General features: G+C 45.5%; 1 long non-coding RNA gene across 2 annotated transcripts; it reads left to right on the forward strand.

Annotated features, from left to right (window-relative positions):
• Positions 1 to 183940: 183940 nt before the first annotated feature.
• Positions 183941 to 194996, forward strand: LOC131508067 (uncharacterized). Of its 2 annotated transcripts, XR_009259843.1 has the most exons (8): positions 183941 to 184075; positions 184445 to 184596; positions 184690 to 184901; positions 185451 to 185538; positions 185673 to 186227; positions 189536 to 189701; positions 191403 to 191472; positions 194488 to 194996. It is a non-coding gene; the product is annotated as an uncharacterized LOC131508067 (long non-coding RNA). The 2 variants fall into 2 exon arrangements; XR_009259841.1 differs by having other exon boundaries at positions 185451 to 186227.
• The last annotated feature ends 381720 nt before the right edge of the window (positions 194997 to 576716 follow it).

Consider the following 576716-nt stretch of genomic DNA (forward strand, 5'->3'; position numbering starts at 1 on the left):
TTACCTGCAGCCCTTAGTTCTTCTAATAGATTTTTCTTTTCTTTAGTTTTTAAATCATTTGACTTTTATCTGGCCATAAATCACGAGCTGAGTTTCACGACTCATTTGATTAATATCTACCACCTGCTGTGTTAACAATAGTTCATATTTAAATCAGAGGGCTTTAATCACCAAAATTAGGGTGTGATTTACTTCAGAATGGTGGCTAGTTTCGCCTTTTTCAATCTTTATTCCAGGAATTTGATTGTTTAAATACAAAGCCAAGAAGTGAATGATAACGTGAGGAAGTACGCCCTGTGTCTCTTCCCTGCATGGGTTCTGTGCTCTCTACATTTGGACTCTCCCACTTGGGACATCATGGTAGCTATGGTCCTCACCAATTCACCATTTTATTCTTTTTTCTTAAATTGTGCTGCCTTACACTGTTAACTTGCAGAGTAGAATGAAGTAGAATGATCTTCACTGCCCAGGACTGAGACAAGATTAAATGGGTGCTGCGTGGCCCACAGCTGACCACAATCCAGGGGTGCAAATAATACAGCCCCATGCAGTTGTCAAACACAGAAAGCAAGGAGACAAAGACGGACCAAGTGTAAGGAAGGCTCCCACACTCAGGAACTTCTCCAACAGAAAGGCGACTGTTCCCTTCAGAATATTCTAGTCACACAAAGGCCAAGTTATCTCAAAAGGATCCACTGTGTTTAATTTGACAACAAAGATCTGAGCTCTCAGCGTCCTCTACTGATATAGATCTTTCTCATTCCACTGCACACAGGCATAGGGCTCCACTGCAGGAGAGCGAGCCCCGTGCTGGGGCTCAGAGTTCCACCGCCCCTTCCTCTGGGAGGCACCAGAGGGACTGGCCTAGAGATCCGTGGGTTGGGCTAGAAAGACCATTAGGATTCCAGTCAATGTTTAGAGTTTATGATAATTTTAAGTGTGAACTCCAAATGTGCCGCTCCTGGTTTATGTCAGCTGATACGGGTGCTTTGGTGTTCCTCTTTTCGCCTGAGAATGGGAGAGAGAAGAAGCCACACGGGTTGCACATGCCTCTGAAGGTGGAGACTGAAGCTGAGGAACTTTCTCTGCTTCTTACCTTGAGGAAGGAGAATGCATAGTCAATGCGAGGGCTTGTTTTTGTCTGTTCCTTTGTTTGTTTTATCCCTGTTCACATGATTTCCATACACTGGATTCTGAAATCAGTACAGGCGTGTGCTCAATGTTCATGTTCCGCCCCATTGCTAGGTCTTGCATGAAAGACTCTGATATGAAAAACCCATTTCTCCTACCTGAGCCCTATGCCTACTCCAAATGAGTATCAGATTTTCTATATTGAGATTATCAAACATTGGCAGCCTCAGTGGTAACAACACTAAACAAATTGTCAAGGGAAGGAGGAAGTTGTGTGGTTTTTTTTTCCCTTTTTGTTTTTTTTTTTTTTTCTGTCTCTTAGCAGCTGGACTTAGAAAAGAAGACAGGCATGAAATTTGTGGGTAGATCTGTTTCAACAATGGCAAGAACTACCAATTGTGTAATCCAATTTCAACAGGGGATTTCTCTTTATCTTAATAACTAGTGAAATGGGTGGACCTCAAATTTCATTTCAGTTTGGAAACAGGCCCAACATTTTGGAGATGTTTATTCCAAACTCAGCCAGCTCTATAAACCTCTCCAAGCTCAAATCTTTCTGGGAATTGCACCAAAGCAGATTTTTTGGTGAGATTTCTAATACTTCCGGCTTCTGGAACAGCCTCCCCCCTAATCCTTCAGTTATTCAGTGTCTAATCCAGACCAGAAAAAAGAGCGTGGCAATTCTGGAGAAGACAAATAATAATCCCATAAGAAGTTATGTCTGAATTGCAAATAAAGATTCAAAGAAGTCCTGACTGTATCCAAATCAAGCATCTCCCTCTGACAACTTCGAGGAAGCTCTTTACATGTTTGTGTGCCTTACTCTTCAAGCATTAGGGAAAGAATATGTCCCAACACAGCCAGGTGCTTTAAAAGGAGGGAGAATATGAATAGGTGGGAATTTTAACATCGGGTTGCTATTTTTGCAAAGTTTTTCTTCACCTCCTGTAGTCTTCTGATTCTAGAGATAAGCAATTCTATGGAGCCTTCTTCACTCCCCAGAGACCTCCCTTTGTCATGTGGAAAGGAATATTAAGAATGAACCCTCAATGTCAGTCACTTCCCATGACAGCCAAGTTCATGCTCCCTTGCTGTATCTGTGTTTAATTTTAAGGTGTTTTCAAGTCTTTGCTGACTGAATCGTGTCCAAAGACATGAGAACGTTGAAAGCACAGAGCTGTACAAGTACAAATAAAGATAGCACTTACGTAATTGGGAGCAGTGAGGAAACAAACACATTGCACAAGGCAGGGATGAATCACGGGATGACAGAAACAGTTGTGAAGGCCTAGCTGTGGTCCTGTGGCACGTGGGGAGAGTGGGGCTGTGCGGTCCACGGGATCAGCTGGAAAGACTCTGAGTAGACTGGAGAGGCAGGAGAGAGGGTATGCAACCCCAAGAGCCACGAGGCATCGCTGTCAGTTCCTAGGGAACTTAGAGCTCAGGGCATGCAGGGGAGAGTCAAACCACTGGTGCTCCTGTGGGCTCCAGGCGTATTCCGCTCTGACCAGCATCAATGTGCATGGGGAGGGCACACCCAGTAGCCTGTGACCCTGGGAAGTCAAAACGAAGTCCTGATGTACATGAAGCAGGGTCACCTTGGGAAAAAACACCCAAGGGAATGCACATGTGCAAAGAGGAGACTAGAAGTCTTCCTTCAACATTCAAAGAAGCGACCAACATTGTATTTGATAATAATGGCTCCAGGACATAGCTTAGAAACACCCTAGTCACTTTGGACTTGTGAGAACAAAGAAATGATAAAAAAAAAAAGTAAGAATACAGACTTAGGACCATCCTATGATTCATCCGTATTGAAGAAGAGGCGTCTATAGATTTAAAGAGCCTGTAATTTCTGTTTAGATGATACAAATGGATTTTGTTGTTGTTTCTCCAGTCAATGGACACTTCTTGAGAACCTCTTCCACCTGCAATCATGCTGGGGCAATCATGAGAAATAAAGAGGGATAAAGTCACTTCTCATTCCTGAGGAACTGAGAAGACAGAAACAAGCAAATGCACCATCACAGGACAGCAAGACAGGGAACTCTTAGTTCCTATGAGGTTCCCCAGGGATTCCTGGCTGAGGCAGAGGAAGGAGCAGCAGGATGGAGAAACCCCACTGCCTTAGTCTAGAGCCACATGGGATTTTCTCTGAATTGTAATCACCTGTGAGCTCTGTTTTTTTCCCCCAAACATACTATAAAGTACAGAAGATAGTAAGACTTTCCAGACCCCCAGATATTATAGGTGGTAATAACTTGCCTTATTTGCTTCGGGCTTCTCTTTTTTATTGTGGTAAAATATATCTAAAATATGTTGTATGAAAACCAACTTGATACATTTCATATTAATATATATATTATAAAATAAAATCTGCCATTCATTCATTTTTAAGGGTGCAATTTGGTATCATCGGGCACTTCCATGCTATTGTTAAGCCAACTCCACCACCCAACTCCAGGGATTTTCTCAACCTGCAAAACTGAAACTCTGTCCCTACTGAACACAGACTCGCCCTCCTCAGCGCCCCCAGCCACCCACCCCCAGTCTGCTTTCTGTCTCAATGAACCCGGCTCCCCCAGGGACTTCATCTAGGTAGAATGATGCAGGATTTGTTCTTTGCTACCTGGCTTCTTTCATTCTGTGCAATACTTTCAAGGCTCATTCATGTTACAGCATGTCGAAGATTTCCTTTCCTGTTTTAGACTGAATCATATTCCATCACGTGTCTGGACCACATTGTTTTATCCATCCATCCATCCATCCATCGGTGGACACTTGGGCTGCTTCTTCCTTTCGGTTGTCATGAGCAATGCTGCTGGGAACATGAGTGTTTATACCCACAGTAGAAGTTGGCACCTGCCTCCTCCCCTGTCCAGAACCCCCTCATTCCTCTCTTAAGAGGACTCCACCCTCCTGAGGTTACTCTTTATCTCTTCCAAATATGTTATGGAAATTGTCCACGTATGTGTGTATTCATAACTATAGGTAATATTTTATGTGTTTTAAAATTAGCATACAATTCATATTGTCTAGTTTTGCAACCAATTCAAGAAGCGTATGTTTGTTTTTAAAAGTAGGAGAGAGGGGCGCCTGGGTGGCTCAGTCGGTTAAGCGTCCGACTTCGGCTTAGGTCACGATCTTGCGGTCCGCGGGTTCGAGCCCCGCGTCGGGCTCTGGGCTGATGGCTCAGAGCCTGGAGCCTGCTTCCGATTCTGTGTTTCCCTCTCTCTCTGCCCCTCCCCCGTTCATGCTGTGTCTCTCTCTGTCTCAAAAATAAATAAACGTTAAAAAAAAATTTAAAAAAAATAAATAAATAAAAGTAGGAGAGAGAATGAAAAGAAAATTCGGATTTCGGAAAGTTTGGTTGACAGTTGAGGTATCGGTTTTGCTAATTATGCCCAAAAGTATATTAGTTTTTATTTTATTTCCTTACAAAGACCTTACTCGGTTCCAGAGACACATGAACCTAAAATTAATTATCAATACAAGTTTTTAAATATAAATATATTTATAAATTATTTATAAATAAATTATATATATATATTAATAAATATATATTTAAAAATTTATATTGATATATATATATATACACACATATATACATACATATACATATATATGTATATATATATATATACATACGTATACATATGTATACATATGTATATATATGTATATGTATGTATATATATGTATTTAGTGGGCAGGGGGGCGGAGGGTGGATAAGGAGGGTGGATACAGGGGACAGACCCTTTTAGAAGGAAGCATAGAGGGCAACAGAATGCGGGCCACCTTGCTTTAATTAATGTAATCCTAGCTGCAATCCTAGATCCTTTCTTTCTCACACAGAAGCCCCATCTGGTGGCCGGGCGTCAGTGGGACGGGTGTCCCTGCAATCCCCGAGGCCAAGTAAGCAGCGGCTGCCTCTCCGATGAATGCCCCCGGGTGTGGGCATTCCAGCAGGCGGGAGGTGGGGGGGAGCCAGCTGGGAGGATTGGGGCTGGCCCTAGAGGGACCTCGTGCCACCTCCGGCCCCATGTGGACGGTCCCCACCCTGGTCACGGCTAACCCTGGGGACGGGGTGGGTCAGCAGATGGGGAAACGGGGTGCTGCAGGGCGGCTGTGGGTGTGGAGGTGAGGGGGTGGGCCAGCAAGGTGTTCTCATCCTCACTCACTCTATGGGCCTTACTTCAAACACCAGAGGGAAGCCAGACGTTGGTGGGACCTGAGGGGACCAAGGTGGCCCAGGAGCCTCCGGTCCTCCGGAACACCTGTGTCCCCACAACGTGGGAGCAGGTGCAGATCCCTCCAGAATAGCCCTCTTTCCCTCACGTATCTGGTGCTCTCACTGGCTTCCTCTTTCCTGCCAGACGCCCTAACTTCCATTTTCTGGATTTCTCTTTCCCTTCTCTTCTCCTTTTCCCTTTCCTTTCTTTAGCTTTTCTGGTTCTGGAAGGTCCGAGTGCTGGTGTTGGGCCGGGGGAAGGCCCTGTGACCCTTTTCCTGCCAGCCGTAGGCCCAACTCCACAGACAGCAGTGACCTCTCTCAGGATATCCCACCTCACTGGGAGACACTGGGGCACCCTAACACCACGCGGGCTCTTGTCTGGGCCCGGCTGCAGACACCAAGCCTACAAGCCCCACATAGGAACACGGTGCGTGGGGCTGCGGGGCCAGCTACAGACTGACATCGCACGCACGGCACGGCCCCTGAGCAAAGCCCCTTTGGAGTCCAAGAAATTCTGCTTCCCAGAAGTCTGTTCTGCCACTCAACCCGTCTGGCTGCCAGCATAAACCACAGCAACACATGACCCCCCCCCCCCAAAAAAAAAAAAAAAAAAAAAGAAAAGAAAAGTTTTCTGTTTCATGTTAAAAAGTATAAATATTGCATTATTGATTCAGAAAGGAAATGTGCCCGGCGCGATCTCAAAGCCCAGCGGAATGAACCCCAGGACAGCGCACGGGATGGGCTGTGAGCACAGTCCTGGAATGAAAACAGATGTTGTTGTTTACGAAGGGGGAAAAGGCAAAAAAAAACAAAAAAAACAAAAACAAAAAAAAAGTCGCATTTGTGGCGGCAGTAACAGCAGGATACCACCTGGACGAAAGATTTCGAAATGAAAATGTGCGATCGTGTCTGTTGTTGAGAATGGGGCAGAGCAGGGAAAGAACTAGGTCCGATCGCGCCGAGTACAGGATGCGTGTGGAGTCCCGCACGGTCGGGAGAGGAAGAGAAACACCTGCGGCCTGGTTTCATCTGGGGATGGAAGGCGGATGGAAATGAGAGAGCCGTCGGACCAGCCAGCGTCTGGGTCAGCCACGCCGTTTTCATGGGCAGAGTTCCTGCAGGCCAAACTCACTTCCTGCCTCGCCTCCCCTGCATATTGAAACACCCCCCCCCCACCCCTGCTCACGTCAAGCCCACCAGGCACTTCTTCCCCCGAAGTTTGAAAGATTCTTCGCCTTCACTCGTCTGTCACTGCTGTCATCGGCACTTAGAGTGTTTCACCTGGAGCCTGCGATGTGCTTACTCGGGTCTCGTATTCTCTCCACGTCAAAGTAGTTTGATCCCGAGTGTAATTTTGCAAAGAAAAGCCTCCCAGGGGAGAGCTTTAGGAGATGCCTCTGTTTTTAACCCTGCTTCCAGAAAGAATTAGATGCAAACACTTCCACTTAGTTCATTTGCTTCTCAAGTGAATGGATCACGTCTGCTATCTGAACACGATATGGCGGAACGCTTAGGAGATGAATTTGCAAATCACAGCTTGGCTCCCAGAGGCTCGGGCCGCATTGACCAGATGGTGACCAGATTTAAGCAATCGTAGTCTCCTGGTCCATGACTAAATTTCCTGTGCATAGTTGCTGTCCATTAGCGTACGGAATTCATACTAGAGCAGTGTCTCGAGACACGGGAGAAAAGTTGGCAGCTTTTTGGAGGGTCCTGTTTGGTCTGCATGAGGCATGTTCGGCTTTTGCCTCCACAGCCAGGCCTGGGCCCGGGTGACTGCCCACGTCTTGCCATTGTGGGTAGGACTATTCTTTCAAGGGAATAAGCAAAACAAGGGGAAATCAGGTATTTCTCTCGGTCTTGGCCTTCATGTTCGAGGGGGTAACTGAAGATCAAAGGTCTCTTGGCTGTGAGGAGAAAGACCATTCTTTCCAGTCTCCGTCATTAGCTCTGTCAACCTCTCCCGCCCCCCGCCCCCGGCCCCCCAGCACCCAGGCCTGTCCACGATCACCATGGAAAAGAAAGACCACCAACCTCCTGTTTCACACTGAGCCCCAACTCCAACAGAACTGACATAGCTCTGCACCCCATGACCCACCTACAACCCAGGCCTGCATCTCAGACCCAGGAAAGGATTTCAAGGGGAAAACAATCATCCTGGCAGCTCCCTAAAGGGCCACCCCCTTAATGACATACTTCACTGTAGTGTAAAAACAAACAAACAAAAACAGCCACAAAAATAATCACGTAAGATGTCAGCAGTCATTATTATTATTTTATTTTAGAGAGAGAGAGAGAACATGAGCAGGGGACAGGGAAGGAAAGAGAGATTCTTGACCTGAGATTATGACCTGAGCCAAAACCAAGAGTCGGATGCTCGACTAACTAAGCCACTCAGGGTCCCCAGCAGTGATGATCAAAATAGCATTTTACATCGACCAGACCGAGTCTAGACTCTTCTGAAGTATTCTGGAATTAAAACAGCCGTCCTGTACATCGGTACTCTTAGGTAAATGATCTAAGATTCCTGAATAATCTAAGTAATCCAAATGATGGGACTGATGTGAGGAACTGAAAGGGACCCCAGATAAACCAGAGGCTCCATGGGGACAGTAAACCGGCCACATGCACATTAGCTGACCAGCAGCACCACGCAGCAGCCCGTCGCGCTATCCTGTGGAACCACCAGCTTGCTCCCAGGGGTCTGCTGCTGTCCTTGTGGGTGACGATGTGAGGCTGGAGTCGGGATTCAAGCTCCCCCCAACCCTAACTAGGTCCAGAATGAGAGCGAGACTTCAGGCCCCTCTGGAACCCTCCACGGGCCAGTCTTGCCCAGGAAAGACTGACACGCTTTTGGCATAGTTTAATTGGGTTTGTGCCGTGACCCACCTCGTTCTCCTCTAAAAATTAGGTTTCAAAAAGCAGCTTTGGGGGCACGAGACATGAGGAAGAGGGCAGACGGACTGTCCCCGGAGAGGCTGCGTGGCCATGGCAAAGAAGTCTCCTCGGGCGCTGCCCTGGGTCTCAAAGCTCCTGCTGTGGATTCAGCCCTCGGCCCCCTCCTCCCACACCCAGGGGCTCGGAGTCCTGGTATCCCCCAAAATGTAGGGCTCAGGCCCTGATTCTTTTAACCATCTGCCCCGGAATAGGGACAAATGCATTTTGTAACGGACAAAATAAAGCAGATCAAGATCCTGGGACTGCAAGTTTTCGTTTCTTTAGCTCTTACGAATCCCAGGTTGGGACGAATGCACGGCTTTCGATTGGAAGTCTATTTGCCTTAATAACCTTCTGCTTTGGTGTCTTTGCTGCCTCAGTACTTCGTTAATCATCACTCTGAGCTCCTCTCGCTCTGGCCCTGGGTGAGGACGCCTGCGTCCTGCCAGGCTGCTGCACGGGGCTCGTTCTGCTTTGCCAAGAGTGAGAAGTGACCATGGGCATTCTGGGAGGCTTGGGGCTGCTCAGGAGCTAGCTGGGCTCAGGAGCTAGTTGGGTGAGCCTCGCTCACCCTCCCCGGGGAAAGAAAGGGGCCTGGCTTTCAGTGGCACCGCTGTGGGTACGGCTCAGAAAGGCACAGGCATAGAAAGGGTCTGAGCCCCGGGGGTCCGTCGGTAGGTGGTCACGGCCACTTTGCGCAGAGAGTGACCTTTGGGGAAGTACCCACTTGACCCAACTTCAGAAGTGACCACAATAAGCTAACACAAAGAGGGACGTAAATTGGCAGAAAAACACAGTGTAATAGATGCACTCACACCGTGCTCAAGGGGACTCCAGGGACCAGTCGATCCATGCCAGAAGAATGGTGCAAGCTGGAAGGGGCCCCGCAAGATTAATCACCACCGCGATGCAGATGTAGCACGTTAGGTGAAAAGATAAATGTGTAAAAGCTGTGTCAAAACCCATGGTGTGGCCCACATGGCAATTCAGGGTCAGTAATTGAACTTCACTCTAATTATCCTGGGGAGATAATATTAACTTATAGTCCAGTGTGAGCGAGCGATTCCATAACTCATCACTCGATGGGCTGCGCGTTGCATTGTGTTATTGAAATATGATGGCTCCATTTTTACCCTGTCATAATGACAACTGATGTGCTTTTTTTCCTTCTCTGCACCTCTGGGGATGATGAAATAGTAAGCAAACATTCTTTCTGGTGAAAGAGCGGCACTTTATCATGCCGGCTTCAGCTCTGGAAAGGCATTGGCAAACTCAGACGTGGTTTCCCGGAGCGTCGGCGGCCCTGCCAGGCGCCGGGCCCCGGGGCCTGGCCCGCCACCCAAGGCCCCGGCCGCGGAGCACCCTTGGTTCCTCACTGCTGGGGATTCTTCAGCATCCAGGCCTCTGTAATGTACTGTCGGTGCAGGGTGGAGCCTTCAGGAAGGAGCAGAGATTTATTAAAAGCGCAAGTCTTGTTTTACTGCTGCGTTCACTGACCGGGCCTCGGAGCTCACTGTTCCCCACGTCCTGGGAAAGATCGTTCTGCAGCTGTGCCTTCTGATGTGGGGTCCCTTCTCCACCTTGCTCCCCACGCTGAAATTTTATCTTTGTTTTCTTCACAGATTTGTAGTCACATCCTAGGAAGGATTCTTTTTTTTTTTTTTTTTTAAGTTTGTTTGTTGTTTTTTTGAGAGAGAGAGAGCATCAGGGAAGGGGCAAAAACAGAGGGAAAGAGAATCCCAGAGAATCCCACTGTCAGCGCAAAGCCTGACACGGGGGTTGATCCCATGACCCTGAGATCATGACCCGATCTGAAATCAATGCACTGAGACACCCACATGCCCCCCACTAAGACGCACTCTTAATAAATTATAGACAGATGCAGGGTTAAGAGTATCTGCCCTAGGGACACTTGGGTGGCTCAGCCAGTTGAGCGTCCGACTTCCACTCAGGTCATGATCTCACGGTTTGTGAGTCGAGCTCCACGTCGGGCTCTGTGCTGACAGCTCGGAGTCTGGATCCTGCTTCGGATTCTGTGTCTCCCTCTCTCTCTGCCCCTCCCCCACTCTTGCTCTCTCTCTGTCTCTCACAAATAAATAAATGTAAAAAAAAAAAAAAATCTCCCCTAAACTTTCAGATAAAGTCGCATAAAATGCAAAACAAACAGTTTCTGGGTGATTTGAAATGAGGTTAAAGAATGTCTTGTAGGGAGTTGGAAAGCCAGGTGGTGCACCCAGACATACAGAGGGGACAGGAGGGCCTGGGAAGAAGGCAGAAGCCCCCCCTCAGGTGACAGGGAAATGGGATAGCTGAGGCCCTGGCACCGACACCCCCACCAAGAGGGACGGAGAACAAAGTCAGCCCCAGAGGAAGGCCAGCAGCTGCGGGGCGGGGGCGGGGGCTGGGGTGAGCCACAGCTACCAGAATGGGAACCCAGCAGAGCAGAGGCCTGGGCCCCTCCCCAGGCCTGCCCGGCTGGGAGATTAATGGAGGTTTTGGTTCTCAGGGAGATGGTGGTAAATAACAGCATTCAGAAGCCCTCCGCCCTCCCTCTGGGGAAGTTTATACACATTTCGACAGTTTGCTATTTTAATTGGGAACAGAAAGCCAGTGCAGAAGCCAGGATCTCGGGAAAAGAGGAAGTTGGTCTCAAATCATCCTCATTTGGTCCTTAACCTCGTGGTGCTCAAGCGTGGCCTCCGAGGGCACACGTGTCTATTGTTGGTCGGGCAGAAGTCAGCTGTCCCCAGGAGGGACGCCTCACCCACCTACATCGTTTGGCCTCAGAAGAAGCTCCAAGAAAGGATTCCAAGAGAGGAAATGCAGTCCCTGGCCTGGTAGCTCCCAGGAAGAAAGCACCAAATCACCTGATTCCTGCCTTTCGGGGCCCAGCCAGGGGACTCCCAGAAATACACAGCTGAAGGCGCAGGCCTACGACAACTCATGCAACAGACTGAGCCAGAAGCTGTCCGTGTATTCGGTTTGTGGCGAGGTAGAGAGTCCACACCAGCTTAGTAAAATCTGTTCAGCCCCTCGAAGGCATCAATCAAATCTCAGGGTCACCATAGTGAGAGCGTCTCTCCTCTCAATTATTTTGATCGCGGACTAGATAATCAGAAGCACATCGCTCATTCATAATCACCGAGTGCAGGCTTCCTAATGGGGGAAATGAAGGGCTTTCCATCTGTTTCTTTTTGGGTTTTATGGCCAGTCACCTGAACACAGAGATAAACACACAGAGCAAAGCACCTGGGCCTTAGAGATAATAACTGCTCCGACATCCGGGCCTCATCGTGGAAAATCAGCTAAAATACCAATAGCTAGATGGACACTGATGCGGATCAACAGAGTTCACTCACATAGAGACAGAGGAGGCCGGCCTTTCTGAGAAGGGGCGTGTGGATCACAGGTGATGGGTGGTTATTTTATGCATCCGTGGCCCCCCAGACTCCGGGACTTTGCAGCATAGTCCTGGACGTGGGAGGATCCACGGGAGGGGCCAGGGCCGTGGACTTGAGCAAATCGCCTGGCACCAATGGCCAGTCCCAAGCAGCACAATCCAAAGTCATTTCCCAACTCTGTTGACTCAGAGTCGATTTCACGGTTTCCTAAGTATCATGGTAAAACATCCACTTTCTTTAGAGATGTCCTAGTCAGCTGGGAAGACAAAACAGCACTTTAAAAAGACATCCAGTCCGTATTTACATGAGGAATCATGACAGCCTGGTAAAGCATTACTGTCTGTAAAGTATTATATATTTTAAGGGTCCTGGTAATTTATGTTTTAAAATGTTCTTTCTACACATTCGCAGTATATAATGGAAGGTTCCTATGACATTTATAAAGGAACAGCTATGATCTGCTAGCTAAATGGTATGCAACGTCCTATAAATTATAGGCTGAAATTTGTTCTAATGTTCAAGTATTTCTGTGACAGATTTTTCACCAAGAAAAATTGGACAGAAATGAGCAAAGGTATAATCAGTTATAACTGCGTTAAAGGCATGACTAGGACATTACTCTCAGAGCACCCAGGGTAGCAAATAGGACGGTATTTATTTGGTGGTTTATTCTACTAAGACTAGACTTTTTTATTTATATAGGGCTCTAGTTAAACACTATAGGCATCTTAGTAGATGATATCAGGCAATATTCTTCAACTTGTATTGAAGATAATAATGGTAAGCTTAAGTCGCATCCCTGCCTCCTGTCGTTGCTTCCTTCTGAACAGCCCTGGTTCTAGCTGGGGTCAGATCACCTGGAGTAAAGGTGTTTCTCAGCTTCCCTGCAACCAAATGTGACCCTGTGACTAAGTTTTGGTGAGTCATGTAAATGTCCTGTGGCAACCCAGGGGAATGTCGTTTACAGGAGGTGGCTTCTGCCTCTGGCGTCTCCTCACCTCTCGCCTCCAGCTTGCCTCTTGACATGTGGTCTCATGATTAGAACCTCCTGGAGCATGCTGTGGGCTCATACCCCGGGGGGGTGGGGTTCAGGAGAAGAGTCATTGAATCCCCGATGCCTGCTATGGATTACTGCTACCCAAACCTCGATAGGGTTTTGGTAGCAAACTTTTTGTAAAGAGTCAGAGCACAGAGAATTTGGACGTATAGACCATGAAGTCTCTGTGGAAACAGCTCAACTCCATGAGAGCTGTTGGGTCACACAGTTTTTATATTTTTTAATGTTGATTTATTTATTTTTGAGAGAGAGACAGAGCACGAGCAGGGGAGGGGCAGAGAGAGAGAGAAAGACACTGAATCTGAAGCAGGCTCCAGGCTCCGAGCTGTCAGCACAGAGCTCGGCACAGGGCTCGAACTCCCGAACCGTGGGATCATGCCCTGGGTCAAAGTCGGACGCTTAACCAACTGAACCACCCAGGTGCCCCGACGACAGCACACCGTAGACAGTTAAAAAAGAAATAGGTGTCGCTGTGTTTCAATAAAACTTTATTTACAAAAACAGGAAGAAGACTGGATTTGCCCCCACAAGCCATATTTTGCTCGCCCTGTATGGGAGACATTAAAATCTCTCACAAACTAATTTCTTTGTCAAAAGACATTTAAATCTCTTCATCTGGCATGATGTCCACAGGTAGGCACTTAAGAGGCTTCGATATCTTGGCTGTTGTGAAATAGGCTGCCATGAACAGGGAAGCACAGACATCTCTTCAAGGCAATGATTTCACCTCCTTTGGGTATAGACCCAGACATGGAATAAGACCAACACGGGGAGAAAAATACTGCATGGCCTCCCTTGATATGGAATCTAAAACAATTCAAGCCATGGAGCCAGGGAGTCGAATGATGGTTACCAGGCACTGGAGGTGGGGAAAGAGGGAACAACTGGTCAAAAGGTAAGAAGTTGCAGTTATGCAAGCTGAATGCCTTTGAGAGGTCGAACGCACGGCATGGTGATTCTGGCTCTAACACTGTCTCCTGCACGTGAAATATGCTACGACAGACAGTCTCGGCTCTTCGTACCATGCATGAAATAAGGTGACTATGTGAAGAGATGTAGATGTCAATTAGCTCGACAGTGGTAGTCATCCCACAGTGTGTATGTATACTGAAACATCACGTTGTACTCATTGAGCACATGCAATTTTGAGACTTCAATTATGGGTCTTTATTAAGCACAGCCAAATCTGGTCCCCATGGGCACACAAGCCCCATGTGGCCGTCTCTGCTTGGGTTTCTTCTCTTCTGCTCCTTCTCTGCTCGGCTCTCTTCTCTTCTCCTCCTACTCTGCTCCGTTCTCTCCTCTCTCTCTTGCTCCATGGGCCACTCCTCTGCCTCTGGCTCCCCTCGGTCTACTTCACTGCCTTCACCATATTCCTGTCTTCCCTCACAGTCTCTCTACCTAATCAGCAGCTGCCTTGAATATCCCTTGATTGCAGGGGTCTAACAAGGCTGTGGAATGAAACATGTACCCAACACAGAAAGTGTCCCGCAACTTACACACACCGGACTCTTGCCCGTGAGGGCTGTGTCCCCCAAATTTTGTGTTGCTATTCAAGAGACCAGAATTCAAAAGAAGAACCAAGCACTACCACCTGAAGGAAATAAGCACCAAGAACTCAACCATGATGTGACACTCCAGACCTGGACTGGGCTTCATGAGATAATTATAATGCTGTCCTTGCTCCTACCATACTGAGCAGAACGTTCAAAGTGTATAAAATCAGGCACCCAGCAATTGTAGCCATCTCTGGCAAGAACATCAGTCTCCTGTTCTAGGATGTTTTGATCCATGCGTATAGTGCAATCTCGAATGGATGATTTTTCTCTGCTCTCTTCCAGCCAATAGGTACATAGAAGTGGCACTGGCCATGGTTAATTGAGTGTCGGTGTTCTGCATCTGACTTACTGGCAAATTTCACTTGAACGAGACATAGAAAGAAGTGCACACCTAACATTTACGTTTGTTGATAATTGTACAAATTTTCTTACCTCTGTTTTCAATTCTTCAACAACCACAATTTTGCCAAAGTTCTTGTCTGTGAAAGTCCAAGAGAAAATCTCATATTTCAGGGCAGAATCAGGAATGGAGGGTCCCGCTGGAGACTCCATGAGGACAGGAGCTGGCTGTCCTCTGTTACTGTGTCCACAGCACCTGAGTAGGTATCTGAGAGGTATCTGTCTGCTGAATAAATACGAGGATTGATGATATAATTCAACCAATTGGCTGACCTTATCATGCATTAGGAAGTAGTGAGGGAAAATATCTGGATGAATTTGATGGATTAGGCTTCCACTAGAGTTGATTTAGTGATGTCTAAGTGTCTAAATGATAAGCTGTTTCCAAACACAAATGGAGGAATCACAACGTGAGTTAGAGCTATAAGGATGTGAATGATTTAGACACAGACAGAAGGGGCTGAGGGAGAAAATAAATGAGTCTCAAAGACTGTTGACTGCATCTTAGGTCCTCCCTGGCAGAATCAGAGCAAAAGTTTGGAAGATGATCCCAGGATGAGCCATTTGGGAAGTGTGGAAGGAAGAAAAGGAAGGGGGCATCAACCAATAGGGTTCCACAGGAGCAAGGGGGGCTCATTCTGCTTGGGGTTGCTAGGGAGCTCAGTTCCAGAGTGCTCTCCCTTGGGAGAGAGCTAGGACTTACCTTCTAACTCTCTCCATCACTGGATGAGGGCTGTTCCTGGCTCCCAGGTTGTTAATAGAGAAAACCTTCTACAGACAGCGCCCATGGTACAGACAAGCATCATTGAGGAGACCAGTTGATGTGGACGGGTTAATGAGAAAGGCATCCATGTGCTCTGCTATCATTATGAACAGAAATAAAACCCAATTCTTTTGGAGGATTTGCTTATCGAAAGTATTTAAGGAAAGACTTCTATAATGTAAGGGGGATTTTTAATTGTTGTTTTTAAACAAAGACACACGTAATCCTGGGGACAATCATTCTTTTGGTCTTTATAGATTGCCTAAAACTCAGATTCCACAGGATCAAGAGTACTTGCCAGAAATGCAACAATAGGAAAAATTCAACAAAATCTAGAAGAAGTTTACAAAATCCAAACTCTTTATATCACAGAAAGTATACAATTGCTAGGTATGCAAAAATTCAGGGAAAAATGATCCAGCATCAGAAGGAGAAAAAAAAATCAATAGCCTACCCACAGAAGACAGAGATGTTGAAAACTATTATTCTTGTGTTTAGGCATTCCCAGGGAAAAGGGGGACAGAATGGATAAGCAAAGAAATGTGAGCGATTCTGGCAAGGAATAAAATGCTTCATGAGGACCTGGAAATCAACATTAGGCAACCCAGAATTAATCATTCATTCATCTAACCGACATTCCCCCAGAGTGGATTCTGTGCAGAGCTCTGTTCTGGAGCATGGGGCACAGGGCTGTTGGACAATTCACATTCTAGTGCCAAGACACGGAATATATATTTACATAAATATAAGGCATCACGTCAGGCAATAATTACATGGCCTGTAGGAAAAATAAACAGGCTGTAGAGATGGAAGTTTTCAAGGGAATGCTATTCCAGATAGCAATTTCCTGGAGACAGAATAAGACCTTACCACCTGCCACCCCCCACCCCCAAGGACCACAGGCCCCTGGGGAAGACTTGTGTCAGAATGTGGGCAGATAGGGGAGCCTGGGTGGCTCAGTAGGTTGAGCTCCCGACTTCGGCTCAGGTCACAATCTCACAGTTCCTGGGTTTGAGCCCCACATAGGGCTCTGCACTGACAGTGTGGAGCCTGCTTGGGATTCTCTCTCCCTCTCTCTCTTCCCCTCCCTGCTCACACACTCTCTCTCAAAATAAATAAATAAACTTAAAAAAAAAAGAATAGGGTGGATAAAGCCAGAGCTAGGGGGAGCTGGCCAGGCTCCTGGGGCACTGCTGAGGGGCTGGGGAGGAGTTTTTTTTGGGGGGGGGCAGGGGAGCTGCCCATCACGGTGCACATTTATTCCCACCTCTGATGGAGATGGCTTCTCCTTGCCAAGGTAAAGCCAAGGCAGCCTGCAATCGAGACCTTTGCCCTCCGGACGCTCTGGGACCAGGCGTACAGATTTCTGTGGCAGAGGAGAACCTGGAATAAAAGATCCAAAGGGCTTCTAGAGTAGAAGCTCCTCTCCCCTGTCCCCGGTAAACAGGGAAAGCCTCAGGAGTGGTGAACTGAGTTGAGCAATAGCCCTTTTCTCCATCAGTTCCAGTGAAAAGGGACAGACGGACATGTACAGGAATGTCTTATTGCCCCCTAGGACAAGGGTCAAATTCTCTTATCCAAGGACAGCTTCATTAGTTTACAACGGCCAATGTCTTTAACTTTTAGTTAGTATTTAGTTTAGTGTTAGTTTAAAAAAATTTTTTTTCATGAAACACAGATGTAGGTCTTTGAAAGGAAATTCATGCTTACAGTACAAATATGGGTGTAATTTCAAACACTTTGGAGCAAGGTGGGCTAGGCTTAGAAAAAAAAAGCATGTCCCCCCACCCCCAGGAGACCTGAGCATCCCCCCTTTCCCCCTTCATGACTCCTTTCCACGGGGGTCCCGCCCACCAACACACAAGCACACGCAGGGCTTCCTGTCAGTGCTGCTGCTGAAGTTGTGCAAGAGGCAAGACCAGATCCTGGAGACAAAGGTCAGTGGCTGGTGTGCAGGATCAAAGAGGTGTCGGGGTCTTAGACACCATGAAGGGATGGGTGAAAGGGTGAAGGGAAAAGAGCAGAGGGGAGGCGTGCACCTGGAGAGGAGGCACAGCCACGCACACACGCAAGCACGTGCACGGACGTCCCTCACACGCCAAGTAGTGAAGAGGCCGGAATACAGAGAAGGGAGCCATGCACCAGAGTTGCATGGTTAATCAGCTCTCCCCTTCTTTCCTCCTCCATTTCCTTCACCAACTGTATTCACTTGGGAAACTATTACCTGGATTTTACAGCAAAGAGTGGCTAAAGTTTTCCTCAGAGTCAGAATAACCTGACCAGCGGAAGGAAGGTAGGGCTGTATTGGGGGCGTGGTTTCCTTCTTGTTCCCAGCCGCCCCGCCATCTTGCCAGTTCTGGGGAGGAAACACTAGGGTGGGCTTTCTGTCCGGTTTTCCTTCACAGAGAAAAGCAGAAGCCGTTCCTGTGCGATGGAAAGTAGAGATTTTTGTATGAGTAATTTAATAAGGGAGCATATGCAAGAAACACATACTCGCAGAGATCTCCAAACTCCGCATCATCTGGTTTGAGCACATCTGTGACTCGATGACTTGTTCTTTGTACGCCAGGCCTTCTCCAGGGCAGGGCCCGCACCACAGTCTCAGCAGCTCTGCAAATGGCATCACAGGTGCTCAATCTCTCTGTCTTGGGAAGCAAGCACTACAAAGAGGGGAAAACAATCAGTTGTAAGGGAAGAGGTAAGTCTCACGAAAAAATCCGTTACTTAGAAAATACTGGTTGTCTTGGCTTTGAAGGGGCCGACTTGCTTTAAGAAGTATTTTAGTTGCATTGGGTGGGCCAGACCATTTTTTTTAAGTTTATTTGTTTATTTATTTTGAGATAGAGAGTGACAGAGAGAGTCGGGGCAGGGGAGAGGCAGAGAGAGAGGGAGAGAAAGAATCCCAAGCAGGCTCCGTGCTCAGTGAAGAGCCCAACTCGGGGGTCAATCCCACGACCGTGAGATCATAACCTGAGCTGAAATCAATAATTGGATGCTTAACTGACTTGAGCCACCCAGGCTCCCAGAGGCGGAACATTTTGAATTCACTCTTGGGGAAGTTGATTCTCAAAGCTCAGCCCAGAAGGATCCCATTCATGCAGAAGTTCTGTGTGTTCTAAATTCCCGACTATTCCTTGGCATTGTACCAGTCTGCCAGATGTCCTGTTCCAGAGGCAGAGTGCTAGGCCCCAGCATAGAGTGTTTGTGAATGATAGGCAGGTCTAGAGCCAGAAAGATAACTCAAATAAGAATTCCACCAGCCTGTGCATTGGAGAGTTGAATTAGTTTCCCACTGGCTGCACACCAGGGCAATCCCTTTAAGCTCTCTCCGTTCTGTGTTTTCAGCCACAAAATTAGGACTTGGAGCTCGGTGCGTCCAGGGCTCTCTCAAACCCAGAACCGTCTGCCACAACTCACGACCACCTACAAGTTCTCAACATGAGAAGCCCACCTACACTGTGTTTTCCCCATCATCACCAGGGATTCCTTGAAGCAAGAAACGTCTTCAATTCCGGAACGCCAAGGGGACAGTCCCAACCCCTGACAGGAGCCATGTCTCTGTTCTTCTCCAGAGATTCTCCAAATACTGGTTTCTCCTCAGGTCCTTGAACTGCTATAAAATATACCTGGGAGTCAGTCTTCCATAGTGTGTCCCAACCTTGTGCTGCTTACAATACAAAACAGGACCTCGACTAGGAACTAGCTGAGAACATGAAAATGGAAACCCGTCCATGGTTCCAAAAATGTTTTCCTCCCTACATAGGAATAAAGTAATAATTTAAATATGATTCTTTATGCCATTACAAAACCCTTCTGATGTTAATTCTACGTAGGTATTTTATAACTTTTGAATTACGTTTTCCTCTCCGAATGCTCATTTGTGTGTAAATTCCTGTTTCTGAGGAATTACATCAACCACTTCTAATGCAGTTCCTGAACCATCAAGAGTTTATGTTTAAACATTACAAAACGCAAACAGATCATCACAGGTTTTTTTTTCTTTTTTTAATGTTTATTTATTTTTGAGAGAGAGAGAGAGAGAGAGAGCAGGGGAGGGGCAGAGAGAGAGAGAGAGAGAGAGAATCCAAAGCAGGCTCCATGTCCCGAGCTGTCAGCACAGGGCCTGATGTGGGGCTCAAACTCACAGACCGCGAGATCATGACCTCCGAAGTCGGACACTGAACCGACTGAGCCACCCAGGCACCCCAATCATCACAGGTTTCGGAAGTGACGAGTGATTTTTAGAGACATGTGTCATGCAACACATCTAAATGAATATGATGATTAAAGAAGACAATAAAATAACAGGAACCCTAGCACACAACACCCGCTGCTGAACACCTGTGGACGGAGGGAGAGCGCGTGGAAACAGAGAAGAAGAAATGAGATGTACCGGATCTGCATCGTAGCATCATTTTGCCCACTCAGGAGAGGAAGCGCACTCACAACGGTTTAAGGTAAAGTGATGTATTATGTCACGAGAGGGACCCACCACCGCTGTAGTCACACGTCAGTAATTACCAGCCGCTGGGGCCACTGCGGGGAGGAAAGGCCAGCGCGACACGCATGCCTCTGCTGTCCGCGGCTTCTCCAGCCGCTGCACGTGCATCACAGACACTGACCACGTCCCGCACGCCAAACAGCGTGTCCCTTTTCTGCTCACACGAGCCGAATCGGTTTTCTCTCTTTGGAGGAAAGCAGCTCCATTTACATTGACCGACTGGTTCGTATAAAAAAAAAGCCTGATGTCAAGAAACCCATTTGCTCTTTAATAAAAGTTATCCTAACGTCTGAAACGGCTGATTTATGGGGAGCCTGTCGTCGCCTCGACCGCCTGCCACTTTCTCCTCGCCATTAGAAGCCCAAGACAGGTCACGACATTTAACGCTGGGCTGGAATAATAATGCCACGCAGATCCCGCTCCTGGACAGCACGCCGTTTGTCTCATTTAAATAATGAACGCGATTGGTGGAAATTGCCGTCTGTAACCCTAACCCACGAAAGAAATGACAAACACACCGCGGTGAATAACGAGCTGCACGTTGACCGGTACCACGACCTGCTTGCTGCAAATGGCCGGTCCTCTATTTACTTATTTAACCTTCACAAAGCGGATCTGATAAAAGTCCGGATGGTTCGGAGACAGAAAAATGAAAATATTTTGCTGAACATGCTCTGATAAGGGGCTCTGCTGATGCTGGTGGTGGCGGGGGTGGTGCCCTTCTGATCGGGGGCTGCTCTACGCGGACACCCCCACCCGCACCCAGATGTCAGCCCCACTTGGACGTGCACAGGGGCAGGATATCACCCCAAGGTCACCTTCGCCTTGAAACCTGCAAGGCAAGCCACGCTGCTGTCTGCGGACCACACTCCCTTGCTGCCACGCCAGGGCTCGGCTGACCGCTGACGGGGAGCTGGGTCACCTGGCCACTGACCCTGGGACTACTTGCAGGTGGCAGGTTCTGGGGAGGCCGGGGGTGTGGGGGCAGGACGACTGGGACGGAGCTCCTTTTTTGGGTAACGAGATGCAGGTAAAAATGAGGAGACTCACCCAGAGTGGGCAGGAGGGGCAAAATAAAAGTTCCTTTCACACAAGGTTTTTGGGAAGAGGGTGAAGGCCTAGGATCCCGTTCTTAGGAGAGATCTGGAGCCCTGGAGGCTAAGCAGGGTGACTCCATGACCTACATTCACTGGACTGGTTTTGGGGATGGACTCCTCTGTTATGGGGAGCCAAGTTGCCCGCTCAGTGCCCAGCCCCTCTCTCCAGCCGGTGCCAGGGGTGGGGGGCGACGGTAAGGCTGGGGTCTAAGACCTGAGCCACAGTGTTCTGTGGGTTCTGTGGGGACGGTTCCCGGCAGACAAGCTGGGGGCGGATTGGCCGCCCTTCCTCTTCCCGGTGCCTCTTAGGTCACTTTGCACAAGGACGTGGTGGCCTGTGCAGCACGGAAGCCAACCACCCCTGTCCCTCTGAGGACAGCCAGGCTCTCCAGTGCAGGGACCACGTAGGTCACCTTTTTGTAACAGAGTCAGTCACGTGTTAGGGAGCTGGCTTATGGTCTCAAAGCTTCAGTTTTTAGTGTAAAAACTCTAATAACCACACTGACTTCATATGAGTTGTTCTAAGGAGTCTGGGAAATGGAGCACATCCTCTCAGGGAAGGCAGGGGAGGCGATCCCGGGTGACATGATATCTCTCCTTCCTGGAGGCCCCCTCTTCCCCAGTCCCCTCCTCCAAATCAGCTGTGTTTGTAAGGCCACATAGTGTCTCTGAGCCCTGTGTCCTCTGTCTGCTGGCTCCCTTCCTTGGCATCAGTGACCAGGACCAGAAGCTGCCCTCCTACCTTTGCACTTTCCTGGATGGTTTGGTTGGATGCCCCACTCACCGGGAATACTCAAAATGTCTAAAGTGTGTCACACAACCATAATTCCCTCTTCAAAAAATCTTGCTTCTGGCATGTCCACTTGGGTCCGTGGGATCTGCGTCCTCCCAGCCCGGTAGTGGTGGGGTTAGCGTCTGTCCACGTGGGATCATTTGAAGTGTCTGATGAGAAAGAAAGACAAAAGGAGACAAGAGGTCTTCCGGGCTGAGGCAAGGGTGTCGTCACGTCTGCCCCACTGAGCAGACACCTGAGACAATCTTGACAAGGGGACCCCTGCGTCTGCATGGAACGCTGGTCAGCAGCAGTTGGTGCACACTGGCACCTCGCTCGGCAGCAAGACCCTGGTGGGGCCAACCCTTGGGTCTGATTGCTCCCGGCAGGTACTCGTCCTTTGCTAGCCCTTGGTCAGCTGTTTCATGTCTAACCGGTGATCCCTTGTAGGAATGGAACCTACCTGCCTAACGATTTCCGGCCGCATCGGTGTTAAATCATTGTGGTGTTATGGATGATCATCATATCTGTGAAGTCTCCCCTGCTCACCTTCCTCTATGGATACCGTAGAATTTATAAAATGATGTTGCCCTACCCCCAAACGCTATACAATATGGCTGATTCCTATGTGGTTCTCCAGATACACTTCATCACATGCTAGTCCTCTTGTGAAACAACGGCAAGCTGACCCCTTTGACTGCGGTGTGATTATGCAGAGATAGGATAGTGTGGTCAGGGAGCATACATTTAATCATGGGGCTCAAGCGTGTTGCCTAGCTTGAGTGAGCAACTCAGTCTTTCCAGGACTCAGTGAAGTCATCTGGGTAACGGGGTGCCTCAGTGTTCACCGTATCGTGATGATGGACATGACATAGTACACACAAAGCCCGCAGATGCCTCCTAAGGTAACGGTGATGAGCACACAGTACAGGGAGGCTATTATTATTAGTCATTGTGTGCTACTCTCGCACCTGGCGTAAGATAAGCGCAGTGGGGGACTTCAATGGTGTTGGATAAAGCAACATGATAGGTCCCACCAATGTAACGGGCTGACATCCGTTGGGACACAGTCTTGTACCTCACTGGACCATGCACGCATGACTCTTGAGGTCTTATCCTTCCTATGTAGCTAATGCCTGCTAAAGGGCAATGAATGAATGAACACAAGAATGACATTTTCCTATAGGTTTGAATTTGTAACTTTTGGAGACGCCCCATCACAACTTTTTACAACCGAAATGTCCTTGGTCATTGTAACGCATTCAGACAGCGTTTCGTTTGAGATTTTAGAAACTTATTGTTATCGTTTTGGGTATTATGTCCAGTTTCCTAAGTTGTTGTTGTTGTTGTTGTTGTTTGTCACTCAACATTGTAGGACTGAACAATGGGTGACGATGATATCATACCATGTCGGCTAGATGACACATCAGTCCACTTCTGAACGCAGAAAATGATGCAGAAAAGAAGAAAGAAAAAAAATTAAGATTAATCTAAGCATTGTTTTTTGCCAATCCGTTCTAATATTTGAAAAGTTTCTGGCAGTATCCTTGAAAAATTTACATACGTCCTGAACGCTTGCCTGCCGAATACTGGTAACCCAGCGTGATAGACAATGGTGAGATTATTAAACGTCAAATATCAGGGTTAATTATGGGAAATCTGACAAAACCCTAAACTGTGTGTGGAGAGGGGAGGGAAGACAGTCTTTTCTGACATTATAATGGCTCAGAAGCCTTTAGTCTGTCAATCAAGGAAGCAGTGAATGGCCTGGAATTCATTTACCATTAGTGGCTGTTCCGTGGGAAGCAGCTAGTGGACACAGTGTTTTCAAATGTAAATCTCTCTGGCATTTCAGACACTGGTGTAGGTGTTGTTTTCCACCTTAATGTATGGAAAACCATCAGTATCTGTGATTACAGCAGGTTCTATCAACTGGTTTTGTGAGACACTGTGATCACGCAAAATAACCAAGGGCTTGCTGGGATACGGATTTCGTTTGTGACCTATATATGTGGGAAATTAGCATATGCCAAATGTGTCACACGCCCTGCCTGCTGTCAGAGTGCCGGGCCTCAGGTCTCCCTTAATGCGCGGTGAAGGTACCTATCGGCTTAGTCACTCCGCCACTATTTTTATTTCTAAAAATAGTGAGCATCCTGGAGCCCAGCAATGAGACTTCTCAGGATTGCTTGGCAAAGTAAGTGGCTATTTCTTTTCTTTTTGCATAAAACTGCCAATCCGCTGGGCAGCCACTGACCCAGTCTTACTGAGCGATGCTCGCTCGAAATCAGACTGCCTTGGGTTGTTTCCCCAAATGCCGAAAAACCTGAGATTATGTCCATTTCTTTAAATAAGCGTACTGAAAGTTTAAAACTTACAAGTGAGATGTCAAATAACTCTCCTGAGACAGACGTTCTTATGCCCAACACATATTCTCATGACAATTTATATAGTTTTTAAAGTGGATTTTTTCTTTCTGATAATCGAGTGACTTTAAGAATTAGCTTCACGAACAGACCCCCACAGGGGTCTCAAGGATGGAACTGAGGCTGACATTTACCGGGCACCTAGCAGTAGGTGAGTGTGAAGGCCACAGCACAGGGGCGAATGCAAAAGAAAATCTGAGGGGGCTTTGTGGGGCGCTGCATGTGGCTGCAATTAGAATTGTGCACATGTGAAAGGGAGAAAGTGCCTGGGGTGAAAAGTCACCTTGCCACGAAGTTGGTACAAACATTCTACATGCTAGCAGCTCACGGTCTCCTGGTACAGTCGGTGACAGAGAATTCAGCCCTCCAACCTCTAAAGGGACACTGGAGCCTGGAGGAGAGGTGGTATCCCTTTTATGGCAGCCGACGCGTTGTCGGGACAAAGGCACGGATGTTGCGGGAGCCAGGCTACCGGAGGCTCGGTGGAGACGCGCCTCCATGGGCTCCTGGTGTCCTAAGAGGACAGACACACAGCTGTGCGGCCTATAATGAGGCCACCTCCCTTGACTTCTCTGCAATGCCCTTGCAACTCTTCGTTGCAAACGCATGTGCAGCTGTGGACGGGAAGCACAATTGAAAGTGAAGACGTCTAGGATGCCACCGTCTCATTTGTTTGTGTTTTATGCCTCATCGGTCCTGCCTGGCCTCCCCCACGAGGAGGGACACACCTGGCTTCCGGAAGAAGGACAGTGGCTCTGACACCGTGCAGAGAACGCCGTGGCCACACTTCCACGGAAGAAGCTTCTTGGACAGGCACGTTCAGACAACGGGAATGCGCCCCAGTCCATCATTGGAACACAGGCCATGGAAAGCTCCAGAACCTGTATTTGACAGAGGGGGTTCAAACCAGGAGCAAAAGAGATATTAGTCAACCACCTAGCGTGGGGAAGTTTGTAGCATTTTCAGACACGAGTTGTCTCCTCCTTTGACAAACAAAGTAGTTGCCTTGTGACCACACCGTGTATCTCCTGTCCTGAGATCAGGTGAGTCATGGAGACGTGAGTGTCTAAGCACCACTGCAAATCCCCCGGCCTTGTCCCTCATGGCAATCAGATTACATCATCTCCAGTCAGGTCTCCGGTGGGAGCGGGGTCTGAACTGTCCCCTCCAAGCAAACGCCATCATACGAAATAAAAAGTTATTTCATTTTGTAGAAAGCTTTTCTACTTGGTGGCAAAGGAATGTGTCTTATTAGCTTATGGGCCACCTGTCACTTCAGACTAGGTCACCCGGCATGCTGGCGAGAGCGGTTAACCTGGGAATTCTCCGAGGATCACTTTAAGAAATGAGTGTCCGAACGCAGGGAAGCCAAGGGAATATAAATACATGTCCCCCGGATATGGCCGTGTGCCTGTTTGTGTGTGGCCCTGTTTTCAAACACCCAGCTGCGTGCAGACGTGTGCACCCCACCCCCACAGGCATACGTTTTAAGACGAAGTGACTTCAAGCGCAGCCTGAGATCAAAACTCACGTCTCATCGTTGGCTACCGAGGCGAATGAGGTAGTGCGATTTTATGGCTTATACTCTGGTGATGATGTACTTGTCTTTTCGTAAGGACTGTGCTAATCACATCTTCTATTCCAGTGCTCTGTTTCGTTCTGGTGGGTTTGGGGTCAGGACCTGAGCCGGCCCTGCCTGAAGGAGCGCTCCCCTCGGCCTGGATCCACGCACCTGTCCCTCGGTAAGACGAGGCTGAGAGCACCTTCGGGCCCTCGTGGACTCTCCTACAGACTAGAAAATACTTGATGTTTCAAAAAGTTCTCTGCAATTTCATGGTACCTTTTGCATTAGAGTTTTGAGTGAAGGGAAAAGAAAGCGGGTTTGCTATGTGCAGCGATTGGGCCCAGCTTTCAAGCCAGCCCTTCTGAGGAACAAGTAGCCCCGATCTGTGCTCCGTGAGGCTGAGGCCATGCTCCACACGGCCCAGTGCACCTGCCTCTCTCACGTGAACCGCAGTCCCCCTGTGTCCTCCAAGCTCTCCCTCCAGGGACAGCGGGTGATCAGATGGTCTTCCTATCAAACTGATCCATTCAATCCCATGACCTTACTAATCACAGTCCTGTATCTGTGAAGTGCACCCTGTTCTCGTGAGTTAAACGCATTTTTTGCCAAAAAGTATTATATTACTACTATAAAAAAAATACCCAAGCAAAAGTGATTTTGTGTCTTTTAATATAATTTTCGTTCTCAGACCATCTCAATGCATCCATAGTCACTTTTCCAAACTCCTGCTTGCTAATGTTGGAGTTTTATTTATTTTCCTTTGTTAAAATGTATTTATTGACCTGTGCATTTCAAAGACATCTGATTGTGTATTTAAATTTTTTTTTAATGTTTTTTTATTTATTTTTGGGACAGACAGAGACAGAGCATGAACGGGGGAGGGGCAGAGAGAGAGGGAGACACAGAATCGGAAACAGGCTCCAGGCTCCGAGCCATCAGCCCAGAGCCTGACGCGGGGCTCGAACTCACGGACCGCGAGATCGTGACCTGGCTGAAGTCGGACGCTTAACCGACTGCGCCACCCAGGCGCCCCTGATTGTGTATTTAAAACAATTCTCCAACTATAGTTTCTGAATATTATTTTATAAATAAATCGTGTATCATGTTTATTTATTGTTTCAATCGCTAATAATAACTTTTAGAGAATTTGTTTTTATAGAACCTATTAAGAGCAATGGGAAAAAAATGTAGTTGAAGGGTAGGTGAAGCCCTTTTTCTGAGAAGTTCTGTAAACTATGTGCTCATCTCTATGAATTAATTTAAGTGAAACCCTGACTGAAAACATGGGAAATTGTCATGGCTTTTTAAATTCTCTTATCATTTTTTATTTAATAAGAGATAGATTTTCATCTATTGTTTTTGGCTTGAGAGAGAGAGAAAGGGAAGGGGGAAGGAAAGAAGGGGAGAGGGAGGGAGAGGAATGGGGAGGGGGAGATAGGGGGAAGGGGAAGGGGGAGGGGGAGGAAGGGAGGAAGGGAAGGGAGGGGAAGGAAAGAGAGCCATAATGGTGTGGGAAGCCATTCAAAAATTTGTCAGTTGAATAACTCTATGTTTTGCTCATTTGGAAAGGGGTACAAACTGTGCACAACTAGGGCGTCTGGGTGGCTCAGTCGGTCAAACATCCGACTCCTGATTTTGACGCAAGCCATGATCTCAGTTCATGAGTTCGAGCCTGGAGTCAGGCTTGGGATTCTCTCTCTTTCCCTCTCTCTCTGTCCCTTCCTTTCTCTCTCTCTCTTTCTCTCTCAGACACACACACACACACACACACACACACACACACACTAAATAAACATTTAAAAAAAGAACAGATGTGTGGAGAAATGTGGTCGAGCCTTCAATCCCCTTCCCACTGCCAGTCTGGCTACACCTGAGGACAGCCTGACGGCCAGGAGGCACAAATGGTCAGATTCCCATCCTGGTAGTTACTCAGATTTTAGTATTTGGCAAAGGGCTTCCTTTTAAGATTTCAGAGCTGAGTGAAAAGGGACACGTGGAGATATGTGGTTTTCATATTTTAACAAAAGATCACAAGCTAATGTTTTACAAAAATGTTATTTTTTTCCCCCTGGAACCAAATTTAAGTTTGTGATCTTGGTATGAATTGGACAATAACATCAAAGGATAACTGTAAAAGAGATGGAGATATTATTTGTGCTTAATATTTTTATTTTATGGTTTTAATTTTTTTAATGTTTATTTATTTTCGAAGGAGAGAGAGACAGATTGTGCATGGTGGGGGGGCAGGGAGAGAGGGAGACACAGAGTCCGAAGCAGGCTCCAGGCTCCGAGCTGTCAGCACAGAGCCCGATGCGGGGCTGGAATCCACAAACTGTGAGATGATGACCTGAGCCAAAGTCGGACGTTCAACCGACTGAGCCACCCAAGCACCCCAGACTTAATATTTTTATAATAAACATTTGAAAAAATAAGGGGCATGGGTGATAAGGTACTGACCTTTTGTTTTCTGATAACTTCACATAGGAACAAAGTCTGAAGGACAAAGGTGAACAGCTAGCATGCCCATTAAGTTGTCTCCTTGAAACATCAACGAACTCTCTGTAGAGTTCTGGACCGTGACGGGGTCCTAGTCCGTTTCTGTTCACGCCTTCTGTGGTCGGGGGTCATGTCTGTGCCCCCAGTGCGGTTGCATCAGGAGGTGGGATCTCTAAGGAAGCAGTTAAGGTTAAATGAGGTCATAGGGTGGGGGCCCCCATCTGATGGGATCAGGGTCTCTGTAAGGAGAGCCACCAAAGAGCTCCCTCTCGGCCACGCACTGAGGAAAGGCTTTGGGAGGAAGAGCAAGAAGGCGGCCATCTGAAAGCAGGAAGGGAGCTTGTACCGGAACCAAACTCTGCCAGAACCTTGATCCTGGGCTTCCAGCTTCCAGAACTGCTTGAAAATAAATGCCCCTTGTGTAGGCACTCAGTCTACGGCACTCTGTTATGGCAACCTGGGCAGATTAACTCAGTGAACAAATGCTGTTATTCTATTTATCTGGTCTCCCTCCCAGCCTCACCCCTGGAAAGCAGACCCTCACCCTCGTGGCAGAGATCTCTGTGGTATTTGCAGGTTGATCCCTCCCTAGTGCCAGGAACAGAGCCCCTGTGGGGAGCCCCTGCGGATACTCCCCAAGCGTCTGTTCGAGGCAGAGTGTTCTGGGAACCCAGTAGACTGCTCCTCTGAACGTGCTCCCCATGGCCCTATCCTGTCTCCACTCTTCCAGCTCGTGGGGGGCCTCTGGTCCCGTTTCAGTTGGAAGCCATCCCTGAAGCCTCCTCTGCACACACTGATGCTCCCCGTACTCCTTCACGTTCCCGTGAAGTTCTTGCTGGCCAGTGTGCCCTTGTCACCATCGTTGCATGTTGGCTCTACTTGGAAATTCACTGTTAGAACGCATTTGTCATATTTTACACGTTCCTTTAAAAACCAGCAATGCGTATGTAGATCCCTTCGTGAATGTGGCTGTGCCACTTACCGCCAGCTCCACGAGTTAAGTTACTGAAGCTCTCTGCACTGAGTCTCATCTCCAAGTGGCGAGGAGGGGTTCTCTGCCACATCATGGGGCCACAGGTTCAATGGCATCTCACACATCCACTGCCTAAGACTGTGTGCACATAGCAAACGGGGGCTCCCAAGGTGTCCCTTCATGACAACACCCCCCTTCCCAGCATTCCCATCTTCCTTTAAGAAGCCACATGTGGGGCACCTGGGTGGCTCAGCTGGTTGATTGTCCGATGTCGGCTCAGGTCATAATCTCACTACTTGTGATTTCGAACCCCACACCGGGCTCTGTGCTGACAGCTCAGAGCCTGGAACCTGCTTCGGATTCTGTGTCTTCCCCTCTCTCTGCCCCTCTCTTGCTCACTCTCTGTCTCTGTCTCTCTGTCTCTCTCTCTGTCAATAATAAATAAACATTAAAAAAAATAAAAAAAAATAAAGGAAAAACAAAAACAGCTTTGCAAACATTAAGCATGACAAGGGATAGGATAAGACTTATTTTTGCCTTTCTGTTTTCAGGATCTCAATCCCAATCCACAGAGGCAACCATTCTGCCTCCAGGGTATTATGGTTGTCAGAGAAGAAAGTCAAAGCAAAAGACACAGTTAATATTCACTTTTCATTGTTTTCTCATTTTTACTTTCAAAATAAATATTTGCGGCTTCTGCAAGAAAGAGGCTGTGCATAGAGTTTCCCGTAATGAGTAGTGACGAGAGGTGAGCGGGTGCGCATCTGGGCACTGGCTTTAGTTCCACCGCAGGTCCCTTGGGCCCCCCACGAGGACCATGTGGAGAGGAGGAGAAGGCAGGGCCGCAGATGGCTCCACGAGCAAACCTTTGCCATGCGTGCTGATGGAACACGGGACCGATCTTCCCGAAAGGAAGATAAGGCAGAGCAGTGCGCAAGCGTATTTAGGTACCTGTCTAGGGCTCAGGAGAATCGCCCAGAGGTGAACCTGACCGTTCACGGTCGCACACCCAGAGGGATCTACGGTCTTGTACGCTCAACGAAAATGCAAAAGCAAGGGCACCACAGCTGCCCATGCCTTACAGGCACATGCTCTGCTGAGCGTGGGAGCTGACCGGTGTGTCCCAAGGAAAGGAGACTGGGAGGGTTTTAGCCCATTCTGAGCCCGACACTAGGACAGCAGTATCCACAAACGCGTATCCAAACCTATGTTGGAGACCGAAGTCGCCATCGCGCTGCCCGTTAGGGGGACCCTTACAGACAGCTCTGCTTCTCTATGTAATAATGATGTCATTACAGCAGCGATCCTTGTTTGTCTAGATGGCCCCGTGCGGTTTTTGCCCTGGGGGCTGTCAGTGCCCGCTGCTTGAATTAACACCACGCAGTCGGTCCTCTGAGCCCTGGGATCCACCAAGATGGTCTTTCCGTTGCCATGGTTTTGCAGCCATTGATTTCCTGGCTACCCTGAGGAAGGAGATGCAACGTGTAGTGTGCATTCTACTGATTTCGTCAACACATGTTATTGTTTTATTTTGGGCAGTGACTTAGAAACTCACACCACGTGCACAGAGCCTCTGCCCTTGTGAATGTAGAGGAAACTCAACCCCTTGTGCCCACCTGCCCGTGAACGTGGCATGGTGGGGTGTGAGCAGCACTGGGCCCGAGTGGTTTGCAGGCTAAGTCACTGCACGGTTTGGAGTGACCATGGCTTCCAGCGCTCACACGGCCATGTAGGCACGGGCTGAGGACACAGAGAGAGCCCAGGACAGGCAGCTCTTATCACCTACGGGCCAGCTGAGACCAGCGCAGCTAGTAGAACCTATTTTGAAAGCATCTCATTTATGTGTCTGTACCTGTTGCCCTGGCGTTGAAGCTGAACACCCCACAAACGCCTTGCCCACCCGGAGGTTCCAGTTTGGGGGTTTATTTCCTACAGTCCTAAGCACACGCACACAGATACTATAAGAAACCCTATTGATCCCTATTCTTTGTCATATTATCATGCACTGTCTCATCTAAACCCTGTGAGAAGGTATGATTATGATCCCATTGTTCAGATGAAAACAACTGAGGGCCACTCTGGCAACTGAGTGGATGCAGATCTAGAAGGTTCCACCCTTCTCCATCTTGTATCAGAGCAAGCGATGTGTTGAAGGCTGACGTTTCCTTCGTGCTCCTGGAGAAGACTCAGCATGTGGCCATGCTGACCTCAAAGCAGTGGACTGGGAAGGCTGGAATATCACCGTGGCATTTCTGCATGCTGTGGTATTGAAGCTTCCCTCTTGTGGGCTTGGCAGCTTTATTGGAAACTGGAACAGTGTCTGTATCTACAGAGAGAAGGGAAATATGGACAAATGGGGGGAAATCTCTACCCAGCCAGGAGGTAAGACTGCACCCCCGAGCGTCTGTGATCTTATGACACGTGGCGAAAGATACAATGAGGGTCACTAGCATTCTTGATAACTTGCTGATTTCTTCCATAACTGTGGTGCTCAGAATCTAAGAGCTTGGTCTCTTGCACTTAACCTTGAAAATACCATGTCCAAGAGTGAGGCCAACCTCCCCTGGTGAAAAGCATGTGTGCAGGGAGAAGAAGAGAAGAAGGGCTGTTGCACAGGACAGGCACAACCAAAGCAGGGCCAGCAACGTTGAGCCATGTGCACAGAACACTAGCTGGGAGTGAGGAGTTTTAGACTCGGGGCTGTTGACGGGTATGGCAAGATCAGTTCCTTTCCTCAGTGGGTCTCTACCATGCCGGCACAAACAAACTACACTTGACTGTGAGCGTGAGGAGGGGGCGCTGCTGGATGTGATGCACCTGAAGGCGAACCCGTAGCTCCTGCTCTGAACGCAACGCCAGGGCCCTGCTGTCAGAAGGACGCAAAGCAACGAGCTGGAGAATGTATAGTGGTGTCTCGGAGGTTTCTTTTGAGAGCTTCCGGTTTGCTTGTAGACAGCATGGCTGTCCTGATGGAACCAGAGAGTCATCTGGGGTCTCAGAGCAATGCTTCTGCTCAGGACGGGCGCGCCTCCAGTATGGACGATGCTTCGAAAGAGGCGTCTTGCCGCAAGACCCACACCTGGCACTTGAGGTGCCGGCACAGTTACTGATGAGAAAGGCTGTTTGACGAGCTCAAGATCCTTCAGATCCCGTCTCCTCCGCTAGACTGAGGCATGTGCTACCAGAAGGCGGAAGGGGACGCTGACATGGCCAAGATAACATAAAGCAGTTCCCTTCCTAGACCATAAATCTCCATGAGAAGTTGGGAGAGTGGACAAGTTCACTGAATTTCATCACGGGGCTGTGTCTTTCCCTCATTCTTTTTTTAAACCCCCTGTTACTTGTATGATTAAGGCACTTTTGCCCGACCTTGGAACCTGACAAGAATCAGTGTGTTGCCTGAAAATGATTTCAGCTTCAAAACATTTGACCTCCGATGATGCTCATCATTTAACCGATTATACAAAGACCCTCCCTAAGAATGACACATCACTCTTGGGCCACCCTCTGGGAAATACCCTTGGTTACATAAGAAGAGAAAGACCAAAGTCCGATGACACTGGATGTAATCACTCTGAAATATTTATTAGCAACTTTGGTCCATAATAAAGACAATTGTAATTAATTATCAAAAGATGAGGGTGAAAATAAAGCATTCATAAATAAATAAGGGCTGCACGCACTGAAGATCACCTTTGTTTTATGTGCGTCTCATAACTCACCCTGCTTCTCACAGGATATTGTTGAAAAACACCAAGCACACTAGCTCGTCTACAGTAGGCGCTCAATAAGCCTGTGCTGATTTTGAGTATTTAGTAATGCATAGTACCGAATTCCTTTTGGGTTGCCTTCTTAGCAAACAAAAACATATGTTTACCTTTACTGTCTTGCTGCTGAAAACAAGACTTGTATTTGCATCCACCGGTCACCGTTGATTAGATCTGCTACTGTATAGAACAGATTTTGTCAGTCACAGTGTTCAAGTTCATCGGTACTTACTGATGACTAGATATACCCAATCATCCCCACACTGAGGAAATGAACAAGTCTACTGTTGGCGATTTATACATCTCAACTACCAGATTTCTGACCTTGTTCCTTGTTTTCAGTCTATTAGAGTTTTCTTCAGGAGGATGTGTTCACATATAAATCAGCTTGTTCAATTAACGCATTTTCTCGGAGCACAACCGGATCCTTCACTCAGCCAGGACTCCGGAGGGGAGCCGGGTGTGTGAGGGATGCTGAGGGGTGAGGAGGGCCTTTGTCACCCTCAGAGGCTCAGGGAGAAAAATGTGGGACTTGCTTCTTCCAAGGGTGAAGAATAAGGAGACTTTTGAGCGCGATTTTGAGGGATTAACCCCAAGTGGGGAGGCGATTCAAGAAGCAAGGCGGTCTGCAGTTGCAAAGGACAGATTTGGGGGAATAAAACCATATCGAAAGGTCATTGGAATATGAAACAAGAAAATTATTCTTTTTTTTTTGAATGGTTCAAATTTTTGAAAGCAGGGTGATCAATTAGAGGTTATTGACAAATACCAAATCTAAGCCACCATACCTTCTTGAGTCATGCTGTGTAATCACTGTGAATATTGATCATCTCTCTTTCTGTTTTCTGACCTTCAACATTTGCTTTTTTTGATCTTTTTTCCTATCACCTGAGCTAGCAAAAATGAAAATGTGCAGAAACGGCTTTTCGTTATATTCTTCTCATGCATGTCACACAGAGATGGCTGGGATAACATGTGAAGCCAAGATTGAAAACTGATTGGAAAAATATCATGAAAAATACCACATCTGCACAAAACCCCTTAAAATGCCAAACATTCCCCCAAGACCCTATAATTGAAAAATAAAGTAAAAAAAAATTCACCTGCCATGATGTTTTTAAAAGCGAGACACTTGCATCCCTGGCTCCCGTCTGTGTCTGTGGCTGTTCTTTCTCAGTCAGAAGCCGGGAGGTGGGACACTCATTGATATTAACGGAATTCAGCATTTGCAGAACCTTTTCCTCCTTGCCCATCACGTTCTCCACTGTTCCACGCCACCGTCAGCGCCGAGAGTAGGGCAGAATGATCCGCCCACTGGAAACACCCCGGAGAAGAAGCAGCCCGGGATGCCCCATTGAGATGGTCATCTCACGTCCATATCCCTTGTGTAAGTCAGCTTCTTGAGATGGTATGATCAGAGGCATTTCTGATCAGCAGTATGGCTGAGCGCATGGCCCACTGTTCTGGGCGGTCTTGTTATTGCCAAAGGTATGTGGACATGGGGCGCCTGGGTGGCTCAGTTGGTTAAGCATCCGACTTCAGCTCAGGTCATGATCTCACAGTCCGTGAGTTCCAGCCCTGTGTCGGGCTCTGTACTGACAGCTCAGAGCCTGGAGCCTGCTTTGGATTCTGCATCTCCCTCTCTCCCTGCCCCTCCCCCATTCATGCTCTGTGTCTCTCTCTCTCCAAAATAAATAAACATTAAAAAAATTTAAAAAACACAAACAAAGGTATACTGACATTCTAACTTCCAGTATCTGTGACTTCGACCTTATTTGGAAATAATGTCTTTGCAGATGATCAGGTTAAGGTGAGGTCACAAAGGTGGACCCCTAATCCAGTAGGTCTGGTGTCCTTATAAACATGAGACATTTCAAGATAGACACACACACAAGGAGATGTCACATGAAGATTGGAGTCACACTGTCACGGCCCAGGAAGGCCAGGGATTGCCAGAAAACCACCAGCCTCAGGGGACTGGATCAGGTCCCCACTGGAATCTTCAGAGCAGTGGCTCTGGTGACACCTTGATTTTGGACTTCTGGCCTCAAGAGCCTTGGGAGAACACATTTCCGGTGTTTGAAGCCAGCTGACTCGCGGTACTTTGTTACAGCAGCCCTGGCAAAGGCGTGCTGGCCGCTCGCGGAGATTCACTTTCCAGCACTGAAGACGCCTTTCCTGTGTGACACCACCTGGCTTGGGCTCCCGACTAGGTGGCCACAAGGGGGAGAGTCATGGAGTCGGGCCTGCTTTACCCCCTCCATCTCAGGCAGCCTTGTGAAAATGGCTGGTTTCCCCCCAGAAAGTCTGTGCTGGCTAGAAACGTCCCCCCGTTCCTCCCTCTTACCCAGAAAAAGCCTCCGAAAGCCCACCATCCTTCCTCTCCTACAGTGGACCACTGAGGCACAGCAGCAGCATGCAGGAAGCTGAGCAGGAGGCTTGCGACCCCGCCACGCGAGATGCTCAGTCCCCACTGTTAAATTCTAGCACGAGGTCGCCTTAACTCACCTGAATATCGCTTCTAGTTTGCGGAAGTTCATGGCCCCTCCGCTGTCTTCAACACGGGGTTCCGAAGGAAACGTAACTGGGATTCTTGGCCGCGTAAAGTTGACATTGCGTTGTGTTTCATTCACTACTGTGTTTTCTTAAAGTGCAGGGTACAAGCACTCCCTCTGTCTCCGGAATTTGTCAAAGACGCAGATGACAGGCAAGCTGGAGATCGCGCCTCATTCATAATGAAGGAGTGCCTGGCGGTACAGCCATGTTTTCAAATGCACATTTTCAGACTCACATATCGGAGATTGGGCATGTAAGAGACGCAGCCCTTGTGTGCATTCTGTGTGTGCCATCCCGGGCCAGGGTGGTGTGATGTCCTGATAAGGTGGATACACAGGTGTGCACGTGCAGGGACGTCACGCAGCAGTGAGCTAAGGATGCCCTCGGGATTTGGAATTGCAAAGGAGCTCCTGATACTGATGGGATCCTAGATGCAAAGATGGGGACAGGCAGGGAGGGTACACAAATCCCACTGCTTTCTGTGTAAGAGCAGTGAGTATTTTGTAGAAAGTCGTCTATGAATGCAGAATGTATCTCCAGCAGTTCATTTATTTTTGAGAGAGGGAGAAAGAGAGAGAGCAAGCGGGAGACGGGAAGAGAGAGAGGGCAAGAGACTATCCCAAGCGGGCTCTGCCCTGTCAGCACAGAGCCCAGCGTGGGGCTCAAACTCACGAACTGTGAGATCATGACCTGAGCCGAAATCAAGTGTCAGACACTCAACTGACGAGCCACCCAGGCGTCCCTCCGGTGGTTTCTGAGGGCTGTATTTGTCACGCCAGCATAGAAGCACCAAGATGGAGTCACTGGCAGGGCAGTTAGGATGAAAAATTGGCTTCCCTGATTGCCTGCGCAGTTACTTAATCAAAATAGCTAAATTCAATTTTCTTAAAACACACTGTGCGGAGTTGATCGCCTCTCTCATATTTTGAAACAGTTGATGAGCTTCAACACCGAGTTAGAGCAAATCCGATTTGACATGGCCAACGGTTGGCTGAGAAACCAAACTGAATTTCCCTCCCCAGCTGTTACGGGAAACCCCAATAACAGATGAGAGTGCTTGCGGGGTGCAGGTCCACCCCCAGGGCTGGGTGAAGCCTCACTCACCGTGCTTGCTGGAATATTCCCCCCCTGTTGTTTATCCAGCCCATATATCTCCCTCGATTAGCCGCGTGATGCCAAAACGCCTGCTTGTTTCCCAGGATGCTTGCGGAGGAGGGAAGGTGTCCCAACAATGTTCAGCTGGGGTTTGAGTATTGTCTCCTTTCAGCTGTAAAAGGCATTGGGTGAGGTGCTTGTCACTCAGGCGTGCTTCTTCCATCCCGCTTGCCACGGTGGACCTCTGCCTGTACCTCAGAGCCACACCCTGTGCTGCCCTGGACCCCGGGCTCTTGCTCAGAGAAGCAAACGCTGAGCACGGAGGAGCAAATGTCCAGCCCGTGCCTAGAAGATGCACAGCATCCGCGGGAAGTGTCAGCCGCGGCGCCCTTGCAGACAAAAGGCAGTGTACGTGGATTCCACGTCCACAGGACGGGGCGTATCGGAACGCACAAGCACGGAAGCGCCTGGAGCGTCGGGCTGATGCACTTCTCCAGTTTCAAAACTGTTCCTTGTGACTGATGTCATCTTTTCCAACGAATACAAACATACAGCTTTAAATTGTATACTATATTGCATGTTCTATACTAAACTATATATTGAGTCACCTGGGTGATTCAAGCAGTTAGCGCCCAACTCTCGATCTCGGCTCAGGTCACGGCCTCATCATTCGTGAGTTCGACCTTCATGTCAGGCTCTTCAGTGACAGTGTGGAGTCTGCTTGGGATCCTCTCTATCTCTCTTTCTCTCTCCTTCTCTCTCTGTGCCTCTCCCCAGTTGCTCAAGCGTGCTCTCTCCTCTCTCTCAAAATAAATAAATAAATAAATAAATAAATAAATAAATAAACAAACAAACAGACAAACAAACATTTAAAAAAACATTTTTTAAATAAAAAAATTAAATGAGACTTATAAGTAGCTGTCACACGATGCATCTCTTAGCAGAGCCCAAGTAAACTGGGAAATGCTTTTCCAACTTTATTTTATTTATTTTTAATTTTTTTGTTCATTATTGTTATTTTCTTTCTTTATTTTGTTAATATAAATTATTGTCAACTTGGTTTCCATGCAGCACCCCGTGCTCATCCCAGCAGGTGCCCTCCTCAGTGCCATCACCCGCTTTTCCCCCTCCCCACCCCCCATCAACCCTCAGTTTGTTCTCAGTATTTAAGAGGCTCTTATGGCTTGCCTCCCTCCCTCTCTGTAACTTTTTTTTCCCCTTCCCCTCCCCCATGGTCTTCTGTTAAGTTTCTCAAGATCCACATAAGAGTGAAACCATATGGTATCTGTCTTTCTCTGCCTGACTTATTTCACTTAGCATAACACTCTCCAGTTCCATCCACATGGCTACAAAAGGTCAGGTTTCATGCTTTCTCATTGCCAAGTAGTATTCCACTGTGTGTATAAACCACATCTTCTTTATCCATTAGTCAGTTGATGAACATTTATGCTGTTTCCATAATTTGGCTATTTTTGAAAGTGCTGCTATAGGGGCACATGTATTCCAACTTTATTTTAAAACGTATATTTTTAAAATTTATAATAGTGTATACATGGGAAAATGTGGTTTTTTCCCTCTCTTCCTATGTGTCTTCCATTTTCCCTCTTCCCTCCCTTTGTCTGCATCAGTCACAATCCCCTAATATCAAACTAAAACATGTGTATTAGTTTCCTATGCTGCATAACAAGTTACCACAATTTTTTTAAAATTTATTTTAGCACAATTTCTATAGGTCACAAGTCTGGGCACAGCTCAGCTGTAAGGTCTCTCGAGACACTGGGCTCTAAGAGTTGACTGGCTGTGTTCTCATCTGGACTCTTGACTGGAGAAGGAACCCCTTCTGAGATACTCCAGTGATAGGTAGAACCCACTTCCTTCTGGCTGTAGACAGTGATGGGTGGAACCCACGTCCTTCTGCCTGTAGAATTCATAGCAGTTGCTTCTCCAGAGCCAGCAAAGGAGAGAATCTTTGTGGCTTCAAATCTCTCACCGCTGGATCTGCTCTAAAGGGCAGCCCCCCCGCCCCCTGCCAGGATGATCATTTTTCGATTAAATGGAAGTTAATAGATCAGGAGCCATAATTATGCAATGCTTTTGCCTTTGCCACATAATGTAGCACAACCAGAAGTGATGGCCAGTCACCTTTGCCATATTATATTGATTGGAAGCAAGTTACGAGACCCATGCTGACTTGGAGGAAGGAGATTCCGTGGAGTCACGGATCTGCGTGCCCCAGTCCCAGTCTCCCTGTTCCCAGGCATTGATAAAGTCACTCTGTATGTCTGTAAACATATTGGCCTGCACACTGATGGCACCCCTGGCAATTGGCCTCACTGTCCACATGACACAAGAGCTTTGTTTGGTGTCAGACATTCATAAAACATTGCCTGAGTACTTTTGATCCCCATGAAGGCAGGCTCGAGGGAGGGAGGGGATCTAGTGCCCCCCCAACAGGGCTCCAGCTATGACCAACAAGAATTGGTGTGTAAATGTCCCAGCTCATGTGATCTTCGGTTTGTTCCGCTGCTTTCCAGGTCCTGGTGGAACAGAGTCCCTGTTTTCTACAGAGGTAATGCCCGCTGCTGTGCATCTTGAATTACTGACGTGACTTGCATGTTTCCCTATGGGGCTTTTCTTGGGTTACCTGGCAAATAAAGTGTTTGCCGTCCCAGCGTGGCTCAGCTCTGCAGCTGGAGAATCCACAGAAGACACTTGTTACCTTTACAAAAGCAGGGTCCTGGGAGAACATCCTTAGTGCTCCTAGGGCCACCATAACAAACACTGCAGCCTGGGTGGCTTAAACAGTAGACATGCATTGTCTCACGCTTCTAGAGGCCAGATCCAAGCTCAAGGTTCCCACAGGGCCAGTTCCTTCAGAAACTGTGAGGGAAACTCTGCCCCAGGCCTCCCTGTGGGCTTCTGGGGGTCTGCTGGCCATCTCTCGCTCCATAAATGCATCTTGGCCCTTATCTTCATATGGCGTCTTCCCTGTGGGTGTCTCTGTGTACAAATTCCTCCCCCTTTAAAAATAAGGACAAGGTAGCTTCTCCCATAAATAAGTTGGAAGAAAAATTTTAAAACTTGGAGTCCTCTTTCTCCTGCTGTAATGAGAAAACTAGTACCAGGCTAGCCAACAGACACACGACAGGATAAAATATCCAGGTCTCCTTTCTTGCCAAGGAGAAATCCTAGTTTTCCATCACTGAGATAATTGCTCACTTGCTGTCTTCAGACATAGGCTCATCCCAGAAGAACAACATCAACGGTACCATAACCAACAGGAGAACCAAAAACATTAAAGTATTTTACAGTTTTTACATGAAGTCACATTACTGTATTTTATAATTTCTCAGCATTATTGTTTCTGTTTTTATGGTACCAACTGCAGACACAGTTAAGTTTATATCTTTTGTCTTTTTTTTTATTTTTAGAAATGCTGTAAATTTTCATGACACATTTTCATGGTTGCAAAGTTAAATCTACAAAACAGGTTGCGTTCTTGTCCTTTCGACATTATTTCTTAACTCATTTAAAAATAGCCCTATTTATATGTTATGGTTTATCTGTCCATTATTTATTTTTAATATAAACAGATGAATGCATGTATGTGTGCACATATATTATATGTACGAATGTAATTATGTTCTTATGAATATCTATCTCTCATCTCTCATGCATCCATCCATCTGTCCATCTATATATCATCTGTATATGTACATATCATCTATCATATATCTTTCCACCCATTGTCCATCCATCCATCCATCCATCCATCATCTACCTATATCTATCTCTCTATTATCTCTCTCTCTCTTATCTATCTTTCCATCCATCTATTATCTATCTATCCATCCATCCATCCATTCATCCATCATCTACTTATTATCTATATCTCTATTATCTATCTATCTATCTATCTATCTATCTATCTATCTATCTATCATCTATATCTATTTCTCCATTCATCTATTATCTGTCTATCCACCCATCCATCCATCCATATGTTCATCTGTATACCATCTATGAATTTATTCTCTCTCTCTCTCTTACCTATCATCCATCCATCTATCTTTGTATCTATTGATATTATCTGTTTATGAAGCAACTATTATGAGACATTAGACAACAAGCAGTAGAAGACTGTGACCTCTGACAGAATGGAAACAAATAAGGTGGGCTTCTCTTTGAGGAGACATAAATGATGTAAAATGAGCACACATCCCAGGAGTGAGGTGATAGAACCTGGAGCCCAGGGGGGCTGGGGAGTTTGGGATTTGAGGGCAGAACACAGAAGAAAAGAGAAACACAGAGACAGAGCCTGTTGAGTTAATATCGGGTCCCCGTGAGGATTTGGGTATACACCAGCCTATGAGCTGTGTGTCAAGCAAGCGTGAGGCTGCAAAACAATGGCTCTGGGAAGCTTCAAGGCAAATACTGGGGAACCACAAATAGGACCCTGAATCTGGAACTCCAGCCAGCCAAAGCAGGAAGACAGGGACATAGGCTGCCGGGGCCAGTGTTTATGGGACATGGCTACATGACAGCCAGTACTCTACCACAGGAGCTATGTGGTTTTGCCTTTCAAGCAGCAAAAATTAAAAATGGCTGCTTCCCCATATCTTTATCCATTGGATTTGTTGTCAAACTTCTGGATGTTTACCAATCTGATAGTGAGAAGAGATTTCTACCGTAGTTCTGATTTATGTTTCTCTAATTACAAGAAAAGTTAATGTCTCTTTAAGCATCACCTGCATTTTTTTACTACAGTCTCTCTATTCATATGTGTCTTCCATTTGTCCATAGGGATTATTCCCAATACTTTTAGAAGCTTTTTTTATGGATTAGAGATACTAACTTTCTGTCGTGGTTGCAAATATTTTTCCTGGCTTTTCATTTATTTTTCATCCTGCTTATAATTCTTTTTACAAAAATGGTTTTGCAGGAGTTGTTTTTTTTTCACATCACCAAATACATCACCTGCTTTCAGGTCTTACCAGAATTCACCCATGTTTTCTTGTACTGCTCATATGGTTTCATTTTTCGTCATAAATCTTGGCCAAATTCAGAATTTATGCTGGTGCACGCTGAGATGAGTTGACCCAACCTAACCTCTTCTTGGCCAGCCCACTCACTAAGACGTCCACTCTTCCCTGATTGGAAACTCCACCCTCTTTGTGTTACAAGATTCCACGCACAGGTACATCCATTTCTGAGCATTGATTCCGTGTCATTCACACGGTTTATATCTTCATTAGCAACAACCACTCCGTTTTCAGGCACAGTTCTACCATGCACCAAACTATATTCTAATACTGTCCACCTTCTTTATTACTATTCTCCTGGCTATTCTTCCTTGTTTCTTCTTCCAAGGGAACTTCAAAACTAATTTGCTTAGTTGTAGAAGAAAGAAAGTGATGGTACCATAGTTGGAATTACATTAAATGTACAGAACAACTTGCAGAGATTCAACACGATGTCATGACTTCTCATCCAGCGCCTTGTGTAACTTCAGATTGCTCAGGTGTCCTTGCTTGTTTGTTTTAATTATTTTTTTAAATTTTTATTTGTTGAGAGAACAAGAGGGAGCATGTGAGCCTACAGGTGCATGCTTGAGTGGGGGAGGGGCAGAGAGGAAGGGGAGAGAATCCCAAGCAGGCTCCACACTGTCTGCACAGAGCCCAAGGCAGGGCTCGAACCCACCAACTACGAGTTCATGACCTGAGCCAAAACCAAGAGGCACCCAGGCCCCGTCTTTGTTTGGTTTTTATTACCATTCTTTCTAGTTTATCTCCAACATAGAAGACAGAAGTCATTTTATATATAAATCATATCATGCATTTCTCTGCTAAAATCCTTCCATAATGAATGAATGCTTGCTCTCAGGACAAAAGCCAAACTTGTAACTGCTCCACAGCCTAGTCATCAATCTGGTCCCACCTCCTTGTCTGTTATTCTTGCCTGGCTCCCCGCCTGCCTCACTGGCCTCTGCGTGCCCAGCCCTGAACTTTGGGCTCACTAGCCCATTTGCTTAGACTCATCCTCCCCAGATCTGGACTCACCTCTTGAAAGCCTTTGCCCAAACGCTGTCTTCTCAGTGAGGTTTCTCGGACCATCTACGGAACATGGGGGCCCTCCTGTGCTCAGAACTCCCTGTCTTCCTTTTATGCCTTATTATTTTCCATACTTCTGGTCACTTGATAAATACAGAAGTGTCATGTTTTTTGATGAGTCAATGACTCATGGTGAATTGAACTTGTTCTCACTAATGACCCCAAAGCCCCAGAGCACTGACTGGTGGAGTAGATCCTCAGCAAATTCTGGATAAACCGTCCACGGAGCCGTTCACATCGAGGACAACAACTCAATTCATCTGAAAATGGTTGGAAGCCCAAAAGAGGCTGTTGGGCCACCTGACAGCCCCACACATGGCTATCTGTGACCACTGTCCTCTCCTTCCTTGTCCCCTGCCCCTCCCTGTCCTGGGTACAGGTATTTATTGTGAGTTCGAGGAGACTAGCGTTTCCAAGTCGGTACATGGCAAATTCCCTGCCCCTTTGTCCTGGGCCAGTCTGTCACTGAGCAGAGTCACAGCTTAATCTGATAAATGGCAACCCATTCTGCAAATAAATCCAGACCCAGACATAATAACCAGAACTTTGAAGTAAATTAACACTATTTTATCACTAAGGAAGGAAAGTTTAGATTCACTGAAGGTTAATATTCTTTTGCACCATGAGGGGGCTGTCTACACCTCGCCCCCACTTGCATGTACACGCACACACACACGCTCACACATACATGCACACGTGCTCACACACATATGCACGTGCACTGATGCTACACACACGCACATGCATGCACACGCTCACACGCACATGCATGCACACTCACACCACACACACTCACATGCACATGCGCAGGCGTGTTACGCACACGCACAAATGCATCCAGATTCACTTCACAGCAATCCGAGCACCCAGCAAAAGGCGGGACACTGTTTTTCTCTGCTCAGCTCAACTTGCCTTCCCCTTCCTTAAAAAAATTACTTTCCTATTTGACATCAATATATCCACTAATGTACAATTTGACACATTTGTGTTTTATATGAGCCTGTGCTCTTAACATTTCTTGTTTGGAATGCAAGTGACCTGCCAGTTCGATGGGCACCGTTAAGTAAATAGAAAATAAAGGAAAAAAGTGTATGTTAACAACAGAAAAAAAGTGCAGATTTCTAAAATCACTGATTTTCTTAGGAAACATCAAAGACGTTGAGAATGACAATTTGAAAAGGCAGAGGTTGAACTCAAGGAGGCCATTTATGGAGGTTTGTTGTCTGCGTGTGGCAGTTGGAAACGATGAGAAATGCGCACACCAGTTCGAGCTTATCTGACACAAGCCAGTGGGTTGACACTATCAGGTAGGCTCACTTCAAAGTCCCAGATGCTGTCTTCCTAACAAAAACCAGAGACAGAAATTCACATAGGAAACGATACACTTTCCTTACCATAAATTTTTGTTATGGGGTACGAAAGACTACAAAGTACAATATGCTTGACCTCTTAATCTGTGCTAACTGACAACTGGGGTTTCACATGAATCACCCCAGAAGATGGCTCCAAGGCCACAGAACCTCTCTTCTCTGTCTTTTCCCTGCTGCGTACCAGACGTCCTGCAAGGTGGGGGGGAGGAAATATGGACGCCTTGATGGCAGGGAAGATGGCTCTTGTTCCAGTGTCCTCTCTGTGGTCCTCAGCTCTCTCCGAGCCCCTTTGAAAGAGGGATTTGATAAAATACATCGCATGGAACCATGCGTTTTCCTCTTGGGTACTGTTGGCTGTAGAAATCTCAAGCGTGGCTGTGGGAGCCCTTCTCTTTGCTAGCAGGACCTTGCAAGTAGTTCATAATTTAGAACTGAGGGTCTGTCTCCAGGACCCCACCCCTTTATGATGATGTATTTTTATCTTCTGTTGCACTCTTCCATCAAATACAAGAAAATCATGTTTCCATTTCCAACTCCAGCCCGCTCTTTGATTGTCTTCTACTCAGCAAAGCGACTGACCAGTAAGACTTGGAAAATGCAAGTAAACCCTAAGGTGGTTTCCTCCTAGGAGACCAACGATAAAAGTAACTTCATTGCCGTAATTGTTGAGTGTTTGGTCAAAATAGGTAGGAACAACATCTTCAAGATAATAGTCTTCTCCTTTATGAGAAAACAGAAATGGTAGTGACCTCGAACCTAGCACAAGGCTTCTGACACGGAGCCTGAGTGTGTGTTGGGGGGGGGGGGGGGAGGGCGGAGGGAGGGGTTGGTTACCATGAGGCCCTTTCCAGGGTCCTGAAAATCTAGACGACCTGACTCAGTCTCCAGCAGAGGCTGGCTCATCTGAGATGTTAGGAATAACATGCCCTGTAGGCAGTGCTCACTCCCCAAAATATTCTGAAGAAGTTGTTCATTTAAGCCAAGTAAGTGTCTCAGATCTTTGACCATTCTGGAATGGAACTTGGCTCCAAGCTAGAAAGGGCCCCCCTCTCCTCTGAATGTGGCCTTACCTTTACCCCACAGAACGATGGTGGGCACCCCTTACAGCACACTTGCCTGAATTGCGGGCTTGACTCTCAGGCTCCTCCTCACCATGCCTGCGTAGACCTGTCCTGGGGTTTTGAGTTCATAATGGGAATCATGTTTTCATGCAATACCCCTTCAATTGTTCCTTCTTGCTTTCGTGGAAAGTGTTCTAAGCCCCATATGTATCCCATTTTCCAGTTTGCATTTTCTGACAGATGTCCTGTTTGATGTGCTGTGAGCCTCAATGAGAAACATGCAGGTGACCAAGGTAAGGTACGTGCCCGTGGTGCAGATGTGAGCTTTCTGGGTCCAGGTAAACTGGCAGAGTTTCTCACGAGTCGGAGATTCAACCGAGTGATTTTAATTGGTTCTTCTGTTCAACCACACACCTATATTTGCTTACCAAATTTGCCTCATGAACCTAACGTTAATGCAATACATTTTTTTTAATCACCCCCCCCCAATAGGAAAGAAAAACTCAGTGATGCTATATTACACAGCCTGGCACATCCACGCTTTGATTTTGACATGTTTTCTTGCAAACACATGGTTTTCATGAATGAATGGATATAATGGAGATCAGGAGAGCTGGCATGGGGAGAGCCCACTCTTCCCCCTTTGCGAGCACGTGTCTCATGCTCTGAGGTCAGATCACTTCAGATGAAGGACACCCTACATTTCAATGCAGACACCATTTATCTTTCTAAGGGCTATCTTTAACCAGATCATTCAGCTTTTTAACATCACAAAATGGAACCCTTCATAGAGTTAAGGTAGAAGTTTATCGTTTCCTTATGAAGATCACTGGATGTCATCAAGTCAATGTGCTTCTCTAGGGAAAGAGGCTGGTCAAAGGAGTTAAAATTTTGTTGTTCTTAATGCCCTCCTGCCTCTGGGGCAGTACGCCTTGGACTTCTTCCTATTCTCCTATAGAACATGATTACTGTTTTTCAGGTGTCACGGTTCAGCTGTTATCAAAATGGGGAAGGTTTCCTTTTTTGTTTTGTTTTCTTTACTTTTGCTTACAATGAGTGATCTGTGGGTTTTGATCCACTTTGCGTCTACACCCCGTGACTAGCACAAGGAAAGGAGGCCGGGCATGAAGTTATTTGTAATTTGGGTATTGAAGCCCACTTCTCTAGATCCTGTTCTTTCTACAGGTTGGTCTTTTGGGGGAAATGATTCATCTTCTAAGTGTTTTTTGTAACGTGTTCCATTTACTCAATATTTTCTAGTGCTGTTGAAGACACGCCTAAAACATACACTGGTCCCAACAAGCAGGGCTCTGCAAAACAGGTGGTGAAATTCTTGGGCCACACATGGATCAGAATAGACGCTGGGAAGACCTGGTCACTTTATGCACTTTGGGTGCTTTTGTGGACACGCTGATATGTGATGTAATTCATCACACAATGCCGGCCCCAAGGGAGATCCCCTGATGCAATTACAGAGGGACTGTGAGCTCTGCTGAGTTCATGGCAGCATTCCTGGATTTCTACTCTGCCAAGGAACCTCTTCTCCTTTTACCCTTTGCTTTCCTTCTGGCAGCACCTCCCAATTAATCAATTAACCCCTCCTTATCTCTTTCTGTCTCCTCCCTCCTTGCTCTCTGCTTTCCCTCTGCTAGTGCTCTAAGCCCACTAGCAAATATTGGTTCCTTGAATAATGCTTAGACTTTCTTTTGAAGCCAATGGCTAAAAGTATTAGCTAAGTCAAATAGGAGTACAAATATTTGGCCAGAGAATAAAATAGTTCAGACACCTAGATTAATCAATGAACAAATGTAATTGATTAACTGATGTAAATGAAGGCAAATGAAATTTTAAAAATTTCCCTGCTTATGTGTAAATCATAAAAGATATTTATTCTTCTCTCTTAATATTAATGCATTCTCAGAAATCATAGTTTATAGAGCAAAGGAGATGGGAACATTGTTTCTGTTATTATGTTTGTGCTTGTTTTTCATTCAGGGCTTCAATGTCCTAAGTCTGATTGGCTTAGTGCAACAAGCGAAGGTAATAAGGTGAGCCGGGCGTGAACACAGCACCCAGGAGTCAGGAGGAGAGCAGGTTGTGGCTCAACCCTTCCCCAGCATAAATCCAAGATGAGACCAGACATGTATGGACACCTGCAACTCTGAGTCTGTCTCTCTACCTACCCAGCTCTCCACTTCCCTACACATTTGGTGAGCCCCTAAAACATTCCAGACACTGTGCTAGGCTCAGGAGACACTGTTACAATGTACAGAAACTTGACCTCAAGCAGCAGACAGAGTAAGAGCCAGACAAAAGAATTACCAGTGGGGGAAGAGTAGGCAACCAGATATGTGTCTTTCAAGCCGAGCGGAAAACGAAAACGCATTGCACTGCGGCCATTATCACCATTTAAATACATAGGAAGCATTGATGGCATCGTTGTGGTTTGGAATTCTGCCTCTGCTATTGCATTTTTAGTGAACGGGAAAACCTGATCTTGTTTTAAGGGTTTTCATAAACGAACTTGCAATTCGGATTCTTTAATCTTATTTATGCTGCCTGGCACCTTGTTCTCTTATCGTGCATGTTCCAAGAACTAAAACTTCATACTATTTGGAAGACTACTATGCAAATAATTTAATAGCCCAGAAATTTAAGTCAACGGTGGTTATTCTGCAGGCGTTGGTTGTAAACATGCAATAGTCTCTTTGGTTTTCACCGCAGGCCAAACACACAGTAGACTCAGGCACTAGACTCGAATTCTGATTCAAGTGTCTACTGTGCCCTGTGGTTTTGAACCCGTCGTGAAATTGCTCCGTTTCTCAATCTTGCCGATCCTTAAAATGGGGATGATAATGCCGTGCCATGGTTCGTTGTAAGAACTAAGTGAAAGAATAAATGTGAAACTCTTAGCAGAATTCCTGGTGCCTGGGGGATGAATGGTAGCTGCCATTATATCATTGTCCTAATTGCCAATTACACAGGGGGCTGGCTATTCCTTTCTTTTCCTTCGTGTTTGTTTTTGGTGTGCAGAGTGGAATCTTGAAGGAGGATGGGAGAAAGTACTGTTTCCACTTGGTCGGGAGCTGAGGACGCTCTCCTGTGTCCATTTTGCCTCTCCTCAACTGCAAGAAATGGGTTTTTGTAAAGCAGCGTCTAAAGGAAGAAAACCTCCCATAAAACAAAGAAGATTCCGGAAAGGAAGAGCTTTCTCTGGCTTAGTTTCTGCAATATACAATATCGACTTGCAGTTGACAATTACATGTCAATATGGATTATTTTCAATAAAAGAACTTGCTCATCCCGCATGTCATTAAGTATTCCCGGGTGTGGACCTTACGCCGAAGCTCTCAGGTCGGCTGGGGTGGTCAGTGTGTACCTTGCTGGGATGCCACCGTGTCTGGGCACACTCCGGGACTTCAGCCCACCCACCGCACCCCAAGAAACACATTGAGGTCCAGCACACAGAGGCTGGAAAATATTAGAAGTGCCCTCCTTTTCCTCTCTGCTGACCTTACGCATTGCATATTTATCCAGCCTTTCTAGTATTTCATGGGAAAATGTCAGACCATCCTCTCTGTAATTTCTTGAGAAAAGAGGACACAAGCTTACAGCAAATTAAAGGATTTCCCCCCTTTCTCTCTTCATGTTAACACTTGCTTGACTTTCTGAAGCTGTGTAGCTAAGTCACATGTTCGCTTTCCCTGTCCTCCCCTGCAACAGTTTGCATCTAGAACCTCTCTCCCCCAGAGGGGAGTTGTGAATCAGGAAAAATGGGCGTTTAGTTTATAGCAAGGTCAGGTGATGGCCATGGTGACCTTCCAGGACATCGCAGTGGACTGAGCACAAGTCTGCACAGGCATGGTGTTACCCACAGTCCTCTACGTGGTGCTCAGGGGCCTGCAGGCCGTGTCCCATCTGGGCTGGGCCACCTTCGGGGGGTTGACTTGTACCTGCCTCTGAGCCACTGCTCTGGGCCGACTGAGCAGAGAAGTGAAATGCCCTTTGTGAAGTCCACTGTTTTAGCATTTGAGTTGATCTGTGATTCCCAAAATTGGTGAAAGAAAACTGTCTGCCTTATTGAAAAATGGACATTTCCGGGGGCACCTGGGTGGCTCTGTCGGTTGAGCGTTTGACCTCGGCTCAGGTCATGATCTCAGGGCTCGTGAGTCCAAGCCCTGCATCAGGCTCTGTGCTGATAGCTCGGAGCCTGGAGCCTGCTTCGGATTCTGTGTCTCCCTCTCTGTCTGCCCCTCTCCTGTTCATGTTCTGTCTCTCTCTCTCAAAAATAAATAAACATTACAAAAATTTTTTTAAAAAGAAAATGGACGTATCAGTCAATCAGCAAATACCCAGCGCATTGTGATAATCGTTACGCCATCTCAGAAGCTGAACACATTTTACAATGATGTGCACTTGTCACCACATTGACCCCACCTCCAGCCTGCTGGCCCGACCCTTGCTCTTTTCCACCTGTTCAATGGGAGAATAATCAGAGATGTAGGCCCTCCTTGCCACTGACTCAAAAAGACCTACAGATCCCCTGGAGAGACCTCATCCAGAGACCTTGACTTCAGGAGAAGCACAAGCAGGTGTGTAAACAGACCTCCGATTGTCATTTAATGCACACAAATAGCACAATGTGGCCGTTCACTTTGTAGGTGCTAGAGCTGCAAGCAAGAAGGTTCTGGGATGGTTTTCCCAGGAAACACACAACAGAGAAGCTAACACGTCGTCCGTGGAGTTAAGGAAGTTGTCAGCCTTCATCCAGCTGAGGGGGGTGGTGACTTCTCTCGGGTTCTGGATTTGCATCTGCCGTTTGCAAGACAGACACACACATACACACACAAAGACAGGCACGCAGATACACACACAGTAAAGCCAGAAGCACGATATGTGTCTGTAAATCAAGATTTCCACCTTTAGGTCTAGTGGCCAACCGATGTTGAGATGGGTGTTTACCGACCTCACATCCGTGTAAACACAGGGCGGGATCAGTATGGTTCATGATAACTTCTTATTGAAGAGCTGGAACATGTTAAAGCCTGAATCTTTATGAAGCACCTTGTTCCTGCTGTGTTCTGCTCTAGATGTGTGTGTGTGTGTGTGTGTGTGTGTGTGTGGTGCCTTTCTATATAAAGCAGGCTTGTCTGGCTCCAGCCTAAGATGGCAGGAGAAATACAAAGTGAGAGAAGGTTGTAAGAGTCTTGGGTCGCTCCCTGCAAACATGCTATTTTTTATGAATAATCGTTCTTTGATCAGGCATTGAACGTCCAAAAATATCTCCTGCACTTAAAAACTTCCTCTACACAAAATGCATTCATCCTTTCCTGTTATATTGGTGTTGCTTTCGAGTCGTCTGTCTGTTTGCCAGGTGCCGTGCATGGCTCCCCTGGGCCAGCTGTGACCAGCGACTCTGCCCAGCAGCCTCTCTGTGTGGGAGGGCGCGAGGAGCACCCAGGGGTAAACGCCCTTATCTGCGGCTTGGAGCTCAACGCCCTCTTTGGGTTTCACGTCAGTCATCCAGAAATGCCAGGTTCAAAATGCAATGACTACTTTGCTGGTTTCAATGGACTCAGAAAACAAAGTTTTCTAATGTCTGGGGAAAGTTGACGTGCTGGTGTTCTGAAGGGATTTGCGGATGGGTGATACCTTGGTCTGGTGATAAATCTCTCTGCACAGGCTCTGAACTCAGAATCTTCAAACCTCAGCTCAGAAAATGGTGCAAATAGTGCAGTGACAACAGTAATTATCTAATAGGGCTGCTTTTAGGCTTAAATCAAGCGGTCTGTAAATTGTCTAACACAAATCTGACTCGTAGAAAATGATCAAAAGAAAGGGAAGAAATAGAACAAATGTGAAAAGTCATGGTTTATTACCTTCCCTAATCCCATTAAATCTGGCTCCAGCCCCATTCACCGGGTGGCCCCGAATCCAGGGTTCCGTCCTCTTGAGAGCCTCTTCCACTTTCCTAGAGTGACATGAAGGTCCTGGGGCTCATAGGAGTTTCCAGGGAGAGTCTCTCCTTCAGTCTGTCTCTTCTTGTAGGCACACCATGTCTCTGAGGGTCTCTGGGCTCAGCCAGAAAGTGGGAAGCTGTGCTAGAGCCTGGTGCCTCACTCATGGCCAGTGGTTAATGTCAGACCCGTGAGGAGTCACATCCGGATGCTTATTAGGGAACATTTCTATACAGACACAGTGGGAAACATTTAATTAGAAAGATGACAAAGTAAGGGCCCAGAGGTGTTTAATATCCCAGCTCACGGCTCCTTCCAACCCACAGAGTCAAAACTGAGACTCACTTCTGACACCAGTCCGGGCCCACACGACTGCCTTGCACTTCACACATGCGTTTGAGAAACCCGCTCTTTATGAGTTAATCTGACCAATCTATTGAAACGTTGGGGGAGCGGGGAAATGGGTAAGAGCCTGTTTTGGTTGGTAAGACCTCAAATTACGGCTGTCAGGGAGGCAATCGTGGGGTCAGGGACAGGCTAGGTGTTGACGTTGAGTAAAAAGAAAGCATCCCGGGGCCAAAGATTTCTGTTCAGCGAGAAAGCTGTTTCCCACCGGTGCTGGATCTGGAAGCGTTTTACTCCCCTGCGAAATCTAGGAAGACTTTAAAACCTCACTCAGAAGGAAAAGCTTAGCGAACCAGGAGTGCAAAACAGCAATTCGGTAGAAAGAAAAGGAGCCATTTTTGGGCTAGAGTAACAGGCCAACCCCACGGGAGGCTTCCCTGAGAAAGGGAGGCTGTCCCCAGTTTGCTGGGGGTGGTGCTGCAAGAGCAAATCACCTGTGGCTGTTTGTTTGTTTGTTTGTTTGTTTTTTAATATGAAATTTATTGTCAAATTGGTTTCCATACAACACCCAGAGCTCCTCCCAACAGGTGCCCTCCTCAGTGCCCATCACCCACTTTCCCCTCCCTCCCACCCCCCATCAACCCTCAGTTTATTCTCAGCTTTTAAGAGTCTCTTATGGTTTGCCTCCCTCCCTCTCTAACTTTTCCCCCCTTCCCCTCCCCCATGGTCTTCTGTTAAGTTTCTCAGGATCCACATAAGAGTGAAAACATATGGTATCTGTCTTTCTCTGCCTGACTTATTTCACTTAGCATCACACTCTCCAGTTCCATCCACATTGCTGCAAAAGGCCAGATTTCATTCTTCCTCATTGCCAAGTAGTATTCCATTGTGTCTATCAACCACAATTTCTTTACCATCCATCAGTTGATGGACATTTAGGCTCTTTCCATAATCTGGCTATTATTCAAAGTGCTGCTAGAAACTTCGGGGTACAAGTGCCCCTGTTTGAAGAGAGCTCTGCTTACAAAGTAAACATCATCTGATCCGGGACCCTCAGAGTCTGATGACCACTGACGGGAGAAGAGCCACGGGTGTGGATGGAGATTAGCAGGTACGCAGCTGACAGCCAGGTAGCTCAGAGCAAGGCAGAGAAAGCAGAGAATTCAGTCGGAACTAAAGCAGAAATACCTCTGTGCCCTGAATACCACTCGGCCATGGGTTTTGTCAGTTTCTTAGAAAAAAAAGATGCTTTGCAATTAATATACTGTATTACTGTGTCACTGCAGCTAAGAGCCTGGGTGAGTGCCAGTGACAGCGAACTCGTCGCTGCCAGGATTGGTTTGCCTCCACTTTTCATTAAGTTGGGATCTGGTTCGTTCTTTCAATGACTGTACATATTCTCAAATACCTGTTCTATTGCTGGCATGTTGAAAACCCACTTGAGTTTCCCGGATAGACACCTGTATGGACTGGGCAACAACGGGTGATTCTGGGGCCCATCCTCCCTGGAGCTCCTCTCGCTCCACCAAAACTGGGCTCTGCAGCACCCACAATACATCTCCCACCAGGGCAGTAGAGGTTCATTGATCAGTTTGCCCTGAACTCAGTGATTTAACCACCACTCTTTCCTATCATTCACTTACAAAACTTCCTTCGAATGTTTCTATTTAAAAAAAAAAGAATTGATGTGCCTGGGTGGCTCAGTCGGTGGAGCATCCAACTTCAGCTCAGGTCATGATCTCATGGTTTGTGGGTTCGAGCCCCACGTCGGGCTCTGTGCTGACAGCTCGGAGCCTGGAGCCTGCTTTGGAGTGTGTGTCTCCTTCTCTCTCTGCTCGTCCCCTGCTCACACTCTGACTCTCTCTCAAAAAGAAATAAAGATTAAATAAATAAATAGAAGAAGAAACAAAGAAAGGAACCCAGCTCACTAGCTAGGTGGGTAGTGTTGATGTGGTACAACTAAAATATAAACATATTTAAAACACAAGTAGGTGATAAACACCAGCACTAAAAGCCAGGGTACTGAAAGGAAGGACATGACGAACAGATCTCTTGGATGAAAAGCTGGTTTGGACGCGCACCAGATGTGGGCCAGGGGGAGCGCCAGCAGCTGCTATGTTGGGTATGTTTGAAGAAAACAAGTACAGCCAGGGACGATCATAAGAATTTCGGGTACAACCACCACGGTCACATTTGGGCCTGGGCAAGGCTAACAGGTACGGAGGTCCTTTCCAGACCTGCACACCCATCTGGTTAAGTGGCCAATGGTTATTCTTCTCCATTCTGTTCTCACAGGCATCTCGGACTCAGTGTGGCCAGCTTGAACACACCGTCCTCTGCTCCCCTTTTTTCTTCCACAGACCCCCAAACAGATCATCACTGCGAGTCACCAGCTGCCAAGTGTTGATCATGTACGTCGTCTCCTCCCCACCAGCCCTTCTCACTGTTTGAGATCAGGCTCTTCCTATCCCTCACCTGACTCATGACACCCACCTGTCTGGTCTCCTGGCACACCCACCCTCCCCCCACTGCCTCACCAGTGATATTTCTCTATTGCAATCACATCCCTACCCTGCTGATGACCTCCAATGGCCCTCCCTCGCCGTCAACATAAAAGTCCAAATATCTCATGCGAGTTACAGGATTCTTCATTATCTGCACTGAGTTTGCCCTTCCAACCCCATGCTAACCTCTCTCTGACTGCTGAACTCCTCTCTCCTCCTGCTCTGCACCCAGCAGTTCACCTCCCCAGAAAAAGAAGAGAATTCAGTCACAACTAAAGACTCCTTAGAGGTTCAGCTTTGCCGTCTCCTCTCCCGTGTGCTCGGATTTACTGCTCCCATCCCGCTTCCACATATCTCACCCTGCGGTCCTTCTTGACTCGTCCTGATCCTCGGATATCAAGTCCTTGAGGATAGGGGATGTCTGTTGCTGGTGGCTTGATTTCTGGGCCTTCCATAGGGGCGGGCCAGGGCCTTCTGCTAGGAGATGGGTTTGGGAATGCTGTTAGCCAGCGGTTTACTGTGGGAGACGTAAGCGTGGGGACCGGGAGAAATGTCTGTGTGGCAGTGATCTTGTCCAGGGACGGGTCAGGTGCAAAGCCAACCATCAAGAGGATGGGAGAAGAGTCCTAAGGGATGGGAGACATGGATGGAAGCAAAGGCCCATTAAGAAGGGGAGACAAAACGAGCCAATTGGAACCACGGTAGCAGCACCCACCCCGCGTGTGTCCTTAACCTACAGGATTCCCAAACGACCTGCGATTTGGTTCCTATTGTGCAGGAACTCCTGCATCGACTAGACCTCAAGTTTCTGACAGTCAGCAATGTGAAGAGTTTTTCTCCTCCCAACTCATCCTGCATACATGGTGACACCCGCAAACGCCACACACACAGATACACCTGTACGTGCCACAACTCAGACAAGCACCAGACCCTCACATACAACATTTTCCCAAGTAACACAATGGTATCTTTACCGCTGGGGCAGGCTTCCCCATGCTAAAGGCATGTCCTTGTGGCCTTCCGCACCTCCTAATGTTAGAGGCCTCGTTGATACGGCTATTTACACACTAACGCCTGCGCGTGTGCGGACTTTGGGTGCGAAGCTCAAATTAGGAGCTTCCCATGTGATCTCATTTACTATCACAGCGATCTTATCTGACCTCCACATCACATGTCACTGACGAGGGAGCATGGGGGGCCCGAGACTGCAGATGGTCGCTCTGACAACGCCCACGAGCCGTCACGGTGTGCGATCTAGAGGACCTAGGCGTTAGAGCATTTCAATCATGAGGGTGTCAACTGCGTGGCGTCACTGTGCTGGAACCAACTCTGGAATCAGCTTGCGTAGAAAGGCAGATACAGTCATGTCAGCACAACACTCTCCCTTTGTGATTGGACCCAGGCCTTTCCTACAGCCCCGTGCTCAGTGTTATGCACCCAAACATGAGCAATGATTAATGAGTTGGCAAGAATTCTAGAAGGTTATGGGAACTATACATATTTAGTTTAATGATGCGATGGTTGACAGCCAACCTGGGAATGACGTTCAGGAACAGGAGTGAACCTTCCTCTGAGGATGGTGACCAGCTGCTCTGTCTTCCTTGGGCAAAAGGGAGACATGAGCGGAAATGAATTTAAACTGCATCATAAGGTAATAATTTGAGATACAAAGAACTTCCTGCGGCTGGAATGGGTTGCCATGGAAAGGGATGGAATCTCCTTTCCTCAAGGTCTTTAAAAATAAGTTCTGTCCAACTTTGTTAAGGTTTGGGTGTTCCTCTGAACTCAGAGCTTGGGATCTAGCCCAGAAGTTCACCGTATCCATGGACGTCCATCTGAATTCATAAATGGTGTTTTCTTCCCCTTCCCTTTCTCCTGCTCAGCCTCCCTCCCTCATGCCTTTCTTTGTTTTTCACTTTTTATGTACAAAACTAAAATTTGTCCTTTTGGAATATGGCTGTGAGCTTTGACAATGCGTATCAGGTAACCACCACCACGGACACAATATGGAACAATTCTTCTCACTTTACCTTCTTTTCCCCCAGGTAATAATTTTCCTTCTCTCTGTACACACATATAAAGTTTCAAAATCTCTAAGACATCAGCACCAAACTGTCCTCTGCAACTCTGTTTCTTCAATAGACAATATAATGGAGGGAGAGAAAGAGAGAGACACAAAGAGACAGGGATAGAGAGAGAGAGAGAGTGGCTTCTATACTTTCCTTCATTTTCTCTGCACTTGGGGCAGTAAGGTGTCAATGGTTTAGAATGTTGTTGGTGAGTCTGCTTATCCTGTGCTCTGGGACAGAAGTGAGTAAAGTGACCAGAATGAATGGGAAGGAAGGGGGATGGAGAATAAAAAGGGAAATTGGCAGGGTCGTCTCCTTAAGTGGATGAATTGAAGCTAGAATTCTTGGACTGCAGGACAGAGTTGCCCATGGACAGTGGGGCAGCATGTATATTTTGAGATCCAAGGAGTTTCCTTTGCCACATGCTTTCTGAGCCTTCTCACCTCCACCCAGTGAGTTGAAGGCACCCCATGCCTTAAAAGAACAGTAGGTACAACATGGAATAAAGACGTCAGCTGACTTTTGGAATGGCCTTTTATAATCAAGCCTCTTGGGACTTGAGACTTTGGGTTGTTGGAACCAGGAACTCAGATCGAATCCCAAGGAGCCTGAAATTCTCACAATGCGGTACAGAGTGGAAAGGGTACAGTACGTGTCTCCAGAGAGGAGAAAATGCCCGGTCTGCTCAAAGATAGGGAGTCAGAGAGAGAGCTGAGAGTTGGAAAGTAGTCTTTGGCTATTGCCTCTGACTGTCCCACACCGTATCCAGGGGGACAGCGGAAGGTACGGTTATAAAAAACAAAAACAAATAAAACACCAGGCACAGGAACAGATCCAAAGGAAAACAGATCCGTGTGCCTTGGTTGTAGGAGTGCAGCCAGGGAGAATGCGAGAGCTCTTCAGAACGTCCGCAGCAAGCATGGCACCAGGGAGCTGGAGCAGAGGAGCCCAAGGGAGCAGTGACCAGAAGAGCCCATTTTCTACACGCCCTGGAAGCAGGCTGGCCGGATTCTGGACATTCCCATGTCTCCTTCTCTTAGAGGGAGTCTGAGGAGGTTGGGGACTGGACAGGGTTGTCCACTATGCTGAGTTGTCCTTATCAACATACATCAAATAAGGCCCTAGGAGACCCTGGTTGTCAGAGCAAACAGCTCGAGGCTGCCCCAAAACCAGCAAGAGGGGGTCGCGACCCAGCGGAGGCCAGAGGTCAGAGAGGAGTTTACCGGGTTGGACAGCTCTCACCCAGGCCAGATGCACGCTCCCCCCAGAGAAGGGTGATCTCCTGCAGCGAGGCGTCTGCGGCAGAGAACCAACGGCCGGCTTACGTGCATAGCAAGTAACACCAGAGCTTAGTTCTGATCTGAGAAGTTGCACACCCGGCTCTGGAGAGCAATGGCGCTCACACCCGCAGAGCAGAGTTCATCTAAGCAAGTTTAACATGTGTGCAATCGGTCTCCAAGATCTGCTTTTTGGCCGGATTTTTATGACACACGCTCAAAAACCCATTCCTGTAACTGCAGCCCCTATAATTCAAATGATCTTTTTCCTCCTTCTTTTTTAATTTTTTTGAACGTTTATTCATTTTTTTGAGAGACAGAGACATAGAGTGAGTGGCGGAGAGGCAGAGAGAGAGGGGGAGACACAGAATCCGAAGCAGGCTCCAGGCCCCAAGCTGTCAACACAGAGCCCGACGCGGGGCACGAACTCACGAACCGTGAGACCATGAACTGAGCCGAAATCAGACACTCCACCCACTGAGCCACCCAGGAGCCCCTTTCTTCTTTCTTTCTCTCTTTCCTTCCTGCCCTCCTTCCTTACTTTCCCCTCCCTGTTTCCTTCCTCCCTCCCTTTCCTTCCTTCCTTCCTTCCTTCCTTCCTTCCTTCCTTCCTTCCTTCCTTCCTTCCTCTTTCTCTTTCTCTCTCCAGGAAGGTGAATGTTGAGTTAATTACAAGAGTGTGGCTGCTCCTCTTTACTCCTCTCCCCTTCCCTCCCCTCTCCTTTTCCCTCCCCTACTCCCCTCTCCTCTCCTCTCTTCTCCTCTCCCCTCCCCTCTTCTCCTCTCCCCTTCCCTTCCCTTCCCTCCCCTCTCTTTTTCCCTTTTCTCCTCTCCTTCCCTGGAGTATTTCTTCTTTATCTTATTACCCCCTCACTACATCTGCCCCTCCTTTCTTTACTCTACACTTCTAAGCATGTTGCCCATTTTGCCAGAATCAGGAGAAAAATGTATATGTGCACAAATGCACCCATGAAACTCTTATATATGAAGTAGACATATGCAAACATACATGCTATATGTGTTATTCAATAAACTTTGTTTTTAGTAGCAGGACCGTAACGAGTCGGACTTAAGCCTTTCTTTGGGAAACGCTCTTTGCTCAGTGTGGTATTCACAATGACAAATCCTCCTCCACACAACCCAGACTCGGTCGGAGTCTTTGGGGTGGTTAGTAGCATTGCGCTCCGAGCAGACTGCGGGAAGCTCTCCGAGTGCCCTGCCCTCATGGCGAAGGTGAAGAGCGGCACGTGAGCTCCTGGGGTCCAAGCCGCCTGCGTGGCCCGAACTGCTCGCTCACGCTGGGATTTCCCTGCTCAGACTCCTCCATTTACTTTGGCTCAGGCTTGTCGTTCTTGAGTTATGCTTCCTTGAATCCCACAGGGTCGATTCCTGCACAGAAGACGCCGAGAAGCCCTCTTCTCCCCTACCTCCCTACTCCCTGCCCCCCCCCACCCCCCGCCTCTGGTGGAGTTTTGTATCTTTGCAGCTGCTGGAAAAAGGTTTGGTTTCAGTAGGTGAGTGGTGGAGACAGGAGTTCCCAGATCAGGTTTTAGATTCCTTCAGGGCTTGGATGTGGACGGAAAAAGATCCTCCTGCTGGGGCGAGGCCCCGTTTCCGAGGACGCCCCCCTCGTCCGCATGAATAGGGAACATGAGAAGCGAGAGAGAAGGGGATTAGTCTTGCGCGGAGTCAATGTTCATCTTTCCTCACCTGCTTTTAACAAGTCTTCGCCTTGCTGAAATATTTTCTTATTAAATTTTAATCAAAGGCACAAAAACAGACTGTTTATCGTAGGGAAGAGTGAGCTTATTGTGAGCTTCTGTCGCCCGGCCAGTCTTAGCGGGAGCAGCACCTTGACGGTGGATGTGCTGGGCCTACGCGTCCACCGGGGCGGTGAGCCCAGGAGGCCTGGGTCGGAGGGGATGGAACCGTCCCTCTGGTGTTTGCACCACACACGCCCTTCCACACAGGGTGCCTGGGGAAGACCCGTTTGCTCGCTGATGGTTGTAGCCACTCAACATTGGGTGGGGAAGCAACATGCTGAAGAACGGAAGACTTTCAGCTTCCGTTCACGTGTTTCTTCTCCGGATGGTCTTAGAAAGCTGCCCTGAGTTTTTCAGGGTGGATCAAATTAACCCACGTTCACGACGTGCTGCTGGTCTTGGGTTGTCTCATGACATAAAGTCTTAGTTCATTTTTATGACAGGCAAACATAGCATCCACTATGTGTCAATAAAGTCCACCTTCTAAATGGTACCTAAGGAAATACCCGGGTCCTTGTACAGGAACTTGACTCTTTGCTTAACAGTACTGTCCACAAGCACAACACGCTTATCCTTGGAGCACACTTGAACGGCTGAGCGATGAAAACCAACCAAAATCCAATTTAAGGGAAGTCAGAAAACAATCAAATAGGAAAAGATGTACTATCCTCGCATGAGGGACAGTGCCGTTTTATAATGTTTTGTCAATTAAAGTTTTATTTTATGTTTTATGATATCTTCTGTATATGAATTTTATGATGAAATAATTAACAACTGTTTTTATTGAATTTACTCAGCTGGGGGAACATGATCGACGCGAATTGGATTTCCGTGACCTTGCAAGCCTCCTTCTACCCTGAGCTACAACTGACAGACTCTCAAAGCTCACTTTCTGCTTCCTCACTAGACTCGAGTGCTCCTTTTCTGAAAGATTAGGGCAAAGACAGTGAAAAGGAAAGCTGCTGTGGGCCAGGAGCAAGAAGGAGTGAGAAGTAGACACTCCAGTGTGGTTCCCGGTTGCCCCCACACTGATTTCCCACAACAGGCGTTAAGCACAAAATCCCAACAGGGTCCATGGCATCCAACCTCCTTCACGGGAAGACCTGGGTTTCTTAAGAATATTTCCGCTGCTTGTTAAGTATTTTACGCTTGTTACCAGGTGCATAACTACCTAGACTAATTAGACTGTCTTCTGTAATTTCAGGTGATGTGTTTTCACATCACAACAAAACGGTGTCGATTTTTGTCCAAATTGGAAAACTCATCTAAAGAGAAAAGGGGAACCAAGCAGAGGAGGAGGGCTTTCCTTTCGGTATTTTCTGTGGGAGCGAGTTCAAGCCTTTGCCAACTCATGGGGGCACGGATCTGGCCTTATTTCTCCTTGATGATGCTGTACTTTTAATCTGTGGATCTCAGACGGTGGGGTCAGACCAGCAGCGTCAGCATCCGCTGGAAAATGTCAGCAATGCATGAGTGTCAGTCTAACTCAGTTCTATGAAATCTGAAACTGGGGGTGGGGTCCAGCAAGTTTTCTGGGTGACTCAGATGCACACACACGGGAACGTGAGAACCACTGGGACGGATAAGTGTGATCGACTGGACTGCGTCTCCCCCAAATCCGTGGGCTGCATTCCTAACCCCGATATTTGGAATATGACTGTATTTGAAGATAGGGCCTTGCAAGAGAGAATCAAGTTAAAATGAGATCACTAGAGTCGGTCTTAATCCAATCTGACTGGTGTCCTTATATAAGAGGAGATGTGGATTCAGACATGCACAGAGGGATGCCCACGTGAGGACAGAAAGAGGAGTTCGTGTCTATATGCCAAGGAGAGAGGCCTCAGGAAAAAACCAGACCTGTTTGGACCTTGCCTGGACCTTGGACTCTCCAGGACCAGGACCAGTAAGAAACGCATGTCTGCTATTTAAGCTCCTCTGTTCATGGCCCTTGGTTGGGGCACACATAGGAACACAGTAGCGAAGGTTACGAAGGTGGTCATAGCAAACGTGCAGGTGAATATTGGCCAGTTCACTTTGAGGAAGGTCATGGAGAAGGCCTTAAATGTCTGGATGGAGTTCTTCTCTTATCCATTGTCACCCTAGGTCATCAAAACACACACCAGATAGATACACCCATGTGTTTCTTTACATTCACAGTGTAATATGGAATATTTGCTAGCATAGTGATAAACTGCTACCATTGTCACATAGATTTTCATGTGTTTGGTGATTTTTTAAGTTTATTTATTTGTTTTTGAGAGAGAGACAGACAGAGTGGGAGCAGGAGAGGGGCAGAGGGAGAGAGGGAGACACAGAATTTGAAGCAGGCTCCAGATTGAGCCATCAGCACATAGCCCGATGCGGGGCTCAAACCCATGAACCTCAAGATCATGACCTGAGCCGAAGTCGGCCGCTTAACCGACTGAGCCACCCAGGCCCCCCAACATAATCACTGTTAACTTATTAATTAGACATCTCTTGCATGTTAAAAATCTTTATGTACATTATCTATAAACCTGACAACTTCGCAAGATAGCTATAGATATTTATATAGTAGTGAATCAAGTAGGTCCCAGTGAAATTAAGGTATTGTCTCAAGACCACACAGCTGGAAAATATTAATTTTGGACTCAAATCTGCCTCTGCCCGATTCTCCCATCAACCTGTATGTGCGTCCATTACCCCAGTGCAAACTGGTGACCTCACACGCACCTTGCACATGTCCAGCAATGATCGTACAGGTCCCCCCCGTGCCCCTTGACAGCCTCCTACATGCAAGGCGTGTGTCCAAAAGGCTTGTGAAAGTCCCACCACAGAGAAACACCACTTGGCAATTCTGACTGACAACGCTTCAAGAACTGATTCACTGTTCAGAAAACAAAGACATACAAAGACGCGGATTTTTATTTCCTAAAGAGTTCATTTCGGACACACAGAGGGTCTGATATGATACTGTTAATTTAAGGATTTCTGTGCTTTTTTCTTATTTTTTTTTTCATCATTCCTCAAATGGTAGCTGCAACATGAGTCACATTCCATGCTAACGCGCTTAGGAACTCTCTGAGGTTGAAAGAAAAAAAACAAAAAGATTTCATAATGCTCTTAATTATGATCTTGATACTTTTTTGATTTGTGCAAAAGACTTTATTGCTAAACTTATCCAAAAGTAATTTGATAATAAGACTTGAGGTCCATTGTTCACATGTTTGTAACTTTAATAGCCTGAAATAGTTGGTAAATTGCCCAAAAAACGGGAAATGCTTTTAAGCTGAACGGCAGGAGGATAAAGTCAGACCATTTATATTCATGTTATCTTTTTCCTTCCGGACTCACTTCAAGATGTGTGAATTGGGTAAATGCCAAGATACTTTTAAATTCGGAGATTTTTAAAATAAAAGTAGCTCATATTTAGATTGGGTTTAGTGTGGAATTCTCAGCCTAATCCTATGCCTGCTTTTATAATCTGTTGGAGAGAACACTCTATTTTCCTGACTCATGGGCATCATTCTATATTTCCCCATGCTTCTAAGACATCACTTCACATCCATTCTAAAGCCTTGCAGAGTAAAGCAAATAAAAATCAACAAACAAACAAAACACACGAAATATATCTGGGATCGTCTTTGTTCACTGAAAATCGCACCCAGAAGTGGCTCTTCTGCACGATTGCAGGATTCGGGTCTGGGAAACCCAGCAAACTCAGGTGTAAGGGAATCTCCTGGTCTCAGCACAGTGTCCGTCAGCACCTTTTCAGGGCACTCGGCGAAGCCGGGGGACAGGCTAACAATACCTGTTTTCTGCAGGACGCGCATCGCCGAAGGGCTGGCCGTCAGGGGGTTCCGCTCACTCTCCCCTGTCAGTGATGAGAAATCCCACAGGACCTGAGAAGAGGGGAAACGTGCCAAGGGGGCTGTGTCAGTAGCCGACTGTCACCAAATTAAAATCAGTTAAAATGGAATAGTCCTCAGTAATTGCCCAAACACTTTGAAATGTTTTTAAAGCAGCTCGTTTTCTGTTCTTGACTTTGCAGGGACTGAAAAAAAGAAAGAACGTGAAGTAACTATGTCTTCAAGGAGAACAAACGTCAAAGTTTTATTTTAGTCCCGGTGAAAGACACAGTCACAGGCACTCGGGGCGACTCTGAGGTCTTCGGTCAGTGCTCCTCGAAGCCCTACGAAGTCACCCCTCTACAGCCTGCCGTCCCCACCTTCATGTGACAACGCAAGTGGTTGAGATTCGACATGAGAAATGTACAAGATCGCATTTCATTGCTATGGGGGTTATCGTAATCAAATTCCTTTGAGATTTGAGCTGTCCTTTACGCAGCCCCCAAAGGCACACCTACTCACGTGCCGGCACGTTCCCAGACAGCCACCTGCGTGCCTCGGTTGACTGATCCTGTCCCTGTGGCCGTCCTGCCAACTGCTGCCCCCTGGCCCTTTCCTGGGGAGCAGCCAGGTGGGGGTGGACGAGGACATGCAGTCCTCCAGAGGCAGAAGCCCAGATGTGGCGGGCCATCCAGAAAGCCCTGCGACCACTGACTCTGGTTGCAGTGGGGAGCGATCTGGTGACCGCCTCCATGCCACCTGCCACTGTAAAATTGACCTACGTGGGAAAATGAGAACGGTCTGTGGGATTTTGCTTTAAAATCAACCGGCTCATAAAGTGTGCACTGGGCCGAGGGATATGTATATATTGAAATCTTCAAAGAATATTATCTTCCCAGTAACCTATCCTAATGAGTCATAACTCAGTGTCAGAGAGCCATTCCCCACACCTACCCTCCATTCTTCATGCTGTCATTTAAGCCTTTTCCTTTCGTTCTGCCTTTGGTAACATGAAGGGCCACTGGCTGCCCCTGTCCCGTGTGGGAGCAGTTGTATGTTTTTGTTGTAGGTACTGACTCACTCGAGTCCCTGCTTCTGCAAGTTAAATAATTCTTCGTTTCCCACCGATTGCCTTGCCCTCTTCCCAAATGGCCCTGGGATGCCCCAGGAAGGTCCTCTAGTGTTCCCTATGTCAGGGCAACAGAGCCGACAAATTTCTAACCAGCCATCACCAAACACCTCCTGATCATCCATCCACACGATTCAAGCCTTTGGGTTAGGACTCTAGAGAGAGCAAAAGTAAAAATAATTCAGACTCTAACCCAGGTTCTCAACGGTTTGCAGAGGGAGGTTGTCTGGGCTCCAGAGGCTGGTTTCCAGCCGTGAGAGAGTGCCTGGAACTCTCAGTGCCCTGGGAGGGGTTCAGCCGGCTGCACTCCGCACCCTCCCCTTCCCGCTGCCGCAGCAGCTGCTCCCTGGAGTCTCCGTGGCACCTCTGGCCCTGTGCTATTGGCAAGGGGTCTGTAAGGCTGAGCCGAGGGCCAGGGAAGAGAGATGGGTAGGACCCTCCTGACAGCAAGGCCGCGCACTGCCCGTGACCTTCAACTGCAGCACAGAGGGCGGGCACAGCAAGTGTCCTTAAGCATACATGAAGAGGACCCTTTAATTTTTAACCAATGTGTATATATAACCTGTGCCATACTTCCTTTTATAACTTTGTAAGTTGCACTGTTATTTTGGGCCTAATAGGCATTTGTATTTATCGATTCACCATGATTTTGATTACCTCGTAAGTTTTACTGCGTTAACAGGTGCCTCGATATGATCATGGATCAAAGTTTCCCACGCTTTGGGTTTAGGATGAGGTAAGGAGGCTTGGGAATCCAAGAGTAGAGAGAAAGGGGCTGCGACAGAGGTGTGGACAGTCCAGGATCAACCAGGATCGGCCCCGGGCCATCAAGGGACCGTGCTGGTCACTAGGCAGAGAGAGCTCCGGAGCCCTCAGCAGGACACCAGCGCGTCACAGGGACCCACACCTGCCTCAGGGGTCAGCACCAGCGCGACGAAAAGCCCTGTTACTGCAGATATCTTCCAGGTAAAAATTCAGTTTTTTCCAAAAGACAAATTGAAGGCCCCAAGGCATCCACTGTTAAAGCAGGAAGTGACCGCGTGGGTTGTAGTTGAGGACTCAGACCCGCGCTCCCAGCAGGCCCCGCTGTCTGTGGCCACCTTGCGCTTCCGCACAGGGGGCCCAGGGAGGTCTGTGGACGTCCCTAGACTCGGCAGCAAGCGAGAAGTTAACAGACCCAGGGTGGGACTGTTTAGGGTTGTTCTGAGGGTTTCTGCGGATCAAATACGTCCCACTGAGCGTGCCCCTGTCCGAAAGCTGGGAGGCGCACTGAACCAGACATAACCCTGCATTTGTCAGCAGCAGGCGGCAGTGGGGGCCCCCCGCGTTACAGGCTCCAGACACTAGAGCATCTCCAAGACAGACGGAAGAGGTAGCATTCCGGAATTAGCAGCGGGCAACTCCCAACTGTCTCACACGATGCTTGTCTGGTCGGAACTTATCTGTGCCCTTCCGGCCTCAGAGAGGGGGATTTTTAGGTAGATAGTCGACTTGACGCTCTTTCTACAAAACTTCCCACGTACCCACTAAAATATGAGTGAAGGCGCATAAAACCTATCACTATTAGACACGATTATTGGTTGGGGGCCTGGGTGTCTCTGCCGGTCGAGCGTCCGACTATTGATTTCGGCTCAGGGCGTGATCTCACAGTCCATGAGTTTGAGCCCCGTGGCAGGCCCTGTGAGGGGCCTTCTTGGGATCCTTTCTCTCTCTCTCGAGCTAAATTAAAAAATACACTAAAAAGAGAGATTCTTGGCAATCTATGTGTCATAGGCTGACTCTTCACACCTCCCCCCAAAAAAGAAAGAACCCCTGTGACAGACCTATGTGCAACTGACCTTCAAAGTGTCCCTGTAGTATGGAGTGCTCCCTGTACTAAGGATGTAGCCATGATTCTTTATCTGTCTGGTCACAGAGCAGCAAGATGTATAAAGAGAGATGCGGACAGAAAAACAAGCATTGCTTGACAGGAACTTGACAAGTTAGATAACGAGAAGCCCTTATTCTGCGAAACTGGGGAAATGACGAGGGCCATATTCGTCTGCTCTGGCTGCCCCAACAAAGCACCACCAACAGGGTGATTTAAACTGCAGAACTTTATTCTGTCCCCAGTTCTGAAGGCTGGAACCTCGGAGTCACCGTGTCAGCAGGGCTGGCTGCTGGTGAGGCTGTGAGGGAGGGGCGGCCCCACGCCTCTTCTGGCTTCTGGCGGTTTGCCAGCCATCTTCGGTGCTCGGCACTCTTGCTGGGTAGACAAATCTCCCCATCTCTGCTCTCATGCCTCCACTTGGGCGTCTGTGTCCAAATCCCCCCTTTTCATAAGGATGCCGGTTATATGGGATGAGGGTCCACTTTAATGACCTCGTCTTAATTCCTGGCATCTGCTATCATCCTATTTCCAAATAAGGTCATATTCTGAGGTGCTCATGGTAACAGCTTCAACACACAACTTTTGGAGGGACACAAGTCAACCTATCCCAGGAGCCTCCGCCTGGGATTTTTGTGAGGATAACAAGAGCTCCTCTCTAGGAGCACTTAGATGGCACGGGCATGTGAGGAGCTACGTGAGATTGGCGTCCATGGGGAGCCCCCCTCACCTTCTTGTGTGCACTTTGACCCGTTTCCCTCAGACTTGGACAGGCAGCCCTCGATAACTGAGGACACTAAGTTATTAATGAATTATTGAATTATTCAATTCAAAAAGTTGAACTGTAGATGTGCGCCCAATTTAGTTTCTGAAAAATAAGGAATAGAGACTTCCCTTAATGCATTCGTGGAACGTCCACAAAACTCACCCGGATATGAGGTCTTGGAGAGACCCTCGGCGAATTCCAAAGAGCAGGAACCTTGCCGCCCTTCTTTGCCCCAACGCCGTGACAGTAGGATCCATTTCATGAAACAAATTTGCAACTGATCAGAGAATTTAAAACTATGCTTCCAAACAAATATTTGGTGGATTGAACATGTTTAAAGCACATGGCTGATGAATAACCGGGGGAAATTGTTTAGAAAAATGAAGGGGTTATTTATAGAAAAGGAAGGAAACCCGCTGAGCCCTGGGTTGTGGCCGCTGTGGTGTGAACACTCTTGCCTCATACAGAGATGAAGTCCAATGCGAGTGGGAGACATTTCTGGCCTCAATTTTACTGCAAAATCAAGAGAAGCCGTTGCATATATTTCGGAGATTCTTTCCACGTTTCTGAACTTCTCCCGCCTTGACTCAGAACCTGCCTGGGTCAAGTGAAGCAGTGAAGCATTCTACTTCTTTTGGTGGAACGGACCCAACAATTAAATGGGGAGTAGCTGCTAGCTACTTAATTTTTTCATTGCCTTCGTTGTTGTCCAAATTCAAGGAAAGATGTTTTGGCCCCATAAAGAGAACATTACGATCAGATGTAGTCTCAGGTCTGACCGTAGTAAAATTAATGCCGAGCGGTTCAGGGCACAGAGACGGGGAGACATTCCACAAGGAGTCTGTTGTCAAACTTGAGTCAAGGGGCTTTTCTTTAAAGAGGCCGGGTTAGTCCGTCCAAAGCACGTATGAGCTTGGAATCTAGATTGCATTACAGAATGAAAATAATGAAAATGATACCTGTGTCAGATAAATTAAGCATTTCTATCAAAATATCAGCTGGAGTTTAAAACACCATGAAGTATGTTCCCCGTTGACATATTCAAAGAAAAAACAATATCCATTTCCTTTATTTTTTATTAAATTTCTAGGTTATTAAACTGTGGATATGTATCATTTTACAGCTTATCAAACACCCTGTGAAACACAGCGAGTGGAACCACGTGTGTGCCCTGCCAGCAGAGCCGGGTGAAAACGGTGACACTGAGTTGGAAAAGAGTTTCTCCTGCATAAGATTCCACGTCTGGATCACACCGCACCCTGGCGACGGCCACGCTGAAGCAGACGTCACAGGCGCTGGCGGGCGCCTCGAGAAACCCAACACAGATCACCATTCTTGCTGCAGAGGGACACATTGGCCCTGGGTTCCTCTCTGCCTCTGTAGACATAGATTTGGAGGGACAGGGAAAATGCTATAAAGGAAAGGGTAAAAATAACAACAACAAAAAAAGATGAACTGGTACTTAGCAGTTGAAATACAGCATTGGTCTAGTTTGTATTTATAATGTGCTAAGTATTAACACATGAGAAAAATATTAAAGTGAGGTATTTATTAGAAGACCTATAAATAAAAGAACAACATGTGCACTCAAAATTAACTACAGGCAATTGAGCATCCCATGTGCTGTACAAAGTAACATGAAAGAAATATCATTGTCGCATTAAACAAATGTCTATGGTATGAAGGAAGGCGAAAAGTTCACGGGGAGAAAAGAAATATTCCTCTGATGTTGATCAGAAAATGCATAGATGGTCCTGCCCCAAGTCCTAATATCACCTGCACAATGTGCTCCCCACGCGGTAGGGAGGAGAGCGGGTTTTCAGAGTCGGGCTCCGAAGAAACAAAGCCGACACGGGGAGCCAGTCTCACTTCGAGACGAGGGTGACAGGACCCAGGGTGATTTCAGCCAGAAGAGCCTGTCAGCAGTTTTTGAGTGGGCCACTTACCAGTTTTCATTTGTGTTTCTCTTACAAATTATTATGAATCCGGATGTAAAAGATGAGTTATTTGTCATCGAGAGAAGAAATGCCTATTGAGATAAAAAGATTTAAAATGCTTTCATGTTTAAAGAGTTTCTTTTTAAAAGGTATGTTCGGGGCTTAGATAAGGGATTTTTTAAGCTACATTCACATACTGCCTGTTTCGCACTATTCCAGTTGTATTAATGAGTTTGGGCCGCCGTGACACATGCCACAGCCTGGGTGACTTAACACAAGTCTTGGGGGGCTGGATGGATTGAGGTGCCATAGACACAGGTTCTGCACAGGGTTCTGTCCGACTGCAAAAGATGCCTTCTCGCTCTGCCCTCACTTGGGGGAAGAACATCTCTCTAGCATCTCTATAAGGACATCAATCCCATCATGGGACCCCACTCCCGTGATCTCCTTGAACCCTCATTACCTCCCAAAGGTCTTGCCTCCCAACATGGCCACGCTGAGGCTTAGGGCTTCAGCATGTGAATAGGGGTGCGCAATTCACACAGTCCATAGCACCGTGGTTACAGAACTTAGGAAACCGTACGCAAAACCTATTTTTATTCCGTGTCACTGATTGTTCTTGGCAAAGTAGTGGATCTCAGACTGTAATTAGTCCACGCAGCAGTTGGCAATGTATTCTCTGCAATCCAAATCCTGCAGATAACGGTTTTTATAAGTCAGTTCGTGTTGGAACACGGCCGCGGCCATTCAGTTGCACACCGCATATGGAAAAGAGCTGACTTCTCTCTACAGCCGCAGAGTTCAGGAACACAGCAGAAACTGTGTGGTGGTAGAGCCTCAAATATTCACTCTCTGGGTTTCACGGGAAAAGTTTGCTGACCCTCAGAGAGTCGCGCTGTCCGATCGAACAGCCCTTAGCCGTGCGTGGCTCTTGGGCTCTTGAAACGTGGCCGGGCCACTTGAGGTGCACTGTTAAGTGTAAAAATGCAAAGTGCACGCTGGATTTCCAAGGTCTAGTGGGGAAAGTGTGTAAAATCACACATTAATCAGGCTCTCTACCAACGGCATGTGGAAATGATGATGTGTTAGCTTTATTGAGTTGCGTATAATACATCATTAGACTTAATTTTACTCATTTCTTTTTCTATTTTTATAAGTCTACGAGAGAAGTTAAAATGATCTCTGTTGCTCACGTTTCTACCACGTCTCTGCTGGGCAGCCTGGGCTAAAGGAACGTGCGTTATTTTTATTTATTTTTTTAATTTTTCACGTTGATTTATTACTGAGAGACAGAGAGAGACAGAGCATGAGCCGGGGAGGGGCAGAGAGAGGGGGAGGAACGTGCATGATTTTTAGCGGGAAAAGTGTCTTTCGAATTCTGTTTCTCAAATGGGCCCCCGAGGGATGAAGTTTGGCACGCATATTTGTTTTCTGGTTTTCAACAGAATTGCTTAATCTGGATAAATATAAACGGAACTATTCCAGAGCATTTCAAGTATCAGGTCAGTAATATTAAGTCAGGATTTCTTTGCCGTGGCCCTGGAATAATTGGGAGAGGGTATCCCTGCACGTGCGGGGGCCTGGGCCCCCTTCACCCCATCCCTGGCCTTCTCTCACAGCCCAGGAGGGAAGAGACATCTGACTGGGGAATCGGGGAGGGGGAGCCCCAGAGTATGGCAGGTGGGTGCCTCCCCTCCCATCCACCCTGAGGCCAGGCCACGGGCCCCGCGAGCCGACCCTTCTTGGGGTTCAGTGTGAGGCCATGCGGCTTCCACATGAAGGGGCCTCAAAACTGGGCACAGAAAAGGCAGAGTCTCACCAGGCCCCGAGGCAGAGCACAGCCTCCCTGCCTGGCCGTGTTTGGGTACCACCCCAGCTCCGAGAAGGGGATTCTCCACTCTTGCCTTGTGCCTGGCTCAGTCAGCGTGTCTGCACCTGCCGGTTTCCCCCCCTCCCAAGGTCAGCAGAGGGTCCCAATGTCCTTGGTGCTGAGAGAGAAGAAAACATGGGGCTGGGCCAAAGGGGAGGGCAGGGGCTTTGGTGCAGTGGTTACAGAGGTGTGGACGATCGTTGGTGGGGGGTGGTCTCAGTTGCGGCGTCCTAGGGGCTCCGGTCCCACTGAGGCCCGAGGCCAAGGAGCAGGGGCCCAAAGCCGACTGCCCAAGGGCTCAGGTTCCGAGGAGAGAGGGTGAGATGAAGGGCAGGCAGGTGATGGGTGGGAGGTGGGCCCCTTCACAAACCTCACAAACCACTTCTAAGACCCGAGAAGGTACAGTTTGAATGGTTTTGCTTTTGTTCATGCAAACGAGATGAACCACACAGTGGGGAGTGTTCTGGCCACTTATATTCCTTTGAGGGACCCTCCAGTATGGATACGCACATCCTGGCCTAAGCTGTGCACAGGCTCCTTGGAATAAAAACTATGCTCTGAATTAGGGCTCTGTCCTCCAGTCTGGAAACTGGTGATCATTCCGAGCTGCGTGTGGCATCAGATGGGTTCACGGGAAAACCTGGCATGCCCTGTGAAGTGTGCTCCACGGGAGGCCTCTCCCCTCAGCCCCTCCACAACCACACCCACAAAGCAGTTCCATGGCGGTTTGGTCCATAAATGTGCAGCCCGGCTTTCAAGAAGTCAATATTCCCTCTTCTCCAGTTTTTAAAAATTCTCTCCACCCTTTTACCTTGCTAACACCCACGTTTCTGGTTTAAACGAGAGACTATTTCAGCCGGGACCTGGATCATTTTATCGTTTGTAACAGTCGGTCCCGCAGCTTAACGATCGCTGCCAAAGGATAATTGTGCCTCTGATACAAATTCCAGTCGTGAGGTCAAATCCAACATTGTCTCCACGACCCAACAATCTTAGGATTGCCAAGTACAGTAACTGAAATAATGAAAAGAGAAAGACAGTTAATGAATACAACAGTCCAAGCGCAGAAGAAAAACGTATGCATGGGTAATAATTATTCAAAAAGACGTACAGCCTCATGCGTGACCCAAAATACGCAATTGCAGACACCAACAGTATAGACGCCCTTCATCTTGACAAAAGTTCAAATCGGCATCATGCCCGGAGGTGACGAGCAGGGGCCAAAGTAAGAGCTCTCGTACACACGCGTCTGGGAAGCTGATAGGACCTCATGGGTGCGGAATTTGGCAGTAACCATCAGAAGGTCACGTGACCTTGCCCTTTGGCTCAGGGACCCTCCCCCGAACCTATTGTCTCTCCATTGTCTGTTGTCTATATTGTCTTGTGACATGTGCGCAAAGAAGTCATTGCAAGGATGGCCATTGCCTGCATCACTCATAATAGCCAAGGAAGCAGAGAAGAAAACGTGTTGATCAAAAAAAGACATCAAGTAAGTTACCATCCATTTCCACTCCAGATAACCGCTCTACGACCACTGGAAGAAGGAAACGCGTGCACTAGCAAGGACTAACGCATAGCGTACTGTGAAAAACCCAAGTTCAAAGAAAACAGCGTGCTATAAACATGCGTGTCTTACATATCTGACCTGCTCTTTGCCTGGTGCGTGCTGTGTGCGTGCACTTGTTTTTAGTGATAGGAATTACACCGTGTTGCCTGTAAAAGGAAAATAACCACAACAATGCAAGAGACCTGTCCGTTTGAGGACTCTGCCCTTTAGCAGTTGCGAAAATGTCTTCCCGACATTTTCCCTGTAACTATCAAATGCTTAAAAATAAGCTTGTGTAAAAACCTCTCGGAACAAGAACACGCGTCCCCGCTTATTATAGCTCTGTTGTTATTTTCACCCACCGTTCCCGCAACCCCGTTCCCAGAGTAATTTGGTTAACCCTTTCGGTCTGTCCATTACTCGCATGTTCCTCCTCGGGTTTTGTAATGGGAATTCTCGGCGGTAATGAACATCGCAATTATGCATGAAATTCAACTATGGGAACCTGGTGCCTCACGTTAATTATAAATCCTCTCCTAGAACACCTTTGAGACCCTGCTCCTTGCTTTATTTAAATCTCCTCGTGGACACATCTTCTTTGTGCTAACCCTCCGGTGGGCCCTGGTGAGGGAGACTTGTTACTAGCCAAGGCTTCCCACACGAGTCAGATGGCACTGCCTTCGCGTAGATGCTTTCCGAAGAAAGGCACTTACACGGAATCGTGACTACCTTGACTCTGCCAAGGCCACCTTCAGGAGTAAACACAAGGTTTTTCTCAAATCATCACAAGTGTAAAACAAGACAATGCTGAAAAGACCCCGAGTGTTATTTAGAACATCGGAATTCACGCACATTTCATTGTTGGCTCAGCTCCCATAAGCAAGCTCTGTAATGCGTCCTCTTTCCATTCTTCTCGAGTAACTTGGGTTTCCTCTTTTTCTGTTTGGTTTTGACAAAACCCAGCACTTAGACTGCCCTTTGTTCTCCTTCCGGAGGGCTGTGGAGAGTTCTTTCCGTGCACGTCTCTGTGCAGCCGTGTTTGTACGTCAGCTGCTGTGATGGAAGGTGGCCACTGTTGAGTGGACACCAGTCGATTCCAGATTGGCCGGACAGCGCCAAGAGGCACCTTCAAGTCTACCAGAAGAAAAGTACAATTCAGATCTGGGGCGGGCTTTTCAACTTTAGGAAATGCCTGTTATTTCTGCTTTCCACCTAGCCTCTATCTTGACTGATTTCTCTTCCCAGGTAAGCTGGTGAAAAATAGAATATTCTGGGCTAACATGGCTCATTTTCAGGAGGGAAGCATGGGCATGTGGAAAGACCCCCTTGCAGGAGCCAGGCCAACCTTGGGTTTGCAGCCCAGGGCGACCACTTTGCAGCTGTGTCATATCCAGCAGTGAGGCCACTACATACTCTGGTTTTCCATCTTTAGAAGTACCGTAATGTCCACACCACAGACCCTAAGAAGTCAAATAGTGTTGGAAAAGTTCCTGATGGGGGAGCCTGAGTGGCTCAATCAGTTGAGCGACCAGCTTTGGCTCAGGTCGTGATCTCGCTGTTCATGAGTTTGAGTCCCACATCGGGCTTGCTGCTATCAGTGCAGATCCTGCTTTGGGTCCTCTGCCCCCCTCTCTCTCTCTGCCCCGCCTCGGCTTGTGCGCTCTCTCTCAAAAATAAATAAACCTTAAAAAAAATGCCTCTTGGAGCCAGGGTACGGTAAGTACTGATACCATCGTGAGGTTCCATTTCAGGTAGGAACAATAGCATGTTATTCTATCTCAGAACCACTCTTCTGTCTGCTGACCCCGGGGAGTCTATTTCTGAACAATGGTTTGCACGGCATGGAATGTGGATTTTGGGGAGAGCCAGGTAAAACTGGTTTGAAATGTGTCTTGCTGAATACTGGCCAGGATGAGACAGGCAATTTTCCAAGTGTCTTCTCGCATCTGAAAGGGAGGATAGTGATGCTGTTTTTCCTGGGCCTTCTGTCAAGACCACCAGTCAAAGACACAACGGAACAAACACTATGATACACCGGGTTCTTTGCAGGGCATTCTATGTCTACTGTCTCCCATCCATGCGTGACTTTATAAAGTTGGATGTTTTGTCACTACTTCATAAGTGAGGGATGGAAAACGGAGTCTGGGCTGTATGACCACCCCAGCCTCCAGATCTAAGGAGGAGATGGGAGGAGGTTCTGGAGAAGAGGTCTGCTAGACTCCAGTGGAGCCAAGCGGACGACAGGCCCACGTGTCAGGGTCTCGTGCCCTCACAGACGAGGGACAGGAGGGAAACCTGTAGGACTTGCAGGGTGACTCTCATAAGCTCCAGGGTGGGGCACCGCCACCTATGGTTCCTGGATTACATCTTGTAGCATCACTCTAGTCCAGGAAGGTGGACTGGGTCTCTCCCCCACATCCAGATTTCTAACAAGATGGCAGCAGCAGTCCAACTTAGGTCCAGTACCTACTCAGGAAAGATACCTCTGAGAGCAGAGAATATTCCAGACGTCCACTCAGGGTGGCATGCTTGGACAGGACCATGTCTTACAGAGTAATGGCTTTCCATTTCTGACCTGTCCGGGTTCCAAAAATGTTTGAACATGCCACATAAACTCATCTGAGCTTAGCCATCTTTCCTTGTCAACCTCTATAAGGGGAATTTAACTCTGGATTTCACAAAGACAATAAAACCAGTCTTAGAGAGATGCTTGAATTGACACTATGGAAAAAATTATATACCATTTACCGATCAGATAAAGTGGGTTCAACACAGCACATTTATTCTGGCATCTGCTTTCAGACCCATTTTATCAAAGAATGTTAATTCCCGCTCCGGCAGGCAGGTTGTAGACAAGGACACCTTTCAGGGAAATGGCACACCTTCCTCCTGGAGCCTGCCAGGATTGCTTCCCCGCGGCCCTTCCTCCACAGGGATGGCATCCTGATGACAGAGGACTGCGGGTTTTCTGCACCAGCTCCAAAGGGGAAATGAAGTAAATAATCAACTCGAGTCTTAATTTCCTCTCTCGGAGGCCATTGTTTCTATAAAATATTTGCTAAAATCGCCGGGAACAGTGTCTTTCTATATCATCTGCACTTTTTTCTCTTTCTAGGAAGAGTCTTCTTTCATCAGGAACAAGCAACAAAACTTGTGTAATAAATGGTGGTCATCACATCAAATGTACAGACTGTAACACTGTGTTTCGTCTAACGTATGCTTAGGGTCTTCTTTGTTAAACATTCCCAGAGATAAAGCACATCTGGGAAAAAAAGGAAGCCACAGCATCATGTGAGTTGTGGGCAGAACCCGTTTGGGACGAGGCCGTGGCAGAGCAAATCCATTCGATTCTTTGGCACCGGAAGATGTCAGTTCTACCAACTTGGCGATTCCCGGCATTTGAAGGAGGGCTATTCGTTAGCAGTTTGAACCTGTGTGACCAACAGTGGTCCGGAATTGAGAGATGGGCTCCAGATTCCCGCATAACCAACCCCCGGGAGGAGATTCTGCATGATACTCTCTGATGACACTTTGCCAACATTGGCTCCAATAACTTTGATGGATTCCTACGAAGATGGCAACATCCACCCGATCAACAGAAGGGCCAGGAGCTGAGAGCGGCAAAGGCATTGGGAATTGTGACCCCGGGGACAGGACCCACTTGGAGGAGGGGAGATGGGTGTGCAAATGTCTGCCCCTGGAAGTGTGTGGGTGGCCACTCCCTCCCCTGCCCACCTCCGACCTCCAGGCGCCAATTTCTAACTCTTTTCTCACTGCTGCATGAAGGAATCTGTATTTGCCTAACAACCCCGTAGATATGAAAGGTCAGGAAACAATGTCTGCAATCCCTGGGCAGTAGAAAGAAATTATAGAAAACAGTTATCATTAATCTCTGTGCTGGCTAGAGAAAGGGGCCAAAACATCAACATTTTGATAATCACCAGCAGCAGTTGGACTTTACTTTGACTCGTTGCTACATTTAGTGGCTTTAGGAAACCATGTTTTCCAAACTCTATTTGGCTCAGTATCAGCAACAAACACAAGGTGCGAGGTCACAAACAGAAGATGGAAAGCCAGCAATTTTGAGTCAATTGTGGTAAATTCACCAAAGTAGCAATTTTTTTTTTTTTTTTACTTAGTCTGAATACACAATGGTGTTAAGACTTTTAAGATAAATTTGGATTGAAAAGAATTTTGGATTTTTTTTTGGGGGGGGGGGGGCGGAGAGGAGTGGTGCGGCCATGCTATAAAAGTCCTAACCTTGGATTCCATTCTGTTAGATCCCACGTGTCTAATTTGTACAGCTGAACGTCCAATAAATAAAACATTCAAGAATATTTTGTAGAAAATTTGCCCTTCACTCTATTGATTTCTATCAAATCTATCTAAAACTTTTCAGGCTTGACCTTTTCTTCTTTGAAGACAAAATATTCTCCCAAAGTGACAACATTAAAATGTTTTCATGTAGAAAACCCTTCGGTAAGGGCTGTGTCATCAGGAAATAATGGATGATGGTCTCTGCCTGATAAAGCAGGAGGCGGCCTGTTGTCTCAGGCAGTGATCAATGATGGGGTGGCCGGGGGAGGTGGGGTCTGTGCCCACAAAGGACAGTCAAGAGGCCCATTTCCCTGTGACCAGGGACCTCCTCCCCGGTTCCTGGAAACCACGATTTGCCTGCTTCGGTATATGCCTCCGACTTTCACCAATTTTTCCTGAACTTCTTCCAGAACTTTCCTTTGTCAGCAGGATCATTCGTTTTCAGTCTTCACCACTCATCTACAACATTAAATGTTGAGCAGAGAGACGGAGCACAAGTTAGAAATCCTGGCACGGCCATGGCCTGTGATTGTCTGTAAGTCATTTCGAGAGAGAAAGGGAGAGAATCATGTCACTCCATTTCCTATGTTTAGCATGGATTTCTTTGATGTTAAACATACACAGAATATTTAGAAGGCCAGGACTAAGAAGAGGCAAGATAGCGGTAGTTAAAACAAATAGCATTTTCATAAAAATTTTTCAAAACCACAATTAGTGCAAAGCATCCACGATGAAGCGAATAAGAAATTGTAAAGAAAGACGGGATCGGTGTTGTCGATATTTGCTCTCATGCCAGGCTCCAGTGAGGCTTGGCATAGCACGGCAAACACAAAATATAAGGGCCAGAACATTCCGTGGGACAAAGTCTCTCCTGTGGGAATCGTTGTCCGGGTTGCAGTCACCGTCCACCAGCAGTCATGGCAGAGAAAAGAGAAAGACAAGGAAATAATGTCGTGAATGCCCGATCTGTGACATGTGTTAGGAAGGGCATATTTCTTTATGGGTAGTGATATTGATCCAAGTGCACACACACACATATACGTATGTTTATATGCACATGTATTATTACCATATCAGTTATGTATATTACACCTTTTAGTTCCTAATTTTGTCAAGCAAATGCTAATTTATATAGCTATTCATGCAGTGTCTTTCAGATGCTGAATTTGTTTCCTCCGCTTCACAGCTTGTAGAAAGCCTCCTCGCTATGCCCCAAACCCAATCCTAGGAATCAGGAGTGAGGATCCTCAGTCTCAGACACCGAGAAGAAGCCGCAGGTGTTAAGGGGACCCGCACGCAGCTCGGCCCCTGTCCTCGAGCTCAGGTGATTTTCTAGACAGAAGCATCCAGGAGTGTGATTTTCAGAAATTGAAATAATTAACGTGAATTGTCGAATCAGCTGACATACCCGGGAGCTTCGCCTAAGAGACGCACTTGCACTTTCCGAGTGAGAGGCAATATCATGCTCTCCTCAGAGCAAGAGAGGAAGGGGCTGGACCCGAGTGGGAGCAGGTCGTCCTGAGGACCAGCACCCGTGGGTCACGTCGTAGAAGCCCAAGGAACATGACCCGAGAGGAAAGGCAACCTGAGGTTTTGGCAAATGGAGAGAGCTCTGATTTATGAAGTATCACCGGGACCCAGATGAACTACTTGCAGGAAAGCTTGAATGCACTTGTCAAGTAAAAAGAACAGATCCCCTAGAAAGAGGACAGAATGAGCTATGTTAAAAAAAAGTCTAGAATTGCATTAAAATTCCCTAAAACCGTGGTGGAATCCCAGTCTGGAGGGCTTGACTCAAGATCAAAGGAGAGAGAGTAAAACATACAGTGGGTGAGGAACAGAACAGACCACACTTGCAAGGCAGAAGTGAGCCGCACACATTTGTGGCACGGCCCACAAGAGCGACGCGGCGCAAGGGCACGGCTCTGATGCGCGATTCCAGTTCGGAGGCATCTGTCGGAGGTCTCCCTCAGAAAACACTGTATCTGATAAGTTCCAAGCTTGCCCTGCTGACAGTTTTATTTCGCAGGAAGTCGAGGCAGAATCAAAGGCGATTGTTACTCCGGAATTAATGTTGAACAGCAGGGACTGGCTGTTGGCTCAAGAGGAAGAGGCAGAAATCCCAAAGATAAGCTGCCATGGCGTTGGCAATAACCCTCCCGAGAGGACGAGAGGGTTTAAAGGCTTTCAGAAGTATGATTCTGCTGCGTGATGTGACTAATCCACAAGAGGGAGAGGAGGAGGAGAGAGAGAGAGTTAGGGTGGAAGGATGGGCCACGTGTCCCCAGGCGGGAGGCGTTTCTGTGCCCTGAACTGAGAAGCCCGGACCCTGGGCAGCCACGAAGGGGGTACCGCGTCTCGGCGACATCGGGTGAGACTTGGCATGCAATCTCAGTTGACTGACCACGTGATCTTGAGAACTGGAAACAGCACTGGAATACAGAGGTTCCCTCGATGAGTGTATCCGTCTCCTAGGCAAGGCCTTTCAGAGCAAGTGTGAGCCCCTGGGGGGGAGCGAGCCTGCTCCCCTCACAGCTCTAGACCCGCCCCTCCCCAACACCTGTGCACCTGTCGGACCACCTGGTAAGGCACCCTGGGATTCTGCATGACGTCTTCTGGATGGAGCAGTCTGCATGAGGGGGCGACACCAGGGACCTCAGCAGATTGGCTGTATTAAGACAAAAAAATCTCCCCCCCCTTTTCTAAAGACTGAAATCCTGCCATTTGCAGTGACGTGGATGGAACTGGAAGGTTTGTGCTGAGTGAAATAAGTCAGTCAGAGAAAGACAAATATCATATGTTCTCACCCATACGTGGATCTTGAGAAACGTAGCGAAAGACCATGGGGGAAGGGAAGGGAAAAAAAAGTTACAGAGAGAGAGGGAGGCAAACCATAAGAGACTCTTAAATACAGAGAACAAACAGAGGATTGCTGGGGGGTGGGGGAGAGGGGAAAATGGGTGACGGGCACAGAGGAGGGCACTTGTTGGGATGAGCACTGGGTGTGGATGGAAGCCAATTTGACAATAAATTATATTTTAAGAAAGACAAAAAAAACCTGTCTAGTCTATTTTTAAAAAATATCTGAGCACTATGTCGTATCTTCTTTAAAAAGAAATATGCACACTTGTTCTCTGCACAACAGAAATGATGTTTAAGTTATTAACTCAAGAAAGGTGAGTCATATTCCATGATTTCAAGCCATCTAGGAACTTCATTTCATGGTGCTCAAGTCCATTTCAAGGAAGAGGAAAAACCTTCATTCAAATAATATGACTTTTTCAATTCTTGTTTCATTAAATAGGGTCTTTACATCATCCGGTTAACAAACTTTGTCTCATACTTAAACGTGGAGCCCCTTGACTTGTCGCCCCACCGCCTTATTCTGAGAATGTTCTCGAGGTGGCACAACACGGCAGGGGTCCCTGAGCTGGTAGCCCTGTCCCTGGCCAGAGGAGGTTGAAGAAGCATTCTCAGTGGGGCGGTGTCCCCTTATTCTGATACCAGGGGACATTTGGGGACATTCGGGACGTCTGGAGACTTTTGGTCATCTCTACTGGGGTGGGGGAGAAGTTCTGCTGGCATCCGGCGGGTACAATCCTGAGATTCTGCAAACGTGGGGTGGCTAGCCACAGCCAAGACTTCTCTGGCCCCAAATGTGAGGAGTGTCAGGGCTGAGAAACCCTGGTGGGAAGAGAGGGGAGGGATCTAACATTCGAGGGAGTGGCAGGTGACGCTAGACAGAATCTTGGCCATTTGTGGATCGTCTTCCCTGGTAGAGAGGGAGGGTCACAAAGGTGGGAAGAGAGTGGATCTCCATCATCTTTTTTAATCCCTCCCAGCTCATGGCCTCTCTCTCTCTGTTCACAAGGTGCCTTCACAAATCTGGTGGAAAATTCCAATTCCCTTTGTTCTGCATTAGGTGTGTCAACTCATTACTGGTGGGGACTAAAACAGCCCCGTCACCTCAACCACAAGGAAAATGCGGTACTGCCATGGTCTGTGGGAAGCGTCTGATTTTGGAACACGCGTGACGCTCTGTGCGTCGACGGCCGCGTGCACGTGCTGTCCTGCATTTACCCACTGTGACTGACCCCCACTCTCTCTCTGCGGTCCCTCTGAGTGACCTTCCGTGTAGAAGGGCTGGAAGAATTCCTTTTGTACTCTGGGGTTTTGAGGGAAATCTTTGTTTTGCTGAGTCCTGCGCCTTTTCTTTCCACATTCGTTTGTGTTGCGATTATTTTCACGTCCCTTCATGTGTATTTTCCACAAGCGACTCCGTTATTCATGTCAGCTTTGGGCAAAATGGGAAAGCATATTCTTTTAAAGAGCCGCACCCACTAGCATGCTAAATTGCAGAGATAACTGACGTGTCCACATACTTATCTGCATGCATGCCTTACACGCATGTGCATCCACACACGAGCATAACATACATACACACGCATGCACTCACATATCCTTAAGACCCTGACTTCTAAATTTAAAATACATATATTCCTCTATTTAAAAGATGCCTCGCTAGAAGAAATAACTCAGCGGTCTAGCTGGAGTTCAAAGTATTTTAGGAAATGCTTTCAGGGATCTCAAATCAGTGGCAAGAATTTGTAATGAAACACTCCAGAGCCTCTGGGGTCAGCTGCCAGGAGAAAGAGGAACACATAATCTCCGTCAGGGTGAAAAACATAATTTATGTTTTATCAAGAATGCCGGAGGACAGTGATGGAGCCTGTCCTCCGTGGGTACTTCGAGCTCCTCTGTGGCCTCTGGACGTGGTGTGAGAATCCATTCGTGCCCCCGTGGCCTGCAGGCAAATGTCTGGTCCCTTGATGGGAACGCGCCTGGGGAAGCTGAGGCTGGCTGCTGTCTGCAGCTGAGCTCCGCACTTGAAAAGATTCTTCAGAAACATCAAATTGAAGAGCTGGGAGGGCTCACAAGTGCCAGTGCCTAGGGTTTGTGGATGAGGGATTTGATGTACAGAGAAATGGAGTGACTTGCCCAAGAACCGACCGCTGGTCAGCGACACAGCTAGATTTTCAGTCCAGAACGGCTGCACTTGAGTCCAGCCTTCTTTTCCCGACAGCCTCCAGGAAGAAAGGACACTTTTCTCCAGGAATTTGAGATTTCCGTTGTTAGCGCTCTCCTGCCACTTCCTGGTCTTCAAAAACAAGCGTGAACCTGACCACGCACATGAAGAATTTTCTACCTAATCTGGCACACGGGGCCTGTACCTCATTTCATTGTTGAGTTGACATACACATCTATACCACGTGCTGTCTTTCCCACGATATCCCTGTGCAAAAGGAGGATTTCTTCAGCTTCTTTTCTGTTCACTACAATTTCTAGATGCACCAACAATAAAACAGTACGTAACTATGTCAATGGTGATACATGAATGGAGGCGTAGATTAGATGTCTACTTAAAATCTCAGTTAATAGCATCCTTCGGGCACCCGGGTGGCTCAGTCTGTTGGGCATCAGACTTCAGCTCAGGTCGGGATCTCACCTTTCATGGGTTCAAGCCCCGCGTCAGGCTCTGTGCTGACAGCTCAGAGCCTGGAGCCTACTTCAGATTCTGTGCCCCTCCCCACCTTCACTCTGTCTCTCTCTCAAAAATCAAGATTATTTTTTTTAATCTCAGTTAATAGCATTCTGAATTTTTTGGTTATTTGCTGATTTAAAATGGGAACTTACCATCTAGATTTATTATAAAAATTTAGTTGGTTTTGACAGAAGAATTCCAGTGATGGCTAATAAACCTTATAGCTCTCCCTAGCTCATGGCACTAATATTTGAACACCTACAGACCCTTTTCCAGAATGACCCCTTCTCTTTTAAGAAAATGTCCCTTTGCATGGAAATTCAATTCCTTGTTGATAATTTGAATCATTTTGTGCATATGATGAAGTTTCTTTTGTAAAAGGGAGGTTTCATTATAGAAATGTAATATAAGTAAAGCACCCGACTTATTTTGCAATAGATAGTTCGTAGATAGATAGATAGATGATGGATAGATAGATAAATAGATAAACAGACAAGATTTTATGAGGTTGTTTCACATATTTTGTGGAAATATCTCCTGGGCTGAAACTGAGTCTTAAACCCACCATTAAAATGACTCCATGAAAAACAAGTGACTCCGTGCTCCCACGGGCACCTACCGGAACATTGTACGGAGCTGGACCTTATCACAGCGCATTGACTCAGTTATAAGAATGTTACATAGAATTGAGGCCTGGGTGGCAAAGCTAGAGCAAGTTTTAGTCAAGGATTTTCGGATGAAGCACAGACTTTTCTATATCATAGCGTTGTATGCAAATAAATAAAGTAAGCGACTTTGTTACAGAGACATGTGAATCCTCAGCCAGCCATGTAGTGAAACAATAACTACATTCCAGTTAACAAGGACAAAGAGGTTAAAAAGTCAATGTAGATCTAGCCTCTCAGAAAATACTTCATAAAATTCAAGATGTATTGTTAATCCAGCCTTGAAAAAAAAATTAGCACCATTTCCATAGTCGCTTGAATGTGAAACATTACCGAATACCAGTATCTTAGGCTCAATAAAAGTCACTACCATATTACGCATACACATTGATAAGGCACAGCCTGAATGCCAAACCATCCAACCTTGTAAAAACAAACCTGGGAACGAAAGATTGGAAAAGCCATGGACCGCAGGCACAGGAGGTCCTGCCCATGCAGACTTCACTAGGCGCTCTTTACATGCCAGCGAAGCATATGTGACAGTCCGTGGACCAGATGCACGAGCCAGAGGGAAGTCATGTGATGGAGGGTGATGAACCTAACATCAGGAGAACCACAGCAAAGCCTGCTCTGCATCTCATTGGGGTCTCTGGATGGCTCAGTCAGCTGACCGCCCTACTTTGGCCCAGGTCATAATCTCAAGGTTCGTGAGTTCGAGCCCCCCATTGGGCACTGTGCTGACAGCTCAGAGCCTGGATCCTGCTTTGGATTCTGTGGAAAGAAAAAGAAAGAGAGAAAGAAAGAAAGAAAGAAAGAAAGAAAGAAAGAAAGAAAGAAAGAAAGAAAGAAAAAGGCATCTCATTTATTTCTCCCCAAACCCTTTGAGAAGTCTGAGATACAGAAGCACCCAGACTCCAGGGCTAACAAAGGGTGAGTGGGGACTGGGCAGGACTTCTCAGTCCAGAGAGCTATACCATGATTCCACAGGAGCTGCCCACTGAGAACCTCTAATGTTATTTTGAGTAGATTCTTTTTTTTTTTCCTTTAGAAACTATTTTTTGGCCAATTAATACAAAGACACATTGATAAATACAGACTATGGCTATATTTGTCATTGTACCTTTGTCTGGAGCTTATTTTTCCATTGCTGATTTTATTCAGTACGCAAACCTCTCATTTCCACACCAGTGACATGGCCCCAAATATCTGTGTAGTTACTGAAATTGGAGTTTCTGAGCTGGAAACCAGGTCCATGCGGACCGTGTGGCTGGCTAGGACCTTACCTTCCTGACAGGGGGCGGGAGAGCCTCCAGAGAGGAGCTGGCCACCTGGGTCCACGTCCGCCACTCACCTGCTACACGTGAGCCACCTGTGACCCCACCTCAAGGTGTGGTGCCAGGCATATGACCTACAGGACGGCCCTCACCAGGAGAAGCTTCTCCATAAATAAACACCCTGTAAGAGCATTTTGAGATATATAAAATGCTAGCGTATGTGATTTCGCGGATTGGATAATTGAGAGCCGAACACACAGAAACCTTGGAAGTCTGACTGACCCTCCTGGGATATTTATACTGATTAAACAAACCAGATAATTTAAAAATCCCTTCTGTATTTCACAGTTTTATATACAACCTAATTTCTTGAGATGCGTTCAAGTCTGCTCATTGGGACAATGATTCCAGGAGTGAAAAAGCCTGTTCGACGATAAAAATTGTTTGCAATAATAGCTCAGTCAATAGTCTGCTAAAAGTTAAAGGATCCACAGGAGTTTCAAGAAACAATTGGCTTGAACTTAGACATGCAACTTTGTCAAATAGCAGTTAGTGTGATTATTTGACAAAGCTGTGGCGGCATCGTGGGCCGTTCTCCATGGCACAGCCCTCCCCCACAAAGAGAGGAGACTCATACTCTAATGAGAAAAGAAGAACTTTGGCATGGAAGCCAATTTAAAAGAAAGCAAAGCTTTCAAGACCAAAAATGTTTAGTCTAGATACTAATGTTTAGGCTCTGTAGTGCTCAGAAAATGTGACTCCTCCAAGTCAATAAATCTTGGTAACAGCCCTCCTCCTAGTCAACAGGGCACACGATGGGAGAATGCATTTAATTTATGGGGGGAAACAACTGTCATTCCACATGGCAGGGATGACAGCAAATGATGAAGAAGAAAATTCGCGGCGCAGCGGTTAGCGGGCAGGTGTGGATTCAGCACCCCCTTGCCCGTGGGTCACAGGACGCAGGTCTCCAAGGGGCCACCAGAGACAGGCACCACTCAGCTTAATTTGCTGGCCAGCTCAATGCCCCTGTCAAATCTCTTTCCTTCCGTGTCCAGCTTCCCATGACTCTGGAGTATGTGTCTTATTGGTTCAGGGTAAGAGAAGTCCACTCCTAGAGGACGGTGAAATGTCAGAGGTCATCGACTCCTCCCGAGACGGTCATCCGCGTGTTCAACACTAAACGCTTCTGCAGAAGAATGTGTTTAAATAGCCCGGGTAACACACTGATGTGAAGCAGTTCCTTTTCTGAAACGAATGCTTGATACATAGGCTTCACCCTGCAGTTTGGGTTTTCTCTCCGACAAAGTAAATAAGAATGTGCTCTAATCTTTAAGCAGGCTTGTCTTCTCCGCGATGTTGAGATAAGTCTATAACTGTGGAATTCACACCGCCATGCAGACGCATCCCGGAGGCGTGAGTGAATTAATGATTCCACAGATGGTTATCAAGGGCCAAGTGCCTGCCAGATCTGGGGCTGCTGCCTACACCCCTCCCGCTCTCCGGATGCACCTGCCGGCACTTAGGGTGCAATGTGGTAACCCCACTGGTGCAGACAAGCCCCTGGGGAGACTTGATGGGGCTCCTTGGGAGCATGCACTCTGGAGAAAAACAGAGTGACACCCAGCCTAGGCTCTGCCACCCGCTAGCCATGTGACTCTGGCGAATGACTTAATCTCTTTTCCTCAGTTCTCTCATCTCCATACTGAGAATAATAATAGAGCATTAGTAGGACTTCAGGGGGGGAGGGAGGCTCATGCATTCAGAGCCTCCCAGCACAGGGCCCTTTTGAAAATCAAGGCCATTTGTCAACATCCTGATCCTGGAGAAGGGAGGGAAGAAGGCAAGGGACAATTCCTACAGAGCTTGAAGTCTGAGCCGTCCTAAAAGGCGAGCAGGAGGGGGTCTGTGCAGGGTGGGCTGCAGGGCAGGAGGAGGGGGTGAAGCCTCGTTCTTATCATGCACAGGGTGGAAGAGCATGTGGCTCCATCACTGCGGGCACGACGTGAGGACTGTCCGTGTCAGGTGAGGCTGGGAGGTCGGCAGGGGCCGTGTGGACAGAAAAGCTGGCCTGCCCCAGGCACGTGGATGTCCACCTCTGCCTGGAGGTCCACATGGGCACAGACAGGACAGACCCCCTTCACAGCATCCATAACTTCAGGAGTTTGGGGGCAATAGTGATAGGGGTAACAGCAAGCTACCAACAAAGAGCCCAATAATACCTTGAAATCGACCAGCTGCCGAAGCACCTCCATGTCATGTTCGCACTGTGTATTCTGTCAAGGCGAAAGCGTGCACTTGCACACTTGCACACAGAACCCGGGCCTCTGAGAATCACGTGAAGTTTCCCAAAGCAGCTCGCACTGGGAAGGCTTTTCAACAGAGACGCACGGCAGGCCGCGTTGGCATGTCAGGTGGGCCACGCCACTGTGTGGGCAGATGTGAAGAGGGACGCCTTCCGTTAAGGGTCAGGGGTCTGCAGGGCGTCCTGGCAGCCGTGCTAAGAGGGGAGGACACGTGGGGGGCATGTGCAGAAGCGGTACGTGATGTCGTCCACCCCACCCTCCTCCCCCAGACCCTCGGTGTCCCGCGTTGTCTAGAGAACAGAAGCGACGTTCTAGAATGCCATCCCCTCGGGGAAGGCGGAAGGTGGGCACGGTCCCCCTGGCCCTTGGCCCCCCGACCCCCAGTGCTTGCTCGGTTCTTCCTTCTAGCCTCTTCTCCGTCTCTGGGTGCGATGTATGTGACTTCTTTCTTTGTTACATTCCCGTCTCACCCACATCAGTGCCCCCAGGAGGCATTTTTATCTGCCTCATTCGCATCTGTCCTGGTTGGATTTCGTCCCCCTGACCCCGGTTTCTATGTGGAAGGCCTAATCCTCAACACCTCAAAGGTGACTGTGTTCGCAGACAGGGCGGCTAGTGAAGTAATCTAGTTAAATGTCACTTCGGTGGGTCCTAATCCAAGACAACCTGTGTCCTTGACAAGAAGAGAAAATGAGGACAGGGACATACACACACAGGGACGTCCGTGTGAGGAGCCCCAGGGAGGGGCCCCAGGAGAAGCCAGCCTGAGCATTCAGTCCCCGGGACTCCCGGCTGCCAGCACTGCAGGGACACAAATGTTTTCCTTAAGCCTGGGATGCTTTGTTGTGACGGCCTGAGGATGCTCATACGGCTGCCTTTCCCCACCGCTGCATGGTGCCTGGCAAGTGGGACACACGAAGCACACACAGAACGGATGAATGCATGAATGCAAAGACCACCACATGTGTCTTAACCATGCTCCTAGCCTTGCCCCCGTCTGTCTGTCCTTCTGCCCACGCTCATCTGTTCTCGGGTGCCTCTTGCCTTCTTTTAACAACCGAGTCTCCTGTCAACAGTCGTCTCTCTCCCAGCCCTGACCCTGGCCCCCGACTGAGGTGCAAGCCACTGTCCGAGGAGGTGTTTCCGGGAGGGACAGACAGCGAGGGTACAGGACAAGCAGGGTGGGAAGGGTGTGGACTCAGGGGAGGCCCAGGCCCAGCCGGGCCCAGCGGCAGGCTCTAGGGCATGAGGGACACCAGGGGACCAAGGCTTGTTTCCCGTAGTGATAGCACGCAGGTGGCTGGGTCCTTGGGGCCTGGAAACCTCAAGTGCTGGTCACTTCTGGTTTTCGGGGTGGACAGGGCCGCTCCAGGGCCTGGGGCTCCTCTGAAGAAGTTGACAGAGGCCACTCGTTGGCAGAAAAGCTCAAAGGCCAGAAGGTGAGTAGCACAGAGCCGCTAAAGGGGTCCCCGCCTCCGGGCAGGCTACCATCCTCGGTCACCAGAGCCCTGTCCCCTTGGAGGTGCTGGCAGCCTGCTGTCTGCTCCCCAGGCCGATGGCGTCTGTCTCAGCTCAGACAAACCTGCAGAGACAGGCTGTGGGCGCGTCTCCTTCGGGTAATCCCTCCCGGTGGGGCCGACCCTGGATCTACTCTGCTGCTTCCGGTCGACACACCGGGCCCGGAGCAGGCTGGTCCCACGGCGAATATTTAACTGAACTGAACAAACACTGATTGTTGATGGAGACTTTCATCTTGCCCGGCTACGTCAGCTGCAGGATTGCTCACAGACCCCTGCGTCAATTCATTTCCTACAACTTCTTGATAGAATCATAATTAGAGAGTCAGTCCCCCAGCAACTGTCACCAGGACTGTCCCGGAACTAGACAAGACTTCAAGGAAAGAGATGATGCAGGGAAAAAATAGGGGAATGTGTTTAATAAAATACAATAGTTAGCATGTTTGCTTCTAGAGCCTTGCTGTAATTATCATAACTTCCCAGCATGGTGTCGACTTTTCAGCTTAACAGAGATAAAAAATCTGTGACCGTGTAGAACGGTTTCAAATGTATCTCCAGTAATCCAGAACCTGATTCCGGTGAAAAGGCATTGTTTGTTTGTGTGTTTGTTTTTGTCTTTGTTTTACTTTGTCACCTTGACTCCATGGTGCAAAAGTGGAAAGACACTAAGAGATCCTAAATCTGTGATGTGCTGCAAAAGGATGGACCTAAAAAACCACACACACACACACACACACACACACACACACGAACAAACAAACAAAAAAAACCACCCTAAAACAAAAAAAGCAAAAAACAAAAACCACACATTATAAACCCTCACTACTTCTTGCTAGGATTGGAGGAGAGTTACCATACTTACTCTGAAAAAGGTAAATATTTGCCCACACTGGAGCCGATTTTTCTGAATTAGAAAAACGCATACTTTAAATTGAGACATTTAAGAACGCGAGAACCCAGACATCTTCGGTGAGGTGTATTCCCAGATATTTTATGGTCCTCGCTGCAATTGTACATGGCATCGATTTCTTGATTTCTCTTTCTGTTGCTTCATTATTGGTGTATAGAAATGCAGCCGATTTCTGTGCGTTGAATTTGTATCCTGCGACTTTGCTGAATTCATGTATCAGTTCTAGCAGCTCTTTGGGAGAGCCTTTCAAGTTTTCCACGCACAGCGTCATGACATCCGCGAAAAGCGAACGTTTGACTTCTTCCTTGACAATTTGGATGCCTTTTATTTCATTGTGTTGTCTGCACGGAGGAGGGCCCTTGGGGGGACGAGCACTGGGTGTTGTATGTAAGCGATGCATCATGGGAATCTACTCCGAAAGCTACGAGCACACTGGATACACCGTATGTTAGCTAACGCGACAGGAAGTTATTTTTCAAAAGAAAACAATAAAAGGTAATTTGTAAAAAAAAAAAAGGATGTGAGAACCCAGACAAATGTTAGTGAGGGGGTTCTGTTATTTTATAGAGGGTGACTGCTATCAAATGCATACACCCACAGTGGCACGTGTACTTTTTACTAATATGCTTTAATTCACCTCATTTTAGATATCTCAGCTTTGTGTCTTTTCTCTACCACCTGCCCCTGCCACCATTACTTCTCTTCCTCAGAGGCAAAAATATCGCACGGGATCACTTCCACTGTGACGCACTAAGAGCGGATAAAATAAGTTATCCTGTGCGTGGAGGGAAGGGGATACCACAGTTTCTCAGGCATCTCAGGCGCTCAGAAAGTAGGAGCCATTGTAATTTTTCGTGTTAATGGCCTTAAAGAATATGCAGATGGTCCACGTCAGATGAAAAGTAGAAAGTAGACAGCAAATCCGTATCATTGCTGATCTCAAGGAAATGAACCAGATTTTAGCAACATCAAAACCATCAAACCTAAGACGTTATTTTACATAATTCAATGTCATTGATTACTTACCAACCTAGGAATTGCTAGATATAACACACGTAAAATATTGGTAAGGTATAGATGCTGAGGCACCCACCATTTGCTGCTGTAAATGGTGACAAGCCCCTGGTTGATGCCTCGTCCCCACGCACCTGTCCCCAGTTGTCCCCTGTCCCTGGTCCCTGGGAGAAATCACCTCCCTCTGGTGGGGATCTGTGTGAGCCGCTGAATAATGGTGGCTGCTCCTCTCCCTGTAGCGGGGAAGGGATCTGGGTTCTCCTTCAACTTTCTTTTTCCAAACACATGTGACCAAGGTCTGGTGTCCTATGACGGATCCACCCTCAAGTGAGGCAGGTGCGGACAAATGGCTAGAGGTTACATGCTAGGGAAGGTTCTGTGTTGTGAGATTCCTGCTTCTCTGCTCCCAGGAGCATCCCGTCCTCGCCCCCATTTGCACCTATTTCTCTAGTCCCCCGCCCCCGAGACTCTCCGAGCCCCACCGTCTGCCCAATAAACATCCTGACTGCAGTTACCCACGGTCAGTCTAGAAGTCCAACTAGTAGATGTTAGTGAGAGGTAAAAACCCTGCCTCTTTAACATAGCACACTCCTGGGAGGTCTCTGTAACAAGTTGGTTCTTTGCCTTAATACGCGTCCTTCACCCTGTCTTTCTCTTGTGCTCTCTCACCCTCCCTCTCCCTCCTTCTCTCCCTTCCTCCCTCCCCCTCCTCCTCTGTCCCTCCTCCTCCTGCAGAACCTCCGGTTTCCCTTTCATCACATCCTGGGTACTAGAAACAAGATTCCCCCTTAAGTCATTAGTGATCTCTTGGTGAGCATTTAGACCTCATCAGAATCAATAATGACCCTCAGAGGCTTTGTTTTCCGGGGCAAGAGGGTGGTCTGTGTGGGTAGCTCTCTTTCAAGGACTTCTGGCCCATCCATCATTCTCTTCCTCCCGAATTACTGTGTGTGATGATCCTGGCCATCCAGCCATTTCTGCTCCTAATTCAGCATTTTTCATGCTGATTTGCGAACCCATAGTGCTCTGTCCTCAAGCCTCAGGACTCTGAGTTACAAGCTACAGAAAGACAGCCTAAAGTTAGCTTGCAGGGGAACTGGCCGTGTTGGGGTGCATGCATGGTGCGGATGACCAGGAAATCCACAGCTAGAGTGCCTGTGGGGGCCCGCATGCTGTCGGCGTCCTAACAGTGCCCTCGGGGACCTCCCTCCTGTCCTGGCCTGGCCAGGTGCTCTGCACACACGCCTGACTCTGGGGCAGCTGTCCACCAAGGCTTCCCGCGAGAGAGACTGTTGACCTTCATGGAGGGACCTCATCACGAGAGGATCAGAGTCATAACGGTGAAGACGGTGAGCTCGGAAGTCCTGCGACAATACGTTTGGTAAAATACGGGCAACGAAATCTTTCCAGGACTAATGGCAGAAGTTTGAAAACACACGGACGGCTCACACTGTGCAATGGACTATAAGGAATTGACTTTCTTTTCCGTTTCAAAATTTATTTATGCCTTGTAAAATAATTTCACCTTCCAAAAGCAATCTGGTTTGGTATGTGACTGCTCACAATAGTGAATCATGGGCATAATTCTTTGTCGCTTGCTATTTGTTAATGCTTTTCATCCAGTGTCATGAAAATATTCTAGACAAGAGCAATTCTAGAAAGAAACTGGGTTTGGGTTTGGGTTTCTGTGTTTTGCTTGTGTGAAAATAAAGAATCCTAGGTGGTAGTACAACCAATTTTTTTTTAATGCTTAGGATTTCAAGACACTCGAGAAAAAGTTATCTTTTCATTTAATAACACACTTTCCCCTGCAGAAAGAAAAAAATAAAGTGGCGTCTGACATGGCTTGGTTTGTACAGTTATTCTTTCTGCCCCTGCAGGGACAAAGAATTTTCTCAACGGGGAATCACTGTCATGTGAGAGCTCAGGACCCTGCGGCCCGTCCGTGATCCTCTAAATGATGCTGTATGTCTGGATGAGCTTCTCTGTACTGGCGACTGGCACCAGATCAACAAGGCATCCAAACTGGGGAGCGCCTTGGCCCAGCACAGAGAGCTGTGAGGAGGCCACTGCGCTGGCTGTGATTCTGAGCACGGCTCAGGGGTCACACACCCGCAGGCTCCCCTTACAGTGCTAAAAGGTGTGACCTGTCTGGCCTCGGATTTTGAGAAATGCCAGAAGTCTGTGTGTGAGCAGTGCCCTTCTAACGGCACAGCGGTTGGCAGGTGAACAAGCCCCAACAGCAGTGAGGGGACAGCAGCGTGTTCACCCAGAGCACTGGCTTGCAGAGAAGCCTCTGGAGAATGCCAGTCTATTCCTGCCACCTTTCTGCAGAGAGGGATGACGTCACGCTTTCAATTTTGCGGTGGGTCTTGTCACTTAGCCCAAAAACAAACAAACAAGCCAACCAAAAATGACAGATCTCCTTTCGAGGCATTTACGTGACTGGAAGTCTATATTCCAGGTTCTTCCACCGGTGTGAGCTAAAGCATTTGTGGGGAACCCCAAGAAATGTCTCCCTTATTGGGTGCCATGCGTCTGCAGATGTCTGGGAATCGGCTTCAGGGCGAGTACTCATTCCTCGGTGGCTGGATCTGTCACGTTGTGCGGGCTCCACCCATGCCCACCAACGGGCTCACTGTGATAGAGGTTGAAGAGCATTATATGGTCTTCATAAGCTGAAGAATGCGGCTACAGGCGTGTTTCTGTAGAAGGAGGATGGTTTTCCCACCTGAATGAATACGCTCAGCCACAACGAAGCCCGCACTCCATTAGCAAAACGATTTCCCTCATTCTGCCGACCGAGGCGGGGAGGGCCTCGCTGGGCTCAGCGTCCAAGGATGCCCTGCTGAGTGCACTCTCGTCCACACCGGGCCTCGGCCCCGTGTGATCCCCATGTTAGAAACCCCACTCCGAGAACGTTTTGCTCTCGTCTGTCCTGCAGAGACTCCCTCTCTAACTCCAAAGACTTTGACAATGGAAACCAATAGCTCAGTTGTTGTTGTTTTTTTTCTTTCCCATTCACTTTCTGATGGAAATCAGAGCAGGGGTTGATTTACTGTTCTATCAGGGCATTGCTATCTGGGGGATGCTCAGTGTTCTTGGGGAACGCTTTCCTGTCACTTGTGGCTAAAGTTGTGTCTATCTTGATTGTGACATTCTGTCCTCCAAGGTGTAATTGTGTGCACACCTGTCTCCCTGAGGAGGTTAGCAGCTGCCAGAGGGCAGGACTGTCTGTATCTCCATATAAAATTTAGTCACAGAGTTCCCAAAATACGGGGGGTCACTATCTATTTGTAGGATTTGGGGCCCTTAATGTCCTCGTTCCACCAAATTAAGCAAACGCCCAACGATCACCATACATTCACACATTATTTCTGAAAAATTACACACTATTTCCTTTTATAAAGGACTCATCTCCAAACGTGTGGCTCACAAACATCTTCTCAAGGTTTCTGGAGGGAAAAATGAATTTCCAGACACATGACCAGCTTGCCATCGGCATTCCAGTGTCCCCTGGCTATTTTTGGTAGGGAGCAAAAGAGTTTGAATTTGAGTCATTAAAACCTACTCAACTGTTGTTTGCTTGTTTGTTTGTTTATTTGTTTTTTTTTGTGTTAGGAAGTAAGAAGTCACCTCCCACAGTTAACTAAATGGATTAGGATTTCTATTTATTTGAGAGAGAGAGACAGAGAGAGCACAAGCTGGGGAGAGGGACAGAGAGAGAGAGGGAGAGGGAGAGAATTTTAAGCAGGCTCCACACTCAGCATGGAGCCTGATGTGGGGCTCGATCCCATGACCCTGGGATCATGACCTGAGCTGAAATCAAGAGTTGGATGCTCAACTGACTGAGCCACCTAAGCGTCCCAAATGGATTAGGATTATTAAAGTCACTGGGTCAACATCTGTCTGAGAAGTTGGGGAGGGCCCAGCACTCATAGTTGGACATGCTGTCTGCTGCCCCTGCACACTCCCACGGGACTTTTGGGGCTGTGGGTCCACACACAGTATGGCTGGGCCACACCGGGGGCTCACATTCATTTTGATCAGATTGTGTAACCTGATTTCCAAGGAAGCTGCTGTTCCCAGCATCTCCTTCCTCCCCTTCCTCCTCCTCCTCCTCCTCCTCCTCCTCCTCCTGTTCTCCCTCTTCTTCTTCCTTATTTTTTTTTTCTTCTTCTGCCACTGCTAAGGTCATCTTTTATGTACTATTTTGTAAAGCTAGTTTGTTTTGGATTTTTCACAACCACGGCCAGATGTCAACCACATTGGTTTAAGGTTGGCTCCGTGCCCATGATGATGGCGCTGAGAGGAGGAAATTCACTCCTTAATACTGGTGACTCTCCTGTAAGGCAGGTGCATTGTTAATGTCCACTTTTCAGTAGAAGACTGAGAACAGAGAGGTTAAACACCGTGTTCAGGGATACCCAGCAAGGAAGCGGGGGAGCTTTGCACAGCAGCTTCCTCCTGGATGATTTTGGAAGGGAGATCTAAGCAAACGAATGTCCCCTTCCTGGGTCATCAGTCCTGTTAGCGTGCTCTGGGCCGCGTGCATGGTGAGCATCGGGTGACCGGCCACACATCCTGAAGACGGGAAGGTGAGACCAAGAAGAATGCGGGGAAGACATTAAAGGAATGTCTTTCTTTGGATTTTTGGACACATCAGACTCCAGAAGGGAAGGTTCATTGCTAGCTGACAGCCTACAGTTTGTTTGATAACACAATGGAACCAAATGGGAGCTCGATTGCTCATAGGGACGATTTTGTGCTTCCTTGCATGGCAGAGCCTGGGCAATCTAGAGCCTTCCTGCCCAGGGTAGAGGCTTTTGCACATTGTTGAGGAGATGTGATTTCTGGAATAGAGGAAAGGTCACCAGCAATCATGAATTTAAGTCACACTGCAATGGGTGTGTAGAGTAAGCCAGCCACAGCAGCAGTGTGAGGAACAAGGCTTCGTCCCACCTCCATGGGCTCCAGGCCGCTGTGCGATCACATGGTCAGGGGTCGGCTTTCATGTGATACGAGATGTGTCTTTTATTACCCTGTCTAGGAAGCCGTCCCGGGTATATAAAGGTTGTCACAATAAGAAACGTTCAAATTTGAGTAATGACGTGAGTCCAGCTGAATAGGAAAAGTGTAGCTTAGGTCAACGTTGCTCTAAATTTAATACCATTTAGGGGCACCTGGGTGGCTCCATCGGTTAAGCGTCCGACTTGGGCTCAGGTCATGATCTCACGGTTCGTGAGTTCGAGCCCCGCATCGGGCTCTGCGCTGACAGCTCGGAGCCAGGAGCCTGCTTTGGACTCTGTGTCTCCCTCTCTCTCTGCCCCTCCCCCACTTGTGCTCTGTCTCTCTCTGTCCCAAAAACAAATAAATGTAAATTTAACACCATTTACACCGTTTGCCAGTGGTCTGTGTGCTCTGTATTTCTCAGGTCAGTCTTCTGGTCCCAGAACGTATGGTATTTGCATGTGCGTGCGTGTGTGTGTGTGTGATGTAGAGATTTAGAAAACCCTTAATCGAGTCAAAATTGCATAAAACCTTAATTACAGGTCTTCCAAGTTACTATGTTCCCCGTGGTTTCAAGCCTCTTGACCTAGAGATTCAAATTTCCTGACTTTGGATTTGAGACCCGGGGAAAGGAACCGAACTCATTTTAAGTAGTGGATTTGGAAGATTTCTTCCTTAGAGGCTCTTCATAGACCTGGATTTGGACAAACGCCCCCTTTAGAGGTCTTCTTGTGCCACACGGTCTTCCCTTTGTGGACTGCTTTTCATCTTTAAGCCACTTTCCTGTGCATTACTTCATTTTCTTTTTTATTCAGAGAATAATTTTCAAGTACAGAAAAAAAGTTCAGAGAATGATATAACAAACAGCCAAGTTTTCACCACTCAGAATTAATGGCACTGTGGCATATGGTTTTCTAAGTCTTCAAAAAATAAAAGGAAAAAAAGAGATGCATTAAAGACAGACCCCAGCCAGCAGGAACCCCCTCATTCTTTGCAGCGAGAGGCGGGAACTGAGTGAACAAAGAAGAGGATTGACCTGTTGATAAACAGCAAGCATTTGTACGTCCCTTTCTCCTGTCTTCCTACTGTGGGCATTATTGCCTTTCGTATTTGGCTTTTAAACCAGGCAGCTGGCAGCCTGGGCCACTGAGAAGCCCCAGGGATGTGGCGGGGGCCCAGAGGCCCAGGACCTTCTGCCATCTATGGAGACCCCAAGGCAAGTGATTCCAAAGAGAATTCCCCAAAACATTGAGCTTGATTCCACGCCCCCCCCCTTGCCTTCTCTTTACTTTCCCCTACCCAGACTTCTCTTAAAGTCATCCTAACACAGGAGTGTGCCAGAGGGACCCCGTGGGCCTCGTGTCCAGGACACTGTCGGACCAGTATCTGGGAAAGGATGGTCCGGCGCCCGGTGACATGATGCCCGGGGGTCTGGAAGGCGGCCAGTGGGTGTCAGGGGAGGGAAGTGGCCACAGTGGAGCGCAGTGATGTGTGTTCTGTACGTGCAATGCTGGTTTCTCCATTGTGCTGGAAACTGAGCGAGAAAGAAGAAGGAGGGTGTAACCTTCTTGGAAAGACAGCCCCACCTGCTGACAGTGGGTGCACACCGGGAGGGTCAGGGTGACCTAAGCAGGAGGCAAAGAAGTGGGCAGAGGGCTCGTGCTAGGAGCCCAGTAAATGTGTCCCCGTCACCCCAGTGCATCGACTTTGGCTCGGCCCCATGGCTGAGACCGCGATGACTCAACAAAGGGAAGAAAGGAACAGCGTGTCTGGGACCTCCCAACTCAGCTCTAAATCGTGGGCACCACTGACTAGTGTTCCTTCACTACGACTCAACAGCAAACACCCATCCCGACTTCCCTCCACGTCTACCCTTCCAGTAAGTAAAACAAGGACAACACCAGTGCCCGCAGGGAAATCCAGGCCCAAACCCTCTAAGCTGTGCCCTGCCGTCGGTGGGGAAGGAGGACACGAAACCACAAAGCGAGGCACCGGTGGGGGGGGGGGGGTTGGGGGGGAGGGGGGGGTTGCCAGGGGGACTCGGTGCTACACTCCCATCTGCCTGCGGTTTGCTGACTTTTTATCTCGGCTGATCGCTGACTTCTGTAGTTGATCTAAACCCTGAAGACGTTAGCACCGACATTTTTCTCCATTTCCTTAAAATCCAAGTGAGTAATTGAAATCGTCCCTACCGTTTTGAACTTTCTGTGGGGAGCAAAGCCCAGCAGCCCATCTGTTGAGAAAATTTTTGAAAGACACGGAAGGTACATTATTCTTAGCCAAAAGGATTTCTCTTGGTATTTGAAATTGTTCTCAGCCTTTCATCCTTTCTTCTCTTGGCCTCCCCAGTCCCCATGTTGTGACCATATGCCCAAGATACACACACTGAATGTTTTCCCTTTGCTTTACATTAGGGCCAATGCAATTCTTCAGCAGCTCCCTGAGTTCCTTTCTAATCGGAGTTCAGCCTATTTTCTATAATAAAATAAAGTCGTAATTAGTAGATGCCTCTTTCAACTATTTCACTATCAGTATATAAGTGGAAATAGATGGGGAGAGTACATAGATACTGTAGGCATAAACCTCTCTAAAGTTGTGAGCGGGCGTTGGGCTAACCCCAGCCAACCCATTCTACCATATCTGAAGGCTGCGTTTGTGTCCATCATCCCCATGCGGTCGTGAGATGGCCAATGAGATGGCCCTTCCACAGTGGGCCAGACACAGTATCTTTCTTCTCCTTTATCACCTCCATCACCTACCTTCCTTTGCCTTTTAAATCAGATTCTGGATTTTGAGGCACCTGAGTGGTTCAGCTGGTTAAGGACCTGACTTCAGCTCAGGTCATGATCTCATGGTTTGTGAGTTCCAGCCCGCGTCAGGCTCTGTGCTGCCAGCTTGGAGCTTGGAGCCTGGAGCCTGCTTTGGATTCTGTGTCTCCCTCTCTCTCTCTGCCTCTCCCCCATTCACTCTCTCTCTTTCTCTCTCTCTCTCTCTGTCTCAAAAATCAACATTAAAAAATTTTAAATAAATTTGATTCTGAATTTCAATCAAGCTATTCATGGGTTATGGCTGCATTTCATGACATACCTAATATATTTGCAAATTCTTCTAATTTCCTTTAATCAAAATATTTCAGAAAGTTAGAGGATATCTAAAATCATACAGGTAATGAGTATGTATAATTTAAATGTTAAAACGGACAGAAAGAAATTTATAGGTATTAATAAATAGAATCGAATATTCGTGAATTTTTATTTTCGAGACGCTTTGGTGGAGTTATTTATAGGATCATAATAATTGAAGAATATTCCATAGATAAATATAGCACTCATTCTTTTTTTTTTTTCAATATATGAAATTTATTGTCAAATTGGTTTCCATAGAACACCCAGTGCTCATCCGAAAAGGTATAGCACTCATTCTTTAGGCAGCTTGTCTTTTGGACTTTGCGAAAAGTTGTCCCTGTTAGTGATAAGAACTTTAAATGCTGAAATTCTGTTTTCCTCACGTGTCTTGTTGACTCAGACTGTAGTATCAGTGAGCCCACATGGTCCACATGCTCCTTACCGTGACTGTAGATCGACAGACAAAGCTTCGAAACTGATGAACCAAAGCGGATCATGACTTGTCTATTGTTCCAGCCTTGAGCAGCATAACCATCCCTGGCAACAAGTGGAGTCTGGAAAGGTTGCTGTCATTTCACCCTTGCTCGAATTTCAACGCCATACCCATGCCTGGGATCCCTACCCACTGTCAGGTACAACAGGAAACGCCAGTGACTCAGAGACCACAGGCTCCCCTCCCTCTCTGGACTCTTCTTCCAGTGTGCGTCTTCCCCTTCTCCCTCCATCTTGTCCACCTCTGCCTTCTTTTTTTTTAATGTTTATTTACTTTTGAGAGAGGAAGAGAGAGACAGAGCACAAGCAGGGGAGGGGCAGAGAGAGAGGGAGACACAGAATCTGAAGCAGGCTCCAGGCTCTGTGTGTCTGCACAGAGCCCGACGCAGGGTGCAAACTCACGAACCGCGAAATCATGACTTGAGCCAAAGTCGGACGCTCAACCAACTGAGCCACCTCGGTGCCCTTACCTCTGCCTTCTTCTTGTTCTGAGTGTCCGACTTCCCAGGACACTGTGGGCATGTCCTCACTTCACAGAGCAGCAGCTACATGAGAAGGGATGACATTAAGTAAAACAATTGACCTTGATGATTAAAACCAACTTAAAGTGGAATTGAAAGCATGCCTGATGAGGTTTCCTTCATGTGAGCAGTCTATAGATCAAATCCTTCACTGGTTGTGTGTATGTGGGCAGGTGTCATGGCCATAGCACTTCAGAACAGATGAGAACCACCCTGTCAGGAAGGGGTCATTGTGATATGGATGCGCTCACTCTTACTTAGAGCTGCCTGTGCTCACTGTCCCATCAGTAGGTAAATAGCATCCTTTCACTAACCCACACTTTTTTGAATTTTTTTTAATGCCCATTCATTTATAATTAGAAACTGTGTCTAGAAGATCCCAGCCTCTTCCAACCTCAACATGTTTTACCATTCACTCTGCAATGGAGACCCTGGGTCCCAGCAGTCATGTGTTGGGGATTGGCAGGGTGAAACACCTTTTCTTGTTTTTAAAGTTTATTTATTTTGAGAGAGAGAGAGAGACAGAAAGAGTGAAAGAGAGAGAGAAGGAGAGACAGAATCCCAAACAGGTTCTGCACCATCAGCCCAGAGCCCAACATGGGGCTGGAACTCACAAACCACCAGATCATAACCTGAGCTGAAATAGAGAGTCAGACACTTAACTGACTTTCGACAAAGTTGGGTGCCGAGCCACCCAGGTGCCCCGGCAAAGCATCCTTTCTAGGAGAGGTCCTCACTTCCTTCAGTCCCAAAGACCTGCCTTAATTCTGCAGCTCCCGCATACCATCAGGGGGCGAAGTCGACAATGATAAGGGGGTCTGAGCAGTTTTGTATGTTACCAAGAAAAATAATAAGTACGTCCAAAACCAAATCCACGTTTGCTCCTGAATGACCTTTCTTTACTTCCAAAGCTCCAACTGACCAGATTCATCCCCCTTTGCGGTTATCATTTTTAGCTTCATCATCTTGGGGTCTGACGCTGTTAACTCATTTTAGTTTTCCTGGAGATGCGATGACACCACACCAACAACCGTGAATGACAACGGCACACTGTGGGGAGCTTCCCACCTAAAGTTCACACAACTCTTGGCAAATGACCATCATCACCACGCCCAGCCTAGAAGCCAATGGCAACAAGTTAGTGTCACCTTGACTCATTAGACACCTCCAGCCTCTCTAGAAGCTGGAGAACAGGGCTCACAGAGAAAGTGTTATTTGTCACCACTTTGGCTAATACATTTTAAGTGGCCGATTCTCGGTGGTCTTTGTAGGTTTGCTGGTGACAATGTGACCTTCAGTGGGGATGGCCCATCCATCATGTTTGAACTTTTCACATCGTTCCACACTCATTTCATTTGTGCAAGAAAATCTTTGTCCCCAGCCCTGTTTATGACTCACGAGGGAGCTTTGATCGGTGTATACTTCTGTAGCTCATGTGAGACCAGGGAGGGGCAGGGAGGGCACCCCGTCAGCGCCTCCCACATCAGGTGCAGATGATCATCTAGAAAACTCATCTACCGCTTTCCACCATTTTATTGGGTAAATAAAATGATGTACTTATACCATATTTATAGCAGAAACCAATGACTATGTTGGTGAAGCTGACTTCCTAAAAGGAATCAAATGCATTTCCTTAGCATCATACAGGTTTTAGATCTGTCCACATCAGTAAGGTAGGGCAAAACTGGACCTGAACATTTTCTTTGCTCTAATGTAGAGCATGACTTGTAAACATTGACCACTGGCTCTTCTAAGTTTCCAAACAGAGAACATAACCCTCTAGGCTTTTGCGGATGAAAATTTTGAGTTAACTTTCACAACTTCATCGTGTCTTCTGGGCACAAAAATGGAAAGCATCTAGTAATTGACAAATAAGCTGGCAAAACAAAAAACCTCTTTACTAAGTGCCAGATTAAAATGAATTTTCTAATCACTCCCTAGTCTTAAAAAATAATAATAATTGTTGATTTGGAAATGCAGTTGTCTGGAGGTTTGAATGTAAAGGGTTTGTCACCAAATGTTCAGCTCAAAACTTGGCATTAGGCATGTTCCCTGAAAGGAAAGTGCTTCTCAGTTAATAATTCCTTCTTGTCTCTTGCACTTTATAAGTAGAACAAAATTGCTCTGAACAGCATTTCTTATTCTTCAAATATGTGCAAAAAATGTGCAGAGAAAATGTGCCCAAAAGGACATATACAATCTTGTTAAAAGTGGTTATCACAGGCAGTGGATGATGTACAATTTCTAATCTTTGGTTAAATGTTTCTATACATAAATAAAATTAAGTGTAAGAGATAAAAACTGAAGATATGATTAATACACTACTTACATTACGTTGTTAACTGACCAATATTGAATGCCAATTCATGGGGCATTAGGTTTAGTTACTTCCCCAAAGTTTAGGATCGTGTGAGCACACAAACTATCTTTGGATGACTGCTTTCCGATTGACTTGTGAATATCTCAGTTTCATGCATTAAGAAAGAAGCAGGGAAAATATATTTACACAAGATCTGGACATAATGGAAATGACAACCCCCCTCAAAAAAATCAAGTACGATGCATTTGAGAATGTTCTTCTGAGAATCGTATCTTCTCTGAATTTCAGGCAAGTCGATGCTTTGACATTTTATAGAGAATGTATCCTATCACACTCTAATTGCATATACAAGATCAAGAGTGTAATGTGTTGGAACGTGTTGGGTGGTGTCCTCCTCGGTCCTGGGCCTTGCACAGTGACCAGAGAGCATTCACAGAGGGGACTTCCAGCTGGGCTGCAGTCTTCAGATGGGGCCAGCTCCATGAGGGGCATCGACACACCAGTGTCGCCCAGAGTAGTAGTGAGCACAGGGAGTGTGGAAGGAAAAGAGATCGGGGAGGTGAGCAGGGCTGAACCGTCTGTGGCTTCATTTCCTACAAGAGGAGCCTTTATATAACCCTCACAAGAGATGAGAAGAGGAAGAGAAAAACAGCCTTTGTTTTGGGTTTGTTTGTTTTTTTAGTTTTGTGTGTGTGTGTGTGTGTGTGTGTGTGTGTGAACTAATCTTAATATAGGAGACTTCCCAATAATTTGTGCAGATACTCCGCTCTCAGGAGGTAGAGATGAGTCCCCATATGTACGTGCGGGCTGTCCTTCATGACTCGTGTCCAAAGAGCCCGGCGTGGAAGGGGAAGAGAGTCGCACGTTACAGGAGCCGCGGAGCCAGGACCTCAGCCCGGCCATCACAGCCAACACCAGTGGTGACCACTTCCACCGACAGCACTGCCTCTGGACGTGACGTGACGAGGAAGACACTTCACCTCTGTTGGGGGGGGGGGGGGCGGGTAGCCCACAACCCCAGCCTAGTCAGGAGAAAAACATCTCCCAGCAGAGAGGACGTTCTACAAAACCCCTGACCGTTTCCCCGCAGGACCGTCAGGAGCACCCAAAGCACGGAGAGTGTGACAAACAATCACAGCCAAGGGCCGCTGAGGAGACAGGACGCCTACGTGCCCTGTGGTGTCTTGGGTGGCACCCTGGGTCACAACGGTGACGTCAGGTAAAACCCGAGGAAATCTGGATAAAGCACACCGTTTATTCGATGATAATAACAATAACGTATCAGAGCCTTGAGTTGTGCCAAAGGCCTCACACTAACGTGAGAGGTTCGTGATGGGGCAGCGGTGGGCAGAGCATATGGAAACTGCTATCTTGGCAACTTTTCTTCAAACCTAAAATAATCATAAACATGCATTTAAACTGTTAAAAGAGGGAAAAAAAAAAGTGATGCGAAACCAGGGAGAAATTCAGGGGATGGAAAAGGCGTGATCGGACTCTTGCTGTGGTGCAGGGACAGAGAAGGACTGACCTCTGGGAGGTTTTCCGGGTGAGAGGAGGTAGCCCGTGTGTGCAGGCGGGCCGGGCCCCTGTGTGTTTGGGAGCACAGCACTGAGGGGCCATGAAGCCTGGGGCAGAGGCGTGGGGGGACCGCCAAGCTTCAGCCAGCAGGGCCTGGGGGAGGCACTCGGGAGAGAGCCCACCCACGCAGCACCTAGATAAATATTTATCAGTTAGTCAATCCAGCCAACAGGTTATTTTTAATTATGTGCTGTATCTTTCAGTCTTTCCAATCACATCCTCACAAGGACCAACACAGCCCGGTTTCAAAGCTGACGCAGAAAAAGGGCGAGCAGGGGCGGGGACCCCAGCCTGGCCTGTGGCTCGTCTCTTCCCACTGCAGTGACAGCAGGCCCAGGAAGGACTTCCTGCACACAGGCGTGGTCATCCCGGCCACGTGCCCACAGGCCTGGCTCGCGGGTACACACCTTGGCTGCAAAATCCGCCCAGGGCTGGACCCAGGAAGGAATCCCGTACAGGGCCGAGAAGTAGATCTGGGTCACTCAGGAATGAATTCTGGGGTTTTGTGTATGAGGGTACGTCTGGAAGAGGGGCACATGCTAGCCTCGTGGGCAGGGACAGAGCTGGATGCCGCTGGAGTGAGGTCATCGGAGAGGCAAAGCCCAGGGAAGGGGCCCCTTTTAATAAAAGCAGCAGTGTTGAGTTAAATTTGAAGGTCAGAGGGCAGGGCATTTCCACTCACAGTGGAGGGGTGAGGAGAGAGAGCTATGTCTGAGCCACCACCACTTTTCCTGACGGTCTGTGGTTCTACACACAGCTTTTAATTTAATTGTTTCGGCCGCATTATCGTTTGGAGAAACACCGTAACATTCTCTTTTTTCAACACAGTTCCATGGTGAAGTTCAAATCGTTGACACCTGTTAGTTCTTGGTGGCGAAAGCAGGCATTTTCCCCAGAAGACGCATGAAATGATCTCCTTCAAATGGTACAAACTCACAAGGTGTCAGTAATTCCCCGGCGGTGTCGGGATGCCGTGGACGTCGCGACGACCATCGTTCACGACGACTCGTGTGAAAGTTGCTAAGGGGGTAGATCCTAAGAGTTCTCATCACCAGCGAAAAGAAAACATAATAAAACATCTATTCTTTTTCTTTGTATCTGTGTCAGATGGTGGGTGTTAAGGAAACTCACCGTCGTCCCCACGGCTCAGAGCAGGTCGGTCGCGTCACTGTGCTGTCCTCCAGAACTTTCAGGCCGCCAAGGGTCCGTTCTACCTCAGTGACACCCACAGGGGAAAGAGAGATGATGTCCTTCCCTCAAAACGCGCAAGAAGGGGAGAGACAAGGCTAGGAAGGCCCCTAATGTTCCCCGGTTCCTAGTGTTGGTGCCATGAGCTAAACGAGCAAACAAAACACAGTAAACAGAACATATGTGAAACATAAAAGTTGAGGGGTTTTGCTTTTGCAGACACAGTTAAAATCGTTAGCTGATAATGTCATCGTGGGAAAGTGTTTTAAGAGTTTTATTTACCCCTTAATTCAGGTGGAAGGCAGTGTAAAAGGCATTATGGGGTCTTTCCTTGCAAAGAAAACCACAGAGTGATTCAGAATTGCTGGTGAGCAGCTGCCGTGGGGAACGGGGCCCACAGCGCCCCCACCCCTGGCCTGGACGTGCCCACCTGTGCCCTCTGTGGTCTGTGTGCCCCGCTCCTGGGGCCACCACTCCACCGCCAGCATGGGGAGAGGGGGAACAGGCGTTAGCCCAGTTCAGCCAGCCTCCTGGTACTCTGGAGCAAACTCTCCTTCCAGGGCAACGTGAGTTCCTGAGATTAAAGCAAAATCCAGGAGAATTCCGAGGGACTTAAGAGGCTCAGTTGTGAAAACAAGCCCCTGACGGCAGAGTTCTCCGGGTCCAGGGCGCTCAGTGCGGGTCTACATGAACTCTCCTGGTGCCCGACGCACCAACCCTGACGTTGTGGGGTAGTTCATACTCAAAGCCCCCGACAATCACGTGCACAAACATCACTATGCCCATTTCAAGGAGGAGCAAGTAAAGGTCATTTAATGGTTTCAAGATCACACGATTAATGAATTTCAGGCATGAAAGCTTACGTTTTGTCAGGCTCAAAATCCACACTTTAAAAGCTACGCTGCCCTGCCCCCTTTTGCTGAAAGGGAAGCCTGACTCAAAGATTCCAGGCTTCTGTCAATTTAAATTTGACTTTGTTCTGGCTTCTAAAGCACTCAGACAGACACTTGCCAGATGGGCAGTATAAAAATAAAGGCATAACCAGCTAGAAAACAGTGATAGGCCCCTTTGTGGAATAAGGACTGTAATCTTTTATTTATTAAGATGTTATGTTAAATATTTGAAGAGATCAACATTTAATTTTAAAAAAATCTGTTGAGTTTGAAATGAGCCATGGACATCCAAAGAAATAATGTCAGAGCCTGTACTGTACCGTTTGGATGGAGTCACGACTTCAGCTACTTGTTAAACTTTGTTTCCCCGAAATTAAAGGCGGTAACCCAAAGATCATCCACATTTCGGCTGCTCCCGTAAAGCCGTGGGATCTGTCGGGACATCGGACTTGGAGAGAAGTTACCTACCTGCCAGGCATGGGTAGCAAGAGACCATGAAGCTTCTGGCTTTGGAACCAACCGCCAGGTAAGGAGGACCCGGGCTTTTCTTCCGGAGACACGTGGCCCATCAACAGCCAACACCAACCCTTGACAGCTGAGCGAGGCCACCGAGGAACACCTAGTCTCGGGCCACCAGCCATGTGACTCCAGGTGACACCAGCAGACAAAGTCTGCAGAAAACGCCACTCCCACCCGCTAACCCAGAAACTCCTCAACACGCAAAACGTTTTCAGCTAAGGTTTTCTTGTGGTGTGCTCACTGCAAGGAGAGGGGATAGATTAAGCGACCGTGATATTGTACGTGTTTTACATTTGCAAGTTGTGATTATTGACTGATGTGAGCAACAACCAGAAAAATAGGAAACCTTAGAGTGACTTTAACTTTTAACAGCAGGAAGGTCATATATATCCTACCCGCCTACTTTTATGGCCCTGTTTTTTTCCTTTTTTTTCTTTATTTTAATGTTATTTTATTTGTTTTCAGAGAAAGAGAGAGAGAGAGAGAGAGAGAGAGAGAGAGAGAGAAAGCTCATGTGGGCGAGGGGCAGAAAGAGGAAGAGAGAGAATCCCAAGCAGGTTCCACACTGCCAGCCCGGAGCATAACACGGGGCTCGAACTCACAAACCATGAGATCATGAACTGAGCCGAAATCCAGAGTCGGACGCTCAACTGACCTTCAACCCCCCAGGTGCCCTGGCTCTGTTTCTTCATGAGTGAGTGGGAATCACATAGAATGGAATGGCATGTTTTACTTCAATATTTATTATGTCTCTTCTCCAGTGAGAGATGGGCCAGAAAATTTTCATTCAGTCTTGGATTTGGCTGTATCAGAAGGGTAGGTGTGGACGCCCTGAAATTATCTGAGGACTTTTACCATCATCTGGGCTGATGATGGTGGTGACCCCCTCAAGAAGGGTGCGGGCCCCTGAAGTCACTGGGCATGGTGGGCAAATCATGGTCCCATGACCTGAGGAAGAGAGTATCATCAGAACTTGAAGGGTTTCAGATTTTGGAAGAAGCACCTCCCAAGCATAATCCGGAATTGTCAAAGGGAAGAAAAGAGAATCGATTCCAGCAGAACAAGATGGCAGACAGGAGAGCTGCTCCTGACTCAACATTCCTGCGGTGGCTCGTGACTCTTGAAGCCTTGGGAACCTGTGATGGGAGCCTACAACTACAGCCAGTACTAGGTGTCACCTTGGTCCCCGGTAAACCCGGTGTGACTGTTTCAACCACAAATCCCTTCCTTCCTCACTCAAGCAGGTAAAGTTCCGGCCAAACAACCATGCTCATTGAGCAGACCAAGAGTTCTTCCTGTGTCCCCTGGAGTTGTCAGTCCCCTGCCAGCCCGTGGAGTTATCCAGACGTACCGAGCACAGTGCATGGGGGGTCCTCACCCCGCCAGCCCCCGCTGCTTTGCTGTCTCCGTGGCCAGCATGCAGCGCCTTCCTTCCCACACTGAGTGTGTAAACCAACACAGTCTAACAATGCTCTAATCTAATGACTAATGATGGTCAATGTTAAGTGCCAGGTGTCGGTCTATTGCCATTACCCCAGGGTGGGAGCCCCCCACCCAGCAAGGGGGTGCAGGGAGGAGGTGAGAACACAGCCCTGGTCGAGGACTAAGGACAGAATCACCCCCTCGGGGCCCCTGGATGACTTCAGCAACACTGCGGGCAGCAAAGGGATCACTGAGGAGGGGACCTCGGTTCCCCGGCAGTGGCCAGGCCTAAGCCTATCCTACGGAGCAGTGTGGCCACTTGAAGCAAAGGTGATGACCGCAGATCGGAACTGGGTGTTAGTCTCGCTTGAACGTACATGTGGCCTGTGCAAGCCCTCTGGGCTTTTGCATCATTTCGGGTGAAGGATGTGATTTAAGCGACCGACTGGGTATGAAAGCTCCGAATATCTGTGCATCTTTACTCCATACTGCTTACAGGAATACAATTGTTCTCCCCACCTCACAGTTCGGGGGAAATGATCTCTCCACACCACGAAGGTACCGAGAAACATTTTTAGAAATGTGGCTTTGGGGGCACCTGGGTTGTTCAAACAGTCAAGTGTCCAACTCTTGGTTTTGGCTCAGGTCATGATCTCACAGTTTATGAGTTCGAGCCCCACATCGGGCTCCGTGCTGATGGTGCAGAGCCTGTTTGGGATTTTCTCTCTCTCTGCCTCTCTCTCCCATCCTCTCTCTCCCCATCCTGTGTACTCTCTCAAAATAAATAAATAAATTTAGAAATACAATTAAAAACAAGAAATGTGGCTTTCAACTGCTCTGTACCTTTGGTCCGTCTCCATACTTGTCCTCCAGGAGCTTCTAGGGACCTCCCGCATCCTCAGTTTCTCCTGCCTCAGCCCTCCTGCCCTGCCCTCAGTTTCTCTTCTGAGCCCATGACAAAGATCTGTGGCAAATGCTTCCAAGCGAGTGCACACACTTTCTCGAGACTCGCAGCTATTCCGAGCTAACACAGTAGCCAGCGATGGTCAGAAGATTCTTCTTTTGCAATTGTACCTAATTTCTTGGTATCCATGTGAAACGGAGCCCCTCTTTCTCCCACGCTCTACAAAAGGGCGACTGAGATCTCCTGTCTCGTCTCTCCTCAGAGGCATCTGTTTCTCTTTGGGATTTTAGTTCCTTGGTTGCCTCACTACATCAGCTCTCTCACATGGCCTACATAAAATTCATGACTGTGGATCAGCTGGCTTCCTCTCCTGTTTAAGGTGGAAGCAAAGCTCTCTACTCCTTTCTGACGTGCGACTGGGAGCTGGAGTGTAGCACCGGGACTGTAGCTGACAGCTAAACTCCTAGCACTTAGAACAGTGCCTAGCACATAGCGAGCGCTCAATAGATAATTATGTAATGATACAAGAAACGATGAAATAAAGGATGATGTAGGCAGGTTTCCACTTAGCCATCTTAGTCAATGACTTACACATGTAATATTAAGTGTGCTCAGATATTTGTAAGAGGACGTGCCAGTGTGATGCTCACATTGGACCTTTTATCTGATATTGAACAAAGGAATCCACTCTTAACCCTAGCTCCGCACAAAAGATAAAGAAGTACAGAGTGAAATACAAGATCCCTGATGGTTGAGCCAAAAGCCCTGCACAGGGAAGGCGTGTAGAGTCCCGTGTCACCACGGGAGGAACTATACGCGGTGACGGCTGGCTGGCCCCAACCAGGAAGCCGTAGGCGGTTTAACGACGTCCACACATTCCGACGAATGGTTCCCACAAAATGGGCCGTGAGAACAGACTAGCGAGGACACCGCAGCTGCATGGTGGAAGGGAGGACAAGAGTCACTTGCAAGCTGGGTGAAATTATCCCATTTTTTATAAGCAGATGAGGACGTGTACAGTCACCATCAATACTGTAAAACTGGCTTCGCTAGAATCCATTGTTCTGCTCACACTTTAAAAGAATATCCCTGGCCTTATGTTTCCAGCTTCCTCCAGTCCTGGATTGTTGATTCGTGCCACGAGGTTCCCCGGCTCCACGAATCTTAGAAACGTATCCACTAACTCAAAGGCGATTTTGACCACTCTAGATGACTTAGTTTTCTGTTCCTCTCACCTCATTCGTCTCTCCACTGTTGTCTTGTGCACTTTACAGACACGCTGGACATCTACAGATGGCTCTGTCTCAACATCCTAGATTCCAGACTTTTTAATCCACACCAACCCCACGAGAACACCACTGGTCCCGAACATCCTCAGGAGGTGCTGCCCAGCCTGCAAGGTCTCAACATCTTTATGCTCATAGCAGCTCTGACTACTGAGTGCTTATCGAGTGTTTGTCTCCCTCCGCTTATGTGGGCCAATAAAAAGTTCTTCATTTCAAATAGCAGAACTTGTTTAATTTAAGAAGAAAACCACATGGATTTAAAGATTTCATCTACAAATGGAAAGTATGGACCATGGCCAGACCCTATATAGAAGTAGCATCCTGACACACAGCTTGTGTAGACATGGCCCCGGCAGCAACGGACCCAGTGAAGTCCCGCCTTGTTCAGTGATTCTCCATTGTTTGCCTCTGCTTCCAACCCAGGACCAACCAGAGGAAGCCAACTGTGCACCCCAACCGACCACAAGGGCGTTCCACTTCCTGCTTGCTGCCTACAGCATCCCCAGCCCGTCCACCTGAGGCAGACACACCTGCAACTTTTCCTTTCCTCTAATCCTCCCCCTTCTTCTTCTCCTTCCTCCTCCTCTCCTTCCTCCTCTTCTCCTTCTTTTTCTTCCCCCTCTTTCCCCTCCTCCCCTCCCCTCCTCCTTCACCTCCTCTTCCTCCTCCTCCTCTTTCTTCTTCTTCTTCTTCTTCTTCTTCTTCTTCTTCTTCTTCCAACTATAAGGCCTTCTCATTCCTCTGCCTGCCTTTGCAAGTCATGGTGGCTGACTCCCTTACTGTAGAAAGTTCTGAATAAATGGCTTTGGTTATTCCCATTTGGGTGGTGGTATTATTTCCTCGGGTCTCCTAGCGAAAAACCACAGATGACAGGATCATCACCCCTGGCCTGGCTCTTGTGGCAGTGAAAGGAGAAACAGACTTTGTCCTGGGGGATGGTCTGGGTGGGGAGGGGACATGCTGCCCGTCCTATCCCAGGCCAGTATCCCTGCCTCTTGGGAGACAAGTCACTGATTACTCCACAGATTCTCTGATGGGCAACTGCACCTCCCGATTCTTCCCGTGGACACCTGACTCGTCTCTTGAGGGATCCTCCCTGTTGTCAGTGTGGCAGTGGCACAAACACCGATCCTGATATAGAATCATGATGAGAAGCATTTGGTTACTTCCTGAAGGTGCCTTACAAAATAAGAACACGGGCCACGTGGTGCTGTTACTGGGTGATCCAGGAAGGAAGGCTGCCCTCCCCAAGTAGCTTCTGGCCACATCTGTCCTTGGACAAAGACTGCAGCTTGCCCAAGCTTGTCACAGCCCAACATTCTCACATGTAGGGGGACCAGAATGTGTAGCAGAATTTGAACATTTTCTAGAGCAGGGCGTCTGCATGTTTTCTTCTGTCGTATTAGTTGGTGCTCACCCTGGGAAGCCGAGATCAGTGAAGAGGGTTGTGGAAAATGAACTGCTACCGGGGCTGGTGTGGAACACATTCCACCATGGCTGGCACTGTTGGAGTGAAATGCTTTTGAAAACTCGCATGAGGTCGGGGTCCAAACTATCTGGTCTCTGACAAGGATTTGAAAGGCTGTGTCATCTTGACCTCCACCACCGTCACAGGAAGGAGCAAGAAGCAGTATGGAGTTTCAAGCAGCCACAGAAAGGAAAGGGAGCCTTTCCCTCGCTGTCCCCGGCACTCGGGATCTGTGCTCCGGGGAAGGGCCGTGAGCTCAAATCAGCTCCAGATAGAGGTGCCATTTCTGCAAGGCTTCCTGCCTGTGGCAAAGCAACATAGGAAATCCAATCTCGGGACCAATTTTATCATAGAATAATGTTACATAAATCTCATCCATCACAAGATGCACTTAGAACTTATGCTGGAAAAACACAGCAATTTAACTCTCGAAGCAAGAGGATGCCTGGCCCCTTGTTATGGTTAGGGTGGGGGAGGGGCAAGTTACATAAACTTACAGTTAGACATTCTACTTGACCCAGATATCAACAAATAGAGCCTGGGCCATGCGTTGTAAGGAAAAGACAAGGGACCAGAGAGGCCCAAACCTATTTCCATGGTAATTTTCATCTGATTGTATTTCTTTGTGTGTTAATGTTATGCTACACTTTTCCTCGAGAATGGGATTTGTAAAAAGAAACAGAAGGAGGAGGAGACAGAGGAGAGGAAGAGACACCGTCCATGGGATTCATTCAGGGCGGAGGGGCCGCTGGGTCAGAGCCACTGAGGAAGGGTATCCCAGGAAGGGCAGACAGACACCCAGCAGTGGTGATGTTGGCGGTGGCCACAGTTGTCACAATTGTCCTGTCATTGCATATATGAAAGGCCTCTTTCTCTGTCTTCATTCCTCTTGACACTTTGTCTGGATCTGACTCTCCTCACCATGACAAAGTGAACCCACCCCAAGGGACATTAATCCCCGCGTGGCCATGACGTCTAACCCAAAACTGAGTCTGCCAGCAGCAGAGATCCAGGACAATGTGGGCAAGAAAATGTGGATGGCCATTTTTGTTGGAACAAAAACAAAACAAACAAACAATAACAACAACAACAAAAAAAACAGTGACTTTTAATCTTGTTTAAGACTGATAGGGAGTGTAGGAGACAGTAGATTACATGAAGAAAACAGCATTTGGCCTAAGAGAACTCTGGTCTAAACAATGTCTGTTTTATTTTATTTTATTTTGCTTTTTTAATGTTATTTATTTTTCAGAAAGACAAAAACATAACATGAGTGAGGGAGGAACAGAGAGAAAGGGAGACACAGAATCCAAAGCAGGCTCCAGACTCTGAGCTGTCAGCCTAGAGCCCTATACGGGGCTCGAACGCACGAACTCTGAGATCATGACCTGAGTTGAAGTTGGACACTTAAGTGACTGAGTCACCCAGGTGGCACCTAAACAAAGTCCGTTTTTAAAAAAAAAAAAAAAACAAAGTCCGTTTATTTATTTTTGAGAGAGAGGGAGACAGAGTGAGTGCCAGAAGGGGAGGGGCCGAGAGAGAGAGGGAGACACAGAAACCGAAGCAGACTCCAGGTTCCGAGCTGTCAGCACCAAGCCCAATGCGGGGCTTGAACCCACGAGCTGTGAGATCATGACCTGAGCCGAAGTCGGACGCTCAACCGACTGAGCCACCCAGGCGTCCCTAAACAAAGTCCGTTTTAAAACCTCATTCTCTCAGAAGGTCAGTGTCCACACCTATCATGTGCCCTAAGCTCATTCACACTCCTAGTTTGTGTCTGCATACTGCTTGAACCCTTTGTAACCAAGTTATTAATCACAGCTATAGCCAGCCATATTTCTTAATCGCCTTTTGGGTCTCTTCTTATGAGATTATGCAAATACTTTGCCCTAAATGATCCCCGTGTGTAGGAGACCTTACATCTGAGCTTCTGACTAAACCCAAAGAGAAGGAAGAACACGGTCCAGGATGAGCAGTGGTCACATCACCGGGCTCCTTTCGGGGCGCTCATCTGTAGCATTGATCTCCTCTGGTATCTGAGGTGCCCTGGCTTTTGCAGCATTAGATGTAGAGAAGAGAAAAAATGCTGTTATGAGGCATACATATTCGTAGGGAAGATCACAATCCATACAGCAAGTTGTTACCTAAGTAACACTTCATAGTATTTGCCCACTTAATGGTAGGAAACAGTCATATGTAATCATCGGGAGCTACTTCATAGAATACATGGACGGTTACATTGCTTCTAACCAATCACTGTAGCACTTTCTATTCTAGCCAGGAGTCCCTTATCTCCCCTCTGGCTTCCCAGAATTTCTAAGAGCTCTGAGGGCTTATGCAAAACCTATGCGAGTCAACCGTTCACACCCAAAGAGAAAACACTGAGGAACCATCATGTCCTTATGACTTTGCCTCTTGTGTCTGAGCAATGTTTTCTATGGCTGCCTTGAGACCCCTGAAACACAGCCCCACATATGTTTCCATGATTAATGGTAAAAGAGGAAAAGTCCTTCTCCAATATGGTCCCATTGGATGAGCAAACAATTGAGCCACGCTGGAGTCCCTGTGACTCCAGTTCGTGGTGACTCATTTCCAGATCACAGTCAGGCCAAGAGGCCCAAGGAAAGATTGAACTTAGACATTGTTCAGTCCAAGAACCCAAGGAAAGATGGAACTTAGACATTGTTCAGTCCAAGAACCCAAGGAAAGATGGAACTTAGACATTGTTCAGTCCAAGAACCCAAGGAAAGATGGAACTTAGACATTGTTCGGTCCTAGTTCTTGGGCTACCATGTCCCTTCCCAACATGGAGAGCCCCACCCTGGAGTTCTTCAGCATCTCCAGTTTTCATTTAAAAGTTTTATTTTATTTTATTTTATTTTTCAGAATCTCCAGTTTTTGAACCACCAAAACACAAAATATAAGATTATATTCTCTTTTCCCAGACAGTGAGTTACTGTCAATGTTCAAATGGGAAGTCGTACTGGGAGATCTCATTGGACCCTAAGCTTTTCTTTCTGAAGGAAACTGATACAGTACAGGTGACTTAGCCTCCTGAACATGGTCTCCCAAATGTTTCATCCTATTGAAATCAGTTATGTCAAGAAGAATTACAACACCATGCTCAGGAGAGAAAGAAAATGCACATATATCTTAAAGCACAGTGTGGTGATAGAGCAGTACAGATTTAATATAAAGAGCTCAAAGGTATTTGACAATCACCTCAGGTATTGTTAACAAGTATTGGGTAGAAATGGCTCGTTGCAAGCTCTTGAGCCATGAAACATTCTACAAGATGGAAAGAAAAATTCCTAGAGCTATGAGCTATCCTTCTCACTCAAGAGCATGAACAAGGCTCAGAGACAAGTTATTATAGTTTCTTTGTCTTTTTTCAAGGAAAAAAAAAAAAAGAACGTGGCACCAACCAACTCAGGAGATTCTACTGTGTTCCATCTTCCCATCTTGCTTCATGTTGGCACACTGCTCGCTTGAACCTGACTATGGAGGGAGTATGTACACCACAGAGACTCAGCAAACACTAAGAATCGGGTTTGTCCAGTGAGCAGATCACAAAACATTTGCCAGCTAGTTATTCCCTACACAACAAAATGCTTGAAAGCTGCGCAGGCTGGGAAAGCTGTGCTGAAAAAGGGGTAAGAGCAGAGCCTTCAGGAAGAAGTTTCTTCACCTGATACAACACTGTAGCAGCGTTGAGGGTTTTTATGCATAGTGGTAGACGATTGTGCAGGGTAACTGTAACTGGACGGAAAGAAAATCCAGAGATACTCGAAAACTCGGCAATTAATCTAATTAAAGAGATCATGTCACAATATTATTCCCAAAAGAACACCTTTAAAGGACCATTTCAGATATAGCAAACATTTATTTTAATGTGTAATGTCTCCACTGTGAACATATAGCTCATATTCTAAATAGAATTTATAAATAAGAAATTGCCTTTGACAAGGTTGTTAAAATATATAAATATTTGACAAGGTTTGATAATATTTGATAATATTTAATCATTTAATTAAGTGGTTCATATATTACTTACAGTAAATTTTGAGAAAGTTAGAGTTAAGTTATTAAAAACAAACAAAGCCACCTAGAGTGTCCAGATTCATAAATGTATGGAGTATAAAATGGCTAAAATAATTTCTGTGATAAAAGAAACAGATGATTTTTCTCTCTATGTTGCAACAATATTGCATGTAACAGATATTAAATTTGCCTGTCTACATTACCTCACAGTCTTCACTAAGTCCCAGTGGTAACTGATCATAGGTCTGCAGGTAACACTAAGTTCAACAGAGTCTGAATTTACTAAGGGCACCAGACAGCATAATTTGGTATAAAATCTATCTCCTGAGGGCTCCATTATGAAAGGAACAAAATGATAGTGAGCTGTTTGTGATGCTACTTGAAGTCAGTTCAAAGGTCTAGTTTAGGCTTGTAATGAATAAAATAATCTAATGCTGTGATTAACAAGGTTATCTTCACTTATCTGGGTAAAATAAATAAATAGGCAATGTCACAGTACAAATACTATCTGGACTATTTGGTTATGGAGTATTTAATTTAGTTCAAATTCAATATTTCAATCAAATTTTCCTTTAGATTTAAATTTGCAGATATTAAATGAGGAAAATAGTAGTGTAGGTGTTCAAATTTATCAACTCATTATATGTGTGTGTGTGTATATGTGTATACACACACACACACACACACACATATATATATATATATATGAAAATGCCTTCAAAAGTAGACTATAAATAAAACTAACTGACATCAGTAAATAATCAGTGGTTCCAAGTAAAGTGGGAGGGAAGATAAAAGGTTTATTTGGGGAGAGATATCAGTTATAGGGTAATGATTGTGAAGATTTTGATTAATAGATAAATTGCTAGGAAATTTACAAACTTCCAAAATGTATAAATCACAATAATAATTATGAACCTCTAAAAACTATAAACTGACTCAAGAAAAGAAGAATTCTTAAAAGGTGATACCATTATTCATTAAATTGAAATGAGGGTTAAAAATCTTCTCTAATAAGCAGAAAATCAGTAAGGACAAAAGTGAACTTAACAACACTGTTAATCAAGTGGGCACAGCTGACATCTGTAGACTGGTTCATCCACAGCAGAATATACATTCTCCTCAAGCTGATATGGAGGAGATAGATCATATTCTGGGCCATAAAAAACACCTTACTAGGTTTAAAAGAATGAAAATTATACATTGCCCACTCTCAGACCATAATTGAATTAAACTAAAAATCAGTAACAGAGATAGCTGGAAAATCCCAGGATGAACAGAGATTGAACAACACACTTCTAAGTAACACATGGGTCAGGGGTGCCTGGGGGTCTCAGTGGGTTAAGCATTGGACTCTTGATTTTGGCTCAGATCATGATATTGCTCTTTGTGAGTTTGAGCCCCACATTGGGCTCTGTGCTCACAGTGCAAAGCCAACTTGGAATCCTCTCTCCCTGTCTGTGCCCCTCCCCTGCTTGCACTCTATCTCAAAAAAAAAAAAAAAAAAAAAAAAACTAACTAAATAAATAAATAACACATGGGTCAAAGTAGTTTCAAGAGGGTACCTGGGTGGTTCATTTGGTTGAGCATCTTACTCTTGATCTCAGCTCAAGTCCCGATTTCGGGGTCGTGAGTTCGAGCCCTGCATTGGGTGTGGAGCCTACTTAAAAAACAATTAAGAAAAGCTTTAAAAGTTTTGAACTAAATAAAAATGAAAATACAACTTATCAACATATATGGGATGCAATGAAAGCAGTGACTATAGGGAAATGCATAACATGCAACGCACATACTAGAAAAGAAGAAAGATCTAAAATCAATAATCTATGTTTTGATCTTAGGAAACTAGATTAAAAAGAACAAATGAAATCTAAAGAGATGATAATAATTACAGCATAAATCAATGAAATTGAAAATGGGAAATCAATTGAGATAGTCAACTAAACCAGAAGCTTAATATTTGAAGAGAACAATAAAATCAGTAAGTCTCTAGTCCAGGCTAACTAAGAAAAAAAGAGAGAGAGGAAGAGGGAGAAGACACAAATTATTAACGTAAGAAATGAAAGAAGGGACATCAGTACAGATCCTACAGAAAGGCTAATAAAAGAATACCAAGAACAGCTCTGTGCTCACAAATTTCATACTTCAGATGAAATGAACCAATTCCCTGGAAGATACAATTTGCCAAAACTTACACCAAAAGAAAGAGACAATCTGGGCAGGACTATGTTTATTAAATAAATTGAAACAATAATAAATAACCTTCTTAAAGAGCCAGCACCGAACCCAGATAATTCAATAAGTGAATTGTGAATTCTAGCAAACATTTAAGGAATAAATTATGCCAAGTTTCTACAATATCTTTCAGAAGATAGAATCAGAGAGAATAATTCCTAACTTATTGCCTGAGGCTAGGTTTACCCTAACACCAACACCAGACAAATGCATTACAAGGAAAACAAATACATTATATCTCTCCCTAACATGGATGCAAAAGTTCTGAAATATTGGAAAATTGAATTAACAATGTATAAATTGAGGTAACAACGTATATAAAGAATTATGCATCATGACCAAGTGGGACTTATCCCAGGTATGCACCATTAAAAAATCAATTTGTGTAATCCATCACATCAACAGACTAAAGAAGAAAAACAATATGATCAATAGATGCAGAAAAAGTATTTGACATACCCTTAAACTCATTTATAATAAAAACTCTCAGTAAACTAGGGTTAGATGGTAATTTTCTCCACATGATACAGAATGTCTACCAAAAACAAAACAAAACAAAACAAAAATAAAACAAAACAAATCAAAACAAACAAACAAAAAAAAACACCACCCTCTAGCTAATATAGCATAATTAATGATGAGAAACTTAAAGGGGATAATTTTACTATCTCCACAGTTCTGCCTTTTCCAGAATGTTGTATACTTGGAATCACACAGTATATAGCTTTTTTTTTTTTTAACACTGACTTCTTTTACTAAGTAATATGTATTTAAGGTTCTTCTATGTCTTTTCAAGACTTAACAGCTGATTTCTTTTTAGCACTAAATGGTATCCTATTGCCTGGATGTACCCCAATTTATTTGTCCACTCATCTAACTGAACCACATCTTGGTTCCTTCCAAGTTTTGGCAGTTATGAATGAAGCTGCTGTAAACAACGATATGCAGGGTTTTGTGTGGACATGAATTTTCAGCTCCTCTGGGTCAGTAACAAGGAGTGTGATTGTTGGATGGTATGCTAAGAATAGGTTCAGTGTTGTGAGAAGTCACCAAACTGTCTTCTATTTTTTTTTTACACTTATTTATTTTTTGATAGACATAGAGAGAGCACAAGTTGGGGAGAGGCAGAGTGAGAAGGAGACACAGAATCTGAAGCAGGCTCCAGGCTTTGAGCTGTCAGCACAGAGCCTGACATGGGGCTCGAACTCACAAACCGTGAGATCATGACCTGAGCTGAAGTCGGACGCTTAACCGACTGAGCCACCCACGCACCCCTAGATATTAGGTGTGTAGTGGGTATCTCACTGATGTTTTAACTTACATCTTTCTGATGACATATGACGTGGAACATCTTCCCATGAGCTTATTCTCCATCCGTATATCTTCTTTGGTAAGATGCTTGTTAAAGTCTTTGGCCCATTTTTTAATGGGGTTCTTTTTTTCTCTTAGTGTTGAGTTTTAAGAGTTCTTTACGTATCTTGCATAAAACTTCTTTATCAGATGTATATTTTGCAAACATTTTCTCCCGGTCTGTGCCTGCCTGTCTTCTCATTCTTTCAACGTTGACTTTTGCAGAAAGAAATTTTAAATGTTAGTGGAAGTCGAGCTTAGCAGGTGTTTCTTTGATAGATGTGCCTTTGGTGTGTTATCTAAAATGTCTCATCGGGCACCTACGTTTTCCCTCACGCTCTTATAGGAGTTTATTAGTTTTGCATTTTACATTTAGGTCTGCAATCCACTCTGAGTTAGTCTTTGTCAAAGGTGTAAGGTCTAGGTCCAGATTCTTTTTTTCTTTGTTTGTTTGTTTGTTTGTTTGCATGTGGATGTCCAGTTGTGCAACTCACTTATTACTGTTGAGTACTGGTAGTTGCCTCTGGGAAAAAGAAATGTGTTAGAAGAGGTGTCACCAATGGATATGCAATATGGATGTCAGTGTGGGGGTGACAGCCCAGGGTATGGTTACTGAATGTCAACTCAGTTCTTTTATACTTCTCTTTGTGTGAATAACACTCGCGATTTCCATCTTTTTAAAACTTCTATTTTCAACATATATATTCCACTTAAAAAAAGCTTACACACAGACTACTATCTTACTTACCATCTATATCTAACACGTAAGAGTTTTTCTGTTATAGTAATTTGTTTATTTTGTCTCTATGGCGAAATTGGATATTCTCAATTAATGCACCAGGCATACAAACACATTTTGCTCATACGATAGAATAGAGTCTGTACAGATATGGAAACTTGGTATGTGACAGAGGGCTTGACAGATGAGTGGGGGGAAAAAGAGGATTATTTAATAAGTGAAACTGAAAACCTGATTTGCCATAAAGAAAAAGATATATTGGGATTCCTACATCATATGGCATATAAAAAAAAAAACTCCTGATAAGTCCAGATAGATTAAGAACCTAAGTATTTTGAAAAGGAAGTTTTAAAAGTCTCGGTGACAGTATGGGTCAAGATCTTTTATATTTTGATGTTGGAAAATATTTTTAAACAATATACCAAAACTATTAACTACAAAGGAAAAGATCAGTAAATTTGACTTCAGTAAAATTTAAAACTTCTATATATGAAAACACACCATAAACAGAGTGAAAACAATGGTTACAGTCTTTGAAAAAACATTCTTGCAATACATATAACGAATAAGACTTTGGAATCAAGAATATATAAAGAAGGCTACAAATAGGTAAGAAAATACAAATCGGTTAAAAGTGGGCAAAATAGACGAATAAGCATTTCATAGAAAAAGAAAGCAAATGGCCAAAAAATACATAAAAAGAAGTTTAACATCATGAATAATAGGAAAATACAAACCAAGACTTAAAGGAAATAACCTTTAAACCTATTTCGTTGCTGAAAATTAAGAAGTCTCTAAGAAGACGCTGATTCAGAGAATTTCTTCTACTATGTGACCGATAGTTATGGCAATGGGTTCCACTTCTTGGAGGGAGCACCTGGCATATTTTCATCAGACTGACCATTTACATGTTTCCTGGCCAAAGATCCCACTTTCAGGAACACGTCCAAGGGACGTTCTTGCACAAGAAGGACAAGGGCTCTCATGCCTGTAGCAGTGCTGTTCAGATCAGTGGTGACCTGGAGATTGCCCAAATCCCCATGAGCTGGAGAATTAATAAATTGTGATGTAGTCACATAATGGGATATTTGATATTAGTCAAAATCAATTAATGCAATGATGTACAACAAAGGGGGTGAATTGAAAGCCCAACACATTCTTGGTCAGTTACTTTCATGTGTCAGCTTGGTTAGATGATGGTGCCCACCTGTTGGGTCTTATTGTGCAGATACTTTTGCCTGTGATAAGCATTGTTTTTAATATAATTATTGTCAAATTGGCCAACATACCATGCGTAAAGTGTGCTCTTGGTTTTTGGGGTAGATTCCCATGGTTCATCGCTTGCATACAACACCCAGCACTCATCCCAACAAGTGCCCCCCTCGATGCCCATCACCCAATTTCCCCACACACACACACCCCATCTGCCCTCAGTTTGTTGTGTGCATTTAAGAGTCTCTTATGGTTTGCCTTCCTCCTTCTCTGTTTGTAACGATTTTTCCCCTTCCCTTCCCCCATTGTCTTCTGTTCAGTTTCTCAAGATCCACATGTGAGTGAAAATGTATGATACCTGTCCTTCTGTGGCTGACTTATTTCATTCAGCCTAATACCTTCCAGTTCCATCCACGTTGCTGCAAACGGCCAGATTTCACTCTTTCTCATTGCCAAGTAGCATTCCATTATATATATAAACCACATCTTCTTTCTCCATTCATCAGTTGATGGACATTTAGCATTTAAATCAGTAGACTCTGAGTAAAGAATAGCCTCCATAATGTGGGTGAGCCTCATCCAATCAGTTGAAGGCCTTAAGAACAAAAATAAGTTTCTTTTCAAAACTAACTCAGAAACTCTCCTTGAGTTTCCAGCCTCCTGGCCTGAAGAAGGCACACTCATAACTGAATCAATTTTTATTTGAATTGCCAGTCTGCCCCTCTGCCATACAAATTTCAGACTTACCAATCCCCATAATCCCATGGGGATACATTAAAATAAGTCTCTCTTCTCTCTCTCTATCTCTCTCTGTTCCTTTCTGTCTCTGTGTCTCTCTTCTCCTGTCTCTCCGGTGCCTAATACGATAATACAGATGCATTTAGCAAAATAGTTTTGATAAGTTAAATGAAAACTTAAATACACTTGTAACTGTAGAACACATATGGTTGGAATCACATGGTAAGGAAAAAAGGTCAGAGAATAATGAACATAAGATAAAAGTTGGCTGTTGTCAGGGGTATAGGAAGGCAGAGGTCAAAGTCATACTTGATCTTTGATGGTGGGTTCATGAGAACGAGTTACAGTATTAACAATAATGGACTAAAGAGCATAGGAAAAGGAAACCGTCACAGACAAGGGAGAGGGTGCAGTCCATCCAAGTTGGCACGACCCAATCTTCATCATCTACGATCCTTTCAAATATAACCAAGCAGGTAAATAAGCATATGGAACAAAAGCACCCATGGGTTTCTGGCTCCAAAGGATGGAGGTTGGGAGGCAACACCCGAAAGGTACCCACGCTGAGAAACACGCACTTTTCAACTGTTTAGCTCATTTCTCAAACTTGTCTGTCAGGTAAGCTGAAGCAGGGTGAACTTTCCAAACCTCGGCTGTACCCTGGGGTCACCCGGGAAGCGGGAAACCCCGGCGCCTCATTCCCACTCATTATAATTTAATTGGTCTAGGGTGTAGCGTAGGCATCAACGTATTTTAAAAACTTCCATGTGATTCTACGTTGCAGCTGACATTGAGACGCACGAGGAAAGAGGCCGTGGGTGACCGGGATGGTGTGCGGGCAACCCCTTAGAGCTAGTTTTAAAAGCAGATATGGGATTTGAACAGATTTGCTCTGTAGACAGAATATCCAGGAGAGAAGTAGGGGGCGGGTAGTTTAGGGTGGACTTTGGAGGTCAAGAAGCATGTTGGGGACAGCCCCTCTCTATGCTAGTGGAGGACAGGGGGCATGTCTGAGAGGGGTCAGAGAGAATTTAATCTGCTTACCGGAGCACAGAGGCGGAGAGAGAGAGGCCCGCAGCTTCCTATGGGTCTGGGTGGAGCCAGGACCCAGGCTCTCCATGAGGTGGCAGGTGGCCTGCTGAGCGAGGAGGGGTCAGGCAAGAGGAATATGTTGCCTTTGGAGGGCCTGAGAATTGTTCTCAGAAGATCCTGTTGGCTGTAGGAGAAGATCTGTGTTTCACTGGAGCAGCTAGAGGCTGAGTTCCAGGCAGATGAGCCAGGGAAAGAGTGGTAGTGATGTTTGCATTTCCTGAAAGCGTTGTATGCTCTGTTCTAGAACTCTTGCTTCATTTTTTTAAAGTTTACGTATGTATTTTGAGGAGGGGCAGGGACAGAGAGAGAGGGACAGAGAATCTCAAGCAGGCTCCATACTGTCAACACAGAGCCCTATGTGGGACTCGAACTCATAAACCGTGAGATCATGACCCGAGCCGAAATCAAGAGTCAGACGCTTAACTGACGGAGGCTCCCAGGCGCCCCCCAGAAGTTTTGTTTCTTATTCTCTGAGCTCTCTGCACCACGTGTGTGGCTGTGTTGCCCCTCCTGTGATCGCTGTCTTTCTGTCTGCGGCTCTGGGACCCGCCAACCTCTCCCAGTTCCCATTAGGGCTGGCTGGAGATGCCCCTCTGCCTCCAAGAACCCAAAATTTCAGTTTAATACTGCAAACAGACACCTTTCTTGTTGTTTTGTTTGTGTGCTTATTTTTTAAAAAGTGAATGATCCATTAAGCTTACAGCTAAAGTCATTAGGAAATAATATTGGTTTTTCCAGGTTTGTGGGGCTATAGCAAGACATTTCAAGGTTACCATTAACAATGCGATTAATGTTACTATTTCTTTTTTTAAGTTTATTTATCTATTTTGAGAAAGAGAGAGAGACAGAGCACGTGAGCAGGGGAGGGACAGAGAACAAGGGAGACAGAGGATCCCAGGCAGGCTCTGCACTGTCAGCACAGAGCAGGACAGGGGACTGGAATCCACGAATGGTAAGATCATGATCTGAGCCGAAATCAGGAGTCGGATGTTTAACCCACTGAATCACTCAGGCGCCCCTAATATTTCTGATATTAATGATCAAAGAGAAGATAAGAATGTCTTTATTTCATTAAATCAAGATTTATTTATTGAAAGTGTGGTCCCAATTATTTCCATACCATGAGAGAGGGAAAGACAGTGTGTGTGTGTGTGTGTGTGTGTGTGTGTGTGTGTGTGTTGTTTTATTTTGTCTTGTGGTTTTGCCACTGTTTCTCTTGAAGGAAACTGAAGAGTGGCAGGATCTGGGTCTACATCAGAATTTGAAATCATCTGAGCCCACCTTCTTTTCTAGAAGCTTTGGATATTTAAACGACTTTACTTCACTCCCCTCTGGTTTCTTATTATGGACAATTTCCATTTAGTCATGGTCAGATAAAGATTTGCTTGGATTTGGGAGACAAAGAAGAAAAGGTTATGGTAGAAATCCAGCCTTATTTTATGAGTCCCCAAAGTCCCCGGAGCTTAGGTCTGAGCGCTCAGCAGGCATTGCTAGGTGCCTGGATGGAGAAGGCTCAGCCCGCACAGCCCTTCCTCTTGGCCTTGCACCCCTGATCCTAGAGGAGGCGAGCCCGGGCAGAAATGTTTGTCAAATTAAACCTGGAAATGCGTCAGTATTTTTGAAGGGAATTAGGAGCAGAGGGAAAGCATCTCTAGTCTTTGCAAACACCGAGTGGAAAGGATGTGCGCCTGGGCCTCGCCTCTGTCAGGCCACCTCACTCTCGAAGAAAGCAGAGGCGTCTGGAGCGGCAAAGGTCAGAGCCGAGTCAGAGGGGCGGCCTGCGTCCGAAACTCCGCTTCCTCACCCTGCACCTTTTGACAGCCCTGACCAGCAGCGGCTCTGACCACTCAGTCTGCAGGATGAGCTGGGGGTAAGAGCCGGCCGGGGGTACAGGAGGTGTAGGTGGGGGGGGCTGGGGATTGACGCATCAACTCTGAATGCTTCTCCCCCAGACGCACTGTCTGGAGCTGAACCAGCCTCTTGCAATCGTCAGATTGTAGCAGGAATTGTCTCCGTGGCCTCCCCTGAAGGTAGGGAGCACACAGAATTGTAGTTGGGGGTCAGGATTCATACTATTATCAAATATATAAAAGGAGCCATAACCTATGCTAATTGCAAAGGAGCCCCTCTCATGGTATCTGCGATAGTGTTGTTTGTGCAAAGCGAGTGTTATTTTTAGGAGGGAAAGACAACAATCCCCGGCGGAATCGGATCATCCGGCATTGGAAAAAGGTCTCTCTGTCTCCTGCACGTTAAGGGGTTGGAGGGTTGTTCAAAGTCTCACCCCTGGGCTGGGGAAGCACGCACAACTTAGGACTCTGCCCTCTTTGATTCTGAACATGAACATAAAATATCTGGCCGGTGGAGTGACTGAACCAGTACAAGTCTGGAATGCAGAGGGGCATTTATGATAATTAGAAATAATCAAATCCAGACCACGGAAATAGGTGCAAGAAAATATTAAGTAATTTGTAGCCAAATGACTTTAGGACCTTAAGGTAAAATTTCCAGGTGGTGCTTATAGGACCCATAAACACTTGATTTAAAGGGGCAATATTAACATGGAGGTTTATGATCAGAGCACTGGAATTAAATTGATTGTGTCTGCTCTGGCTCTAAAAATAAAACTGGGATAACAAAGCAGCTACCCAAGTTACAAGGCTTAAAGCGCTACCTTGCAGAGCAAAGCAACATCTGACATCAGTGTGGCTCGGGGACCACACTGTGTCACAGACTGCCTGGAAGTCTCCCCACCGGGATTCAGAGCACCCAGATTCTCACCCCGAGTTCCTGCTTCGTTTCCCTGCGTCTTCCCAGGACAGAGCCAATGCCCAGTCGCATGAGCAGTTGGCAAAGGCAGTGACCCAGGAGAGGATGTGCTCAGGACCTTCAACCTTTGGACACACGACCGTCCAAAGAGCTCACTGCCACAGGGTCTGGGTGACGCATGCAGAACAGGATGTGAACAAGATGGGGGGCCGTCCAAGCTAAGGCATCGTTACGCGACCCAAAGAGGGCTTCTCGGATACTCTGAGTTGGAGGAAAGGACTTGCTCAAGTAGGGAGCTGATGCAAGAAGTTGACTTGATACCAAAAATCCTTGTCCTGCTACCTTATAGGGACTTCTCGGGAAAATCACCTAAGAAAGCATACTGAAATCATTCTGGAGACCACAAATTGTGGTATAGATGTGAGCCCTCACGTAAAACGTGTGAAGGGCTTGATAGTTATTTACTGGATGAGCAGAGCCAATATATACCTGGTAGTATAAGAAACAGGAGAATTCACAGCCAAACAGTTGAAAACCTGGGTCTTTCTGCCTCCTAAGAGGTTTACCGGCCATTTAGAGTTGACTAGAATAGCAGTTAAGAATACCGACCCAGGGGGCACCTGTGTGGCCCAGGCGGTGAAGCTTCCGACTTCGGCTCAGGTCATGATTTCACGGTTCTCGGAGTTCGAGCCCCGCGTCGGGCTCTGTGCCGGCAGCTCGGAACCCGGAGCCCGCTTCGGATTCTGTGTCTCCCGCTCTCTCTGCCCCTCCCCTGCTCACTCTCTGTCTTTTTTCTCTTTCTCAGAAATAAACATTACAAAATAATTTTTAAAAATACCAACCCAGGAACCTGGACCTGATTCCAAATTCAGCTAGCTGGCTCCTCCCCCGTGCCTCAGTTTCGTTGTCTGCAAAATAAGGTGGTAATAACACATTGCCTAGCTCGAGCATGGCCTCAGCATCAGAGGGCTTGGTCCATAGAGAATGCTCCCCAAAGTGAAAGGCTCAGAGGAAAGCCAGGCCAAGAAGCAGAGACTTGGGGTTCTCGACAGCATCACAGGGAATAATCCAGACAGAGAAGGGGTTTGAGGGCGGTGTCCACAGCACACATGCTTCAGGAGGTTGGGAAAATTAAAAGAAAGTCTCAAAAAAGTTTCTTCTCCCTCTGAGCGGGGGCAGCCGGTGAGGTCGAGGGAACCTGGGAAAGGGTGCTGCGTTCCACGACCCGGTGAGACAGAGACTTCTGAAGAGGAAGCTCTGGTCGACCACTGCACACGCTGCCGTGGGACAGACCACATCAGACTGAGACCCGGCCACCGCCTTTCACAACGTGAAGGTCGCCGCTGCCTCTCACAAGGGCGCTTTCCGTGGCAGAGCGGGGACAAAAGCGTCAAAGAAGAGGGTTCAAGGCAGGCTGGGGAGACGAAACCCGGCGTCAGGAAGAGCGCAGTCCCGCTCAAGGGCAGTGCAGCACCAGACGGGTCAGCAGCGGTTTTCAAGGTCAGACGTATCAGTCACAGCACATTACGATGCTCCTGAGGCCTTGCAAGCCCTGGGTCCCCAGCATCAGGTTCACGTAGGACCCTTTTCCCGTGTCTGGGAATCTCGTTCCAGTCCTCCGGCCCGCTGTGGGACACACGACGCCCTCTCCAGGGCATGTACTCAGGATGACCGGACCAGTGAGCTTCCGCAGCTCAAACCCAATACAGTGATAAGAGGAGCATCGAGTCTTGAGAGTGAGCCGAAGGGCCTCATAAAGTCAGACATAATACGGTGGAGCAGGAAAGAGAGAGACAGAGAGAGAGAGAGAGAGAGAGAGAGAGAGAGAGAGAGAGAGAGATCCACCCTCATAGGGCGAAACAGGCAAGTTGGCCGCAGCACAGAAGCTTCCAGTGGACAAGCTGCTGTGTGTCTTCCACTCTGACACCTGTTTTCTGTCTTCATACAGTGTAAATGTATTGGCATTAGTGGCTTTTTTTTCTCTGCTTTTTAATACACAGAGTTTATTTGAAAGATGGCCATTAGCACACGGCACGCACTAGAGGAGTTTAGAAGCAAGCGCGAGTTGAGCGCCAGGTCCGCAAGTCTCAGTCCTCAGAACCCAGATTCTTTTCATACACGTCACTTTATCTGGCATCCAAACGGCCTTGGGAAGTGGACACTGTGGTCCGTTTATTTACAACAGGGATGCCGAAACTCAGCCCACATGACGTGGCCGACGGGCGGCCTGGCCAGCTCTGGCTCTCGGGCCACATGCTTTCCTCGCCCTCCGTGCCACACGTCAGAGGTTAACTCATCGTCCCGCACCCCCCCCCCCACCCCGCGCCTTCAGAAGAAAACAAGGGAGATGGAAACAAAGGCCCATCTTTGTGTGCAAGCAGGCATATTACAAAAGCTAAAAATGTCTTAGAGCTTCGTGAGGATTCCCAGTAGATATTGAGAAATTAATAAGATTACCATTGTGATATGAACTTCACTCCCGCTCAAATGTCAGCTCCCCCAAAGAGGGAGATGTGTGTTTTGGTTTCAGTCCCCAGGAAAGTAGTGAGTCATGGAACACGTGGTGGTGAAAAGAAGGAACGCACGAATGACCCCCTGCGTGGTGGACACACGCACGGTGGACGGCAAGGGATGTCTGAAACGGTAACAGCAGTTTAGGGATTCATTTTAACTTTTGGAAAAAAGGCCCTAATGGTTTGATCCGTGAGATCCTATGTCCCTTCTGTAGCTAAAAGATAGTGCTGAAGTAATTGCTTGGCGGCCGGCGGGCATTGTTGAACTGGAGGTTTTCCATTCAGCTGCGTTTTCCAATAAACTGAACGTTTCTTCAGGCAAGTGTTTCTTCAATGAACCCATGATGCCATTGACCTGTGTCTAATGTATATTTAACGTACCTTCAACTCCTAACATTACAAAATTTGCCTTTTTTTTTTTTTTTTTTTTTGATAACCCTGAGTTACCCAGTAGTGAACTTTGCTACAATAGAGAAAGTTTGGGGTCATAGGCTGGGGTGGAACTTACGTTTATTTAATGTATATTTCAATCTCATACATGAGGACCTTATCGTGGTACAGGTAGAGGGTGCTGTGTGTATTAGTTAACTACCGATGCATAGCAAACTATCACGAACCGGCTGGAACTATCCACGTCGATTATCTCGGTGTCAGGAGGTCAGGACTCTGGACCTTCTACTGACGGTCACCTGGGCTGCAGTCAGGGTGTGGTGGGGTGGGGCGGACCTCATTTCCTGTCCTAGAGGATGGAGCTCCCAGCCCCAGAGGCTGCCTGCCTTCCCTGCTGTCAGCCCTCTCCTCTTCAAGGTCAAAGGAGACACCTGCTGCTTGAAAAGACTCACCTGCAGACTTTTCTGAAAAGGACTCACCCAAGGAGATGAGGTATACCAGGATAATCTGCCTTCTGAATACCTAACGTTCAACTGGTCGGGGGCTTCAATTACACTTGCAGAATCCCCCCAAATCATAGGTGCCATGGGCTGCATTGTTTTCCCCCAGAAAATACGTCCAAGTCTTAACCCCCAGAACCTGTGAATATGACCTTATTTGCGAAGAGCATCTTGGCAGATATGGTTAATTTAAGGTGAGGTCATTAGGTAGACTCCAACACGATGGGTGTCCTTCTATAAGGGGGAGGGGAGGGCTTGGGCACCTACACACACACTCAGGAGAAGCCTTGTGAACACAAAGCAGAGGTGGGGGATGTTTCCAGTAGCCACACGACACCAAAGATTACAGCCAGTCACTGGAATCCAGGGAGTGGCCTGGGCCAGACTCTCCCTCCCAGCCTCCGAAGAAGCCAGCCCTGCTGATGCTTCAGCCTTGGACCTCCAGCCTCCAGAACCGTGAGACAATACATTCCTGTTGTTTAAGCCACGTGGCCTGTGGCTTGTTGTGAAAGTGCCGGGATTTGAACACAGCGTCCTATTCAGTGCTGCCCACCCTCAACGAGAGGGTTTTTACATCATGGGGAGGGAAACGTGGCCACCCGGAAGTTCTGCCAAATCCACAGACATTCCATCAGCCCCAGGCAGGGAGGGAGGCGCAGAGGTGCCCTTGACGCCTGGGGGATGCTGCGTGGAAGTGTCCTGCATGACCCAGACCCGTGCAGCGTGTGCTGTCCAATAACACACGTGACCATCCAAGCCCCAGTGTTCTCATCTGTAAAATTAGAGGGTCACAGTAAGTGATCCCTAAAGTTCTTTATTTTCTGAAATTCCACGACTGATTCTTTTTGCAGAGTTACGTGCAAGGACTTGGTTAAAGTCAGTCTCCGTGCAGCTCTGAGGCCCGGGTTCCCTCTGTGAGGTTTTGTAGCTGTGCTCTGGGCAACAGACTTGCCAACGTTTGGGTTATTGGATAAACAAGACATTACCTCATTTGGTTTTATTGGATGGGGTGTATAATTAACCTCTTTAATAGGAATACGGACAAGCAAGCTTATCTTACGAGCATCTTTGTACAAACTCACCCAGTGGATTGCATCTTTGGTTCTGACCTGTCTTGGTAGATAAATTTTTTTCTAATTAATTGGAATCTTTTCAGTGCAAATGTCACTTCCAGCCCATAATTCTACCACCTTTTATTATCCTAGTTAATAAATTATGTCTTACACATTTTCCTATGTTTAAGGACTCTGTTCTGTACTAAAAAAAAAAAAAAAAAGTTCTTGTTTTGTTTAAAATATAGTTTCCAGTCTATTAGGGAAATATTCCTGTTTTTGGTTATACATGAGTTCAAGTGCGTATGCTTCGTAGCAATTAGGTCACCTCCTTAAATATTAAACAAGAAAATAAATAATAGTTTTCATATCAGAACACTATGATGTTTCGACACATACTTTAACTATGATAAATCTTAGAGCACGTCCAAAAAACAACTGGAGAATCCGAACCATGCACAAACACAATCCCATCCCATGCTAAACTTTCATTTCTGCAAATGCTTTGTGAGTAGAATCCATGCCTCACTTTGAAAGAGAAAAGGAAACTCATATGGGCTTATGGTTTAAAAGAAGGCCATCTTTGAAAAAACATAGAGTGGCTTTTCATAGAGGAGCTGCAAAGCAGTACCCAGCCTTTTCATAAAAACTTTTCTTCATCTTGTTTTCCAGTTTGAAAGCCCCAATTCCATAGTCGCTGGTGAAAAACCTCTTTTAAACCGAGGCTCTCCTCACAGTCGTGCTCTGTGGCGTTTTCCATATTCTACCTCCGGTAAAAAGAAGCCCCGTGACAGCGCGTTAAATGAATATAAAATCTGACGAAGTTGTGGTCGGCACAGGGGCATGACATCGCCTCTCCCGGGTTGGAGTATTTCTTTCTGGGTTCCTTGAACTTGGAATTTCTCTTTAAAATGTCCATTAATTCCTATTAGGGAGCTACTAGTAAAGAAAATTGCATGTTGGCTTTTATCAATCTGTATGAATAAATGTTAACCATTCTCAGTTAAAAGGCCTCCTTTTAGCTCCGCTCATGTGAAAACAGCTAGAGCGGCGTGCACATCAGCAAATCATTCAGAAGATTAATGCACTCAGGCCCGGCACAAAGACTCAGAGATGTGTATTAGCATTATAGATTTTAATTTGAAATAATGTCAGTCTTTTCGGGCCCGCATTGTAGTGCATGGACTGTCATCTGCTTATAATAATGAGGCTGACAACCCACGTAAATGTGATTTGCTGCCTCTTTGCCAACATAATGGCTGCGATATTGATCCTAATGGCGGAGCCGTCGCTGGCATTCCATTCAAGACACAGGGGACAGGCTCAGGGGCGGGGCGTTCTGACTCTTCAGGTAGAAAAGATAGAAACAAAAGTGTTTCACCTCGCGGCGACACTGCGCACGTCTGCAGCGGTCACACTTCCCAGCCCGTGTCAGCATTTCAGAGCAACTCAAAGTGCAGCCAGCCGGATGAAGCGGAGACCAGACCTGGTATAAAGATGCTAAGCTATGCCCATCTGCCTGTTTCTCACTGAGACCTGTGACATGAGAGTTGCCAGACTAGTAACTCAGAGGAGCTGCGTGATCCAGATTAACCTCTGAGGCCGCTGTCCGATATGGTGGCCACAAGCCGCCTGCGGCTACTTACGTTTAAATTGGTGAAAGTCAGATGAAATTAACAATTTAGTTCCTGAGGTCTCAAAGAGTTATCTGTGCGCTCCTGTCCATGGAAGCATTATTCATCGTAGCCCAAAGGTGGGCGTGTCCCAAGTGTCCATCACCAGGTTGAAGGACAAACTAATGTGCTGTATGTGCACCTCGGAATATCATTCCGCCTTAAGAAGGAAAGGGATCCCGGCCCCTGCTGCACACGGATGAAGCTTGAGGACATCGTGCTGAGCGAAATAAGCCAGTCACGAGACATCAATTGTACAGGTCCACTCATATGAGGTATCTAGACTCGTTGCGTAATGGGTACAGACTTGCAGTTTATAAGATGAAAACATTTCTGGAAATGGCTCCTGATGATGGCTGAAGAACTATGACAAACAGACTTGATGCCATGGAACTGTCCACTTGAAAATGATTAAAAAGTCACATTACACATTATGTCTATTTTGCCCCAATCAAAATAAAGAAAGAAAGAAAAGTCCCTCCTTTGCCTGATTAGCCACATGTGGCTAGGGGCTATGGTGCTAGAAGACGCAAAGATAGACCATTGCCACCGTCCTGGAAAGTTATGCTAGATATCGCCTTCTAGGGCTGCTTCAGGGTGCAGGCTGGAAAGGGAACCGCTGAGCTGTGGGACAAGGTCGTCACAAGAGTGCTGTGTTCTGTGTCCCGGAGTGCACAGGAATGTGGCAGAAAGTACCATGGCCCATATTCAGCCAATAGAGACGTGACATAAAATTGAGCTTTACTAGCTTTGACTTAAATTGCTTCTGTGGGGGCGCCTGGGTGGCTCAGTCGGTGAAGCGTCCGACTTCAGCTCAGGTCACGATCTTGCGGTCCGTGAGTTCAAGCCCCGCGTCGGGCCCTGGGCTGATGGCTCAGAGCCTGGAACCTGCTTCCGATTCTTTGTCTCCCTCTCTCTCTGCCCCTCCCCCGTTCATGCTCTGTCTCGCTCTGTCTCAAAAATAAAAAAAATAAAAAAAAAGAAAGAAATTGCTTCTGTGTTTTCTGTGATGCATTTTTCATTTTCAGAACGATTAACCATCAGCCTGCAGGGGATTATTGCACTCAGTCCCCTTGCTTCCCCCATTTTCCCACTTGCGTGCATTTGAAAGACGGAAGGGTGCACCTTGAATGTTGGTGTATACATAAGCCAGGGTGTCCTATGTCGTCTCAGTAGTAAAATCTACCCTTTACATGCAGTTCACCAATGAAGAATCCAACCAAGTAATCATAGGATATGGATAAATAAGTAGGAGAGATAAACCAGAGGTGGGTATGGGGATTCGGTTCTACTGGCCCATCGGCCATTTGTAATACTACTCTGGGCTTTAAGGGAAAATGTGTTCAAATACAGAGCTGTATCCAATGGACTGAGCTGCTGAGATTTTGAATAAACCTGATGGTATAGACGCTCATGTTACCGGTTCCACATGATTTACATGTTACTTGTTACTATGACCTAGAATCGATTCTCATTTTATATTCTCTCAAATACATTTTTTTTTCTGCAGAGACGGCAATAACTACCTCTTAATGTAGATGTGGGAATTATAAAAAAGAAAACCTGCAAATAAATTAAATGAAAAGTGGTCAATGTCTTTTCGTTATCGTGTATAATTAGGATGAAGAGTGTTTTGCGACTGTCAACTACGTGTACGTTCCATTGGACCTTCAGGATTTGTTTCCCTTCCTCACATTATAAGATCTGTTCAGGATTATGGGAAATGGAGGGAACCTGCCTTTCATGAGTTCGGCCTGAATGTGCTGAGCTGGGGTTTCACGTCGGCTTCACACGTAGTTCCCACTGGTTATGGCGAGATGCTCTTCCCATTTTCAGATCTGAGAGAACCGAGTTCCAAGGATAAAAAATGTCTCCTCAAGGTCATGAATACTGGCCAAGACTATTCTCTGGTGGCTACACTTAAGCTACCCAGGTTTTCCAGTAACCCCGTCACTTCCCTTCCTATGACTTTGAGCTAGTAGTGTTACCTCTGACCTGGACCTCTCAGTCCCTACATTAGAGCTCAGGCTCATTGTGGGCAAGTGAGTGGACAGAGCTCAGTGTCTGCCAGGCAGTGTGTGCTGAGTCAGTGTCAGGGACTACTGCCCGGTGTCTGTGGGGTGAGGTTTCAAATCTCCCTCACCCCCGATCAAGAGCCTTCTATACAAGCCTGAAGGTGTTATCCATCCGGTTTTGTATTCGGTTATTCATTTTCACCCAAAGCCTTAAGGGTAGAGATTCATTTTATCATCTTCCCATCCATGATACCGACATTGATTTCACACTTGCTGGCTATTCACGGAACGCATCTACAGAAGTGATCCCCAAGGCACCACGGAGAGTTGCCCACAGACCAGGCGCTCTGCTCACGACGCGTTGGGGACCTTAGGACATCTGTAGGGAAACGTCTCTGATGCTTTCTTTTAGCCTCTCAAAACCCCTCATGTGAAAAGTAAAGAGCACAATATTATTCTGGTATAACTTCAGTGTTCCCTCTTGTTCTTTGTTTACAAAGGTGACTTCCTCATTCCTCGTGCTGAATGTATTTTTTAAACATAATACCCGTTTATCAGGGATACTAAAATGTGTAAAATCACATAACTTGTATATGTACCTGGATGTGGTCTAGTCAACCATCAGTGGATCTTCTGAAATGTGCACATTTTCGGCATCAAGAGTTATTATTTTGCCTTAGCCGTCTAGAATTGCCTAAGGCCTCCATTAAGGTCAAGTTCTAATGGAGACTAGATCCACATGGTCATTACAGGATGGCTGGATTTGTCCCATCTGGGTTCACTAACTCTAGTTCGAGTTCAATTTAGCTGCTATTTCGACAATTAAAAATAATAATACCATTGGGTCACCTGGGTAGCTCAGTCAGATAAGCGTTCCACTCTTGACTTCAGCTGAGGTCATGATGTCATGGTTTATGAGATTGAGTCTCACAGTCAGTGCAGAGAATCCCACTTGGGATTCTCTCTCTCTCTCTCTCTCTCTCTCTCTCTCTCTCTCTCTCTTTCTCTCTCTCTCCCTCAAAATAAATAAATACACATTAAAAATAGTAATACCACTTGCCAATCTCTGAGATGTGTCTCTTGGGAAACAAGGAGGATGTGCCCCAGGCTCCAGGGTACGCAAGGTGTAGGACATTTCCCGGGGCGTCACTTGGAAATGCCTACTAGAAACCTGGAATCGTGAGCCAGGAGCTCCGGTGAACAGTATGAGCAGACATAGTGACTTGCCATCACCAACATGTAGAGAGCTGCTAGCTCAGGGCTTGGGCTCAGGGGAGGTGCACTGGGTTGACAGGGAGGACAGGACATGGGGAGGACCTCAGGAACATGAGGGAGACTGGGACCCGGAAGGAATCGTCAGTGAGGCAGAGGGAAATGCAGGCTGTGGAGATCACAGAGGTGGGGAAGGAAAGAGGTCTGCTCGGAGCTCAGGGCTTAGGATCTCGAGATGAGTGGCAATCAGGGACATGAGGACTAGGCACAACCTCACCTTCTTCTCCCGGAAATGGGGATGGTGGGTCTGCAGGGAGCACAGAGAAGGGCACACTCGGGCAGGCCCACAGCGTCGAATGACAGTGCGGGGTTTGCGCATGGCCCTGTCTTCTGCAGGTGCCAGTTCAGCGCCGTGACCCCTCCAGCGGCCCCTGGGATGGTTCTTCAGTCACTCTTTCCCATGTAAATGCTTTCTTCCACTCTGCTTACAGCAGTCGGAAAATCTACTCTATGGATATAAAATCTAAGGGTACTTTGTCCAGAGGAATATCATATCAATGTAAATTACAACTTTCCCTGACCCTTCTATTCTTTACTGATTTTATAGGAATTCGTTACTATTAAGTGATTTCCTTGACCTACTCCACGTGCCTTGATAGATTCTGTGACTCTGTCTTCAATATTCGATCTAAGCTGCAGTTTCTTTGTCTGCAAGATGGGGATAATCATGTCTATTTTGGAAGGTTATTGTATGTGTTACAAAGGATAATACAGCCAGAGTGTTTGGCATGTGGCCAACAGGTGGTAAATTTGGTAAATAAAATCAACGATGGCCTGAATTCCAATATGGATCCCCCCGTCTCAATGGCCCATGTGCATGAAGTATGGGAGAGACGTGGGCACTCACTGCCTCAGTCACACACACTGCGCTGGGGACACCATGTGAGCAGGACTGTGGAAGCAGCAGGTTTGGGCAGATGTGGAGACCCTGGCAGCTCCATCCACCGGGGACCAAGGAGGTGGATGGAGGGTGGAGCATACAGCACTGGGGGAGGTGGGGGGTCATGGTGAAGACCGCCCCGGTTCTGGAAGCCGGGTGGAGTGGCTTAGGAAGCCGGCCGATGTTGGTTCTGAGTGAGTATAACACGATCATATGCACATCGGAAGAAATTTTTAAAATATCATTGCCTAGATTTGTGCAGGATGGAGTAGGTCGGAGAGAGAGCTGAGTCAGGGACATAAGCAGGGAGCGGCACCTGTGGTCCAGGAGGGCGGCCCAAGGACTGTACTGAGAAGCAGCAGGAGCAGAACAGATCACCATGCAGGGTTCGGGGGAGAAGGCAGAGGGGAGTCACGGAAGCCCACAAGGTTTTGAGCGTTTGTGTATGGGCAGGTGGCGTGCTGCAACAGAAATAGGAACTAAGAAATCCACAAAGGAAAGGCACTGGAGAGAGGGGATTAAGAAGTCAGCGAGGCTTCGAACGTGCCCAACGGTCGGGATGGCCAGCACACGCTGGGGGGTGTAGGTCTGACCCTGGTGGACAGCATGGGGTTTCAGGGGATTCGATGCCAAGAGACGCCGAACGTGGTTACGTGGTGAGGAACGTGATTGGGTGGGAGAGCACTGACTGAGGCAGATCCTCGCAGCATCTAAGGGAAGCATGGAGGGAGCATTTAGGAAACGAGTGCTGGAGATCGGGGCTTTGAACTCACCTCATTCACAGGAAGGGGAGGTCCTGCTGCCACAGGCCATGACCTTGGAATGGGCGGCTGCCCAGCTGTGGGGCTGGCGAGAAGCAGTGTTCGCTTGTAAGCCTCGGTGTCTAATTCGAGAGTTCCAAGTGGGCTCCAAGGTGTCGATAGCCACGGTATCCAAAATTCTAAAACCGATGGTACCCTAAGGTGCAGTCATTGTCACATTTGGAGACAGTATTTTCTCCCGTGAAAGAACCTTGTATTGTGGCATCATCTGGGCACCGATCTCCCCTTAAACCATTGACAAAGACGCCGATCCCTTGTGGAGAGCCCCTCCCATGCCCGCACTGCTGCCCGAGCAGAGAGAAGGCAAGCAGGGTCCCCGCAGGGGGGAAGATGGACAAAATATCGGCCACCGGGGACAACGGGCCAGGTGGGCTCAGACGTGTGCAGGATGGTGACAAGCCCCCACGATGAGAAGACCCCTCAGAGGAACCGCCTTTCTGGATGTTACCAGGCCTCATGGCCCAAGAGGAGCAGATCTCAGGACAGAAAGATGTGCCAGGAGAAACAGAAAGCATGTCATTTTATTTCTACGACCGCCCCCGCCCCACAGCCCCGTGTGTAGACTACTCTCCGATCAAATGTGGGCACATAGCTGGTTCTCTGCTCTGGGGTCCAGAGCCGGCTGTCTTAGGTGGTATGCAGGCTGGCGGTGAGCTTCCGGATGGAGAGTCAAGTCACTGCTGGAGTGTCCTCCCCTGCTCTCCATGTGCCCGGCTGAGACACAGGGATCAGCCGCCCCCTCGCAGGGCTCCATGTCTTTTACTCTTCAAGAAGAAAGTGAGTGGCTGCCCTAGACCATCTCTGAGCTTCCTCTAGACCCCTGAGACTTATCTCAGTGCTAAACACAACAAGCCCGCCATCTTTTGTCTTGGCTCTTTTAGTATAAAAGGGGAAACTGTGTTTTGTGTGCCTAAAGAGACCGTGGCGTTCCCCACTCTGCACACGCACACACACACACACACACACACACGCACACCAAAAAAGTCTACTCAATAAATGTTGAAGTAGAATGCCTTTTATTTTAAAGCTTTGTAATGAGTTTGAATAAAGTTTTACTGCCTCATAGTCCCAAGAGTATTTTTTTATAAGAGCATTCTCATTACCTGAATTTTATTGTCAAGAAATTTAAAAGAAGGAGATGATAGATATTTGAGAAAAAATTCCATTTTTAATAACGGCAAGTTCTTTTTATAATTGTGATGTCAGAATTTGTAATCAAATTGTATAATCGGATAAAATTCTGCATATACCCAATTACTACCAGTGCCTATTTTAAACATTATGAATATTCCTGGGAATCATTTTCATCCCCCCTCCCTGAAAGACTTTTGAGACATTAGCTCACCACAACATTCAACCACCTGCCAAGCATTTTATTAGTCTCTGTAACCACCCAAAATAATCCTCAAGGTTCCTTTTGAATAAAACTCCAGGCATTGAATGATAGAAAATAGCGTAAAGTTGCTTGAGGACAATGTTCAGGGTAGAACTACAGACAAGCAGACTGGCTGGGTGCTGGAGAAGGCAGGGAAAAGACAGGAAGCAGCCTGAGCACTGAGGTGGGATTCCACATCATCTGACTTAATGCTCAGCACATCCTGAAGGGTAGTGACCTCTGTCCATTTTGCTTGTGAAGGCACTGAGTTCAGCAGAGTTGATTGGATGGAACAAAGCCATAGAGCAATGCTTAGGAGCACCCGGATTCCAAAGAAACACCTGAGTCATCTCTCCTTGGAGTGACCATTGGAGGCGGGCGTGCTCATGGTTCCAAGAGCTGCCAGAGCAAAGGCCTTTGTGCAGTAAGTTCTGAGTAGGTCAACCCCGATCTCCCCCTTACTCAAAGATATCCCTCCCTTAGTCTCAGTTGGAGACCCTGGAAATAAGTCTACCTCTATGGAAATATACCACATATTGCGTCTGGTTCCAAGGAAAGATCTTAATTCAGTCTTCTTGGATTTTGGTATCATGTATGGAAGCAGTGAACACATGGCATTCTTTTTTGGAGTCCATACTTTTCCTCTTTGTCTAACTGTTCAGAGCCCGATCCCACGGTTCCGTCACAAGGTGCTTTCAGGCTTAGTCCCCAAGTGTGCAGTTAAGACAAATGTGTTTTTTTTTATTTTTTTTAATTTGGACTTAAAAAACCTTAATTAAATGGCCAATATGATTACAGTGTATATAGCACTGAGGAAGTCCTTGCTCATGAATCAAGGAGCTGTGTCTATTCCCCATAGGACTTTAATCTTCACTCCTATGGTTGACCAGATGTTCATCAACTCCATCAAAACCTAACAGATGATTTGACTTTATCTGGAAAAATTGGCATGTCGGTTAAACACTAGTTTAAACTTTTTTACGAGAAAGGCTGGTATCCCACATGCTTGGCTTTCTCAAGATGGTCAGAAAATATTGAAAACTAAAACGGATAGCCATTTATCTGGTGTTTTTAAGGTACAATTCTGCGTAAAAGAAGGTTACATCTCCCCCATGTTTTATCAAGGTTATTTTGTTTCCCAATGCATCAGGAATAAGTGAAGATAGACAGTAAGTAAATATTTAAAAAAATACTATTAACAAGCCACTGCTTATTTGTACGTACCCTGGCTTCATGTAAAATACTTCCATGTGTATCATTAGATAATGCAGCGCAAGCAAAGTGCTTAGAACTGAGTAAGCATAGGAGGCAGAAGCAAGTGATAAGGGCAACTGGTGGCTCAGTCAGTTAAGTGTCTGGCTGTTGGTTTTGGCTCAGGTCATGATCTCATGGGTTCATGGGTTCAAGCCCCACGATGGGCTCTGCTCTGACAGCTCAGGGCCTGCTTGGGATTCCCTCTCTCCCTCTCTCTCTGTCTCTCCCACACTTGTGCATGCGCTCTCTCTCTCTCTCTCTCTCTCTCTCTCTCAAAATAAATAAACAATTTTAAAAAAAGAAGTAATAAATGCTGTTGAATAAATGACTGGATGCATGAATGGGACGCCTTGGGAACGGGTGTGATTCCTACCTCTTGCCCATTTTGGAGATGAGAGTAAAACACAAAGAAGTGACCCACCTGGGAAGGACCCCAACTGGGATTCCAGACGGATTGGCCCTCTGTAACCTTAACCCCCTTTATCTACCTCAAGAATACTCATTGGTGACATCCATGTCTCTGCTCATATTAAGTTTGTAAAGATACATTTCATCACGATTTCATTACATCACAGTCATGTTGGGTCAGATGCACGCATCTGGGTTCAAAAGCTGTTGAAGGAAAATCTGCAAAGACCTGTATTTAAGTGTCCTGACAACCGAGTGAAGTCGTTTGTGAACGAAGCCCGTGACTCCAGTCCCGCGCCACCAGCAGAAATGGTCTTTCCTTTATTCCTTCTGAGGAACTGAATTTGCCGCAATTTCCTCAGGAATTCTGACTGTGTCTGATGCTGCACTTGCTCAACAAACAACCCGGGACGGGCACACCTGAGGGGGCACCATGCGCGGTTCTGGGTTCCAGCGATGGGCGGTGAGGGGTGGTTCTAGACGAAGCTGGGCCCCCAGACATGTTTTCCTCCATCCAGGACTCCTCTACCTCATAGCTTGACTTGCCGACAGCAGGGATGAGCCTGGGACCATTTCCAGACCCCACACTCCTCCTTTAAGCTTTAAAGGAAATCGGCAACCTGGACTGTGAGCGCTAGGTTGTCCTGTGGCTAGAACGTTCATCATGGCTGTTGTGACTCGTTGCTTCCCTTCAAAGGGAATCGTGTCGATCTCTGGCTGTGACATGTTCTTAGTTTTTCCCAGGACAGTAGTTTTGAAGGTGTTTTCGTGTGTGTGAGCTCTAGCTGTTGAAATTTTTATTACGCTAATATAGTACGAAAAGACCAAGTAGGAAGAAGAGGACAAGAGGAGGGGGACTGTAAAGGGAAGGGGGAGGAGGAGATAGGGGAGGAGGGGAAGGAGATAAAGTGAAAGAGGAGGAGGTGAAGGGAGGAGGGGAGGAGAGCAGGAAGGTAGGGAGGGGAGGGAGAGGAGGAGGGAAAAGAGGCAGAGGGGAGGAAGAGGAGGGAGAGGGAAGGGGAGGAAGAAGGAGAGAAGGAGGAGGGGAAGGGGAGGAGGAGGAGGGAAAGGGAAGGGTAAGCAGGAAGGTAGGAAGGGGAGGGAGAGGAGGAGGGAAAAGAGGAGGAAGGGAGGAAGATGGGGGAGAGGGGAGAGGGAAGGAGAGGAAGAAGGACAGAAGGAGGAGGGAAAGGAGGGGGGAAGGGAGGAGGAGGAGGGAAAAGAGGGGAAGGGAGGGAAGGCCTTTTGACTTTTGCTGTGGTGGTGGATGGGGTCCAGAGCCAGTGCCCGGCAGTCCTGCCCATGTACCCCCACCTTTGAAGTCACCCCTTGCCCCCCCCAAGGCCCCTGGAGGGCCTGTTCTTCTGTTCAGTTTGAAAAGGCTCCTTCCTCTAGGGTTCTGAGGTTCAAAAAAGGCACTTTCTTTGGACCGTACCCTGGTCTTGATCCCATCAAGCAAGTACCGACTAACAAAATGCAACGGGCAACGCGTTCTCCTGTGCCCGCTCTTCCAAAATCCACAGTTGTTTCAACGACAAAACAAAAACAACCGCCACAGAACAGGTGTGCAGACTAAGCGCCAGATTACGCACATACGTTTGCTTTAATACCTAAGGATTTTAGAAAATTCATTTCACTGTAATAGTAACAGCAGTGACATACCACTGCTAATAATTCTAATTAAGTCCTAACTGCCTTTTCATTTTCCCAATGTGTGTTATTATTTTTTTTTTTAGTTAAAATCCTTCTTACTTTATCTGCTTCAACCTACTTGCGTATTTATAAAGACCAGTTAAAAACAACTTGCATAACAAGACACCTGTTGCCAATACCCCAAACACACAGCGCTGCCTTCTGCTTTCGGAATAACTTCACGGCGCTCGAACACTCGTGAAAGGACGTGTTACATAGAGACCGGCAATCAAGCAGGGAATTATAAACTTCTTCTTTGTTTCCACTATTTGCTTTAATATTAACTTGTGTAGGGATTAGTTAGGCTTAGCGTACAGTCTTTTATTTTAGGGAGCTTTTTCTTTGTTCAAGGGCTTAAGATAAGCTCCTTATGTGGCCCGTCAGAAGACTCCACACCGACATTCACCGTTGTGTGATGTATCTGTCATTTTCCTTGAGCACTCTCACAGTAGCACCCTGCTCTGAACACCGTGCAAATTTACGTTCAGTGGGTGACGAGTATATGCACTGTCCCTTGTCTTTTTTTAACTCATTATTTGTTGTTGAACTTGAGAAGACGAATGACTGAAAGACCCATCTGGATGGCCCTGTGCGCTCAGTACCACAGAAGTCGACGTGACATACATCTACCTGAAGCCCTGTGTTGAACTCTTAAATATCATATTTAGGTTTCCTTCCTCGTCATGATGGAAATTGATCTGAATCGGCAGCCACGCGCATAGTCTGGTTGACAAATATGCAAGAATATAAACTTAGTGTTGGGGCACCTGGGGGCTCAGCTGGTCAGGCGGCCAAGTCTCCATTTCAGCTCGGGTCACGATCTCATGGTTCACGAGATCCAGCCGTGCGTCGGGCTCTGTGCTGACAGGCTCTGACAACAACCAAGAGCCTGCTGGGGGTTCTCTGTCTCCCTCTCTCTCTCTCTCCCCATGTGCTCGTGCTCGCTCTCTCCAAATAAACATTTAAAAAAATTAAAAAATAAGAAAATAGATAAATAAGAAAATAAGAAAAAATAAGAAAAATATGAAAATAAGAAAAATAAGAAATAGATAAAAAATAAGCTATCACGTATCCTCGATCCTCCCTTCCATGTCAGTCTCCAAGTTCACCAGTGACTCTCAAAATTTGCAGAAGTTATTGGGGCTCTGATTTATGCTTGTTGTTTATAGTGTAACAACACGGAGAGTGGGGCAGGCGGGGGGTGCGGCGTGCCTCTTTCGCTGCCGTCCGCCTCCTTTCTCTGAGGCACAGGATCGCTGCGACCGGGAGAGGAAGTGGGTATCACATGTCTCTGGCTAACGGTCCAATGATACTTAACAGTGCAAAGTTCTCGTGGGGATTTACTCCAAGGAACTTCTGGTCAAATTTCAGACTGTAACGACACTTGTGGTGATGTTCGCAATGCACTAGTGACACGGGAGTGAAGCCCCACTTTACTGACATTTTAAACAGTATCTTCCTGCTAACATGCGTCTCCAGATTATACACATGAAACACACACCACAGCTACATCTCCTTCTATATCTGAAGCCGCAGCTGTATCTATGATTGTAGGCTGTCCCTTCCAGCCAAACTGTCCACTTGCTCGCAGGAACAGGTACAGAAACTAATGGGGGCACCTGGGGGGCTCAGTCGGTTAAGCGCCTGACTCTTGTTTTCGGCTCAGGCCATGATCTCCGGGAGCGTGAGTTCAAGCCTCGCATCCGGCTCTGTGTCGACAACATGGAGTCTGCTTGGGATTGTCCCTCTGTCTCTCCCTGCCCCTTCCCTGCTTGCTCTCTGTCTCTCTTCCAAAAATAAATAAATAAACATTAAAAAGGAAAAGAAAAGAAGACTCACAAACAAGTTTCCCTTGTTTGTGAATTTGCAGAAAAGGGCCCGCTGTGGGCTGGCAGGAGGCACAATCCTGGCTAGCTGTGGGCATCACCCACTCTGCCACTGGGTGGAAGGATATAGATGGAAGGCAGTGTATGTTTCAGTTCCCCTTCCATCACGTGATGGACAAGGGGACATCAGAAAGGAACAGCTTGGGCAATGAGTGAACTATTGTAAAGATAAGGGACTTCCTTCACACCTGCATTGCTTTCTCTCTCTCTCTCTGTGTGTGTGTGTGTGTGTGTGTGTGTGTGTGTTCCCAAGAAGAAGAAAGAAGGAATGAAAAAAAACAGTGATAAACTTCGGGTGAGGATCAGGCTTCGATGAAATAAATGTGATGTCAGAACTGATTAGTGTTAAGGAAAATAGATTCAGTTTCCTCTCTCTCGAAGTTACGGAGAGAAAAAACAGGGCAGGGAGCCCAAGCATGAGGTCGGCAGGCAGGTGACGTGGGCCCACCCCTGTGTCCCTTCCCGCCAGGACCGGCTGCCCCATGGGGCCACAGGCACTGGCTGCTGGGAGGTTGAGGGTCCACGCCAGGGAAGGAGAGCCAGTTCAGGTGAAGTTGGAGAAGGGAATAAAGAAGAAACAGAAGAGGGGCGCCTGGGGGGGTGCTCAGTCGGCTGAGCGTCTGACTTTGGCTCAGGTCATGATCTCGTGGTCCATGAGTTCGAGCCCTGCGTCGGGCTCTGTGTGGACAGCTAGGAGCCTGGAGCCTGCTTCGGGTTCTGTGTCTCCCTCTTTCTCTGCCCCTCCCCCCTCTCATGCTCTGTCTCTCTCTCTCTCTCTGTCAAAAATACATAAACATTAAAAAAAAATTTTAAACAGAAGAATATACCCTACATTACTTCCTTGAACTTGACGTTCTCATCCCACTCTCTTGTTTATCGCTGCCTGCCTGTCACAGAGTGCAAGGTTTCAGCCCTGGAAAGGGACTTTTCACCACACATCACACTTTCTACTGGCACATGGGTCTGGTGGCCCCCCCGGGCAACCACCTGCCTCTACTGCCAGTGTCAGTCTCGTGCTTTTGAAACTGAAATTTACCTCCAGCCTGGCCGCCCCTGGTCTTTCTGTGATCGGAGGAGGCGAGTCACCTGCAGACTGCTCACTCCTGGGGAAATAGAGTCAGAGACCCGGTGGGTCCTAGAGACGCCATGTCTGTGCTCCTTCTGAAAACCGTCCCCGTCCGGTGACAGACAGGGTGGAGGTGCTGCCCTTCTCCGCAGGGGCGGGGGGGGGGATGGGGAGGAGGCTTGTGTTGGTTCATTTCCTTGAAACAATGGCCGCGCCCACATTGTCTATTCAGTGTGGGAGACGGGCCGTCAAGTAAAGCAAGACAAATGTGATGTCCTGACTGATTATTCCCTACACACCAAGTCAACGAGCTCATTATCAGTGCAATTACATTACTAATGTCAACAGATGCTACGTGTAGACAAGGAGTTAACAATTAAGTGGGCTCTCTTCCCCCAGAAAACCCTGTGCAAACCCCCTCCCGCAAAAAGCTCAGATGTTTGCCCGGACACAGTGGGGACCTGAGGACAAAGCCCTGGGACCAGGCAGCGGGTGGCTGATTGACAGCATTGTCTGCATCAGGAGGAGGATGGAACCCCTTGGTGGCCGCAGTTCAGTGACATCTGTAAATGGGTCAGGTTTGAGAAATAACACAGTAAATGTAGATGCATGCGTATGCAGAATATTTGTCCCTTCTGGGAAAAACAAAAAAAAAAGTTACATGAGAATAGCAGTTTGCATCTCTGAGAATACACACGGTGTTTCTTACTTTTTTCACCATAGGAAGAGAAGTTTCCTGACAACAGAAAATGAGTTTTCCTATCAGCCTGTGTTCTGGGTAAAATGCAACATTTTGCCCCGATTGCTTGACTTCTGTCCCCAGAAGTCCTGGGGATGGGTCCTCCGAGCCTCCCTGGGCGACAGTTCTGCCCCCTAGTGATCCGCGAACGGGATGAACTCCCACTGGCTCTGCACCCCACCCACCGCCCCAACTCTGAGCTCTGCACCCTGGGTCAGTCCAAACAGGCTTGCATTTGGATCAGCACAGAAGGAAAATGAGGGCCCACCTCCTCTCCTGACGGCCAGCTCCCCCACGCACGAGGGGTGGGAAGGCCTGAATCTAGGCTTTCGGTCACAGACTTCTCGTCACGGAATTCATTTCAAAGTTTCAAAAGTAAAACAAAAGGAACCTCGCACTCCTTTCGAGAAGCACACTGGTGCAGACCATTCTCACACACGCTGTACGAACAGATGGAGCCTTGAATGCCGGCTGCTTGGACATGGGCGTCTTTTATCTGTCTCCAGATAGGTCTGGGTCAGAGGAAACCACCTCGAATGAAGACTTTAAGATGCTTGTTTTGGGTGATCTTGGCGGTGAGCTCAGAAAGTAGAAGGAGGAAAAGGAATCATAAGAACGAAAGGCACAGGATCAGAGAGGAGTTTTTCCTCTAGACATGGTATAGATTCATACGGATAATTAAAACTCACCATTAATCTCGGTTTAACATATTAGATGTAGAATGTGTGCTTGTTCCAAAATAAAGCAGTCTGGGCTGGGATTACTATTTCCAGACTTCCTGTTATAACCCACTTATAAAAACAGACAAACATACAAACAAGCCAGAGATCACGTCTCTTCTCTCCTTTTAATTGAACGGACCTCCGAGGATCTAATGCAAGTAAATATACACCTCAGGTTATCAGCTGAAGCATCCGAAATATTCTGCCCCCACCAACACACACTGTTTCTGAATTCTAAACGCCAGTCTTGCATAATTTTAAAGTAGATTTATTTTCATGCTAACACAGCATTCAAAAACCTCAAGCTTATCAATATTTTCTGAACCTCATTTTAAAATCGCTCTAAACGTCAAGTCGCTCTAGAAGTCACTTTAAAGTGCGCGCGCGGTAAGTCTGAAAACATTTGAGGTTCAAGTACTTATTCTTAAAGGCAGAGAGTGGCTTTGGGGACACGGATACTAGATAGCCGAGAGACAGACAGACGTGGAGCAAAGAGCAGATTAGAAGAGATACGGACAATTATGTAAATGAGTAGAACGGTATGCAAATACCAGCTCCATCCGGCACAGATGTGGGCGTTCCTCTCAGCTTTCATTGGCCCCCCAATTAAATATTCACACAAGAAACGCCCACTGCAGCTTTGTTGTTCTAGTTTGCTTCCTCTGCTGTGAAAGGAGACTAACTGGACAGGTGTCCGGGCCCGTGGCTCCTCCAGGGGCACGACCTTGGCCTCTTGGCCCTCTCCTGGCCCTCGCTGAGCAGTGGGGAGAGAGACCTCTCCCTGGGCACCTGCCAGCATCCTTCACCTTCCTGCCAGTGAGGCCACGGCCGGAAGGGGCCTGGTCGTCTCCACTGCGTAAGCACAAAATGCCCGTCGCTAAGCCTGGGAGGCCCCTGCCGCTCTGTCCTGAGTGGTCTGGGCGGTTGCTGGTGGCTGTGGGAGGGGCAGGAGTGAAGCCAACAGTGGCCGTGGCCATCCGTTCTCTCCTGCACCCAGCAGTCAGGCGTGGCCACCCCTACCTGTGGGTGAAGAAAGACTGGGGCAAAGCCTACACTCTTCCCTGTAGGAGAATCCATGGCGAGGGGCAAGAAAGGTGGATTTTCCCAAGGTCGCATTTGAGTGACCCAGGGAGAGGGCTGCCCCAGCCCAGACAGGCTCATGAGAGCCCGTCCTTTAGGTCAGGAATCTGCAAGCCTGTCATTAAACCACTGGTAGCTTGAAATCGAGGAAGGAAAAGTTTGCAGCAGAGAAATAACTCAGCGGGTACCACACGTAACTGACTTAGAAGCTCACCGAGCCCTGAGAGGTAAACGATGATATTGGATGCCTGAGAGATACACGCCCATCCACATAAAATTATCTGGGGTCAGGTTTTGTCTTTATTTTGGAATTGATGTCCAGGAACACTCACCGTCGATCTGGTATTTAGAGGGAGCCGACAGCCGTGGACAGGCCGCTCGGTAGATAGAAGCAGCGATGTAAGGGCTGACATCTCGGGTGACAGCTGGGTGGGGAGGATGACCTGGTAGGTTTATTTGGCACCGCGGGGCCCGTTGCCCTTAGGGCAGGGGAGCCAGGCGTCTGCCTCTGCAGAAAACAGACACACGAGTGCACATTTCCAGTCTCAGGGAAGGTTGAGGGGGGTTGATCTCGCACAGGATCTGCGATGCTCAGCTCTGTGAATGTCACCATTCAAGGCAAGAAAAGCATGACCTGGGACTGGCAGGAGCCCCTGCCTATGTCATCCCTGGGCACAGGACAAAGAAGCTTGCTGGCACATCCCTGTGCACGGGAAAGGGTCTCCTGGAGACTCCCTCTGCACTGTTTTTTTGTTTGTTTTGTTTTGTTGTTGTTGTTTTCACTTGGTAAATAAATCATGTTTTATGCATTTAATAGAAACCAAGCACCTATTAAAAGGATTGTTAAGGTGAAACAGCGACATGGAAAACCATCAGTAATGCCCTATTGAGTCATCATCCACACATATAATAGTATATATCAAAGGATCTTATTTTTGTAAAATGCGTGGTATCAGTTTCCCAGGGCTACCATAACAAATTTTTATAAACAGAGTAACTTAAACCAACAGAAATTTAGTTTCCAACAGTTCTGGAAGATAGAAGTCTGAAAGCAAGGTGTCTGCAGGGCCGTCCTCCCTCTGAAGGCTCTAGAACAGAATCCACCCGTGCGTCTTCCAGCTGCTGCTGGTTATTGGCAGTCCTTGGTGTTCCTTGGCTTGTGGCCGTGTAACTCCAGTTTGTATACCCATCTTCACGTTTTTCCATGTTTTCTGACATAAGCATTTCAGTCATTGGATTTCAGGCCCATCCTAATCCAGCATGGTCCCAACTTGATTATAACTGCAAAGACCCTACTTCCAAATACGGTCTCACCCACAGGTACCAGCGGTTAGGACTTGAACTTATCTTTTGCGGGGGGACCCAGTTCGACCCAGAACACACGTCTATGCATGCATCTATATAGTAAAATCAATGGAAAGATACAGCAAAGGTAGGTTTTTTGGAAGAGGAATTTAGGGATGATTTCTATTGTCTTCCTTTCCTGGAAGGAATTTATATTTTACAAGTTTTTCAAATATTGAGCATTATGACTTTTATAGTAATTAGAAGAAAGGCGATGGGTTTTGTTAGAGTAAAACAAAGGGAAGGAGTGAGGATTGGGAGATTAGCTCTTTCCTACTAACCTCGGCCCCCGATGAACCCTTGACTACCGAATCATTACTCTGACCAATTTCTTGTCTTCTTAGAAACCAGTAGGTCCTGACTGGCTGGAAGAATTACAGGGGGAGAGGGCAGGGGCTAGAAGAGTTTGGAGAATGGAGCACAGGTTTTAGTGGCAAGTGGAAATAGGATACTGCAGTCTGCACTGTTTTCTAAATGCTCCTGATCTGATCCACACTAGGAAGTTCCTGGGTTTCCTGTGAAGGAAATCCCACCCGGGGCACGAGGATCCCAGGCCTCGTGGGACCTGAGGCTTATACGGTGCAGGGCGAGGGTCTACTCAGGCATGTAGGTGCCTGTATTTGCTCACTTAAAGAAAGAAAGCATACGGCCCTTTCTGAGATGCCTCCCCAGACCCGGCAAGGGAAGGGTCCAGAAAGTGAAGCTTCCTGTCGGGCCTCCCTTGGTGGAGACCTCCAGATTTCCCAGATCCAAGGGACAGAGGCCCTGGGTGCTGTCAGTGGGCCCAGTCTGCCTCCCACCCTGTCCCTCTGGAAGTGTCACCTCCCCTCCGGGACACTGGGGACTCCACAGCGGGTGAGACCGAGCTGGGCTGGCATCAGAGTCCTGAGGGCGTGCTGAGTATCTCCTCCTCCCGGAAAGGGATGAGACAGAAGTTTCCCATCTTACACTACTCCCTGTAGGAGTTCACAGTCCGGGTGGGGGCGGGGGAAGCCACTGTGCTCTTTGGGACCGACAATACTCAGAGCAAAGTTTGCACAAGACAGAGTTCTGGAGACTCAGAAGGTGGGGAATTACCACCTCTCATCCAGCGCTGAGCCCACCTACACATCCCCACACCTACCTGGTCCTCTGCCGGATGACAACCTTGAGCAGGAAGGGCTCGAACCAGATTTGTCCAAGCTGTGTCATAATGGCCCAAACAAAGACAGCACGGAGACAGAGAAGTCAGACCAAGCACGGCCACGGGTCTCCAGCCCTTCCAGGCTGCCCGGGACCCTCCCTTGCTACCCCTCGGAGTCCCGCATGGACAGAAAGCCATCGCACCTGAGCACAGCAGAGAGGTGGCCACGCTGAGAGAGGGATGGGAAATCCAAGAGGACACCGCAGAGGCCATGAATAAATGACCCCGCAGAGCACAGGTCTGCTTGGTGGCAGGTGGGCACCTGGTGCCATGGCAGGGACCGCCAGGCATTCGGCTTTCCAGAGGTGGTTTTCTTTACGCTGTCTAGACCCTCCCACCACTGTAAGCCCTTGAATACTGGGCAGTACCTTGTTTTTAAAACAACATTTGATTATTATTATTATTTTACATATTCCTATCAACTAGAAAGACTAGGTTGGATTTGACATATTTGGGGGGGGGGTGAGGGAGGAGGGGTGGATCCACACCTATGTCTTGCTACCTGGGTAAATACAACCCTTTCTTTCTTATTCTACGTTGAACATGTTCAGTACATTTCTCCCAAATAGCCCGTCAAGTGGGACCTTGAAAAATATGTATTTCATATCGGAATTCTGCCTTGCACTTGATGGAGATTGGCATTCAAATAATTTTTTAAAAAGCATAAACCTTTGTTGCTAGACCGCATTTGTCCACTCACCTTTCACAAATGGCATTGCTTAATCGTGGTGGCATAACTAACTTCATTTAAAGCAATGACGTTGTCGAATTAAAAGGCGAATATATTGGATATCTACATTGTAATTAACTACTAAGATACCTATTAGTATGCAGATCAGTAGCAAAGGAGTATTTGATTTGGGGTTTTCAACCATAAATTATTCCTAATTTTAAAGTCCCCCATTTCTATTCTGCACCTGTCTTTCAATAATATGGATAGGTTGAGTCAACATTCAGGTTTCTTGCTCCTGTCTTTCTGTAACAGGTCCATGAAACCACGCACGACGGACTGGGACCTCACCAATCAAAGCCTCTCATTGTCTGCAGCTGCCATCAATGACCGCCGAGCCTCCGAGTTTCCTACTGTGCACACCCTGTTCACTCTCCTTCAGGGTAATTGTGTGGCTGTGCCTGTCCCAGCACGGGGCACTGAAACTGTGCACAGGAGGGACAGCCCAGGAACACCCCCACCCCCACCCGCGGAGTCCCAGCCCAGGAGATGCTGAACAAGTTCGTGTTCCTTCTTAGGGCACACATTGGACTGCCACTTGACGATGTTTCTTGAGACAGAGGGGGGTTTGGCCCCTGGTTCTTTTGTTCATTTGTTTTGCAATGTTCCAAGCACGGGGATGCAGACCCACTGGCATAGACACCAGAAAAGGGAACTCACTGAAAGCCCCATTCCTCTCGGATTTAGTTCCTACTGTGCACCCCATGTCCCCACCTACAGTCCCGGGGGCCTCACCTCCCTCCGCGAGGGCCAGGAGCCCTTGTTCTGCGTTCCGAGATGTGTGAGAGCCTCCTCCGTGTAGCCCGTGGGCCCGTCTCCTCCAGGTTCCTGTTTGGTCAGAGCTGGGTCCACAGCTCTTGGACGGCAGTGGTTTCCTAAGGTTTTCGCCTTCCATCTCCTTTCACACGGGTAGCTATAGAGGAAGCCTGGTTAGAGAGCTAATCCACTGCTGCAGCTGTGGAATGAAAACCCTGTCTACCCCTTCCCACCGGAGGCATACTTCGATTTTATTCTATTTTTTTTATATTGAGAACAACTAAATTCACTGTCACCTCACACGTCACCACCATCGCCAACAAAGCAGTGTCTACATGGCACGTGATGGCTACTCCACTTACAAGCTTCTACCAAGCCAGCTATCCACAACATTCCTGCACCAGGAAACATGGAACTTTTGGAAAAGTAGGACACCCAACGACAGTCTTCAAAGGCATCATTTTTGGCGGAGAGACCCCTGGGTTTGCGGCCCATCACGCTCCGCTCATGTTCTCACGGGTGAGCGTGAAATCACATAATTCTCTGACAGTTTTGCAGAAGAGTTGGGGAGATTATAAATATTCAGAATTCCTTCAGAGAATCCGGGCTATCTGCTTTCTGCTGCACTTTCTCTGTGATTTGGTTTTCTGAGCTACGCCGCGCGAACCCCGGCTTGCGATGTACGACAACTGAAAACAAGAACAGCACATTTCAAACAGATTTCATAAACAAACTGTTCTGACTTCATGTCAGGCAGGACGACGCGAAATTTGGTTTTCCCCACCAAATTTGGCTCCCAGCTGTGATGTGTCAAGTCAAACAGGAACAAGTAATTGTATTCAACCCTAAAATCAAGCTCCCAGCTGACATTTTGTATTAACAGTATCAGAAAGCAGGTCTGTTTGTCTTTTAAAAAAATAAGTCACTCCTTGGTAGCTTTGAATCCCAACCCTGCACATGGGCGTTTTGCTCACGGATGCCTGCGTGTGGACGGGGCTGGGGAGGGCAGCCCCATAGGACCCCAGGACCCCACGGACCATAGCCAGGGGGATCCCAGCCTCGAACTCTCCACCTGTGAAACAGAGTGCAGAAGAACGAAGCAAAGCAGGCTTTAAGCTGCTACACCGAGTGGATTATCTTTTATTTCTTATTGAAAAATACAATTAACCCAGGACAGATCATCATGGACGAATATAGAGGCTGAGTTCAAAACGTTATCTCCGAATCTGATCGTCCCCAAGGAATTCTTTTCGTCGTTGTTGTCGTTGTTGTTTGTACTGTCCACGGCTTCTTTCAGGGTTTGGGGGGAGAAAATCCTTCATGGTTGTGTGAGCGGTGGGAAAGCAGTGGCTTAGTTTGTCCACGAACATTTCGGAAGCTTTGGTGGGGCAGGACATGTCTGTCTCTAGGTCTCAGATTGCCCAGGGGAAGGGACGCAGGTGTGAAAACCAGGGAAGGAATAAAGGGGCGCAGGAACAGGAAGTTGTGGTGCAGGCACCCTGTGCGACAAGGGGACCCAGGAATCCCCTGTGTGTGTGGGGGGGGGGTCAGAATCCAAGGAGGGGGCAGGTGGGGACACTCTCTTGGACTGTGTTGCTCAAGGCTGGCCTGGGTGGGACCTGGTAAGTGAAGGTGTGAGAACACACTTGGAGCCCAGGAGAAAATGGGCAGGCAGGCTCTTTGTTCCAAGCTGCTTTGCTTGGATAAGGGCCCGAGGTTCCAGGAAGTTCTGGCCACACAGCAAATAGTCACAGGCCTTTCCTGGCCCCGTGTTCTGCGAAGGTGGCAGGGTGGAGTGTGATCCCACTTTGGTAAAACTAAATCCGCATAAAATTGCACTGTAGTATTTCAAACGCAAATGTGGCCAAACTTGACCAGCGTGTTCGTCCAACGTGGTCCTCGTCATTTGGAACTGCCTTCCAGGCATTCGGTTTCAAAATGAAAGTCATGAAGTCACATCGCTCTGTGCTTTAATGGCTAAAAAAAAAAAAAAAAAAGGAAATATAGTTGCTCACTTATAAAATTTAAACATGCCAACTCAGAACCAGCAACATTGGGAGAAAATGATTATGTAGATCACACAGTTAACAAAATTTACACATAAATGAGAACGTTTGTTTTTTTTTTCCCCCATCAAGTTTCTTATTATCACAAAAGCTTGGGAAGTAAATTATCTGTAGAAGAATACAGTATGAAAATGTATTAAAAGCTGTAAGAACTAAATTGAAATGTCAAACATAGTTATTTATATTGAAACCCAATGAAGCCAAACGGAACAGGTGCCGGCCCTTCTGGAGCCTCGGGTGGAAGGCGAGGCCCTTGAGCTCCCTCTGGGCAATGCCTGGACCCCGGTGGGCTCCTCCCCAGCAGCAGCGGCCCCAGGTTCCGTGTCCTTCCCAAAGGCCATAAGCCTTAGGTCTAGATTCCTTGATCAGTCTTTCTAACACCTCGAGTACAATTAGCATCCGACTCTTTTCATCTTAAAGGTGTCGACCTCATACCCAGCACCATAGGCACCTGTAAAAAAAAAAAAAAAAAAAACCCTGAAAAGGGGAAACGAAGGCAGAAAGCCAGCTCCGCGCGCGCCAGCGCCTGGCGCGTCCACGCGGCTTCTCTCGGCCCCACCTGCCCCCCCCATCCGGCTTCCTGCGCTCTTTTCCTGGCCATTTGGGGCTCCGACCACGCCCCCGGGGCTCCGACATCTGCCCCCGGACAATGAAGCCCGGAGCATAAAGCGTGTCCTGCGACAGGGGCCCCCACCCGCCGGAGCTTTTCAAGTTGATGGGAAGAAGGACACGGAGCGGGACACGGCTGGCTTGCTGGTTCCTGACAACGAGGCTGCCCGCTCCGCGGTGCGCCGGGCAGCGCGGAGCCTTTGTGCGGTCCCCCGGCCACAGCTGGGCAGCTGCATGGTGAGAGCTAACTGAGCAGAAAGGGCTCCCAGCCCGGCCTCTGACTTCTCACATTTAATTACCTGATTTCCCTTTCCTGCGGTCATGGAGAAAATGGAATTGCAGGACACATCGTGTAGCCCTGGAAAGGCATTGAATGTTTCTAATAGAGCCACTGTTGCCCGGCACAATAGGGGTGCCCCTTGTCTCGCAGCGGATATTAGTCCTCCAAACAAGGGTGGGCATTCCTCTCCGAGGGTCTTCAATAGGAAACAAAGGCGACCAGGTTTCCCCGTGTCACTCCCAGCCCCTCACAGAAGGAAAAACTTTATTTAGCCTCCCCTGGTCCGGCCGAGCCCCCTCCAGGTCTCGGGGGGACAGGGGCACCTCGGAGAGGCATCGCCTTTCAGCTCTAAATACAGATTTCGTGTAAATCTGAGACGCCTCCCCTCCTCCCCTCAAGAACCGCCATATGTCACCTTAATCCCTTTAGATACATTTTCATCTTAAAGCTTTACTCAGCTTCACTCTTACTTCCAAGCCAATTCATGATATTTTATGGAACCCAGGGATGAAAATGTCCTTCCGAATGCTAATGGAGCCCCCAAAGGACGCAGCGATTTCTCCGCACTCAGACAAAAGACCGGGCACCAAAGCCACATCTGCGGACAATCCCATCTGGTACCATGCGATCTGGCCGGGTCGATGGATGGACACTTATCTCTCAGCTTGAGTTTCCTGGCCGTCCCAGGTTTCAGCGCTTGTCTGGCGTTGAGACAATTCCAACAGCAAACATGATCACCTGTTATGACTCTGTTTCAAACTCCTTCCTGCTTCGATGATGCAGACTGTCTTCAATTTCTAAAAATTCACAAGGTAATGGGGCGCCTGGGTGGCTCAGTCAGTTGAGCATCCGACTTCGGCTCAGATCATGATCTCACAGTTCGTGGGTTTGAGCCCCGTGTCGGGCTCTGTGCTGACTACTCAGATCCTAAAGCCTGCTTTGGATTCTGTGTCTCCCTCTCTCTTGGCCCCTCCCCCACTCTCTCTCTCTCTCTCTCTCTCTCTCTCTCAAAAATGAATAAACCTTAAAACATTTTTTTAAAAATAAAAACAAATAAAAAGTCACAAGTTCAAAGACAGTGACAAATCTCCCACCACCTACTGATTTGCTGAAATTATGTTTTCAAAGAGGCGGACAATTATTGCTACAATGGAGTGGGACGAACACATACAAAAAACAGAAGTCAGGATTTGTAAGTCAGTTTTGCCATCAGATACTGGTTATAAAGGGGAGTAGTTTCTGGGGTTAACGTGATCCATTTAGCATGAGTTGAACTCCTCTCCAAAGGCCTTCTTGGGACGGTGAAGATAGGAAGGTATGTCTCCTGATTCCAAGACCACTGCAATCCAGTAGGAAAAAAAAAAAAAGAAAAAAACAAATATGGACAGGCAAATGGTCCACAGAAGTGAATTAATGACCACGAGAAGGGCACATGGTTTGTTGTTGGGGTCCTAAGGGCTGAAGGAATCACATTGGCCTGGAGACAGGAGAAGCCTGGTGGTAAAAACCAGGACCCAAGGCTGCACAGGAAAGGTGTCCAGGGACCCCCTAGTGGTGAGTGAGGGTCTCTGCTGGGACCTGGGTATATAAAGTATAGAGGTATTAAGGGCCAGTATGACCTGGACGGTCATTAGGGGCCAGACTTGATAAAGACTGGGCTTTTGACTCTAAGGACAGCAGGAAGCCATTAGAATGTTTTAGGAGGGAAAGATGTGACCTCATTACGTGTGTCAAATCTCTCTCAGCTGTGGCGGGAAGGTTCGGCTTTGGTGGCAGTTGGGCGAAGGGGCAAGTGTGGATGCTGGGAAGCCAGTCAGGCCTCCGGGTGGGAGACAGTGGGCTCAGAAGTGTATAGTGATTCCATTTTGAAATCAGACACCTGAGATGGTGATTGGATGTCAAAGAAGAGAACGAACTGGCAAACGAAATCAGGAAGGGTAGACGGGGGGTGAGAGAAACCAGGAGAGCATGGCCTCTGAAAAGTCCGAGGAGACCCATGCTCCTGGAAGAAGGGGATGGCTGACTGCATCCAGTGCTCAGGACATGAGTAGGACAAGGGTGGAAGTGTGTCCCCATTAGCCCTGGCAGCATGGTCTTGAAAAGGCCAGTGTGACGGAACCTGCCTGGTGTATGTTAAAGAGCCCGACACGGTAACAACCTGTAAGAGATGTGCTTTGAAGAGGCGCTGAGAAACCAGCCAGAGGCTGCTAGAAGGTCACGCACACGCACACGCACACGCACACGCACATCCTTCAGTGATAACGTTGAAGCACATGCCCAGGTGAGTTGGAATTTCTAGTAAAACCAGAGGGTTAACGGTCTTAGTGAAGGGATGCCATACAAATACAACCAGAGTGACCAGTCTCTGATGTGATGTATTTTGTCCTGAATAATTTTTTTATATATCATTTTTGAGTTTTTTAATTGAGAATACGTTTAGATTCATAGAAACGTTGCAAGAATACAGTCTCCATCTACGCAGAACGCAGTTTTCTGTGTTCCCGGCATTTCGGCGGGGCATTTGTTACCGTTAAGAAGCCGGCGCGGGTATTGTGTCAGCATCCAAAGTCTCACACTTTGCTTGAACCTCCTTGGCTTTTCCCGCTGTGCTTTTTCTATTCCAGGATCTCATCCCAAAGATCACATGACAACAGGGCGTCCTGTCTCCTTGGGCTCCTCTTGGCTGTTGCCCGTGTCTTCAGCTTTATTTGGTTTTGATGACCTTGGCAGTTCTTGAGGACTTCTGTTCAAGTATTTTGTAACCTGTCCCTCAATGGAGGTCCATCTGAGGTTTCTCCTGGGACCAGCTAGGACTGGGGTCATGGGCTCCTGGAGGAAGACCACAGAAGTGCTACTTTCATTGTGTGCTATCAACATGACTGATCACTGTTGGTGCTGACCTCGGTCATCTGGCTGCGGTCACATTTGACAGGGTTCTCCCCTGGAAGGTGACCCCCCCCGCCTCTCTGCACTTCGGGGAACCCAGTCACTCTGCAGCACCCACTGTTAGGAAGAGGAAGGAGAAGCACATTCACCGAATATTTAGAATTCTTCTACATGGGAGATTTTTCTGTTCTTGATGGGAGAAAATTTAAGGGAAACAAAAGCAATTTGTGGGACATCTCAGCACAGTCTGCCTTTTAGTAAAAGGCGAGCTCATCAGCAGGACCGAGGGTGGGTGGGAACGAGGGACAGATTTGGAGGCTGGAAGGCATGTAAAACAGGCAACACTCTACCTACTGGAGATGGGGCTAACTTCTCTAAGTTTTGGTAAGTGCTGTGGAAGTTTACCTGGGTCCCCTGGGAAATACATACATAAATAACTGTTTCTTAAGGAGAGATCTTCCTTTGGTGTTTGAAATACCTAAGACTAGTTAATCAAATCTCTCAGATCCGGTGTTTTATAGCCAACAAGTTGATATGTGCGCCCAGAATATGGTCATGTGATCACTAGATTTTCCTTCAACTGTATCTGTACGATTGGTAGTCACTGGTCTTCGGGGAAACAGAAAGATCATCCCTTTTTTTCCGTTGTCTTTTTGTTTTGTTTTTCAGATTGTTTTGAACCAAGATTTTTTGCTCGGGACTTGATGATTCTGTCATTCTTTTCAGCGCTCACCTGAGTGCAGGAAATGGTGAAGTTTTTCAAGACGCACAAATATTCTCTGCTTATTTACCCTTCCCTGTGGGAACCCGTGAGGAATGGCTGGGCCCAGCGCAGATGGCTCTCTTGGCCAGTAAGTGGACACATGGTGTTGTTCCTTGAGTCATTGAGTTGTCCGTCCAACTGGCCCTGCCATGCAGGCCGACAGCGAGGTTGCCTCCTCACGCGCACAGGTGATTCTCTTCTGCGAATGACTGCTCTTTTCAACATTGCTGTTAGCATTAACGGACAACTGCCAAACTCTACAGGACTGAGTGTCTTCCTGAGCCCGGCCTCCCAGGGACCTACTGGAGGGGAGACAGCTGGGGACAGTGTGGCCCCCTCCACAGTGGGACTCCTGGAACAGCTCTGTGACTCAGAGGCAGTGAACGATCCTCTTTAGGAATCACCTTTTGAAACGCAAGGTGTGGGGACAGCAGTACAGAAGCTGGTCACAGAGCAATTCTTAGATAAGCCGGGAACCATGAGACACTCTGTGTGTCTCAAGTGAGTGTCACATGCCCTTCCTCATCAGCACTCACTGGGGGAGTAAAAGGAAATGAGGTCCTTGTGTGCTCACTTCCTCTGTTCCAGGGCCAAGAATAAAGCCCCCAATCAGTTTCCTCTCTCCAGGAGCCTTGCCTCTCCATGGTGGTCAGAAGGGAGCCACCAGGGACAATCTGGCACCTTGTTTGGAGACACTAGTGAGTTCAGGTCTGTGCTGGAGAGCAGCCAAGAGGCACAGGCTCAAGGGACTTGGAAGGCTTGTGCTCTTGTCCCCCAGGCATTCTGGGCGGGGGTTATGTCTCCTTCTGAAGCTCCACTTGTTATCAGTCTCTAGAGGTCACCTTTTACAGACCCCCCCCCCTTCCTCCCCACCTCCGGCAAGACTTCACAGGCGATCACAAGGATTGGAAAAGCCAAGGGTGCACAGTGGACTTCCACACGGGGTTCCCTCCACCCCAATTCCGTGTGAATTTCCCCCTTGTGTAGATGCACAGTAGGGGGAGAGGGGGAGCCTGGGGTTGGTTAGTCCAGGGCAGCTTCTGTATTCCGAATCCTGAATTCCTCAGCAAAGAAATTATTCATGGGTTCCTTCTCGGTCCTTATCCTTCACAATCGGGCTTTTTCTAACACTTGTGGAGAGAGGTTTGCTCGCAGGAGGATAAGGAAAGCAATTATAAAATCCTTAAAAATAAAAGCGAACTGTCAAAGAAATAAAAGAGAGTGCCGAGGAAGGACACTTGAGAAGCCCGTGACCAGGAGGGCGGTGTGCAGATGCTGCTGTGAACCTTCTGAGCCTAAGGTTTCAAAGGGAGGATTTACAATAAGTCACTTCACAGTTCCTGCTGAATGGGTTTATTTTGGTTTTTCTATGCCGGCGCTTTATCTCCAGGATCTTAAGGTCCAGGGATGGCTCTTCTCCCCGGAATCCCGCCCTTAATCACTTGAGGGTAGGGGAAGGAGAGGCCAGCCCAGCAAGCTTTTACCAATTCTCCCTGCAAGTCAGGTAATGAGGTGATTAAGTCATTAAAGGGATATGCGCATCTGAAAAGCAGAGCTCAGCCCCTCCAGAGGGATAAAACCCCCACTGCATCTTTCCCCTCACCGCACTGAAAAGGTGGTTAATCCATTTAACTCAGCTTTCTGTTTCCTTTTCTTGCCTTTCTTCTTCTCTCTTTCCCTCTCTCTCTCTCCATTTTTTTTTTTTTTAAAGAAAAGGAAAAACTAAAACCGGGAAGCTATTCGGGAATAGTCTTTGAGCAATGTAGACTGACAAATGCCTTTTTTTGGGGGGGGGAGGGGGTACCTGGGGAGCAGCAGGATTTCAATAGGCAAAAGCCAAAAGGACTTCAGTAAGTGGTCCGGAGAGAGAACACAATGGGGGCTTCGGATCTGGGGATTTGCCTATCAGGTCATTAGCCTGATTAGTAATCCGATGCCTTTTGAAGTGGACCTTTTTAGCACACCTTTTGTCTTTGCTAAATGAAGAGCTGGCATTTTGTGTCGTGTTTCCTCCCAGGTGACTCGCTCTGGGGCTCCAAAGAGGTAGGGAAGCCCTTGCAAAGAGACACTTCCTGGCTTTATCTCCCTGACACAGCAAATCCAATTTTCTGACTCTTCATCCTTGGAAGGAAGCCTCCTTCAAAGGAGGAGGAGGGAGGGCAGAGAAAGAAGAGGGAATGGTGTATTTTTTTTTTTTTTGTAAGAAGCTGTATTATGGGAAGGGAAAACATGAACCAAGTAAATAAATCATGGCGAACTTGAAAGTTCATTGGTCTTCGTACGATCACAGCGATCAATATTTCGAAATGCCCTAATAGCCTTGAAAGTGAGGTGACTTCTGCAAGCAGCACCTGAAGTCACTCCGATGGTGGCCTTTAGGGTTTGGACCCCATGATGCAGCCGACCCGCACCCCTCCTCCTGCGGGAGACCCACACAGGTGGATGGTGCATTTGCTACATAAGCGAGTCTCACGGCCTCTCTTCAGACGGTTGTGCTGCCTGCTGGAGGCACTTTGTCCAATATCTTCGCAGTTACTGGTGGACGAGGTTCAAAGGCAGCACCTGATGCCAGGCTGGAGCCAATGATGGGGCAGGAGAGCCGGTCTCCTGGACACTGGTCCACAGCCACACCGCCCCCTGCAGGCCACACACATAAAGTCAGAAACGGAAGCATCTATCTCCTGCGTGGAGGTCGTCGTGTCAACGCTGGGCAGTGTCCAATTTAAAACCATTTCTCGTCTTTTTTTTTTTTTTAATTTAATAGAATTAATTTTGAGGGTGATTTTATTATGTTTTAATTGAGATAGAGTTGGCCTCAATGGTACATGAGTTTCAGGTGCACAATATACGGATTCAGCAAGCCTCTCTGCGATGCTGTGCTCACAGCGAGGGCAGCTACGGTCCATCCCCGCACCGCACGACACCATTGCCTACGTTCCCTGTGCTGTGCCTTTTATTCCTGCCACTCACTCATCCTGTAGCTGGAAGCCCCCTTCACCCACTTTGCCCCTCCCTCTCCCTTCCCCTCGGGCAACCAACAGTCCTGTGTTTAGGAGTCCCTTTCTGCCTTCATTCTTTGTTTTGTTGCTTTGGATTCCACCTACGAGTGACATCACGCGGGATCCGTCTTTCTCGGTGTGGCTTATCTCACTTAGCACGACACACTCTAGGTCCACCCATGTTGTTGCAGATGGCAGGCCTCACTTTCTATCTTCCCGCCGAGGCGCCCCATCCTCTTCGTCCATTCGTCCGCAGGCGGGCACCTGGGCTGCTTGCATATCCTGCTATTGTAAAAAACGCTAGGAACAGCGAGGTGTGCGTATCTCTTTGCATCGGCGTTCTTGCAATCCTTGGGCAAACACCCAGCAGAGCGACGGCTGGGTCGTAGGGTAGTTCTATTTTTAACTCTCTGAGGAAGCTCCGTTCTGTTTGCCAGAGCGGCTGCCCCAGTCTGCGTGGCCTCAAACCCCAAGCTACCAGACAGCGCTCTCCCAGGCTGAGCAGCGTCATACGATTGGCACGTTCAATGCCGATGTGTGATGCCTGAGCAACGTTGGAACCCGTGTGACCTGTGGCGTTGGACGTTGGTACAAAGTCAGCTTTCTATCCCGCGTCCTTCACAAGCGGCACGTGCACACGTATGCTAAGTACACGACCCTTGGGCACTGCGCCCACGTCCACACAGTTCTTTCTGATCTTCAGGCAGGTAGGTTCCTATATACAACTTCCGCGCCAGGACCCCCCGAAACACGCATGCCGCCTCCAGGGTCTGGTCTGACCTCCTGAGGACCCAGACCCACTAGCCCTGCCGGGTGGCAACGGTCACTTACATCGCCCCATTGCTACCTCATGTCTTTCCATAGATTACTTCTGCCTCTTGAAAGAGGAAACATCGAGCAGTTTCATCCAAGCGGAAATGACCTCACTATGCAGCAGGAAAGGAAGTATCTTAGAAAAAGGAGCTCACCACTTCTGGGAGGAAGTTCTTCCAGAAACAAGAGCGGACCCCACTTCTGATGAGATGCTCCACTGTCCACACCCACGCACCCCACCCCAGAGGCTTTCCGGATATGGCCCAAGACCCCTGCTAAAGAGGCGGGGTGGCCAGAATGGCCACTGTTCTCTATATCAACCTTCCCTTGTATTTTCCAATTTTTGTTATTTTTTTCCTCTCCTCTCTCCCTCCCCCTTCCTTCCTTCCTTCTTTCCTTGCTTGCTTCCTTCCTTTCCTCCTTCCTTCCTTTCCTCCTTCCTTCCCTCCCTCCTTCCTTCCCTCCTTCCTCCATTCCTTCCTGCTTTCCTTCTTTCCCTCCTTCCTTACTTCCTTCTTCCTTCCTTCCTTTCTTCCCTCCTTCCTTCCCTCCTTCCTTCCTGCCTTCTTTCCTTCCTTCCTTCCTTCTTTCTCTCCTTCCTTCCCCCGTTCCCTCCTTCCTTCCATCCCTCCCTCCTTCCTTCCTTTCTTGCCTCCTTACTTCCCTCCTTCCTTCCTTCCTTCCTTTCTTCCTTCCTTCCTTCCTTCCTTCTTCCCTCCCTCCCTCCCTTCCTTTCTTCCCTCGTTCTTTCCCTCCTTCCTTCCTTCCTTCCTTTCTTCCTTCCTTCCTTCCTTTCTTCCCTCCTTCCTTCCCTTCTTCCTTATTTCCTTCCTCCCTCCCTCCCTCCCTCCTGTCCTTCCTTCCTCCCTTCCTTCTTCCCTCCCTCCCTACCTCCCTTCCTTCCTTCCTGCCTTCATTCTTTCCTTCCTTCCTTCTTTCTCTCCTTCCTTCCTCCATTCCCTCCTGCCTTCCTTCTTTCCTTCCTTCCTTCCTTCCTTCCTTCCTTCCTTCCTTCCTTCTTTCCCTCCTCCCTTCCTTCCTTCCTTCCTTCCTTCCTTCCTTCCTTCCCTCCTCCCTTCCCCCCTTCCCTCCTTCCTTCCTTCCCTCCCTTCCTCCCTCCCTCCCTCCTTCCCTCCCTCCCTCCCTCCCTCCCTTCCTCCCTCCCTCCTTCCCTCCCTCCCTTCCTCCCTCCCTTCCTCCCTTCCTTCTTTCCTCCCTTCCTCCCTCCCTCCCTTCCTCCCTTCTTGCCTGCCTTCCTTCTATCCTTCCTTCCTTCCTTCCTTCCTTCCTTCCTTCCTTCTTTCTCTCCTTCCTTCCCACATTCCCTCCTTCCTTCCTTCCCTCCCTCCTTCCTTCCTTTCTTCCCCCCTTCCTTCCCTCCTTCCTTCCTTCCTCCCTCCCTCCCTTCCTCCCTTCCTCCCTTCCTTCTTCCCTTTCTTTGCTTTATAAAGCGGTTTTATTTTATTATTTTATTATTTTCCCCACTGTGTCTTCACCCATCAGCCTGTGTTCAGCCCCACACTGCTGTCTCTGTGTCCCTTGATGTGAGTAATGGAAGTCCAGCCAGGTTGAAGAGTGCACGCGGTGCGATACCGACTGCCACACACGCGCAGTGCGGACCGCCAGTAATTTCTACTGTCCCCACCCATTTCCTCCCTTCCTGTCACTCGGAATCCCCGATCACCATCCCCTTTGCCTGTGCCAGGCCACAGGGCTGGTGCCGGCTGCCGTTTGATAGCCTGAGGTGTTACAGGCTATGTGTAATTAATGTTCTTGATGAACTAATTAATTCTACAATAGAGTTTATCCAACACACTTGCAGAGAACTTTTCAGGATCCAGTCAGGAAGTGTATCCAGGAGATGAAAAGCACCAGCCCCTCCCCTCTTCCCCCCCACTCCCCCCCCCCCCCCCCGGGCCTGGGGCCCAGGTGGGGGTGGGGTGGGCAGAGGCTAACCTTCCCTGGGAGGGAAGGAAAGAGTTAGCCCTGGGAGGAGGGCATCCTGGGTCAGACCTGTTTGATCAGCAACATTTAAGTATCATCGTGAGGAAAGTTTGCTTTGAAAGGTACAATGATCTCAACTCTGTGATTGTGGTGGTTGTTGAAATTCAAGAAACATCAGTATCAGGCCATGCTTTTCACTTGATGATCCGTTTCTTCAACATCGGGTTGTAGTAAAATGATGACAAGCGTCAGTTACATAATACTGCATTTAAAAATATTCAGTGGGGGCGCCTGAGCGGCCCGGTGGGTTAAGCATCTGACTCTTGATCGCGGCTCAGGTCATGATCTCATGGTTCGTGGGATCAAGCCCCATGTTGGGCTCCACACTGACATGGCAGAGCCTCCTTGGGATTCTCTCTCTCCCTCTCTCTCTGCCTCCTCTCTCACTCACTCACTCACTGTCTCTCTCAGAATGAGTAAACTAAAAAATACTACAAATATTTGACAGAGCAATAGAGAAACACAGGCATGAAGGTTCACTCTGAATTATATTAACATGGTTCCCCAGTAAGGGATTCTTCAGGGCTCATCTGGGCTCCTTCCATCTCATACTAATCCGGGAGAAAAGAGAGAGAAAGAGAAAAAAGCCCGAATGTTAAGGAGTGCTATTATCCTTTTTTTTTTCCAACCAGAAGGGAAAGAGATTCCCTATTGTCTACAAGTAGACTAGCTCTTATATTTCTCCCTGTTTCCTGATCACGAAGTTGAAATCTACACACACGAAAATGTGATTTATTCATTGTGCTGCCTCCAGCATGCAAATAAACACAATTCCATTTCAAAAAACTTGAGAATTTTCAAATACGATCCAAGATAGGTTTTTAACAGACCCCGCAGATGCATCTCACAGGCACCCACACCCACACCCACACCCACACCCCCCCCTCCACACACACACATGCATCCCATAGAAATGTTGGATGTTGAATGCATTCCCCACGGATCCCAAGCACCGAGTTTGGTATGCAAAATACAACGCAATAAAGCTGTTGCCTATAAATAGGAGCCTATTTGAGAAGCAGTGATATTCCCATATCCTCTCTCCTATGCCTGTTAGTAAGATGCCTGCCTTCCCGGCAAATATGGGGCAGATGTATAGCAGGATCCTGACCTCCAGGGGCCACAGGCGGGATCCAGACGGGTGCCCTGGGGGGGCATCTTCAAGGTGGCTACCCACAACTTCAACTGGTCCACGGAAGCATCAGCTGGGATTACACAAACACCTGTCTCTATATAAATACAGATTCTTCAGCATCAAAGCCCCAGTTGCCGTGTTATCGTAACTTGCTGGCAGAGTCTAAAGAGAATTCTGAATTACGTCCGCCCCTTGGAAGATGTTCATCACATCTCCCCATCAAGCTGGTTTCTCTGACTATACTTGCCATCCGGACCGCCTGACCATACGACGGGGGGACATGTTGAAGAACACCAGATTTTTGTCTGTGTTTCCTCTTTGCCTATTTTCCCCTTACTTGAATTACTTATCTCGGGAGGGGTTGTCTCAGCTAAGAGCTTTACACAGATGAGTGCCGGGCGTCTGACTGGCCCTCTTAGACTGCACACCAGTCAGGCACAGAATCTGGTAGACATTCCACGGATGAGCCTAGGAGATGGGTTCTTCCTTTTGTCTTCGTCTGCTTGACGCCCTTGTGACGCGCAGGTTTCCACGGACGTAGTGATTACTTGATATGGTGCTCCATGAAATTGTGAGTTTTTTGAAGTCACTTGATGACAGTGGAACTGAAATTAAGTTAACCTTCATCTTGGTGCTCTACTTGGTACAGATACCATCCGGGAGGAGACACTAACAGATAATAAAAGTCTCACTTGACCAGCCCAGTGGCCAAAGCCACGCCTACCCTTTTGCTCCCTGTCTAGGGCCCAGCACAGCTTTATTTTATTTTATTTCATTTTTTTTTTATTTTTTTATTTTGGGCACTTTCTTTAGACCTGGGTCCTAAAATGCACTTGGGATTTTAAAACGTCCTATCGTGAAGAAGACTGAACATTCTTGCCGCGTCAGCCTCTCCAGTGGGGTCACTCGGTTACTGGCTTGGGAGCCGGTTGTTTGTTTGGAGAAAACATCAACAGGCCCGGAGCTTGGAGGGACGTGTGTCCCGCCTACCTTCTCCCGCCATCAGGCTGTGCCGCGATGACGTGCCGCGATGACGTGCCATCTCCGGCCACACTCTGCCACATGTGTGGACGTCTGATGGCAGGCATCCCTTTTGCCCTCAGCTAGACCGCACTTCAGCTGCTCTGGTGATAAGTAGGGAAGGCACCTCTCCTTTTGTCCACTGCTGGGGACAGTTTATGGGTTGTTTTAGTAGAATGTTGCATGTTGCAGACTTTACTTGGAAGCCGGTACAGGAAAACAACTCAGGGTGTGTACAGCTGGCGAGAGCTTCCTGGCCCCACAGCACACGTGTGTTGTCACCTAGTGATATTTATGCTCAGAGAACATGGAACGAGGGAGACTGGTGCTGTTGCCATCGGTGAAGGGCAGATTCCATGACCTGGGCTTCTCCGTCCCCAGACACGCATCCTGCAGGATCAGGTGGCCTTGCCCGGTGAGCTCAGACATCTCACAGAGCGGGAGTAAAGATCACAGCAGTGCCCTTTCTCAGTAACTTCTTTTTTCCAATGAGAAATAAAGACAGAATATATTGTTCTATGTGTTTCATTTTCCTTTGGATTTTTAATAGTCATCTGTATACAGTCTATCACAATTATCCCAAAATGTGTTTGAAGGTGTTACCAACTCTACTTTGGAAACCTCGGATCTAGGGGCCCCTGGGTGGCTCAGTCAGTGAAGCGGCTGGCTCTTGACTTCAGCTCAGGCCATGATCTCGCAGTCTGTGAGTTCGAGCCCCGCATCGGGCTCCGTGCTGACGGCTCGGAGCCTGGAGCCTGCTTCGGATTCTGTGTCTCCCTCTCTCTCTGCCCCTCCCTTGCTCATGCTCTGTCTCTCTTTGTCTCAAAACTAAATAAAAACATTTAAAAAATTAAAAAAAAGAGAGATTTTAGTTTATATCAAGGTGGAAAGACGTTTATTTTCTCACTGTGGCTCCGTGATCTGGTGACTGGGCATCCAGGAGCTTACGCTGAAGCTGGGACTGGAACCCCGCACTGGGAACCTCATCCAGCAGCCCGAGCAGGGCCTTTGGCTGCATGGGGCCTGAACACTTCGACCTCAGGGAGCCGCACTGACTCCTCACTCCCAACCCTGAGCTAGAAGGCCTTCACGAGCACTTGGAAAGTTCAGCGTCTCTCACTCCACACTCTGTTTATTTCTTCTATTAAATAGGAGAAATGAAGCTGAAATATTGTCTTGTTTTCATTTTAGCATAGGTCTGAAAGCTCTGAGATGATAAAACTGTACTTCAACATGGTCACAGTGTTTGGAATTACCAGATTTTAAGCAGGATTTAGCAAACTCTGGCCCCTGGGCCCAAGTCCAGACTGTAGCCGCTTTTGTAAATACTTTTATTGGGATGCAGTCAGGCCCATTTGCTTATGTATTTCCTGAGGCTGCCTCTGTGGTACCCTGAAGGCAGAGCTGAGCAGGCCAGACAGAGGCTGAAGGCTTTGCATACCAGCCCTCCCTGGAAAAGGTCAAATCTAACCCACTCAGGTCACAAATTACACACTTCGGGTCTGGTGTTATAAGCTAACCTCTTTCCCGCCTCCTCATAACACAAATGTTTCTTTTTTCTATTGTGCAGCTTTCCATAATAGAATATTATTCCATAATAGAATATGGAATAATTCTTTCCAGAATAGAATAGAATAGAATTCTTTCCATAATAGAATAGAATAGAATATGTAGGCCCTCGTGTCCGACTTCTCGCACCGGACCCCACATTTGAGATTCGCTCCTGTCAAGGCACGTGGCCGTACTTGGTTCATTCTTATTCACATGCAAAGTTGGAATAGCACAGATGCATAGGCACAACCCAGATATCGACTCCCCTATTTACAGATATTGGTTCATTGCCAACAATGCTGCTGTAAGCATTTCTGGGTAAGTCAAGAAGTGCATGTGTGTACCCCTTTCTGAAAGGTATTGTACTAGTTAGCTATTGCTGCATAACAAAATACCCCCCAGAACTTTGCAACTCAAAGCAACAAGCATGGGGGTCAGGACCTGGAGTCGACTCAGCTGGGTGATCCTGGCTCAAGATCTCTCACAAGGCTGTAATAAAACTCTTGAGCGATTGGCTGAGGCTGTAGTCTCATCTGAAGGTCCTACCAGGGGAAAACCCCCCTTCAAGCTCAATCTCATGGCTCTTCATGGGCCCCAGGTCGTCTCTGGCTCTTGGCTGCTGGCTTGAGCTCCTGATCACATAGGTCTGTCTATAGGCTGTCTGAGGGTTCTGATGACATAGTAGCTGACTTCCTCTAGAGCAAGTGCCTCAACCACACCTTTCACCAGAGCCTGCCTCCTGCTTCCTCACCTGTCCCAGTTCCACGTGGAAATGACTGGCGCGCTAGGTGTCAGCTGTGCTCTGTGGGGTTGGGGCGGAACCGACCTGTGCCAGCGTGGTAGGCTGGAAGGAAGGGCCTGCCCTGCCCACTTTAATGCCCAGGGGTGGCCCCTTGCTGAGCAGGCCTCCTCCCTCCTGGGCCTTCAGGCAGCTGGGCACAGAGAAGAGGCAAGGCAGCTGCAGAGCGAGAAGCTCCAAAGTCAGGAGCCGAGCTGGTCCTGCGCGGCAGGGAGAAAGCATGCGGGGGACCAAGGTGGCAAGGGAGGCAGGCAGTGAAGCGTTGCGGGAAGAGGACTGTATGTAGTACTTTTGTAATCCTGGCAGGTTAAGCTGGGCACAACCATAAACAAAGCAGGGGCATCTGGGTGGCCCAGTCCATTAAGCGTCCGACTCTCAGTTTTGACTTAGGGCATCATCTCATCGTTCATGGGTTCGAGCCCCGCGCTGGGCTCTGCGCTGACAATGCAGGGCCTGCTTGGGATTCTCTCTCACCTTCTCTCTCTGCCCCTCCCCTGCTCGGACTGTTTCTGTCTCTCTCAAAATAAATAAATTTAAGGGGAAAAAAAACAAACGTTTTGGGCATTAAATACCAATACCACACAGCTGCACAGAACACTCCCGGCTCCTGTATTTATCTGACAATTGTTCACACGAGATCATGCTCTAAGGCGGATGTTTCTACAGCCCCAAGAAAGTGAGGCAGCAAGTTGAATACCAGTGAATCTCATGAATGCCAACTAGTATCGATTTGAAACACGACGTAAACACGGTATAGACACAAATAGATCTACGCTTCCTGATTGTTCCTGTCTAGGCGGAAATCGCCTACTCATACACGTGCACCGGCCGTGACCCTACCTTGGCAGAAAGCACACAGCACAAACATCTTCGCGCCCAGAGGATCAGCTACAATAGCTACATGGTTGCCCTTTTATACCCTCTTATTTGCAACTAATTGCTTCAAGGGCGTGCAAGATTTCAAAGGGAAATTCCTTCCCTTAAGTTAAATTAAAGCAAACGACCCTATTAGAAGATCTCGATAGCGTAGTGACAATTTCATCTGTCCCCAAATACTGAAATACTATTTGCATTTGTTTTGCATTTTGCTGTTTCTTGCATTGTCATTTGTCGTATTTCTACATCAGATAGACCGGTTCTGGACTGTGACAAAATTGCGATCTATGTGCCCAGCGAGGACACGGGTATCACGTTTTGTATGTGAGGACTGTATCTTCTGCATGTTTAGAAACACATTTCATATGTGTGGTTAGTTTTCCCCGTAAGATGAGTTTTTGTCGTCTCATTTGCACACAGATCTGTAACATGATCCATTTGTATTTAAATTCAAGTTAGTTAACACGTATGTAGTATTGGTCTCAGGAGTATAACGCAGTGATTTCGTCTCTTACATACGACACCCAGGGCTCATCCCAACAAGTGCCCTCCTTCATGCCCATCACCCATCTAGCCCATCCCCCCACCCAACACCCCTCCAGCAACCCTCAGATTGTTCTCTGTATTTAAGAGTCTCTTATGGTTTGCCTCCCCCTCTGTTTTCATCTTATTTTTCCTTCCCTTCCCCTATGTTCATCTGTTGTGTTTCTGCAATTCCACATCCGAGTGAAATCATGATATTTGTCTTTCTCTGACTGACTTCTTTTGCTTAGTGTAATACACTCTAATTACATCCACATTGTTGCAAATGGCAAGATTTTATTCTTTTTGATCACTGCGTAGTATTCCAGTGTGTGTGTGTGTGTGTGTGTGTGTGTGTATACCACATCTTCTTTATCCATTCGTTAGTCCACGGACATGGGCTCTTTCCATACTTTGGCTATTGTTGATAGTGCTGCTATAAACGCTGGGGTCCATGTACCCCTTTGAATCAGCATTTTTATGTCCTTTGGATAAATACCTAGTAGTGCGATTGCTGGGTCGCAGGGTAGTTCTATTTTTAACTTTTTGAGGCCCCTCCATACTGTTTTCCAGAGTGGCTGCACCTGTTTGCCTTCCCACCAACAGTGCAAGAGGGTCCCCTTTTCTCCACATCCTCACCAACACCTGTTGTTTCCTGAGTTGTTGATTTTAGCCATTGTGACAGGTGTGAGGTGGTACCTCATTGTGGTTTTGGTTTGTGTTTCCCCAATGATGAGGGATGTTGAGCATCTTTTCATGTGTCGGCTGGCCATATGGATGTCTCCTTTGGATAACTGTCTAGTCATGTCTTCTGCCCATTTCTTCACTGGATTATTTATTTTTTGAAAGTAACATTATTTGGGGCTCCTGGGTGGCTCGGTCCATTAAGCGTCCGGCTTAGACTCAGGTCACGATCTCGCGGTCCGTGGGTTCGAGCCCCGCGTCGGGCTCTGGGCTGACGGCTCGGAGCCTGGAGCCTGCTCCCGATTCTGTGTCTCCCTCTCTCTGACCCTCCCCCGTTCATGCTCTGTCTCTCTCTGCTTCAAAACTAAAAATAAAACGTTAAAAAAATTAAAAAGAAAGGAAAGTAACATTATTTTATGACTCTCCTGCTTGTTTCATTGCTGAGGGAAGTCAGACATAGTCTTTAGCAATTATCTAGGGTAAGAGTGTATAGGTTGATTGCTGCCCAATGTCAAACACTATCCTGCGGTTCTCATTAAACCTGTATTAGTATCTAACTGAGTTTGTCTTTCCCCTTGTACACTGAATGGCCCCCTACGGGTCAGGCCTCCTGGAACTGTGCACATGCTTGGGCGGGGGCCTGAGCACCCCTCTGTCCTCCCACACACTCTTTTCTCACTCCGCACACATGTCCAGCTCCTCGTCCTGTTCAGCTTCCTCATTCCTGACACCTCAGTCTTCCCTCACAATTTGTTAGCCACTTTCTTTATCTTTTTCAAAGAATCCTAGCAGTTTTAAGGGTGGATCACTTTTCAGGAAAGCAGAGAGGGTTTTTTTTGGGTTTTTTTTTTTTTTTCTTTTTTGAATGAGCTTGCATTTTATTAGTCTGTCTGGAAAGGTTTTTAAGGGTACTCGTTTACGCTGCTGGAAAATTTACCATAAATTTTCATGAGGGAGGACTTTGGGTTTCCAAACAGAAGTGGTCTATGTGAAGTTTGCCGTCAGCCCTGTTTCCACGGCTGTGCAGTGGCTCCAGCGAAATCCCTCGGTGAGCCTCCAAAGTCCTGCTTTGTCGCTGTTGTTTCTGGTTGTTTTGGAAGGCAAGTGTTCCTTTGTGACCTTTCCGGCCGTACCCTTGCCTGCAAGGAGATGGGAGACCCAGGTACGGGCCGCAGCAGGCAAATCTATGAGCGTAGGTCCCATTTGGAAGAGTTCCCGTGAACACGGCAGCCACGGGGCCAGAGTGCATTGGCCTTGGAAGGAGACACCGTTCAACAGGGAGGTGGGTCTGAGTTTCAGCTCTAGCCGTCTATCCCTTGGATCCTGGCAAGCTGTTTGGAAATTTCCTAGGACCCGAGGGACTGAGGAGCTGCTTCCCCCGTTAGGGTGCTAGGCGCTGGGGGTCTGTGGAGACACAGCCGGGCAGGGCTGACCGCAGCTCCCGCGCACTGCCCCTGCCCGCACGTCCCCTCCGCACGTCCCCTCCCCCTGGGGCTCCAGTGAATCCGCCAGGCAGGAATCGATGGAAAGGGGTAGCGGCACAGCCCCGAGAGGACACCTTCCAGAAGACGCGTGAATCCGCGGTGGAAAGGCCCGTGGCGGGCACGTGGCCAGCGGGAGGCACAGGTGAGAAACCGGGTGCAGCGTGCGGGAACCCACCGCCCTCACCTCCCCGGCCCCGCTGGCGGCCACGCGACGTGGCGCGGAGCAGGACTTAGTTTGCAGAACGCGCGGTGGCAGGTGGCTCCGCAGAGCCCGCAGCTGAGCCCAGCGGGGAGAAAGCGGAACTTCTCGCCACGGTGTGGATGGGGCCCGCCAGCCCCCGCGTCGTCCTCCAGGCCCGCGACGGAGAAGAGTGTCAGGCCCGTGGGCTGACGCCGGGTCCAGGCGCTGGGGCTGCTGGTCTAGGAGACCGGCGGCAATCAAGCATCCTGCGAGGGCCATTTCTGGCGCTCCCACCGGTGTCCCTAAAGTACTAAGCTTCACTGTCTCTGGTGAGAGCACCTTTGCGACCAGCGGCTCCCCCGCCAAACTATTGGACTCGTTCTCGCCCCAGCTGCACACACTTCTCCCAGGGACAGGGGCTTGTGGCTTAGACCTCCCACTCGGATGGGCGCTGCCCCCGCCTCCAACGTTTGGACGGTCCCGCGGTTTTCACCCTGCCAGAGGCCCGTCTCTCCTTCTTGCAAACCCGAAGGGGGAGGCAGAGCCAGGCTACCTCCTCCTGCCCTTGGACTCTGGCACACCGCTCACCGTGCAAACCCAAAGCACTCAGTCCCTACAGACACGCAAACGCAAACACGTGCACACGCACACACACACATACACACACATACGCACACACAACAGACGTTTGTTCCGAATGTAAAAATTAAGTCATGCTTCTTACAGCTATGTTGGCAAATCAAAACATATTTGTAGATATTTTTAAATGTGTATTTATTTTGAGAGAGAGAGCGGCATAGGGGCAGAGAGAGGGACGGAGAGAGAAGCCGACTGTGTGCCCAGCACAGAGCCCGACGGGGGGCTCAGTCCCACAAACTGTGAGGTCCTGACCTGGGCTGACACCAAAAGTCGAAGCTTAATGGACTAAGCCCCCCAGGCGCCTCGATTTGTGGATATTTTTAGAAGTGAAAGCACACGTATATGTTAAAATCTCGCTTTGGTCACTCAGAACTATACTGTGCCCTACCGATGTTTACGGCATGGAGATGCCCAACGTAGAAGACGCCCGTGACAGGCAACGTGGGATCCGTCGTGAGGACAAAATGCTGATTTGACACAGAGGAGACGGCTGGGAGCGGTGAGAATACCACAGCACTCCTGCAGGCTCAGTCCCCCGGCCCCCAGCCTTGGGGGCTGGGGAAGTGAGGGGTGCGTCGCTCCCCCCTCACCTGGCCAGGTGCGGCCCTCTACCAGCCCTGTGACTTCCAAACCCCGAAAGGAGGTGCTGACCGGGCACAGAACCCGAGCAGATTTTGCAAAACCACCCAAACAACCCCCCGGTGCCCATTTTAGATGGAAAATTCTGCCATTTTTCCATTTACCTAAAGTAACTTGTTAAGGAATAATCCCTCCTCGGAGAATTCTAATGCGCCTCTTGGAAGGATGTTTAAAAATGCAGACACGGGGCGCCCGGGTGGCGCAGTCGGTTAAGCGTCCGACTTCAGCCAGGTCACGATCTCACGGTCCGTGAGTTCGAGCCCCGCGTCGGGCTCTGGGCTGATGGCTCGGAGCCTGGAGCCTGTTTCCGATTCTGTGTCTCCCTCTCTCTCTGCCCCTCCCCCGTTCATGCTCTGTCTCTCTCTGTCCCAAAAATAAATAAAAAACGTTGAGAAAAAAATTAAAAAAAAAAAACGCAGACACTTAGTCCTGGGTGTGTTTACATCTTTCTGTATTTGGGGGCAATTCTTGCCATCATCTTCCAGGGCGTTTGGGCCTAGAACCCGCACGTGAGATGAATACTCGCACGTAAAGAGGATGCCTCCCCGTAGCCGTGGTCACCGGGGCTGTCGCCACAGTGACACTTTTTCTGTGGTCAGTGACTCCGTGGCCAAGAACTCTCACGCTTCTCAAAGACTCAGAGCCCTTCACTTCCCTCTGAAATTTATACGGTTTGCTAATTGCCTGCATGTAAGGAAGGGCTGGCTGCAATTTCCTCTTGCCGTGCCGGGAAAGCTCCCAGTGCCGGGTTCTCGCCGGCCACCGGGGAGCAGAGGGCTCTGGCCAGCCCCGGGCGCAGGGGCTGGCCTCTGGGAGGCATGTGACACTGGCACAACGCCCCACTTTCTGCTCATGACAAGTTTTGCTGGCTTCGGCTTTCCGATTTAATGAAACACTGGTACGTCCAGAAATGCAAAGTTCAGCGCTGTTCTGCCCTTTTTAACCACCAGGAGTAACGAAATCACTGGTTCTCCTTTGAAAATGTAGAACTCAGCTAAATTAAGTTCACAGACTTTTTCTTGGACTTATTTTAATTTGGCTTTAATGTTATAAGTCTAAACCTTGAAACATTTCTATCTCTGGTTTCGGTTCAACTAATAAAGTATTACTATATTAATAATTGCTGCCCACTTTATTAAGGGCTATAGACATCAAATCCTTTATATCCAAGAAGAGTAAGCCCTTGGGCTCTAAATACCTTTGGCAAAAAAGTCCTTAAGATATAATTGAGCAGAACGTAAGTTCTGACTCAAAACATGAATTAAAATTAAGGGCACCCCTTCTGTTTGCAAATCGTTAAAGGGCTAACTTGCAAGATAATTCCTGTGATGATATTTCAATAGGGACTCACAGAAATTCAAGGGCTTGGGCTGGAGGTAAGCTTCCAAACCCTTCCATGCAGATGGCCCAGGACCTTCAATATTGCCGACGTATTTAATACAAACCTCCAGCATCCGAGGAGGCAAATGTGGAAACACGAAGGAAATGGCACACTCAGTTAAAACGATTCACGAGCTGCCTTGAGAGAAAGAAGAATTTAGGGGGAAAACACCCTAACCATAGGTGCTTTGGAGGCCCGGGTGAGCAGGTTCTGTCTCATCCAAGAGTAGCCAAACTTGAGATCAATTCTGCAAGTGGGATTGATAAAGGGGGTGGGGGTGGGGAGGAGCCCCACCACCTCCAAGTCCCCAGAGCGAGTTAGCACGGGTCCATGGAGCCTCGCTCACTGGATTGCCAGGGCTCCAGACTGGATGCCAGATGATGCCGAGGTTATTCCGGGTCCCCAAGAAATCACCAGGAAGGAAAATTAGATTTGTGCGTGAACACCTGTAACACAAGACATACTACGGCCGGTGACAAAAGTAACATGTGAATAACGTGTCACGCATGTGAATTTCCTGCTGGAGGAGGACGTGTTTAGTAAGTGCAAATACCAGTGATGCACCTGTTTGTGTACGTGAGACTTGAATTTCGTGCCGTCTTAGCCCATTATTACATTCAGGTAGATGGTTAACAGCATTTAGTTGTTTTGTTTTGTTTTGTTTTTCATTTTTCTCTTTTACCACTTTCTCCTCTAAACCCTTTACTTTATAAAATGGTAGAATTGGAAACAAAACCCTGAGATACTCTAGTCTGTGCTCTCCAAACACGACAGAAGTAGCGACTCACGGTTCGAGGCGTGGAGGGAACGGTCCAGAGCCTGCCAGCCTTGTAAACGCGGCCGCACCCGCGGGCACACGCGTGCGTGTGGACACAGACCCGACACACCCAGGCAGGTGCCCGCTCCTGCCCACAGGGATAGAAGCGGACTCAGGGCTGGACCCGGAAGCCCACACGGGGCCTGTCTGAACACCTCCTCTCCTTTGTGTTTATCTCCCCATGTCTCACCTATTTATGCACGTGGGTCTCCTCATTTTCCACCACAGATTGACTTGTTCGGCGTAGCCACAAAGGAACACCCACCCTGATCATCAGCCCTGGTGGTGGGGGAAACTCTTTGAGCGTCCCTCTACCAATCCCAGTGATGACCACAGATGGGCCCGCCGGGCCCGCCTGTGTCCTTGCCAGAGTGACGGGGAATTGTTATGTGCAGGGTTGGGCCATGCGGCCCGTCCTCCACAAGAGGGGACGGGGCCGAGCATCACGATCGACAGACTCCTGCAGCCACAGGGGAGACAGAGGGGCATGTTCCCCAGGAAAGGTGTGGGAGGTGAACCAAAAATCAGCTGTCCACTGCCCATAGCACTTTGGTGGAGGGGGCAGGTTGTGATGACGGCTCTATGCCTGGACCCATTGCTTTTATGACCAGAACCCTCACCTTCCAGAGACGCGAGACTAAGGCAGGCGGAGGTACTACCCTGTTAATAAGAGCAAAGAAGGACCTGGGGTCACAAACGGAGCCACGCAACTAGAGTGTTCCTTACATTCTGTGACACAGCCTCACATCCAATGTCAGCTTCTTGGTGAAACGACATCTGACCACGTGAACACAGCGATGGCTAAGCTTTCAGTCTCGTCCTGCCGGGGTCTGCCCTGCCTCTTAGACCCGCTTCCAATCAACCCCAAATCCGAACCCTCCCCTTCCACACGGCCATCTCTTACCCCAGGCAGAGGTAGAGAAAGTGGCGACTGGACTCCATCCACCCCCCATCTCCGCAAATTATAGGGTTTAAGAACCCAGACGCTTATAAAATTTGAGCAGAAAATGCATTTCATCGTTTTTCTTGGTACCAGGCCAGCCCGCGCCGGTCCCAGGCTGTGTAGATTTGTATGTGTAGACGGGGTCTCCGAGGTGGGTCAGGACCTAATGGAACACATGGAAAAGTTTAAGGATATACTGTGTGAGTTTCTTACAGGCGGATCTGTGTCCGTTTGTCTTTCATGCTGCTCATCCATTGGTCACAACATTCTCTCTCCAATCTCCCCAGTTGCTGTTCTAAAGATGGAAGTCTGTAGAAATGTAAGCATCTCAGGAGACAGCTGTCTCTCTCTCTCTCTCTCTCTCTCTCTCTCTCTCTCACACGCGCACACACACACACACACACACACACACACACATGCTGGCAAAGCTATAAGGCTTGATGTGTCCCAATGAGCCGTGAATGGCAGTGCCGGCCCAGCTTAGTCATGTGGTCCAACCACAGAGACTCAGGCAAGCAATACTCCATACTTTTTAAAGCATCCGGTATCACCTTCTGTCTCCAGAAATGTTAAAACACACTGAAGCTATTACCCAACCTTCTAAGAACATCACCCGGGCCTCCGTGTTCACTCTGAGTGTGCAGGGGCGACGCAGGGTGTGAGATTTCTTGGATGGCTGAGGCCGTGGACATGGGCAGAGAGCTGAGGACAGAAGAGAGGAGAGCAGGAGGGCAGAAGTGAGGAGTGTGTGCTCGTGTGAGACAAGGATCGAGCAAATGGGGAGCAGCTGTGTGCCCTTGTCACGTCCTGTTTCCATGGAGTTGGGATTAGCAGGCAGATTCATATTCGGTCAAGAGTAGACCACGGCTCCGAAGGGTCAGTTGATTCTACACCTGCTCTCAGGGTTTGCTCTGTTCTCGCTTCTGTGCCAACAAATGATATGGCCAGCGCCATACGGTTGCCCCATATCGTGGCCCCCAGAACTGCTGATGAAGAGGCAGGACAAGGAAGCAAAGTCACTTGGGAAGAACTCACAGCTCAGACAACTTTCTAGCTCGTCGCAAGCCCCTTCGCCCCAGAGTATCCCAGCTTTGCAAGCTTGAGAAGAATTTCCCAACACACAACTAAACCGTGTGTCCTCAAAGGGCCAGGTATTCGACTGACTAGTGTTCGAGTCTATCGTGCTTGGCTCAGGGCATCGCACCCTATAAAAAGATGAATGAATGAACGAATGACGAAACAAATGAATGACACAGTGAGAAATCCCCTAGAGATCTGGTTGAGTGTGACGCCTTCTGGACCGGTTTCCGGGCTGTATCTTCCCTTGCTCTTCCCTCCAGCCTTCACAGCCTGGGATGAGGGCCGACTTGGGATGACATGTCTGCCATAGCCTGGGGGTCCCTACCGGAACGACCCCATACACTCCACTCCGCCGCCTCCTGTTAAGGGCATAATCTCGGGAAAGGGATGGGGTCTGGGACAACAGTGTTCAGGGAGTCAGATGACCGACAGCCACCTACATCCTGCCCCATAGCGAAGGGGGACCCAGAGCTCCTGGGATCCCCAGGCGGACCCTCTGCGAGCCTGGCCCCAGCACTCACTCTACCCTCCAAGCAGCATATGGGGCGTGGTTCTGCAAGGTTTGGGGAAGACGAGCTCGTGATGGAAGGCACTTAGCAGGGTGTCTGGCACAGGGCAAGAGTTTAATAAATGTCAGGTGTTATTTCACAGCATAAATCAGATCGCGGTTACAGGTGCCTGCCGAACACCATATCTCCAGACACTGCAGTAAAGAAAATTCATTGAGACAACATTGCGTGGAGGATATTTTAAATATCTAAGCTGTTAAGATGGTATCTGTATCAAACTCAAGCCACCAAAATGCATAATTACTTCCAAGTAAATCATAGTAAGTGTAGCCCCAACATTATTGGAAGTCTAAATATCCCCCTACACACACACACACACACACACACAGTAGATGGATGAATCATGACTGAATTAATATGCCTTGGAAAGGAGTCTCAACAGACATGCTGTGGTCAAGCAGAGCACAGAAGAGATGATCGGTACCAAGTATGTCTTCAAAGAGGTGGGCAGTTATTCTGTGATCACGTCGCCCAGGAGGTGTGCGTGACCAGGTGCTCTAAGAGCGGACAGGCCAGGAGACCTAGACACCGTGCTCCCCAAGATGTCTCCCGCTGGAGTCTGCACTGGGAAGGCAGGGGGAGCTACAGGTGCCATGGTCTTCCATGTGTCTCCAGAAGGGGATGCTGAGGCTTGAATGGAGACAGTGCAGGGGGAGAGGGGACCAGACACCGACCACCAATGTCCCACAGCAGCTGCCTGTGCCCGTTTTGAGGTACAATGGGGCAGTTCAGTTGAGCGCTGCCCTTGGAACAAGAACCTGGGAGGAGCGGCTGAGGCTGAGGAGGACACGCAGGAAGGAGGGGGAGGACCGAACGAAGCAGCCACACCTGGTGGCTGGCAGGTCTGGTGCAGGGGTGGGGATGTGGAGGGAGGGAGACAGAGGCTGGCCCGGCTTGCACCTTCCTTCCTTCTGTCCCTGGGAAAGTGTGGTGACCCATCTGCGCAGGGAGGGGGTGTCCCTGGGACAAACACACCCACGCCCTTAGAGCCCCACTCGTCTACCCCAAGGCCCGCCTCCCCTGCATCACCTTCCACCACAACCCCGTCTTCCCCTCCCGACTCTTTTCCTGCCCCCACTCTGTGTCCCCAGCCTCCCTGCCCCTTCAGAGCCACGGGCTCAGGAATGGTGGGCTTGTGTGGTCTCCTGGATGATCTTCTAGACTCTCAGGGCTTCCAGGAACCACAGAGTGGCCACTCCCTTCTCAGCACCGTTGGGTCCCAGAGATAATAAAGTCTTAGGAACTCTGTGTCTCCAAGGAATGACAAGGGAAAGACCAAGCCTTTGGGGACAGGTCAGCGGAGCTGTGCTTATCGCAACAGCCTCTGAAGAACATCGTAACCAAAATAACTCAGCAGCCACATAGCCAGAAAAATGGCCGCTTGCGAGTTGCATCTTCTAGACCCCTCTCCGATCCCGGGCCAGCCCTGTCTTGACATGGGACTCACCCAGAGGTCTGGGCAGGCACGGCCTGCTGGCTGCAGCAGTGACGGGGAGCTGGCGGGACCCCGGGGGAGGAGGCAGAGAGGTGGGGCTGGCTGTGGCCGGCGTCCCCGCAGCACAACCAGCCCCCTGCGCTCCCCTGCCGCCAACACCCAGAAGACACCCTCCCTGCCTTCTGCACCCCTTTATCTACATCCCACCATCTGCTTTTGAAAACGTGAATTTCTGCTGGCTGCAGTGATTACAAGGGTGACTTCTATTGAAATTAAAGCAATCCAGTCTGGGGCGCCTGGGTGGCTCAGTTGCTTAAGTCTCCGACTCTTGGTTTCGGCTCAGGTCACGATCTCAAGGGTTGTGAGATCGAGTCCCGCGTTGGGCTCGGCACTGTGAGAGTGGCACCTGCTTGGGATTCTCTCTCTCCTTCGCTCTCTGTCCCTCACCTGCTCACTCTCTCTGTCTCCCTCAGAATAAATAAATACGTTTTAAAAACTCTGATCTAGGGCACCTGGGTGGCTCGGTCAGTTAAGCATCTGAGTCTTGATTTCAGCTCAGGTCAGGATCCTGGGGTCATGGGATAGAGCCCTGCGTCAGGCTCTGTGTGCTGACAGAGTGGAGCCTGCTTGGGATTCTCTGTCTCTGTCTCTGTCTCTATCTCTCTGTCTCTCTCTGCCCCTCATCTGTTCCTGCCCGTGCTCTCTCTCTCTCCCTCTAAAATTAGAATATATACAAATCTGATCTCACGTGTCCTTTGAAAAACCCTCTCAACAGCAAAAAGGCACGATTTCCTGGGCCTGAGGCTGCTCGGAAGGCATGTGAAGGTTCCCCACGGGACAGGGGTGATTCTGTGGCATCAGCGGGGCCGCAGTCCCGGGCAGAGCGGCAGAGAACCCCCCCCACCCCCACCCCCCACCCCGCTGGCCCCCCGCCCGGGCCGGTGCAGGTGTTGGCGGGTCTGGAGACTGTTTACAAATCGTTAATGAAGCGACTGTGCCTCTTTTCAGTGGCTCGCACTTTGAACTGCGCGGGTGACCCATTGCTCAATGACACGCAGCAGAGCGAAGCCCACAGCAGCCTCATTATGGGGCCGCACCCACACCGGCCGCCGCTGTCTATGAGGCCAGCCCGCGGAGGAGGCCCGGGAAGGCCGGGCCGCGGGCACTGGGAGCGTCGTGGCCCAGTTGCTAGGCACACGCGGCTGGCCTGGGAAATGTCCCCTCCCGCACCCGCGTTTTCTTCCTGGGCCATGAAAGGCCCTTTCAAAGCCCGGCGCTCGGAGCCACACAAGGAGTGAAGCCACCGCGTTCTCTGAATGAAAGAACCGTCTCTTGTTAATTCCTCTACGGTTTGTGTCAATTCTCAGCGCAGCGCCATTAGGATTCCGCGGGAAAGGCTCATGCATTAGGCGACACTGGGTCCCCTTTGTGCTCTCGACTCCGACTCTCTCCTGCCTCCGATAGAGAGTTTCAAAGCTTAAACAAAGTGGGGGCTCCTGCTGGGGACGCAAGCTGCACCGGCCACTGAGGCCACCTTTGTGCTGAGGGGCCTCATTTGAATAAGCAGCATGTTGTCACTGGTGAGGGCAGATGGCTCCTGAGCTCCAAGGCGGCCGAAAGAGGGAGGAACAGAGCAGTTGATTCATCCCGTTCTCTCAGGGCGCCGAGACCTCTCTTGGACGGCCCAACTCCCCGGGGACAGGCTCACACAGCCCAGGGGAGACGCGGGCCGCTGGTGACGCGGCGCTGCGTGGGAGAAGACTTTCGGGCGCCGTGTCCCCAGACGTGGCCGCTCTCCCCACGCGTGCCCTGGGCTTCTGGCGCGGCCGACGCAGGAACGCACGTCGTCGGGCGCTCCGGGGAAATCGCGGGGACGCGGGGGGACGGGGGCCCGGCCTGCGCACCCCCCTTGTGTGTTCAGCTGTGCAGGACTTCAGCCCGGCACCGTGGGCTGAACGAATGGTCGGGGAGATTTAGGACTGCACGTCAGTTGTCCCCCTCGAAAGCCTTATTTCAAGTCGTGTTATGCCCTCTCTTGCAGGCCGGCAGATACTTTTTTCCCCGAGGTCAGGAAGGTTTGCATCTTTGCCCTTGAGTCAAGAGATTGCAGGTGTCCCCGGGAGCTCCCCTGATTTGGAGAGAAAGGAGAGAAAGAGAGCACCCTGGGTCTGCACGCTGGGAGAATTCTGAATTTACAGGACGCTGTCCGCATGGCCGGGGGGCCTGCAGGGAGGGTCTCTGCGGTCTCTCAGCTCGGGGCCTGCCCCCTGCCCGGCCCGCCTCTTTGACCACCCGCACCTCTGCAGCCGGGAAGAGGGCAGCTCGTGAATCACCCCATATTTTGTATTTTTGGGGTGTACTCAAGTAGTTTAACGTAAGGGCTTCTGGGAAGCAAAAGTATTAACTAAATCATTGTGAGATGAATGTCCGCACAAAGTTTTCCTGGCAAATTCTTAGAGACTAATTTACATTCCTTTCAACACAGAAAAAGGATCTCTTTGAGCTCCACTTTTTAAAGACTTTACTTTCGGGGTTTGGACAAGAAGGAGGGGTTCGTTTTAGAAAGTGCATTGATCATTCAGGAACGTTCTCAGAACTGTCTTCATCAAGAAAGAACGAAAAATTCAAGGAAAAAAAAAATTACAAGGCTCTGAACCTGCTTTATAATTATGCAGACAATGCATGACTTTTATACTTGGGAAGATGTCTTCCCTAACGAGTTCAAATTTATTTTGCAAATAAGAAGTATGAAAGTAACCTTAACAGAAAGTCTGGGTAATCAGGAAAAATACGCCACAAAGACAGCATTCTGCGTTCCAGTAAAACGGTTATGTATACAGTTTATTCCTGTACACCAAGACGTGTTTAAGTAAAATGCTACTTAGACAGAATTCCTTTTTGAAATGTGGCCCTTCTGGTTCGAACGCTTACCTGTCGATCTCTATTTATTGCTACCACGCGTGTGTGGTATTGAGATCCTGCGTTACGTTTTCTTTCTTTCACTAAACGCAGTGCTGGGAGAAGCTCGAGGGCACAGGAAAAGAGGCTCCTTTGGCTTGCATTTTAGGAGAGGGCGTAAATCCCTTGTAATGTATTACTTGAATCACACACTTGACATCATTTAACGCGGGCCACATTCTCCCAGCTTGTAAGTTAATACCTGGGTGTAAGGTCAGGTCTGTGCACACTTTGTAAAACAGACCACAGAACAGCAAACAGAGTCCAAAGTGTTCCCTGCTGTCAGTCTTGGCAATGAATACGGATGGCTCAGCCATGTCAGTCAGCCCCCGGCCTCATCAATCAGGCGGTGGAGGGAGCCCATCCGGGCTTTGGCACGGGCCCGCTGCCTTCCCAAGGGTGCAGGAGGGCCTTGGGACAAGGATGGAGGGGACAGTTCTTCTGTGTTGTGCTCATCCTGGATCAGATCATAAAGACCAGAGACCCAGATAAATTCGCAGTTCCCCGAAGGCTTTTCTCACGGGTGGGTGGGCTGGGATTCAGCCTCAGTCAACTATTGACTGACACAAAAACTGTAAATGCCAACCTGTATTATTTCATTTGGGTAAGATCTGGATTGAGGGTTTTGTTACAGCCACCATGGCGGACATGCTCTTTCTTTTTCTTTCATGCAACAAATAATTCTGAATATATCAAATGTATACTAAGTTGAATTAGTACCAAACAGAATGGGAGCGTGTGGACGTGAACGAACGGACTAATAAAAAAAGAGGATAGAGGCACCTGGGGGTTCAGTCGGTTAAGCGTCCAGCTCTTCATTTCTGCTCAGGTCACGATTGCATGGTTTTGAGATCGAGCCCTCCCTCTGGCTCTGTGCCAGGCATGGAGCCTGCTTGGAGTTCTCTCTCTCCTTCTCCCTGTGCTTCTCCCTCACTCTCACTCTCTCTGTCTCTCTCTGAAAAAAAAAAAAAAAAAAAAAAGAACGAAAGAAAAGAGAAAAAAAGAATAAATGCAAGAAGATGGAGACAACATGAAAACATTACTGGAAATGGGAATCCAAGGGTGAGTGGTATTCTAGTCCCTATTGATGGGCTGGCCACCCCCACAGGGGCAGGAATCCAAGCAGGGCAGACTTGCCACGGCTCCATGATGTCTGGGGCCTGAGCTGGGAGGACCCAAAAACCTCAGGGTGACTTGAAGGCTGGGGGTCTGAATCTGACTCTGTACCTGACCTCGCCCAGGGGTTGGGACTTCCTCCCAACATGGAGACCTTGGACTTCTCACCCTCAGGGCTCCATCACTGAGGTTGTTATTTTTTTCCTAACAGGGCTCAAGTTGCATCCTCTTTTTTGACTGAAGCTTAGAGATCATGCAGCATCATTTTCCCAGTTAGAAGTAATGCCTGGGTTCGGATTTCAGGGCACCAGAATTAGAGCTCCCCCAGTAGTGGGGGGGGGGTATCATGGCCAAGTTCTAGAAGCCTGGTAGGTGCAGGCGATCAAGGCACCAGGTCGCGCTGAAGGCAGAGTGCAGAGGGTCTTGAAAAGTGGACCCATTTTTTTTAGTTTATTTATTTATCTTGACACAAAGCCCTAGTGGGGGAGGGGCTGAGAGAGAGGGAGAGAGAGCATCCCAAGCAGGCTGCATGCTGTCAACTTGGAGCCTGACACAGGTCTCAAACTTACAAGCCATGCGATCATGACCTGAGCCAAACTCAAGTCAGATGCTCAACCAACCGAGTCCCCTGGGTGCCCCAAAGGCAAACCCACCTTTATAAGAAGTATCAGCACCCCCAGACTCCTGTCTATGCATGTACATCAGGGACCAGCCTTCTCCACCCAGGGGGCACAGAGGAGGGCGCTCCCTGGGGTCATTGACTGGGATGGCACCGGTCATGATTCTAGAGGCAACAGGAGGTCAGAACTGTACCCAATAGCTGATTCAGCAGGAGTTTGCAACCCAGACCACGGGGATCCATGGACTCCTGTTCATCCACTGCCCACTGATCAGCTTTCCCTTCCCAAGAGACACTGACAATTTCTATCTGAGGAAATGAGTCGGGGTAGGAGAAAAGACACATAGATGTTGACATCTGGATAGTCCTGGTGAAGCACATCCATCCATCCTCCACCACCTCAAAACAGAACCACAAGGCCACAGACTCTCCTCCATCCAGAGCCTGGAAAGACTCTCTCACTTGCCTCTCAATGATGCATGGAGACCCAGGAAGCACCAGACATTCGGAGGAAGCCGGAGACCAGAACAGACAGAGATGAAAAGAGCACGAGGTGAACGAGGCCAGGGCAGGGAGGAGAAAAAGGCCCCAGGGAGACTTGCATCCACTGACCAAGAACCAGATGCTGGGAAAGTAAACATTTAAGAAACAAGAGAATACTCTGGGGAATTAATATATGTAATGTATAAATATGTGTATCTGTGAATTATATATAATCTACAAATATGTGTATGTTTATGTATAACGTATGAATTATACATATGTATGTGGAATTTTTTTCAAAGGATGAGAAAACAAAATTGACAAACTCATATGTTAGAACAAGAAGACTAAAAGGTAGAAAATGAGAGCAAAAAGGATGAGAAAACTGAGGATCAGTCCATGACTTCCACTATCAGACTAATCAAAGACAAAACAGACAAATGGAGGATAAGAAATAAGAAAATCGAAGAAATCACAGAATGGTTCCAGATTCCACATGGAGACCATGGATCACCCAGTATAAAGAATGACAAAAAAAAAAAAAAATTAAAAAAAAGAATGACAAATAAATAAATAATAAAAATATAAACCCCTCCAGAGACACCCATTGTTATGGCATCTCAGAACTCTGAGAACAAAGAGAAGATTCTAGAGCATTCCAGGTGTGGAAGTCCACGATCAGCAATGAACTTGGCAGGCTAAGAACGAGACTGAGCAAACGTCTGAGTAAAGTCCTTTCTTATCTATAATTCCAGCTCCACTAGACAAGGAGGGTGAAGGGAAATTAAAGACACCGTCAGGTATTTAAGATCTCTACATTTACTGAGACGCCCTCCTACAAAAGGTACCTGGAGTACTTGCTGTACAAAAACAAGTATGTGAATCAACAAAATGGAAAACCACGTTTCAGGAAATGGGACCCAATGTGGGAGGGAGGCAGAGACCACCCCAGAATCCCAGGATGGCACATGGAATGCGTCCAGGGAACAAACATTCCAGATTGGAGCAAGGAAATGGAGGGCCCCAGGGTCACGAAGGAGAAGTAGGATAATTTTTTAATGTGTTTTGAGAGGAGTTTGACAAATCTTAACAAAGTGGCACATATATGTATACATGCATACACATTTTCCTCACTTAAGATTGTTCATTTGTTTCCTTACTGAACCCAGAATAAAAGAGAACCAGAGTCCAGAGGAGCAATTTACAATCCGCTTCCCGAAATCAGCTGAAAACTCCTGACGGGAGTTCTGTTCGGCCACTCCTAAATCTGGCTATATAAATTATTCACTATATCCTACTCCCTCCATTCACCACCTTTCAGGTAATTTTACCTGGAATTTTATTTTCAGAGAGTCTGAGCAACACTTACTGAGCACAGACCCTAAGTCTACATATCGGTTCCTCTCTCGTACAGATAAGACACAGAACCCAAAGAATTCAAGGATGGTGTGCCCATGTTCACACAGTTCCTAAGCGGCAAGATGGGAATTTGAATAGAACCCGCCTGACAAAAGTCTGAATTAACGCTCTTCTCCAAAATGCCTAAATGGATGTGGTGTAGACATGTGCAGAGACATGGATGCTAGAATAAAGCCTAGAAGAACACAGATAGCGTCTGGTCTTCCGGTCAGTTTGAGTGGCTGAGACATCCTTATTTTTTAAGACACATTATGATGCTTACGTGTAGTGTTATCATTTCATTATCATGACTCATGGAGATGAGAGGGACGTACATGCATTTCATTAGCTTTAAAGTGACAAAAATGCAGAGATATGAGAGGGAGAGAGAGATCCACACACAGAGAGAAAGAAGGAGATCCAGGTGTCAAAGCCAGTTTTCTCGTTCTTACTCTATTCCAGATTTCTTTCCTTTGAGTCGGTTCACTTAAATTTAACTTCGGCTGAGTTTAGAAAAAGGCAATGACCCGATATGCATCCAAACCATTGAGGAGTTGTAATTGTTAGAAGCAAATGTCATTCACATGGCGAAAGGGCTTCATGGGCTCTCCCTTCCTCCTCTTGTGGCCCTATGCCGTTTTCAACCCAAGTTTGTCAAAAGACCTTGACTTTTGGTCGTTTTTGGGATGGTGATTGTTTTTAGGAATTGCGGGGTTTCCTACAATTTCAAAACTTCTCAGTATAGTTTAAAAATAATATATATTAGTTCTCCATCAGAGAAAACGAGACTAGAAGAATGTGAAAGGCTGTCCTCCATGGGTTCTGTCACTTCCCCGTGAGATCAGCCCTCCGCCAGTCAACTCGGGTCGGCCATGCACAGCCCATCCCCAACCCCACAGCTCTTCCCCAACCTCTGGGAACCTCTGCCCCCCAACTGTGAGCACAGGGGAGGGAGTCCAGGTGGGTACCCACCTTTGACTCTGGGCTTCCCTCCCCCAGGAGACCCAACCAGCTCTCGCTGGAATCCTGAGAGCTGGTGGGGCCAACAGCCATCCTGTGGCCCCCTGGGGGCTGAGGAAGGGCCACCATCATGGACGCAGAGCTGGAAGAAAATGCCCATATGATGGAATCAGAAGCAGTGAAAGCTGAATTTAGGTTTTTGGTCCATCTGCACTCTTAGAGAGGAGCAGAGGCCTAAAGCTTTCTGAGAGTCTTCCAGAAAACTGAGCAGAGGTGAGTGCAGCCTCACCCTGTGGTGCTACATCATCCCATCTTTGAATAAAAGGAACCCTTTCCCGTGGCTCCTGTCTCCTTCGGACACAACTCCGTCCGTCTTTCGAGCTTCCTTGTGTTCCTGTACAAAACATGCCCCTGCCTCATCTTGTGAACCAGATTCCCCCCACCTGGAATCAGCAGGGTTTCCAAGGATCCGTGCCGACTGTCCTGGGGCAGGATTGCCAGATCACAGTTCTGTTCCGAGCCTCTGCTCGCCGCTGCCTGTTTGGTATAATGTGAGGACTTTTCCAGAGAACCAGAAGACAGGTACTTCTTCAGGTAAAGAACAGGCATTCATAAGAATGTTGCCAATTCAAATGTTGTATCACAGGACTTAACGTTTGGTCTCATACTTCTATTCCTTCTCTTTACTAAACATTCAATTTCCATAGCACTGATAATATTACCTATCTGTTTTATTTCACAGCACGCACAACACACACACACACACACACACACACACACACACACACAAAACAGTGTGGTTATATAACCAACCTGTCATACAGTGAGAGTCATTAATTCCTTTTGTATCTCATTCTAAAATACTTGGAATATTACATTTTATGAGGTCGGCGTTGTCTAATTCTTAGTGGGATGCCTTTGATTTCCTTTAATTTAATATGTGTTAATGCTTCCTTACAGGGTTGTAAATTTGAGAAATTCATAAATTAATCTTATTAAACTGTCCAGATTTGTGTGTTTATGAAAGCTTGTGGTTCACAGTGACAACCACTTATAGGGTCTTTCCAGAAAAAATACTTAGTATTGTCAAGGAAATAAAATGACAATTATTGAAAAAGAATAGAAAAAAATGATGCTGTATGAAATTTACAGTGCCAAGATGCTGTAATTGATCCTTCCCAGTACACTTTGGATAAGTGAATTATCCTCCTTAGATTAAAGAAAGAAGCCAGTAAAAGGCTGGGATTTTTGGATGACTCAGTAGGATTTCCATTCTTTGCCGTAAGTATGTCCACTTGCCCACTGACCGCCTTCCAGCATAGTGTGTGGGGGGAGGTGTGTGTTCTGAACTCTTTTACTTAACCTGCCCCAACAGGATCAGTCTCCAAATCAGATTGACTCACCCCGTCCGGGGCTACTCGCCGGTCCTGGGGTATCAGACCATTGCGGAACATCCAAATATGCCAAGTACTAGCACGTGTGATCATAGGAACTCATTCCTCAGGGATAAGCGTTTTTGTTCTGATTCTCTCTTGAGTGAGTGGAAAATGTCTCTCAAATATTTAGAGATTTCAAGATCCCTGATCTTCAGGTAACAGGCAATTGGGATGTGTCCACTTTGTTGATGCACGATAGCTGATTCTTGTTTGGATTCTACCAATGTTTTTAATAAGCTTTATTCTGTGTGGATGCCATCGTCCTCGACACATTGCTCTAACATTTGGGGCTTGGCAATTACATCATGCATTTGGCCTGGAGCTTCCGAAATTAAAAATAAGGTGCGAACGAAGCTTCAGTATAATGGCTTCCTTCTGATATGTTCGGCCTGCTGTAAAATTAAGGGGCTAGCACTTTCTTCCTTCCTCCCGCATTGCCTCAAACTGTATCAGCTGTTCCTGAGTGCCCTGTAACTGTATTTCCAACAAAAATTACACAGATATTTCTGTCCAGCTACATGTCCTGCAGGGCTGTTCTGTGGTCTTCCGATCAGTAAAAATGTAATAACATTTTCACATAGTCAATATTTAATTCTGTAAAGGCAACTGGTGGTTGTAATCTAGGTTATTAACCACTCGGTGATTTATGATAGAGGGCAGACAGTGCGGTGGGGGGAACAGTAGGAAGGTCCTCTGGTGACAATAAAAAGGTTATAAATTTCATAGCTCTGCCCAAGAAATGTATTTATATCCTATATTAAGAATAGCTTTTTATAAATTTTAATGATCCGTGTTATTAATGGAGTTGTCATCATGACTGCCTATACGAGACTGCAGTCCTTGTTTTTTTTTCTTTTACTTTTCCATCAGCTGAAGGTCTTGTGGGAAAAAAAAAAAAAGAAAGAGAGAGAGAGAGAGTGCTCTTATTAGCAATTTGCCAAAAAAATCTTCGGGAGTCATAAGCCTATCATTGTTTCCCTGGACTGCAAAGCCTGTGAGCTGTAGTTTGCATAAAGTTTTATGACCAAGGAGACGTTGGGCTAATTGGATGGAGTACAATCAGTGCTCTATCATGTTGACGAAGGCCGAGTCAAGATGCAGAAATAAAACCAGGGCCATACGAAAAAGAGAAACTTATGTGTGGAAATGGTCCTTCTCGTTGGCTTCCTGTCCCCTCGCTGAGACCTTGTTGGGTTTCCAGCCAAACACACCAAGACACGCGCACATGCTCAACACGTTCGCGAGGAAACACGCATACCGCATCGTCCCCTCTCTTCCTCCCTGCCCGTCGCACGCATGCAGGATGGGAGGACTGAGTCCTGCTGGGCAGGACACAGCCTCCTGGGGGGTGAGAGGTGTTCAGCTGGTGGGATTCGGCAGCTCTTCCTTAATTCAGACACCGTTGGTTAAAACCAGAGGTTTACAAAGAAATCTTAAAGAGTCAAAGCAGATTTTGGAATGTGGTGCCCAGACGCTTCCTACAGACAACGTAACAGAGCAGGAGAACGGGCCGTTTCCGGGTATCTGTTTATTTATTTATTTTTTTATTTAAAAAAAAAATTTTTTTTAACGTTTATTTATTTTTGAGACAGAGAGAGACAGAGCATGAACGGGGGAGGGTCAGAGAGAGAGGGAGACACAGAATCTGAAACAGGCTCCAGGCTCTGAGCTGTCAGCACAGAGCCCGACGCGGGCTTGAACTCATGGACCACGAGATCATGACCTGAGCCGAAGTCGGACGCTTAACTGACTGAGCCACCCAGGCGCCCCCCGCGTACCTGTTTTAGTGTCAATCCACCCCCGACTCTCCCACCAAAGATTATTCGGGCACAAGGAAGGCCACTGAGAGAGGACATCTCACACAAACAGATGAGCAAGCAAAAAACTGACTTATGTGGAATTTGTGGTCATTGTTCTTTATATGAGATCCTACTTTATTTCATTATAACTGCACTCCAGTGAAATATTCAGGGGACTCGTTTATTGATGACTGATTATTAAGCCGTCAATTAGTTTCTTCACATAGACAACAGAAAAAGTTCTGGAAATCTTTCTCTTGTGCTTACTGTAAATCTTGAACAGAGAAGTTAATGCCTACGTGTTTTCAACAAGAAAGATGAGATTCGAGATATTAGGAAAGACAGCGTTTGTTTTTCTGAAGTTTTCTCGGGGCAGCTTTAGGTTTAGACGGTGTTGTTTGTTTGGGTTTTTTTTCCTAACATCTTTGTCACCTGAACGAAAATCATCATACCACCAGCATGAAAGTGATTAGAATTTGACCTGTATGTTTAATTCACTTTTCTCTTTCCCTCGTGGCTGATGTTAAATTTGAGATCAGGCATGGGAGGAGGTGTAGTTCAGACCTGCTTCCCTGTTCCTCACTCCTGCCTCACCTGTATCAGCTGTCTCATAACCTTCCACCTAATGAAGGAGAATGTTCTACCTGTTCATCGAACTTTCTCTTAGAGTCTCCTGCTCACCAGGCATGCTGCTGGCCACCAGCGCTCAGCACCAACCGTCATGTGGTCCTTCCTTTCACCCGGGTTACCAGGAAGTCTGGGCTACTGGATGAGCATTCAGGCCAGCAACTGTTGTACCTGCCCATATGTCGTCTGAGCTCACGCTCTCTTCTGTGAGTGTCCCCCAAGAATACCCACATTTAAAAGCCTGGGGGAGTAATTAAGAATTTACTGGTGACATTATGAGGGTTGAGAGAGAGGAGGGTCCACTTACACTCCCAGAGCAGTGACGGAAAGGGACATGGAGGTCTGCGGGCTCGCCGGCTATGCTGAGGCTTTGGTGGGGTCCATCATGGTTGACTTTCTTCCGAGTGGGATTCAAGCAGACTTGTTCTAATTTTCCCTCCGTAATCCTTGACCACCACACCATTCCCACTCTGCAAAATGTCTTTTCCTTTTCACTTAAGTCTGAATTCCATGAGTAGCCAAGACTTGTGTGTTGAACCTCCAGTCCAAATTCGTTTCTCAGGCCATCCCACCTAACACACAAGTCACTGTCTATAAGGATGCCCTTGGAAGGCCTGTCTTGGCATGCCCCGAAAGAATGGAATTTCTGTAGTGCTGTTCACCATGACCTGTATGCAGGGCAGCCTTTATAAGGAACCTCCTGCCCAACTGCCATCAGACTGATTCTCTGCTACCTTACCCATCGCATGCCCAGGGAGAACCAATCCCACAAGACTGCAAAGACCCCTTCACAGGGTCGCCTTACTTCCTGGGCTGAACTAGCATGCCTATGGGATCACGTGCAACAGTTACTAACTTGAACTTGAAGCGGAAAAATGGGTAGGGAAATCAAGAGTGCCAACTTAGAAATAGTTAGAATGGCTTAGAATATTCTTAGAATAGCTTAGAAATGCTATAGGTGTGGCTCATGTGGGGGTCTGCCTCATGAGGTACGTGAGGACCTTCCTTGGTCGATCTAGCTGTTGAGGAATAGGGGAAATCCTCTTTTCCTCACCTGGGAAGGGTAAAAGCTATTTAACTAGTTATGAGATTTGGGTTTCAGATCCTTTCCTCTCCCCCGGAATGATGAAGAGGCTATGTGATCTAAAACATTTTAAGATTTAATTGAAATAGTCCATTATGCTGAAAAAGATACTACAACCACTTCTTTCAGCCACCGTGTTTAATTATTAAAGCCAATGTGGCAAAATGATAACCATATCTGTACATATAAACATGTCTGAGTAAAATATACCCTGTCACAATTATTACTTTTCTTTATTAGCTATTGCCTTTGTTACACCGGGCTCAATTATTTCCCCTGAGTCAGTTAACAAGAGCTCCTGATTATCTGCTGGCAGGCAAAGATCAGATTTCTCTCACCAATACTCAGTCCTCCGAGTGCATATATTCCCAACAAAAATCCAATCAAGATGCGTGCCTCCTATGCCTCTAATCTCACTTGGTCTAGAACCCTTGCCTAGTTCCTCCCCCGACCTCGACTTTCCAACGTCACAAACCGGTTGTGGAACACCTGTGTCCTGTCTTGTGTGTTTCCACAAGGTGCCATTTAACTTGTGACTCTATCCCCTTTATTCTCCATGATAAGCCAATAGCTACTTGCCAGCCACGTGCTTCACGTTGTACCACACTGGTCACGTAATCCTGGTGAGCAGCCATTGCCAACGATGCCAGTCTTGAAGGTTTTAACGGACTGATCTCGTCACTGCAAATCCATTTTTCCTTCATTGGCCACTCACTAGGAATGGTTTTGGTATCCATTGACCAGTTTTGTCTACAGCAATTTGCTTTTGGGAGGTTTACGGCATAGTGATTTTTTAATACCTCCATTCTTTTTTATTTCTTAGATGGCACTCTTTCATAAAGAGTTTTCCTGCCTCAACTGGGGTATAGACTACAAATGTGTCAAGATCCCTGGTGAGTGCTTTACCTTTGATTATCAATTGTCATAGCAGGGTTTCAGTGTAATGGTAGACCTCCTCAGTGGACCAATGACTTCCCCTCCTCTCTTCTGTTTACTTTCCTCATATACTATGGTTCCAAAGATTTTTTTTTTTAGCATTGATTTGCATTTATTAGGGCTCTTGGTGCCAAAATCATTCTCATTTGGCGGTTGGTCATCCCCTTCGTCTTGCTTCAGCAGATGATATGCTGGCATTAGTCTTTCTGGAACAAGATACCCCGGCTTGTTTTGTAAATTGCCTGCCTCACACCTAAAATTATCCATTTCTTCAAGAAGCCCTGGTTCTGTTTCCTGGGCTGGTTTTAGAAACCGAGATGTAGATGCAAGATATGGCTGTGGCACGTGGGCGTCACAGGTTCTAGAACTTTCAGTGTACAGAAAGCAGTCAATATTACAAATGAAATTATGAGCATGTATTAATATTTTCAACGGTAATTTAGGTTGACAATATTTTTATTGATGTCTTGGATTTTATTTTGGTAACTTTTTTTTTCCCTTTAAACTGACCGTTGTGGTTTCTAATATTAGTATAGTAGCTTGTCTGCTTTATCCAAAATATATTACATAGTTTGAAAAATCATGTCCCGTTGTTAACATGTTCAGTTGATCCAGTGAGTGAGATTTAAAATACTCTCGATTCCCTTGTTGTCCTTACAATGAGCTCCATTGAAAACGAAGGTGGCTACACAGTGTTCGAATGGCATTTGGACCTCTTCTTTTCTTTGAATGGTTATGTCGCCAGTCAGACGTGTTATTGGGCTTAGATATTTCGGTTTGTTTCCACTGGGGATATTTTTCCCCCTCTTTTTGCTTTAATTTGTGCACTGTCATACATGCATGTCGCTTAAATAATAAAGCTGTATAAAGAGGGATACTCAGACAGTCCTCACATATGAAATGATCTTCTCCAGCCACGTCCCCTAGCTTCTGGTTTATCATCCCAATGCTTCTCCCGAGCTTTCACAGATGCTAGAAATCACTAGATTATACTGTTCTTGTATTCTGATTTTTCATTATTGTCAATACCAGAGTGGAAACTTTCGGTAGCGGTCAAGAGTTAAGACCTTGGAGTCAGACAGCCTTGGCTTGAGCCCTATTTTACCATTTACAAGCCTGGATTCCCAAACTCTCTGAGCCTCAGTTCCTTCTCTGTAAGTTGAGGACAATAATACTTATCACCCTGGGTCGTTTTGATTATTAAGTGAATTAATTTTTGGAAGTATTTAGAAAAGTCTCTGGGATCTGGTGAATACTCAATACGATAAGCCGATATTACCCTAACACAGTGTTTCTCAACCGGGATGGATGAGGGACAATTTTGCCCTTGAGCAGACACTTGGCAAAATCTGAAAACAATTTCAGTTGTCACGGCTGGGGGGGAGGGGGAGGGGTGCCACTGGTGCCCAGTGCATAGAAGACTGGGATGCTGACACAGGATGAAACCCCCCAACTAAGATTTATGTGGCCAAAAATACCAGTAGTGTTAACATTTGGTCGGTCACAAAGTGACTCATTTCTGCAGAATATTAAAATAAATAAAATAATAATAATTTCAACAAATACAGATGGTTTTCATAAAATTTTAACTCAACAAAAAGTAACTACCTAATAAAAACATAATGATTCCCTTTTCTTGACTCATTTGTTTATCTATATTAGAGAAGATACTTTAACCGCTCCCCCCATCTGACAAGAGTCACTGACGGTTCCTCCCTGTGTCTTTCAGACTGCACCGCCATGAGAATATTATTCTGAATATCTCCTTTATTAAAAATAGAACCCAAATCCTTCTTCTTAGAAAAGTAACTTTGCAAACAGTTGGTCGCACAGAATTTGCTTCAAATGAGCTTCCAGAATTCGCATCCAAAAAGTTGGTTGCACAGAATTCACTTCAACGTCAGAGGGAGACGTACGTGTGGAATAAAGAACGGGGATATAAATTTTCCATGTGTTCCCAAAGCCACGGTCATAGTTTCACGAATCCAATTACTTAGCAAAAAGGCCAACAATTAGAGAATGAGGTTAGGGTTCTATTCCATGGAAATGGGCAGGAAAACACTAGCCTCTCACATTACACACTTCAAAAAGTTATTTCAACTCTTTGAATTTATTTTTTTTTAAATAATGTTTTTCTACATATTCCGAGGATTAGAAAATGTTATATTTTTAAGAGAAAAAGATTGGCAAGCCTATAAAAGACTTATTTCTTCAAAGTGTTTAGGATTAATATGATGGGCAGGAACAATCTGAGTTTCAGTGTAAAAATACCAGAATTCAGATTTCAGGGTGAATGAAGACTCTTGAACACCTCAAACCACGACATAATGTAGTTTTTACGTCCCTCGGGAGAGAACTGTCATGTTGATGGTAGTGTCCAGGAAGCTGTGTCAGTTGAAAGAGCTACAATTTTGGAACTAGGTCTGTGCTCAAGAGGTAGACTTTCTAGATTCCAGCTGTGTGGCCTCGAGCCAGTCATATAAACTGCTTTGAGCTTGGATTTCTTTATAGGTAGTATGGAGAACACCCTACCGATTCTTTGTCCATATGAGTCACTAGCCTGAGGAACACATCCGGGACAGAAACATGCATATAGTTGGTGCTCAAATAAACACTAGTTTCTTTCCTATAGCAAAACATGAACAGGCTACAGTTATCGTCCATAACACAAAGATTCCCATATAGCGCAAAAATTCCCATATAGCGCAAAGATTCCTATATGCTGCATCGCAGGCATCCCCAGATTATCACCAGGAGGACTTAAATGCATTAAATGAGGCATGGTTCAACTATAAGAGGCAAGGTGTGCAGAGTTCAGGAACCTCACCCCTCCCCATGGTTCATTGACCTCTGAAGTTGGGTGTCATACCTTAGTGTGCATATATAGTTAGCATAGGCTCGATATGCTATTTATTAAATTCATGTTGTGATGTTGTAAAAACTGTATGGAATGAATTTATTATGTCTTTAAGAAATCTAATGCTCAGGGGGAGTGCAACAAATTTCCACCACGTCAAGAAACAGAGATGATACAGTCCCGGAATCTGCATCCCAAAGTGTCTCCAGAAGATCGTTCTTTACAAGGAAACACTCCGCATATCGGGACAGATGACCGAGCAGAGCTCTGTGAAGGGTAGAGTCGGGTGCAGATCCGTAAGGACTCTACACAGGTCAAGAAGAACGAAGGCAGACCTGACTGCCTGCTGAAGCGGTCACCTGGCAAGGGCACGTGAAGGTGGCATACCACGGGGTGAGGGAAGCTCTGGAACCAGGCATTGACTCTGACCCACAAACCCCCGACTTTGAATAGGAAGACCAAGTACAAAGAATTAAGAAATGAGATGCTACTCACGATCTCTAAGGCTTTCTTGTGCCACACTGGACACTGATGTCTTGTGGTTGGAAAAGTTGTAAAAACGGAGGGAAGTGAAATTTTTGATCTTTCAACCAAGAAGTTACAAAATATGTTCAATCGATTATACAATGATAAAAATCTCAGAATGGAAATTAAATTCAATGGGAACTCATGCAGCTGTCAGGAATGTTTTTGTTTGTAAATCCCGTCCTTGTTTCACTTTGGAAACTCTTGTTTTCTATAATTTGGAACATGAATTTAAATATTTAAATATGCAACGCAATACATACTAAAACATCCACAGATATTTCAATATGATTTCCATTCACGGTAGCAGCAGGCCACTGTTAATTAGGAAACCTTTTCTTCACTCTATCCTTGGTCTGGGATGCCCATTAGGGATCCCCGGGGCGAACAGTATTTCATCAACTGTGAGGGCAAAGCCACAAGGGAAAAACTCCAGAATGACTGTCAAAAGAAGGAATCACAAAATTCCTTCAAAAAAATTGAACATGATGCCTCAAACACTCCTGTGTTTTATTATTTTTTAAAAGTTTTTAATGTTTATTTTTGAGAGAGAGAGAGAGAACATGAGTGGGAGAGGGGCAGAGAGAGGGAGACACAGAATCAGAAGCAGGATCCAGGCTCTGAGCTGTCAGCACAGAGCTCGATACAGGGCTCAAACTCATGAACCATGAGATCATGACCTGAGCTGGTCGGACGCTTAACCAACTGAGCGACCCAGGCGCCCCAACTCCTGTGTTTTCTAGTGCGTGTGCTATCATATCCATTCCCAAAGCAGGAAAACGGCCCCTTCCCAGCTATGGAGCATGGACGTTGAGTGCCTATGTCTGCCACATCCATGGTGGAGACAGAGCGGTGTCTGTGTCTTTTCCCTCCGTGATGTGAGTTTTGTGAATTGCTTTGTGTTTGTATTTCCTGGTGGGCATGTTTTCCAACTGGACTCTGGGTTCTTGGGGTTCCATGAAAGGTCTCTGCTTCCTCTAAACCCCCAGAGGGTGCCTAGTCCATAGTTTCCAAGCCCTATATGTTTAGTACCACGTTTTATCTTACTGATTCAAAATAAATTCTTACGGAAGGTAGCTGATTCCATTTTCCAATAAGGGAAACATTTTTGTTTTAGCCAGGTCAGTTGATGGGAATATTATCCCAGCTGCACTTGTCTCCTTACCTATAGGACCGAATTACAGGACGACCTATGCTTCCTTGCCACCTGGACCGTGCTGTCCCGTGCCTACCACGCGCCTTATAAATATTTGTTGATTTCATTTGCGCTTCTGGTAAATATACGTTCAAGGCTGGAATAATTTTTATGCACAAACGTGAACAGGCTTCAGCATGGAAAACAAATTGCAGAGAAAAATGAAAATAAACATGACGTAGACAGATTTTAACCAGAGAGTTTAAAGTGCACAGTAAGTAGTAATCCGTCGCCGTCATCGCTGGTATGACATTTCTTGGGAGGTCAGGAGGGGCTCACATACAGGAATAATATTTGCCTTCCGTCCAGTTGAAGGTTCTGAACAAAACACTCAAGATCTGGAATTGGGCAGTGTGCCAGCACTACTGGTGAGTTTCAACTTTCTTATAAAATCTGTTCACAGGGAAAGGTAGCAAATAACTCAATGCCACTCTTAAAATGTGCACTCAGCAGCTCAATCCAGGGTTTTAATTAATGCCTCATACGTGCTCGCCTACAAAGGGGGGGAGCTACCTGGCATCCCAGCAATTTGCTCTGCAAGGCTGGCAAGGGAAGGTTGCTTATCTGGCAGGAAACCTGCAAACAAAGGGCCGTTGGTCAACATAGCTTCATAGCCAGAAAGATCACACTCCCACGATGTGTGTATTTCACCCATCGACACCAGATAGTTTTCTGCTTTAAGTACTAAATGTCAGAAACGTCTTCTCCTTTGGTGAAACGAGGGTCATGTTAATCAGCATCATTAATACGGTTTTGTCCCGTGGTCTTGCCATTCCAAAGCCACTCTCACATCTGGCCCTTCCTTAGGTAGTCTTTTCAACAAGCGTTCAACAGTCTGCTTCCTCAACTCCTTTCTTTCTGTTCAGAACTCCCTTCTCCCACTCAGATTCTAGTTCCTTTCTCTTTACCCATCCAATGTAGCGTAGCCAGTTCAATACTCTGAAATACTCACAAATACTGTCATGGAATTGAACAGTCCCTAGAATATATCTGTCAAGTATACATTAATGAAATCAATGTTCTTGAAGGCACGTGAATTGAAATGAACAGGGGGTGAGAATCCTCAGAGACGATGCCTGAAGCTTGATCCCTAAAGAGACTTATGCCCAGCTATTGGACCAAATAATTTTGTATGGCTTTGTGCCAGCCCTAAAGATAATAGAAAATTGTTTCCAGAATGTAGTTACATGAACCATGAGGTTTAACACCAGTAAAATTTTTGTTAAAATTGTCATCAGAGAACTTGAGGAAGTAAAGAGCTGGCTGGGACTTCAATATTCCCCCAGAACATGTTTCATTGAAACATTTGGACCTTGTGTTCTTTGTTACCTTCTAGTGAGGTTGTCTGGGCTTACCAATGTCAAGCATTTGGGAAGGTATCCAAATGAGAACTACCAATGAAAACCTAAGAGCTGGCAGAACAAATTGGGTTAGATTGGTTCCTTGCCCCATTGTGTGCTAGAATGGGTAGGAAGATTTTATGGAGATGACACATTTTAGGATGCCCCGTGAAGGAGTTCAGCTATTCAGAAATGGGGAGCGAAGACATTCCATATGGAGGAAGAGGAACATGAGGAGAGCAGTTTCACAGTGGCCATGCACGTCCCAGAAACTCCCGGGTAGCAGGCGTGGTCATGTACACTCAGCCCCAGGCGCTGCAGGGGAGCCCAGATGCACTCCCACTGCCTAAGAGTGAAGTCGAGTAAATCTCTGTGAGCCTACACTGACCCCCACCAGTCCACTTTGCCCCCAGACCAACGCCTCACAACGAACACTATGCAACGTCCATGCCGGCCAGCCTCCTGGAGAGTGGACAAGCTCCCACTCTCATGGCCCTGGGTCCATCCCTCTTGGAGTGTTCTCTCCCAACGGATGCCTCCTGGGACACCCTGCTGTCCTCACAGGACTTACCACCTTCATGCCAGCAGCATTCGCAGGCTGTTGCTCACCTGGCCTTTACAACCCTCTGGAGCCACCCTCACTCGCATTTGTTAAGCTGTTTCTGGACGAAAATGCTCCGGTGCCGGAGACGTTCTGTATGTGGACTCCGCTGAGCTCCACTGAACTCACAGCCACGCCCACCTGTGCTTTTCTGAAAGCACATGGGGCAACAGTCTCCTCCCCGATCACCTGACTCAAGCGTGGCATGGGAGTAAGATCATGTAGTTGAGCCTCTGTCTTCAGTGGCCTTCCTGCCTCTTGGACTGGCCCCTGATGGGGAGAGAGCCCACCACATGGTCTCCAACGCCCCACTGTCCGGTCCTGGGCAGCGAGGGTCCACATCTCCTGAGTGCCTTTGAGTTCCTGAGCTCATTCAAGCCAGGACCCCTTCTTCCTCACCTCTCCATCCCTGGAAGACAGCCAGCGCTTGGAGAACATTTGCTGAGGGCAGGGACGCAGCAGTGTCTGTGCTCCACAGCCAGGTCAAGAGCTGCCTGCAGGAGATGTGTTGGGAGCCCACATTGGTAAGACAATAGCGACAGCAGGCGCGGTCACAGTCACGGAGGAGCTCAGCTTGACAGTTGTTGCTCTTAGGGCTTCGGGTCTTACCTCACCTGGCCTTCACCAGAATTCTGAGTCGCACACTCTTTCCTTTCCCATTTTACAGGTGAGGAAATTGTGTAACACAGCTCTAGAGGAGCAGAGGGGAATTTGGACTCAGGTTCTCTGGCTCCAGATAAGGTCAAAATTGTTTCACGTACAAGTTTAAGAGAACCATCGTCAAAAGGTACGCATAATCTCTTAGCTGGGATGTTCATTATTTTGAGTATATTATACAGAATAGTCTATTCTAACTTTTGGTTGGTTTCTATTCAAATTCAAATATTTAACCTGCCCAAATAGCATTAATTCAGCAGGTGGCTAATAAATTCTAGTATACCGGGACAGTGGCTTACAAATAAGTTTGTTCTAATTCCATCTCGATTATTTACTTAGTTCATAATGAAACAGATGGAAATATATATATATATATATATATATATATATATATATATGAATTATATATATATATGAATATTGTTCCAAAAATGTATGTGCTATTCATTATCAGAATGTTCTTACACAAGCTAAATTGAGCTCAGCCAGAGGACTTTCTAAGGAGATAAAAGAAATGAAAGAAGCAAGAAGAAAGGGATTGTGAGGTCTACTCAGCACCAGACCCTGGATGGAGGTAGGCAATTTTAGGCAAAGATCCTGCTTCCTTCCTCCCTGGGGGTTTTTTCCAGGGTAGCTCACACAGCTACCCTGCAGATCCTGGTCCCCTGCCTCTGGTGACCTCTTCCTGCTCAATTAACCCCTTTACAGAACCAAATATGACTTCTGTCTTTTCAAGTGGCCAAATTGTTGACATTTTTAGAAGGGAGTTAGGCACTGCTCCCTGGCCCCGTTCACTGCAATTTGATGAGAGCCAGTGAAGGCGCAAAGCAGGAGCTCCACACAAAGCAAAGGCTTTCCCGAAAGGAAAGCTGGAGACCCGGATATGGTGTTGGAATGAAGCAGGGAGCTGTTTTCCCTGGGGAATTTCTGCTTTCACTTTAACTCCGTCACCCTTCGAAGACCAGATTTAAAACGGGTGCAAAGCATGTGTTTTCCAGAAGTGACCAGTTTTACATGAGGGCATCCACTCTACATTGAATCTATCGCTTTTCAGAGAAGCGACAATTAGGCTGTAAACCATCACGCTTCTTACTTTGTTTTGTTTTATTTTGTTTTATTTTATTTTATTTTTTTCTGATTAGCAGGACCCTTTTGATTTCAGAGCTCTCCCTTGGTGGAATTAGGTTGATGATTTTGATCAATTTGCAGTCTTGAAACTATTATTAATTCCTCTTTCAAACTCGGATTGATGAACCACTAAATTTAGAAAGGACGCTAATGAGGAACAGGGAGGCATCCTTTCTACTGAAAGTGAGCCAGGGTGGCTGGGCTCAGTCAGGATTCCAGTGCCCATCAAATGGCTCCTTTGCATTTCAATGAACACGAGTTAGCTGCTCAGGTTTTCTCCTAAGGCAGTCCCGAGGCAGACCTTCAGAAAGTCACCCTATGGAGAGTCAGCTTGGAGATTTCACCTTTAAAACTTTCCGTCTCCTATTTGGGTCCTGCTTCCCTCAGACCTGCAGGACGTTTTCTGCCCAGTAATGACTGCAAGATTCTGGGGGAAATGCCTTCAGCCTTAGCCAAGTTGCTACAAGGCAACCATTGTGTGAAAATGGAGTTTGGCCTGAGAATAGAAGCTTTTCACCCCAAAATAACAGGGTCCCCCCTCACCCCCGCCAGCTCTTCTTAGAGCAGGCTTGAGACAGGCAGTGGGCAGCGGGCAGAGGCCCCCCATCCCAGGATCAGGGTTCACGGCGTGTGCAAACACCGTGGTTCACGGCGTGTGCAAACACCGTACCTGTGACTGTTGGAAAGCCCACCAACCCCAAGGGCCCTAATCGCTTGATTGTTGTCCTTTCCTGAGTATTGTTTTTAATTTTGCTTTTTGTGGATGTTGATTTGTTATCACAAATTGATAGTAAACTTAGTCACTTTCAGATGTAAATCACTATTCCTGCTCATTAAACTAGAAGTGATTAATGGACTCAATAATATTCCGAAAGCAGCCTGCTTAGTAATTATTGTATCACCCTTGTTTTCAATTATTACACAGAAAACATTGAATGATGTCAGAAATTGAGATTTGCCGTGATTTCTACAGCAGAGCTTACTGAAAGCTCTCGGGCGCAGCGCCCCGGCTGACCAAAGGTCTCCGTGCATTCCCATTAAGAAATCCATATTATTGAGAGCAGATAAATTAGACGTCATTTTTTTTATTTGCTCAATGTCTACAAATGATTTTTAAAGCCCACACAAGGACACAATCTACTGTTAGAAAGTGTATATGGAAAGTTTGAACTGGAGTACCCAGAGCAAGCGAGAAAAAGAAATTATATTAGAAAAATGACCTCGCCTAGAAAAACCATGAAGCCATCCACTCTTGTACGCATATTTTGTGTGCCTACCCCCCCCCAAAATATTCCGTTTTTATTAACATCACTGATTTCTAGGTTTTCTAGAAACCTATTCCTATAATTTATTCTATCATTTCTTTCTTTCAAATCACTTGCAACACCCTCATTACGTACAGTGGGCTTATCAGTACACGCAGCCTGCAGAATCACTATTTTAGGACAGAGGTAGATAGATTCTTAAATAAAAGTACTCAGATTTCTATAATTCTGAACCCAGCGAGTCCTTGAGAATCACTGTATCCTCATTGTGTCTCCCAGCCCAGGTCTGGGGAGAAGACTTGGGCCCCGGAGGGGCCTAGAGCCCAGGTGTCCTGAATCCCAGGCACGTTACTCAACCGGCACAGAAGTGTGACCGGCACAGGCCCTCTGGTGCATGTGTGAGTGTGTGTGAGTGTGTGAGTGTGTGTGAGTGTGTGAGTGCGGCTTGCACTGCTCCCTTACAGAGAGGGCTGACGGAGGACAATGGGAGACCGCTGTCTCACCCCTCCGTGAGATCTCGGGTAAGACTGTGGGACAGCAGTGGCCTGGGCTGAATTGTGCCCCCAGATTCCCAAGTTGAAGCGCTCACACACCCCCTCATACATCAGAATGTGATGTTACTTGGAGATAGGGTCTTGCCAGAGTGGATTAAGAGAAAACCAGGTCATTGGCGTGGTCCTGTTCCAGTAGGTCTGCTGTGGACATGTGGACAGAGGGGTGAGCTCACGATGAGACAGGAGGAAGAAGGAGACCACGGGGGCCGACAAGTCCAGGAGCCTGGCCTGGGCCACACGCTTCCCTTGCTGCCCTCAGAAGGATCTCAGCCCTGCCCGCACCCCGAGTGTGGACCTGTAGCCACTGGAGCTGCTGGGAAGCAAATCTCTCTTGTTTGAGCCGCCCAGGCGGTGACAGTTCCTCATGGCAGCCCCAGGGTGCCCCTGGCACAAGGGGAGGCTCTCTGGGAGGCCAGCATGGAGATCCCGGCAGAGAAGCAGGACAGGGTTCTGGCCGCACAGAGGTGCCCCTGGAAGGTACTGATGGGGGGGCAGAAATGCTCACATTTACATAAAAAATAACCTCTCCTGCGGCAATGCAGGTTGACCTTAAGAGCACAGGACTCCAAGGTTAAAGCGTTGACCCCAGCAACTGGAAGGAGGCATAGGTGACAGCCAAGAAAGGGAGAAGAAAACAGCAGGTGCCAGGTGTCTGGAGAGGGGAACGTGACAGGTGGTGGGGCCACTGCAGTAGCCACAGGGGAAGAAAACAGTGGGGGTGGTGGAGGGCCTGGGGTTCAAGGACGCATAGCTTCTGGAATTGCCGGCCCACAGCAGAGACCGGCCAAGGTCGCATCTGGAGGGTGGTAAGGGGCACCACGCACACCCCCTCTGGGGAAGCCGACTGCAGGCAGAGAGACCAGTGGGGGGCTGAACCGACAGCCACAGAAGGGAGGCAAGACTCCTTCGTTTCACATTTCAGTAACTTCTCGGTTCGGAAGTTTCCCAGTGGCCCCGGCCGCCTCCGTGTCCACCTGTGTGTGCAAACTCAAGCAGCAAGTGTGGGCGTCTGCCTACCTCAGCGTGCAGAGCGCGCCTGCGTTCCGGTGGCTCTCTTGGCTAACCGCCTCCCTTTATGTCAGGCCAGACGGAGGAGGGGCGTTCCTCACTTCCAGAGTCTTTGGAACCCGTCTCATTCCACAGAGCTCTGTGAATGTCAGCACACACGTGCACCCCCTAAAGCCCCTGGGGAGACTTGTTCCCAGATCGTCAAAGGGTTTGGAAATTCACGTGACAGAAATATTGACATAAGGTCATGGTGACACGGGTGACTAGCTTTTATTATTGTCAGAAACATTTTGGAAGTGATTGCGTGTCTATAAAAACCACACACACCCATAACTATTGCAAAAACAGTGACATTTGAATATAGTTCAGAATAAGCAAATTGTTAAAAGGGTGTTTAAGTACGAGCCGGACAATGCAGGTCCTCTAGAAACTGTCACATCATGGCGTCAGCAATTTTCCGAGTTTTGTTTTTATTCCCTACAAAGCTGGCATCCTGGACCTCGGAAGAGAAAGGCACGGTGGCTAAATCCCGCCGTCTCACCCCATCTGCCCCACCGAATCAAAATCGTCAGGGCAGCATCGGGCATCTCTATTTTAAATTAAATGACTGCCACATTACGAAAGGACGTAAGACATCCCCGCATCCCAACTTTAGGTTGTCCGCGGTGTATGCCCCTGTGAAGTCCTCCTACCCCCCAGGGATGCTGCCCTAATCCTAGACAAGGGTGTCTGCCTCCTTGGGGACTGCCTCAGCCCTGGGCTACCCCTTCACTGGGAAACGCTCCCCGGCTGGCTTCTGCCTCCACAGAACCACCCGGCAGATACGGCCCTTATAAAGCCCAGTCCGGCCAGCTCTTAGCTGCACCCTAGAAAACAGCCTGTTTGCAAATGTCCTCCCTGCCTATTGGGTATTTGTTATTTGCAGACATAGGTCCCACTGCGTTTCGTTCTCTCTTTAATTGTATGTCAAGTGATCACAAATCTAGCAAGGGGTGGGAATGAGCTGAAGAATCAGAACTGATCACACCTTTACGGCTCCCGGATTCACTCTGACCATGGCGAGGGAAGCAGGCACAGCCCCAGCAGGGCACTCAGTGATACAAGCTTACCCTCGGTCCTGTCATTGGACTTCACACGTCATGGAGAGGCACCCTGCCTGTTTTCTGCTCGATGCAAAGTATATTTGGACGGAGCTCCCTCCGAAGCTTCCAAAGGCACGGGGGGCAATTGATGCCCCCGCGTCTCAGGTGCCACGGAGGCCTGAGCGTGGAGACCAGCTGGGACGGAGCCTCAGCCCAGGGTTCCTGCCTCCACCTCCCCCTGAGTGCGTGTGCAGCCTTCCCGAGGCGGACCCTTGGGCCTGGCCGTGTTCTACCACTGAGCTGTATGACGACACCCAGTACAAAGTCTTCCTGTGCAACCGAAAACAATTCTGTGGGGCGCCTGGGTGGCTCAGTCGGTTAGGGGTCCGACTCTCGATTTCCTCCCAGTTCATGATCTCAGGTTGTGAGCTCGAGCCCTGCATCAGACTCCTCGCTGGGTGTGGAGACTGCTTAAGATTCTTTCTCTCCCTCTGCCCCTCCCGCCCTCGCCCTCAGCAAAAATACATATGTACATACATACATACATAAAAATGATTTTGAGCATAAGGACAGTGAACCAACGTTCTCCATTCATAGAGGAAGAAATGAAAATATTCAAAAATGTTGGAAGATGTTTTCCACGAATAATGGGGGAACCCTTGGGACACCCTTGGGAGTTTGGGGGGTGCAATGTGGGACTCTGGGTGCCGGGTGGAGAAACCGAGCCCAAATGACATGGGCAGAAGGGATAAGTTGGTGCCTGTGTCCCAGGAATTAGGCCAGGTCTGCAATGGGGTCAGGACGAGTGGCCGCAGGATGTGGGCGTCTCAGGGACAGCCCTCTTGTCCCTGCTCCTCTTGCCACAGGCTGGACCCTTTCTCAGGTGGCCCAGCTTCCTCCACACATGCAAATACAGCTGCCTGCATCCTGCACGTGGCTCCACAAGACGACACTGCTTTGACTCAGTGCTTGTTTGGCGATTCTGGCAGAAGTCTCCGGTTTCCCAGTATGGGCTGGGGGATTGTACCTGGTACAGTCCAGGCTGTGTATCCACTTCTGGACCACTTCCTCGTGGGTCGGGAGTGGGGTTCCTCAAGACTGGAGACTTCCAGCCTCGCCACGCGCAGGGGTTCCAGGGGGTCAATGCCATGGGCAGCCGTCAAGAAAACCTGAATGGTTGCTGTGGAATCACGGTCTTGAACAAACTACCATTAGGCACTTGGACAGCTCACAGCGCCTATGGTTCCTTCACTGCCCAGAGCGCCCCAAATCAGCTGAAACCTGAAGTTACTTACTTCCTCAACAGATTAGGCTCTTTGAAAATAACTAGATTATTTGAAATAACCAGTTATGTGAAAATAACTAGAATAAAATGAAAAGTTTTCCTCTCCCATAATGCCCTTACCTTGACTGTGCAAATGACCTTTACAGCTCTAAGCCAGCCCATCTTTAATTTTCCTGGTCATAATCAAGAGGAACATGTCTTCAAGGAGCTGTAGACATACATCCTGGGAGCTCCTGAACGTGAAGGTGCAGACCCTACGATTAGTTGTTCATATGTGATAAGACATTTCATCAAATCACCCCTTGTGGATGCTCCTTAGACCCGTTTCATAGATGGAGATACTGAGCCTCCGGGCTACTTGGTTAGGCTGCTTGGAAAAACCCTTGTGTGGGACCCAGTGCTCAGCTACTGTGCATGTAAATCTCTCTTACCCTGTAGCCCATGCGGGTTCTCTCTGCAGCTCTCCAGGTGTGTTCCCCTCTCTGTGCCCTACGCAGAGCTCATCCAGCATAAACTCCTGGGTACAGTTGGTGAGACTGGATTTTTTTTTAAATATTTATTTATTTATTTATTTTGAGAGAGAGGAAAAAACACGCAAGAGCAGGGGAGAGGCGGAGAGGAGGAAGAGAGAGAATCCCCAGTGGACCCTGCGCCGTCAGCACAGAGGCCGGAACTCACAAACCGTGAGATCATGACGTGAGCCGAAGTTGAGAGTCAGATGCTTCACCAACTGAGCCACCCAGGGGCCTGGAGGGGCCGTATTTATTTCAGTAGGATGCATCCCCATGTAATAGAGCCCCGTGAGATAAGGTAAAATCGTGGGACCCCGTGCGAACATTGTCACCACTATGCTAATTTGAAATAACAATTAATCTGAAAGAGAAAATAATTGGAGATATCTAACTTAAACAAAGAGACAGAGGAGCCGATCCAAAATTTTCGGCACGGGTGTTGGAGGAGAGCAGCGATCAAAGGAGCCCCCGAACGTCGTGAAGGCCACTTACTCTTCCGGCCCCCTGGCGAGCAGTCGCTAACAGCTCTGGGGATAGAAATGCCAGGTGTACCCCCGACCGACTTTGTCCCCCAAAAAGCACACGCAGAAGCCTGCCCTGGTGACTGTGGAGGACAGGTCTCTCGGAGGTGATCAAGGTTCAGTGAGGCCATGAGCCTGCAGTCCTGATCCCGTGGGACCGTGGCCGTTTGAGGAGAGGAAGGGAGAGAGGTGAGGACACAGTGAGAAGGCGGCCGTCCACAATCTGGAACCCTGCCACGCTGGAACCCTGGCCCCGTCCTTCCGCCTCCAGAACCCAGACATAAACCTGCGCTGTTCGAGCCGCCCCGGAGGTACTGTGGTCTGGCAACCATAGATGATGGCAACTGTCTGCTCTGAGTGTCTGAGTCTGTGCTCCAGATTTTTCTGGAATGGCCAAACTGCTCCCTTACCTTCCCTGTCCCTGTATGTCTCTCACCTCCTCGGGTGGGACCCGCAGTGTCCCAGGGACCCATGTGGCCTGCCTTTCTTCAACAACTGCGGCCTTCTGGCCCACCCCTCTGGGAAAACACTACACCCCCAGCTTTTTCGCTTACGTTATTAGCTGGCATGTCCAATTTATCGAATTCAGAAGGCAGCTTTGCCTCCGAAAAATAATATGAATGTCTTGTTTTTCATTAAGGTTGGCATGGAGATCGCCACAAACAGCTCACCCCACACACAAATGAGTGTGTGTGTAAATTGCCTCTGTGTTGATCTTCTTTTTCCCCTGAACCGCACAGTGATTACCGCTTGCGTTGAGGATCGTAATGAGAAATGAATTTTTCTTTATCTTCATGGAAAATCTTATTAGGTGTAATTGGATAAAACCCAGAATAAACGATCAATCACTCCTCATTCGGGTTCAGGTTTACATTTCGATCATTAGGCGTTTAAGGTGGCGTCGCTCCCACGTGCGGTATTCGGGCACGCTGTGGTGGCCAAAATGTGCACGTTTTGTGGAGTCGAGGCAGCAGGATTTCAAATTACTTGCAGAGGGCCTCATTAGAAAAACAAGTATCCTGTTGGACATTTGTGTTCTTTTCTAAATAAGTTCGCCACCCCATCCCTACTCATTTGTAAGAGGGACCACAGAGTGTCACAGTGTGTGTGTGACACAGAGAAAATCACTGCTGTTGGCAGACCCGCGAGGTGGTGAGCAAGACGCTCCCGGGTCACTTGAAGTCCCACCCTGTCTCCTGCGACCCTGAAGCATCTCAGCCCCAGGAGATTTAGCAGGTGGATCAGAGCGACTCATACAAACAGGCTGGTGCTAAAGCAGACCTTGCCCCCTCTCCGGGCCGGGTGAGGGCCCCCCAAAGGATACGGCCGGAAGGTTTCTCTGCCACCAGGAGCCTCGACCTGAAGGAAATTCACCTGCCGCGACTTCCTTTTTTAATCAAACTTAGAAATCCAGAACGTGAGAGGGGGAAGGACGCTAGCAGGTAACTTTAACCTCGTATCCACATTTCGGCTTCAAAATCCGAGGCTCAGAGGTGACAGCTGTTGATGTGTGGCTACCGAGCGGGTTAATGGCAGGACTGAAGTAGGAACATGTCTTCAGATTCCCTGTCTGCCGTCACGGGCCCCGGAGCGGGCACACGTTTGCAAGCCACGTGTGATGAGTGGTCAGACCCGAACTGTGTTTCCTACAACGTAGTGTTACACGAAACCCCAGAACACAGACAGCGATTTAATCTAGTCCCTTCTAGGTGAACCTATTCGAATTATGGAGGATGTAGTGTGTTCATTTCAAACAAACCACTTGGGGAAGGGAGGGTTCTGTGTCTCCCCTCATCTCCATTCCAGTGGGACCCCCAACAGGGGGTCCTCAAGTGAGGAGGACAATACAGCCCTGCCCTCCCCACCGGGCTCCTGCCTCCCCAGCCTCCATCCGAGCTGCAGGCATTCTGCTCGGGAGCACGGGGCTTGTGTGGGAGGACTACCCTCCCCTGAGCTACAGGAAGCAAGAACAAGTCCCCGCTGCTCCTAGATCCCACCCCCCCACCGAGCCCACCCGGACTTCCGATCACCCCTTCTCCCACCCTCCTCATAGTGAAAATACCTTCTCAGACCTTGGCATGGAATCGACTCTATTATTCTCCCCCCGGGACCCTTGAAAAGTATCTTACTCTCAGAATGAAGAGATTTTGGATCCGCTGTCCTTGTTGCAGGAGGAACTGGTACCAAAATCTTCATAAACTTTACGAAGCATCCACACGCTGTTCGGCCATATGTTATGGGCTACCCTCTGGAGAGGCCCAAGGGCCAAGTAAGTGACGTTTCCAGCCAATTGCCACTGAGGACCGAAAATCTGCCACCAGCCAAGGCATGAGTGAGCTTGAAAACAAATTCTCCCCCAGTTCACCTTGGAGGTCATCATTGTCCCGGCCAACACTACAATTAATACCCTGCTGAGATTGAGCTGGAAGAAGCCAGCTAAGTCTCCACACCTCAAATCCTGACCCTGAGGAATCTGAGATGACAGCATGTTCTACATCCCTGCGTGCTGGTGTGATTTGTTACACGGAGTAGATAACTAATACATACGGGCTTTGACCAAGAAGAGACTTGCTGTCATTTATTCATGCTTCTTGTACCTGGGGTTCGTTACACTTGTGGGCTCATATATATATATATATATACACATTACACTTCTGTGCGTTCATATATATATGTTCATATATATGTTCATATATATATGTATATATATATATATATATATACACATATATATATATATATAATTTTAGGGAGAGAGGCAGAGAGAGAGTGAGTATCCACAGGTGTGCATGCACAAGTCGGGGAGGGGCAGAGGGAGAGAGAAAGAATTCCAAGCAGGCTCCACACTCAGCATGGAGCCTGACTCGGGGCTCCATCCCATGACCCTGGGATCATGGCCTGAGCCGAAAGCAAGAGTCAGACCCTTAACCAACTGAGCCACCCAGGTGCCACTGTGGGTTCATTGTTTTTATCAAATTGTATCAAATTGTTATCAAATACTTCTGTGGGTTATAGTTTTATCAAAATTTGAAAATGTATGACCAATATTCTTTACTTTTTCCTGCTTCTCCCTCCTTTGAAGACTCCAATTACACACATACTAGTCTGTGTGAACTTGTCTCACAGCTGGATATTGTTTGTTTAATCTTTTTTTGCCTTCTGTATGCCTTTTAAAAAAAAAAAAAAGTTTATTTATTTATTTTGAGAGAGAGAGAGGGAGAAAGCAAGAGCGGGGAGGGGCAGAGAGAGAAAGAGAGAGGGGATCCCAAGCAGGCTCCACACTGTCAGAACAGAGCCTGACTTGGGGCTCGAACTCACAAACAGTGAGATCATGACCTGAGCCAAAATCAAGAGTTAGACGCTTCGCCGACTGAGCCACCAGGTGTCCCCTATCTTCTGTTTGTTTGTTTGTTTGTTTGTTTGTTTGTTTGAGTTTAATGATTTATTTTGAGAGAAGGAGACAGAGAGGGAGTGGGAGAGAATCTCCAGCAGTCTCTGTGTCCTCTGCAGGGAATCCTAGCCGATCTGATCACCCCACAACGTACTTGTAGGTACCACACATGTGTACCTGCACAGAGCCTGCTTTTCTGCAAGGTGGGAAGAAAACTGAAGACGTCCTACTTTGCTGCTGAAAATATGAAGTCAAGTAAGAAGACACATTTCCTGCAACGTGAGCACATACAGAAGGCCAGGGCTCACTCTGGAACCCTAAAGTCATACAAACAACTCCTTTTCAATCCCCCAGGTCATTTGCCTTTTTAACAGACCCAAAAACATTTGCCTTGGCCAATGGAAGTTCAGAATTAAGGAGATAGTACTCTATGGTGGGTAAAATTCTCACCATAGAAAAAGTTTCACCATAGAAAAATTGCCTCTAGACGCAAGAGCTTGGAGTCCAGTGAGAGCATAGTGGGTGGAGACTGCAGGGCAGAGTGACGGAGGGGACGGCACCGTATACAGAAAGAACTCTGGAGATGTGCCGACAGTCTTGGTCTAAGGAGAAAGATTGCAACGTCTCAGATGGAAAGTACTCCGGATGTAAATAATCACACACTAGATGTTGCAAAGGACGATACCAGTGAACTTGAAAACACAGTCATAGAAACAGTTTAAAACAAGACAGACAGGGGCGCCTGGGTGGCTCAGTCTATTGAGTGTGCGACTCTTGATTTCGGCTCAGGTTATGATCTCAAGGTTGTGGGATTAAGCCTTTTGTTGGGCTCCATGCTGAGATTCCCTCTCTCTCTCACTCTCTCTCTCTCTCTCTCACTCTCTCCCCCCCTTACCCCCATCTCTCTCTCAAAAAAAAAATATAAAAATTAATGTAAGTATTCAATTTATGGCACACACACATATGTTAGTTACATTCTGTTTTACTAAGATTTATGTTAAATTCTGCTGAATGTAGTTATTTGAGGCTTCCCTCCTAATAGATGAAGTCATTCTCATGGAAGATTCCGCTTCTCTTATTTCCACTGCAAATATTTTTATTTTTACTATTTTACATAGTTTAAAAATACTTTGGCATATACGTTACAAAAGAAATATTACAGATATACTTAAAACCTTGATAAGACGTTGATCTTTATTATATTAACCTTTCCCAAACCGTAGGATTTAGTGGCCCCATCTGTCTGTGTCTAACTTAGTAGATCCAATCACCGGCTCTTGGTTTATTTTAATCAGAACTTTATGCTGGCTTGTCACATTAACAATTAAGTTTGCTCTTGGTTTAAATATTCCCTAAATGATAAAACCCTCTAGGCATTTCTTGACGGTATGGCTACCACATCACTTTCACAGATATTATATAACAGAGGAATGGTAAATCATAAGTGGAACGTACAGGACAATTACAACGTGATTTTTTTATAAATATTTGGAAAACCCATGTGAAATACGGTACTATATCATGGATCTGACAATCATGACTTCGACATATTCTATTCATTTTCAGCCAAACTGGTATAAATAAAACGTCAGGTGCACCTTAACAGGCTCGCTCCCAAAGGGGAGGGACTCAGATTTCCTCCATTGTTTACACCCAGCCCTGTTAGTGGCATGGAGAGATCAAAAACACTGTAATCACCGGGATCTTATAGATGAAGCCTTAAAAGCCTCATTTATTTTTCTTTCCCTCCAAAGCAAAAGGGCACTAGCCATGCATTATGGATAATGCCCAAGCCCGGTGTCTATTTTCGGGGGCGGGGGGAGACCAGGGGCAGCGTCACCAGAGTATTGACAGGGCATTTCCACCATCCCAGGATACCTCATCTGGAAAACGGCATTGTCTATGTGTTGAGGTTCAAATCCTGAAAAAAATAATGAAACCACTTTCTAATCTTGGGTTTCAGAACGAAATCCATGACTCCGTGTCATTGAGGAAAGACCCCTGCATTCGATCGGGGGCCTGCCGTCACCTTCGCGGTAACTTGAAGGAGGGACAGGGTCTGTGCCCTCTGATGTTTCTAGACTGGGGCCTGCCTATGGTCGTTCCTCAATAAACACCTGGCCTTGGTGCTCAATATGAAGTTTTACTTGTTGGCTTATCTCATTGACAGCTTCCCCCCACCCCTTGGAATATTCTAATTCATGCACTAATGAACCAAATCACATCTAGATTATCTAGTCTGCCTCTGTAATGCAGTCTTATAAAGGTTATGAAATGGCATATTAACACCATTTCCTTTGGTTCCAAATCTCCTTCCTCACACCATTTCTCCCTCCCTCCCTCCCTCCCTCCCTCCCTTCCTTCCTTCTTTCTCCTCTTTTCTCCTCCTCCTTCTCCTCCTTCTCTCCTACCCCCACCCCCTTTTTTCTGCACCCTCTATTCTCCGTATGCTTGTGGAAAATTTTTTGGTTCATGTTCCATGCTTGAAAGTCTACGTAGGCGAAGACGGGGAAGAGAAAGCCGGCAGATTCACCTGGTTGCATAAATGTGTTGAGTCTTCTAGGAAGGGCTGAACAGTGCGTTGTGCTTCCAAAATATTTCACTTTTGCCATGAAGGCCAACTTTCCTAAACACTTCTAATGTGTCTGTCCTCTGCCTTGTGTGTTTTCTTGGTTGAAAGTGCAAATGTTCTGTACCCTAGGTTATGATGCTCCCAGACAACTCAGCTGATTTGAGAACCTTCCAAGCTTTTTGGTGCACATGGACTTCCCTGAAGCTTATGCATTCCGCAGTTTCTTTTGGAATTTGTTGTTCACTGTAGTAGAGGGGAAAATTTACTCTGGATTTAAGTAAGAGAAGTTACTCTTTCACTGTGCCATTGGGTCCGTTTGTTTTCTACTGTCTTTATTTTTTTTTAATTTTTTTAATATTTATTTATTTTTGAGACAGAGAGAGACAGAGCATGAATGGGGGAGGGTCAGAGAGAGGGGGAGACACAGAATCTGAAACAGGCTCCAGGCTCTGAGCTGTCAGCACAGAGCCCGACGCGGGGCTCGAACTCACGGACCGCAAGATCGTGACCTGAGCCGAAGTCGGCCGCTTAACCGACTGAGCCACTCAGGCGCCCCTGTTTTCTACTGTCTTTAAAGAACAGGAAGGCTTGGGCAAAAATTTGCACGCGTAAAACGTTTCACCATTGGTACCACGTAAGGAAGGGAGGGCAATCAGCCACTCAATCAATCCATCACTATTCTTAAACACTTTTCATCTGTCACTTGCATATGTGTTCTAAGACTGAAATGTGTTTGGACCCGGTGTATAATGAGTAATGTCACCATCTTTGCCTAAGAAGACCTTGCTAAGAGAGAGTGGGAGCCACTTTCCTTCTGTGCCATGTTCTTCATGGCGGACCATCTTTCCAGGTCACCCAAGCCACTCAGCTCCAGTAAATCTGCTTTCTGACCTCACAGACCCTCACGGCGCCATCCCAAGGCCCCAGATCAAAATCGACAGGAAAAGGAAACATTTAGGTATTTCCCATGCGACACAGAACTTTCAGGTGTTTGAACTTCCGTAGAGGAAAGTGGCTAAAGTCGCTGTTTTGGAAGTTTAATCAAGGTATGTGAGGCGAGCTGTGCAGAAATGTGAAATTAACGTGTCACAGATGTTCACATTAGTCTCCACGATTATGCCACTCTGAGTGTTTTGTCATACGTGAGATGGAATCTACCCAGATAGTTTTCTGATGTCGTCCAAAGTGCCACACCGTCTGCATACACGAGTATAGACGCAGACTTTGTAACTTTTTGTCTGTACCCAGGTCTCTCAATCTGGCAACTACCAGCATTTGGGGCTGGAGCATTATTTGGCCGGTTCTGTCCTGTGCACGGTCAGGAGGTCTTTTTTTTTTCTTTTAATGTTTACTTATTTTGAGAGAGAGAGAGAGAGAGAGAGAGAGTGGGAAAGTGGGGGGAGGGGACACAGAGGGGGAGAGAGAGAATCCCAAGCAGGCTCCACGCTGTCAGAGCAGAGCCCGACGCGGGGCTCCACCTCATGAACTTTGGGATCGTGACCTGGGCCAAAATCAAGAGTTGGACACTTAACCGACTGAGCCCCCCAGGTGCCCCCTGTAGGGAGTTTAACAGCGTCCTTCTTCTCTGCCTGCTCGATGCTGGTAGATTCCCTCATCCCGGTCATTGCCAGACGATCCCTGGGGAGGCAAAGTCACCCTGGACTGAGACCAGCTGATCTATTCAATAGAATCCATCACCTTAAATGTACCTCAGTTTAGGAGGTATATTGCTACAGCTTTTTGTCTAGGGTTAGATGACCACCAACCACGACATCATTGAATTGATTTCTCTCCCTTCCCAGAGGTTCTTTCAACTTGGAGAAGAAATGGTAACAGTTTTCCTGATATCTCCGTTGATCTCTCGTGGCGGGCTCCCTCATAATGCCAGTGGGGCTAAGCGCATGACTGGGTGTCCACAGCAGCCCTGGACATTTAGACCAGAGCAGGAGGACACAGCACCTTCAGCGTCCAAGACCGGGAAGACAGGGACAGCTGAACCAGGAGGGTGACAGGGCAGTGGACAAGCACAGAGTCAGTGGGACACAGGGCCACCCTGTTGGCACAGGCCAATCCGACAGAGGAGAGGAGGCTATGCTACAACGGGCCTGCCTTCCTGGGCTTCAATCTACTGTGAAGATATCTCACGAGGGCCCCTTTTTCTTCAACCACCCACGCTCATTCTAACAGGGCACTGGAAAAGATAAATTAAAAGACATTTAGGAATTAAGAAAGAAAAGAAGAATGTGTAGGAAAGAATGACCCTCCACGTTGCGTAGAGTGGAGTCTGGAATGTGGGAAGAGAACACACACTCATCGTTGCCTGCCCGGTGTAGCAGAAGCACCTGATTGTGAAGTCACTCTGAAACTCCCTCAGGTCATTGCCGGTATCAGGGTCAACCTTACTGAGCTTGGACCTTCCGCAACAGGATAGCGATGACTGCCATTGACTGCCGCTGGGAGAAGGGAACGGGTAAGAATGCGTACCCACAGTAAATGTATGTTCCCGCCACCCTAAAATTCATCTCTATGAATTTTCTTCCCCTACGCAAATGTATCTGTGTGCCTTTAATGCATATGGCAGAGAACTTGGTGCTTAGCACAATAAGTGGGAGGATTTCTCTGGGGAGCACAGCAGTTGCTTCTACCGTTTCAAAGGTTGCGTCTCTGAGAGGGATTGCGTGGGCTCTCCAGGTGAACCGGCACAACGGAGGGACTCGTAGCCCTCCTCATCTTACAGGTGTGCGAGTGTGGTCCAACCCAATCCCAGGGGTTTCCTTCTCCACCTCGGGATTTCTGTGAGTTCAGAAAAGACTCCCTGCCGAAGGTGCCATAGATCACCGTGGCCCACCGAACCACAAAATCGGTTCCAGAGCTTGGCCGGCGTGGTTGATGGAGTGTAGATGCAGAGAAGCAGAAAATGAGCTGTGCACAGGGCTCTTCATCAAGCAGAGGCTCAACACTTTAATGGGTCTATAACTTTCTCCCTTGAGTAACAGTAGAGCAGGGCCGCAGTAATGTTTCAGCTTCAAGTGGGTAAATCATCTCACAGATCGCAAATCGCCCGGTCCATATCGCACAAAGAAACCACAGTGGGAGTGTACCTGAGTGGACCACCCGACCTTTCTTTCCTCCATGCTTCACAACCATGTGGCGATAGTTTATCTATCTGGCACCCTATGTACGCACACACAGACACATACTCATGCTCGCAAAGGTGAAAACATACGCTTTCATAACAGGTGTAAGATTCTTTCTTCCATCAAGTTTAAGATTCTTCCTGCAAATTATCAAGAGATTTGGTACCGCCTTCTTGAGACCTCTGCCCCACTCCAGGCTATCACCGGAACCCAGGAGTCAGACTGAACTCTTCCAGCTTCAAAGACAAGGCAGAGAAAGAATGAGGAGACCTTGTGGCCTGGACTCAGCTCTGCATCTCTGGCACCTGCTAGGTCTTTGACCATCATGGGCTGATTTGCTTACTTAGGGCTCTGACGCCTACCTGAGCCCCGAGGACCTCTCTGCTCCAGACACGGCTTGTGCTTCCCAGCTTCCCAAGGGAAGTGGTGTTGGAGTATATCCCAGCCTGAAGCCCACATTGCAGGATCCCGACGTGTCCCAGAGGTACACAGTCCTCAGATCAAGGCACTGTGTGCCCCCCTTCCCCATGCTGCTTGCCATGGGTGCCCAACACGGTGCCACCACAGACGAGAGACTGAGTCAACCTGATGCTGATCCACGCACACTGTTCCACTCATGGGGTCCTCCCCTGGACCAGACTGGGGGACATTTTCATCCCTCCTCCCTAAAAACCCATGGATCGTATGTTATCTACTCATGACAGCTGCACATGCCGGGGCCCAGGGGAGACACCGACTTGGGCACCCAGGGCAGTGAGGGTCTCCTTACCATGCCTTTTCATAGACATTCTTGGCAGGGTTGTTGCAGATCTCCTCTAAGATGACTTTGTGTGGCTCACTTTTTCTTTTAATTAAAATCCAACTCAGCAGGGCGTGCAAAATTTCTGTACTTATACGCACACTCTCACACACTTGGATACACACATACATTGCACTTGAATTAAGCAAGTCGATAAATCACGCAAATATTTAAGTAACATGTCCCTCGGCGTGCTCAAATCTGTAGGGTTGGCCCTTAAGGGTACCCCTGGTGCTGGCATTCTCCTCAATCATTGTTTTCCTTCCCTATATCTCATACATGGTATATAATTCCCCTGGAGCTTCTCTGGGTTTATTTTCTTCTGCTTATTAGAAAATTTATTTCCTTCTTTCTACTGAACACCGGCCTGAGTCCTAGCGATGAGCGCTTCTTGGGAGAAGACTTGTGGGTAACAATTGCCCCTTTAAGGTTCCCTGTCCGGGGAGTGTAAATGACCGAGGCACCGACAGAGATCTGGACACTGAACGTGCAAGGCCTAGAAGGAGCTTCCTCTGTCTACTACTTGGACAACTTAAATACAGACCACAAGTCAGGCCATACTCTCACAGCTCCGGTAAAACCAGCACTTGATTCATTCCTGGTGGCATTTACCTCGGGCACAGAATTTCAGGAATGTGATTGGTCAAAATATATACTGAAATTTAAATATGGGAATACATTTTAACCCAGAAATATTTTTTCTAAGAGTTTTTCCTAAGTGTAAGTGAATAAGCATAGTATTGACTCAATGAATAATAGTATAATAATGAACATTGGAGATAACCTAAATTTCAAAGGTTATGGGGTTTTTAATTAAATGATTGGTCATAAAATAGAAGGTTAAAGAATCATAAAAGCTACTGTATTAGCAAACTACGTGTCACTTTGGAAATCCTTCATCTTGTCACGTTGAGTGAAAAAATATGACTCTTCCTTGGGTATCCTATTTTGTACAAAACACGCACAGGAAAAAGACTGTAAAAAATCTGCCAAACTACTAAAAGCACTATGTCCGGGTGAGGAGTCTACGTCACATTGTTCTTCCATATCGTACAGCTGTTCTTAGAATGTAGGCAGTTCCTTACACCCCAAAGTGTGGGATGTGGTTGTGAAATACAAGAGTCTCCAGCCAGGAGTGATTTTGCCCCCAGGAAACGTCCCCAACATCTGGGGACACGGTTGATCGTCACACCTGGGGAGGGGTGTTTGCTGTCGGCACGTGGTGAGAAGGATCCAAGAATGCAAGCAGTCCTACAGTGCACAGAACTGCCCCCCACGACCAAGGCTCTGTGGCTGGAGGCTGTGACCAAGGCTCAGCAATGACGACAGTGCTGAGTTTAGAAATCCTGAGATAGGAGAGGGTACTCAGAAGCCTGATGTCAGATCCTGACCCTCTTGCTTAATAACCTTGTGGTCTCAGGTGAGTCACTTGGCCTCTTGATGACTCAGTTTCCACATCTGGTGAATGGGAACAGCACCGTGTGTCTCATGGGCAAGCTGTGAGCCAGAACGGATCTGTGAACGCCAAGTGCCCAGCACAGTGCTGGACACAGGGGCAAGTGTCAACAAGTCCCCCGCTAAGGGACGGCGCCACCTTCCACATCAGCATGGTGGAAAGGCTGATATAACCGAGCAGTGATACTTTCTCTTTTCTTCAGATTGTTCTTAAAACGTAAAGTCGTGCTAAACTTGAGTAAGATACCGTCCATCAGACTGTCCGTCTGCCTTTCTTTACCGCCCAGTTTATCCTCCGGCTTTTCGATCAAGAATGTTGTGGGTATTATTTCAAATCCATTACTTTAGCTTTTCTACAAGTAAATATAGGTATGGATCTACCTATTAATAATCTAAGTATTTTGTATATTAAAGAAAATGTAATGTTTATTTATTCTTGAGAGAGAGACTGACAGAGCATGAGAGGGGGAGGGGCAGAGAGAGAGGGAAACTCAGAATGTGAGGTAGGCTCCAGGCTTCCTGTTGTCAGCACAGAGCTCAAGGTGGGGCTTGAACCCACGGACTGTGAGATCATGACCTGAGCCGAAGTCTGATGCTGAATCGACTGAGCCACCCAGGCACCCCTAGTATTTTGTATATTTAAAAAAAATAATGCTTTTTTTTTATTTTGAGAGAAAAGAGAGAGACAGAGAGACAGCGCAAGCAGAGGAGGGGCAGAGAGAGAGGGAGACACAGAATCCGAAGCAGGCTCCAAGCTCTGAGCTGTCAGCACAGAGCCCGACATGGGGCTCGAACCCATGAACCGTGAGATCATGACCTGAGTCGAAGTTGGACGCTTAACTGACTGAGCCACCCAGGCGCCCCCAAAATGGTTACTTATTTAAGTTTGAGACAGAGAGAGAGCAGGGGAGGGGCAAAGAGAGAGGGAAACACAGAATCTGAAGCAGGCTCCAGGCTCTGAGCTGTCAGCACAGAGCCCGATGCGGGGCTTGAACCCATGAACTATGCGATCATGATGCAAAGTTGGACGCTTAACTGACTGAGCCAGCCAGGCATCCCATATTTTGTACATTTTTCAATATCAAAGTCATACTTTGTCACTTACCTGAAATTTAATTGTTCTGCCCTCCTTCAGAATGAAACAAGGTCATGGTGTGGTTGAATCTCCCTCCGTAACCACCTCTTCTGTTGTCTATGCTGTTAGAGCCCCACGCTTACTTCTGTTTTTAGTAAAACATAAATAATATTTATAATCAACCGTGAATTACGTTACTCATACAACGTATCCATTTATCTCAGGTTTTTCCCACGTTCTCCTTCTGAAGTCTTCCCTGAGTGCCTGACGTTGTTTTGAGTCTTCAGGGTATAAATTGCTCGCTAAGCTCTTTGCATGCGGAATCACAGCAGCGGGTCTGACCAGCCAGGCCGGCCACTGGTTTCTCTCAAGCTTTGAAGACACAGGGTTCTATGATGTTCTAGCTTATGTTATCTCGAAGGAGATGCCTGGGGTCAGTGCGCATGTGCACCTCCATCATTATGAGGTTTATAAAAGTCTCTGGTACGTTTTCTATTTATACTTTATTCTACATGGTTTTATCAAAACATGTCTCTTGTGGACTTACTTTAATTATTCTTCTCAGCCCTGAATGTCCGAGAGCCTTGGAAGAGTGTGACTGCTATACTTTGCCAAGCCACCATTTCTTTCTTTTATCAACCTTTTTGACCTTTCTGACCTATTTTCCTCCCTGTGACGTATCTTCATCCTTATCTTCATATCTGATAATTTTCTTTCCAGGTATTTCTTGTACAGAGTTTATTTTTTCCCACTGGGTATTTATTTATTTATTTTTAATTAGTTTATTTTGAGAGACACAGAATGAGCAGGGGACGGGCAGAGGAAGAGGGAGAGACAGAGAATCCCAAGCAGGCTCTGTACTCTCAGGGCAGAGCCTGATGCGGGGCTCAGACTCATGAACCACGAGATCATGACTTAGCCCAAACCAAGAGTCTGATGCTTATCTGACTATGCCACCCAGGCACCCCGTGTTTTTAATATGTGGCTTATATTTTATTTCCAGGATTTGAAATTGGTTCTCTTTCCTATCAAATGTATTTTTTAATCTGTCCTTCTAATTTGTTTTTATCAATTTAGTTATCCTTTCCTTTATTTATTGACTAATGTAAACATATTCTGTTAATATTATTTCCAGCCTTTTCTGTCCATTCCATTTTGTGGTGAGGTATTTCTCCTATTAGGCAAGTTTTTGTTTTGTTTTGTTTTGTTTTGTTTTGTTTTGTTTTCCTGAATCTTCACCTCTTTTAATGTCCCTCATGTGTATCAAAATGTGCTGTGCCTTTTCGTGAAGACTGGGGACTCCTTTTCACTGATTCACAACCAGATCTTGACTTGGTGACTTTGGATCGTGTTCTTCAAAGATCCCAGAGGTTCATGCTTGAGCCACTTCATGGCCTGACCTGGTTCCTGGTTCTGATGTCTCTGTGGTTTCTTGCCACAGGTAGGCACACGGTTCATTTCCAGCCATGACTCTCCACATCCGCAAAAAATTTTAGGTCTCTCTTTATGGGGAATCTCTCTCTTCCTATAATTAACCCATGTCCTGCTTTTCCTGTATCTGTTTACAAAGCCCACTAGGACTATTTGTCATTTTTGTTACATTGAAACTCAATAGAACTTGAATTCAAATTTCTTCTTCTCCTCTTTCTCCCCCCTCACAACTCTCTCTCTCTCTCTTTCCCCTCCTTTCCTTTTAAAGTGACTTTTAATTAAAAACATTGTCAACGCTACGTGTTTATAGTGGGGCTTGGGGTTTCTGTTCTGTGGATGTATTCCCTGTCTGGTCAGAATCCTGCAAGGTATACAGTTAAGTTAAGAAGCTCTTGAACTATCTTCTTTTTCTTAGCTAAACTCGACACATGTTTGAATGTCATCTCCTGTTGCTTTCTACCGTCTTCCATGACGTTGGGTCTCCGGGAGCCAACATCAGTGTTGATTCCTTTGGCCCCGGCTTAGTCTGCGTGATGATGCCTGATGATTGGAGTTGCCTTATCCGGATCCTGCTTTGGCCCAACTGGTTTTAGTGCATGCGTTGGCTCGGGGCTCCCCACTGCTTTCTGTTTATATTACTCAATGGAGACTGGGCGTATTTGAGCATGTGATGCAAAGGAGGGGTTGGAAAACACCCTGGTGAATTAGTATATTCACGTCCATTTTCTTGCCTCTCACCAGAACTTCTTCTCCAGAGGCTAAGCATGGATAGAACAGTGTCTGCCATGGAGCGGGGACTCCGTTCAGGTGCGCTCCATGACCGAATGACGGCCTAATGCTCGCGCGCTATCTTATCTTTGCAGAGTTGATGTGGTATGTGTTTGCCAGTCTGAGGATGGAGAGCCGGAAGAGTCTCATAAATAGGATTATTGCCACATCTATGTTGTATATCACTTCCCTCCCCCACCCCCCGCACGAATCTGCTCTATTTCTATTCAAATTTAACGCAAATGTCCCTTGGAGATTCACGGATGATTTCAGAGCTCAACTCAAAAAGAAGAATGTTCAGTTGGAGACTGGAAGGTAATTTCCATTAAGTGTGTGGTTCGGGAGCATGAAAACATATGGGAAGAAAGCATCTTTACCTTCTCCGTATGGTACACTGGAAATAAAAGTTGGATGTGCGGGGAGAAGAGGTCTATAACTAAAGGCGATCTGAGTTGATTTGACAGTTGGTTAAGCAATACTCTCACCTCTCTTCTGCATCATCACAGACTAAGACGGAAGCGTCCTCTCTGATCGTTAATTATTCTTTTTTATTATAGTCGCGGTACTTAGCATTCTCTCTGCGCCTTAGTCTTCCCTGTAATTCAGTGTTATGGTTAGAACACTTCTTTCTGCCTCGCCAAAGTTTTCCTTTCTGGGAACGTTACCTATACTCTTCGTTGAAGACTTACAGCAAAGCAAAGGCTGCAAATCTGGAGCAGAGGCGCCTCCCCAGCATGGCCTCCACGGCCTCCGTGATCAGGCCCCCGTGGGAGTCCCCATTCCCCACGCAGCTCTGCCCTCTTCTCCAAGTACAACTCCTGACTTGGGGGTCACGGCCCGCGGCCAATGACCCATGAGGATGCAGCAACTATCCTGCCTCTGAAGTCAGTAAGTGTTTCTGGGGTTGAATTGCATCCCCCCCCCCTTAAAAGATATGTTGGCTTTCTAATCCCTGGCACCTGTGGTTGTGACCTTCTTCGGAAATAGGATCTTCGCAGGTGTAATCAAGTTAAGATGACGTCATTCAGATGGGCCCTACTCTCCTGTGACTGGGGTGCTTGTAAGAAGAGAGACACAGGCAGAGATGTAAAAGGCCACGTAAAGATCAAGCCGACACCGGGGTGATGTGTCTACAAGTCAAGGACTGACGGCGACCCAAGAAGCTAGAACATGGAGCAGGTTCTCCCCAGAGCCTTCAGCGATGGCGCAGCGCTGCTAACACTTGGATGTCGTACTTCTGGAGGCCAGGCCGTAAGATGATAAATTTCCATCATTTAAAGCCCCCCAGTCTGTGGCATTTTGTATGGCAGCCCCATAAGCCAACGCGGGGCCCAGGCAGATGTCCAGTGAGGACACGATAACAGTCCAGACACCATGGAAAGAAACGGAACCTGAGAAGTCACAGATCCGGAGCTCCGCTCTTCCAGCCCAGTGCTTGTTGAGTTGCCTGGGCCCCATCCATCCAGACCTTGGCCGGAGGGCTTCAGAGGCACTCACAAGCCCCGACATCGTCCATGCTAGTGTTACAGCCAGACCAGCCCCCCGTGACACGTGGACTCCTTCCAGTTCCATCGAGCACATACATCTGCCGATAGGTACTCTGCTTGTCCGTTTCCACTCCAAGTGGTGCAATGCCTGCCTCCTTCCTCATCACAAATACAATAACAATCCACTCAGTATCCTTGACGTTCGATTTAACACCAGCCTGAAGGAGAATGTTGCCGTGTGCGTATTGCTTTCTCTCCCTCTCTCCGTCTCCTGCTGCGCTCCGTTCCTGAAGCCGCTTCCATTCCTCGACCCCCTCCTCTCTTCCAGGTCATACGGACTGCGTCTCTCCTGTTTGCCCTCTGCTTTAACCTTACGTTTCCTTCTTTTCTTATATATGTTTCAAAACATTTACAAACTACTTATGCAAATCATCTACGCAACATTTGCCAAGTGGTGGCAAAATACTTGCAAACTTTTACTAACTACTTTTTAAGGAGCAGAGTAATACGTGCACTTGAAGAATCCGTATGAAATTAAAAATGTTCAAACAATTTTCCCAGTGGATAATGTCATGACTGATGATACAAGTGGGCGATATCTTATTGCCTGTGTCATGGCTGATGTCTGGCAGTTTGTGAAGTCCCATCAAAAATTAGATGGTATTTTTTTAACGTTGATTTATTTTATTTATTTTTTTAATGTTTTTTATTTATTTTTGGGACAGACAGAGACAGAGCATGAACGGGGGAGGGGCAGAGAGAGAGGGAGACACAGAATCGGAAACAGGCTCCAGGCTCCGAGCCATCAGCCCAGAGGCTGACGCGGGGCTCGAACTCACAGACCGCGAGATCGTGACCTGGCTGAAGTTGGACGCTTAACCGACTGCGCCACCCAGGCGCCCCTACGTTGATTTATTTTTGAGAGACACAGAGACAGAGACAGAGCATGAACGGGGGAGGGGCAGAGAGAGGGAGACACAGAATCCGAAGCAGTCTCCAGGCTCTGAGCCGTCAGCACAGAGCCCGACGCGGGGCTCAAACTCATGAGCTGTGAGATCGTGACCTGAGCCAAAGTCGGATGCTTAACCGCTTAACCGACTGAGCCACCCAGGTGTCCCAAAAATTAGATTCTGTTTTCATTAATGCTTTACCAAAATACACTCTTCTTGTGGACTCAAACAGCATTCTTCTTTAAAGACTGGCTAGCATACCAAACAGAAGCTTAAAATAATTCATGCTTGAAAGATATTTTGGAAAACAAGTACACAATTATATCACCTTACAGGGCCCACACACTCATTTTGAAATATTACTGGAACACTTGGAGTTTTAGATTTTTCTAGGGCATAAAAAGTTTTCTAGGAATAGAAATGAGTTCCGACCTTTGTGCAGACGTAAAGTATGTAAAGTTGACTTCAAAACAGCCAATTGGAGCACTTGCTCAACAATGCCATGCGAGTCACCCTGACATAGGGGTTCAACAGAAACACATTTAAATCCCAGCTCGAAAAGTGGCTGAAGTTACTGAAATGTCAGAGAGACAGGGAGCCAAGCACCTCCGTCCCTTCCCAAAGTAAGCTTTGCCTCAGCTTTCCACCCCGGACAGGATTGCCAGGCTCTGCACCCGGCCCCTCTGCCCCGATCCGGGCCTTCTGGAAACTCCTTGGGCTGAGCAAGGCACAGAACTCCGAGGATGGCCTCAATGGCCGCAGATGGTTAATGTCATGGTGCTCAATTGAGACACCTTCCAGATCATAAAACAAACCATTAGGTGGAGAAAAGAATGTCAGTATGATATAGAGAGTCTCCTTAGAATCAATGATTCTGTAGATTATGAAAAGTATAAAGAAACTTTTCCAGGTGCAGGCATTTCGTTCAAGTTGTCAATGTGTCGATTAGACACAGTAAAGGGGCCACTTTCTATGACGGAGCTCAGCCACTGCGCAGAGAATCCAGGGTTTAGCCACGAAGTCTTACACACACAGGGCACGGTGCTGGTCATATTTCCCTTGACTGAGCCCAGCTGTCTGTGTGAGGAGTTCCTGACACCTGCTATCGTAACACAGAGGTCAGAATGTAGCCAGATGACCTAAACAGACAATTTTCCAATCTTTGTTGCCTTTGCTCCTTTTTAGCATGCACTCAAAGGCATGTAGGACAGAGCTGGTATGAAAAAAAAAAAAAAATAGGTAAAGATGTTCTTATTATCTTTCCCTTATAAACCAAGTTACAAGATTAATTATAGGTTTTATGGGTCTGCCATCAATAATACGTGTAAAAAAAATCTGTGAGAATAACAATCCCTGGTTCTTTACAAGTCCCCCTGGCCCCGTTCCCCCGTCCCTCTGTCTTGCATGCTGGTCACAGTGATTTGCACCCATTCTCTCACTAGCAGGCACCCCCCTCCCCATCCTTCCGCCCGGGGGTGGAAAGGGGCGCTTCTTGAACGTTCTTTTTTCTCAACAATGTGGTTCCTCTGGGAATCGGACAGAAGCGTGAATGTCTTTGCTCAAGACTTACTTGTGTCCCACAAACAAATTCCCCACTATCTGTTTGCTCTTTTCTGACCATAATCCCTTCTGACTTGTGATTTCGGACTGAAGAGTGGGCTCACTGCAGGTGTACGTACATTTCACGGCCCAGACACTCCCCTTCCACCATCTTGGTGGGTCACTTCTCTTTAGAGGCTTCTCTTTCTCTTCGGGAGGCAGGGACACGGCCTTGGGATGGCACTCCGGATTCCGGGCTGGCCTCCAAGGATCAAGGCTGACAATGGACTCTCTGGAACAGAGTCTCACTGTAGACCGCCTGAGGTCTGAACACGGCAGGGTAGTGGGATGAGAGCCGAGGAGGGACAGAACTCAGGGACACGGGGTCACACATGTGGACACAGCAAAGGTGTTCTTGGGACTCATTCAACAGCTCTGTCCCAATCAGCCTATGGACGGCTATCCTCACGTCTCCTAGCGGGGCAGGAAGGTGCTTTGGCACGAAGGCCAGTGGTGGGTTCTCACCTGGGTTCCGCGTGATCTAGGTCGGTCCCTGACATCTGCACCCTCCCCCACACTCCCCACTCACTGCTCCCAGGCACTACCATTCTGTCTAAAAACTGAAACAGGAGGGGCGCCTGGGTGGCTCAGTTGGTTGAGTGTCTGACTCTTGGTTTCGGCTCAGGTCACGGTCTCACGGTTTGCGGGTTCGAGCCCCCCATCGGGCTCTGGGCTGACAGTGCGGAGTCTGCTTGGGCTTCTCTCCCTCCCTCTCTCTCTGCCCCTCCCTGACTCGCTCTCTCTGCCTCTCTCTCAAAGGTAAATACATTTTAAAAAACAATAATAAGATAAAATTAAAAAACAACTGAACAAGGAGGCATGTTCTGAGAACCAAAGTGTCTTCTGCCCCATTGAAGGATGGGTAAAGTTTGCTTCTGTGTGTGAGGCACACAGATGATCCGGAGAAACCTCACAAATATTCCCCAAAGTCACTGGGAAGGGGCAGGGCCCGGCACCGAGTTTTGAAAACACTACTTTTCAATCATGTCGCCAAGCAGCTTTCAATTATATACACTCACTGAGGGAACTTTCAAGTCTCTATTTCCAAAGCCCCGGGAAACAAAAATCTGAGCAGAGATGCTCCGCTGGTCTGGAACCACCACCAGGAAGGAGGGGGGGGGGGGGGGCTGTATGTCAGCCCCCAGGCCCTTCTGCGCCCTGACTGCAGCCCGGGCCCGTCCTGCTGGGAAGCAGATTCTGGAACCAGACAGGGCCGCTGCTGAGAGCAGGTATGTGCGGTTCCATCAGTGGATTATTTACCGACCTGCAGCCTCCCAAAGTCCGAGTAACTACTTCTCGGCACCTCCTTTCCGGGGCGCGGCGTGACCTCCGGTGGCACCCGCCGCCCGCGCTGGAACCTAGCTTCCCCATTCCACAGGGGGACCCAGAAGATCCCGACTGTCCCCCTCCGACCTCGTTCAGGTCAGCCGCTTGTCCTTTTGTCCACTGAACCGCGAAGGCACTTCCAGGAGGCTCTGTCGTCGCCGGCTGTCGGGGGCCAGCGTGCGCACCCGCGTCCGGGTGGGGACGTCCCCTCGCCCTGCCCCAGCCTCCGCGGCTCGGAGTCCAGGACCGCGACCCACGCCGCCCGCCGCGCAGCCGATGGGCTCCTCTGCCTGCAGGGCCGCGTCCGTCCGCCCAGGGGCTGGCATCGCGGCGGCGGAAAGGGCCCAGCAGCGCGGGGTCCCGGTCGCGGAGACGCGCGCCGGCGGCGGGGACGTGGAGCGCGCGCGCCCCCTACGGGCCGGCGCCCGCACGCTCGGCCCAGAGGCTCGTCCCCGCGAGGCGGGCGGGTGCATCAGGGTGCAGGAGTGCGCTTTCCAGAGCCTTCCCCTGGCGGCCCGAGACAGTCTCCGAGCAGGGAGAGGCAGTGCGGGGCCTCGGGGAGCTCAGGCCCCGGGGAATGTGCGCGGTGCCGGCAAGTGCACAGGCCTAGGTGACCCTGGGAGACGCCGCCCCCTCCCCGCCCGGGGGGGGGCGGGGGGGGTGCAGGTTGTCTCTCTCCCCGCAGCGCAGAGGAAGGAGCCTTTACAGAAGGGAGCAGGCGCCGGCAGGAGGACAGAGCTGGACTCCGTCGCTGTCCTGTCCGAGAGCTCACCTGCCCCGTGTGGCCGCAGACTCAGAACCTGCTCCCCGGACAATGAGTGGGGGCCAGTAGGGAAAGGATTTAAAAATTTATATATGTGCATATGCATATGTATGTAAGCTGTTTACATATTTGTTTGTTCAAGTGTAATTAACATACTGCATTACCTTAGTTTCAGGTATACAAGGCAGTGATTCAAGGCTTCTACGCATTTCTACGCAATCTATGCGCTTCTATCAGAGCGCATCCTGAGAAGCCAACTGGCTAGTCCCCTCCGCCTGGCAACCGCCACCTTGTTCTCTGTATTTAAGAGTCTGGTTTTCTAGTTTGCGTTGGTCTCCTTTTTTTTTTTTTTTTTTTTAATCTTTCTTTGTCCATTTGTTTTGTTTCTTCAATTCCACACGTGAGTGAAATTTCACTGGATTTTTCTTCATCTGGCAGACTAATTTCACTCAGCATTACGTGCTCCTAGGTCCATCCATGGTTTTTGCAAATGGCACAATGTCATTTAATCTGTATCTTAGAGATTTGTATGTTTACATGTTATATTAAACACATAAAATAAAATAAAATAAAATAAAATAAATAAAATAAATAAAATAAAATAAAATAATCTCTCTGTACCTACCTTCTACACCCCAGCACCTGGGCCCAAATCCAAAGGTTGTGTGCTGTAAGCCCAAGGGTCAGTACTGAGCGGCGTAGTTGGGTGTGGAGTGAGATATGAAGGCTCCTTTGGTTTCAAAGGCTCCCACTTCAGCAAAGGGTCCAACACAGAGACTCACAGGAACGTCACACAGAAATGTGAAGCAAAGCTGACTTTTCACACCCTGTTTGCCGTGTCTCCATTATGGACAGAGAAAGGAAGTGGCTGTTTGTATCGGCCGACTCCCACCCTGGCCTTTCAGCATGGACTGGCCTGGGTTCCCGTCCTCGGTCAGTGACCCTGACTGCCAGGCCCAGGGAAGTCAAGGGTGCCCATCGGGGCACTCCAGCAGTACGCTTGCCAGGGGACGGTCTTCTCGGCAACGTGCCATCCTGCCCGTGCTTTTCAAGGGGGGCATGGTCCTCAGCCAGCCTCTTCCTCACTTTGGATGGTGCTTACTTACACTTGGGTGCAAGGGAGGGGCCCCCCTTCCAGGGATGGAAGACAGATAGATAAGGAGAGCGTGTGTTGGGGGGGATGTGGGTTGTCCTGGCGCCCGGTGGTCACCTCTCCCTGCTGGCCGACTTGCCTGATGCCGTCCCCAGACAGCCACCTGACTCCCTAATATCCCCAGAGCTACTTAGTACCAACTACGTCTAACCTGTTGAAAGAAGTGTTTGGTGGGAGTCCCACAGAGTCCCCTCCGTCATGGCTGTATTTTGACATCATCTTATTCGTATTTACTTTTTACAAGGTTTATTTATTTATTTTGAGACAGCGAGAGAGAGAGCACACATGAGCGGGAGAGGGGTGGAGAGAGAGAATTCCAAGCAGGCTCCTCACTGTCAGTGCAAAGCCCGACGTAGGGCTCGATCCCACGACCTGGGAGATCATGACCTGAGCCAAAATGAAGAATCAGAAGCTTTAGGAACTGAGCCACAGAGGCGGCCCTTGACTACATTTTAAATACGCAATTCAAACAGCCCCTTAGCAGAATTCTTGCATGTAGTGAGTGTTGAATACTTGCAGTTCTAGTAAGGGCCCAATTAGCAACAAATGTTCTTATATAGTAACTATAAAAAAAAAACGACTCTGATTTTTAAAATTTATTTAAAATAATAATAGCGTGGACTGGTCGTGGAGAAAACAAACCTGGAGAATTACATACAGCAACAGATCTGCATTATCCTGGAACCCGAACGATGCTGTTGCTCAGAGAATACCAGCAGTAATGCTTTGTTTATATTAACTGAATTGGAACTGTTGACAGAGATTCCAAAAAACTGGAAATTACTCACATGCAAAGCCCCGATAAGTCTGAACAATATGTGAAATTAAAGAGCTACATAAGAACATCTTGTAAAATGGCCTAAAACACAATGTATAAAACACCATTTAAAGTAAAAATATATTTTATACAAATAAATGACCTCCCCAAAGATTGAATGTATTCAAAATGCAAAGAGCAGCTAACCAAAGTGTTTTATGGAAGCTGCAGGAGGGTTTTAAGAAGGTCTCCTAGTAGGCAGGAATCCTATTTTGCAGACCTATAAAAGTCGCTTTCTTTTTTTACCCTCAGAAAAGTTCTAAAAAATATTTCCAGATTCTCGAACCTGCTGAGAGTCTGCAAAAATCCAAACAAACATTAAATTGCCCTTGCCATACATCTAACTTTTAAGAGTTTATGATAAAACTTCCTCAAGAGACAAATAATGCCGATGCTATGATTTTTGTAGGTAAATAAATAACTTAAAATACAAACAACAAGATGTATTGTAAGGAGAATTCGGGTAGTTCTGAGTTCCGTAGCTATTGCATAAAATAACTCTTGCCATGCTTTACACACTAAAAATGTTCTACATTATTTTAGGAAAGGAAAACAGCTCATACGGCCTTCTTTATTTAAACACTAGCAGCAGAGAGAGGGCATCTGAGGAAGGCTTTGAAGGCCTCAGAAGAAATATGATGACAGAGACCATTGAGATACAATGGCCAAAAAAATGGCAGGACCAAACGCAGGATTCGGGTTAAGAAAATCTTCATCTATTTTGGGGACTTTTCTTAAAAAGCTTCTCAAAATATCTTACATGGATTATAAGATTCATTGCTGTCACATTTAGAGAGTTAAAAGCAAGAACACTTTGAGCTCCTCAGTTTGCAGCTGGGCACACCAAAGCACCATGGAACACACTTCTGTCTCTCCAAGGATGTTGTGAAGAGGAGAGACAGGAAAGCCCCAGAGTGGAAACACAGTATTGGGTGGGGCCTCACATCCAACTCCCTACCTTCACGAAGACCAAGACCGATGACCCCATTCAAGACGGAGAAGAGATTGAAAGAAATCTGGCTCACAAGAAGCCTACCTAAAGGCTCTTGGACACACGGCTGAAGTACAGTCTCATTAGAGATAAGGGAAATGTGTATTAGGATTAGAAGAACACCCCACTGCATGACCAGCACAATGTCTAGAATAAAATGCAAATAAACAAGTGTTTCTGAACACGTGGAGTGAGTAGAACTCTCACTACTGCCCTCGGCAGTGCGAATTGGCACAACTTTGGAAACTGTAGCGTCTACTCATTCCGCCACGGACAACGTGTCTGCATGATCAGAAGTCAGAAGGGAGGGTGGCCGAGGGATGGGGACTCTTCATGGTCAGACGGGGGGACTAGGGAGCAAAGACTCCTCATTCCAGATCTTCAACTGGAGGGCTGTTACATGAACGTGTGAACTTGGTAGAAACACACGGAGCCAACGTGATGTGTGTGTGTGTTCCATTCTGTATACACAGGACACATTTGGGATTCTTAAGTGATCCCATCTACCCCGCAGGGCCGGATCCCACTAGCTATGGCTGGTCAGTTTCTGGGTAAGTCGCTGCTGGTCTGTTCAGCTCGAGTTCTCTTTCCCTGTAGGGGAGACAAAGACCTCAGGAGACTCTTCATCAGGATAACACTGGGAGAACCTTCAGTAACCTTAAGTTTTGAGAACGTGATTGTTCTTTTGAAGCCCTACCTGGGGATAATGGGGGAAATCGTACTGAAAACTCTCCCTCCTCGGTGGTGAGGACAGAGTGGCTGGAAGCAGTTTCCAGGACTCACAGGTATTATTGAAACCAAATTCTCTGTAAATGAAAGGATTCTGAATTTCATTCTCTCTGTGTCTTGAGGCAACAGAGGACAGAAGTACTAAGGATCACGTGATGGGAGCCCCCATGCCTTATCATTTCTGTAACTTCAGCAAGCCACCTGCCTCTCTGTGTGTCTAAAGTCAAGGACGTGGACACATTGGTCCATGATGGAGCTTTGAATTTCATGGATGCAAGATATTGAATTACTAGATACATAGAAAGAAATGACAAACTAAAGTATCTCTAGTCCCTATTCCTTTCCAACAATGATAACCGTGTTTTGAGTGTATTATTTTATTTGTTTTGCTTTGCTTTTATCATCTTTCTCCCAGCAGCATTTGCTCCCAAAGGAGGAACGGGTTACCTGTCTGGTTTATTTATCACGGAGTCAACACCACCTCATAGGCAACACACAGAGTACATCTGGTGAGTGGACGGAATGATGAGTCACAGAATAAATAGTTTTATTTAACTGATATGTCCAGAGGTCCTAGTCTGTGTCAGGCATTTTCCTAAAGATTTTCATAGTCTTTCTCTCATTAAGTTTCCCTTTAAAAAAAAAAGTTTATTTATTTATTTTGAGAGAGAAAGAGAGAGGGGGGAGGGGGAAGGTAGAGGGAGAGAGAGAGAGAGAGAGAGAGAGAGAATCCTAAGCAGACTCTGTGTTGTTAGGGCAGAGCCCGATGCAAGGTTCAAACTCACGAACCCTGAGATCATGACCTGAGCCATGAATCCAATCATGAAACCAAGAGTCGGAGGCTTAACCGACTGAGCCACCCAGGCACCTGTCTCAATAAGTTTCCTGAAAAGGTTGATGGGAAGGAGATAATATTATTACTCTGTTCACTGTACATGTTAGGATTAGATTTAAGTGTAAGCAACAGGAAAAAGAAGAAAATGTATTTAAAGTAACTAAAACAAAGTGGGACTTTCTCCACCCTGTTTAAGAAGTCTGTAGGTTGTTACTTCAAGGATGCTGAGGTCCTCTGTGGCTTTATCTTGATGGCCTCTCATGGTCCAAGGTGGCTGCTGAATTCCAACTGTTATACTTTCTTTGCATCTAGCAGGAAGAAGAGAGAGGGTGGAGAGTAGGGGAAGGGGAGGGGAGTAAGGAAACACTTTTCTTCTCAGGACACTATTACAGTTGCCTATGTAACTTCCGTATAGTCCATTGGTCAGAGTTTAGTCACGTGGTCACATCTATTTGTGACGGGTACTGGGGAATGTAGTCTTTGTGATGGGGAGCCATGAGCTTAGCTAAAAAACAGAGAGTAAAATTACTAAGGAAAAAGGGGAAAATAGATATTGGCAGGTAGTTAGAAGTCTCTGTTACAATGTATGTAATCATTTTGCGATATAACATGATCATTGAAGTCAAAGAATTAAAGGTTGTATCCCTACAGATTCTCATATTGACTTCCGTGTGCGATGACATTTCCAGGAACTCAATGTAAGTACCTGCTGTCGTTCTTAGTTCACTACCTGGAAGTTCATCAACAGAAATTTTTCCTGTTCTGAGGGTTTTTCTACACTGCACAGAAAGATTGGTTTGTAAGCATACTTCTAATTTATGGGAACTGTGTAAGCAGTAAACCCTAGCTGAACAAAAGCAATAATAAAGAACAAAGAAAGAAAGAAAGAAAGAAAGGTAGAGGGGAAGGAAAGAAGGAAGGAAGGAAGGAAGGAAGGAAGGAAGGAAGGAAGGAAGGAAAAGTGAGGGAGGGAAAGAAAGAAGGAAAGAAAGAAAGAAAGAAAGAAAGAAGAAAGAAAAGAAAAGAAAGAAAGAAAGAAAGAAAGAAAGAAAAAAGAAGGAAGGAAGGAAGAAAGACAGACAGAAAGAAAGAAAAAAGAATGAAGAAAGAAAGAAAGAAAGAAGAAAGAAAGAAAGAAAGAAAGAAAGAAAGAAAGAAAGAAAGAAAAAAGAAGGAAGGAAGAAAGAAAGACAGACAGAAAGAAAGAAAAAAGAAGGAAGAAAGAAAGAAAGAAAGAGGGAAGGAAGGAAGGAAGGAAGGGAAAGAAAGAAAGAAAGAAAGAAAGAAAGGGAAAGGTAGAGGGGAAGGAAGGAAGGAAGGAAGGAAGGAAGGAAGGAAGGAAAAGTGAGGGAGGGAGAGAAAGAAAGAAAGAAAGAAGAAGAAAGAAAGGAAGAAGAAGAAGAAGAAGAAGAAGAAGAAGAAGAAGAAAGAAAGAAAGAAAGAAAGGTAAAGGGGAAGGAAGGAAGGAAGGAAAAGTGAGGGATGGAGAGAAAGAAAGAAAGAAAGAAAGAAAGAAAGAAAGAAAGAAAGAAAGGTAGAGGGGAAAGAAGAAAGGAAGGAAGGAAGGAAGGAAGGAAGGAAGGAAGGAAGGAAGGAAGGAAGGAAAAGTGAGGGAGGGAGAGAAAGAAAGAAAGAAAGAAAGAAAGAAAGAAAGAAAGAAGGAAGAAAGAAAGAAAGAAAGGAAGAAAGAAAGAAGAAGGAAGGAAGGAAGAAAGAAAGAAAGAAAGAAAGAAGGAAGAAAGAAAGAAAGAAAGAAAGAAAGAAAGAAGAAGGAAGGAAGAAAGAAAGAAAGAAAGAAAGAAAGAAAGAAGAAAGAAGAAGGAGGGAAGGAAGGAGGGAAGGAAGGAAGGAAGGAAGGAAGGAAGGAAGGAAGGAAGGAAGGAAGGAAGGAAGAGAAAGAAAAGAAAGAAAGAAAGAAAGAAAGAAAGAAAGAAAGAAAGAAAGAAGAAAGAAGAAGGAGGGAAGGAAGGAGGGAAGGAAGGAAGGAAGGAAGGAAGGAAGGAAGAGAAAGAAAAGAAAGAAAGAAAGAAAGAAAGAAAGAAAGAAAGAAAGAAAGAAAGAAAGAAAGAAAGAAAGAAAGAAAAAGAAAGGTAGAGGGGAAGGAAGGAAGGAAAAGTGAGGGAGGGAGAGAAAGAAAGAAGGAAGGAAGAAAGAAAGATCCTCATTTGAGCAACTTTGTAAAGCCCTCCACTCCTTTTGTTGGAGGAGAAATGGGCCTAACGTACCCCTCCGTGGAGTGACCAGAGGGAGGCCATGTCTGTTTGTAGAGACATGTATCCCTCTCTTTACTCTCCGTGTTTACTATTAGTTCTTCTCATTTGTTGGTTCTGAACTCACCCAGGAGTGTGGCAAAGACACCCAGTAATGCTCCGGGGCCTCGGGTCAAAGGTAACATCATTTTAATTCACATCCGAAACCCTATGGAAACCACTACCCTCTGGGCCTGTTACCAGAACTCTGCCTGCAAGCGCCCAGGCAAACCGCTACAAGTAAGAATATATTTTCTTTCCTGCCCCACACGGTGGGCTTCTGAGAAGAGGGGACTCACTGGGGACTGAAGCTCAGGGTAATCAAAACACTCTCATCAACAAGAAATGATTATTTCTAATGCTTAGGTTGGGTTTTTTTTTAAACAATTCTTTTTAAATTTTAATTCTGTTTGTTTCATCAGTTTATAACTGTCCTAACAAAAGTGGGAGAATTAATAGAGATCAATAGTTAGAAGGCCAAGATTACTCTGCTGCATTCAGATACACCCTTTCAGTCGACCCAGAGTCAGTACCTAGGACACAAAGCACCAAAAAAAGCGAAATAGAACATTTGAAAAAACATGGAAGGTTGGGATTTCTGGAACTTTAATAGCTTTCCACTTAAATTTTTGGCTATCATGCACTTTAGCTAAGAGAAAAAAAAAAATAATGAGTTTTACAACATTCGACTCGCTTTATAACATATTACATAATGGCGTAAGCTCCATAAAGAAAGTCGTGTGCAATGCTGTAAAACTTATTAGGTCACCAATATTTCTGGTTTCATATTAAGAAATTAGAAATAATGGTTCAGATTAGAGTTACCAGAATTATTAAAAATCCTTTGAATTGAATCAGTCATTCCCAAGAATATACTAATGAATTTGTAGCCTTAAAAAAAAAAAAAAGGAGAAAAAAAAGTTTCATTTATAAATTCACCTGAGGTGAAAGAAGTCATGTTAACATTTTAAGTTTTATGTGGACTTTCCATAGGCTAAAGTGCTCTCTCCACTTCGCCTCCCGCTCTATATAGCTCACCTTAATTTCCATTTTGTAGGCCCCAATGTGAGAATGATTTTTAAAAATCAGACATTGAGTCTGAATACAGTAATGACTAACCATCCTCCCTCAAATGTTATTTTAAGTTTAAATGTTTAAATTACACAGAGTGGTTTAAGGTCCGACATATTCTTCAAGTCGCTCTTTGTCCTACGCCCCTTCATGGGCTTCCCATTTCTCCATTTTCCTTGTCTGGATAACATCTCTCACTTCTGGATCCGGGAATGGCCTCTGTCGACGGCAGAGCCCCAGAACCTTGTCTTATGGAGCCTGCCCTTGCGGAAGTATTTCCTGCATTGTGGCCTCGTACCTCCAACCAGACAGTGAGTTTCTTGAGGTTAGTAACAACCTGAAAAACAGGATGGAACTTAAAACAGGGACTCAAAAATGGTCTCTTCTGGGGTGCTTGGGTGGCCTCCGTCAGTTGAGCATCTGACTCTTGGTTTTGACTCAGGTCGTGATCTCACAGTTTGTGGGATCAAGTTCTACATAGGGATCGAGCATGGAACCTGCTTGGGATTCTCTCTCCCCCACCTCTCAAAAATAGATATATAAACTTTTTTTTAAATGGTTTCTTCCAAACATAAGTAGGATAAGAAGAAGGGAAGATAAAAGAATAATGTCATAGTTTATGTTGAATGCTTCAGTGATTCAGTCCCTTTTGAAAGCCTGAGTTACAACAACTAAAGGCCTGGTTCTTGGACCCGGGATATAGTTTATTTGTCCTTCTCGCCACTATGAAAAGGTGTTTGGACTGCACAAAGTGAATCTCCCTGATTTGGAGGGAGAATGACAAAATATAGAGAACATTAACCTGTTTATTAGTTTTATATCTCTTGGGGGCGATGACACTTTTTTATCCCTGTATAATCTTTACCATTGATCCCATCCATCCATCCACCATCCATCCATCTAACCAACCATCCACCCAGTCATCCATCCATTCACCCATCCCACCAGCCAATCAGCCGGCAAGCTAACCTCTACTGACCACCAAGTATTGTTACACCAAGTACTGTAATGCCATTGGTATATCGATATTCTCTCTGCCACAGGAGCTCACCACAGGGTCTACAGGCAACACAGACAATGACAGAGAAAGAAAGGCTATAATATATTACTGGGTAAGATTCCAAGGGAGTGGAATCTCCAACAGAAATTCTTGGACAGTAGAATTCACTTAACCTCCTTAAGGAATTAATGAGGTGCTTCATTTACAATAAACAAGGGAGATATATGTATTGCTTTACAGAACATCTAAGTCATGTTGTTCTGTAAGATGTACCTTAATTTAATGTACTATTAAGAAAAACAAATACCAACATGGTAATCTTATAGAACACCTATATAGAGTGCAGTGATCAAAGAGTCAAGGCCTCAATGTGAAGATTAACAAAAATAGAGCCAGAACCCAAAGAGGAACAGGGGGAAACTTGAAGATCTAAACTCTGGCCAAGGGCAAGAAAAAATCCCCAAATCTTCTCTAATAATTTGCATCTCATGCTGACATACACATGCATTCTTAGTTGGAATTCATATTGCCAGCCAAGTCCAAAGATCCTCGGGCAGAGAATTCATCTTAAAGTGGTTGAAAGCTGATGGGGCTCTCAGATTATGAAAAGTAGCAAATCCAAATCCTCTTAAGAAGACCCCAATCTCCATCCAGGCCTACAGTGATGACACAACACCATTGATAGAAAGTTGCATGTCAATTTCAGACAAGATAAAATGCAAACACAAGTAATCACCTTAGAGTCTCTCTTTGCACGTGTATAGTCATATGAGTTGTGGGTGTGCACTCAAAATGTTTGTCTCTTGTTTGCTGCAGCTGGTTATAAGATGCACACAGACTGGTGTTATTTACATGTAGGGCTATGATATAAATAGCTGGCAAAATTTTGGTAAAATTGTTTTTGAGTGGTTTATTAACCATGCATCTAGTAAGTACTATGTTTTGGTCCTTGTCTCATTAAGATGCACACTCTCCTTATGGGCACAAATTTATGCAGCTGGTAGATAAATTTAGAACATCATCTTACAAGGAGTGGGATCCTTTCACTCTGTGTTTGCCAAAAGAGAGAATTTTAGTGAGGATTGACGTTATATTGTCTTTACTTATGAGAATGGGGCTCGTCATTGAGATATGTGTGTTAGTTTTCTACAGAGTTTGGAATGGGTATTAATAAGCCATTACAATCTCTTTGTTGGACTTATTTTTTTTAAAAAAATTCACTTTTGTAAAGCTGTTTCAAGGGGTAAAGTCTAAGTGACATGGACAGCCATTTTCAAGAGTGAAATTAACTTTGAGATCCACAATGAGTAAGATTTAGAGTGAAATGTGTAACTGGACGCCACCAAAGGTTCTGAGTGGCTGGTGAGGATAGTTGCCTTTGCAGGTGCTTGTGCCATTCAAACTGGAGTTCACAGTCGCATGACCACAGGGTCAGACGGGGTGCCCCCTCCCCACCCCGCTTTGGGAACTGAGGAGAAAGTGCCTTCCCTGAGCTTGAGTTTTATATCCTCGTAGCATTCATTCCGCAGATGCGTGTTGCCCTCTGTGTCAGGCTCTATTCTCGGTGCTGGGGAGCAGGGTGGGATCAAGGCCTCCTCTCAAGGATGCCACATTCTGGCTGTGGCCACGTTACCCTTGCAGGGATTGTGTGCACCCATCGCATTAAACTAAGAGGAGCCCCTCCGCGATGAGGAATCACTAATATTATTATGGTAAAAGTAATCATAGAATTCTCAACCTTTGAGTTCAGAATATTTCTGAAAGTGGAAATTTTTAAAGAGGTAACAATGAGACACTTTGTATCAGGGAATGGAAATCCTCCTTGCATGAGTATCAAACTCTAAGGCTATGATGTGTTGATATGATTTTTTTTTACTTAAGTTGTCCATGAAAATTTATAAACTTTGCCAGCGGGATCATCTTTGTTCTACCTTTTCCTCGATGCTTGATGTTTTCTCTGTAATCTGTGTTGAATGCCTCCCATGTAGCAGGAGGGCGTTGAGCAAGGCCTGTGTCCTACTCAGGACCGTATTGCCCAGAAGCCCACAGTCCAGCAAGGAGACAGACACGTAATTTGTCCAGGACAAGGTGAAGGCTGGCAGAAAAGAAAAGCTACAAAGAGGTAAGATTAGAACGTGAGCTATATCCTAAGGGGGGGGGGGGGGGGGAAGAAAGAAAGAAATAGCACCCTGTTGAGTTGAATTTGCTCATTTGTATTTGCATTTAATGTTTCCACCAGGACCTTCAAGGACAGCTCTCTGCGATGGGAGAGCAGTCACAGAAAACACACAAACACAAGTCATTCTTGTGTTCCTGTGACTCCCTACTGATGTCAAAGAGCTTCAAAAATATTTGTCCATCCTCAGTCGTCGAGATGGAAGTCCATGTTTCCATGGTCACGTCTAACTAAACAGAAGCCAAAGCTGAGGAGGAACTGTGGCAGTTCAGGGAACATCCAGCCATTATTCAGTTTGTCCTAATATGGTGCCCCTTCTCCTAGTGCCCATTACAGGCTCTGCCCATTCTAGCTCTTCAAAATTGGTACAGGCTTCCCTGGTTATTACAGTCAGCCCACTAAAGCACCATGAATGGACACATCCCTGCAAACTCCGATCCCTGTACCCCATACCCTTTGAGTATCTGAGATTCTGAGTTCCTCTTTGCTTTTAAGATTTTGCCCTAGACTCAAAATTCTCGTGGAACTTGCCTCATGTTTATTTTTATGGACTTACTTAAGTGGCGTTCTTGAAGACCCAAATTAAGGTGTTTTTTTTTTTTTTCAAATAAAACAAATTGAAGTTAAAATTAACCATGTCTCAGTTAAGTCAGGCTGCCTTACGGTTCTTGAAATGTAAAAATAAGTGAGTAAGTGCTTTTCAAAGTGATATTTTAACCTCCTGCCAACACTTTTGTAGTAAAATATGATTTTTTATTATTATTCAAATGTGAGTTTGGGGACATGATTGAGGTTTTCCTATAATCCGTAAAAATGAGGAAACAACTTAAAAATGTTTGGGCAACCTCCAAATAGAGAGGGAAAAAAAAGTTTTTAAAGGTAAGTGAGTTAATGTAGCACATGTTATAATAAAAACCCAACAAAAAGTAGCCCTTATAGTCCAATATTCTGGCACACAAACTCAGCCATTCTTTGGGGAGACTTTACTACCTTATTTCTAATAGAGAGCCCTAATTATAACACAAACAACACGAGGGAATGAATAATTATCTAGTGCCATAGTCACAAGTGGGTGTAACCACGTCTGTACCCCATCATGGGCTTTTTCCAGCCCTTAAAAATTCTTTCGATTTACAATGTGTGACATTGAAAAAAAAAATCTTGTCACTGAATGTAAAAAGTGAGGTATAGCAAAAAGCAAAACTTTCAACTGCGTTGAAAACAGCTCCTTTTCTCCCAGGTGACGGTGTCTTTCGTTTTTATGGCAGCTTCCGTTGAAGCATCCCGTTTTAGCTTTCCTCCAATTTCCTATGCCCCCAGGCAAAACGTAAGATATGTTTCCATATATCAGTGGTCGCCCTTTGTTCCTTTAACTGAATTTAACATTTGGTTAGTTTCATCAAAAGTGACTAACTCGCCATCACCATAGCCTAATATTTTCTGACTTTGCTGTTAAGCCATTGGCTCAAAGTTTATAGCCTAAATAGGTTTTGTCATCCACTAATGATATATACGACCACCGAGAGAAAAAGCATTTGGAAACGGATGCACGGGAAGCATCAGAAAGTAGTCATCCGTGGCTCCCGCTTGCCAGAACTGAGTAGTCGTGCTGTGAGGACAGCGGGAATCCTCCTACCGAAGAACCAGCGCCAGGGAAACTCAGGCCGAGAGCCGTGCGCATGTAGCCCTTATTCCCAGAGCAGGCGAAACTCGGCATAGAGCTTGTTCACGTTCAACTGGCTCCAGTCTTTCGTTGAGGGAATTTGATCAAGCCAGTGTGCTGTGCAGTATTAAATGGCCCATCTGGGTACTTTGAGGAACAGACAAAAATCAGCACCATTTTCAAATTCCAAATATATTTTGGGACTTCTTCATGCATTGTCACCTGCTATGAACCTTAGGCCATTGCAGGCAAAGGAGAAGGTATCTGGGACTCAAAGTGGCTCACGGAAGGGAGTGATGGGCATCTCACGGGGGCCTGGTTCTCATAAACGAGGGGCATGAATAATCATCCTTCCTCCTAAGGACACCCAGCACGAAAAAAGTCCCAGACAGGCGAGGAAGGTGGCAGCTAGCGTCCAGAGGTCGGAAGCAGGCTGGCTGGGTTAAGACTCCGGTGTGAGGATTTGAAACAAGTGGAGAGTCGGGCCCCCGAGTCGAACTTTGATGACAGAAAATGCGTGTGTCAAAGACACAGGCACCAAAAACCAAGGAGGGCATCTCACGGCTGTGGTCCAGAGGGGACAGTTAATTTGCCAGAAACAGGTAAAGGGCAGTGATTTTCTTATTTTTTTTATTTTTTTGCCAGAAAATCATCAGCCTAAAGCCAGTCTCTATTAGGTGACTAACATATGCAAAGGTTTAAAAAAAAATTCAATTTCTAACGGATACCTTACCTGGGGTGGTAAAATGTTGAGCTCATTGGCTTTTTCTCTTTTCATGTATGTGTGTGGATAGGTTTCAGCAAATGAGAACTAATCATACTTTCCCCACCAGTTACATTTTCCTTCATGGGGGACACTGATAGAGTAGAATGTAATCATCTAATTAAAGATGTATGCACAGACTCACCTCTGCTGTGAGCAGAATGTTCCAAGGCGGGCATATTTCCTCAGAATACTTTCAATTGCTAAAAGAATTATTGTTTGCTTTCACACATATGTCTGAGGAGAGTATTCACTCAGCCAAAGCCTTGTTTTATTGTTGTGAAGATAGAACGCATCCTCCTATAGCAAAGAAATGAAAACTTGCTTCGTAAAGAGGGTATGCGTCATATTTTAAGAGCTGAGAACTCACTTAGCGATAGAAAGACTAGGCTGTGGTAGGTTTAACTCTGTGTTTATTCTGCACCTGGGTGTCTGGGTGAACTGAAAATATCTGCATTTGAAATAGCTCACTTCCAACGATCTGCATTTTAGAGCGGATTGCTGATTCTGAATTTCTAAAGTTAACAAGGGAAAAGTCAGAGAATAAGATCGATTCCTTAATCCCCCTCCTCCCCCAAATGCTAAAACAATCACGTTTTATTGGATAATTCAGTGTTAGGATCTCTTTCTAACAGCCTCTGTTTTCTAAGGAAAAATGTGTTTCTTTAAACAGAGGAAGTTTTGAAGGAGAGGCATAGAATTTTGTACAACCTGGCAGTGATTCTTAAAAAAAAAAAAAAAAAAAATCATCATCATCCTGCAGCTCTGTATTTCTTTTGGGGGTATTTTCCCCCTTCCTAATTCGAGGCTTAAAGCAGTTTCTGAAAACCAACTGGGGAAAAACACCGTTAGCCCAACTCAAAATGTAGAACTTTTAAGTTATGTTAAAATTTAAGCCTAAAGGTTTAATTTCCATGCTTTCTGGTTTTAAGCCAGACAGTCTCCAAATATTCGCTTAATATGCTTTCTTATGGTTTAATGTGTAGTAATTTTAGCATTTTAGAAATTTATTTTCCTGAAAAAATGTGTTCCACTGATATTCCTGGGGGATGGGGGGCGAGAAAGTTTAAGGGCAAACCTACCAATTAGAATTATGAAACTCATTCATATAATTTGAAAATAAAGTATAAAATATTTCACATGATTTTTTTTCCGTTTAACCTATATCTCATCCCAAAACTGGAACAAAGGAATTGCTAATAAAGCTATGAATGTGGTTTCACATGTAAAGTAAAAAAGATATGATAGGCAAATATGAAAGTGTTACATGTGTCCAGGATGTAATGCAATGTTCCCTTATTTCAGATCGTCCCACCCGGAGTAAGAGGACAAAGAGTGTGCCTCACCTGCCCGAGCCCGTGTCCATCTGTCGGAGTCCATGGGGTGCTCTGGACAGGTTACCAACCACCCCTGGGTCTGTTTCCACCCCCTCTTCTGTTGTCACGTTGCAGTGGGAAGGAGGAGGAGGAAGGAGCTCAAGGGCCCGGCAGCAGGTGCACGCTCACAAAGGATGCCCACGACGCTCTGTGCACCTACGGCAGAGGACGCTGCAGGACAAAGAGGAGGTTTGTGCCCAGTGGTGGACAATCGGTCAGATTTTCGAAAGGCATGATAACTGCACCCTCAGCCTACATTTATAACATTCTATGGAGCGATTGCTTTTTAGCACCCTCCAAATTATTGCCCACTTAGCAAAGAAGAAAATGCGTTTTCTAACAAAGAAAAAAAAAAGGGAAAAAATAGGAAAATAGCAGGCAAATAAGCATACAGTTGGGTGAGATTTAGGGTGGAAATCGTGGACTTGTTTCCTTGAGCTGTAAAAGGAAGCTTCCCGGTCCACAAGCATCTTCCTCGTCAGCCAGGAATTGCACCATTAGAAATGTATTTCTTTGGTTTCACCTGCCTCCCTCCTTTTGTTCAATGTAGATATGCTTCGGAGATGTGTGCTGGTTATGAATGCACCCAAAATTTAACACGAGTCCCTTTCTCTCGGGTCTCCTTTTACCCTCGGGGAGAGTGACATCTACTCCCTAGGGGTGGGTGCCCAGTGATGGGCGGGAGGAGGAGGAGGGCGGCTCCGGTGGCACCTGCCTAGGAAGGGCTTCAAGGTCACGGCTCTTGGGTGACGTCACCAGAAACTTTGCTTCACTAGCAAGAATTTTTGTTTTCAATTGAAGTATAATTTACATACAATATCCCATTGGTTTCAAGCGTATGTCATAGTGGTTCATTATATTTATTTTTTTTAACATTTATTTATTTTTTGAGAGTCAGAGCATGAGTGGGGGAGGAGCAAAGAGAGAGACACACACACACACACACACACACACACACACACACACAGATTCCAAAGCAGGCTCCACGTTCTGAGCTGTCACCACAGAGCCCGTCGTGGGGTTCAAACTCACAAACTGTGAGATCATGACCTGAGCCTGATCATGACCTGAACCGAAGTCGGACGCTTAACCGACTAAGCCACCCAGGCGCCCCAGTGGTTCGCTATTTTTAAACATGATGAAGTGATGATCCCCACGATGCGTGTAGTTACCCTCTGTCAACAAACAATGTTACCACACCGTCCTCACTGACTCTGCTCCCTGTGTTGGGCATGACGTGCCCTGAACATATTTACTGTGGGATTGGAAGCTTGTACGGTTTACCCCCCTTCCCCCATTCAATTGACCTCCACCTGCTCCCCTTTGGTAATGAGAGTTTGTTTCCTGTGTCTACATGTCAGTTTCTGTTCAGTTTTGTTTGTTCCTTCGTTTTGCTTCTTAGATGCCACGTATAAGTGAAATCACACAGTATCTGTCTCTCTGACTTTTTTACTTGGTATAATAGTCCCCAGGTCCATCACTGGCAAGAATTTAATGATTTTCCCCTGGAAAATCATACTTGATAGCGGTAGGTCTCAAAGTTCCTTCCAATATGGTATCAGCTGTGTTAGCATCACCTCGGGGCACTTTTTGATATGCAGATTCTCAGGCTATCCCCTGATGGGCTGAACTAGAGACTCCCAGAGAAACTGCCAGCTAGCCTGGAGGTGTTTTCTGTTTTTCACAAGGACTCTGGGTGGTTCTGATTAACCAGGCTCGCTGGCCATTTCTCTGACAGCCCGGAGCCAGGCGTCCTAATCCTGCCTTGTAAGGACCACCGGGTGACCCCTCTCCCCCAACCTTTTCTCAGGGGGACTCTCCAGGGAAGTGCTTTCACAATGTGTCATGTTAACAGGTGCTCCGGGTGATTGTCCTGAGCTGGGGGCTCTGAGGTCCGGTCGCACCGTCCACAGCGAGGAGCAGATCCCTCCGGCCAAAACAGAGTCTCCTTTCCACCTCGTTGTCGATTGATCACAGCCCTCCACACCTTCACGTTCCTTTCCGCCTTGTCTCTTAGTTGAAGGTGTCTCCTCCTTCAAGAGTTTCTATTAATTAAATGTGGAGAAAGGAACTTTCCCCCCGAGATCACCTGCACCTATTGAAAAATGAAATCACCTCATCAAATCCTTGAATTATAAAGCCGTCACACGTTCAGGCAGATTTTTCATGAGGACAAGACTGCTCCTTTATCTAACTGGATAAACAGTCTGGGTGCACTTGTGGAGAAAAAGGACTCTTTGTGTAAAAATAACATTGCTCTAGGGGCAGCTTCAACCCAGAGTCCCATTTATATGGAGACAATTCTTGAGTTTCTATTTCCTGCCCGGAGCACTCCTGAATGTCAGACCCCAAATCCCAACCCTGCTCACCTCGGACCATGTCGTCAGTCCCCGCATTAGATTCGGCTCTTTGGAAAGCAAGCCGCGCCCAGCCCTCAAATCATGCCCTCTCCTGGGTCCTCTTGATCAGAGGTACTGACCTTAGAGTCCCCCACAGAGCGCGGATTTCCCCGAGTCGCCTTTCCGGCCTCCTCCCTCAACTCTGTGTCCAATTGGTCCATTTCATCTTTTCTCCCAAAATATCGATATTTCCGTTTGGTTTCTCTTTCAGGGACCCGCCGTTGCCGCATCTATCTGACAAGCTCAAATGTCACGTCCTTCCGTGCACTCTGTCCTTATAGGGTGGGAGCCAGGTTTGTAGCAATTTGCTCAATGCTTCCTGCAGGAGAGCCAGGGTTTGAACATGGGGCTCGACAGGACACAGCCTCTGCTCAAAGTCTGACCTCCCACTCCTCCAGCCCATGTTGGAGACTGGAAGTGTCCGCGGTGCGGTCACGGCTACAGGGGAAGCAGCAGTCACGCTCCTGAGTGGTAGCATGTGCGTGGGCCCTAAGTGCTCCCTCAAGGGTCTCACAACACTGGTTCAGTTAGGGTTTATATTTTACACATAAGAGTAATGCTATGGTCTGAAAATTTGCAGACTTCTAAGATTCATATGATGAAATCCTAACCCCCGAAGACAATGGTATCAGAAGTGGGTCCTTTGGAAGGTGATTAGGTCATGAATGGTATCTGTGCCCTTAGAAAACACCCCCACAGAGTTCCCTCGCCCCTCCCACCATGTGAGGACACACCAGGGAGATGCTGGCTGTGAACCAAGAAGAGGGCCCTCACTCGGCCAGACTGGGGCCTTGACCTTGGATTTCCCAGCCTCCAGACTTGTCTGGAGTAAATTTCTGTATCAGTTACCCAGTCGGTTGGTATTCTGTTACAGCAGCCCGCAACGACTAAGACAAGTATCTCGTGAAAACTTAACGTTGAATGGGCAAGTCATAATTTAGAAAATTATTTCTCCATTGGGGTGTGCTTTGAATTACCTGGGGAGCTTTCTACAAAGACATGTTCCCAGGATCCACACCACATCCAGAATGAATCAGAATTCCCAGGGGGCTTATCAATCCCCGATCCCAAAGAAGGCTGGTGCCAGATGAAACGGATGTTCCCACTAACAGGATGCTCAATGTCTTGGCAAACATCTGTCTTTCCGTCGACGATGGTGGAAATGGTCATGATTGAGTAACATGCCCCTGGTCCTCATCCATGACGGCATGTGGTTCTAATCACGTCTCTGTGTATGTTTGTTGATTTGGGGACTTCTGGGAGCACCCTCAACTCACACCACTGCCTTCAGGTGGAAACTGCATTGTCACGGTCTATATTCCACCTCCTTTTCTCTGTTTTCCTTTCCTTAGCTGGATTCCCATTTCTAGTCCTCCAAGGAACTTTTCTGCTTACCAACTTTCCAACACGAGCAGCTGACCTAGAGCAAAGCCTGCGGACTCTGACATCCAGCAACGCACAAGACCCTGCAGGCCCAGGCTCCACCGAGGCCTCTTGTTGAGGGTCCCTGGGAACTTAGTGACCCTTCGCACCGACACAGGGCAGAGAGCACAGGTGCTAGAAGTGATCATGGGGAGCGTTTGGTAATAACAACAGAAAAGACTCACAACCAAGGCCCTCAGCACATTCTTCTCTCCCTGTAGGATTTCAGTTGTCATCTGGGTCCATCCACTGACCACGTCTACAGCATCAGGCTGCACTGGAAAAGGCAAACTTGACTCTAGTCTTGATTTTGCTGGCAATTACGTGGGTGACCTCCGTCAACTAACTTCCTTTCTCAGATTCCAGTCTCCTGATCTCAACGCGCTTCCCCGTCTGAAAACACCCTCTTCTGCTTTAATTCTGAGGGTTCTGTCAGGCGCTTTGCAGCTGTGGACATTCATCACAAGTCCTCGGATTCTCAGCCTTTTGTTCTTTCAGAAAGACCCAGAATCGGGTTGTGTTCCCAGTCAGAGTCTTTACCTCCTTGGGATTGCTAAGGGGATCTACTATCCTTCCATGGCTTATTTCTTTTCTGCCAATATTAGCTGGAGAACATCTTGCTGGATTCTAAGATCAATGAGATTTGTCACCACAGAGAACAAGGAATCCCAGCTAGTTGATAAGCCTCTGTTGTCTCTAGCCACACGTTTTTGAGTGATTATGCATGTATAATCACACGTCTGCCTATGTATATATCATAATCGCTAGAACTGGAGTTTTTCAGGTTATATAAATTCCATTTGGGTTTACAACTCCTGGCGGTGAAGGGAAGAGCAAAGATATAAACAGACTCAATTATATGCAAGATACTCAACCTATAACGACTCATTTAATTTCAGACAGGAGATGGTGGGGAAAAAATTCACTGAATAACAAGCGCATCTTCTGGGAAACGCATGAACCTTTCCTAGCACCGAGACAGCTGAGACGGGATCGATCCCAGTTGTGTCTGGTTGAAGCTGGACAAAGCCTGTGGGCACAGTCCCCCCATTGAGCAGTGCCCTTCAGCTGTCCTGGCCAGGCCATTGCTCTGGGGGCACCAAGTCACAGAGAGACATTCATGTATTCCTGGCATCGAAATTATATTTTCAATTATACACCTTCATTTTATTAAATAAAAATTTTTAATGTTTATTTTTGAAGGGGAGAGAGAGAGAGAGAGAGAGAGCAGGGGAGGGGCAGAGAGAGAGGGAGACACAGAATCCAAAGCAGGTTCCAGGCTCTGAGCTGTCAGCACAGAGCCCAACGTGGGGCTGGAACTCGCGAGCCATGAGATCGTGACCTGAGTCAAAGTCAGACGCTTAACTTACTGAGCCACCCAGGCACCCCCTGTACACCTTCATTTAAAAAAACAAAACAAAAAAAAAAAAAACACCTCAAATTCTCAAAAAAAAACACAAAATTCAAAGGTTTAAAAATTGTTAATTCCATTAGAAAAAAAAGGAATGAAAATAACACTTAGGTTTCAGGACACTTTAAAATAAACGCTTTTAGAAAGTAGATATTCCTCAACGAATCTTGGTGACTGCCTAACCACATTTTCTGAGCTTCTTTGGATTGAACCAAGAGTTTGGTGCATATTGGATTTAACTGTCACATACCTTAGCTCAAGCACAGAGATTGTTTTCCAGACCTTGGTCTTATCTTATCAAGATAAGAAAGGGGATTTCAAAGTTCCCTCAGGTTCTGGGGACTGACTTATCCCTTTAACCCTCATGAACTGGGAAATAAACAACATTGCCGATTTACCTGGAGAAATAAACGTGCCTGCTAAATTTGGGATAGTTATTCCAAGGTAAATTCAACAAAACTATATTGTAAATCTGGAAACTCAGATGGGCTAATTATTTGAGGTGTTTCAAAAGACTAATAAACTGCATTGCCTTTATAAATATCTCCAGCTCTGGGAAAACGGATGAGATTTGACCCTTTCAAAACATTTCAATACTTACCAAATATCTCAAGCAATACCTTAATGTATGTAGTTGTTTCAAAGGAAACGCTGTGGGATCCCAATACCTACCACTCAGTATTAACGGGCTTCGTGATCCGAGCTTGCTGGTGTATGCACACGATGCGAGGAGGTCTTGGGTAGCCCGTGCGTGGAGTCGAGGCTGGCTGTGATCTGAGCTGTCTTTATTAGGCCCTTCCACGGTGCCTTTCCCCGCTCCCACCCAGTATATATGCCACGGGAAGCAGCTACATCAAAGTTTGAACACAATGTTCTTCTCTGAGTGGTAGAATGCTAGATGCTATCTGTTCCGTTTTCTCTTTTTACCCGTGTGTATTTTCAGTGTCTTCTGTACATCCACGGGCTCATGGAGCAACGTGAGAACTCTCCACAGCATTATCAGCAAGGTAGAGCAGAGGAAATGAGACATGGTCACAGCCTGTGGGCATGTGCTATGTCATCGGACAGGACTTTTTTTTTTTAATTTTTAAAAAATGTTTTATTTATTTTTGAGACAGAGAGAGACAGAGCACGAGTGGGGGAGGGGCAGAGAGAGAGGGGGACGCAGAATCCGAAGCAAGCTCCAGGCTCTGAGCGGTCAGCACAGAGCCCGACGCGGGGCTCGAACTCACAAACTGCGAGATCATGACCTGAGCTGCAGTCGGACGCTCAACCGACTGAGCCACCCAGGCGCCCCCATCGGACAGGACTTCTTATGCACGAACCTGTGTCCCTCCCCAAATCTGGATCTGGAGTCCTTACCCCCAGCACTTCAATGTCAATGCATTTGGAGATAAGGTCTTTCCAGGGGTGATTCAGGTTAAAATGAAGCCATCCCGGTGGGTCCCCGTCCAATCTGACTGTTGTCCTTGGAGGAAGAGGACACCAGGACACGGACCCACACAGAGGGACGCCCATGTGAGGACATGGGGAGAAGAAGGCGTGTACAAATCAGCCAGAGAGGTCTCCGAGCCAACTAACCTGCGGACACCTCGGTATCAGACCTCCAGCCTCCAGAACTGTGAGAGAATAAAGGTCTGTTCCTCAAGCCACTCCGTCCATGCTGTGTTGTAAGGGCGGCTTGAGCGGCTTCACAGAAGGCTGTGGTCCCAACCATCAGTAACACGTTCGGAGCAGACTCAGACCTTTGTGAATTTTATCCCATGTCACCTTCGCCTCTACCCTTTGAAGCCCATGATTCATTTAAATGGACTCACAAGGAAAAGGAAACCGAAGCAGGCAGAAGCGAGCTCAGGACTGGCCCTGTCCTTCGCCAGCTCGAAGCCCTGGACCTGGGCATCTACACTGCCAGCACCAGCAGGCAGCCCTGTCCGTCTGTCCTGCACCTTGTTCCCCATCAACGTTAATTCCTGATAGCCCCTCCCTGCCCCCGCAACACTGGCCCTTAATGCATCACTCCCCGATTCTCAATATTTGTGTGTGAAGCTCTGTCTTCCTCCACCTGGCTAAGATCACTGTACCTCCTCAAGACGTCCAGTAGAGAGCCTGCTTCTAGGGAGTTTTCAGGCATCTTGGCCAAGTAACATTAACAGTGCTTGTGTTTTTATTTTTATTTATTTCCTCCATGTTTTTATTTCCATTCCAGCTGGTTAGCATAGAGTGTAATATTAGTTTCAGGGGTACGACTTAGTGACAGCACGTCTGCGTCCACGTTCACCCTGACTCATCACGGTAAGTACAGGTTTTCACCCCTCTCCCCTTCTCCCCCCACCCCAACGGTGCTTTCAGAAGGCCATTTTTCAGGACCTTTCAAATCACGATATGTAAGCCGATGAAGGACGGAACAAATGGAATCTTCATGGAATTATTTCGTTTTGTTCTCAAGGCCAGCAGAGGCGTCCCCGTATCAAGCCACTCTGAGCATTCCCTTCAACATAGAAGGTCACTCTGGTTTCCAAGAAAATATGATTTGCTGTTAGGAACAATCCAGTGTAGCTCTAGGTTTTAATGTCCACAGTCCCTGGCTATCGGACATTTCCAAGAGACAGTCCGGCTTGTCTTTCTAAAGCGCCATCCTGGAATTGTGATTTGCCAGTCACGAGTCCATTTCCAGAACTTGAGTAAAATGATGCTCACGGCATTCCGGCAGTTTCAACGTTGGAATTTATCACAATAAGCCAACTGAGAGAGATAAAGTCATCTGTTACCAATGTGACAATGGTCGGTTCTGGAATCGTATCTTTCTGCAGAAATTAGAAATTACAAGCATAGCAGCCCTCCCTAAGAGGAGAGAGGATTGCAAATTGTTCTAACAGAAAATGATTTCTTTTCTATTTCATGCATAAGATCCCCATGAAGAGTGATGTTCTCTCTCCCTGCTCATCTTTTATCCAGCACAAGCCTAGCTTCCCCCAAGAAAAATAGTAAAAGCTATCAAGATCAGAATTGCACCCTAACTTTTATTGTGTGGGTTGCCAAAGGCCACTGGGTTTTGATTGTGCAGAAACAAGATGGCAACAATGTTCTTGCAATTGGAGCTCCCATGACAAGCCTACTAATTTATAGGTGCGGGGAGATCTGTGCAGTTGTAGCTCTTGGGCCGATAATAGCTGTGCTGATCTTCACCCTCCGAGGCAGGTCGGCCCATATTGTGCGGCAGAGACTAATGCTAAGCGGCCAGAGCAAAGGTGGTGAGCTCAGCCATAATTTAAAAGACTCTGACATGAAGAAAGTGTTATGATGTTTAACTTATAGGGCATCCAAATGTCATAGACCCAAGCAAGTTCCTATTAGCAATAACTCAGGTCCTCTGAAGGGATTTGACATTCAAAACTGATGAGCGCTGGTCCCCGGGGCCTGCTCCGACCTAGCCTCGCCCAGGCCACTCGGTAACCTGAGTGGCCCAGGGGTCAACCCGTGAGAGCCCTCTTCAATTTAAAGAGCGGCTTCTCTCCGGCTGCCGGGGTTCTGACTCGGCACAATAAATTTCCCAAAGAGCATAAAGAGCCATCTAGTGTATATCAAATCAATATCATTGTGGCTTGCAGCGATATCTCAGGCTACAGTTCACAAAATAAACTAGGCCAGGGGCTGGATTCCTGCCCTTGGCAATCAATCAGGCTCCCGGGTCATGGATTTTAGTGTAAATTAACACAGCAGAAACCATCACGCTCCCCAGACGATGATATAATACAGGATTTACTTTTTTTTTTTCTCTAAACCCGTTTCATCGCTTGTGCTCGGAGGTGATGTTACACTAAACAGGAACAACAAGAAAGCAGTGATTAGGTAGGTGGTGGAAATCGTAAAGTAAAACATTAATATTCTCCTGACAAATGCACAGAAAGCACGTTAAATTAGGTAAACAATTACGAAGCACGAGGAAAGAGTATAATTGCCTTGGAACCTATTCAAGAGTGCAAGGCTTTTCTAAATTGACCTCGTGGAGCAGATAGTACTAATTGTATCAAATTACTATATGTGAGCAAAGGAAAAATACGGTGGTGGATATTTTGCTAGAGGCTTTCTCCCAGTTTCCAGCACTGCCCCGTTTTGTGAAGGGCCCAGTGGATGCCTCTGTGAAATACTTTACAAATGAGTCTAGCGCATCCCCCCACCCCCACCCCCGGTCACCAGATAAACAGCCCTCCCAGTTTCTCAGCTGGGAAAATGGCGTGCTAGTTACCATTTGGCTCGTTTGCTGAGAGGGAAAAGTGATCTTATCTTCTAGTGGAAGGCACCAAACTGTCTCCCTAGAATAACTGATAATGTGCAGTTGCATATGGGACCCACAAATGAAAGTAATGTTTAGAACGAAATCTGCACGTTATAGACAGTTTGCAAATGTGATGAGTTGGTTAGAGGGAGGAAATCTGTACTTGATTTATTTGGAAGGAATAAAACAAACCCCTACACACCTCTCCAGACTTCTTCGAGCATTATACAGCCTGTCAAATCAATTTGCACATATCCAGTGGGATGCATGGTCCCCTTTTTCCCCTATAGCTTAGAATACCTAATATGTGGGCCTGGGTCAATAGCATTAGAGGGTCCAAATATTGGAATGAATACTTTTTATAATTAGTACATTTTGTAACTTATTAAAATGAAACTGCTGGGCAAGATAATGTTCCTTTTGATAACATGTGGGAGGGAGACCCTCATGCTCGCCGGCAGGAAGCGAGGTGCACAGGTGACTGTTTTTGGAGCAGCTGCCTAGCCTTGGTCTGTCTCCATTTTCTCAAAAAAGAGTGTGCAGAAGGGCTTCTACTGTCCTTGATGATCTCACAGGGCTTCTTTGACCATCCAGTGAAATAGTGTGGGAAGCAGGACACAGAAGATTCTAAAGCGTGAGCTTAACCTAACACAGCATTACAATTACCGTCAAGCATACATTTACATTTCTGCCACTTAGTTGCTTCCTTAAGAGTATAATCAAGATCCGCTTATGGCCTTACATTAAAAAAAAAAAAAAAAATAGATCTTTTCAAAAGTTTTTGGCTCTCCGTGGTAAATTGTCTGAAACTGCCTTGAACTAAAGCCAAATTTCTAAGGCAAAAGGTCGGTTAGGCGAATGTTCTCGAGACTTTTAAAGGACAGAAAGTCATCATCATCGTGGGGCCAAACAGAACGAAACAATTCCAATAGCGCAACAAATACAGAGCCATCAGGCAGAGCTAAACGTTCGAATGGCGCACAATTATAGGACAGAGTCCCTGTCTGAGCCGTCTGTCCATCTGTGGGGAGGACACGTGGTCTGTGCCCACCTAGCAGCTCTGAGTTCACAGGGAGAGCCTTATGTCAACTTCTATCCATATTCGGCCTCTGTTAGCCACGCTGATCTCATGCAGTTAGCTTGTTTCTAGGCGACCACGTTACAGAGGAAGACCTATAAGAAAAGAGACCACACTCTGGTCAGCTCCTATTAAAAACTGAGTTTTGTATATAATGCCTTGACCAGCTTAATTTTAGTAACTGAGATCCATAGGGGTGAATGTAAGTTACAAAATAACCTATAAACCACGTCAACACAAGTGGGATTTCCCTAAAACAGAAAGGCTTAATGATAAGATCTCTAAGAAACTCAGTAAGAAAGAAAGCAATTCTGGTGCAAAATTCCTACTTACAGATAATCCAACTTTATTTTTTTCAATTTTTTTAATGTTTATTTATTATTTTGTGGAGAGACAGAGAGAGAGCGGGGGAGGGGCAGAGAGAGAGGGAGACACAGAATCCGAAGCAGGCTCCAGGTTCTGAGCTGTCAGCACAAAGCCCAATGCGGGCTCAGACCCACGAACTGTGAGGGCATGAACCGAAGTCGGATGCTTAACCGACGGAGCCACCCAGGCGCCCCGCAGACAATCCGTCTTTAATTCAGTTGAGTTGTGGAGTGAGAACACGGGCTTCATGCCAAGTTAGGTGCTGGAACAGAACGAGACCAAAGCTAAGGAGAGCACAGTGCTCTATGATTCAGTATTAACATGGTCCCTGTTCTCACTTCCCAAAGTTCATTACCACAAGGTCCCTTGAGTACTTGTTGTGTGTGCACCCAAGAAAATGGGCTGGAAGAAGAGGGTTGACAGCATTGTTATTTCACTCCTCCCTGCTTCTTGAGCAGGGAGGAGAAGCTTGAGTTCAATATCAGTGGGGTTGCAGCCAACACCCTTCACTCTAGCAGGGGACTGTTAAAATTGCCATTGCTTGAAATAATGCAGAGAACCCAAAATTTTCTATGCACCTCCAAAACAGCAGATTCTGTTCAGTGTCTTAACCGAATATCTGACTTGACCGACTGGTTTGAACTCCCTTGATTGACCGAAACGGTGATTTTGGCCTTGTGTAGACAGAGCATCAGTAGAAAATGCCAGTCAACTGAGGTCTTAGCATCATGGGAGGAACTACATTTTCATGCTTCTAAACAGGTCTGGCATCAGACAGAGAAATTTTAATGGTAATGCCCTGAAACTTCCTTGGGAAAGTCAATAGCTGGCCAGCAACTGTCAGGAAGCAGTTTTGTCAAAAACAAATATTTGGGAATAAATATTTTCTTTTGCAAATATCGCATATCATGCAGAAGATGCCTAGCGACCCCTGTGAGTTGTCTAGAGTTTGTAAAAATGATAGCACAGAAAGCCCACTGCACGTAAGGTGCATAAGGCAGCTATCAAACCAGGTCATGGACACGTGCTGTCCGCAGGACTGAGTGACTGACTGAGAAGTGGATGAGGGAAGCCACGGTGGTCCTGAAGGTCACAGGTTCTGGAGCCAGTGAGCAAACAGGGCAGAGTCCTAGAAATAGCCACTGGGAATACGAGAAAAGGAACTGAAAGCCCCAATGTCACCAGAGGCTTCATGGGACTGAGGAGTCAGGATTGAGGAAGTCAAAATGACAAATATTCAACGTCCTTACCTCTTTCCAGACCCAAACTCCTGAAGCCAGTCTTGGTTCTATCCCTTCTTCCACATTCTACATGCAGGACTTTAGGAAATCTTGCTGGAGCTGCTTTTCAAAGATACGCAGCCCCCACCTGTTAGTCTCCACCACCATTGCTAGGACCCTCGCCTGAGGCCCCATTGCACCGTGCCTGGATTATTCTAGTACTTTCTATGTGCATTTGCTTGCTAATGTTGCTCTAGTTGATGGTCTGAGCTCATCAGGAGAGTGCAAACCCACTGAGGGCAGAAATCTTGTCCGGCTTTGGACACTGACGTATCCCAGAGGTCTTAATGATATCTGCTACCTGGTAGGGGCTCCAGAAATATTGGCAGAATGAACAAAAATTGAACGAATAATTGGCAAAGATTTTTTATAAAAAGGATAAAGGCCTCTGTCCCAGAGACAGCTGCTTTTGCTTTTCCATTGGATCTAATCAGATGTCAGCTGGTCCTGGGGCCATAAAGTAGCAAAAGTCAAACATACCTGGCTCTGAGCCGGGCCCGGGCATGTGGAACAAACACATAGACCCAATGAGGAAATGAAGCCGGAGTCTCCTCATGTATGGACAGGTGCCCTGTGCGGCCAGGGCACCGTGCGGCTGGGGACTGGCCTCCCCTCCTCCAACCTCTCTTCCCGCTTTAATCTTGGACTAATTCAAGGATCAGATGGATATCTGGGGCACCGTTAAGGTATATTTGTGCTTGCTTATGTGCATGGTCATTAAAATATTTATAACTTGAGATAAAGATATAATAAGGTGTTGAAATGTACAGGAAGATACAAAACAGACTCAACACACTGACCATTAAGATTCCTATTAAAAACAAAATGTTTAGAGCAGTGTTCTATCATTCTGTTCATCACATTATTTCAAATCTTCTAGCTGAAGAACATATAATGATAAAGAGGACTGTTAAGAAACCATCCATTTTATGATATTATTTTATTTGTGCAGAAAAAAACAAATCAGCGCATCCAATCATGGTCAACTTCCCGAATAAATCTGCTGACAATACACCCCTGCAGTTTTCCAGCAGTAAGAGGAAAGCTGCGTGTTTGAGCATATCAGCCCTTTGTCTTCATGATGCTAAACACCAATTTAGATAACTTTTAATTTATTCACTCATCCATTTAGATGATTGTGAAGAAAAATACATTTAATTTAGAGATACGTTTTGAATTTGGAAGACATACACAGAAATCCCAGGAGGTACGAGGTGTGGATAAAGCAGACGAGAGATGCTTAACTATATGAAGCGATGATGGTACCATCTGGGTTTAGCTGATTTATTTTTTGACAAAAGGCCACCGTTTCCAAATTTCTTGCTAGAAAATATTTACATTTAACCTAATATAATTAGGAAATCACTGAGCTGAAACATTACATAGGTTGGTTTTCATTTTAATTTCTGCATAATGTTGCCCACGTTTCCTAGATAGTAATTAGATGCATTAACGATGAAAGATTCCTCCCGGACTTATTCTAGAGATTGTTGTTGTTGTTGTTGTTTTTTTCCAAATTTGGGTCAAAGGTCATCCAGGGTGGAAAACCATGAGTGTCACTAAGGAAGACAGCGGATAAAAGCTTTTGAAATGAATCCATGCTCATGGACCAAAAACTTGGACATTTAAATTATCTGAAGAGTCAAATGCTCTACTCTGAGCTGTACCCCAGGCAGGATACTGATAGAACAGAATCTTATATTTATACATTACTGGTGTTTTGAGAGAGAGAGAAAAAAAAAAAAAGATAGATGGACAGGTATAACTTTAAGGAAATAAATAAAAGTTTGTGCTGAATAAGTGTATAATTGATATAACAGATAAAGGATTTATATAAATTCAAATACGCAGGTGGAAGTTAACAGAGGATTGCTTATTTTTGATCTGGACGATTTTTGTTGTGACCTTTTTATTTAGCTTTTCTGGTATCTCTGAACTTCATTTCCCCCTTCATATTATAGGGTGTTACACTATATCATCCTTAAATATATGCAGGTATAAAAGCATAAAATATGATGTTGTGTTGTTTTATAATTTTTCTGTGAAAAGCCTATTTAAATATATCTCAGAGCATCTTTGGATGTTAAAGTGTCTTTGTCTTAGCTTTCTTTTCAGAAATATTTATGTGTACTTACCTTTTGAATTCGCTCCACGCACTTAGTATGCTTGGACCAATTCCTTTTCAACTGAGTTTTCTGTGGTCACCAGTCCTCATTTCCTAAATAGTCTCTTCAAAATCCACTCCTTTCTCTCTCATCCATCTTACGTAAAAATACTGTTCAGAAAAATAATCTAAAACAGCCTTCCAAAAATAAGAGTCAGTGTTCTGTATTTAGAAAATAAAAATGTAAGACAACCAGCCAAATCGGAATTTCAGAGAAAACGACTATTTTTCAGAAGAAGTATGTTTCAGGTATTGCACAGAACACACTTAAACTAAAAATAAATGTGTTTCTGGTATCACATTCACATTTGAATGTGAATGTCAAACTTGTTCATTTCTTTGGAGAAGTCAACACATCAAATGTTTGGAAAAGGCTCAATCAGAAGGTACTAAGCTTATTGCCCAGTGAACGGAGCTGGAACTGAACTCTACATTCTGCCACTGTGAGGCGCAAAATGGCACTATCAGCCCCTGGGTCCCCTGGGCCCCAATTCAGCCTCAGCTGGCTGGCCCAGTGTTCTCCTGGAGAAGGTGCCATGATTAATTTTGTGTGTCCACTTGACTGTGCTAGAAGGTGGTCACATATTTGGTAAAACATTATTCTGCATGTTTCCGTGAGGCTGTTATCTTTGAATGAATTTAACATGTAAATTGACCTATTCAGCAGATTGCCCACCAATGTGGGTGGGCTGCATCTAATCAGTCGAAGACCAGAAGGCCAGAATGGAAAAAAAAATCCTAACCTTCCCCTAAAGGAGAGGAAATTATTCTTTGCTTAAATCCAGAACATTATTTTTTCTTCCCTTTGGCCTCCGACTGAAACATTGGCTCTTCCTGGATGTTGACCCTCAGACCAGCTCTCAGATGAGAATCACACCGCTGGCTCTCCTCACTCTCCAGGTTGCAGGCTACAGATCTTGGGATTTCTTGGTCTCCATTATCACATGAAGCATGAGGAAGGAGAAACAAGTCACTGAAGGCTGGAAGAAAGGCAGTCCTCGTCACAAAGTGATAAAGAGCTTGGCCGGATCGCAGACGAGGGTTTTGCAGAAGGTAGAGTTTGCGAAAGATGAAATTGGAAATTAAGCTGAGGCCATTTCCGAGGAAACTGTTGAAGAAGCAGCTGGGCTTCTCTTTGTTAAGCACACAGAACCAGGACTCAGAGATTTTGAAAATTCTCAGCACGTCCATCTTGTAAAAAAAAAAAAAAAAAAAAGAGGGGATTTGCCACAAAGAGAACATGGGGTGTATGGCCGAGCACGCATTATGGACACCACTGCTGGGTTTCCCAGGCTCTCTCAGCAGAGGCTGGAATGGAGACAGGGTCACACGGGCAGAGACGGGACCAGTGTCCGAGGAAAGCTTCTGTACTGCTGGCATTCTACAGGACGAGTCGATAAACAGCCGTGACTACATACTCCTGATACCCTTTGAGAAAAGGGAAGAGCAACCAAGAAGGCGACTGGGGGATCCTCAGTGCTGTCACCGCTATCAAAGACCCAGGGACAGGGCAGGTCCCTGCTGGGTTCCAAAGGTTGGGGCTACCTTTCATGGTTTCAGTGGCAGGATGCCCCTGGCCAGAGCCTCGGAGGAGGACCCTCTCCGGGAGCCAGGAGAATAGCACTTCTGTCCCCGCAGACCTGGGGGAGGGGAGAACATCAATTCAAAGAGGATTCTTCTTGAGTCTTGGGCTCTACATGGAATCTCCCTTGCTGGAAGGTGGAGTTGCGTGGGACCTATGCTCCCTTTCCATCTTCCGGTTTCTCCCTTAGAAACTAGAATGTTCATCCTGTGTGTCTCCCGCCTTTGTATTATGGAGCAGAGAACTCGTCTGTTGTCACAAGTTCACCTCTGGAGTGGAATTTTGGCTGAAGAGGAATAACACCTGTGGCCTCGCTGTTATGTGGTGCAGGTGATATTTACATGAGACTTTGGACTTTAGACTTCCCAAGTGGTCCTACGAGACTCGGGCTTTTGAGATGGATGAGCCTATTTTGCAAGACAGAAGGACATACATCTGTGGATGAAATGTGGAGGATTGAATGTTTGTTCCCCCCAGCCCCCAAAATTCATACGCTGGAACCCTAGCCCCTGGCTGTATTTGGAGAGGGGCCTTTAAGAGTGCAAATAGGCCTAAATAAGGTCACAGGGGTGGGGCTTAATACAATAGGATTGGTGTCCTTAAGAAAAGAGACACTGGAGAGCTCTCCACCCTCCTCCTGTGCAAGGCCAATTTTATTTATTTATTTAAAAAAATTTTTTTAATGTTTATTTATTTTTGACAGAGGGAGAGAGAGAGAGGCAGAGCATCAGCAGGGGAGGGAGGGGCAGAGAGAGAGGGAGACACAGATATCGGAAGCAGGCTCCAGGCTCTGAGCTGTCACCACAGAGCCCGACGCGGGCCTGGAACTCACAGACCGCGAGATCATGACCTGAGCTGCAGTCGGACGCTCAATCTACGGAGCCACCCAGGCCCCCCTCAAGGCCGATTTTTAAACACCATGTGATTGTGTGGCAAGGAACCATCCATCCGAAAGCCAAGGAGAGTCCCCTCGCCAGAAATCGAACCAGAGAGACTCTTGGTCTCAGACTCCTGGCCTCTAGAACCATGAGACGAGAATGTCAATGGCTGCAGTCCCCCCACCTCTGGCATGTGGCTGGGCGTGCATATAGCAGTCACGTGAGTGAGTGCACAGACTCCCGCCTGCCACGCCTGGGGGCTGAACACGGGCGGAGTGTGCCTGTGAGATATCTGAAAGAGACACCCAGTGGTTCTCCACCTGCCCATGCGGCTGGGAAGTCTTCTAACCATGTGGGGGTGGGGGACGATTGTCATTGACGTTCCTGGTCCCTGTTCTTCCATCCGGAATGTTTATGAGATTTCCGTGAGCTGTTTGCAGGGCTCGATCATTTTCACCTGCCGGCAAATTCCTGGCCTCCAAAATAATACATTTCTCTCCAGATTCTCGGCTGTACTTTTTCTGACAGGTGGGTGGTAAGTATTTTTCGGCTAAATTGGAAAAGGCATTTTCTTTTTGTTTACACTCACGCAGCATAAGAAAAAACAGTAGAAGGTAATTATTGCAATATCTTGGCTATTTTCATCATTTGTGGTGACAAGGCTGCTTCTTAGTCATTTGAAATGACAAAGACTATCTTCAAAATATTATTTGACACATTTCGGTGCTTTGCTGACAGTAAACCTGACAGTATCTAGCTTTTTAATTATATTTATTTACTTTTATAATTAAACAATACAATTTTAGAAATGGGTTTCGCCTTTAATTACTTGTGATAAAATGTGACAACTCCAATTACCGCATGTCAAGTTTTCTGTTTATTTTTGTTTTCCTTTTCATCTTTTCTTAGAAAGGGATCCCGTTTCCAATTACAGCTTATATTTTTCATCTCCCTTTTATTTATTGCTGCAGGAATATTTTTAAAGCGTTGCCTTGTGTCACTAGACCCTCAAAAGTAAATGTCAAAGTTCTGTACTTCTCGCTGTTTAATATTGATAGAAGGTAGTGCCCAACAACACCCACATTGATTAATTTGTCAAATATTACCTAAAAGTCTTGATAAAATGTTGTCATAAAACCATATTCTGTCTATTGAACATTGACATATGAGGCATCTGAGGAAAGGCTCTTTGTAAATTGACTATTTTTCACATCGTAAAAGGTGTTCATATGCTGCCCGTGTCTCCCTCATTACCCCTGAGCTCCGAGCGAGCCCCTGGCATCCCAGGGCCGTCCTTTTGGTGCATGAGTTAGTTGCAGATGAGGACTCTTCATTCCTCCTGGCTTCCTCAGATGGCTCCTGAACTCTCTTGGTCCAGTGTCATCAGACCGTCCAGGACATTGGAGGATTCGAAAAACACGTCCTTTCTCCGCGCCTTGGCCGTGATGGGCTTCTGCCGTTGTTGGGTTTAATGAAAACACAAATGATCGAGCAGTAAAGATGTGTCAGCCAGAGTCCAGAAAGTGGCTGCGGGATGTCCTGAGGTCTAATGATGTTTAGCTGAGTGATGAGGAAATCTGAGTTCATACCGCAGAATAAAACCCAGACTGCTGACGTGCCTGAGAAAATCGGGGTGCGCACTACTGGCTGACTTCAAGGAAATCTTCACTTTTTAGAATGAGTCTTGGAAGGAGCGCTAAGCAATGTGTGAAGTGTCAGGCTGGTCCCACAACGTGCGATCCGGGACTCAGTGCGCTAGGAGAAAACACGCTGTATGATTCATTTCTGGGAAGGTCTGACCGTGTTAAACCTGCAGTGAAGGGAACACATTAGTGGTTAGCAGGGGTTGGTATGAAATCGACTGCAAAGTGGCCCGAGAAATTATTGTTTTGGAGGAATGAAATGTTCTACCTCATGATGTGTTGTGGCGCCTGAATATATATATATACACACATGCATACATATACTTGTCCACACGCTCTCTATTTTTCCCTAAAATGGGTAGCTTTTCGTATATCTGTATTATACTTTGGCAAAGCTGGTTAAGAAAAAGTAAAGCCAGATAAAAATCGACTGCTGACAATAGACTTTTCTTGTCCTGATCAGGGAGCGCTTGGTACCTCTTACCAATTTATCCTGCGTAGAGTCCTTTATAGGAAACATGTGAAAGAAGAATTAGGGAAATGCAGGAGAGCAGGGGAATATAACGCTTTATATATTTTACGGAAGTGCTTACAGATGTGCTCACGCTATGACCTCGTCAACTCCTGCCCTGCTCTGTCCTGGTGGGGACCCCACAGCCCGACTCAGCATAAGTGAAATGCCAGTGTCAGTGGAAGGTTCTTCTGGCTTCCCCAGCTCGTGAGGGACATCCAAGTCTATTTTTTGAGCTTGTTGTCCGCAGGAAGGCATAAAGGAGCTAACAACATCCAACTGTACCTACCAGTAAAGATTTAAGGGTCACTTTTGCAATATCTAATCCTCGAAAGAGATAAGGGAAAGACTGACTAGTTATCTTCAGGGAAGCATTTTAGGTCATTATAGTTTACATTTTCTTCATATCTGAATATTATTTATTGAAATTTCGTACCTGGAACACATATTGTTGCCAACTACAATTAGGCTCGTTATTCAGGTTATAGTTCAATAACATAGTGTTATTTGAAAGTAGCCTGGAGAGGTATAAATATGACGCTGATGCTAGTTTTTAATACAACGTAACCCTTCCAAACTGAGATCCGTCTTATTCTGTATGAGGCGAAACTGCATGTGTCTACATGAGACATGGGAAGAGCTCAGTGCCCCTGAGCTACTCAAGCCACCTCAAAGTAAAGGAAGCAACAAGCACGTGTAGCTGTTACATGTGGTTTGTACATAGAATGAAAAATATAAAACACCCACTTTCATCAGATACTTAGGACACACCGTGTTATTAGTGCTAATACTGTCTCCTATATTTTCTGTTTGTCGTATTAACTTTTATTTTTATTTTTTTTTAACATTTGCTTATTTTTGAGAGACAGAGAATGAGCAGGGGAGGAGCAGAGAGAGAGGGAGATACAGAATCCGAAGCAGGTTCCAGGCTCCGAGCCGTCAGCCCAGGGCCCGACACGGGGCTCCAACTCACAAACCGTGAGATCGTGACCTGAGCCGAAGTCAGCTGCTTAACCGACTGGGCCACCCAGGCGCCCCTGTATTAACTTTTAATTTTAACTTTTCTATAACCTGCGCTGCCTAATTTGTTCCTTCTCTGAAAAGTTAAAAACAAGCAAACAAAAAACAAAACAAAACAAAACAAAAACGCAAAAAAACAGACATGCTAATTATAATGCCATTTTTCTGGATTCAATGTTTAGTACCATGAAGATGAATCACATTAGGTCCTAAAAAAAAAAGTGCTTTCCAGTTAGATGCAGAAAAATAAAATAATTAGCAATCCAATCGTTCGCTCACACACGTGGGCGGGACGATGCATTCGACGTCAAATGTCGAATTTTGGGTCGGCTGTGCTGTGAGTGTAACTCTGAGCCACAGCAGTGCTCTGGGGGCTCGGAGAGGCCTCTCCCTGAGGAAAAGCTGAATGCAGAAACTTCCACAGTCAACACTAGAGATTTACAAGATGTCTCAGATTTACAAGATGGCTCCACGCTAGCCCTGCAGCAAAGGCTTCTAACTTCAAGGGCTGACAGAGTTTGAGTTCTCTCAAAAACAAAACAAAAACGTGTATTTCTCAGGGCCCCCCCTCCCCGGCCTCGGCACTGGCCTGGGGGTATGGTAGAATCAGGACACAGGGATTGCTACAGGTCTCTGAACCTTCACGTCGAGGTACGGCCTGCCAGCCTCCCCAATTGAAACCATGGTTCTTTTCCCGTATATTTTTGCCAGAGGATTGGGAAAGAAAAAAAAAAAAAAAAAGATACTTCTCCTCTGAAATTATCTATCTGTGAATTTACATCCCAAGAAAGCAGGTGATCTGAGCAGGACAAAGGCACCATTTGCTCATGAAGACAGTGAGGAGAAAACTAGCAGGCCCGTGGCTCACTCGGCAGATGCAGAGCACTCATTCATCACCCGGAGAGGCCTTGATTGATGCGTCTGCCAACACCGATCCTGCTTTTGAAGGTCATAAACAACGAGAGAATATTCCAGAAAGCAATAATCCATTGGCCTCCTAATGTAACATAAAAGTGTCCCGACTGAAATGGCAGGCCATCAAAAATCATTTCTAATTATTTTAAGTGATATTTAGATCAATTCGTGGTAATCTTATTAACTTGCATGTTTATATCTGAATTAGATTACTTTCATGTTTGTTTAAGCTCTTTTGCTTTTTAAAATATCTCTTTCAAAGACATATTGAGCCCGGTTAAACTAATCAATGGCTTCTGGGGGTTCAACATATGCAGAAGCGAGACCTCCTGGAACCGCCGGGCCTTCCCTCCTGTGGCTGTGCCTGCGGAAGGGGACGGGGCTGGCACGGGACTCCCCCACCCCCCGCCAGTCCTCACCTAGGCCCCCTTGAAGAAGCCGCCTTCTTAGCTAAGACGTGTCGTCCTTACAACATGGTGTGACTGCCTAGGGATGTGGTCTAAAGGACTTTTATTTGGAGAATAACATGAGCATCCTTCCGAACTTAAGACCTCACCTCTGCGGAATGTTCTCGTTTTTCCATTAGATAGATGCTCTCATGTTTTTAAAATGTAAAGGAAGAATTTGGAATGTGTAACATGGAAATTGTGCATAAAAGAATGGAGCATTTCAATGAACGTGCTATGATAGGCAATTCTTCTCCTATTTTACATTTTTCAAATTAACTTAAAAATTAAGAATCCTCCCAAGCTCGACCATAATGCACACTGAATGGCCATTGCAATGACACGATGAATTCACACAGAGGGAAGGGTATTTCTCGTACCTTGTTCCCTTTTCAGTGAGTTTTCTTGTGAACAGCATTGGCGGGTAGGTGTTCACAGTTATCCAACAATTGGATTGATGCTAAACGTAAAGACGGGTGGTTATCACATCGCAGCTGCAAAAGGTTGGCAATCCGTCCCCAGGCTTGCAAATGTGGTGAGGAGGGAGGCGTATGAGGTGTGCTGTGTTCTTACAGAAACTCTTTCCTGTGTTGCCACTCAGAACCCAGGGGGCCGCTTTTGTTTTCGTTTCTGTCCTTGTGGATCTCGTTGAGAATCTGAGGACAGCTGAGAATTGTCCTCCCAGGAAAATCATTGCTGTGTGTATTGTCCACGTTGTCCTAAGAGTTTCCTGGGTGTGGCTGTGCGAAGCAGGGTCACCCAGATCTCCGTGGGGACCCGCAGACCATTCCTGCAGCCCAGGGCTGTATGCAACTGACCTCAAAGAGCCCAGTTTCCTTCCAGAAATGTATCCTGGATGAAGGAGGAGGAAATTATACCCCTGCGCCCACTCAGTGACCACCCCGGGATGCACACGTCCAGCTCCCCCGCCCCCCCAACTGGGGACAACTCTGAGTCCGTTGTGGCAGAGCCCTTGGGACCACCTGCCGTCTCTCTCATGGCTGCCCCTGTCATTGGGTCCCCTCCTCTGCCCAGCCCCGCACCCACCCTTCCCCATTCTCGGCACCTTTCCCAGTAAGCCTCCCGCACATCATCTGGGTCAACATGGTCCCCACCCCCCAACCATGCAGGTTTCCAGGGACTTCTGAATTCCAGGGGACGCTGCGATCTAGAAAACCCAAAGATAAACACTCACTTAAAGCCACAGATCCCACCTGCTCTCAGGCATTATCAGGGTCTGCCTGTGCACATGGTGCAAACTATATTCGCAAAAAGCTTCTCCACAACGAGTGGTCAGATCTGGGGGCCACCTCTCAAGTGCTACAAATGCCATCACCAGATTGCCGGAGTGCAGGGGCATGTAAAGCGATGTTCCAGAGATGTAATTCCTGGTTGTAACCCCAGGGACCCTTAAGCTCTTAAGAATGTGGCCCACGGAAGGCCAGATTCTTGACAGAGGAGTCCTGCATGACAATACGTATCTTCTGGGCTTGGAACCGTGTGATGGCGTTCAGCCTAGCGAAGGCGACGGAACAGTGAACCGATTATCGCCCCCCAGAGTAAAGTGGGTTTGGAAAAGGACCCACGGGGGTGAGTAAGGACAGACCAGCTGCCTGGGAGGCTATCTGGCTGCAAGAAGAGGGTGGAAGGAGGGGACATGGGGTCCAAGCAGCTTTCCCGTCGGAGGCCATGCTTGAGATGATGTGTGAAGATGAGCTCTATTTCTGGGGATGTCATCCTGGGTAGAAAGCTTAGGCTGACACTGAAGCAGAGGGTGGAAGGGGGAGAGACCGGGGCTGGCAGGGTGGCAGGGCCCCGCTGCTGTGAGCCTGAGGGGGAATGGCAGGGGACCCCCTGCCGACACGCACCTGACTGCGGTTAGGACCGGGATTCCTCCCTCGAGTTGAAGGCGCTCTGGAGGAACAAAGTAGCTACACGGACACATTATCCCAGTGGATGGTAAGTGTCATGGTGGAGAACGACAGGATGACCACAGTCCGAAGGGAAGTTCAACGAGGACTCCATTCCCTGGGGAGCACCACTCGGCTGGGTCCTCTGCTGGGCTCTTCCTTGCACGAGCTCCTTTACCAGCCTTGCAACACTCTGTGGGGGCGAGTGGGTATCATTTTCCCGGCTCTGCAGTTGGGAAAGTCAGCGAGAGGAGGTCAAGGAACGTGTCCCGAGCCACACACCTGGCAAGTCATGAGACCGATGTGCCGACCCTTCCAGGTGTTCCCCGGCCACTCCGACCCCCTACCCCCCGGGTCTCCACGAACCTCAGTTGGTAATAGGAGGGCACCTCCCTTTGGAAGCTGGGGATCTGACAGCCTCCCGGAATTGGCTGCTAAGTGCAGAAATCCTTTGCGAGACTGAGGGTGGACGGCCAGTCACAGGAACGTCGCCCCGAAACGGAAGCCACGTGATCTGTCGACTCCCCGTGTGCTAAGAAGTGAGCTCCCCAGTCTGCAGGTTGAAGCCGAGCTCCTGGGTCTGCAAACAGCTCCTGATAATAAGTCAGGCACTGTCCCTAACACGTTTATTGGAACTAGATCTTTCCTGAATAGAGATGTCACTCATCGACCTGCAAGGGCTTCTCAGCCTGAGCCGGGCATTCATTTCCAGGCCCCCACGTCACAGCCAGGGCGGTCGGCCTCAGGAGGCGGGCGGGTCCCTCCCTGTGACAGCACCTTCTCCTCCTGGTCCTGTGTTCCGTGACTTGCTCAGGTGGGTCTTTCAGATACAGCAGCCGCTGGAATGGTCCGTGCCCACGACCCATAGCACCTGCCCGGTCCCCAAGCTTCCTTCTGGGTGAGGAGGCAAAACGCAACACGAGGAACGCGGATTGCCAAACGTGTCATGACTTTTCTTTACAAATACTTTCTCTAGCGTCTTGTGCCCACGCTCACTAACGGAAAACTCAAGAGATTAGGAAATGATCGTTTATTTTAGCTAGCTTCCCTCGCAGCATGTGTTCTTGATTTATTTTTCTTCTTTTTTAGGCATGAATTTTTCTTTCAAATATGAAGCTCTTTTACTGACTTCTATTCTAGAAGGTAAGCCACAGAGATCACTTGCCAACCCTTCAAGGAAAGACATTTTTTTTTTCCCTATCTGAAACTGCATCTTTGATATTTCCAGCCTCTTTCGAAAAGCCGGCCTCCTGAGGTAAATGAGGTTGCATACAGGAACTTGATATTGTATAACCATTCAGTGGCAAGATGCTTCTAGAGTCAGACCAAATTAAGGAAAGTTTTTCTTATTCTAAATGAAGAGGATAGAATACCAGTGCCAGTCTGCCGTCAGGTGGTTTCTAGGGGGTCAGAGACGGTCTAGCCAAGAAAGCCACTGCCCAGCGTGTCCAGGCAAACCCTCATTCAGATCGCCCATCAGCGAGGAAGGGTGATGACTGTCCTAGGTGCCATCTGGGCCAAGGGCTCTATTTTGTGCTCCGTCAGTCACTGCTACAGATTATGACTTTTTGAGGTGAGAAAACCTCGGCTTTTTGCCTCAAGCTGGTCATTAGGTGTTGCTGATGATAGCTTTCCGGAGGAAATTGGAAATAACAGGACGTAATTTTGTATGAATACGATGTGTCACGAGCTGTCCCCCACCCCGCCACATGTCGTCACTGAGGTGGGATAGCTTGTATTGCACAAGAAGTGTTGCCCTATTTTCACATAGAGCAGAAAAGAACTCTGATGCCTGAACAAATCTCCCGACTGTCATTCTCGATCAACAGCACTTGAGCGAGAGAGGCAGGCGGTACCAAAGTCTGGATCTGGGCTGCTACTGCATGAGTAAGAGATATGGCTTCTCTCTCACTTGCCCAGGCTACATGTCAAGATAAAGAGGCCTTCTGTTTGGAACTCAGCCCCTTCCCGTGGAAACCCAAGAAGCAAGTAGGTAGGAATGAGAAATTGCAGAAGACGAGGGATGAATGGCGCTTGGAAACAAATCGCTGGACTCGTGGTTGGCCACCCTGGCTCCTGAGGAGAAAGTCACCTGTGTCTTCTTTAAAAGAATTGTCCGCTTCTCCCAGAACCCACGCCGACCGACGGTGCCGTGGACAGGCACGTGTGCAAAGTTGACATTTGTGAGCCCGGCCAGGTCGCGTGGCCCCACTGAGTCTCGGTCTCCCCAGTAATCAACACGTACGACTGGCATATTATCAGCATCCGTTTGGAAAGTTCAAATATGGTAATAAAGTGAAAGAACCTAACGTGAAACCTGGCGCTTGGAGATTAGTTAAATAGGATTCAGAACAGTCCGGTTTTGTTAAACTGTTAGACGTCCCATGCAGAATCTGTCCATTCACTTGCGTGCTGATTCCTTCCTTCATCCTAACACTTTCCGAAGTGCCTCTATTCTTTCTGTGTCCAGGCTTAAACAATTCAGCATCCTTTGATCAAGGGCATTTCCAAGGACACAGCGGCAGGCTCCCCGCCCTACCGCACGCCGAGTCCCCCGGGCAAAGGACGCCGAGTGACCGGTGGCTCTGGATTCGAGCCTCTGTGTCCAGCATCAGCGTCGTGCACGGCTGGCCCGCCCCAGGTGAAACCGTCCTGTGAGGGGGTCTCCCTGTTTCTCCACAGTCCCCGCCTGCTTTATTTGTTTATTCGTCTTTACAAAGGGACATTTTGTAGTTACAACTTTGTAGTTACAACTATTTAAAATACTGTTGACGCTTCTAGATGCTCTTTCCAAAGTGGCATTTTGTGAATGCAGTTTGAACCGGCAGCCCGCCCCCGTGGTGTTCTAGCTGTGTCCAGCTCAGGATCCCATCTTTCTGCCTGCTTTCTCCTTCTGTGTGGCCATTTCTGGGAACCAGGTTGAGTAGCGCCTTCCCAAATGTTCACCTGGAACCTCAGACTGTGACCTTTTTTTGGAAATGTGTTCTTCACAAGTGTAACTGAATTAAAACGAGGTCATGCTGTGTTAGGGTCAGTCCTCAATCCAGTGAGCAGTGTCCTTAGGAGAAGAGGAGGCAGCACAGAGAGAGAAACGCTTTACTTTCCTTCTCCGACTGGACTCATCCTGTGCGTTGCAGGACAGGCCTCGACATGTGGAGTCAGCGCTTGCTGGGGCAATTACGGTTCTAGGAGAGGCGTCTATGCCACTCCCTGACAGTGGGGTTGTGGGCACACCATTCATCCTCTCTGTGCCTCCATTTCCGCTTAAGTAATAACAATTTAAAAAAAGGCAATCGACATAGTTGATGTATAACATTCCATTGACAAATCCACAAAGTTCTATTAATGGATACCTTTATATTTGCCCCTTTGATAATAAGAGCCCTCTGAAAAACACGTTCATGTTCGATCAGGATCAAGTGGAAAGGCATCTTTGAGATTTCTGCAAGTAATTTAAAAAGGATTTAATTTCAGCTATTTTTGTCACCTTTGAAATACGTTTCATGTACATTTGAATTCAAAGTGTTTTTAAAGTAAAAAGAAATGTGGTTTCTCATAGCAAAGGCATGATAAATGTCTGCTTAAAGTACAAGTACAAATCGTAATTGGATTTTTGTGTGTGAGGGGGTATAAATGTTCTGTGCTCCAGGCTGAATGTCTGTGTCCTTCCAAAATGTGTGTGATGAAACCCACCCCCCAGGATGGTGGTGTTAGGAGGTGGTGCCCTTGGAAGGAATGGTTGGGACCACCTTGAGCTTGGACTTCCAGCCTCCAGAGCTGGGAGATATACGAGTCTGTTGTTTATAAGGCTCCCAGGCTATGGGACTCAGTTACAACAGCCCAAATGGACGAAAACATTCTGAACATTCGGCTAAGTGAACAAAATGAAATCCCGGTCAATTCACTCTCTGAATCAGCAACTTGGGAAAGCTGGTGTGGGCCCAGCCTTCTCCGGAATGCCTCCACCTGGAAGCTGGGAGCATCATGTGCATGCTGGAAGTGCGCCTGGCTCAGCGTAAGGACAAAGTCAGTGGCAATGACAAGGCGGGTGAGGTCCATGTCTTGGTTCTCACGGGTCTCTTCACCCTCTACCTGTCTGACATTTCTTCCTCAGTGTGGCTCATTCTCTTTCCAGGTCTCGCCCTGTCCTCCACCTGGATTTCATTCATCTGTTTGTGCTCTGTTCCCCTTTCCTTCCAAGCTCCTTCTGACAGCATAGGTGTCATGGTCAATGGCTGGGCGGGGATCAGCTGTAGGGAGAACATGGAAGCCTTGATGGAGGCCACACGGTCCAGACTTCTTCCCACGCCCTCTCAGGACTTGCTTCAGATAATGGCAGTGGGACCCTCATCGTGGCAGAGTAGCTGTGTTTGGAAAGGGATCTTCCTTCCCTTTTCCATAATCCTTCACTGCAAACAGTAAAAGAGCATGGAAATGAGTTCAAAGGAAAGACGCTATTATTTCATCACTCAATAATATATTGATCTTGTACATTCTCTTCCATTACGTGCCCACGCTCCCACGGATGCTTTGCAAAGCTGTAATCAGAGAGTATCTACATTCTTGTATTCTGCACTTTTTTATTTAACATAAGCATTTTTCCTGGTGCTATGCAATTTTGTACACATATTATAAATGACTGTGATGTTTCTTCTAATGAATGTGTTGGACTTTATCCTTCCCTTTATCCACAGGCATTTAAATAGTTTTTCTCCAAATAACGATTAAGCTTGTTTTCTATAGTAGTCCTTGTGGGCCTAGATGATTAAACTCTAAGTACCCAGCCTTAAAATCATTTCATAACGCATGTTTTAGAGTTCCATTATTTGTTTTAGTAAAAAACAGTCATGTGTGTAAAGATGACACATTGTTCTTGACATATGATACCATATGTCCTTGGCATAAATTCCTCAGATTGAAGTTTCTGGGTCAAGCTTCTGTCACCTTCCACTTGGTGTTTGCTGTTTCTCACCAGTCATCCCCGACATTCAGGGTCAGTGGGGTTGCACAGTGAGTGATCTTTCTTTGCTGAATACTTTTTTCATTAAGACAATAGGAAGTAAGTAGTTCGTAAATAAGACATAGTTTAAATAATAATAGTTCCCATGACACCGTGGCCACATGGGTTTATTAAGGAGAAAGCATCCCAGCCAGAGAGAAGTCTGAGAGCAGAACGTAGGTTCAGGAAGAGGAGCTGAGAAATGAGTGGGGCTGGACCGGGAGCCAGGGGCACAGAGAAGGAGGATCTGGTGTCAGAGAACCGTAGTGGACAGGATGGCTCAGGACCATCAAGGCTCTGAGAGGACCGCCATCTTTTTCTCCAAGGAGATGGGAAACCACTGGAGAATATGGAGCCAAGAATCAATGTGACCGAAACTGTGGTGTATGTGTGTCTGTGTGTGTGCACACGTGTGTGAGCACACATGCCCCCAGCTTCTGTAAAAATTGGTGGGAGACGGTCAAGGCAGGAAGCTGTAAGATCCATCCATCAGGAGACCAGGAAGCTAATACTACAAAAGGGCAGGTGGTAAATGGCGGCGACGTGGGCTGGAGTTGTGGTCATCAGATTGTTAAGACACAATGAAAATACCCAGAAGGCAGAGCCAACTGGATTCTACAAGAAGAGGGTTGTGGGTTGAGAGATGTGGTGAATAACTGGAATTGGTTGTCCTCACTTGTCAGGGTGACTTGTGGGATCAGTGGGACAAAGTGATAAGCCTTTGAGGCCCATGGCCAATCATCTGAAGAACGTGTAGAATTGTTCTACAGCGTTTGTCATGGTTTGCATTTGTGTATAACACTGCAGCCAACAAACACATTCATGCAACTCTTTTCTTCTCCTTGAAGATGGCTTCGTGTGTCATCAGTGGCACGGGCTCCATGAAGACCAGCATGTCATTGAGCTGTTAGCAGCACAACATGGGGAGGTGTCCTGTGTCCACACCCTTCCTAAGAGAGGAGTAGGGGAACAGAGGCACATGGCTGGCGAGATGGGAAGTCTGGTTGACAGAGGCGGAGTGGGCAGTGGGATCCAAGTAGTGACGGCTCCAGAGACAAATGCTGGTGCAGTGCTGACAGACGAGCCGGGGCTCAGATTAAGCAGCAGGAGAAAACATGGGAGTTGGTGAAGGAGTCATGAACAGGGTCATGGCTTGTGGTCTTACTGTTAGATGTTTTGGTTTTGAGTTTGTCCTCTCCTGTCCTAGTGTAACAGGTTGCGTGGGTGGCAGAAGGACTTGGGGAAATATGCAGATGGGGAATGAATGGATGGGGCAAGGCTCTGCTTCTGCAGATTCATCAAGGTAGAAGTCCCCGCAGCACCGCTCCTCCCACCAGCCTCACACCCCCAGACCAGCCTTCGCCTTCCTCCCTCCGAATCACAGAACCCCTGGGAATTTGGGTTTTACATGAGATTATAGAGGGGACACCAAAGCGAAGCAAAATGGAAATAATTGCGGAAAGTATCTTGGGTTCTCTTTAGAGCTAACACATATCGCAACGGTGCTTCTGAGCAGATAATTGATCAGATTGTAGAATCTCATCGGGATTTACAGACTTGTTTTTCCCCCAGGAGCATGAGAGGAACAAATAACAGAGAACAGGTAAGACTACGACCACATGTTTGATCCAGAAGTAGCAGCAGAAAAGATGAAGTGGTCAAAAAAGAGTTTTTCTGCAAAAGTGGCTCAGGTGAGGTTGGCGGATAGAAGCTAGGGAAGTTTTGATCTGGAAATTGCCTTGGGCTCACTCTTTGTGCTGCCCACCAGTATCAAGGTACTGTCAGCATGGGAAATAGAGTTCAATGCCGATTATTAAGGATGTTAAATGTGACTGAGTATCCAGAGGGTAAAGTTTGCTGGTGACACAAAGTTCTTAGGTTAGTCGAGACCAGGGAGGACGGTTCAAGCATCGTGGATAGGTTGAACAGAACTCAATAATTGGGCAACATGATGGCAGATGAAATCCACCACAGACAAGGTGAAACTCACTGGAGAGAATAAGTTAAATGCCTCTTCTCTGCTGAAGGGCTCTGAATTGGTTGTAGCCTCCTGAGAGTAAGATCTAAAAATCATCATAGCTCAGTGGAAACATCTGCTCTATGCAGAGCACCAGTCAGAAAGAATGAACAAGATGTCAGGCTGTGTGAAGACGGGATAAAAAATGCATGAATGGTTTAAAGTCATTATCGCAGAGACCCCTTTTATAGTCTTTTGTAAAAACCAAGGAAAGAAAACATTAAAAGAGGGGGAAAACGCTATAACAGGGGTCAATTGGCTATGCATATGTTAAGACTTCAACAAAGAGGGAAGAGAAAGAAACAGAACAGATTCCTATTTTCACTTCCTATAAATGGATAATATAACATGGTGTGTGCAGAAAGACAAAAGTCAGCTTGAGTCATCTTTATTCAGGAAATGATTGCAGAGGACTAAATATGTCATGACATTCCAGGGAGAACATATTTCAGACAAAAGACGGTGAGGATTTCCTTCTAAGGAAACTGGCTTAGTTTCTGCAGGTGGCGAGCAGCTTAAGTTAGAACCAAGTGTCCAGGAAGGAGTTTCAAGGGTTTTCTGCCAACACAGCTGGCCTAAGCCATCACACAGAAACCCGTGGAGAACTTCGTTTCACGTTCACGGTTAACATTCCCCTCTTCCCTCTGCCAGCCAAGCTGCCTTCAGTGTCTTTGCATGTTCTCTGTGTGAGACACTTCGTTCGCTGCCCTCTCCAAGCTCCAGGGTCAGCCCTAATTAGAAATATTGACAAGTTAGTTTTCTCATGTCGTTGACTTCGCGCTTATCGAGAAGCCTCCTAGGATTTTACATATGCAGAACTGGCCATTCTGATCTTCCTCTATGACCCCATCACAGTTTTTATTCAGCAATATGAACCTCCAAGGAGAATTTGTCTGCAGCACCGAGGACTGATACGGGAGTTATTATCACCAAAACATTCAAACCCCCCACTTACTGTAGGCGAACTCTCTCCTTTGACACAAACCAGAGCGTGCTCTGAAAGGAGCTTTATTCACTGCTATTTTCTGAAGTAGACCTCACCAAATTTCATGCCGCATCTCAATTTAACAGAAGCAGACTCCATCAGACCAGCTCTTCTCAAAGGGCAACCCTCAGGCAGTCTGTGCAGCATGAGCCCGGTGCTGGCCGAGGTTCAGGAATGCTGACCTAGATGGTCTCCTCTCCAGCTTTGAATCCTAATGGGAATTGCCCTGCAAACCACACACTCGCGTCCCTTCAGGCTCCATCGTGTCTCCCACGATATGTATCCGCTGCGGACGCCCTTTGCTACCCACTATAGCTGAGGATTGCGCTCTGTCCTGGCTCTCCCTCCTCCCTAAGTCCGGTCCTTCGTCAGGCCACTCTGCGCTGTCTTCTGACCATGGATCCACTTTCTTTGCCTGAGTTGGTATGGCCGATAGAAGGAAGCAGGAGTGAAGGTGTGCGCGTTCCCAGCCCAGGCCTGGAGAGGCTCCAAGCGTTCCATTTGTTCCCTTGAGACTCTGCCCTCATCATGGAATGGGGGCACTGGTGTCTGCCCGCTAATTCCATGAGGGGGAAGAGAGACACTCAACACGGAGCACGCCCATCCCTGCCAACCCCGTCCGGGATCCACGACACTCTGCTGGATATGTGTTCATAGCTAGCCCAGCCCAGCCAGCCTAAGCTTATCACAGGTGCAGGAGCCCAGGTGGGCCAGCAGAAACCTCCGATCCCTTGCACAGTCACGGACCGACAAGAAACCATAAATACAGTAAAACCCTGGATTACAAGTAACTTGTTCTGCAAGTGTTCCGCAAGACGAGCAAACATTTCTGATACATTTCAACTTGGTAGACGAGCGATGTCTTGCAATATGAGTCGTACGTGACACCGAATGTCACATGATCACAACTGAGCCAATGGTTCCCCTCCCCCACCCTACTTGCTCGCGTGTGCGCGCTCTCTCTCTCTGTTTCTCTCTGTCTTTCACTGTGGAATTGGGAGTAATCATCTCCCACGCTTGGATGCTCTGTCTCAGGCTGCCATGTTTGGCAGAAATCAGTGATTTTTCACAAAATTGGAAGGTGCCCACAGCTGGCACTAGTGTATTTTTTGTCCCTTCCAAGCACCTAAGGACAGCCTTTGCTTTTCCATCCAAGAGTGAGCCTAGGAATGCTTTGCCTCATTGTAGGTCAGGTTGCCTGCGGATATAGTCCCTTTCCTCTGCTGCCTTATTGCCAGTTCCATTACATGCAGTGTATAACAAGAGTGTATTAATGCTGTACTGTAGTCAACGTCTGTTCGTGATAGTGAAAGTCGTCGTGTATAATAACCCTCCTCTCTTTTGTCTCCCTCACACCAGCCGCAAAGGTTTTCAAAGGGAAGTGCAGGTTAATTTGTTTATTTTTCTTTATATTTCATATTGTCTTTATTATTTTGTATTATGTTACAGTATTGTAATGATTTTTATATGAGTATTTTTGGATTGTGGAACGAATCATTGGAGTTTCCACTATTTCTTACAGGGAAATTTGCTTTGAGATACAAGTGCTTTGGATTACAAGCATGTTTCCGGAACAAATTATGCTCGCAAACCAAGGTTTTACTGTACTATTTATTTATTTTTGTAGCACTGAACTTTAGGCTCGTTGTACCGCAAGAGCTAATTGGTGTGCTCACGAATTTATCACCCCACTCTCTCTCCTTCTGGAAGGTAGGTTTTCTTTCCTGTTTTACTTCCCCCCCATCCCAGAACTTAGAGAAATGTCTGGCCCTTTATAGGGACTCAGAAAATCATTTGTTCAAAAGCATCAATAGCTCAATTAACTTTGGACATCCAATAGCTCTGAGCTTCAACTTCATTGTTTGCACCGCTTGGAGTAGGGGTCTGAAGACTTTTTTTTCCATCAAAACTAGAAAATATATATATCTTAGGCTTGCAGGCCCACATCTTTCATTTGTTGTTTCTGTTTTCTATTTTTTTTAAACAATTTAAAAATGTGAAAACCATTCTTAGTTCCAGGGACAAACAACAAACAGCCCCCTGGCTGTCCTTTGCAGACCCCTGCCTTAAGAATGTCTCTTATTGGATACACATTGGTGCCGAGCGTTGGGCTGCCCTGATGCACATCGGAGCACTGGCTTATGGAACTCGTTAAATTCTTCGTCGACACGTTGGGGGCAGCTGGCGCACCCCTTGTGTGGAGATTTGTCTCCAGCTTCATCCCAGGAGGAGCGATATTCCTGAGGAACGGTGTTGATTTAGCTGGTGGACATAGAGTGTGGGGAACTCTTGTATTTACATTGCTACGAGATTCATGTTTTGGCCGCCGTGCAACCAGGAATCCTTGCTAATGTGCTGTTTAAGGTTGCTTCTACCTTTGTTTTACAACTCCGGTGTTTTGTGGGTGTTTTTGTTTTGTTTTGCTTTACTAAAAATCTGCCCTGTGTTTATTTATCCCACTATATAAATTACACAAGGCTCTGGATTCTTATTGGAAGAGGGGCAGAGTACATGAATAGATTTTTAAAGCACAGTATGTGTAAATTAAGAAGACCAAATAAAATTGTGTAAAAAATTTCCACTTTAAGAAATGAACCACAGAAATGGTATTCTACCACAACGGACTAGATAGAGCTGACGAAAAACAATTTACAGTAGTTTTTTGATGCAGATGCCTATTTATCCAAGTTCTATTGAAGATGGAGAGAGACACAGATAGATCCTACACCCTCTATGGCAAACACAGACTCAACACGAGAAGCGTTTATAGCCTTGTCTGGGAACACTGATTTATCTGTCGCATATGCAGAGCATCTTGTGACAAAGACGATTCCCTCCGTATTATTAATAAGAGTAGCACTTGCTGCACTGTAATTATTTGCCCAAATGCTCCCACTAGACTAGAAATTGCCTGGTAGGTTTTCCTTCCCAGCATTCCCAAATACCTAGAATGGTCCCTGGTGCCACCTTAAATACTTGATAGAAATCTGCTCAAATAATTCATCCTCCAAAGCTTTGGATTTTCCTGAAAGGGTTGTTACTTCCTATTCATAGAAGACTGTGTATTTGTGTTTTACCTTGTTAATTTTCTTCTCATAGCAAAAGCACGCATTCCAAATGAGGAACCGGAGTCCAAGGAGTAGCTGGACTTACCCAAACGTAGACTTCTAGCAAACGGCAAGTCATTGGCCAGAATCCAGATCGTCTCCTGGCTAGTGCAAGTTCACCTGCAGAATAACCCACTGCTTATGGGTATGAAAATAGAAACTGATAGAGCTCTAATCATAGGGGGACAAAGATGTTCTCCAGCCAAGGTTGTTTTCATTGCTTAGGCATGGGATTCTCATATTAAAACAACTCGTATGGATTCATCTCCCCGAGTCTTTCTTGTCCCAGTGCAGCAGTGTGCTGATCCAATTACCAAAAGCTACAAAATGAATCTTTACACACCACCATTTCTGCCGTTGTGTTTATTCTCCGTGGCCTCCAAGACACCTATGGCATCCACCCACCTGGTATGATAGACTTGACCCTTGCCAGGGATTGTCAAGGTCATTCCTAAACTTTCTTCGTCTACAGTCTGCCTCTGCCAATTATTTTGGCGAAAGGTGGAGAAAGTTAGAGGGTCTGTGCATTGCTAATTCTCTGGAAGGAAACCGGCGACTCCGTGGGAACCAGACATTCTCTCGGTGCTGTCTCTTCCAGCCCCGCGCCAGGCATCGGCTCAGCTCCCGGCCACGCTCAGCCCTGGCCATCCACCCTGTATCCCTCTGGTTTCTGGTCTCTGGCTGAATGCTGGAGGAGAGGTGGAACCAGGCTCCTTCACTCCAGCCTCTGTGCTTCAGAAAGGTTTTTTCTGGCAGTCTTTGTTTCCCCCAATCACGATGCTTCTGGGAAGCCTCCACCATGGCCAGAGCTCCATCCTCAATTTTGGGTTTTCTGACACAACCCCTCACACTCTCCCAATCAAGGGACAACAGAGCTTGCCTCCATGGCTGATCTCTGGGCTGCCTCCCCATCAGCACCTGTGTGGTTCCTTGCCTCCTTCCCCACTTGTGGAACAAATTCCTGCTTGAATATCCCCACTTGAAATACTTAGAGTGGTCTTGTTTTCTGTTGGGACCTAGCTAATATAGATCAGTGACTCTTCTTTTTTTTTAATTTTTTAATGTTTATTTATTTGTGTGTGTGTGTGTGAGAGAGACAGAGAGAGAGATTGGGAGAGAGAGAGGGAATGAACGTGAACAGGGGAGGGGAGAGAGAGAGGGAGAGACAGAATCCAAAAGCAGGCTCCAGCCTCCAAGCTGTCAGCACAGAGCCCAGTGCTGGGCTCAAACTCACAAACTGCAAGATCATGACCTGAGCCAAAGTCGGATGCTTAACCGACTGAGCCACCCAGGCATCCCAGATCAGCAACCCTTCTTCAGTTGAACTAGAGGGAATGGAGTCCCACAGCGTACAATGACCCATTGACAGCAACATGCCTAGTAAGTGGTCGTCAGGACTTTAACACACGGCTGTCCGTCTCTGGGACGCGTGCTGTCCTGCTGTGGCCTATTAGCCGAGCAGGTGCACAGTGCAACTGCCGAGCTGGGTTGTATTGGTTCTGCTGGTCTTAACATTGGGCGGTGCTTGCTGTCCATCCAGCAGGAGGGGGCCATCCTCTGGCTCCAGGAACTCAGACAGGAGAGCGGCTGTCTTGACACTGCTTTCTTGGGGACTACCAGGGACAGACCTTCTAAACCAGCTTTGGATGGGTCAGCGGGCTGTCGGTGACCTTCAGGTAGTAAACCACGCTCAGTTTGGAGGACGGCAATCGATATCAATGATTCATATTGCATGAAGCTGGGCAGGATAGGACCTAGACAGGAAGCGATGGTCTCTGGGAGGCACTTGGATGTACAATAACTAATCAAAAGCGTCACGAGCAGGAAATGTTGCCGGCCACCGCAGGGATTAATAATGGTAATATTTCCCAGCATACAGAAATCCATAATCATGCTATCAATTTATTTTGAGAATTGCAAATTGAGCTGCTATCTTAAAAAAGAAACCCCTCATGCCTTGCACCTTGCAACTGCTCTGGAATATTTACTGTTTTGTCGGAATGAGAGCCCTATTGCCGACCATCTCAGCATTTCACCTCTGAGGCTTCTGGACCGTGTCAGAATAAAAGCAATCAATATTGGTTAATAAGCCAGATCAGTGTTATTAGTATTCTTTACAGCCTTGGCATACTTCATTTTATGTACAGATTGCCTATGAAAACTTGGGCTTATATCTTGTCTAGACAATGCCTTACATGGCCATTCCAATTAATAATGTGCCAGAATTATCTTATGCTTAATGCAGCTGGCTCTATATTGACTCTGGAAATTAAATTTACTCCACAATGGTATTGACAGCTGGGTCTCTGGCATATTTAATGGATTTGAATGTAGATGGGGCCGTATCTCGTGCCTTCAAGCAAAATGTTGATAACTCATCATTTTCATAAAAAGTGAAAAAGTGCTTTATCTATAAACGTTCCATCTCTCAGTAGAGTAAATCAATGTAAAAGGTGGTCGCAATCGGCCGAGCTCCCCTCTACAAAAGACAACAAAAAGGAAAGATGCCGGGAAGTTTGTAAAACAAGGGCTTGCTGGTTCGTTAAATGCGTACCTCAGGAATCTCAGTGTGTTTCCAAAGACAGGTTTCAGTCCCGTGGAGTAACACCGTGTCCCGTGAATTTGATTTGAACATAATGAAAATTCTCATAAATGTGTATGCTCCAAGTCCGGCTTGGAAACATGGCTCTCCGAGGGTCAACTGGTTTATTTCAGGGCTGTTCGGTAGGTACTCTGCCCTGTGCCGTCTCCCCTGCTTGAGAAAGTTGCCTCTTGGGGGAAAATAGTGCAGACCACCTTAAGGAAAGCCTTTGATGCAGATGGGTTTGAGTTAATGAAAGCACCCTATTGACAAGCACATGCTGATAGATTTTCTCAGCCTCCCCTGCAATGAGGCCCATGTAAGAATGCAGGAAAGGAGAGGGGCCTAGTTTTCCGAATTCCTGGACACCTGCCAGGAGGCACAGGTCCTTGTGAGATAGCTCTCCCGGTGCTGCTTCTAAACTAACCCAGTCCGGGACAGTTCTGGGGCAGACACCCCACAGTAGTGTGTTTGTGTGAGGGTCAGAGGTCAGTGTGAATTGAGTGATGGGCAAAGTAGCTCCCGCTTTCAAACCCACCCCCGAGTATCTTATGGTGATGTCACGCACCACGGTCAAAGGCTTTCTTCTTGTGAAATTGCAGATAACCCTAAGAGAGTGTTGTCGAGAACACATGGTTTGGGGAGAGAGCGTACCAGAACATTTCCAACCCGGTCTGGGGTTACAGCCTGACCCTGAAGGAACAGTCACTGAAGAGTGATGATTGGACACGCTCCCGGGTGTGAGGGCTCAACCACACAGCAAGAGGTTGACCCTGCTCACCGTTCTACTGTGTAGACGGAGGTAGGAGGGCTCCCAAGTCAGGCCTCGCTCCTGTGTAACCTCACGCGGGGACGGGGTGACACTGTGCGTCACGGGGGACGGCAGGCCGCCCAGGCCAGGGAGGATGCCCACCGCCAACGTGAAGAAGTCCCAGAAACAAAGAGAAAGCCTGAGATGGAAGTTGAAGATGACAGGCCTCCTTGTGTTCGTCACGGTCACATCCCGGGACTGGTGCTCCTGTGTAGACGGAAGTCTTCAGTCAATCCCGGCCACAACGATGCAGGATGCAGCTGATGGGCCCGCACACTGGGTAGATCCACAAGGCGGGGTGGTGCGTGTCTGGAGAACGCGGAGTCGTGGCGTTCTGGACGTGGAGAAGCTCTCGTTCTGTGACCAAGTTTGATTCTTCGGACAGGTTAGGCAAGTAGGGGCTAGAGACGTCCCGATACTCCTTCGAAAGTGGTGCCCACGTGCCCGAGGAGCTCCGAGCCTTATAGTGGCAGAGATGTCTTCCCTCACACACCCAGAGGGCAAAAGTCAGAAACCAAGGCATCAGCAGGACCATGTGTCCCCCGAAGACTCCAAAGGAGGCTCCTTCACGCCTCTTCTGGCTTTTGGTGGCCGGTGGTTCTCTCTGGGGACCCTCTTTGTGGCAGCAGATCTGCCTCCGTCGTCACTTAGCCTCATTCTCTGTGTCTGTGCCCACATTTCCCTCTCCCGGCAGGACCCACTCGTGGGACAATGACTCATCTTAACTACATTAGATCTATAAAGACCCGATTTCCAATTACGGCCGCATACACAGGTCATGGGGGTCGGGCTCGCACAGGTCTTTCTGGAGGACACGGTTCAAGCGCCATGGTATTCCGCTGATGGAGAGAGGCTCAGGAAAGACCTTCGTGTTTCCAGAGAAGAATCAGTCACCATTATTTTCTGCCCCCACCCTACCTCAGCACTGTTCTGCTTCTCCCACATTTTCATGTGCTGTGTTTCTATATTCATTTTCTTGAAATTTCCTCTTGGCCCGTGGACCATTTAGAAGTATGTTTGTTTCAAAGTGCAGACCCCTGGAAAGGAAGACACGAGAGTGACATCTTACCCGCGGGACGCATCGCTAGCCACGTCCGTGATATTTCCGTTCTAGGAGACGGTGGTGAATATCAGTGCGGTAGTTCCCTCAGAGTGACAACACCGGTGTGACAGCGACAACACTGGCACCGGCGGGGGTGATACCACCTTGGCGAAGAGGAGGCAGGTTGGTTAGAACTGGGAAGTCTTCCCTTCTGAGAGCCAGGTTGAAAACTGAAGGACCCAGGCTTCCAGGATCCTTGCTGGACGTAGACATCCAGAACAACTTCCCCTCGTGGCTTATTTGTAAAATATTCTCACAGCCTGTGGTCGCTTTATGCTGGTCAGCTGCCCTCTCCACAAAACAGACCCTTTGAAACATAATTAAGACGCCTCTGCCCATTCTTTTATTATTTGTTAGATACATTTGCCAATGTAATCATTCGTCCAGGAATGAAAATCTCCTTATTGTTCCTGTGGTGGTAAATCAGGTAACTCAAGTACGTTAAGAAATAAAATGGTAATATAACTCCACTCACAAAACTCAAAGTCAGTCTCCAGAACATCAAGATAAGAAAACATCCTGAACAATAATGTTTTATTTTGACACAAGGAGAAAGCCTTCAGTGCCAAATCAAGCAATGATTGTAGCCTTGCCAATTTTTTTTTATCCCTACCAACAACAAAAATAGAGAACACTTTTGTAATATAAAATCATCCATTGTTCTTCTACTAGTCTGTCTTCTGACAAGATTCAACGAATCATCCAAAGTAGACAACAATTTCCTCTTACATGCATTTTTAGTATTGTTTTTGTCAAGGGACCTTCCCAAATCAGTTCCTTTAGATGTAATGTTGGCACTTTTAATGGAGAATTGAAAATATCATGGGGAACTCTGTCTTAGAAGCATTCTTGTTCCTTCCTTCTCCATGCATTGAACAACTATGTACATCAAGCTTGGAACTAAGCACTGTGTGGAAAACAAGACTTAAAGACTCAAGAGACCCTGGTGCTCAAGGGATTCATAGTCACTAAGTAGCAGAAGCAGCTTGGCCATCGGGCAAGGGAGAAGCCATAAATGCCGCCTTAGGGGTACGTCTGCGCTGGGGGAGTCGGAAGAGAAGGAGAGTGCTTGTAACATCAGGTGAAGGAAACCATGAGAGCAGCTACTGGAGCCAGACTTTGACAGTGTGTTGTCCTCGGGCCAGACAGGGCGGGGTGTAGACATTCGGACCAGGAGGCCAGGGAGCAGACGAGCTAGTGAGCCATGCCCAGGGCGCCAAAGTGATGGCATCGGATGGGGCAGGGGGTTGGAGTCTAACCCGGCAAAGGCTTAGATTCAGAACCAGAGCTTTCTTCAGACCATTGAGGCCTTCTTTCTTCTTCTTTTTATTTAAATTCTAGTTCGTTAACATACAGCACGATGTAGGTTTCAGGAGTAGAATTCAGTGATCCATCACTTACATACAACACGCAGTGCTCATCCCAGCAAGTGACCTCCTTAATGCCCCTGATGTTTTCTTTAGTAAGACCATTCTTGTTTATTTTTGCTTGGGTTTTAGTGCCGTTTTCACTGTATGCTTGTTCTTTATTTCTGCCTTGCTGTTGTTCAAGAAAAAAGCAAGGAAAGAATAGACCAAAAAGGGAGAAGAAAGAGAGGCATTCTTTGCCAAACCTTCTGGGACTTTTGCATTAAGACTCAATATTAACTCCTATCATAGATGGGACTTTTAGGTTGCGATACATAAAAGTAGAACGCACACTTGAGCACATGCCCAGGCCAGGAGCCCGTGCGTGGCCCACACTGAAGGCCACACTTGCTGGGTGCTTGTGTGGGGGCTGACTTTATTCAGATTCAGTGGAAGAAGAAGGGGTTTTCATTAATTGCCTCATGTTGTTTCCTTTTCAAGAAATAGGAATTCTGTAGCTTTGGTGGTTTCTCTGTACAATATTCTCTTTTCAGATTATGGAGCTTCTTCAATGGTTCACACCACTCAAATCTACTTTCTCGACTCACATCACGTGAGGCTACCCAAATTTATCCGTGTCAACCTGATCCCAGTGTCAGAAATCATAGCCTTCACGTCGTAGTTCTTCCAGAGTCTTGAATTGTCAGAACCCCGAACAAGGGTTCTAGGAAAGTGAATGCACGCTAATGGACTCTCAGCTAACTTTACTTTTATATGAAAGAAGATATTTGATCTGTAACTGACCTATTCAAATCCAGAATTTAAACTAAAACATGTGCAATTCTCCTTTTTCTGGTGGAGAAAAATTCCAATTCATCCAAATTACAGAAATACGAAAACAGACCAGAAGCTAAGATAAATCAACTCTCTCTCTCTCTCTCTCTCTCTCTCTATATATATATATATATATATATATATAGGTTTGCTTTTTTATAATTTGGATACAATTTTTAATAATTTTACTAATGTTATTTCACAAATGCCAGAGAGAGGAATTTTGGTCTGTTTCGATTTTGTTTTTTTCTCTCCATAATGGGACCCAGAAGTCTTCAAATAAAGTATCGCCACACAAACACTCTAGTATCTTTACTAAAGACAAACGCGTTTATGGGAGCTCTATGCTTTAGTGAGAAAATGTTGTCGACTTCGTATTGACAGAAACATCATGATATTTAAGTATGCCACCCTAAATTCAGAATGAAATCTGTTTAAAATCAAGCAATTAGGTGGAACAGTGCCCCGGGCTTTACAGAGGTGTCCTTGTGGTCTGAGTCTGTTTTTTACTTGTTTTTTATGTTTATTTATTTTTGAGAGACAGAGAGAGAGAGAGAGAGAGAGAGAGAGAGAGAGAGGAAGGGGCAGAGAGAGAGGGCGACAGAGGATCCCAGCAGGCTCCATGCTGACAGCAGAGAGCTGGATGTGGGGCTCAAACTCACGAACCGTGAGATCATGACCAGAGTCAAAATCAGACACTTAACCAGCTGAGCCACCCAGGCGTCCCATCAAGTCTGGTTCTTAGATGAGCCTAATTTTTGCATTATGTCTACAGAGGTTTAAACAAAACAGTAGAAATTTGGGGGCGATGGCGACAACCGTTAACTTCATTGGGAAACACTTAAATTTGCCTCCCGTATATGGCAACTATCTAATCCAGAAAGAGTGGTTGTGTCCGTATTAAAACAAACAACAACAACAAAAAAGAATTTAAATCTGGGCATACCCAGATGGCTCAGTCGGTGGAACACGTGACTCTTGATCTCAGGGTCGTGAGTTCAAGCCCCATGTCAGGCATAAAGTTTACGTTAAAAAAATAAAAGTAAAATAAAATGAAAAAGTTTTTGTCCGGCACACGGTCCTCTTGAAGAAATGGCACACGCCATCCTTTCCCGCTCTGCCGGCCACCTTAGCTTGGCTGCACAGCGAAGCAGATTCTGGAAAGGGCCCGTGGAATAACCCGCACAGTGCACGCTGGGCTGTGAGGTCAAGAAGGCTGAGCCTGTTCTAATTGAACATTCGTTACCCCGGACGGGTGCCAGCATCTGCAAGATGCACTGTTCCCATCTGCAAAATGACAATGGCAGTGCCTGGGATGTTTGCTGTGGGAACGGGAGGGAACCGGGCGTCGAAAGCCCTCACACGCCGCGAAGGTTCCAGATCCACAAAGGGAGGTGGTGTAATTCTTTGGCTGGTTGTGTGCATGACTCTCACCAGGGAAGGCCAGAAGGGTCAACTTTGTCCCGAACGCGGGAGAGGAGGGGGAGTGTGCGAAACCTGGCTGGAGGAGACAGAAGGCAGTGACAACTCCCTCCAAACCATGCCTCCGGGTGGATCAAAGCTTCCTGCTCTTGGAAACTGGAGGCATCCCCCCCTTCATCTTGGGGGCTTTCCTGTTCAAATAGCTAAGCCTAGCCACATAAAGGGAAGCCTGCTCTGAGGTACGCTGACATGCTTGCGTGCTTGTGTCATCTACATTGGCCATATGTTAATGGTATGCACCCAAGAGTTAGCCTCATTATAAGAGGGTTACACATCAATAGTTCTGGAAAACATAGAAGCGACTTGGGCTTTCAAAGAGTATGCTTCAGTGAATGTGCGTTCCTAGAGCCCATCTATAAAAAGATTTTCAGGCACGCATTCAGCACTTGGTCTTAATTTTCTGGTGATTTCTCAGCTCTACCAAACCGCAAACAGCTCTGCGGGCTCCTCCACCAAGCTGGTTTCACAGACGCAGATACAACAACGGATCTTACCCCACGTCGGAATTACACGCGACAGCGGGAAAGAGAAAGAGAATGGAGCCCCAAGGCTTCGCCCGTTGCCCATCTGGCACGTCAGCCATTTTGGAACAGGGATCCTCAGATATCATAAGCGCCGGAGAACATGTCGCTGGAGACATTCTGGGCGTTTTTATGCATTGCTTCGGTAGTTTTTTTCTTGATATATTTCTTCCTTTGAGGACAATTCTTAGGGGTCTAATAGAAGAAGATGATTAATTTTTTCACTGGCGCGTTGTAAGTCTAAAGTACGACTTGTTCCTTTATTAATTGTTTAATGCGACTCCTATTCTGCATACACTTTGGACTCTCAGCGGTGTGATAGATCCGGTGCAAAGCCCACCTGAACGACGAGAGGGTGCCCCCCTCGCCCCACTCATCGGCCTTGGGCCTCTGAGTCCCCAGGAGCTCCTTCCCAGAAGGAAGTGCATACAAACAAGTAAACAAGCTTTCGTTGGTTCGGTCTGTCCCCCTGAGCTGGTCCCCGATTCCATTCAGGTAATGGTCAGGGAATAAGGTCCCGAGACCTTCCGAAAAACAGGAGAAATATGTGTGACTCTTCCAAAGAGACATGTGGGAATCAGCCAAGTACTGGAACTTTCTGTAGCTACCATGTCCTTTCTATTTCAGTTCTGCCCGTCTCAGGCAGGACACAGCAATCTTCGGAATGAGCTGCACGGGACCCCGGTGGCCTTTCATTACGCCTGGGGCAATTTGGCCTTCAAGAAAGCACTCACATGTCATGTAAGTCAATATTTTTCTTTCATGGGCATTATGCATACCATAAATGAAAAAATAATTAAATCCACCCTGGACCAAAAGGTCGGGGGTGGGGCAGGGACTCCCCGGTAGGCTATTTTTACAAAAAATCAACAGCTTGCCATATCTCTTACCGTGTTTTGTAAATTCTGATTTCAGTGGTAATATCAGATTTTCCTCAAGGGTGACACTCCTTCCTTTCTCAGTATCGCACAGAACCCTTCTAACTCCCAAAGAGCGCTCAGGCGAATCAGCCCATTACCCCTTCAGACTGAAACATTTCTTGAAGACCAGACATTATTTTGTAATAATAGGGGGCCCTCAAGCTTCTCTCTCTCTCTTTCTCTCTCTCTCCCTTTTCTCCTTCAGGAAGAAGTCATCTGAAAGGAACCCAGACAGGAAAGGGAGCTGTGATTGGAAAGGCCGGTGATATTACAGCACATAAATGTTGACAGCAAAATAAAGGTTCAATAGTAACTCTCCTTAATTAGGCAGTTTTAGAATCTAAACCCTTTCCACTGAAAGAAGCACTATTTTGTTTTATTATGTTAGGTAAGAGTTTTCAGGCCAAGAGGGTGGCAAACGTAAACACCGTATTTGGAAAAGACACGCGTATTGTTACGGGTAGTGTGTTTTCGTAGAGCAAAGGTTTTTCTTTTGTTTCTGGGAAACTCTGTGACCATCAGAGCTATAAATTCTCAGAATTTGCCGCTATGTAGAGTAGAAGTTGAAATGATGCTGGATCTGAAGTTTGAATAAGAAGAGGAAGAGGGAATGACAGAAGGAGAGAGAGAGGTCAAAGTATGAATGGCAGTTACTTACTTAATCGGAGAAGGAAAAGCAAGTTACTACCAACTCCCTCCCTGATTTATTTACTGCAAGAATAGCCTTTAAGAACAAGAAGATTTTCACCTTTTTTTTTTTGATGTTTTATCCACGGATTAATTTAATTTGAACATCTCACTTCATTTTCACTGCCGGACATCTCATCTTCTACGCCATAAGGGCAAAGATGTATCATCACTGTTTCTGGGCTTTGCTCTCGCTCTTGGCTATTCTGGTAACAATCTGTGATGTTAGTAAATAAGGACAGTTTTATTTAGTCGTATGGATTTTAAGGTCTTCTTAATCTTTCTGTCTTTCTCTTTGCTGGTTCTCATCAGGCAAAGAAAACACCAGGAAGAGCTCTTATCGGATACTCTATAATTTCCCTGGCACCTCAAAGATGAAACTGTCTGGAAGCATCCTGGGATGTGTAAATCTCTGTGTTTTACCTTCCACAGTGTCCCTTTCCTCTGCTAGTTTTTGGCGGGTGAAAATCAACGTGAGTATGACATCCAGCCATCGATCTATTTCTAATGCCCGCATGTAGCAGCAATTAGCACATAGACTATTATGACTCTTTGTACTTCTTCTCTGGCCAACTAGATGAGTGTGTGTGTGTGTGTGAGTGTGTGTGTGTTAAAAGTAGAGAATCCTTTTCCCTTATTACTCTCAAGGAGCTGCCAATGGATTTCACAGCACTCACATTACAGAAAACTCATACCCTGACGTGGTTAGTATATAAGAAAATCAAATCGTTAACCGGCGATGTTTTAGGATCTGACCTGACGCGAATTAGGAAGTTGTGCAGAATTCACATATGTTGAATACAATGGAGCGAAATTATTAAGAAAATGTTTTGGCTCATAAAGTTTGGTACTAATGGAAGACATAAAGTAGATTGGAAGAAATAAATGAGATTCAAAAATCCATGTCTTGTAATGCCTTTTACTTCTTATACATACATGAAGGGCCTGTTTTCACTTTTCATCAATCAAAGAAACCCAGGGCAATTGGACATAGGAAGGAGACACGAGCATTCTGTAAACTCGTATGGCAATTTTCACACAGAGAATTAAGATCCCAACACCCACTCGTGCTCATTTTCTTATAAAAGAAAGCCTTGCTGTTGGAGTGTGGACACATCTAATGCGTGCATTCTCAAGATTTATTGACAAAGCATCCTCAGAAGGGAAAGGAGAGGTCAGTGCAGGCAAATGTGCCTTTGGGAAGATGTATCTGAGCCCAGGTGGTTCTTGGCAAGACTTTTCTCTTCTGATTTCCCTTTCGTTCCAAGCGTCTTCTGCTCTGAACCAAATGACTCTGGTTCTATTAAATTATATGAATTTTACAATAAATGCCCTGACAGACAAGTATTAGACCCACTGATCACCAGCCCCAACACTTGGTCTGTGTCCAGTGGTGTGGACCGGCTGCCAGCTTGCCCTCAGGGTCCCGCAGATTTCACCATCATGAATAATTCACACTAGGGGATATCTTTATTCAGTCTTCACCATGGAATTAACTTTGCTAAATGGATAATTGTGATTTCAGAATAATTATATTGTTTTGACGCTTTGAATGGGTAAACTCCTGGATTGATTATCTTCTATTGGATTCATGTGCTGTCCCTTCTTTAAAGCCACAAATAGGATAGCAAATTAAAAAAAAAAAAAAAAGATCATGAATCAACCTGAAAGAATGACGCTCCATGCTTTCATAATTTTAAATCCTTCTTTTTTAAAATGTTGGCCTCTTGCTCTGGCAAAGAGTGTGGAGATGAGTTCCAGATAAAATGAGAAATTTTCCAAGATGAAGAGTCTTACAGCAAAGGTATCAGAAATATATCTCCACACTGTAAGAGTTTTCCTTCTCTTTTGTAGGCATTTTTAAACATTTTTCTACCTTTAATAATATTGATAATCATTGTGCTTAATTTAACTTTATTGCTCTTTGGCTAATCACCATCCGTATACAATTATGATTAAATCCAAATGAAATATTGGGCTTATTTTACGAAAAGTATTATTACAAGTTTGGTTCTGGCCCAGATCCACAGTAACCCCTGCGAATAATTAAAACATTATTTACCTTGTTTTCTGTACCCAATGTGTCTACTTGTACTTTTGTTCTCCCAGAAGGACCTGGTGATTCATTCGTAACATTGTTGGAGATCCACTGAGCTTGCAATACAAAGATCTTTGTTCCATGCTCCAACGCGGCTTCCCATTCATTCCTTTTGAAAACACAATGGTTCAAGGTGTTAAAATATATATGAATGACTAATGATCTCCCCAAAGGGGATACAGTCATTTTTCATAGATAGCGGAGAGGTATTTAGTGTGCTTTGAGGTCCAAATAATTATACCAGGAAAACAAACACACAAACAAGTAAGTAAAATAGCCAGGGAGATCTTATTATTCAAGTGATAATTTGAGTGTTGGATCTTATTTTATTGCCAAATTTTTAAAGTTTATTCCCAATGGTTAATGCGGTGGTGCATTCTGCTGGGATCAGCTGCTCTGGCCAGTTCCAGGAGTAGGTAGCTAGCTGTGTATCCAGAAGCTAAAACTCACGGCCCCCAAAGGACCCCTGTGCGCATGCTGGTCTCCTCCGGCAAGCCCCACCTCCATACATGGCACTGCCCTTGAACAAATACTCCGGTGAAAACCCTGGATTTGGGTGTTCATCCGTGTCCATCGTCTTACACATGGAAGTCCCTCAGGATGTCCTCTGTGTTGCCACCGCTCTCTCTCCCACTGAGCCCTCAGAACTCGTAAGACAGCGTGCCGTCTTGCACTGCTTGCCCGGGCTGCCTGGTCTATCCAACTGCCTCTGTTGGCCAGGTGACATCCGAGCCTCCGTGACTTGCTGTCTTTTTTTTCATCTTGTTGCCCGTGGCCTTTATTCCTGCTGTTTCCTCCACCTGGAAAGCTGTTCCCTCAAGTTTTGCAGTGTCTTGTTCCTCATCATCCAGGTTTCCGCTCAGACAAGCACCCCAATCTCACCTCGGTGTTGCTTTCGGGAGAAGCCGCTGCAATTGGGTTTGAGGGCTGGTTTCCAGACTCTTATTACACATTTATACACACGGATGAAAAATAGAGACCTTTTTAAACTCACCAATCGCCATTTTACAAAACCATTGGCCATTCTTTTTCCCGACGTGAGAGGTTATCTTGGGGACAGTTTCATCCCGGCACACGTAGTTGAATCTCTTTAATTTTTTTTGTAATCTGCTAAATAGTCTTTTTAAGGTTTATTTTTGCTAATTTTTTTTTTTTTGCTACCGTTTTTAAAAGACTTGCCGGTGGAGTGGCCACGAGAGTTGAGATAAACAGATGAACCAGAGACGGCAGCAAGGCTCCCCACTCGTGGGTTGATGCTTGGACTCCTCCTCAGAGGCCATTCTCCTGCACAGCTCTTCCTCCCATGACAGTGTGGCCCCAAGGAAGGCCACATGGGGCACCGCATCCTAGGACACGTGTGTTTTCATTTTTAAAATATACTGCCACGGTCATCTCCAACATAGCTACACTTATACTGTCTACGCTGTTGACGTCTACGATATCTGAGCCCGTCTACACTGGCCACGGCAAAGTATGGGACACTTTGCCTGACTCCGTGCGTCCATATTTTAACAACTGGGGCAATTTCACGGAGTAGATGGCCCTTCTCTCGCCCCCAATATTCTACAATATCGTGAACCCAGCAAAAAACTCTCACCCTAAATGTGATTCGCAACGTGAAATGATCAATTTAATGGTGGAGGAAACCGCCCAAGAAGAAAGGGCCACATAGTTTCTGCTCCTTTGAGCAGAGCATCTCAACATGAAGAGACCATCCGTGAGCTAGGGGACGGCTCACACTTGAGCCAGCACGGGGGACTACATTGCTTTTCATCTCCTCTGATTCTGTCTTTCCACAAACAAGTGAGTTCTGGTAGCACAGCCCCTGCATTATTTGTTTAGATATCACAGAAACCAGCGTTGCAAGGAATGATCCACCTGACACTTAGTTTGTATTTGCCCAAAGAGCTTCCAACCCTTGTGATTCTGATCAGATCCTAAAATAAAGATTATCGATTATTGAGTACATCAAAACATTTCTTTCCTTCTTTAGTTTTCTTTATTTGATTTCTGTAAGGTCTATCCATTGCTTTAAGGCTTTTGGAAATAGACACATGAAAATTCATCATTTAAAGTAAACGTGGCAAATACAATAATCTCTGAATATAAAGCTCAGAAGGGCTCACCAGGGAATCTCAGTCATGAAGGCCAAGTGCATATAAATCTCTCTGAGGAGGGATAAAATCTCAAAGAAGATACTTTTTCAAAATGAGTATCAGGAGAACATTTTTCCCAAATATAACCCAATGTAGAATAGTCAGAGTTGAGACATAACTCATTTGAAACTGCTTCTGTGTGGTCAAAAAGATACTCCAAGAACTGCCACATAGACACTCCCAAGAAATTCAGTTTGGCCAAACTCTAGAGGCTGCTTGATTCTTAGAAAATGTGGAGGAATCTGAAGCCACGTGTGCATCTTATAAATGTGAGAATGGGACCAGAGACTATGGATTTGCACTGCATGATTTCCACAGGTCTGTGGGCTATAGAATGTGGAACCCAGGATCTGCTGAATATCCTGCCGCCATGGTTTCCCAGATGTGTGCCACAGGTAGTGGGCGCTAGGTCAAGAAGTGGGATTTGTCAGGTAGTGGGAGGCACAGCTGATTCTTCAGCTTTTGCGGGGGAACATGTCCGGGGCACAAACCCAGACCTCCTGCCTAGCACTGACCCATCAGAGTAATCGAAGGTCTTTTTAGAGCTGCTCCTCTCTCACTCATTTCATTTCTATAATTTGGAGGAAATATCCAGATCATCTCAATTACTTTCCTTCAAACTGCACACTTCGGTGAAGAATCCTGGTAAACCCCAAAGCATTAAGAGTTAGAGCATCAGAGAGCAGTGTCCAGGGCAGCTAAAGACCCTAATCCAGGGTTCCTCAACTTTCGTACTCTTAACATTGGGGCCAAGTGATTCTTTGTTATGGACGACGTCCCATTTATTATAGGATGTTAAACAGCGTGTCCGGCCCCTACCCAAAAGCTGCCAGCAGTACTCTTTCAGTTAAGACAAAAATGTCTCCAAACATTGTCAAATGTCTCCGGGTTGGGGATGGGGGTCAAAATTGTCTGTATCGAGACCCATTGATGTAGACAAGTAATGCTTAACTGAATTCTCTTTCTGATGTCACAGCTTACCAATCACATTTCAAAAAGGACAAGTTGAGGAAGTTTTCAGGAACTTCAAGAAATGCTTGAAATTAAACATAGTGTACTTTGGTTCTATAAAAATCTCAGTCATGGGGCTCCCTTCAACTTCGGCACAGGTCATGGTCTCCCGGTTTGTGGGTTCGAGCCCCACATTGGGCTCTGTGCTGACAGCTCGGAGCCTGGAGCCTGTTTCGGATCCCGTGTCTCCCTCTCTCTCTGCCCCTCCCTGGCTCACGATTTGTCTCTTTCTCTCTCAAAGGTAAAAAACATTTAAAAAATCCCAATCGTCATGTCCATTTTATTAATTTCTTAGAGTTACAATTACTAAACTGTGTGTCACATCTAGATTCTGGGTTAGAGCACACACAGGTGCAACATTGTCCCCCAAATCATTCCTAAATAAACTGATTTATATGAGAAAAAAAGAAGCAGTCTGAAAATCCACAGGAAATAAGATTTTTTGATAAAAGTCTCGACACAGATTTTTTTTTCCTACTTAGTTTCTGGGTCTTGTGGACACCTGAGTCAAAGAGCCACGACATGCCTGCTCCTTGCTAGAGATGACAGCCAGACGAGTAAAATCACTTCTACTCTCCTTTCTTCCCTGTTGCTTATCATTTTGGTTATTATGTTGTTTACACAAACTTGACGAGGACATTGCATTTTAGAAATTCTTTCAGAAACCAAACCCACAACAAAATGGCAGAATGTTGTTCTCTGTCACAAAGAGGGCAGGCCAATGTAAACACTTATAGAAACAACGTGGAGGGAGATAAAGGGACTCACTCACGAGAAAGACCGGAAAAGGGCAAAAGAATGTTTCTGTTGAAGTCAGAGACTAAGAAATGGAACTTCTGGGTAAAAGTGAAATGTGGTCAGTCTCAGGCAAGGAAGAATTCCAGATTCAGGAGAAAAATAATGGGTAATTGTTCACCGTCCACACAATGCGGTTCATTCTGTTCCTTAAGACAAAAGCTTTGCAAATTCATTCACGAAGACATTCACAGAAAAACTCGGAATGTTGTTTTTGGGATCGAAAGAATATCCCCTCAGGTTCCTTACATCATCGGTAGTGGATTCGGTGAACTGAAGGTGAAGCAACAGTAGGCTCTTGTCACCTGTGTCCAAGCACCCGAGGATCCAGAGTCAAGAGCAATGTGTACGGCCAACAAGGCATAGAAGATCTTCGGTTCTCTCCCCTGCTCGTCTCTTGTCCCTTCTCCCCTTCCCCATCCTCCCCCCATCCTCCTTTCTGCCCCTCCTCCTTTTTCTTCTTCTCCTCCTCCTCCTCCTTCATCCTTTCTTCTTCCTCTTTTGTTGTTGTTGTTGTTGTTGTTGTTGTTGTTCTTCTTCTTCTTCTTCTTCTCCTTCTCCTCCTCCTCCTCCTCTTCCTCCTCTTCCTCATCCTCTTTCTCCTCCTCTTCTTCCTCTTCTCCTACCCCTTTTCCTCCTCTTCCTCCTCCTCCTCTTCTCCTCCTCCTTCTTTCCTTCTTCTCTTTCTCTTCACCATCCTCCTCCTTCTTTTCCTCCTCCTCCTCCTCTTCTTGTTATTCTCTTTTCTCCTTTTGTTCTTCTCCTCCTCTTTCTTCTCCTCTCCTTCTCCTTCTTCTTTCTCTCCTTCTGTCCCCTCCTCTCACTTCACTCTCTCCTTCTTCTCTTCTTACTCCTCCACTTTTTTCCCCTTCCTTCCCCTCTTCTCTTTCTTTCCAATGATCTTTTCTCCATAGTCACAAATGAGCATTATAATTGATTTCTTAAATGTAAAATCTGTTCTTCGGTGACCTTAACCAAGTGTATCAACCCATGTCTTGCAGCGTGATGCTACGAGCTGGGAGGAGCCAACTAGACTCCACCCAAGCCTCCCTTCTGAGCACCAGTGGGCATGCGGGGGGTAGCCGGTGTGAGGAGGGCACAGGACACCAGCAAGTAGAAACAAGGCTGGTTCCCCGATCTTTCAAGATCTGGAGAGATGCCTTCTTTATATATCAGCCACTGGTGTATTTTCCTGTCCATAAACAGAAACAATAAAGTTATTGGTTCATACTTACCTTCCTTGGCCAGTGGAAAATTTAATTTCTGTGTTTGTGAGGATGGGGCTAAGATCTATCCTACTATTACCAGAATGGCATATTTCACGATTTCCTTGTTTGAAAATGTCCTATAAGTAATCATAGGAATGTTATTGGGTCTTCATTTTTGAAAGCTGGTAAAGGCTAAACATTAACGTAATAATATTTTTCATCAAATGTCATGTCAACAAATGATGTTTAACAAAATCATAGTACACAGGAGCAAATCCGAGAGCAGATGGCACCAGCATCTCGGTCTTCTCTGCTTGGACCTAAATGCCGTTCTCTTTCCATGCCTCTTGAAACCTCTCTGTCTAAAAATTACTTTGAGGCTTTGCTTAGAAACATCCAGCTTGAAATGAGAGCCGCCTTGAGTTTAGAAATTGAAGTCCTTAACTCTTGTCGAGAAGCACTCTTCCAAGGTCTTCTTCACGATCGTGTCACACAACAGTGTCCGCCTTTCACACAACAGGCAATATGGCAGCCAAGGAGCGGCCGTCAATGCATCCCCTCAGTATCAGGGACTGACGGAACCTTGACCTTGAGTTAAAGAGTTGAGACAAACTACAATATCACAAAACAGTAGCAAAGAAAACTGATTTTGAAGGTAACCTGACGAACTTCGACTTATTTGTTCCATCCCCGATCCTTGCTTTTCTGCTAAATTCCTCAGACCACAGTTTCCTAGGCCCACTTTTATTTATTCTGATGAAGTGAAACTTGTTTTAAGTCGATGGCTCCACAGGAATGTGATTCCCCGAACTGAGCGTCCTGCACGTAATCCAGGAAACTCGGTGTGGCTCTGAGTTTGGCCTGGGACTTTGGCCTGGTGGCCCTCTGAGGCTGGAGACAAGTGAACTCGCCCATGACGCGGATAAATATTCTAGCCTTGCCTTAGCAGGTCCTGGCCTGTTGTGATCATAGGCCCTCTGCTCCTTCACAATATGACAGGCCAAAATGCAGATCAAGCCTGCACTTAGTAAGTGAATTAATCACCTTGAACTTTTGACTGCAGCGAGGTGGTAAAAGCCACTTTGCTGAGGAGCACAGCTCTGTGCTGCTGAGGGAATTATGGAAACGGTACGTGTGGACGGGCTCTCTGGCTCCTGCGAGTCAGATTCGGAGAACCTTTTGATCTCTCTGTCGTTAACACCAGGACTCCCACTGCAACATGAGAGACGGGATTAGAAAACTGAACAAAAGGTTACATGTGCCCAGAATATCTCATTTCAGAAAGAAAAGGACAGAACCCTTCTTACATTCCAGTCTCTCTCACTTTCTCAGACATTTTGCTTTGTTTTCTTTTCACTGTAAGATTAAAAACAAAACCAAACAAAACACCCTCGCTCATCTGATTTTTCTTACTGCAGATTCTAACACCGTTAGATTCTATTGCTTGTTAACGTTCAAAGGTTCCGTACGATGTAACGTTTTTCAAGTTTTCTAACCATATCCCTTGTATTGCCCTTCTATTCACGGCAACCATCGGTGAAACCCTGAGTCTGCCAAAAGTCATGTACCTTCACAGAACACATTTCCAGTTAGCACTGGAGATGACTGCCCTGTCCACTTTGCTGGAGTGCGTCACCAAATGGATTGAGACACGGGGGGCAGATGGGACCATCTTTTCAAACTTCATCTCACAAAAGGCTGGGTTAGTTTCCATCTGTTCTGGAGCTCCAGACAACCGGACCGTGAGGGCACAGGCGTCAGGGGACCCGCGTCACGGCTGAGGGGTCTGTGGGCACCAGGGTGACCCCATGCTCAGCTCTGTAAGCTGCAGCACAGGAGGGCGGGCGCGTGGTCTGAGTCTGCTCCCTTAGCAAGACCGTACGATACGATCGTTTGGGAAGTTTACGCCATGGGAAGTGTGGGGGTTGAAAAGCGTAATATTTATTTGGACTAGATACCACACATTTTTAATTTGCCCTAAGAAAAATTACATTGGATGGAGTAGATTTGGAACGGTTCCTTTAATAGATCTGAAGGATAACATTCATTTTTTTTTTTAAGGCTGAAGAGGACAGAAAGAACATTCTTCTACCTTATTTATTTTTAATTGAAGATGCTATATGAGCATTTGCCAAATTATTCAAGGGAGAGCCATAATTAGGCAATGCCAGTGGGGAGAGAAAAGCAGTAAGTGCCAACAATGAAGCATCTATTTATGGATATTACCACACATAATGAAAGCAAAACAGTTGTAGCTGTGTCTTAAATTTAGAGTATCGTTCCTAATAATATTCTCCATGTGTGAAACAGTTGGCAGGATGTATCAACATAAGGACAAGTTCATGATGGTTGGATGGTTAAGAAACTAGTGCAAATAATTAAGGATTAAATAAACAAAAGAACTGAATGTGAACAAAAAAACATAGTAGAGCCGACAAGACTTTGTAGTACAAAGTGAAGTCGTTCTGTCCTGAATTATCTTTTTTTTTTAAGTCTTTAAAAAATGTTAACTACATACTTGTCAGATAGCTCCTTTGCAGACAAAGCCAGATTTTGTTTTTTTCTTTATTAAGCCAAGGGAAAAGACATGAGTTGAGAAGCAATGTTTTGCTGCTCGTATAGATACAGAATCCGTGGCTGAATTTGTTAAGAAACAATTAGTTGCAAATGTAAACATAGTGGTTATGCCACGGACTTCTCAAATATAAGTGGAAGGAACGTTTATCCCTTTTCTGAATCCTAACTGGAATACAAGCTCACGGACGCATCCGTGTGGGTATACCTGTTGGACATTTGGCATCGAGTTAATTCCACTTCAGTCTGTTGGCCAAGTCATTCATGGAAGAAAACCACCTGAAGACAAGAATTGTACTGTTCTCAACAAAGAAATGGCATTGTGTTAGATTTATCTGCATTAAGATCTGTATCTTCTTGTCCGTATAGGGAAACTTTTCACAGCGTAAGAGTAGGAGAGTCCTTTAGAAAATACATACATGCTCTGAATTCAGCGTAGGAAATATTGCCACTGGGCCAACCAACTCTATCATGGCCACACTGCAAAAATCACAGCGGCCACCTCCTGTGAAGGCCCCAGGTTTCCAGGTCACAAGTAACACACGCACATGAAAACGGAGAAGAGCCAAAAAAAGAACATCGTGTGAATTGAACAATCAATGAAATGTCTGAAGAACAGGACAGATTTTTTCCAGTGTGTAGGACAGCGAGGACCTCTCTCTGTGGTGCTGGTGTTATTTCTTGTATTTTTCCAGCTCTCTTGAAGCATTATGATTTTTAGGCACACTTTTTTTTTTTTGGCCCCAAATTGAAACTCTCTTCTAGAATGAAATAGAAAGTAATCCTGGAGAGTTTTTGTTTTGTTCTGTTTTGCCAGCTACTAAAACACAACAAACATTTGAAAATACACATCTATCACATGTTTACAAAGAAGAGCAAATAAAAATTCCTGGGCTCCATTGTCCAGATTTCATTAATTTTTTTCCCAGGTTCCTGGGTGATAGTTGGAAAAGGTTTGCTAACACTTTGTAGGAAGTACAGGCATGTTTCAGTCCCTGTGACAGCAAATGCTCCTAAGTGGCGTCTCCATGATTGGTCCCTTTCGTCCTTGTCCACAGAAGCCGAACAAAAGCTTCGAAGTACACATCACATTGTCATTCTCCTGTTTGAAACCCCCCACCCCACCCCACCCCACCCCACCCCACCCTGGAATGACTTCCCTTTTCCTTCCATGCATGATCCTCCCAGAACAAGAAACAGTCCTGACCTGGTCCTGGCCTGGAGCCACGATGGCACATTGTGCTCTGGGTCCAGTTATCCAGGGTCTGGGCCACCTTCTTCCCCGGGACACGGGAGGTCCTCCCTAGCCTGTGGGCTGGGCTCCGGCTCTTCTTCAGAATTCCTCCTGCTCCCTCTCCATCTCCCTCCCATCTGTCCCCAGATCTCAGCTCACAGTGTCAGTGTCCCAGATGGGTCTTCCATGGCCCCTGATCTCTGGAAACCACCCAGTCACTCTCTTTTCCAACCATCTACACATTAGTATTCGCTGCTTTCCCTTGAGACTATGCTTTTCTCGTCTTGTTTCCTTCCTGTTTGCCTAGAAGATAAGGCTCAGGAGAGCTCGGACCTTCTCAGTAGCCCCTTCACCTGGTGCCTGCAGGGCGCTCAGTGGGGGCTCGCACAGCTTCTGATGAGAGCATGGGGGAGTGTGCAAATAATTAAGTGAATGGAGGAGGCGGTAAAGGGGTGGCGGGCGGGGTGGGGTAGAGAACCCAGAGGAAATCCAGTGGGTGGGAGATGGTTGGCTGCAAGTGTGGACTCAGTGGGCCTGGGCGAACAGAGTTAGACGTCCTGGTCCAGGTGTGGACAGCCTCCTACAGTATGAGAAAGCGGGCACTGCAGGTCGTGACCTCGGTGATAGAGGAGAACCTTCTTTACATATACCTGGTAAGTACCTCCCCCCCTCCCTCCCTCCCCCCTCCCCCCCCAGAGAGCTCTGCAAAAGACTTCTGTTGTGCTTAAATTCTCCCATCAAAGGAACAGCAACCTCTTATACTAGAGCTGTGTCAGTACCTCCTGCTTTGCAACATTCCCTTTTCAATGGTCTGTTTGTTATTTGCTTTGTTTTCTTTTCCTTGCCACTTCCTTTGACAAGATTCAGCATGGTGGGCGAGTGCAAGGGACTAGCCCACTGCTCCTAAGGAAGCAAAAGAGGAACGAAGATTCCAACACCCTTTAACATGTGGCCATTCATCCTTTAAAGGATCTCTGGCAGCTAAAGATTATGCCAAGACTGTTGCACAGAGGAGATTGACAATCGCCTTATTGTTTTACAAGTTAAAAAAAAAAGAATGAGTTGAATGGCATGGCTGTTGAAATCCTTCTTGCAAAATATGCTTCCCTAATACTACTCCCACCATACTTTTCAGTACAAGTTGACAATTGTTAGCATGTGAAACTAATATGATAAATTAGAACACCCTCATGGTGTTCTATTATTTCAGTATATTTTGTATAACAGTACTAATAGGAAAATTGCTCAGAGGTGGGCAATATTTTGCAGAACAGTATTTTGGGGACGCTGAGCCAAGTAGAGCACGCTTGCCAAGAAACTGAGCAATACTGCTTTTTACATTATTATTTCCAGAGGTGACAGGATCTGGGCCATAGAAGTGGAGTGGATATTGTTTGGGGACCCTCTTGAAGACACAGGACAAAGTGAGAGTGGTTTGTCCTTCCTAAAGGCCGAGGAAGCACCCACGGTCTTTAGCCCGGGGCTCTCGCTCCTGATTTTAGCTTCAGATATGTATTTTTATTATTGGGCAAAGGAAAGAACGGAATGGTTGTTGATATGGAATACTTGGAAATTTGGGCATATCCAATTTTGATCATCAGCTTTCAACGTGAAATCATACCTCAGTAGATAAAATCTGGACTACTAGGGCAACAAACTAGTGAACTTGGGGGGGAGGGGAGGAATGTTCACTGGTCCCTCATTTTGTGGTATTACTCATGTTCCACAAACTTGCTCTCATATTCCAGATTTTATGATTTGAATACACTCTCAGAAACTATGTGCAGATTCCTAAATGCGATGTTACCATCCCGCTCCAATTTCCGTCTCAAAGTAGCAGAAGAAAATCACTCGCATTGTGTAGATGGGAACAGCAGAGTATCCTAAAGTTTCCCTTTGAATATGCCTGAAGTGACCCCAAGAGACCAGGACACTCGCAGTCTTCATGGAAACAGGCAGGGCCCTGAAAAAGAAAGCTACAGTAAACAAACAAACAAACAAACAAACAAACAAACCAATAGTAGTGTTACGCCTTGAATTAACTTTAGAGGAATAACCTAAATTATATATGATCAGATAAGCTTCTTCTGAAGCTTGAGCACTAAGGCCACAAAGAAGGGAGAGGCACGCACTGGGCATTACTCCACCAGGAAACAGATGGTCTTTAGTTCCCAGGGAAAGTTTGAGAAAGGGTGTGCTTTCCGAAAACATGCCGAGTAACCGTGGTTTAGAAGACAAAACGTTGAGGGGCACCTGGGTAGCTCAGTCGGTTAAGCATGCGAGTTCAGCTCAGGTCATGATCTCATGGTTCATGAGTTCGAGCCCCGCGTCGGGCTCTGTGCTGACGGCGCGGAGCCTGGAGCCCGCTTCGGATTCCGTGTCTCCCTCTCTCTCTGCCCCTCCCCTGCTTGCGTGCACTCTCTCTCTCCCCCCCTCTCTCTCTCAAAAATACACATTAAAAAATTTTAGAAGATAAAACATTGAAGTGATGAACAAATGAATTGACTTAATTTTCTAATGACATTTTTTAAAAAGGGGCAATAAAATAAGAAGAAATCATGATTTTCACATATGAAGAGATATTGTTAGAGTTAGATAAGTCTTCAGAGTGACTCATCCACGACCCTAAGGGGTGGGCATGCCTGCCAGTCTTTAATCTAAATCTTCTCTGAGACTGAAATGGCAAACTGGGAATTACGGAGTCTTGGAGACAGAGAGGAGTAAATGCAAGGGTTGTTTATTGCACATGAACTGGGACTTTCTGCCCAAGTGTGCAGCCAGGGAAATAAAGATCCCATCTCACTAGGCTCCATTCTATTCTCCCTCTCTGCCTTTGTCTGTCTCTCTCTTTCTCTGTCTTGTGCATCATCTTGAGCTCCCCATTGACCAAAACCAAAAACTAGTGGGTGGTGAACTTCCCCTAAGGGCAGCTCCTGGGGCCCAGAACATGGTGGAGGAATTGGAGGGTGGAGGTCAAGGTCAGTAGGGCAAGTGGAGGATCATCAGCCCAAGCCCCAGCAACTTCTGCTGGTAAATCATTGGTCCCTGCAACTGCATTGGGTCTCCATCCAATCCAGGATGGAGAGAATGATGACAAGACACAGTGCCATTCTTAATTAAACCTAATTCTGTTAAGTTATACGAGAAGGGGAAAGTCGGCATTGGAAAATCAACTAGCAGTGTCTGTATGACACAATTTTATCCAGAAAGCTATAGAACTCGGAGAAGACAGGAGCAGAAATCAATATGGACAGAAAGAATTCAGCCCCATATCACCTAAGGTACTGAAAACAAATAGAGATAAAAAACACAGAGCAATAAATTGAACAGGTACTGTGCAAATTATAATTTGAACAGCCAAATAAACACACTTTTCAGATACAAATAAACATACTCTGGATATAAACAAAGTATGAATAAGGAAAGTTAGTAATCTGTGAACAAATTAAATATCAACCGATGGGGAACACAATTGCCCGTACGTCAAAGCTAGGCATGGGCACCATTTTGCTTGAAGTTTGCATAATTGAATATAAGCTGTCTCATCCTGGGATCTCTAGGAAACAGACATGGGCACCAACGCTTGATTAAGAATTGTAGTCCAAAGGGTGTGTGACTGAAGTCAGAGGTCAGTGAGGCAAGGAGTGAGGTGACGAGGACACCAGGAGATGCCACGTATGGGTCAATGCTTTATGCAAAAAACAACCTGTTAGTTGACCATATCCTGCGAGGGAGGAATGGAGGGGGCTTGATCAAGTGGGCTGTCTCTTCCTCAGAATTCCCTTTGTTTAATGTTTTCTGCATTGGGAGCTAACTCTTCCCCACTCCTGGGCTGCCTCATCTGGTGTCTTTGGCAGTCACTCAGAAGGCGAGCTGGAGGCTCAGTGCATTTTCAGGGTAATCGGCTCCATGCTGATGGGCGTAGTTGGGCGAGCATGGAGAGCGGAGGGGATTTTGAGGCCAAGAAAATTGGAGAAGGCATATAAAATGTGCCCAGCGTATAAAATTTTAGGATACAATCATTCAAATGAAAATTCCAAATTAAGAAAATAATCCCAGTTGTTAAAGGTTAAACTTTGACCTAATTTTACCAACAGCAATTTATTTTTTCTCATGTTTTCATAATGTACTTTTTATTCTGTTGTTTGTTTGCAAGTGCATAAAGAACACATGTGTTGCTGACAGATAATACATTTGTCTTGGTAAATAATAACTCGGGAAAATTCAATTATGCAGAGTTCTGATTTTAAAAAGTCATTCCCTACTTTTATTCATAATTATTTTTGAGGGGTAATATAGACAGATTTAATTATGCCCCTAATTGACCACTTCTCATCATGTTATCTGTGCTATAAATTTTGGTGTTATTGCAAATGAGAGTTGAATTCATACATTCCAGATCAATTTCCTCCACAGTCTTCCTAACCATTGTGATTTGTATCTTTATTCCATTATGAATGCTGATGAGAACAAAGAGTCTGTGATTTATAAGGTCTTTTTTCCAAGAGTGTTTTGGTCCAAGACAAAGCGCAGATTTTATTTACGCCTTTACTAAATTTTCATGGTTCAAAACACTCTGAAATATTACTGAGCCTGGATAAACCATTCCACCTGGGAAAGACGTGTTTGGTTGGTGGTTGCCTTGGCGATCAATGATTCAGAAATCGCACCATTCAACATCGTCCCTCACACAGCCACCTGAAGGAGCAATGATGATGTAAGAAATCAAGTAAAATGAAGGATTTTTTTAAGCCTCCATGGCAAAAAAAAGGGTTCTTACAGCTACAATGACCTTGGTATAGGGCATTTTCTGGGGGATTGATGATCGCCCTGGACAATCAACTTCCCCCAGATAACCATTAATCCCCAGGCAATGTCCCTGCCGGCATCGCTCTTGCTTAATTCAATTATTTGTAGTGGTGGGCTTTCCTTTGTGAAGATTTTACCTCACAGCCAGGCTCCCTGCCTTCCCTGTCTCTCTGCTTACTTCCCTGGCTCTGCTATAGACCAGCCCAGGTTTGCATTCACCTCACACACTCCGAACCGCATCTAATCCACGGAGAGAAAAAGATTACGCGCGTCCACAGGTGCAGATACAGTTATGTGGACCTTTGTGGGGGGAAATTTATAAACAAATTTATAAACAAATAGACAGACTATCCATGGGCACATATCCTGGTTTCATAAATCATTGCAGGTCATTTTATTAGTGTGTTTTTATGTCCAAATGTCACTACACCTGCGATTTTCACAAGGCAGATTTCGAAAATCACAATTTAGATAAGGTTGAATTTTACTAGTCGAATAAATATTTATAACGTTTTAACATAAGAGTGGAATTTGAACATTAGAAGCAAAAAAGAAAGAGAGAAGAAAGAAAGCACTGTGAATGGCCGTGTGTGTGTGTGTGTGTGTGTGTGTGTGTGTGTGTGTACCCAGGTTCTTGGGCCAGTACCCACGATTCTAGAAGACCATGTCCATTTAGACGAAGAGACAGGCATGCCCAGTAGCTAACACTCATGGCTTTGCGGTCAGAGAGATCAGATTCAAATCTCGACTCCATCCTGAGGCCAGCATGCTTTGAATTAATCATCTCTCTCCCCAGTTGGGTACCTGGGAAGGACTACATCCGTTCCCAATGTTCTTTGGGAGAGTTACACATGAAGCCATCACAATGCTGGCTCTTGCGACTGGTTCTCAGATATATTATAAGGGGGCATATAATTCTCAGTGTGGATCTATATAGATGTGCAAGTACATGGCTTATTATAACCACTCTATTCCACTTGTAATGTTTGTTTCTGTTCGAGATGTTGTTCCAATAGTAAAAGAGTTTATTGAATTATAAACTTCTAGCCTCATTAAAATAATAACCAAATTGAAGCACTTTAAAATCCATTAGACATTTAAATGTATCATTTTGAAATTTATTAATTTTATTAAATTTTGTACACATTGCCTGTACTTTTATTTGTGTATAAATTTTATATCATCGAATTTTTATAAGCATGGCCATATTCCTACACTCGGAGAACACAGACTCTCAGTAAGTATATCATTAGTAGATGAACAACTGAGATTTTTCTTCCCGTGTCTCTGAGTCATAGCAATATTAAAACCCCATTTTAGGGTTTTCTTTCTTTCGGTGGTAACTTCCTCAATAACGATATGCCTACATTAGCACACATTCCAAAGCAATCGATTTGCTTTTTGTAGATCTATTATGTTAAACAACTAATTTTCTGTATCAGACACAAAGACAGGCTTTCCTGCAGAATTCCTGGAAGGAGGGTATTTTGCCCGGACTTCCCTGAGAGCCCGTCCTGTTTATTCCACAGTCCGCATACATAAGGACAGCCTCTTTCTCCTCCGGAGGAAAGAAGTGTGGCTGCCTCCATGCCCGTGAAACACAAAAACTAACATCCAACACAATGATCAATGCAAGGAAGATCTTTCCATTGAGATTTAAAATTTAGATATTACAGGTGCATGAAATATTGCCACCAACACGCATATCTTCTAATAAGCATGGAAAATAAAACATTGTGGACCTGGCTATTTTTAAGTATATGTATTAAACGGATATGTGAGATGGGTTAATGCAGATGTCTTTAAGTCCTTAAATCCAGACATCATAGTGGAGGTGGCCCAGGCATCATTTTCAACAGAAAGAACCGAGTCTTCTTTCACTGGCAAAATTTGAACGCCTGAGATTCTGTTCAGGTTCTGATATCCTAGGAAACAAAATGTTGCTTCTATCTTTTTTATTGCACCTCGGTTTAAATCATTAAGGTTTTGTCCATACTGAGATATTTTCCCAATTTGAAGATAGTTTTTAAAAAGAATTTATCATCAAGGTTTTATTTTTTTAAAGTTTTTATTTATTTATTTTGATAGAGAGAGCATGTTTATGTGCACGCAAGCAGATCGGTGGCAGAGAGAGAGAGAGAGAGAGAGAGAGAATCCCAAGCAGGCCCCGCACTGTCAGCACAGAACCCGACACGGGGCTCTATCCCACAGACCATGAACTCAAGTCAAGAGTCAAATGCTTAACCAACTGAGCCACCCAGGTGCCCCTATCATCAAGGTTTTGGATGGAGACATTAAATTAATGTTTCGGCAGGTGGAATATTAACCTGGGGAGGATGTCTTGGCACACTGATGGGCTCTTTCCTCTTTCTTGAATTAGATACGGGGAAGTAAATCGAGCAGGAACCTTTGATTAGCACCTGCCAAAGCAGCACACGGCAGGCTGTCCGTAACCCGGTAAGCAAGGTTTGAATATATCACCTTTGGGGTCTCCGAACACCAGTAAGATGTGAGTACTCTTTCTTGAGTTCTCATCTCCTGTGTGGCATCGAATGTGGCTTCGTCTCATCTGTGTCTCAGGCTGCGCGATGGGAGGGATTGCTACCATCATTTCCAGGTTAAAGGTAGGGGCCTTGATTAAGGAGGAGGGCACCCCAGAGCCCGCTTTCCTAAACACCACGGGGTTCCGTGGCAAGAGGACAACCCTCTTCTCCCGGGTACAAACTGAGAATACACCTCAGGTCACACAGAAGAGACCTTCTGTTGAGCTCTAACTGGGATTATAGAGAAACCTGGCATCCTTCGCATTGCAGAGCATAACTAACATTTGTAGCATTTGATAGAAAAGTAGAATAATGTTCACGAGAAGTATGTGGGTGAAATCATGCTTAGATGGCCATTTTCACTTGAACATCACAAATAAGAGATGAAGAATTCTCTGCCTTTTTGGTGGGGGGGGGGGGAGGTGAGTGGGGGTGAGGGCTTGAAATAACCCAAGACACCGAAAGCGATTTTGAATATATTTGCTGCTAATTTCACCCATGCAAATTTATAAACTCTTAAATTCTCTCTTTTGTGGATAGCATGAGCATAAAATACTGTGTCAAGGTTTCCACTATAAATGTTATTTCTCCGGGATTTATAACGTTTGCCGTAAAACGTGACCCCAGGCATTAACTATCTTTTCTCAACACAGAGACTGACGTTTTTATGTGTGACTTTTCATACACGTGCTGAGGTGAAGCCAGCAGTGGAGCTGTTTCTAGGCCACGTGTGATTACTGAGAACATACTAGTATTGTAGGTTGAGATGTATCCCCGAGTCACATTAATGCGGGTTAAGAGCATTCATAAAACAGCAGCTAATTAGTCCGTAATAGGGTCCAATCATATTTTATTTGAAAACACTTCTACGGGCCCTACATTGGGTCTGGGTGTTACTTTTTTTTTTTTTTTTTTAGAGATACGAGCCCTCCTTTCTAGCTCTGTCTGCCTCTTTCCCTTCCTCTCTTTACTCCACAGGAGACTTAGGTCATTACGCACAAAAGCGCTCTGTGGCATTCCTGGTTTATGAGAAAGGAAAATGTAGGCATCCAGCGCTTCCTCTGAGAAATGAACATTGACTTTCTCTGAAGAAAATATAAATGGATTGACTTAATTGGACTTCAGGCATTGGGGCAATTAATAATAGACTGTGTCATAGTGAGGGCTTTGTTTGTATTTAAAGCAATAAATTACAAGTATTAAATGTATATTTATTTCAAGTTAAACTCATTTCTAATTGACATGTTACTTAGCCTAAGGCTTTTAAGATCTTTTAGTATAATTAAATTAATAGAAAGCTATAGATCACAGGACGATAAACAAACAGCCGGGACTTTAATATGACAGATATACAGAACAGGCCGTGTAAGTAGATCATTATTATCGGTTTAGGTTCAGCAAAAAAATACCAGCAGAACGAAAAGAAAAGAAGCAGAAGAGCCGTGGCTGAGGCGGGCGACATTTTTGCCCATAATCTGACCGGCCAGCGTCAGAAGTCCCAGGCTGGGGGGAAACTTCATTATGAAAATTTCTTGGTTGGATCGATGCCTTCTACCAGAAGCTCTTAAAGCCCCACATCAAACATTTAAAGGATATTATGATCACCCCAGGCTTTGGGTAGTCAAACAGCATAATAACGTTTCATGTATGAAGTGCAGAAATAGCCAGTTTCAGTTCTTATTATGTTCAAAATCTTCATCTTTTAAATACAGTCCTTAGTGCAAAATGTCTATCATAAATACTATGGCCCAAGAGTAATGCTGGTTTCAAGTTTTATAATTTCATTCATTCAAAGGAGTCGACACGCTTCATGAAGGGTTGCTTGCCTTGTTTTTCGTTTTTGTTTTTGTTTTTGACCATATGCTGAAGAGACAACTACAGCCTTCTCTAATATGGAGAAAAATTGAGAATTAGGCCATGTCTATGGCCAGAATTGTTTTATTTCAAATCAGAATGATTTATTGTTTCCCACGATGTGGACACTGGTGTGTTTTCTTGGCACAGACGTAACTCACCCCTGAATGCATCCTAATGCCACGTCTCCAGCCTCCTGCTGTCCTGAGATTTGTCCTGTCCTGTGTCGCCCTTGCACACCTGACCAGTTACTCCATAAGGATGGGAGGCTTCGTCTCATTCCCAATGGTCATAGTGCCTGGTACATAATGGTGTGTGATCAACACCTGTCTAATGAAGGGACCCATTATTCTTCTGGCATTTCTTACTAGTAAAATGATTCTTGGTCATGGAATAAATAAAGCTTGGGGAGCAGCAGGGAAACTTCTTCAAGACAAAGCATTATCTCTGCATGGCCACTGACCCTTCTTAACAAGATTCCATTGTTGGGGTTTCTAAGTCGGTTAGTTACTTCTCGAGTGCAATCAAAGGCATAGACCAAAAAAGCTAAACCCGCAAGTGGTCTTGTCAAGGCTGAACTTGAATATTTAGTCAATGATTATTTACATTTTTGAGTTTATGGATATCACCATTTCTTGATTCTCAAGGGTTGCATAGACCTTGTTTTGCGGGGGGAGACTACATTGAGTTTTGTTGCTCTTGGCATTGATAAGCTAGATGTCTCAGTAAATGTTTTGGCATAATTTATAGCCATAATTCGGTTTTTATTTATTTGGTGTCCAGGAGAAGATTCTAGACAAAGAGTTGCTCAACCCACCAACTCCGTATGTGACATGTTCGGTGTGGGATTTTCTATACAACTGTGACTTCCTGTTATTTTTTTTTTTTTTCTTGAGTAGACTCTTGACTTTGGAATAATTTTAGATTTACGGGAAAGCTGTAGGGGTGGTATAGAGAGCACTCTGTATCCCCCATTGTTGACACTCTACTTCTTCGTGGTACACTCGTCACAACTGAGGAGCCAACAGCAATACGTTCCTCTAAATTAAACTTCAGAATGTGTTCAGATGTCACTAAGTTTCCCACTAATGTCCTTTTGTTACTCCAGGATCCCATCCAGGACCACACTGGGTAAGCAGGTGCTGCAGGTTGCCCTTGGCTCTTCAGAATGTCTGGAGAGATTATCTCTGGTACTTTCTGGACAAATCGTGGGTGCCTCCCACTCTACCCAGCTTCTTGCTTTGATTATTAGCCACCCAGAGTGGGGCAGGAGGGGCCCATCTGGGTGTTCTTAGAGTATTTGCTCCAATCATCTGTGTACTTTCACCGAAACCTGATAAGGCCATTGTGACAAATTAATAGGGATGCTGCTTCAAACAGCTTTTCTAACTTTGTACCAGCATACAAAGGAAACCCACCCAGAAGTGGCACAAACAATTCTAATCAATCTACTTGTAAGGTGTCATAAGACTACTTCCTTGAGTCTAACACAGACTTAGATTTGCTTTCTTTTATGCACTGTCTCAGCAGGAAAGACCAACGGTGTAGCATGCCTTGACTGGAAATGCTTCTCACCGGGAGGAGTCAATTAAACACATCACTATAGGTCTAAGACATTCTGGGGTTTCATACAATAGAACAAATAGAAGGTACATAAGGAATACACACTCTATTAAAAGTTTTGTACAAGGGGTGTATTTCCATAGTCCCGAGTTACCATAATTTTATAAAACAAATAATTAGGGGTGCCTGGTTGGCTCAGTCGGTTGAGCGTCCGATTTTGGCTCAGGTCATGATCACATAGTTCGTGGGTTCGAGCCCTGCGTCAGACTCTGTGCTGACTGCTCAGAGCCTGGAACTTGCTTTGGATTCTGTGTGTGTGTCTCTCTCTCTGCCCTTCCCCCCCACCCCTCTCTCTCTCTAAAATAAATAAACATCAACACGAATAATTTTTAAAAAACTAGATATGTGTTTACTAAGGTCTATGCCGTTCCTGACAATATAGTCTTAAGTGTGACATTGTTAAGTCTAGGCATCTGCAATGAATACAGTCATCACGCAGTGGCCCTAACTCAGTCAATGCAGAGTCTCCCTTATTGGGGAGACAGTGGGCTAGAAGTGACAGGCATATACTGTTTTAATGAAAAGCGCCATTACAATTTACCTAAGAATATAGGGCACAATCTTAGTTTCTAAGGTCTTACTCAACAATCAGGAAAATATGCCGTTTACCTCTAAGACTTTTGAAAGAAATATAGAAAAATGGATGGGAAAGACTGTCAGATCCATCAGTTATGTCGATGTATATGTTTGAATCTATTATTTCCTTGGTCTATTTAATTTTGTGCCTAACGGCTTTGAAGCCATCTATTCTAGAGAATAAGGCCTTTATCTGGGAGTTAAATAGGTCATTTAAAGTTATTGTTATTCTGCACAACGATCCTAAATCCCATAATCTCTGGTAAAACCCGTAAAATACATTTCGAAGTCCAATCACTTAATGAGGAATTAACACACACAAAAGAAAAGTTTAATCCATACAATTATACTACCTACTGGATGCTATAATTTTTTATTATACCTCAATTAAAATTTCAAACTCAAAATTGCTGAATACTATAATTTTTTTTATTTATTTTATTTAAAAATTAAGTTTATTTATTTATTTTGAGAGAGAGTGAGAGAGAAAAAGAGAGAGAGAGAGAGAGAGAGCATGAGTGGGGAGGGACACAGAGATGGAGAGAGAATTCCACGTAGGCTCTACACTATCAGTGCAGAGCCCAGAGCAGGGCTTGATCTCACCAACCATGAAATCATGACCTGAGCCGAAATCAAGAGTCAGACGCTCAACTGACTGAGCCACCCACTTGTCTCTACTTTTATTTATTTTGTATTTTATTTTAATTGATAAATTTAAATGTTCCCAGCTACTGGTGGGAATTAAATTGGGGCAGCCACAATGGAAAACTGTATGAAGGTCCCTCAAAAAATGAAAAATAGATACGCCATATGATCCAGCAATCACACTTCCAGGTACACATATCCGAAGGAAATGAGAATAGGATACGAAAGAGATATCAACATTGCCGTGATCATTGCAGCATTGTTTATAATAGCCAAAAAAATGGGAACAACCTGAGTGTTTCTCGAAGAATGAAAAGGTGACGCCGATGTGATCCACAGGCAACCACACACACACACACACACACACACACATACACACACACTTACACACACAATGGAATATAACCCAACCACAAGAAAGGATATCCTGTCATTTGCAACCACATAGATGGACCTTGAGGGCATCAGGCTGATGAGGTATGACAGACACATGAAGAAATGTACTGTATGAGACTCTTAAAGGAAGAGAACAAACTGAGGGTTGCTGCAGGGGCCGTGGGTGGGGGGATGGGCTACATGGGTGATGGATATCAAGAAGGGCACGTGTAGGGATAAGCCCTGGGTGTCGTATGTAAGTGCTGAATCACTAAATTCTACTCCTGAAACAAACATTACACTACATGTTAATTAACTTGAATTTCAATAAATAAAGTAAAAAAAGAAAAATACTGTATGATCTCACATATATGTGGAATCTTCAAGAAAGTTAAACTCAGCGCAACAGGGACCAAAAAAGTGGTTTCTAGAGGTTGGAGAGCAGGAGAAATAGGGAGGAGTTGGGAAAAGGTTACCTGCTTTCAGCTCTAAGATGTCTAAGTTCTGAGGAGCTAATACGTGGTAACTGTAGTTTCTAAAACCATATTGTATAATTGAAATTTGTTAAGAGAGTAGTAGAACTTAAACATTCTCACCAAGGGGGAAAAAACAGATAGACTCGTAAGGTGATCAATGCGTTAATTAATTAGATGATGCAGATCCTTTCAAACTGTGTACGTATATCAAATTACCATGACTTACATTTCAAATACCACACAATTTTATGTGTCAGTTATACCTCAATAAAGTTAAATAAAAATAAAAATAAAAAATGTGCCTAGCCCAATGTAATTATAGATTTTCTTCCCAATATTTACCACCTGGTATAGTTATAAGTACTTGGTGATGGGCAGTTTACAAGAGGCATGTCTTGGATTGACCATTCCTCACAACGTGGAAGTTAGAATCAACAATGACACCTTTGAATTGTTTTTATTTAAGAAAAGCAAAGTGGCAGCCTCCAGCTTCGACCTGCTCTGTAACATGGGGACATTGTGACAGTGAATCTGAAGAGAGATTCAAGGGCAATTAAACTGTTGTAAGACTGTAATCAAAAGTGAAACACAGCTAGACTTCAGTTAGGAAAGCCCATTCAGGCACTGACATAGACTTGACTTGGGTTCGGGACAAAACAAAGGCTAGGATGTTTGGATTGGAATAAGTGGTTTATAAAGGCTGCTTCTTAAATTTCCGCATCAGTCAAGGATGCCATCTGGAAAGCTGCCTAAATGGATGCCACAGGTATTAGGCCTTTTCAGTGAGATCCATACATGACTGAAACCGTCGATAAAGAAAAAAGTGTGCATGAGTTCTGTGTTCAATGGACTGATTGTCCCATTTATGTAACCTGCGGTTAGCCTCAGTCGGGGATCTTGACATTGCTGGGTTTGTGCTTAATTCTGTAATATTCTAAAGATCACCATGAAACGTCACGAGAGAATGAATCTGTCAGCCTCCCCAATATTTTATCAAACCTGTAATAAAGTTGCTTTGCCTTCTCACTCAACTTAATAAAACTAAAAGGCTAGAATGCTTTTATTTAGGCAGGTATGTCCAGAGGCATGACAATATTGTTGCTTTTCTTTGTGTTAATCTGTAAACTAAACATGAATCCTTCCAGTCTGTTATCCTTTTAAACTCCATAAGCATATTAAATATGTAACTAAAGTTGGTTTGAATCAGACAAGGCACTTCGAATGAGTTTTATGCTTTTTCTTCAACAAAATGTTGGAATTTTGCTCATTATTTCAATGAGTATAAGCAACAAATGTTACATAATATTTTGTAAAGCTTTGATTATGGAACAGATTTAAACTTAGAAAGAAGTTACACAGATAGTACAAAGAGTCTCTGTGTACCATTCACTCAGATTCTCCCAACGTTGACGCATCGTATAACAATGTCAGATCTGTCAAAACTAAGCAAATAACATTTATACAATACTATTAATTAACAACTGAATTGTATTTTACCAGGCTTTTGTTTTTAATTAATGTTGTATTTCCTGTTCCAAAATCCAATCCGGGATCATACACTGCCTTATTCAGCGCGTCTCCTCTGATGTGTGGTAGTTTTTCAGTCTTCCCTTGATGTCCCGACCTTGAGAGTCTGAAGACTATTGGGCTATTACTCTGTAACATGTCCCTCCACTTGGGTCTGTCTGATGTTTTCCTATCATTAGAGTAGAGCTGTAGATTTGGGGGAAGAAGACCATAAAGCTGAGGTACCTCCCATCTGGGGGCCATTGTGGTGGCCACATGGCATTACTGGGTGCGACCACCTTGACCACCTGGTTCAGATCGCGTTCCCAGGTTGCTCCACTGCAAGTTACCATTATTCCCTTTCCAGATTCCTGTCTGGGAGGAAGTCAGTGAGCCTGGTCCATACTCAAGGGGAGGGAGATCAAGTCCACCATCTAGAGGTGTATCTGGAATTCTTCTCTAAGAAAGATTTGTGACAACTGTTTCAAAAAGAATGAACAACTTTTTATGTAGAAAAGTTTTCATGATTTGTCCTCAGCTCCTGCAGCACACATCTCTGAAACTACTCTGTTACCATCCTTTCTAGATGTCCTCCTTGCCACGCTGATAATTAAACAGGAAAGCCAGCTGGTGACAAATCTTCTGGAGATAAAGATACGATTTCTTCATTTTTTTTTTCTACAGTGTATGCCGTCAATATAAACGAAGATAACTGACTAGAAACATCATTTCTGAGGACAACACGAGCAACGTGAAAATCTCATTGTCGGGGGACGACAGCCTAGTACAGTGTTATGTTCCACATTAGTTACTGAAGCTGCCTACTGTTTGACTCCAAGGCAGTAATTCTACAAAAAAATCCACTAGTCTTGAGAACTTTTCTCTGGGAAAAGGCGGTATCTATGAAGTTAAAGGTTAAGCACCCAATGTTGACAAATGATATGAAACCATTAAGTTTTTAAATTCAGAGGAGTCAGAATAAACACTACCACATGCTGTAACTGGATCCAATGTTGCCTTAAGTCCCTACCAGTCTTTTGAGAGCACTACATTTTATGAGTTGTCTCTATAAAAAAATAATTGATTTTAAATGAACCTAAGATCAAACTATGGTATTGCATCACTTATCTATTGCTGCAGAACAAAGGATCACAAAATTTAGCAGCTTAGAACTACACAGGTCCATGTCGTGGAGTTCTGCAGGCCAAGGACCTGGGCATTGCCTCATCTGGGCCACCCTGTTCCATTTGCAGTCAAGGTGCTGGCCAGGGCTCAAGGCTCATCTGGACTCAACTGGGGAAGGGTTTGCTTCTAAGCTGATTTACATCATTGTTGGCCGTATTTGTTGTCTTGTGAATTGTTTGAGGACAAAAGTCTAAGTTCCCAGCTTGCTGTTGGCCAGAGGCCGGTCTCAATTCCTTGCCATATAGGTCCCCTCAGCAGAAAGAAGGAAGAAAGAAAGAAAGAAAGAAAGAAAGAAAGAAAGAAAGAAAGAAAGAAAGAAAGAAACAACCTGAAGAAGTTTCAGTTGTAAGGGCGCCTGGGTGACTCGGTTGGTTGAGCCTCTGACTCTTCATTTCAGCTCAGGTCATGGTCTCACGGTTCATGAGTTCTAGCCCCGCGTCAGGCTCTGCGTTGACAGCGTGAAGACAGCTTGGGATTCTCTCTCTCTCACCCTCTCTCTCTCTCTGCCTCTCTACTGCTCATTCTCTCTTTCTTTCTAAAAATAAATAAGTAAACGTGAAAATAAAAGAAGTTTCAATTGTACAATCCTTCGAAATCCAGCCATGTAAGAAATACCTATCATTCAATAAAGAAAAGAATGAGAAACAAAGGGTCTGGTTGAGAGGGTGGGGGAAAAAAAGGAGGGAAAAGGCACCTGAGCATTTGTGAAATGTGGCAAAGGACTAAACCTTCTTGCAGAGGAAAAAAAAAACTGGTCAGCAATAATTCACTAGCATCCTGACCCTGCATGCAGGTGCCCCGAAATGTGACTCTGGGTAAAAGCAGTATTGGGCCCTGTTGGGCCCTGAAGTTGGATGAGACATTTTCCACGTTCCTTCTACTGAAGCTCTATTTACTGAGACATCAGGGCCTGCATTTAACGGACAAAGAGAAAGGCTGCATCCTGGTGTCTGCCTCTCAGCCTCTGAGCCTAACTGCCACAGACAATCCACCAAAGTCTCAAGAGATAGAAGATACTTAGGGAGGGTGCCTGAGAAGATGAAATACAGCTATTCTTGGAATATTCTAAAACTTATTCTTGGTTTAAGTTGATTTGGCACAGCTGATTCCTTTGATTATACCATGTCAACCCCTGAGAAAGAATATCCTTTATTGAACTTTGATTCAACAGGGAGATCCTGGCTCTTCTCATGAGATCAGAATAGATAGAGGTCTCAAAATGCCATCACTGTGTTGACTTGGAGGATGTGGTCGAGAAGGTTGAACATGACATCATCCTGGGCTCTTGTCCTGATGACCTTTAAGAAATCTTGACTTATGCTTTGGCTCTCTCCCTCTCTAGCCTCTTTTTTTTTTTTTTCCTTCCCCTCCCCCGTGGGTTTCTGTTACGTTTCTCAGGATCCACATAAGAGTGAAACCATATGGTATCTGTCTTTCTCTGTATGGCTTATTTCACTTAGCATCACACTCTCCAGTTCCATCCATGTTGCTACAAAGGGCCATATTTCGTTCTTTCTCATTGCCAGGTAGTATTCCATTGTGTATATAAACCACAATTTATTTATCCATCTGTCAGTTGATGGACATTTAGGCTCTTAAAAACTGAGAACAAACTGAGGGTTGATGGGGGGGTGGGAGGGAGGGGAGGGTGGGTGATGGGTATTGAGGAGGGCACCTTTTGGGATCAGCACTGGGTGTTGGATGGAAACCAATTTGACAATAAATTTCATATTAAAAAAACAAACAAACAAATAAATAAACATTATATGAGAAATGGAAAAAAATGAAAAAATACAATTTATTTGACTGCTTATAAAAAAAAGTACAAAAAATAAATAAATCTTGACTTATCTTAGAATCAGAATGAGGCTTGGGGTAAGCACTTTGTGTTTACTGCCTTCCCCTTCCCCCCACCATTGTACAAGCCCTATGAAGGGACTGACTAGGCTTTTCTTATCCTATTGATTATTAAAAACATCAGAATGCATCTGTGCCCAATCCCTTGCAAGTGTATGGATATTTATGACATACACTTTTATATTTTCTTTCCTTTTAACTCCTAAATGTATCATTTTCTAGTTTAGTTTCCTTCGACCTTATATAAATTGCTTTGTTTGCCTTTATAAACCGTGTTAATACCTTTCAGTAGTCTGCTGAGAAAAAAGAAAAATTGCTTAATTTTAATTTTTAAGTCAGTTGATCTCCAGTTGGGGTTTATAAAATGATACAGTCACCATATAAAGAAAATATTATCAATTTATATTTGTTTTCATATCACACGTTATATCCATATTATTTATAAAAATAAAAATGCACCTAATCTTTAGAATCAGGACCCTTACTGGGGCACCTGGGTGGCTCAGTCAGTTAAGCATCCAACTCTCGATTTCGGCTCAGGTCATGATCTCACGGTTCGTGGGTTTAAGCCCCACATCAGGCCCTGTGCTGATCGCACCGAGCCTGCTTGGGATTCTGTCTACCTCTCTTTCTGTCCCTCCCCTGCTCACTCTCTCTCTCTCTCCCTCAAAAATAAATAAATAAACATTTTTAAAAAATTTAGAATAGGGACCCTTACTAAACCTTGGAATACAGGGCCCTCATTCTATATATAGTATCTAACGGGTGTAACCACATCATAAATCAAAGATCTGTACCTGCTGATGGAGTGGGTTTAATACATCTTAAACAACTATTAAAAACACAGACTTTCTTGTGCTGTCTTTGGATTTCAAAGATTGAAAAGTACTAGAAACATCCATTTAGGGGCACCTGGGTGGCTCAGTTGGTTGAGCATCGACTTTGGCTCAGGTCATGATCTGGCGGTTCGTGAGTTCTAGCCCCACGTCAGGCTCTGTGCTGACAGCTCAGAGCCTGGAGCCTGCTTTGGATCCTGTGTCTTCCTCTCTCTCTTCCCCTACCCCACTTGCACTCTCTCTCTCTCTCAAAAATGAATAAACACTTGAAAAAAATCCATTTTACAACATAAATTTAACTGGTATTAACATGCTCTGTCTCCAGACTTGTCCATAGTAGGAAATGGAAAGAAGATGTAAAGGAAGAGACCATACGCAGGGTGTGAAAGTAAATGTTACAAGTTTATATTCCGTCAAGAGTGAAGGCAAGAGAAACGCATCTTGAGACGTGAGAAACTTCAGAACATACGTCTCTTGAGGTAGCTTCTGGAAAAAAGTTTCTTGGTCTCCCACCTATTTTAAGAGCCCGATTAACAATCCTTCTATGTTATCTAAGCCCTCTGTCTATTCTACACCAAAGACGAACGCACGGTCCCAAATTATAGTCTTTAAGTTCACATACACTCCTGCCCCTTCCTTCTGTGTCGGTGCAAGAACTCTGGGTGAGTCCCCAGTCCTACCCTCGCTCTGCGTGTCCTTCCCCACCGGGAAGGGCTGAGCCAAATAAGACACGGCCAATGTGATGAGGCCTTCATGCTAAGCCAGGGTGAGGAGACTGTGCGCCATGACCTAGGTTGCATGGGGAGCACAAAGGAAACCACCACGAGGAGCCGCTACACCCCCGGGCTGGCTAAGATGGAAACCACTTGGCTGTGACGAATGTTGGCAAGGCCGTGCTGGGCCCTGGACGCACATGCGCGCCTGGTAGGCATGCCAAATACCACCACTAATTTAGACAACAGTTGGGTAGTTTCTTTCTTCTTTTAAATATTTTTTAATGTTTATTTATTTCTGAGACAGAGAGAGTCAGAGAATGAGTGGGGGAGGGGCAGAGAGAGAGGGAGACAGATAATCCCAGGCAGGCTCCAGGCTCCGAGCCGTCGGCACAGAGCCCGACGCGGGGCTCGAACTCACGGACCGGGAGATCGTGACCGGAGCCGAAGTTGATGCTCGACCGACTGAGCCACCCAGGCGCCCCTGGAAGTTTCTTAATATGGGAGCAACAGCTCTCCTATATCCAGTCATTGTAGTCCGAGCTGGGTATCCAAGGCAAAAGGCCACACAGCCCACGTGAAATCTACTGCCACATGAGTGTCCCTAGCTGTTTTACGCATGAGAGCCCAAAACATGGAAGCAAGCGGAATGTCCGTCGAAAAGTGCACAGATACACTGTGGTACATCCACATAGGGGAAAACCACTCAGCAAGACAGAAATGAACAAATTACAGACGCCTCAAGAATAGGGACAGATTTCAGAATAACTATGCAGAGCCAGAGAAAAGGACAAATGCAGTATGATTCCACCTGTGAAACCCCTATTCAGGTCACAAGAAAGGAGATTAGAGGCTGCTCTGGAGGATCCTGGAGACGGACAGAAGGAAGGAATAATCGGTGGGTACGAGGAAACGTGAAAAGCCCCAGATACGTTCACAATTTTGATTCTGGCGGTGATTTCATGGGCGTATACGTATGTCAAAACATTTCCAACTGTGTATTTTAAATATGTATACTTACTGCCTGTCAGTCACACCCAGATAAAGGTGTCGTTTAAAAACGGTACAACCTACATTTTGTAACCACCATGTAAAATGGCTAGGATTTCAAAAGAAAGCACAAGGCAAGGCCAGAAAAAAAAAAAAAAAAAAAAAAAAAAGCAGCTAGGGGCACCTGTGTAGTTGATTTGGTCAAGCATCTGACTCCTGATCCCAGCTCAGGTCATGATCTCACAGTTTGTGAGTTCAAGCCCCACATCAGGCTCTGCACTGATGGTGTGGAGCTTGCTTGGGATTCTGTCTCTCCTTCTCTCTGCCCCTACCCTGCTTGTGCTCTCTCTCTGTCGCACATTCTCTCTCTCTTTCTCTCTCTCTCTAACTAAACACATAAATGTAAAAAAAAAAAAATTTTAAAAAAAGAAAGAAAAGCAAACAGTCACAGTTAAGAATGGAGACACAGAAACGGATACAATGCTATTAGGTCAAAGATAGCAATACACTCTTTTTTAAGTGTATTTATTTATTTTGAGAGAGAGAAACAGAGAATGCACACGAGGGAGAGGCAGAGAGAGGGGAGCAAGAGAGAGAGAGACAGAGAGAGAGAAAGAGAATCCCAAGCAGGCTCTGTGCTGTCAGCATGGAGCCCAAGGCAGGGCACGATCTCACGAACCATGAGATCACAACCTGAGCCGAAATCGAGAGCTGGACGCTTAACCGACTGAGGCACCCGGCCCCCTGCAATATAGTCTTTGTAAACAGCCTCAAAAACAACCATTGTATTCTTCAGAAATGGAAACACAGTTTACTTCAAAAAGTGACCGATTCCTATTAACACACAAGTAGGTTAAATGAGAACGATTACCAGGATCACAAAGTCATGAGATTTAACACCCAAAAATCTAAGTTCTACTCTTGCTTCAAAAGCAAAGTCCATTTCTTAATACAACGCCATATAATACAAAGAAAATAATAATTTAAAAATATGCTACGGAATATCTTTCTGGAACCAAGAGCTATTAAGTACTTAACGATAAATGCTTCAGGCATTCTTACTCCTAAGATTATTTAATACAATTTTGAATGCTTCAGTTCGTACTCTGAGAAAATTTTAAAAAATAGGTTACGAATGGTACTCACAAAAATAAATTGTTATTTAGGAATAGTTTAAGTGCCTATTTGAAAAATTCAAGGGGCGCCTGGGTGGCTCAGTCGGTTAAGCGTCCGACTTTGGCCAGGTCTTGATCTCATGGTTTACGAGTTTGCGCCCCGCCTCGGGCTCTGTGCTGACAGCTCAGAGCCTGGAACCTGCTTCTGATTCTGTGTCTCCCTCGCTCTCTGCCCCTCCCCTGCTTGTGCTCTCTCTCTCTCTCTCTCTCTCTCTCTCAATAATAAATAATAAACTTAAAAAAGAAATTCAAGAGGATCAACTGATAAGATTAAGATCCCTGACTGCAAGATGACTAATATTATGCAATATTGACAATAGCAACAAAAGTATATACTACCTAGAAATCAACTTCACCGCAGAAGCAGAAGACCTCTAGAAACGCGATTGGAGGACTCAAGTGAATTGCAGAAAAGAAGATGAATCCACACACGGAGAATCTACAGTTCCCAACGACAACAAACAAACAAACAAAATACTCTAAGATGTCTAAAAGTCAACTGTTCCCAAATTAACCTTCAATGTAATCCAAATGCAGTAAAATGCGGAATAGGATTTTACTTTTACGTGGAACATGGCAGGAAAGTCGTGCAACTGTTTCCGCAGGAGAGCCGAGCGGTCTAATCAGGAAGACAACAGTGGCTACTTCTGCTATTCCCGCCTCCCTAAAGAAGCACCGGGATCAAACAAATTAGGGGACGTTGTAAAAAAAAAAAAAATCTCTGGGACAATCTCTCATTTTCAACCGTGGTAAAAAGAATGGGTTCTGACACACTTTTTTTGGAAGCCAGTCTCACATGAGCCTCATAGACTGTGCTTTCTTATATGTATATAGATCTGAAAATCCCAGGAACATATTCGTAAGTTAATGTGAACACACTGTTAACAATTAAAGGCTGTTTCAGGAAAATGTTTTACTCTCCTAATAGTTTAGGCAGATAGGAGTTGTTTGGTCACAGTGCAAAAATGGGAAAGAGACACCTGTACGCACTGGAAAGTCAGCCTCAAGACATCATCATCCTTGTCCAGATGGTTCCTTGGAATTCCGAGGAAGCCCTTCAAGAGCGTTTGGGAATTAGACAGCGGAGTCGTCTGACAATGAGATCCACAAACGGGGTCCGGAGATGGGAGGAGAAAGGGCTATGGGCAAGGTGGAGTCCAAAGATAATAAGCAGATAGAGGGGGAAAAAATTAACTAGAAAGCACGGACAGGAAGAAAGAAGGAACCATGCCAAGGGAGTCCAGGCAGAGAATGTTAAGACGGGGCCTGTAGAAAATGCTGGCACAGGTCGAGGGAAGGTTTTCAGTCTGCAGAGGCCGCGAGAAAGATCCTCGGGGAGCATGGGTCACAGGGGCTGTAGCAGGGCCCTGACATCCAGGCCTCACTGTTCCACCGACGGGCCCTCCCAGGCGGCGAGGACTTGCACAGGACGGCCACTCCCTCTCTGCGTCACTGCGGGAGGCTCTCGCAGGCTGAAACCCCCAGCCCCTGTTGCTCTGTCACAGACACAGTCTAAGGAAACCTTTCTTGGCGTGTGGCTCTCAGTGGACCCGGGCATGCACACAACGACTGTGCTCCAATCTGACAAAATGGGTACAGTTTTCCAAACCTATATGAAGGGGCCCGAATGTCGCCTGCGGGCGGTAGTCTGAGCTGCGCACTGCGGCAGGTGGTTCCGGCGGGGGAGCCGTTGCGCTGTCTTCTGCACTGCTCCTCGGAGGGCCTGGCCACATCGTCAAGACCTGAGCGGAGCCGGGGAGGGAACGTGTCCTGTCGGGGGGCCCTGGGTGGCTCCCCGTCCCCGAGTCACTGAGCTCCCTGCCCCGAGCATGGAGACAGAAGCCATCTCAGGCCGTGAGCAGAGGCCCAGGGGGTTAAGGGCTCGTGACCTCAGCTGTGTCACTCTATGCCCACGGAAGATCGCTCTGGAAGATTCTGTCAACTCTAATCCAGTGCTGTGGCAAAGCTAGATGTCTGGTTTCCTCCTTTGTTTGCAGGGCGAAGGCTAGGGCCACAGTAGAGTTCTTTATTTATGCATAAAACACAAGTCTTTGAGACATCTCTAAAAAGCACATAAAGGAAAAATAGACTTCGGTAGCACCGTAATGTCATGCTTCCGGTTTTGGTAAACCAATCACTGAATATAAACGAACTAAAGCCTTCCACAAACTATTGAAAAACCAACAAAGCAACTTTTCCGATTGCCTTCCAAAACTATCTAAGTTATTCTTCAAACAATAGACTCAATATTACAAATTTGATCATATTTTGTTTTTAAAAATTTTTCCATTAATATGAGTGTAGGTTTTCCCGACTCTTTGAACCAGGAGTAACTGCATCTTTTGCTTCCTGAATGCAAATAGAATCATTAATTTCAACTAAAATTTATGCCACATAGAAATGCAGGGCAGTCCAATTCCCTGCGGAAGCAAGAGGCTGCCAGAAGGAAAAATTAGAAATCCCTGACCTAAGGCACCATTAAAAATTTTATTTATTTACACGAAGATTTCACTGGCCTTACAGTTGTTCATAATCTCCTGATAGGGAACGGAGCTATCCTCTGTAGCAGACAGGATTTTGTGATGAGATAAATGGCTCTGAGAATCACCTTCGTGGGTTCTAGAATATTCTTGGATACATCCGGAGCAGCTGATGCCAGACAAGCAAGCTGGGCTGCTGTCACCTTCCGGTACACGGATCGAGAGGGAATTCTGGGCCTCGGAGATGTTCCTCTCCTCCAAGTGGAAACCAGCTCAGAGGTCACTCAGCATTTCACGCAGACTGAACCCCTGAGTCTTTCCTTTTGTTCTGCAGAGGTCTGGACTCTGTCCAGTGGGTCACTGCATGGGATTTCACCGGGTCTTTACTACCTTGTTCTTCCATTTCAAGGGCACAGTGTGGTTTGGTGGGAGGGGTCAGGTGGCCACTGGAGTGGAGTCAGAGAGCCAGTGGAGAGGACCGGTCTGTGCCTTGAGGGGGTCTGGGAAGGAGGTAGCAGTTAAAGCCTCCAGAGGGCTAAGAGCTATTTTTAGAAGGAGTAACAGGACTCCCTGGAATCACAGAAAGAGTGGATTTTCATCAAAAGGACACACGAAGGGCAGTCATCTTGATTTCCAAGAGCCACTTGCTGCCAGAGGTTTCAGCTGCATTGCTTGAGACAGAAGGATGATCCTATGTCCTGTTTCACAAGGATGGTACCTGCTGGCCAAGAGCAGGGAAGGCATCTGAGCCCTCTGTTGTCCTGGATTGCCAGGACAGTAGGTGGGGAAATATAAGGAAGAGAGTCACGGAAAAAAAGAGTCTCAGTGCCGTAGTTACGTCTTGACCTTCCTTCCCCGGACCTGCTCTGATAAGGACAGGAGCCAGAGCCGGACCCCCACGGAGCTCACGACCGTACGATGTGGGGAAGGGATCATCTCATCTAATGTAAGACCACCTGCTCCTGCCTGTGCCACCAGGCTATGTAATCCCTCATCCTTCCTCCCGACTGTTTTACATTCCCCTTTGATGGCTGACATACAAAAGCATACAGCGTCTGACCGGTTTTTGTTTGGTTTTGTTTCCTATAAGAGCGATCTGGAGCTTTCCCTTGGGTAAGGCAGGAAAATGCAGATTGCACGCTGCCCGGCCTGGCTCCCTACTGCCTTCTGGATGCAGGACTGCCGGGGGCATTCAAGTCACTTCTTTCTTCACTGGCCCAGTCCCCCTCTGCAGCCAGCCTCACCCTTCACTCCCAGTCAACAGGAACCGCCTTTCTGTCTAAAGCTAGGACAGGTGCCTTGACGGGGCCCTTAGAATTTCCTGTCCCCATTCCTTCCACCCCACAAGTATTTCATTCTGACAAAGTCATATTCTCCAGCCAAGCTTGTGAGTGAAGAGTTCCCTCACATTCACAGATACTCCGGGTTCCAGCCCATCCGGAAGTTATAATTCCTGCTCGAATGAGCTGCTGTGTTATCTGGTCTTTCTGGATTCGATTATCTACACATTTAATAAAAGTGTATTTAAGACACTCCCTTGAGTCATGGTTGAACCCGGGAATACAATGGTTCCAGAAACAGAAATTGTTAACAATTCGCTAGACATTTAACTCCATCAATTTTCATCCACTAATATTCCTTGAGAATCATTTTGTAACTAGCAACGAATTCTTCTAAGCCAATTCTATTTAGGACTCTCATTCCTAAGACATTTCCAAACGATGTCATGAGACCGTATCACATGTGTTTTAGAATTCAGTGCAATTGTGTCCATAACACTCGCGGATCTGTGCTGTAGTGACCTCACAGAAGCACAAGTTGGACAGGACTTATTCGTGGGGAATCCACACCACACCAGTCTTGCGTGACTTCTCCCAGTTTTTTAACTGCCCCCAAAATGACCTACCTAGCAATTTGTTCTAGAAACGTGGTGCAAGTCAAGAATATGAATCAATAAATCCTGTGATTCACCCACTTTTGAAAATGTATATACTTACCCATCTTAATTTCTTTTGGCACCTCTCTCTTCTTTGAAGAGAAAATACACCATCTGAGTTAAGTGGGTCCTTTGCCTTAATTTTAAGCAGCTAGGAGATCTCTTGGGATCTTGTCACTACAGGTTGGGATACAGATTTTATTCTTTCCCTAAATTCTTCTATTTTTCTCTCTGGAAAACATAATATAGGAGATCAGATCTTGTTTTCTGACTTACAATAGCAAATCATATTACTGAAGAAATGGGTCTACTGGTTTATTGTTCCTGTTCGTCCATATTTAGATGAAAACTCAGCTAATTCTGCCCACTTGAATTTGAACCTTAGCCCTCTGACCCTCCTCCGGAGTTGTGAGCCAGGCTTTCACATTTCTCCAGAAATAAATCACAGCGCTACAGGTTCCTGGGTTATCAATGGTCCCCGTCCATAGAGTCAGACTTTTATTTTGCCTCGAATCTTTGAAAATCTTACAAATTATTTTGTCAGTTGGCTGGATTGCATTCCTTATGTCACCCAACAGATCTGTGTTTTTGTTTGTTTGTTTGTTTGTTTGTTTGTTTTTAATTGGGGGTGGGGGGGGTTGAGGAAAATGCAGCTGAAGAGAAAAATGTTGATCTCTAAGCTGTGTTTTTTGTAAACAGAACCCAGGGGATTCTGGGACTCCAAGGTGCCAGGCTCTGGGCTGGGGCCATGCTTCAGGCTGCACATCTCTGCTTTCTCGGTCTTTATGTGTCTTGCTGTGGCATTGCTCGGGAAGGGAAATGCTCTTTCCCGGGGTCCTCCTCTGCACTCATTTCCCCTCTGCCCGCCCCGTGCGCCCCTCTCTGGCTTTCCTGATCCCCTGTCACCCAACAGATGCCCTCGTTTATCTCTCATGTCGCCTGCCTCCCCCCACCCCCTGCAGCGTCAGTTCCAAGGGGCTTCTGGTCTGCTCCTGGCTGCTCCCCCAGCACCCCCAAGGGTGTAGGCGCCTCGGGGCTTAGCACCTCCTCATCCCGGCCTCCCTCCCACGCCCCCACCCTGCGCTCACCCTGCAGGTGGACATGCACTGCGCAGGCGCCTCTCGCCTGCTGGTGCACCTGCCAGGGCCCGCCCACCGTGCGGGGGAGAGGAGGGGCCGCGGCACACAAAGTGGCTGCAAGCCGTCCTGTACCCCAAATCCTAAAGGTGCCATTCTCCGCGAGTGGAATGTTTGTAGAGCACCGATTTTTAGGTAGCTGAACTCACAAGTATGTGTTTGGCCTGATCGTACCAGGTCTGAAGTCAAGGGTGGTCAGCAACCTATTCCCTCAAGCCCCTCTTGGGTGAGGGGAACAGTTTCAAACCTTGAAGCTGACAGCCTCTAAGGCTCAGTCATTCGCGAACACGCAGGGCTGTTTTCTCCGCAACCGCCTTTGCATTATATGGGAGCTTGGAGGCTGGTTTAATTAAAGTTATCTGAATAGCATACAGTAAGCCAGATGTTCATAATAAATATAATGTAGCTTATGTAATGTTATGCCATCATGGAATATATTGGAATGGCTGTGATTATCCATTATTACCCACAATAAATCTAAATTTATTTCACTGTTTTTAGGCATTAAGCTTTCCTCAACCACTGTAAATTAGTATAGTATTTGAACTTTGCCTTTTGCTGAAGTTTTTCCAATAGAGATAATTAAAGAGCTCTTTTGGCAAAATTAGTTCACGTTATTTCCATTAGAATTAAACGCACACACGGGAGACTACAGTCTATGATATTGATGTCTGTGATTGACATTTTAAAGTGCAAATGTCAGTTCAACGTTTCTTCTCTCTACATTTTTTTTTCCTATACGGTACAAATGTAGACAAATTCTTAATTTAAGTCTATATACTCTTTCTCCTCGTACTCAAATGCTATTTTAACATATGTGCAAATAGTAGCCTGCTTAATATTTTCTGAGGTAGAAGTCCTTGGCTTAATCACACCTGGCATCTGGGGGGGCCACTCGCCTCTTCTCCCATACCTGTGACCAGCACCTGCCATGCACACTTGAGTGGGGAATGATCACACAGAAGGACGGAGTTTGCTCACGAGAAGGACCGGGGGAGCAGAGGTCTTATTGGTAGAGCAGGTGTAGAGGGCAGTCGGTTTTGCCTAACGACGCATTTTCAGGGAAGCACACCTGCTTTTATGTCTGCCTTGGTGTTTCGGGGATGATGGCCACTATGGGATGAAGACTGAAACCCTCCAAGCCCATGTGAGTTCATACTCCTTTGTCCCTGCAGCACACTCACCGATCGGCTCGCCCAGAGAGCCTTGCTTCCCTGATTCTGGGACTGATCAGGCCTGAATCTCCTTCTTGAGGATTAGCTTAACAGTAAGCGGCTTAATTGTTAAGTTTGAGATGCCGATCAGACATCCGGATGTAAATGTGAAGGTGTGCCCATAGGAGGGTTTGGGGTTCAGGGGTATGAATTTGGGAGTTGCCAGCACACCGATGGTGTTTGAGCTACGAGCCAGGATGAGGTCCTCAGGGCAGTGAGGATTTGGGGGGGATCAAGTTGTGAGTGAAAGGAGAGATGGGAGGGAGAGAGAGAGAGACAGGGAGGGAGAGTGGGGCGCTATGAGACCCCTGTTCACGTTTACGGATGGAAGGTGGGAATGACACGTATTTGGAAGGACTGTCTTCACTGGTGTGCACACTGAGACAGGTGTGCATTGGCACGGTGTCCTTTGGCCAGATTTCTACTACAGCCCTCTGTTAACCCCAGAGAAGGAGATTGTAGACTCGGTATGCTTTTCTCTTCTTACAGAATGTTCTTTGCACTCTAATGGACTTTGCGGTGACCTTATTTTTTAAGCATCTAGATTAGTTGACTGGGATATTTTCATTCCCTGTCAGGAATTGTCCATTTTAAATGCATGACTTATATTAACTTTGAATTCAACGGCGTCTTTGGTAGCTTCTTGGTCATTTTCTGAACGAACACATCCCCAGGAAGCTAAACCCTCAGGTGACGACATGTTTAGAGCCCAGCTCAAAACTGGTGGGTTCACGTGTATGCATGTGTCACAGGAAACTGATCGATGTTTCTGAGCCACATCGAAGAAAATGAACGGTACCGTAAGTGACGTGCAAGGGAAACGGAATCGTGAACTTACTTTGACACAAGTCATTTGGCCATGTGGGAAGACGTTTCCGATGGGAAGGGTAAGTAACAGGAAAGCCTACTGGAATCTGCTTCTGACGCCGGTTTTGGGGTGCTGTCACTACAAGATGGGAAGGCTGAGCCATCGCCTCTGCTCAGCGGAAATCAAAACACAAGTAGCCAAATCATTTTGTAAGTCAGGCGAATGTTGAACAGACATTTTCACTCAAGAAATTAACTCCAGCAGGTAGTTCTTTCCCAGCATGCAAGTGAAATGCAGGTCAAAAAATATGTATATAATCATATAGTGATTTTGGGGGATTTAATGTAACTCAAGCGTTATTTCAAATGTGCGCCTGAGTCCTTAAGAAGTTCACAGGCATTTTTAGCAACCTTTACGTCTAAAATTAAAAACTGTTGGCATAGCTATATGTTCACAGCAATCATTACTAACGATAAGTCACTGGGGATGACGTTGTATATATAAGGCACACACACACCCCCCAAGCAGATGCAGAGATTAATTGAACAAAGTAACTGGGGATGGTTACGATACTTAGATTTATGCCTACGGTCTCCCTTCTCTTCAGAAAGAGCATGGTAAAATCAAATGAAATCAGATTGCTCTTAAATTGTTGGGTTCTGAAAGTATTTTAATTTCCCTCCAGAGTCGTAAGTATAGACAAAGGTATTGCAATTTTTAAACAATTTGCCCACTATAGTCTCCATAAAAGTGGCACAGATTAAATAAGATTGCTATCAGGTCTTCTGTGTGTCCAAACACTGGCTAGATTTGGCCGGATCCGGGCAGGACTGGATGGCTGAGCACCCTGACTGCCAGGTGTGAATGTGCTGGAATCGCAGGTGCTGCTCGGGCTGAGATACCCCTGCTCACCTCCTCCTTACCGCACCTGGTCACCGCGGGCTTGGCGCCTGTGAACAGCACGCGCCTCACCTTACGGTTGTGGAGGTCGGAGGTCCATAGTGGGTCTCACCGGGGGTAAGACCAGGTGCCTGAAGGGCTGTGCTCTGCTCGGGGGGAGGGTCTGTCTCCTTACTTTCCTAGAGGCACCTGCATCCCTTGTCCCCTGAACCCACATCACCCCTGTCTTCTCTCCTTCTCTGACTCTGAGCCTCCTCCCTCTTTCTTAATGTTTATTTTTGAGCCAGAGAGAGACAGAGCATGAGCGGGGGAGAGGCAGAGAGAGAGGGAGACACAGAATCCGAAGCACACTTCAGGCTCTGAGCTGTCAGCACAGAGCCCGATGCAGGACTCGAACTCATGAGCAGTGAGATCATGACCTGAGCTGAAGTCAGATGCTTAACTGACTGAGCCTCCTGGGCACCCCCACCCCCGACTTTGTTTTTAAGTTTATTTGAGAGAGAGAGAGAGAGAGAGAGAGAGAGAGAGAGAGCACGAGCCAGGGAAGGGCAGAGAGAGGGAGACACAGAATCTGAAGCAGGCTCCAGGCCCTGAGCTGTCAGCACAGAGCCCAACGTGGGGCTCAAACTCACTGACTGCGAGATCATGACCTGAGCCAAAGTCAGACGCTTCACCGACGGAGCCACCCAGGCGCCCCCCTCCTCCCTCTTTCCTACAAGGACTCTTGTGATTACATGGCGATTGCACTGTATTATATAACATATACTGTGTATTAAATACATATTTGACCAATATAGTAATAAGTTGCTATATTGTAATGGCAAAGACTATCCAGGATAATCTTCCCGTCTCAGCATCTTTGACTTAATCCCATCTGCAAAGTCCCCTTTGCCGTGTAACATAACGTATTTACATTATTTTTTTTTCCTGTTAAAACTCCTTTAAATTATTTTCCTCCTCGTAATTTTAAGATTAAAACTGAGCATTGCTCTCAGGATCTTTATTCCACAGAAGCTGACTGTCTCTTTGTGAAGTTCTCCAAATATTCAGCTGGAGGGGACCCACGGTTACCTTCCAGTCAGAGTGCAGTGTGAGCTAGCTGCTGTCTCCATTACTTACTCACTCACTCAACAGGTCTGGATGGAGAGCCCACTGTTCCCCTAATGGGCCCTGCTCCGGGCACTGGGACCCAACCCTGGAGAAAAGTCCTGCCATGGTGGGGGGGGGGGGGGGCGATGAGAAGCCATCAACATAAGTATACTTTGGGGTGATATTTCAAGGGATGATGAGAGCTTTGGAAAACACCAAAGGTAGAACATATTGAGGACATTTGGGAATAAGAGAGAGGAGGGTAATTTGCACCTTGAAAACAGTGGCTGAGGTGTCCTCATTGGGAATTTGACAGCCGGGCAGCCACGAGGCCCTGAAGACACCAGGAGGAAGCATGTTAACACCCAGGAGGGGATCCTGGGCGGCTCAGTCATTTGAGCATCTGACTTCAGCTCAGCTCATGACCTCAGGGTTCAAGCCCTGTGTCAGGCTCTGTGCTGACAGCATGGAGCCTGCTTGGATTTCTCTCTCTCCTTCTCTCTATGCCCCTCCCCCTCCTGAAATCTCTCCCTTTGCCAAAATAAATGAAGAAGAAGAAGAAGAAGAAGAAGAAGAAGAAGAAGAAGAAGAAGGAAAGACAGCCCAGGAATGGCCAGTGCAAAGGCCCGTAGGCAGGTGTCCCGCCAATGAAGGGACCCAGTTGCAGCTGGTGTAGAATGAGGGTAGAGGGCTGACATTAGAAAGGACCTTCAGGATGTGTCCTTTTTTGCTCATTCAAATCTGCTGCCCACCCCTCACTGCCCTGCTCAGTGCTCCAGAGTCACATCAGTGCTCCTCTGCCCTCTGGCTTCTTGCCAGGCTCCTGTCTCTCAGCTGGAGCCCCGAGGGGCTTCTGTCTTCCGCCCGCCCCCCTTTGGAGGGCCCTGGCACCCCCAGGTTCCCTCTCCAGCGTCTGTCTGCCCTGCCCTCCTCCCTGGGGGCCCTGCCACCCTTCTGGTCCTCACCCAGCACCTCACCCAGCCTCCTGCACTTTCTCCCTGCTGCTCACGCCGTTTGCAAAGAGGCCCTGATTAAACCTCCTCAGATATTCTCACCTGAGCGTGGCCTGCGCGTCCTGCTGGCACCTTGATGATACAGCTGACGTGTCACACGATGGGACTTTGGCTTCCTCTGAGGGAATCGAGGGCCCCGTCCCCTAACGGGGCACTCTGTGGGACGGGGGTGTGAAGGGCAAGGCAGGCAAAGGGGAAGGGCGGCTGACCCTTCAGTGGCTGCTGCCGGCCGAGGCCAGGGAGGGGACAGCAGGCCGCGGGCGGTCAGGCTTGGATGTCACCTGAAGTCTGAGCCACGGATTTCTGATGCATTTAGGTGGCAGCTGTGGGAGACAGGATGACGCTCGCAGACTTCTGACATGGGCAGCCGGACGGGGCATCCCGCCACCGGTGGACGCGGGAAGGACTGTGGGTGCAACAGGCTTTGCTTGGGTGCGGGAGACGGAGGGCTCAGATCTGGCCACGCCGAGGGCAGACACGCCGCCTCCTGGCACCGCTTGGCCCACAGGTGCACTCCAGGCCGGGCCTTTGGAGTCTCGCTCCGATGGCACCTTGTCATCTCGGATTGTCCCCTGCGGCCGATGTACTATCACCCTCTCTTCTCAGCTCTCCCCAGCCTCACCTCTGCTGAAGTTTTCTCGTGACTCAGCCCTGAGAGATGACATGTCTTTTACTCATGTACTGTGCTTGCCCTACGTGCCTGTGCTCTAAAGGGCGAGCTCCACGCGGGCAGGGGATCCTGTGTTTTGCTTGGTGGCTTGGACATCCGCCTTCGTCACCTGATGTCTAGCAGCTGGACAGATGGGCAACCACACGGCGCATGGGATATGTGTCGAAGAAAAGAGCAGAGGGAGGCTGGGGGTCCCTCCCCCACAGCCTCCCAAAAACGTAGGCACCTGCAACCGCATCCGTGAAACCCTCGCAGATGAGTCCCACCGAAGTGTCAAGGTGGGACAGGCGGGGGGGGGGGGGGGCACTGCGGATTGCAGAATAAACAAGCTGTGGTTTCTCTCTCACCCAGATCTTGTGTTGCGTCTAAATATGTTCAAGAAAAGGCATCCAGTGAGACTGCATTTAATTCTTCCACTCCCTTTGATTCTTCCAGGCTTCATCTGCCTGCTAATATTGAAGCCATGTGCCTTCAGGAGAGAACTAAAGCTCTCCCCAGATGTTGTTGTCCATTTTGGCAGCAATCGTATTTTTACCCGACGTGAACATATTTTCCTTGATTAATACAAGGAGCCCTAAGTAGACGTTCTTAAAATTTACTTAACAGCTGCACGATCTTGTCAGATAAGATCATGAGCAGAGTCTGCTTCTTTCAAATGGGAATATGACACAGCCTTCTTTCCCACTCACCTCTTGTATCATCTCTGTGGAGGTTCAAAGCTTTGGGTTTTAAATTCTTAGCTGCTCTCTTTACTGGTATGACTACGATGCGGTCAGAAACGTACCAAATGTGCTTGCCAATCTCCGGAGGTAGGAGAACAAAACCTTTTCCTGGTAATCTTGGATCGGGTTTTGCATCAGTTAAAGAGGACGTTTGTATTGACTGGGGCACATGCTGCAGGGTAGAGGGTGTCGTCCCCTCCAGGGAACAGGGTCGAGCTTGACTTTGAACCAATCCCAAGCGTCACTGTGTGGTGTTAACAAACACAGGAGATGATGAGACCTTTCCCCATGCTCCCAGGGAATAAGCAAATGTTCGCAGATATAGAAACATAATTTTTAATCTAACTTCTCAAAACTGGTGTCTTTCTGCTTTACAACCCAAAGATGAATGTCCGTATTTGACCAGCGATCACGCATTTGTTTACCAGCAAAGTTAGCTTCTTCTGTCTCTTCTTGGACACCACTTACAGCCACCGGGGTGGGGGGGGGGTGCTGGGTTACTCGTTGGGGGTCCCATTTCATAGTACAGGGAAATTGGGCAAACTTCTCAGAACTTGTTTACAGAAAAACACAGCTCTTTGACCCGGGCCTCCTGCACTCTTCCGTCCTTTGAGAGGTGAGCGCCCTAGCTTGCTAATGGACTCTAATAATTTTTTCCTCAATCCCACATATGAAGTAGCTACATTTTCCTCATAAGATTAATGAAGTGAGTTCATGTAAAGGTGATGTATTCAGCAAAAACCTGGAAGGAAAATCGGGAACACCCTTCATATTATTTGTCATTAAAAATCACACCCTGTCTGATTTTCTGATTGTTGAGCTCTGATAGTTGAGCTCCTGGCCAACAAACAGAACTCAAACTCTGTGAGAAATATACAAAAGAAAGAAAGAAGAAAAAGAAAGAAAGAAAGAAAGAAAGAAAGAAAGAAAGAAAGAAAGAAAGAAGAGAAAAAAGTCTGTTCCGTTGGATGGGCAGAAAAGGGAAAGTGGAAATACACCTTTAGTAAATACTTCACAGAAAAAACTTGTGAAAACAGCTATGATATGAAACTATTATTGCCTTCAAAATAGCAGATATGCAGAAAGAGATTACCGCACCAGTAGCTGGCGGGTCATACAAGAATTACACAGCAAAAAATGTTTGTGTGCAAAATTATTATAATGGGTGGGAAACATATTTGTGTTTTCAATTTTGCAGTTAAACCAAAAAAAAAAAAAAAAACAGTACAACACAGTTAAAGGTAGGGCAGAGAGGAAACGTAAGACATTGGCATGAATCGCCAAGATCACCATTGTCAGATTGCCACCCAGTGATTATGATGAGAGTCCAGAAATGTGAGGAAAAGACCACAATGCACCTTGACTCTGTGCATCCCCTAGATTCTGCTCCAGAACAAGATACAGGTTGTCAACCATTTGCTGAAAGTGTGGTAACCCATGTTCTCCATTATTCAGAAGGGCTGTCCAGGGCCAACCTGATGGAACCCCATTACAGGGTAAACGTTACAGATGAACTTTGCATAATGAAGGCTGAACATCAGTTTCAAAATGTACGTTTTGGTGGCATCCAAAGAAAATGATTGATTGCATAAATAAAGAATAATCTGCTCTGTTTTGGAATACCTATTGGAAAAGAATGCCTGGCAATTTATTAAAACCAAACTCCAATAAGAGTGACGGCCAGAGGACTGCACCTTTAACTTGCATTTCCTGGAGCAATATTTCCTTACAGATTACGTTACTTCCCCAAACTTCATGGGCTGATGAGTGGGGACAGACTTAGCTTTTGCAAACGACGGTATTTACAGCTCCTCTGAGGCAACCCTCACTGTGACTTCCCTCCCTGAGCCTCTCTCCTGCTCGCCTAAGAGCCGGCTGTGCCTCTTGGAGCTGCTGTAAAAACACGTTGCTCAGTCATAGGTGATGCTTGTTTTCTTTGGTCTTAGACCCCCTTGATTCTGTGGAGCCGTCAGCTGAATCTCCCTCCATTCTTTTGTCATGGGTTGAAGGGCTCCTCAGAAAAGGCCGTGTTCAAGTCTTAGCTTCGGGTCCCTGTGAACGGGATCTTATTTGGAAACACGGTCTTCACAGAGGCAATCAAGTTAAGATGAGGTCATAATGGATTGGGGGGTGGGGGACGTGACATCTGAAGACTGTGTCCTTCTCACAAGGACTGAAGACAACAGACCCAGAGGAGGAACTGTGTGTGTGAGGGACCCAGAAATCGGAGGGGATGCAGCCCCAAGTCACGGAAGGCCGAAGGTTGTGGGCAAGTCAGAAGCTGGGAGAGGAATGGGGCATTTTCTGCCTCAAGTTCAAGGAAGGAACCCACCCTGTAACACCTTGATTCCAGACTTCCGGTGTCTAGCCCAGGGGGGTAATGTGCTGTTGCCTGCAGTCCTTAGCCTCACCCCCCCCCCCCCACGGCCACATCTGGCAGCAGCAGCGGCTCCCTGGTGGCATGGGGTCCCCAGAGCACCCCCAGGCTATAGGGGGCAGACCGAAGTGCGGGGACGAAACTGTGGGAACTTGCTCCGTAAGGAAAAAAAAAGAAAAAGGAGACACCGTAAACTGTAAACATTTGCGAGTGGGAAAATGTTACCTGTGAAATAAAATGGAGAAAACACTCTCAAAAGGAAAACAAAGCTTTCCTTTTAAGTTGAAGAAAGAGTCTAAGAAGTAGATGTCAGATGACCCCCCCCATAAAATGTAGATTTTCATCATCTAACAAGCAAACAAGAAAATGGGGGAGATTAGGATTACTCTTGGATCCAAAGCATAGATGTTTTCTCCTTTCCACATTTTTTTTTTTACTGTCGTCGATAGGTAAAACTTTCTAGAAACGATGGACGGTGGGTTGGTTTTTGCTGCTCTATTACAGAGAAGCGCGATTAATCCGGAACCCGCGGCTGAAACACAATAAACTCAAGCATGTAACAAATACCGTTGGAGAATAAAGCAGATTTGGTTCACGTTCCTGCTGTTAAAACATTACCCAGTATGGAGCTCGCCTCTGTCACAGCGTTTTTTTACAAATTAACTTAAATCGAAATGCTGTCAATGGCAGCCGTCTCTTTGGCCGTGCTTCCGGTCAGAAATCTCTCTTCTAATTCTGCCCTCCCCCGTGACTCATGTGCAAAGGGCAGGAACTCAGCATCTCCTCTCCTCAGATCCCATCCATCTCTGGCAAAGAGGGAAAACAGAGCTTCCCTGTCGTATCTGTGTCCCTCTTCTGCTGGGACAGAGATCCTGGGAGGATAGAGTGATCACACATGTGCAAAGCCTGCCGGGCCTCAGAGCTGATCTAATTTGCCTACTTAGAAGGTTTATTGAGAAGCTCACATTCCCGTGAAGTGTTGTGAGGGTCTCCAAAGGAAGGAACATGTACTCTCCGAGGACGTATGGATACGCAGGAGAATTTGAGTCAAGTGAGTTTGTCTTTATTTTGAAGGCCTGAGAAAAGTTCTTCCCCTCTAAGATAAGTAGTTGGTCTTGTGTGATTTCACCAAAGGAGTTAATCCTCTGGCTACTGACAGCAGTAAATTTCCATTTGAAACAGAGGTGGTGGGCCCGGCTTTAGCTGTGGGTTTGATAGCCCTGTTATCAGAATTTGTTCACCATATCCAACTAAAAATAGAATGGAAAACAGAGGCTCATTTTTTTTTGCCCGCACTGTTGTTAAAAACTTTACCAGCCGGCCCTGCACGCGCCGTCTGGGTAAAACTTTACCAGCCGGCCCTACACGCGCCGTCTGCCTTAGGCCTTCCGCTGGCCATTTGTCCGCCCCCAAAATGCTTGTCTGTCCAGGATCGAGGCAGCCCCCATGTCAGGTTATGGGTCGCCTCCCAACCTGGCTCTGAGTCCTTGGCTGCTTCTAGATCAATCCCAGCCTGATGGCCACAGCTCTGCCAGTCTGTTCTCTTTCTCGTTTCATTCAACCAACTGGAGAAAGTCTCTGCACCTGTCCCTCCTTGTATGCATTGTTCGAGGTCCTGCCTGGCCTCTGAGTCTGGCGGGAAAAGTCTGTCTCCTGGGAGGCTAATGTGCCTCCCTTCCGTGACTGCTCTGTGTGATCCAGCTTGAGCCTGGCCACAGCACATGTGATCACTCAGGTGACACTGAGCTGCCTGGCCCAGCGCCCCTCTCCCCCGCCCCACCAGGCAGGTAGCACTGAGGTGGGCGGGGGGGGGGGGTCACACCCAATGTCTCCTGAGCCACATACCTTGGCCTCGGTATTATTGCAGGCAGTAGCCAGCTTCTTGTTTTAAATAGTTTTGGAAATTCGTTATAAGGATAAGAGCATGAAGTGGTTATAAATCATGGGACAACGTTGTTAGGAAAGCAGGCTTTTCTTCCCTTTCTGCTACAGAACCCAGACGTGGGCGTTGTCTCTCTCCTCCAGCATTTGGATCCTGGGAATCGATGCGCGACAAAAATGGCAGAGGACTTTCCAAACTCTTCGTAAGTTACCAGTGTTAACCGTATTCTTTGGGAGTTACGTTCAATTGCAGGTGACATTCGGTGGTGTAGTGGATAATAAAACATGCAAGGTAACCGTCGAGGGGGCAGATAATAGAATATATGCACCACTTACACATAAACTCAGAAAACAGAATTCCACATTCTCAGTGACTTTCCTTCTTACTGGTAAGGTACTTAACATACTACTGAACAAAGCGTAAGTTGAAAATGATTTCTTTTAATAGACAGTGGCAGGAACACACACATACACTTAAGCCTCAAGCCTCAAATTCGAGAAGAAAATTGAAGCGTGTCCCCTGAGTTCCCTGGCGAGAATGGCAAGTCTTATCTGCCTAGGGACTATATGACCTTTATTACTTCAGCCAACACCTAACAAAAAAGTGCTTAATTCCAACTTTGGTGTCCTAAATGGGTTCAAATATCCGCCCCCCACCTTTTTTTTTTCTCTGGAAGTTGCATTGTTTGTTCAAGACGTGTCATTCTGAATCCTTCGGTCCCCACGACCGCCCCACTTCCCCCATATTAATCGCTATCCATGACAACTATGGGAATACCCTAAGGAGCGTGTGGACCTGGCAGAATACACAGGTGAGACGTGGCACCATCCAGCTAATGGGGCTGACCCTGGGTACATAGTGCTGTTCCAAGTGCTGTTTCTCTGTAGCCACCCTGCGCTCCCCCAAACTTGTTGGCCTAAACAATAATGATTGTTTGTGCATCATGGGTTCTGGTGTCACTGACACAGGCTGAACTCCACTCGCTGGATCTTCCATGAGCCAGTAGGGCCTGGCATGTCCCTGTACATTTGGCTGAAGTCTGGTCCAAGTGTGTCCATCCTGGCCACAGGCTGAAAGGGTGATAAATATCCAAGGACACTCTTCTTATCACAATGGCATTTTCTTGCATGACTTTTCATAACCTCCAATTAACCCAAGCAAGTTACTTGGCTGGGCACCAAATCATGGAGAAAGAAACATCCTCTGTCCACCATATCAATGCTTTGGTTTAAACCAACACGAACGCCCATGGCAAAGCCCAATATACAAGGAGAGTGACGGTTGGAAGGGGGAGAAAGAGTGACTGTTTCTGAACAATCTAATCTACCTCATGTCCAGAAATCCTCATGAACCGTTGCAAATGCTCAGTCCTCTTGGCTTGGAGCATCCAGAAATGCAGGAAAGCTTCCTGTCAACCAAAGAGCTACTTTCATTAGCAAGAGAAAGAATGTCTGTGACAAATTTAGACTCTAATCCTACTCCTTTGGTTTATTTTTTTCAAGTCTTGAGGACGTTCTGAATTCTATTGTTCATAATATAAAGAAGCTATAATTCCATATGATCTCTATTCTTTTCCATTTAGGTTTCTAACTCTTTTTTTTTTTTTAATTTGAAAAGAAGATAATGTTCAATGGACTTGAGTTTTAAGTAAGGAGATTAAGTTCTTTCGTAGTTAAATATTGAAGCAAATTCATTTGAATCTTGATTGAGACATTTTGAAGGAGAGTAGGGAGTTGTATACCACAAGGTTGGATTAATGTAAATTGATTTGTCCAAGGTTATTTGTTTAGATAATGGAGGTAATAGAAGGAGGGCCCCAGGTCTCAGGGAACGGATGCTCTGAGATGTCCTATCCTGTCATCATGTTCAAAGCGAGTTCACATCAGGGCAACTCCATTTAGGCAGGGAAAATTCAATTAGGATCATTCTGTGGACTGAGGACTCCCAGAGGGATCTGGGTAGAATATGGAGATCTCGTTGTCTTAACAAACTCTTACGCTAACAAATGACATTTTTGGCCCTGTATTGGTCTCCTTTCTTCCGTGTGTGTGTGTGTGTGTGCATGTACGTGTGTGTTTTTTGGAATAGTACCACAAGAATCAAAGGGAGTCATGTTTTCATCGTCTGTTTTATTCACATTTTTGCATATATCACTTCCTATTTAGAAAATATAACGAATCGTTTTCACGATAGGTCTCTCCTCTAGCAGATGTCAGTGTTTGGATCCTTGTTCCATGGATTGAGATACAGGTCAAATCACTTGGTTCCAAACCCAATGATGTCCTGAAAAGTCTATTGTTGTGTGATTCTGACGTGGATAATAAGTCTGCTCTATAAATTCATAATTGAGAAGTTATTTTACTTCATACACACACACACAATATCAATTCTCAAGCAAAAACAATTTTTAAAAAAAAAAAATTTTAATGTTTTTATTCATTTTTGAGACAGAGAGAGACAGAGCATGAGCAGAGGAGGGGCAGAGAGAGACGGAGACACAGACTCCGAAGCAGGCTCCAGGCTCCGAGCTGTCAGCACAGAGCCAGACGCGGGGCTCGAACTCACAGACTGCAAGATCATGACCTGAGCTGAAGTTGGACGTCTAACCGACTGAGCCACCCAGGCGCCCAAAAACAAACTTTAAAATACATGCATGCATTTTCCAATATGGGTGTCTCCTTGTGAATGGAAATCAACTCCCTGTACTTAACAATCTTTTCTGAAAAAAAAAAAAAAAAAAACCATAAACCTGTGAGAATGACATATCTTCTTCTTGTAATCTTTGGTTTTAGAGACCACAGAAGGTTACTTATTTTCTCTTCAGAGTAACAAATAGAATCATTGATTAAAACTTCACAAATAAATAAAACCTCTAACAAATAGTATTCTAGAGACTTTTCATTTTGTTACCTTGACTCACTATAAGTCACAATGAAATAATACTAAGTGACAATCTGAGACTTACTCTCAGGGAAATAAATAACAGAGAAAATCAAAATGCTTTCAATGTGATTACTGGAGCGCGCCCTAATTTTGTGAAGGAGGAACGTGGTGGGTGCACGTGGCCGGGTTCGACTGGGATACACACAGCCCTCACCGTGGAGGGTGCCACTGTGCTCCATGTGGGTTCTGATCACCCCACACAACCCTGGTGACTCCACGGGGCACAGCCCTGTCCGGTGCCAACCACCAGTCATCCGGGGGGGATCAGACCCCATGCTCGGATGGTAAGACCCAAAGTCCACCGCCCATCTATATGAACAATTTGTGAATATTTATGAACGATTTCCAAGGATTAGAAGTATGAAAACCCAAATAGTCAAGGTGAAAATTACAGAAAGTTACGAGAACAATCAGTCATCAACAACACTGCCCCAGAAGGTGTTTTGGTGAGGTTGCTCTCATGCCACAAGTGTCTCCTTTCTCTTGTTGACTAGAAGGAAGGGGCATGATAATTGAAAATTCAAGGGCGGCAGGAAGAAGTGATCTTATCTTCACCAACAGTAGAAAAGTATATCCTTCAGCCGCTTAACACGTGCTAGATTTTACTGACAGCTGTCAAATACAAGTACTGACTGCTCCTAAAACATTGGTAATACCAAATCCCCCGGCCACGGTGCACAGGGCATGCATTCTCTGACTCTTTGCGCATGCATATGTGCGTGTGTGAGTGTGTGCGTGTGTGTGTGTGAGTGTGCGTGTGTTTGCAGGCTCTATCTCAGCTCTGCTCCTGAACCATGCGTTTGGCCATTCTGCACAAAATGTGCACTCCCTGACCCTTGTAGCCGCTTGTCCATACCAGCAACTCTCGATTTCTGCCTGCCTCCTCATGACAAGGAGAAGAGGGAATCTGGAAGGATGCCCTTTCTCCGAGAATCTCCCTTAATTCCTCGCAGCACCACCTATAAGGGATTAGGAGAGATGAGAATTTACGAAAGTCCTGAGTGTAACTGGCAGGAATTGCTACAGTCTGCTTAATAGGTTTCTGGAATGTAAAACCGCCTACAGACATGACTATTTCTATGCCCCAAGTGTGACAAGTCACCCGGTTTCCAGTCCTGATTTTTCTTGACCGTGACCTCTTCCTTCAAATCTGTACGGCCCGAGTTCTCGTCTTCCTTTAGGGAAAAGGGCTTGGTCTTAAACTTTAATCTTTTGATCTAGCTTCACTATCGAAGGTCCCTGGAACCAACTGTTTCATTGGATAAATACGTAGTCAGTCACATACTGTGTCCGTGGGCTAACAGGATGCGATGATGGAGGAGAGGAAGAGGACGTCAAGAGTAGAATGAGAGATGATCCCCAAACTACCACCTTGGGCAGTCGAGTGGTCGGTGGTACCATTTCCTGAGGGGAGGAGGCATCAGGCACCGTTTCCCCCAAAGCCTGTGTTATCCAACGGTGGAATAAAACCAGAGTGAGCTGTAAGGAGAGGATCCCAGTTGGGGTTTGAACTTCTAAGTATAACACACTGTTCACAGCAAGAAATGGAATGCTCAGCAAGTGTTTTGCCTCTTCCTTGATCATGTAAGTTCCAGAATAAAGACCTTGGAACAGGGGGGTCGTGCACGTTAAGGAAGAAAAGTCTTTCTCTTTGTTGACCATTCTGAGCTAGAGAAAGACAGGTCGAATCTTTAAGACAACAGCCTTTTGGGTTGGGTCAAGATCTCTATAAAGGAGAATGTGACATAACCTTCTTATATTTATAATCTTCTAATTGCTCGTCTATATTACCTTTAAAGCTACACGAAATAGGTTCTGGGGTCATTTGGTTTTACAATCCAGAATTATCTTTGGAAATGAAAGTCTACAAAAGCCATCCAGGTTGCCTTTCCAAGTTCATCACATCATACGCGTTGAGTAATCAAACCAAATGAACGTTTTATGACACGTTGCAAACCCTTCTGTTTTGCACACACTGGGTGTGTGCCCTGAGCCAGAAGGCATTCTTGTTCAAGTTTTTTTACCCATAATGCTCTCAGTTAGCATCAAGTTGGGATTAAGAGTGCATTTTCCTTACTTTCATGCAATCTCCAGGGGTCGGAGGTGGGACAGGGTGGTTAAAATGGCAGCCAGCCCTACTTAGCTAAGGGCTCCTACAGGCGGGGGTCTTGGCAGCATCCTGCTGAGAATTCTCCAAAGCTCAAGTATTGTCAAGTGACTCTTATGCTCTGCGGACACGGCAATTGGCTGAGTGCCTGTGGGGAGTATCTTAGCTAAGAGAGCTGGGGCCTTTGAAATAGACCTAATCTCCTTTGCTTCAAAGCCAGTAACTACGTGGTACGTAAAACAATCGTGCTTAACCTAGGAAAAACAGAATTCACTCCAGGTATGAAGGCAGTGGGCAGGAGGCACTCAGCCTCACAGAAGCACCTGGACAATAAGTACCTGAATATTATGAGCTTACACAGCCATCGAGGACCTCACCCTTTTAATACTGCTAGGACAGATGTATTTTAAACGTTACGCTCTGTTGCACATGTCCCGTAAGCATCCTTTACTGTAGTTATGGTGTGAGTATTTATCTCTTTAAATAGTGTCAAACCAAAACATGTCACACTTGAATTGTTAGGTAAGTAATAGTATAAACCATTATTTGGAAGATGATCTTTGTCTTTGCCCACTGTGTTCTCACAGAACCAAACCCTGTGGCAAGATATGCCAGGCCACTAACAAGCTGATCTAATCGTCAATGACACTAATGGGTGAACTGGCTGTTTTAACTGCTAACGTGAAAACTGAGCGGATTCCTTACTTAAGTTCTTTGATGTGAATATATTACCTTAGAAAGGATTTTTCTTTTTTTTTAATGTTTATTTACTTATTTTTTGAGAGGAAGAGAGAGAGAGAGAGAGAGAGACAGAGAGAGAGAGCAGGCCAGGGAGGGGCAGAGAGAGGGAGAGAGAGAATCCCAGGGAGGCTCTGAGCTGTCAGCAAAGAGTCTTACTCAGGGCTTGAACCCATGGAGTGTGAGATCATGACCTGGACCGAAACAAAGAGTTGGGCACTTAACCCACTGAGCCACCCAGGTGACCCGGAATTTGCTTTCCTTTATCTTCTTCCAGGAGATTTAGATTTCCCCTTTTTCCCTATTAGAAGGCGGTAACAGTAACCACGTAAATTAATTGTAGTAAGGTAGTACTATACTCCAGAGACAATGCCATTTGGGTTTTCAAATAAATTGACAACATTGTCATACGTTATCCACATGCTTCTAATACAGAAGGGTTTGCAACGTGTCATAAAACGTTCATTTGGTTTGATTACTCAACGCGTATGATGTGGTGAGCTTGGAAAGGCAACCCGGATGGCTTTTGCAGACTTTCATTTCCAAAGATAATTCTGGATTGTAAAACCAAATGACCCCAGAACCTATTTTGTGTAGCTTTAAAGGTAAAATAGACAAGCAATTAGAAGATTGTAAATATAAGGTTATGTCACATTCTCCTTTTTAGAGATCTTGACCCAACCATTCTCTCTGATTTGCTTCATCACACTTGGAAAAAGTTCTTCACTCACGTAGTGTAGACTCAATTGTCATCAAGACAGTATGAGCAGAGCAAGAGCCTAGGCATACAGGTACAGTTGCTCTGTGGCAAGTCTGCAAAGGTTTTATTACCCATCCCCTGGAGGCCAAAGCAAGCAAAATGGAGGGCATGGGTAATTGCACCACGAGCTACAGCGGTGGCTGAGGCAGCCTGTGGGAAGAGCCAGTGTGGTCCCTGAGCAAGACACCCGCCCTGCTTTTCCTGTCACCCACCCTAAGACTTACTAAACTCGTCCCCTTGATGGAGCCTTGAATGTTAGGGACCCAGCCCCTCAGTCCCTCACAGATACCAAGAGAGGGATCCAGAGGATGAAGTTGAGGTAACTGGAATTTTAAGGTAAAAATAGATAATGCCGGGGCGCCTGGGTGGTGCAGTCGGTTAAGCGTCCGACTTCAGCCAGGTCACGATCTCACGGTCCGTGAGTTCGAGCCCCGAGTCGGGCTCTGGGCTGACGGCTCGGAGCCTGGAGCCTGTTTCCGATTCTGTGTCTCCCTCTCTCTCTGCCCCTCCCCCGTTCATGCTCTGTCTCTCTCTGTCCCCCCAAAAAAATAAATAAACGTTGAAAAAAAAAATAGATAATGCCTTCTTGGAGATAGCAATCCATGCCTATGCTGTTGGAGATAATGATTTTTTTAAATTTTATTTAATGATTGCTTTATTGACATATAACCCAAAGAAAATAATGTATATGAGTATAGGTACACTGAAGGTGTACAACAGGATATTTTGATATACATTATGAAATGATCACCACGATCCAGCTAATTAACACATATGGTATCTCACATAGATACCTTTTGTGTGTGTCTATGTGGTAAGAGTACTCATGAACTACTGTCTCAGCCGATTTCAAATGTACAATACATTATTATTAACTGTAGTCACCACACTATACGTTAGGTTCCCAGAACTTACTCATCTTACAACTGAAACTTTGTACCCTGTGACTAACATCTCCCTAATTCCCCCAGCTTTCCTCCCACTCTCCACCTGGGCAAACACCTTTCTCCTTGCTGGTTCCACGAGTTCAACTATTTTAGCTTCCACATATTGGTGGGGTCATGCAGTAGTTGACTTTCTGTGTCTGGATTAATCCACTCAGCACAATGCCCTATAGATTTATTTGTGTTGTCGCAAATAGCACAATTTCCTTTTTTTAAGACTGAACCATATTCCATTATTTACCACATTTTCATTATTTATTTATCCATGCCTGGACGCTGAGGTTATTTCCACATTTTGGCTATTGTAAATAATACTGCAATGAACATGGAAGTGGAGAGATCTCTTTAAGATACTGATTTCATTTCCTTTAGATACAGACCCGGAGGTGGCATTGTTGTATCATGTGGTGGATCTATTTCTTTTTTTTTTTTAATTTTTGAGGAATCCCCACACTGTTTTCCATCATGGCTGCTCTAGGTTACACTCCCCCCAATGGTGCACAAGGGTTGCCTCTTCTCCACATCCTTAGCAACACTTGTTATCTTTTGTCCTTTTGGTAATGACCAATGTAACAGGGGTGAGGTGATACCACCTCATGGTTTTGGTTTGTATTTCTCTAAAGGTGAGTGATGTTGTACACCTTCTCCTATATCTGTTGGCCATTTTCTAAATTTATGTATTTATTTTGAGAGAGAGATAGAGAAGAGAAAAAGGGGAGAGAGAGGGAGTGCCAAGCATGGTCCACACCATCAGTGCAGTGCCTAACACGGGGCTCTAAGTCACAAACCATGAGATCATATCTGAGCTGAAATCAAGAGTCAGATACTTAACCGACTGAGCCACTCAGGCGCCCCACATGTTGGTCATTTGTATATCTTTCTTTGAGAAATGCCTATTAGAGTTCTTGGCATAGTTTTTAATCAGGTTATTTGTTTTGATGTTTTGCTATTGAATTGCTGAGTTCCTTATGTGTTTTGGATACTAACGTCTTATTACACACACACACACACACACACACACACACACATATATATATATGGTTATGCAGAAGCTTTAACATTTTTCTTAATTTTATTCAGATAGCAACAAAAAGAATAAAATAATTAGAAAGAAACTTAACCATAGAACTCAAAGACTTGTACACTAAAAATTATAAAATGTCAAGAAAACTTAAAAGACACATAGGTAAATGGAAACACATCCAGTGCTCATGAAATAGAAGATATAATATTCCTTAAATGTCCATACTACTCCCCAAATAATCTATAGATTAACTGCAATCCCTCTCAAAATTCCAGTAGCATTTTTCTACAGAAATTTAAAAACAAATCCGAAGATTCCTATGGAGCCACAAAAGTCCCCGAATAGCTAAGCAGTCTTGAGTGAAAAGAACAAAGCTAAAGGCATCACATTTCCTGATTTCATAAGGTAATGTTGCATGGTAGTAACATAAAAGCAGACATACAGAAAAATGGAACAGAATAGAGCCCAGAAACAAATCCATTAATTTAGAGTCAACTGATCTCCCCCAAGGGTGCCAAGAACAAACAATGGGGGAAGGATAGTCTGTTTCATAACTGGTGTTGGGAAATCCGGACATGCACATGCCTAAGAATGCAGTCGGAACGTTCCCTGACACCATATACAGAAATCAGCCGAAAATGGATTAAAGACCTAAGAATACCTGAAACAGGAAACTGCTAGTGATACCGATCTTAACCCGTGACATACGCTGACTCATTCAAGACCCGTGCCAGCTCTGTGAGTTCAATGCTGTTTCGACTTCCACTTTACAAAAGGGAACAACAACAACAACAACAGAAACCTGAAGCTCAGAGGACCAGGTGCTTTGCCCAAGACACCCAGTGCCTGTTGAAGTCATGAGTAATCCAGGGACAGAATCTGTGCACTTGTACCCTCAAGTATAGATGCTAAAAGAATAATGGTATCAGAACTCAACCTTCAGCAAATGAGGAAAACCCTCTGAAGCTTAAAAGCTAATTTTCTTAATACTTCAAATTAGGTAATAATACAAAATTGGCTTCTACACAAGACTAAGATTAGGCTTTCACCTTATGGCATTCAGTGCAAACCCAAATATTTGAAGCTGTGTATTGTTAGTGTGCAGACTACATACCCTGATTATGATTGATTAGGGTAACACGAGACGTTTGAATGTGACCTCTGGTCTGAGTGAGCATGTGAGTGTTTGGACGGCAGCCAAAATATCTCCCAAATTTTAGAACTTGTTGAACAGGCAAGCATGAGCTGTACCAATAAGACTTACTGGGTCATTTCATAAATACTTGTTCGGAAAATTATGGAGGGGTAGAGAATAATTAAAATCCAAGAGATTACTAGGTTTCATAAGCAGTATTGTCAAGTGAATATTAGCCCTATGAAATTAGCATTAAGAATCTGAAAATGAATTGCTCTGCCCATACAATGCTGGCATTAATATTCTGTGCTTTGAAGAATGTCATGACGGCTCTTCATTTAGAATCAGAATGTCCAGGTAATGAAACAGTGTGATGTCATCAAGTGTGAAGGTTAAGATGATTGGACTTCTGGTGTGTAGGTTGATTGAACGGGTTTCATTAAGCCTTTCCCAGGAGTAACACTAATTTGAGCTAAAATCTTTTTACCAGCTGTCGGAATGTTTCCTTGCACATTGCTGTGTCGGGCGACCTCGCTACGTGCCTTCTTTAGCTTTTTTATTATGGTTATTTTTTAATAATAACCACCCCTCTGGCTGAACCCAAGATTTGCCAGTCCCAGGGCTCTGTCGTGGTTGTTGGCCTCAGAGGAGCGTGTGGGAGAACACCGTGGTGCCAGCTGGCTGTCAGCCTCCAACATTTAAGAGGACACTCCCCACAAGCCAGTGCCTCTTGGAGTCATTGACCATCTGTTCATTAAAAAGAAACGCATTCCTTTCTCATCGTGGACTTAGCATGGGATAAGCAAGCCGGGGCAAGGGACCCAAGGAAATGGCACGACCTGGTTAAATAGAGCGATTTAAATATTCTAATCCCTTAGCAGTCAAAAAGGCGACGAGATGAGCTTCTAATGAAAAGGGCTCAAACGCACCTACTCCCACTCACTCATTCATCCAGAGAAGCACAGAGAGCTGTCCTGTTCTGCTCCTTTACTCTCTGAATACCCTAGGACTCGGTGGAGGCCCCATAATTGAGTCATAGCCGTCACCCATATATTAGATTTCAGCCTGAGCCATGGCAAGTCTAAGTAATAGATTGAAAAATACAATTATTGCTTACCTACAGAATTCCTTTGCTTGAGAGGTAAGGCATATATATCAGAAAAAGTTGTTGTGTTTTTTTCCCCAGGCCTATTCAATAAATGAACATTACACCAGGATTCTTACACAGAGTATCTCTGAAATGGGTTTTGTATTGATTTTTGTAACTACCCTGTTAGATGACGTTATCCCTTTAGTGTGTCAGGTTTAGACCGGTCCGCCCGGAGCAGGCCACTGAGGTGATAACTGTCATTTGGAGGGACAGAAAAGCAATCATAGCTTTTTCATTACTTACTGTTTTCCCCGTGCGAGTGCGGGATCATTTGACATATTATGGCTTCTGTGATTTAAGCTGCATTCTGAAATTTAGTGCTAGAATATCACGCTGTGCGTTTAGAAAAATCAACTTGATGTCAGAGAACTGCACGCCCTGTGGGTCACGCAGATCCACGATCCTCTCGTGATATTTATCTCAAATTTTAAGACAGGTAGGGTGTTCGTGATGCAAATAAATCTATACCTCTATCCGAGAAGTGTCGCATGCAAAGCAGAACCAGTCCAGCATACTATAATTTTCTCCAAGTTTTTATTGTTGTTATTTCATAAGTATTGCTGGAAAAATACTGGAAGCTAAAAGGCTGTTTTTATCATACACATAGGTTACAAGCACATGCATTTTTAAAAATTCTAATAGGCAACGGTAGCAATTTTTAAAACGCATTCATCTCGTGAAACACAATTGTTTTCCCCAGCAATCATACTTGGACAGCCCGACCTAAAGATAGGGAGGCAGGTCCCCCCCAGAATAAGTACGTAAATGTTAACATACTGAACAACCGTTTCCAAGGGCAACCAAGGGGTTAAAAAAGCACAATATAAAGGAGTTTGCCCACATCGAGTGGGTCCGGTCCATCCTGGCCCCACTGGCTTGGCCTACAGGAATCAGGCTGAAGGCCCAGAAATACTACTGAGGCATAGGGTGCCCCCCATGGGAGCGGGTGCCATTTCTTTTTTTTTTTTTTAATTTTTTTTTAACGTTTATTTATTTTTGAGACAGAGAGAGACAGAGCATGAACGGGGGAGGGTCAGAGAGAGAGGGAGACACAGACTCCGAAGCAGGCTCCAGGCTCTGAGCTGTCAGCACAGAGCCCGACGCGGGGCTCGAACTCACGGACCGCAAGATCGTGCCCTGAGCCGAAGTTGGACGCTTAACCGACTGAGCCACCCCAGCGCCCCTCGGGTGCCATTTCTTCAGGACCCCCCATGACTCATTTGCCAGAGATCCCCGCACGACTTTCCTTCCATTCCAATCTGGAATGGTCTGTCTGCTCCAACAATTGTGGGGTTTTTTTGAATCAATGTTTTCAAACACGCTAGCAATGCTCTTACACTAAGCACTCTGTAGCAACGTTCTTGACTAAATAGGCTCATTCTCAACTTGACCTCTGCTAGGTAATTCCCCTCTTAATCCTAATTATCCCCGAGAACAGCTCTCACTCATTTTCCCACCTTTCAGTTTTCACACCCTGGTCTTTCTAGTCCTTCTTTCCCCATAATCTCATTCTTCCTTTAACTGAGATCACTTCTGTGACACTTGAAAGCAGGTAAAAATACCCTCCTTATTAAGTTAAAGATCCTCCATGGTTAATTTTCAGTTCTCACTCACTTGGCTTTTCTCTAATATCAAACCTGTTACTTTCTCCTCGAACTACCTTCTTCCGTCATGTCACAAAGAGTGTGTTCTCTTGATTCTCTTCCTACTTCTTGGCTCTTTCTTGAGAACTGTATTACACATTTTCTTTATTCTTTGTCTAATGTGGCGTTAAGTTATCTAACTAGTTATTATAACTAATATTATGTTAGTTATTATAACTAATGTGGCATTAGTTATCTAATGATGAAGAACAAATTCTTCCAAAATTTGGCAGCCTCAAATGGCACCCATGTATTTATCTTACAGGTTGTGGGTCAGGAATATGGGCATGACCTCGCCGCGTCCTGTCTCTCAGTTTCCCACAAGGTTGCAGTCAGGTGTTGGCTGAAACTGAGGTCTCATCTGAACACTTAACTGGGGAAGGATCTGTTTCCAAGTTGCAATGGCTGTCGGTAGAATTCACTTCCTTGATGGCTGTTGGACTGAGGGCCACCCTTAGTTTTTTTTCACCTTGGACTCCCAACATGGCGGAAGCCTAGAAGTCAAGAAGCCTAGTCTGCTAGCAAGAAGACAGGAACAGTATTTTGTTAGAGTATTTTGTTACTTAATCAAGATAGGGCAGCCCTCAACCTTGCCATCTTATATTGGTTAGAAGCAAGTCACGAGAGGACGGTATTATACAAGGACATGAATATCAGGAGGTTGAGGTATTGGGGACCATTATTAGAGAACACCTATGGCAAATATTACTTTTTTTTCTCTTCTTCTTAGTGAAATACTTTACTATGTTCAGATGTATTTAGCTATGACCTGTATTCTCTGTTGAATCATAATTTTAATCTCGACTTAAATATCATCATGCGTCCTGGCCCTCTGTTTCTAAATCCTTGTCAGAACCTCCCCAAACTCAGTATTTCCGTGAGCGGGTATGCTCTCAGCTTACTTCACTCTTCTATCACATTCTGGGCCTTGTTCCTGCCACTGTGGTTGCCACCTCTGTGGCTTTCTAGCCCGTCGCTGGGAAAGAAGCGTGAGCATCCTCCTGGACCACTCTGTCTTTCTCAACGTCCCAACGTGAGTAGCCACCTGGGAGTCTCATTCAAAAGCACCTCCAAGTTCCGTCTCCCATCTGGACGCTCCTCGGTGTTCCTTTGGCTGGTCAGACACTGTTTTGCGACGCCTACTCAAATACGGCCCTATCACGTGCCCGGTTCCCTTGACTGTGTTACTGTTTCACCCCTGATGTTCCCATCATGTTGCTCCCCCGCTGAAGAGCCCTTTAGCAGCACCCCACCTTATCTCGAGGGCGATGGCCAGACACCTTCAATGTGTTAACAGCATGTACCATGTCCATGCTCGATTTGCCTTTTGGGATTCATCTCTCCTCAGCCCCCATCTCCAGCTAAGAGAAGCCACTTGCACATTTTCAGAAGGCCTAAGTAATCTTGTGTATTTGCACACACATTTTTTACTGCCTGCACCACCTGTGCCCTTCAGCCTTTATACACCTCCAGGGTCACTGGTCCCCCAGAATACTCACGGGGACCCCTTTCCTGGGTATCCTGGGCTTGCCTTTCTCCGGGCACTTACAGATCAGCATCACACATCACCAAACTGCTTTGTTTTTTTTTGGTTTTTTTTTTTTTGGTTTGGTTTGATTTTTGGTTTTTGGGTTTTGGTTTTGGTTTTGTTTTTTTTGCTTTGTTTTGTTTTTGTTTTTGTTTTTGCTTGCCACACCTTGAGGTAGTTGTGGGCAGGTTTCATATTTCACTTATTTCTCCGTCCCAGACATTGAGCCCAGTGCCCTCTACATCCAATGGTACTAAAACAGAGGCATTAAGTGGGCTTTAAATGAATTAATGCCCTCACACATGCCTTATTCGCCCCACGCTCCCTTAAATGCCGTGGCCTCCCCTTACCTAGTGGGGAGAACGATTCTGATAAGTTTGTCAGATGAATTCTGTTTACTGAAATCGACATGAGTCTGAGTGAAATAATACTCAGAAATAGGGACAAAACTTAGAGGAACCAAGTATGAGTGCAAATGCCCAGTTGATTATTTCTATGCTTTTTCTCTTAGACTATCATGTGGTTTACATTTACCTTATTTTAAAAAGCAGAATAAAATGTGTCCCTCTCTTTTTCAAGAGGCAGAAAATAACCAAAAAAAGGATGTCAGTTAACTATCAGTGTTGAGATTTTTAGACTACATCCCACGAGTGATTTCAGTAAAATGTCCTTGGGATTTCTACCATTCATATACTGAGTGTGATAAAACAATTGTCGGCAGGATTTTCAGGTGAAACGTATTTTAAAGGAATAGCTCTTACAAAAATTTTGAGACAGAAATTATAATTTATTAACTATCTAGTGATTATTGAACAATGAATTTGAACATTCTGTTCTTTTGGAGGATGTAATTGTGAAGAGATATGGAATTATTTTTAGTTGGGATTCTAATGTACCTCTTCTTTAAAAAAAAAAAAAAGCTTGAAGTGATGATAGAGACGCAGAAAGACAATGTTATAAACATTTGTTTCAACTGAGTATTTGGGCCTATCCTGGGAATTTCGATGTTACCCTATTCCTTCAAACAGATGAACTCAGCCATGAAGTTATATATAAAAAGATGATGTCTGCAGCTTTGACATTCCAAACAACATTCATAAGGAAATTATTATTTTTCTTGCAAGCATATTGTATAATATGACTTCCTTTCTATAGAGTGAATACATGCTTTTTCAAATGTTTCAATTGAATTAACTAAAGTATGTCTTCTAGCATAATAAGTAACTCTTGAAGAATTTGATTTCAAAAGTATATCTAAATAACTTAAAATCTGTATTTATTACCTTGAATAGAAACACAGAGGATTAGCTTTCAAAATTTTTCAAATATGCCCTGATCCGTGGTCTGTCTGTAGCTTATGGTGGACCTTTTAATAGCGATCATTCTTCCAGGCACAGACGCGGGTCCCAAATGAAGCTGGAAGGGTGAGCTTCTCCGTAAGATTCTACATGTGCAGCTTCCAACATTCATATAAGCCCGCAGTGTGGCTCTCTCCACGGATTTTCTTAATCAGTTCATCTCCATTCAGGAATGTAAAAGGACTTTAAAGTAGCTTTACTTGGACTGCAAAACTGGGCAAGAGAAGATTATAGCAAATCTTCTCAGCACCTCTATTATATTTCAATTGGTCTTTTTAAAAAATGGCAGTGGGGGAGGTGACAGGGAAACTTTAAGAGACACTTAGGAAAGCTTTCGAATGTATAAATTTCCAACTTTTACAGTCGGGATATAAGTGTTTTGTTTTAGCCACACAGAAACAAGTAGAATAAACCAGCAGGTAAGTTTCCCTTAATCTTTGAAAATGATTGGGGCACACTAGAAAACCCATTTCCCAGAGTCTACTTAATGCAATGAGTTGGGGAGGAGAACGAATTTTAATAAACTTGGGAGCTCAGTGAATCCTCTGTCCCAGTCAATAATCATATTGGACAAAATTGTCAAAATCCATCGTTTTAGAACTCTAGACATTGGCCACAGATAGTTCAAAAATTAATAAGCGTTGATTCAAGGGAGAATATCCAACTTGGACAAACAGTGGAACGTTGGCGTTTTTGTCGAAGGACGCTCTCAACCCACCCTCAATGCATCAGTTGCTTTTCAAGAGCAAATGCAGGCCGTGAACGCAACAGCGTTGCTTCTGGAGGGAACTGACTTGATCTGGGATAGAACACAGAAAACCCCAAGTGCATAGTCGTTGCTGGAAGCGGGAGCCTTCTGAGTGTCCTGTGAATGGGGAGACCAAAGTTACAGGTGGTCTCAGCTTGGGGTCCCGAGTGAGACAAGGAACACACTGGCAGACCAGCCAGAAATGTAGCTGGAAGATAAAGGGAACGAGACAGCCATGGGAGGGGGGTGGGGGGGGGGCTTTATAAGCGTATAAGCTTTATAAGCTCCCACATAACTCTGTGGCCCGGACAGGTCCAGGGTCAAGTAAAAGCCAAGGAAGCCTTGCAAACAGCTGGCTTTGAATGTGCTTTCCAAGGCACACACAGACCTGTCAGCAAATCCCCTAAGTCTTATTGATTCAAGGTGTTTGAACAAACACCCTGACAAACGATTGGTGGAACATTTCGCTCTGCTGACGTGATGTGACCCCCAAGTTAAATTAGAACCAAAATTAAGAATAAAAACAGGAAGTGAAGAGTAAAAACTCAGCAGAGATGTCAGTGGATGCCCACCGCTGGAGAGACAGGCTTCACAGAACATACCCAAGTAACATATTAATTAAATAAAGAAAAAACAGCAACAGAGTCGATTCCCAGGGAGGATAAAAGTAGATCCCAGGGTGAGGCAAGGATCCAGAATTATGACACTCTTCCCTAAATTATGCAATTAAAACCATGATGGGACAAGCGAAGTAACGGGAAAAGCATTACAGTCAATAGAAAGTTTCTCTGAGGAGATCCAGATGTTGGACTTAGAAAAAGACTTTAAACCACATTGTAAACATGTTTTTAAAAATTGGACAAGAAACGTTTTTAAGGAATTAAAGCAAATTTATGACACTGACTCATCAAATAGAAAATGTCAAGAAAAGAGCACACGTTCTAAAAAAAAATAATGACATGCATATTGTGGAGTTGAAGAGTCCAATAAATTTAGGCTGTCTGAAGGAAATCTCACTGAAATTCATGATCTATCGATAGAAATGATCAACCTGGAAGAATGGAAAGAAAGAGCACGGAGGAGAATGAAGGGTCTCAGGAATCCGCGGGGCAGAGGCACATGAGGGTGTGGGACAGAAGGCGGGAGCCCCAGAAGGGAATGAGAGAGACGGAGAGAGAGAGAGAGGCTGCACCACTGCAGGGGAAAAAGCGGGAAAAAGATCTCAATGCGCTGCAAGCAGGGCCCACACCCAGACACATCCAGGCAAACTGCTCAAAACTGAAGGAGGAGAGAAAATCTTGAACTCAGCATGGGGAAAACGCGTCCTGAGCAGAACGTGAGACAATTAACAGCGAACTTCTCAGAGACAAGAGACCAGAGGGCAGCAGGATGGCATATCCAAGAGCTAAACGGGGGAGGAAAACCTTGTCTAACGTTAAATTCTATATCCGCAAAATTCTCCTCCAGAAATAAAGGTAAGAATTCCAGGTTGAGCTCAGACATGCAAAGAGTGTATAAAAATGAAGGATTGCAGGCGCCTGGATGGCTCAGTCGGTTAAGCATCTGACTTTGGCTCAGGTCATGATCTCACGGGTTCATGAGTCTGAGCCTCCCGTCGAGATCTCTTCCTCCTGCACGGAGCCAGCTTTGGATCTTCCGTCTCCTGTCTCTCTGCCCCTCACCCACTTGCATTCTGTCTCTGTCTCTGTCTCTGTCTCTTTCTCTCAAAAATAAGTACACATTAAAAAAAGAAAGAATAAAGAATTGAACAGAATGAATATGGAAAGGCACGGAGGGTGCTGGCCAAGTCCCCACTTTGAGATCAGGAGGCGGGCAAAGCTAAGATCACCCCAGCTGTGATCTGCTTCCCCTGGGGTGACAGCGGCCTGGTCAACTGTAGGGCACTTAAGTCATAATTCTGATCAATTGCTAAGACCTAGGAAGTCAGTGGGTGAGAAGTTCCTGGCGGCCTGGGTCTGAGAAGGATTCCCATGCTTCCGTGGGTTTATAGAAGGAAAGTCTCGTGGGGAAGATCCGATGCTTTTGTCAAACCCCATAGAACCTGAGAGCACAAAAAGTGAATCGCTGTACATGAAAATTAAAACAAACAATCATTTAAGGTGTCACGGGCCCCGGCACAGACGTGACAAGCTGGCCATGTGTCACACAATGCGTGGATCACACTCCCCGGAAGGGCTGCACGGAGACAGAGGCCCGAGTGACTGGCAGTGAGGCCAGTGTGTACAGGTACCAGCAGAGTGAGCTACGCCAGCACTTTCCTCCTGCCGTGTGGTCGCCGGGGAGGGTTAGCAGTTCTGCCGGTGCCACATGCACCGCGACTGAAGAGACGAGCAGTAGACGGCAGGTGGTGACAGGCGGTGACGGGTGGTGACAGCGGAGGCAAGAGAGGAAGGCGATCTGAGGAACCCACGTGAGGACTGGTTGCAGACGGGCGTTGGTATGAATTCTTGCTTAGACTCACACAGGTACAGATGGTTCCACGTAGGAACGTCCCACGCGTGAGCTCGCGCACATGCACCTTCGTGCGGGTCAGCCGGGAGGGCCTGGGAGCAGCCACGCCAAGACTCTCAGGTCTCAGAGTCTAACGTGTTTCCCAATGAGAAGAGCCTGGGCTGATTTGAGGCCCAGGGCCGAAAGGAGACACACGTGCGCGTGCACACACACACACACACACACACGCACACACAGTGCATATGCTACTGTCAGAAGCCATGGAAGTGCTAAGAACTAACGAACCAACGGAAACAACCCCCATGATGATGAGGGATGTGTCAAAAAGACGCAGGAGCCACGTGAAGGGTGCCCAGTGGCCAAAGCTATTAACAGTTTCAGCCACAAGGTCCCTAATAGAGTTGGGGCAGTTTGAGCTGCTAGAGAAGAACCTATGGACTGGGTGGCCTGGACGATAGCCATTATTTCCACTCTTCTGGAGGCTAGCCGTCCAAGGTCAGGGTGCCGGCTGGGGGGTGGCGGTGGGGTTCTGCTGAGAGCCCTCAGCCAGATGGCAGAACCCACTTCTCCTTTATCCTTAAGGAGGAGACAGTGGGGAGGGAAGGCAGGCTGCTCCCGATTCAGAGGGCACGGATCCCGTTCCCAGGGCCCCATCCTTGTGAACTAATCTGACCCTAAGCCCCTCCCAAAGACCCCTCCTACCACCATCACACTGGAGGGTAAGGTTTCAACACATGAATTTGGGGGGCACAAATGGTCGATCGTGACAGGTTGACGCTGATGTAAATCAATGATGAAATAAGTAAACACACGTGGGCGAATGTGAATGTCCTGTGCGGAAGACTTTATGTGGGCCCTTGGCCCTCTGGGAGGCGGGCCCTATCCCCACACGCTTCCGTCTGGGTTTTGTATTCGCTCCCTTTCGAGGAGCACAATGCCCAGAAGAGGAAGAGTAGCTTTGCAGTGGAGAAACCTGAGAACATCATCTAAACGAGGAAATTAAGGTCAACATCAATCATGGCGAGCGTATTGACAGCACACGCCTTCCGTCCTCTGTGGTGGGAATACTTCGTGGCCTTTGTGGCCTTTCTCCTGAAACGCATGGCCCCAGCCTAGTCGTGAGCCAAACATTGGACTAGTCCCTGCTGAGGGACATCTTACAAATGACCGGTACTCCTCAGAATGGTGATCAAAAACAAGGAAAGCCTGAGAAACTGTCAGGGCCAAGCAGAGCCTCAGGAGACAGGACCAGCAATCGGATGGCATCCTAGGTGGAATCCTGTCACAGAGGTCACCCCCTTATGCCAGTGGTAGAGGGTTATGCGATGTGTGTGTGTGTGTGTGTGTGTGCCCCAGCGTTGTGGGGGGCACTGGGTGGGTGGCTGGGCTCAGGAGAATAAAAACAACCCTGTGTGAAATTAATTGAGTTCAGTGGGCATGTCACGTGAGCAATGGTGCCCGTACTTACCACAAGGTGTAGTCCTTTTTCCTGATCGTTGCTGTGAAAACCGTATCTCTGGGCATCTCGGCTTGGCTCATACATCCTGTGAATAATTCATATGTTGTCGAGTCGACGGGGCTTGTCTTTACGTTTTGACCTTTTAACTCTAGCTCTGGTTCCTTTCTGATGAAGGACAAAGAGAAAAAGTTTGAGTGAGCACAAAAGTGTGCTTAGACACCCTTTTCACACCACCCGCTGCTTTCTTTTCATGCCAGCAGCCTTTCTGTCCTTCCCAGAGCCTTAGATAGCAAGGGGTCCAGTCAGTGGGTAGGGGCAAGTCACGCTGGCCACCACCGACTTATTTTCCACTCGCCAAGGGTAGTCCCGCACCCGCAATCTTCACTGAGTCCATTTTAGTAAAATGGCACAGCTCTCGGAAAACACGGGTCGGGCCCTTCGTGTACCAGGCTGTATTCTAGGTCCAGGGAATTCAGAGGGAGAGAAGAGCAGGTCCCTGGTAAAAGGAGCCACTGCCGGGGTCTTACGCCTGTGTCACTGAGGGAAGCTACAGGCGAGGGCCGGGGCGGGAGAGACAGGCCACGCGTCAGAGATGCCCGCAAGTCCGGGTGACGTGTGGCACATAGGACACGTGAGGGATTTGGACTCGCTCCCACTGACAGTGTGAAGAGCTGGGGGATTGCAGACCTCCGCGTGGCCTCACCAAGGATTTACTTGAATTACAGCACTTTGGTGGCGGAGGGAGGAAATGAGACCCATCTGCTCCAGTCGGAGTAGATGGGGGGGCGGGGCTGGGAAATAGGACATCCGTTAAGCGGTCATCTCCACTGGCCGAGGGAACAGTGAGGAACGCGTGTGACATGATGGGGCAAAGAAGGTGGGAGAGAAAACGTGAAATTGACTTGGTGAGGTCAGGGTGGCAGCTCCTGCTTTGAGGGCGTGAGGTCGAAACCGAAGGTGAGGGTGTGGACCTAGGTCAGTGGGGACAGATGTGCCACCGGACCGGCACACCATCAGCGGCTCGGAGGAAGGCCAGGCGGGGGCCGAGCCGCAGGAAAAAGGCGAGCTCGTCCGGGCTCCCCCTTCGTGGAGCTGAGCTTAGCTTGTGTGACTGCACGCCTGTTACCGACTGCTCCTCTGGGGTCAAATTCGAGCCGAGTGGACAATTTGGAACTACTAGAATTTGAAGAAAAGGTAAGATAACAGGAAAATGCCACAATCTAGGATCAGCGGAAGCTGGGTGTCTGAGACTAAGGATTGCTACGGGGGCGTCATCGCGGCGACAGGGTCTAGGTCAGGCAGGTGGGTCTGCCCGTGGGGCTCAGGTGCAGGCTGTGACCCCCTTAAGTGAGACACGCCGAGCGGTACATAACATTTGATGAATGTAATTGTATTCTGTTGAAATCGTTAAATATACACATATATCTAAAAATATATAGATACTCCCATACATGAAACGACAGGTATACTTCTCGTGTTAACAACAACCACCGACTGAGGAACCCCCACCCCCACCCCCGGCTCCAATAAAGGAGAGTTATATTGGTGGCACAGCTGATTACTACTCAGTTGCCTTCTCACTTCGGTCCCTTACGATTCTCCCAACAGCTTCACGCTAGCAACCTAGAAAACGAAGCCAAAAAATAAAATTGGCCCTGTTTTTGATTGCCAGGGTGTTATTTCCTGGCACTCTCTCTGGTCCGTTCAAAGAACGTCGATTCCCCCAAATATCCAGTGAATGAGGTGTGCAATATCCAACTGTTACAATGCAAGGTTGTCCAGGCACATGGCCACAGACATCGGTTTACTTAACGCTGGGGTTATTGATTTTTATAAATCAAAGAAGCCAGAAGAATTTATTGAGGATATTCATTTAAAGCAGTGTTGGTTTATCGATGCCAATATTTCAATTTGTTTCTCTCAAGCCCTGGCTGGTGAGGTCAGTAACAACATTTTCTGTTTCTTGCTTCTGCAGAACAGCCATAGAAAACCGCAAATGGTCTGATATTATCTCGCCACGACCTTTCGGAAGCCAGGCACTCCACTGCACGTGGCAGCTGGACGAAGGGAAGAGGGCCACTCATCCAGCTCGCACAGGTCTTGAAGTAGTCAATCTTCTTCTGACCACAGCTCTGTTTTATTTTTATGCTAAATGCATAAGAATGAGGAAGCACAGTAGAAACGGAGCAGAAAGAAACCAAGCCCAGGAATCTGTGCTTCAGGTACCCGAGGCCGGGGACCCCGAGACCCCGTTTTCCTGAGTACTGTCCAGATATTTAGACAGATATCTGCCCAGGGAAGACACACACATGATAAACATCCCCCTGAAAAGATGCTCTATGTTATTAACCATCAGGGGAATACTATCAATAAGGTATGTGTGATAGCCCTCAGAGGTAAACAACCGGAGGTAAGTCGATAAGCAAACTTCGGTGGACTTATATGAGAGGACACCCCTCAGCAATAAAAACAAAAGTAAATGAAACAGCATGGATGATTTTCAAAAGTTTTTCTTGAGCAAAAGATTCAAGAAACAATACACACTGTTTGTTTCCATTTGCATTAAATTGTAAAACAGGGAAAAGGAATCTTCGATGACGGAAACCTTGTCGCGGGGGGACGAGGCCCAGGAGTGGGTGCTGGGATTGATCCCAAACAGGAAAAGGAGAATTTGGGCGCGGGGATGGGGAGAAGAATTCTACTAATTGTGTGTGGCAGACCTTACATGAATGGACACAATTTGCAAAAGTCATTGAACTGTACATTAAAAAAGGGAACAAAATTACACTTCCGTATTGCTGATTGAATCATACATAAGGAGCCAGTCCCTTTGCAAACACTGGAAGGGAGTTTATTGAGGACACATTGGAACACCACTGCTATTATTCTGGAGGCTACTGAACGTCGTTCCTGTAGATTGAAGTAGAAAGCTGGAAAACACGGGTCCCTGGCCCACTGCACACAGAGACCCTATGTTAGGTAGCAAATTACCAACTATTTCAACCTCACATTTCTGAGCTCTACCCTTGTCCCGCTACGTAAATCTAGTGTGTCAGGGCACCATTTTGTAGAAGCATCAACATCATCTTCCGACGGGGCAAACCCAGTTTCTGCATGGAATCTGGTGCCCTTATGTTCAGCGTGCTTAACAATTTTGACTTCTTTGCACTACGAGATAGCTCTCTTGTGAGGGACCTCATTCCTGGGCAATTGGCCCCCTTCCCCCGGTATATCCAAGTATAGCCCTTCGGTACGGCTAACATGGCTGCGTCCTACTCTTTCTGCTCTACGTACGCCCACGTACGCCTGTGTGCTCAGGAACTCGTCACGGAACGTGAATCAAGGTGAAAAGGAGAAATGGACCTACTCTTTTTAAAATACATGCCACAAAGTCCTCCTCTTTCCATGTCTGCATCAAAGTAGCCGTTCACAGGTGTCTTTATGTCTGCCCACATGGGTGGATGTTCAGTGCCATGGGCATCCACCTCTATGACCCGCGAGGCTCAGCCCCAAGGCTATTGTGTTGAACGATAATACGTGACTGATCCCTTCGATTGTGGCACGTTGGGTTTGCAAATGGAAACCAGCCTTTAGTCAGAGCATTAAACGCAAGCAAACCTATAGCATCCTGGAGAGGTAAGGGACATTGCTGTCAAAAACTTTCTCACACGTAGATGTTTCGTCTTGTCACGGCTGTTTGTGTTATTCTCTCCTACCTCTGCTCTCCTTTGCTTCCTTGAAGAGTATTGTTTTTTTTTTCTTTTTCATTTTGGCCCTATTTCTACGATTTCAGTCTTACCCCAGATTTGTGAGCGAGCTGGAAATGCATAATGCAATGTGCGTAGTAACCAACAGAGCTATACCATTGTCTGTTACGTGTCTATCTCCCCTAAATTGGAAACAAGCCAACAAAATCAAGCAAAACCAAACAGAACAAAACAAAACAAAGAAACCAAGCCCCAAATCTCCCTTTCAGTGACACTGAAGTGTTTTCCCCACTGCGTCTTATCACATTTCCCCTCTTCCCGTCCTTCAGGGAAATCTTTCGGAAAGTAATGATGATTCCACATTTTTAAAGTGTTTTTCCTTTTTATAACGCATTACCTTAGGTAAGAATTTACTTTCTCGGCAGTAAACTGAAAAGCACTTGCAATTGACAACACTGCTCCTCAGTTAATGACTCTCTGACGTTCCCGTGTTGCTGTAATGGCTGACCTTTCAGGTTTCTGGAAGTCCTTTCAAAATTGGTTTCACCGCCTCCCTCTAGAGATGGGCTCCGAAGTCCTGTTCTAGAGATGAGATTTATTTTTCTCATATTCGTATTATTCATAATAAAGCAGCATTCTAGCCCCGAAGACTGTTCAAAGGAGCAAACTGACATCTATGTACTACCTAACTAGAAACAAATTGATAAAGTTCTGAAACCCTCTTTGAAAGTGAATGCCAGCGCGCTGCATTTCGAGGGCGGTTTTCGTGCCTCATCGGGGTACCCTGGAAACTGCTGTCAAGCTCCATTTTATTCCATGTGTGGCCTGACAGTTCTAAGGGGAAAGTGTATCCTAATTCTTCCAAATAAATTAGATTTCAGCCATTTTAAAATGAAAACACAGCCTCCGCTGAAGTTATAAACACACCCTATTGAATAAAGTACCAACAGAGGCTCCACTGTTATCTCTGGCTGAGGCTCAGCGCTGTGAGACAGCAACACGCTAATCAAGTCTTTGTACTCCCAGTAATGCAAATCAGTCAACACCTCACACAGCAGGGAAGTGGGTGCTCCCATCACGGTGCATCACACTTATTCACCAAGAAGAGAGAAAGCAAAGCGAAGGAGGGAGAGAAGGAAGGAGAGAGGGATGGAGAAAGAGGACAGTTTGAGGCAATCAAGAATAAAGCGTGTTTTCAGTTCAGATTTAGACACAAAGAAAATAGTTAACATACCCACTTGAGGGTGTATCCGATCACATCGTGTCCTGATAAATGCATGTAAATTCTAACTCTTCATTAATGTCTATATTTTAATGCATATAATCATAGGTTAGATCACTGGAATTTGGAAATATGTTAGAAAAATAGGAGACATGGGAGCCTGGGTGGCTCAGCGGGTTGAGCATCCAACTCTTGATTTCGGCTCAGGTCGTGATCTCACGGTTCGTGAGTTTGAGCCCCACGTTGGTCTCTGTGCTGACAGAGCCTGCTTAGGAATCTCTCTCCCTCTCTCTCTGCCTCTCCCCTGCTCACTTTCTCTCTCTCTCTCAAAATATATAAAGGAAAAAAAAAAAGAAAAATAGGAGAGAAACAGACATTTTCCCAATACATTTGTAGAAAATTAAGTTAGATTTAATGAAAAATATAACTAATAATGCAAAATAATATTAAGCATTAATAATAATAATAATAAATAATAAAGGATATCATAATTAGAAAAGAAGAAGTAAAACAGTCTTAATTTGTAGACAAGCTAATCCTAAATGCAAACGATCTTAAGAACTCATCAAAAGAAAAACTATTAGAACTAAGAATCAAGTATAGTAAGATTTCAGGAAATAAGCTCTATATGAAAATTGTATTTTTATATACAAGCAATAAAAAATCCAAAAAGAAACTTAGGAATACGTTTCCAGTTACACTATTATTAAAATAGTATAACACTTAAGAAACTCTTTTAAGATGCAAATCTTGTACACTGAAAATTACGATATTTTGTTGAGGAAAATTAAAGCAGTTTCAAATAAAATGGAAAGGGATGCTATGTGTATTGATTGGAAGAGTCAATCTCATTTAGATGACAAGTCTCCTCATATTGTTCTTTAGAATCAATAGAACCAATATGATCTCCACCCAATTCCTGGCAGGATTTTTTGTAGAAATTGACAAGCACGTGTGAAAATGTGTATGGAAATTCAAGTTCATTTAGAAGAGCCAAAATACTGAAAAAAAATTATCTTTTTTTAAAAAATATTTTCATGTTTAATTAGTTTCAGAGAGAGAGAGACAGAGTGCAAGTGGGGGAAAGGCAGAGAGAGAGGGAGACAGACTCCCAAGCAGGCTCCAGGCTCTGAGCTGTCAGCACAGAGCCTGACATGGGGCTTGAAGTCACGGACCACGAGATCACGACCTAAGCTGAAGGCAGACGCTTAACTGACTGAGCCACCAACGTGCCCCTGACAAAATGATCTTAATTGATTTCAAAATTTACTATAAGCTACAGTCATCAGGACATCGTGATACTGGTGTAACAATAGGCATGTAGATCAAGGACATAGAATTGAGAATCCAGAAATAAATCCTTATATTTACGGTCACTTACAGCCAATACAGTCAATTTATAGTCAATTACAGACACAAAGTGCCAAGGCAAGTAGCCGAGGACAAATAGTCTTGTTAACAAGAGGTGTCGGGGCAATTGGATATCTACATGCAAAAAGATGAACTTAGGTCTTCATTTCACATGACACAAACAGATTAAATCAAAACAGATTGTAGACTTAAATACAAGGGCGCAAACAAAACTTTTAGAAGAAAACAAAAAAGAAAAGTCAAGGTTTATGCCTAGAAAAATGTTGCATAGACATGGTGAGGAAAGTATGGTCCATGAAAGAAAAATAGATTAGGGCTGCATGAAAATTCAACACATTTCTCTTTGAAAGATTCCATTAAGAAAATGAAAAAGCAAGCAACAGACTTGGAGTAAATATCCTCATAACTCCTATTCATTAAATAGCTAGTATCCAGAATTTACATAAAATTTTTAATTCATGGATGGCTCAGTTTTCCAACTCTTGGTTTTGGCTCAGGTCATGATCTCACGGTTCCTGAGTTCAAGCCCTGCATCGGGCACGGAGCCTGTTAGGGTTTCCCTCTCTCTCCATCTCTCTCTCTGTTCCTCCCCGGAACACTCTAAATCAATCAATCAATCAACAAACTTTAAAAAAGATTCTTAAAATTTAATAATAATAAGACAATTCAATCAGATAATAGCAACCGGTATGAACAAATTTATCAACAAAGAAGGTATTTGAATGTGACTTTAGACCATAATCAAGTAACATTTCACTTTTATTAAAATGGCTATAATAAATAAGACAGATAATCACAAACATTGAGGAGGACGCAGAGAAACGGAAGCCCGTATACATCACTGGTGGGAGTGTAAAATTGTGCAGCCACTTTCCAAAACAGTTCGGCAGTTTCTCAAAAAAGGGATATACCTTATATATATAATATATATTAATAATTATTAATATATATTATATATATTAATATATAATAAAATATAATTTTATGTTATAATTATAATTATAATATTTATAATATAATATATTTATATATATTAATATTATATATATAATTAACATATTTATATTATTACCCTGCTTCCCAGCAACACCATTCCTAGATATCTACCCAAGAGAAATAAATACATATTTCCACACAAAGACTTGTATGTGAATGTACCAGCGTGGCAGAATTATTTGTAATATCCAAAAGCTGTAAATTGTCTAATGCACATTCACTGGCGAATGGGCAGACAAAAAATGTTCAGGGTGTACCCATGCAATAGAATATTATTCAGCATCACAAAGGAATAAACTACTAACACATGTCATGGCATGACCGAGCCTCAAAAACATTAGTTTAAATGAAAAAAGTCAGAGACATATTGGATCATTCGCTCATATGAAATTTTCAGAAAAGGTAAATTTATAGGGACAGAAAGTAAATTAGCAGTTTCCTGGGGCTGCAGGGGAAATAGGGATTCACTATAAATAGACACGAAGAGTCTTATGGGGAATAGCACGTTCAAAAGTGGTTTATGGTGATGAGAGCACCACCCGGTATGGTTATTAAAAATCTCTGATCTGGGGGCGCCTGGGTGGCTCAGTCGGTTGAGCGTCCGACTTCAGCTCAGGTCAGTTCAAGCCCCGCGTGGGGCTCTGGGCTGATGGCTCAGAGCCTGGAGCCTGCTTCCGATTCTGTCTCCCTCTCTCTCTGCCCCTCCCCCATTCATGCTCTGTCTCTCTCTGTCTCAAAAATAAATAAACATTAAAAAAAAATTTAAAAAAAAATCTCTGATCTGGACACTTTAAGTGGGCGAATTTTATAATGTATAAATACACCCTAATAAAGCTGTTTACAAAAGACACAAGGTAATAAAAAAGATTTCTGCTTCAGACCAAGATGAATAGAGACTGGGTTTATCTTCCTCCCTAAAGTAAAAAAAAAAAAAAAAAAAAAAGGACAAAACTTAATAGTAGTCTTGAAGACACTAATCATCAGACAATGAAGGACAATAATTTCTGAGAGATGGAAAACAAAAAGAACGAAAGCTTTGAGAGAATTTTCAGGGCAAGTCACAGAGAGGAAGAACCTAGGCAAATCCTAGTAGACTCCCCATGAGTGGAGACAAAGCCAAGAGGATAAGACCAAACCTGTATTTTTGCTGATTGGAATAGTATACAGGAGAAGGGTGCCCAAAAAGAGAACACCGGAGATCTGAAGAGGGTTACTCTTGAGTACTCTGTTGAGTACTTATCTGCTCATGTCTGTGAGGGAACTACCCATGTCCAGAGAAGGAGCCACTAGAAAGGATTATAGATCAGTGTCCTTGTTCATAGGGGGCCAGAGGGAGTGCCCATTGCCATCAACCAAATGGAAGCTGTCGTGTTTCCTGGGGCATTGAGCAGAAGACACAGAATGGCTACGCCTCCGAGGAGGGGAATAATTAGCCTTAGACTGAGCACCAGTTCCACCTAGCAAGTCTTGAAAGAAAGATGCCAAAAGATCAAACTCTTGCCAAGTAAAGTGCCTGAGAACAAATCTCAACAATATTTATAAAAATACAAAATGAAGCCAGCATCCAACAATGCCTGGCATCCAATCAAACGCGGCATGCAGTCAGTCTAGCAGAAAGATATGAGCCATTATGAAGATAAAACCCAGTAAATTAAAAACTCGTGTAAAACTGACACAGCAGAGGATTTACAATTTTCAGATGAGGGCACTGAAACATTACACATTATAACTGCATCCCACGCATCTAAAAATTAAGCAGCGACAGGGAAGATCCAACAAGAGACCAACACTGACGTTAGGGGATGAGAACTAAAATGTGTGAGATAAAAAAAAAGGACACTGGATCAGATTAACGACGGCGTACATGTTGCAGAATAAAGGTGCGTAAACTTGAAGACGTGGCAAAAGCTATCAGAATCGAAGAGAGGAATAGAAGAATTTCCAATAAGTAATATTAGTGGACCATGGGACTTAGTAGCCTCTTGTACATGTGATTTATGTGAGTGAAGGAAAATTATGTGAAACAATAACGGCTGAAGGTTTTAACATTTAGTGAAAACGGTAAACCTAAGGGTCCAACAGGTCAACAAATCCCTTGCGCAAGAAATACGGAGAAATATATACTAAGGCTCATCGTAGTCAAATTGCTCGGAACCATTGATAACAGGACATCTTAAGGCCAGCCAGAGAAAAGGCAGGCTCTACAGACAGAAAGACAAATAAGGATGACAGGAGCTTTCTCATCAGAAACAGTGTAACTGAGAAGACAGTAGGGCCATGTTTTTATTTTACTGATAGAAAAAGAATAAAGACAAAGTGAAACAAAAAATACACAAACCTAGAAGCTTTGGCCAGAAGAGAATAGGCCTGAAAAAGGTTTTCAAATATTCAAACACTTACTGGATTCATCACCTACCTCCCTGCACTGCAAAACATGTGATCAACTATGCTTTTTAGGCAAAAGAAAATGAAACCAGATGGATTTGTGAATAAAAAAAAAAAAAAAAAAAAAAGAACGAAGATCCGTAGAAATAGTCACTCTAGGAGTAAACAAAAATGCTAATAATGCAAGCTCGTGTCTATAAGATATAAAGGAAATGATGCTACCAACACAAAGGTCAGGGAGGGGGAAAACGAACATACTAGTGTAAGATTCTGACTCTATCCGTCAAGTGCTACTATAACACGTGAAGTTAAATGGTCCTAAATCAATGCAACAATAAAAATAAAAAGCCGATGAGTTATCGTTACTAAACTACAAAAGAGAAAATATGGAATCATAGAAAAAATAAAGCCAAAATAATGGTAGGTCCGCCATCATCACTTTTATTCAATGCTAAATAAAATTGGAGGCTGCAGCCAGCACAATAAGACAAGAATAAAGAAGCACAAACATTAAGTTTGGAATAAAGTAAAATTGTGTTTACATATAGACAACATACTTGTGTCATGGTCTGATGAAAATTTACCAAAAAAAGCTACTAAGACTAATCAGTGAGTTTAGAAGAGATGGAGCATATATGGTCAATGTGCAAAAATCAATTTCATTCCTTTATGCCAGCAGGGAACAATCACAAATTCAAATGACCGAGACCACATACAATGTCAGCAATATATATGAAATACTTACAGATATATTTGGTAGACCTATGCACTAAAATAAGGAGGGTGTAGGGCAAGGAGGGGTGGAGGGAGAGATGAGACAGAGGCCTGAAGAATGTTTGTCGGGGATGGAAACGTCCCCGTTCTTGATTGTGATGACATTTCACAGTGGTACCCGTATGGCCACACTTGTCACCTGGCACGCTGCATGTCAAGTTCGCTGCAAGAATACTTTGATTTTTTTTTAAATTTTTTAACGTTTATTTATTTTTGAGACAGAGAGAGACAGAGCATGAACGGGGAAGGGGCAGAGAAAGAGGGAGACACAGAATCGGAAGCAGGCTCCGAGCCATCAGCCCAGAGCCCGACGCAGGGCTCGAACTCACGGACCACGAGATCGTGACCTGAGCTGAAGTCGGACGCTTAACCGACTGAGCCACCCAGGCGCCCCAAGAATACTTTGATTTTATAGAGAAAAGAAACAAGGGAAGATGGCACCACTATGGCTGGAGGGTCTACGGGCGCTCTCCCGCAACATCGCACCTAGTGGCCAATGCAAGGTGACGGAAAAGGTCTCACCGTCCCCGGTTTCCTAAGTAAGTACTTCAGGGCTGAGGAGGTTACGTGTGAAATGTTACAGGAGACATGAAAAGAGGCTGCTTTTGTACTTATAGCCCAATGGTGGCAAAACGAGATCTTTAATGAATTGTGTCAAACCGTCTCCGGCGAAAATCTGGAAGTTCTTAGGGCATAATTTTAAAACCTGTAATTCTGAAGAATTCTATTTGGAGGTTAATAAAGGAAATGGTAAAGAACTGAACATTTCTATTGTGGTCATCAAGACTCACCCCTGGTTTTTGTTTGTTTGTTTGTTTGTTTGGTTGGTTGGTTGGTGGTTTTTCTTGTGAGAGAAAAGAGCACCAGACAGGTGTAAGAGGGGGAAAAGGAAAGCAACAGAGCTGTAGCACTGGGCAGTGGGGCCCCATTTTTGTTGTTTGGAATGAAATTGCCCGAAGAATGTCTCCATGCAACAGAGTATACGGCTGATTGTTAGCTTCTAGACACCGACATGTTTTCCTGTAATTCCACCCGAGGTTCTTTCTAGACAAAGTCTCCGAATCAGTTTCAGTTCTTTGCTTCCTCACACCTGTGCCTCCTTCCCAACCTGGTGTCACACCGTAGAACTACATGGTTTGAGCAGGAAGCCACCACTTTAAATTTCCAACTGTTTAAGAAATAGAAAGACTTGACTTTTCTAGCCCATTAAGGCCCCACATTTGTTTGCTCTTTCTTCCATTTACTCTTGCAAGCTGATCAAGGTCACACTGGCCCATTGATTTCAAGCACTCCCCCTGGGCTGCTGACTCATTTACCTCCTGATCTGTCTCTGTGTGACACAGACCTTTCAACCTCACATAGGTGCTCCATCAGTGTCGGTGCCCAGCTGCTAAGCCAAATCCATGAGGAAGGTGTTCCATTAGCATTCTCTTCCGAGGGGCCCATGTCAGTGTCAGTCAGGGTCAGTAACGCTAGATTCTGCAAGGAGCAAACCTCACATATTACTAGCCGCCCATAAGGGAGGCTTACTTTTCATGTGACAGGTTCATGAGGGTTGATGTGGGTGGAGTTGGGAGGGGAGAACGTGTTCCTCTCCACTGTCGCGTCAGGATCTGATCTGGACAGCCTCCAACACTTGAGATGTGTGTCCCAATATTTCCCGAGGCACAAACATGGAAACAGTAGGCAAGAGATGAGAGATAGAAGAAACAAAGAGGGACTTCTCTCCTACCCTCTTTGGACCAGACTTGACATGACGTTTATCCTCACACTAGTGTGGGCACGAGCCACGTGCACCCCAACCCTCAAGATGCAAAGTGGCTGGGAGATGAGCTGAGGTTGTGCAGACAGAAAGAAAAAGAGGTTTGAGGAGCATGTATACAGCAACAGCAATGGCACACACTGGCAATATTATTGCAACAGTTTTCTCCGTTTCCATCCTCCTCTCCATTTCTCAACAATCCATTTTTCACATGGCAGCTGGAGTGATCTTTGCAAAAGGTAAGTTACATGATTCCATTCCCCTGCGTAAGCCCACAGTAGCTGCCTACATCACCCCAAGGGAAAGCCAAGCCATTGCAGTGGACTTCCTTGACATGACCTGGCATTGGCCCACCATCCCCACTGCTCTCTGTCTCCCCTCGCCGACTCCCCCGTGTGTAGAGATGACCGAGTCAACCCCCATCTCTGCATCTCTGTCCTTGTTGTATCCTCTACCTGGACGTCCCTTTCTTCAGGTAAAGCAAGGATCATCATCACTGTCTTCAGGTCTCAGCTCAATGTCACCAGAGAGGTGTTCCCTGACCTTTCTATCCAGAATGGTAACTACCCCAAATTTTCACCCCCTGTTTTCTTCACACTATTGCATATTTGCCAAAGTACTTCGCACCATCTGACAGACATATGCTTTAATTTGTTTTTCATGTGTTTATTCCACAAGGACATGAGCCCCAGGAAAGCAGAATTTGGGTCTGTTGGGTTCATTTCGAGAACAGTGCCTGGAACTCAGTCAACATTGTTGACAGAACAAATAAACGACTGAATAGGTGAATGAACTTCAGGTTAAATTGAAACGATTATGTTATTTGCTCAAAGTCAAGTTGAGGTTAGCATCTACCTGAGATAAAACGCTAATCTCAAAGGTTCTGAGGATTAGAGGGCTAACCTCAGGGCCACTGTACTACTCAGTCCCCCCACCCCCAGGTAACTGAAGGCACACTCAGAACGAGACAATTGGGGAGGACTTTAAGTAAGGGTATTTGCAATGGAGTAAATGGACAGATTTCAAGGGATTGCAGAGATGACACAGAGCCTAAAGCTGGTGACAGCTGGGCTAAATTCCCATCTGTAATAACTGAAGAGCCACCAGAAGGGCAGTTTCTAGAAACCAGGTATCGGATGATGTGTAATGGGCCAACTATCCAGACCCGTGGCCTGCACTTCAGGGACAGATCTAGGCATGGGAACATCACATGGAAAGGTACTCCAACCTTGCTAGCTGATGTCCCTCCGAGTCGCTGTTGGTTTTTCTTCTGGCCTGGACTCGTGAGAAGCTGCAGAGGAAGGGAACTACTTGATGAAGTCCAAGAGTCTCAGCGTGCCAGAGCACAGGGCAAGCTAGCCCGGCACAGAGGGCAGGTGGGACAATGACAGGAAGATACACAGCGGTCACATGACTATGTCTTACATGGTCACAGATGGATCAAGGCTTGGTGACATCGGAGTGGGGGCAAGTTTCAAGGAAGAACAGGAGCTATTTGGAAGAGGCGTGCTGAATTTCCATATGAGAGCTTTGGGCTTCCCAAGAGATATGGCGGTGAAATCCCAGGGCAGTGGGACGAAGGCGCCCCCAAGTGGAAGTGGAATATTTCTAGGACTCCTGCCCGGCTGCAGATCCCCAGGCTCATTCTGGGGCTTGTCATACAACGAGACTGCCACTCTGTGGGAAAGAGGAAAGCTTGGGATGTCTCGCAGAGGTGTGTACACTAGTAATTCTATTCTTCATACCGTGTACAAGGAGCCTACAGGGACACGGAGATTCCTTGTCAACTACCAGCCAGGCTCCCCCGACACGTATCCAGATCTCTCCCAGCAACTGGAAGATTGAGCGGCAATCCACCCAGAGCACAAGTCAGGGGCCGGGCACCGGCAGACTCTGAGCCAAAGGCAAACCCAGGATCGACTCATGGTGGCACTTCAGACCCCAGGTCCTTGTGTGTCAGAGGGAGGCAACTGTCCCATCACCCACCCCGAGAGGGCAGTGTGACTGCTCGGCTGACTGCCCAGGTCTCAGGTAGAGGGTGCATCGCAGAGATGGCTGTCAAGCAGAAGGATGCAAAACGAAGGATTAGAAGGTTAGGCACAGAGCTCTTCACAGGTGAAACTCCACGAAAAACAAGAATGAGATGGCAAACAGTCACCACAAAACAGCTCTCAGTCCAGAAAGAAGCTATTGCCTGTCTACAGCCTGAAAGTTCTCAGTCTTCCAGCAAAAGTTAGGGTGCTTCTTTACGCTAAACATTTCGCAAGAGATTAGTTTCATAACATTAGTTATGAAAACATAGTCTCAGTGGCTTTTGAGAGAATGCCCAAAGTAACTGAATAACGACCGCACCGTGTAACATTCTGTGTGGCTGAAATGACATCTGAAAAGACTAGGGCTTTTAAAAATTACAGGCAAATTGAGAAAAATGTGCAATCCTTTTATCAGCATTGATATTGGGGGAGGGGGAGTTTCTTTATCTCCTCTCCTCCCCTCTTTCACAAGCGTGCATGAAGACCTCCTCGGCCCTAGCCCACAGCACTGGCTCCGTGAGCTTGCAGGGCCAAGAGCACGCTGACCGAAGCCAGTCCAGCATGGTCCAGGAAACACCACAAGTTGGCCTGCCCTACGGGGAACTTGCTCGCTACATGAAAATCAGAATTCTGTCATCCAACCGAGTCCAGCAAAGTTTGTTTTGTCATCACGGAGTGAATGCCTATCTCTGTAACAGCCACTGATTCTGTGTGGCCATATACAGAAATGCTAAGAACACCACGCACGGCTGTTTCGCTATATTTCAGTGACTCTATAACCAAATTTTATCACATTCTTGTAAAGTCTGACCATGAACTTCTTATGCTACCTCCCTGGCTCAGAACTAGGAAAAGTAGATCTGCAAGGAAAGGAGGAAGGGGTTGTACTCCCCTCCATGTGCTCATTAAGGAGAGAGAGAAACTTGTGTGAAGTCTCTGCATAACTCACCCTACTGATGGAAACGACAGATCTAGATGGCATTATATAGATATACAAACATGCAAACAATCTAGATGGCATTATATAGATATACAAAGTATGCAAACATGTATGCATATGGATATCTAGACATACAGATGTAAATAATACAGACGTAAATGAAGTTGATGCAGTCAAGAGTTGCATGGGGCCACCCGGGTGGCTCAGTCGGCTGAGCGTCCGACTCGGCACAGGTCACGATCTCGCGGTCCGTGAGTTCGAGCCCCGCGTCGGGCTCTGTGCTGTCGGCTCGGAGCCTGGAGCCTGCTTCGGATTCTCTGTCCCCCTCTCTCTCTGCCCCTCCCCTGCTCATGCTCTGTGCTCTCTGTCAAAAATAAATAAACCTTAAAAAAAATTTAAAAAAAAAGAGTTGGATGTACGTTATATGTGTGCACATATACGTAGGTACACAGATTACATAAAGAAGTAGACAGAGATGTGGATGTTGATGCTAATGTCAGTTTCATAGAGATGTAAAAACAGATATAAATACTAGATCGGAGATACAGAGATGTAGGTTAAGTATAAATATCAAAATCAACATATAGATCAGCTATAGACATACGACAGAGATGTATGTGTAGATCAGGTGTGGAGTTACATGTACGTGCAGAGGCAAATTCATATGTGCAAATGGCAACATCAGTCTAAAGATACACATGAGTTGGATATACACGTCAGTGCAGATGTCCGTGTCATTGCTGAGGCTGACACCGAAGTTATATAGATACATAGATAGGGACAAAGACATAAACACAGATGTGATGCAGATGTAGACGTAGAACTTTGCTGCGGAGATGTCGATAGAGAAATAGCCATGGACGTGGGAATAGATTAAATACGGAGATTGACGTGGACGCGAATGTCCGTGTTGACACCGAAACAGGTGCACACATAGTCACAGACACAGTTCAGATATGAGAAAGTAAAGACAGGTGGAGATGTAGGTGGTGATACAGTTGTCAATGCTGATGGCAAATCCCTAGAGAGACACACGTTCACAAAGATACAGAACTAAGTCGGATATAGATGTCGCTGCTGATGCCAATGGTGATAGTTACTCACACGCATATGTAACTCCAGATGTTGACAAGGACACAGGTTACACGTATGTGCGGATGCACGTGATGATATTAATGTTGGTAGAGACGTGCGTTGGGTGTAGAAACGGGTGTTGCTGTTGCTGCCGGTGGGTGCATATGTATGTAGATATCAATAGTTCCATGTATACAGGGAGAACAGGGTCATTGATTAGAAACAGAAACAGTTACAGAAGCTACCAGGTCCTTTCTCCAGCATTATTCCGTGAAACGACTTATCTCCACAAGTTAAGCGATACGATGTGTTTAAAGTGTTAGCGCCCAGTACCAAGTGTGGGCTCTGGAAACACAATTTTGAACACGCTCTTAGCTCCCACTGATTTCTGACCATTGCCTCAATCCTTCTAAGGCTATGTCAGGAGGCTGAGTGCCTTACTAAGGCTGAGAGGCGCAGAAATTTCTCCAATCTTTAACTCGACAGCTACGTGTCTTTGTTCCTGCAGGAGCGCCGAACCTGCTGAGCATCTGATGGCCTTTGAGGGTCAAAATAAACAAGCTTAAAACCTCTTGCCTATTCTCATCCAGTAATTTCCTTCCTTAAACTACACAGAGGAGTCACACTTGGATGGCAGACCCAAATTAAACATTCCTTCAGACGTTTTCAAGGGAAGGATGTGACGAGGCCAGAGCTGACCAACATAAAGAGTCAGCATGGCTAAAGTGCCAACTGGCAGAAGCAAGGGACACACAGGATCGTTTTCAGACTGATGGCATTAGAAAGAGAGAGACCAGCCATCCAAGGCCACACTGTCTCAGGCTGGTCGATTATTAAAGTTACATATTTAAAAAGCATCATGCGGGACCTCACAAATATATGCACGCACACTAATGGATGCTTGAAAATAAAAGTTTAGCATTATCTTCTGAATTTCCTTGAAGGTGGCAGGCAGGAACAGAGCCACGCGATGAAAAAGCGTTTGAGAGGGAGGCTTGCCTAAGTATTTACACACGCCCCCCCCCCACCAAAAAGTCGGTGTTTGCAAATGGCAAAAACTTTAAAACACAGAGATCGTGTTGTTGGTAATGATACTTTTCTCGAAATGTATCATCTTGAAAAAAAAACGCAATTTTATAGGAGATGATTAAAAGTCACCAAAAGAAAGAAATGACGTGTCTAAAGGAAGCTATGGAAATACGGTTCCGTATTCAGTACAGACCTTTTCAAGTGTCTCCACGTTTGATGTTAGTAACAGCGCCGAGGTCTATGGCTTGCAAATTCTTGAACATTAAAATACTGCACACATCTAATTTCCCATGACACGTACCTTTCTTTGTGTATACTAGGACATGGAGGCAGCTACAATAGGCCAGCCCATCACCAGCTTATGGAGAAAGCTGCCTTTTAGACTTTTTCACACTGCCTGCATTCTTCTTTCAAAAACAAAGACAGGGCAAGAATCAAACTTATGTCCTTGTTTATTTTTTGCATTCTTTACGTTGTTACCCGGATTTTCTTTATTTCCTATTTCCTATCACGATGTGTATTATATTCATTATGTTCAGAACCAGATTACTAGATGTCTGTATCTAAAGAATCTCCCAAGCTCTTCTGAGCACTTGATTAGGTTAATAGGTTGTGAGGGCGGCAAGGAAGTTATTATTTCCTCCATTTTTAAAGATGATGAATCTGCGGCGACAAAACATTGATTGTCTTGTCCAAGGTGGCAGAGCTGAGAACAGGAAATGAAATAATTCAGACTTTGAATCCCAAAGACCTTGGAATTTCTTATAGATTATGCTATTTTTCTTCCTCCTCCCCCGCTCCTCCTTCTCCTTCTTCTTATTTCTTTCATATTAACATTAGAACTGCCAAAGACATCACTATGTAGAGAGCAAAGAACTTCTTAAAATTCCACCCTGTAAATAGTCCTAATTTTAAACTCAAAGAATATAGGGGAAGGGAAAGAAAAGTAAGATAAAAACAGAGAGGGAGACAAACCACGAGAGGCTCTTAAATACAGAGAACAAACTGAGGGTTGCTGGAGGGGTGGCAGGTGGGGGGATGGGCTAGATGGGTGACGGGCATTAAGGAGGGTGTCATATGTGAACGATGAATCACCGGTTCTACTCCTGAAGCCAAGACTACATTGTATGTTAACTCACTTGAATTGTAAACAGCATTATGCTTAGGTTCCACATCAAAACTTGACTGTTTGCCCTGAACAAATTAACCACCCCCCTAAAAATGCATACATGCATACATAAGATTTTGATGAGTTTCTAATCATGTCCTAATACATTACAAAGATGAGATAGATATATATATATATATTTAAACCACATATATAAATATATATAAACCAATAGCAGATGATTGTAAACAAACCCGAAACACACCCTTGATTAGAGTTTTGACCAAGTGTCATGCTCCTAACAGCTTTAGACTCAGGTCCTTTGAACAAGCACGGGTGAAATGTTTGTCCTGCCTTGCCACTGTGTGAAAGACGGTTGTCTAGTTAATGGCTAAAACTGAGCGAAGCAGCTTTTAAACGGCATCAGTGTCTGGGGGAACACTTCAGTAACTCCTGAACTACTGCCCCGGGCCGTGTTCCCAGGGACCTTGAATTACTTGGGCCAAGGAGATTGGGCCACCGAATTAAGCAATTTCCTTTGCCTCCAAAATTAATGCCCCTTTGCTTTGGACAATGTTTTCACTAGTTGCAAGAAACCAGGCACTGATGGATGTAGAAGCAATGCTCTGTATGGACGTAGCCTTTCCCAGCAGGTTTGATTTTTAGTTACAGAAAATGGAACAGAGAAGACCTTCGCCTTCTGACTGCATTATTACAACAGAGTCATATCAACAAATGCATGGAAGTGTTAGGTGCAAGTAAGTGGGTCCCTCCTCATGCTTCAAGAAGCTGGATGTTGTCCGTATCATTCTCCCCCGTCACCTGTCCTAAAAGATTCAGAGCAAAGCATCCGGCACTGGATGCCCTCTGCGTCTCCCCCGCCCCTGTACCACCTCTTCCAGAAAGTAAGGCAAACATAGTCTCATTGTTTTCTTGTACCTCCTGCTTAATTCTGATGTGCACGGCAGATACTTGAGATTGCTTAACCTCAGGCTACAGCGAGGTTAGAACATTGTTCAACAGATGGTGATTTATGTTAAAAAAAGTAGATTAGCAGGGAAAGAGCTCAACAGAGAAAGAGGTATCCGGCGGGGCTTTCGTAAGATCAGATCATTTTAGTCCAGCGGATACAATTCAGTTTCTGTCTCCCTCTCGACAGTCACAAATGTAGGCATACAGGGTAACTCAGTTTCCTGATCTGTAATCATATTTAAAATTATGTATGATGTGTGTATCTGATTTTCCATACTTTTCCCAAACAGTGTCAGGAGAGTCACAGCGAGGAAACACCCTTTGATTGATTAGCCAGAACAGGTGTTTAGACTAACGGAAAGGGATAAGTTTATCAGGTTAAAGCCACGAGATCAATTGGCTAAATATAGAGCAAATGGAGCTTTCAGGGTGTTGTAGGTAAATACACAAGTCTTTAGATTAATCTAAAATTCTCTCAGAAAACTTAGTAGAAAAAATTTTCCCATTTCTCTCCCCAGTGTCCAGCACAGAGCCCGGAACATCAGAGCCACTCAATGAATAACAGCTACTTTTGTGAATCATTTGTTCTCTAAAACTTTTAGTACTGGGGCAATAAGACTAATGCCAGCAGCATTTGCAAATGACAAATTCCACTTAAGGCCCAGGTGGACGAGGATTCATGCTTTTTTCCTTTTTGTTGTTCTTATAAATAGTAAAAAAAAAAAAAGTTAGTGAATATTTTAGGTAACCTTCCCTCTTTTTTTTTTTTTTTTTTTTGTTTAGTGCTACCTTTTTTTTTTTTTTTTGGTGGTCCTTTGAGTATTGAGTATATTTCTAAACTTTACAAGTCATGTCACTAATCAAAAAAGAAAAGGAACAAAAGTTGTAGTTACATTTTCACTATTCAAAAACCAACCTAACAGATGTAGTGTGACGGCTTTTTGTATATAAAACACACACACGCACGCACGCACGCACACACAAGGTCTTTGACAGTAATAGTAAAATATTCCACCAAGTCAGGAGATGGTTTTTTATATGCACTGACAGGCATAGTTTATACTTCAACACACATTTTCTGATATGAGCAAAGATATTCGACACGAAAGTAATCATTTGAATCGTATGGCTCAGAAAAGTTAGCCATTGCTAATGTGAGCCAGCTAGGTTCTAAAAAGCATTTCCAACTTTTATCCTGGGCTTTATGTATATTGAAATGTATTTGCACACCTTCCAAGGCTTGCAAGAAGAAACGAAGGGCATTCTGCCTGCGTGGAGCATAGACCAGCCCAGAAATCTGTTTCCTTCTTCCTCTACTTTCGGGAGAGAGATTTGCATACATGTTTGTTTCTTGCACTTGGGGAGAATCTTGAGAGCATTCTGGGAGGACTATACCGACCAGATTACCTGGAAGTTAAAACGCCTCCGAGACGGGGTAGTAAACAAGGACGTATTTACCTGTGTTAACTTCCCAGGAATACTTCCGTTGTTTTTCTTCACACCAAAAGGGCTCAAGCCACGTCTCTATGCCTGTTTTTTTCTGAATAAGGTGTGCTTGTTCTGCCAAAGATATACTGATAATTCCAGGTAATCAACAGAGTGCATTACAGGGGAAAATCTGAACCAACAAGCTGTACAAACAGAATAGCAATCAGAAAATTTAATGCATTTCTGATGTACATTTAAGGCACTGACACTGGGCCACAGATGTACATGTGTTGTGTTTTATATTGCTGAGATATGGCCTGTGAGAACCTATTACAGCATATCATCATCCACACTGGAGGGGCTGGCGAAGGAAAAATTCCATCACACATTACTCCTGCGGATGTATTAGAGAAACAAATTGTACTCGGAATTGAAAAGTCACAGGCTTATTCTGTCTTAATAAATTCCTGCCAAAAGGCTAAGTGTAAGTCTAGAAATACTTCCCAAATGTTGTTACTGTATTATCATCTTTGACATCTCAAGGGCTGTTCCAAGAATCATCAGATATCTGTTCAGGGTGCTTACAATACATTCCTTTTTTTCTCTTTGGGCTTTTCTCTTTTCAAACAGTTCTTGATCTCATGTAGCCATTTTGAGTTGTCTGTACCTGATATATAAACCTCCCTTTGGCTAAAAGAAGTAGATTCCTTCCACAATGTTCGTGTCCGAGCGGCTGCCGTTGGTTAATCTAGATAGTTTCATAATTTAAGGTGCTAATCCTTCCCTTAAATTTCCCGTTAGACTTATCGGAAGATTTTTCTGTTGCGTTGGAACAGCTTAAAAATGGAAAAGTAATAGGATGAACTCTGATCCCCTTGACAGTAGATTCTGGGTCCTAATTATCTCCGTGGCAGGAGTGCCTAACATCTAGTGGGATGTTTTGCAAACATCTGCCAAGTAAGTGAAAGAATGATGATGGGATGGGCCACCATCATGATGCTTTAAAATATCCTAATGAGATCAACTTAGTAATATTTTATGAACCACGATAAGCGATCTCAGTTTTATCGAGCTAAGGTCGTGATTTTAACTGTTTATTTTATATCAGTCTTCTGAGACTTCATTTCTCGAGAATGGACATTTCTGATCTTGTCATTCAGCATGGTATGTATTGAAATCTAGCCTTAATTCTACGTGAAAATATAATGGAGAACAGCCTACAGAGAAAACAATGGTTACCCAATACACACGTCTGGAATTTTCTATAGAAAACACGTTTATGAGTTCATCAGTGCTACGTGACCATTTTCCCCAATATGTGTTGTCCCTCGGACACCAAAGACTTACTATCTGACAGTTTTTGTGTGTCTGGACACGGGTATAGCTTCTTGGGATCCTTGGTTCGGGATCCCACGTGAGGCCCCAGTCAAGCTGTTATTTGGACAGCAGCCGGGGCTTCCTTGGGACCGGGTAATGTACTGTCCAGCTCCTCAACAGTGACAGCGTCCTCGGGGTACTGCAGCAGGCGACGTAAGACAGAGTTCCAGAGAGGCCCCAAGATAGAAGCCGTGGCCTTTTGCGTGTCCAGTCTCAGAAGTGACATCCGTCAATTCTGTTATATACATCCGTAAGGAGTGAATCATTGACATCTTTGCACATTTAGGGGGAAGGGATTGATCGCCCAGGAGCTGAAGATGTCTACCACAGAGGTCAACAGCAGATTTCACTTTCAAGAAATAAATCGCATTATAAAAAGGCCAGGTCAACATCTAGAGTAAAACTAGGAAGATTCTCAAAGCAAGAGCCTCGCCCCCGCCCCCACCTCCCCCTGCCACCAATTACCATCTGTGACCAACAGATGGATCCATTAGATCGGTGCATTAGAGAGCCTTTACACGTCTCAAATGCTGCGCTGGATGCCTTGTAGACCCTGACTTCCTTAACCGTCACTGCAACCTTGCAAGGCTGATAGAGCCACCACACAAGCCCTCAGGGTTTAGAGAGCAGACGTGCTGATCTTCCTGGACCTGGGAGCTGAGGACTCGCTTCCTAGACCTGCCTCTTCTAGTTGTTACTGCTTGACCTTTCACAAGGCAGGTGGTCTTTCTAAGCCTCTGATTCCTGAACTGAAAACGGGTGCATTTCCAGGCCAGAAACTCTTTGTTTCAGGACGGCCGCACCTTTCAATGAGGTCAAGGGGTCTTGACCTATTTTATTGCCTCTCGATTGTTGGATGATCAAAGATGGGACTGAGAACACAGTTTTTCGACTCTTTTTTTTTTTTTAAACATTTATTCGTTTTTGAGAGAGTGTGAGTGGAGGAGGGGCAGAGAGCGAGGGAGACACAGAATCTGCAGCAGGCTCCAGGCTCCGAGCTGTCAGCGCAGAACCTGATGCGGGGCTCGAACTCAAGGACCGCGAGATCATGACCTGAGCTGAAGTTGGATGCTTAACCGACTGAACCACCCAGGCTCCCAGTTTTTTGTTTTTGTTTTGTTTTTGTTTTTACTCTTAATCAGCATTTTCTAGTTCCCGCTGCCTTTGCACAAACTCACTTTTTTGTTTATGCAACCTCAAAACAAAGTGGACTCCCTACCTGTGTGTCTTAAGCATTCTGTTTGTCCAGAAAAGAAAACAGTGGTGTCAAGGTAGACGTGATTCTTCCATGAATATATTCTAATGAGAAGCCTCTAAGCGATAGGGCAGAAAGGGGAATTTGGGCTTAGCAAAAAAGGCTTAAGTAGAATTAAATATATGGCAATCTTGTTCCTGAAAAAAAAATGCCTTTGCTCTACATGAATCAAGCTTTATTATGAAAAGCCTTATTCCACATGAATCAAGCTTCAACTTTGCTGATAAAATTTTAGAGACAATTATCCCTTGATGATACTGACTCTATAAATGACCGACAAAAGAGTAGTTTTGATTTCAAAAATAATTTGGAATCGTTATACATTACACATAGAACCAAATGTTGGAACACTAGCAATGAAGAAGTCTCAGGGTTTAAGGCAAAATAAATAATGTATGAGGTATTTGTAGAGACAGCACAGGCCCCAAATTTGTGAATATTTGTTAGTGACAAAAACACCCCATAGAAAGAAGGCATGTGCAATATAGTAACTACCACGAAAGGCATTTTCAGATACCAGAAGGGCAGAGAAACAGCTTTACCTTACAGCAAAATATGCAAGGGCAGCTGTAATATTCTCTGATGGGCGAGAACAGGATCAATGCCACCACAGGGCACCCACCCACACCTGCAGGATGAATCGGGACAAACCATGGCGAAGGCACCATTAAGACACCTGTTCATGTCCTCTCACTGGCCCTCGGCAGCCCATGCTGTTAGTTCACGGTCCCACCGGAAGCCAGCCACTGTGAGTGGTTTCTAACAGCAATGCCTGGGATGACCTCCTTCTTCCCACCTTCCTGAAAAGGTAGCATTTGGTTTGAGCTTTCCCTACAGAAAGGCTTGAAGAGGAGTTACTTTGTACCCTCTACCTTTTTAAGGATTGGTTCTGAGGATTGATTTTAGGCTGCAGGGAAGTCTACCCCACTGGCTTTGGCAAAACCCTTTATTTCTTTATTTGTTTCGGCTTCATTGACATATAATTGACAACATCGTGAGAGATTCAAAGTCTGCAAAGCGATGATCTGTTGTCCATATATATTGGGAAAGGGTCCCCCCATCGAATTAATTTACCCATCCTTCCCCATACGTAATTCCAGTTTTGTGCGTGTGAGACCACTAAATTCTACTCTCTTAGAAAACATTGATTATATAATAATACAACTTTATCAACTATAGTCACCACATATGTTCTCGAAGAGATCCTCAGACCGGCTTCAAGTTGAAATGGAAAGTGTGAGGGCACCTGGCTGACTCAGTCGGCGGAGTGTGTGAATCTTGATCTCGGGGTTGTTAAGTCCAAGCCCCATGTTGGGTGTTGAAATTAATGAAAATTAAAATCTTTTTTTTTTAAAAGAAAGTTTGAAGACCCTTTCTTTCTTTAGAGGGCTGCTAATCTGAAAGTATTGCCAATTATTTATAGTATTACTAATATGCTAGGATGTCCTGTAGCCAACTTGCGAAGTCAGAAAATGGTAAGTACTTAGCCAAGAGGATTTTCTTAGTTAGGTGGAATCCTAATGCCTTGCCAATCATGTTAAGCATGTAACGTCCATGGGAAAAAAATGAGATCTTTTCCTTGATTTTCTGGTTATTTATATATGTGCAGGATGCATTAACTCAAAGCTCTTCAGAGGTAAACACAGATGTAAAGAATTACTAATGATCACATGCACTGCTTAGCGTTCATAACAAACAACAGCCTTCTTTCAACCCTGTGGAAGAAACGGGACTACCAACTATTATTCTCTACTTTGAATGTGTCTCCTCGTATATAAAGATGACACAAAAGCAATTAGGAATCAATTAAAACTTGTGTAAGCTAACGTGGACCTCCCAGGATACATGGGGTTAACCGCAGACCCTCTCTCTCAAATAAATTTCAGACTTTCTATTCAGGGCAGAGTGATTTTTCAATGGCTTTGATGGGAAAAGAATGTTCCCCCAGTTCAGAGCATATAAAATACTGCACAACTGAAATGGGTTTATGTTAGTTGATCGCAAGAGAATAATAACCATGAGAAGAGAACAGAAAGACTGAAGGGGAATCATTTTGATATTTCCCCCTTTAAAAAAAAAAAGGGACGTTGAAAAAGTCATGTCGGGAAGAACACTTATTTTGCTCACTGGAGAAATGAAGGATGTGTTCTGATCTGCTCTGTAATCCTGTGGAGAAACAAAATTCTGCAGGTGATAATTATAACAGCTAACAATTATCGGACAACGCCATACACTTTTATAGTGCTTTCCATGGGTTTGTTCATTTAAATCCAGTGGTATTGTTCTAAACGTTTGCCAGAAGGAGACCTTGGCTAGTGTTAACGCCATTGGAAAGCGGTTCCATCAGTAAGGTAGGCCAGGCTGGACTAACGGAACAAGAATGTATCACTAACTGAAATGCTGGTCCAGTGTAGACCTGGTGGTCTACACAAACAACTCACTTTCAAGTGGGGACTCGCAGGCTCAGGCTCTCAACAAATGGAAACTTCACACTTCCAGCCTGGAGGACTGGGGTGGGGGATGTAGGGGGGCGAAGTACAAGTAAATCACATATACTCTCAATTGCACTGGCCTCGAAGTGACCCATCATTTCCCCTCAAGGTCCATAGGCAAGAATTACTGATATGACCTTACGCCAATGCTTAGAGTCTCAAAGATAGAAAAAACCCACATGGATATTTGATGGGACTATTGGTTCTACCATAGTAATGGAGTCTGGAAAATTATGCTATTTATGGGGACGCCGGTGATAAGTTCAGGGAGATGAACATTTATTTGTCTGTCACCTCCTCTGCCTGCCTCTGTCACGGAGCTTCGATATTTGGACCCCTCGGCTGAAGGAAAGGTACATGGCACTGTGAGAAGGCAAAGGACTGGACTCTCCAGACGACTCTGCCTATAGACGTGGCAAGGATGGGGGCAGGGAGAGGACGCCTTCCCTCGGCTCAGAGAAGGGCTGCAGGGAACAAGAGGCTCAGGTTTACTCCATGAAGAATATGAGAGACAGTCAGTGGTGCCAAATCTGCAGCCTTTGCACATCAGTAACAGCATGGCAACACCCTGAGTGTGGGGCGCAGGCTGGCAATTGCGATGTTTTTCCACAGGTAAACGGATGAAATCATCGGAGGGTTCCCAACAGGAAGCAAACCCCTGGGAAAGCTTTTAGCAGTCACCATTTGCAATTCATGCGCTTGCCTTGAGGAATAGTGTCCACAGGGTCCTGTTTGGTTTAAAATGTAACTCACAAGGCAGAGAAGGCTGAGCGTTCAGATCTCAGCTGGGTTTCTCCTGCATGTATTAACTTATAAATGGAAACACACTTAAAATAGTTTACTATCTCTCGGTGACCTCTTCTGAACTTCTTTCCTAAAAGTGACACCACTATTTTGGGCTTGTAATCTTGGAGGACCTGTGCCTTCTCTGCCCTTGGGCACTCAGAGTACCAACCGCCTACCATTCTGCACACGGTTCTTTTACCACCTTGACTCCTTACCGTCTCTCTGTATCCGTATTTTAATCTCCACTCCTAACCACCCCGTAACTACACGTTATTGTTCTCACCACTGCTAACTAGAGATAATACAAGCAGCTGGGTTATGCCCTTGCCCTTTCTCCCAAGGTTTATGATGATCTGAGGTCAGCCAGGGGAAGACCTTGGAACGAGCCCTCGTACTGACCCTCCCAAGGTAACTGGAGTTTTACATGGGGTAACAGAAGTTCAGGAGTGAAACAACCAGCAGCATAAATTGGACTAAGAGATTTGGGGGGAAAAAAAGCTTCTAAATAACAGGGGAAAACGTTCATTGTCTTGATGAATTGCTAGTTTCTTCACCTGTGAAATTGTACATACCTAAGTCATCCAGATCAATTATCTTGTCCTTATAATTAACTTCAACTCCTGCACTAAAGTGCAGAGACTATTTGCCCCAGGGTCCTGACTGTTTGGTTTTTATTAAACCTCTTGTCTCTCTTCTAAGATCAAAGGAAGAGGCAAGACCTAGTCAATAATGTATAACACGTTTTTAACAGACTGGCTACAATAGGTTTCTCCTAGATCCACTGCTATTGGCTTATGCTGCCTTTCATTTCAAACATGTAACAGTGCAGCCTAATCAGTGTAAACGGAAGACGATTCAAGCGATCTTTCCAGATATAAGCAACACACACTAGCTCATGATAAAGGCCCCCTGTAAAAAAAAAAAATTACAAAAAAACAAATACACAAAAAAAGTATAATACAGAGGATTTGAATCTTACTAAAAATGGTAACAGTAACACGGATGAATCCCACCCCACCCACCCCCCCGCCCCCCTTAGGCTCTGTGATAGACACTAAGGGAGAAAATATTTTACGGCCAGTGACTGGTCACTGGGCGGCCGAGTCTACAAGTTGTCAACATAATAACAGGAGTAGGGGAATGAAAACTAAATTGATTGTTAAGTACTCTGATAAGCCTTCTTAACACGATTCTCAAAACTCAGAGACCTTCTGCCCACGGAGGTACAAGTTTCACGTCATCTGACTCCGGTGCACACCTGCAAACCCCCTTGTGCTGCTCAGTCTGTGTATTTTACTGTAGGTCAAGGCAGTTAATCACCAGAAGGCCTCGGGGCAGCCACATAGAAGCTTATTTATGGGCAAATCAAGAAACCGAAATACTGAACCGTGCCTGATTAGCTGCGCTAATATGCTACTTGTGGCTAATTTCTGAGCTGGTTAACCCACAGGTGTTTGCCCTCGCCCATAAATCATGTGTCCACCTCCTCTCCGCGCTCCCGGTCCTACCATGCATATAGATAGCCTGTTTAAGTGACAGGCAGGAAATAATGGATGACGCACTAAATCATTCAGTGCTTAGTCAACTGTCTCTCCTCCCAAACAGGTCCCACCACGTTCCCGCCGCCCAGCTCATTTCAGATGTTTTTGTAACCCAAGTCCCAGGGGCCGCTGCATGCAACCTTTCAAAGGTACAAAGTGTACATTTCCCCATTTTTATTTGTTTTACTTGTAGAGCACACCCTTTGCATAAGACAGCGCCATTAAAATTTCCACAACAGCCGGCGGTGCAATGAAGCAGAACAGAATTCCAATGACTTAGGTGGTGAAAGAAAACCCTCGCTGGGAATTTAGCAGCTATGGCCCTCCATTTACCTTTAATTTATTTTTTTTAATTAAAGATGTTAATTAAATGGATCACAAACCAAACGACCTAAACACTAAATATTATGGGCAGGAAGTGCTTGGTTTGCATATAATTTGATTCTCTGGAGTAGTTCCTTATTTTAAATCAACTTACCGGTCAATATAAAAACCAGTAGCTAGGAAAAATACGGATTTCACATATATTTACAATGTATGCCTGTGTCCGCAACAGAGGAAGATGTAGGACTTGGCAGGAAGTGTTGTTGCGTTTTGGTTTTTTCCAAGCTCTGGCTGAGAAAACTGTTGGGAGGAATTATCAGTGAATGGGTACCCATTGAAATTCTATCCATGAACATGATAGATGAAAAACAGTAATGAAAAACAAGGGCCTAGTGAAACTATATTAGAACAAGTGTAGGGGCTCTTGGCTGCTTCAGTCGGTAGAGCATGTGGCCCTCGATCTCAGCCTTGTGAGTTTCAGCCCCACGTTGGGTATAGAGATTACTTAAAAAATAAAATTAAAAAAATAGGGGCGCCTGAGGGCTCAGTCAGTTAAGCATTCACTCTTGATTTGGGCTCAGGTTATGCTCTCACAATTGGTGAGATCGAGTCCTGCATCAGGCTTTGTGCTGACAGCACAGAGCCTGCTTGGGATTCTGTCTTTCCTTCTCTCTGTCTCTCCCCTGCGCTCTCTCTCTCTCTCTCTCTCTGTCCCTATCAATGAATAAATAAATAAATAAATAAATAAACATTTAAAAAACCAAGTATAGCAATAGCTTCTATGTGATAGACGTGCAATACAAGAACTCCTCAGTTCTATTGCTCCCTGAGAGTGAATATGGCTGTTTGAAATTTTCAATTACTTTTAGGAATTTCACATGCCTCGTCCTTAGAATAGATGATATTACAGGGAACACACCAAATTATTTGTTATTTTTAGCACTTTCTAAGGGGACTCAAATAGCCAAGTAGAATGCCAAGATTCTGGTCATTAATATACATGGGCCGTAGGAAATTCCAAGTCAAACCAACATGGACTAACAGGAACCAGATGAACCCGTCTGCTTGAAGCAACTTAACACAGACAAACTGTATGATATATGGCTTTCAAGACACTGGACACCAGGCAGTGAAGATACTTAAGATATGGAAGGTGAACCTGGCCAGCCCTGTGATGGCTTACAGCTCCGAGAGAGGGTCGAGACCGGAATGCAGGGAGGCGATCCCTCTGGGTCCCAGGGGACTCCTCCTGCTAAGGAGATGCAGGTGAGCATCCAAGGAGATGATGGTGGCTAGAGTATTTCAGAAGAGGGCACCAGAGGACAGAACCACAAAGAGATGATCCTCTGGGTGTTTTACAAGATACTGCAGAGAATTTACCTCTAGGCTGATCAAAACGTACAAGTGAAGAAACTCCCAGGGCTGGGAACGAACCCTCAGAAAAGGTGGCAGGTAACAGTGCGGGGCACTCATCCAGGTCTTAGAAGAGTGCCTATTTAACCAAACAGACCAGAACTCATGATCTGGGAGCACCGAGTCGCATTCTCAGGAAGGTCTCATCCAAAGCAGGGAGGAGTAACTCGCCACAGACTAAGCATTGCTGCCATCCCATCTAACAAAGTTCAAAAGCAGGACTTGAGAGGATCAAACTGCTTTCAAGTAACGTAACTGTGCCCAAGAACAAAAAGATCGATATATTCGTATGTCCAACAAACAGACGAGTAAAACTAACAATGTCTATGATCCAATGAAACGTTACCGGGCCGAGAAAGAAGCAGAAAAACATGCCCTTGATGAAGAGCCAAGTCATCCAACCAACAATTTTATAGACCTCAGAAGTAGCAGATGAGGACATTTAAAAAGTTCCTAAACTGTCCTCTTGATGTTCAGAAGTTAAGTCGAGATTTAGAAAATACGAAGAAGATACAAATTGAACTATGAGAGCTGAAAATTCTATTTTATAGAAAGAAAAATTCATTGAATGGGATTAATTTCAGTTGAGACATTACAGAAGAAAATACCTGTAATCTTGAAGACATAGCAAAAAACACTGCATAACATGAAAGACAGATACAAAGAGAATTTAATAAAAATGAAGAGTATAAGTACTCTGTGGGGCAACCTGAAATGGATCAATATACATGCACTTAGGTGCTCTGAGAATGGGGTAAGAAAAACAAACATAATTGAAGAAATAATGGCAGAATGGTTTCAAATTTCATTAATATCACTAGCAGATTAAAAAATCTCAACAAATTCCAAGGATAAGAAACACGAAAAAGGAGAAATAACTCACACTATGTCACATTATAGTCACATTACTTAAATCATGTGATTATGTAAAAAAAAAAGATATGTTATACACAGAGGAAGAAAGATAAGAATGATCACACATTTCTTATTGAAAACAATTCAGGGGCGCCTGAGTGGCTTAGCTGGTTGAGTGTCTGACTCTTGATTCCGGCTCAGGTCATGATTTCATGGTTTGTGAGTTTGAGCCCCGTGTCGGTCTCTGTGCTGGCAGCTCAGACCCTGAGCCCACTTTGGATTCTGTGCCTCCCTTTCTCTCTGCTTCTCCCCTGCTCACGCTCTGTCTCTCTCTCCTTCAAAAACAAATAAATATTTAAAAAAATGTTTTAAAAGAAAACAATTAAAAAATAAGAAAACAACACAACATTTTTAAATTACTGAAAGAAAAAAAATGTCAACATAGAATATCCAAAGAAAACTTCTTCCAAAAAAAAAAATCACAGGTGAAATACATTTTGATCCATTTAAAAGATGGAATAATTTATTACCAGGAGATCTGCACTAAAAACAACGTTAATGGAAGTCTTCAGGGCGGAAGGAAAGTGCAGCCAGGGGAAAAAAAAATTATGATTATACACAGTGGAACCAAAAGCACTGGAAATAGAAAGTGCATGGGTAGGTTTATTATCATTGTTATTGTTATTGTTATTATCATTATTATTACTGAACATCTTTAAATGCCAATTGGTTATTTATATAAAAATAACAACACTGTACCACAGCATCTAGCATATAAGCAAAGCTCACAGGTATGACAACAATTGTACAATGTCTGAGAGATGATGAAAAATGACAGTTTATGACGATGAGATTCTTACACTGTTAAAGATGTGGCACAATGTCACTTACAGGGGGACTGGTAAGTTATAAATACGTGCTATCGTATGCCAACTATATTTCAATTAAAAAAATTCAATCAGTAAAAATAAAAATGTAGGCTGTTGAGCCTGACACAGCCATTAACTTCGCACAACAAAGAATTAAAGAAAATAAGCCAAAAAGAGGACTAAAGGAAATCCTAAAAAAAATAATCCATCATTTCAAATGAAGTCAGCAACAGATGACAAGAAGAACGAAGAATAGATAGCACAATTAGAAAGTAACTAGCAAGAGGATAGTCGTAAGCCTGACCAAATCAAAAATTACTTTAAGTGTAAAGGATTCAAACACCCAAATTAAGAGGCAGAGATGATCAACTTTCAAAAGGTGAGAGAGAAATACCAAACTATACTGGGTCTACCATAAACACACTTAAATGTGAAGACACAAATAGGTTAAAAATAAACGCATGCAAAATGATATATCAGGCTGACATTTTCGAAAGACCACAAAGAATGTGTCAGCGAAAATCATATTACTGTGTATGAAGAAAGCCATTCCACAATCACAGAGGGGTCTATTTATCCAGAGGAACTAATAATCTTTAAGTTTTATCAACCTCGTAAGAGAGTTTTAAAATATATGAAGCAAAGAATGATGGGACTATGAGGAGAAATGGGCAAATCAATAATTATATTTAAAGATTTTAATACCCCTCTCTTAATAACTGATAAGCCAAGTGGAGGGAAAATCAATATGGGTACAGAATGTTTAAACAATACTACCACCTAATTTCACCTGAGTGACATTTCTAGAACACTCTATCCAGCAAGTGGAGAATCTAAATTGTTTTCCAATGCATAGAAAGCACTTAGTAAAACAGAACATATTTTGGGTCATGAAACATGTCTCAATAAATACAAAAGAATTCAATTCATACACAATAGATTCAATTAGAAATCAATAACAGAAAAATCTCCAGAAAGTCCCAACTACTTGGGATTTGAAATAACTTGCTCCTAAAAAAACCCCACCTATCAAGGAATATATCACAAATTAAGATATTGGAAAGAAGTTTGTTCTAAGTAAAAATGAAAAGGAAGTAGTGGCTTAAGCAGCACATGTTAGAAAGAGTGTAAAATTTAGAGTGATTCATCTCCACACCAGGAAAGAAGAAAAATCTCACATCAATGGCTTTAGCTTTCCCATTAAAAAGGCAGGAAAAGAAGGGGGAAAAAATCCAATTATGCAACAAAAAAATTAAATAATAGAGAACAGTACATAAAGATGAAATGAACACCACAAAAATAAAGGAGAAAATCATTGAATTTTTTTTTAACGTTTATTTATTATTGAAAGACAGAGAGTCAGAGTGTGAGCCGGGGAGGGGCAGAGGGAGAGGGAGACACAGAATCCGAAGCAGGCTCCAGGTTCTGAGCTGTTTGTTAACACAGAGCCCGACGTGGGACTTGAACCCACAAACTGCGAGACCATGACCTGAGACGAAGTTGGACGCTCAACCGAATGAGCCACCCAGGTGCCCCAAGGAGAAAATCATTGAAATCAAATGCTGATCTCAAGAAGATTCATGGGAATTGTCTAGAGAAAATATACTGTTATCATGTAGGAGAGAGGTGAGATTATTATAGGTTCTATGAGAACAATCCTCTTAGTTCAAAAAATACCCCCAAACAAATTTGAGATAGAAGAAGAAACTTGAAGGACTAATGTTACTTGCTGTTCATATTTATTATAAAGCTACAATCGTCAAGACGATAGGTTACTGACCTAAGAAGCAGACTGACGGAACAGAATATAGTCCGGAAGTAGGTTCCCACATATATGGGACTGAGTTCTGACAAAGATGCAAAGGCAAAACAATGAAGACAGCGTCATTTCTTTTGTTGTTGTTGTTGTTTTTCCAACAAATGGTGCGGAACAAGTTATATGCGTGTGCAAAAATACAAACAAAACATACACACAAAACCTGTGGCAAAATATGCATAAATAGTTTGTACCATATACACAAAATAAATCTTAATGAATCATAGATCTAAATGTTGGATTAAAACCATAAAATTCTAAAGTTGCGTGTTCCTCAATTTCATCAGTATCGCATGTACCAGCGTTTTTTCCTTTCTCTGAGCATCGCTCACCCTCCTCTAGACGCTCGGGTCTATCATTACATTTCAACCTCTGAGTGTAATAGATTTGAAAGGAGATCATGCTGTCCTTGTGAAAATGAGACATGTCTTGCAGTCCAACTTGGGACATAGAACACCTAGACTCCCGTCCCTCTTTGACACTAAGTATAATTACATCTGAGCTTCTCAAACCCTCGAAGTTCTGACTCAGCTAGAGCCTAAAACGTCTGTGGTGCTTCCTAACGTTTATTATGCTCTCCATTCAGGACACCATTATAGGGTCTGCTTAAATCTGCTTGCATGATGTAGTTTTAGGGACCCACGTAAGATTCTGGAAATATGCTAAATTCTCTATAAATTTGCTAACTGTGTGTCAAGGAAGTTTCCTTTCTTTGTTTGCCTTTACATCTTTTAAAGCCCCAACAATTTCCCATATTTGCTGTATGCCAGGATTTTTAGCATAAGGTGGTTTTCACGCTGTTCTTTTCGTTCATGTTTGTAAAAACATTATTATTATTTTCCCGCAGTGAAAGCTGCCTTTCCGTCATGATCTCTCCTCATTCCAGAGATACTTTAGACCACAAATGGTAGAGTCTTCTCCAGTATACTAACTCAATGTCATTCCTTCGAACCGGAGAATGTGTTTTGGCTGCTAAACGATACAGACTAACCCTGCTGTGCTCCACGTGTAAAACGAAGCAAAATCCGTCCAATAAGTTAGATCGTGGACGTGGTTTTTGGGGAAGCAAGGACCTTCCCACTGAAGTGTGAGAGGCAGGGAGAAGACACGGTGCGTCCTTGAGATGCCGTCTGCCCAAGAAACCAAATCTAGATCCTTCTGGTCGAAATGGACTCATTTCAGCACGTTGGTGTTAGTATAAACGGTGCACACACCGTGTTATCACACGCAAGCCGGTCTGTATAACTCTCGTTGCCTAGTTATGCGACTCGTCAAACTTGTACCGCTGGCCTTTGCCACCAGATTTCTCTCCCCTCTGTTCTCTTTGCCATGCTGTACACCCCCGTACACTCCCTCCGTTTTTACGTGAATTCTGAACAATCGTCTCCAAGATACAACTCTCACTGCATTCCTGTTGACTTCATGTTCACCAGAGGTAAGGTTACCGCAGAGATCAGGTTCCAAACCCTGAAATCAGCTCTGCGTGGTGATTCAGGTTACCCTGGCACACCTCATCACAACATTGTTCCCACGGAGTCCCATTCTGCCGCTCTGTCTGGTTTGGGATGTCCTCATGCTCCCCACCTGGTCTCAAGACCGTGTAGCTAAGACCAGGCATGGGGATTCTGTCAGGAAATTCCTTCCTTCCCTCTCCTCCACCCCTCGGTGTGTGGTTCCTTTGGCAAAACTCATCGTTTATATCTCTCTTAGACGCCGGACTGCCAGACCCACTTTTTTTGCAGGACTCCGGTAGAAGGCAGGAAAAGGGCTCCCAAGGATATCCCCATCCAACCGGTGAATATCTTATGCTACATTAAAAATAGGAATTAGTGGGGGCGTCTGGGTGGCTCAGTCGGTTGGTTATCCGGGTGATCCCGGCACAATCACAAGGGTTCTGGAAAGTGGAAGAAGGAGGTAGGAGAGAACATGGCGTGTGTGCCCATCCTGCTGTCGCTGGCTTTAAAGGTGGGGGAGGGGGGCGCCTGGGTGGCTCAGTCGGTTGAGCGTCCGACTTCGGCCCAGGTCATGATCTTGCGGTCCGTGGGTTCGAGCCCCGCATCGGGCTCTGTGCTGACAGCTCAGAGCCCGGAGCCTGTTTCAGATTGTTTCTCCCTCTCTCTCTGACCCTCCCCTGTTCATGCTCTGTCTCTCTCTGTCTCAAAAATAAATAAACATTAAAATTTTTTTTTTTTTTAAATAAAGGTGGGCGAGGGGCCACGGGCCAAGGAACGTGATCAGGCTTTGGAGACCGCACAGGGTAAGAAAGCAGATTCTCTGGAGCCTCACAAAAGGAACCCGGCCATACTGACAGCCCGACTGTGGCCCAGTGAAACCCGTGTCGAAGTTCTGATGCACAGAACCATAAGATAACACATCTGCACTGCATTACGCTGCTAAATTCGTAATAGATTGTTACCGCAGCAGTAAAAGCGCACAGGGCTCTGACCTCTTCAGTGGCGGCCCCGTGGCCCTGTCGCTCCTCTGCAGGACACTGCGATTTCTACGAGTAAGAAACCAGGTCTGTCCTTTTTACTGCTGTCTAGCTGGCTGGTGGAACAGGGCCCATGCGAAACTCTACTGGGAGATCAAAGGAGCCGATGTAAATTTATATCTAACTATTCCTTCCCTGAGTTTTTCGAGATCCCATATCCTATTCTTTGAGATTAGGGAAATTCAAAGTTTTTGTTTCTTTCTATGTTATGGCGGGAGACCTTCCAAGGGGCATGGAATCGCAGTGGAGATAGGAACCGGCTGTGAAGGACTCAGTGGCCTGAACCCCAGGGGGCTCCATGAGTGTCCCCATCGTGAGGATGGCCTTTGTTCTTCCATGCCACCAAACGAGGTCACGTCCGCGTGCCTTTGTCCATGCCTGTTTCTCTGACTAGAACCTTCCATATGATCCACTCGGCAGATTGTCCACCTGCTTCTTTATCGCTCCCCCTCGGCTTCTCTTGACCCTACGGGAGGAGGCAGCCAGCTCCCCTGTGTGCGGCCCCGATCCTGCCTCTGGTCTGTGTTACAGCCACAAAGCTCTCTCCCCCAGTAGGTGTAGGTTGGTTTAAATTATGGACGCTCTAACAGTAAATTCTTGGAAATGAGAGGCGCTCAATACATATTTAGCAGACCAATCTCTCTTCCCGCGTGTGTGTTACTTAAAAGCAACTTCATACTTTAGTTGGTATTCTATGTCCTAGATCTACTCTTGTGAGCTGACATTTCAAGGAAGAATTAATTATATATGCCGTCATCTAGGACCCAGGGAGCAGAATAAAATAAAAGAGCCCCAGTTCTCCAGGACGTTTAAAATCATCTCCAAGAAACAATGGATTTTTCTTCTTTCTAAAACTGCCATTCCGTCATCAACTTAGCATGAATTCAGAGCCCGCCGGAGGTGTCCGCAGCACAGAAGGGACCACAGGCTCGCTCACTCTTTCACTCAATGTTTATCGACTACTTATTCTGCCCTGTGCTTTTCTAACTGTGAGGAGTAAACAAGAAGCCAAAAAATCATGCTCGTCCAGGGCCTTGGACCCTAAAAGAGGATCCTGTGTGCTGGTCTAGTCACTGAGAAGAAAGAGAAGGTTCAAAGACTAAGAAAACCTGACCCATTCACATGAGACATGGAGTTTGGAGAAGGTGCATTGACACAAATGAACGATATAAATCACACAACGATAGAATTGTGCTCAAGATAGAGAGAACTCCGGGATCACTTTGAATAAGAAGAGCAAAAGAGACTTTTCGGAAAGAAAGATTTGAAGTTGAAGCTGAAGGCATTAGGACACGTTCAGTAGGTGGACCGATACGGGAACCCCGTTTCTTTCCGAGAGAAGAGCTTATGTGGAGGAAGAAGTCACGGAGCTTCTTGACATGTTGCAACTGGGTCTAGCTTCGTCCTCCATCCATGTTTAAGGTCAGCGCATTCCTCTCCAGAGTGTGGTAATGCCTTATTGGAGGTCAATCCCAACCCAAGAGCCACAGTCCTTTCTCTGAGAAATGCTTCCTTACTGATAAGGGTGGCCTTGGGGCAGGTTACTCATACTGTAGGACTCCATTCCCCTCCTACCGCCCTTTGGGCCAGAACCGGGTGCGTGCCATGTGGGTGGGCACACCCTGCCTCGTGGACAGAGAAGCAGAGTGAGAAGTGAATGGCACTGACCGGCAAGGGGATCAGGAAGAACCCACAGTGGCAGTGTCCGCGTGCCTGAGGATTTCCCGGGTTCAGTGCTAACCTCCTCCACAGGACCCAGTATATTCCTGTCCCCTCCTGCCCTGGGGGGAAGTCTCCATTCTTATTTAGTTAAAAAATGGTTACTGCAACTTGAAACTAGAGTCTAAGTTAATGCATGCTTTAGTGACTCTCAAATCTAATTTTTCAGTGCAACCTTCTCCCTTAAGATCTCAGTAGGTCTACGCCAACCTACCGCTTGGAGAGCCCAACCAGCACAACTCATGTTTTGCTCAGTTTTACTCTATGTCACATGAAACTCACCATCTTGCCATCCACACTTTATCCTCGTATTCTGTTTCCCCCCCGTGCATTGAATCACCACCTGGCCCGGCAACCCAAATAAACAGCCGTGGAAATATCCACAACGCCCCCATTCCCGGCCACACCATGTTGTTCCAACTCACCGACCACGTAGTCTTCGTTGTCTGTGTTGCTGGCGCGATGTTCTCATTGGCTGCCATTCCGCCAGTCTGGATCTTCTCTTCTCTGTGACCCTCATTTATGTTGGGTATTTCCCATTCATGTTTATTTTTTTAAATGTTTATTTATTTTTGAGAGACAGAGAGAAACCAAGTGGAGGAGGGGCAGAGGGAGAGGGAGACAGAGGATCCAAAGTTGGCTCTACCCTGACAGGAGCAAGCTCAATGTGGGGCTGCAATTCGTGAACTGTGAGATCATGACCTGAGCTGAAGTCAGACACTCAACCCACTGAGCCACCCAGGCATCCCCCCCAACCCCCACTCATCTTTAATAATAAAGCTCAGGAATCACCTCCTCCACACACACAAAAAAACTCAGTTTATATGAGCCACATTTCTAAATCTCTAGTGCACCTAATTTAAAACACTTTGCTCAACATCCTCAAGTGCGGGTGTGAGAGCAGAAGCCGGAGAGGGCAGTGAGGACCGGGAAGGCAATGCTTCCAGAAGGTCAAAGAGAGAACTCCCGGCTAGGACTTGAGGCATTGCCATAATGGCTCACCCTGCATCCGTGAGAAGTTGACATGTCAGCTTTGCTGGCTCTGTGACCAGATATCGGGACCACTGGAAGGACTAGATAAAAGATAGATGCAACAAGAAGGTGAAGAGAGAAAGACAGGTATGTCAATTCAAATGGAGGGGTAAGAGAGATGCCAACTGTGGCCAAGAATCAACGCCCGAGCTGCTGGGAGGCTTCAAGCAATTTCCAGTGGCCGTGGCGATGGCGGTGCGGGTGCAGAGGACATGAAGCCGGACCCGGTGGGAGAAGTCGAGTAATCCTACCACCAGGATTCCAGGTGCAGCCACGGTGGGGAGCACTGTGGGACGAGCTGGGAGGCCGAGCGAACCGGACAAGTCTGGTTCCAGGCTGCGAGGAGGGCTGCCCGCCTCCTCCCCAAGGTCATCACAGAACAGTCACTTTGTTTATACCCATTTTCAGAGCTGGAAGAAATTTATTCATTTATTCCGCTTGAATAACAAACTCTTCATATCATCTCAATGGGATTAACATAATCAAACACCTAATTCTGTCACCCTCCAGGCTAGCATTAGGATCCTGCTCAGAGTTCTTTCTGGTCACAGAGGAAGATGGGCTCTGTGAACTCTCCACAATCATCCCAACATGCACCTGCAGACATGCCCGCCTCACCCGCGTTCTTACCTCTTCTCGTCCAAAGCTGCCGATCAAGCCGGTGTTACATAGCTATTTGCAAGCAAAACCAAGTATCTTGCAGAATGAAGTCTGTGACAGAATTCCTTTTGTTAAAGCCAAGGAGCTAATCACAAATGTGACTTTGCTAACAATAATTCTAGGGGCTTTCTCATCTCTTATTTCCTAAACAAACAATTTATCCCAATTGCTCGGAGACACGAACCTCACAGCCTAGCCTAGAGCGCGAAGCTATTGCAATGGGGCAATATCAGTTCACGGCGGGGGCGGGGGCGGGGGCGGGGGCGGGTGGCCCCGGTGGGATTCTGCCATCCTCTCCGACTGGGTTCTGTCTACAGAGGTTCATTTTAATCCGCTGACAGTGAAGGGCGGAGGGCCCCCTATTAGATCGCATGAAGGCAGCAGGACAGGGTCATGATCACCTTGAATAATGGGTTACAACTTGAGACAGCCTTAACAGAATAACGGTACGGCCCACAATCAACTGAAGACGGTTCACACTAGTCACAAGGGGTCTTTGGGAGTGACAGAGAGCGACCCGTGTACGTGGAGGCGGACGGGCATTTCCTACGGGGACATACCCCAGAACCTACAGGCTCCAAGTGGTGGTTTGCATGGCCGACATCAATCCACCTGCCCCTCTAGAGGAGGGCTCCAAGAGGATGTCCATATGTTTCCATTGCACTGACTTTAGATTTCTTTAGGCAAATGGCTATGAAAAAGTCAGCTGACAATGCGAAAAGGAAAACTGTGTGAGGTAGCTAGGGAGTGGCACATGCAAGAGTTATTATCGAACCGTCTCGGATTGACAAAGTGAAGACAATACGGGGCTGGCCGAATGTATATTCTAGGCAGGCAAGGCGGTTCCACTCTGGGAATTAAAAGGGCACCCGCTAAATCTGTCACGAGGCCCTTTCAGGATGTAGCGCCAAAGAATTATATCACAAAGGTCACTCGGAGAAATACGAGTGTCACAAAGTTAAGTACATCTAGGGAAGATCAGATAACGGGAAATATCTTTTTTTAAAGCCGAAATGATAGATGGCGAAAGTGGTAAACTGAAGCGCACTGCAGATATAAGGGGAAATCAAGACGGTGGCAAAGAAATAAAATGGAAGGGTAATACAATAGAAGGGACGCTGTAGAACTCATAAAAGAAATGCTTGGAAACAACACTGAAACTTATTGAATAAAGTGAAATTTATTCAGAACATTCAGATGGCGAGATGCAGAAACATAACCCATGGAGTGGCATTCTGGCTGATTGCAAGATGCTGTGAAGAATACATTTCAAAAAAATTGTCATATGTTCTCATAGAACACCGTATGAATAATTTAACAGGAATGTCAAGATTTATGAAAAGAGTATTAGCAGAGAAATGTTAATGCCAGCCCCAAGAATATGTGTTTTAGGTGACTGTCTGGTTCTAATCTACATAATTATTTCTATCTGCCACCCGCCTGCCAAAAACAGAACAGCAAAAATTAAGGAGAACCTTAGAACGTGCGATGCAGTCTAAGGTGTATTTTCTTTACTTAGAACCTGTCTTACCTGCTAATTGAACTCCTCTTGCTACGTTATCTGATGGACCCGCCTCCTGCTTTTCCATCTGGCCTTCTCCGTGGCCATCACTAGTAGGAATTCCGTGTGTCGGCCAAGGGCTTTTTCTCGCACATTCATGTCAGTGGGAACACCTTTGCCACCAGGCAAGGCATTACCAGGATCAGACTTTCTTGGAGGAGGCCAGTGTAAACAACCGTGAATCCACGGTGAGTCCTTGCTGCCACGCCCTGGAGCCACCGAGGAGGGCAGTCCTGGGTTGCATGCTGGCCAGATGCGGTCCCGGGAACCCTCACCAAGCCACTGACCACTGGGGGAGGGAGCACAAGGGGCCACCTCTTCTCTTCTGTGTCAGCGACAGGAGCATATGCGTAGATGGTCATTTAGCACATAGCCTGGAAAGCTGCTCAAAATCAGCAGTGCAGAAATGCAAACTCTGTATTGAACATCACGAAGAGAAGGTCAAAATGAGATGCTTGATTTAAAAATCTCGGTGAGTTTATCTTTGCGACCCTTTGAAAATTGTGGTTGGGGCTCATGTTCTGTTACATACCACAATCCTACGTAGGACGAGTCTTAACACCTGTAGCCTGAGAATGTGGTATGAGACACTGGCCACCGGATTCATTCCTTTGTCACCTTTTGCCCCAAGGTAATCTGTGCCTTAGTCACTGATGCAAAGACGATTCAATTTATGGAATGTGATGGACTTCATGGGACGCTTAAAAATCTACTGCTTTACTTATTTCCAAGGGAAGTCAAAGCCATGGAGGAATTGCTTATCATATTGACTCCCGGACATTGTACTTTCAAAAATGAATACGTAGAGAGGCTTTTTATTTCTAGCATCTCGCAGTGACTGTGCATGTTGCCTAAGATAAAACTATTTTTCTGTCTCTTAAAAACAAAAGAAAAAGAAAAAAGAGGAAGATTGCGAAAGGAGTTCAGGTTCCACAAAGACACATGCTCTAAAATTAATGGGTAGGACATCGCCTTTCCTCCAAACTTGCCTGTACGGTGTTCTACAGGGATTGTTTGCTGATGGGATCTCTAGCGCTTTGGAAATAAATACCTTGCAAACGGTACTGAATTTAATGAATAATGCTTGACCCCCGTATTTCGCTGTCTACCCTAAAACTACAACCGGTTAGATAGAATTCAACTGCGAATATACAAGCACTAATGAATAAATTCAGTGCATAAGCCTCAATCAAATTCATGATTTATTATGGCTTAAAAATTGTGCGTTGATTACAAGTGTCCGTTCCTGCTTAGAGCACGTCTTTGGGAAGTAACTTTGTGGTGATGTTTCAGGCACTGCACGCAGAATACTGGCCAAAGAGCGGAATGTGTGGCCCTTACGGAGGAAACACAGCATGTCGGCAGGTAAAGAAACACTGAAAAATAAATCATGTGTCTTTCAGCGTCTGCTATAGTGCAACATAATTTTACAGGCTTTATTACAGACGTCGCCTGCATTGGAGAAGCAGCAGAAATCCTCCCCTAATACATAAATTACTTGTTTGTAACATTGGGGAGCGCTGTCTCCTCCCCTCTCCATTAAAATAAACCACGTGGACGTCAGAAGGCTCCATCGCCTACGACATGCCCAGCCCCCTTCTTAACATCTTACACATGTTGACACATTTTACCCTCTCAACGGCCCCATTTTACAGATGAGGAAACGGGATACTGGAGGGAGAGAGCCTTCTTGTTCTTGGTGGTAGCCTGTGGACCATTTCTGGACCATTTTTCTTCAGTCCCTTGGAAAACGCCCTGCTCCCCTGTGAGGAATGTCTCAGGTTTGCCATGCTGTGCCCTTACTGTGACACGTACTCACCTCCTGGACACCCCTCTTCGCCGAAGGTTTGCTCTCCTTACCTCCACCAGCCCCCTGAAGATGTGAGCATCCCTGTAGGCGACCGAGCCAACAACCTAGGCTTCCAGTACAAGCATTCATCACTTCCAGTGGTCATTGCCCACTGCCCAGCCAGTCACGCCCTCCTCTGGCCAGTTTTCTGGAATATGCCAAAATTGGTGACTAAACTCCATCTAAGATTTCAAACACAAATATCCTACATTTCCTGGACATTTATTCTTTGTCTAAGTCATGGTTTCGTTTACCTAGGACTTCCAAGCTAAGGATTCCATGAATTAAAAAATGCATGCATAAGAATTCTAATGTTTTAATTCAATTGTCAAAGTGAATTACATTCTTGCCACTTACAAACGAATCAAAATGAAGAGCCAGACGGTGTGAGCGTCTCGCTCCTACATCATCTTTTGTTTGCTCAGTTCTCAGCCATACACCCCGTGGAACTAACAGGTCAACAGTTTTGTTTCTTGAGTAAACTTTCAAGATCTCTCTGCATACTCTAGCCAAGGCAGACCATGCTCTTAATGTCCACATTTTTATTTAAAAGGTAGAATGCAATGCACACTATTGGTCATCTTCTTGGTTTCACTTCATAAATGTTCAGATACTGTCTATGTGAGTATATAAATGCTTTCTCTTTTTAAAACTATCTTAACCATTTACTCGTGTCCTGTTCAGTAGGCTTTGTACTGCAACAGATCTCTAGAATTTTCTGTCTTGCAAAACCGAACCTCTATACCCATCAAGCAGCTCTCCATTTGCCCCTGCCCCCACCTGCCCAGCGGTCTACTTGTGTTTCTAGGACTTCAACTATTTTAGATACCACCTTTAAGTCAAATCATAGAGTATGGATTTGACTTATGGATTTGACTTATGGATATGCAAATGACTCTTTGAGTCGCAGTTTCTAATTCTTTTGGATATACAACCAGAAGTGTGATTTCTGGATCACTTGGTAATTGTTTCTCTCTCTCTGTCTCTGTCTCTCTCTCTCTACACATACACACGCATATGCACACACACACACACACACACACACATATATATATATATTTATATTTTTTTGAGGATACTCCATTCAGTTTTCCACAGTGGCTGTGACATTTTACATGTTCACCAACAGTGTACAAGGATTCCGATCCCTCCATGACTATGCATTTACTGACTATTTTCTGGGGGTTATTTGGGGGCAGTGGATAGTAGCCATCTTTACGGGTGTGAAATGTTACCTCATTATGGTTTGATTCGTATTTGTGTAATGATTAAGGATGTTGAGCATCTTTTCACGTACTTGTTGGTCATTTGTATGTATTTGGAGAAATATCCACTAAAGTTTTTTGCTCGTTTTTTAATCACATCATTTGTTTTTTGTGGCTGTTGAGCTGTAGGAGTTCTTCATATATTCTGAGTGTTAATTCCTTATCAAGTATATCATTTGCAAAATTTCTTCCCATTCAATAGATTGCTTTTTCACTCTGTTGACTATGTAATGTGCAAAAGTTTTTTTTTTTTTTTTTTTATTTTTATTTATTTTTGGGACAGAGAGAGACAGAGCATGAACGGGGCAGGGGCAGAGAGAGAGGGAGACACAGAATCGGAAACAGGCTCCAGGCTCCGAGCCATCAGCCCAGAGCCTGACGCGGGGCTCGAACTCACGGACCGCGAGATCGTGACCTGGCTGAAGTCGGACGCTTAACCGACTGCGCCACCCAGGCGCCCCTGTGCAAAAGTTTTTTAAAGTCTGTAGTTCCAGGGAGCCTGGGTGGCTCAGTCGGTTAAGGGTCTGACTCTTGGTTTCAGCTCAGGTCATTATCTCATGTTTATTGAGTTTGAGCCCCATGCCGGGCTCTGCATTGACAGTGTGGAGCCTGATTGGGATTCTCTGTCTCCCTCTCTGTCTGCCCCTCCTCTGCTTGCTCATTCTCACTCTCTCTCACTCTCAAAATAAAGAAATAAACTTTTTTTCTAAGTTTACAGTTCCACACGCCTATTTGTGTATTTGATACCTATGCTTTGGTGTCATATCCAAGAAATCACCTTGTAATCCAATGTCATGAAGCTGTCCCTTCTTTTCTTCTAGGAGTTTTATGCTTTGGGGTCTTGTGTTTAAATCTTTCACCTACTTTTGGTTAATCTTTGGGTACGGTGTTAGGTGAGGATACGACACCACCCTTTTGCACGGAGTTATGCAATTTCTACAACATTAATGCAATAATGTTGCAATGTTTCCCCACTGCATGGTCTTGACACCCTTGTTGAAGATTATTTAACCACTTACAATTATTTTTGTTCTGTTCTATTCTGTTCTATTGGCTTCCATGTTGATCTGTATCCCAGCATCGCCCTGTTTGGATTACTGGAGGTTTGTAACGTGTTTTGAAAACAGGAAGTGTGAGGACTGCTGAATTGTTCTTCTTCTGAAAGATTGTTTTGGCTATTCTGTGACCCTTGAGATTGCATATGGATTTCAACATGTTTCTTTCTATTGCTTTTTTAAAAATGCAGTGGGGGGCGCCTGGGTGGCGCAGTCGGTTAAGCGTCCGACTTCAGCCAGGTCACGATCTCGCGGTCCGTGAGTTCGAGCCCCGCGTCAGGCTCTGGGCTGATGGCTCGGAGCCTGGAGCCTGTTTCCGATTCTGTGTCTCCCTCTCTCTCTGCCCCTCCCCCGTTCATGCTCTGTCTCTCTCTGTCCCAAAAATAAATAAAAAAACGTTGGAAAAAAAAAATTTTTTAAAAAAATAAAAAATAAAAATGCAGTGGAATTTTGACAGGAATGGTGTTGAATCTCTAGATTGCTTTGAGTAATATGGACATTTGAACAAAAGTACGCCCTTCAATCTATAATGTATTTAAATTTACGTATGTTCTTTCTCTTTATTTTACCATGTAGTATTACATACCACATACTACATACATTACATACTACATGCATTGTAGTAATGCCACCAGGTAGCATTCTGTCTTATGTATGTATTGCTATATGTAGTTAGTGATTTAATTAATCTGTACCTGATGGATGAATATTTATATTGGTTCAGTTTGGTTTTTAGAAGTCATGCTGGATAGGGCACCTGGGTGGCTCAGTTAAGCATCTGACTTCAGCTCAGGTCATGATCTCGTGGTTCACGAGTTCGAGCCCCGCGTCGGGCTCTGTGCTGACGGCTCGGAGCCTGGAGCCTGCTTCCGATTCTGTGTCTCCCTCTCTCTCTGCCCCTCCCCTGCTCTCACTCTGTTTCCCTCTCCCTCTCAGAAATAAAGAAACGTTAAAAAACAAAACAAAAAAGAAATAATGCTGTGATAAATACGTACCTTCGAACATGGTTTTTCTGTTATGCAAGGATAAATTCCCAAAGGTGGTGCTCCTGGGTCACGCTATAGAGGAATTTGTAATTTTGATAGATAATGCCAAAGTATCCCCTAGAAATGTTGTACTAATTTATCTTCTTAATAGCCACGGACAAGAAAGCTTTCTTTCTCACTGCTTCAACAAAAAAGCATACTATCGAACTTTCAGGTGTTTGCAATGTGGTAGACCTCAGTAGCATTTTAATGTGGATTTCCCTTAGCTGAGTCAAGTTAGATATCTTTCCTTATATCTCCATTTTCTTTCCCGAAATCTCTGGTTATGTATTTTGTCTATTTTTCTGTCAGGTTGTTGGTGTTTTCCTCATCCACCGGAGGAAGTCTGTGTTAGGGAGAACGGTATTTGGCTTGCCATATGCACCGCAAAAAACTCTTTCTAGTTTTATGTTTCCTTCAGCTTCTGTTTTCCTTCCTTCTTTCTTTTTTTGGTTTACACGTAAAGTTTTGGCTTTCACAGTCCACTTAACAATCTCTTCTTTTATGGCTTCTTGACATTTATCCGAGCCTCCCTCTCTCTAAGATTATTAAAGAATTTGGCCATTTTGCAGGCCCTTTACTCGTTTATCTTATAAATAAATCTCTGAACCACCAGAGTGCATTGTGGGGTGTGGTGTATAGAGTAGGTCCAACAGCAATATTTTCATAAGTCAACCTAGCTGTCCCAGCACCTCTTATGGAAAAGTCCGTCTTTCTCAATCTTTATCCCTCATATTTTAATTGCCACAAAAATAATATTCCAAAGTCCCGGTGCATCGCAGTTTATTTTCTTTGGTCCCTCTTGTTATGTGCCAGTACCACGCTATTTTCTTAACGGGGATTTTATCGTGCGTTTTAAGACCTGGTAGGGCTAGTCAGCGACCTTTTTTTTTTTTTCTCCCACAGTATTTCCGAATCTTACCTTTCCACGTGAGCTTTGGAATCATCTGGCCTTCTTTCTCTTCAAATATCTGTTGGCATATTTGTGTTGGCATTACGTGAAATCTGTAAATTAAATTGCATGCATTGGATATATCTTTAATTTTGACTACGCTCCTTCAGGAACCTGGTATGTCTTTTCCCTCCGATCACTTCTTTCTCCGTTCTTTGATAGTAGCACAAAGTTTGCTCCAAGTAGACACTGTTTCCTTCCTCTTAACTGTTTTCTTCCTTAATTTATGTGTGGAGTTTTTTTGTTTTAAAGGAGGACTTTTCCTTCAAAGACACGACTTACCGATTGTACTTAACGTTCTGCATCGCACAATTTTTGAATTCTGGGACTGCTTCGGCTGATTCTACTAGTTTTTTTTTTTTTTCAGGTAATATATCAACATGTAGTGAAAGAGTTCACTCATCGTTTCCAATTATTCCACCTCTCCTTGTTTTTCTAGTGTATCCACACATTTTTAAATGATACTGGTGATCGCAGATGTACAGATAGTTAAAGAAATGATTTCCCACACAAATGTTCAGCAATCTCACTAATGAATACTAGTGCAAAATCCTGAGTGAACAGTGGACAAATGCAGTCGGAAGTCGCTTTATGCACGTAATCATTTAATAATTAGGTGAACCTGATTCCAGATATACGGACGGTTGAATTTTAGGGAACCTGCTGACTCAATCCATGGTATTAAAAGATCTAAGGGAAAAAAGTACGCCCATCTCCATAGATGCTGACAGGTATTTGGAAGCCTCCAACGACCATTCACAATTTGAAAACAAAATTAATAAATCAGGAACAGATGTCCACTTCCTAATTGATATAATGTTTCTATCGTCGTCTAAAAGCCAGGATTATACTCAGTGGTGAAAAACAGGAATTCCAAGTTCTGCCAGCCGCTCTGTTTTCTTTGTGCCCTGGTATCTGTGCCATTTCAGAGAACATCCAACGGTCATGTATAAAGAAGATATTTTCTCTGTTTCTAGGGGCACAGGATTTGTTCTTATTGCAAAGGCAGATCTCCTTTGTTAATTACGTTATCGAATTTTTATACACTCCTTCTTTAAACTTGGTCTGATGTGGATGAAAAAAATAACCTGAAACGCCCACACTAATGCTTCTTCTATTTCTTCCTGCGGTTATCGTTTCTGCCCCATTGAAGGAGGGACCACGCTGTTCCTGCGTGCCCGCACATGCGCACGTGTGCATGCCTGCTGAGCTCCATTTGTCAACAGTTAGCCTTTGTACCAGAGTTTCTTTCTTTTGTCTTTTTCTTTTCTTTTTTTTTAATCTTTTTCCAAGGTCTCCCCTAAACTGCTTGGTTTCTGATATTAAGATCATGGCCCCTGCTTTTTGCCCACCTCTTTCTTGCATAACTTTGCCTATCCTTGGGTTTTAAAATCTGGGCTTTGGTTTATTTACTTATTTTTATTCTAGAATTTTTATTTTTTATTTAATTTTTATTCTAGAATTTTTATTCTAGAATCACATTGTGGTTTTTTTTTTATTCTTCTTTTTTTTTTTAATGTTTGTTTTTGACAGAGAGAGAGACAGAGCATAAGCAGGGTAGGGGGAAAGAAAGAGAGAGGCAGACACAGAGTCTGAAGCAGGTTCCAGGTTCCGAGCTGTCAGCACGGAGCCCGATGTGGGGCTCGAACCCACAAACCATGAGATCACAACTGGAGCCGAAATCGGACGCTTAACCGACTGAGCCACCCAGATGCCACTGGAATCATACTGTTTTAAATATGTTCCATTAAACAGCATAAATTTGGGTTTTGCTCTGTACATCCACTGAATTTGAAACTTTTTTTGACATTTATTGAAATAAGAAATACGTTTGATTTTAGCTTTGTCATATTATTCTGTGTATTTTCTATCTTCTACATGCCCAGAATTTTTAACGTCTTTAATTTGTGTTTAACTTGAGGGGTTTTTTTAAATAGATTTTCTAATATTTAGAAAGGCTGGTGGTTACCTTTTTAAAATTATAACTTAGTAGAGTGCCTCTTTTTTATTTTTTTTTACTTGTTATTTATTTATTTTTGAGAGAGAGAGAGAGACAGACAGACAGAGAGAGGGCACAAACAGGGGAGTAGCAGAGAGAGAAGGAGACACAGAAAAAGAAGCAGGCTCCAGGCTCTGGGCTGTCAGCACAGAGCCCGACGCGGGGCTTGAACTCACAAAACTGTGAGATTGCGACCTGAGCCGAAGTCAGACGCTTAACCGACTGAGCCCCCCAGGCGCCTCTACTTACCTCCATCCTTTAGTTACTTAGACAGTAACCACTGGTCCCCTCCGACAAGCAGTGATAAAGACAGCATCCTTCCACTATCTTCCCTACCCACTGTTGGCTCAATGTTGGTCAATTATGTTACCTTTCTTGGTATTGTTACTATTCTATTAAATATCTTTGTATTTTTCTTAATGTTTCACTTAAAAAAGGTGCCCATCTTTTTTTTTTTTCCTCTTCTGTGCAGTCTCTATTAGCTGCTCACCCGACATGGTGGAAACATACCACACATTTCATTTTCTCAGTTATTGGCCATATTCCATGCATTCCAGGCTTCCACCTAACCTTCTGGGTTTAGTTCCCACGGTCCCCTGCTGGACTGGTGGAAGTTCCTCTGGTAGTTTCCCTTCTGTACAGCTTATGAGGGAAAAGTGCCTTAGTTTTTGTGTGCTAGAGACAATAATTTTGATAGAATAGATCTCATTCTTTTTTTTTAAGTGCATTTATTTATTTTGAAAGACAAAGAGAGAGTGAGAAGGGGAGGGGCAGAGAGAGATGGGAAGACAAAATCCCAAGAAGGCCTAGCCCTATCAGTGCAGAGCCTGATGCGGGGATCCAACTCATGAACTGCAAGATCATGACCTGAGCCGGAATCAAGAGTCAGATGCTTGATTGACTGAGCCACCCAGACACCCCATTCTTTTGGTGAATTTTTCCTGGACCAAACATGTGGACTTTAAAATCAGATTGCCCTTTGTTTCAGGAAAAAAAGAAAAGAGAAGAGAAGAGAAGAGAAGAGAGAAGAGAAAAGAAAAGAAAAGAAAAGAAAAGAAAAGAAAAGAAAAGAAAAGAAAAGAAAAGAAAAGAAAAGAAAGAAAAGAAAAAAAGAGAAAAGAAAAGAAACCTTAAAATACACATACATGCAGGAAGCTGTCTCTCTCGGTGGCAGAAAAGGAGGAAGCCTTTGGCTTTTGCAGCATCTGGAAAGTCTCGTTTTGCTTTTAAGCAAACTTTTCTTCTGTTTCATTGTTGTATTTTGTAGTTTTGGAGACTCTGGTAGTAGATATATTGCGTTTCCTTATAAATTTTAAATCAGCTGTTGATTCAACCAATTACCTACAGAGATTTCGGTTAGGATGCTTTGAATGTATAAATCCATTAGGGTAAACTGAAATCAGTCTTCAAATTTATGCACACTACCTTTTTTTAAATTTAGTCTCTCTTTGATTTCTTTTTTCAAAGTTTATAATTTTTACTGTACAAATCTTGAACAAACTTTGGATAGATCTACCCCTAACTATTTCAAGAGATTTTGGTCTTATCACAAATTGTATTTTATAATTTTTGATAACTAATTGTTTATTTCTATCATCTAAAAATACTATTGATTTTGTATATCGACTCTCTGTATAACAACATCAATGAACTAACACATTATACCCCGTAGTGTTTTTTAAGTGCTGTGGAATTTTTGACATAGGCAATCCTATAGTCTATGAATAAAGATCATTTTAGTTCTTTCCTTCAATCTCCTGTAATGTCTCCCCTTCTTTTTCTTGTCATATTGTACTGAACAGTTCTTCCACGGTGATACTGTGATAGGCAGAATAGTGCCCACCTCCCACCAAAAAGAAAGAAGAGATGTCCACACCGGAAACTCCAGAATTTGTGAATGAGTTACATTAAGTAGAAAAAAAGGACTCTGCAAATGTGATTAAGAGTGTTGACCTTGGGGCACCTGGGTGGCTCAGTCGGTTGAGTTCTGACCTCAACACAGGTCATGACCTCAAGGTTCTCGGGTTCCAACCCTGCTTTGGTCTCTGTGCTGACAGCTCGGAGCCTGGAACCTGCTTCAGATTCTGTGTCTCCCTCTCTCCCTGCCCCTTCCCTGCTTGTGCTCACTCGCTTGCTCTGTCTCTCAAAAGTATTTAAGGGGTGCCTGGATGGCTCAGTCAGTTGAGTGACTGATTTCGGCTCAGGTCGTGATCTCACGGTCTGTGAGTTTGAGCCCCACGTCAGGCTCTGTGCTCAGGCTCAGATCCTGGAGCCTGCTTCGGATTCAGATTCTGTCTCTCCCTCTCTCTCTGCCCCTCCCTTGTTCATGCTGTCTCTCTCTCTCTCTCTCTCTCTCTCTCTCTCTCTCTCCCCCCTCCCTCTGTCAAAAATAATTAAAAACATTTTTAAAAATTTAAAAAATAAAAAAAAAATAGTGTTGGCCTTGACCTCAGACCTAGAATCCCAAGAAACTGAATTCTGCCAACACCTTAAATAAGCAGGAAATGGATCCTCTCTTATGGCTTCTGGGAAGGAGCAAAGCCCCACCGACACCTGGAATTTAGCTTAGTGGATCTGTGTCAGATTTCTTACTCGCAGATCTGTAAATTAATAAATATAGGTTGCGTTAGCTACTTTTTGTGATTTGTTGTGACAGCAGTAGAGAACGAATACAGATCTTAGATAGGAATGGTGACGGAGAACATCCTTGCTTATTCTCCGCCTTAGGGGAATGTCTTTCAACATTAAGCAGGATATTCACTGTGGTTCTTTGCAGGTGGCACTTCTCAGATTAAGAAAGGTGTTATCAGGAATGGCTGTTGGAATTCCTTAATGCTTTTTCTGCATCTATGGGAGATGGCCACATTGCTTTCTTCCCTGCACATTCTGATAGAGTAAATGACATTGTTCAATTTACAAAGGTTGAACCAGCCTTGCATCACTGGGGTCAACTCCAGGTGATCGTGATTTATTACTTAGGATGTGATTGGCTTATATTTTATTAAATAATTTTGTGGCCATGTTTATTAACCTGTATTTTTCTTTTCTTGAAGTATCTTCGTCTAGTTTTGAGATCATTGTAACACTGGACTGATAAATAAATTGGGAAGTTTCTTTCATCTTATATTTTCTGGAAAAGATTATGTGAAACTGGTATTATAGTTGACCCTTGAACAACAGAAAGGTTTGGGACACCCACCCCCTTAACCCTTGAAAATCCATGTATAAGTTTTGACCTCCCCCAAACTTACCTATTCATAGCCTACTGTTGACTGGCAGCCTTATCAATAACGCAAACAGTTGAATAACACATATTTTGCATGTTATGTGTATTCTTACGATAAAGTAAGTTAGAGAAAACAAAATGTTATTAAAGCCATAAAGAAGAAAAAATACATTTACAATGCTGTCTTGTTATTTAGAGAAAAAAAATCTGCATGTAAGTGGACCCACACACCCACACTGTTCAAACCCACGTTGTCCAAGGGTCAACTATATTTCTTTCTCAAACATTTGGTACAACGGCCAGTAAAGACACCTGGGTCCAGAGTCTTTGTTTTGTTTTGTGATTTTTGTGGGAATGTCTTAAACCAAAAATTTAATTCGTTTAATAAATATTACTATATTGAAGTAATTTATTTCTTCCTGAACGAGCTGTGACACTTTGTAGCATTCCACAAATCTATTTCTTTAACCGATGACATGTTTTTGTGTATCTTTGGTAATATCACTTTATTACCCCTTTAACATCTGCAGAATCTCTAGAATTCTTTTGTTTCTCATATTAGTAGCTTGTTTATTCTCTCTTTCATTTCTGATCAGTCTGGCTAAAGTTTTATCAATTTCATTGATCTTTTAAAATTAACCTGCTTTGATCCCATCGATTCTGCTGGGATGTCTTTCCTTTCTGTTTTTAATTCCATTGATTTCTGCGGTTATATTTATTATTTTATTTTTTATGATTAATTTAGGTTTAAATTTTTCCTCCTCTCTAATTTTTTAATGTAACAGTTTTAGCAATTGATTTGCAACATCTCTTGTTTTTAATTTAAGCTTTAGTGCTATAAATTTCCCTCAAAGAACTTCTTTACCTACATCTCATAAATTCTTATATGATGTGTTTTAATTGTAATTCACTTTAGAATATATTCCAAATCTCCATGTTATTTCTTTCCTGGTTCATAGGTTATTTAAAAGTGTGATGTTTATTTTCCAATTTGGGGGCGATTGTCCAGATGACTGATATTGATTTCTAGCTTAATTCATTTTAGTCAAAGAATACACAGTGTGCAACTTCAAATATTTTAAGTTAATAGTTGAATTGATTTATCTTAAGATAGCAACTCAGTTTTCTCAATGCTATTTGGTGAACACTCTGTTTTTTCCAGTCATTTGAAATGTGGACAAGACCACATACATTCATTTCGTACATTTTGCCAAATCAAAAATATCGCTCTGCAGAAAATATATGCAGTTTGTACCTTAGCTTTTTCCTGGGAATTACGTTGCAAAGAAAATCCATTATGGCACAAAACTACAAGATATTCTGTGGAGAATTTTCCCCCAATATTCTTTTAAATAAAGCCGCAGGGTTTTTCAGGAATTTAGTTACATCCACCCAAATAACTATTTTATCTTTGCTAAGTTCATTTTTCTAACACACTTTGGGTTATTCTGGGCTCTTTTGTGCAGTATGAATTCAAAACCTTTTATGTAATTAAAGGAGGGTATTGTTTCCCATCTTGGCTTGACTTACAGAATTATGGATGTCAAGATCGTGAAGATACTGTTGATTTAAGACTGCACATGTTACTATAATTTGTGCTATCCTCAGAAAGAATGTTCAAGTAATAGTTTAAGTTCCAAGGACAAAGGTGAAGATTTTTTCCAAAGTTTCTGATAATTTATTTTTTTAAAACTCTTGACAAGGGTAGTCAGCGAGTCACAGAAAACGCAAGAAAACTTCTCCCTACCCTAGAGGAAGAGCAGGACAGAGGCAGGCACGCCAGTCAGGGATCACTAGGAGCACCAAAGCCAGCGTTTCCCCACCTGCATCTGTGCTTACCCATCTGTATCTATATCCACTTCTGTCTATATTTACGCACAAAGGCTGCAGAGCCACCTTCTGAAATAAATTCACACTGTGAAAGACTGAGAAAAGAGAAGGAGAAAAAGCTTTCTGGAGAAAGTACTTTCAAATTCGCAGTAGCTCAGGGGGCCTTAGAGGATCTACCTTAAGAGAGAAATCCAAGCTCCTGACAGAATGAAGAAATGAGACTGTGAACAAAAAAAGACATTGCTGTAAAATGAAACACTCCTTCTAGAATGCTGGTGTAAAAAGGAAGGAGCTTTTCACAGACAGGAGTGTCCGCCTAGGTTTTCTTTTTTTTGTTTTTTTTTTTAAATAGAGGCTACATTTAAGGAAGTGAATAAATTGGACGGGGACAAGAACAGAGCACGCATTCATGGAAGACAATTCTTAGTAAAAGAGCTCCAAGTAATGACTCGGTCTTTCAGGTTGTTCTCTGGAAAATTGCATTTATTTTTTGAAGACTGTTTCCTACAGGTTTTTCCATCACTCACACACAGTTTTGAATATGTAAGCACATGTACATCGACGCATATACACGATTTTTTTTTTTTTTAGATCAGGAAAGCATCTTTGCTCCTAGATGACATTTCGTACTGACAGTACCTTCCGGAATACCTGTTCATTGATGATCGGGATCCCATATTTATGGGAGAAATATTTTCCTTATGTACCTCAAGGCATGACTATCTTTTATCTTTGCAAGCGGCCCAGGGCAGAGTACTCAGCACTATCTGTTAGTACCAGAAGGTTCTACATTTCATATTTTATGTTAAGATGCAAAATAGTGTCACCTAGGGGCCTCAGATCTTTGAGAAAAAAATTGTATTTTCGTAATGAGTGATGTGTGCCTCTCCTTCATCAAGTCACTTTTCTACGCATGAAGAGATGTTAATTTTTGGACCCTTCCTCCATAGCTGCGTTACCAGGAATTTTTCATGAACCGATTTATTGGCTGTGGTTACAGTAAAGTACACGCAGGAATTAAATGGTAAGAAAACGGAAAGCCCAAGCTGTGAATTTCGGGAGTTTTTGATTAAAATTTAAATGTATTCCAGGTAGCACGGGGTCCATTTCATCTATTATTTTGATGTAAACTGGAAGTGTTGGTGACCGGCCTCCTGACTGGGTTTAGCTTCCTTCTTCTGGAGAGGTGACAAAGGAAGAAAAAACGGTGCTGTTCTCATACAAAGCAGGCATCTACCAGCCACCAAATAGTCACAATTTCACTATTTTATTCTAAATATAATATCAACTGTGCAAATATATATATATATATATATATATATATATATATTACTGGGTAGGGGGACTCTAAGGAAGCCGCAAATGACAGTTAGTGCCGACTGTCAATCTACACGTTTAATGAGAAACTCTGCCTGATTTAATGAATCCTGGTGCTTCACTCTGGCATCATTTTAAACAGAACTTGCTTCTACAACTCGGTGGTGTCAGTTTCCGGCCTCCACATGGCAGCTCGATGCACTTCTAATGGAAGGAGTTTTCCTTGTGAACTCTTAAGCATATATGAACAATCAGTGCTAATTTACTCCGACGCAGAGAGCCAGCCAAGGCACGCGAGCGTGCGCCTGTGTGTGCGGGGCGTAGGGAGAGAGCCCGTGTGCCTGGCTGAGAGGTGGAGACGCAGTAAAATGTCTGATCCGGACCGGAGACGTTCTGGCTGAGCATCAGCACGGGGCACAAAAGCAACAGAGGAAAACAATAGCATCTGGGGTCACAAACACAATGGAAAGTCAAAGGCCAACTGGGTCATACGGAAGGGAAAGCCACGTGTCACCTGCAGCCACGAGGGCCCGCTGTCCTTGTTACCGACAGGTGAGCGTGAACTTCGTGTGCACACGTGCCCTCGTTGTGGTTCGAAGCTCTTGCTCTTTCTAGCCCACGTTCGCGGCTGGGGACAGGAAAATGACTTTGTCTCTTCCTTGGGGGAATTGCTTGGCTCGAGGATGTTGGGTCCCGGCTGTGTTTCCCCTTAATCGTGTGACGTGCAGCCCAGCTGACGATTGCCAAGTCACCCGGACTCAGATGAGAAAGAGGGGCCCCCTGTCTTACATCTCCGTCACTACTTAAACAAAAAGAAAGGAGAAAGCCGTTCTAACATGCACAGGGTCGCCCCATCCTCCACATTCAGGTTAAAGAAAAGAAGACATTAGGGGCGCCCGGGTGGCTCAGTGGCTGAAGCCTTGACTTCGGCTCAGGTCACGATCTCACGGTTCATCAGTTCCAGCCCCTCGTGGGCTCTGTGCTGACCATTCGGAGCCTGGAGCCTGCTTCGGATTCTGCCCCTTCCTTGCTCACACTCTTTCTTTCTCTCTCAAAAATAAATAAACACTAAAAAAATACAAAATAAAATAAAAGACAGGTTTGAGAAAGAAAAGAAAGAAGAGAAGACATTTCATTGCATTCTTTCTATCCACACCTCCCTCCGTTTCCTCCCACCCCCCCACCCCCCCCATTCATTTCTGGTTTGGTTTTGTTTACTGCAAGCTCCAGAGAGGTTGCCGCTGTCTCTCAGATGGCAGGACCACCGTCTGGTACATTCCAGGTGCAGGAATTCAGGTTGATGTCATGCGGGAAAACAGTGAGTGGAAGGAATCATTCACATAAGTCAATTCCAAGTGCCTCGTGGCTAATTACGAGCCGCCGTCACTGGCGAACAATGGAGCAGTCAGGAGGTGACAGTAAATTCTTGAAAGGTCGAAGTCCCCTCCACACGCAAACCTTCCTGCCCGCGCAGGCTGGCCCGCCAGGCCTTTGACAATGCTGCCACCTGCTGCCGCCTGGCTCTCGGGTGCGGCTGGGGTGCGCCTTGCTCCCGAGCCAGCCGAGCCGGGGGGCCGCAGAACAGGCCGCCTGGCTCCGCGGTGATGGCAGGTGCACCTCGCTCCCCAGCCGGGGCTGGGAGAGCAGGCCTTTGCTCAGGCCGCCTCCCGCCTTCCCTGCCCCTGCCCTTCTCCCTCCCTGACTCGGAGCTCTTGGGGCTGGGGGTGGGGGGGACTGTCCCTGCTGGAGACCAGCCCTACTCACCGCTGGTGCACCTGCTCCCCTGAGAACCAGACGCCTGGGAGCCCGCATTTGTTAGGCACCTTGCGTCCTCCCCGGAGGGGTGCTGCACGTCCCTGGTCTAACTGGCACGTCCTGGCTGTGTCTGCCTCTGCCCCTCTGTGTGCGCGGCTTCAGCCTCCGCTCTGTCGCCCAGCAAGGCAACGCCGTGCGCGGCACACGCTCCTCTCTGCCGGGCGGACTAACTCCTCCAGGGACCGTCTCCGTGGCCCCGTCGCCACGAGGAGACGCGGCCATAAGTAAGGAGGCAACGTGTAATGGTGCTGTGTGTCACAATGCGCCCTGCAGACGCACACGCGACCCAGAAGACCGCCTCGGGGGCAGCGGGCTCCTTGCGTCCTTCCCCGCCCCCTTCCCGCACCTGCCCAGCGGCCGGGTCACCCCAGCGCTCGCCCCTGTCTCCTTGTCCACTTGCGCCCCAACAGAGGGATTTGCAACCAGCAAAGTCAGATCCTTCCGATGAACGATGGTCTTTGGTTATTTTGTGATTTTTTTATCAACCCTGTTTGGAAGAGATTCTCAAATATTTTCTTTTCACTGCTCTCGGGTAAAGAAAAACTAAAGTGGGTATTCTTTGCAGTTTTTAAATGCAAGAATATTGAATAATATGGCAAATCCACTATTTTGGAAATGGCCTCGTGCTCATGAAAGAGTGATTTAGGGACCCAACGTCAGGTTGTAGACCGGAGTGGTAGAAAAGGCTGGTGGCCTGAGGTCCCTCGGTCAAGCAAGGAGAGGAGAACTTTCTGGAAATACCGGCATGGGCAGAGAAAAGGGAGGCTCCCTACCTGACCTCTGAAGGAACAGTAAGGAATCCCAGTGAAGTAAATGGAAAAGCAGGGCAGAAATTTGTAATCACTTTTGTAATATTAAATACGGGGAAATAAGAAATAGAAAAACACCATTACCCAAGTCAAGCAATTGCTAAGAAATCTTATAATCCACTTCCAAGGAAAGTGGAGTGAGTATTTCCCCGGCTCAAAGCCTGCCCCCTGGCCAGCTCAGCCGCACTCCCCGGAAAGAAAACATTCCAATGAAAAAGTGGCTTCTGAAAACCATTTCAGGGTATGAAATTTTATCTTGGCTTCTGGAAAAAATGAACGCTCCGAAGCACGTTACTTAAAGAAATATGTGTATCGCGTTAAGAGGCCGTTTGATACTAACTGGGGGCTCTCACAATCATTATATTCCTTGTAAATCAAAAATGTAATTATTACCCCCAATTTAAAAGCTGATCAAAGAAAAGTTTCCTGGTAGTTTTCGTTAGCCAGGAGAGCAAAATACACATCCCTCAGTCTTCTTTATCATGCTCTGATATTGTGCATTAGGTAGCAGGTTTTGATTTTTATAGGTGAGTGAAAATATCATGTGTTTCAGAAAATGATGCCCGTCTTCAGTCTCTATAACACAGCCTCTCAAACGCTCCCATTCTCCTGTCTTAAAAACTGCGTCGACCCCCCCCCCCCACATGGGTTTGCGTGCTGCTAATCATACATTTTAACCCTCAAACACATGAAATCTAATGTCATGATAATCACAGTTGAGGCATTTAGTTGGAAATCGATTCCTCTGTGTCGCAGCAGCAACAGCACAGAACCACTTTGCCCTTGGCTGTGAGGAAATTGGCCGCTGGCCGCGTCACCAGTAACAGCAGTGGGTACTTGCGGGGAGAGAAAGAGCGTGGACCCAACTCAACTCATAGGAAGGGGTCTGGGAAGATGGCGAAGGCACAGCTGTTGGGAGGAAGGTGACGATAAATCGTCGCAAAGCGTCATAGACTTTCCGTTTAATATAAACACTGAGGCTCACACGGCCTTGCGCTTCCGTAGGTAAATAGGGCTCTTCTCTGTCCCCCGATGTCAGCAGATACCAAGCCCTGATTGATAGTGACTTTATTCCCAGGGGTCAGACTGTCAAATCATTATCCTCCATAATAGAGCATAGAGCCAAGTGCGTGGAAAAAGAAGATGATACTGACCTCCCTTCCGGGCCACAGCCCTTCCCTCCCATCCCGGCCCGTCTGCTGAGTGTGCCTCTATGAGGTGTGATGTGGGACGACGTTCGCTCCGCAGCTAATTCACGGGCCAGCGCGTGTCAGCATTTACATAAACCGTGCCGTTAATTCTGAGTTGGCTTTGGCAAGGTAAATAGGTGGCACCCGCTCATTTTAACTTAAAATAATTTTCTACAGTGGATCTCACAGCGGTGTGTTCTTTTCCGCCTCCCGGGACCGACGAGGCGTGTACCCATTTTCGCTCACCAGATGAGGTTGTCTTCGGAATTTCTCTCTTTTCAGTTTCTCCTAAGTGTTCGCGCGCTGTTATTGTTTTCCGGATACTTTCCCTCTAACATTCTTCTGCCAACGCGCCTGTTTAGAATTCCCCCAAAGTGCTGCGTAAGGAAGACAAAATACAGTTCACTATTATCTATGGGTCTTTCTATTCTTCCTCGTAAATCAATCGTCTCGGCTGCTTTATCATTTTTTTGCTTCTCTTCTTTGTACTTTTGAGTTTGTCAACATCATTTTGATAATGAGGCGCACCGACTCAGCATGCATCTATCCGGGTGGTAGACACTGGGGCCTCACAACCTCAGGGCACAGGACCACGGCTTGTCTCACACACACACACGCGCGCGCACACACACACACACACACACAGGTGCATGTGCGTGCACACGCCCAGGCACCCATTCCAGCAAATCCGTTGAAAGGCCAGGCCTGTTTTAACTCTCAGCACAGATAGAGGCCTCTGCCCTCCAGCCTGATGCCACAGGGTGTACACACAAACCTGCTTGGCTGGGAAATCAAAGAGCGAGGGGAGGAGGTCAGGTGTTCTCACGCTGAGGTGGGAGCCTCGCCAAGAGACGGGACTGAACCAATAAAGGTCTGGAACCGGCGTTATCTAGTTAATAGCAGCCTTTGACATCACAGGACAAGTTGCTCTTTCCCTGTGTTTATGTCCTCAAGCGGTGACACGGTGAAAGGGAATAAGGTAGATTTTAATCTGTGCGCTAATGCGTGGGAGCTAGATGCAGAGTGAAAGGAAGACGTTTTACACCTGTGCCCGCACTCTGATTGCAGGAGGAGGTTAGTCGATGATGCTGAAACTGTAAATGGATGATTTTCCCAGCTTTGTCATCTACGGTCGTTTCTGATGGCTCCCCTGTCCCTGAAGTCAGAAACCGCCCTTCAAAGTTTATTCCTTCTTTCTAAAATGTGACCAGGGGCGCCTGGGGGGGGGGGGGGGGCTCAGTGGGTAAAGCGCCGACTGCGGCTCAGGTCATGATCTCGCAGTTCGTGAGTTCGAGCCCCGCGTCGGGCTCTGTGCTGACAGCTGGAGCCTGCTTCAGATTCTGCGTCCCCCTCTCTCTCTGCCCCTCCCCCGCTCGTGCTCTGTCTCTCTCTAAAAAATAAATAAACTTTTAAAAACTTAAAAATAAATAAATAAAACGTGACCCAGTCCAGGAGGATGCAGCCATGCCCTCTGCAGTGCTCAGTGTCCCCTCGCCCTCCTGAGGGCCCCAGGCCAGTAGCAGCCAGGGACTTCCCGCTGGGTTGGCTGTTCCTCTCCAGTGTATCCGCACCTTGGGAAAAGTACAGTTTGAACATGATTTTAACTGATCAGAATGCACAGGCCAGAATTCTTGCTAATATTAAGCCTGCAAAGCAAGTATTCCCTTCATTGAACACTTTCAAACTGACAAAGACTTTCAATGCCTTGGAGTAAAAGTGAACTTAATTGCATTCAGCCAACATTTACTCTGTGCCCACTCTGTGTGAGTATAAAAACTGGTAAGTTACAGTCCCTGAACTAAATAATCTTACACTCCGATAGGGGAGGAGGATACAGACACTGACAGGTCATAGTGACAAAAGTGATGATGTATGGGATAAAGGAAAAAATGATTACAATTAATTTCCAAGAATAATTTTATTTATAATATATAAATATATAAATTATATACATATAATCATATATAATTTATATATTTATATAAAATATAAATATATTTATGTAAAATTTAAATATAAATATTTATATTTATATATATAAATTATATTTATACTTATACTTATATTTATAAATACAAATTTATATTTATTTTATATTTACAAATATATTTATATACATATAAAATAAGTATATGTATATAAATATATAAAATTATATACATATAATCATATATAATTTTATATATTTATATAAAATAGAAATATATTAATAAATATAAATATATTTACGTAAATATAAGATAAATATATGTATGTATATGAATATATAAATATATAAAATTATATACATATAATCATATAATTTTATATATTTATATATTTATTTACTATTACAAGTATTATATATTTATATTTAATATATAAATATTATATTTTATTATATAAATATATTTATATATTATATTATTCATATATAGCTTATATTATATTTATAATTTTATATATTTATATATATTTATGAATATATATTTATAATTTTTTATAATTTTATATATTTATATATACATATATATACATATATATATATAATATATATATATAATTTATTGTCCAATTGGTTTCCACACAGCACCCAGTGCTCATCCCAACAGGTGCCCTCCTCAATGCCCATCACCCACTTTCCCCTCTCCCCTCCCCATCAACCCTCAGTTTGTTCTCAGTATTTAAGAGGCTCTTACGGTTTGCCTCCTTCCAAGAACAATTCTAAAAACATTTTTGACATTCACTTATGTACATATATCGCCCATCTATTTATTTACTGTCCCCGGAATTACTGAACCTCTAGCGTATGGAAGGCAGTTCTGGGACTAGGACACACGAGCAACACAGACACACACATACACCCGCGTGCGGCGCCTGCCCCCTTCCTGGAAACCGGCCAAGGAATCTGACAATCAACAATTGTCCCATTGAATTCCTGCAACAGCCTGGCGTTGTAATCCCCCATTTATATTTGAGAGCCCAGAGGATAACCCTGGGGAGGTGACCAACTCACAGAAACAGTCGCAGCCCAGGTGCCCGGGGTTAAGATTTGGCCACAGGACCTCTGCAATGTGATAGCTGTGTGACCTGGGGCAAGTCGCTCAACCTCTCTGTTTTGTTTCCTCACGCTGCGGAGGTTTGTTTTAAGAATTAACTAAGTTCATCTTCATCTCGATCTACCTCGTTTGGCAGCTACTTCCTGCTGTTGCCACGGTCCTCCTTTTGAACTGGCACAAAGCATAGCCATTCACCTCTTACCGCCTGGACTTTACTGACAGATATGTTTTTACGTTCACTAACCCCCCACTTAATTCATTAATATGCCTTCCGGGGAGCGGGGGGGCAGGGAGCCCACAAAATGTTAAGATGGAAATGATCCAAAAGTGTATCATTTTGCTATAATTTACACCTTAGGGAAAGTTTTTTTCCATGCAGGGAGTTAGTAAGGCAGTGGGAATCTTCAAAGGGCCGCTAGTCTAGATTTTAACGATAGAAAAAAGACTCGTCTGACATACTGCTGTTACTTTTAAAAGATGGCTAAAATGTTCCCAACCGTTTTTAAAATAGAAGAAAATGTGAGTTACCTAATGATAAATGAAAGCAAACAGGCCAATGGAAGCATTTGTTTTGAAAAATGCGCAGAGGAAGGTGGGTGCGGGAGTTTCACGAGTCACCCTGTGTCCCCCAAGGTGGGTCACTCAGAGCTGCCGGGGAGGCATGGGCACCTATGCGTGGCCAGGTTTGTGCGACCGGCGCCTGGATTGGGGTCACCTGTGTCTCCAAGAGATCCTGGTTCTGCAAGGCATTCTTTGCAGCACCCATTTCCCCCCTCCAAATCTTACATTTACAAACAGGGAAACAGTGAGCATCTTCCTACCTTTCACAAATAATGTACAGTTGGGTGCGATTTTATGAAACAGACAAATGTTCAAGATCCTACCACTGGAAACGTGATCATTCTGCGTCTTTTTATCTAAAAATCTTTGGTTTAGGCAAATCACTTTATATAAAATACACTATGTTATCAATTAAATGTAGCAACTATAAAGGTAATCAGATACTGTCAATGGGAAGCAATCTGGAATAGTTATTTGAGGAATTTGGGGGGTCTGACCGTTCTCCCTGTACATTTTACTTCTAACATACGAGGTGCTCTTTGTATTACACATCAAAGCTGGCAAATTAATTAGGGCAGTTCAAGTAGGAGATAGAGTTGCCTGTTAATGAAAATGCTTAATTTCAACGACGGTAATTTACTTAATGATATATGAAATGATCTATAATAGTAATAGAAAGATTATTTGATTTTTATCATTTAGGAATATTTTAGAGATGTGATTCCTAATGAAAAGGAATAATTTAATTGTTAAAACACAAGTCAAAAAAATAAAGTCTGTAAAGTCAAGAGAAGCCTAATTAACGTCAGTGTTTTCAATACAACGTATTATAAAATGAAGTGAGCATATTAATACATGTTATACGTATGATGGCATAAGTTGATAATTTGACAATTTATGGCACAATGTTCGTTACTCAAAAACTTAATTGATTGCCTACATGTATGTTTAAAATATATGCAGGTATTTGATTTTCGTAAATAATTTAAATACTGTATACAAAATATGTAGCAAAACAGGCATTATCTGTATTACATTTTTCCTGTGCCAGCAAATATCAAATTATAGCAGAGGTAATAACTCCTATGACTTTTATATAATTTGAACATTTTGTCTCTAAAAAATTGGAGATCATTTCTTATTAACAATGCCCTATCTACCAGATAAAGATACTGTTGCACGAAACAAAAATGGTTAAATTTACATCAGTTGTTTTGGGGGTTGGATTTTAAAACAGCATGAGATGAAAGAAAGAAAGAAAGAAAGAAAGAAAGAAAGAAAGAATTCCCCAATCATGCTGCTCCTTCAGGTTTTGACTTGATTTTTAAACTTGGAAGAACAATTCTTTGGAAGAAAGTCACCGCCAAAAGTAACAGCAGAAGCTATGAAATTGGGGTGACCTTGTAAAGATCGCTACATTACACCAAAATATTATGGAGCTTTGAATCCTTTTTCCTAACTAGCCCCGCAATTGAAATGATACTAAGACCTAGTCTGGTTATTGTAGAAGTGCGCATCCAAAGGTTCTTTGAATAACCTAATTAAAAAGCACAAATCAGACCCTTCCTCAAAGTGCGAGGGGAGCAGGGCTCAGCGAATTTGAGCCTCCTTCAGATGGGTTGTGGAGCCCTGGGGTGCATAGATTGCATTTGAAATGGCGTCATTATGCGGGCCCAAGGTGGCCATGTGGTGGTCACACAGGGCGAGGCACTTGGAAGGGCAGGTGGCACCGGGGATCCCGGGGCGATCGGACGCCGCCCTTGCCGATTCCCGACCTCGAGCACCGCCAGACGTGCAAACGCTCACAACTAGCATTTCCATCCGCCGCCTAAACAGGAAGGCGATTTGGAGCAACCCCGGCGAAAATAAGACAAAGGAAGTGTGTTTTTCGCTCCGAAGGAAGGGCCCCCACCCTTCCAGGGAAGAGACAGGTCGTAATGAGGAGAGAAAAGGCGCCTGGCATTTGCATGGCCCCGACACGGAGCCCTGGCTTGGAGAGGGTGTAATTAGAGCTCTCTCTGTGCAGGAACAAAGGCCTGTCATGATGAGGAAAAGCCCCGAGCTAAGCAGAACCCCGGCCACCTACCTCTCTCAGGCCTCTCTCGCTGCCTTGAAAAAGGGAAATGTAAGAAAACAGGTATGGGGGGGGAGGGGGCTTCCTGGTGTTACGAAGAGAAGGCTCCCTCTGCCCTGCGATTATTACAGGGATTAGTTACACCGTGTTGAGGCCAGGGAACGAGTCAGTGGGACAAATGTCTTCGCCAGGGAAGGTGGGGCTGGCACGTGATGCCCTGTTTCCCGCGGTCTTGTTCATTTCCTCAAGGACTGATCCCTCAGTGTGCCTTGAGGTGGCGCACCGGGGTCGGGTACTCCCCTGACCGGGCCGCTGGGAGCGTGAGACGCCACGCCAGCGACCAGGGTGGGAGCCCCGCAGACGTGCTCCTCCGTCAGACCTTCAGTCTGCAGGACGGGGGGGCCCGGTTGCAGGTCAGCAAGTTTGCATTTTCAGAGTGAAGTTCTGTTTCCACGCCCCCCTAATTCTAAGTCGTGGCAAAGCGTGCCAACCCCGGAACTCGGCGTATCTGGCCTAGGGGTGTGTTCACCATCTCCCCCGGGCGTGTCCGTCCCCAAGTCCCTTGGGGTAAACGTCCCCTAGCCCCAGAGTATGCAGATAGCGCTATTAGGTTGGAATATTCAGAGTCCCCACTTCGGTAAATTGTATCAGGAAAAGCTTATTTTCATGGGATTGGAAAAGGTGGCCAGGCATGGTCTAAAGACTGCCCTAAGAAGTCAACCATTTGGAGGATGGTTTTTCATTGCTTTTGTTGGTAGGAAGGATCTGGTCCGGCAGACTCTGTGTTTATTCTACGATATAGACCCACTACCCGTCTCCACGGCAGTGGGCAGTTGGCCACATCCTAAATAGACATGCGTCTCTCAAGCACATAGCAATGTCCTAAATGAGGAATAACGAATAAAGGGCTATGAGGGCTTGGAAAAACCCGTACGTAAAACATGTATGCTCTACAGAACACGTATGACGTATTAACGCACAGTGTTTATTGTGTTAACTCTTACGTTTCCATAGTCCTGGAAGACGGGCGGAGATATGGCGAATCTTACTAGTTTCCACCTTACCATTTTTATATGGCTTTAATAACATAGATTATTTTGGAAAAGATGAAATGTAAACACATAATGGTGGATGCTATTTGTATTAGTGACTCCATTATTTGTGCTATTAACGTAATTTTTATATTTTGGACAACATACTACACCTGCCTTTACTGTGCATGTATAAATTTCTTTGGCAATGCCCCTAGGTGGCAGGGTAATATTATGATACTTTAGTTCTGAAGATGTTCAACATTCTAACCTGAGAGAGAGAGAGAGAGAGGGAGAGAGAATTAGAAATAATTTCTTGGATTCTTAATCTTCAATTTGGAAATCTCCAAAAATAAAGTATAAAAAAGTGGTTGGTAGCTGACCTAAGCAGGTTTTATTATCAATATGGAACCATGTGTTTGAGTATTCCAAAACTTATCTGAATGCAAATTGGTTTTTCTTTTACATTGAGGAAGAGGAGGGAGAGAAGAGGTTCCAGATCCTGGTCTCCTAACTATCAGGTAGTCAGAAGCTCATGTTTGGATTATAAATCCTTTCCAAAATATCCATGTCATGTATTAAGACTAACTAAACAAAACCCAACAAAACAAAAACAAAACAATAACCAGGGCATAGGGTGTGGGCAATAGTTAACCTATATTGTATTTTGCCGAAATAAAATCTTAGAACATGTGAAATATTTTCCATTGAAGGCGTGGCTTATGTGTCCTCTGAAACCCTGCTCATATAAATTGGTACAATGATATACGGAAGTAATTAGACATCTGGGCCAAAAATCTCAAAATATCTACAAACTTTGACCTCATGATTCCACTTCATAAATTAATCCTAAGGAACTTAAATACAATTGCAATAATAACTCTTATGAGCTTTGAGACACATTTAAAATGATATAGCATTTGTTAATGAAAATAACCTTGTATCCATGTGATGGAATAGTATATAACCATCAAAATTCGGTTTACAAATAATATTTAATATACCTAGAAATGGTTACTATTAAGTGAAAAATCAGGATTTGAATTGTAAAAATGTCAATTATAATAAGATATTCAAAATAAAAGGTAGGCATAAAAAAAATCCCAAAATACTTACAGGAGTTTCCTCTAGATAATAGAATTATGGGTAAAATTTTTCTTTGTTAAACAATTCTATATTTGAAAATTTTCTGCAGTGAACTATATTATATATTTTGTGTTTTGTTATATATAACAACAAGACCATTTTAGTTCATATATTTCTGTGACTATGTCCAAACACAAAACACATTTAGATAAATAATTAAGATCTGTATATACAGTTGTGTGTGTGTGTGTGTGTGTGTGTACGGAGAAAAGTGTTCTGCTTATTTCTATCTCCATATTCAGACTGAAGTAGACCATTGAACTTATCTGAGATTGCTATTTGAATTTTAAAAATCTAAATAGAATGACAACCAGCCAAGATAGTCACTAAGTTTTAAAATTATGATATTTAAGGATTAACAACATATTATGATATAAATCTGTAATAGAAGTGCCAACTCATAAAGCTTGAATTCCTGTTCATGAAAATTAAACATTTATAAATGAGGTGTTTTACATTGTTCTTCTTCATAATCTTACCAAGCTATCTACTTCTGCTTAAATATATTACATGCATTTTATACCTAATAACGAACAAAAAAATAAATGGCTGTTCATTTGCAAAATGTCATAAAGTATATGCTCCCTGCATTGGCCTTATTTTACATGACCGTTTTTTTAGCTTTTTTGGGGAATATTTTTTGAAGATTTTTAATTTTTTTTGATCTTTATTTATTTTTGAGACAGAGAAACAGAGCTTCTCTGTTTCTGAGCTTCAGAGCTTCTCTGAAGGAGACACAGAATCCAAAGCAGGCTCCAGGCTCTGAGCTGTCAGCACGGAGCCCAACACGGGGCTCGAACCCACGAACTGCGAGATTGGGAGCTGAGCCGATGTCAGACGCTCAACCGACTGAGCCATCCAGGCGCCCCGTGAAGATTTTTAAACATGTTTTAATGTTTATTTATTTATGAGAGAGAGGGAGAGAATGAGTGGGGGAGGGGCAGAGAAAGAAGGGGACAGAGGATCCAAAGCAGGCTCTGTGCTATTAGCAAGCCTGATGTGGGGCTTGAACTCATGAACCATCCTAACTTAGGCTGAAGTTGGACACTCAACCAGCGGAGCCACCCAGGTGCCCCAAGAGTTTCTTTTTAAATAGTCTCCACACCCAACATGGGACTCGAACTTACAGCACTGAGATCAAGAGTCACATGCTCTACAGAGCCAGCCAGGTGCCCCCCTTTTTTGAAAAGGGTCAGAGCATGAGAAGCCTTAGGGGAAGCCCTCAATGTGGGCAGAGGTGTCTCTCCTGCGGTCACTAAGGCTCTCAGCCCCATCTTCCTTACCACCTACACTTGGGGAACCTGTTCAGTGTGCCAGTTTCACAGATGTCTTTTACTCTCATCATAGAACTCAGTCTGCATTTTTCTCTTTTTGCCTCCCATTTTGAGTTGTATTTCTAATCTGTTGGATAATGTTCTACCAGGCTGATTACCGTATTCGTTTTAGTCTTAGTTTCACAAATAAACCCATTCAATTCTCATTATCTCTTCTTTTGCCGAAATTTTCCAATCATCGCTTGGTCGGATGAAGCTTGACCCCTGGTAGAATGTACTCAAAAAGGTTTTGAGTACCAAATTTCTCAACTTCTAGGAAGTTTAAAACTGAAATCTTTGGCTCCCACTTTTATTGAGGTCTAATTGGCACATGACATTGTATCCATTTCAGTGTGCGACATAGTGATTGTGAAAAGATCACCACAAGTCTCCTTAACACCCATCAAGGCGGGGTTTGTGAGGGAGATGGGTGGGAAGGGCAAGGAATCAGCAGGAGGCGGAGAGAACAGGGCAACACGGATCATACATCTCTGGCTTGGACAGCTGCCCATGTCAGGCAGGACAACGCAGGGAAGCACCACAGGTGAGATTTGGAGAAGGAGTAGCTTTGTTTCAGGACACGGGACCTGTCAGGTTACCAGAGCAGGCATCAGTGGGGATGGTGCGGGGGGCTGGCCGTGTGGGGACAGCCCGAGGTAGAGACGGAGGTTGGTGATGAAGCATCAAAGGAAAGGAGTTGAGGGCGGGCACACTCAGAGACAGCTGTGTGAGTGGAAAACAGGAGCGACCCAGGGCAGGGCTTGAGGGACATGAACATGCACAGGACAGCAGGCACGCGGGGGAGCGGCTGCATGGGTCGACCTACACGGGGGCACGAGAGAGACACAGAGAAAAAGGGAAGGAGATGCCGGCAGAAGGAGGGGATGCCTGACCACGTGAAACACAGCTCAGAAGCCACATGAGGGAGGGAGTAGGAAGAGAGCATGAGGGCACCAGAGGAGTCGCTGAAAGGACAGCCCCACAAACCGCTGGAGGCTGGGAAGTGACATGATCTCTATAAATGAGTCTATCCCTGTGTTTCTAATCACACCTGCAATGACCAATGTCTAGTCTATGTCAATATCATGTGTATCTGTGACTTTGTCTACGTGTACCTCGGCATCCACATCTGCATATCATTTACATGCACACCCGCATCTGCATATCGTCTGCGTGTACATGCACATCTGCATATCGTCTGCCTATCATCTCTATGTACATCTGCATCTACGTCTATTTGGAATCGCAGGTAGATTCCTAACTGGCCCGGCGGCAGCAGATAAATGCCACAGTCGGAACGGCAGAAAGAGCACTGGCGCTGGCATCGTTCACACTTGGGTTTCTCCTCAGTCATTTACTGCGTGCCTTTCCCTTTTTTCCACCTTCTGCCGTAGAACCAAACTCGTTCCCCGGGACGGCGGAAGGCCTTTCATGTTCTGCATTTTGCACATCAGCTTCATTCATGGCTGTATCCCATTTCCTGACTTCATCCTATCTGCAGCCGTTCAATTATTTGAAATATTGAAACATGCAACAAAGATGTATTGTTAGCCCTCCTTACTAGGACTTGCTATGTGAATTACTGATGCTTGGGTGATGTAATAAGCCCAAAATGTATGGCAGGTGAAACACGATGAAAGTAGTGTGTTTCTCCTTCAACCCAAGTCCAAAAAGGTAATGCTGGCTGGCAGCCACTGTGTTCTAGGCAATGACCCAGGGAAGGCCCACCTTCTGCGCGTGACGTCCGAGCTTGGTGAGCTCTCCTGTCGGGAGAAAGGAGATACCATAAGCCTGATGGTGAGAAGCTAAATGTGGGGCTTCTGGGTTCTGTGCCTGGGTTTGCTTCCAGGCTCCATTTCATATCGCGTGGGACAGACACCTGTCACTTAGCTGACTCAAGTGTCCCTTTGTAAATGGCAGACGATGGTGCTACCTAGGACATAAAGCTGTGAGTCCACAGGAGAATCAAAATGGTGAGGTTGTACATGAGTCCAAGCTGAATACATCTGCGATCTTTTGTATTAAATGTAAAGACTGAGAAATGATATAATCAAAGCTACACAATGATGATGCCAAGAGACAAGAGAACAAAGTAATGTCAGTGAGCAAGGGCAGCCCTTGAAGTGAGAAAGTCGACTTTCCACCAAATGAAAAGAAACACCACTGTGACCAGCAGGCAATAGGTAGATTAAACTCCATTCTTCCCAAGGGGTTTTCAGGGTTCCAAACTCTCAAGATCAGAAAATGTTGTAATTCATTCCATTAACTCGAAAATGATGGATTAAAATGGGATATCTTTAAGAGAAAGGAAAGGAGTCCCTGACTTCCTTTATTCAACTCTACAACTTAATATTCTGGGAGGTGCAGAGAGGCTGTGGTCTGGGCTGAATCTGGATGACTTTGTTTCTCTATCAGTAGAAAATACATTTGTATATCATGTTTATTGTGCTGTATTTTGCTAAAATAGAATTTAAAAGTTACGTTACATACATAAATATATGATGTATACATTGAAAAGCATACCGGCTTCTCGGACATCAAGGTTAAATTTCCTGAAGATAGAAAATCTTCCCAATCTAATTCACACATTTAATGGCATCTTAAGAGAATTCCACTGGAATTTTAACAACACAGCAAAAATAATTCTAAAGCTAATCCAGAAAATAAATATGCACAAATAAGGTTGCGAATTACAAAAGGAAGTGCAGAGACCACCACATGACCTCCCAGATAACAAAATGCATTTTATTATTTTTACATATGTATTTATGTATGTATATATGTATGTATGTATGTATGTATGTATGTATTTTTAAGAGAGAGTGCAAGCAGGGGAGGGAGAGAGGGGGAGAGAGAGACAGAGAGACAGAGAGACAGAGACTCCTAAGCAGGCTCCACACTCAGCACAGAGCCCAACATGTGGCTCGATCAATCTCACAACACTGGTTTAATGACCTGAGCTGAAATCAAGAGTTAGATGCTCAATTGACTGAGTCACGGAGGAGACTCAATACAATGTATTTTAAAGCTAAATAATCAAAATGTGATGGGCATACAGACTGATGGATGAGATTAGAGGAACAGAATGGAGAGTTTAAAGTAGCTCTAGTTTTCTATGCAAATCTAATAATGGACAGAGATGGGCTTTCCACTCTAGGGACAAGTTGAAATTTCAGTGAATGACATCCATTCACCTGATAAGTCTTTTAAGAAAGAAAGAAATCAAGAAAACTCCTGATTCCTTATGTGGAAAACAAACTCCAAATGAAAACATAGAAATTTTGTATATTCTAGTCTAAAATTTTATGTTCTGTGTATAAAAAGAACAAGAACAAAAAAATATGTGTCAGGCACGTATTATAGCTGAATCAATATTTGTTGAGATACTTTTTAAAACACGGTCTTAGAGGGGCGCCTGGGTGGCTCAGTCAGTTAAGCATCTTGACTCTTAGTTTTTGGCCCTGGTCATGATCTCACGGTTCTTGAGTTCGAGCCCTGCATCCGGCTCTGTGCTGACAGCACGGAAGCTGCTTGGGATTCTCTCTCTCTCTCTCTCTCTCTCTGTCTCTCACACACACACACAAACACACAAAATAAATAAATAAACTTAAAAAAAGGCATTCTCTTAGACTAGGGGTTGATACACATGTTTGTGTAAGTTTCTAGGACACAGTTTCAGAGATATCCAATGTTGACGACCTAGGACTGAGGCAGTGACCTTTGGGATTGTATTCTACCAAAATATACACAAGGAATGTCATCACAACATGGGCTAAAATATGAAGAATAAAAGAAGGAAGCACAGAAAATAAAGAATTGTAATCATAATGAATATTCATCTACAATTTGCTAATTAAATTGAACAATGGTAACGCCCTTAAAATGCAACCATAGGCAGCCATGAAAACAAACTCAAAGTTTTGTTTGTTTGTTTGCTTGTTCGTAACCAGTGAAAGATACAGGTGCTGCACTATTAGAGAGGAACATGGATGGCAAGGTCCTCTTGGTGGGTGTCGGTGTCTATAAACTGTTAAGTACAACATACAAGGGACATCAATAGGGGATGCTGCTGGGCTTTGCTTTCCCTTGAGCAGGTAAACAGGAAAGTTACAAGTAGGAAAAACATGCTTTCATTTAGAAGACACAAAATGAGAATGACAGAAAGTAAAGTCTTCCTGTCAGTGGCAGAGCTTTGTCAGGATAGGCACGTTACAATCCAGTGCGTGCGTGTGTGTGTGTGTGTGTGTGTGTGTGTGTGTGTGTAACACATGCATCTGAGGCTGTGGCTGAGGGCACCCGGGGCCTGTTTGGTACCCAAACAATGTCCCTGGACTGTCTGATCCCAACCTTCTCAAGGGGAGTGAAATTCCATTCAGATTAAAATTCCCTTCTTTTAATCTTCTGAATGTAAGCTTTCAAAACTGGAGGGGGGGGGGGGATCATGAGCTCTAGAAAGCAGAGCACAGGCACATGAAAGTCTTGAAGTAGAAGTTTTGAGGTTGAAAATAATATATTTCTTCACCGGGGAGAAATTTTCAATGCTGCATAATGGACTGTAAGATAGGCTTTAAGAACTGAATTGGGGCTAGCCAGTCCTAATCTGAGAATTCTATTCAGGAATTGAAGCATATGTGAGAAAATACTGTGGAGAAGGGGTTCTGAGAGGGCTTTCCGCATGGGTCCTGATCTCAGCCACATGGGCTCGCCCACCCACCGCTTTATAATAAAAAAATCTCTCTTTAGTGAACAAGTTGGAAAGGGTTCTGCATGCCACTGACGAGTAGCAGAAAGGAAACCAAATCAAATCGTTGGCAAACTTGAAATAGGGGTGTGAGGACACAGAATCACGGAGGAAAAATATTCTAAGACACAGCTTTGTTTGCAAGCAATGTCATGAGCTTGAGGAAAGCAATGGGCCATCTTACCTGCTTTGCGATTACCCTTCCTTTAGATTCCTGTTTTCAGTTGGTATCCTTTTTACTGTAACATTTCCAGGTTGTAGATTTGTTCGCAATTATACTCAGGTTCATTTGAATAACATAGTAACAGTCTCTTGGAAATGAAAGTTAGCTTCGTGGGAGAGATGCCTCAGGGGTCCCAAACCTCAGTGCTGGAAGAATTGTTTGAAAATTAGCAAAGCAGAACCCCTGCTTGCCAGAAAAGGCAGGTTCCTGGAGCTCTCGGTGCACAGAGGTCCTGGGATCTTTGTACGTTTTCCGGGTTCTAGCCTACAGAGCATGGAGTCCAGGGGTAAGTGCACCTCACGCGCCCTTGCTCACTGCTCTTGACCACATGATAGACTTCTGTTTGGAGAGCAAGTTACTTCACCACGCCTTGCAAATTACTGAACCTCTCTGTTCTTTGGTTGTAGTACCAATAAGACAGTAGGAGGAGGAGTCACAATGGTAGGAGCTCCTCTTATTGCGACTATTATCGCTAGTATCATAATACTGTTTACGTTAGGGACTGTGGTGAGCGCTTGAGGACATAGGAAGCTTGATCAGCTTCCATAAACGGTACCTAGGACTGTAGGCGAATGCACGTTGTCATTTAAAGTGTCATTAACTTTCTTAAAAGGATAATGAGTGAAAAACAGGTCTTGACCACCTTGCTCCCAAAATGTACCTACAGGCAAGATTCTGGTAAAATCGAGCTGGCCTTCCTGGTAGCATTTTGCTAGACTTCTAGAAAGACAGCCGCCGCTGGAGACGCCCAGGTGACAGCTGGGCGCTGATAGAAAGCCACGTGCTTGCCGCGTCCTAGGTCGTGTTGCCATGTGCTTCTCCTTTCTGGGCCTCATGCTAAATGACACTTCCTCACAAAGTCCCGAAACTTATCGAAAGTGTGGGGGATGGGAACAGGAATCAAAGAATCAAACCAGGTCAAACTGGGAAAAAAGTTTATGTAAAAGTGGACCCAAAGCAGACTCTAGACTACGCAGGGGAGCTTTTGCTTTGCCTTTAAGGTATGGGTTCATTATCGAAGAACTGCTTAGGTCATTCTCTTAAGTGCCTTGATCATAAATTGAATAGTGTCAAGAAAACACTTACCACCGAGGGACCATTGCTAGGCTGTCACTCCCATTATTCATTTCACTCTTGGCAGAACGTTGGGAGTTTGATATAATAACCTCTGGGGCCCCAGGAATCCGAGTGTCAGGGAAGTCCGTGCCAAATTTTGTACCACCCTACATCAGCCCGGTCACGAGGCAGCCACATCTAAGGTGAACTCATTCTCCGCTATGTCACCAAAGAGCTCTTTCCTGTTTTGACTTCCAATATTCTGAGTGTTTTCATTTCAACCCATTCATCGTTGATAATTTTCTTTTGAATTTTCAGAAATGCTGCTACTTTCATGCAGGAACAGGAATTTTGCGGAAGTAAGCAAAATTATTGTCACTCTGAGTCGTAATTCTCCTGATGTTTATAAACTGCTATTCAACAGATAGCGTATCTTAAAATATTTTAGGTGGCTTTAAAATTTTATAAGACCAGATTACCTGGGAGGATATAAGCAATCATTTTAATCTAAGAAAAATCATGTGTTTAGTTGCCGATCCCCCCAATATAAGTGATCACCAAGGCATATTTTCTTACGAGGAGGCAGGTAGCAGGATGTCTTGGTGAGTTTTGAGCTGTTAGCCACACCGGATGCTTGAGAACATTCGGGCGTCAGTGGATTGTTCAAATGTAAATCCGCAGATTAAAGCTTTAAGTAGTGGTGAGCTTCAGGGGAGTGGAGAAAAGAAAGCCGAGCACGTTGTTTTGATATTTTGTCAAATATTAAATCAAGCAACACACAATGCTGAGTGTGAGTTTGGGCCCCACCTAGCGTCACATGTCTGTAAGGCATCAGCCTTTGCAGGAGACTCATTACTGGGATGTGCGTTCAGACTGCCTTCTCTAACATTGCAGAGGACAGTAGGTAAATAGTGGTACCATGAAAATAGAGTTGCAGACATAGGACAGGGGATGATATTTACTCTTCTTAACACTGCAGCTTACCCAACAATGTGTGAATGAATGAGTCGGAATTTCACACCCTCTTTGGAGAAGAAAAATAAAACAGAGCATCTAAAGGCAGGCTCCTTCTCAGAGAGGGTAATATGTCCCGACACAGACCCAGGAGAAGGCCAGAACTATAGGCTCACTTGCCTTTTACGGGTGACCTTGAAACGCTGAGGGAAAGCTGGAGAGAAAAGCAATTTCATCTTTGAAATTACACACCACTGTTCTCATTCATCTTGATAAGCACTTTTAAGGAATCAAAAAAAAAAAAAAGCAGCGGAATATTGCTTCTATAAGGGTTATGGAGACCTTCCTTCTGCAGAGTCGGTATAAAGTAAATTTAGATGTTCAGAGATGCATTTGATTTCTATTGGGATGCTCAATTGGCCACTCTCAGAAGGTTAAAAAAAAAAAAGAAAAAGAAAAAAACGAGAGAAAATATGTTTTAAAAGATGATTTTGTAATCTATTTTTCAGATACATTTAAAAGTAATAGTTCCAAAAGTAAATCCTCTAGAAACGCTAAGCAATTATCAGAATGTCACGAAACTCTGAGAATAACGGGTTGAAATAAAAGAAATAAATCATGTGACAGGAATATTAACACATCGAACAATTTTCCCCTCAAAAAATTAGACATTTTTAAACGTATTCTGACTGTGATGGGTAGTGAAACATAAAGCCAGCTAGCTAGTTTGTTCTTGGGTTTCCACTTGTGTTGATTTGATATGCATGCATTGCGTGTGCATACGTGGGCTGCCCCTTGTGAACAACCTCTAGCCGCTCACCGGTGTAATTATCTAGTCTTTGACCCCACGTAGCTTGGGGTCTCCCTCAAACATGCACAAAATAATGCAATACCTTTCACAAAATCTTCTCTTCTCCCCACAGTCGGAAACGTGCCCATTGTTAAAGGAACAGTAGGTCCGTCCTTGGAATCTAACACTCGACAATACCCTCCTCCGTTCTCATGAGGGCTTACAGAGAACAAAGTCAAAGCCATGGTTTTACACCCAAGAGGGAGCCACGCCAGGCAGAAACAAAGAGCCAAGACCACCAGGAAGGGGAGTGACTCCTGCAGCTGGTGCCAGAGGGGCTGTCCTGCAATTAGAAGGAGCTGGAGGAGCCCCGAACTCAGGAGCCTGGAGAAAAGGACACAGCCTGGGCTTCCACCCCTCTGGTAAGAGAGACAAGAGGGGCTGTATTTGGAAGCCCCCGGCAGGTAAGAAGTAGGAGAAAAAGAAAGCCGCTTCACAAATCCTCCCTTTCCTTTCCTGAAGACCCCCTCCGGAAAACTGCTGGAAGGCATCTTGTCGACCTGCCACGGTTAACAGTCCCTCAGCCACCGGGGTGACTGTTCCCCACAATCGGTGGCTGCTCCATCCTGCACACCACATCAGTGCTGGGAGGGAAGGAGAACACAGTCCATGACAGGTGCTTTAGAGTGACAGTGGTAGAGAGCAAAGTGCCTAATGGCTCCTGGATCTTCCATCGGAAAGGGAGTGGGCTTTCTTCTAGCAAGGCAGTGAAACTGTGCGTCCCCAGCTCCTCCCGACTCCAGCCTGGCAGGTCCAGCGCTTCACCTGCCATGGCCGGGTCAGCTTGCTGTCCTCACACATCAGAGAGCTTCTCACACCTTGGTCAGGCGAGAGGGAGGGCCATCGTGTAACCAACAGGCTACAACTGCATGTCAGGGAAACTGGTGTCTAAGAGATGTCCACTCCTACTTCATGCAGTGCTGCTGGGTCCTGAACCTCTCACCTCCAGAGGGAGTCCTCATGAGTATGGGAAGGCATTGAATGATATCTTCACTGGTTCTATGTGGATCTTTCTTCCACCACACACAAGCTTTGGGATTTAGGGCATATGCATCTCCCCTTTGCTCTCTCTTCTTTCTCCTGTCTAATGGGAATGAACACACTACATACCAAAGTCCTGTAGGTGGGAAGTGCCTGGGGTCCTGTGTGACTCAGCTCTGCACTAAGAGTGTTGTTTTTCTCACAGCGATACCGAACCCCAGAGGAAATTCCCTGAAAGAGAAGCTCTGCCAAGCTTTCTCCATCTTAGTGCACCCCAACCTTTCAGGGTAATGTTGGGGCAGTGGACAGCAGAAGTGACAAAAGGTGTGATTGGAAGAATAACCACGCCTGAATGCTGAACTCAGCCACCTGATTCACTTTCTCCTGGGTCTAGAGCAGGTTAGAAGACCGCCACCCTTAGACTTTCCCCTTCTAAATGCCTGTCCTCCTTCATCTGGTAACTTATACTGGAAGAAAGTGTGTGTGTGTGTGTGTGTGTGTGTGCACTTACCTACATACATATACTCAATCTAATGGTTATGGATTCACTGCTCAGAATTACAGAGATGAATTTAATCAGTTATTTTATTCAGCCCTTTCCTGTCTGCTAAAGAGACTTTAGATTTGAACTGAGAAGGAGAACATTTGCCGGAATCCATCTAAAGGGAACCGATAGCCTCCAGAAACACGACGGGTAGAATTAAGTACCAGCTTGCAGGAAGGTGTAGCTGATGAATTAAATAACAGTGCACCTCCAGTCACTTCCCTGCGTACTCCGGGAGTTCCCTAGTCGCGTTGTCTGCAATTAGTTTTCACATCTTCAAATTTCCCAGCAAATCTCCACACGGGAGAAAAGCATGAATGATATTCATTGTTGGGGGAGTATTTATTTCTTCTTTGAAGGCAATTATCCTTTTCAAAGGGTAAGGAGCTACTCTCCCTTAAAATCACTGAAAACCCTTGTGAAGATCTCCAGATTTGCATCGTTTACGAGATGGCAGATGTACAATGAGTAATTTTCTCAATTAAGAGTCTCAGACGTGAAGACATGATTCTTTTACTCTTGGAATCTCGAAGCTGGTGAGACAAATCCTTCATCAGTTGAATGAAGAGATAATCTATAGAATGAATTTGAGAAGGTGGGAAAAAAGCTGACTCCTCAAGGATCAGGTATTAATATTAGAGCATATTTGGGACACCTGGGGGGCTCAGTTAAGCGTCCGACTTCGGCTCAGGTCATGGTCTCATGGTTTGTGGGTTCGTGCTGACAGTGCAGAGCCCGGGTCCTGCTTTGGATTCGGATTCTGTGTCTCCCTCTCTCTGCCCCTCCCTTGCTTGAGGTCTGTCTCTCTCAGTCTCTCAAAAATAAATAAATGTTTAAAAAAATTTTTTAAATAATAATATTAGAATACTGAAAGACATTTTCAGTAATACTTAAAAATTAAGCTCGGCACTGAAACTACTCATGCAGTAATTCACCCTTGATGAATGATTAGCATAGAATGGTATGGAGTGTTCTATTTCACATGAAATCAACTAAGGGTACAACATGTACGGGACAAGATTGTTGCCGAAGATTTAATCTCCTGTGTTCTAATTCTTACTCCAACAATACTGACCTTCCCGCAAAGGGGAGTTGGAGGATGTACCTGTGGAAGGAAGTAGACTTCCTTGTGCAGACCAGGACCTGGCGATGTGAGGTAGAGACTCTAGGTAAAACCACACAGGATTGGGGCACCGTGGCTGAGTTCCCTTGATGTCCTGCTAGGAGAGAATAGACAGCTAAGCAAAGGCCAGACAGATTCTGGTCACGTACAAAGAACCTATCATTCGGTGGAGGGACTGGACAGAAAATGCTAAAGACAAAATCATGGAAGTTTAAACGTCCAACCACAGTAGTTCTGTTCTGCCAAGCTTAGGTCCCCAGTTGAAAACCTCTGAGATGCTGTCTTAGCTGCCATAACAAAACACCACAGACTGGGTGACTTAAACAGTTCACATTTATTTCTCATGGTTCTGGAGGCTGGATGTCCAGATCTAGGTGCTGGCCAATTTTGTTCCTGGCGAGGACTCCCGGCCACCTTCTTGCTATGTTATCAGGTGGTCTTTCCTCAGTGGGAGTGTGGATTAAGAGAGATCCTAGCCCTGCTCTCTCCCTCTTGTCAAAAGGACACTAATCTCGTCATGGGGGCTTTATTTTCATAAGCTCACCTAAATCTGTTTACCTCACAAAGTCCTCGTCTTGAAAGACCTTCATACTGGGCACTATGGTTTCAACATATGAATGGGGGAATACAAACACTCAGTCCATGACAAAGACCCATGGGCTGGATGTTCCTTGGAAGGCACTCCCAAATATTTGAGTCCTCAGGTGCCTCAGAAACTTCAGAATCTGTAGAATTGTCCCATCTTTCCCAGGTATGAGGCAGGATAACCTCTCTATGCTAGAGGACAATACAGAAGCTTCTTCCCTGAAAGGTAAATGGTGCTCCTCCAAGATCTGCCTCCACTTTACATTCTGTCTTCTAGATCTGGGACTAGGTTAAGTTGCAACATAACTCACCCAGCATGTCTAAAGGAGGTGTCATGGGTTCAAATGTGTTCCACAGAAAGATGTGTTGAGATCCTAACCCCCTTTCCTGTGAAATTGACACTATCTGGAAATAGACCCTTTGTAGATAAGAAAAAGTTAAAATGAAGCCCTTAAGATAATCACTAACCCAACGTGACTGGTGTCCTTGTAAGATAAAATAGAGGCGCCTGGGTGGCTCAGTTGGTTGAGTGTCCAAGTTGATTTCAGCCCAGGTCATGACCCCGGGGTCATGAGATCGAGGGCCACGTCGGCACACTAAGCATGGAACTGCTTTTGACTCTCTCCCTCTCCCTCTGCGTCTCTCCCCCACTCGAGCACTCTCTCTGTCTGTCAGTCTGTCTCTAAAATAAAGAAAAAAAGAAGAGATGACGCCATGTGCGACAAGTCCCCACCGGGAGAAAGCCATATGTGCTCAAAGGCAGAGACGGAGAGAGGCAGTCACGAGCTGACACCGACAAGCAGCACGACCACCACCCGCAAGGCGGGGATGGATCCACTCGGGGTCTCACGGGGAGCGTGGCCCTGCTGATATCTTGATTTCAGACTTCTAACCACCGGAACGGTGACAGAATGATCTCCGTTGCTTTAAACCACCCGGTCAGCGGAAATTTGTTACAGCAGCCACAGGAAACTAATACAAGGAGAAAGAGATTAAGCCCCAAGGGATCTTTGAAACCTCACCAGTGTGGACCAGCAGGCACAAGGGAGTATGTCTAGCCTCGGGTTTTGAGGATGTTCGATCAAAGGGCACCAGAACATAAAGTTGATGGGGAAGAGTCTATCAGCTTGAGTGTTCTTCCTACATAAAGAAATGACCACCCGGGCCCCTGGGGGGCTCGGTCGGTTACGCGTCCGACTTCGGCTCAGGTCACTATCTCACGGGCCGTGAGTTTGAGCCCCGCGTCAGGCTCTGTGCTGACAGCTCAGAGCCTGGAGCCTGCTCCGGATTCTGTGTCCCCCCCACCCCTCTCTCTACCCCTCCCCTGCTCATGCTTTGTCTCTCTCTGTCTCAAAAATAAAACATTTTAAAAAATAAAAAAAAAAAAGAAGAAGAAATGACCACCTTTACAAGGACCCCGCAGGATGGGACATACTTCCTGCCAGAACAGAGCACAGGAGTCTGGGCAGAACGATGTCTATAATCAGCTGAGATGACAGAATCACTGTGGCAGACCACGGAGGGAGGAATAAAAAGGCTGAGAAGGGGGCATATGCTGCAGTGGCTATAACTGTGGCTAACCATGGGCCCTACCACATTTTCCAAGAAGGCCCAGAGGACTCCCCTTTCCCAAAGCTGTATGGAGTGTTCTGGTGAGAAGAAGCAAGTGATGTTTGGTGGTGCTTCTCATCTGCAGGCCTGGGTGATGATGGGGGAGATGGGAAAGGGCTTCTCTCATGAGTGGTCATGGAGATGACAGGACCCGGAGACAATGGAGGTCCGATGCTGGTGCCACGAGGTGACGCTTTTCTTAATGACTGACAGATGAAGTGGAATCCGGGAAGGCCTGACCCGTGGAGTGTTCCTGAGATGGCCATCAGCTTCCCCAGATGGCTACAGTATTGATTGGGTTATAACAGCAGAGGGAATCAAGGGGACATGGCTGAGAGACTGAAGGCACTCATCTCAGGAAAATGTCCCGATCCCTGGCCCAAATTCCAGCCAGTGACAGAGCTAGAGCCCAGTGGCCGAAGAAGTTTCACAGCACCATGACAACTGCACGTGGTAGCAATTCTCCCTGTGTTTCCTCAAGGAACCCGTGGCCATTTACCGTGGTACCTGTATTTTAGGGACTGGGGACACACAGCTGTTGTGAAAATGGTTGGAGACAGTGTCTGAGATCACACTGAGAGGCAGAGAGCCAACGTGTTGTCGTGTTTTCCCTACATTAGAGTGGGTATGCATGGTGTCGGCTGATAACCGGAGTCCTGTCCAAGACCCAACTTACAAGGAATCTGTTGGGCCAGTGGACCCACTTGGTGCCCGTTTCCTTGGTGACCAAATAGATGCTTGGATTGACAAACCTGGCAGCTGGACAACCTTCAACATGGGCCCCCCGTTTGGGCAGTGTGGAAAACACTATCACAGCAAAAGTCCCCCCTCATCAACCCGATCAAGGTAGATCACAAATAATATTGCATTCCAGAAGTCATGATGGAAATCAGTGCCAATAGTAAGGACCGAAAGGGTACAGGGCTGGTGGTTCCTCTGGCATCCCTTTGATTGACCAGTCTGGTCTATATAGAAATGAGTGGGTTTTCTAAAGGATGACACAGACTTCCACAAGCCCTACCAAGCATTTAACCCACTTTTGGTCACTCGATCTGATACAGTATGTTGGCTAAAGCAGGTGCATATGGCCCAGCTACATCGCCTTCAATGGGTTGTCTGCAGCCAACCCAGAGAGGTGCCGGCTTCCCAGATACCCTTGCACGGAAGAACATGCTGCCAAGATATGGTGCCAACCCTTCAGGGTCCCCTCAGTTGAGAGGTCATACCCTTGTCCCTCTGGGTAACCTGAGTCCCCACACCAGAATCTCTGATGAGAAACGTGTTCCCAGAGATCCCTCTGAGTTGGATGGGAATGTGGGGGTCTGCATCCCAGGTTGACTTCTCTCTTTGACCAAACTGCTTCCTCCCCCTTCTTCTCACTGTTGTTGACCCTCATGACCATCTAGCGCAAGATCCATCCCCGTGCCTCCCTCCAGATGACCCCCCTGTGGCAGTAGTGAACTGTCCAGCTCCTCTGGTGCCACAGGACTCAGCACGGACTCCCCCCCCACCCCAGAAAGTCTCCCTGCATTTCTGGCTCATGGCTCATTGCCACCCTGGGCTGTTCTGAGCTCATGGCTCAGTGCCACCCTGGGCTGTTCTCCTCCTGTGCTTTATCCTCCCGCCCTCCACTCCCCAGACTCAGTGGCAGCTTGTCTATTTTCACGCACTGTCTGAACATCGCTTGCAACAGGAAATTGATCTAAAGCCCAAGAGCTGAGTCAACGTACGTGGGTGATTAGGAGGATCCTTTCACGTAAGTTGCATGGAATGCTTAAAATTGCAGTAGGATGTATGCCGATATGATCACCTGCGCAGCCATCACTATGTGGCTGTGCTGCCACCACTGTGTGGCACACGGGATCGTGGCTGACTCTTCTAGAGGGCTGACCAGCTCGGCCAGAGTTCTCCGTATTCTCCTCCACAGGATCCCGGAGCTCCGTGGCAGGGAATTTGATTCATCCACATTTTATGGCCTGGGAAGTGGAAGCAAAGGAAGGGGAAAAGTTCCCTGGAGGTCACTGTAACCAGCAGAGAGCCAGGACCCGGCCCCAGGCTGCCGGCCGCTGAGCATCTGCTTAGACCCGCGTGGACCTCTGTCTCAGCTGAGCTGGAGCTCGTGTGCAATGGGCCACAGGGTGGCGCATCGTCAGCCTGAGCAACCATGGGATCCCACGTGTCCCGGCGCCCACAGCTCTGGGTGCAAGGTGTTTTCTGACTCCGCGGGGTCCCATCCTGGCACTTGATCTCGTTGGTCAAACAGAGGCTTTGAGCAAATTACTTAAATTTCAGTGTCATCTGCAAACTGCTGAGAATAATCGCGCAGTTTTGTGCGCATTTCGTGAGGTTAAAACACAGGCTGTTGTGAATATTATACTCAGGTGAAGCCTGGGGTATGTGTCCATTGACTGTAGTTTCAAAATATTACAAGATAGGGGCGCCTGGGGGGCTCAGTCGGTGGAGCGTCTGACTTCGGCTCAGGTCACGAGCTCACGGTTCGAGAGTTCGAGCCCCGCGTCGGGCTCTGTGCTGACAGCTCGGAGCCTGGAGCCTGCTTCGGATTCTGTGTCTCCCTCTCTCTCTGCCCCACTGCTTGTGCTGCCCCACTGCTTGTGCTGTATCTCTCTCCCGAAAATAAATAAACATCCAAAAAAATATGATAGTGTATTATGTTCTGGTAAGTTCTACGTGGACAGCCTCGTCAAAGGCACTTTTGACTCTTTCTACACAAGACAACACAAGCGGAAGCTCACGCCTTCCGTCACTCGTTACCTACCCTCTGATATTTCTTTTAAGTTAAAAAGCTGTGTGTGGTTACAGTCTACTCTCATTTCCCACTCTCCAGGTGGTTTGCCTGTGAAAACGCCCTCCCGCTTTCTCTCGCTCGTGCGGGGCCCTGGCCATCAGCCCGTGTCCCCAGCACACAGTCCCCGAGGGTAAAAGCCCAAGGTGCAGGGTGAGGACGTGTTTGGGGGATCGGAGCATGGCAGGTGAGTCCCGCACAACCAGGATGTGATGCCAGCTTCGGGCCTTTCTCCTAGATGCTGGCTTATCTAAAATAATACAGTCGAAACATCCAAGGAGAGAGAGGCCATCCGGCGGTAGACACCCCTCTGTCACTGTTTCTGAGGACACACTTCCACCAGCAAAGCCCTGCTCTGTGACCCGGTGGCCTGGCTATCTGTGAAATGCCACCAGAGTGCTCCCCCCATTCAGCTGTCCTCCAGCAAAAAGTTCACTCTCAGAGAAGGATTGTGGCTGCTTTCGCAGAAAGCTATTGCCATAAACAGAATTTGTGGAAGAGAGACACCAACGGTCCCCTTTACCCCCAAACACGAGTCGCGTTTACAGAAGGAGCACAGTTTCACAGGAACGGACAGAGGAACATTCTCCCAGCGTCTCCCCCGTGCCCGCGGGGGGAAGAACCCCTTACCATCCCTTTCTGGAATCTAATAAGAACAAGGCCGTCTGTTTATCACCCAGTGTTCTGACGACTTGATTCCAGATTTAGAGTTAAGACGGCACATTTTCCACAGGAACTGGATCCCTTCTGACTTTACGGCCAACCAGGGAGCTGTGGCCACAAAGGCTTCTTTCACAGACAGGAAGAGTTTTCACCTGGAAAAATAAACTGACAAAGACAACATTTACATATTGCTGATGATATAGTGCCCTTGGAGGAAACCCTATACGGACTTTTGGTTAATGGTGCATTTTAAAAAAGATGGAAATGCCTGGATGTATTGTCATACATAATTTGTCTGTTTCCTGTTCCAGTTTCTGTGAATTTCCCACAATGTGGCGTCCATGTGACCACCTCGCTGCCTCCGTTGCCCTAAACCAACATCTGGTTTAAAAAAAAAAAAAAAACAGGGCCACTGCTCAGGCCAGAGATCTTTGAACAGCCATCCTTGTTCACGGCTTCCCACTTCCTCGAAATGCTGCACGATGATGTGTGTTACTGAGGAAGACTCCACCAACCTGGTCCCTGTCCTTGCTTAACTTGTGAGAAATGACAACAAAGAAGAAACAAACACAGTGTAAGTCCTTTGTTTAAGAGCGCTCATCTTGAGCTGCCATGAGGAAAGCGAAGTGCTTGGCTTATTCTCTAAGGGATTAAATCTGTGATAACTACTCTTTCTTATTGTTTTTTGCAAAGCCAGTCAGTTTTGTACGAAATTAACCACCCACAACCATCAGCATAGAGGCTGGAGTTTGGGACTGGGGAAGCAGCCGGGGTATGGCAGGGAAGGAGAGAGGAGCTCCTCAAGAATTCCCCAGATCGACGGAAGAGGAGAGCTTCCTCTTCGGCCTTCTCCACGCCGCCTCAAATCCTAACCCCTCAGAGGGTCCCAGAGTCAGAAAAACCACCGCTGTGCCGCAGCGACGCCGTGATCCCTCTGGAGGCTGCCTGATATTTCCAAGAAGGTTCTGGAAGACTTCACGGGGGTCCCAAAGGGTAGCGCGTGCTGGGCTGGCCCTTAAAGGCGACACCAGTTGCCAGACCCCCTTAACGGTAAGCATCACGTGCCCCTTTGAAAAGAGCTTGTAGAGTCAACGAACAAGTTTGTAAAACGTTCACGTTTGCTGCTGGTGTAACTCAGCGGGAAAAGATGTGTAACTGCCCTGGAGCTTTCCTGGCCTCTGGTGACCCCAGCAAGCCCTGTGCGGCTCTTCTCTCTGGCATTTCAGATCAACACGTTGTGTCAGTGTGCGGGACTCTGTCCTCTCCCGGGTGAAGAGAAGCCCAGCCTCCAAGCGCACAGGACCCCCCCCCCCCCCGCCCCGCACACCCCTCCCCAGGCTCTGGAAGCCTTCAAAGCTTACTTCAAAAGCACAGAGGGAATCTGCAGTGCATCTTTCCAAAGTGGAAACAAAAGTCCTGTTTATCCCTTGATCGGTGGAGCTCACCTGTAGGAAACGTTCCACCTTTTTATCAACCCTGGGGATTGTCTTTTCGGTGTAGACTGGACACATTCTTCACAGGCTTACCGTCCTTAACACCTCCCAGGAATTCTGGGGAGCGCCCCGAGCGCTCTTCCCAAGCCTCTGCGTGTTAGCGAACCCTCCGATCCCCCAAACCCTCAAGCGTATTTGCCTCTTGGTGCTTCACATGGCTGATTTATTGAAATGAGCAAAAGCTTCTATGTCGGCAGGGTAGTGCCCGATGCACATGTGCACAATAAAACACATTTGATGTTTTCGAATAAAGACCTTGCCTTAAATTAGCAAGCTATTGGATTACCCTGACAGGCTGGCAAGACAACACATCAGTCAACGGCTGTCACAACCTCTCTGGAAGCATCTTACTGGGGTCGGGCCAAGACGCCCACCCCGACAAACAGGCCGGGGGAGGGTGGTGACAGGGAGTAGGAAACACAAACGGTCCACACCGTGACTCTCCTTCTTCCTTTTAAAGAACGGGTTGAAAACAGATTTTCTTTGTAATCTGCCGTTGGCCAACATAGAGTAGGTGGCCCCCTGTGCCTTCCCTCCTCCCCTCTTTTCTAAAAACGTCCAAGACTTAAACACTTTCTGAAGACCGATGACCCTGGATGATAACCATCGCCTTTTTCTCGTCTGTGAGAACCCTCATTTAATTAGCAGGGTTGCGAGTGGCACTGTCATATATGCACTTCTGACGGTGGCTGTCGCTGGTCTCCACTAGACCCCCGCATATTGAAATTGAGTTGGATTCTTCTTCTCAATAGGCAAGTCATTGGAGCCGTCATTCACATACTCGGAAGAGTCAAATATTTACTAGCAGCCTGAAACCGTGTGCGGCCGTACTCTGTGTATTATCATCACTGCTCTGCTTTCGGCATCTCGTATTTCCTCTTTCCAGTTGGTATTCTGGGGTCATGTGAGAAGTAAAATTGTTGACAGCAACAGAAAACAAAAATGGCATCGTTTCCAGGTGTTTGGGGGGGGGGGTGCTACCTTGTCACATATCCGGGTCTCTGTAGTTCCCCGCGTGCTGGTGCGTGTTCAAGCCTTACTGTCTCGTCACAGCAGGAGGCCAGGCACAGAGACGTGCACGGTACCCATTTATGGGGTAGACAAGACCATACAGCTGAAGTGGGCCAACAGGCGGCCACCCGCCATGACCCGTGGGCTCACGTGCCTATAACCCAAGTGCAGAGCCAGGGGGTCCAAATCCAGAGGCTGCTTCGGGCTGAGTTTTGGGGAAACGTGGTCCAACCCAAAAAGGAAGTGGTTCGCTCAACACGTGCTGCTCTAAATGGCAATGTCTCTGGAGACTAGAGTACTTGGAAGTGAGAGCGGACCGAGGGGGAAGGGGCAGTTCCCCTTCACGAGCCCAGGAAGGAAGGAAGACACCTGGGAGATGAGCGGGTCTCATGTGCTCTGCGTTTCCCGGGACAGACATTCCCAAAGGGCTCTTGAACAGCACGGGGGTGGGGGGAGCTTGTACACTGAAGGGCACAGCACAATCCCAGGGACAAGGGACATGCTCCAGCGGGGGTGCTTCCAAGAGAAATCAGGAAAGTAAGAAGAAGCTTATTCACACATTTTGTATGTGTGTTGAATATGCTTATATAAGTAACTTTTAAAAAAAAAATAATGTTTATTTATTTTGGAGAGGGAGAGAGAGAGAGAGAGAGAAGGGGCAGAGAGAGAGAGAGGTGCAGAATCCAAAGCAGGCTCCAAGCTCCAAGCTGTCCACACAGAGCCTGAAGCGGGGCTCCAACTTACAAGCGGCAAGATCATGACCTGAGCCAAAGTCGGACGCCCAACCGACTGAGCCCCTCCAGGCGCCCCAAGTAACTTTTGGTAGCTATTTAATTCAGGCAGTTGAGTTACTGAGATGACACCATTTAATCTTCAAATCCGGGTTCATTTTCTGGAAAACTGATTATGTTAGGAAGTTATCATGGCAGAGAAGCTCCTGAAGAATTTCAGATGGTGTTTGGGCAGCCCAGGCACCCATCCCAATAATCCATTGTGCAACAGAGGGTTGGGTGACAATGAAAATTTGAAACACTGTAACGAATCAAGAAGTTCAGCTCCATCCACGGAGCTTCAGGTCACCCATTCTCAGCCAAGCGCCTCTGCCCCTTACGCTGGCCCAGCCGGAGGGCTTCCCGCTGTGTGCTGTGCCCCAGAACACGATGACCCTCCAGTGCCATTTTTCCAGATTAATTACTAGCATGCTAGTGAAGAATGTTGTTCTCAACCTTCAGGTTTCCATAGGTCACTCTTCAGGGAAGACTTCCCACCTTCAGCTGAACCATGCGTCGTCGTAAATTGTCATATATTGCTAACAGAACTCTCCTAGCCGCACTCTTTCCACCCAGAATGGGCCTTGCGGGCAATGTAGCGATTTGGGGCCATTTCAGGCAGAGCTTATCACGTGACCCGCTTGTTGAGTTTTACACGTCCATGAGGCTGCCATGAAAAGAACGGACGGGGAGGGAGCAAAGGAATTCTGGGGGCTGCATGAGCATTGACGGTCGCCCCTGAGGCCCCTGAGAAAAAGACAGTATGTGGGTGCTGGGGGTTGGCAGGTGAGACAGAGAAACCATATTCGGGAGGGAGTGTCCTGGGGACAGAAGGACAGACAAAATTTGTAGGTAGGACCTGGGTGTTGAGTGTGGCCCTGAAGGTCCTAGACCCCACAATGGAGGGATGGGGTTCCCCTTGCTGACAAGGGGTTCCTGAGGAGGCACGGAGGTCAGGGAGGGGACAGGCGTGTCATGCTAGGTTATAAGGGAGATTTTAAGACGTTCCCTGTGAAAGATAAACAGACTTTAATTTCCATTGAAGAGCATGCACCATTATTTTACTGTCCTAAAATTCAGACACATTATTGCTCTGGTGACAATTTAAACATGCAGACAATTAGTAAGTCGGAGGGAACCTTGACCTCTTCAGGAGGAGGCAATTCTTCACATTTAGCATCTCCCCCGATGACAATCCGGGAACGACCAGCAGCACCTGGGTACCTGGGTGCAGGGGTTCAGGAGACGGGCCTTAGAGGGAAGAGGCAGGTGAGAGGGGAGGGCTGGGAGCAGAGGGAGAAGGGGAGCTTTTGTGTGAGGAGGGGACCTTGCAGTATGGCACAAATGTGGCGATCTCATCAGTCACCACATATAATCACTGCTGCCATAGCAACAACCAGCACCACAAAATCTCGGTGGCTGCACCACGGGGGCTGATCTCCATGTACACTCCACAACCAGCACGGGGTTCTTTTCTCCTGGGTCATGGCCCTTCTTGTCCCGGGACACAAGGTGATGGAGCAGCTGGCCAGGGGACCTCTGCCCGTCTCCTGGGCTTTGGTGCTCTTGCCTGGAAGTGACTCGGGTGCCCTGCCCCTGTGTCGTCAGCCGAGGCGGGTCCCGAGGCCATCTGGAGCTCTGTGGGCAGGGACTGTGACCGTCCCTCGGGGAGCAGAGGTAGAGGGGAAGGAGTTCATCCTCAAATTCACCTCCCCTGCTCACGGGGGCTTCCTGCCTCCCTGCGTCACGCAGGGCTGCCGCGGGGTTGCTTTCTTTCTGGAGAGCAACCGATTCTGAAAGGCACTTCCCTCCTATCCTTTTCCACGTCACATCAGGAACGAGTTCATCACGTAGCCTTCATTTGAATGAATACCTAACAACCGTACTATATTGTTGCTTAACTTGAAACACCAAAAAATTAACTGCTTGCGGCTAAGAATAACATCTAGCATCGATTATGAGTCCGCAAGATGCCTATGCGGTTTTCTGAACACATACTGTATGTTCTCAATAAAGGACCTTCCGACTTTTCGGAGTTCTCTTGTCGAAGTCCCTGTGGATGAAGAAGAGACATCCTTGCCGCATTTGAATAATTCGCGGGGGAGAAAGGAAAGCATTGTGTGGTCCACTCCTACCCTGTCACGTAAGCGCGGACACGGGTCCGGAGTCATCCCCGTCTCACGTGTCCTGTGAATGTGCCCACAACTGCAGGATGGCTGCCTGGAGCCTCCTTTTCATCGCACTCCACAGCTGCTCCCTCTTCTCCGGAACTTCTCAGTGGTGCTGACTCTAAAACCAGTAAGGGCGGAGGTGCGTGCCGGCTTAGGGAAGTGCCTGCTGGAATCCAATGTGCTTTCTTCACTACAGCAGTGTGAGCACTGATACGTGAAACCGCTGGCTTGACCTTCAATATTGCAGTGGTGGCCAGGTGGGACGGTCAAGTGCATGGGCTCCGGGACCATCCCGCCTGACTTCTCAGTCCAGCATCGCTCTGATTAGGTCTACGAGCTTGGGCTAATTACTTAAACATTCGGTGCCTTGGTTTCCCCATGTATAAACTGGGCACAAAACAGGATGCACCTCATCGGCGGGCGTGAGTGAGTTAGTGCGCCTGGAATGCTTAGCACAAAGCCCACGTCATCTCAATGCTCCTTTGTTGTTGACGGTTTCATTATTTTTCCCGACAACATTAGGTCTTTCGTCTTCTTGATGTATTGGCATCTTTTTTTTTTTTTTTTTTAAAGCTTTATACATGTTCTGAAGGCGTGTGAAAAAGAGTTTTCAGCATGGGGTTCTGGTGAGTTCTCCCACAGACAGCTCAGTCTTTCTCATCCCGGCCTGGCACTTCATGATCCCCTTGAAATAGTCCCCCAGTGAGCCCCACCAGCTATCCCCGCTCGTGCTGGGAATGCTGCTGGTGCCGGGCAGAGGGGAGCAGAGGGGACAGTCCTGCCCTCGTCCGGGACGCCTGGAGGGGACACAGACGTGGACCCAATGAGCACGTACAATTGGCAACCTAAGTGTCTGGTGGCGAAGGATGGAGATGTTAAGGAGAGCAGAGTGAGTGCGACATGGGGACAGGCCCAGTTTGGGGGAGACGCGGGGACCTCGGAATAAGTCCTCAGTGTGTGTCTAGGCAGAAACCACAGGGCTTTGGATGTCACCCCTTCAGATCACAGGCTCGTGCACCCCGACACTCTCTCTCACTCCAATGTCCCCAGTCATTCCTCAGCCTCCCGTGGACACCAAGAATCGTCTGTCAGCCATCCATCGGCGTATCTTCCAGAGCTCTGTACACGCACACATATTAACTCGAGGGGCGCCCGGGGGGCTCAGTCAGGTGGGCGTCCAACTTCGACTCGGGCATGACCTCACGGCTCCCGAGTTCAAGACCCACACCATGCTGCCTGCTATCAGCGCACTGAGCCTGCTTCACATCCTCTGACCCCCTCTCTCTCTCTGCCCCTCCTCGGCTTACACTCTCTCAAAAGTGAATACACATGAAAAACATAAAATAAACCAAGAGTTATCTTTCAAGTGCCGCCTACACTTTCCTGCCACAAGGATTCAGAAACCATGGCCCTGGGGCGTGCTGTCACCTCCGGGACCGGCAGGCTGCGTGCGAGCAGGGAGGTCACCCCACTGCACTGCGAGATGAGGCTTTAGGACGACCTTCTCGTTTTGATGCATCTCAATTCATAAGAGCCTCCAAAATCGTATACGTCAACCTCTAGGTCCATTTTTTTTTTAAACTAATGAGTCCAGTTTGTATCAAATAGCGTGCACGAGAAAGGTTAGGCTTATTAAAATCCTCGCTTCCGGGAGAGGTCCGGGGGCTCACCATGGCCCCCACACAGCCGCTGGAGCCGCTGGGGGCAAAGTTCGAGGCTCGGGCCGATCCTTCTCTGCTCAGCAGCCCTTCCCGGAGTGGCCACCTCCCCTCTGCAGCAGGAAGCCGTCTGGGAGCCGTGGGCCAGGACATGCAGACAGAGAGCCACCCGCGGAAGACGGAGGTGGGGGCAAATATCACCCAGTCACCCCTCCAAACAGCACAGGCCTGGCCACAGAGCTGTGTCCGTGCCTGCGGAGGACAGGAGGCCATCGGTCCAGTTGCTTATCCCAGAGGCAACTCCCACAAGAACAGTTGCTTTAAAAATAAAGAAACCAGGGACACCTGGGGGGCTCAGTCACTTAAGCGCAGGACTCTTGATTTTGGCTCAGGTCAGGATCTCCCGGTTTGTGGGTTCGAGTCCCGTGCTGGGCTCTGTGCTGACAGTGTGGAGCCTACTTGAGCCTACACCCTCTCTCTCTGCCCCTCCCCTGCTCGTAATCTCTCTCTCTCTCTCTCTCAAAAATAAATAAGCACGTTTAAAAAATAAAGAAACTGGATAGAAGATGGCAGAAAGGCAAAAAAAACAAAAAACAAAAAAAACGGAAAAATCCAGTCTGGCTTTCCAAAGTTAGAGGCGTGTTTCCAGGCTTTCCTTCCAGAACCACAAACCTGCAGAATTTTGTTTTTCTGTGTGACTTGTTCTTAACTTCTTAGTGAATGGGGTCCAGCAGCACAGGGGACCACCCCACCGGCCCCTCACCTCCCTGGAGTCTCACTGGAGGGTCCCTCTTGAACCCTGCAAGGTCGCCAAACATCAACCACCTGCCTGCTGTTCTGGAGGGAGAACCAGGGGTGGGACTGAGACCTTACCTGAGACCACAGGAGATCCTTCTTCTCCAGGTCTGGGGTCGAGCCCTCGCTGAAGCCCGTTCCCGGGGAAGGCAGCGTGCAGCTGGGTAAGAATTTCCGGTAGTGGGAGCTCGTGGGTCACGCTTTCCCCTCTCACCTCCTGCAGCCTGGTCCCAAACCTCAACTCCCTCCAACCCCATTGTCCTCCAGGTGACTGTCCCCTGCTCCTCCTGACAAGCTCCCCCAACTCAATTGGTGAATGGAGGGCAGGGCAATAGCTCTCTCCCCACCAATAGCTCTTTCCCCAATGAAAATGGCTTTTCATTAACAAACTGTCTTCTTCAATGAAACAAAATGTATTCTTAAAATATGGGCCTGAATACATGTGTCACATTCCCCCCAGTTCATGTGTTGAAGCCCTGCCTCCCACTGTGACAGTATTAGGAGGCGGAGCCATTGGGAGGTGATTAGGTTTTGATGAGGTTATGAGGGTAGGGCTCCCAGGAGGGCCTCGTGTCCCTAGAAGGAGAGAAGGAGAAGTTGGAGCTCGCTCTCAGCCACGTGAGGACACGGGGAGAGAAGGTGGTCATCTGTAAGCCGAGCGTGAGTTCTCTACAGACACCAAATCAGCCTGCGCCCTGACCTGGATGTCCAGCCTCCACAAGTGAGAAGCAAATGCATGTTGTTTAACACCCCCACCGGCCTGCGGTGTTTTGTTAAGAGTAGCTGGAGGAGGACTAACGGCTCTAACAATTTCTGGTGGCTGAAACAGCAGACACATGTTGTTCACAGTTCTGGTGGCAGAAGTTCAAGGTCAGGGTACCGTGGCGATGCGGTTCCGTGAGGGCCTGGCTTTCAGACAGCCACCTATCAGTGTCTCCCCACGGGGCTGAGAGAGAGGCACAAAGGTCGGGAGAGAGAGGGGAGGCACCCTGGTTTTTCGTCTTCTCCTTATGAGGGTGCTAATCCCATCACAAGGGCCCCCACGCTCATGACTGCATCTATACATGATTACCCCCAATGGCCCCAACTCTGAATACCATCGCCTTAGGGTTAGGACTTGAGCTTGGGAATTTGGGGGAAGGGGACGCAAACGTTCAGTCCATGACAGTGCCCTTGATCTCGAACCTGACTGAAGGTGCTAAATAATAATGATGAGTAAGCATGGCCTCCAAGTAATTCCAGGTTATAATGAAAAGCAAATGGATAAACCTTTGTAACTGGAAGGAAAAAAAAAAACCTGCCCAACTCTGGGTTTGGAACACCTGGGGAAGGAGTGTGAAAACTTGACCTCCTCCTTAGGAAGAATCCTATCTCCTAGGCATGCGTAATCTCAGCACATGCTGAATTATTCTGAAAGAGCCCACAGGGCTCAAGTTCACCTACCCACTAACAGAAACATTTTACTTCTTTTCTTTTTGTGTGTGTGTGTGTTTATTTATTTTTGAGAGAGATAGAGCGGTAGCAGAGGAGGGGCAGAGAGAGAGGGAGACACAGAATCCAAAGCAGGCTCCAGGCTCTGAGCTGTCAGCACAGAGCCCGACGTGGGGCTGGCACCCATAAACCATGAGATTATGACCTGAGCCAATTGTGACCCATGAACTATGAGGCTATGACCTGGTGCTTAACCCACTGAGCCACCCAGGTGCCCCTTTACTTCTTTTCAACTGGGGGATAAAAACACCTTTAAACTCATTTTGATGTTTCAACCTAAAGGAGATGAGAATGTGTGTGGAAACATAAAGGGCGGTTTTCCCCTCCAATAAACCACACTACCTGGATGACGCTGTCACCTGCTCCTGCCATGGCTGTAGTGGGTGAGCGGGGCCACCTGTCACCCCAGAGTCCACCCAACCCCGATGTCATCCCACCCCCAGCTGTGTCCACAGGCATCGAGGTCAGACAGAGATGCACACACAAGTCATAGATTCTGTGCCTGCAGGGCTCACGGAACACCCCAGCCCCGGGACGGTCTGTCCTGCCAGACAGCTCTTCATGGGGAGGCTAAACGGAAAGATGAGCTAACAGTGGTATTGGAGACAATTCTGCCTTCCTTCCAGGGCAGTGGTTCTCGCTGTGAGCTCCCTTAGAGCTCTGTCCCTGTCCCGGCTGCGGCCCGGGACCCCGATGCCCAAGTCAGATCCCGAACCCCACGTGCAATACATAGAAACACGCACAAAAAGCAAATCAAGTGGCCTTGTGTCCCATTCTGAAACTGTTCACAATTTAAAAGTCTTTGTTTCCTGCCTAAGTTGTCTGTGTTGGCATGAGATGCAAGTTCATGAGATGGCATGAGATGTAGCCCAAGATTGCAGGCCCAATTATTTTAAGTTTAGTGTAGCGATTATGCAGAATTTCACAACTAAACCGGTTGGGAGAGCCTCTTGAAAGGGTGCAGCGAGGACAGGCCAACGAAACAGGAAGGGCTTGTAGCCCTCAAAGGGGAGACTGTGAAGGATGGGGCAGTGGAGATCATGCCCAGCAAGAGTGGGGGGATGGGAAGATGCCCAGGGAGCAGGAAGTTGCTGAAGGCGATTCTGATTCCTTGGGGGATCGGCGATTGTACATAGGAGAACAGGTGTCCTTGACAAAGCATCTCAAGACACTTTCAGCGTTTATTGTAATCTCTTCTGACCCGATTGATTCCCAGTCAGTCTTTTCAGTCCCTGGCTTCCCCACACTATGATAGTAATGGGGAGAATTTTTCACATTTGCATAATAACCTTCCGCAGTTCCAACATAGAAGACCTGGTCTTGTTTCGCTCACGTCTCATGGAGGCATGGATGTCATTCCATTTTCAGGGATAAGGAAGCCGAGCAGTAGGGAAGGATCATTGAATACCTTGCTCGTGCAGCGAATATGTGCTAAAACCGGACTTGGAACTGAAGTTCCTAGCTCCCAACCAAATAAATGCGCTCTTTACAGCATACACACGGATGATGGGTGTGGGATGGGGCTCAAATCCACACAGCCTAGCCAGAGCATCCCGTCATTAGTGGGCTAATGAGATGGATGGAGCCGTTCTCCAGAAATCTCAACAAATGAAAATCTTAAGTTGCTTTCCTCTGATCTCCTCTCATGAGTTTTCTTTTTCCACTTTTTCCTACACTTGACCCATTTCTGTCTTAACACATTTTTAAAATTACAGACATGTAATTAAGGCGTCTCTTTGGTGACATTTTGGGAGGAATCTTGAGGTAACGTTTTAGTTCCTGAAAATAGACATGCAGGAGACTCTCCGAGCCCTGTGTGTTTGGTTCCCACCCCAATCAGGTTGTTTCTCGGAACAGGGACACGAATATACCAATTAGCAGTTCACTAGATGAAGTAACACCTCTGAAAATTGTTAACACGCGTGTGGGGTTGTCAAAAAAGCTTCCTAAACTCCTCTATCCCACCGCTGACCACAATTCAAGTATTGCTGAAGCCAGTGATTAAAGCTAAGCACTGTTTTTCGTAAATAACTGGCTTCACGAATAGTCTTTCAATTACCAAATTATCTCCGCTATTGGCCATCATCAGCCCAGGCATTAAGCGGACAATGGAAAGAGAGTAATTCAATTCCAGACTAAAAACCCCCTCCACTCTCTTCCCAGTTAACACTGACACCTCACTGGCCACAGGCAATTCTCAGAGTGCTTTGCCTGACTTAATTTTGCTTTTAGCATTCAGTGCCAGGAATACCTAGAAAATTATCTACTAATTATCTAGCATTATCTATGTTGGTTCATGTCAAAAGAGCAGCTCATCTAATTACAAGCCCCTTTGCAATTTGCCTCTAAAGAGTGGATTTAAGTGAGAATTTCTCCGAAAGGGTTTGCACTAAAGGCTGGTAATTATGTGCCTTGCATTCTTTGGAAGGTGTTCTCTCAAGTATCAACAACAAACAGAGTCGCTCAAATGATGCTTTCACAGCAGGCAGGCTGTAAGCAATAATTACATCGGGGCATTTTTGGTGCTTCCTTCCACTGGACAATTGGCAAGCAGTGTGCTAACCCAGTCCTAACATTGTCAAAAGGATTGCGTGAACACTCACTCCTTCTAGAAACTCATGGACTCTTCCATTATGCTGTCATAGCACAAGCTAGCCTCTCTCAGCAGGTGTTTCTTGAACGTGTTGAGTCGCGGAAATAAAATTTGACTCTACAGTACATTGGCATCTAATCCTAGTCAGTATTTTCGTGCAAATTCTCAGTTATGAGGAAGTTATATTGATGACTGAATGCATGGGCCACTTTATCCACTTAACAAGCGAGTAAAAATAGTACCTCAGCACCTCAAACATGCTAGAAAATTCTGACAGGGCGGCTAATGTAAGAAAGCATTTTAAATGACTAGGAAAAGCATACCTATATTATTATTTCTAAATTTTAAAATAATTCAAAACCTAGAGCAACATTAAAAGTACGGTTCAAATACCTTTTATTCTTGAAACATCCGAGAGGAAGTTACTGAGCCGATGCTCCGTCACACATGAGTACTTACTTGCATATTTTCTGCTCACCAGAAAAGGACATTTTCCTACATGATGGAAATACAGCAGAGAAACTACTCTGTATGAGACTGTACCGGTGGCTTTGTGTCACTGTACGTTTCTCTAAAGCCATAGACTGTGCCAGATCGAGAGCGAACCCTAACGTAAGCCATGTAAGCCACAGGCTTTGGCGATCATGGGATGATGGTCAGTCAATGTGGAATCATCGGGGTAAAGGTATCACCTGGCAAGGGATGTTGCCCGTAGGGGGCACGTCCTGTGTGTCTTGAGAGGAGGTTCGCACTTTCTTCTTAATTTTGCTCGGAACCCAAACATGCTCTAAAAAGTAAAGGCTTTAAAAAACAAAACAAACAAAAATTAACCATAGCTTTTGGGTGAGGGAGTGACATAGGCCATTCTTCGTCAACAGCCCCGTTGACACTGATGTGCTCTCTTGGCTGCCGGCTCATCTACAGCGGAAGAAAAACCATACACAGGAGACTGCTTGAAGAGGGTGAGATAAACAGGACAGTTTGGGTTTTTTGTTTGCTTGCTTGTTTGTTTCATCCTTATTGGGTTTTGTTTTGCTTTGCTGTTTATCTTCGATCGTTTTGGGGGGGCTGCTGAAATGCCAGTAGCCACTACCTTCCTGCTATTTTAGGACAAAACTATTCCATTTATTCTACATCTTTAGCCAGACCTTATAAAAACTCAACATTTAGTTTACTTTTATTATTTTTCTTAATTGGTACTTTTATCTTCTCAAACATTAAAAATAGTTGTTTTTGTTATGATCGTTTATTGTCTGTTCTTTAAAGTTGTCAAAAATTAAAAAAAAAAAAGGGGGGCGCCTGGGTGGCTCAGTCAGTTGAGCATCCGACTTCAGCTCAGGTCACGATCTCGCGGTCCATGGGTTCGAGCCCCGCGTCGGGCTCTGGGCTGATGGCTCAGAGCCTGGAGCCTGCTTCCGATTCTGTGTCTCCCTCTCTCTCTGCCCCTCCCCCGTTCCTGCTCTGTCTCTCTCTGTCTCAAAAATAAATAAACGTTAAAAAAAAAAAATTTAAAGTTGTCTGTGAGCCTTAAAAATGTTATGCTTTTTTTTTTAACTTATTACTTTTGGGTTTCTCTAGGTTTTCAAGTGTATGCTTGGCTTCTTTATTATACTTCCATTTTTTTCTTCAAAAGTTTAAAGTTCAAAATGTACCTCCAGTTTCTGTTTTAAATGTATCCTCACCAACCTCACGCGTCCAACAAAAGTTTAAAGTTCAAAATGTACGTCCAGTTTCTGTTTTAAATGTATCCTCACCAACCTCACGCGTCCAAAGTTATTTGTCTTTTGCCCTTGTTTTTTCCTTAACTCCAGGCTTATTTAGTAATTGGTTTGATGCTTTGAAACACATGGAAACATTTGTTTCAGCTTTGCAGGGAGGGAGTAGATACGATATTGATCATTTAGAACACAGCCCGTCTTTTGTTCCCTAACGCATGGTCTACCTTCAAAACATACAAAGATGTGCAGCTTTTATTTACTGAAAATAAATATCTATATATTTTTAGACAGGGCTTATTGACCCGTTATTTAAATCTTTCATATGCTTCCTATTATATCCTGTCAATATCAATTTGTAAAGCATTAGTTAAGATTTATTTTTCACTCATCTCTGTCCATTCAATTTAAAATTTCAGTTTTACTTGTAATTATGCTTGTGCTGACGTTTTTTCTAGCTTTTGATCAATTATTATTCACCAATATGTAAAGTCATTTCTGGCACCCTGTGATTTTTTTTTTCTTCAATCTGGGGAAAGAGAAATAATACAGCACCTGAAGCAATATAGTAACAAAGAATCAGAAAAGACATGAATCAGTGTGCCCATCCATCTTAAAATCACTCTGTGTCACAGCAAGAGAAGAAGATACTAGAATTTTTTTAAAAAGGAAGTCAGACCCAGTACTTTTTAGAATGGGAGATTTCACACACACACACACACACACACACACACACACACACACTGCATGCCATGGAGCAGAGGAAAACATAAAGACAGATCATCTAAAACTTAAAATACAGTGATTATTAATACAAAGGCAGGAGGTATTTTAAAGCATCAATTGAAAATGTTACTCCGGTACTGGGAAAAGGCAGGGGAAATGCAAAGTGGGAGCTCATTTGCCTAGGAAATTGTTGGAGGAAAAGAGAAGTGTGAATGAGAAATTAGGACTAAATACCATGTTCCAGGGGTAGAGCGTGTATGACTGCAAATACAGAATTACAAATAGAGAATATAAATGAGAATGCTAAGAAAATTAAACAGAATCAAGAGTGCTACCAACAGATTCAGAAACTTATGGGGAAGACATGTGAAGGGGTTCCTGTAGATGCATAATCGGTGTAATTAATCTACACCCTCCTGAGGACAAGCATAACCATGGAACAGAATTAATATCTAAAACTGCAACACACACACACACACACACCACTTTCCTTCAATCAAAGGAAACTTGAATCTACATATTAAGGAGCCCATCACAGACTTGGAAAGTTTGACCCAGAAAGATCAATTTTTTTTTTAATATGAAATTTATTGTCAAATTGGTTTCCATACAACACCCAGTGCTCATTCCAACAGGTGCCCTCCTCGATGCCCCTCACCCATTCTCCCCTCCCTCCCACCCCCCATCAACCCTCAGTTTATTCTCAGTTTTTAAGAGTCTCTTATGGTTTGGCTCCCTCCCTCTCTAACCTCTTTTTTTCTTCCTTCCACTCCCCCATGTGGATGGAACTGGAGACAGAAAGATCAATTCTAAAACAATCTTTAGGGGGCGCCTGGGTGGCTCAGGCAGTTAAGCCTCTGACGCTTGATTTCGGCTCTGACGCTTGATTTCGGCTCTGACGCTTGATTTCGGCTCAGATCGTGCGTGGTCTCACAGTTCATGAGTTCAAGCTCTGCGTTGGGCTCTGTGCTGGCCGTGTGGAGCCTGCTTGGAATCCTCTCTCTCCTTCCTTCTCTGCTCCCCCCCAAATATAAGTAAACTTAAAAAAAAAAAACATTTATCAATAAATAAGCAAACAAATAAGTAAATCGACCTTTAATACATCTATTAAACTTTAAAAGTTTTGCAGAAAAATTTGTGAACTTTCATATATAAAGTCCAAATCACTTATAAGGAAAGAAATCGAGTAGCTCCCAATTCTTGAGAGCAAGTATGGAAACATGAGAGGAAGGAGCCTGGAGAGTGCACTTGTGGTAAAGGGAAGAAGACATTTCTTCTCCACCCAAGGACACATGTGCTGGGGCAAAAAGAATGAGAGAGACTAGTGTTGAGTGATAGAAGTTAACATAAGACCAAATGACAGAAGGACGCTTATTTTGCTACGTTTTGTGTAACAAAGGAAGAAGATTAAAACCTAATGCCCCCATCTGATTACTTTTGTTGAAAGAAACAGTGGAAAAGCCGAACCTAAAACAAACTGAAGTAATTCTAGTGTTGGGTAAATAGGGTAGATAGGAAGCTTCTGTAAGTACAACTTTTTAAAAGCATTTTTAATGTTTATTGATTTTTGAGTGAGAGAGAGAGACAGAGTGCCAGCGGGGAAGTGGGGGGGGGCAGGAGAGAGGGAGACACAGAATCCGAAGCAGGTTCCAGCCTCCCAGCTGTTAGCACAGAGGCCAATGTGGGGCTCGAAGCCACGAACCGTGAGATCACGACCTGAGGTGAAGTCGATGCTTAACTGACCAAGCCATCCAGGCACACCTGTAAGTATAACTTTTTTTTTTTAATTTTTTAACATTTATTTATTTTTGAGACAGAGAGAGACAGAGCATGAACGGGGGAGGGTCAGAGAGAGGGAGACACAGAATCTGAAACAGGCTCCAGGCTCTGAGCTGTCAGCACAGAGCCCGACGCGGGGCTCAAACTCACTGATGGTGAGATCATGACCTGAGCCGAAGTCGGCCGCTTAACCGACTGAGCCACCCGGGGGCCCCTATCGTGATTTTCTTTTTAAAAATGTCACTCTTGCCAGGCTCTCTGCTGAAGCAGCCTAAAGTAATGACACGTGTACCAGAAGACAGGTCTAGTGTGCAGAAACTGTAAATCCCATCCACTGCAACCAGGAGCCCGGGCTCCTTAAACAAGGGCTAATTCCAAATGTGCAGAGAGTAAGTCCCCATGTCCAAAGGCTAATGGGGCCAAAAAAAAAAAAAAAAAAAAGAAGAGCTTGAAGGAGGGGTTCATGGAAGGTAAATCGGGAAACTTTAGGTGCCAACAGAAAATGATAACTGTAATTGAGCATAACGTGCTGAACAATTTAAAATATTTAACCTCTCGGGGTGCCTGGATGGCTCAGTTGGTTAAGCGGACTTACAGACTCTCGATTTCAGCTCAGGTCGTGATTAATGGGTCATCATGGGTTAGAGCCCTGCCTCCAGTGCTGACAGTGCTTACTTGGAATTCTCTCTCTCTCTGTCTCTGTCTCTGCTCCTCCCCTACTCGCGCTCTTTCTCTCTCAAAATAAATACACTTTAAATTTTTTAAAATATTTCATCTCGTAAAAAAAAGACAAAACAGAAAAAAAAAAAAAACTTATTATCCCCCATTGCAGGGGACTCTTACATCAACTGCCCATTTTGAAGAGAAGAAAAGAAATGGAGAGGTTAATGCCTTCCTCAAAAATTTTAGGTGTAAAAGTAGTTAACCCTAGTTGAGGAAGTGAGGCTGCTTTTTACATAATAACATCAATTAATTAGTATAAAAGCAATAATATCATTAAAAATCACTTTGCAACCCCCCCCCCCCCCCCGCAAAATTGTTGACCCAGGCAAGTATCATCAATGGATCCTGAAAACTCAGGTGCATGGCTGTCACCACCTTAACCGAGGGACTGAATTTAGCGTCACTGATAACCCAGCACCCTGACACGGGGCACGTCCTGATGTCCTGAAATGACAAGCCTGTTACATGAAACGAGAGGTGTCCCTGCTGAAAACAATGGCCAGGAATGTAGACGTCATCGTCAGTCTACAGACAAGGTAAGAGCTAGAGAAACCAGGTAATGACGCTGTGAGAAAACAAACACATCTAGACTGTGGGCCATAAAAATAATCATCCATGGTTTTATTCTCTTCAAAAAGTATCATGAAAAAATGTTTAAAATCTTTGGGGATGAAGGGGCTCTTTTGAGTTACAAAAGAACGGAGGTGTGACACTATTGTACTTCATTATTTACCCAAATTTGATAAAACCAGGTCTAAAGTATTTTGAAAAACTTAGACAAAATGTTCACATTGTCTGGGATAGACTAGATGTTAGGGGAACCTTGTCGATGTGAACTGGAAGGTGGTGGTGTTTAGGATATGTACTGGGTATGTATGTTTTAGCAAAACATTATCCATCCATCTACCTATTTACCTATCGAAAGAAAGACAAAAACTAATAGAGACAGAGATAGAAAAGTAAAACGGTGGGGCGCCTGGGTGGCACAGTCGGTTAAGCATCTGACTTCAGCCAGGTCACGATCTCGCGGTCCGTGAGTTCGAGCCCCGCGTCGGGCTCTGGGCTGATGGCTCAGAGCCTGGAGCCTGTTTCCGATTCTGTGTCTCCCTCTCTCTCTGCCCCTGCCCCGTTCATGCTTTGTCTCTCTCTGTCCCAAAAATAAATAAAAAAAAAAAAAAAAAAAAAAAAAAAGAAAAGAAAAGTAAAACGGTAATTTTTTTAATGTGGCAAAATGAAAACTGTTGGATCTGAATGGTTATTGCATTGATCTTTTCTGCCTTTTCTTGTAATTTCAAAATTTTCATAATAAAAAGAAAAACACCAAGTAAAAATTATTTTCAGTTCAGAATTGAATTTAGGTCCAATTAAATACAATTTTAAAAGATTCATCATTACCCAGGGGCGCCTGGGTGGCTCAGTGGGTGAAGTGTCCGACTTCAGCTCAGGTCATGATCTCATGGTCTGTGAATTCAGGTCCCACATCAGGCTCTGACCTAACAGCTCGGAGCCTGGAGCCTGCTTCAGATCCTCTGTCTCCCTCTCTCTCTGCCCCTCCCCTGCTCTCTCTCTCTCTCTCTCTAAAAAATAAATAGAATTTTAAAAAATTAAAAAAAAAAAAAGATTCACTGTACCCAAATCTTGTTTGGGGGCTTGTCTGGAAATGAAAATCATTCAAATATGAAATATTACTAGGGTTATCACTTGTATTTACCAAATTAAACCATCATTTTTTCCAAGATTGTAGTATATCACTAAATTCTTCCGTCAGTAAATACATTTCTGTCGATGGTTCATATAAGTGTCATTACAGTAGTTAATAATTCAATAATTCTCACGGCATTAACCTCTAGAAATTATAGGTCCTGCTGCCTCCAAGTCTCGCCCTTCTTTTCCTCAGGTCCCCGATCCTTTTTGGCCCAGCTGTTTATTTATCAAAGTGCTTTTTTTTACCTTTTTTACACTTCAGACACAATTCCTTCTAACGCGGAATTGGCCCTGAGCATTTGTTGAATTGTGCTGGATTTCTAGAATGAAAACAACGGTGTGTGCGCACGCGTGCGTGTGTTCAGAGTCACACATGAATGCGTGGGCCATCCTTCTGACACGGAGTGAGTCTATTTCCAAATCCACGGGGGTGAATGACACGGGAGCCAGCAAGTTGGCCTACCGACAGCACGGAGACCCGTGTTTCCTTTTCCCACTGCTTGGGGGTCTTAGTTATGGTCATGTAGTCGGAAACATTGACATTTTGTAGGTGAAGGCAGCTGAGATTCAGTGGAATAATGGAAGTGACATTAATAACATTAAATGTCATAACTCCTGACAACTGGATGCAAATGAGCCCCTCACTAAGCAGGCAGGGGAAACAATATCCCTGAGTATAGCTTGTCTTCGGAGGACGCTCGGTATGGGCAGAACTCTCCAGCCAAAATGGAAGCCAGGAATCCGGCTTTGGGGCGGTCACTACCTTCCTCCAGGTCCGACCGGGTCACCCTTCCAGCTGTAAGCCTCTCCGCCTGTGGGAGACGGCGGTGGTATTTCTGGCGGTGGTCTATCTGAAGCGATGCACCTGCTTCCTTGATTCATGGCTTTCCGTTTAGACCGTGCTCCCGTATTTTCCTCCAGCTTTTATTTTGCCTTCAAGGTCGAGGAGACTGGCAGGCAGAGGGCCCCCGAACACCGCCAGGCCTCCGCCCTCTGTCCCTGTCCTCGGAAACCCAGCAAAGGTGCTCTCAGACCGAAAGGGAGCGAGTCCTAGCATCCCTCCCTGCTGTCACCACAGGTTTAGCGGACCCTTCTGATGCGGTTCCCAGCTTTCTTGCCTCCCTTGCCTTGTCAGGGGTTGCCATCATTTAGAAAGGCACACACGGTTTTTTGAAAGGATTAGATAGAGGATAAAACACAACTCAATCCTTTATAAAAGAGCGGCAGGCGGAGAGGGAGGGAGGGAAATGTCAGACGTCGCAGAGCGATTGGTCGAGGATGGCAGGCACAAAGAGAAGCAGCACACGGAGAGCCCGCCTGTCCCCATGAGGCAGAGGCAGGGAGAGGCGGCATTTGACAAATATTTACTCCCGCGGAGGAGGCGTCTGGAGTGAAAGAGCCGTAAGTGGTTTCTGACGGTGTTTAAAGTACACAGAGGAAGGCAGACTCAGGCAACCGGGGGACGATCTCATCGCGTGGATCTCTTTTCTCCCACACGGGAGGGGAACGAGGCAAACGCATCATCTGCACCGCCTTTGTGATGACAGCCCTGGAAAGTCAGATCGTCCCGGTGAGAGCGGAGCCGAACGAGCAGCAGCCAGGAGCCTGGCGCAGGCGGGGCTCCCCTCCCTCTTCGGAGTCCCCTGAACCCTGGGACTGGAGAGATCTGGGGGCCCGAGGGCCCCGGGCGGCCAAGCCCTCAGCTCAGAGGTGAGCGAGCAGGACCTCTGAGAGGCCTGGAGGGCTCACCTGCCCTGCGGGCACCAGGTAGGTCATGCAGAAGACAGAACGCACACCGCGCCCCTCTAGGACCCCGCACCTTTTGTGAAAGGGCGCTGCGATCTACAGACTTCCAGCCCTCCTGAGAATGGACAGGGCGCAGTCTCTTGGGCTCCTGCCTCCGCTCTGGCTCTCTGTCCACGAGCACTGATCAGAGAATCGCCTTCTTTCTTTCCGGAAAACTACACGCAAAGTAAGTCTGGCACGCAATTTCGGCGGACGGTACGTCACAAAACGTTGACAAACCTATTAGGAGATTTCATAGACAGTCAGGCACCAGAAACCCACACAGCCAATGTCTCCCCAAACAAGATTTTTTGGATACACTTGTATGTAGTTAGAATTTACTGAGCTCGGGGTCGGGAAGGAAAGACTAACAGGGGAACCCTCAGATTAAGGAGGGGAAAATATCGAGAGCGAATGGGCTACTATAGGTGCTCCCAGGGTGGTGCTTCCTCTACGAATGAAGGGTAACACTGGGCAAGTTATTTGCGGAATCTTGGAACTTCAAATCCACCCGTGTTGGATGTGCATAGCATCCAAATTGCACTGGCCATTGTTCTACGGATAAATCGAAATATTTATCACTCTTGGATACGCTTGGATCAATGGAAGTATTATTTAATTTGTTCTACACACATAAGCTAGGTGTGTGTGCATGTCTTACTTCAGAGAAAAACAACTAAAGCAACACTGAACTGTTCCAATTTGAAAAGTTAGCCCTACCTGCTGGCTTGTGCTTGGAGACCAGTGTGAACTCACGGTTAGGGTTAGATTTATATGCGTACAGATGGATAGATGAAGACATAATTATGGATGTGTGTGCGTGGTGTGTGTGTGTCACAGTGCACATTGAGAAGGGGTGAATCGCTGACACCCCAGTCGCAACAAACACACTTAACGCCTAGATCTTGTTTTCTAAATACCGTTCTCCAGTAAAAAGAATCAAGACCTGTTAAAAAAAAAATGGCTGATTCCAGCCATTTTCCAGCCAAGAAAAAATAAAGAAAAAAATAAATAGAAAGTGAGTCTAGAGTAAAGTGGGTGTGTAGGTGGTGGTGGTGGCAGGGGGGGATCTCAGGAGCTCACCTAAAAGTTTCCCCAACAGCCAAAAATGGAACAGGTGGTACGGCAAGATCGATAAGTATTTACTGCGTTATAACCCCAAGAATAAAAGTAATATACCAAAATCCATTCTGATATATTATTCTGACATAGTGAATGATTACAATAATAAGTAAATGGGGGAGAAGAGAGAAATATTCCATAAAGAGAAATCCCAGTCAACAAATGCAGAAGAAATGGGGGAAATAAAAGGTCGCCATTAGAACGTCACGAGAATCATTACTGCAGACGAGAAGCCCGGATGAATCCTAAAATTAGTGGAAGGAATTTTAAGGAAAAAAGGATACTGGCGTCTTCTTAAAGTAGCTTCTCTGATACATTTATCAGAGGTTTTGGCACATGTCCTCAAATTGTCAGACACTTCTCCTTCTGGGAGGGGGTGCTTCGTTATCTCTTGAGCATGGGCTGTACTTAGTAACTTGCCTCTAAGTTGCAGAGAAAGGAAGGGGGAAAACAGTAACTTTTCAGTGGAAAAATCTGGAAGTCTCTGCCCTGCCAAGTGGTGAAGGTTAATGTGTTGGAAGGAGAAGGGCACATCACCTCTGCGATAATCTTCCCCAAACCCGCACAAGTAAGCTAATTGTGAGGAAACTTTAGTGTATTAATTTGCTAGGTACCAATACCATAGACTGAACCACTCATGCAACAGAAATTTATTTTCTCATAGCGTGGAGGCCAGAAGTCCGGGATGTAGGTATTGGTAGGCTGGTTTTTTCTGAAGGCCCCTTCTTAGCTGTAGATGGCTGTCTTCTCTCCCTGTCCTCGTGTGGATGTCCCTCTGTGTGTGTCTATGTCCTAAACTCCTCTTCTCATAAAAACACCAGTCACATTGGATTAGGGCCCCCTCTAAAGGTCTCATTTTACCTAATTACCTCTTCATATGCTGTAACTTCAAAGACAGCCGTATCCTGGCGTGTGAAAGTTAGGTCTTCAGCATCTGAATTTGGAGGGACAAAACTCAGATAAACGCAAATAGAGAAAAGTTCTACAAAATACCCAACCTGCGCTTTTCGGGAGTTCAAGGTCAAGACTAAGGGACTTTCACAGACAAGAAGGAACCAAGGAGACATGAAGACAAATGCAATGTGGACCCCTGGGTTGGAGGCTGGAAACAGAGCCACCATTGGAAAAACTGGGAAATCCATACAAACTCTACAGTTCAGCTAACACCACAAAATCAATTTTAACTAATATTTTATCATGTAAGATACTAATATTGGGAGAAGTAACCACAAGGGAGCTATCTGTACTATCTTTGCAATTTTTTTTCTTTTGAAAATCTAGAATTCTTTCCAAAAAAGCTAAAAATAAAAGTTACTTCCACCTCCAAAATTACCTACCACTACTGGAGAAGAGAAATGAAACCAAACAATCCAGGAGAAAAGAAATTCATATTATGGATTTTCTTTTTAAATCCTCCCTATGTAAGAAATGTTTCCTCCATTATTGACTTCTGAGTCCTCCTAGTTTTTTGCCTTCTCAGTTTGAGAGTGAGTTATTTATCCTTTTAATTTTCCTAGTCACTCGTTCCTCCATGCATTCACCCGACAGCCCTTAGGCATTTACAAAGCACCCGCTATGCACTTTGCATAGAATGTGATTAGAGTATGCCGTAGCCACTGAGGTACACGTGGGTGTGTGCACCATCTGGGGTGCGCATGGCTGGGTGAGGAAGACCATCTGAAAACATGTCATTACTGCAACACAGCCAGCGATCTGGAGACATTAAGAACGTGAGATGGCCAGCGAAAGCAAGAAAATGCCTTACTCTGCCTGGACAAAAGTGGCCTAAAGTTCTCAAGAGACGAGACCCAAGAATGAGGTCATAAAGGTCAAAGGGCCATACGTGCAACCATTCAGTGGGGAGGACCGTTTGTGGATCTAAAAGAGGGGCACGGATTTCCATTAGATAATTATCCGGAACTCTAAACAATTTGGTATTACTTGCGAATAGAGATGGGGGAGGGAGGATTAGGGAGAGTGGAAGAGGGGTCTAAAGGCAGGCGGGCAGAGGACTGAGGTCCTGAGAGCGCACCTCGGCGCGGGAGGCGAGCGCTCTGCGTGAATCCTTGGAGAGCTCTGATCTCACCACGATGTTGCAAGTTACTGGGAGGAGCAGTAGGGAAATCTGCCGTTGAACCGGCCGGTAGCATTCTTCCTAGTGCTAATATTACTCCTAGAACTGGTACCATTACCACCGCTGCCTTTTCTACGGTACTAATACTAAGTACCCTTCCAGTGCCTGCTTGAGCGTCCTGGCAGAGCCGCCTCCAGCCACGTACCCAGCACTCAGGGAGGTCTTGTTGGGTCTTTTCTTTTCTTTCTTGTCTTGTCTTCTCTTGTCTTGTCTTGTCTTGTCTTGTCTTTCCTTTCCTTTCCTTTTTCCAAGAAAGCCGACCTTAACGGCGACTCTCCATTATTCTTTCTTGGCAGAGTTTGAGCTGGTGATTCACTCTGTGACCTCAATCCTTTGATGAATCTAACATTTTCCGGTTGTTTTCTCGTGAGGACAAGGAGTGATGATTTCCAAGGCCTTTACACATTGGAGCGGACATCAGAGGAGGCCCCCTTCTGGTCGCTCTGGGTCAATCCCGAAGAGCTCTATGGGGCATCGGGGAGCCATTGGGGGAAAGCTCATCTTCATCCAGGACAGAGATAGAGCTGGTTCTGGGGGTCAGGTTGCATCAGACAAGCGACTACCTTCTTGGTTACTCTTCTGGGATGACCGACCCCACGCCTGGGGCTTCCACATGGATGGAGGCCCTGGTAACTACAGGCCAGACAAGAGAAAGCTGACGGAGGTGGGGAGTGACTAAGAGTGTTAAATACTATAGAGAGATCAGGGGATTCAGACTCGGGAAACTGTCCTTGGATTTGAGAAAACCTCTTAAATTCAAGAAGTGCTTTTATTTTACCCAAGTACCCAATATAATAAATATGTTCATTTTGACAACTGTTTCATGAATAACAGCATCAAAGTCTCCAGAGCTATAGGAAAGCGATGTTTAAGTCTAAGTGGTCTTGCAATAACTCATTTTCTAATTTTATAAAAGGGGCTGTGAAGTACAATCGAGGAGCTGTACGTCAGAGACGGGGGCGCCCTGGTCTATGGCAGGTATTTCGAGAGTATTTATAAATACAGCGACAAAAAGCACATGCATATACATATGTAAATACTCAGGGGTGTGTGAAATAGATAGAAATAACATTTAAATTTGAGGAAGAATGTGGAGGAATATGTTCTCAGACAAAACACGTTAAAGACAAAACTGGATAAAAGATAGAGCCACAAAGCTGTAATCATCAAGACAGCATGATATTGGCACAAAAACAGACACACAGATCAATGGAATAGAATAGAGACTCCAGAATTGGACCCACAAAAGTACGGCCAACTAATCTTTGACAAAGCAGGAAAGAGTATCCAATGGAAAAAAGACAGTCTCTTTAACAAATGGTGCTGGGAGAACTGGACAGCAACATGCAGAAGAATGAAACTAGACCACTTTCTTACACCAATCACAAAAATAAACTCAAAATGGATAAAGGACCTGAATGTGAGACAGGAAACCATCAAAACCTTAGAGGAGAAAGCAGGAAAAAACCTCTCTCTGACCTCAGCCGCAGAAATTTCGTACTTGACACGTCTCCAAAGGCAAGGGAATTAAAAGCAAGAATGAACTGTTGGGACCTCATGAAGATAAAATGCTTCTGCACTGCAAAGGAAACAATCAACAAAACTAAAAGGCAACCGACGGAATGGGAAAAGAGATTGGTAAATGACATATTGGACAAAGGGCTAGTATCCAAAATCTATAAAGACTCACCAAACTCCATACCCGAAAAACAAATAATCCAGTGAAGAAATGGGCAGAAGACATGAATAGACACTTCTCTAAAGAAGGCATCTAGATGACCACCAGGCACATGAAAAGATGCTCAACGTCACTCCTCATCAGGGAAATACAAATCAAAACCACACTCAGATACCACCTCACGCCAGTCAGAGTGGCTAAAACGAACACATCGGGAGACTCTAGAGGCTGGCGAGGATGTGGAGAAACGGGAACCCTCTTGCACCGTTGGTGGGAATGCCAGCTGGTGCAGCTGCTCTGGAAAACAGTGTGGAGGAGGTTCCTCAAACAATTAAAATTAGAACTACCCTATGACCCAGGAATAGCACTGTAGGAATTTACCCAAGAGATACAGGAGTGCTGATGCAGAGGGGCACTTGTACCCCAATGTTTATAGCAGCACTCTCAACAATAGCCAAATTCTGGAAAGAGCCTAAGTGTCCATCCACTGACGGATGGATAAAGAAATTGTGGTTTATATACACAATGGAATACTATGTGGCAATGAGAAAGATTGAAATCTGGCCTTTTGTAACAATGTGGATGGAACTGGAGAGTGTTGTGCTAAGTGAAATAAGTCAGACAGAGAAAGACAGAAAGCACATGTTTTAACTCTTATGTGGATCCTGAGAAACTTAACAGAAGACCGTGGGGGAAGGGAAGGGAAGGGGGAAAAAAAGTTAGAGAAGGAGGGAGCCAAACCATAAGAGACTCTTAAAAAACTGAGAATAAACTGAAGGTTGATGGGGAGTGGGGAAGAGGGAAAAATGGGTGATGGGCATGGAGGAGGGCACCTGTTGGGATGAGCACTGGGTGTTGTATGGAAACCAATTTGACAACAAATTTCATATTAAAAAAAAAAAAAGATGGAGCTTAGATGAGTTTACTTGAACTTCACTGTAGAGACCTGTCTCCCCTTTCCTCCCAGAGGTACTTAGGAGGTACTTAGGAGCCCATGAAGTCACACTGCTTGCCTCCTTGTCTCCTCCCCGAGGCTCCCATTGTAAGAAATCTCCCAAGGTAGATGAAGAACCTCCTGTTTGATTCACTGCCACATTCGGGGGCCCTGCAGGAGCGCGTTACCCTCACGAGGTCTTTTGGGGTTTTAACTAAACAAGTTCAAGCCATCCTTAAACTGGAAGTGACTGCAAGAATAGGTTGCTAAGATGCCCACCGAACAAGAAGGCCATGTGAGTGTCTCTCAAATTATGAGATGTCGATGTGCCTGACATAGACTCGACATGGATTCTGAAGTCCCCTCGCCTTAAAACGATTGTAGTGATGGTTCCACCCATTGTAAAGTTGTAAAATTATTGAGCAGAGCAATGGGCACGCGAGGTTGAAAGTACAGGCACCTATAAATATCTGTTTTATCACCTCCTTTTTGTCCTCTGAAGACTGTCTGCTCAGTGCAACACGCAGAAGTATTTTGGCTTCTATATGACTAAATGGAGGAACTGATGAGAGCATCTACTTAAACCCAGACACAAGGGTTGCAAGGTTACGATCAAGTCACGGTTCCTGTTTTTCGATTCGGTTTAAATAATTCAGATCTGATGTCCTGGGGCCAGGGCAGCTGAGTCTGTGATGACATCAGCGAATCAGCACGAAATGATTTTGTGTTTTCTGCTTGTCCCCCAGATCCTAATTCACACTCCAACGAGACGCTTCCAGTTACAGGGTTTAAAGAGGTGAGAAACAGCAACATTTTGCGTATCCTATTACAGCACAGGAGACGGAATGGTCCTGAATTAATTGACCCCCCACGCCCCCCTCCAAGTTTGTCTTTTGTCCCAGGAAACGGTGGCACTTCGACCCGAAGGGCAGAGGTCAGGCTGTTGTAGAGTAGCTGAAGACGTGGCTGCTACACGGCCACTCGGCCGTCGGGAGATGTGTTTTCCCCGAGACCTGAACAAGGACATTCCCTTCTTGCCCGCAGACTGCCTTGTTCCAAAGGGTGGAGACAGGGCTCAATAATGTAATTCCAGGTAAAGCGCAAGTCAGACGCGTTCGGGACCCACGGTTTGAGAATGCAGACTTGCCTGCCTCTGGGTGTCCGGCTTATTTCCTTACAAACAGACTTAAAACGACGTTCTAGCTCCCCTTTTACCGGAGACAGGAAGCCACTGGAATGAGGCTCCAAGTGAATTCTGTGATCACCTCTTCAAGCCACCTGAAGAAGGAAGGGCGCGTGAGGCACAGGAGATCTTGCGGGAGAGGCCAAGTGTTACCCAAGCCACTAGGCTTCACACGATGGAGGGTTCAGTGCCAACATAGCTAGCCTGGGGACATGGCGAGGGAGTTGTTAACATCAGCTCAAGGGGTAGCAGGACGATGCTGAAGGCAGCGCGTTGTCCAGAAGGAGGGCTAAAGGCGGGTGGGTTTACGTTGTGCCTGATGGCAGCCAATTACACAATGGCAGCCTGGAGCGAGCCAGGGGCATTCATCGAGGCCACAGCCACTCACTTCCGGGAACAAGTTGTAATGTCTGTTTATCATAGGGCTTAATTCCCCAATGGAGGGAACAAAGGCAAATATCAAAACGGAGCAAATTTGTTTGACACTAGGAAGCGAAGCAAGGGACTAACCTCTTCTCAATCCCATCTTTGTTAAAACAAACTCGGGCCTCAGCAGCTTATTTCAGATGTCAGTCAGACCCGACACGCGAGCACCGGTGTCTGCGATAAAGCCACAAAAGAAACCGAGTCGGACGTAAACGCAACAGCGATTCCAGCGTTGGCGTAGACGGCCCGCTGCCTGCGCCGAGCCAGACCCGGTGCGCCCTCTTGGGAAAGCGTAACCCCGCCTGCAGAGCTGGACGGTGATCATTTGTTGTGTTTTCTCTTTTCTTGTTTTAATTACTCGACCCTGTGCTATTTGCATGTGTAAGTGACTGAATGCTGGTCGCCATTTAACAAAGGGTGTGAGCACTCTGGGTGCTTTCATTTTCTAGGGCAAATTATAACTCTGTTTTTCTTAAATGCAAGTTTTGCAAATGTGGGAAATCCATACCTAGCAATTTTCCTGTAAGAATATCCCCCTTTCTTCCAGGGGTGGTCCCTGTGGCGGGGGAAGGGCGCGGAATCTCATCACGGGTTCACACTAGATGTGCAATGAGGCTTGCCAGCCTTCGCTGTCTGTGTCGTGGGTCTCATGCGCACACAGGCTGAGACCACCTATCCACGGAGGCACCAGGGACGTGCAGTACAGTCGCCTAGACACAGGACACCTGGAAAGAAAAGTATAAACTGGTGACGGTAGGACAAGCAACGGTCACTGTTGCAGAACTCCTAGTCTGGACAGTTTTCCTTTACTCTGTCCACCGACTTCTAGAAGGCATGCCTGAAGGAGTTCAACGGGGAAAGGGACCCCTGAGTGTAATCACGGGGCAAAGTGCATTCTGGCTTCCGCTCGCTGGCCTGTGTGAACCACTTGTCTTTGGCAGCTGAGAGATAAAGCAGAATACACACTCGAACAGAGCCACGAATACAATAGGGATAAAGTGATGACAAATCTGAACCCTTGGTTTCCGTAGGCTCAGAACCACAGGCTCTTTTGCAGAGGTCCTAGTTCCTGAAGCTTCTGCATGACTAAGCTGATTCTGCCTTTATATTAACTCTTCTGCTCCCAGAAAGAGCCATGTCTGATGCCTGCCAACTTAGCTATCTTCTTGAGTCACCCTGCTGAAGATCGAATACTGGGACGTGAACGTGACTCCCTACCAACCTGCCTGGGTAGACGTGTATTTCCACACTATAGAGGCAACGCTTAGCCAAAGGTGCCCGCGGGGAGTAATGACCTTACAGTTTTCCGGAAGGATCGGGACTTTCTGGGATCACTGCCATCCTGACACCTCCTCTCCTCCACGCTGAGATTCAAGGCCACATGCCTGGCAGAGGGTTCTGCACGGAATCCATCAGTTTTGGCCTATGGCCATTTCCAATCTGGAAGAAAGACCAGAGCCCCTGTGGATTTTAAAGAGTTTCAGGGGCGCCTGGGCGGGGGGGGGGGCTCATTCAGCTGAGCGTCTGCCTTTGGCTCAGGTCACGATCTCACGGCTCATGAGTTCCAGCCCCACATCAGGCTCTCTGCTGTCAGCACAGAGCCTGCTTTGGATCCTCTGCCCCTGTCTCTGTGCCCCTCCACTGCTTCTGCTCTCTCTCTTTCAAAAATAAATTAAAACATTTAAAAAAAAGTTGAAAAGAGTTGCAGTAACTCCACGATAGCATTGGAAGTAGGACATCATTGCTCTCTTCCTCCCCTACCCATTCCTTCATATCACTTCAGGATAGCATCTTGTCCCTGAAACAGTCCAGCTGACCCTTCAGAGCAGTGGGGTGACTCCCCGACTCCCACAGGTCTATCACTTTTGCCTTTTCTGCCCTTTTTCTACTTGGGTCTCTCGGGCAGCTGATGAAACTCAGAAAGAAAAAAAAAGAAAAACGATAAATGTGTCCAAGAAACACCAAATGGTGATATAAACAGACGTGCGTCCTGGGGCTCGTCAGGATCGTCCTGACGATTCTGCAGGAGCATCCGACCTCTCCCCATGTCGGGTGTGGGGGAGCCTTGCGACATTCAGAGTCTACGTGGATTGCAAGGTTCTGCCGGCTTCCTTCCCAGGGGCACGGCCCACGCATGGGGCAGCCTGAGATGAGGGCACCAGCAGGTCAGACCCTGTAGAGCTCAGGAAGGAGGAAAGGCCCAACAAGAAGGGACAGAATGGGGCAAACACCAAGCAGCACACAGCAGTGTTGCCAAACTGGCTCATAGATATAGAGTTGGAAGGTGATGGGAGGAACAGGTCCAAGGTGGTGTGAACCAGAGCCCAAGGGTAAACATTGGGGGGGGGGGGGAGGCAAATCATGCCACTTGGTGGGGTTTTCCAAGGAAGGTTGGCGGTAGGCACCCCTGCGATCTCAGTGCCCAGGTGTCCCTGGGAAGCATGACGGGTGTCCAGATGAGCACGCACAGCCCTCACACCCGCACCCACCGGCAGAGATGCTGTGTGAACTCTGAAGGGGACAGCATCATGCCCGGCACCCGTCCTATGTCAGCTCTCACCTTGTCTTGGTTGACTCTACCTCAACAAGGGTAACAAACAACAAAGACAGGGACTGAGAGGCATGCGGAAGGCCTTTGTCACCCCAACTGAGTGGCTGCCAGCACTAACAGTGGAACATCACCACAAGGGGATCCATCTCTGGGCACAGCTCCTGTGAGGTCTAACGGGAATGAAACAAACACAGACAGCACGTACAAGATCGAGGTCACCGAGGGCATCTCTGTCATCTCCCCTCTGTGGGGCCCTGATTCGACCTTGAGGGAAGAGAAATCAAAGTTGGATAGTGATTAAAAGGAGATCATTGTATCTGGGTAATAGGCAATGTTATCGGGGTTGTGTGTGTGTGTGTGTGTGTCTGTGTGTGTGTGTTTTAAAGACGAACTTACAGCTAATGTCCTTTGTACAGCTCTGCATTCATAAATCATCACACTTTCCCAAACTGATACAGCTTCTTACTTCCCATTAATTCCAAGACCACTTTCTCATTTGGTAGTTAGCTTTCCAAGTGTCAAAAAATTCCTATAATTGAAAGTGAACTTGATGAGCGGGTTAACGGCCGAGAGTGCTGGTGACCTGGTTCTGAGCTGTTCTAGGGATGAAAGAGGACGTGTCAAAATCCAGGGAAATTCCTCTTGCTGGAGAATTAGGCAGAGTGCCCAAGGAACAGCGGTCGGCTGAGGATGCGAGGACGAAGTCAACATTTCTGGTCTGAGCTCCGTCCCCAGGCAGCAGGAGGACAGGCGGCAACCTCCAGTCAGATGGCTTGTGTTGTCTCCCTGCCACCTTATGAGGCGGAGCCTCAGCACAACCTCCATGCACAAGGAGAAAATGCAGGCACGGGAAGAGGGGCATCTCACCATCAGTAGCCCAGCTACTGAGCAACACCAAGTTCTCATGCAGCAGGAGAACCCAGAGCGGAGACCATCAGCTCACCCTCACATACACTGTGTGAGAATAACACAGGGCATAAGAGGTTTTTGCAATAAATTTCCTACATCAGTCAGGAACAGTGTGTCTCAGAAACAGAATACTGAAACAATAAGGGACGTTAAAGATTGTCTATTTCAAAATCGCTCATAAAATTGAGGAAATCCCAATGGCGTGCAAGCTTTGATCTGTAGAGCCTCTCTGTGAGTGCCTGCCCTAATCTCATCTCTCAGATGGTGGCTGACTTTATGTCCACTTGGCTGGGCCATGGTATGCAGTGAAAGTGTTTTGTTGTTGTATTTTTTTTTTTTGCAGATGAGATAAACATTAAAATCAATAGACTTTGAGTAAAGCAGATTGGCCTCCATAATGTGGGTGGGCCTAATCCAACAGATGAGACCTTAATAATCAGAGATTAAGGTCCCCTAAGGAAGAAGGAATTCTGCCTAAAGATGACCTTCAGACTTAAACTGCAGGATTTACTCTTCCTCCAGTCTTCAACCTTCTGGTCTACCCACACATTATGGCTTCTCTTCAGTTAAGTTAAATCTATTGTTCTCTATCCCTCTCCATAGATGATAGATAGATAGATAGATAGATAGATAGATAGATAGATGATAGATGTAGATAGATAGATAGATAGACAGAAGATAGATAGACAGACATCCTACTGGTACTGTTTTTCTAGAGAATCCTGACTAGGCACCGCATTCGCAGCGAAAGTCAACCTGAAGAGATGTTTTGGAGATGCGTGTGTTCCTGGGGAGGCTCATGCATGATTCTCAATGGTAAAGACCTTTGTCGATACAGGTGAACACGTAGGAGCTCACACAAGATGATGTCATGGGACCATAGTCCAAGGAACCACGTGCACATGCACCTGCCCCGCAGATAAATGTGGCTGGGCTGCACGGGATGGCACAGATCTCTCAACAGCAGGAGTGTTTCAGCCCCATCAGGATGAGGTGTGCTAGACGTTGAGCCCCACCATTTTGGATGGTGAAGGGAGAGACTTCTATTACAAGGAAACTCTCCAGGCTGCAGGCTGCAGGATCCCATAAGATAGTCATAAATGGCGGTGCATACTCCTGGGAATCCCAAAGTGCTTGGGGAGGGGCACTTTGTAAACAGGTGTCCCTCTTCGAGTAGGGAAGGAGCTCTTTCCAGGCTTTGTATGTTCAGGTGACCCGTCATTGGAAATTCCAATTCTACTGGCCTTTCCTGGACCTCTTCCCAGGGGGACCAGGAGTGACTTAACCCAGAGATGAGCTTGGGAGGAAGATGGGCTCTGGGTCGAGTTCCTTCCCCTTAAACTTCCTTAGAGATCAGGGCACACACTCTCTCCCCTCTGTCCTTGGCCACAGGGAGTAAGCTTGGGAGTAACTGCCCTGAGCTCTGAGCAGAGCTCCCACCACTGGCTTGATATTTCTGTCTAGTTCTGGGACTTGATAACAATGGGAAGATTTCTGCCACACACCCAAACCCTGTTCTCTAGTGACTCAATCACTCATGAAGCTGACGCGTTAGTATCTTCTGCCTGATTCTTTTATCTTCTTCAACTGGATCGAGCTTGAAAACTCAACAGTGGTCATATCAACTGACTTCCTCATACCACTCCTTAGTGCATGGACCAAGAACACTGAGAGATGGAAAGGAAATAGGACCCCCAGGGGCAAGAAAGCTCTTGGAGTGAGTGAAGAGATCTTGGGCCAGAAGAGATACTGGGCCCTTAGAGAGTGTCCTATTGGGCTGTGCCCTGCAAGCCTGGTGGACCATACTTGTACTGGCCTCATCATGCCACATGAGGCATTACACTTGGCCATGGGTACATCCATATCATAGCTGTCCTGTTCCTTGGCTCAGCTAACAGGTGTGTCTGTGGCCAGCAATGCTAGGCCTTTGGTTTATCAAATGATGGGTCACTACACTGTGGAAGTGTCTGGTTATGTGGCCACAGACACGGGAGACAAGGGCTTCCCTATGTGAAAGCATCATTACGTACAAAAGATGAACCAGTTTTTTTTTAATGTTTATTCATTTTGGGGAGACAGGGAGAGACAGGGTGAGAGCAGGGGAGGGGCAGAGAGACAGGGAGACACAGAATCTGAAGCAGGCTCCAGGCTCCACGCTGTCAGCACAGAGCCCGACGCAAGGCTCGAACCCACAAACCGTGAGATCATGACCTGAGCCAAAGTCGGACGCTCAACCGACTGAGCCACCCAGGGGCCCCAAGATGAGCCACTCTTAAACCAGAAGGGGCCAGAACAAGAAACTACTGTTGTGGACTTGGATCGTTGTAGGTGTGGGTGGGCAGAACAACTGTTTTTTAAAAGGCAAGCATGCAGGGGGACCTGGTGGCTCAGCTAGTTAAGCATCTGATTCTTGACCTCAGCCTGATTTCACAGTTCGTTGGATCGAGCCCCGCATCTGACTCTGCACTGACAGTGAAGAGCCTGCTTGGGATTCTCTGTCTCTCCTCTCTCTCTCTCTCTCTCTGCCCCTACCCCACTTGCTCTCGCTTTCAAAATAAATAAATGAACTTAAAAAATAAAATAAATTAAATTAAATTAAAGGCAAGAATGTAGAGCTCCAGGCGATGATTAGTTTCTGTCTTAAACTCTTTGGTGCCGAGCTGGCTGTTACGGACCAAAGTGTATCCCCTGGAATTCCTATGCTGACGTCCTAACTCCCAGCATGACCCTCTTTGGCAATAGGGTCTTTAAGGAGGGACTCACTCGGGTTAAATAAGGTCATAACGATGGGGCCCTCAAGCAATGGAATTGGTCTGGTGTCCTTGTAAGAAGATAGAGAGACACCAGGGATGTGCGCACACAGAGAACAGAAGGGCCACATGAGGACACGTGAGCAGGTAACTGTCTACAAGCCAAGGAGAAAGGCCTCCAGAGAAATCATACCTGGTGACACCTTGATCTTGAACTTCCAGCCTCCAGAACTGTGAGAAATACATTTCTGTTTTCTAAGCTGCTGAGTCTGTGGTATTTTGTATCTGGGCCCAAACTAACTAATACAACCAGGTACGTAGTTGTTCAAGCAGCTGTTCCAAATCCCATTCTGCCGTTAAGGCCATAGCGGGGACTGTGGCTGAGTTAACATTGTACTAATATAATTGGGGATGGGCTTGAGCCATCTGTCTTGCTTGTGTGTATATGCGTAATGAAACACACACAACCACACAGCCACCACCACACATGCACAGCCACCACCACGCACGCACAGCCACACACAATCGCACCCCTTAAGAAAGCCCTACTTACCACTGGTGTATTCAAGTATTAAGTTGACATTCCTGGATGAATATCTTCCTTCTCTACTCGGTTGGGCACACGGACACCAACTCCTGCCTCAGGTGAAAACTGAGTTTTTCCTAGAAAATCTTGGAGTTCCTGGGCCTTGCTCGTTGATTTTGTTTCTGTTCTCATTCTTCTCATCACCCCATACCTGTTTTGATTCCAGAATGAGACGAATACTTTTAGTTATTTGTAATAAAGAAATGTTTCCAAACACCTCACTGTGTCATAAATTTCTCTGTTTTGTGGAGTTAAGGAAGGAGTTATCTAGCAGAAAGCCTGGCCTCATTCCACGTGACCTCATTTCCCCCCATTCTGTCCTGGATAAATCACTATTGTTTCTTTCATTGTATGCAAAACGTTTCTATCCCTAACTGGACCCTTTACGATCTATCCCATTTTTTTCATTACTATATTTCCCCCCAAAATGCGGTTTCATTTCTTTTTTTTAATGTTCATTTATTTATTTTGAGAGAGGGAAAGAGAGAGAATTCCAAGCAGACTTTGGGCTGTTAGCACAGAGGGTGACACAGGGCTTGATTCCAGGAACTGTGCAATCATGACCTGAGCCAAAATCAAGAGTCCGACGTTCAACTGACTGAGCCACCCAGACACTTCTAGTCTCATTTCTAATGAAATTTCTTACATATATAACTTCCCCCATCTTGTAACATATCATTGAACTATTTTGCAATATGCATTCACTCAACTATGAATTGATGTTGGTTAACTTCTTGAAATGATCGTTTGTTTTCAAGTTCCAACCCTTCACATGGATGACGTGATATGTTTGCCTCGATTCTCAAGTCTTTAAAAGACCACCAAAAAAAACCTGTGAATGAGGCAAAACTGAGTTTATCATAGTTAGTGTGATAAAGGAGCTTCCCTTGACAGAGTCTCAATAATTTCCTAGAAAACAAAGGTCAGCAGAGAGGATTACTGGATTTTCGTTTCTGGGCTTAGGTGATGGAGGCTGGATTTCTCAGTGCAGAGGCATGATCGGGACGATCTGGACGAACTTCATGACAACACAAGTCAGCATTGGCAGACAAGATGAGGGCTTTAAGGTGAGTCTTGATAAATACACTACTGTTTGATAAGCGAGTTTTTGTCTGAGTGAATGGAACAATTTGTTACCATGAAATGAGAGCTGTTTGGCTTGAGGGGCAAATTATTTACCCTGAAAAATGGGTTTGTAAAAATTTTCTGAAATACGCAGTGAAGTTATTTGTTGATGGAAAGCTTGTCTTCCCGGAAATAGTTTCCTGAAACACACAGTTAGACCACGTTGTACAGACAGCCTCAGGTCTCAGCCCCTGGAGGTCAGTAATGTGAACACACGTGGTCTGAGAGCCCACCAATGATCCCCTTGCCGATGGCTGTTGCTTTTTCCACAACCACACTCTCAAACCTTTCTTCAACTCAACAATCCCATTCTGTAGCGATTCCAACATTGGTTCCATCTTTGTTATTCCAGGGTTTCCAAGCACCCTGAGCACCAACCATGTGTTGTGACCTTTGTTGACCTGTTTAGTCTTCTCTCCTTTCTTTCTCTGCCTCATTTTTGAGTTCTCTCCTGGTTTAGCTTCCAACTCTGCCCGGCCCAGAACCCATGGCTTACCACTTCATGGCATCATAGTTCCTTCCTCTCTTGTTTTTAGCCAGAAAAATGAGACCACCCTGTAGGTTTCCAGCAATTTCCTCTAGGGCAATGTCTTTTTTTCACTCTTTTTATTTCCTATTGCTCCCCTTAGGGAGGCTTTTTGACAATTTTCCCCATCATCCAACCTCATATAAACTTAATAGCGCAAATACACTTATGTGTTTGTGAGTTTATGTATATCTGTATTTCATGCAAAGAAAGTAAGATTTTTTTCACCTACCTTCTCTTCCCCTAACAAATTACTGTTGTCCCTTTGGGGAGCAATATTGTTCCTATTGAGAATAGACTCTCTGTATCTCCTCATGGCAGCAGAACACCGAAGGAGGAGTTCACACCATAGCCATAACCAGAACATGGAGTATTTCCTCTTTCTCTCCCATGACCACTCAGTGTTTCTAGATGATGCTTTCATCTATGTTTGGTCTGGAGAAGGACTAATGCATTCGAGCTGCCCCAACTCCAATCCAGGTGTCAGAGAAAGTAAAAGGTATCCAGAGAAAAGGCCCTCAAGGCCCATCTGCTGCTCTGTTGATTAACTTTCCCCTTTGTCTTTTTGCTTCCTTCCCCTGAATAAGGGTTACTTCACCTTCTCCTCCAAAATTAATATCTCCAGCTGTTTTCTGAATGCTCTTGTCACTTCGAAGGTCTTACGCTCTCTGTTAATAATTTCATCTTCTGTTCAATCATTCTATCTTTTCACAAAGAAACATTCGCATGCAAAAAAAAAAATAATAATCTCAAAAAAGTGTACAACATATTACAAAGTCCTGGGATATTCTATTTTAAGCGTGACTTTGTCTGGTCTTCTGTCTTCCCCATCTCTGCACCGTACATGTTTGCCAAGCCAGAAGTGTTAGCACTTCCAAACCCCCCCACCCATTCCCTGTCAAGATCATGTAGGTCTCTGTCCACCTGGACTGCTCTCTCAGACCGCTCCCAACCTTCTCAACTCCTCCTCCTTTTGGGGAGACTTAGCCCAAGCTGTTAGCACGTGTGTCCTCAACCTCCCTGATCAATCTCTACTTCCCCTCCTGTGCTGTTGAACTTTCAGAGCCCTCTACATGAGATTCTACCCCCATAACACGCATATTATTTTATGAATGTACTGTCACCTAAATGTGATCCTGCTAGATGTGTACCACCTTGGCACAAGAATTACATGATTTAGTTTGAATTCTCCAATGCCTCCACTAATTCCAGGAATAATACATTGTCACACATGTCTATTGAGTGATAGAACAAATGACTGATTGATGAAGGCAGAAATTGCTGCCTGGAAGAAAAAAGATAAGAATTTTAAAAAATAACCTGCCGATGTAACAGCTTGACTAAATGACTGTGAAATGCTAACCACATCGAATGAATTCTACGCTTCCAAAGATAAGCTAAACGCTTCCACAAGATGGTTTGCCACTCAGGCCTCCAGGATGCATCTATCTAGTTTATGTAAGCCAACTACACACCTCTCCAGGACAGAGTACATGGCTCTTGATGATGTGCCCACAAACTCAGGACTCGGCCTCCAGAAGCATTTAAACGAGTTCTCGATGTTAAAAATCGGTTCCTTTAATAAAGTTGAAAGAGGCAGCGGCACTGAGAACTCCAGGGTAGTTGTATTTGGCAGCAATCTTGGTACTGACTGCATCTCATTCGTATGATAGCCTTAGTGGAGAAAGCACAGCTCGCCATTTTGGGTGGGGGGGAAGGGAGGAAAGTGGCAAAATTATCAGCCTTTTCCCCAATATCGCTATGTGGTCATGACTTTGTGTTAGAAGCCTGTAATAGGTTCTTATAATTAAGAGCTAGAAAGGATCTTTGAGATCATTTATATTTCCAAAGAGAAAAGCACCTACCCTAGGGTAATGTGTCTTTGACCAAAATATTTCGCAAATGTTTTCATTAAGTTCAAGCAAAAGTTCTCATTGTAATGGAGTTTAAATATCGTAGGATGGATTTTCTTTGGCACGTTCTTTTTTTTAATTGACGTGAAAGCAGTCTTTGCTCATACTTTGTTGCTTTTTTTTTAATAATTGGAAAGTGCCCAAGGACCATCATTAAATATTAAAAGGTGAGGGGAACCATATGGTCACCACTGAGGGATTTCGAGATCGTGATGGCGCTCCATCTGCATCAGTAACAATTTAGTCATTACATCAAGGACATGGAGAGATTCAGAAGTGGACTTGTGTGGGAGGAAGCACAACTCTGAGGTGGCACAATGCCACACACGCTATGCTCCGATCACCTTCTCTCAGCTGAGCGCCCTTGGACCCAGCTAAACAAGTCAGAAACTCACCCGGTAATGTTTTTCTTCCCCCCTTTTTGAAAAGAGATTCTCTATTTACACAATGATATCATCTGGTCTGCAAAACAGACATTAAGAAAGTGTGTTTCCTTAAACACACGGAACATCCTATTTCAACATCACACACCAGTTGTACAAAGCTCTGTGTTGGGTGTTGCGATGGGTTACTTGGATTTCGTTTCTACTGTAAACTGTATTTCCAAGCAACTATTCCCTGAATTACGAGAATTACGCAACAAGAATGGATGAAAAACTTATGCTGTTGATGCCTACTTCTTCTATATGTTGCCCCTATTGCCTCCTCCCTAACTTCATCTTAAATCTCTGATCTGTCCTGTTGAAATGCATCTAAAGTTCATACTTTCAACAAATGAGTCCTGCGAATGATAATAGCAGTTACTTTTTAGGAATTTCACCTGTGTGTGTGCCTGTCTCCCTGTATCTATATTTCTCTAATTCTCTCTCTTACCCCCAAATATGCTATGAAATGATTTGGTACTCCTCACTTAAGAAATTAAGTATTGTAGCTCAGAAGAGTCTAGCAACTTACCTAACATCTAGTAGCTAGTAATGGGCAGATCACAAATCCAAACTTCCATCTAGCCAGCTTCAAATTTTGAGCTTCTTTATTGCATCCTTGGAGATGTAATGAAACCTGGGTAGAAATCATTACAATTTTTGATTTATTTAGGCTTTTCAAAAGCACACCATTAAGTTATAATTAGCACTAGAGTTCACTGGTGTCAATATCCTAAAACTTTATCTTTAGATTCAATATGCAAACATGTCTTGTTAATACTTAAAAGGGAGAACAAGCAATCATCTCTATCTACCTGAAGTTACTATGAATTGTTACGTCTTCTAATCATTCTGATTCTAGTGTGTTTTCAATTATAAATATAATTGAAATTGGGTTAAATAGGTGATGGAGTATTAAGGAGCGCCCTTGTTGTGAGGAGCACTGGGAATTGTATGGAAAAGTTGAATCACTAAATTGCACACCTGAAACTAATATTACACTGAATGTTAACTAACTAGGCTTGAAATAAAAACTGTACAGAGTAATACATTTATAGGTTGCATGTATTGGAATTCTTCAAAGTAAAAAGACATGTCAGATTAGGTAGTAATTTTAATTTTTTTTTAATTTTTTAATATTTATTTAGTTTGAGAAAGAGAGAGAAAGAGACAAAGCATGAGTGGGGGAGGGGCAGAGAGAGAGGGAGACACAGAATCTGAAGCAGGTGCCAGGCTCCGAGCTGTCAGCACAGAGACCAATGCAGGGCTCGAACTCAGGAACCGCGAGATCATGACCTGAGCCTAACCAGGCAGCCCGTGAGTAGGTAGTAATTTTTAAAAACACTAGGGTTTTCAAACACTGGTAAGCAAGTTCTGTTAATATTACTTTAAACTTAAAAAGGGCCACTTGGTTTTCAGTTGGAATGGTGGCCATGGGAGTTTGGAGTTGACAGGGTCCCCAGGGCAGTGAATGTCCCAGAACTGAGGGCAGCTCGAAAGCATCAGCACAGAGTGGTCACTAGAACCTCTGTCTCCAGACTCTTAGAAGGTGCCCTTCTGCTCTGCCTCTTCCGTGACCACAGCTATTTTCCTTCACTTTCTAGTAAATGAGGCCTCTGAGTGAACAAGTACTTGGATACATGACTTCAAAACCCTCCTCTCTGTTTAAAATACTTTCATATATGTAAATCAGTTTGTCTAAAATTTACATACATATGTACGTCTAGATATTGTTTTCCACAAGTGCTGTCACAATGTCGGAATACTTACGTAACAAGTACAGTTTAAAAATGAAAGGGGGAGGGGCGCCTGGGTGGCTTGGTCGGTTAAGCGTCTGACTTCGGCTCAGGTCATGATCTCACGGTCCGTAAGTTCGAGGCCCGCGTCGGGCTCTGTGCTGACGGCTCAGAGCCTGGAGCCTGTTTCAGATTCTGTGTCTCCCTCTCTTTCTGCTCCTCCCCTGTTCATGCTCTGTCTCTCTCTGTCTCAAAAATAAATAAACGTTAAAAAAAATTTTTTTAAAAAATGAAAGGGGGAAAAAAAGACAAGGATGAATCAAAGGAAAACCTGTCATTTTGTGGTAGATGTGAATTCAAACAGACCTGGGGAAATGCACTGCCTTGGGCAGCTAATCTACTTTCTTCCTTATAATTGACAAGTATTTTTTTTAACCTGTACATTTACATAATAAAAATTGGAATAAGTCAATCGGGGTATAGTCGGACTTTATTACTTAACAGACGTCTGTCGCTTATAGTACTAGAGAAAAAGAAAAAATACAGATTAAAAGTGAAACAAAAGGTAACGTATCAGCAATGTTTACATGTGGTTTGAATACATGAAAGCATATTTTTAGTATATTTGTTGATTCAATTAACTTTAGTATTTTTTGTTTGGTTGTTTGTTTGCTAAAAATAAACAATAATCATGTTAAGGGAACTGAGGTGATTATAGCTTAGCAACTAATAATGGTCAGTGAATCTGCACTTTGGGATCACAGCTTCCCTCAGACTCAGGTGAGGGTTGCACACTGTCGTGGCACCTGCACTTCTTGGGCAATGTGCATTCGTTGGGGAAAGCATTTCTCAGAGCTAGAGGGATAACACACCCTTATTCCATGGGCTTCCCTTCATCTCATTTCTAAACCATTTTGTCAATGTTATCTAATGTATTGATGTACTTTCTAGTATTCCACTCCAAACATTTTGATTTCTATAAGGTCAGTAGTGATGTCTCCTCTTCCATTCCTGATTTTTGTAATTTGAGTCTGCTCAGTTTTTTCTTTGTCAGTCTAGATAATGTTTGTCCACTCTCTTGATCTTTTCAAGAACCAACTTTTGCTTTCATTGATTTTCTCTAATTGTTTTTGAATTTCTATTTCATTTATTTCTGCTGGAATCTTTATTATTCCCTTATTTCTTCTTGCTTTAGATTTACTTTTGCTCTTCTTTGATTACTTTCTTAAGGTAGAAGTTTAGATCATTTATTTGATATGTTTGTTTGTTTGTTTGTTTGTTTGTTTTAATAATGGCATCTATCCCTAGAAGTATCCCTCTAGGCTCTGGTCTAGTGTATTCCATAAATTTTAATATGTTGTGTTTTTGTTTTTGTTCTTCTCAAAGAATTTTTGAATCGAGATCTTGTCTTTTCATACAGATCTTGAGAACATGAATTTCTGAATATCTCACTAAGGAGGAAGCACATTTGTCATTTAATGCTGTGAGCAAATCTGCTCACCAATTTGTTACCTGCCCTTTAACAAATTTTAAAACTAAGTCCACATTCCTTTCCCAGTTTCTTGAGAGGTTCTTGGTCTCACAGTACATGCATATTTATTATGTTCATATTGAATGTGCATGTAGTTATACATTTGTATTATCATAAAAAACACTGTTTTGTACTCAGAAAAGTTCTAAAACTTTTGAAAAATCTGAAAGGAACTCCTTGTATTGAACTGGAGGGTGTGCATGTTTACAAGAAATTCATACATCCTCCGTTTGTTCTGATGGAATAGAACCTATACCCCTCCCCCCCCTTATTCCTGATTAAATACAGCTTTCCACACTATGGGATAGGACTGAGGGTCCCATCACACATCCATCTGTAAAATGCACTAATTGCCTTCATGTCATACTGAGGGCACAGTAGAGAATGATACAAGTCTAGCTTTCATCTCCAGGAAGGCCAAGTCAATGCCTCCACCAGGCAAAGTTTGTGCACTCACAAAATCTGCAGAGATTCTGTCAACACTGAAGGATGAATTTCTGAGAAGGTCACAGGCTTCAATGCATTAGCAAGGAGATAAAGGGAATTTATAGCGCAAATACGCATATTAGAAAAGAAGAAATGTCTCAAATCAATAACCTCACCTTCCACCTTAAAACACTACAAAAAAAAAATAAATAAATAGAACAAACTAAACCCAAAGCAAGCAGAAGGAAGGAAATAATAAAGGTTACAGTGGAAATATATGAAATACAGGTTAGAAAAGCAATAGAGAAAAATCAATGAAACCTGAACTCGGTTGTTTGAAAGGATGGACTTGTGTCAGGATGCTACCAGCCTTCTCTTAATTGCTTTACTCCAAGATGGTCCATTGTTTTCAGAGATGTCCTCAAGCATGGAGCTCTCCCTACTATTGTTTTCTGCGGTCACTCCCTTCAAGCAAAACTGAGGAGTTTACACTCATCATGGCTGCCTTTGCCACCAGCAAAATCTCGGCAGCCTCGCACTGAAGCTGGAGCAGGACCATGTTTCTTGGAGTGTCACCCTGCTCCATGAGGAGGGTGCTGGGTGGGTGGGGACGCCCTAGTCCTCTCCGTTGTCTCTCCTGGTGTAGAACTTCCATTCTACCAGCAAGCTGGGGCAGGCACGATTGGAGCCCAGTAACACAACCAGCCATGCGCGGGACAGAGTTTCTGCCCTGTAAATGGGACTATTTGGAGGAAGAGACCCCAGAACTCTCAGCCTTGACTGTTTTCTGGAGCACAGATCTGGGACAGACGAGATGCTGTAATACCTCTTCCTGCTGAGGTGAAATGGTGCCCCGGGACTGGTAGTTGGTGGAGAAGAAGCCCCACCTTGGACACACCCTCCTGCAGGGTAGTTCCCAAGGTCATTTGCACAGGATAAAAGTTGGGAACAGGGAGGAGTGGGGGTGGGCAGGGAGCAGATTGCTGCTTACGTGCCACAGATTCTTGCTATTCTTACTGAGATTTAATAGATTTTCTAAATGAATTGTTCTCCATTCACTCTATGCATTTAGAACAATTTCTTAAGACCTTCATTGATTTATTTCTTTTTACAATTTCCTCCAGTTAAATGGTTATTTGTTGCAGAGCAAGCCCCTTGCACTCCTCACTCCACCATTTTGGGAGATGGTCTCACTACTGCCTTTTCAAACAGTAATTAATGCCTTTGAATGGGGATGCTTCCATCACTCTTAACTGGTCTCTTTGAGTTTTGCAAAAAATCTTAAATGAGATCCTGGAGGAGCAGAAGTATAGTAGGGTGATCAAGGACTATTTTTAAGCTCAATTTATCTCCCTGAGACTCTATGAATTCCACATTAGGACAAATGTGCTTGGCAACGTGAAGTGTGCTGAATTACCTGTCTACGTCCAGCTCTGGCTGTACTCTCCTTCTTCCATTGGATATTTGATGGCACATCAACAGGTCTCCTTCCTAAGGTACTTGTCCTTCCGTGTCAGGCACTGGAGAAAATTCACCAGTTTGCGTAAGGATTCTAGGCACCAACAGTCATTACACAAGATTCTCATTCAGTAAGGTTTTTGTGATAAATCAGGAAAGCTGTGTGTTAGACTGAGTCATGGGCAGGGTAGAGGTGTAGTCCGTGAAATAAATAAATCTTGTGGAAATGGGATGTCAAGACTAGTTAAGCCAAGATCCCAAGACAGCAAATGGCTGGGCGGCGGGGGGGATAGGGCTTAGATACCCCAAGACTCAGCCCTGGGGTGAGCAGTGAGCCTAGGGGAGCCTGTATTGAGCACATAACACATGCACTGTAGAAGTTCGGGGACCTTCACCCACAGGAAGGCAGGGCAGCATGGAGCCCATCCACTGGTCCCTGCAGGAGACAGCGCCTACAGCAGCGTGGGGACAGTGGTGGGCTGAAAAACCAGCATGTGGGCAAAACCACCTCTCACCACCCTCCACTTTGATCTGGGTGAACTACAGGGCACTTAGATAATTCATTGAAGGGTAGGGCCTCGTGCTTCAAAGTGAGACACGCAACTTCCTCCTGGTAGGGCATGGAGGGGCTCTGACAACTGAAATACAGAGACAAGCATATTAGTAGCCACATAGGTAGGAGGGTGCATGCCGCGATCGATGCGGGTGACCCAAACAAGCATAGTCAATATCCATTAGTTTCATCCACCTATATATGTATACGCTTCAAAATATATAATTATTCCCTGCTTATTATAGAAATTGCCTGAGGTATTTCAGCCCATGAGGAAAATTGCCAGAGTTGGACATATCCAGGTAGTTTTATGAACTTAATTTTACCAAGAATTCCAGTCCTAATAAAGGACTCATAAAACCGCAGGAAGGTAAATGGAATTTAAAAACATGCTTTGATTGTCAACAGCAATTCAGTGAAAAACTAAAGCCGGGGACTATCTGGCTAACTTGTGTTTAGCAATAACATCAGCCATCACTTTTTAAAAATTAAATTATTTCATCTTGCGGTCATTGGAATGCCACATGTAGTTGTGAGAACCAACGCGGAGAGATCCCATGTACCTTTCATCGGGTGACCCAAAGATGACGCCTGACAAAACCGTAGCTCAGTGTCACAACCGGGATGCTGACGTGGACGCAGCCGAGAGGCGGAGTATTTCCATTGGACAAGGGTCCCTCGTGCTGGGCTTGAGGCTCCATGCTGCCAGTGCAGAGGCCAACTCGGGGCTTGAACCGCAAGATCAGAACCTGAGCTGAAATCAAGAGTCAGATGGTTAACCAACTAAGGCACCCAGGCGTCCTAGTTCACTCTTTCTATGCCGGGCAGGGTTCTATGCCGAGCATAGGTATATTCACCATTCACCTGGTGAAAGGCCTTTGAACTGTTACCAGTTCTTGCCTATTAGTTAAAATTTAGTACAGATTTTTCGGTGACCGTGTTTTTGTTTGTTGTGGGATAAGCGCTCAAGAGTGCAGTTGCTGGGTCATATGGTGATGTCATGCGTAGTTTTTGTTATAGTCGTTCATTGTCGTTGTTGTTTTTAAAGAAACTGCCAAACCGTTTTCCAAAGTGGCTGTGCTGTTTTGCTTTCCCACCAACAACGTATGAATGACTAAATGTGAGAGTGATATACTCCTCTGTACTTAGTGTTGCCAATAGTTTGGGTTTATTCTGACCCTCACGAGGCGCTATCACCATGGGTTCGATTCCCATGTACTTAACAGCTAATGATGTTGAGCCTCTTTTCATGTGCCTGCTTGTCACCCGGATATTCTCTTCTGTGAAATATCTGCTTACTTGCTCCTCACCCTTCAGAGTTTTCTTAATGTTTCTTTTATATATAATAATCCAGGGCTTTTCACTGTACTTTGTGAGAGGAATAGAGAAAACTACGCCCACTCCGTCCTCCCAGGAGTGACAGGCTATCGCCAGCATTTTTGTGCACGATTAAACTCAGCAACACCTGGTGAGCAACAATTGTGTGCTAGCGTAAGGAGAAAGTAATACAAGGAGGGGGAGTTTGTTTATTATTCAAATATTGATTGGGAGCCTGCTTTGTGCATGTCTTTGCCCTGCTGCTGGGTGCGGAGGGAGCCCAACAGGTGCAACGCTCGCTTTACCACCACCTGGTGGCCGTCTGGTGGCAGGTAGGGACTGTGAGCAGGATGCTGGAACACCAGGCTGGGTTAGGAGAGGACAGAGTGACTTTGAGGAGCATGTCTCCCCCCCGGCCCCTGCCAAGGGTCAAGGGAAGACTTCTCAGAGGAGGTGTTATCTCAGCTGAGGCCTCATGACTTAGTCGCGATCATTGGAAAAGAGGGGATTAAGGAGGAGGGACAGGGGAGCTAGAACCATTCAATGCTCTCACTTCTGTGACCTTGATTCCAAACTGGAACCTCAAAAAGAAGGAGGAATACTCAAAAGACACATTACCAGGCAGGATACATCATGTAAGAAAGCGTCATCTCGTAATAAGGAACTTTTCAGAAGGCAGAAATGTATAAAAATCGAAAAGAGACCTCTTTTCCCATTGAATAATATTCAAATTATTTTATGAACTAAAAAGAATAGTAACTTTGTAGCTATCACAAAATAAAATTCCCGGCCTGAGTTGTCCCTAACTAAACCATACAGATTAAACATACACCTTTTTTTCCCTACTAGTTTACAACAGGTTCAATGTCTATATTTGCACGCACGTCTGAAAGATGAGATTTCTCTAGAAGAATATCATTCACATTTCACAGTATTCAAAGTTTAAGATTTTCAAGGTGACTAGCCATTGATTGAATTCAACATGATCTAGCTGTCATTTTAATATCAAGCCTTGTACAAAAATTGTGGGGGAAAGCTTTGGCGTACACTTTTAAAATTTTGGCCAAAAAATAAACTTGATATAAAATACTCCTGATATTCTGAATATGATGATGGCCATGTATTCCTTCAAAACTTGCCCTTAACAGAGCATGGGATTTGTTTCCAACAAAGACACTTAATAAGCTGTTGTTAGAAACAGCACAAGTGGCAAAGATTTTCCAAAAAAAGAGACAATAAAGATTGGGGTTTCTTTCTCAAGATTTTATTTTTTTAAATAGTCTCTATGCTCAGTGAGGGGCTCGAACTTACAACCCCGAGATCAAGAGTAGCATACTCTTGAGTAGCACCCCGAGATTGAGGTATTTTTTTTAATTTTTTAACGTTTATTTATTTTTGAGACAGAGAGAGACAGAGCATGAACGGGGGAGGGTCAGAGAGAGAGAGGAAGACACAGAATCTGAAACAGGCTCCAGGCTCTGAGCCGTCAGCACAGAGCCTGACGCGGGGCTTGAACCCACGAACTGCAAGATCATGACCTGAGCCGAAGTCGGACGCTTAACCGACTGAGCCACCCAGGCGCCCCAAGATATTTTTTAATTAATGTTTCTCTGTCTGCATTTAAAATTTTGACTTCACGTATAAAACTGGTCTGCAGTCAATTAACTCTGACTGTTCATAACTCTCCCAACTGTGAGATGAGTTCAGCAAATGTTCCCTCTAGTGTGCCACGATGAATGCTGGCAGTAGCTGTGTTTCCCGGGACTCCAGTGGGGGCCCTGTCTTTCTGAGGAAACTTAGGTCATGCAGTGTGATCTCGGGGAGTCTCAGTTGGTAGGAACTCCAGACTGTGTAGACTCCCACTAGTCCTTGTTGTAGGATCCCCACCTGAACCTGTTTCCTTCACTCATTTACTCCTTTTGCACACTGATTCACCGATTACTTTGACAACTGTTGATGGAGTATTGTCGCGGTATGGCCTAAAGGACCAACGGGGAAGAGGCAATAATGACAAGGTAAACATTTTCCTGACATTTGTGTGTTTGTTCGGGGCATTATCCTCAAATTCTCCATCTGGAGGCATACGAAACATTTTCTCAGCATCGTGAGGACGTGCATCCTTTCAGAACAAGCTTTCCAAATATTTTCTTTCTTATGCACTCATTCACAGCACTGGTTTGTGGCAACAGAGGCCAGCACTCTCAGTAGCCTTTGCCTGCTTTACAAAAGAAAAGCACTTCTCTGCCCCATCCCAAATCTCAAGGTTCGGTATTGCCCCCTCCCCCAGTCAGGTGGAAAACAACCCAAGTTTTCAGTATCTTCTATCACGGCATCTCCATACCGCAATTGAGCAGTTTTTGAATTTCCTTTACAAGTTAAAGAAGACAGTGAACCACGGTGTGCTTCGGCCAATGTGGTGCCTCACTAGGATGGTCTGATCACAGATTATGGGCAGTGGAGGGGTGGAGTGAATGGCCACTGTGGTTTTGTGATCCGTTATCCCCATCTCCAAACTATGGCTGAAGAAACACAGTTCTTAAGGGAGACTCCCATGAGAGCAAAGCAAAAAAAAAAAAAAAAAAAGTGCTGGAAATGTTTCTAGGAATGTCAGGTTGTTTTTTTGTTGTTTTTTTGTTTGTTTTGTTTCGTTTTGTTTTAAGATTTATCTTGGAGAGAAAGGGAGACAGAAGATCCGAAGCGGGCTCTGCACTGACAGTAGTAAGCTTGATGAGGGGCTCAAACTCACGAGCCACGAGATCATGACCTGAGCTGAAGTTGGTTGCTCAATTGACTGAGCCACCCAGGTGTCCCTAGGAGTGTCAGAGTTTTAAAGATCACTTGAACTAGGATGTGCCTGGATGGCTCAGTCAGTTAAGTGTCTGACTTCAGTTCAGGTCATGATCTCATAGTTCGTGGGTTTGAGCCCCACATGGGGCTCTGTGCTGACAGCTCAGAGCTTGGAGCCTGCTTCAGATTCTGTGTCTCCCTTGCTCTCTGCCCCTCTCCCGCTTGTGTTCTCTCTCTCTCTCTCTCTCTCTCTCTCTCTCTCTCTCTTTCTCTCTCTCTCTTTCTCAGTAATAAATAAATAAACTTAAAAAATTATAAAGATCCCTTGGGTTAAATTTATGGGCAAAACTTTATGTGATTTTTTTTTTTTAAGATTTGATGTGTGTTATTCTCTTAGCCATGAAAATATATTGTATGAAGTTATATCATAAAATATTCTTTTCAGCTGGAGGCAATGTCCAATTCATCCAAAACATGTTTACTGTGTTCTACTGTCGGCTCACACAAAATAAAATACCATGAAAACTATCATTCCGATTACATAGGGCAGTACATAAATGTCTGTCTCCATTAAATGCGCAGAAAAGATCGATAATTACCTTATTAAGACCTGCAGTCCTAATAAAATTTTATTTTTTGATTCTTAAAATTTGTAAAAGCATAAAACGTATTTTGGCATTTTTAACAATTGTGCAGTAAGATCATTCATAACGGTTCACTTCGTAGAGCCTTACCATCACAGACAATGTAAAAATAAACATTTGAATTTGCAGACATACTTAGATAAGTTTGGTAGGGTGATCTCTAAGACGTTTCAATTATAAAACACGTTTTGTTTTCGTTTATTATACTCGTTTATATTATAAACGTTTATTATATTCGTTATTACGTTTATTATATAAACACTGGGGAAAAGTATGTGGATTTGATCAAGGAAGAAAATCCAAACTATCATTCATCGGAATGCTAAAGACTACTTACATATATTATTAAAATGAATATTAAATCAATGAGGTATTTGTACTCTTTTGGATACTTCGAAGCATGGTCTTCCATTTTACTTTTAAGTACTTCCATTTATAATAAGCAGTAATCATTGAAACGTGTAAAATATTTTAGATGCCTAGTGGAGGCAATGCAAGTAGATTTTAAATTTCTTCTGGGGTTATGTGTGCAAAAACGCTGAAGGTCAATGGGGTATGTGATGATATATGCCCCCTCTCCTCCTCTCTTCAGCAAACTGCATGCAAGTTATACCATGCTTGGTTTTCTGGACTAACTTGGAGCTGACGACACTCAGAAATGTAACCGGAAGGCATCACAGGTGCCCAACATGGAATCCCTTTACAAGCTCTACGTCCATGATACCAAATCCATGCTAATGCTTAGTTATCAGGGTCTTTCCACACGCATGCAATGCCTCATAGGATATGTAGCACTTGGAAAGGTTGACTAGGAAAATAAAAGTCCATGCACATTCAGTAAATGACAAAATAGAAATCTTCCTATGCGACTCACTAGCTCATTCCATCCTGCAAGTCCTGTGTTTTCTTCTCTTACCGTCTTTGGTAGCTTGATTATGATCTTTTGGCCTAGTCTTTGCCTTAGAATGTATCATCATCCCTTTGGGTCTCCATCCTCTATCACTCACCTGGTAAAGCCCTAGAGTAATGCTCCACACCCCATGCAACAAGAAGAGAGAGGGAGAAAATATTGTTGTGTCAGAATTTACCTGGATTACTTTCTTAATTATTCTAGGAAATGCGATTTTTCTTTAAAAATCCTGTGTGACTAGGAAATCGGATGCTATGCAGGCAGGTGATATTTTGATGGAAATAACAGAAATTAATTCTGATCCGCTGAGAAAACAACAAAAAGATCTATCAAAAAGGATCCGTCATAATTATGGAATACAAAGAAGGTTGAACCATCAGGATATGGGGTAGGTGATAAGCAATTTTAAGAATACTAGGGAACTTCTGGATATAACACAGCCTTTAATACCATTTGGTTCCAACAACAACCAGTCTGTTTTTGTTCTTAGTTGAAAAGCAAAAATCCTAGGGGCGCCTGGGTGGCTCAGTCGGTTACGCATCAGACTTCGGCTCAGGTCATGATCTTGCAGTCCATGAGTTCGAACTCCATCCACATTGGGCTCTGTGCTGACAGCTCAGAGTCTGGAGTCTGGATTCTGTGTCTCTTTCTCTCTCTCTCTGTTCTTCCCCTGCTTGCATCTGTCTGTCTCTCTCTAAAAATAATAACTAAATAAATAAATAAATAAATAAGCAAAAATCCTAGGCAGAATCTGACTACTTTGAAATGGATGTTCACCCCTTACTCAGTGAGCTGGGACTACAGCATAAGGCTGTTTTTAGACATGTCACTGGAAATGAATCCTTTCCAAAGAAAGCCATTTATAGGCAGGTGGTGTCCCTGTGAGCTAGGAAGTCCAGCAAATAGTGCCACCTTCCGGTCCTACCATCACAGTGGCTAAGGGTGGGAAACCATCATTTCGCTTTGTACAGGTAGTTATGCCCACCTCTCCGAGAACGGAGAATTGCGTTCATTGTATGGTGACTGGTACAGGTTGAATTGTGTCCTCCCCAAATTCATATGTTGAAGTCTTTATGCCAGTACTTATGAATGGGGCTTTATTTTGAGAGAAGGTCTTTCCAGGGATAATCAGTTTAAGATGAGGTCATTAGGATGGACCAGATATACTCATTAGGCCAGTATCACTGAGATCCTTATAGAAAGGGGAATGAAGGGTGCCTGAGTGGCTCAGTTGGTTAAGCATCTCCCTGTTGAATCTCAGCTGAGGTCTTGATCTCAAGGTCGTGAGTTCAAGCCCTGCATTGGGCTCTGTGCTGGGCATGGAGCTGGAGGGAAAAGAAAGAAAAAGAGAAAGAAAGAAAGAAAGAAAGAAAGAAAGAAAGAAAGAAAGAAAGAAAGAAAGAGAAAGAAAGGAAAAAGAAGAAAGAAGGAAAGAAAGAAGGAGAGCAAGAAAAAGAAAAGAAAGAAAGAGAGGAAGAAAGAGCAGAAGGGAGGAAGAGAAAGAAAGGAAAAAAGAAGGAAACAAAGAAATAAAGAAAAGGAAGAAAGAAAGAAAGAAAGAAAGAAAGAAAGAAAGAAAGAAAAGGGAGAAAGAAAAAGAAGAAAGGAGGAAAAGAAAGAAAAGAAAGAAAGGAAGAAAAAAAGAAAAAGAAGAAAGAAAGAAAGAAAGAAAGAAAGAAAGAAAGAAAGAAAGGAAGGAAGGAAGGAAGGAAGGAAGAAAGGGAAATTTAAACACAGACACTCAGATGCTCACACAGGAAGGGTAAGGTGGCAGGCCAGAGAGAAGACAGCCATGTACAAGTCGAGGAGGAAGCCCTCAGAAAAGACCAACCTTGCCAGGGTCAATGTCTGGCCTTCAGAACCACAGAAAACATTTCTGCTGTTAAAACTCATCTGTGGTACTTTGTTATGGTAACTCTAGGAAACTCCTAGCCAGTTATGGGCAACATTGAGCTCTTGATTCAGGACAAACAGCTGCGGAATACACTTGAACCTCTTCCCTCTGAGATGGAATGAATAGTCTTGAGGTCACCCCAAGGATGGAACCAATACCTGCTCCTGAATATGCAGCGAAGGAGTATTTTGCTCCATTCAAGGTCATGGTTATTCGTTAAACATTTATACAGCAATCGCATTTTCCAAGCTCACTAGTTATGCCATGGAACAACAAAATTAATAGATTTGTAAATATTAACTTACAACCTGGGATAAATAAGTCCGGCCCCAACAACAGCATTTCTGATTTAAATGAGGATCTATGTTATCCGTCTTCGGCCTGAGCTCAAGGGCTTAGCCAGTGGTCATTTTCCATTAGCTTCCTGAAATGTGCCACATATTTTATGATGTCTTCTTAGGGATTTGCCTTCCTTCCTCTACAATAAAGTACATTGGCCGGTTTTTAGCAATATCTTTAAGTAGGTCATTAAGAAAAACATTCATAGGAAGCAGAGGTCAATTCTGGGCCTTTCTCCTTCCAGTTAAATTAGAAAGAGCAACAGTTCTGAAATTTATCTACCGTGCGGTGACATTTACTTTTAAGATATTCAGTACACTTTTCAAAATTACAGTTACCAAGACAAACCTAATATATTATGTCCAGGGTATACTTGACATTTTAGAATTACACAGCAGTTACTTAATTTCCCTATTTCATATTTTGAAACGAAGCAATGCATTAAAAAAGAAACTGAAGCTTTTCTGTTTTTTTTTTTTTTTTCTTATGATAACCAGCAAGATAGGCTAACATTTCTGGGACCCACACATGCTTGATGCATCTGGGAAACTTTTATGCAGGCTAGGATTTCGTGCTCTGAGATCTGCCACCATGAAGTCACTGTTGAAACTGTAACTGTGACCATTTTCCTTAGAGTTTATCCTTGTTTTGTAACGATTAGGTACACAATTCTCCAGTGAGTGCTGTGTTGAAGCGTCCAGGTTGACTGTCAGGAAATCTCCCTCCTAAATAAACTTCGTCACCTCCATCAGATTATTGCACCATGTATTTTTTCATGTGTCTCTGGAAAGGAGTGTTAGGGAGAGGCATTTGGAAACGGATATTATTTATTCACTCCACTGTTTATTTGGCAACCTTATATTCAATCAGTAAAGACCAAGTGTGGAGTTGATAGTTACAAAAGGAGTTGGCTGTGGATATTCTATGGAAATACAGAGTAAGGGCGAGGAAACCTAGAACTTGTCCTTCTGAGTTTTTTTTTTTTTTTAAAGATTTTACTTTGAAGTAATCTCTACACCCAACATGGTGCTCGAACTGACAACCCCGAGATCAAGAGCCACACGCTCTATGAACTGGGCTAGCCAGGCACCCCCAGAATTTGCATTTCTAATGATGCTCAGGGGTTGCCTCTTGTTCACAGAAATTGGACTTGGGGAGTAGTAAATGGCCCTTAGCGTGATCTATAGGCTCAATACTTTCTACTAGGTAGAAGTCAAAGAACAGGGATGTGGTAGGAGGTGTAGTCTGGGTGTATTCAAGGGCAGCAAGGAAGATGGCGGGCCAGCACCGAAATAACAGCAGTACAAACCACAGGGCCGCTGGGGACCGATGTGTCACCAGTTGGTTTAGCGAAGCCTGTTAGGAGAATGACGAATGACGGGGAGTGTAATATTTACAAACAGGATGCCAGTCTAGGAGGGATGCAAATATGAATGCACCAAACAGAGGCTTAACTCTTTAATAATGGCAAGACAACAACAGTGGATTATTTCGACTAGTCATTTGAAAGTTCACATGGCAATTTATGCGATTTTGTGATGTCTTTATGACATCTTTCTAAGAATATTATGGGCTGCCTGGGGGGCTCGCTCAGCTAAGCCTCTGACTTTGGATCTTTCTCAGGTCATGATCTCCTGTTTCCTGAGTTCCAGCCCCGTGTTGGGCTCTGTGTTGATGGCATGGAGCCTCCTTGGGATCCTCCCCCTCTCTCTATCTCTCCCCTGCTTGTTCTCTCTCTCTTTCTCTCTCTCTCTCTCTCAAAATAAAGAAATAAACTTGAAAAAAAGAATCTTAAATAAGTTCTTATCAATTTAAGTATGCTGTAGTCACTTCATAAAAACTTGGTAGACATCCTTGTCACCAAATGTGTCTCAGATATCAGGTCAGATGATTCCATACATACACCAAGAGGATATAGTTTTATTACTCACACCCTGGGGCTTTCTGGGAGAGACTGTGCAGAACAGGCTCCCAAGCTGGTCCAAAAATGGCCTGAGAAGCTGGGCAGGGGAACAGGTGTAGCCTCACTTGTGGCTAGAGAGTGGGGCTAGACTGAGGGCTCCTGCCTGGGGCTTCGATTGGCTTGTATCTTTTGAACTGCCCACTCACACAAAAGAAAGGAGCATCTGAGTCTTCTTTATGGTCTCGGCCGAAAATGAGGCAAGTGGGGAAAGGAGACCAGTGAAGAGCTGTCAGCAGCCAAACGCCCCCACTAGAGTCAGAGATTTTATTACAATCTTTTAATGAAGAGTCAGAGTGAATCATGATGGACTTCTCACAAATTTTCAAGAGTCTTGTCACATTTCCTGAGATAACTAATGACGTCCCACAGTTATCAAACCCCAGTTGGAGGTCTTTGCTCCTGAAAAACTCGAGCATTTGGATTTGATGTTTCCAACAGAAAGCAAAGACTTGGAGAGTCAGCGTGTGTGATATCAGCCCCGGGATCTTGCATGGTCATCAGGAGGCTGCCGTGATGGGGGCAGACGTCTAGGTCTCAGAAAAGCTTTAAGACTGAGAAGGGAATCAAAGAAGTAAAACGTATTTCAAAGGCAAACTGAGTATCTGAGCTGCGTTTTGTCACGATAGTGACTGTATAGTTAATTGGAAAAAGGACAACGACAGTATTTTAAAATGAGACAACGCAGCAGGGAAGAGGTGCAAGAGAGGACCCTCAGCACATCCACCTTTCAAGAAATTGTGCCACGAGAGAAAGTAAACACAAAAATTCAAGTAAGTGATAACAGGGACACCAACACAGCACAGCCGACTTAGCCTGTTAAGTAATCCCAGCCCAGGCCAACCGCTGATGGGATTCCCAAACAACAGCAGGAGTCCCTCACAATCAAGTTCTCAAGAGAAAGAGAGATGAGGGGCACCTGGGGGGCTCAGTTGGTTAAGCATCCAACTTGGGCTCAGGTCATGATCTCACGGTTGGTGGGTTCGAGCCCCGCGTCGGGCTCTGTGCGGACAGCTCGGAGCCTGGGGCCGGCTTCCGATTCTGTGTTTCCCTCTCTCTCTCCCCTTTCCCGCTCACGCCCTGTCTCTCTCTCTCAAAAATAAATAAACATAAAAAAAGAGAAAGATAGATGAAGGCTTAAAGAAATTAACCCACATAGCTTTTTCTGAAATGCCATCTCTTACGGTAATATTCGGAGCAGCAAGATATAAATTTAAAGATGTAATACATAAATGGTAGAATGTATTTTGGAAAAAGAATGTTGTAAGTGCTGATTAGATATGGTTCATATTTTTTGAATAAAGAAAAATATTTAATGACAACACTGATATTTTAATTGTGTAAAACAAATATCGTGGACTCAAATTTATAACCTAGACCCACCAAAACATCCCCGTGACCATTCTTGAAAGCTGTAGGGGACAGGACTTGAAGAACCATGATTAAGACAGACAGTAATCAGATTTTAAGTTTTAGTGGACCACTTGTACAGCAGATGAAAACAATCAAATTAGACTTTAAGTACTTTTCTTTAATTATTCTGCCACAAGTGGGCTTCAGTAAATCTCAGCATAAGTAGAACAGTTGTGTGATCTTCAAATACACAATTCATCCTCCTACCCCCCCATGGTTCTGTGATAACTAAGACACCGTTCTTTCAACTCCTGGCTCAAAAGGTCACCTGCTAGGGGTATTGATCAAATATTATCATGTTTCAGCGTCTCTGCCTAATTCCGAATCACAGTGCAGATCCAAAGGATGCATAAGTGAATAAGAAATTTTAGGTGACAACATTAAATATTAGCTAGTTTTAAACTGTGATGGCCCCAGATATTTTCTCAGTGAACCTAAAATAATTTGAGTAGGGCTATTTCTGAGCAAATGCAAATATATTCTATGGAAGTATTCTCTACTGCCCTTTTACTCCTAATTTCCAATGATAGGGATTTATTTTAAGTGCTGATTGATTTATTAGGTATTTGTGCAAGGCACAGAAAATCAATACAAGAAAAACAAATGCAAAATATAAGTGGCCACAAAAGATTTCGTGTGTGTCTAAAGTTAATGCAGAGAGAGGTTTTGAGGTAAATTGATCTCACCTGCAAAATTCTGTTTTATTCCAATCTTCTATAAACTTTGTTCTTAACACAACACCGAATGAAAGAAAAATTTTAATAGGGAAATTTTAATAGGGAAAAGTACTTAAAGAGTTTACTTCAGGGGTACCTGGGTGGCTCAGTGGGTTAAGTGTCTGACTTTGGCTCAAGTCATGATCTCATAGTCCCTGGGTTCAAGCCCTGTGTCAGGCTCCGATCTGACAGCTCAGAACCTGGAGCCTGCTTTGGATTCTGTGTCTCCCTCTCTGTCTCTCTCTGTCCCTCCCCTCCTTGTGCTCTCTCTCTCTTTCAAAAATAAATAAATAAACATTTAAAAATATAGTTTAAAAATAAATAGTTTACTTTAAACTTTAGAGTAAACATTTTAAAGAGTAAAAGCTAAGTAAACTTCAAAGTTTACTCTTTGAAAAGTTATTTAATCTGCTGTATTTGAAAATGTCCACTGACGTTTATTATCTTATTTTATTTTATTTTTGTGACAAATTCTTTCTCTTTTTAAATTGATTCATTTATTTTGAGAATGGGGGGAGGGACAGAGAGAGAGGGAGAGAATCTCAAGCCGGCTCTCCACTGTCGGTGCAGAGCCTGATGCAGGCATTGAGTTCCAGAACCATGAGATCATGACATGAGCCAAAATCAAGAGTCGAACGCTCAACTAACTGAGCCACCCAGGCACCCCGGCATCTATCATTTTAAGTACTTTATTTTTAGATGAATGTATAGTCACATGCAGTTGTAGGAAATAATACAGAGAGAGACTACGTGCACCTTACCCAGTTTCCCCCAATGGTAACATCTTGTGAAACTATAGTGAATGTCACAACCAGAATATTGGCATTGACAGCCCCCATACAAAACCTTTTGGGCACCATGATGACCCTCGTCTTGTCCCTTCTGGAGCCGGAACCACTTTCCTCCTTAACCACGGCCAACAAGTAACTCGTGCTCATTGTCGTTTTCGTGCGTCTAATTTTGATGTGTTTTGCGTGATTTTTTTAAGACTCGTTTTATTTGCAGGTCAGGTAGCCTCTTCATCTTGTAGGTTTGTGTCTCTTGTCTCTTTCTAAATGTGGCAAGTTTTCAGCCTTTATTTTTTTGAGAGTTTTTCCTGCCCTCTGGCTCCTCCACATCCTTTGTTGCACTCCACCTGTCCCCTGCGGCACTATTCTATTTTTTTCCATCTTTTTTGTCTCTCGTTCAGATTGGGTAAGCTACATCAGTAATGCGATTCTAACGCTTGAAGGACTCTTAGCTCCTGTGAGCATCTTGAACCTAGCCTTTGGAGAGAAGCCACATCCCCTAAAATCCAAAGTAGCTCTAGTGTGAGGGTGTGCATGTGTGTGTGCGTGTGTGTGTGTTGCATTTTATCTGGGGGGGGGGGGGCAGTGCCCATCAAGCTCATTCTCTTTCTAAGAAAAGGCACCTGCCACCCTCATTCCCACACACCAGGCTCCAGTCTCTGTTCCTTCACCCCACACTCAATGTCTTCTCTGTGTCCCTCACTCCTCGCCCACGGAGATGTTTGCTTCCAATGCCTGGAGCACGCAAGGAAGGCAGATGTGTCATCACTTTGGGCTGGGCGGCTGGGACAAGGGTGGCCCCTCCTGAGCGAGGTCTCTAGGTAAGAACAAATCCCCGCCAACCTTGGGGAGGTCACACAGGCTGCGACGGTCGAGGACGATACGGAGGTTAGTGTGAAAGGATGTCAAACACCAAACGTGAAGCCTCCTCAGATAAAGGCGGACTCACGTCTCTGCTTCACCCCTGCACGTGTGGCTCCAGCCTTCCGACCCTCACGCAGCCTCCACACAGGCAAAGCCACGTTCACCTCTCCTTTCTTCGTTCACGGTGGCCGAATGTGGGTGAGGGACGTGAGTCCTGGACAGCCCTGCAAGCAGCTCTACGAGCGAGGGTGACTTTCACAAACGCTGGGGCACAACCAGAACACAAAGAGGAACTTGAATCGATTCAGAACTTCGTCTTGGTTCGCTGTGTATTTCATGCATCGGTTTTACTCATCGCGGGGCAGATCACTCTAGAACACGCTTGTGCGGAAGGTCGTAAACTTACTGTGTAGAGTTTTATCGTGATGGATCTAAACGTCCAGCACTCATCTACGACAATGAAATTCACAATCAATGATTCGTCGCTGTTAAAATTTGGTGCGCCATTTAGAAGATGTTGCCAAATGTAGAATTAGGACGTTATTAAAAACAATACCTCTGTGGAAGTACAAAACTATCCTAAAGTCTGGAAATAGAATGGTTGATGAGGTTGTAAAACAAAGGGAGAGAGGTAACCGGTGAAGAACAGACATATGGAAATATAGCAAGTGAAAAATAACTACAGTAAATGAATTATTTCAAATGTACAATCGCAGTGCAATAATTCAGGAATAACCTAGTGAATTCCAGAACAGAGCCTCTTTTGGAAGGAAGTGTTTTTCCTATTTGGTGGAGACATTCTGAATGCATGCCGCAAGTCAACAGAGTAGAAAGATTTAAATATACATCTAATGTGCATCTACCCTTGTACCTATCTTTAACTTCATTGAGAGACCAGACTGCACGTGAATATACAGGGTTTGCCACTAAGCTTACACCTGAGGGGTCACAGTCCCTGTTTCACTTCTTCTTCAGACTTTTCTGTGAATCCCAAGGTGCGTTTTATGGTTTTTAATTGTGCACGTATTATTTTTATATTTGGAGAAGCCCCCTTAAAATAGTTTGCTTCAATGACGATTTGAAATGCTACCAATCACAGCGTTAGGGAAGTAGATAATTAATACATGCAAGAATTAATGGAGTGTGAGAGACAGAAGAGCAAAGGAGGACCTAGTCCTTGGTTTTCGTGGATTCAAGATGAATTTAAATGAATAGCACTCCTAGAAAACAGTGGAATCGATAGTGAGTAATTTATTCCCTTATAACCCTGGGCTGTTATTTACAAAACATCGATTAATTTAGAATTTGGATGTTATTAAAATATTATTTCCTTATGTATTTATTTATTGCAAAACTTGCATGAAACAGTACATTCTGAACTGCTATACTGAGCAGGACACACTAGCACTCAGAACACAGCAGTCATGGGGCGCCTGGGTGGCTCAGTCGATTAAGCGTCTGTCTTCAGCTCAGGTCATGATCTCGCGGTTCTTGAGCCCGAGCCCCACGTCGGGCTGTGTGCTGCCAGCTCAGAGCCCGGAGGCTGCTTCGGATTCTGTGTCTCCCTCTCTTCTGCCCCTCTCCTGCTTGCGCTCTTTCTCTTTCTCAAAAATAAATAAACATAAAATTTTTTAAATGAAAAGGCTTAGGGGCTCCTGAGTGGCCAGTCGGTTGAGCATCCGACTTCAGCTCAGGTCATGATCTCACGGCTCGTGAGTTTGAGCCCTGCGTCAGGCTCTGGGCTGATGGCTCGGAGCCTGGAGCCTGCTTCGGATTCTGTGTCTCCCTCTCTCTCTGCCCCTAACCCACTCGCATTCTGTCTCTGTCTCTCTCAAAATAAATAAACATTAAAAAAATTTTTTTTAAAGAAAAACCTTAAAAGCAAAAAAAAAAAGAACACAGCAGTCTTTACAACACTGTCCATTAGATGGAGCCCTGGAAGAGCTGGTCTGCACGGCTCCTTGGCTCCCAGGGCCGCGTGAAACAGGTGAATCCTCACAAGCTAGTGGCTTGCGAGGATGTAGTTTCACTCTCTCACCTTTTGGAGACCGGAAGGCTGCAGTGTCACTGGGCCTCCTGGGGGCTCTGGAGGAGAAATGCTTCCTTGGCTTTCAGCTTCCAAAGACTACCCACATCTCTAGGCCGATGACCATCCCTGTGTCATGTCAGTCTCCTGCTCCCCTCATATCTATCTTCAGACCTCTCTGGGCCTCCTTCTTATTAGGACACGTGTGACAATGTACAGGGTCACCTCATGATCTGGGGCAATCATCCCATCTCAAGATCTGTCATGACACCACACGTGCAAATGTCCCGTTTGTCATACTAGGTGATTAAGATTCCCAGGTTCTGGGGACGAAGATGGGGACATCTTGGGGACCGTTACCACAACCATTAAAGAAATTGACTCAGTAGCAATTTTTTCCTCCTTCTTGCCCCCCCCCCCGCAAACTACCTCCCACAGGAAGATATTAGGCTCAGTTAATTTTACAGTCAAAAATTTTTAATCCATCCAAGGCGACTAATAATTGCTATTTCTTTGTTTTTAATTTTCACAATCTAGGGATAAAATGAGAGCTACCCAACTTTTATTTTAAGGCCGCTATAACTTGATTTAAAACCACACATAAAGATATAAGAAAACATTATCATAAACTAATCTTACTTATAAATTTAGATGCAAAGTTAATTAAAATGCAAGCAAAGTCAGCTATATCTAAGGAATTCAAACACAGTTAAGCATCCGAAAATCTATTCATGTAATATACTAAACTAACAGTTTAAGGAAAAATTACTTTTGATCATCTTAAAGCTACATAAAACACATTTAATAAAACCCATCATCCATTTATGATACAAACCACTAGCAAGCCAGAAATCAAATGTAAATTCATAACCTGATAAATATTTATCTCACCATCTAGAAGAAAGATAAAGTATATGAATAAGAAATTCAGAGACAATAAACACAAATAACCAATAGACAAGAAAAAGTAGCCCAACCTTCCTAGTTATCAACAAAATGCACAAAGCACCGTGACATGCTGACATATCCTTTAGATTAGCAAAAAATTACAAATACGTAACAATTGCAAACATTCACAAGAGTAATGAAGAGATAGGGAATTACATACCCTGGAAGGGAACATACGTTAATATAACATGAGAGCTATTTAGCAGCTCAGCGATGATTACCTTTCAGCCCCCTGCTCCCCTTCTGCCCCTACTTGGTTCCATCCTGGCCTGGCTGGATCTCCTTTCATGCTGTTGTTCCCAAAACACCTCTCTGCATCCCAGGGAGGTCAAGGGTTGTTCTTGTGTGAAGTCTCAACCTTCCACGCCTTCCTCATCACCCACCTTGTCCTTGTGATGGGAGACCCTCTTCCCTCCCACCTCTGGTCTTTTCCACTCTCCAAGCTCCCTGACTTCTCCGATCTATATCACCTCCAAGCTGCCCTTACCTCATCACCAGAGAGGAGAAGCAGGTTCTCTGGGAGTACATTTCCATCTTTGTTTCTCGTGGTGGTCGCCGGGCTCTTGGGATGTTCAAATGGTGCGGTTGGAACAGGGCAGAAGGGTCCTAGCATTACACAGACAGAAACAGGGCATGGAAAGACGGTTGCTCTGTGCCCTGCTCCATTCAGGCTGGAATAAAGCACCATACACTATGTGGCTTATAAACCACAGACCCGTAGTTCTCACAGTACTAGAGGCTGGGTCATCCAGGATCAAGGTGTCAGAAGATTCAGGGTCTGAGGAGAACCTGCCTCCTGGTTCCTAGACAGACATCTCCTTGTGCTTTCACAGGGGCAGAGGGGGTGCTGGTGGTCTCTGGGGCTGCTCCTCCCAGGGCCCTAAATCCCATTTCTGACGCCTCCACCCTCCTAACATAATCACCTGCCAAAGTTCCCATCCTCTGAGACATCACCTTGGGCATTAGATTTCAACATACCAATACTTTGCAAGGGAGCTCGGCCACCAGACTAGCAAAGCTGCAGATGAGCACCGTCTGAAGAAACAAGCGTGCAGGGACTGGTGAAAAGTGACGTGAATGGGAGCTCTTGTGTTATATTACATTAGCAAATATATACATGGTTGGGGCACCTGGAGAGCTCAGTTGGTTAAGCCACTGGCTCTTGTTTCGGCTTAGGTCATGATCTCATGTTTCATGAGTTCAAGCCCGGCATCGGGGCTGACAGCACAAGACCTGCTTGGGAATCTCTCTCCCTCTCTCTCTCTTTTTTTCAAATTTTTAAATGTTTTTATTTATTTTTGAGACAGAGAGACAGAGCATGAACAGGGGAGGAGCAGACAGAGAGGGAGACACAGAATCTGAAGCAGGATCCAGGCTCCAAGCTGTCAGCACAGAGCCTGATGCGGGGCTTGAACCCACGAGCCATTAAATCATGATCTGAGCCAAAGTCGGACACTTAACCGACTGAGCCACCCAGGCACCTCTAGAACACCTTTCTTTGCCACACAGATTCAGGGCTAGAGTCCCTGGATCCCAGCCCGACACACCCCTGCAGTCACGGCTCCGTGTCCCCATGAATGGTTGCAAGAGAAGATAAAGAACACTAGATGGGTCCTTGCTACAGTGATTCACTATCCCAGCTCCAGAGAGATGATCAATGAATCTCTTTGACTTAAGAAAGACACGTTTATATCATTTTTCCTCACCCGTTTGGATAATCCCTTACCTACACAAAAACCCAACCCTGTTATACTCATTAATAGGACGAATCACATCACTCAGAAAAAAAAAAATTAAAAAGTATTAAGAAAGGGGCACCTGGATGGCTCAGTCTGTTGAGTTTCTGATTCTTGATTTCGGCTCAGGTCATGATCCCAAGGTCACGGGATGGAGCCCGTGTTAGGCTCTGCACTCAGTTTGGAGTCTGCTTAAGAGTCTCTCTCTCTTTCTCTCTGCCCTCTCTCCCCCAGTTGCTCTCTCTCTCTCTCTCTCCAATAAAATTTTTGAAAAATTAAAAAAAAAAATTAAATATGCACCATGAAAACTGAAACAATGAAGGAGGAAGCACACTAAGAAATCTTTTACTGTGTTCAGTATGATAATAGATTAGGAGAAAATTCAAAAAAAACCCATACCCGTGGATGCTGAAAAAAGACATGCTTTCATTAATTATTCACCATTTCAAAAATTCTTAGCAAAATAGCAATATATGACGCATCATCAGGTAGAAAGTGCATCATTCCCTTTAGATTATCATTCCCTTTACACTCAGGGAAAAGGCAGGGAAGTTCTTCCTTATTATAATTAGTGCCATTGTTGTGGAAGAACCAGCCATCACAACTGGACCAAAGACATCACAAAAGCAATGGAGAAGTGTAAGTGGACATTATTTTGCAAATTCTGTGAAATGTTTAATATGGAAAACTGGAAGAAGGGCAACGAAAGAAGATTTCTGATGAGTGTCAACATAAAACTGAGATTCAGATATCAGTCTAACACACAGAGGGGAAAGAATGCTCAGTTTTCAAAAGTTACAAAAATTTAAGGTAAGTAGGAATAAATTTAAGGGATGCATACTGCATGAAAAATGTTTTAGATCTCTAGCATGACAATTTAGAAAAATTTGGTGTGTAAGAAGTATAATTTATTGGGCAGAAATATAAAGATAGAAACCACTTTCAAACCTAACTATGCATTTTTAAACTTTTCAGTATTGACATGTAATTGACACACAGTGAAATGTACGTATCCTGAGTGTATAGTCGGAGGAACAGTAATAGTTCTACATCCCTATGAACCTCTCACTCCAATCACATCTAGACTTTTCTCCAATCACGCTGACATTTCTTTTGTGGCACTTTTATTTTTTTAAGTTTTTTGAGGTTTTAATTTATTTACTCTTTTTAAGTAATTTCTACACCCAATATGGTGTTTGAAACCCGCAGCCCCGAGATCAAGGGTTGCATGCTCTTCCGACTGAGCCAGCCAGGTGCCCCTCTTCTGTGACACTTTTCATTACACCCTTCCAGTTGCATGCAAGTATTATCGTGGTGCCGGTTTGTTGTTGTTTTTGATGTTTATTTCTTTTTGAGAGACAGAGACAGAGTGTGAGCGGGGGAGGAGCAGAGAGAGAGGGAGACACAGAATCGGAAGCAGGCTCCGGGCTCCGAGCCATCAGCACAGAGCCCGATGCGGGGCTCGAACCCACGGACCGCGAGATCATGACCTGAGCCGAAGTCGGACGCTCGACCGACTGGGCCCCCCAGGCGCCCCTGTGATGCTTGTCGTTATGTGTCAGTTGTACCTATTTCTGAGCTACACGTAAATGGGACCATGCAATATGTATTCCTATTGTGGCTGATTGATTTTGCTCAATATAATACCCACATACTAAATTATATGTAATATATATATTTGCTATTGCATGATTAGAGCACAACTGTCCTGGTTATGGACATCTGAATTGTTACTCATTTTTGGCCTGCTGATCTGACAAGGGACTGTGTCCAGACTGTGGAGACACAACTCCCAACCAGTAGAATGGCTAAAATTTTTTAAATGACAGCAAATGTCGTGAGGATGTAGAGCCACTGGAATCTTTACACCTTGCTGGTGAAAATATAAAGTGGCAAAAACATTTTTGAAAATGGTCTGGAAGTGTCTTCTAAAGCTAAACACAGGTCCACCCTACGGTGAAGCAATTCCACTCTGGTGGTTTACTGGAGAGAAATGAAAACACATGTCTACAAAAGAAATTGTATAAATATGTCCATAATATTTTTATTAAATAAGTGACAAAACCCTATTTTATTATGGTTCCAATAAAAATGTCAACCACGATGCAAACCAGTGCAGCTGCTCTGGAAAACAGTGTGGAAGTTCCTCCAAAAATTACAAATAGATCTACCCTATGACCTGGCAATAGCACTACTAGGAATTTACCCAAGGGACACAGGAGTGCTGATGCATAGGGGCACTTGTACCCCAATGTTTATAGTAGCACTCTCAACAATAGCCAAATTATGGAAAGAGCCTAAATATCCATCAACTGATGAATGGATAAAGAAATGGTTTATATATACAATGGAATGCTACTTGGCAATGAGAAAGAATGAAATATGGCCTTTTGTAGCAACGTGGATGGAAACGGAGAGTGTTATGCTAAGTGAAATAAGTCAGGCAGAAAAAGACAGATACCATATGTTTTCACTCTTATGTGGATCCTGAGAAACTTAACAGAAGACCATGGGGGAGGAGAAGGAAAAAAAAAGTTAGAGAGGGAGGGAGCCAAACCATAAGAGACTCATAAAAACAGAACAAACTGAGGGTTGATGGGGGGTGGGAGGGAGGGTTGGGTGGGTGATGGGCATGGAGGAGGGCACCTGTTGGGATGAGCACTGGGTGTTGTGTGGAAACCAATTTGACAATAAATTTCATTAAAAAAATGTCAACCACAATTTATTTTTATTTTTTGCTTCTGGTAAAATATATAAATAATTAAATAAGAGTATAAAAAATAAACAAGAATAACCAAAAATATCATTTGAAAAAATGCAGGAACTGGCCTGTCAGATATTAAAAGGTATTACAAAGCTAAAAAAGTTAAAAAATGTTGGTACTGGTCTAGGAAAAGACACACAATTTTATAAAAAACAAAACAAAAATATAGGCTACAAGTACACAGACCAATGTGTATGTGGTTTCACTATTTCAGAAAGGTGGCATTCAAAACGGGGAAAGGGACATTAATGGGTCACTGTTTAACATTTCACATTAGGGCCAAAGAGGAACATATTAAAAAAAATAGAATAAAGTTGGATTTCTTATCCAACAGATTACATAATAATAAATTCTATGTAGATCTATGTTTTTATTCACATGTTAGAAAATTAAGCTCTTAATCACGATCTGTTCTTTCCAAAAGGTGCAGATAAAACTTAGATAAATTTCAACACCTTAATTGCAAACTAGAAATAGAAAAGTGTCTCAACCTAACATGGAATGTCTACCCAAAACCTATAACAGCTACACTTAATGGTAGAATATTGAAAGTATTCTCTTTAAAGGCAGTCATGGGCCAGTAACACTCTCTTTTAATGCCTGAATTCAACACTACATGTTGTTTGTCCATAAGACGGGACAAAAACAAAATAATAAAAAAAAGAAACAAAATCATAAATCATAAAATCCATTGGGAAGGAAAATGGAAAATGAAAATCTTTTCATAGAGACAATATTAGGTCTATGTATAAAATTTCAAGCGTATATAGACAATTTATTATGGCTACTATGAGATTTAGGCCAAAGTGCTGGATATAAGATAAATATACAAAAATGAAGAACTGTCTTATTAATCATCAGTACACAGAAAATCTAATAATAAGCAATACTTACAAAAAGAACAAAGTTGAAGCCACCTACCAATTACCTAAAAATAAACCTAGCACATGGGGGTACAAGAATTGAAGGAGACAAATGGCGATCAATGCTTGATTGAAAGGCAGTGATGGGGACTGAAATGAATTGATAGAAAATGTAACCTATAAATGTCAATTAATGCTAAATTATATATTTCCCATAATTCCAAATAAAATTCAATAATTTGTCACCATTAAAACTGATTAGTTAATTTTTTTAATGTTTATTTATTTACTTTGAGAGAGAGAGACAGAGAGAGTGAGTGGAGGAAGGACAGAGAGAGACACACAGAATCCAAAGCAGGCTCCAGGCTCTGAGGTGTCAGCACAGACCCTGACCTGAGCCGAAGTTGGATGCTTAACAAACTGAGCCACTCAGGCACCGTGACCAGTTGATGCGTAAAGAATAAAGCCCAGCAAATGTCGCAGACATGTTAAAGAACATGGTAAGGAGAGTTGTTTTGCATGTACTTGTTATGAAGACTCATCACAAAGGTGGTGGTCTTGCCATAAAGATAAAATAAGATAAAACAGAAAACCTAGACCGAAGTCCACACATACATGGAAAACTGACAGTTGAAAGAAGCTACCGATAGTCCCAGTGGAAAAGAGACTACCACAAATAAACTGCCATGGCTAGTTTTAATTTTGTTTTAATGATGGTATATACATTTTAAGAATAAAACGGAAGAAGTAAACAATGAAGAAAAAGACGAGTAATTTCTATTTCATTATTTAATTTTTAGGGCTTTGTTCAGCCAAGGTCACAAAATAGGAAAAAGGCAATCGAGAAACTGAGAAATGTTTCCAGCATAAAAAACCAACAAAGGGTAGTATTCAGGATGCAGGGCAAACTGCAAATCAGCAAGAACAAGATAAATGGCAGAATAGAAATATAATAAAAGATGTAAACTGGGGCGCCTGGGTGGCTTAGTCGGTTGAGTGTCCTACTTAGCTCAGGTCATGACCTCGCGGTCAGCGAGTTCGAGCCTCTTGCCGGGCTCTGTGTTGACAGCTCGGAGCCTGGAGTCTGCTCTGGCTTCTGTCTCCCTCTCTCTCTGCCCCTCCCCTGCTCACGCTCTGTTCTGTCTCTCAAAAATGAATAAACATTAAAAAAAATTAAAAATAAATAAACAAATAAATAAAATAAAAGATGTAAACTGGAAGTAATCAAGGAACACAAATCAAAAGCACCAGGAGATTCTTGTTCCTGTCCATCAGACAGGCAACACCTACAATTTTGAAAACATCCGTGGTGGTGAGGAGCCAGACGAAAACGAACACCAGCAAATCCCAGTTGGAGAGGAAACAGATCCAGCTGCTCTGGAGAGCCGTCACCGAATGCTCAGAAAGCTGGACACGTGCACACGCTGTGCCCTAGAAGCCCCGCCCACACGTACTCGCTCTGTGGTGTGTGTTCGCATGGAGACGTGTGCGTGCGCCTTCCTAGTGGGAAGGTTCGCGCAAACAATTTTCAACCAAGCCAAATGACTTCAACAGGAGATTCAATCAATAAATCCAGGTACAGTTCCGCACTCTAATGCAGCAGGAAAACCAACAAGCAGGAGAATCTCACAAGAAGGATGTTTATGACATCCTTTACACAAACTGAAAGGAATTATATATGTGTGTGTGTGTGTGTGTGTGTGTGTGTGTATTTCTATATATACATATATCTGGTTTCAAGATAAAGGTTGTATCTGATACATCTAAAATGAAATGCATAGGAATAACCAAAGCTACATTTGGGACTGTGGTCAACTCTGAATACGGAGGTGGTGATGTGGTTTGAAATGCTTTCCTGGGGACTTCAGCACTATGGGTGTCATTTTCTTTCTCAGGGTCTGGTGGACATATGTGTTCCTTGAAGGCAGAGAGCCTGCCCCTGCTGGCCCCGTGGCCTACTTTGCCTTAAATTATTCTTAATCACCTGCTAAGATTCTCCTTAGCGATCACCTCCTTCTGGAAATGGGTCCGGAGTTCATCTCGCTTTTAAGCATCCCCTGCATCTGTCGGCGTCTTCGTGCTGTTTTATAATTATCACTGTATCGATTCATCTCAGTCACAGAACTGCTGTGGAAGTCCATACGGGAAACAATGTCCATAATTTTAGGCACCTTATATGTGCCAGTGACCATCTAAGTAATTTATTACATGTTAATCTCCAGATTGAAGAGTTTCTCAGGGTCGTGCAGGTGTCTGTTTTTTAAATATGTTTTCTACTAATTCTTATGTAAAAAAACCAGTTACGTTGTACTTATGTGCCGTTTGATAATTCTAGATACTTTCTAGAAGCATTTCCTATGGCTGTTATCGCAAATTTTCACATGCAGGTGGCTTAAAATAACAGAAATGTATTCTCACACAGCTCAAGAGGCCAGAAGTCCAAATTCAAGTGTGGTCGGGGCTGGTTTCTTCTGAGAGCTCTGAAGGAGAATCCACCGCGGGGCTCTCCTCTCCTGTGGGGACTGCCTGCCACCCCTGTGTGCCTTGGCTTGTAGGTACATCAGTCCTATTTCTGTCTCCACCTTCACATCACCTTCTCCTACGTCTCTCATCTGACACCGGTCATTGGATTTCCAGTGAGTAGATTGTCATCTTGACATCCTTAACTAACTACCTCTGCAAAGACCCCATTTGTAAATAAGATCACATTGTGAGATTCTCAGTGGACACAGATTTGAGGGGACAGCATTCAACCCACTACACTTTCCAAATATTTAATCATTTAATTCTACCATCAGCCCATGAAGTAAATACCCACTATCATTGTTCCCTCTTTTATAGGTAAGGAAACCAGGGCACGGAGGGTTGAAGACATTTGACGAATGTCACACAGCTAGAAAGAGCTGGGGTTTGACCAGGGGCTGTCCAGGGCCACATCCAGAGCTCTGTCCCACTATCTACACTAACAAGAAGTAGGTAGCTGTCCTGGCCTTTCCCCAGGTTGTCTCACAGCCTAAATGGGGAGGGCACACATAGATTGACAATGATGTGCACCCACATACTGGCTAAGGCATTCTCACATCTCCCCCCGAGGGCCAAACCCATCCCAGAAACATGCCACGTTCAAATGCTTAGGACCACAGCACAGCCTGCAGGTTTCCAAATTCAATGCTGGGCTTATAAGTGCTCTGTGCAATTGCACACTGCAACCCCGGGAAGGGAGCTGCCGTAGAACCAGGGCGGCCTCGAAGCCGGGCTCTGTGACCCACACCTGTGCTTGACTTGTTTTGAAATCACCCGCTGCATAGACATCACCAGGCAAAAACCAAATCCGCCTACCTGACAGGGGAAAGGCGCATCATCTCCTTGGAAATGGTGTGGTTTTTTTCACTTTCGTTTGAACTTGGCCCGCACCCTCCCTGACCAGCGGCCCCAAAACTGAGGACAGTGCCCAGAGAAGACCTGGGCACCTAGATCGGGCAGGGGAGCATGCCTGCATGCCGTCCCCTCGGATGCTGGCAAGCCTGTCATTCTCGTCAGTGCCTCCATCTGTAGCACAGAGGTCCCGACCCCACTGAGGAGGACTATGATCCCCAGCATTTCTGTCTCCTGCTCTGAGAGCGCAGGACGCGGTGCATGTGCCTGTGTGAGCTCATCCCATGGAAGGCAGGCCACCCTCTGCACCCTGGCCCACAGACCGAGCACAGGGTGCAGCCAGCCACGGTGCCCTGCGTGCTCTCCTTGGGCCCTTCGTAGGGCGACCCCGGAGGTGGGGTGATCATGGGGTAAGCGCCCCCGGGGTGGTGGGTTCACAGCTGCAGCTCAAATCTTAGAACACCCGGGGGGCGCGATTATCTGCTGTCATGCTTTAATTCTTAATTAAAACAAGACCCAGCACTAAAATAGGATTGGGGAATGGATTATGCTCCTCTCTGGTGAGACAAGGGGTGTGTGGGGCCCCTGAGCTCAGGTCAGGCCCCGAGGCCCCTCCGCACAGCAGAGGCACTCCAGCTGAAATCTCAGCGTGACATCAATTGCCAAGGATCCCCCAAAAAGCGCAGGTCCCAGGACTTGGTGATGTCAGCACTACTCCAGGGCGTTTTCAGGTTCACACTCTTTTAACCTTTTAAGCACAATCGTGAGCTGTGTTCTCATTAGCAGGTTTCCGTGGAGAGCAAGGGAGGGGCTTGGGCTCCTCATGCCGATTACAGAAAATGAGAATAACTGGGTGTTCTGTTTAATACAGGCCAGCCAAACCTGCAATTAAGGGAAGTAATTTTAAAACCATGGTGAAATATTAATATTAAAAGTGTTCCAAGGACAGGAATCTAATTAACACAAGTTAAAGAAAAGCCTTAAGATCCTAATTTTATGATCGTCTTAAATAAAAATTAACCTGATTAGAGTTCCTTCTTAAAGGTTACATTTATTAAAAAGTTCCAAGCAATTTAACTACAATGGGTTTCGACAAGACAGCTTCCTGTCTGCACAGCCTTTCTATTTTTAAATTTTATGAGGTTCCCCTGGCAGAGTTTTGTAGCAGTTACGATGAAAATCCAGATGCGTGGCATCCTTTAAAAGGGGCTGGGGGGGAAGCAGAGGAGGCAGAGGAAGAGGAAGAAGAAAGGAAAATAATCAATTTGGTAGCAAATATATTCCAAAGCAGAGAAGCGCATATATATACATATACATGTGTGTATATATATGTGTGTGTGTGTATACATGTATATGTATATATATGGTTTCTTTCTGATGGCGGAAAAAAGACATGCCGCGAGGTCAAAGGTCACACAAAGAGGAGACAGTATTGTGTAGAAACTGTCACGCATCACCACCTATTTTGACATGCACGGGGCCGTTTGTTGTCTGTCGAACATGCAAATTAAGTGCCTGCTGTCATAGCCAGCCGATATCTGAATGTAGAAAATGAGACCACCTGTAACCAGTGAATGGAGTGATGGACAAGCATTCAGTGCTCGTCATCTTGGAGGCCATTCACTCCACCTCGGAATTGCATATGACATGTAAAAATCTTTTCTTAATATTCACACCCGGGAAGTTTGGGGAATTACGGAGGCTTCAACTGCTGCATCTAATGGGTTCTGCAAGCAGGCAGCTGTGACTGTGAACTGGCTTGATAATTAGGTGTCCAGGAAGATTTTATGCTACGAATCAGTTAAAAGGGAAAAAAGAAAAAGAAAATAATGGCAAGCAAAACTCGCTGGGATGGAAATTGCATTAACCCTTGTGTGTCTTTTTCTGCTCGTAAGCTTTCTAGGAACCAAGATTAATTTTCTAGCTATGGTGCGGCCACACCTCTCCATGGCACGGCTTTCATTTGCAAACGTGCCCCGATGTGCCCGCTGGCACAGCCGGCTGATCCGGGCCACCGTCCAGGAAGGGTCACTCGGCAGTAATGGGATTCCACTTTCCAAAGTTACACGATGCTTCCTTGCATGCAAAGGATTTTTCTGTCAAAGCAAAATTTTTGAGAGGTGTGTTCTATCAAAATCTTAGACAACAACGGGGAGTAATGGTTGCTTCATGGAGCTCAGGGTTCTTTCTCCCCAGCTCCTCCTTCGCAGCATCTCTCACCCGATGCCCCCGCTTATGCCGGTGAAAGGGGCAGAAAAGGTAGCGTGATACAAAAAGAACCAGAAAATAAAGATTGAGAACGTTGCCTTGCAGGCGGTTAGATTGGCATCGAGACGTGGGAAGCACTGGGCACCCTTTTAGCGAGACGCCCTCGTTTATTTTTTCAAGGACTTTTTTCTAAGTAATCTCTACACCCAACGTGGGGCTTGAACTCACGACCTTGAGATCAAGGGTCACATGCCCTACGGACTGAGCCAGCCAGGTGCCCTGTGAGGCTCCCTAATTTGCAGTGGAACAGTTGCTGGGTTGAAAATCACCGTCTTTCCCCCTCAAACGCCACCTCCCTAATTCCAGGCTGAGCTTTGCTGGTGAAACCCGGATCGGCCTCTCCACGGAACACGGGCTTCTCCCCTGCGAGCCGCCCCTGAGTGGGCAGGTGGGCCGATGAACCACACCCTCCCGGGCTAAGGGCACTGGGGCGTCTGAACGGTCGACTGGGCTCTCCTGACGCTGACCCGACCAGGGCTCCGAGTCCTTGTCCCTCTCTCCCTCCGTCACCGTGGGGCCACTCCTCGTCCAGCAGTGCGCACAGAACCCGAACACGAGACTTCTGTGGAGGAAGCAGAGGACACTGCCGCCGGCCGGATCCAGGGTGTAGACAGGTGTGGAAACAAGCCCTCATGTCACACCGAGGAGCACGATTTCATCTTCGTTCCATGGGAAGGTCACAAGAGGGCCAACAAATGTGCTCGGAAAGGGCAAGGCCGTAACTGACCTCCCCCCCTCGGTCTATACGTGACCTTTTGCTTCTTGTACCACTTGGGACATAGTTGTTGATTGTATTTCTTTTTCTTAATGTTTATCTCTTGATTTTGAGCGAGACAGAGGGTGGGGGAGGGACAGAGAAAGATAAAGAGAGAGAGAGAGAATCCCAAACAGGCTCTGAGCTGTCAGCACAGAGCCCAGTGTGGGGCTTGAACACATGAACTGTGAGATAGTGACCTGAGCCAAAATCAAGAGATGGTCGTTTAACCAGGAACCCCATTTGTATTTCTCCCGATCTTATTACCGCTAGTGTAGAAAGTCCAAGTGCTTGTACCTGGAGAAGTTCTTGTCCTTCTGGCAAGTACTTACTAAGGGCCCCCTGTGTGCCAGGGGCACCAGGGAAGCTTCAATGAACCCACATCAAACTCTCTGCCCTGGCGACACTCACAGGTCCCAGTGGAGGAAAGCCAGAAGCGGCAAAGACAGTCCATGAGTAACCATCTAAAATGGTACAGGGTAATGGCTAAGCCAACCTAGCAGACCAAGGCCTATAGGGGGCGCTGTATTTGGAGGAAAGGGGAACCTACAAAACTATTCTAGAAAGCTCATGGCTGTCGGTTCCTTGCTAAACTTGAGAAAGGCTCTTATTAAAATATCACGAGTGACGGAAAATGTCAGGGTAGCTTGTTTCCAGTGGTGAACTGGGGCCAGCCTGCACCAGTGAGGTAAAAACACCCATTGTCAGAAACTAAACTGTACAAACTTACAAGTAAATAACTGATAATAAAGACATAAGTAATAAATAATGCATATCGCTGCCTGATTATTTTAGTATATTTTACTATGGTTTGTGGTCTCTAGGTTCCTCAGGCCGATTGCACCCGGATGACAGAAATACTACGTAATGGGGGGGATGGGTACCCGGCATCCTGGCTCCGTGCTCAGTGATGTCAACTCCGTGGATGGAAGTCATCGTGGTGGGAATGTTTATGGCGTGGCGATCGGCAGGTTGGCCGATGGCTACACACTTAAGGGCAAACACTGCCCTCGCTGCTCTGGGACACGCTCTGCTCTGGCCGAGGACACAAGGCTGGAGGGCCTTCGCTACATCAAATGAGAAGGGTGTGCGACACCGTTGGGGCCCCGGGGGAGGGCTAGTGGGGGATGGCGGCCTCAGCAGTGCTTGCTTTCCGCTGCCATACCCCGCTTTTCAGGACACCTTACGCAGCCCTGGGACCTCCACTGTCCTGGTCCCCGGGTCCTGGACATGTCCTAGACAGGAATGCCCCAAGTCAAATCCCTTTCCCACTAAAAGATCTTTGGCTCCAAAATTACCGGACACTGCAGAGAAGCATGTGCATAGATGACTTTGACCTGGACTAACCTCGAATCGGGAGAATTCTGAGACCTGGGAAGTTGCACTCGGCTCAGATGTCTGATAGAGTAAGTTGCATTTCCAGCAGAGGGTCACATGCTGTAGATAGATAGATACACACACACACACACACACACACACACACAACTGGAGTGGCCGCACGAAGTGAGTTCCATCAAGGGGGTTGTGTATTCCCCGCCTTGGTGTCCCTCAGTGCCTGAGAACATGCTGTTTAAACACTTCTGGACTCTTTGCAGCAATAGCAGACAACGAAGGCACCCCTGGACCCCAAGAAGCGACATCTCCACCTCGGGTGGGACAGCCCAGGCTCTAGAAGCCTGGAAATGAGGCAGAGAAAGGGGCAGTTAAGAAAGTCTGCAGCATTGTTAAATGGGACATTTCTACCTAGAGCTCCACTGTTGGGCTCCATTCCTCTGAATCTATTTCATGGCAATATTGTCTGGGAAGAAATTTAACCACTTGCATTCAGCTTGGAAAAAAACATAGTGACTGTTTCAACAGAAATAAATAGGGATACTTGTGCCATAAAGATCTGGGGTTGATTGATGGATTTGTTCCTTCATTGCACACTCCGCATGAGGACTGAGACGTCACCTAGAAGAAAGATTCGGAGCTCGTGTGTCCCCGTTACTTCCTACCCGGCTGTTTGGTCTAGCACCTTCTTGTTCACCGTTTCAATTATGGGAAAGGATTAAACTGAATGGAAAACATCTTCAGTGGTCCCACCTGTGACCGCCTGTGCCCGAACCCACACGAAAGTAGCAGCTTCGATAAAGCAGCGGAAGCAAGTGTCTGGGGTAGGAAGGGATCTTGGGTTCTACGTGGTTTAAGGAATGCAAGCAGCCAGGTCTGTGGGCAGGGTGCTGGAGCAGAGAGTTTTTCCCTGAGGGATAATGACGTGTGTCCTCCAGAGATGGTACAGGGCTGTCCCTGCCTTGAGCGATGGGCGGGGTTTATCTGGCGTCTATTTTTTCTGGCTTAAGGGCGATCCTGGTTCCCAAAGAATGGAGTCAAGTGGGGAGGCTAGAATTTGGGAGGCAGGTGCTACAGAGGTCTGGGGAGGGGAGGTGGGGAGCGGGGGGAGGGGAGTCTGTATGAACCACTGTTGGCCAAGCTGTCAACTTTCCAGAGCATTTGGACTTCAGGACTCGGGGGGGGGGGCACAGAGCCCCAGACGGCACAGGACAGCTTGGTGGCAATTCTCTGTACTCCTCAGCGTCCAGATTCACAGTGGCTTCCAGAGAGAGATTTACTCTCCGACAATTTGGCGGTTTTATTTTTCCGGAATCTTTTTTGTTGGTTTTTGCTTCATTTTGTGTTGTTTTGTGTTAAACCACCTCCCTTGTGCCATGTACTATCCTGAAAAGTTATCAGATTTCTGATATTCAAAACAATCCCCAAAGTGACCATGGTTTCCATTTTACAGATGAGCCGACCAAGCCTGGCTGTCGCTTACGGCTTATTTTAGAATTTGTTTCCCAGGCAGTATTCTGAAAACTAGAGGATGACAGCGACGGTGGCTGTAGTTTTTTTCTATGAAAAACATATCACTGAATTGAATTCTAGAACTCCAAATGTAAGTGCATTAAAGCAAAAATTTCAGGTAACATCCAAAAGGATTCTTTCTCCCTCCTAGAGGTCAACTGGATGATTTGCACTTTATTTATTTTTTCAAGTGTATGTATTTATTTATTTTGAGAGAGAGAGAGAGAGAGAGAAAGAGAGAGAGAGAGAGAGTGAGTGAGAGCAGGGAAGGGGCAGAGAGAGAGGGAGACAGAATCCCAAGCAGGCTCCACACTGTCAGCACAGAGCCCAACCCAAGGCTTCATCTCAAGAAACTATTAGATCATGACCTGAACCAAACCAAGAATTGGATGCTTCACCCACTGAGCCACCCAGGCACCCCAGCCTGGAATTACTCGAGCATCTCACGGTTCATGAGTTTGAGCCCCACATTGGGCTCCGTGCTGACAGTGCAGAGCTTGCTTGGGGTTCTCTCTCCCTCTCTCTCTGCCCAAACCCTGCTAGCATTATCTCTGTCTCTTTCAAAATAAATAAGTAAACTTTTAAAAGAAAGAAGGAAAGAAAGAAAGAAAGAAAGAAAGAAAGAAAGAAAGAAAGAAAGAAAGACAAGAAAGAAAGATTTAGATTATATCTTTGACTAGTGTTCTTGCTATATTATAATAATTAACCAGTGCTCGAACACGTACGTAGAAGTACAAACACACCCATCTGTACTTAGTTCATCTGGAGACACCAATTGTTGGTATGGTGCCGAACACCAGGCCACCATCTAGGGGAAGATAAACGTGAGCTGCCCTCCAGGATGTTAGACGCGTGAAACAGACAAGTCAAGAGAGGAAGGTGTAACAAAGCTTAGAAGCCAGGAAGCAAGTTCATGTGGGGTGTCTGGGGGTATGAGGCAGGGAGACGTCTGTTCTGGCAGAAATCAGGGTGTCTCAGGGTCATGCTTGGGAAGACATGACTCCCAGCCCTAGGGAAAGAGGACACAGAGTGAGCTTCTTCTGCGGACAGTGTCCATCTTCCCAGGCCAGCCCCCAGAGGTGTTCTGGAACCTGCTAGCAGTTCCGAGCGGTGCTTAACTAAACAGCCTCTGATAATATCTTCTCCAGTCTGAGAAAGCTGTACATTTTAAAAACGAATCATACTTGCAACATCATTCAACTGGACAAGTCAGCAATTATTTTTTCTTTCATTTCAACTGAAAATGGACTTAGCATGTCTTTCAGCCTATTGAATTTGCCTTATGCTAGATTAGTCTTTTAAATTAATCTTTTAAAATCTCTTGTTAAATGATTCTTGGTGCCCGACCCCCTCAGTCTGTCCGTGCTGGGAACCTCCCTTCCCCCGCCCAGCTGGACCCACCAGTCAGGTCTCATTTCTTTTTCTGGGTTCTTCTCCATTCTGTTCCTCGTGGAAAATGCCAAACAAGAACCATGGAAGATAAGTATTCTGTGTAAAACACATTATTTTATATGTGACGTGTTTCTATCAGCGTACAGGTAAACACTTCAGATTATGCATTGCTTGGGAAAATTGGCTCCATTTTTAAATGTCTGACTGGATATGGTTATTATTTCAAGTTTTCCAAAAGCTTCAAGTTGTGGGCAAATATCAGAAAGGTGTTTGGACACACGAGCCAGGCGCTTTCTCTGGTCTTTCTCCTTCAGGTTGTTTCAGGGTATTTGTAGAAGAGCTGAGTAAACTGAGACTCCCATAAATGTTTAGTTACAGTTTCACGCGGCCCCCGGAAGGAGGCAGAGCAGGTGCGACTGCCAGAGTTTACTTGAAATGGGGCCTCCTCATAGTACACTGAAATAAGTAATTCCACAGTAAGACTGAAGAAAAACAAGCCCTGAAAATGTTGCACACGACCTACTGATACAACTACTCTTCCCTAGTAATTCCCCACCGAGGGTGACTGGTTCTAGAGAGAACTTCCATGACTTTTTCCAGGATTCTCTTTAGGGGAGCTAAAATATTAGCATGTGTTATTGTGACAGTGCTTCAACGATCTCCCCCTCGTTGCCCTTTAGAAGAAGACACAACAGTCCCTTTCTCAGGAGACATCCGGGCTGTTTCAGAGCTTTGCAAAATTACTGCCGCTCCTTAAATTGTGGGGGAGACACAGTGCACGTAGCATGTCACTAGGTGGAAACTCGCATTATTCCACTTCTTCGATGACAACAGAACAGGCATGGTTTTTTTAATCAAACATTGCTCTGAGGAGAGAGAGAGTACCACGGTATTCTTTCTACAGGAATGCTGGTAGCAACGAAATCCAGGCACGTGATGTCTCCCTCAACATTCAACAAAATCAAAGCTCAATATTCAACAAAATTAAACAAAATCTTTCCAGAAGGTGGATAAAAGCTACCGGATTATTGCACCAATTCAATATGAAATGATGCATTTCAATTCTGGTTAGCAACAAGGAAAATGCTTTTCCTGTCTGAAAAACAGAACAAAACAGAACACCAGAGCCCAGATAAAGGCTTGGAGACGATCAAGCACGTGGGAGAAAGTGCCCGACCAGCACGGGTGAAGGACCCCCCCCATGACACCTGGCTGGGAATAAATGTATTTTCATATTTCCCTGACTTGGTAGTTTCTAAAAGCTCTGACAGCATTTTTAGCACATCCAATTTGCAATTATTGTTCAAAGTCCGTGCAATTTTCTGATACAACTGTTAAAGCCACTTTATTGTTTTAGCGAAGTTCGGTTGGTTTTCCTCCAAGCATTCTTTCTTCTTATTTTTTGACAGTGGCCACTGTCTTTCCCCCTGCATCAGACACAGATACACTGCAAAGGAGTTCGTTTCGCCTCACGGTCCGACAGTATCCGAAACCAGGTTCCATCCAGAATACATCAAAGTGCAAGAAACGAAAAGTCTGGTTCCCATCCCTTTCCAGAATGTCAGGCTTATCGGATTTCCGTGTTGTTTGGAAATGGAGGATGTCATGTCTTCAAGAAGATTTCCCCTTTAAAAATGGCTTTACAGTTTGGGGTTCATATTTCCTTTTACATTTTCCCTTCTGTGTTCTTCCAGGGCAAAGCAGAAGGATGAAAATTGCTTCTGCCCTGTGTTTGGCACGTATGGCAGCCAGGGCTACAGCGAATATACATTTTCTATCACAAATACCTACAGCTCCACCTGCATATATAAATATGCAAATACAGACATAACCATATGTGCTTTCCACAGGGGTGTTAAGTTAGACCTTCAAAACAGAAAGTGGTCTAGAAATGGCATCTTGATTAGGATCATAGTAGAGGATACCTCTCAGCCCCGCAAGAAGAAGTTGTACAACCCGTGGTTTTATGCTACACGAAGCTTCACCCTTTTGGCAACATGTTAGATTAGATCCGCCATATACTTTTTGGATTCCATGATATTTGATATCGCAGTCATTAATTGTTTGAATTTCATATTTTTTAAACCAGTTTCCTTTCGCAAGAAAATTTTTTTAACTTCTGTTTTCCCTAAGAATGTCTCGTTTCGGGGTGCCTCCCGAGTGGCTCAATCGGTTGGGCATCAGACTTTGGCTCAGGTCACGATCGTGAGTTCGAGCCCCGCGTCGGGCTCTGTGCTGACAACTCAGAACCTGGAGCCTGTTTCGGATTCTGTGTCTCCCTCCCTCTCTGCCTCTCCTCTGCTCACTCTATCTCTCTCTCTCTCTCCCTCTCTGAAAAAAAAAAAAAACATTAAAAAAATATTAAAAAAAAAAAGAATGTCTTGTTTACAAAGAGACAACCATAACATGCTTAATGTGGAGAAAATCTTGAAACGTAAAGGTAAAAGCAAGCGTAGACTATTAGACTATAATAAAATAGTCAGCCAAGTGGCCCTTTTATACTTTCAGAATTAAAGGATTTATTTGATTTTAGCCTATGAGAAAAACATGTTTTGCATTTACTTTTAAATCACGAAATAGATACGTGTATGTCATCCTGACTCTGTTTTTGGAAAACCTGTACACGGCGTAAGTTCCGGTGGCCACTTCATTTCTGATCATCTGGATCACTGTTAAAAATACCCATTTAAAAACCATCCATGCAAATATTCACAGTGAATCATAAATGTGACCGGAAAAGCAAATATAAATAACGTCGAGTGTATTTTGTGTGTTTTCTCTACTGGGCTTTTTTCCCCCCCTTTCTTTCTTTCTTCCTTCCTTTCTTTCTTTCTTTCTTTCACATCTTAGCAGACTTATTTTGGTAGATTACTTTCAGAAAACTTTTCCAACGTGTTTTAAAACAGTCGGTTAAAAAAGTTAGGGACAAAGCACAGGATGAATATAAATTATTTGTCAACATATGGTAGCAGAGGGCGGGCCGAACGGAGCGTCCGCACAAAGGGCAGGCATTGTCTGGGGTGATGAAGTTCTCAAATTGAAGTCCTGTGTTAGCGCGAGAAGTTCCTCGCATGTTCTGGGGTTACAGCGCTTGGTAAAGCCAGGGGCAGCTGCACCAATTGTACATAATTAGTCAAGGTCAGACACGGCAAATGGAGGACACTCACCATTTGTCAGGAGGACAATGGAAGGGGACCTGAGTGTTCTCAACTGGGGAACAGCCGTGAGAGGGGCGCATTGAATGCGGGGAAGCAAGCCCGCCCTGTTTTGTGCTCCCTGGATGGGGGGGCGGCCACTCAGGACGACTCACATGCTAGCACTAGCCGGGCTAGCCAATGTCACAAAACACAATCTTGTTTTAACTACCAGAAGCATATGTTCATTGACACAGTGTGATGTTGGGGACACTTGAAGGGAACAGTGAAAGAAGAGACGAGAGAATAAACGTATTTCCTGCATGTGCGTGGGATTTCCTGTTCCCTTCTCCAGTCAATGGTGCGATCTTTTAAGTTCCCAACTGACGCGGTGTAATCCTTTCAGTAAAGAGGTGATTACTTTCAAATGAGCAGTAGAGCTTGCAATGAAGAAAAACGGTTTGAGAGGGGATGAAGTGCCCCGGTCTTAAGAGTCGCTTCGAGAAGGGCTCCGTTTCCAACAGCAGAGATTAAACACCGAGGCAAACGGTCTGGTCAAAGAAGTTAAGGTGAAGGAAAACGTTCGGTCCTGATCGATTATTTTACAGCCACCATGGAATTCGACTCCACCCCAAAAGCGAGTGCGTGGTGTGAGTTTGAAAGCTCCAAAGTCTGCGGGAGTTTCAAAGAAGGGAGAAGAAGGATGCAAGCTAGCGTGCAAGCAGAGATCCGCAGAGGTTTGAGGCGCTCATTTTGTGGACGCCTGCACCGCATCCAGGGAAGAGGAGGGCTCCCCACTTGCCTCCAGTCCGGCTCTGGGGCTGCTCCTTCCAGCCCGGGTCAGGATGCTGCAGCCTAGGGCGGGCTTCGCCCTGGAGGACCCAGCATTCTGCCGGGCACGTCTGCCTCCCTTCCCTGAGGCAGCCCTGTGGGAAGGAGCAAGGACAGGCAGAAGGGACGGCTGGCACAGAGGGGACCATCAGGTCTGTGTTCTGCAGTGATTTCTCATTAGCTCGCTCTCCCTGATCACAATTTCCAGGTGACATTCTTTCTTTGGACTCAGGGCCCTCATTAGTGTCTCATTATAATGTCTTCCCACACATCAGATTTATTTCAGCCCATGCACTTTGCAGCACAGTTTCCACCTGCCGCGGGAGGAAAGAAAAGTCAAAGACTTACTTTAAAAGTAAGGATCTCGTTGATGGCTCATACGCGCACAAACACTTGCACACAGAATCCGTTAGGCACGGCAGAGCACCTCGGACTCGGAGAAGATGCCAGAAGAGCAAGGCGGTTTACCACCTCTTATAATTATGCATCCTTATAATAGGAATTCATTATCTCGTTGTGTACAAAGCAATCCATTTCTGATTAGCCTTTTATCACACTTCCATTTTCAAGGGAATAAATCAGAATAAGGAGAAACTGCACCATAAAACCCTCCCCCGGTGCTGCCTGCAAGGCAGGTGAATTCGATATTACACATAAATTTCTGAGTTTTTACAGGAAGAAACTGTACACACGTAAGCCTATTCATGTCTTCAGTGCACAAGCACGCGCACACACACACACACACAGTACTCGGGGCTCTCCTCTGTCTTCGCCCCTGAGAGAACAACCCCAGCTCTTTCTCCCCAGTCCCCTCACCTCTCCATATAAAGAGGGGGGAAAACGTGTCATTTCTGATATTAGAGCCATTTCTCCCATATTCTCCATTGTCAAGATTTTCTCTTGTGTCCTCTGGAGGAAATGATAGAATCCGCTGTGTAATTTAGTCAATCCCCGAACACAGTCTTAGGAAGCTCACTCTCTGTCAAGTTAATAAAGATAATGAAGTATTAACTCCTTTATTTCTCTGCAGTGCACTCCATCCTTGGGCATCAGGAACCGACAATTTTATGTAAGCAAGGTAAATTATGCTCTTGGCTTTCTCACCGGGAAATACATCTGGCAATTAAAAATGAAAGACACTATTAAGTGAAGCCATCCTTCACAGCATTCCCGTTATGCACGCTTTCCCTAAATTGAGAAAAAGAAATGCTGCCGTTTCTGCCTAGCGGAAACGCATTCGCTGCAGTGCCTTTGAGATGGCTTTTCGGGGACATCCTCGCGTGAAGCCCGCTGTGCAGTCTCACTCCCGCTGTCCCCGCGTCCACCCACTACTGTGCCAAGTAGTCTCCTGGTGGTTCATCACGGCGGGGGCCAGGGGCTGGGGGGACAGAAAGCACACAGGCTCTCCATTGTTTCAATTTAATCCCAAAGTGGAATATTAACTGCTAATGTGAGAATATGATTCAGCACGTTTATTACCATGTCATTACGTCTGATTATGTTTATTTCAGTCTCTAGCCCGCGCAATTAACACAGTCCCTACAGACATAAAGGCAGTCCTATATTTATTTCTGATCTTCGACGTGGCTGAAATGGACTCAACTCGTATGAAGAAGTAACCTTTATCATTAAACATTCACTGCTTCAGCTTCAGCCTTTGATAAATGAAGAGTGGTTCCAGGAGCCAGGAGTGCATTCAGACTGAGCTAACTGAACCCTACGAAGGCAGCGGTTCCCATGTAACATACGGGTGACTCTCCTCCTTCTCCCTAGATGAAAAAAATGAGCTTCACAGGTTAGCTTCCTCTGAATGAAGGGTGAATAAGCACATTTCTAATGAAAACTAGAATGACTTTGGTATCTATACATACTCTATTTTTTGTCTTTAACTTAGGTTTAGGAAAAAAAAAACAGTTCCTAATATATCTCTTATAATCTCATATTTGACATTATACTTGGACTGCTACTTAGCCATCACTGTGACGTATCATAACATAACCCAAATGTGCGTTAACTAAATCATTCAGGACACGACAAAACTGTGCCTTTCTCTTTTTTTTTCCCTAAATTTAAAAGTGGCTAAAATTGCATATTAACTGCCTGTTAATTGCAGGCGGAAAAAGGATTCATAGGAGAAGTGGTTCCTCTGAGTTGATGCTTATTCTAATTTTTCAGATTAATTCCTCTAATTTTCAAATAGTAGTTGAAAAACTACGAAAGTCTAATAAGCATCAGCCGTGTGGTTTTAAAATTTCCTCTTTGTCTCATAAAGTAATTGTTTTCCACTTTCAAGTATCTTAACACTATAATTATTACCATCAATCTTTTTTTAAAGACCAGACTTATGCTTACTTCCTGGTAGTGAATTTTAATAACTACCACAGCGTACCCAATGGGAATCCTAGTGACCTAAAATAATTAATGCACCTCAGAAAGGGCCAGAACTGTTCATCAGGAGCATGCTGGGAAAATCTGACAGAACGAGCTTTGCAATGCAAGACTGTACCCGCGACAGACCAAGTTAAGATTGTTCCGTCTGGGGTTTAAGTTTAGCTTTCAATATCTTCATCTTTGCTACGTGGAGATAACCACATTCAGTGGACCAAGGGTCCCTGAGAATTTTTGTTGCTATTTTGGTTTGCTCCACATTCTTGTGCTTTCTTAATGCAAATCATTAACCAACTACTCACCTTGAATGGGGATCCTCTGGTTCACCCCCCACAAGGTGAGAGGACGCAGGGCTGATGGGGAGGGTGGCTGTCTGGTTGGACCATCGCGTGCCCCCCTGAAGCTGCTGCCTGGGACGATTGCGAGGGAGCACACACGAACTCTCAAGTGTATGTTAGGGTGTCAGTTTTGTTCTTGAAGCATAAAAAATGCATTCAACGTTTCATTATTTCAATAGGTGTTAATAAAGAAAAGGTTAATCATTAGCATTACATATCTACTGAAATTAGCTGCTGGAATAGTCTATTGTCTTAAAGAATCTGAGGTAGTGATCTGAAGGAAGATTTTATATTTTACATTAGGCAGCTCCTAAACTATTATATGAATTATCTCCACGTCTGACATTACTGGATACAGTTCAGAAATCCAAGCTTTTACTGAATGAGGGACTCGTACATCTAAACAATGGCATTATTAATGATTTGGCCAGATTGTTTCTCCTCGGTTGATGCTGTTTTCTGTTTTCTGTTTTGTTTTTTTTTTCCCGTCTTTTCACTGTAAAGACAGTCACTGTATTTCTCAGCCCCGTTCCAAAATATTAACTGGGGAGCTACTCACTTCCACTCGTGCCAAACTTCTGGCAGAAATTTATGAAAGATGCCCAGGAAAAGAGAAAAACGTAGTAGTGGTGGTAATTTGGAATAGTGACCATAGGTGTAAACTTTAGAAAAGGCCCCTTTTCTGAAACAGCCATCTGGAGCGGACCAACAGCTCCCTCTGCCCCCTCCACGGGGGAAGTGCTCATGACCGCAGCGCTGTGTGGATGCGGGGGCTGGGCTGTGCAGACATCTGCACACTTCCTTGATCTGACAGGGAGTTCCAGAAAGGCTGTGCCAGTACAGACCGGGCAGAACCCGGGGGAAGCCCCCATCGGCGCTGCCCAGGTGAGACCTGTCTCAAGCTTCTCTTCATTAGCCCACTGATGACTGGCCGGAGGTCACAATGAAAGGGAGGGTATTTTTTATGACATTATTAGTGAGAGAAGTATTAAAGGTGACTCCATTTGTCATGCCTTATTAGCAAAGGCAGGGGAAAATATTCAAATAGCAATACATTCAACCTCCCCGCCAAATTCTGCCAAGTCGCTTTGACTTTCCCACGTTCCCCGCCACACCAGCTCCTTCCAGTTTGTGGGAAGCTGTGGGAAGATTTGCCCGTGGAGGCCGGGAAGAAACAGGGTCACTTCATGGTGGTGTGGCTTGAGACCTTAATGTTTTGGATGCTTTCTTGAATTCCCAATATTTATCTCTAATGAATACACCTACACCCGGGTGATCAAATGTGTCCCTCCCCCCCCCCCCCCCGGTAGCCTGGGGTGCTGGCATGGAAAATGCTAGTTTTAAGGAGCAAACAGAAGGACTAAGAAACAGCATAAGAACTTTGCGTGCGTGTCGACACACAGGTTTACAAAAGACCTTTCATTTTGTTTGTTAAAACTCCAGAATACGCGCCCCCACACACGTGCATCTCAAACATGCCAATCAATTTATTTACCTTTCCTTGTCATGATTACCCCAAAATAAAAATATATACGTATGCTAATTAATTACATGCGACCTAATTTAGATATTCCCATCCTGCGGCCTTAGAAAAACGATTAAATGTGATCATGACTAGTTAAAACCACACTTGTCCCCTGAAATCCTCTGCCTGCGTTACAGCAAACTACTAATTTGCCTCAGTAGGGCTTAGCTTTCACTCAGAGCCATCTTCCTGGTCCAGAGGTGGAATTCACTCATCCATTCATCCATCCATCCACGTATTTAAGATCATTGAAGACTTCCTAAGGTCACGGGCAGGGAGCAAAGCACATGGAGACAGGCCCATTTGCCCAGGGTGCCCGCAACGGAGAAGAAGGCTGGCGAGATCTACCACTGACACCAGAAGAGACAGAGGTGTAGACGCTAGCAGGAAATGCACCCCAGAGGTGTGGCTGTATTTCCCTGTACAAGCAGCCATGGCCTTGAATATATATATATATATATATACACATATATATGTGTGTGTGTGTGTGTGTGTGTGTCTAAAACTATTAACAGTCTAACATCCTCATGTGCCTTAGTGGGCATTGGCTTCTGCATACAGGACACACAGCTATTGCCTTAAATTAAAACAAAATGCTCCCTCGAATAATACGTCTCTCTCGTTTCCTCCTCGCTGTATACACGCACAGATGCTTACTCAATGTGATACAGTTGTTTATCAAATTAAAACAAAAAACGAATTATTTAGGATCCGTGCAGTACTAACAAAGACACAGCCTTGTAAAAAATAAGAATTTATTAGCACCCCATCCTCGGCACGTACATTGATAGGAAATATAATTAAATCAGCATTTTTTTTTTACCACTCACTCAGCATAAATTGTCGCTGGCTTTGCAAGACGGAGACAATGCATTGTTTGTGCTCGTGATGACAATAGTCTCTGTGGCTGAATTCCTTCTTCTTCTTTTTTTTCCCCCTCACATATAAGGGATCTCCGTACCCAAACTCTGGCAAATGCAGGGAGAATGTTGAATAATAGCTTCCCCCCCACAACATGCCACCCAGAAATTCTCATCTGGCCAATTGCCAGAGCAGTATGTATGGGAAACATCCATGAACCAAGAGCTGACGAGGAATGGCTCTTAGACGTCACTAATTATTTGATTTCTAGGATTCACACCAGATAAATCCCACTCACTGAGAGGCAAAAGACACAATATTCTGGTGCTTCCGGGCTTTGAACATACGCTGTCCGCTTGGGCTGCTAGAGCAAAATGCTATGAACTAGGGAGCCTGAACAACAGAAACGTATCTCCCAGAGTTCTGGAGACTAGGAACATCGAGGTGCCGACAGTTTGGGCACTTTTGGCTTGTAGATGCTGCCTCCTCTCTGTGTGCTGACATGGCCTTTCCTTGGTGAGTGCTCCTGGAAAGACACCTCCCTCTCTCTTTCCTCTTCTCAAGGAACTAGTCATAGGGGCCCCGCCTTGGTCACCTAATCTAAACCTAATCACCTCCAAAGACCTCCTTTCAAAACCACCACAGTGGAGCCTAGAGCGTCAACGTATGGATTTTAGGAGAACATAAATACGCAGCCCATAGTAGGTACTGTACTCTTTTCCGACTAATATGACCTCTGAAGCTCTTCTCTTCTAGAACCACAGATCATACCAAAGTGGTTCCGCTTAGTTTTGAAAGACCGGAATAAAACAACGTAACACAACACCTCCCAAAATGAAGTAAATAAAACAGAACAAACCAGACCGAGCTTAAATGGCCCCCATGATCTCCACCTGCACCCACCCAAGGAGCCCGTCTACCACAGGACAAGGGCCCAAGTAATGCTACCGGCCCAAACCGTCCGCTTAACTTCTGCGGTGACTTTTTCCAGGATCTCTTCTCAAAAATTCTCCTCTGCGTTCCCACAGCCACTGCACTGCGTGGTGTTCTTGGATCCTCATCTGTACACCAGATGATCTGGAAGTGTCACTTCCGGTTACAGACGTCAACAAGTTCATGTCCCCTCTTCTCTTATTTTTTTCCTCATGCTGCACAGGAGTCAATGTCGGTGAGAAACAGAATTCTGAGTGACAGTATGAGGAACAAGGGCAGAAGCTGTGAAAAAGGCAGTGCTGGTGTGACAGACGTCCCTTGCATGTGGAGGTGTCCCCAGGGCCCAGGTCCGGTAAGGGGACTAGCAGTGACACGTGGGTGTTGACTTGAATATATGGCACTCCCTGGCTTCTCGCTGAAGATCTGTGACCAGCAGGGCTCTGTGGGAGAAAGTGGGTGACTGAGAGACGTCTCTGCCTGCAACCCCCTTCTCTACCTTCTACCCAAGGAGAGAAGGAGAGAAGGAAGAAGGAAGACCTCTGTGAAACTCTGTGGCTCAGATGCCCTCAGACAAATGGGAACTGACGGGGGGTTGTCTCGCTGTGTTATGGGCACACAAACTTCTAGTTTAGTGGAGAGAACTTTTGCCTGTGCACCTTTGTCATTGAAAAAACCTCAAAACTGAGCACATTTGAAGAAAGCAGCAGTCCATTAAACTGGAGTCTTTGCACACGTACAGAGATTTCCCCCACCCTTGAAGGGCACACGTTGCTAAAGTTTGGTCCACGAGATTATGCAACAGGAGCCTCTCCACGCAACGCCCATCGTGAGCGGACCCCTGCAGGTGCAACCCACAGCTGTTGCTAACAGTGGGCACTTCCTTACACGTGCAAAGTTTCCAGAAACATTTCCCGGCTGGCTCAGTGTTAATGGACGAGTTGGTATAAAAGTCTATGGGCACCACGCAATACAAAGTACTTATTGCAAAAACCTCCGTGCTCACAACTTTCCTGTTGTTTCTCAAAGGCCGTCCCCGTCTCCTGGCGGGCCGGTAGCAGTTGGGGTTAGTCTGTGGACACGCTGAGGACAGCTCATCTGGCCACGTGGCTGGCGGTGGCTGGAAATGGCACTCACAGCACCACAGTATCCTCTAGAACTTGGGTCTCGCTTCTCTCCTGAATTACCTTCGTGAAGCAAGGCCCATGAGACCATATCTGGGATAAAGTCACCAGATTTTCTTATGCATAATCCAGACACATTATCAAAGGACTCGTTCCCTACATATTAAGGCAGCAAATCTGGGGCACCTGGGTGGCTCAGGTGGTTAAGCATCTGACCGGCTCAGGTAATGATCTCATAGTTCCTGAGTCCAAGCCCCGAGTCAGGCTCTGGGCTGACAGCTCAGAGCCTGGAGCCTGCTTCGGATTTTGTGTCTCCCTCTCTCTCTGCTCCTTGACCACTCACACTCTGTCTCTCTCTGTTTCAAAAATGAATAAACACAGGGGCGCCTGGGTGGCTCAGTTGATTAAGCATCTGACTTAAGCTCAGGTCGTGATCTCACGGTTCCTGGGTTCCAGCCCCGACAGCTCAGATCCTGGAGCCTGCTTCAGCTTCTGTGTCTCCCTCTCTCTCTGCCCCTCACCCCACTTGTGCTCTGTTTCTCTTTGTCCCTCTCTCTGTCTCTCAAAAGCAAACAAACATCAAAAATTTTTTTTTTTTGCAGAAGGGAAGAAATGACCCCGTTAGTCTGAGACTAGACATACCTATGTGGCCGAGATGAAACTCCTGTCGCTTCACATGCAGAGGAAAATGTGGAGCTCATCTGGGGGAGGGAGGGTGGGGAAGTGGCAGCGAACCATGACGTCCGATCAAGTTACTGTGGATAGTTTCCTCTGGTAAAGTACCCAAGATCCAAGCAGACACCTGGCCAGAACCACTGTTCCTAAAGGCAGGCGGGCCTTCCCGGCTCTGTGAGCAAAAGCAGAGCCCTGGGGGAGGAAGCGAGGCCAGGCTCCAGTCCCAGGCCACACTGTATCCAGCGAAGAACAAGGAGAACAGGAGGAGAAGGAAGAAAAGGAAGGGAGGGAGGAGAAGAGGAGACACATGTAGAAATTAGGGTAGATGGTGCCTAAATAAAGAAAAAACTTGAATCGCACACGATGTGACTCAATCTTTGTGAAATCAAAGAATGGGCGAGATTAAGGTATGCTGGTAAAATTCAGGATAGTGATACCGGAAGGGAGAGTTGACTGGAAAGGGCACCAGGGAACGTTCTGGGTGATGCAGCTGTCGTCCATCCTATGCTGATGACAATTACTCCACCGTGTGCAATTGTCAAGGCTCATTGACCTGAACCCCGAAGATCTGTGTATTTTGCTGTAGGTAACGTGTGCCTCGACGATAATAATTAAACCAGTACCAAGTATCCGATACTTGGTAATGTCGACATTTTTGAACAGGATAGCCTCAGCGCTTCAGAAATCTGATCTTGGCAGGCGGCGGCCAGGCTTTCATTTTCGGGTTTCCTGAGCCCCCTCTTGCGCCCGTGACACCACGGAGTCATGTGTAAATAAATAATAGTGCAAGCAGAGCACTGGAACACTCGCTTCACCTGGGAAGCGCAAGGTTATTTTTGTAGCTGTGTCCTGTCTTCCCGTGTGGAGGGTGATTTATGGTTTTCCGCCGAGCTCTATCATCATCGGGCCCACCTTTGTTTCCATCATAGTTAATTAAAGGGAAGGTCATTGTCACCTTATGTTTTAAACCTTCTTAACATAATATATCACCCTTGGTACACTTTAATAAGGGGATTTGTGAAGGAATGGTGTAATAGGAAAAAAGTTTACGGCATAATCCATCCTGTTCACAATTACACTTTAGCTATTGCACATAATGAAAGTTAATAAGTAGACAAAACGAAGGGTCTGTCTTGGGATTCATTCAAGTGTTGATTAATTGGCTGAGTGATATAGTGGAAAAGAAGATACCTCGCTTTTCTAAACTGCAGGCAAACGTGGCCAAAACGCACTCCATTTAAAGGACAATCTCTCCTTTCCTTTTTCCTTGCAAATTGTCACCCCCAAACAATGTGAAATTAATTAAACATCTGTTTATTGAATGCCTTCCACGTGCCAGGCGTAGTAGGAAACCTGGAACATGAAGGGGTGAAGTCAGATACCGTCCCTTTTCCCGAGGGGGCCAGAGACTAGTGTTGGTTCAGATACAAAGGAAGGACAAATTATTTATTCTAAGTGGTTACTCCTGGGGATACCAGAATTAGTTAAGATTCATAAGAATGACTGAAATAATATTAAGTACGCCAAGCACATCTGCCAAGAAAATGTTAAATCCTTCTCCGAAGCCATTTATTTTATTTAACAGACACTTATAAAGTACTTACTAAAAGACAGCCATTGTTCTAAGTGTTCTCCAAATATTAAGTCATTTAATACCAACAACATCCTTAATGAGGAAGCTCCCATTATCATTCTTCTTTTATAAACGAGAATATGGAGGCACAGAGTGATCAAGGAATTTACACAAGGTGGTACAGTTCGCCAGAAACTGCGCTCGTATCCACTGGGCCACGCTACCTTAAAATAAGATCCCTTTGGGGGCACCTGGGTGGCGCAGTCGGTTAAGCATCCGACTTCAGCCAGGTCACGATCTCGCGGTCCGTGAGTTCGAGCCCCGCGTCAGGCTCTGGGCTGATGGCTCGGAGCCTGGAGCCTGTTTCCGATTCTGTGTCTCCCTCTGTCTCTGCCCCTCCCCCGTTCATGCTCTGTCTCTCTCTGTCCCAAAAATAAATTAAAAACGTTGAAAAAAAAATTTTAATAAAATAAGATCCCTTTGACAGTTTCAAAAAATAATGACTTTTTACGAGATTTCCAACGGGAAGGGGTACTTTCGCGCAAAGATTTTACAGGATCTGTATATTTAACAGTAATTCCTGGTCTTATTAAACAACACAACTCACCTAAAGTAAAGAACCTAGTGACCCAGTCGAAGGAAATTGCTGACCCAGTTAAAATTTAGCAGAATGTGAGGCAAGATGAGGAAAATGTGTTTGGAAGCGTATCCTCCTAGGCACTCGCAAAAAGAAAGGGGATGTGTTAAATATCAGATGAGGGCTACGTGAAGCGAAGCTTCACACATCAAGAAAAGTGTCACCGTGATTAAGGTAGAAGGGGCTCATCAACGACACGATGCACTGTTTGAGTTATCAACAGGCCCATCTTTGATCCGCGTTCCCCTAGGATAAAAATGGATGCAGGTTTGCATAATGCAAAAGACGAATGCAAAATAAAACAAATCACAAATGGCCAAGTGAGAATTGAGCACGCGCAAGTGTGGTGGGCAGTTTCTAAAATGACTACAGTGATCCTGCCTCCTGGCATTCACACCCTTGCCCAAGGCCCTGCCCCTGAGCGCAGGCTGGACCTGGTGACTCACTTCTGGCAGCCAGAACCCAGTGTGGATTTGGGGGTTATGTTCCAGAGAGGGTGGTTTCCGTCTAGGCTATTGTCTCTCTCGCTTGTTCGCTCTGATGAAGCTACCTAGTTAGATGCTCTAGAAAGGCTCATCAGACAGAGAAGTGAGGGCGGCTCTGGACAAAAGCCAGCAAGGAAAGGAGGTGTCAGTCCAACAGGCTGCAAGGAACCAAATCCTGTCATACGCACAGGAATGGGAGTGGAGGTGGATCCTTCCCCAGGCGGGATTTCAGATGAGACCGCAGTCCTTTTAGACACCCTTACTGCAACCACAAGAGAAACCTGACCCAGATAAGCTGCATCCACATTCTCGACTCACAGAAATTCAGAGATAATATATATATCCAGCTGTGGGACACCTGAATGGCTCAGTCAGTTAAGCGTCTGGCTCTTGGTTTCAGCTCCGGTCAAGATCTCACAGTTTGTGAGTTCAAGCCCCACATCAGGCTCTGTGCTAACAGTGCCAAGTCTGCTTGGGATTGTCTCTCTCCCTCTTTCACTGCCCCTCCCTACTTACCTTCTATCTCTCTCTCAAAATAAATAAAAACAAACTTTAATATATACAATATATGTCAGATATATTATATATTCCATGCTTTACTATTACTTGCCCATATTACTTGCTTTTTTGTGTGATTTATTATGCACCAATATATAATAAAAGCACTTTCGTTTCAACACGTACTTATTTTCGGGGGGCCTGGGTGGCTCAGTTGGTTAAGTGTCCGACTTCGGCTCAGGTCACAGTCTCGCGGTTCGTGACTTTGAGCCCCACATCGGGCTCTGTGCCGACAGCTCAGAGCCTGAAGCCTGCTTCAGACTCTGTGACTCCCTCTCTCTCTGTCCCCTCCCCAGCTCATGCTCTGTCTCTCAAAAAATATGTAAACATCAAAAAAAAATCTAAAAAAACCCACATACTTATTTTCTGCTAAAAGCCAAGAAACCCGACGCGATACTGAATACAGGTAAGGTGCAGTGTCTTCCCTAGGGGAGTCTGCAGTCTAGCAGCGGTAAGTTGGGTCCGTGTTCCCAAACACTTTGGGATAAATTGTCGTGCTGCTTGGGCAATGTGGAGCAAAAGGGCCTCTGGAAACATGTGTGTAAAACACCAGACACAACATTCTAAATGATGAAATGTGACGACTTAGTATTTATCGGCATATTCATGCTTTGTTTTGTGGCAATAGAACACAGCAGTTTAGGGGCAATGTTAGCAGGCGATTCGCTGGTGGAGATTGTGGAGATAGGCCTGGGAGATTTGGGTGCGTTGCCTGGAAATTGGGAAGCTCTGGAACACGACTGCTCCTTTGTTTACCTCCACCCCGTGACTCTCACCGGGGCTGTAGCAAAACAGTGACAGAATGGGAATGAGAAAGGACAGACAGTATGACGGGTGACGTGTCTGCTTTTCTTCAAACGAACGTGTGTTCCGCAGCTCTCTGGGCCAGACACGGTGTTTGTGCTGAGAGATACACGTGTATCTTACATGTCTCCTCTGGCTACACAGAGATAAAGGAGACACTTATTTTTGTAAATGTGTATTTATTTATTTATTTCAAGAGGGCGGGGAGGGACAGAGGCAGAGAGAGAGAGAGAGAGAGAGAGAGAGAGAGAGAGTGAGAGAATCCCAAGCAAGATCTGCGCTGCCAGCTCAGGGCTTAACTCCGGGCTTGATCCCATGAACCATGAGATCATGACCTGAGATGAAATCAAGAGACGATTGCTCAACCAACTGAACCACTCAGGCACCCCCAAAAAGGAGACACTTTTAACTTGAAAATATATCTTACCCAATATATCTTGCCTGACTTTGTCTGCCTGGTGCTTGTAAAGATGTTCTCAAGAATACGAGGTGGGCGTCACATGTGTAACTCAAGCTCTAAAGTTTCTTCATGTAGTTTTATTGATGCTTTGTCTCCCAAAATGAGCACCTGTGTTTGAAAGAAAACCAGCAGTTCCTGCACCATTTGTGTCACCAACAGCTCCTCTCTATAACAACCCTAACATGGCATAAGATACTGGGTATGTATCAATTTGTTTCTTGGGGACACATGTCTACTTTCTAATAATATCAAACAAATATCTTAAGATATATTTTGAAGTATCCGTTCAGTGGGCGTCTCTTTCTCTTATTGGGGGAAAGGGCAGGCCAAATGTTCATGAACGTGGTGCATGGGTTTCACCCACCAGAGACGACAAGTTAGTTTCATTTGATCTTGTACAAACTGCTTTGTTGCTGGAAGACGATTTTACGACCTGTGAGGAGCGAAATGGAGAGATGGCCTAGAGGGCCCTTGAGTCAGTACGACCTGTCTGGAGTTTGTATGGAGAGACACCCTTCACTACTTACCAGCTGCATGGCCATGGGCCAGCGACAATCATTTTGAGCCTGTTTCATCATCTCTAAATGCACCTCCCACTCAGTTTGTAAGATGAGGAAATCAAAAAGAGATGACCTTTGCCAAGTACAAAACCGAGCAGCTGTCTCAGGGTAGATACTCGATTTATAATTATTATTATTTCTGTTTCTTAAATTCTATGATTGTTATTTATATCACTGTTATATAAAGGTGGCAATTTCTGAGTCTCTACCCCAAAGGGACATGCAAAGTCTCTATACCTGAGAAATTGGGAAATGAGAAAATAAGACTCCGTTTTGAAACCCTTTTAGCGATAACCTTATGAAATCAATATGGGGCCTGTTAGCTTTGTTCATCTATGGAAGGACTGAGAAACACTTCCCAGGTTGAGGCTGTGTACATTCATCTATCCACTCTGTCCCTTGGCACCATGGCTGACCCAAGCTGGCACTTAATACCTATTAAACGACTGGATATTTTAACGGCTTTTAAAATATTAGAAACTTTATCCTTTTTCATTACTTTTGGGAATGTTTCAAGGTGATGGAATTTCCCTGAATTCCTGGCTGAACGAATCATCTTCTTAGATGGTTTCATCCTTTCTTCTCTCTTGGCTTACACTGAGGAACACAGGAATTATCTCAGATGGGTTGGTTTTCAACTTGGTTCCAATTTTGTTTTTCTTTATGGCAGACTGTCTTGCGCACCAAGTATGACACAGAGATTAGCATGACTCACTGTGGTCCTACTCCTTGAAAAGTCTGGGCTGTAAGAGCGTGAATACGCATGCTGATATCATGGCTGGATTCATACTTTTCTGGCAAGTCCAGGAAAATCTCGGCGTCGGAGCCCCAGGAAGTAGAAATCAGGCTTGCAGGTGACTGCCATGTGTCTGTGCCAATGGGTAACCGTGAGGCTCCTCGGGCTAACTTAGTCTTTTGTCCAGGGTCTCATTTTAGCTCTGTGAGCACGTTAAGGTCAGATGATTTCAAGTCTGGTACGGCTTCCTCACGGACAGTTTCTGTTAATTTGGTTTTGTTCCTGTCATACTGTCTTGTGTCTTTGTGTGTGTCTCTCTCTCTAGTTTCGTTTTTGGCTTTTTTTTTTTCTTTTTCTGAACACTGGACATTTGAATATTGTAACGTAGCCACTCTGGGTATCAGAGTGCCCCCTCCCCTCCCTGTGGCCGCCACCTGCCGTGGGCTCCTGTTTGCCTGTGTGGAGGCTTCTCTAGACTGAAATCGTAGCCTACGTGTCTGAAATGAAGGCAAGTTCAGTGAGATTTTGCTCTTTTCTGAATGTCGGTCAGCCGTCAAGCCTTGGTGACACAGGACAAGTCAGCCGGTATGGCAATTACTGTGTTATTGGACAGAGCAGTAAACGGAATAGTCATGTTCTGTAGAACACATTTCCGAGCCTGTGCGGACCCCCCTCTTTCTGTCAGGGCTTCCTTCCCTGGTTGACTCTTCACTTCCCGGGCCCCTGACATAGAACCGCCTGGCCTGACCTGCTGCTCATGGACGCCCCCCCCAAACTCAGCTCTGGGGCGCTACAGGGAGCCCCAGGTATGGAGAACTTAGCAGGCTTTTCGAAGTGCTTGCCAGTGTCTCCACCCAAAGGAGGCGAGTCCGGTGAACTGCTTTGGGGACCGAAGCAAAGAGGTTAGGAGCATCTCGCCCGGCTTCCGAGAGAAGCAACTACGCATGAGGCAGGGCCTAGCACTCTCCTTCAGGAGGAAAGTGTTGCTTTGAAATACACTTCAGCAAGGCCCTGTCCCCTTTATGTCTTGTAGAAGCTAAACAGTTCTGCAAAAGGAAGATTCTCCAAGTGTCCCAGACTGCTTACAGGCCACGTCCACATCTGCTGGGCTCTGTCCCCCAGCTACTCACACATGACATCTCCGAGCCGTGGTCTCACAGCCCACAAGGTCTGTTGGGGTCTCTGAAGTCCTTGGTGTCTCTGTTCCCCCAACCGTGTGGCAGAGGAAACTCAGGCACGATCTGACAATGATCCAAACCTTTCATGTAACCTTTGGAATGCAATTTTCAGATAACTTGGTGACTTTTTCCACATGTTGTAGTACAAAGTATTTAATAAAAATGGTTGTTCTGGGATTAGCAAACTGTTTTAAGCAATGCCTTACAGAATGTTCTATGATTTTTCAATCTTTAGCTCATTCTTTTTTTAAAATTATTTTAATGTTTATTTATTCTTTAAGAGAGAGAGAGCGAGAACAGAGGAGGGGCAGAGAGAGACACACACACAATCTGAACCAGGCTCCGGGCTCTGAGCTGTCAGTACCGAGCCCAACGTTGGGCTCAAACTCAGGACCACGAGATCATGACCTGAGCCCAAGTCGGACTTTGGACTGGAACTATCGCACCGGCACTCCTAAGTCTAGACTTCTCAGCCTCTATAACTGTGTGAACCAATTCCTTATAATCAACAAATCAGTAAGTCAGTCAATGAAAAATTTTATTTGTATACATGCATTCTATTGGTTCTGTTTCTGTGCGGAACCCTGACCAAAATATCCCGTTTCAAGTTGGACAACAGCTACACGTATGTGAAGCCTGACTTCCTTGAGATAAACTCGGCTTTCTCGTCGTGGCTCAAGCTGAGAGCGGTTACGGCTCATGGCAACGGTGCTGGTGTGGAGGATGCTTCTGTATGCATTTAGTCCTCCCTGCGTCCAAGGTCCCTACTGCCCAGGGCTCTCATTGCCATGGGCAGGACAGGTAGAAAAGTATTCCTTACCAGATCTACTCACACTGAACTCATAATTATTAACAAAGCGACACTTTAATAACAAATCTACAGGAAAACAAAGACTAAAACAGGTGTCGGAGTCTTACCTCCACTTGCTAGCCTTATAATCTCGCTACAGAGCCAAGCTCCTTGTCTGCTGGATCGTCACCACTTCCTGTGACTCGCAGCTGGCGACCGGAAAGACCACACGTTCCAGCCTCGCGTCCACCCTGGCACGCCCTTCAGCAATCACCTGTCACGTCAGTGCACCTAGGCAGAATGCAATCCCTCTGGCCACCTGCCTCCTCTGTCCTTTTTCTCGTGTCATCCAAGAATTTCAAGGCGATACCCTAATGCTTGACCCCTTAGTGTAGAACCCTCCTCGCCTATAGAGTGTGTTCAAGTGTTAAAAGTCATTGAGAAAGACTGACTTCAGCTCTCTGCGAGCTGCAATAAACCTTCCTCAGAGAAACAAATTCTACCGCTGAAATGAGAGAAAATAATAAGGTGCTTACCCAATCCATTTTTAAATGTGGAATCAATAAAACGTGTTAAGTTATTGTTTCGAGGTTACCTCTAAAATGGTAGTGAGGGAAGGGTCTGTGTACATTAACGCATGCAAATAATTCAGGATGTAACAAGAGCATGAAGATTTTCTCAAAGGAAGAAACATATACACATGCTTTCTCACATGCTCTCCAATTTATCATTGTATTCTCTTAAACTCTGGGGTGTTGCATTTTAGGGTCCTATTAAATAAATCAAAAGAGCACATTATCTGAAATTAGGAAGCCGACAGGACAGCAGCTAAAATTAATTCACCATAGTAATCTCCTCCTAAGAAATTCCCCTGAGGGAAAACGTCATATGCCCATTTCCATGGGGAGAGATTTCAATATATCTCTCCTGTTAGCTTTACATGCCGAAATCCCTATGCATTAAAATAAAACGTATCTGTCCTCTCCGAAGAGAAACCTGGAAATCTGCACTGCCTTCTAAATGAGTCCAATTAAATCTAATCAAGTTACACATCTACATTTTAAACTCATACTGCATGTTGGAGACAGCACAGGTCTGAAGATAGATGTGGCCATGTACATTTCCAAACATTTCCACCCTTGCCTCGCCAATGAAAAGAAAACCCACACCGAGAGCTATCAACACAGACACATGCACGCGAAAATCCAATCATCCTAACCCCTTCATCTTGAAGCTACACATGCAAAAATAATAACTGTGTTCAACAGAAGTGTTGTTCGACACCGGTACCCAAATTCCATTTCATTTCACCTCCAGTGTGTTTGGGGTGGGGGGCACTAAGCGTGGTTGGGTTAGTTGAAGATAATATGATACGGGGCTCGAAGCCCTCCTTGGATTTCAAACAGGTCAACTTGTCAAAGCTTTATGTGGGAGCCAATTACATTAATTTTCCACAGCAGCCAAATACATATTTCATTTCCATCTCCCACAAGAGATGGGGTCCAGGGATCCTGTTTCGAAAGGCTCTTATCACTAAGTAACATTCATACCCCCAAAGGAACCCTTGGCAGCCGGTGGCCCATTGATGTGATTGAGCAAGGCCGGGCTGCCTGACTCTGCTACGAAGCAGCTCACAGCCGCACTCGCTCGGGGACAATGGGCTTCCACATCGGCCACATTGTCAATAAATTTCAATTACACTAATTGCCAAGAGTTCAATGAGTGCACTTTGAAAGGGGGAGAAAGGAATATAAAAAAAAAAAAAAAAAAGAAGGGAGCTTATGCCTCGTAGGGCTAAAGAAAAGGAAGTAATAAATAGTCTGTGTTTTCTAATGGGGGCATTCAAGTATTTTTCAACATGGCTTAACCAGATTTTACAAGCTGTTCCAGCTTCAGGGATCCTGTTTTACATTTCTTTGTTACTGTCTCCAAACAACATATACAGAAACTCAATTATGTGGCCTTATATTTCAAGGGAGATTTAATTTCTAAGTTGTGTGTGTGTGTGTGTGTGTGTGTGTGTGTGTGTGTTTACACATCAATCTGCTCTGCTTGGATGGATAATGTGCTGAGTGCATTTGGGGAGGCCATTTCCTGAATGAATGGAACCACTTTAAAAACTGACCCACAGGGTGGCACAGGACCCAGGGTGGCTGTCCCTGTTATGTGCCCCTCAGGAATGTAAGCAACTGAAAAAGAAAGCCCTGTGGCCCTCCAGTGGCCACGCACCAACGTGGTTGGGGACTCTGACCCATCTCTGTAAGGCGGGCGGGATCTCGACCAGTTTTTCGCGATGGGATACATCGTCATGATGATCCACTCTCTTGGGTCTTCACAAGCAGAGAGGCCACAACGGCAAGAATGGTTTCACACCATGTAGGACGGCCGGGAGGCTCCCCAAAGCCTGTCCGGTGCCAAGACACCACCTGGTAGTGCGGGTCCAGCCATCAGGTGTGATTAGCCTCCAGGAGGCTGTCGGCTGGGGGATCCAAACACCAGATGCCTCACATGGCCAGTGCCCCTCGCTGTCCGGGGCATAAGGAGGCCAAGAAAAGTGACTGAGACAATGCACCTGCCAGCTCCTCGTGTAGCTGAGCACAAAGAACTAAATTAGGCTGCGGCCACTGGAGGTGTCGTTTGTCACAGCTCGTTACAGCATGGAGGCAGCTTCGGTTTGAACCACCGCCATTAGCCCGCACAGGCCACTTCTTCCTTTTTAAAATGGAGACAATAGCAACCCCTCTTCTTAGCTGATGCTGTGCGCCAGGCACTGTACTAAGCCCTTTATACGTATTAACTCATTTCATCCTCAAATTGAATCCTCAGGGGCATCTTTTCTCATCTTCCAACACAAAACCTGAACGCCAGAGAGATGTGGTGTTAGTAAATTATGCCTCGGTAATACTTTTAAGTCATTGTATTGCCCCTTCCAAGGATATTTTCGTTTTAAGCAGTATCTCTGCGTACTGAATGAAAAGCTTTGTGCTCTGCAAAGGGGCTTTAAGCATCAAGGAGCAGATGGGGGAAATTGTAATAGCTTGATCTTTGGAAACATGGTGCTAATTACACCCTGGGAGGATTAACAAAAACGAGTAAGGATCATGACAGCACTTCTGAACACATCCAAGGGAAGCGGTCTTTGGGCCGCCCGCAATGGAGGATTGTGTCCTGGTGAACAAAATATTCAGTAGTGCCGTACGTGACTTCGTGAAGGCCTCCTGCGAATGAGCTGTCGCTACCAAAGGTAAATACAGGGCTCTGTTTAATATTGTTCCCCGACTTGACAGGCTCTGATGTGCCTTTAGTTGGTCGTTTGTTTGGTTGCACGACTTGACCTCCCAATCATCCTGGATCCTTTACGGCAGAAGGATGACCATCCAGGTTGAACAACCAAAAGAAGCAGAGGCAGCAGCAGAAGAAGAAGAAGGATGGAAAGGGAAAATGAGAAAGGGAGGTTTAGGGCCACTGGACTCATTGTTTCTCAGAGTGTGTGAAACAAACTTCCGAGGACACGTGTGTGTGCACGTGTGCACACACGAGTGCTTTTCAGGGTTCCGAAATTCTCTCACCCTTGCACAAGCCTATGAGACATTTACAACGATTATAAGTTGAAAAAAATGAGTCAGTGTGAAAAAAGGTTCAAATGAGATGTGCGTGATCCCTCAAAAACTTGTTTATCCGAAGCCGGGAGCTTCAGCTGCCCAGCAGCATAGGGCACAAAGAGGGTATCTTTGCCCTCAGACTGCAAGTGCTCCTTGGAGGGGGGCGTCTGGTCCCCAAATGCCATGGCTGCTGCTGTTATGGAAGATCTCAGAAGGCCTTACTTCTAGAGATCTCTTGTTACCTGTCCAGAGAAGGAATCTCAGGCACTGTGTGAATGAAACACCTTGTTTTTACTTATAGGTCTGAGATTACTTCAAACACATCTCTCCATAGAATCTACCCTAAGAGAGAATACAGACAAGTATTGCCTCCTTTCGAGGCAAGAGAGAAAATAATTCATGTTTGCATTTTAGCAACAAATAAAAAGAAACAGAAATGGATTAACAGAAATCTGGATTTGATGGCACACTTCCAGGTGATGTGAAGTCATCTTTCGGGAGATAGTCACTAAGACACGAGAGAAAATAACGTTTGCAAGGAGACGTAGAAACCCAAAGTCTGATACGGAGGGAAAGGTTGTGTGTGTTGTACTACAGCTCGGGAACCAGGTGGGCCCAATCCTGCTGAGGCCAGAGCAAAGCAATCCTTTTCACTGATGAAAACATAAACCCACATGACAAACAGAAAGTATGGGGACTTTGGGCAAAGCAGGAAAGAGCCATTTCAGTATGAAATGTAGCACATTTATGTTTAAAGAGGCTAAAAGTTGCCTTATCGAGGCACCTGGGTGGCTCAGGTGGTGCGCCCGACTCTTGATCTCGGCTCAGATGTCACGAATCGTGAGATCGAGCCCCACGTCTGGCTCTGTGCTGACGGCGTGGAACCTTCTTGAGGTCATCTCCCTCTCTCCATCCCTCCCTGCCTCCTCCTCTCTCTCAAAATAAATGAACAACATTCGAAAACATTAAAATGTAAAAAATAAACATTGCCTTATCGTTGATATTTAGGAAAGTCATTTACTTCTGCAAGGTGAGTTTTCTTAGGTGTTTTCCCTTCAATAGGCCATGCTTGGCCGCTTAATGATTTATTTAAGGCCGCATATGTTGGTATCTTCAGCTACCAAGTATTACGGAATTCTGACCAATATCCTTAGAGACAGCCATGAGGTAGAATGAGAGAGTATTGCAGTCCCCTTGAAGAGCGTGCAGTATAAATCCCACCCCCCACGCTTTACTCAGGATGCAAAGTCAACCCTCTGGGACCATTTACCCACAGGCATAAGCAATGGCAGTTAAGAATATTGCCGCCTTGGCCTTCGGGAAGGTTAAACGCACCGTGAGAACTGTTGTCTTGTGTTATTTTAGGTCAAAGAGCAGGTGTGAATTATTATTTCCCAAGCTTGACCTTGTCTTGTGATAGAGAGAGCCATCTCTCTGCTTCTCCCTGAGTTGCCAATGGAAACATTATGATGCTGGTGTTTTAGCATAACAGTGATGATAATGACAGCAGTAGGCTTCCCCCGGTGATGCCTCCTGAGATCCTCCTGTGTACCAGGTCCGGGGCTAAGTAGTTTTCATAGGTGATCACACTCAACGCTCTGAAATACACTATGGAATAGATATGGCTATAGGTTTCATCTTCTAGAGAGTGGGGAGAAACTCCCAGGGCATAAGCTCTTCCTTGTATTCACACGACCAGTAAATCATAACGCCAGGTCACCTGTCTGTCCTCAGGTCCCCAGGTCGTGAGCCACGCAACACTGAACTTCTTCCATTCCTTATGAAGGCGTCTCCCCCAGGGCAGAGAGAGCGCAATCCTGTTGCTGGTGTGCGTTGGAGAATCCAAGCCTCGAAGGCACGTTTCTCACCGTGTGGAGGCTCATGATTAACTCCCACAAGGTTGGTGGACAGGCACCACCGTAGATTTTTAACGCGATGGCCCAGAATGCACGAGGGAACCAGACTTTGCAAACTGAGAGTCCAGGCTCCCCCTTCCTGGGCACACCCGTGATACCAAGGACCTGCCTCACCTGCTCTTTGGGCTCCCAGGCTCCTCTGAGAACTTCAGGAAAGTCTCTGTGGCTGAACTGGATGCCATGCGCTCTATGGGACACCTTGAGAGTGACCCAAGTCGCTCAATTAGCCTTGTCTGCTACTTAACGTTGTTGCATTTTTCTCCTGAAGAATCACAAGCACGTGGACCAGAAGCAGGCACTGAGACATCATCGTCGATGGTGAAAAAGGAAAGCCGGGGTGAAGGCAGTGTGTGACTCACCCGGGATCTCGTGCGATACGGTTCACCTTCCAAATCCCAATACACACATTTGATGTCCTTGTACCCTGCCCCCAGCCCCAGAGACAGCTGTGCCTCCGATTCCTGGGATTAATGACTTTATACAGTGCAAATTCTATTACTTCCATTTTAGAGGGAATAAAAAAGCCTTACGTGTCAGCCTTATCCTGTGATCTGATTTCTTGCCCTATTCTAGCCATTTTCTCATTAGAGCTTTCAAGACGCTTGTTAATCAGGCTGAAGGGAACAGAACATTCTCTGCTGGTTTCAGTGTCTCGGCACACACAGGAGCTTGCAGTGGAGGCTTCTATGTGACTTCCCAACAATGCTATGCTGCTTTTCTCTTAAGGAAAAGGGACCATTCTTATATCTGCAACCTTTAAAATGAGGGCTGATTTGGGGCTCCCGGGTGGCTCGGTTGAGTGTCCATCTTCGGCTCGGGTCATGATCTTGGGGTTCGTGGGTTCAATCCCCACATCTGGCTTCATGCTGACAGCTCAGAGCCTGCTTGGGATTCTCTCTCTGTCCCTCCCCCTCTGCCCCTCCCCTTCTTGCACTCTCACTCTCTCTCTCTCTCTCAAAAATAAATTAACATTTAAAAAATTTTAAAAACTTAAACCATGTTAATTGTGTTCAATTTCTCTTTCAGCTTTAGCTGTTGTTGTTGTTGTTGTCGTTGTTGTTGTTGTCTTCCCCCTGAAACTTCCAGTAAATGCCCCAGGTGTTTTTAAACTCTGGGAAGCAATGACCATAGCACGCAGGCTAAGCAAACTCCGGAGTGTGATGTATTGAACCTGGCAGGAGCCGCTCATTCGTCTTTGAGGCGTAGCTGGAGCGTCAGTAATTCCAAAAAGCATTACATTAAAATGAAAAGCCCTGGTGGCAATGGAAGGTGGTTTTTTGGTTCTTGTCATCAACCATTTGTATCTGCCAATAGCCTCTAGTTAAATCAATGTGCCTGATAAATATTGCTTGACTGAGGAAATAGAGCAAATCATCATCTCTTAGTAATGGATATTCATCTCTTCTGTGATAGCATTTATTTTTCAGAGGGACACGTGCACAACTTGTCCCAATTTCATAAGCAATTAACACAGTTTAGTGGGCTACTTAAAATTAAAGCTCCTGACTGTGGAATCGTTAGCTTTCTTGTCTGTTCTTTTTTTTTTTTTTTCTTTCTAGAAGTGGAATGAATTGTAACTGACCCTGGAAGCCTAGCGAAGAGCGGGGACAGAAGCCCCTGACGCGCCTTAACTCTGGGTGCCCTGACCCCCCATCTCTATATGCATTCACTGGACCTGCATCCCTGCTCTGTGCCATCTTCGGGCCAGCTGGGGGGACGGCCTCAGCGCCTGCGGTCATGGGCAGAAGGAACAAAAGTCACACCAATAAATGGAAATTTGCAGTGTAATGAGTGTGGCCCTGGGAGGCCAGTGCTGGAAACCATGCAGCGGGGAGACGGGAGCTGTCCAAGGCACTGGACAAGGTGTTCCCGGGCAAGTGGCTCTGAAGCTACTGTTTAAATAATCTATACGGGTGGGGGCACCTGGGGCGCTCAGTCAGTTAAGCGTCTGACTCTTGCTTTTGGCTCAGGTCATGATCTCACGGTTGGTGAGTTCGAGCCCCAAATCGGGCTCTGAGCTGTCCAGAGCCTGGAGCCTGCTTCAGATTCTGTGTCTCCCTCTCTCTCTGCCCCTCCCCCGCCCATGCTCTGCCTCTCTCTCTCTCTCTCTCTCTCCCCCCCCAACCTGGCAAAAATAAATAAACATTAAAACAAATTTAAAAAATAATCTCTATGGGCCACTAAGCAGGCGTTCGGAGGAACAGCCTATGCCCAGTTCGCTGCAAAGTAGCATTCTTGCAGAATGCAAGGATGTGCAGTGGCAGGGGAGGCGAGGGGGGCGGGGAACACAGTGCAAAGAGGACCCTGCGGCAGACGAGGAAACCCACCAGAGCCTGGCTGTAGAGGCACCTGCGTCTCGTCTCGGAGCAACGGGACACCCCTGAAGGGCTAAAAAGTAGGCATAGGCATGGGAAAGGGGTGTTTGTGTCCGTATCTGCATTTTGCAAGGATGGCTCCAGCTGGATCATGGAGACTGGCTGGAGGAGGGATGGGAGGGTGGTCAGAGACCCTGCAGTGGCCCATTTATAGGTGACCCCAGCACGGCGTGGCGGTGGCGGGGGTGGTTATGCGGTGGGTCACAGTGGATGGATTGGAGGGGCGCCTGGAAGACCAAACCAACAGGACCTGACGGCTGGTGGGAGGTTGGATATATCCAATGACAGCGGGGTCTGAGTGACTGTCCCAGGCTCCTGCCAGATGGCCGAGGTGGCCACAGCACCATTCCCAAATGCAAGGGTATGAGAAAGAGCCCCGATGGTGAGAAGACCATGTCTAATTTAAACCCATACGAGGGATCTCATCTGTAAAGAGATTCTTTCTGTATATAATACATTTGTCTGGGTGATTCGGGAGTGCGCATTCTGTGCTGAGGCCTGGTCTAAATTCCTCGCATATATTAGCATAATCAGGTCTCATCACAAACCTAGGAGGGGGATCCTATTATTGTCACCACAGAGGTCAAGAGAGCTCACCGCACTTGCGTCTGAGGGGCCGGAGCCCCAGGCTCTCATCACGAGGCAGAGCCGGCCGCCTCCCTACAAAGACAACCCAGCTTGCTTGCAGGCAGGATTCCTGCATCTCTGGGATTTTACAGAAGCAACACCCCTCCATTTCCCTCAAAACAGTGGCTCCCTTGTCTTTTTAAAATTTTTCTTTTTATGTTTATTTTTGACACACAGAGAGAGACAGAGCCTGAGCGGGGGGAGGGGCAGAAAGAGAGAGGGAGACACAGAATCCGAAACAGGCTCCAGGTTCTGAGCTGTCAGCACAGAGCCCGACGTGGGGTTCGAACCCACGGACCGCGAGATCATGACCTGAGCCGAAGTCGGACGCTCAACCGACTGAGCCACCCAAGGCGCCCCAAGGTTCCATACCTTCTTGACAAGGTGAGTTAACAGCACTGTCTCATCCAGACATTCAGGATCGCAGAGCCTCTGAGCCAGGGGCCAGTCCTCAGCTGTGGGCACAGCGCGGTGGTTTCCTCGACCACCTCCTTTCCTGGCCAATGCTACTCAGGCCTCAGGGACACCTTCCTCCTGCACCTCGCCTGCGCTGTGCCCTTGAAACAAAGGTCACTGTCTGCGAAGGTCGTGAAGGTGATGGGTTAGGCACGGCCCATGTCAGAGACAGAGGGTCCGTTGGGACACAAGCCGGTTGGAGTGGTGGAACCAAGCAGGTTAAAAGAAAAGACAAATTAATTAACTCGTCCGCTCCTTTCACGGAGACCATGGAAACATCACATTATTTCAGAAGGAAGTGCTTCCTCCCTGAGTGACTAACGTCCACTTCTTCCTTCCCCTTGAGCTTCAAGTCCGGAGTCTAGAAGTATTCCCCCAACTAGCACAGTTATGCACAGTGCCTGCAAAATTAAAAAAAAAAAAAAAATTCATATCACTCTTAAATTTGTGTAGAAACAAGTCTGGACCACACATATGGAGCTATGAAACCAATTATTTACATCAGCAACTATATTCTCTTCGTGTTTATACACAAATGTCCCTAGGGGACATTTGGCAAAGCCTTACTTGAGAATCTGACATGGAATTGTTACCATTTAATCTCAGAAGTGAATCCATTTTGGATTTTGAGTTTATTGTGCCAAACTCCCTGAAGTTCATTCATTTATCAATCACTTTTATCACGTTCTTTATACTTTGGCCAGAAAGATCACGTGGGCACCAAAATGACAGCTGTGGTCCCTGACCTCATGGGTCTTCTCATCTCCTTGGGCCTCACTTCCCCATTCACGCTTCCGATCCCTCACCTCCCAGCCTTGCCTCGGCTCCCAGACTCAAGACCATGCCACCACATGCACAGCCTCTGCGGGGAGGATGTCATTTGTCATCATGTACATCCAAGGAAGCTCTTGCTGTCCCTCTGTCAACACATGACTCGAAATCACTGCTTCATAATCACTAAGTGTTCTCAAAAACTTCTCTAAGGATCGCAAGAGATCCCATCTCAATGCAAATGACAATGGGAAATTAAATGAAAGGTAATTTTTGCCCTAAGTCTTAAGATTTATTGGGGTTCCTGGGGGGCTCAGTAGGTTAAGCATCTGACTTTGGCTCAGGTCATATCTCCCAGTTCATGGGTTTGAGCCCCGCATCAGCACAGAGCCTGGAGCCTGCTTCAGATCTGTGTCTCCCTCTCTCTCTGTCCCCTCCCCTATTTGTGCTCTCTGTCTCTCAAAAAATGAATAAATGTTAAAAAATAATAAATAAATAAATAAATATTAAAAAAATGATTTATTTCATAAGTGAAAGGGACATTTTATCTTGTTTTAGATTTGTCTTTCAAGTAATTAGTGGGAACACTGGTAAACATTAAGTAGTCATCGATGGTCTGGATTTGAGACCGATGTGAAGCCACATGGGTAACAATGTGAAAGTCCATACTACTTGGATGACACTGGGGACCAAGATAATTAACCTCACCATGCCCCAGTTTTCAGATATGTATAAAGTTGTTCTTTATTTTTTATTTTTTTATACATGTTTATTTTATTTTGAGAGAGATAGAGAGAGGGGAAAGGGCAGAGAAAGAGGAAGAGAGAATCCCAAGTAGGCTTTGTGCTGCCAGCCCAGAGCCCAACGCAGAGCTCAATGCCACGGAACCTTGAGATCATGACCTGAGCCAAAATCAAGGGTTGGATGCTAAACTGACTGAGCCACCCAGGCACCTCTGATCTGTATAAAGTTTTTAGACATTTAACATCAGCGGTTGTCTGTTGGGACGATTCTGCCCCTTAGGGGACATTTGGCAAAGTCTGGTGATATATCTGATTGTCACACTCAGGGAAGGGGACGCTACTAGGATTTAATGTGTAGAAACCAAAAATACTCCTCAACCTACACCAAAATATCACTAGTGCTGAGGTTGGAAAACTCTGTCTTGCCTAACACAGAAACAGTGGGACCATTAGAAAGAGAGCTGAGAGTTACCTTGGAGTTTTGGGAGGGATAATAATTAGGTAAAATAAGGTACCCAGTTCAAAGTTACATGCAAAGTTTGTGCTCAGTGTCAGAGGTATAAGATGAACGTGTGCCAGTCGTATAAGACAAAATCTCTTTCTTTGAGATTTCTAGCAGGTGTCATGATGAGTAGGGAAGGGAAGAGGCGGTCAGATGGGGCGCTCACAAGTGGATGCTTACACAACAAGGCAGGGGCGGGGAGGGGAGGGAAAGAGACGGCCTGGCCCCCACTGCCTCCCCGAATGGTCTAAGGAATCTGGTGAAGAAACAGCAATGAGTCATGACAACTGCCTCGTAAGGATAACAGCTCAGAAAATGCAATCCCGTGATCCGTTCCTTACACCGATAATTACTACGACTACCCTGTATCGGCACTTACGGATTTGTGAAAGGAAGAGCCATAGGTTATTTAAAAGTGATTGAAAGAATTGGACAAGAATCTGCGAACGATGTCATTCTCTTTCTGGGGTGTGAAAGAAGCGTTTGACGTGCAGAGAACAAGAAAACCAGGTTGTGGTTCTTGTCAACAGCAGCAGCACAAAAATGCAGGCACTGAAGCTGCCTACATGCTAAGGCACAGTTACTGAATAAACGCCACCCTTGCTGCCCCCAAGAGTGACCTCTCCCTCAGAAGCCAAAACCAGCAACTATTTACGGTTCCTGCGTAGAGGCCTCTGTGCCACATTGCTCACTCCCCCATGCTCCCTGTTGATTTTTCACGCTGACCCCCAGAGACACTGCCCGTCGGTCTGGCCCCCAGTATTCGCACAGGCAGCGGGTGCGTGACTCAGCCTGGCCACCATCTTTAGGCACCAGTGCAGAGCTGGGCAGGGAGCATTAGGTAAACTTCAAAGCAGAGGCTGCAGCCTTACCACCTCCTCTTTTCTGCCCCTCCCTGGGATCGAGACGGTGCCTTTTCGATCAACTTCACCATAGCGCAACCCTCTTGGAGGCGACATGTCCCAGGACACAATCTTGACCATTGGCATGATCCGGGTCACCAAGCAAACCACTGGGGCCATGATGGAACGTGCCCGTCAACGACCTGAAAGGCCGCCACATTCTAGATCCTGAATCATATGTTAACACAGTTCGGTCTGACTGGGTGATTGGTTTGGCTAAATAGAGTGCACCTAAAAGAAAGAGAAGAAGAAAGAAAGAAAGAAAGAAAGAAAGAAAGAAAGAAAGAGAAAAATGAAGATGTGAGGAATTGACAACAGACTCAAGAACGGGAGCAAAGTAAAAGATAAGGATGAATTAGGAAAAGAAAACAAAAACACAGAGTCCGTTTCTTTTTATTTTTCAATATTTTCTGATGTTTTCCGTTTGTGCCAGTTTATACTAAAAAGCACCAGCTAGGAAGAAAATAAAAGTGTGGTTGATTTTGGCGATTGCAGAATTAATTCAGAATATCAAAAGGAGGTCGTGAGCGAAGTGTGAGGAAAAGGCTGCAATAAATTAGAATGGAACCAAATGCCCTGAATTTCCAGGTTCTCGGGCTCCGAAGATACAGTTCCTGGCTCTTGGCCTCTGTCTTTGGGAGAACTCCCTGCTCTTAACGCGTTCATTTCGACCTGGGCTCGGAAAACGAGGAGGGATAACAGGGAAATTGGGTAAACGTCCTTAATGATGCAGGGACATGCGCTCATACTTGATTTCAGTAACCAGAGCCATAAAAACACGAGGCCATGCGTTCTCTGGAGGGTACGAGGCTGGTAGAAGCAAAGCTGAGTCTTCCTCCTCGGGACGTTTTGAAGTTAGAGAATCAGAGCTCAAACCTGATGATTTGTTGAGTTGCGTGTTTATTCAACTAGCACACAGCTAGCGGCTATTAACGACCAGAAGGAGGGCTGCAGGGGAAATGAGGCCTCTGGCACAGAAAGCAGCCCACGAGGAGGGCATGGGATGGAAGGGATTAATGACAAAAGAGTCACAGCCTGATGCTTTCTGGCATGCGTGGGAGGGGCTCCATGCCGACCACAGAGTCTGGGGCCTCCTCCCTCTGAGGAAGGGGACATGTCTGAACGGTGCCCATCCCAAAGGCTGCTTCCCTCCTGGCATGCCGGCAGGACCCTGTTTAAGCAGCAGGTGCTATAGACAAGACAGGAGGAGGGTGGGGGCTCCCAGCTCCCCCAGGGAGTGGATCAGAGAGACACGAAGCAAGGCCAGAGGTTTGCCTGTATCACCAGGTAAGTTGCAAGTGGGGTCAGGAGCGAGACAGGCTTTCTGGCCAGTAGAACAACAGATGTAGGTGCATAGTGGCAGAGAGAGCTCCTGGCATCTGGGCACCTCGGGAAGTCGGGCATGGTGGGGGCAGGGTGGTGCAGACAGCGAACTTGGGAGATGTACCTGGGGCCCGTCCACTGTCAGCCCTGGGCTTCATACTGACTCTGCTCTGGCTGTGCTACTACAGCCCTTGACCTTGACCTCTATTGGCCCAAAGTTCTTCATCTACATCTGGGGGGGTGTTGGATCCCAGGATTCCATAGGGCTTCCCAGGAGGTGCAGATTATACTCTATGACCTTCTCAGCGTGCCACGGCAGGTGGCTCCATGACCAGGAGGAGAAAAGTTTCAGCACAAACCCATCTTTGTCTGTCTCGGTATTAAGACCGTGCATATTGGCTCCAATGCTCAGTTAAACTCGGAATTAAACCTGAAGGCACATACCATGTCCCAGCCAATATAGACAGCATCGTTTTGGCTTTGACATTGATTAGCATGACTGGGCAGGCATATCTTTACCAAAATCCCTGTAACATATGTCCACTAATGAAATGATATTAAGCTTTTGAATGTAAAGAGATTCACTTCTTAATTTGTTTAAAAAAAAAACTATACGAAGTCCGCATGGGAGGACACAAAGACAAAATCTATCATTAATTTCCATTTTATCACATTGAAAGAGAGGATTCACCTGCTAAATAAATGTTTAAGTTATTTTGTCCCCTCATGAAAAGCCTTTAGAAAATTGTAGCTGAAAATTATGTATTTCTCATAAACCATTGGTCACTATATGAACCATATGTGTGTGTGTGTGTGTGTGTATAACATAGCCACAATTTTTATATATTGTTATGAATTGTATTACTTCTCATAAATCATTGGTCACTATATGAACCATATATATATATATATATATATATATATATGTATATATATATATATATATACACACACACACACACACGTGTGTGTGTATGTATAACATAGCCACAATTTTTATATATTGTTATGAATTGTATTATCTCTGTTATTCCGTATCAAGTAGGCAGTAAGAATATTTTCTTCAGAGTTAAGAAATAGAACAAATGTTTCTTCATTTAATAACATACTGCTTTAAACAATGAGAACCAAAATGCTGAACCTTGTAACTATTTTTGTTCTGTAATAGAAAGACTATAATTTGGCTTTACATAAATACTATTAAGCCATGCTTGCCAATGCTGGTTTAACCAGAACTGGATCAAAGTCAAGGCACCTGGGTGGCTCAGTCAGTTAAGCATCTGACTTCAGCTCGGGTCATGATCTCCAGGTCCGTGGGATCGAGCCTCGCATCTGGCTCTGTGCCGACAGCTCAGAGCCTGGAGCCTGCTTTGGATTCTGTGTCTCCCTTTCTGCCCCTCTCATGCTTGTGCTCTGTCTGTATCTCTCTCTCAAAAATAAATACACATTAAAATTAAAAAAAAAAAAGAGCTCAAAGTCTAGACCCAAACTCTAGTTTGCATGATATAGAAGGTTAGAAAAACAAGAACAACAGACAGAAAGAAATAACCACACAAACCCAAAATGTGGTATATTAAATCAAGACATCTGACCCAGGTGAAATTATGGGGAAGGTCCAAGGGGTGTTTTTCCACAAGTACACTCAAGCTGAGGGTAAAAAGCTGGGATTGGTTGGCTGGGTCCAGAACACTGACCAGTGCACAGTGCAAGGACAATTGCAAGGTCCCATCTCCAAAGTCACTAAGGAAAAATCAAATATTGAGCGCTCTTTAGATTACAAGGAGAGATAACAACCATGCAATCCTAGTTTAAAACAAAGCAAACAAAAACAAACACACAAAACCTCATCACTACTGGAACAAGTGGAAAGTGGGGAAATTTTAATGACATCGGGATAGCAGGTAGATACTGGACATTAGGAGTGACTTATTGCTAATTGTCTTAGTTGGGACTATTCACCATTTTTGCTATGCAGCATATCTGTGCTTGGGTGAAGCAGGCTGAAGTTCTCAGTAGTGAAGTGTCATTACAGTCCTTTTTTTTTTTTTTTCAGAGAGAGAGAGTGAGTGTGAGCTGGGGGTGGGACAGAGAGAGAGAGAGAGAGAATCTTAAGCAGGCTCCTTGCTGAGTGTGGAACCTGACTCAGGGCCCCATCCCACAACCCTGGGATCATGACCTGAGCTGAAGGCAAGAGTCAGATATTCAACCAAATAAGCCACCCAGACTCCTCACGTTCTGAACTTTTTTGAACCTGTTCCAGTGGGTTCAGCAAACACATTCATGTGTGCATACATGTACAGCCATGCACATGTGTAAGTTTCTGGAGAGAGATAAAACAAAAGCACAAACGTTAAAACCATGAGCTCTAGAAAGAGACTGAATGATTGGAATCATATCTAAAGAGATGGCAATTTGCTTTTTTCCGACAAGATTCTATCTCGTTATGCCATGAGAATCACAGCCAGTCTAGCAATGTTAATATGATTAAGGGACCAGGGCACAGTGGGGACTGACTCTAAATGTCTGAAGGGTACAAAGCAAAACCAACAAATGCTAACCAGGCGAGCTGCTGATAAGTCGTGGGCCCCACAGTCTCTGCTTCCTTAGCTATTCCATTTGGCGACTGGAACCACGTGTGCCATGGAACCCACACTTAGAATGTGTGGAATCCTATTTAACGAAAGTAATGTCTCTGTCTCTCAGATGCCCTCCCTACTGCTGACCCCTGCCAGGGCCTGGCCTATGGGTGTATGACACGGGAAAGGCACACCTCCCATCACGAGTGAAGAAGGCCCACGGAGTTCGCTAGAGGCAGAAGACCAAGATCCAGGAAACACTGTGGAGGCGAGCGCTCAGTGTCTACTAAGCCTGAGCGCTAACACTGGAAGCAGCATGATCATGGCGCATGAGGACAAGAAGAGTTGGGGTCCCGTGGGCTAAGGTGCAGGGAAATAAAAGTCCCTTCCTCTTGACATTGTTCAACATAGCAATTCAGGGTTGACACAACCCTTGGGCGACCTGGCAAATAGAGCCCAGGAAATCCAACCCAGTGCTTGGGATCTCAGCCTGAAACACCAAAGACTGAGAATGATGGGCCTCAGGAGAATGATGGAGACTCATGGTTTGAAACCGTCTCTGGTGAGCTCTGTCACTGCATCAGTGACGCCGATGCCGGAGACGCTCTGGAGAGCCACTGTGAGCTTGCGTCAGTCCACTCGTCCGGCCGCCTCCACCAGCAGAGACCAGGCAAACCTCATGGCCATGTTTCCCACTGTCCCTGCCCTGCAGTAGAGCCCTTGGAAGGGGCAGGGACCTTGCTCAGTTGAAAACGGATGATCACGTATAATTTGCCATTTTGTCAGGTAAGCATCCATACACCCAGTTTACCCCTATCTAATGTCTAAAATAAAACATTAAGAACACTGGCTATTACATGTACAATTGAAGGCATGTTCACACCCTTTCCAAAAGGGAGACACATGTCCTACATTCTCAGTTTCCATCTCCAAATGTTTTCCATCCTTGTTTTGCGCAGTTTCCCGTCGAAATATGTGGTCAGCATTTAAGGAGCGTGAGATAAAGTGGGAGGCAAGGCGGAGAAAGCAGTTAATAAAAGCACTGATATGCATAGAAATACAAAGACATGTGGAGGGACTTCCCCAGGATTATTTACCTATTTATTTACTCATTGATGTATTCATTGGTGTGTATTTTTCTAAGGGGCATTCTCCACACCCCTGCCTGGGAAGGGATATACCTACATTTTAAGAGTATGGTGGACAGGTAGATTTTGGCTTAATTCCCCTTTTCTCCCCCATACATTATCCTCACCACCCACTGGGTTTATCACTGATGAGCCTGGAGCCCAACTGTTCAGTCGATCTCTGGAATAAGCCCATGGGACCTGGAAGAGAAGCAGGAGGTCAATTAATGGGTGCACCGGGGGGGCATTCAAATAGTCTGAAGACTTCAGAATGTCCTCTCTTTCTTCTGAGCCCCCATGCACTTCTTACTGCCAACACGCCCTTCTGAGCAACGTTCACAGGCAAGTCACTGGTTCATGTCCAGCAATGCCCAATTTCTTGTGTTCTTATGGGACTTACACATTTGTATTCCCTTCCTGTAGTGTAACTGACTTTTATGAAGGAGGGGGTCTTAACCCTCCAATGAGTCCATAGACAACAAAACATCACCAGGTACCTAAGGGAAGCCTTGACCATGAGAGAGACAAAAATGAGGCAAAAACTGAACCAGGAGGAAACCAGAGCAATGTTAAAAACAAACAAACAAACAAACAAACAACAACAACAAAAAAACCAAGGTCACTTGAGAACAAAATAGAATTAATATCTAATAATGATAAGAAAGAAATTGCATTCATGAAACAGAAAGTGCCAGTCTGAGGAAAGGAAATCATCCATTAAAGTTAAAGACATAAAAGGCGAAATTTAAAATACAGAGCATTAAAGAAAACATCAAGGAAATCTGCCAAAAAGCAGAAGTGAAAGACAATGACATAGAACATGGAAAACAGGCAAGAACATTATAAAAGTGGGACCAACGGTCTAAAATCAAATGAAGAGGGCATTTGGAAAGAAACTACAAAGCAGTGGCGGAAAGCAAGTATCAAAAACCAAAAGAAGCTTTATCAAGAATGGTCAGAACAGAGGACGTACAGAGCCAAACAAACCAAGGTGGGCTGTCACAGCATCCTAGAACCTCGGGGCGAGAGAGGAAATACCAGAAGGTCCAGAAGAAAATAGGTCACCTGCAAAACAACAAATGAGATGAGTCGAAAGTCTTCGAGGCAGCAATGGATATCAGATTTTGCATTCAGACTGCAGATCTCAAATGTTTTAGTTCCAGAATCCTATGCTTTTAAAAATCATGGACAACAAAAGACTAATTTGGGTGAGTTGTATATATTTATATTTACTGCATTGGAAATAAAAACGGATACATCTAATGCTATTTATCTCTTAGTTCACTGAATCATCCCAATGCATGGTTATGTACATACTCTATTTTTTTTATTACAATCCAATTACTTCAGAATTAATCCAATTTTTTCAGAAAGGCGGTGAGACACTTGCTTTGCTTTCAACTCTCAATCTATTGAGGAGGCAAGCTTCCTATGAGACGGCTGGATCCTGATATCTGCTTCTTCATGTAATCCCTTGCGATGAGTTGTTTTGTTGTGACTGTCGGAAGGAAACTGTGGCCTCCCAGAAAAAAAAGTGGGAGGAAAAAATAAATATTTTAAGAACCTTTCTGCGTAATAGCGGATATTTTTCTGTGATACTACTGAAACGAAGCAAGTGGTAGTTTCTTGCAATGTGGGATCGAGACGAACACATCGATTTTTTATGTTCTTTTACATTGGAGTCCACTGGTCCATGGCACACCTTGAAAGACTGAATTCTTTGCCCATTTGTGACGCCGTCACATCCCTGATTGGTCACTTGGAAAGCAGTGGTTCGCTGAAGTTGGCAGATCTTCTGAATCTTGATACGGTTCATTTTAAAATATCAAAAAATTTGTCTTTATTACTAACATGGCCAATCTCATCAGAAAAGTCTTTAAGTATTGAAAAGCTGTCAAGCTCATGCCTAAAAACTCCAATTCTATCCTTCGCCACAAATACTGTCAGTTGCTTTCCTTGAAGTGCCAGGCTCGCTTGATTTGTTTTTCAAGGCAAGGTCCACGAAGTGTCTACCAAAGTCTGAAAAATTATGGTTCGTCTGTCAGCTGTTGTTTCAATTAAACAGGGTGGACGAGGAGGAACACAGGGAGCTCCCTCCCCAGCCGGTCGCGGACAGACTTTTCCTGGGACGTTCGTCTTGCTTCAGCATGTCGCAGACATGCATTCTGGGACTTGCCATGTCATCGCACGGGGTCCTGACCGAGCAGGCCCCCCCCCCCCCGCCGGAGGACCAGCTCAGAGCAGTGGAGGCTGGGGATGCCGAGAAAACCCGGGTCCCTGCCGCCCAATCAGGGTGGTAGAGCCCAAATGACCTGTGGTCTTGCCTCATTCTGGGTTTCTTTTGGAGATTCCTGTTGAAGAGCTTGCAGCACACGATTTTTATGAAGGATAGTAACATATTTATAGTCTGCTTTTAGAGAGCATTAAAATATTTTTTGAGAACTTGATGTACCGGTTCCTGAGTTTAATTTTTAAGATTTACAAGATCTTGGGGCACCTGGGTGGCTCAGTCGATGAAGTGTCTGACTTTGGCTCAGGTCATGATCTCCCCTGAGTTCAAGCCCCGCATCGAGCTGTCTGCTGTCGGCACAGAGCCCACTCTGGATCCTCCGGCTCCCTCTCTCTCTGCCCCTCTCCCACTAGCTCTCTCTCTCTCTTCCCCCCCCCCAAAAAAAAAAACATTAAAAAAAAAGATTTACAAGATCTTACTGGTTAGGACTATTTCATTCTTAAGATTGTATGTTTGCCCTGGGAGGAATGTGATCACTCGGAGATATAATCTAATATAATAAATTCAAAAGAAAGATTGAGAAAATTTAAAATAACTTACCCAAATCAGTAATTCAACAGCCTTGATGGTTTTAAACTGGGTTTTTATCAGTTTAATAACATATTCTTCAATTAAATATTAATTTTAAAATGACAAAAACTTGCTCGGTTGATAAACAGAATAGTAAGATTTATAAATTTAATTTAAATACTTATATGGAGCTATGGTTATAGAGTTTTCCTATTCATTTCATATTCCTACGTGGTACCTTATTATAACTCATTATTCCTTTCTGGCCTGTCCTTGGGCCTACACACATACACATACATACACACACATTTCCCAACTTAGAATCACAAGCATTTGAAAGAACAGAATATTCAGGGAGCACCTGAATATTTTAATAATTTAAATAAAATAAATTTTATAAAATTATTTTAAATAATTAAAAATTTAACAAATCAAATAAAAGAAACAAAATATCATAAAAATAAATATATGTTAAAACAGTGAAAATAATGTAATGTTGGATAATGGAAAACACAGTAGGTGAGTCAATAACCAATATTTTGATTAAGGAAGAGAAAATTAGTAAAGGGGAAGACAGGATTCAGGAAATCACCAACACAGGGTGAAGAGATTACAGTGAACAATAGGAATGAGGCAGCAGGAAAATAAGGGAGAATCACACGAAAAGGTGCAACTCAGATCTAAAATGAAGGAAACAGAACAGAAAAAGGCAACATTAAAAAGGTAATTAAAAAGATCTGTCCCCTCACTCTCTGCCCGTCCCCAGCTCATGTTCTCTCTCTCTCTCTCTCTCTCTCTCTCTCTCTCAAATAAATAAATATTAAAAAAAAAAAAGTAATGGAGGGGCACCTGCGTGGTTCAGTTCGTTAAGCATCTGACTTGGGCTCAGGTCATGAACTCACAGTTTGTAAGTTTGAGCCCCACATCGGGCTCTGTGCTGACAGCCAGAGCCTGGAGTCTGCTTCAGATTCTGTGTCTCCCTCTCTCTTTGTCCCTCCCCTGCTCCTGCGCTCGCTCTCTCTCTCTCTCTCAAAAATAAATAAACATTAAAAAAATATTAAAAAAAAAAAAAGAAACCCAGTTGTTAAAAAAAAAAAAGTAATGCAGAAGCATTTTTGCAGAACTGATAATGGAAAATAAACACAAAATCTGTCACAGAGTAGATTAAATGGAGTCCATGCCAGACATGACTTCGTGGAACAGTAGGTTTCCACAAACAAGGGAAGGCCTAACGTCAGCCAAACGAAAAGGAGAGCTTGTCTGTAAAGGATCTATAGTTAGAATTATAGTCAGAAAGCAACTATGTCATCCGGCAAAAAAATAATAAACCCAACTCATATATTAAGACATAGATAAATAAATAATAAATATTGAAGTAGAAAAATCAAAGAATCAATAAAACTCAAACCTGATTTTTAAAAGAAGTTAAATAAATAATCTCTGCCTAAATGTATCAAGAAAATAGGAAAGGCAAAAATAAAGCGATATTAGATCTGAAACTGGTGACATAGCAAATAATACAAACAACATGTAAAAATTATGGCATCGCAAAATATTTTATGCTGACAATTTGAAAACTTAGGTAAATATACAATTCCTGTAAAACTACCTAATATGAAAATTACGTCAAGAAAACCCAGAATACCTGAATAGACCCAAAACCATTAATAAATCAAATCGTTGGTAGATTTCTATTCTCTTCCTTCCCCCAACAGAAAGGAGATGCAGACTGTTTTACAAATGGGATTACCAAATACCAAATATATCACCTCCTTGTTATATATTCTATCAGAGAACAAAATACAAAGCAAGGCTCTACACCTCATTCACAAGCTTAATAGAGCCTAGAGTATATTGGGGAAATATTGAGAAGAAAAATTCTAGAGCAACTCAATTGTCAGAATAGACGAAAGGGCACGAAATGAAATAGTAGCAAAGGAAATCCCTCAAGGTGCAAAAATCATTGTTACTAAATTCTACTATATCCACTGACAGGAATTAGTAGAGTTTACCGAATGAAGATTAAGAAAATATAATGTCTCAGCTGATTCAGAAAAAGTATTTCAGAAATTTCAACCAACTCTCATCCTCATAAAGAATTGTATGGTGACTCAAATTTGGAATAGAGAGGATTTTCCTTCAATTATAAAATATTTCTCTTTAAAACTATAGCACAACCCCATACTTCATGACAAAACGTCAAAAGCATTCCCTTTGATGTCAGGACAAATGCAGGGACCGGTCCTGGTCTGCTTTGAGCTGGAGGTCGTAGCCAAGCAGAAAGTCGGGAAATCATTTATGGGAAATATAAAGAAAGAAACACAGCTGTCTATACATAAGTCTATGCATATATAACACACACATATATGAGTGCCCATACGTACACATTATGGTATATAGGATGCCTATGATATTTTAATATATGTTATATTATAAATATTAGTAGGATTTCTGTCCATTTATTATGATGGTGAAATGTGATTTTAAAAAAGCAAGGTCTCATTTACAGTAGAAATAAAAACCATTGAGTCACCTAGGAAAACGGCCACCAAAGCATGTTAATAAAAGAAGGCCCAAATAAAATGAGAACCCGCCATGCTCGTGTATAAAAAGAAAAGCTGTTAATTCTTCCCTAATTAGTCTACAAATGCAATAAATTTTTAATTTCTACACTTTATGCAACTCAATAAAATTACATGGAAATTAATGACAAGTGGGTCATTACAGTCCTGTGGAAAAACAAAGCAACAAAGTCAGCCAAGAGAAGTGAGGAAGCATTCTCGTCCAGTCAGAATTAAAGGGTAAGACCGTCGTTCTTCCAGAGATACACATCCTGTGCGAGGGTGGATACGGAAATAGAGCGCCTGACAAAATGGCTATGCTCAACAGTCCATGCATATGTGAACATCTTGCGTGAACGATGAAATAAAAATGAGCGAGAAGAGCAGAACATTTTTCTTTAATAACAATTTTCGGGGGCACCTGGGTGGCTCCCTCAGTTAGGTGGCTGATTCTTGATTGTGGCTCGGGTCATGATCTCATGGTCATGAGATCGAGCCCCATGCCAGGCTCTGTGCTGCTGGGCCTGGAGACTGCTTCAGATTCTCCCTCTAGCTCTCTTTCTCTCTGCCCCTCCCCCATGCACACTCTCAAAAAAAAAGGTTAAAATTTAAAAAATAAAAATAAAAATATCAACTTTCTATATGTAAAAACATATATATTCATCCTTAGAGCCCATCAAATAGTAAATAAGCCCCAGAGGGATTAAAGATATAATTAAAATGCAAAACTTTCGGAAGACAATACAAAAAAAATATCTCTCCGACATCAGTGTAGGTGGTACTTCGTAAGTAGATCTTAAAGACCAACACCATCCCCCCAAGTCATTGTTCATTTTTACTACATTAACATCAAAATGTCTTTGTTACAAAAGACTCCATTAATAATAATGATAACAAACACTTATATAGTGCTTATTATGTGTCTGCCCTTGTTCTCATCATTGTGTATATGTTAAGCCACCTAATCCTCAAAATATCTATTAGGTAGATAATATTGTCGTCATAAATTTTGCAATGACGGTATTGAGCCGTAGCATACGGCTAGTCTATGCTAGATCTGATAGCTAGTAACATTAGAAGTGAACCAGAGACTTGGAACAATTATTTAAACGAACAAAGAAGAAATGGCACAACAAGCAAACCAAGAGAATAGTTTCCAGAATATATTAAAATCCCAACAAATTATTAAGAAAATCTAAAAATTGAAACACTAGCGAATAGGAAGAGGTATGGTTTGGTTGACCAACGACTGATGTAAATATACATCAGAAACAGAGGGTGTGATGTCTCATTAGGAAAGGACTAGAAACATCCCTTTGGAGCCAGGCAGAAGCAAAGACAGGGTACCTGTAGCCAAGGAAGCCTAGTCCTCAAGGGACACAAAACACTGATAATGTAACTGGAACCTTAGGATGATTTGGCTGGTTTCAGAAGCTCGACTCACTGTTCTCACGGAGAATTTTACAGTGTCCTGCTCATCAGCTTCTCCCCAAATGCTATGGGAACCTTGGTCACACGTCTACTGGCCCATGGGTTTAAGCAACTGGAAAAGCAAAATCAAAAAAAGAAAAAAAACAGGGGCGCCTGGGTGGCTCAGTCGGTTGAGTGTCCGACTTCGGCTCAGGTCATGATCTCACGGTCTGTGAGTTTGAGCCCCGCATCTGGCTCTGTGCTGACAGCTCGGAGCCTGGAGCCTGCTTCGGATCCTGTGTCTCCCTCTCTCTCTGCCCCTCCTGCGCTCATGCTCTGTCTCTCTCTCTCTGTCAAAAATAAACATTAAAAAAAATTAAAACTAAATAAATAAACAAACAAACAAACAATTGCATGGTGTTCATACATATTTCCCAAAAAGAGGTGAATGATGGATCGCCTCCGCCATAACAGCCCGGGCCACACCAGACTCCAGGATCGCTACAGTCCCTTCCTGCAGACAAGAGCAGGACATTCACAAGAGAAGCAACTTGAGTCTTCAGTAAACGTAGACCCAAGCTCAATTCCGTCTTAAAACGGAACTGAAAATTGGAACTACAATGAGACGGCATTGGGAACAATTAAGGAGCCCGATGAGGGCATATGGGGCATGGGGTTACGGGGAATCCACATGGCCAGTGGGAGTCCGTGTAGGCCCAGCCACTTTTGAAGACACCTGGGCAATACCTCGTAAGTGTGAAGAAGCTCACGCTTGGGTGTGCGGCTCTATTCTAAATTCAGATTCTACGTCACACAGAGAAAGACAAACGCTGCATGGTCTCACATGTGGACTCCAAACAGGCCAACCTCACAGAAACGGGGTAGAGAGGTGGGTGCCAGGGGCTGGGAGGGGGAGGGAATGGGGAGATGTTGGTCAAAGAATACAAGCTTCTTGTGATAAGACAAATGCATTCCGGGGACGTAGCGGACAGCCTCGGGACTATAGACAGTAATACGGTACTAGATAGCTGCAAGCTGCGGGCGGACTAGACCTTAGATGTTCTCACCACAGAAAGGAAATGGTAATTATGAGATGCGATGGAGGTGTTAGCTAACTGAAGTATATAGATGTATCAAATCAACAGGTCATACGTCGTCAACTTATGCAATGTTAGACGTCGCTTCCGTCTCAGGAAGTCTGGAGAAAGTGATCAAATACGTGGATTATGGATAGAGAAATATGCTCACAAGGCCCATGTAGAGGAATCCTCATTGTGGCATTGTTTGTAATTATAAACATAAAATCTTATGACTTTCATGCAGATAAGGATGTTTTAGACATGACACCAAAACCCTCGTCCCTAAAATAAAATTTTTAAAAAGCCCGGTAAATTGTACTTCATAAAGATTAAACACTTCTGGTTTTCCAAAGATGCTGTTAAAGATAATGACAGCTCAATGACAGGCTGAGTGAAATAAAATGCTGCAAATACCATGTCAATAAGAATTTTTACCAAGAATAGCAGCCCAGCAATGCAATAAAAAGAAAACAAAAAGCCCAGTTTATGAAATGAGCAAACACCTCACCAAAGAAAACATACAGTTGGCAAATAAGCTCATTAAAACACAGGCAACATCATTTGTCATTAGGGAAACGCAAAAGGAAGCCACAGTGAGCCACCACCTCAGCCCTGGTAGAATGATTAATGTATTAAGAAAGAAAGAAAGAAAAAGAAAGAAAGAAAGAAAGAAAGAAAGAAAGAAAGAAAGAAAGAAAGAAAGAAAGAAAGAAAGAAAGAAAGAAAAAGGAAGGAAGGAAGGAAGGAAGGAAGGAAGGAAGGAAGGAAGGAAGGAAGGAAGGAAGGAAAGAGAAGAGAGGAGAGGAGAGGAGAGAGGAGAGAGGAGAGAAGAGAAGAGAAGAGAAGAGAAGAGAAGAGAAGAGAAGAGAAGAGAAGAGAAGAGAAGAGAAGAGAAAAAACGGAAGACTAACCTTATAAACTTAGAATGTCAGTGAGGATTTGGAAGAGGTCAAACATTCACAGACTGCCGGTAGAAACGTGCACTGTTACAATGACTTTGGACAGTAGCTTAGGCTTCTTCAGAAGTAACACCTGCTCTCCTGTCGGATCCTCCCATTCCTAGATGTTTATCCTGTGGGAATGAAGGCAAACGTCCATAACCACCCCCCCCCCCCCACCATGTATGTTTGTAATGGCCTTATTGGTACCAGCCAACAACTACAACTCAAAGGTTCACAAGAGGCGAGTTTGTAAACAAGCTCGGGCACATCCACACAACAGAATTCTACTCAGCAATAATAATAACAAACTATTTACAGATGTGACCACATGGGTGGTTGTCAAGAGAACTGATCTGAGCGGAAGGAGTCAGAAAAATAAAGTACCTTTGGTGGGATTCAGATTTTGTAAATTTCGGTAAAAGACAAACTCATTTCTAATGTTAGAAAGTAGACTGGTGGTTGGCTAAGGAAGAGACAGGGAGCAGGGGCGGGTTACGAGGCCACGTGGGAGTGACAGGGGTGATGGTTTCCTGGGTGAGGATTTACACACCAAGGCTTACAAACTTGAACTCCTTAAATACGCACCATTTTAGGTTAAATATACCTCAACAAAGCTGATTTCTAGAAACATCTTATTAAGACCATCATAGCAATGAGCTTACCGTCCATTTCAGCTTCCGTATCATATATATAGAACAAAGATTTTTCTTTTAATTCTCTCCAGCGTGCAAGTCTGCAGGAGGCTACTGTATCCGTAGCTGTGACTTGACTGTGATCTTTCTTTTCCGCTGACGGGGTGATATCCACCACCAAAGAGCGTTTCCAGGGCCCTGGGAACAGTGTTGACGGTTTACCCCTGATGGGAGGATGGTCCAGACGTAGGGCACCTGCACATTTTGTGTGGGCAGGTCTCGGAGTAATGTGCGCGCTATTTACAGTCGTGTGTGTGTGGGGGGGGGGGGGGGTTAACAAAGGGAAAGAGGCTGGTAACACTTCGGTGCTTTCATTCTCCAAAAGGAACCTTGGACAGCATTTCTCAGCTTGGACGTGTGATTACAAAACACGCTTACTTCAGAAATACCCAAAAAGGACAGAAAAAACTTCCGTAGGGGGTATTATTATTATTTTTTTCAGTCATTTGAGTGTCTTTCAAACATCAGATCACCTGTATGTTTTCTGCATGTTTCTAATCGGGAAAGCACCTTGGCATCCCTTCGCTGAGTGAGGGTGGGCCAGCCCTGCAGGATCCTATCTCCCTATCCCCCCCACCTCCTCTCCCAGCCCCCTTGCAGCCCAGCTGATTGTGCCCAGGACAGCACCGCAGCCCCTGGCACTTTCTGCCCCTGAACGCGGGCTCCCTCCTCCTTGCCTCAGGGCTTGGTGAGGCCCCAGGAGGCGAATTCCCTGGGGCAGTGAGGGCAGCCACCCAGATGAATTGGGTATCCCTAGGTTTTCACCCCCCTGCCCCCAGGTCAAGACCCAGTGGAGGGTTACAGCGACTGTTCCTGAGGCGGCTGCTGAAGCACCCTGAGCTGCAGTGTCCACGCCTCGCAAATGCTGGGTATTTGTGCCCCAGTATTGCCCCCTAAGAGGGACCTCATGTGCGCCTGAAAAGATTCTGTGCCGCGCTCGGGGAATCTGGGGCTCTCCAGGAGCGTTAGTCGCTTGCTCAATAATCAGCCTTACCATCTGACTGCTAGATCAGAAGGTATTCACTTAGCAGTAATTAAGAGGAAAAGCTGATTTTTATCGGTTGCAATTGTTAGGGAAGATTTGAGTCGCACAGGCAGCCGCCCCCTGCCCCTCAATGGTGCAAATGTTGTCCTATAGCGCCACCCACCGGCGGGTCCTGGGAAGCCGAGGGCTGCGCGGCTGTCTGAAGACTCAGCCCCCGCCCCCCATCGCCACCTGGCTCACCCCCCCAACCAACCGCTTTCATCCCCTAATGGGGACTGTGAAGTCCACGCAGCTCACAGAGGAGGGGAAAATGATTCGTTTAAAAGGCGTGATGGGTCTGAAAGTCTTTGGCCGAAAGCCAAGCAGATTTACAGTGGGGAAAGCAGGTGAGGGAAGAAAATGAAATGTTCTTTGTGTTTATTATGTATCCTTATCAGATTCCCCTCCCCTTTCAGAAGGTGTGTTTTAATTAAGCCCCTGAGCGGTGATGAGCTGACCAGTGCTTCTGAATTCTATGCATCAATAAAAGGTAAATGTTAAGCAGTATGTTTCAGGGAAATAGTAAATCACGAGAATATTGGAGGGTTAGCTTCCCTTCAATTACAGCCAGTAAAATGAGCAGTAGAGGAACCGCGTTGGAAATTTTCATTTTATCGCGTTAGTTCCACTGTCTCCATTGAAATAGAGGGATATCATGCCACTCAAAGGAAAATTAAAAAAGAAAAGAGACACCAGGAAAAAGCCCTTCAAAATATTCTGAAACACCTAATAAAACCAAAGAAATTGCTCTTTAATCGGCCGTGGAAAATGTTGCAACTATTACCCAGTGAACCGCATAAATTCTTTCAAGTTACATTTTAACTGTACAGTCTCATTTCCCTGCCTTCGCAGTAGGGAAGGGAAACAATCTGGGGTAGGGCTCAAATTGAAGAAAAGAAAATGTGTTCTTTGATTCAGCCGCCTCCCATAGCTGCACTGGCAAAAGATTCTAACTTCGGCATAACCTGTGTGTGCCCCATCTTGAAATAGTTCGGGAAACCCTCAACCTTGTTTTTTTCCCTGTTCCCGGGCTGAGAGCGCAGCGGCTCAGAGCAGCTGATGTTACACCCAGACGGTTTATGCAGCTGTCATGAGGCCGAGGCTCCCGTCCAGGGGTCTCTCCCCTTCACTAAACTCTCTGGAACAAATACCAATATTTTTGTACTCGCTTTGCATGAGCATTTTACAATTGATACAAAGTAAACATAATCTTTATAAATTTTGGAGACGATCCTCTGATGAAATCAAAGACAAAATATTTTGGGTTATAAAATTTAGTTCCAGATTTATAGTGGTCCTTCTGTTTACATCACCGTACAAATGATATTTTCCTAAACTCTTTCAGAACGCCATGGACTTCTGGTCTCTGGCTGACCGTTCTCAAAGCCCTGGCACTTAGAGGTTTGGCACTGTTGTTCGCAAAAGGGATTACAGGTAACCACAGGGTCCTAGAATAAAGAGCATTAAGACAAACCATTAATTGATTCCTATCCTCATGATGATAGCAATATTTGTTCACTGTAATTTTTTTAGTAGACAAAAATACTGAAAAGTGTAAAAATATGATAGAAACAATCTGTAATTCTTACTGAGCTTATCCAAACAAACCATAATTCCAATTCTGGAGTATTTCCTTCGGTCTCTAGATAGATGATATATGGAAAGATTGATTGGATACATATATACATACATACATGGGCAGATATGATACATGATAGATACATACGTAAATAGACAGATGATAGATACATATGTGCATACATACATACATAGACAGGTAGATAGACACATACATACTTAGATAGATGATACATACATATATACATAGATAGATGATAGATAGATAGATAGATAGATAGATACCTCAATCTCCATGTTGCCCATATTGTATTTCCTCATAGTAAATAGGATAAGCTTATGGTGATGGCTCCAGAAAACATTCTTATTTCAATCTTTCCTACCTTAACATACGACCATCAAAAGCAAATAGACACAATTTCCAAACAAAAAGACTGGGAGGGGGGACAATTCACGCATTTCCTGGGCAGGCACAGACGGAATCTGAAGGGAGTAGCGATTCTCAGGGTCTTTTCACTGGGAATCAATATTCTCAAGGGCAAGAGAAATCTTCATGGGAGCAGTGGGTGTGCACGTGTGTGTGTGTGTGTGTGTGTGTGTGTGTGCGTGTGCGTATGCATGCATGCAAGTGTGTATCAGGGGGTCTCAGACCCCAGGAGTCAGGACTTATTAAAGTCTTCAACAATAGGCTCTTTGTATCTTACTTTTTAGATTGCATCATGTTTTGTTAAATACTGATTTTCTTAATCGCTGATTTATTGTTTTGTGCAAATAGCGATACTTTCTTTTTGGATGATGGTGGGGATTTTTTGAGGTCCAGAAATTAAAATTTGCATAAACAGATCTATCAAAATATTTTCACATCTTCCTGTTGGGGTTTTTGGATTAGCAAATTCCTCCTGACCCTGGTAACTGTGTATGCTCATTCATCTGTTCTTTGCGGTTCATTAATAGTTGTATGAAATATATAGTTTAGCTGGAATTTATTTTTGAACACTATAAAAAATAAATTATCTAAAATTATTTTTTCTAAGTAGTTAACCTGTTTTTTTTTCAATGCTCATTGTTAGAAAATCATAAACAAACACAAAAACCAATTTAAAAGTATTAAGTTGTTAAGAAAATATATTTTTTTGTTCCACTGTTTTCTTCGGTCCCATCCACTCTCATTTCTTGTATCATTTATATACTGTCTGATAGCTACCATACTGCCAAGAGCTCTTAATTGTTCTATTTATTTTATATATTTTTTTTTATTTGAGTATAGTTGACACACAGTGTCACATTAGTTTCAGGCATACAACATAGTTGATTGTTATTTTTAAAATGTTGTTTCCTGACCTTTTATTTTACAGATAACTTGTACAGTCACATTTTAATGGACCTCAATAAAAAAGGTTTTGATGGGAAATAAACATTAAAAATTTAAAAATTGTACTTGTTTACAAATCTGCATAACATTTGAGGCATAATTTTAATATTTTAAAGCATGTCATGTCTTTCTCTTTAAGCCATAATTAGCCTTCAGATAAGATTTAAAATTTTCCTCATGTGGATCTTATGTATTTTTTTGTTAAATATCTTCATGGGTATTTTCTACTTTTGTGGCTATTGTAAATATGATTACGGACACCATTATATTTGCATAAACTATAATCTGCAGTATTAAACAATGCTCAATTTTGTCAAATCATTTTGCATAATAGATCACCTGATTGAATTTTACATCATTTTATATTCTGCTTTTTTTTTTTTTTTTTTTTGGTGTTTTTTCAGAATCTCATAGCACATGCATGGACCGACATGTTATTTTCATCTTTATGGAAAGGTGTGCTTTAGTTGCTTATGGTTCTCTAAATTTTCTAAAAAATTAGAAAAGTGATCAATGATAAACAGGATGTTCCACATTCTTTCTATTTTTTTGCTTTAATGGAAATTAACTGAATTCTTAATTTTTTTTTAACGTTTATTTATTTTTGAGACAGAGACAGAGTATGAACGGGGGAGGGTCAGAGAGAGGGAGACACAGAATCTGAAACAGGCTCCAGGCTCTGAGCTGTCAGCACAGAGCCTGACGCGGGGCTCGAACTCACGGACCATGATATCATGACCTGAGCCGAAGTCGGATGCTTAACCGACTGAGCCACCCAGGCGCCCCTGGAAATTAACTGAATTCTTAAGTAAGATGTCGGTTCTTTGCATAAAGAGAGGTGATTTATAATTTTAAGTAATTTCCACTTCCAGTTTCCTAAGTGATTTTCATTTGTTTGTTGGCTTGTTTTAATCACGAAGGAATATGGGATGTGATCAAATCTCGAGCTCTGTTGAGATTGTCACATGTGAACGTGTGGGTCACAGTGAGGCATCTCCTGGCTGATTCTGTGTCTGCATGGTCAGAACGCCTTCCTTCCTTCTATTTTTATACACATGTTTTAATCTGTTGACTTTATTAGCATTTTAGATCAATATTGCAAACCTATTATTATTTATATTTTACTTCCCTTTTTCCCGAAGCTGGCATCATCAAATTTATCTCCCTCCTTTGGGTTTGTCTTCTTCAATAGAAATTTTTAGTGCATTTCACTGAATCGTTTCTTGTTCAACTATGAAATGAACAAAAACTTTAAGTTTGCCTCAGATACAACAACAAATACAAGTTTTGATAAGACATCTATGTATGGATAAAATTTTGCCTCTTAGTACTTTATTAATCACAACTCAAAGATTTTTTGCAGATAGAATTTTTCCTGTTTTTCATGTAATTAATAGATGTTATGTACGTTTCAGAAAATGTATAGTTGAGGTGATTCCATCATTCTCTTTACAAAAGAGTCCCAGCAATAAAATTATTTGCATTTGGGTTGTCTGATGCTGCGTAACAAAGTTAGTGACTTAATCACTACAATCACTAGGATTGTTCTCTGAGGTGACTGAGCTCAACTGGATGGTTTTCTGTTCCACGTGATGTTGCTGAAGTCAGAGTCATCAAGAAAATCATTTGGGACGGCCTTGTATATTTACACTCCCTATCACAGCATGATGTCACTTGTTTCTAGAGGAACTTTTTACATGAGGACCAGGAAACATGGACAAAGACGTTTAGGGGAGTGATATATGGCAGCAACAACCAAGAACAACTTAAATGCCCAGTTAAGAAGAATGGATAAGAGCATGTTCTTATAATGGAAAATGAAATAACAGTGTAGGTGAATGAACTACAATTACATGAAGAAATATGCAGGGATCCTAGGAATGTAATTTGCGAAAAACAAGTCCCATGGCATAATCTCTGATATATATTTGTATTAAATCCAAAAACATTGAGGCATAGAGTGATAGGTGATCAATCTTGTTTTAAAGTAAGGGAATGACGAGCACACTGATCAGGACAGAGGTTGACCTGACTAGTTGAGGGTTGGAGGAGGGTAGATGGGGAGCAGCTTCAGAGCTGCTATATATTATTGGTGATGTTCTAGTGACTGAGTTGAGTGGTGGGCTCATGATGTTATTAAATCAATTGATTGCTTAATTAAATTCAAACAGAGGCATGAACCATGGGCCAAGGAAGACTCTGTGTGACCTCATTGTGTGCTCTCTGTCCAAATTTTCATTGCACAGCCAGCTACTCACACTCATTCGTCCTTTCCATCGGTGCATCTCAGCCGTCCCTCCTGGGGACTCCACCAACTCACTCAGCCATTCTAACCCGTGCACAACCTGGAAGAACAAGGGAGTTGGTACCTTATGGAGCCTCCCTGGACCAAAAGAGGATGGGAGCCAGTGGACAAAGGCGGAGCTCCCAGCGTCTCCATTTCACTGGTTCTTTGTTCACGTTGGAGCCGAGCTCCTCCTGTGCCCACAGTGCTGGTTGGCTCCCTAACACACCCTTGATTTAACTTCCCTTGGCCCTCTACTTCTTGCTTCCTGGTGCCCCACCTGCCCCGGCACACAACTTCTTCTCCTAGGCTCTGCTTTGGGAAGAAAAATAGATACGCCAGTTGAAAACCAAAATTATTACTAATCCAATCACATACACCTAAGTGTCACAGTTTTTTCTGCACCTCCTCAGTCTACAGGATTTTTCAGCATATTTGATACATAACAAATTGCACATAAAGGGCGTGGTTTAATGAGCTGTGGCATGGGAATACAACATTGAAACTGTAGTCACAACCAAGAATATTAACCCCCAAATTTTCACCTTCCTTCAACACCACCTAAGAACAGGGATCTTCTTTACGTCATTGTAGATTGGTTTGCGCTTCCTAAAATTTTTATGTTAGTGAGTCCATATGATATATAGTCTGGGGGGACTGGATTCTTTCACTCAGCATAATTATTTATAGATTCATCAGCTGATCTGTAATCTATCTTTTTGCCAATATCACACTGTGTAAGTTATTGCCGCTTTATCGTAGAGCTTAAAAACCAAGTTGTGCGGTCCTCCAATTTCATATTTCTTTTTCAAAATTGTTTGGCTTTTCTAAACTTCCACATTCCTATATAAATCTTAGAATCAGCTTGTTAATTTCAGCAAAAATAAGTTTCCCGGCATTTTTATTGAACCTATATATCAATCTGATGAGAAGGGAAATCGTACCAAGTTACTCAATATATGACTATAACGTGTCTGTCCATTTATAGCTTCTTTGATTTATTTCAACCCTCTATTTTCACTTTCAACCTAAAGATTTTGCACATCATTTGTTAGACTTCTATCTACATATTCAAGATTTTTTGTGAATGATGTAAATGTCACTTTTAAATCTAAATTTCAAATGGAGGTTTTTGGTATATTGATCTTCTGTTCTTTGACCTTACTAAACCCAATTATTAATTTCATTAGTGTTTTTATATTCTTTGGCATCGTCCACATAGATGATAATATCACCTGTGGATAGATGCAGGTTAATTACATATTTTACAAAATTTGTGACTTTTTCTCCTTTACCTCACTATGCTGGCTTGGACCTTTAATTAGGACACTGAACAAGAGAGTGAGATTAGACACCATCGTTTTGTCCAATCTTAAGGGAAAACACTTGGCTTTTTACAATTTATTAGATAAATAAATAAATAAATAAATATTAAATAAAATTAAATAAAATTTTAATTGTAGCTTTTATAGAAATGCTTTTTATCAGCCTGAGGAAATTTCTTTATATTCCCGGTTTTCTAAGAGACATTAGCATGTAAAGACTTTAATTTGGTCAGTTTGGTTTTTTGCATGTATCAAGATGTTTATATTGTTTGAATAACTATGGTAAACTACAGTGACTGATTTTTGAAATGTTGGATAGACTTTGCATTCTTATGGAAAAGCAAGCCGTGTGTATTGTTGTATTATCCTTTTTACATATTGCTGGCTTTGATTTGTCAGTATTTTGTTGAAGATTTTTGCACCTCTGTTCATGAGAGATATTGGTTTGTAGTTTTCTTTCTTTCTTTCTTTTTTCTGCAGTGTCTTTGTTTACATATTAGGATATTCTCCCCATAAATCATTTAAGAAATTTCTGTTCCTCTTCTATTTTGTGTGTGTGTGTGTGTGTGTGTGTGAGATAGAGAGAGAGAGAGAGACAGAGAGAGAGAGAGAGAGAGAGAGAGGGGGAGAGAGAGTTTGTGTTAGCTTTGATATTGTATTTTCATTAAATTGTAGAATTTTCCAATGAAACTGTCAGGCCCTAGAATTCTCTTGTTGAAGGTTTTTAAATTGCAAATTCAATTACTTTAAAATATTTGTGACTATTTATTTCTTTTTAATGAGAATGATAATTTATTTCTTTAAGATAATTTGTTTATTTAATCTAAGCTGGCCTAATTCTTAGGCATAAAGTTGCTGTAATATTTCCTGGCAATCTTCTCGGTGCCTGTACTATGATGACTTTTCTTTATTCTGGATGCTGGTAGTTGATGGCTTTTTTCTTGTTCCCCTAATCAATCTGCCTAGAGAGTTATCAAAGACCCAGGCTTTTGCTTCATTGATTGTCTCTATTGTTTTTCTTTTTGCAATTTAATTGAGTTCCGTTCTCATCTTTATTATTTCTTTCCTGTAGCTGGTTTTGGCTTTAATTTGCACTCCTTTTCCTGGTTTCCTAGGGTGGAAGAGGCCAGTGTTAGGACTAGAAAAAAGTGAATAGTGTCACACATTCAAGTGGCCTACAAAAGACTCTCCTGCCATCCATTTAACTACAGCTGAGCATTTAATGAGCTCAATTTTTTAGAAGAGTGCTTCATTCAGAGAGGACTGTATTTCCATTTCTCTCACACTTATTTTTACTTTGCCTGTAGAATTTGGGGATCCCCTCCTTTTTATGGTTGAAATAACACAAATCCTTTTGCAATCTGGCTTTCCCCACCCGCCCCATCTCTCTGATTCCACAATATGTATCTCATGAATTGAACAACTTATTTGATACCTTTCCTGCCCATCATAGAATAGATTTTCTGTCCGGTCTATAGTAACTCAACATATACTTCTGAGACAACTTCTCGTTATCTTTGAAATTACAACATAAACTACCACTACAACATATTCATATATATTTGGCTTTTTAGAATCGCCCTCTGTTCGGGTATTTGACAAGGACTTTTCATCTTCAGGGTAACTCTGTTTTCAGATGGAGAAACCAGTGTGTGTGACTTTATGTTTTTAACTGTATTTGAACACCATCCACATAGAAACGAGTCTCTCATTCATGGATCTGCATCCCTACAGACCAACCTGAAACCTCTCCTTCGCCATCGTCTTCCGCAATCTACTCCCTAAAGTGTATATCTCTATGTTCCCTAATGAAGATTCTACTCTGCCCCACACCATCAGGGAATGTTAATTCCATCAGGGAATGTCAACCTCTTTGAGACTCTTCCGTTTCTTCCGTTTCCTCGGTGACCCATGCATCCTTTTCGGCTAGCTTGGTTTCCTCTTGGTTTTGTACTTTGTCATTTGTTGGGCCAATGTTCTACATATATTGTAGTTCTTGATATTTCCAGTTGTGTCTTTTTTTTTCTTAACAAAATTCTTCTTTTGAATTTTTTAGTTTAAAAATAATATATGCTTGTACACATGAGACAATACAAATAAGTATAAAGTAAAAACTAATGTTCTTTATCCCCGTCTAAGGAAAATCAGGTTAACAACCCGGTATGTTTGTGTGTCATAGGATGTATTTTTCCCTCAAGTGACCACAGCAACATAGCTGATCTATATGCCCTTCCAGATTCTTGCTGATCTCAATAAGAGTGGTTTCTATTTTACTCTTTTATTCTTTTTTTTTTAATTTGGCAGGTGTTTGTGGTTGCTTCAATTAATAGAATGTGGGGGTGCCTGGGTGGCTCAGTCGGTTGAGCATCAGCTCTTGATTTCAGCTCAAGTCATGATCTCACACTTTGTGAGATAGAGTCCCGTGTCAGGCTCTGTGCTGACAGCATGGAGCCTGCTTGGAATTCTCTCTGTCTCCCTCTCTCTCTGATTCTCCCCAACTCATGCTCACTCATTCTCTCTCTCTCTCTCTCTCTCCCCCAAGATAAATAAGTGAACTTTATTTTTTTTTTAATTTTTTTTCAACGTTTTTTATTTATTTTTGGGACAGAGAGAGACAGAGCATGAACGGGGAGGGGCAGAGAGAGAGGGAGACACAGAATCAGAAACAGGCTCCAGGCTCCGAGCCATCAGCCCAGAGCTTGACGCGGGGCTCGAACTCACAGACCGCGAGATCGTGACCTGGCTGAAGTCGGACGCTTAACCGACTGCGCCACCCAGGCGCCCCAATAAGTGAACTTTAAATATATTTATATTTATATAATGTGTTAGAAGGAAAACAACTTGACTTCCAGGTTTAAGTCACAGGGCAATATGAGTTCCAGATAGTTCTCTCTCTTTCTCTCTCTCCCTCCCTCTCTCTCCCTCTCTCTCTCCGCCCCCCCCCCCACCTCCATCTCCTCTGCCTTTGGAACACATCCACATACAGAAAAAGTAAAAAGTGAGTCTCCAGTCAATAGCCAGAAGCCAACATGAACTTCCAGGCGTGTGAACAGATGAAAGTTAGATGCTCCAAGCTTCCAGCCCTCACATGTCCAGCTAAAACTCCAGTCACCATGGAGCAGAAATGACACAGCAGGCCTGCCATGTCTCAATTCCCAATCTGTGAATCCGTGAGCACAATAAACAGCTGTGATGTCGCTGCTTTGGTGACCATTTGAGGCAGATTCGTTATTCCGCTTTAGTCTTTTATTTTCTTTTAACTGAAGTCTTACTGCTCAGCTTTCTCCCCAGTTTACCTTCTTTCCTGAACAAAGTCTCAAAGGCCATTAATACGGATGTAATTCTGATTTAAAAATCCCAGGAAGCACCATTTTCATGGTCCCTCTACAAAACTATGGTGTGGCGGGAGAAGCCAGAGGCATATAACCTGCCAGCTAATCACTTTCTTCCTTTCTGTCTTCCATGTTCAAGTGACGCATGCAAACACACACTTGAGCAACACTTATACACCTGTGCAACACTCACACACCCGTGTGACACTTACATACCTGTGCAACACTTATATCGTTTTGTGTCTTTGTCCATTTTGTAAAAACAGGGTCATATTCTATTTATTTTTCATATTTTATGTTTTACTTTCATTATACTTACATTGCCTAGTGTAATGCCGGTCTTTACTATATAATTGTATACTTATAGGGCCACAAATCCTGAGGGTTCTATTGCTGAAAACATTGTTCGAGCGGTTTAGCTGGTAAAAGAAACACAACTCTGATATTTGCAATTGTAGAGATTTCTGAAACGGCAGACATAAACCCACCATAAAAATGATAGAAATATGGTTGGTAGGATGGATTTGTTCCCAGTGGGATCAAAGATGCTCTATAACCCCCAAAATGGATTCTGTATGACACGGATTGGCCAAACAGAGGACTAAGTGCCAGCCACGTGGAGAAGTCCCTCTGGAACAAGCTCACGGTTCCCGTAGAGGAAAGACACCATCAACTCCTTCCCTGAACAAAGAGCAGAAAGGCATATGAACCAGAAGAATGAGCCAGAATGAGAACCGCCAATTAGTCCAGCCTCATCGGCCACTGAACACACACCGATCGATCATCTTGTCCTTTCATTTGTTGTTGTCATGATTTTGCTCATTACTTGAGGTAAGACCATGTCCAAGGCACCAAAGAACATGCAATAATGTTGGTGTATCATTTCACATTATCATCGTTCTCCTTTGCAATGGGTATTGGAAAATCAGAGTCTCTGTATGGCGATGTTTTGCCAACACCCCACACGGCTACTGAATGGCTTGCAGAGTTTTGTGAGGAGCACAGTCAGGTTGAAATGACTGATTCTCTGTCAAAACCCAAATTGTCTCCAATCCCAAATTATTCTGTGAGGCATGTTTAAGGTTTTTCCTTCCACAGCCAAACAAAACAGGCCACACACAGTTAGAGAATTGTTTGCGTAGGCATATGTTGTGGGAGAATTGCCCCGTCTTCTGTCTGAGAGAGAAGGGAGATGGAGGTACCCAAACCGGCCAGCCCTAGCCCCTTTCGCTTCTATCTTTTTACTCCACGAAATTCTTCTTCGTTGAGTTTTTCACCACCTGAAATCATGTTAAGTTTTGGTTTTCCATTCTTTCTTCCCTTATAAGAATATACGCTCCATGAAGTTATTCAAAACACGCATTTCCTTTTTCAGCATTATACCTTCAGTATATGAAACCTCTTCCCGGGTGCCTGGGTTGTTCAGTCGGTTGAGCATCCGACTTCGGCTCAGGTCATGATCTCGCAGTTCGTGGGTTCAAGCCCCATGTGGGGCTCTGTGCTGACAGCTCAGAGCCTGGAGCCTGCTTCAGAGTCTGTGTCTCCTTGTCTCTCTGCCTCTCCCCTGCTCATGATCTCTCTCTCTCACAAAATTAAACATTTAAAAAAATTTTTAAATAGCTTCATCAAAGCTGGGACTTCAAACTACCACTTTTTGAAGACACTGAGAGAATGAGCATTCTTTCTTGCCAGAGAGTGTTTTCGGGTATTTGACTGACTGAAATTCTAAGCAATAAGAACAGGGTAAAACCGATTTCATAAACAATGGAACAGGCAAGAGCCCGTTCACACACTGAGATTCTTGAAGTATTTCTGGACGTAGGAACAAGGTAAACACTTGGACCCAAAGGCTCTACAGTCAAATCACGCGTAAGCGGTGGCCTCGCTGACAATTTAGGAGAAGTGTGGCAGCAGAAAACGGGATGAACTCTTCAGGGCTCAGCGCAATGTTGCTTGAGACAGGAAAGATTTGATCATTTTGCCAGTGGTGGAGATCCTTAGCCTCTTTGAAACTATGGAGAATTATTTTCTAAATTTGTCTTCCTGGGGAAGATCTGTGTTTGATTAAAATGTGAATCTGCATGAAAGGCCAACATCACCAAAGGTGGACGGTAAATGGAGCCATGGACAAAGCAAGTGAGATGACGTAACTTAACTCCAGAGGCTGAGAAGATTCACGTGTTTCTTGAATTAGTCTGGCCCTTTCTGGCCAAGAAACTTAGAATGTTTATAATTTCATAAAATATGACTTTAGGAATGTACTTATTTTTGATCCTCAAAAAGAAAATCTGAAACTGATTGGATAACAAAGAGAATGCCCTGAGATTTTTTCTAAGGCATCTCCAAAATGTTAATTTCTTATTTAATCCAAACATCAGAATGAGGCTTATTTATTTGGATATAACTTTATGCAGAAGTAAATTTCCTTTTGGGGTTGTTGGGGGGTTTTTTGCACACACACACACATACACACACACACACACACACACATATATATATATATATATATATATATATACACATATATATACATATATAATTCTTTTATTCAGGAAGACTGCATCACATTTTATCGTGAAAAAGGGAGACCTGATTTTTATAGTTACATTCTTTCACTTAAGGACTCAAAATAATACCGTTCAAGTGAGTTGAAAAGAGAAACATCCTGTATTTTCCCACAGTTTCTAAACACATGTGTATACAGTAAGTTTGTCATGGCTTATTGCAAAATCTGGTCTCAGTTCTGTTCAGGAATGGGTTTTGTTATTTCTACAGAGAGCAAAGGGCAAAGGTCCTCTTTACATATTGTTGAAAAAAGGTATCTGACCCAGAGGAATTTAGAGCGAATGTTCAATTAGTGAAAACCTTCACGCAAAGCACTGCGAATGCCAGATACCGTGAGGCAAGATCCAGTGAAAAATGATCTTCTAATTCATATGCGCCGTCCCGTCTACAGCGAAGCTTGGGACAGCTGTTTAATAAATCCGAGGCACTAAGTAACTACTGTTTCAAGCACTGCGGTAGACCAGCTGTTTGAGAACCTAGCCCAACGTTCTCATTGTGGGCGGGGCTTTCCCGGACAGCCCATGCCCCCCGCCACGTGCAAAAAAACAGCAGACAGTAACAGAGGAAGGTCATTGTGGTCCTTTCTTCCCGCTGACGCCGTTTCTCCTCTCTTGATTCTTTTTAGTTTAAAATCCACTCTCAGGACGGAAGACACAAGCAATCTTTTCCCTCTGCACCGTCAGACATCAGTCCTACTCCTGAGCCCTGCCAAGAAGCAGTAAATACTGAAGAAGAAGGAAAAAAAACCCATAAAGAACCTATTTAAAAATATAAAGAAAACGGGTACAAATACTGGTGATAAAAACGTGTTAAGGAACAGAAAGGAGAGAATGTGTGTTTTTAGGTACCTGACTCAC

Source organism: Neofelis nebulosa, chromosome 1 (genome assembly GCF_028018385.1).
Source record: "Neofelis nebulosa isolate mNeoNeb1 chromosome 1, mNeoNeb1.pri, whole genome shotgun sequence".
Lineage (NCBI taxonomy): Eukaryota > Metazoa > Chordata > Mammalia > Carnivora > Felidae > Neofelis > Neofelis nebulosa.